The sequence below is a fragment of the Somniosus microcephalus genome, chromosome 5 (assembly GCF_052327205.1).
Source record: "Somniosus microcephalus isolate GS21.2 chromosome 5, FLI_Smic_1.0, whole genome shotgun sequence".
NCBI lineage: Eukaryota > Metazoa > Chordata > Chondrichthyes > Squaliformes > Somniosidae > Somniosus > Somniosus microcephalus.
Window position 1 is genome coordinate 307,838,561 of NC_140991.1, and position 576,716 is coordinate 308,415,276.

The window sequence follows — 576,716 nt, forward strand, 5'->3', positions numbered from 1 at the left end:
TCATACATCCAAAATCCCAACATTTGCATTTTAGCAATGCTGAGCACAAGGTACATTTGTGCATCCCTGGCATGCTGCATTGCTAAGGGCCTTGGGAAATTCAAATTTTAAATGCCCGATTTCCCTAATTGCAAAGCGATCAATTGCATTAGGACAGCTAGCATAAAAGGAAATCAGCCAATTGTTTCCAATTCCGCCTATACGTCCCAGAGGAACTCTGGCCCACTTATACTGAGGCAAAGTGCTGCAGAGAATTCGTCTCCCATTTGTTTTGGTGATGTTGATTGAGAGATAAATATTGGCCAGGACATCAGGGAGAATTCCCCTGCTCTTCCTCAAAATTTGCATCAAAAGACAGTGACATAAGAAAACTACTAGGCACTTGGTCTGAGTATTAAACAAGGCTTTAATCAACTGTTTTTCAACATGGAGATCTAGTTGTGTCCTTCACTAGTTCCTGTTAAAAGAATGTCCTGCACAAGCTGGGCCCATGCCCACGTATTTATACTCTCCCGGGACAGCGCCACCAGCAGGCCACCCAGTATTATTACATAAGTCATTTTCACATGAATGACAAGATTCATGTCAGACGGCACTTCCGACAATGCAGCACTCCCTCAGTACTGCACTGGAGTGTCAGCCTCGATCTTGTGCTCAAGCCTTTGGAGTGGGACTTGAACCCACAACCTTCGGACTCAGAGGCGAGAGAGCTAGCACTGTCTGGGGCGGCCAACTCTGGTTAAATGCGTTCATGAAGGTTTCAGCACGTCACCTCGCGCCTCTAACCGCCCCATTCTCACACTCCCACCATCGATTGCCTAAAATCTCCATCTTTGCAGTTTTTCACCTTCCCCCACCAATTGGAAGGCAAACAGTCTCTTCATTACCTGATTGGATGATTCTTGACTTTTTCAAAACAACTTTTATCAAATCTCCCAATACTTTAATAACTAAACCCATCTGCCCTCTTGCGGGGGGGGAAGATCCCATGGCACTATTTTGAAGAGCAGGGGAGTTATCTCTGGCGTCCTGGCCAATATTGATCCCTCAAACAACATCACTAAAACAGATTATCCGGTCATTATCACATTGCTGTTTGCGGGAGCTTGCTGTGCACAAATTGGCTGCCGTGTTTCCTACATTACAACAGTGACTACACTTCAAAAAGTACTTCATTGGCCGTAAAGCACTTTGGGATGTCCGGTGGTCGTGAAAGGCGCTATAGAAATGCAAGATCTTTCTTTTAGTGTTGAAAGAAAATGGAAAAAAACCACATTTTTTTAATGCCTTTATAATTTTTCTGCTGAGTTGCTTGCACCAGTGTCCTGGAGATTAATCTTTATTTATTGGAGATTTATGGCTAACATCGTTTTGAACATTATAAAGATGTCTGAAACTAATCGTCAATGCTCCTTGTGATGTTGCTAAATGTTGTAGCTTTAATTCCTTTGACAGGAAGTGCTGATAATGATAACTAGATTTAATTGTGAGGTTTCTTTGATGTAATGACAATTTATTGCTGCAATCGTATTTCAACTCTCAGCGTCTCGATTTCAAAATTCTCATCCTGGTTTTCAAATCCCTCCATGTCCTCGCCCCTCCCTATCGCTGTAATCCCCTTCAGCCCCACAAACCCCCCCGAGATATCTGCACTCCTCTAATTCTGGCCTCTTGAGCATCCCTGATTATAATCGCTCAACCATTGATGGCCGTGCCTTCTGTTGCCTGAGCCCCAAGCTCTGGAATTCCCTGCCTAAGCCTCTCCGCCTCACTACCTCTCTTTCCTCCTTTAAGACGCTCCTTAAAACCTACCTCGTTGACCAAGCTTTTGGTCACCTGCCCTAATTTCTCCTAATGTGGCTCGGTGTCAAATTTTATTGTCTTATAATACTCCTGTGCAGCACCTTGGGACGTTGTACTACGTTAAAGGCGCTATATAAATTCAAGTTTTTGTTGTTGTTGTTGATGATTGACTTCAGGCCAGAAATGATGCTGGCAACGCCCAACTTGAATGTGAAACCTTCCCACTGTCTGTGTAGCATTCAGCAAACATTTAAAGACACATGCATTAAAAAAATAATAATCACAAGCGAGACAGAGATTCTAATTGTGTATCCTGCTGTATAGGTAATTACAATGTGTCTGCTGAACACAAAGTTCCTCAGGCACAAGCTCTCTAGATAAGTTAATCTTGGCCTCCAAATTCCATTGGGAGGCTATTGTCTCTTTCTCAGTGGTTGTTTTTGCTCTTCATTATTCCCGTCCTTTATCACTACTGCTCCTGAAGATATCTTTGAAGAACAGAATAAGGACTGTGCTTCTCTAGGCACCTTTGTCGTGCTTTGAAGGTCCTAAGACCAAAGTTAATTAGGTCTGAATAATGACCATCGCTACTGCAGAGAAATGGTTACTGAAAATAGCACACGTACATTTTTTCCACTACACTGGTCTCTCATTGGGCCTAAAAAGGATAGGTCAGATTACTTTCTAAATGGTGAAAAGCTAGAAGCATAACTAAGACCGCCTATTTCCGCCTTCATAACATCGCCCATCTCCGCCCCTGCCTCAGCTCATCCGCTGCTGAAACCCTCATCCATGCCTTTGTTACCTCTAGACTTGACTATTCCAATGCACTCCTGGCTGGCCTCCCACATTCCACCCTGACTGGCCAGACATAAACCCCAGGGGCAGACCAAAACCCTTCTTTCTCCCCCTCCCCCCCTTTTCTACAAACTTCAGAAAATAGACCGTACAGAAGATAGGCTAAGGGGGAAAAATTAGGTATCGCCCCATTTAGGGCGCGATTATCGGCCAGGCGCAAAGTTTAGCGCCTGGCGCTAATTATCACCTCCGACAGCAAACTTGGCTTTTATCACCCCTGGAGGTGATTGGAGCACTAAATCAGGCGCTTCACACCTGTCTTAAGGCGCAAAGGCTGAGGAGTGAGGCGCTACCTCAGAGCACTGGCGAAGCAAAGAAGGGCAAATCAAAATATACCTGCAAAGTGCTGCTCAGTACTCAAAACTCCTTCACACAGCGTTGAATCTCCCCAGAAGTCTCTCTCTCTCTCTCTCTCAGAATGCGTGGTGCAAAAATGTCACCGACAAAAAAAGGCAGGAAGCGGTCGCCTTTAAATAGCGCTCCCCCAGTCCCTTTCTGACAGCATAATGCTCCCCTCAACCTGTCGTTGCTAGCGGCAGGTAGTAAGGCAGGGGGCGCCACTCAATATCCGGTCCGGGGCGCTAACAGGGCATTGCGCACTTGACTGACGTCACAATCTGCTGGCGCAGGAGATCGTGGTGGTAGTGTTTAGTGCCACCACAAAATGTCTAGTTAATTTCACGAGCAGCGAAAACATCGCCGTGCCCAGGCGCTAGTTGCTTTGCACCCCATTAGCGCCCTCTTAAGGCGCTAACAGGAGGCGCAAACAACTGAATTTTTCCCCCTGAGACTCAAATACACTGTGGCTTGGTGTTGTCATGAACCTTCTGGGATGGCCTTGTGGGATGGCCTTTTGGGGCTAAAGTTTCTGCCTGCCCCTTGCACCGCAAAGAAGGGGCTGGTTGGGAGGGGAGTGGTGGGTATGCAGGGATTCCTCGTGTTGGGAGTTCCAGTGCCTGGACCTTCAGAGGGAACTAGTGTATGGTTGGAGAAATACTCCTGGTCATCTAAGGCATAGCTCACGGCCCACTGGCAAATATGGAGGCAACCTCGACCCTCACCGCCACCTCCCCCCCCTCACCCCACCCCCCCCCGCCCAAAATCTTTGGGCACAATTTTAAAGTGTCCTTTTTTGTAAGCACCTACATGTGTCTTCCAGGGGTGGGGGTAAACCCGGAGATCAGCAGTCCTCCACCGGGCTTTCAGGCTTCGGCAACTCAGCAGTGACCGGACCCAATGGATTTGATTCTGGTGTAAGAGCCAGGAATGAATGGCCCCGTGGGATTTTTTGGGCAATTTCTAATCAAAATGAGCTTCTACATCTTATCCATTGCTAAAGCTGCTTCCAACATTATGGTTTTGTCCGTCATGGCAAATATTTCTTCTCCGCCCCATCGGCTCTTAGATCTCTACAAAGCTGAAGGCCAACCAAGAATCCAGGAATGCCGGCATGTCTAGAGAGACTCTTTTAACACCTTTCACACACCTGGACAGGATACTAGAAAACCTTTGTCATCTGATAGGTGTTTGACTTTCATCTCCAAACGCTCTCTCTTTGTCTCACTCTCTCTCTTTCTCTCTCTCTATCTTTTCTCTCTCTATATTCATCACTCTTTTTGGACCAGGAATTCATTTCAGGTGGATATTGGGTGGGCAATGTGATTGCCTGATGTCCTAAATAAAGAAAGACTTGCAATGTGATAATGACCACATAATCTCTTTTAGTGATTTTGATTGAGGGATAAATATTGGCCAGGACACCGGGGATAACTCCCCTACTCTGCTTTGAAATACTGCCATGGGATCTTTTACATCCACCTGAGAGAGCAGACGGGGCCTCGGTTTAACATCTCATCCGAAAGACGGCACCTCCGACAGTGCAGCACTGCCTCGGTACTGCACTAAAATGTCAGCCCAGATTTTTGAGGTCAAGTCTCTGGAGTGGGACTTGGAACCCACAACTGTCTAACTCAGGAGGCGAGAGTGCTACCAACTGAGCCACAGCTGACACCAAATGAGAGACCCAAGCCATTTTGATGGCCAGAACTCACCTGCACGATATCAACAAGCATTGAATCAGCGCTCACAGGCAGCTCGCCGATCGGGTTTGAGGTAAGGAATACTAGGTGGGAGACCCTGCAGCTCCTCCACAGAGCTGACTGGAAGTTTGAACGTAATGGGGGGGCGGGGGGGGGGTGGCAGAGGAGGCAATTGCAGTGTAGGAGAATGTGGATGGGCTGGCAGCGAGTGGGAAGGAGGGAAAGATTTTCCGAGCAGCCTGCAGCGATCTCATGGGTGTGGGTGCTGAATCGTTGAGTATATTCAAAGCCGAGATCGATAGATTTTTGGACTCCGGGAGAATCAAGGGATATGGGGATTGGACGGGAAAGTGGAGTTGAGGTCGAAGGTCAGCCACGATCTTATTGAATGGCGGAGCAGGCCTGAGGGACCATATGGCCTCCTCCTGCTCCTGATTCTTGTGTTCATATGTTTTAAGTGGAGTCACTGTTGTATTGTAGTAAACGCGGCAGCCAATTTGCGCACAGCAAGCTCCCACAAACAGCAATGTGATAAATGACCAGATCATCGGTTTTAGGTGTTGGTTGAGGGTTAAGTATTGGGCAGGACACCGGGGAGAACTCCTTTGCTTTTCTTTGAAATAGTGCCATGGGATCGTTTACCGCCACCTGAGAGGGCAGATTTAGCTTGGTTTAAGGTCTCGACCTTCAATGCCACACAAACAAACAGTAATTTCTAGCCTAAGCTAGATAGCAAGCCATACGGAAACTGTGAAGAGATGGCACCTGGGACTTCTGTGCGAGTTGTCCGCCAGGAGTTCTGCAAAACCCTCAGAGAAAGAGCGTAAACAGCAAAAAACAGCTGTTCGCACCATCTCTCGAGGTTTTGCAGCAACCTCCTGTCACAGTCACAGCGAGCGAGCGGGAGAATCCCGTGGAAATTCTCCACCAAGGCCAGCTGCTAGCATACCTGGGATGGAACAGAATTTTCCCACTACTCTCTAAATTCTCCTTCCCAAACAAATCAACCGTTGCTTCCTCAGATGGAGCGAGATCCTTTAGGGGCCGTCCTTCACCCCCCAAACCTGCTCAGGTCACCACTTTTTAGAAGTTATTAATGCTTGCAGGACTTCAGGATTCGCTCACTTGTTTCCTGCCATGTTCAACATAAATAGCACTCTGTTCAGTTGGATACACAAACCCTTTGACATTTACATTGCACAAGCAGCTGTCTGAGCAGCATTATAAGATCATTGTTAGCCACGCATTCTGAAAGGTTGCTAGCTTCCCACTAAGGGAAACGCATCCTCACAAATCGTGCATTCCACAGTCACTTGTTCCTGCCGGTTTAGAAACATAGAAACATAGAAACATAGAAACATAGAAGATAGGAGCAGGAGTCGGCCATTCGGCCCCTCGAGCCCGCTCCGCCATTCAATGCGATCATGGCTGATCATCCAAACTCAGTACCCTGTCCCTGTCCCATATCCCTTGATCCCTTTAGCCTTAAGAAACATATCTAACTCCTTCTTGAATATATTTAATAAGTTGGCCTCAACTGCCTTCTGTGGTAGAGAATTCCACAGGTTCACCACTCTCTGGGTGAAGAAATTCCTCCTCATCTCAGTCCTAAATGGCTTACCCCTTATCCTTAGACTGTGACCCCTGGTTCTGGACTCCCCTGTCATCGGGAACATCCTTCCTGCATCTAGTCTCTCTAGTCCTGTTAGAATTTTATAAGTTTCAATGAGATCCCCTCTCATTCTTTTAAACTCCAGCAAGTATAAGCCCAATTGACCCAATCTCTCCTCATACGTCATTCCTGCCATCCCAGCTATCAGTCTGGTGAATCTTCGCTGCACTCCCTCCATGGCAAGAACATCATTCCTCAGATAAGGCGACCAAAACTGCACACAATACTCAAGGTGTGGTTTCACCAAGGCCCTGTACAACTGCAGCAAGACATCCTTGTTCCTGTATTCGAATCCTCTCGCTACGAAGGCCAACATACCATTTGCCTTCTTAACCGTCTGCTGCACCTGCATGCTTACCTTCAGCGACTGGTGCACAAGGACACCCAGGTCTCGTTGCACTTTCCCCTTCTCCCAATCTATTGCCATTCAGGTAATAATCTGCCTTCCTGTTTTTGCCACCAAAGTGGATAAACTCGCATTTATCCACATTATACTGCATCTGCCATGCATCTGCCCAATCACCCAACCTGTCCAAATCATACTGGAGTTTCTCGGCATCCTCCTCACAGCACACACGCCCATCCAGCTTTGTGTCATCTGCAAACTTGGTAATTATACTGTAAGACTCGGGGTGAGTGGCTGGGGTTGGGGAAGGAAGGGGAAAGTGTAATCATGTCTTTTTAAGTGTATGCTAATTCGGTTTCCTCAAGTTATTGAAGTCGTTTATTCTTCGACCGACGCTATCATCAGTAGTCGCTGTTCAAACACAAATATTCTTAAACAAAAGAGCAGCAATAGTAGAGAAAAAAGATGCTAGTCATTGTTATCTTAACAGCCTGACCCAGTGATAGTACTCTTGAATCTGACTCACAGGCTCAAACTCTACTCCACAGAACTGAGCACACAATCTAAACTGACATTTCAGTGCCGTACTGAGTGAATGGGAAAGTCTAATCATACACTTTAATTGCATATTAATTCAACTTCACCAAGTTACCGAAATCAGTTATTCCTCTATGGATGATTCACTGACTCTATCATCAGTAGTCACTGATTAAGCAAACATATTGGCACCCAAATTCCTGCAACTGTCCAGCGAATGGCATCCGCCGTTAGTTAGAGTTGCCCATTCACGTTTTGCTTTTTAAAAAATGTTTGCGTGGTAAGTTGTTGAAAGTGCGAGCCGATAATGGCGCAGAGAGGAAAACCGGGCATCTGAGCGAACAGGGAAAGCAACTGCATATCTCCTTAACCAATCAGATTGAAGGATTGTGAAATAAACAGCGTAAGGACTGGGAAGGAAGTGTAAGTTGGAGTGAGTGAATTCAATGTCAAATTAGGTACAGGAAGAGAAATAAAGAGAGGGAAGGAAAGATTTGATTAAGAGAGAGAAAGAAAAAAGAGACAGAAGGGAAAAGTAAAAAACAAATATTTTAAATTTTATTTTAAAAAACTTCCAACAACAAATAAAACGTGAAGGAATGAGATTCCACACTTGTAATAGTTAATTTTCAGTGCCAGACAGGTTTATTGGCTGTAATTAACACTTATCACCTTGTTTAAATGGTATTTAGACTGAAATGGACAAGCCTTAACTGTCTGTGGTGAGTTTGGTTTGTATCTAGCATGCAAATACAACAACTTCACACGTCCAATGCATTTCAATGGTGAGCCAGACAGCAAGATGCCATTTTCGTGAAGCTAATGGCGGAGCATCGCATCTCGGACAGCAACTTTTGCATTTCTGCATTTATCCATGCATCTGCTCCTCGCCTGAGTTTGCTGTAGCATTTGCACGTAAATAACGGCGAGCGCCATTCGCCTCACCATTATTTTGGCAGCAATTATTGGAGGTGCCGTCTTTTGGATGAGATGTTAAAACGAGGCCCCTCCACCTGCTCAGGTGAATGTAAAAGATCCCATAGCATTATTCAAAGATGATCAAGGGGAGGAAATCTCCTGAAACAACATTTATCCCTCAATCAACATCTCCAAAAGCAGACTAACTGGTCATCTATCACATTGTTGTCTGGGAGACATTGCTGAGTGCAAATTGGCTGCTGTGTTTGTCTACAGAACTACAGTGACTGCACTTCAAAAACAATTCAGCACCTGTGAATGTCCTGAAGTCATGAAGGATGATATATAGTAGTCTGATTTTTGATAAGGTGCTGATAATGAAACATCATTAAAAGTGTTTTTTCAGTTTATATTTTCTTATTTGTTGTTAAATTAGCACCCTTATTATTCTGTCTTTACCATTACACTTATAATCCAAATATTTGTATCTTTCTTCAAATTAATTGGAGTGTCAGACAAAACAGCGAGCTTATAATTTGTCACTGTACTCTAGACCACCATAGAAATGGGTTCAAACTACAAATAGACAATTACAGTCTGCTCACTCCAGCTGCCTTTTAAATGAGAGGTTGCAGGATTATTACTTTGTATGAAATTATCATGCAAAACTAATACAAATTTAACCAGCAGATGCTTCAATCGTAGATTTGTAACCCTAATAATCCTACCACCAGGATCAGTATAGAGCATTACTCCTTTAAACGCACATACAATCCAGGTTATTTGTAAACTCACTTGTTAAAATGGAGATAAGTAAAACAATTGGTATTATCGTTAATGATTTTCTGTTCATTTTAATGCTCTTGTCAATTTGACACTTTATGGTATCAGTTGATATTTTTTTATCCTAAGAATTGCTCCGACCAACAGGAGTTCTACCTTATAACAAATGATCCCTAATTGTAACAAATGTCCGTTAAATACTCAGTCGACTGTAATTGTTCACCTACTTTGCAGTCAAATCTTTCATCTCTTTCTATCATAAATGTTTCAAGGTTTTAATAGCACCTAATGGGAACAGACATTTTCATTATTCTCCATCATGTGGAATTTGTGGCTCAGTGATGTGACTCGGCCACATAATTAATCTACTGGAACTAACCGTGACACTGCCTGTCTCCAGAGATACATCAATGGCCACATTTACCCTGACTCTACCACCTTAGCTATCTGTCAGCCACTTTACTTAAACTTGCGCTGTCAGTGGCATCACTTGTGATTGTTACTGTGGAAAGAAGAGGTTGCCCTACCTTTAACTTCCATTTTTCATCTCTCATTTGCTCTCTGTTCTGTTTTCTTGTCCTTTGCTCTACTATCGCCCAACCTTATTCACTCTTTGTTCCTTCTAGGAAGTGGCCCTAGAAATAGTAGATGAATTGCTGGTCATCTTCCAAAATTCTATCGACTCTGGAATAGTTCTCATGGATTGGAGGGTAGCTAATGTAACCCCACTATTCAAAAAAGGTGTGGAGATGCCGGAGTTGGACTGGGGTGGACAAATGTAAGAAGTCACACAACACCAGGTTATAGTCCAACAGTTTTATTTGAAATCACAAGCTTTCGGAGTGCTGCTCCTTCATCAGGTGAAAGCTTGTGATTTCAAATAAAACTGTTGGACTATAACCTGGTGTTGTGTGACTTCTTACATTTGTCCACCCCAGTCCAACTCCGGCATCTCCACACCATGACCACAAGTGGATGTGGTGTATTTGGACTTTCAGAAGGCTTTCGATAAGGTCCCGCATGTAAGTTGCAGGGTTCTCAAAATTCCCACACTCCCCGAAATTATGGATCAAGGGACCCTGTTTTGGACAAGTTATTAAAACCAGGGTACCCAAAATGGCTTCTGTAAACCGTATGACCAAAATTGACAGGATTTTTAAAAGCAAGGCTCTGCAGACAAGCAGGCCCGGAGACAAAATTTAAAATGCAGGAATCTGTGAAACGGACTCTCTGGAGCCAGCCAGACAAAGTAAACACAGAATATGCATTCATTCAACTTGAATCCAATCAAGCTAGAATGGGCCTATAATCGTGGCCATTAGGTTTCTGCATGTTTAATTGATAACAGCTCACAGTAGCCATCAAGTCAGGATGGGGACAATTAAGTCTTATCCATGACAAACAACCAGGACATCGGGGCCATTAGGCCCGGAGACAACCACTCCAAAAGTCATTAAAATAAATGGTTGTAATCATTTAAACAAGCCCGCCAAAAGTTAAACAATGGACTGACCTGATTTGGCGCGCAGGTAAGGAGTTGTAGAAACGGGTATAATTGTAGGCCCATCAGTAGCAATCGCGCTTTTAGCTCTCTTGACTCTGACCTCTCGCCTGTGGCCTTGGCCTGCTGCCGCTCGTACTCGCACCCTGGCCTCGTGGCGGGTTCTCTTCTCGATCCCCGCACCGCTCAACAAAAAAGGACGCCCATTACACCGGGGCCAAATGCGGGAGGAGAACGAGACCCGAGTTCAAAGCCACACAGGACACACAGGCCACAAAGGGGCAGACGAGGCGAGATGAGACGTGACGAAGAAGAAGGTAAACTGATAAAAGCAGAGAAGGGCAGCAAAAGATGCATTGGTAAAAACCAAACGCCTAGTTATAAGCTGACGTTTGGTGAAGAAATTGGCAGCGCATGTATGGACAGTGAGAATAAGTTGGCGTTTTGAACATTGCGAATAAGCTGGCATTAAACGTGGGTGGCAGCGCCCACAATGAATAAACTGGCATTCGAAGCTTGGGTAGTGAAATCATCTAAGCGGTAAAACCGCCAACCGACCCCTGACCGTAACATTACCGCCGACGACCACCCGAGGGAAAAGAAGAAGAAAACCCATCGCGACGAGACGACGACGACAGCTGAGGAAAAAGGAGGGTGCTTCACTTCAACAACTTCAGCGCCGCGCCCTGAGACCATGTGGCGACGGGGTACCCCAAAGGACAGGGAGAAGAGACCTCAAAACTCACAACCATTAAAGCAATAGGTTTTGGATTGGTGAGCATGAATTCCTGGCCCCTCATAGCTTAATCTAGTAAGGTATAGGGGGTGGGATAAGGATAAGGGGATTGTTAATGTAGTTGTTTTCCCTCGATGTGCCGTGTGTTCCCCATTCCCATATAAGTGTAATTGTTTTATGCCTGTATTTTCATACCAGTAATTTTCATAAGATTGTTGTATTCTGCTTTCAATAAAATCTTGGTTTTCTTACACCAAACCACTTGTCTGCTTGATTTTCTGTATCGCCGCCTGTACCTAAGTCTGGTGTCTAGAATCCAGGGGTGTGGGAGTGATTCGAATCGCTCAAAGGGACAGTCAGAGGTAAAACTGACTGGGCACATGCACACGCCATCCCCTACATGCATAAGAGATTGGCGTGCAAATTTAAAGCACGTGGATTGGGGGTAAGGTACTGACTTGGATAGATAACTGGTTGGCAGACAGGAAGCAAAGAGTTGGAATAAACGGGTCTTTTTCCGAGTGGCAGGCAGTGACTAGTGGGGTACCGCAGGGATCGGTGCTAGGACCCCAGCTATTCACTATATATATTAATGATCTAGATGAGGGAACTAGATGTAATATCTCCAAGTTTGCAGATGACACAAAGCTGGGTGGGCATGTGTGCTGTGAGGAGGATGCAGAGAAACTCCAGTATGATTTGGACAGGTTGGGTGATTGGGCAGATGCATGGCAGATGCAGTATAATGTGGATAAATGCAAGGTTATCCACTTCGGTGGCAAAAACAGGAAGACAGATTATTATCTGAACGGCAATAGATTGGGAAAAGGGGAAGTGCAACGCGACCTGGGTGTCCTTGTGCACCAGTCGCTGAAGGTAAGCATGCAGGTGCAGCAGGTGGTTAAGGCGGCAAATGGTATGTTGGCCTTCATAGCGAGAGGATTCAAGTACAGGAGCAAAGCTGTCTTGCTGCAGTTGAACAGGGCTTTGGTGAGACCACACCTTGAGTATTGTGTGCAGTTTTGGTCGCCTTATCTGAGGAAGGATGTTCTTGCCATGGAGCGAGTGCAGCGAAGATTCACCAGACTGATACCTGGGATGGCAGGAATGATGTATGAAGAGAGATTGGGTCAATTAGGCTTCTATTCGCTGGAGTTTAGAAGAATGAGAGGGGATCTCATTGAAACTTATAAAATTCTAACAGGACTAGAGACACTAGATGCAGGAAGGATGTTCCCGATGGCGGGGGAGTCCAGAACCAGGGGTCACAGTCTAAGGATAAGGGGTAAGCCATTTAGGACAGAGATGAGGAGGAATTTCTTCACCCAGAGAGTGGTGAACCTGTGGAATTCTCTACCACTGAAGGCAGTTGATGCCAACTTATTAAATATATTCAAGAAGTAGTTAGATATACTTCTTAAAGCTAAAGGGATCAAGGAATATGGGGAGAAAGCAGGGACAGGGTACTGAATTTGGGTGATCAGCCATGATCTCATTAAATAGCGGAACAGGTTCGAGGGGCCGGATGGCCTACTGCTGCTCCTATCTTCTATGTTTCTATGTTTCTCCCACACTCTCCGATCCCCTTCCCAATCACTATTTCCCATTAACACATACTTAAATAGATCTCTTTTCTGACACACTTAAAGCGATTCGAGGCAGTGGAAGGTATATTTAGTTATACTGAGTAATGTTCCCGCTAATTTTTCTTTTGGCTGTGCGGCCCCTTTAACGGGCTGCACGGCCCCTTCAAATATCTGCACGGGTGAGATTTTTTTTCCATTTAAAAACCACTGAGCGGCCTGTGCGGGACCTCCAGACCATTGCGTGGCCACTTGGCCAAGCAGCTTAACGGGAACATTGATACTATGTCCACTTTCTATTTATTGTGGACAAAATTATGCTCACTGTTTGGCAGCTTGTAACAACAACAACAACTTTTATTTATATAGTGCCTTTAACATAGTAAAACGTCCCAAGGCGCTGCACAGAAGCATTGTAAGACAATAAATTTGATACCAAGCCATGTAAGGAGGTATTAGGGCAGGTCAAAGAGGTAGGTTTTAAGGAGCATTTTAAAGGAGGAGAGAGAGGTAGCGAGGCGCAAAGGTTTAGGCAGGGAATTCTAGAGCTTAGTGCCCAGGCAACAGAAGACACGGCCACCAATTGTTGAGCGATTATAATCAGGGATGCTCAAGAGGGCAGTATTAGAGGAGCGCAGATATCTCAGGGGGTTGTGGGGCTGAAGGAAATTACAGAGATAGGGAGGGGCAAGGCCATGGAGGGATTTGAAAAAAAGGATGAGAATTTTGAAATCGAGGCGCTGCTTAACAGGGAGTCAATGTAGGTCAGCGAGCACAGTGGGTGATGGGTGAACGGGACTTGGTGCGAGTTAGGACACGGGCAGCCGAGTTTTGAATGACCTCAAGTTTACGCAGGGTAGAATGTAGGAGGCCAGCCAGGAGTGCATTGGAATAGTCAAGCCGTGAGGTAACAAAGGCATGGCTGAGGGTTTCAGCAACAGAGGAGCTGAGGCAGGGGTGGAGACGGGCGATGTTATGGAGGTGGAAGTAGGCGCTTTGTTATGCTGTGGATATGTGGTCAGAAGCTCATTTCAGGGTCAAATATGACACCAAGGTTGTGAACAGTGTGGCTCAGCCTCAGACAGATGTTAGGGAGAGGGATGGAGTCAGTGGCTAGGGAATGGAGTTTGTGGCAGGGGCCTAAAGCAATGGCTTCGGTCTTCCCAATATTTAGTTGTAGTGGAGAGTCTACATGGGTATACAGCACACTTGTTTTTCTGAAGATTGAGGTATGAAAGAAAGACTTGCATTAATACAACGCTTCAGGACTTCCCAAAGCGCTTTACAGTCAATGAAGTACTTTTGAAGTGTAGTCACTGTTGTAATGTAGGAATGATGATCAACTATAGTAGGGTGGATTTTCTAATTGATTATGTCCAATTAGCAGGCACAAGCCAATCAGAAAAAAGGGTGGACATCCGTTTACACAGTAATCCCGCTCATTTACCGCCCCATTCGAATTTCTAGTTAGGTTTCGGACTGCCAGAAGAAGCACTCGCCAGTTCGTAGTTAATTATATTAAAATTAGGTTCCAATTATGGGCTTGAAATTGCTGCACTTGCGGGATTGACTGTGCACGGCGTTAATTGAACTTCGTGCTCACCAATAAGATTGCGCTATATTTGCCTTGCAAATTGCTGGAATGTTGACCTGCTCATGGTGTGGCGATGTCAATGACGAATCAGGGACCTCATGAACGTCGTACCCAGTGGCTTAACTCGCAGGCCAAACAGAGAGCGCCACAAAAAGCTAAAAACAGGAAGCCATAACTCAGATTGAGGCGTGGCACTGAGAGGCAAGTGACCTGCAACTTCTGAAAAGACCTTCAATCAATGTTAACAAAAAAATGACCAACATTCGAAACAAATCCCTGGCAAAACACAGAAAAAAGTTTTTGCAAATTCGCTTTTCCACAGAAATATCTCAGAATGAAAAAGAAAAAAAAAACTTTGGAGAGGTTGTTCTGGACTTATGGACATTATGGACATTTTACATGCAGATAGCACCCTCTGGTGGTGGTTATTGTGTTAGCACTGTTTGTATGCAGCAGAGGTCATTTGACCGTTCTACCTTTCTTCCTGTTTGACCCAGGAAGTAGAATTCCAGGAAGAACCTAACTGAGTAATGGAGGGTCTTCCATGAGGGATCCTCAACCCAATGTAATCTGATCTCATATGTTAGGCCAGGCGCAATATCTGTGAGTATCTTTGTTTGTTAGCACAATAGCAACTTTGTCAGTGTAGTATTTTGACAATACTATGTTTATGAGAAGTAATAGTTGATATTTACAGAAGTACAGTCCAAATGTTAGTTAGTTACACAATTAGTCTCTTCTACTGTTGTAAATATGTTTATATCTTATGTAATTTCGAATGTATAGTACTCAGTTTATGTACAAAACATACTTTGTCTTTGTTTACAGTATAAGAACATAAGAACATAAGAAATAGGAGCAGGAGTAGGCCAATCGGCCCCTCAAGCCTGCTCTGCCATTCAATAAGTTCATGGCTGATCTGATCTTAACCGCCAATCTACTATCACAGAATCATCTCCTGAATCTAACAGAATTAGACACACGAAATAGGAGCAGGATCAGGCTACACGGCCCCTGGGCCCGCTCCGCTACCCACAGGGCCATGTCCGATCCAAACCTAGACTCATGTCCAAACTCCTGCCCGCTCCCCGTAACCCTTAATTCCCTTTACTTCTAGGAAACTGTCTATTTCTGTTTTAAATTTATGTAATGATGTAGCTTCTACAGCTTTTTGGGGCAGCATATTCCATGGACCTACCACCCTCTGAGTGAAGTAGTTCCTCCTCATCTCAGTTTTGAAAGAGCAGCCCCTTATTCTAAGACTATGCCCCCTAGTTCTAGTTTCACCCATCATCGGGAACATCCTCTCCGCATCCACCCGATCCAACCCCTTCACAATCTTATATGTTTCAATAAGATCGCCTCTCATTCTTCTGAACTCCAATGAGTAGAGTCCCAATCTACTCAACCTCTCCTCATATGTCCATCCCCTCATCCCCGGGATTAACCGAGTGAACCTTCTTTGTACTGACTCGAGAGCAAGTATGTCCTTTCTTAAGTATGGACACCAAAACTGTACGCAGTATTCCAGGTGCGGTCTCACCAATACCTTGTACAACTGAAGCAATACCTCCCTATTTTTATATTCTGTCCCCCTAGCAATGAAAGCCAACATTCCATTGGCCTTCTTAATCACTTGCTGCACCTGCATACTAACCTTTTGAGTTTCTTGCACCAGGACCCCCAGATCCCTTTGTACTTCAGTACTTTCCAGTTTCTTGCCATTAAGATAATAACTTGCTCTACGATCTTTCCTGCCAAAGTGCATAACCTCACACTTTCCAGTATTGTATTCCATCTGCCAAATCTCTGCCCACTTTCTTAGCCTGTCTATGTCCCCTTGCAGGTTTTTTATGTCCTCCTCACTCACTACTTTCCCTCCCATCTTAGTATCATCTGCAAACTTTGATATGTTACACTCGGTCCCCTCCTCCAAATCGTTAATATAGATTGTAAAGAGTTGGGGACCCAGCACTGACCCCTGCGGAACACCACTAGTTACTGATTGCCAGTCTGAGAATGAACCATTTATCCCAACTCTCTGCCTTCTGTTAGATAGCCAATCCTCTATCCATGCCAGAAATTTGTTCAAGTAAAGCTTCAAACAGCGAAACGGCTTCACGAGGAATTATTTGAATAAGTGTTTAACTTGCTGGATAACTAGATAGGAGCACGTCTAGCGAGGCCAGTACAGAGGTGGACCTGCATGCCCTCTTGGATGAAGCAGAGTGAGCGACTGCTGGGGACTGCGAGGGCAACAGCTCCTCGTAAAATAATTCAGGTGGTGTGGAGGGGGGTGGCAGAAACCCTGAGCTACTTTTTGGTTGATTCTTCCTGATGAGAGTTTCTTTGCTTTAATCTGCGTTTACATTGGTTATGTTTGTTGGCTGTTCGTCTTTGCCCGGTTGCCCTGAATAAAAGTTCCCTTGTTTAAGTCTCAATCTGCTTTATGTTCGCACCCTCGCGGCGAATCATTCCGCAGAGACATTCCGGACTTCCTGATCCACCTCCATTCTGCTGGTGGAACTTGGGAAAGGGGGCGGGGGGGGGCGGAGGGAGGGTGGGGGTGGGTGGAGGGGTGAGGGCTGGGATGGTTATCATCGTCCGCCCACCTGCTGTCTGGCTGCCTTGCCTGCTCTGGCGTCCCATCGTTTGGCAGTGGTTGGGCATCAACCACTGACACAAGGTTGTTGAGGTCAAGATCCTCCCGTTTCTCGGGCATCTCGCCACCCAAGATAAGTGTCAGCCCCTCCCTGCAGGGCAGAATTGTGCAGCACGCAGTAGGCCAGTACAATCTTTGCCACTTTGCTAGCGGAATTCTGTAAACACCCCCTTTACCCCCACCCACCCACAACCTGTCTATGCACCTAGTCCAAGAGGAAGACCAGCCAACCAGTTCACCCTTCTTAGGCAGTCCCTCGGAACCGAGGATGACTTGCTTCCACATTAAAAATGAGTTTGCAGGTGACTGATGAGTCCAATGCGGGACCTACAGCCTCTGTCACAGATGGGGCAGACGGTGATTGAAGGGGCGGGTGGGTGGGGTGCTTGGGTTGACGTGCGCTCCTTGCGCTGCCTGCGCTTGGCTTCCACTGGCTCCCGGCGAAGAGACTCGAGGTGTTCGGCGCCATCCCGGATGCTTCTCCTCCACTTTGAGCAGTCTTTGGCCAGGGATTCCCAGGTGTCAGTGGGGATGTTACACATTTTCAAGGAGGCTTTGAGGGTGTCCTTGAAGCGTTTCCTCTGCCCACCTGGGGCTCTCTTGCCGTGCCGGAGCTCCGAGTAGAGCGCTTGTTTCGGGGGTCTCGTATCGGGCATGCGGACAATGTGACCCATCCATTGGAGCTGATTGAGCATGGTCAAAGCTTCAATGCTGGGGATGTTGGCCTGAGCAAGAACACTGATGTTGGAGCACCTATCCTGCCAATGGATTTGCAGGATCTTGCGGAGGCAGTGTTGGTGGTACCCCTCCAGTGCTTTGAGGTGCCTGCTGTACATGGTCCATGTCTGTACACCAGCTCATGACAACAAGGTCGTATAAATTCTGGAAACATTGTTATCTACAATTATATAGACCTGAATCTATTCAATAGATTGATGAACTAATGCTTTTAACTTATCAGCCATTTAGGAGTCTAATGCTAAAATAATCTCTCCAATTTATATCAATCTCAGACACTGATAACTGAAAATTTGCAATCAGCAAGCAGTTCATGCTGAATTATTGTGATGTAACTGAATTTCCTTTGTAACCTTTGTTATTTACTTTGTCAATTAAGCCTCTCTACTAATTATTAAGATAAAGTAGTGCTAACGATAATTTTAAAGAAAGGAAGAAAGACTTGCATTTCTATAGTGCCTTTCATGACCACTGGATGTTCCAAAGTGCTTTACAGCCAATGAAGTACTTTTTGAAGTGTAGTCACTGTTGTAATGTAGGAAACGCGGCAGCCAATTTGCGCACAGCAAGCTCCCACAAACAGCAATGTAATAATGACTAGATGGTCTGTTTTTAGAGATGTTGATTGAGGGATAAATATTGATCAGGACACCAGGGATAGCTCCCCTGTTCTTCTTCAAAATAGTGCCATGGGATCTTTCACATCCACTTTCACATCCATGGTTTAACGTCGCATCTGAAAGGCAGCACCACCGACAGTGCAACACTCCCTCAGCGCTGCACTGGAGTGTCAGCCTGGATTTTTGAGCTCAAGTCTCTGGAGTGGGACTTGGAACCCACAACTTTCTGACTCAGAGGCAAGTGTGCTACCCACTGAGCCACAGCTGACAAATAACTAAGGCAAATAAACAATTGTTAGTGTATGAATTTGTTGTCTGACATCATTCTTGATAATTGCCAAGAAAGGTTGATGGTGTAAATAACAATATCATCCGAACTGAATGATGAGCCAAAGCTTAGCCATCACTAACTCCAAGGCATAAACTGGGTGGTAAACTCCAGATGGTTCCTTGACAAGGGGTTAAAGCGAAGGCTTAAGGATTCATCTGGTGCCCTGGTTGAATAGTCACGTCAGGGTATCAATCCCAGTGTTCTTACAGGAGTGAGCAATGGCCAAGACAGCGATCAGTGTTGGGCAGGACCAGAGCAAAAAGGATCAGGAAGGTAATAAAGCACAGATTCTTTGTTTAAGGGGAGCTTCGATTTTTAGCGGACTTGGATTTTGCACATAATAGGACACCTTGAACTTTTTACATATGGGGGAGACATGCAATTTTTACATATGGAGGAATCACATCTTTTCTACATGGGGTCTACATGTTTAGGACATGGAGTTTGTATTCTTGTGAATTGGGAGTTTGCACTTTTAAATGCGGGGGCTGGTACATTTTTATATACGAGGGACTTGCATGTTGTGAATTTTACTGCGCTTAGTAATTAAATGACTGTACTCAGGTTATGAAAAAAAAAGGATGCAAACTTTTTGATACCTAACTATCCAAAGATTCATAACCCCTTGAGTGAAGAAATTCCTCCTCATCTCAGTCTTAAATGGCCGACCCCTTATCCTGAGACTATGTACCCTAGTTCTAGACTCTCCAGCCAGGGGAAACAACCTCTCAGCATCTACTCTGTCAATCCCTCTCATAATCTTATTGTTATAAATCTCATCATCATAAAGAAACTACACATGAAATAACACTGGACGGCCAGCTGGTGGCGCCGTCCAAGGAGTATAAATACTCGGGTGTGGGCCCAGCTTGTCCAGGGACATTTTGTAAGACAGGAACTAGTGAAGTACAACTAGACCTCCATGTTCTGAAATAAGTTGATTAAAGCCTGCTTTATACTCAAACCAAGTGTGTAGTGAGTTTTATTACATCACTTATATGTTTCAATGAGATCACCTCTAATTCTTCTGAACTCCAGAGAGTATAGGCCCAATCTACTCAATCTCTCCTAATAGGACAACACTCTCATCCCAGGGGTCAATCTAGTGAACCTTTGTTGCAACGCCTCTAAGGCATGTATGTCCTTCCTCAGATAAGGAAATCAAAACTGATCACAGTACTCCAGGTGCAGTTTCACCAAGGCCCTGTACAATTGTAGCAAGACTTCCTTACTCTTATACTCCAACCCCCTTGCAATAAAGGCCAACCCGCCATTTGCCTTTCTAATTGCTCACTGTACCTGCATGTTAACTTCCTGCCCTGACATTCATCCTGACTTCTACTTCTTCAAAGTACTGCAACAACACTGCTGGAACATCTTTGCTTGCTGCCAAGGATGTCAGCGAGAGCCCGTCCTACAATCATAAGCAGCCAGACCCAGGATAATAGGCCACAGTCATTAAGGACGGTGGGTGTGGGGGTCGGGGTGGGAGTGGGGGTTCGGGGTGGGGCATGGTGGTTGAGGCAGTGGCAGAAGCCCCACCAGAGCCTCCTGGGGCAAGAAAAGGAAAATCCATGTCTCAGAGAGTGAGGGAGATGGAAAGAGAGAAAGTGAGCCAGCCCAGCTGTCAGTAACTGAGGGTTCTAAAACTGTTTTAACATAGAAACATAGAAGATAGGAGCAGGAGTAGGCCATTCGGCCCCTCGAGCCTGCTCCACCATTCAATGCGATCATGGCTGATCATCCAAATTCAGTACCCTGTCCCTGCCTTCTTCCCATATCCCCTGATCCCTTTAGCCTTAAGAAATACATGTAACTCCTTCTTGAATATATTTAATGAATTGGCTTCAACTGCCTTCTGTGGTAGAGAATTGCACAGGTTCACCACTCTCTGGGTGAAGAAATTCCTCCTCATCTCTTTCCTTTTATGACTGGATAATCCATATATTTCTCATTGTTTAATTAACACTGAATAAAAACAGTGCTGATGGTAGGCCATTTCAACCGACTTCCTGGAGTCCAGCTACTTTTTCAAAGCCGCAGACATGCACATAAACAAAACAGTTTCAATGTCGAGATATCTCAGCAATGATTTCCTCTCAAGAACACTAATTAACGCATCAAATTACCACGGAAAACGATTAAATTTTATGTCAGATGGCTAAATGCTGAGTCAAAATACCATGCTTAACATTACAGAAACGTAATAAATTTACAAAATCCAGTTCGGGCAGTACCAAACCTTAATACAAAAGCAAAATACTGCGGATGCTGGAAATCTGAAATAAAAACAGAAAATGCTGGAAACACTCAGCCGGTCAGGCAGCATCTGTGGAGAGAGAAACAGAGTTAACGGTTCAGGTCGATGACCCCTCGTCAGAGTTCTGAAAGGTCATCGACGTTTTTTTTAATTCGTTTTTTTAAATTTAATTTTTGTTATGGGATGTGGGCATCTCTGGCAAGGCCAGCATTTATTGCCCACCCCTAAATGCCCTTGAGAAGGTGGTGATGAGCCGCCTTCTTGAACCGCTGCAGTCCGTGTGGTGAAGGTACTCCCACAGTGCTGTTAGGGAGGGAGTTCCAGGATTTTTACCCAGTGACGATGAAGGATCTGTGATATTCCTCCAAGTCAGGATGGTATGTGATCAGAAGGGGAACTTGGAGGTGGCGGTGTTCCCATGCACCTGCTGCCCTTGTCCTTCTAGGTGGTGGAGGTCACGGGTTTGGAAAGTGCTGCCGAAGACGCCTTGGCTAGTTGTTCTGTTTCTCTCCACAGATGCTGCCTGACCTGCTGCGTATTTCCAGCATTTTCTGTTTTTATTTAATACCAAACCTTAGTTAGTCTTTGACTTCGTTAATAAAGAAAATAAAGGAACGTATAAGAAAGCACCGTGTGAGTCCTGGTGTAACACTAAGATCAAACAGCTTGTGCACAGTCCAGAGATTCTCATAAATCAGCTACTTGTATTATGTGTGTGTTGTTTAACCATGACATTATGTTCTGCTCTATCATTGATCCAAAGCCAATTCAATGCTTAATAGATTATTGTGCGCCCCTATCCATCGATTATTCTGTGTTTTTAAATATGTTACTGTGTTGGAAGAGTGCAAGAGTAAAATAGGGAGAGAGAGAAAATACAAAACAAACTGATAAAGAGCAACGAGGATGAAAGGAGAGTGGATGGTAACGTGACAATTCTGGTCATGGGTATTATGAATTTTGCTCGGCACTTAAACAGGATATTAGAACATTCACACATCACTGGCATCTATGCTGACAGATGGCAACTTTTAAAAATGCACAGTGTGACGTAAGAAAACTACTAGGCACTTGGTCTGAGTATTAAACAAAGCTTTAATCAACTGTTTTACAACATGGAGGTCTAGTTGTGTCCTTCACTAGTTCTTGTTAAGAATGTCCTGTGCAAGCTGGGCCCATGCCCGAGTATTTATACTCTCCCTGGACAGCGCCACCCGCAGGCCGCTCAGTATTATTCCATAAGTCTTTCTTTCATGAATGACTGAATCATGTCACAGTATGAGCCTAACAAACTCCCATCTAGCTGTTTGTATATCTGCGCTCCTCCAATTCTGGCCCTCTTGAGCATCCCCCAATTTTAATCGCTCCATCATGGGCGGCCGTGCCTTCAGCTGCCAAGATCCTAAGCTCTGGAATTCCCTCCCTGAACCTCTCCCCCTCTCCGCCTCTCTCTCCTTCTTTAAGACACTCCTTAAAACCTATCTCTTTGACCAAGCTTTCGGTCACCTGCCCTAATTTCTCCTTATGCAGCTCGGTGTCAGATTTTGTCTGATAACCGCTCCCGTGAAGTGCCTTGGGACGGTTTTACGACGTTAACGGCGTTGACTTAGATATTTGTCTCGGGCGGTGGCGCCAAACGGGCGGTATCGGGTCGGCCGCCCGTTATACGTGGAGCCTGACAGCGCAGTCAACGGGGCTGAATATCAGACGCTGCGTATAACGGGCGGCCGATCCAAAAACCGCCAGTTTTTTGCGCCGCATGCCCGAGACTGAATTTCTAGGCCACTAAATAAATCCAAGTTGTTGTTGTCGCCGACAGCTTCTTTCACTTACATTTACATGAGTTCCAACTATTCCCATTCTCACTCTTCTCTTGCATCCAGCTTCTCCGCTACACTCTCTTTCTACAGGAAGAAAGGAAAATTTGCGCTTTTCCGGAAGCTCCGGCATAGCCAATTCATTTTTGCGGCAAGCGCAGATTCATACACGGATGTCAGTTCGCACAGATTCTCGGCAGGAAGTAATAAGAGTAGACATGCTGCAATTCGAAGTCATAAAGAAAATATATATGTTAAGATAATTTGCTTTGACATATTGTTGACATCACAAGCTGAGGATGAGATGATTTGATTGGCTGAGGTTTTGGCCTCCTCGGGCAGGCTTTCCGTAGAATTTTCAGAAGGGTGGGCATTAGCTGATAAACAGCCGTCTTACAAGCTTGGCTGAATGGCACAGAGCACCGTGAAGGTCCAGAACGAGTTCCTGGATTAATTTATTCCCAGAGGCTGAGACAGATCAGGTTCCAGATGATTAGTTGCCCAGTCATCTTTTCAACGCTTTTGCGATGCTCAACAAAGGCCAAGAAATAGATCATGATCAGGAAAACCTAATAGAAAGTACCCAGAGAACCGAACTCAAATCATTTATACCATCTGCCATAAACCTCGGTCGCATCTCGCACACTTAGGAATTTATTATCTGCTGTTTTTTATTCCTAGCAAAAAAAGCACAACTTTAAGATGGTGGCCGCACTTTTATTCTTACATCTATTTCATTGTCACGTATAAAATGTTATAGCTTGTCTAAATTCAGCTCAAATTTCAGCAGTAGAGGCCCTGAAATTGCACGGTGAGATAGTAACATAGAGAAACCCAACTATTCATCTACAAAGTCCTCTGTCTTCTACTTAAGCAGAGGCATTGGATGTAATTTTGACTTGGTGCGATAGTGTAAATCGGGTGATAGAGAATCAGCATCTCGTTTTTACATCTCTCCTGATTTTTATTTCTACTGATTTCAATCGAACTTCAAAGTGGGGAGAGATTAAATATGGGCTGCTGAGTCGTTGTCACCCGTTTTACACTATCACCCAAATTCAATGTTTACCCCCGTTAACCCAATTATTTTAAACAGCCTCTGTTAAGATAGTGGAGAGAGGAATTTTGGAAAAATACATCTTAAGTGTTCCTGGCTAAAATGACCCTCCCAGCACTAGTGTTCTGGCAGCGTAGGAGTTCAGCCTTTCCCTCTGACAATCCTAGAAGCACAACCTAGTTTCCTGGATTGTGGTTCATCTGGTATGCATGCTGGGCTCCTGCCCACAAGGCAACACCTGCCATTGCCAAGCCATGAAAGCAAAATACTGCGGATGCTGGAAATCTGAAATAAAAACAGAAAATGCTGGAAATACTCAGCAGGTCTCTCACACAGCAGCTGTCGATCATTCTGCCTTCACCATTTACTCCTCATCTAGAGCCATCTTTTGTTTCTCAACTTGTCCCATTACCATCTCCTTTTGCCTCGCACCATCGTCCCTTTTGCCTCTTAGGGCTAGATTTTCGTGGAGCCGTCAGGCAGGGTTTCAGGCATGTGGGGGGGGGGAAATCCCAAATTTGGGGGTCCCAACACCATCCCGCCCAAAACCCCGCCCCACGTAAGTTTCAGGGGCGGCGGGTACCCGCCCCGCACTGGGACCCGCCGAAACCAGGCGGGAAGGGATTAGTGCCAATTAACTGCCTGTTAACAGGTAGTTAACAGGCAGTTTTTAGCCTAATCCCTATTTTGAGGGGTTTCGTGTGGGTTTCCCGATGGCTCCAAACCACGCCAGGTTAGAGCAGGCGGGCCGTCGGGTTGAAGGAGTTGGAGGGGTCGCGATGTTGGTGCTTAGGTGAGTGATGGGTGCATGAGTGTAAAGGTAAGTGTATTTGGTGTGTCTAAAGTGTGTAAAGAACTTTTACTTACCTGTACTTACCTTAACAGCCTTTCTTCTTGTAGCCGTCGGGAGCGCAGCACTCAGCCGGAACTGAAAGCTGAACAGCTGCGATCTGTGAAAAGTGACAGCCTTCAGCTTTGAGTGCCAGTGAGAGTTCTAACTGAGTCTGTGCAGAAGGACTCATGGTAGAACTCAGACTGTCAGTGTTTCACAGCTTCAAACAGCTGTCAAACACTGATATTTCATCTGTCAAGAACTCTTGACAAATTAAATTTCAGTCTGTGACATCACCTGTTGCCGGGTGGCCCTTAATTGGCCTGCTGAGCCCACTGGGCGGGCTCAACAAGGCCAATCAAGGGAAAATCGCACGAATTGGCTGGACGCCGAAGTAGGCGGGTCAAAAACCCGAAAGGGGAAGTCCCGCCTTCTTCCCGACAGGTTTGGGAAAATCTACCCCTTAATCTCTCCTGCCTTCCACCCAATCACAGACCTTCCCTTTTGTTCTTTCCTCCCCTCCCCCCTTTCCCTGCCCATCCACTTGCTTACAAACCTGTTTCATCCCCAACATTTTCCAGTTCTGACGAAGGGCCATCGACCTGAAATGTTAACTCTGTTTCTCTCTCCACAGGTGCTGCCTGACCTGCTGAGTATTTCCAGCATTTTCTGTTTTTAGCCCAGCCATGAAATCCTAGCAGTGTTGCAGTGTGACTACAGCTGCTTGGCCAGAATGGGCAGCCGTGCAGTTCAAGGGGCAGAAACACCCCAAAGATAGCAAGATTGTCAGCCTACTCGGCCTCGGCAGAGACTGAGACCTACACAAGAAGGTAAGTGGGTGCTGGAAGGGAGTCAGAGGAGGCTGTGAAAAGCTGCCTTCCCTCCATTGGGGAGAGCCAATGGAACAAAGACAACAATGCAGCAAATTAGTGGGAGCATTTTTTGGACACTACGAGGGTGAATTTCCAAGGTGGTTCTCCCGCTAGTCCGCTGTAGCTTCATCGGAAGAGCTGAAGAATCACAGAATCACAGAAACCCCACAGTGCAGATAGAGGCCATTTCGGCCCATCGAGCCTGCACCGATACATATCCCACCCGATCCCCGTAACCCCTACACCAACACATATCCCACCCCTATCCCCGTAACCCCAAGTATTTAATCCCCCTAACACTAAGGGTCAATTTTATCATAGCCAATCAACCTAACCCGCACATCTTTGGACTGTGGGAGGAAACCGGAGCACCCGGAGGAAACCCACGCAAACACGGGGAGAATGTGCAAACTCCACACAGACAGTCGCCCGAGGCCGGATTCGAACCCGGGTCCCTGGCGCTGTGAGGCAACAGTGCTAACCACTATGCCACCGTGGAAAAATGGTACAAGTTGTATGACGTAATAAAACTCACTACGCACTTGGTTTGAGTATAAAGCAAGGCTTTAATTAACTTGTTTCAGAACATGGAGGTCTAGTTGTACTTCACTAGTTCCTTGTCTTTACAAAATGTCCCTGGCAAGCTGGGCCCACGCCTGAGTATTTATACTCCTTGGACAGCACCACCAGCTGGCCGTCCAGCGTTATTTCACGAGTAGTTTCTTGATGAATGATGAGATTTATAACACTGTATTACTGCAGTTTTTTCAAAGGTTCTGCAGCTCTTCCTCCAAAGCTATGGTGGACCAGCAGGATAAACTCCATGGAAATGTAACTCTTATTAAGCTGTTATGACCAGGCATTAATATGATTGTTGCTCTACTGTCTGTGAGTTTTTCTGTGATAGTGGAATTAGCTTTGTGTTAGTTCAGCCTACTCCTCCAATTCAAAGTTGTTTAATTTGAATTATGTTGGTACATAGGGGAGAGAGAGGTACCCTAGCCTAGCCACAGTCGAGAGAGAGAGAGAGAGAGAAAGACTAAGGGCTGAAAATTCAGTAGGGTTAGCGCCCATTTTGCGGCGCTAGAGGGCCTAGCGCCGCAATGATAGCCGTTTCTGAAATTCACTTCGGCGCTGCCATCGGCGTTAGCCGGTTGCGCTGCGCCGGCACCGATGACGTCATCGGTGTGCGCAGCGTCCCGGTTGCCGTGGCAACGCGCCCGAACGCCGAAATTCAGTTGCGGCCGCCTCGCCCGTGGCAGCCGCAACTAAGACTCTGGCAACCGAGTCTTACACAAGTTAGCGCCGGCGCATTAAGGTCGCGCGGCGGCCGGCCGCTTTCCCGCCGGCCGCCTGCCCGCACCTCCCTCCCCGGACTCCTCCACCCCCCCCCGCAGAACAGATGCGTCTGGCCTGCAAGCCCGGCACTTGTCCGAGGTGCCGGGCTCATTTTTGAAAAAATCAAACGGCCAGCGATCGGGTGAAGGCAGCGCCTCCTTAACGGGAGGAGGAGGCCTGCACTTCCCCAGCCTGCCCCACCGCATCGGGTGCCGCAGCGCCGGATTAGCGCCGCAATGCGGCACTCAGCGCCCATTGGGAGGCACTCACGCCCGCCAGTAGCGCCGGCAGCCGTCTGGACGCGGCACTACTGAATTTTTGGCGCGCGCAAGGGAATTAGCGCCGGCGCTAAATTTCCGGCACTAAAGCCCTGGCGCGGCGTCAACTCAATTTCTAGGCCTAACAGATCACACCAGCAACAGCAAATTTTCAAGACTGAAGTAATGCCTTGGGATGATTATAGTAGTACCATTATCGAATGTTTAAATTATAACTGATACAATCACAACAACAGGGACACTGCAACTTACGTGAAAGGTTGTTGATGTACGTATGTTGCAGAGAAGTGTAAACTCGTGTGCGTAAGAATCAGCTGAAAGACTGTGCATTGACCAGAGGCTACCACATAAGGCAATGCTAGTTCCATTTTGATAAGGAGAAAAACAGTGTATAAAAAAGAAGCTTTTGTGTTAAGTTATAGAAGAGAGAAAAGTACAAGGATGAGCACATGCCTACGTTCAAATCTGCTGACAATTCTCCGCTTGTAAATTGCGTTATACTCTGAAGAAATTATACTCTGCTTTTAGATTGTTTTTTATATTAAGGTAGAAAAAGAAAGTGATTATAACCATAAGACTGAATTCATTACTATTCAAGTGAACAACGGTAGATTGTTTGAAACAATTCAGGCATTACTTCAATATTTTTTCGAGCACAAAATGCAACCTTTGCAGTTTTATTTAACTTGCTTAGTTCCAATTACTGGATAATTTTGATCTTTTTTTTTTCCGGCCGGCAAAACAGTCACGAACGAACAACGCTAGACTAAATAGAAAGAAAAGAATGAGTTGCCTTTCTACAGCGCCTTTCACGACCACCGGACGTCTCAAAGCACTTTACAGCCAATGAAGTACTTTTTGAAGTGTAGTCTCTGTTGTAATGTGGGAAACGCGGCAGCCAATTTGTGCTCAGCAAGCTCCCACAAACAGCAATGTGATAGTGACCAGATAATTTGTTTTTGTTATGTTGATTGAGGGAGAAATGTTGACCAGGACACCAAGGATAAGTCCCTGCTCTTCTTCGAAATAGTACCATGGGATTTTTTTAGTTCCACCTGAGAGAACAGACAGGGGTCTCGGTTTAACGTCTCATCTGAAAGATGGCGGCCTAGAAATTCACTAGCCTTAGCGCCGCTTTTGAGGCGCAAGAGGAACTAGCGCCAGAGTTATGGCCAGTTTAAAAATTCCCTGGGGCCCTAAATCGGCGTTGCACCGGTAGCGCTGCGCCGGCACCGATGTGCGCAGCGTCCCGGTTGCCGTGGTAACCCGCCCGAACTCCGAAATTGAGTTGCGGCCGCCTCGCCCGTGGCAGCCGCAAGCAACGTTCTGGCAGAGGTGCCTTACTCCAGTTTGCGCCGGCGCATTAAAGGCCCCGCGGCGGCCGGCCACTTTCCCGCCGGCCGCCTGCCCGCAGCTCCCTCCCCGGACTTCTCCCCCCGCCCCCCCGGAACAGATGCAAGCCCGGCACTTGTCCGAGGTGCCGGGCTCATTTTTAAGCTGATTTGCGCGGGCCGCGGCCGGGTGCAGGCAGCTCCTCCTTAACGGGAGGAGGAGGCCTGCACGTCCCCAGCCTGCCGCACCGCATCGGGTGCCGCAGCGCCGGAATTGCGGCGCGAAACGGCAGTTAGCGCCGATGTACCGCCGCAAAGACCCTTCAGTAGCGCCGGCAGCCGTTTGGGCGCGGCGCCACTGAATTTTTGGCGCGCGCAGGGGACTTAGCGCCGGCACTAACTTCCGGCGCTAAAGCCCTGGCTAAGCCAAAACCCAATTTCTAGGCCGGCACCTCTGACAGTGCAGCACTCCCTCAGCACTGCACTGGAATGTCAGCCTAGATTTGTGTGTTCGAGTCCCTGGAGCGGGAATTGAACCCACAACCTTCTGACCCAGAGGCAAATGTGCTGCCCACTGAGCCACAGCTGATACCAACTATATTGTAACTGCTACAACCTGCAACAACAAAGCACTTCTCGTGCAGAAGAATATCTCAAAGTGAGAACTAGAGAAAAATCAGGACAAAAAGGAGTCCGAGGAGAAGATCCAGGACTGTTTTTTTAAATTTATTGATGGGATGTGGGCGTCGCTGGCTAGGCCTGCATTTAGTGCCCATCCCTAATTGCCCTTGAGAAGATGGTGGTGAGCCGCCTTCTTGAACCGCTGCAGTCCATATGGTGTAGGTACACCCACAATGCTGTTAGGAAGGGAGTTCCAGGATTTTGGCCCAGCGACAGTGAAGGAACGGCGATACAGGTCCAAGTCAGGATGATGTGTGGCTTGGAGGGGAACTTGTAGGTGGTGATGTTCCCATGCGTCTGCTACCCTTGTCCTTCTAAGTGGTAGAGGTCGCGGGTTTGGAAGGTGCTGTTGAAGGAGCTTTGGCGAGTTGCTACAGTGCATCTTGTAGCTGGTACACACTGCAGCCACAGTGCGCTGGTGGTGGAGGGAGTGAATGTTGAAGGTGGTGGATGGAGTGCCAATCAAGCGGGCTGCTTTATCCTGAATGGTGTCAAGCTTCTTGAGTGTTGTTGGAGCTGCACTCATCCAGGCAAGTGGAGAGTATTCCATCACACTCCTGACTTGTGCCTTGTAGATGGTGGAAAGGCTTTGGGGAGTCAGGAGGTGAGACACTCGCCGCAGAATTCCCAGCCTCTGGTCTGCTCTTGTAGCCATAGTATTTATATGGCTGGTCCAGTTCAATTTCTGATCAACTAAGCCTTGCCCTTGAAGAAGAGTCTGCTGGCTGCACTTCGACTATCTAGATTCGCCACCGGAGCATCACCGGATAAGTAGCAAGGTAATGACTGAAGTCTGGCAACTGTCGATGCCTGAATTGAAACAGATTCACAGTAAATCTTATCATTACATCTGTCACTATTAAATCAAAAGCAGCCATCAACGTGTTGGCCTTGGGTCCATGTGACAAGGGAATGGTTTTTGGGGCATTGCAATGGCACCATTGTCCCATCTAGATATTGGCATTGCACCAATCCTGCTCCTGCTGTAACAGTCGCGATAGATTTTCCTGTTCACTGATTGCCCACCTTTTATAGCACCCAACCAATTTACACTCGGTTGATTTCAACGTCATGAAAATTGGACAGGTTCCATAATTTGTATCTATAAATTCTCCACTAGAATACTGCCCAGGCTGCGAGGATGAAAAATTATTCACCTATTTATTGACAGAAGATAAATATGCCATGTGCAGCCTTGATGGGTAACATTTAACATTCATATTAATAATACGCAATATTAACTAGTATATACATGTATGTGAAGACTGCATACATTGTCATGGACAATATTTATCCTTCAACTAACATCAATAACACAGATTATCTGGTCTTTATCACTTTGTTGTTTGCGGGAGCTTGCTGTGTGCAAATTGTCTGCTGTGTTTATACATTACAACAGTGACTACACTGCAAAAAGTACTTTATTGGCTGTAAAGTGCTTTGAGGCATCCTGAGGCCAAGAAAGTCACCATACAATTGCAAGTTTGATCTTTCTGTTGAGTTGAAAGTTATCAGATCAGTGGTGGTGACTCCAGCATCAGATGGTACCACACCACGATCAAGGAGTTTCAGTCGCATTTCGAAGCGGAAGGAAGGCAGTAGAGTAACATTGGCCCAGAAATTCGGGTCCCAATGCGTGAGTACGCACGGGGTACTCACCTGCAGGCCCAATGAAAGTGCCGGTTTCGTGCATGCACTGCGCATGCGCGGGAAACCGTCACTTCCGTTCCCCTGAAAGAAGGGGTTCAGAGGTGGAACGCATGCACAGGAGAGGCAGCGCGTGCGCATCGAACTACGTTTTTTTTGCAGGTTTCTCCGGGAGGGTAAGTCTCCAGCAGTTACACTTTTAAAAAGCAGGCGCAAGGCCTGCTTTTAACAAGGTAAGTGGTGAATTAATTAAAATTATAACATTTTTTCCACAGGTTTATTATTTTTAAATACTTTAAAGAAAGGTAAGTTTATTTTTAGCCCCATTAGAAAATGTAATAAATTTTTTCAAAAATTTATATTATTGTTTAAAATAGTTATTTCATCTAATTTATAGTTATTTTAAAAATGTGATGTTTTTTTAAAAATGTATTTGAAGTTTTAATGATGTTTTGGGGCTTATAGTATTTATAGGTTTGACAGCTCTTCCTGTCAAACTTATGAATGAAGCATTCCCTGCTACCATTGGCTCTCCATGGCCCACGTGACCCCAGGGGACGCAGCAAACTAACTGCGCCCATGGGATACGCAAGCGCTGCGCGCCGGCAGCTGGAGGAGGCCCAGGATCGGAATCCCACGCGGGCCCACAGCTCAACGGCCGGCGCACTATATAAGTGCAGGTCGGAGGCTTGCACCCGCGGGAAGCCCCCGACCCGAATTTCTGGGCCATTGTTTTTTCCAGCATGATGGGGCAGAAGCGGTTTGTGCTGGTTTTCTGTAAGTGGCAGCTGTATTTTCTTGGGGGTAAAACACTGTTTCGATTCTCCTTTTGCTCGAGAGTCAAGGGAAGTCTCGAGTTGGGTCTGCGAAGGGAGGGCACTTTGGTTCTTTGTAGTCATCTTGACGAATGCTCTGCAGCCAGGCGTTGCCCGATGCGGGTTTGTGGCAGCTGTTATGAAGCCATCAGAAGGTGTGAGCGAAGCAAGGAGGTTCTGTGGCATAGGATTATGGCCAGCGAATTTGATTCAGGGCCAACTTACTTTGAATGGTAGCTCAGGAGATGCAACTGCTCATTATTTTCTATATTCCAAGGCAGATTGGTTAAATCTGTAGATTACGGTAAATTTACTGTTCTCCCGTCCTACTATTGACTTAATTATTTGCTGCTAATAAATCTGCTTGGTATTTTACAGCCGATGCCTCAGTTTGATAGATTGTTTATTCTACGATCTGCCAAAATCAAACAAGTCACCTGATTGCTTGTGATATATTCAATAACCCGAACAGATATTACGTTAAAGTAGTATAGACCCTTTCAGTATTCAGAGATGGGATTGATGTCTTTCCCTTCCAATGCACCTGGGGAACGCTCAGTTCCCAGGTGTGAAAGAGCAGCAGAAAGGGTGGGGAATTGTGACGACAGGTCTTACATTGCCTGGGGATCCCAGGGCTTTCCGGACGGGGACTTGGAGTCCTGCCACCAGTGGCAGGGGCCAAGCAAAGAGCAAGCTTGCAAACAAGGCATGAGGGGGGTGTAACTGCCCTCCCACCTCATCGTTCTCCCCCAGCGCCTGAAGGCCGCCCATTTTCAGGGTGCCCAGATGGAGTGAGCCTTAGGGCCTGCCCCCCCCAGCCACTGTCCAATCAGAGGATCAGAAAGCGGCAGGGCACAAAGGGCAGAGGGTCAATAAAGTAAGTCCCTTTCTCATTCAGGGCCAGTAGGACAGGGATCAGCACTGGAGGGCTCCAGTCGCCTGTCTACTGTCTACAACAACCAGAAGATCCCCAAAACCAATGGCTATTAATACCGCTGCAAACGTTTCAGCTGCAAAACGGTCACGTCATGTTTTGGGTTCTTTTTTTAACCATTTTCCACAGAAAGGTTTTGGAAAGGAGTTACTATTCGAAAGTAAAGTGTACTCACACATTTTAACCAAAGGTACTTGGACACAAAGTGGTTACAGTGCTAAAGAGCTAGGCTTTGAAAATGTTTCCCCAGAGAACGAAACGAGTAAGTAATTTATATGCCCTTCTTGGTAATTGATAAGCACTTCATGCTCATTGTGGTGGGATGCTTCTGGTTCTAAGTGTTGAGCTGAAATTCTCTGGGATAAGCCCTCCACTCGGGTTGTGAACACGGAGAGAAACACTCTCTGATGGTCAAGGTTTTCAACAGCAAGCTGAGTGTGGAAGCTTTCTCCAGACCCAGAAGTTTAGTGTAATCAGGGATCATTTTGTTTAAGTAAAAGATGTGGGAAAGACTAACATTTTCATTGTTTTGCATTGTTACGTGAAGAACCTAGGAACAGGAGACGGCCATTTAACCCCTCGAGCTGTTCCATCAATCAATTAGGTCATGTTCGATCAGTATCTCACGCCATTTACCCGTTTTGGTTCCATATCCCTTAATACCCTTGCCTAACAAAAATCTATCAATCTCTGTTTGGAAACTTTCAATTGACCCCCAGCTTCAACCGCTTTTTGGGGGGAGAGAGTTCCAGATTCCCAATACCCTTTGTTTGAAGAATTGCTTCCGGACATCACCCCTGAACGGCCTGGCTCTAATTTTAAGGTTTCGCCCCCTTGTTCTGGACACCCCCACCAGAGGAAATAGTTTCTCTCTCTCTACCCTAACAAATCCTTTAATCATCTTAAACACCTCGATTAGATCACCCCTTAATCTTCTAAACTCGAGGGAATACAAGCCTAGTCTGTGCAACTTGCCCTCATAATTTAACTCTTTTAGTCCCGCTATCATTCTGGTGAATCTGTGCTGCCCCCCTCCAAGGCCAATACATCCTTCCTGAGGTGCGGGGCCCAGAACGGAATGTAGTTACTCCAAATGGGGTCTCACCAGAGCTCTGTGCAGCTGTAACATAACTTCCACCCCTTTGTAGTCCAGCCACCTTGAGATAAAGGCTATCATTTCATTCGCCTTTTCAATTATTTTTCGTACCTGTCCGCTAGTTATTAGTAATTTCTGTACAGCGGCCCCATAATCTCTCTGCTCCTCCACAGGTCCTAGCTTCTTGCCATTTAAAAAATACTTAAATCTATTTTTATTAGGTCCAAAGAGGATGACCTCACACTTTCCCACATTGAACTCCATCTGCCACAGTTTTACCCACTCACTCAATTACAAAAAGTTGTACGGATTGATTTAAGAAAGTACGATGATCATCAGTGTTGTCCTGTATGCTCCGGTGCTGTGAAATAAATCAGTCTAACATTCTATATCTGGCCTCGTCTCACCAAGTGCTTCCTCACTCCATCTTCGAAAAGATTAGATGGGAACATGTGCAAAAGACAGAAAAATCCAGTTCAGATCAGAAGAGGATTTTATTGTTGCATCCTTGGTTATCAAAAACCAGGGGGCACAGATTTAAAGTAATTGGTGGAAGGTTTAGAGGCGATTTGAGGTGAAATTTCTTTACCCAGAGAGTTGTGGGGGTCTGGAACTCACTGCCTGAAAGGGTGGTAGAGGCAGAAACCCTAACCACATTTAAAAAGTACTTGGATGTGCACTTGGGATTCTGTAACCTGCAAGGCTACGGACCAAGAGCTGGGAAGTGGGATTAGGCAGGATAGCTCTTTGTTGGCCGGCGTGGACACGACGGGCCGAAATGCCCTCCTTCCGTGCTGTAACTTTCTATGATTCTATGATTCTATATGTATTACTTATTGAGCAGTACGGACACACTCCTAAATGTGCGATATCGCTTACGGAAGCGGCTAGCATTGTTGTACATGAGAGAATATCTGAGGCCAGACCCTAGACTTTTAACAGTTCCCTGTGGTGTGGATGAGCATGGTGACAAATTAAAAACATTACACACGTGTGGTTCATCTGGGAGAAGTTACAATAAAGATGGGGAATGAAGAAACGGAAGCAAGAATCAAGAAGGATATTCTTGATTCAATGGAGAATGATGAGGCAGAACCATTGAATGAAAGCTCAGTGAAAAAGTTGACCCTCATGTTTCAGAAAAATGCCTGTGGGGGAAAAAAAAAACAAGGACGGCATATCAAATTCCCAAAGATCTAGAAAATGTCATGGAGTCTGAGTTGGATTTAAATGATTTACAGGAGATGCACGTGACTGCCATGATGCGGGATCTGTATCACCAGCGACTGAGGTGCGTTAGGCTTTGGCTAGTAACCTGAATTGCAAATATAGGCAGGATCCAGTCAGGTCAGGTGGACCACAGTTACTTTTCTTGATATATATTAATGACTTGGACTTGGGTGTACAGGGCACAACTTCAAAATTTGACAAAAGATGACACAAAAACTTGGAAGAACAGTGAACAGTGAGGAGGATAGTATTAGACTTCAAGAGGGCACAGACAGGCTGGTGGAATGGGCGGACATGTGGCAGATGGAATTTAATGCAGGAAAGTGCGAAGTGATACATTTTGGTAGAAAGAACGAGGAGAGGCAATATAAACTAAAGGGGGTGCATGAACAGCGAGACCTGGGGGTATATGTGTACAAATCATTGAAGGTGGCAGGGCAGGTTGAGAAAGCGGTTAAAAAAGCATACAGGATCCTGGGCTTCATAAATAGAGGTATAGAGTACAAAAGCAAGGAAGTTATGATGAACCTTTATAAAATACTGGTTCGGCCTCAACTGGAGTATTGTGTCCAATTCTGGGCACCGCACTTTAGGAAGGATGTGAAGGCCTTAGAGAGGGTGCAGAAAAGATTTACAAGAATGGTTCCAGGGATGAGGGCCTTCAGTTATTGGATAGACTGGAGAAGCTGGGGTTGTTCTCCTTAGAGCAGAGAAGGTTGAGAGGAGATTTGATAGAGGTGTTCAAAATCATGAGAGGTCTAGACAGAGTAGATAGAAAGGGGCTGTTCCCATTGGCAGAAGGGTCGAGAACCAGAGGACACAGATTTAAGGTGATTGGCAAAAGAACCAAAGGCGAATTGAGGGAAAACTTTTATACGCAGCGAGCGGTTAGGACCTGGAATGCACTGCCTGAAAGGGTGATGGAGGCAGATTCAATTGTGGCTTTCAAAAGGGACTTGGATAAGTACCTGAAGGAAAAAAATTGCAGGGCTACGGGGAAAGGGTGGGGGAGTGGGACTAGCTGAAGTGCTCTTGCAGAGAGCCGGCACAGGCTCGACGGGCCAAATGGCCTCCTTCTGTGCTGTAACCATTCGATGACTCTATTAGCAGGTAAAGGCACATACTAATTAATTGGAGCAAGGGCTTGCTTTAGGGATAAAAACAGAAAATGCTGGAAAGACTCAGCAGGTCAGGCAGCATCTGTGGAGAGAGAAACAGAGTTAACGTTTCAGGTTGATGACCCTTCATCAGAACCTTGCTTTAGGGAGTTTCCTATGACATTGAACTCAAGCAGAATATGCGAGGTAAAGTCCGAAAACATTCTAGAGGTGGTTCCTCTAATATCAGGGTATGACCTACCCTCCTGGCTTCTCATTTTTTTTTATTCATTCACAGGATGTGGATGTCACTGGCAAGGCCAACATTTATTGTCCATCCCGAATTGACCTTGAATACAAGTATGCAGTTAAGAGTCAACCACATTGCTGTGGGTCTGGAATCACATATAGGCCAGACCAGGTAAGGGCAGCAGATTTCCTTCCATTAAAGGACATTAGTGAACTAGATGGGTTTTTATGACAATCTGAAAGTTTCATGCTCACCATTACGGTGCTAGCTTTTTATTCCAGATTTATTTAATTAACTGAATTTAAATTCCCCATCTGCCATGGTGAGATTTGAATTCATGTTTCAACAGATTCATTAGTCTAAGCCTCTGGATTACTAAGCCAGTAACATAACCATTGTGCTACTGTATCCCATATCACAAACTAAAGTAGTTTGTGACTTTCACCTCTGCTGGATTGTGCGCAATATTTCTTTTGCTGTTGTTCTTTGCGGTATTAAAATGGTTTACTTTAACCTCTTGCCGTGACCTTTCGTTTCTGAATATTGTGGATTAGATGTTGAAAAAGCTTCCTCCCAGGTCTCCTTGTTGGCCCTGATACCATCATCAAATATTCAACCTCTTTCCTATATTTCCTATATTTCCTAAGGAGGCTGAAGGGATGTAACCTGTCACCCCTGATCCTCTCTAACTTTTACCGCTGCACAATAGAGAGCATCCTGACGAACTGTATCACAGTATGGTATGGCAGCTGTAGCTACTATGACCGGAAAGCCCTGCAGCGGGTAGTCAAAACTGCCCAACGCATTACCGGCACCCGGCTACCGACCATAGAGCACATATACCAGAAACACTGTTTACGGAGGTCATGGACCATCATCAAAGACCCTACCCACCCCAGCCACAGTCTGTTCGCCCTCCTGCCATCTGGGAGATGCTACAGATGCATTCACACCCGTACGACCAGATTTAGGAACAGCTTCTTTCCCAGGGCTGTCATCCTACTGAACTCCACAAATAAACTCTAAAGCCTGCACATCTGCCAATGCACTTTATTATGGTTATGTTTATGTTAATGTATTACAAGCCAAATGTATGTTGAATGTTTAAATGTCTTAATCTAAGCGTACACTCTCGGGAGCCGCAAGCCTACATTTTGTTGTACTGCACTTGTGCACTAACAATGACAATAAAATTGATTATTATTATTATTATTATTATTATTATTGACTTTGGGGAACTGGTGATACGATGGGTGAGATACATGTTCAATTCCAGCCCAGACTGATGGCATGAATGTTTTTTTTTTCTATTGGAGTCCTAGGTGAACTGAGTGTGGACAAACTCAGGCCAGTTCCAAGTGGGCATGGACCTAATTTGGCAGTAATTTGCAATCTTACTTAGGGAGATTAAGAAGGGTTAGTGTGAGATAAAATGTCCTATTGGTGCAGTAGGGATTGGTGCTGAGGGATATTTTTTGGACAGAGCTCTGGTTATACTTGACCAGGAATGCTGGATGCTGACACACGAGAGCCCTGATTTTAACTGGGAGTGAGAATCGAGCGAGCAGGAGCGCCCTGACCTCAGCTGTGTGATGCCCAGCCATTTTTACCTCCTGGTCTCATCTGCATGCCTCTGGTTGGTTGTCCGCCCGGAGCCGGCGGGAAGCTGCAGCTAAGCTGGTGAGATTGGAATGTCGGGAGGCATTAGGTCGCCAGGCGGGACTGGAGGAACGATGTCTGGACACTTGGGTAAGCTACGGGGAGGGAGGATGAGGAGGGACGGGAGGGAGTTAGGTGGATGGGGGGAGCCCAGGGACAGGGAGACATAAACATTCCTTGTTAGGATCTGGAGGAGCACTTCTGCTCCTCTTGGCCCCACAAGGAAAACTTATCTCTTTGAGCCTCGTTTGCCCCTGACTCCTCTTCCCGCTCGCTTCACCTGGCCAGAAAGCCACTCCTGCTTCTCCTGGCCCCACAAAAATAATTTAACCCTGATGCTTTTAGGGGCCTCGTCTGCTGTCTAGCCAGTAAACGTGGCGGACTGTGCATGCTGCAGTCTCTGGCCTCTCAACATGGCAGTCGGGGCCCTACGTATGTTATGGGTCGATTGGGCTTATATTCGCTAGAGTTTAGAAGAATGAGAGGGGATCTCATTGAAACATAGAATTCTAACAGGACTAGACAGACTACATGCAGGAAGGATGTTCCCGATGGCGGGGGAGTCCAGAACCAGGGGTCACAGTCTAAGGATAAGAGGTAAGCCATTTAGGATTGAGTTGAGGAGGAACTTCTTCACCCAGAGAGTGGTGAACCTGTGGAATTCTCTACCACACAAGGCAGTTGAGGAGAATTCATTAAATATATTCAAGAAGGAGTTAGATATATTTCTTAAGGCTAAAGGGATCAAGGGATATGGGGAGAAAGCAGGGACAGGGTACTGAATTTGGATGATCAGCCATGATCTCATTGAATGGCGGAGCAGGCTCGAGGGGCCGAATGGCCTACTCCTGCTCCTATCTTCTATGTTTCTATAATACGCTACAGAAATGCAGGCTGAGAGGTGACCTGATGGAGTTCTTTAAAATTATGAAGGGGTTCGATAAGGTAGACGCAGAGAGAATATTTCCACTTGTGGAGGGTCCAGAACTATGGGCCATAATTATAAGATAGTCACTAATAAATCCAATAAGGAATTCAGGAGAAAGTTATGAGAATGTGGCACTCGCTACCACAAGGAGCTGTTGAGGTGAATAGCAGAGATGCATTTACGGGGAAGCTGGATAAGTGCATGAGGGAGAAAGGAATCAAAGGTTATGTAGATGGGGTGAGATGAAGTAGGGTGGGAGGAGGCTGGTGTGGAGCATAAACACCGGCATGGACCTGTTGGGCCGAATGGCCTGTTTCTGTGCTGTAAATACTGAAAGGGGCCACTACTTGAAACAGAGGTTGGCTTCAACCGCCCAGCAATAGGCCTCTTTAAAAACAACGGCCAGCAGAGTGTGAGCGTTGTCGGGATGGTAAATCTGCCGTCCCCATTTTGAGGTCGTCAGCAATTCATTAACACTAATTCGGCCAAGTTAAAATCGGCCTCAGTATCTGTGATAGCAGCGGAATTCATTCTCCTTCTTGTCCTTTGTCTCCTTTGTTTCCCACATTACAACAGTGACTCCACTTCAAAAGTGCTTCATTGGCTGTAAAGCGCTTTCAGACGTCTGGTGGTCGCGAAAGGTATAGTGTATGTGCCTTTAAGAGCCCCAGGTGTGCTGTAATGCCGGTAATGGCCACTCGGGCTATATAAGCCTGTATATTGTGTATATCCGTTAGAACCCCCCCCAGACTTTGCTTAGTAAACACCTATGAACCAACTCCTGTCTTCAGTGTCTTTATCAACACACAGACACTACAGTGGCGACGAAATGGAAATGGACTTACCTGCAATTCGGCAGCACCTCAAGGACATCGATTCCTCGGGCGTCCAGGAGACTCAAGAAAGTGAGAGAAGCTGTGGTTTCACCAGCTGGCCAAGCTGGTGGCAGGTACTGCGCTAATCCTTCCTGGGCGTCAGGCTGGGGCTCCAGCGGCTGGCTCTACAGCTGAGACAGGCAGCGAAATCGGAGGCAAGCAATAACGGACTGGGAGGGAGCACTTGGGAGACGGCTGGCGCGGCAAGCAGGTCAGCGTTCAGACCTGCAGAGAAAGTCCGGCAGGAACGAGTCTCCAACTGTAAACAAATAAAATTTAAAAAAATTAAAAAAAACAAAGAACGGAAACCGCGGGTAACAGCGTTGTCATCGGCAGCAGCAGCGGAGAAGCGCGGGAAGCGCCATATCTTTTCTGAAATGCCTAAGTATGGCAATATTGATGCTTTTGATAGTGAAATAGAGGATTGGACCACATACGTGGAAAGAGTAGAGGTATATTGCACTGCAAATGGAATAGAAGATGAAAAAAAAGCTTCAGTACTGCTGAACCTAATGGGCGCAAAGGCATACGGGCTGTTACAAAATTTAATCACTCCAGCCAAACCAAAGGACAAGACTTTTAAAGAAATTGTTGATACCCTGCAGGAGCACTTAAACCCAACACCGCTGCTGATAGCGGAACGATTCAAATTCTTCAAGAGAAATCAACACAAGAATGAAAGTAACGCTGATTACCTAACCGAATTAAGAAAGCTATCAAAGTACTGCCAATTCGGGGCAGGACTAGCAGATTATCTTCGAGACAAATTCGTTTGTGGTCTCTTAAGTGAAGGAACACAAAAAAGGCTGCTTTCTGAAAAAGATTTAACATTGGACAAAGCTTTCAGTATGGCTGTATCATACGAAACAGCAGCAAGAGGAGCTGCAGAGATACAACAAAAGACACAGGACTTCGGCACCCATGAAATGACACAGGGTTTCGAAAGATGTTATCGCTGCGGCAGATCCACCCATAACCAGAAGGACTGCTGGTTTAAGGACAAAGCATGCAGGCAATGCGGAAAGATTGGACACATTGCACGGGTATGCCGATCTGGACAAAATAAATCCACAGACAGAAAAAAAAAAATCAATAAAGGAGAGTACAGGAAGGTACAAATGATGACGGACAGTAGCTTCGAAGACCAGAAGAGCGATAGCGACTCCGAAAACAAGAGACTAAGCTGTCTCAAATTACATAATGTACTTGCCAAAGATGATTACCAAACCACTTGGGTTACCCTCACGATAGCAGGGTCCCCTGTTAAAATGGAGCTAGATACAGGATCAGCTCTAACCGTAATAAATCGACGGGGTTACGAGAGGCTATTTTCGCATATACCTCTAAAAGACACATCCATTTTCTTAAAAACATATACGGGGCAGAAAGTATACCCCAAAGGAAAAATAAGGGTGCCTGTTGTATACAACGGCAAAGAAATACAAAAGTTGTATTTATACATTCTACAAGATGGTGGTCCACCGTTGTTGGGACGTGAATGGATCAGAAAGATGCGTTTAGACTGGCACTCCATTCAGGCACTGACGGTGACCAGTAAGAAACTAAACAATGATGACATCATACCTGAACGATTAAAAGACATCTTGGCCAATGCCAAAGAAGTGTTTCAAGAGAAACTAGGAACCTTGAAAGGCATCACCGCCTCAATAAAAGTGGAAGATGCAGCAATTCCCAAATTTTTTAAGGCAAGACCGGTGCCATACGCAATTCGTCCAGCAGTCGAGGCAGAGCTGGAGAATTTGGAAAAGGCAGGCGTATTATCCAAAATAGATTGGAGCGAGTGGGCAACACCCATTGTTCCAGTCATGAAAAAAGCATTGAATAATGATGAATCTGAAGAACAGAGAAAAATTCGCATCTGTGGAGACTTCAAGGTGACTGTAAACCCAGTTCTTCACACAGTACAGTATCCTCTTCCGAGGATAGAAGATATTTTCGCCTCACTATCCGGAGGGAAACGTTTCACCAAAATTGACTTGGCACAGGCATATCTACAGATGGAGGTTGAGGAGGCCTCTAAAAAGTATCTCACGATAAACACACACAAAGGCCTGTACCAGTACAATCGACTGGTTTTTGGAGTAGCATCAGCTCCAGCTATCTGGCAAAAAGCTATGGAGCAGGTCCTGCAAGGGATTCCGGGGACTCAATGCTACCTAGACGACATCCTTGTAACAGGAGAAAATGACAACGAGCACCTTGCCAATTTGGAGCAGGTGCTCACTAGGCTGAAAGAACGGGGCCTACGAGCAAATCGCCCCAAGTGCGAATTTTTCCAAAATCAGATATCATATTGTGGCCACATAATTAATAAGGAAGGGTTGCATAAGTCACCTGAAAAAATTGAAGCGGTCATAAAAGCCCCAGCACCTGAAAATGTTTCACAATTAAGGTCATTCCTGGGATTAATAAATTACTATCATAAATTTTTACTGAACTTATCAACTCTTCTACACCCTCTTAATGAACTTCTACAAACAGGAGTGATTTGGAAATGGAACGAAGACTGTAAATGTGCCTTCCATAAATGCAAAGACTTAATCACATCCGAAGAAGTTTTGGCTCATTACAACCCATCACTGCCAATCAGACTGGCGTGCGATGCATCCCCTTACGGCATAGGAGCAGTATTATCCCATAAATTCCCTGATGGCTCAAAACGGCCGATAGCTTTTGCATCACGCTCATTAAACTCAGCTGAGCGTAACTATGCCCAAATCGACAGGGAAGCACTCAGCCTGGTATGGGGAGTGAAGAAATTCAACCATTACCTACACGGACAAAAATTTACCTTGCTGACTGACCATCAACCCCTCATCTCCATATTCAACCCTAAAAAGGGTGTTCCCATTATGACAGCGCAAAGGCTACAGAGGTGGTCCCTTTTTCTAGGGGCACACCAATACAACATAGAATACAAAGGATCAAAACAGCATGGGAATGCTGACGGTTTATCGCGCCTACCGTTGCCAACGGTAGAAGAGGCACCTACAGTAGACCCAGTAGAGATGTTCCACTCTACCATAGTGGAATGTCTACCAGTAACAAATTCTGCCATTGAAAGGGAGACGAGAAATGACCCGACTCTCTCACGGGTCTACGATTTAACAGTGAAGGGATGGCCAGCACATGGCGAACCACTGTTGCCAGCATTCTCGCAAAGAAGAGAACAGCTGTCAGTGTGCCGAGGAACCTTGATGTGTGGATCCAGAGTGGTGATTCCACCCAAACTCCAGGATAAAGTGCTAAAGGAGCTTCACGAGGGGCATCTGGGTGGAGTGAAAATGAAAAACCTAGCTAGGGCGTTTGTATGGTGGCCAGGTATCGATGGAGACATCGAAGAAATGACCAAGAGCTGCCTAGGATGCCAGAAGGTCCAAAACGCTCCACCACAAGCCCCTCTACATCCATGGGAGTGGCCCTCATCTCCCTGGCAAAGGGTGCACATCGACTTTGCTGGTCCATTTATGGACTCAATGTTCTTAATCGCGGTTGATGCACACTCCAAGTGGCCGGAGGTAATAAAGATGTCCTCCACCACCACGGAAAAAACCATCACAGTATTAAGGACCATATTTTCCAGGAATGGGCTGCCGGAACAGATATGTTCTGATAATGGACCGCAATTTGTGTCCGAAGAATTCAGAAAGTTCTTAAAAAACAATGGGGTTAAGCACTACACGTCCGCCCCATACCATCCCGCCACCAATGGATTGGCTGAAAGGTTTGTCCAGACCTTCAAGAAGGTCATAAAGGCCATGAGTAATGAAGACATAAAACTTCAGCACAAGGTGGATAACTTCTTATTCGCATACAGGAATGCAACACATATGGTTACCAACCAAACTCCTGCCATGATGTTCTTCAATAGAAACCTAAGATGCCGGCTGGATTTGGTCAAGCCCAACATCAGAAGGGACGTGGAGAACCGGCAGTTTCAAGGCATGAATGAAAGGCCAACTAGAACCTTCCAGATAGGTCAACAAGTTTTGGCCCGGGACTACCGTACCAAGAAATGGCAGCCTGGAACTATCTGCACACGACTAGGACCACTGATGTATACCGTGGACATCGGAGAAAGCATAATAAGGCGCCATGCTGACCAAATCATAAAGTCATCCGAAAAGGGACAACCTACACCACAACTCTATACGTCTAACGATGAAGTAGAGATACCCATATCTACCTCCGATCCGGTGACACTGGAACCCGATGAACCCGACACTGGCATTCAAGCCGAATCAGCCTTGCCAAAAGAACCTACTACACCACCAGAAACTACTACACCCCCAAGGCGTTATCCGGACCGAGTCAGGAAGCCTCCTGAGAGACTGACTTATAATTAATTAACTACAGCAATGTGTATATTATTTTTCTTATAACATGTAATTAATAATTACTTAAAATATGATGTACTGGTTAACTAAAAGGGGAGGAATTGTAGTGTATGTGCCTTTAAGAGCCCCAGGTGTGCTGTAATGCCGGTAATGGCCACTCGGGCTATATAAGCCTGTATATTGTGTATATCCATTAGAACCCCCCCCAGACTTTGCTTAGTAAACACCTATGAACCAACTCCTATCTTCAGTGTCTTTATCAACACACGGACACTACAAAAGGCGCTATAGAAATGCAAGTCTTTCTTTTCTTTCTCAGGAAGGTGCTAGATACTGAACAACATGTCTATGTTTTAAGCCAGTGAATGTGAACCTCAGTTATAAATGCTTTTGAGCAAAGCACAGGCGAGTATGACCCTTCAATACCAGGAGCAACACAGTGAAATGGAAAATGCCAACTGAAAGATCTATCTTTGATTTAACTTTGTGTTTTCGATTTAACATGCCAAGTCTGAAATGTTGCTTTAATATTCCTACTTCACAGGGTGAGGGACTAAAGACACAAATAGCTAAATGAGCATTGATGTTTATCCATGTTCTCAACTGACTACAAATTTTATTATCTACTATACAATAATAAAGAAACCGAACAATCAGTCCATTATTGAATTTCCTGAGTGATGTTTTCTCTCTTTTGGATTCCCCGGCATCTTCCCTTTGACTCCAACCTCCTGAATATTGGATCCCTCAAAATCAATGTTGTTTCCATTACTGTCCCCTGTCCACTGTGTTCAATCTCTCACACTCTCCTGCAAAAGCCAGTGCCATTACTGACCTCTCACCCAAGTTGTTTGTTCCTTACTCTCCACATTGATGTTTTACTTTGTAGTGTATTGTCACAAGCTGATTCGGTGGCTGCCACATATATACTGTGACGCTGGAGGAATTGTTTACCACTTTCACACCTCCCATGTTAGCTGTTAGAGTAGGGTTCGTCGACCTGAATCCACTTTAACAGAAACACATTGGGCCGTATTTTCCGATCGAAGGCTTCCCGCGTGCGGAGGCCTCCGATCTGGAAAAAATCTACGGACTTGCCTGAGGGCTCCCGAGGTGCGTATACTTCCGATCCTGGGCCTCTCCACAGTCGAAATGCGCGGGGCCCACGTATCCCAGAGGCGCAGGCGGTTCGCAAGCCTGGGCCATGGTGAGCCAATAGGAGAAGGGAATCTCCCTTCATACACTTGACAGATAGACCTGTCAAATATATGAATGGAGATCACCCCAAAAACACAGTAAAACATTAAATAAATTTAAGAAAAAAAATCACATTTTTAAAATGAGTTGAAATTACAATAAATTAAATATTTTAAACAAAAATTTAATTTTTTGATAAAAATAATTAAAGTTTTTTACGGGACTAAAAATAAACTTACCTTTTTTAAAGTATCTTTTAAAAGATAAATGAGTGAAAAACATTTTAAAACTTTTTTTCAACTCTTATGCGGGTAAAAGCAGGCCTTACGCAGGCTTTTACCAGGCGTAAGATTTCTAAGAGTTTTCAGCGGGCGGAGGTTCTCCAGAAAGCGGAACTCTCCCCCCACAGAGGCCCTTCTCCAGGGCAGGCGTCCGATCTGTCAGGAGCATTCTTCACAGATCGGAAATACCGGTTTTCAACGCATGCGCTTCGCATACCTGAAACCGGCATTTCCGATGCCTCTACGGGCGTGTACACAGCCCGTACCCACCCGTAGGGATCGGAAAATATGGCCCTATCTCTTTTATTAAACCACTAACACATGGATTAAATAAGAAAGACATTAGACCTGTCCTGGAGTCTTCAAGTGCCCGGTTGGCCAAACGGACGATCATCCGAAGTCCGTTGAATTCTTTAGAGGCCTTCTCTTCTTTAGACCTTTCGTCACATTGCCAATGAAGCTACAGCAGGAAGAAGCTCCGAGGGGTGTCAAGGCCATCTCTTAATGAATGACAGCTGCCTGGTCTGATACAGATGAAGATTCAGCTTCAATGCCAAGACTTTGCTGATTTAGCAGATCTCAGCAAGGATGGCAACCAAGGGTGTTGCAATTAGCTCCGCGTCCCTGGCCTAGCGAACGTTCCCATTGCCGATTGCTATTCAATGACCCCTGCTGAAAAGTACACACTTGTGGGCATTGGATGAAGAGGGTTAGGTTCACTGTGATGTTTTTCGTGATTGAATTGCCATCGGGTCATCCCTTCACCTTACGCTTGTGGAGCGGGTGGCCGCATCGTCCATACCCAGTGCGGATTGGGTTGAGCGTGGACCACTGTCTTCGAGGGAGGTCGGAGCCAGGGACCTCTGCTGTTGGGTCAGTGATGAGGTGTTGGTTCTTTATGTTGCATGTGCCCCACGATTCCCTCCATCTGGGACAGTGGGTCGACACCAGCTGTATGAATATATAAGCTGCTATTTCCCAAAAGTTCGACTGTGGCCATGAGTCCCAGACCATGGAACACATCACATCAACCTGCCCACTGAGGTCTGTTGCGGGAGGGACCTCATTTCTCCACTCGTCATCTCGGGAGGCCATCGAAAGGAGAGCCAAACTAGACGTCCCATCATAAGCTTTCCCCGTCATACGAAACAACAATTCTCAAGGGCAATTAGGGATGTGCAATCAATACTGGCCTTGCCAGCGACACCCACATCCCATGAACGAATATAAAACAAATGGAATTGCCTGCTAAAAGTCAGTGTCTGGGTTGACTAATATGAAGGTTGGGCACTTAAGTGAAGCTGCCGGCACCTGTACAGCTGTGCCCTAGCAGGAAGAAATTACATAGAATGATATCGAATATACAGCACAGAAACAGGACATTCGGCCCAACTAGTCTTTAACCCCTCACCCTGTGAATAAGAAAAAAGGAGGCCATAATGCTAAAACTGCATAATGCTTTGGTCAGGTCACATCTTGATGACTTAATTTGGTTCAAGTCGATAAAGCACAAGGAAAACATCCGAGCTTCAGAAGTGGTAGAAAGGGGCTACAGTGTTAGAGGACAGTGTTAACATGAAAGTTTAGGAAAACTGGGACTCCCGTCTTGAAAGAGGCATATGTGAGAGAATATTATGGAGGTATATAAGATGCATAAGTAGAGTCGAAAAAAATCAATCTATAGTATCTCCAGTTAAAGCATGACTACAGCACAAGGGGGCATAGCTACAAATTGGCAAAAGGCCAGTTTAGGACTGATGTTAGGAAGCACTTCTTTGCAAGAAGGTATATTAATACCTGGGATGGTGTTCTAGTTAGAGTAGTGGAGGCAAAAATCTGGAATCATTCACAAAGTGGCTAGAAGCTTTGATGAGAGGCCATAGATTCTTATGGATGATTGAGCAGCTTGGGCCAAATGGCTTCCCTAAAGCTTGTGTCTTTTAGATGAGACCGAAGCCCCCGTCTGCTCTCTCAGGTGGACGTAAAAGATCCCGTGGCGCTATTTCGAAGAAGTAAAGGGGAGTTGTCCCCAGTGTCCTGGCCAATATTTATCCCTCAATCAACATCACTGAAAACACATCATCTGGCCATTATCACAGTGCTGTTTGTGGGAGCTTGCTGTGCGCAAATTGGCTGCCGCATTTCCTACATTACAACAGTGACTACACTCCAAAAAGTACTTCATTGGCTGTAAAGCGCTTTGGGATGTCCTGAGGTCGTAAAAGGTGCTATATAACTGCAAGTCTTTCTTCTCTTTAAATACTTGGCTGGGCATACAAGCACGGAATTTCCTGCTCGTTGCCATGCAGAATCAGCCCTGCATTGAATCTCAGAAATGGGGGTCAGGCAGCACTGGGTACCCTGGAAGGAGGCTAACATGTCACTAAAGATATCTTTGGGGCAGGTGAGCCTTCTTTTCACTCCACTGTAATAGGAAACTACCTGAAGCATTTGTAAAGAACAGATTTAGGACCTGGCATGAGAAGGGCATCACCACATTAGACCAGCTCTCCCAGGAGAACCAGCTCGCAATCTTTGAACAACTAACTGATCATGGGAGACTTTCCTCTTACTGAGCTTACCGGTATAAAGCACCACACAAAGGAACATCAGGTGTGAAGGATTGCACGGGTGTAACAGCCATCTTTCCATCCATTTAAGTTAATAGTTGGAAAATCGGGAGGATCCTGTTGTCCTCTGCTCAATTTTCCTCTATGTGCTGTGCCCGTGAGATACTTAACACCCAAATGAAAACGCGCTGTGAAGAGTTACTAGGTCTACCATTTTAAGAACCATAGTTTACTCATGCACATACACATCGGTAGATAAGCAGCTAACAGCCCACACATTTTTTGCAGTTGTTATTTTAATTTTAAGCAAACATAGCAGAGGAAAAAAAATGAACAGAATAGCTTTTGATGCTGCAAGTCTTTTCTGTTTATTGGACGGGCAAATGACATCGTTGTCGCCTAATCAAAGGAAAAGCAGTATCAGTTTTCTTCTAGAGTTGAGGCAGCCCATATTAATGTTATTATGCCCCATAACATTTTGCATTAGCCTGGGCTTGTGTGCATTGCAAACTACACTGTCAAATTACCAGCACTTCAGCCTTATTCAGTAGTAATATTTGTCACACTCATTTGCTGTACATGAATAAATATGATGTGTTTCAATGAGTTATTTATTTATATACTCAATTATTTTGAGGAATTGTTCCAAAAAAAATTGAAGTGTAGAAATAAATTCGAGAGCCACTTTACATAAGTACGTCATTCAGTATGTGGTAAATCAGCCCTACAAAACCTCGGGGATATTTTCACAAATATCTCTAGCCTGCTGTCCCCCGGGAGTAATATACGAGACTATTATTCATGGCAAAATGAAGTAAATCCCAGGCATTTCCTCGTAATTTTCTTTGCATATTGTATGTGCGTGACATGGTCCATTTTTATCATATTTAATCCCTTACTAAAGCGATTAACTGAAGCTGTCTGCTCTGTATAACTTAATAGCGCATCACCCAACCCCGCTTGCAAATCCTTCTTGCAAAAATTGCAACGCTCACGATAATCAATCCTGAGCCATTCAAATTTTACAAGTCGCCTCCGATTACAAAACGTATCAGTAAACAATTCTTTGGAAATTTAATTGACTACAGAATCACCTTAATGCAACAAAAAAAACCCAGCCAGGTTATTTTTCACGCTGCTAAATTTCAAGGGACTGCACTTGCAAAATTCTATTAGCTCTGTTCACAGGAGGCTCGTTTTTACCCACCCATATGTGCAACATTGACGTGACTTCGTTTAATCTCAACGGAGGCAGCTGCCCCTGCCTTCAGCACTATTTTACTTTAGTTTTTGAAAGTATGCATTATGAAGCGTTATGTTAACACATTACAGAAGCGAAACCCTCGAGAAACGTGGTGGGAATGGTGAATTCAGTGAGGGAGTCCGACAGGGAATTCAAGGAAAGTCAAACTACATGCGTAACATTATCGTGCATTAATATATTTTAAAGTTTCCATATTATAGCATTATTTGCCTATTCTTCTGTATACACATATTGAACTTTGTAAAAAAGCAAACTATATGTGCTGGTGTCAGCTGTGGCTCCGTGGGTAGCACACTTGCCTCTGAGTCAGGAGGTTGTGGATTCACTTCTGACTCCAGAGACTTGAGCATATAAAGCTAGGCTGACACTCCAGTGTAGTGTTGAGGGAGTGCTGCACTGTCAGAGGTGCTGTGGTTCGGATGAGACGTTAAACCGAGGCCCGTCTGCTCTCTCAGGTGGACGTAAAAGATCCCTTGACACTATTTTGAAGAAGTGCAACTATTGGCCAGTTATTGTCCTGGCCAATAATTATCCCTCAACCAACCTCACTAAAAACAGATTATCTGGTCATTATCACATTGCTGTTTGTGGGAGCTTGCTGTGTGCAAATTGGCTGCTGCGTTTCCCACATTACAACAGTGACTCCACTTCAAAAGTACTTCATTGGCTGTAAAGCGCTTTGAGACGTCCGGTGGTCGTGAATGGCGCTATAGAAATGCAAGTCTTTCTATACCAGATGTTTAACTCTTTTACATTAGAAATGAATGTAAAGAGCTCCCCTGAAGTCTATGTGGGGTTTAATTTCCGTGGAGGTTCTCCCGATTGAGCGCTGTTACTTCAGCAGAGGAGTCACAGAGAGCCCGGAAAAATGGCGTTAACATCAACAGCAATGTGTATTTATATAGCGCCTTTAACGTAGTAAAACGTCCCACGGTGCTTCACAGGCACGTTATCAAACAAAATTTGTCACCGAGCCACATAAGGACATATTAAGACAAATGACCAAAAACTTGGTCAAAGAGGTTTTAAGGAGCGTCTTAAATGAGGAGAGAGAGGTTTAGAGGTGGAGAGGCTTAGGGAGGGAATTCCAGAGCTTAGGGCCTTGGCAGCTGAAGGCACGGCCACCAATGGTGGAGCGATTAAAATCAGGATGTAACAAAGGCCAGAATTGGAGCAGCGCAGAGATTTCGGAGGGTTGTAGGGCTGAAGGAGGTTACGGAGATAGGGAGGGGGCAAGGACGTGGAGGGATTTGAAAACACCGTTGTTCCTGGTTTTCTGTGGCTCTTCTGCCAAATAGAGGAGAACCCGACCAGAAATTCACCCCCAGTTAGCAGCCAAGCCACACAAAACAAGAAGGTCTCAGGTCCAACTCCCAGTTTGTGCTGAGTTCATTGAGCTCAGCCAGGACAGCGAGCAGTAATGGAGCTGGAATTGGCCTCAGCCCCTCCCAGTTATGGAAAGATAAATTCGAGCAGACTTCCTGCTTGTGGTCACTACCCAACAGCGCTTGGAAGTGAGGCTGTGTTTGCATTGGGTGAAGTCAGGATTCTGCTCATCTGTGATGCTCCTATGGTCAAATAGTCTGCCAACACTTGCTGTCAAGGGTTCGACCCGAAACGTCAACTCAAATTTCTCTCCATGGATGTTGCCTGACCTGCTGAGTTTTTCCAGCATTTTCTGTTGTTATTTCGGATTTCCAACATCTGCAGTATTTTGCTATCGTTGTAATGAATGATGGTCACTTGGGTGAGGTAATGGAGGGTAACTTAGGAATTGTAATGTACTCTCGACTCCTCTGGCTTCACTAAACATTGTCCCATCTCCAACCTTTTTTTTATGTCTGAGGTCCTTGAATTTGAAGGTGGCAAGCTCTCCCGCAACAGCCTGTTTGAATCCCTCCAATCAGGATTCCACCCTCCCATAGCGCCAAAATGGCCCTAACCAAAGTTAGGAATGACACCCTCTGTGACTGGCTGTGTCACATTATCTCTCCTCATCCTCCTTGACCTCTCCTCATCCTCCTTGACCTCTCCTCATTCTCCTTGACCTCTCTGCAGCCTTTGTTGCAATCAAACAAGCTATCCTCCTCCAATGCCTCTCCTCTGTTGTACAGCTTGATGGGACTGTCATTGCTTGGATTCACTCTTATCTATCCAATCTTGCAAAGGCTTCTTTTCCCACTCCCACATTGTCACCTTGGGAGTCCCTCAAGGATCTATCCTGAGCCCCGTTCTCTTCCACATCAACATGCTGCTCTTTGGTAACATTATGCATAGACGTGGAGGCAGCTGATCATACCCACTTCCAACTATCCACCATCTCCTTCCAACGCACCACTGTTGCTGTGTTGTCAGACTGCTTATCTAACATCCAGGGTTGGTTGAGCTGCAATTTCGTCCAACTAAATGTTGGGAGGTCCCAAGTCACCGTCTTTAGCCCCTTGGCAAAAACTCTGTACCCTCACCGCTGACTTCATCTCTATTCCTGGCCATCGTCTCAGGCTGAACCACACGGCTTGCACCCTTAGCATCCCATGACGACAAGATGAGTTTCTGACCCTATGTGCTGTCCATCACATCTCCGACTTCCACCTCAGAAACATCTACCTCAGCCCACTTACCAATGAAACCATCAGGCATGCCTTCTCACCCCTCAGACTCGAATATTCCCACACTTTACTCGCCGGCCTCCCATTCTTCAAATCTGTACAGTCCATATCCTATCGCGCACCAAGTATTGCTCACACATTACCACTATCCCCTTTGACCTATGTTGATTCTTGGAACCCACAATGCCTTGAATTTAAAATTCTCATTCTTATATTTCAATCTGTCTGTGGTCTAACCCTCCCTACTTCCATAATCTCCTCCACTGCAGCAACTCTCTCCTCTGACTTGGACATTGCGCATCTCCCCCTCCCTTTGCCCTACCCTTGGTGGTTATGCTTTCAGCTGCCTAGACGCCATGCTCTGAAATTCGCTGCTATACCCCTTCCGCCTCCTTCCCTTCCTTAAAAACCGTCCTTAAAACCCACCTCTTTGACCAATTGTTCGGTCACCCCTCCTAGGGCAAGAACTTTGGGTCCCCATGGGTGAGTACGCGCTGGGTGCTCATGCGTAGGCCCAACGAAAGTGCCGGTTTTGTGCATACACTGCGCATGCGCGGGAAACTGGAACTTCCGTTCCCTTAAAGGAAGGGGTTCACAGGTCGAACGCGTGCACCGGAGAGGCAGCGCGTACGCCTGGAACTTCCAGTTTTTTTGCAGGTTTCTCCGGGAGGGTAAGTCTCCAGCAGCTACGCTTTTAAAAAGCAGTCGCAAGGCCTGCTTTTAACAAGGTAAGTGGTGAATTAAGTAAAATGAAAACATTTTTTCCACAGGTTTATCATTTTTAAATACTTTAAAGAAAGATAAGTTTATTTTTAGCCCAGTTAGAAACTGTAATTAATTTTTTCAAAAATTTAAATTATTGTTTAAAATAGTTATTTTATGTAATTTATAATTATTTTAAAAATGTGATGTTTTTTTTAAAATTTATTTGAAGTTTTAGTTATGGTTTGGGGCTGAATTGTATTCATAGATTTGACAGCTCTTCCTGTCAAATCTATTAATACAGATTCCCTGCTACCATTGGCTCTCCATGGCCCACGTGATCCCAGGGGATGCTTCGAACTAACTGCGCCCCTGGGATACGCAAGCACTGCGCGCCGGCAGCTGGAGCAGGCCCAGGATCGGAATACCATGCGGGCCCTACAGCTCAACGGCCGGCGCACAAGGTAAGTGCAGGTCGGGGGCTTGCACCCGCGGGGGAGCCTCTGACCCGAATTTCTGGGCCATTATCTTTCCTTCTTTGGATCAGCGTCTGTTAGAAACATAGAAACATAGAGAAATAGAAGCAGGAGTCAGCCATTCGGCCCTTCGAGCCTGCTGTGCCATTCAATATGATCATGACTAATCCTCTATCTCAATACCATATTCCCGCTCTCTCCCCATACCCCTTGATGCCTTTTGTGTCTAGAAATCTATCTGTCTCTTTCTTAAATATATTCAATGACTTGGCCTCCACAGCCTTCTGTGGTAGAGAATTCCACAGGTTCACCAACCATGAGTGAAGAAATTTCTCCTCATCTCAGTCCTAAATGTCCTACCCTATATCCTTGTGAAGGAATCAGCCATATAACCTATTCAGAAAAATACACCATTCTATGAAAGAACTCTGGCCTTATTGAAACATGACAAACTAAGTCTGGAAATCTAGAAACCTAACGATGAAAAAGCTGTGATAGCATTCTGGCTATTGAGATAGTTGTTGACACTGAATCAACAACCTTATTGAAACAGAAGGTTAAAGGCTCCTGTCAGTCTGAACCTTTGGGAACAAGACAATAGTTCACCCTGTACAAGGGCACTGCGTAAAGAAGCACAAACATCTGCCTTTGTAAAAATGACATCAAGTAAAACGCATCTGCTGTTACACCATTTTTTATGATAAACTTAGAACACCTAGAGGAGAGACACAATTCTGTAATGCTACCAGCTGAGGTGACTGTAAGAATTGCAGGGGTCAGCAGAAAAATGACTAGGGATAATTAGCTTACATCAGCAGAAAACCTTAAAGGAAATACCACTGGAAAAGGGTATAAATAATGAACTCTCAAATGGGATAGCAGACTTGCTTAAAGGGGCAAAGCAATTCTCGGCTTCAGAGCCAGCTCTGTAAGTCTCCAAATCTTTGTACCTCGGGGATCAAAGTTACTGTATTTGATTTTGGTGGATATCCTGATTAAAACTTTAAGAACTGTAAAACTGTAGTGAAGTTAAGGTTTGAGAGTAGGATCTCTGATAATAGAATTGTAAGCTTTCTTTTTTTGGAACTGTTAATGTTGCGATTGACTCACCAACTGTAAATTATATGTTGGTTCTTTAATAAATCTATATATTTTTAGAATTGTCTCACATAATACTTCTGCATCAAACTCGCGAGCTCAATCTTTGTACACTCTTTGGTGGGGAGTTGCAGAATTCTGGGGGAGTTTTCCGGACCCTCATAATATCTGGAACGTTACAGTCTAGCTAAACTTATTAAAAGTGCTATCTGGAGGACGATAACATTTTCAGGTTGTTCCTTTCCTTTAGGGAGAGATAGTCCGGACCTTTAGACTCAATTAAGCGTCTTTAGGATTCGGCTACCTCAAACTTTAGTTGAAAGTGAATGTCTGAGGAATACGCCTGATCCGGGGCAGCCCTAAAAGGGCTAGGACTAGTAATAATCCCTTCATCCTGAGACAGTGACCCCTTGTTCTAGAACCCCCAGCCAGGGGAAACATCCTCCCTGCATCCAGTCTGTCTAGCCCTGTCAGAATTTTATACGTTTCAATGAGATCCCCTCTCATTCTTCTAAACTCTAGTGAATACTTTTCCTTGCACATCTAACAAAACATTTTGTGGTATTTTTTTCCACATTTAAAGACACCATATAATTGCAAGCTGTATGTTATTAATGCACCAATACGGCTTAATGCTTCAACATTGCCCTCAGCGGGACAAGAATTTTTCTATTGAAAGAAGTGGGCTCCTGATGAAAAATATGAGCTCAGTGAGTTAATCATCTTTTGTTTCTCTGTTGCTTTCTCTCTTCTGAAGAAAACCAAGGTAGCTTGTGCAAATTCAAGAGCCATTTGTCCACCTTATAACAAAGATTAATTTGTACGGTATTTCTCAATAATAGACATGGGAAACCCACCTCGGATCTTATTACCAGCTAGTTTTGAATTATAGAAGGTCATTACTCATCTTCCATCCAAGCAGTTTTATAGCTATGAGTTTCTTAAAGATGGTAATTTAGTCTCAGTGCATTATATGGCCCAACTATTTCAGCTGTGGGGGAAATGAGGAAAGTGGATTCCAATTATTGTTGGCAATGAAAAATGTGGGGACGCATACAATAGACAATGTAAGGAATTGAATGTAAGGGAAGAGACTCGTAAAATCTTCACACCTAAAGGTCATAAGTTATTACTTCTTTGCCTTGATCCTATTTACGTGCTAACCTTCATGTGGGTATTTCTAATTGGAGCATATAAGAAGCTGCATGCTTCAGGAATTCAATCAGTTATGTTCAGAATTGATCAACAGCGTAAGAGTTTGAGCATTAACCCCAAGCTTGATGGACGATTTACCAGGTTGAAGATCCTGAAATTGGGTAATTTTATGTTCACAATATTTACCTGCTTCAATCTATCTGTGTTTCCACATATTGTGTTACAATATTAACAGATATTCTATCCGATAAATAACCATTGTGCGCCATATTTATTATAGTCAGTTTGAAGATAACGTCGTGCTATTTCTCAAGTGCTTTATTCATCTTCAATGAACATAAATGTTAACCGCTTCACTTCGGAAGTTAATTGCACTTGATACATTCCTTACAGAGATTGGGAGAGATATAAACTACCCTATGGGGATGAGTGGAACCACAAGCTTATTCCCTGAGTAAAAAAATGACTGCATTATTCATAGTCATGAGTGAATTATGGGGGCCTTTCCCACAAGTGAAAGAATCAAATTTACTATGAATTTATGAATACTTAAACATTTAAAATCTTAAATATAATAGTGGCTTAATATTTAAATAAATATACGTTTAAATTTCGGATCTGTGGCACATTTACCTCTGATCCATGTGACAGTAATTAACCATTTCAAATTGCTCCGTCATTTAATATAAGAATAGCTTTGTCAATCATCACATTGCCAAGCGTCAGTGTCTTGCCAAGGTGGAACCAAGGTGAGATCAAGGACACGAGAATACAATTAATAGAGATGGTAACTTGTGGAAAACGGAATCTCCTTAGGGTGCAGGAACTTGTGAGAAGTATGGTAAACTAGTCATATAAATTAAAGCAAACTTTTTAAACATTGCCATGATTATTTGCAATTACAAAAGGCAGCAAGCAATACTAAATCACTTGTCAAACCTAGAAGCTGATCCTTGGCATTCAGCTTAATGCAAAATGATTTTGGATATCAATTGATGTTAAAGTGCCAGTTTAATTCTGAATTATATTCCCAATTGGATGCCAGAACACACAAAAGGCACATGGTGTGAGACCCCTTCTCAAAGGTTATCTGACATCAGTGTGGCTTGGCACTCGGTGAATACAACTCAGCCCGGTGTGAAACCAGCTTTGAAACTGTCAGCACACAAACAGGCTATTCGGCCCCACTGGTCCATACTGGTGTTTATGCTCCACACGAGCCTCCTCCCACCCCTCTTCATCTCACCCCATCAGCATATTCCTTTCTCCCTCTCAGGTACTTATCTAGCTCCCCCTTAAATGCATCAAAAGTCTTCACATAGTCCGTTAGATTTCTGGTCATGTTACAAACTTAGCACTGAGTCTTTCAAATCTTATGAGAAAGTACACTAGACTTTTATTGATTCAAGGAAATCTCGCTACAAGGCTTGGATAGAAACAGGAAGTGAGGAGTGCCTCGTATAAAAAGAGCCTCTTTCCTGTGCAGCAATTTATATTGGGTTACTCTTGATGATCTCGGTGCTGTGTTCTTTTCTCTTCCTAAATCCCTCCCAATTGCCCCAACTGTGCTCCGATCTCTTTTACACATGGTTATCCTTCCACACTATTGCCTTTTAACGCTTTTGCCAGCTCAAGAACTCAATAAAAGATTTGTAATGAAACAGGAGGTAAGGAGAGTCCTATGTGAACTTGCCTACCTGAAAAACCAGTAAATGATGACTAACAGCTTCAACAAAACCTGAAATAGGCTCTAAAGTCCTGATGGCTCAGAAACAGCCCTGAACGTAGGCCTCCGACGTGCAGCTTTTCCGAATGAATGACAGGGTATAGGCTTGTTGTAACTTAATCTGCGCATTTGCCCAACAATCATTCCTAACACCGTGTTCTCTCTAAATTCCACTGGCTCTTCTGACCCCAGCATATTGATGAACAAAATTCTCTTTTGTTTGGATCTCTCCATAACCTCACTGACTCCTCCCTTGCTCTTTGGAACCTTCTACACAGTTCCCTCTGCATAGCCACCTCCTTCCCTGCTATCCAAATCTTCCTCTTCGCTCCTCTTCGCTCTTCCCTGCAACCAATAGGGCTCCCCTCCACTTTTCCCATGCTTAGTCCGCAAAGTATCCTTTCCTGCTTATTGTGAAATGCTCAGAGGTGCTTTCATGGCTGTGAGGAGCCTCATAAGTTGATGTACTTTCCCTTATTTCTTGCAGAGAAACTCTGGGCTATTGTGGATATATCTTGATACCATCTGTTGCCAAATATGTTTGCCAAATTATGTGGTTGTCACAGTGGTGCTCACCTTCCCTCCTCAGATCGTGCAGTCTTTTCTCACCCAGTACCCCTACCCCACTTTATGAACATACACTTCCCCCTCTCTCCCCAATGCAATTCATGCTTGCGATCTTCTCTCTGTCACCTCGAGTCAAGATGCTGCTCTTCTCTCCTTCCTCTTAGTCCACTCTGGTACTCTACTCGCCTTTCCCCATCCCATTGGCATTCTTCTCCCATTCTCCCTCAATTCACACTGACACTTTGCTCCCCTCTTCAATTCAATCTGACACCCTTGTACCCCCTCCCCTCAGATCACTTTTCTTTCTTCCTCCACTCCCGTTCATCCTGACACTCTCCTTCCCCCTTTCCTATTCACACTGCCATCCTCCTCCTCCCCGCACCCCCCCACCGTCATCATTGCCTTCCTGGCTCCGACCTGATGCTGCCGAGCCCAGAGATGGGGCTCTTGCTACACGCTGTGTGCGGAGATTCCTGAATTTGCTAAATTATTGCAGGCCTTCCCATATATAGCATGGTAGCCTAGTGGTTGTTACTGGACTAGCAATCCAGAGGTCCGGACTAATGATCCAGGGACCTGAGTTTAAATCCCACCATGGCAGCTGGGGAATTTAAATCCAGTTAAATAAACAATTCTGGAATAAAAAGTTAGTGGTGACCATGAAAGAAAAAGCCATCTGGTTCACTACCTGCTGTTCTCCCGCAGTCTGGCCTATATGAAACTCCAGACCCCAAGCAATGTGGTTGACTCTTAACTGCACTCTGAAATGGCCGAGCAAAGCCACCAAACTGCTGCGACAAAGTCACTGTGGGAGAACCTTCTCCACACGGACTGTAGTGGTTCAAGATGGCGGTTCACCGCCACCTTCTCAAGGAAAATTAGGGATGAGCAATAAATGCTAGTGAACATAAGGAGCAGGAGCAGGCCATTCGGCCTCTCGAGCCGGCTCCGCCATTTAATGAGATCATAGCTGATCCGATTTTCTGCCTCAACTCCACTTTCCTGCCCGCTCCCCATAACACTCGACTCCCCTGTTGCTCAAAAATCTGTCTATCTCTGCCTCGAATATACTCAATGGGCTAGAAATTAGCTATAGCCCTGCCAGCTCGCTTGCGCCCAGAATTTACCGCTGGGCGCGGAGCCACTCGCGCCCATCCGATATTCAGTTTCAGCGCCCCAAGTCGAGGACGGGTGCTGTTCCAGGGTGTGGCCGCCCCCGCTTGGGGCGCTGCAACTGAATATCGGCGCGCTAGTTGCCGCAGCGCCACCCGCAGCGGAGCGGCAGGCTGCGGTACAGCAGGCCTTCCTCCCTCTCAAGGGGGAGGTGCCTGCAACAGCCGGAGCCCTGATCGCGAGTGCCGGCAAAAGAGCCCGGCACAACGGAGAAGTGCCGGGCTCCCGGAAACCAGCTGGCAATGCCGCGGTGGGGGGTGGTGGAGGAGGCCGGGGAAGGAGGTGCGGGCAGGCGGCCGCCGAAAAAGCGGCCGGCCGCACCTCCACCTTAAAGCGCCCCACTAAGGCTGCATTACGGACCTGGTCTCTGAACGTTGTTTGTGGCCGCCACGGAAGAGGCGGCCGCAACTAAATATGGGGGTCGGGCCAGTATCGGGGCGGAACCGGGGCACTGCGCACACCGATGACGTCATCGGTGCCGGCGCAGCGTTACCGGCTACTGCCGCCATTCCCGCTGCGCTGAATATCAGCGCAGCCTCTTCTTTTGGCGCAGAAGCCCTCTTTCGGTGGTACCTGGGCACAAAGCTGGCGGGGCCTTACTGAATTTCTAGGCCAATGTCTCAGCTTCCACAGCTCTCTGGGGTAAAGAATTCCAAAGATTCACGACCCACTTAGAAAAGGAATTCCCCCTCATCTCCGTCTTAAATGGGCGACCCCTTATTCTGAGACTATGCACCCCCCCCCCGCTATAGATTCCCCCACGAAGGGAAACATCCTCTCAGCATCTACCCTGTTCAACCCCCTCAGAATCTTATACGTTTCAATAAGATCACCTCTGATTCTTCTAAACTCCAATGAGTATAGGCTCAACCTTTCCTCATAAGACTACCGTTCCATCGCAGGAATCAACCTAGGAGTCTCACATCCCGTGAATGAAGTAATGGGGAAAAAAAGCAAAGCACCATCCTTCTCAGTTGCAGTATTAAGTTGGAGCTGGGGGCAGTGATAAGGAAGGGAGCAGGAAGTGAGCTGATTTTAATCTGCAAACGTAGGTAAACACTGACACTATATGTTGATTGTCTCTAGTGAAACCCAGTCAGCATGTAAGAGACTCCTCAAAGTCTCCTGAAGAGTTGACTATACAAGCTCTTTATTGCAGTGGAACTTTAATTAACTGCCAATGTAGATTATCCTGAGTCTGTCCCCTTTATCCTGGTGCTTAATGGAAGTTCCACTGTAAGGTTCAGGAGCCTGTATTGGGCCCATTCATTGGATCAATAGCGTAGGAAATTAGAAACAAAAAATAAGAAAGACTTGCATTTTTATAGCACCTTTCATGACCACCGGACATCTCAAAGCACTTTACAGCCAATGAAGTGCTTTTTGAATTGTAGTCACTGTTGTAATGTTGGTTCACTAATGTCCTTTAGGGAAGGAAACCTGCTGTTCTCACCCAGTCTGGCCTATCTGAGACTCCAGACCCCAAGCAATGTGGCTGACCCCTAACTGCCCTCTGAAATGGCCTGTCAAAGCCATTCAGTTCCACCAAACTGCTACGACAAAGTCACTGTGGGAGTACCTTCACCACACGGACTGCAGTGATAATCTGTTTTTAGTGATGTTGATTGAGGGATAAATATTGGCCAGGGACACCGGGGATAACTCCCCTGCTGTTCTTCAAAATAGTGCCATGGGATCTTTTACGTCCACCTGAGAGAGCAGACGGGGCCTCGGTTTGACATCTCATCCGAAAGACGGCAACTACGACAGTGCAGCACTCCCTCAGCACTGCACTGCCGTGTCATCCTGGATTGTGTGCTCAAGTCCCTGGAGTGGGGCTTCGACTGTTAAAGGTCTTCTTTAGATGTTCTCTTTTCATTTTTTTTAAAAGTTCAGCTACAAATGCTTAACAAACATATATGAAATATGTTAAAATTCATACCAATCAACTTGTAAAGCGTAAAATGGTGCTTGTGACATATGCATGCAGAAACATACAATGCAAGTTTATCTTGTTTGGTAACGTGCATTTGGAAAACAAAGTTTACGTTTGATTTACCAACTATGTCCAGCACTATTCCTTTCTTTTTCTTACTTGCTTCCCAGACTCTGATTGTAGATGGTGTCATACAGCTGAACTGAATGAGGTAGCAGGGAGCAATGTAAATGTCAAGGCAACTTGGCAAGCAATCCACCACTCTGGTTCATCATTAAACCTGTTCGTAGCTCAATCTCAGGTTCAGTTTGCAGAACTTAATAATTACAATCGACTGTGGTAGGGTTTCTGCGCTTCACAAAGAATAGGTGAAAAACCACATTCAGGGCAAGTGATGATCTTTTTGCAGAATAAAAATGAAATACTTGCAATTAAAATATTCTTTGAATCCTGTTGCCGGTTCAGATGTTCCTTGTTGAGTTATCATTGGTTTGCAATCTATGCTGGGTGACACTGGGTAATAAAAGGAGAGGCAATGGCATACGTGTGCAAAAGGTGGCACTTCATAGGTGTATTTCTGTCATTGCTCCTACAATGACCTTTTCCATCACCTTTGTGCTACTTTCTGAAAGAAGACTTTAAAAAAACCTTGCATTTATATAACACTTTACAGCCAATGAAGTACTTTTTGAAGTGTCATCACTGGCAAGGCTTGGAAGCTAAGCAGAGCCAGACCTGGTTAGTACCTGGAGGGGTGACCATCAGGGAAGACCAGGTGCAGAAGGTCACGGAAGGAGCCCCGAGGAGGGGGCGGTTGGTGAGAAGGTCACGGAAGGAGCCCCAGGAGGGGCGGCTGGTGAGCAGGCCCGGGCGTTGGGCTGAAGATTGTCGGACAGGAGGAATGGTGGAAATGGAATGGCGGCGCGCACAGACGCAGCGGCTTTGCTTCTCCCAGGACGGTGCTATTTACGTTTAATGTTAATGTTATTTGTACTGGACTCATGGGAGCTTGCAAGATCACATTTCGTTGTTCATGTACTTGTGCATTGTACAATGACAATAAAGTTGAATTATTATTATGTTGTAATGTAGGCAACGTGGCAGCCAAATTGCACACAGCAAGCTCCCACAAACAGCAAATTGGTAATGAGCAGATCAGCTGTTTTTTAGTGATGCTGATTGAGGGATGAATGTTGGCCAGGACACCAAGGATAACTCCCCTGTTTTTCTTCGCAGTAGTGCCTTGGGATTTTTTACATCCACTTGAGGTGACAGACAGAGCCTCAGTTTAACATCTCCGCTGAAAGACGGCACCTCTGACCGTGCAGCACTCCCTCAGCACTGCACTGGAGTGTCAGCCTAGATTTTTGTGTTCAGGTTCTCTGGAGTGGGACTTGAATCCTTCTGACTCAGAGGCAAGGGTGCTACCAAAAATATTTAAATCTATTATTTATTGAGCATTGAAAATATTTACAACATCATGATCATTCCATTGTATCATACAAATCCATTCCGCCGCTCTGCACAGCCATTCCTCCACCACACATTAACATCAAAACCTGAAGTTTAATTTGTGTCCCATAACATATACTAATCTATTGTACTTTAAAAATTGATCAGTAATCATGGCTCCGAATAAGGGAAGTTTGCCTGATAATCCCCCCATCATTTAATCTCCGGCCCTTCCCTCCTCTCATGCTCCTTCCCAACTGTTTGGGCAGCTGCTGCTTTCTCCTGCAGCCTCTGGCTCTTTTTCACCTCCTGTTTGAACCTTCCCTGCAATTTCAGCCTCTTCTTTATATTAGGTTTGGGCCGAGGAGCTGCCCCTTCTCCATCCTTCTGCTCCTCACTAACCCTGTCCCTTTCCACACGATGTCACCCCACCCCCCACTTCCATGAGTCTGTCCCCCTCTGACTCCTCACTCTCGAGCTCTTCTGTAACCTCCTGTCCCTGCTCCCCATCAGATACATAACCTCCCTTAGAGAGTCTTCCTGCTATCGTGGTTTCTCCAACAGTGCCACTCCCTTCAGCCTCATCTCCATCGCTGACCCTTGCTCCCCATTTCTTCTCTCTCTGGGACAATGGCGCATCTTCACCTATCTTGCTCCCTTCTGGCGTCTTTGTCTCCCTGCTCCCGTCCTGCTGCCCCTTTAAGGCTCCTGCCTCTTGCACCCTCTCCTTGTCTTGCCCCCTCCTGCTCCCCGGGATGTCCGACACCCCATCTTTCTTTGGAGTACTTACACTTACCCCACTCCCGCCTCCTCTTCCCATGGACACCAGATTCTTTAGGGAGAACTGAACCGTATTATGGCTCAAATCTACCCTCGACCCGTGCTGCCTGCTGCTGTCTTTGTCCTTTTCCATCGTACTTGGTGTGTTTTCCACCATCTCCATCCTATTCTCTGCTCCACAATTTTCTGCCTCTTCCTGCGCTCTTTTCTCCTTCCATTCACCATCTGTGTCCTCCGCCTGCTCCGCTTCTCAAGCCGCTCCACTCGCATCTCCTGCTCCTTCTCCTTTTCCCATCCCCTCATCACTCAAGGGGCTTCCTTCTGCCTCACACTCACAGTGGGTAGGGGCTTTGTGACACACCCCACAGCTCTTTGCCTTGCAGCTCTGAGTGATGTGTCTAGACTCACTGCAATTATAACACTACAAGTCTGAACAGCTTCTTACAAAATGGTTGTGTCCCAGACGATAGTAACAAACCTTCACCTGATTACCATGCAGTACCCGGAAGTACTGCACTCCTTCCATTGTCTCAAATTTCATGCTGTACGGTAATGACTTCACCCGCTCTGGGAACCGCACTGTCACATAACGGATTCCATCTGCTACCCGTGTTCCTGGACAGTATCTCTTTATTGCCGAGCAAATTTTAATGTCCCACGACTCCAACATTTTTATTAGCACATCGTCCTCAATATAAACTGGCAGTTTTAAGAATAAGACCACCACCTCTTCCGAATATAGCAGAGATACCTCCAAGAACTTATCTCCAAACTTCAAACTCAATAAAAGGCTTTCCACCTCCTCTCGGCTGACTGTCACCTCGAACCCAACATTCGGCTTTGGTCGGCAGGCAAAGCAGCTTCCCTCACCACAGTCCTCATGTACCATCTGGATAATATCCCAAGCTCGTATCTCCTTATCCTCGCACTGAACCACCACCGTGTTTTCTTTTCCAAACCTCCTGGGGTCCCGGCCCATAACTTTTTTTTCTCCCTTCCCCCAACATTTTCTCCCCTGATTATATTCACTCCGGGCCCCTCAGCAACCATCTGGCTGTTGTTTAAGGACCAACAAGGTCCTAAAACCTGAAAAAAAACAACCCACCACCAATTTTTTACAAACTCACTCCAACTCCCTGCAGCAATCAAGCACCCAGCAGCACCTGCTCACTCCTAGCCCCTCCCACCTAGGGAGTGTGACCCACTGAGCCACAGCTGACTTAAGGATGTGCTTGCCTTTTCTGCAAATGTGTGTCTTTAGGTGACACATAACATTAACACTATTGCCAATGTCATCAAGACCAATGTATAAACTGTAACTACCACAAATATTTTACCACAAGAGAAAGAAAGACATTTGACAGCAACAGCAAGTGGCCACTGGACTATTGGAGACAGAAAGTGAGACATTTTAATCATTTAGTCATTTTTCATTGATGGTGATGGAGTGGCGCTCACCTTTCACCTCGCTAACAGTTGCCTGCAGAGTTTTTGCGGGCTTGTCAGCGGAGAATTCCCCTAATCCAGCGTCTTTTTTCAGCGTGGCGCCCTGATCTGTGGCATCTGTGAGCACAGCAAGCAATAGCGAGGCTCTTCAACCAATCAGATTGAAGAATCCTCACTTTGGCACACAGAGTCCAAACCAGGAAGTGTAAAGCGGGGAATATAAATTTAGATGTAAATGATGTAAGAAAGTGAAATAAAGATTGGGAAAGACAGATAGGATCAAGGGAGAGAGATAAATGAGACACAGACAGAAAAAGTAAAAACTTGTTTTTTTTAAAATTTCCAACACTAATTTTCTTCTGAGGTTTTGAGTGGGATTTGAACCCACAATCTTGGTGCTACCAACTGAGCCACAGCTGACTGAGGATATGCTTGACTCTTCTGCAAATGTGTGTGTTTTGTAAAATGAACCTTACAGGACCGGAGTGGTTGTTTGGCAGTAATTATCATTTATCATGCCATTAAAAACTCACTTACTCCTTTTCAGTCGTTTCTACTGGGGAACTAGTGGGCCAGTACAGCAAGTTCACGCCGTTGCAGTTATTTCAATCGGCGAAGACCGCAGCAGCACTCCCTGTGGAGGAGCGGGGTATCTCTGACAGCAACTTCCGCATTTCTGCGTTTAACTGCGCCTGTGTGGACGTCAGAAGTTGCTGTTGGATTTATCCTGTAATAACGGTGAGCGCTGACGGCCTCGCCGTTATATCTCCTGCTCTATTTCCTGGATACAGATCTCAGTAAAATGGTGCACAAAATGGACTTACTTATAGAAAAGTAATTGTGACACTGTGTCATATTTATGAACTTTATTGATGTTTGGGGACAAAAACGGTTCTGGGTCTCGGTCTCCCCTATTGCTTCAGCTGATGAGTCACTGAGCTGTATTTTCCAGGAAGGTCCCATATTTGTTCACCAGTCTGACAGGATCAGATTGCCACCCATTTTACAACCCATCCAGTTTTACTTCCCGTTTGAGTCAATGGTGTGATGTGAAATGTAAGACTAATTGTGGTTTTCCCAAAGGTTTGGTTAAAATTACAACCCCTCCACCTCCCCCCCACCCCCGCCAATCTCAGATGGGACAACTAAAACTGTTTCTCACAGAGGGTTGTGAGTCTTTGGAACTCTCTTCCTCAGAAGGCAGTGGAAGCAGAGTCTTTGAATATTTTTAAGGCAGAGGTAGATAGATTCTTGATAAGCAAAGGGGGTGAAAGGTTATCGGGGGTAGGCGGGAATGTGGAGTAATCGAGTCAGCCATGATCTTATTGAATGGTGGAGCAGGCTCGAGAGGCCGAGTGGCCTACCCTCCTGCTCCTAATTCGTATGTTCATATGTATGTTCATATTGTCAGCGAGCTGTGAGTCACAGGCAGCTCGCCCATCAGTGGGGAGGGTGGGGAGATCTCCGGCAGATGCTCTGTAGAGCCGACCCAAAAAGTTGGGGAAGGAGGCAATCCTTGGGAGAGGGGGATAGGCTGGCAGCTGGTGGAAATATCTTCCTGGGGCCAGGAGGTATATTCGGATTCTGTAGCTGTTTTTCCGGTTTCTTGGTCACCTCATGGACTGCTGTTTAACCTGCTCAATGGCCCAGTACCAATGGGTGGGAGGTGTGTTGTGACACTCCACCTGTTGACACCTGAAAATTGTTTGGTGGTTCAACAAAGGGTGTGGGCTCCTGAGTTTGGTGTGGGCTCCTGAGTTTGGTGTGGGCTCCGGAGTTTGGTGTGGGCTCCGGAGTTTGGTGTGGGCTCCGGAGTTTGGTGTGGGCGAGTTTGGTGTGGGCTCCGGAGTTTGGTGTGGGCTCCTGAGTTTGGTGTGGGCTCCTGAGTTTGGTGTGGGCTCCGGAGTTTGGTGTGGGCTCCGGAGTTTGGTGTGGGCGAGTTTGGTGTGGGCTCCGGAGTTTGGTGTGGGCTCCTGAGTTTCACATTATAAGGAGGTGAGTGCTCTGGCTGCCCATTTCTATGGCAACCAGCTGATCGAGAATGGGAAGATCAGCACTGCATTTTTCAGAATGCTTCCGCCCATTCCCGCCCAGCGGAGGCCTTGCAAATCAGCACCAACATCTTCATGGAACGTAAGTCGGGAGACTAAGAAATTGGCAGGAAAAAAGGAGAAAAATCTAGAGGGGGGGCAAAAAAAACCCAGATGATTTTCAGAATGTTCTTGAAGAAGACCTAAATGTCTTTTCCTCAAACTGAGGGAGATACGATCCATGGCCCCAACATTCCTGTGGATCTGCTGCCCTGCGGAAGGGCAGCAAAAGCCCTGCCCACTCTAGCTGTTGGCAGGAGCCCCCCCACCCAAATTGGTCGGATGGAGTCATTTGCATAGCATAGACTTAGCCCTTTCCCAACCCAGGAATTTTGGGACCCACCTTTAAAATGACGAAAGGTGTTGATGATGTTGATTTAGACCGAACACAGAACTAAAATAAATGAATTACCACGCCTTAATCAAAACTAGGAATCGGAGGGCATCTCAGGGTAACTGTTTTGTCCACCATGTGGGTGGAGATATGGTGGATTGAAATTCGGGCGTGTTCTATAACAGGCGGGCAGTCCGCTTTGCCAGGTACCACCCATGCAGTGTAGACAAAAGCTAGCCGCCCCCAACCCCCTTGTTTCTCCAGAGTAAGTTTATGTGAAATAGACCACCAGGAAGGACGGGCCCCTATCTTTTTTTCCCATTTTTTTCTCTCTCTCTCACATGGCAGCTGTCGATCATTCTGCCATTTACACTTCATCTAGAGTCATCTTTTGTTTCTTAACTTGTCCCCTTACCATCTCGATAGCAAAATACTGCGGATGTTGGAAATCCGAAATAACAACAGAAAACGCTGGAAAAACTCAGCAGGCCAAAACAGCATCCGTGGAGAGAGAAACAGTTAACGTTTCAGGTCGATGGCCCTTCGTCAGAACTGGGGGAAAAAAAGCAGGAAATGGAAAGCAGGTTTAGGGGCTGGAAAAAGGGGAGAGGGGATGAAAGAACAGAAAGGGAAGGTCAGTGATAGGATAGAAAGCAGGAGAGATTAAGAGACATTGAGAGACATTGAGATATTCAAGGCGAGAGGAGGTGGCAATGGGACAGGTTAAGGAACAAAGGATGGCTCTAGATGGGGTGTGAATTGCGCTGGCAGAATGAAGGACAGCTGCCATGTGGGAGGGAAGAAGATAAAATAAATACATAAATAAATAATAAAAAAATCCCCTCCCCCTAAACCTGCTTTCCATTTGCTGCTTTTTCCGGCCCATTACCATCTCCATTTGCCTCGCACCATTATCCCTTTTGTCTCTTAATCTCTCCAGCCTTCCATCCTATCACAGAGCTTCACTTTTGTTCTTTCCTCCCCTCCCCCCCTTTCCCAGCCCCTACACTTGCTTAAAAACCTGTTACATCTCCAACTTTTAACAGTTCTGACGAAGGGTCATCGACCTGAAACATTAACTCTGTTTCTCTTTCCGCAGATGCTGCCCTGGCTTGCTGAGTATTTCCAGCATTTTCTGTTTTTATCACAGGCAAACTACGCGTTGGTTATCTCCTGAACTTACACACGAGATGGTGGTCAATTTGTTTGGCTGCAATCCGTTAAACGAAAAAGTTGCTGACAAATTTGGAGCTGTCTACAAATTCATTACTACAGAAGATAACTTTACTGATTGTCAAGACCAATCCTGCGAGCCTGTGCAGCCATTAACATAAACTGACACTTTCCCAATACATTGTCGGAGACGGAATAGGTCAGAGTTCTCCTGGGAGAAACTGAATAGGTCAACTATTTTTTCGCTTGTTCATGTAGTGTGCATAATTATTAAAGACATGCGGAATATAACTGGCAAAAATATGTTGTAATTTGCCAAAAATGGTGGTGATATATCTATTAAAAGTTATTAAGAGAGAGCACATCACAGATCCAAGCATGATAAAACAATATTCTGCTGCCTGTACTGGTTATGTCTGCTGTGCTAATCTATTAGCCACATGTGCACGTGCATTTCTCTGTCCTTAGCGAATCTTTTATTCAGTTCCTCTCATCGTCATATAGTCCCTTGTATTTGAGCTGCTTTGTGTGCTGCACTGCAGGCGGACAGGCGAAATTAATGTCCTTACATAAGGTTAATAGTGTTCTGCAATAGCATCTAAATACACAAAGGAAATAAACTCCCGGCGCTAAATTCGCTGGAGCTTGCTAGTAATGTATCGCTGAAGCCTGATCCAGCTTGCTAAGCCGCCTTAAGGTCAGTTGCAAGTTGCAGCGGAGGATAAAAAGGATCCAAAAGGAGATCTTTATTTAAGGACTACTCATGCTACTTATAACGCGTGCAGCAAACAGGACCTCATTAAATATTGCTTGCATGTAAATCCCAGCTTACTATCAGAAATTTAATCAAAATTTAGTGTGACTTGAACAAATTGATTATTATATTTTGAGTGTTGGCATTAAATATGCAAGACTGTGTATTTTTATGCGTGGGATGTGGGCTGCAGAAGCAAGGCAGCATTATTTGCATACCCCGCGCTGCTCTAGCAACATTGAGAGTTAATCACGTAGCGTGGGAATGGAGTCACATGTAGTCCTAACTGCGTACGTGTAACAAGGCTCAATCCTCTGAAGGACCTTAATGAACCTTGTTGGGCTTTATGACATTCTGGCCCACTTTGTGGTCATGTTTCCCTAGTACTATCCAACATTGCATCAAATTTATTAAATCTAATTAGATAGGATGCATGACAGCATTATGGACACATAGGGCTGGATTTTCATTGGGTCGTGGAGTCAGGATTGGAGGCGTGTGGGGGTTTAAAATCCCGAAATCGGGGGTCCTGACCCCATCCCGCCCCCAACCCGCCTTCATGCCAGTTTCAAAGGCGGGAAGGGGATGAGTGCCAATTAACTGCCTGTTAACAGGCAGTTTTTAGCCTAATTCCTATTTTCATTGTTGAAATGTGGGATTCCCGACGGCTCTAAACCACGCCAAGTTAGCGAGGTGGGCCGGCGGAATGAAGGGCTTGGAGGGGTCGAGATGTCCGGTGTTCAGGTGAGTGATGGGTGCATGAGTGCAGAGGTAAGTGTGTTTGGTCTGTGTAAAGTGTTTAAAGAAGTTCTACTAACCTTTACTTACTGTAAAGTCTGTGGGTTGTGCAGTTAATTACGACACAGACTTCAGGAGTAACATACAACAGGACTTTACTATTCGAAGGTCAGGGCGAATCTGCCCTATAAATCATGCAACAGCACTTATATACCGGTGTGGTCACCGTCGGTATTACCGTATACAGAAGCCAAACAAGTAGTGCCACACCTAAAATAGTTCTCTTAAAGGTGAACGGTTACATACAATAGTCTCTTAAAGGTAGACGGTTACATACACTACAATCCTCCCTTTTTAGCTTACAACATACGTATTCCCCATTAAACATAACATATATTCAACTTCATGTAAAACAATTTACAGATATAGTCTCTGCGGAAAACAGTTCACAGGTTCAGTCTCTGTGGGAACAGTTCACAGATTCAGTCTCTGGTCTTGACTCGGTCCGAACAACATCTCTGTGGTGTAGCCGGTTCACATTGCTAGAGTGACTCATCCAATAGTCTTTCCCTTGACGTAACAGCTTGAACTTCCGTCCTGCTGAACCAGCAGTGCTGACTTTTACAAACAGCTGGACTGCCTTAGTAATTTTTCCCTACTTTCCCATTAGAAGTGATAATGATTTAGATGGTTATCATCTTCGGCTTCGTCTTTTCCTTTTTTGCTTCTTGGAGACTCTCGGGGCTCCCTTCTCAGCTGCCAGCTGTAGCGCCACCATCTCCCTATGTTCCTTAGACTTTAAGTGCTTCATCCTGATTTCTGCACTTTGGGAGTTTTCATCACAAGCTGGGCAGACCAAGTCCTCGTAATATTCCGTGTCACTCAACAGGTCATGGTAATATTCGGTGTCATCCTGAGCTAGTCTAGCGAGAGGGCCTGCTACTTCTTCCTTACCCAACTGGACGTTAGCCGACTGTTGTTCCCTCCCTAGACATCTTTCCTGAAGAGACTTCTTTATGCGTTCATATTCCTCCCACTCTTCCTGGGTTTCCTGCAAATCCTTCACTAATGACTTCAATACTTCCCCTTCCATCAGAGATTGATTGATCGGGCTATTCAATCCTTCTACAGGAGCATCTGTTTCAACATTCTGTTGTTCCCATTGACATGATTCAGCGTACTTTTGGCATCCCAGTAAAAACCGTGTTGCACCCTCAGCTATATCCGTAACTTTTGAGAGCTCCGAACTCCTTCCCTCTGAAGATTGAAGCTCGTGTTCAGATTGTTCCCATTGCAGAGTCTTGTCCCTCAACATATGAAGGAGTTGGCTGACCGTTAACTCTTCCACGGGAACACTGTGAATCAGAGTCTTCTCCATTTCATCCACCTTTTCCTCCAATGCTTTCACCTTCTTTTCCTCTTGGACTTTGGCTTTCAGCGCTCGGAGAAGTTGTGCCATGATGCTATTTAGCTCTTGTGCCATTATGCTCTCTAGCTCATGTCTTACAGTCTCTGTGTTTCTTACAGTTTCCTTTTCTTCCACTGAAAGGATTCCCAGTTGACTCTGTTCTTCAAGTTGTTGAACCTCGGTCATTGCCGCCTCATATTTGTCTTGGGTTTCCTTCAATAATTTTCTGAGTTCTTGGACATCTTGCCTTTCATGTTCTGCCATGTCTTTCACCTCTAATTTCTCATCTATGGATGGAACTTCTACCGATGAGTCTGTCTTGGCCTTGAGCTCATCAAGAATTTCCTGCAGCCTTTGGACTTTTTGCTCATGTTCAACCTTTAGTTGCTCATATGCTTCTACTGAAACTAGCTTTTCGGAGGTTGCCGAGTTAACCCCCTCCAGAATTGTAGCCTGGGCCTGTTCATACTGTTCTTTCAACTTCTCACACTCTGCTTGTAAGGAGTCGTAGAGAAGAACTGGAATAAAATCCTGGCTTCCTGAAGATTCCTCTTCATTTGCTTCGTTCGCAATTTTCTGTTGGAGTTCAGCCAAGGCTGCTATGCTATCTGCCTCTCGAAGTCTCACTGCCATCAAATCTTCTTTATTCTTGCAGTCTATCTCAGCCATTTTCCCTTTACTTTCATTTAACTGAGTGAGTAGTCCCTTATTCTGGGCTGAGAGATATTGCACCTTCTCCTGTAGACCATTGCACTCCTTCTCTGCTCGACATAGCTGGTTACTGCTGATTTGGTTCTGTGTTTCAAGTTCCAACATCCTTTGCTTAGCTTCTTTCAGTTTTGCCCCTATAAGCTCCTCTTGCAACATGGCCACATTATTCTCATCAGGTAAAGAAGCGTTTCTCTTTTCTATGTCCAAGATTTTTTTCTGCATCTCTTTAAGTGCACATTGCAATTCAGCTTCTCTTAACCTTGCATGCACTAGCTCCGTCTCCAATTGCAGGACAAAATCCTCAGTGTAGCGTGGTTTGCCTTTATGCTTTATCTCTAGATCATGCAAATATTCTAACTCCTGAACATCATAAGGGAGGTGTGATCGGTAATTGGTCACGATGGCTCTATGGTCGCTCTCTGCTTGAGCCAGCAGGTTCTGTTGTCTTTCCAGACTCTCCCATTCGGTGTCATAGAACTTTTTCATTGTTTTCATCTCTTGTACGAGACGGTAACTCAATTGTTCTAATTGTTGTCGTACTTTGAGACAACGTTGAGTTCGAGCCCGGTGTTCCTCCGTAATGCATATGTCTGTAACTTGAACAGACTCAAAATTCTCTGTCTTTATACACGCCATCGTTTCTCCAACCTTAGTCAGTGAGTTCATGTTAACCTTGTTTTTCATACTTGGGCTGGACTTATCGTCTTCCGGCTCAGAGTCTGAGCTGCTTGTCTGCAACGAGTCCTCACTCGTCATTGCATGTAGGTAGTGCCATTCCATGTCTATTTTCTTGATCCACTCCCGTCCTAGAAGTGGTGGTCCTCCCTCAGGTAGTACGTATAAGTTCATTCTTGGGTGTTCTTTACCCCTATCTCTCACCTTGACTCTTATCTTTCCCATGGGGTATACTTTATGCCCCGTGTATGTCTGCAATACGAACTTGGTATCTCTTAAGGGTATATGTGAGAAGTGCCGGTGGTAATCCCTTCGATTTATGACTGATACAGCTGATCCAGTGTCCAACTCCATTTTCACTTGGATTCCAGCTATTTTTAGCATGACCCAGATAGTTTGTAGGTCAGCTTCCTTACTCACATTATGAATTCTCAGACTACCCAGCTCCTGGCCGTTTGGGTCTGAGTCTGAATTCTGTTCGTCTGAACTATTCTCAGCCACCTTGTGTACCTTGTTGTACTTTTCCTGTGATGGCTTCCTTTTGTTGTTGGTCTTCTTCCCTGACCGGCATACCTTAGCGATGTGACCCAGTTTGCCACATTTCCTACATTCCTGGTTCTTAAACCAGCATTGGTTCTGATCGTGTGTTGTCTTCCCACAGCAATAGCATTTTGTTATACTCGAGGTAATTTGGTCCACCCCAAGTGCCGTTGCCTTTAGCTGCATTTCCGCAGTTCCTTTCGCTGCGGCTTCGTGCGATGCTGCTATAAGGACAGCCCTGTCAAGTGTAAGGTCGTTCTCTTCGAGTAATCGCTTTTGCGTCCCGTCCTTGGACAGTCCGCATACGAACTTGTCTCGCAATGCCTCTGTCAGATTCCCTTCAAACTGGCAGTATTTCGCTAGTCTACGCAGTTTGACCAAGTATTCCGCGTTGCTTTCGTCTTTCCGTTGCGTTCTCGCATAGAATTTGAATCGTTCAGCCAACATCAACGGTGTAGGGTTCAAGTGGTCCTTCAGGACAGCCACAATATCATCGAAAGTCTGATCCGCCGGTTTAGCTGGTGCTAGTAGATGCTTCAAGAGCCCGTATGTCTTTGCGCCCATCGAGTTCAGCAAGGTTATAGCTTTGTCATCTTCTTCTATTTTATTGGCCTCACAATAGATCTCAATGCGTTCCACGTACATGGCCCAGTCTTCTACCTCGGAATTAAAATCGTTGATGTTACCACGCTTAGGCATCTTCCTCTCTTTGGGAACAACACAAGTATTTCTTTAAATGATTATTTCTTTTTTTTTTCTCTAAGATGGCGGTTTTCCCGCGAAAATGGCGGTTTCCCGCTCTTATCTTCTCTCCCCGCCCACTTCAATGGCGGTTTCCCGCTTCTGTCTTCTTCCCCACCTAATGGCGGCTTCCCGCGTTTCTTCTCTGGCGGAAGGGGTACACTTTCCCCACGGCGACGGCCGCTGGCTTTCAGGTTCACAGCCTGCGCGTCGGCTTCAAGGCTTTCCCTTTTTTTTTTATTTTATGGCAGGGCGACCGGCTCTGGGTACCCCGTTGACGGCGAACAGGTTCAGCCGCTGGGCTGGCTCTCGCACAGTTCCCCTTGCTCGGCTCTGTCTCTCTCCCGCTCGCTCGGCTCTACCGGCGCTGGGTACACCCCGTTGACGGAGGACAGTTCAGCCGCTGGACTGGCTCTCGCACAGTTCCCCTTGCTCGGCTCTGCCTCTCTCCCGCTCGCTCGGCTCTACCGGCGTTGGTTACACCCCATTGACGGAGGACAGTTCAGCCGCTGGACTGGCTCTCGCGCAGTCTCTCTTGGTCGGCTCTGCCTCTCCCGCTCGCTCGGACCCCAATCGCGCCTCCCAGCCCTCTCGCAGTCCGGTGCTTCTCTCCCCGGCTGCGGCTGAGTTTCTCTCTTCCCGCGCCTATGCTCCCGGTCGCAGCGCTTCGTGGCTTCGGTCACCGCCCGGCTTTTCCCGCCGGTCGCGGTCTCTCACGACGCCGTTGGACCCGACTTTTTGTCCGGCTCCTTTTCCCCCTCGACCGTGGTCGAGTGCCCAGCCCTTATCCTCCGGCTATTCTTTTCACTTTCCCTTACTCACAGTCACCGTGGCAGAAGGGACAGTCAGTGCCTGTTGCTGATGGAAGTTTTTGTCGCTAAAGTCTTCCTCCTTTCTATTGCTGCAGCCTTGAGTTTTCTCCCAGCCGAATGACGAGGGCGGTTGCCTCTTTTCGACGCTCTTTCGTTGCTTTGAAATTATTGTTGCCGCAGGGTACGATCGGACTCGTCGCCACTGTAAAGTCTGTGGGTTGTGCAGTTAATTACGACACAGACTTCAGGAGTAACATACAACAGGACTTTACTATTCGAAGGTCAGGGCAAATCTGCCCTATAAATCATGCCACAGCACTTATATACCGGTGTGGTCACCGTCGGTATTACCGTATACAGAAGCCAAACAAGTAGTGCCACACCTAAAATAGTTCTCTTAAAGGTGAACGGTTACATACAATAGTCTCTTAAAGGTAGACGGTTACATACACTACACTTACCTTTACAGCCTTCCTTCCTTTAGGTCTCGGGAGTCCCTCATCTCACCGGCACAGAAAGCAGAATGGCCGCCAGCTGTCAAAATCTGCAGCATTCAGCTTTCTGTTCCGAGGAGATCTCTAAATCATCCTGAGAGGAAGGAATTAACTTGGAGTACAGATTGTCAGTGTTTGACAGCTTCAAACAGCTGTGAAACACTGATATTTCATCTGTCAGAAGGTCTTGACAGATGAAATGTCAATCTGTGATGTCACCTGTTGCCGGGTGGCCCTTAATTGGCCTGCTGAGCCCGCTGGGTGGGCTCAACAAGGTCAATCAAGTCAAAATCGCGTGGGTTGGCTAGAACTCGATGAGGCGGGACTATAACCCAGACAGTTGTAGTCCCACCTCCTACCCGCCTCCTCAATGAAAATCCAGCCCATAAACTCTAGTCCCATACCAGAGCTACTAGAATACCATATGCTCCTTTATTATGTTAGACTTATGTTACCCTTGTTATTTATATAATTACACAATCCCTTATATTTGCAGTTATTCAGTCCCTACAACTTCAATAATGGGGTTTTACTGATGGGGGGAGTCTAGGGCAAGGGGACATAACCTTACAATCAGAGCCAGGCCAATCAGGAGAGAAGTGAGGAAACATTTCTTCATGCAAAGGGTGGTAGAAGTGTGGAACTCTCTCCCACAAAAAGCAGTAGATGCCAGCTCAATTCATATTTTTAAAACTGAGATCGATAGATTTTTGCTAGGGTAGAAAAGGATATGGAGCCAAGGCAGGTGGATGGAGTTAAGATACACATCAGCCATGATCTTATTGAATGGCAGAACAGGCTTAAGGGGCTGAATGACCTACTCCTGCTCCTATATTCTACCGGGCTCCTGCCATAACTCCACCAGGAGACCAGAGAAACCCACAGGACATCAGCAGGGACCGATTGCGCCGTGTCTCCGGGATTGTATGCTATTGTAGAGAGGTGAAACCTCCTCCACCTGCTCCTTACAAGGCAAATGTCATCAGGGGGCAGGAGCTCCCTCTGCTGGTGTTTCCCTGGCTCTTTCAGGACCTGGCGTAGTACTGGTGGCCCAGAGAGATGAGGCATACTGACCTCCAAATGGGGCAGGCAACGCAAGGGGTGGGACATGGCTGGAGTCTAGAAGGGGTGCAGGAGATGCACCACTTACCCAAATCAAAATAGATGCACACCACCACTACCCCCCCCACCCGATCCCGCAAACTCTGGTGAGGTCAGCGCGGAGGCAGCCGCTGGCCATGTAACTGGCGGGATGGCATCCCGAGGAATTCCAGGCTAACATCTTGAAGTTGCAGCTAAGTGGGTGATTCCTGGTTGCTGCACACCCAGGGGGCAGCCATGCTCGCAGATTGTATGGTCCCAAGAATCGGGGCGACAGTGTTGTGGCTCCATCTGCCTGCCAACTAAGCTCCCCATTTGTAATAAAGGATTGCTAAACCATTAAAAAAAATTATTCATTGGCTGTGGGACTATGAAACATATTCCTGAAAGCCCACATTAAAACTCAACACAAAAATGTCCTGCCTTTGGGGGGGGGAGGTGGGGGCAGAAATCCAGTGCAATGGGAGCAGAGGGGCAGGGGTTTCTGATGGAACTCATTTCTGCCTCTTTCTGTGTCTGAAAAGAACTTCCAATCATGGAGAGGCGTGCGCCCTTGCTGCCTATATCCTCCATTGGGTCGTCACTTTTGGGGCTAAATTTGTTGGGATCCCAGTTCAGCCTGGGGAATCCCGCTAGTTCTGCCTCCTGTGTGGCCAGTGGTGAATTCCTCTGTATGAATCTTGCTGTACAGGTGTGCTCCGCAATGCCAGGTTCAAAGAGCAATCATTTGGATATGGTCAGATCAGCAAGAGATTGCCTTTGGAAGATGATCTGCCACCTTAATGACCAAGGTACTGCTCCTCCAGCACCCCTCCCCAACCCCCCAAAAAGAGAATGGCAAAATATTGCTCCAATATCCCAAATAGATTAACAGAGAGAGGGAAAAAAGAAAGAAAAAGAAAGAAAATAAAATGTTAAATTTTAAAAATCTCTAAGAACAATTCATTACCTGCAGGAATGAGACTCAGCAGTTTCAATTGTTCCCTTTCTGGGCCAGAGAGGTCGAGTGGCATTGCAGGAACATAAACCTCATCATTAAAAGATTACTTACACTGTTGAGCTCCAGCCCTAACATTCTGCAGTGCATTTAATGGGTAATTAAGGCGCAAATGCAACAATTTCTTGAAACTCACGGGGAGGCTGAGGGCGAGATGCCGATTTCGCGAGGCTAAGGTCGGAACGGCGCAAATCGTCCAGCAACTTGCGGCACGTTGCAACTCACGGGGTCTCTCTTCCTCGCCACGATTTACACATTAATAACAGCGTGCGCATTGAACTTGACGTCATTTCGCCAGCAAATTCTGGCCCAATATTATATGCAATAATAGTGATATATAAGTCCAATTCTCTCCATTGAGAAGGTGGGATTGATCTTGTATACGAGAGAAATCAACACCTTTCACTTGCACCTGTAAAACTTGACTTGCTGCTTACAGGTGGGGTGCATTTTGGATTCAACGGGCATCTTCTATATGAACTCAAAATGATTTAGTCCTCCTCTGACTGACCTGCTGTAGTTTCTGCTTTGCACAAGTCAATTTATCACGATTGACAGGAATGGTTTTGTTCCCCGTGTTTCCAACGGAAACCTAAAGCAATTGCCCTTAGAGGTGCAATATTAGTCTCCTTTTGTCGGGCTTTAATAGGTTTAAGCTGAAACTGATGAGAAATGTGCTGGAGCCCTTTTGAATTATTTCCACCAAAAAGCTTTTAGGTGCTGTTGTCAATATTGAAGCAACCTGTTTACAAATGGCTGCGCTCTCAAGTTATTAAACTGACAAGTTCGATTACTGAAAACAAAAACTTGCTTATTTTAGGAATCCAACTTCCCACTAATTTCGGACTTGATCTATTGGGACAAATAGTTTCTGAGCCACATGATTTTACGTGGTGAAACCTATAAAGCACAACAGAGCAATTTTCTAGAAGTTGCACCAAAATGTATTGCACAAAAATGACTTCTAAGAGAACAGAAGGAGATAATCTCGGTGGGTGAAGATTTCCATCATTTGCCATTAATATCAAAATCTTAAACATGAGTACAAAGAGCTTTTTTACAATTTTGTGACAAATGGAAAACAGAGGAAATCTCTTTCATCGAGTGGAAGTCAGGAGGAAGCATACAGGTACTTACTGAACTTGCTCTTGGGGGATGCAAGCTTTAAACAGTCATGTGCGAAACTGAGGAATTGTTCATCAGTGTTTCCATGACAGTGGGGAATTAAGTTACCTAAATAATTGTGTTTTTTGTGCTCATTTATATCCTACACATATAGCCAGCTGTGGTTAGTCAGTAGACTGAACCTTATGCTGAACCTTTATAAAGCGCTGGTTAGGCCACAACTGATGTATTGCGTCCAATACTGGTCACCACACTGTAGCAAGGATGTGAAGGCCCTTGCTAGGGTGCAGAGAAGATTTACCAGAATGGTTCCGGGGATGGGGGATCTTAGTTACAAGGACAGGTTGGAGAAGCTGGATTTGTTTTGATCAGAGCAAAGGAGGTTGAGAGGTGATTTGATAGAGGTGTACAAGGTTATGACGGGTTTGGATAGGCTAGACGGGGAAAGGCTGTTCCCACTAGTTGATGGTACAAGGACTAGGGGACACAGATTTAAGGTTTTGGGCAAGAGATACAGGGGGGATGTGAGGAAAAACTTTTTTACGCAGCGAGTGGTGAGGACCTGGAACTCGCTGCCGACAGAAGTGATGGAAGCGGAGACACTCAATGTTTTCAAGGGGAGACTGGATAGGCACTTCAGGGAAATAAACTTGCAGGGCTACGGGAATAGAGCGGGGGAATGGGACTGACTGGCTTGCTCTAGAGAGCCGGCACGAACTCGATGAGCTGAATGGCCTCCTTCTGTGCTGTTATGACTAAGGGCTACTATTACACTTTCTCTAATTCTTATACCGCCAGGCGTAATCTTTTTTGGTGACAGAGTGGTAATTATTCAGCTCCCGAGCCTTTGCCAATGCCAATCTTGATGGACTTGCGACATACGATACAAGAGCAACTCTCTGACGCACCCACTGATTTGTTTTATTCCCTCCTTCTTTATAAGTTGTACCTGGCCTATGCCTGGTGGCGCACTTGGTGATCATTTGTCTGCCTCCCGTCTTATAAGGAATGATGATGATTGGCCCCCGCTTGGTATGTCAATTAACGGCATGGGCTGAAATCGGGTATTTACTATGGGATAAGAATTCTTCAGATCACAAAGTTAGTGGGTGGAAAATCCCAGTGATGTTTGTTGCGTAGATGTGGCAAACACAAAGTTGTGATAAGATCTCTGTAGGTATTTTTTCCCTAATTAGATGCATTAATTCTGCTCTATATGGCTATGCAGTGCCACACACTGGAAGAATAGTTGCTTTACAGTTTTAATAGTTTGAATTTGATGGTGTTACTATCCCTCCATTTCTTCAAAAGCTGTCTATTCCTTTCTTTTAAAAAAAAAACTATTATCGCTCCAGCAATGTGTGAAAAAGTCTGCTTTTCCAATTAAGAATATTCCGCTGCTCTCTGAACATCAGCGCGTGCTCTTGTCTTTGTTAATTTTCTCACAGCTTAATGGTCAACTGTAGCACTAAAGAAAGGCAATCGCACAGAAAGAAAAATCTAGAAGCATAGCTTGCTTATCAACTGAAATCTCGGGCTGGATTTTCATTGAGGAGTCGGGTAGGAGGCGGGACTACAACTTTTGGGGTTGTAGTCCCGCCTCCATCGAGTTCTAGCCAACCCACGCAAGTTTGACTTGATTGACCTTGTTGAGACCGCCCAGCGGGCTCAGCAGGCCAATTAAGTGCCACCTGGCAACAGGTGACATCATAGATTGGTATTTCATCTGCCAAGACCATTTGACAGATGAAATATCAGCGTTTCACTGCTGTTTGAAGCTATCAAACACTGACAATCTGTACTCCAAGTTAATTCCTTCCTGTCAGGATTATTTAGAGATCTCCCTGGAACAGAAAGCTGAATGCTGGAACTTTTGACAGATCGCGGCCATTCTGCTTTCTGTGCCGGTGAGATGAGGGACTCCCAAGACCGGAGGGAAGGAAGGCTGTAAAGGTATGTAAATGTAAGTAAAACTTCTTTAAACACTTTAAACACACCAAACACACTTACCTCTGCACTCATGCACCCATCACTCACCTGAACACCGGACATCTCGACCCCTCCAAGCCCTTCATCCCGACGACCCACCTCGCTAATCTGGCGTGGTTTGGAGCCGTCAGGAATCCCACATTTCAACAATGAAAATAGGGATTAGGCTAAAAACTGCCTGTTAACTGTAGTGATCAATAACATGTCATTCTGTGGTGGACACTAGGTGGAGCAGTAGAGCTGTATATAGCTGTATGTATAAGACTACACTACCCAGCTATATTTTATATTAAGACTACATTACCCATGAGGCTAGGCTACCCAGAAGGCAGCAGTCAAGATGGAAGCCTCTACAAGATGCTGTACAAGTCCACATGTGCTCAATAAAAGTGTCTAGCAAAAGCTAGCTGTGTTCAGAATAAGAATGTCTAGTTATTAATGAACATAACATGGTACCAGGGTGGTGAAGATCTGCTGAAAATTGTGAAAAGCGACATGGAGAATTGAGGCCACCAGAGCGTTTGAATCTCACAGAAAAAATCGACTACAACTGGCAGAATTTAAACAGCAATTCGAACTCTACATTGCAGCCATCGGATTCGGTACGAAGCCAGACGCAAGGAAGATAGCATTGCTGCTTACGCTTGCAGGCCCACAGGCGATAGAGGTATTTAATACATTTGTATTTAATCCAGTGGAGAACAGAGAAAAATTAGAAGATGTGCTAAAAAAATTTGATGCACATTGCTCTCCCAAAAAGAATGAGACCTATGAAAGATACATCTTCTGTTCTCGGACACAGCAGCAAAATGAGACTTTTGATAGCTTTATAACTGATCTGAAACTGAAAGCACAGACATGTAATTTCTCTGAGCTCAAAGCATCCATGATTCGTGACCAGATTGTGTTTGGTATTCATGATAAAAAAGTCAGAGAACGTCTGTTCAGAGAAACCGAACTAAATTTGAAAAATGCGGTGAAAATATGCCAAGCCAGCGAGCTAGCTCGAAATCACGCGAAGACGTTCAGTGAAATCAATAATGATGCGAATGTAATGAGTGATAATGCTGCTGTCGGTGCTGTGTCCTACAAGGGGAAGAAACGTGGGCAGAACAGAAATGAAAAGCAATCGGAGGATGAAATTTTTAATTGTAAACGCTGTGGTTACAAACACCAGTTAAGACAATGCCCAGCGTTTGGAAAAATGTGCACAAAGTGTAATGGAAAGAATCACTTTGCCAAACAATGCTTTTCAAAAGTAAAAACGACGAAAGGGCAACGAGTGAATGTGATTGAGGACACTGATTTAAGTGAGACATTTTTTGTAGGAATGGTGTCATGTGACGATATCAAAAAAGATACAGAAAATATGCAGCCCTCAGAAATAGACAATGCTGAACATAAAGTTAATGCAGTAAAAGAGGACAAATGGATGATCCCACTGCAGATAAATGGAGCATTAGTTACTGGGGCAAAAGCAAACTTAATCAGTATGAGTGACATTAACAATATGAAAGAAAAGCCCAAAATACAGAAAAAGTCAGTACTACTGAAGGACTATAATGGACAGAAAATAGATAGCTTAGGTGTAAAATAACAACAGAAAATGCTGGAAAAACTCAGCAGGTCAGGCAACATCCGTGGAGAGAAATTTGAGTTGACGTTTCGGGTTGGACCCTTCTTCAAATTTCGGATTTCCAACATCTGCAGTATTTTGCTATCGTACTAGTAGCTTAGGTGTATGCAGACTTAAAGTGACAGTCAAAGACAAAGTGCATCATCTCATGTTTTCTGTTGTGGCTGAAAGGCTTGATTCACTACTGGGTGACAAAGCTTGTGAGGACTTAGAACTGGTCAAAAGAGTTTACCGTATAAACTGTGCCATAAGCAGACCAGATGACTCAGGTGATGAAGCAGAGAGCCCATCAAGGGTGAAAAGGCCAAAGGGTATCCATGTCTTCAAAAAGCCTAGTTTCTCCAAGAAGAAAGAAAAAGACTTTAAGGTCAAAGAGAAGCCAAAGGAAGAAAAGCACAAAGAGGAAAAACACAAGGAGAAAAAGTCCAAAGATATAACCGCAGCAGATGTTGTTAAGCAGTGGAAAGAGAAAAAGAAAAAGAAGAAGCCTGCACCAGAGCAGGAAGCAGTTCCGGTGGATACTCTTTCTTTCCTCAGGCCAATCTTTGGTGTTCCATTAGCTGAGGCTGCTGAGAGGACCATGCTGTATGACGGGATCCAGCTGCCAGCAGTTTTTCGAGAGTGCATTGACTACATTGAGAGTTATGGCATGAAGAGTGAAGGAAACACTGAAACCCTCTCCGAGCAAAGATCGCAAGGAGACCTCGATCTATACAAGAGCACATTGATGACAATGCCGCAACTGCATCTTGTCATTCACCGCCAGAACAATCTCATGAAGACACATCAGACTTACCCGTGTTGAGAAGATCCACACGTGAAGTAAAAGAGCCTGATAGACTTAATCTTTGAGTACAATGTAAGGCTTTGAAAATGTGTTGACTGTTTTGAAAATGTTTATGTGTATAGAGCACTAACAAAAGTGTTACTGATATTATCTTTATTGTTTTCTTGAAAGTTGATTGATATTGATTTTGTTAAACCTCAAAGAAAGGAGGATGTAGTGATCAATAACATGTCATTCTGTGGTGGACACTAGGTGGAACAGTAGAGCTGTATATAGCTGTATGTATAAGATTACACTACCCAGCTATACATTATATTAAGACTACATTACCCATGAGGCTAGGCTACCCAGAAGGCAGCAGTCAAGATGGAAGCCTCTACAAGATGCTGTACAAGTCCACATGTGCTCAATAAAAGTGTCTAGCAAAAGCTAGCTGTGTTCATAATAAGAATGTCCTAGTTATTAATGAACATAACATTAACTACCTGTTAACAGGCAGTTAATTGGCACTAATCCCCTTCCCGCCTCGGGGAGGCGGGTCCCAGTGCGGGTCGTGTACCCACCTCCTTTAAAATTGGCATGGAGGCGGGTTGGGGGCGGGATGGGTTTGTGCCCCCCGATTTTGGGATTTTAACCCCCCACACTGAACCTTATGCTGAACCTTTATAAAGCGCTGGTTAGGCCACAACTGGTGTATTGCGTCCAATACTGGTCACCACACTGTGGCAAGGATGTGAAGGCCCTTGCTAGGGTGCAGAGAAGATTTACCAGAATGGTTCCGGGGATGGGGGATCTTAGTTACAAGGACAGGTTGGAGAAGTTGGATTTGTTTTCATTAGAGCAAAGGAGGTTGAGGGGTGATTTGATAGCGGTGTACAAGATTATGACGGGTTTGGATAGGCTAGACGGGGAAAGGCTGTTCCCACTAGTTGATGGTACAAGGACTAGGGGACACAGATTTAAGGTTTTGGGCAAGAGATACAGGGGGGATGTGAGGAAAAACTTTTTTACGCAGCGAGTGGTGAGTACCTGGAACTCGCTGCCGACGGAAGTGGTGGAAGCAGAGACACTCAATGTTTTCAAGGGGAGACTGGATAGGCACTTCAGGGAAATAAACTTGCAGGGCTACGGGGATAGAGCGGGGGAATGGGACTGACTGGCTTACTCTACAGACAGCCGGCACGGACCCAACTCCACGGCCCAATGAATATCCTGCCCCTCATGTTGAATCACTCAGGGGTGATCTTCTGAGGTTAAGGCATATTTGCAGGTTAGACTAGAGGGACTGTATCTAACCTGTATCACATCTGACCTGAATCTGAGTGGCATTGACAGTGGGAAAATACTAACAAAACAGAGTTATCATTTTTTGCTTTGGTAAATAATAATAAACTAAATAATCATGTAATGCAACTGAGGGACCTAGATAGAGTGGATAGGAAGGATCTATTTCTCTTAGCAGCGAGGGCAATAACCAGGGGGCATAGTTTTAAAGTAATTGGTAGAAGGATTAGAGAGGAGTTGAGGATAATCTTTTTCACCCAGAGGGTGGTGGGGGTCTGGAACTCACTGCCTGAAAGGGTGGTAGAGGCAGAAACCCTCATCACATTTAAAAAGTACTTTGGATATGCACTTGAAGTGCCGTAACCTGCAGGGCTACGGACTTAGAGCCGGAAAGTGGGATTAGGCTGGAGAGCTCTTTGTCGGCCGGCACAGACACGATGGGCTGAATGGCCTCCTTCTGTGCCGTAAATTTCTATATGATTCTCTAATTCTACGATAAAATGTTTCCAGAAATCCCTGTCTTCTGGATCATACATTGAAGATATAAGCCGATTGCAGTTATAAATGCACAATATTTCTCTAATGTCAACAAATAATTGTGATGATGAAAGACATGACATGGCTCTGCCAATGCCTCAGCTGGTGTAAGCTAAGTAGACCTCTAGAACCAGGGGCCACCGCCTCAGGGTAAAGGGTCGGTCATTCAGGACTGAGATGAGAAGAAATTTCTTCACACAGAGGGTGGTGAATCTTTGGAATTCTCTACCCCAGAGGGCTGTGGAGGCTCAGTCATTGGGTATCTTCAAAACAGAAGTCGATAGGTTTCTGACTAGTAAGGGCATCAAAGGATATGACGATCAGGCCGGTGAATGGAGTTGAGGCAGAAGATCAGCCATGATCTCATTGAATGGCGGAGCAGGCTCGAAGGGCCGAATCCTGCTCCTGTTTCCTATGTTCTTATGTTCTTAACACAGGTCTATCCTGAGCTGACTGAGCTCAGCTGAGCGTGGCAGGATGGCTCCTGGTTTAGGGAGGGGGAAGTCAGTCTAAGTCCTCACCTCTGATGCTGGGTAGTGTATGCTTGGGCCTTGGAGCAGAGAGTCTATGATGGTCCAACAGCCTGCTGATACTCGCGGTCAAGGGTCACACAAAGATTGGCCACTAGGGTGAGGTACTAGAGGCCAACTGGAACTATCTCCCAGTAAGGAGCCCATGCCTTCAGGAGAAGTGTGGAGGGCAGGAGAAAATTGGCATGGAAAAAAAAAGTATGAAACAAAAAGAAAAAATGTTATGTATATATAAAGAAAACAACATCATAAAGGTGAAATCAAGAAAAGCCTAAAGACTAAAAGAAATAATTTGCCTTTATACAGTCAGAGCATCATACAGCACCAAAGGAGGCCATTCAGCCCATCGTGCCTGTGCCGGCTCTTTGAAAGAGCTCTCCAATTAGTCCCACTCCCCCGCTCTCTCCCCATAGTCCGGCAATTTTCTCCCCGGCAAGTATTTATCCAATTCCCTTTTGAAAGTTATTATTGTTTCTGCTTCCACCGCCCTTTCAGGCAGCGCATTCTAGATCATAACAACTCGCTGCATAAAAAAATTCTCCTCTTCTCACCTCTAATTCTTTTGCCAATAACCTTAAATCTGTGTTCTCTGGTTACCGACCCTTCTGCCACTGGAAACAGTTTCACCTTATTTATTCAATCAAAATCTTTCATGATTTTGAACACCCCTATTAAATCTTCCCTGAACCACCTCTGCTCTAAAGTTTCAGTCATGGCTCAGTTGGTAGCAAACTCACCTCTGTGTCAGAAGATTGTGGGTTCAAGCTCCATTTATATAGTGCCTTTTACATCTTTAGGACGTCCCAAAGTGCTTACCATCAATCAACGACTTTTGAAGTATAGGCACCGTCCTTTTATAGGTAATTGTATCTTAACAAGGTCCCACAAACATCAAATGAAATAAATTACCAGATATTCTGGTTGTGTGGTGTTGATTGATGGATAACTGTTGGCCAGAGCACTGGGAGAACTCTCTGCTCTTCTTTGAATAGTGCCATAGGATCTATTACATCCACCGAGTATCAGCTTGTAGTGCCAGGTGTGGCTATCTCTGAATCAGAAGGTTGTGGGTTCAAGTCCCACTCCAGAGACTTGAGCTCAAAAATCAAGGCTGACACTCCAGTGCAGTGCTGAGGGAGTGCTGCCCTGTCGGAGGTGCCGTCTTTCGGATGAGACGTTAAAACTTCTCAAGTGGATGTAAAAGATCCCATGACACTATTTTGAAGAAGAGCAGGGGGTTCTCCCCGGTATCCTGGCCAATATTTATCCCTCAATCAACATCACTAAAACAGATTACCTGATCATTTATCTCATCGCTGTTTGTGGGAGCTTGCTGTGCGCAAATTGGCTGCCACGTTTCCTACATTACAACAGTGACTACACTTCTAAAAGTACTTAATTGGCTGTAAAGTGCTTTGGGACGTCCGGTGGTCGTGAAAGGCGCTATATAAATGTAAGTCTTTCATTTCTTTCTTTACCTGAACAGGCAGCTGACACCTCAGTTCAATGTCTCACAGAATCACAGAAACCCCACAGTGCAGATAGAGGCCATTTCGGCCCATCGAGCCTGCACCGACACATATCCCACCCGATCCCCGTAACCCCTACACCAACACATATCCCACCCTATCCCCGTAACCCCACGTATTTAATCCCCTTAACACTAAGGGTCAATTTATCATAGCCAATCAACCTAACCCGCACATCTTTGGACTGTGGGAGGAAACCGGAGCACCCGGAGGAAACCCACGCAAACACGGGGAGAATGTGCAAACTCCACACAGACAGTCACCCGAGGCCAGATTCGAACCCGGGTCCCTGGCGCTGTGAGGCAACAGTGCTAACCACTATGTATTTTTTTGGAAGATAAATTATAAATCAAGTTACTCGATATACTATATGAAGACAAGCATGGAGACTCATGATAAAGAACCACTCAAGCTTATTCATCTCGCTCCATCATTAAGGTCTTATTACAATGCTCAGACTTATAATTTTTCATTTCTTATTTCCCATAAACTGAACCCATTAAACCAATGCTGCAAGTAATGTTCGGGGAAAGGGAGAAAGCTAAGCTGCAAATGAATGTTGTGAAAGTGTTGGAAATGATTCTGCATATATAGACAGAGTGATCAATCACACTGGCATGATGTTTCAATTTGATTGATCCTAATTGGTTGAAAGTGACTAGGTGCAGTAGTATAGTGTTATGTTACTGGACTAGTAATCCAGAGAATGTGAGATGAAATCCTACCATGAAAGTTCGAGATCTGAATTTGAATTCAGTTTGGGAAAACAAACCTGTAAATTAAAAAGCTGGCATCAGTAGGTGTCACTTTAATTCTCCGCTCCACTCCCACTCAGACCTCACCATCCTCGACCTCTTACACTGTTCCAATGAAGCTCAACATAAGCTCGAGGAACAGCACCTCATCTTACAGCCTTCTGGACTTAACATATAGTTCAACAATTTCAGACCATAACCTCTGCCCCTATCCTTTTCCCCCCCCAATTTATTTATTTATTCTCTCTCCCACATGGCAGCTGTCAATCATTCTGCCATTGCCATTTACACTTCATCTAGAGCCATCTTTTGTTTCTTAACCTGTCCCATTACCATCTCCTTTTGTCTTCCACCATCATCCCTTTTGTCTTTTAATCTCTCCTGCCTTCCACCCTATCACAGACCTTCCCTTTTGTTCTTTCCTCCCCGCCCCCCTCTCCCTGCCCCTGCACTTGCTTAAAAACCTGTTCCATCTCCAGCTTTTTCTAGTTCTGACGAAGGGTCATCAACCTGAAACATTGACTCTGTTTCTCTCTCCGCAGACGCTGCCTGACCTGCTGAGTATTTCCAGCATTTTCTGTTTTTATTTCAGTAGATGTGACCTTGAAGCTATGAGATTGCTGTAAAAACTAATCTTCTTCAAGGGAGGAAACCTGACCCTCCTTACAGAATCTGGCCTATATGTGACTCCAGCTCCACACCAATGTAGTTGGCTCTTAACTATCCTCTGAAGTGGTCTAAGGAGCCATTCAGTTATACAAAGCAACTAGGGAAGGGCACTAAATGCCAGCGACACCCAAGTTCTGAACATGAATAAAAAGAGCATTGGAAATACATTCATATTTTTCACAGTTGAGCAACAAAAAATTGTGTTTAATAAAATTGCGTTGCCTTTTAACAAAAATCTGAAATTATAGGGTAAATTTTCATCTTCACTGCATGGGTAGTAATCTGGTGGAACAGATGAATATTGGATAGATGCTATAATGGTCCAGCAATCCATTCCGCTCAATTACTGCCCAAGTGGTGAAGATAGAAACATAGAAGATAGGAGCAGGAGTAGGCCATTCGGCCCCTCGAGCCTGCTCCGCCATTCAATGAGATCATGGCTGATCATCCAAATTCAGTACCCTGTCCCTGCTTTCTCCACATACCCCTTGATCCCTTTAGCCTTAAGAAATATATCCAACTCCTTCTTGAATATATTTAATGAACTGGCCTCTACTGCCTTCTGTGGTAGAGAATGCCACAGGTTCACCACTCTCTCCTCATTTCTGTCCTAAATGGCCTACTCTTTATCCTTAGACTGTGTCCCCTGGTTCTGGACTCCCCGACCATCGGGAACATCCTTCCTGCATCTAGTCTGTCCAGTCCTGTCAGAATGTTATAAGTTTCAATGAGATCACCTCTCATTCTTCTAAACTCCAGCGAGTACAAGCCCAATCGACCCAATCTCTCCTCATATGTCATTCCTGCCATCCCAGGTATCAGCCTGGTGAATCTTCACTGAACTCCTTCCATGGCAAGAACGTCCTTCCTCAGATAAGGCGACCAAAACTGCACACAATACTCAAGATGTGGTCTCACCAAGGCCCTGTATAACTGCAGCAAGACATCCTTGTTCCTGTACTCAAACCCTCTCACTACGAAGGCCAACATACCATTTGCCTTCTTAACCGCCTGCTGCACCTGCATGCTTACCTTCAGCGACTGGTGCACAAGGACGTCCAGGTCTCGTTGCACTTCCCCTTCTCCCAATCTATTGCCATTCAGATAATAATCTGCCTTCCTGTTTTTGCCACCAAAGTGGATAACCTCACATTTATCCACATTATATTGCATTTGTCCAATCACCCAACCTGTCCAAATCATCCTGCAGTTTCTCGGCATCCTCCTCACCGCACACACGCCCACCCAGCTTTGTGTCGTCTGCAAATTTGGAGATATTACATCTAGTTCCCTTGTCTAGATCATTAATATATATTGTGAATAGCTGGGGTCCAATAGCCGATCCCTGCGGTACCCCACTAGTCACTGCCTGCCACTCGGAAAAAGACCCGTTTATTCCAACTCTTTGCTTTCTGTCTGCCAACCAGTTCTCTATCCAAGTCAATACCTTGCCCCCAATCCCATGTGCCTTAACTTTAATAGATATGTAAACAGAAAGTCTGGCTTGACCAACCTCATTGAATTCTTTGAAGTGGTAACAGAGAGACTAGACGAAGGTAATGCAGTAGATGTAATATATCTAAACTTCCAAAGGGCCTTTGGTAAGGCATCACATAATAGACTAATGATTAAGGTCAGAGAATGCGGAGTCAAGGGACAAGTAGCAGAATGACGAGCTGGCTGGCTGCAAGACAGAAAGCAGAGAGTTGGGGTAAAGGGTAGCTATTCAGAGTGGCAGAAGATGGAAAATGGGGTCCCACAAGGATCAGTACTGGGGCCACTGTTGTTCACAATTTATATTAATGATTTCGACTTTGGAATCCAAAACACAATTTTGAAATTTGCGGATGACACCAAATTAGGGGGGGACAGTCAATGTTGAGGAGGACTGCAACAAATTACAAGAAGACATTAATAAACTTGCAGATTGGGCACTTAATTGGCAAATGAAGTTCAACATAGATAAGTGTGAGGTATTACATTTTGGTAAGAAAAATAAGGAAGTCACATGTTACTTGGAAAATAAGAATCTAAATGAGGTAGAGGAGCAAAGGGATCTTGGAGCACAAATACACAACTCACTGAACGGAGCGACCATGTTAATAAGGGCATAAAAAAAGCAAACCAAGCACTAGGGTTTATTCCTAGTGGGGTAGAATTGAAGTACACTTGAAGTACTGTGTAACGTTCTGGTCACTATATTAAAAAGGATATCGAGTCACTGGAGAAGGTACAAAAAAGATTTACAAGGATGATACCAGAATTGAGAGGTTATATCTATCAGGAAAGGATTAACAGGCTGGGTCTCTTTTCTCTTGAAAAGAGAAGGCTGAGGGGTGACCTAATAGAGGTCTTTATAATTCTGAAAGGTTTTGATAGAGTCGACACAGAGAGAGTGTTTCCACTTGTGGCGAAGAGCAAAACTAGAGGCCATCAGTATAAAAGCAAAATACTGCGGATGTTGGAAATCTGAAACAACATCAGAAATGCTGGAAATACTCAACGGGTCAGGCAGCATCTGTGGAGAGAGAATCAGAGTTAACGTTTCAGGTTGAGGACGAAGGCTGGCCAGGAGTGTTTGAAATAGTCAAGCCTAGAGGCAAAAAGGCATGGATGAGGATTTCAGCTAAGGCAGAGGAGGAGTTGGGAGATGTTACGGAGGTGGAAGTGTGTGGTCTTAGTGATGGAGCGGATATGTGGTCAGAAGCTCATCTTGGGGTCAAACATGACACTAAGGTTGTGAACAGGCTGGTTCAGCCTCAGACAGTTGTCATGGAGAGGGATTGAGTTGATGTCTAGGAAACGGAGTTTGTGGTGGGGACCGAAGACAATGGCTTCGGCCTTCCCAATATTTAGTTGGAGGAAATTTCTGCTCGTCCAATACTGGATGTTGGACAAGCTGTCTGACAATTTAGAGAAAGTGGAGGGGTCAAGAGAAGTGGTGGTGAGGTAGAGCTGGGTGTCGGCAGTGTACCTGTGGAACCTGAATTGTTTTCGGATGACGTCGCCGAGGGGCAGCATGTAGATGAGAAATAGGAGGGGGCGAAGGCTAGATCCTTGGCGGACTCCAGAGGTAATGGTGCGGGAGCAGGAATAGAAGCCATTACCGGTGATTCTCTGGCTATGACTGGAGAGATAAGAATGGAACCAGGTGAGTGCAGTCCCACCCAGCTGAACGATGTTGGAGAGGCGTTGGAGGAGGATGGTGTCAAAGGCTACAGACAGGTCGAGAAGGGATGGTTTACCATGGTCACAGTCACATAGGATATAATTTGTGACTTTGATAAGAGCCATTTTCGTACTGTGGTGGGGCAGAAACCTGATTGGAGGGATTCAACCATGGAGTTCTGGGAAAGATGGGCACAGATTTGGGAGGCAACAGCACATTCGAGGACTTTGGAGAGGAAACAAGGACTTTGGAGAGGCAAGGGAGGTTGGAGATGTGGGAGGGGCCAAGGGTTGTTTTTTGGGGGAGAGAGGTGATGACGGCAGATTTGTTGGGGAGGGGGGGAGACAGTATCTCAGGAGGGAGAACTGTTAACAATATCAATTAACATGGGGGCCAGGAAGGGAAGTTTAGCAGTCAGCAGTTTAGTGGGAATAGTGTTGAGGGAGCAGGAGGTGGGTCTCATGGGCAAGATTAGCTTGGAGAGGGCATGAGGGGAGATAGGAGAGAAACTAGAGAAAGATGCAAGTTCAGGGCTAGGGCAGGGGGGCAACCTTAGAGGAGGTTTGGCCAGGTGGACTAGGGGAAGGGAGTGACCCGCCAGAGGCAGCTGAATGGATAGTGTCAACCTTAGTGACAAGGAAGTCCATGAGCTCCTCACACTTGTTGTTGGGAGCTGAGGATTGCAGATGACAGGGGTTTAAGATGACGGTTTACAGTAGAGAAAAGAAACGAGGGGTTATCTGTGCATTCCTGGATGATCCTGGAATAGTGAGCACTTTAGGCACAGGACAGCAGGGCTCGATAATGCTTTCTGTGGTCCAGCCAGATCTGGCGGTGAATGGCTAAACCAGTTGTCCGCCACATCCGTTCAAGTCTATGTCCCTTGGACTTAAGGGAATGGAGATGAGGGCCGTACCAGGGGGAATGACCAGGGTGAGAGAGAGTAATGGTTTTAATAGGGGATTTTGAAAGTGAAGTTGTAAGTGAATTGGGAGAGAGTTTTTTCATGGGGCGGATACAGAAGGAAGTAGGGTCGGGAGGGAGAAGGAGGATATGGGTGGAGAGCGATAAAAGGAAGTGATCAGAGATGGCCTTATCTGTGATTTGACACAATGGGAGTAGCGAGGCCACGTGAGATGGCAAGGTCAAGGGGGTGGCTGTGATTATGGGAGGGGAGTTTATATGGAGGGAGAGATTAAGGGAGGATAGGAGGGCAGTGAACTCCGAGGAGAAAGTGCATAATGAGTTGAGATGGAGGTTGAAATCACCGAGAATGAGAAGTCCCTCAATGCAGAGGCGAAGGGAGGAAAGCAGTGAAGATATCTCGATGAGAAAATTGGCATGGTATTTGGGCGAGCGGTAGAGAACGAGGATTTTAAAAGAGTGGCGAGAGGGGTGGAACAAGGTGAAATGCTCAAAGGAGGAGAAGGCGCTGGAGGAGTAGGGGGACAGACCAAGGTGTAATTTGGTAATAAGAGCCACACTGCCACCACACAGATTGGGCAGGGCAAGTGGTGGAAAGTATAGCCAGGCGGGGAGGCTTCATTTAGGGGGAAGGTGTCATAACCCCTCAACCAGATTTCCGTCAAGGTCATGATGACGGTGCAATCATTCCACGATAAGCTCATGGATGACTCATTCTAACGTCATAACAAAAGATCAAAACAACAAAGAAAACATTATTACTACAGCCTAGTGGTAATTTTGACTTTGGGCGACTGGGTAAAACGCGCGATATCATTGCGACCACCCATTAAACACCGCTCCTGATTTCAGTTCCATGAGGAGAGGTGTTTAATGGGCGGCTGAGCCGATATCATGTGCTTCACACTGTCGCCCAAAGTCAAAATTATCTCCCCTATGTGAACACTCAGACTACTCTACTTGTCAATTAGGGCATTAGAGCAGATTTATCTGCAGTTTAGTTATTTATAAATAGAAATTCATATCAGTCATTCCTTTTGACATTTGCAATAGTTGACAAAGGTAGCGTAATCATGACAATTGCTGAGTTAGTAAGTGGATGGTTACTTACCTAATCTGATTTTCACACTGCCGACCACATTGAACGTGTCAGCCTTGGCTCAGTGGTAGCACTCTCACCCGAGTCAGAATGTTGTGGGAGCGCTGCACTGTCGGAGGTGCTGTCATTCGAATGAGACGTTAAACCGAGGCCCCGTCCACCCTCTCAGCCCCGTCCGCCCTCTCGGGTCCCACGGCACGATATGAAGAAGAGCAGGACAGTTCTCTCCAGTGTCTTGGGCCAATATTTATCCCTCAACCAACATCGCAAAATCAGATTGTTTTCACACTGTCTCATTGCTGCAGGAGATGGTATTGAGGTGAAAAAGAGGCAAAATAACTGAGCAACAACGCACAATATATTTTTTTTTTTAAATCTTCACTGGCAGCAAAATAGTGCACTGGACAACTCATCAAAGGGCTCACTCTTCAGCCCTTTGATAAGCTTCTAACCGACACTATTCTCGATTGCAAGCTTAGTATGTTCTCAGATGCACAGCTTGGCGGAGGAAAGACTGTCAGATCTGATTCCATTCCATAATAACAAATTCCTTGTCAGTTAATCACACAGCAGAATTGGCAGAGGTTGTGGTTGAAGCTGTTATGTTAGCCATCATGCACGTCCAATTGGATGAGTAAGATTGGCAGTCTGAGCCACATTGGGACCTAGCGGAGAGAATGGCAGGGGAGAAATTGTATGCTCATTACTCACCAAGGTATTTCTTAGTTGCAGAGGTGGCTTCCAAAATCAGCAATCGATATTATTATTATTATTATTAATACAAACACCTATGTCCATATCGTTGCTCCTTTTATTGTCATTTAATTCAAGTTAAGAACACCTTTTAGTTGTATAATAAAAACTGACACTCTTACTGGAGAGTATAAACAGCTGCAGTGTTCAAAGTTCTTTCAGGCACTTTAGTGGAGATTACAGAAAAACCTGCAGCTTTTTTTTGTTTCCCTTCATCAGTTACAATTTCATGGCCAATACACATCAAAGAAACTGCTTGAGTCTGCCTCTCTCCAATTTCACAATGTCACAATAATCTTACAAGTCGTATCTTTGTGGTACCTAATGAAACTAGCTCACAGTAAAACAATAGTGGACATAGCAAGTAACAATGGCAGCCATTTAAAAATAAAGGACGACACTCATCTTGTCCTTAAATCGTCCAGACCTCAGATTTACTGCTGCTCGGTAATATTTTGTTGGCTGTTAGCTTTCTCTGGTCCATAGAGGTCTGCCAGTTTTTTAAACCGAGGTCCCCAGGTAGTGAGGTAACCGTACTCCTGATCCGTGTCTGCGGTAACTGATTCCAAGGAGCTGAGCGATTCAGCCGTGGAGCAATTCCCTTCGTAAGCGTACGTCACCAGGGAATCGTAAGGAGGTGCACCGGGGTCTGCATCGTTCTCCTGCAATCTCTGACTGATGAAGTCTTTGATATCAGTGTTGTTTTGTACTGTTATGGTCTGTCGCTGTGGATGGTGGGTCTCCGGCTTCACATCTCTGCGCAGCTGGATATCTTCTATCAAGTCAGGTTTCCGCAGTGTACTAATGTCAAAAGCCTGGGTGTCCTCCTCCCCACCTCCTTCATCATCGTAACTGATTACATTGTCTCTGATATCTTCCTTAGAGGTCATACAGATTTCTTTCTTCCTTTGTCTTCTTAGCGCCACAAACAGCACCACAATAACTGAGAAAATTGGAGCAAGATTAAAAATACATTTCTTCTTAAGAGTAAACAGTGAAAAATATGGCTTTATTGGCAAGAAGTGCCAAATTTTGTAACTATTGCATGCGTTTGTAACCCAGCAATCATTTAACAGAGTAGAATTATATTTTAAATCCACATAAAAAAAATTGAAAGAACAGCAGGTGCAGCAGGCGGTTAAGAAGGCAAATGGTATGTTGGCCTTCGTAGCGAGAGGATTCGAGTACAGGAGCAAGGATGTCTTGCTGCAGTTGTACAGGGCCTTGGTGAGACCACATCTTGAGTATTGTGTGCAGTTTTGGTCACCTTATCTGAGGAAGGATGTTCTTGCCATGGAAGGAGTGCAGCGAAGATTCACCAGACTGATACCTGGGATGGCAGGAATGACGTATGAGGAGAGATTGGGTCGATTGGGCTTGTACTCACTGGAGTTTAGAAGAATGAGAAGGGATCTCATTGAAACTTATAAAATTCTAACAGGACTAGACAGACTAGATGCAGGAAGGATGATCCCGATGGTCGGGGAGTCCAGAACCAGGGGTCACAGTCTAAGGATAAGGGGTAAGCCATTTAGGACAGAGATGAGGAGGAATTTCTTCACCCAGAGAGTGGTGAACCTGTGGAATTCTCTACCACAGAAGGCAGTAGAGGCCAATTCATTAATTATATTCAAGAAGGAGTTGGATATATTTCTTAAAGCTAAAGGGATCAAGGGGTATGGGGAGAAAGCAGGGACCGGGTACTGAATTTGGATGATCAGCCATGATCTCATTGAATGGCGGAGCAGGCTCGAGGGGCCGAATGGCCTACTCCTGCTCCTATCTTCTATGTTTCTAGGGTTATAAGTAAATAGGAATTCACTGGGATTGAACCCCACAGAAAAAAATGATGTTGCTGAACAGGGTCTATTTACCAGAGTATTGGGGCAGATTTTCCTTTGGGCCCCAATAGATCATCTGAGCACAGGGCATAGAGGAAAATCAGGTAGGGAGGATGGCACACCCATCGCAGAGCTCGGACAACCTTTTGTCCTTCATTCAATTGGGCAGAAAATTGATTGGGCTCCGTTCTGGGTGTTCAGTCCTCCCTGACCAATGCTTTACTAGGTGCTGTGCTGAACTAATCCAATGTGCCCAAGTATACTAACAGGAACATCTGCCCCATAAGACTCATCAATTTCAAGAATCTCCACAAAGGAAACTTCTTGTGTCCTTGTCAGGAATTTCAATTCACCGGTAAACGTTGGCAATATGCTCCCGAGGATTTAAGGTGGGTCGCCCTCTGCGGCATCATTCCGTTCTCTTCAGTTTCGCCATGGTTCATCGCCATTTTGAGATGTTTCAATGGTGATGCACCTTGGAACATTTCACTCTAATAAAAGGTGCTTGACCAGTTGTTGTTGTGAGACCCCTAACTGCAGCTTATGTTCTTAATAAAATATTGAGGGTGTATTATTTGGGGCATCTCCCAGTCCACCACTGTAAGTCCATCAGAAACCCCGGGGGTAACTGTGAAATTGAAACTGTGACGAGGAACTGATAGCACCAGACCAGCCCCTTATATATCCCGTCTGATTTTTCTTTAGTTACCCCTGGAGTTTCCACTGAATTTTCGAGCCTGCTCCGCCATTCAATGAGATCATGGCTGATCTTCTGCCTCAACTCCATTCACCGGCCCTATCGCCATATCCCTTGATGCCCTTACTAGTCAGAAATCTATCAACTTCTGTTTTGGAAAAAAAAACAATGACTGAGCCTGCACAGCCCTCTGGGGTAGAGAATTCCAAAGATTCATCACCCTCTGTGTGAAGAAATTTCTTCTCATCTCAGTCCTGAATGGCCTACCCTTTATCCTGAGGCTGTGGCCCCTGGTTCTAGACTCCCCAGCCAAGGGAAACATTCTCCCAGCATCCACCCTATCAAGCCCTGTAATAATTTTGTATGCTTCAATGAGATCCCCTCTCATTCTTCTGAATTGAAGAGAATACAGGCCTAGTTTACTCAATCTCTTCTCATACGACAGTCCCGCCATCCCAGGAATCAATCTTGTGAACTTCGTTGCACTCCCTCTATGGCAAATATATCCTTCCTTAGGTAAGGAGACCAAAATTGTACACAGTACTCCAGGTGTGGTCTCACCAAGGCCCTATATAATTGGAGTGAGACTTCTTTACTCCTGTACTCAAATCCTCTTGTAATGAAGGCCAGCATACCATTTGCCTTCCTAATGGCTTGCTGTACCTGCACATTCACTTTCAGTGATTCATGTATAAGGGCACCCAGGTCCCTTTGAGCATCTGCATTCCCCAATCTTTTAACATTTAGGAAATACTCTGCCTTTCTGTTTTTTCTACTAAAGTGGATAACTTCACATTTATCCACATTATATTCCATCAATAGAAATATTAATGGTTGGTTTCAAAGATGGAATTTTCATTAAAGATCATTGATTGAAGATTGGCACCTTTTAAATGATCAAAAAAACATGTATGACAAATGTTACTGTCGTGTCCTAGTTCCCCTGTATTGGTTAATAGTTTGAATGGCCATTGTTTTCCCCTTTTCCTACGACTACTTATTTCTAAGGAACATCTTCTTTCAGGATGGAAGTTGAAGAAACTAGCTCACAAAATTCTCCATGATGAGCACTCGATTTGTTGCATGATAAGGTACAGAAGACTCGTACAGGAGGGCTAGTTGACATTCCCATTTTCCACCTCAGTTGGCATACATTTGTGAGGCAATCCCACATATGCCAGAGCTTTTATGGTTTGCAACACATCTTGTACTTTAAAGAGTTTATGCAACTCATAAGACATGTTTTGTGACATAAAAAGAATATAATTGTTAATTTTACACCAAATTGCTCACTGAATGAAACCTTTGATTGTTGTACATTCAGTCTGTCGAATCACTTAACAAATGAAAAGTTAGAAATTGGTTACGGCCCATTTTTGTACCCATGCAAGGAGGCTCGAGGTTCATCTGAAATTGGGCCTCGGGCCTCAATTTAATAATTCGGGTGAGCTACTGGTGTCTTCCGCAGCTCTGGAGGAAACTTTCCCATTTCCAGAGGATGACTTTCAGGCCTCTTGCTTCACTGGCAGCAGCCCTTAGGTAAGTCCTGGGAAGGGAAGAGAAGGACAATGGGAGAGAGGGGGCAGAGGGTGGGGGGGCGGGGGAATGGTGATCATGGGCTGGCAGCAGCCCTCCAAAGTGCTGTGGAGCCGGGGCGATCAAACTTGCTTTTTTTTAAAAAAAGTACTTACTTTTTTGTTGGTGGCTGAAGCAGTTGCTGAAGACTCTTGAGCGGAGCAGACTAGCTAATTCAACAGAGGGGGGCTTAAAACAGGCAGTAGGCCTCATATTTACATATGTAAAGGGGCTAACACCTGTTTCAGGCAGTTGCCAGGGGCACCTGAAAAATCGTCCAACCCAATATGGGGTCAGACGTCTTTCAGCTACCCTTGGGGTGCAAGGCATTGCACTCAGAAACGAAGATCAATTTATCCCCCAATATGTCTTTCTGTTTTTCTAGTTTATAACATGGAGTACTGAAAACCTAATACAGTAAACTCTTTCATACGGGCACCTACGGGACCGGATGGTGCCGGTTGATTAAAAGTTACGGATAACAGAGCGGTACACCTACCAAGGTACGAGAGCCCCATTACACAGCCTCAGATCCAGGAGTCCCTGTTACACGGCCACAGGTACTGGAGGCCCGGTTACACGGCCACAGGTACAGGAGCCCCGGTTACACGGCCACAGGTACAGGAGGCCCGGTTACACAGGCACAGGTACTGGAGGCCCGGTTACACGGCCACAGGTACTGGAAACATGGTTACACGGCCACAGGTACAGGAGCCCTGGTTACACGGCCACAGGTACAGGAGTCCCTGTTACACGGCCACAGGTACAGGAGTCCCGGTTACACGGCCACAGATCCAGGAGTCCCTGTTACACGGCCACAGGTACAGGAGCCCCGGTTACACGGCCACAGGTACAGGAGTCCCGGTTACACGGCCACAGGTACAGGAGTCCCGGTTACACGGCCACAGATCCAGGAGTCCCTGTTACACAGCCACAGGTACAGGAGCCCTGGTTACACGGCCACAGGTACAGGAGCCCCGGTTACACGGCCACAGGTACAGGAGCCCCGGTTACACGGCCACAGGTACAGGAGCCCCGGTTACACGGCCACAGGTACAGGAGCCCCGGTTACACGGCCACAGGTACAGGAGCCCCGGTTACACGGCCACAGGTACAGGAGCCCCGGTTACACGGCCACAGGTACAGGAGGCCCGGTTACACGGCCACAGGTACTGGAGGCCCGGTTACACGGCCACGGGTACTGGAAACATGGTTACACGGCCACAGGTACAGGAGCCCTGGTTACACAGCCACAGGTACAGGAGTCCCTGTTACACGGCCACAGGTACAGGAGTCCCGGTTACACGGCCACAGATCCAGGAGTCCCTGTTACACGGCCACAGGTACAGGAGTCCCGGTTACACGGCCACAGATCCAGGAGTCCCTGTTACACGGCCACAGGTACAGGAGCCCCGGTTACACGGCCACAGGTACAGGAGCCCCGGTTACACGGCCACAGGTACAGGAGCCGCGGTTACACGGCCACAGGTACAGGAGCCCCGGTTACACGGCCACAGGTACAGGAGCCCAGGTTACACGGCCACAGGCACAGGAGTCCCGGTTACACGACCACAGGTACAGGAGTCCCGGTTACACGGCCACAGATCCAGGAGTCCCTGTTACATGGCCACAGATCCAGGAGGCCTGGTTACACGGCCACAGATCCAGGAGTCCCGGTTACACGGCCACAGATCCAGGAGTCCCTGTTACACGGCCACAGATCCAGGGGTCCCTGTTACACGGCCACAGGTCGAGGAGTCCCGGTTACACGGTCACAGATCCAGGAGTCCCTGTTACACGGCCACAGGTACAGGAGCCCCGGTTACACGGCCACAGGTACAGGAGCCCCGGTTACACGGCTACAGATCATGGAGCCCCGGTTACACGGCCACAGATCCAGGAGTCCCGGTTACACGGCCACAGATCCAGGAGTCCCTGTTACACGGCCACAGGTACAGGAGCCCTGGTTACACGGCCACAGATCCAGGAGCCCTGGTTACGCGGCCACAGATCCAGGAGCCCTGGTTACATGGCCACAGATCCAGGAGTCCCTGTTACACGGCCACAGGTACAGGGGACCCGGTTACACGGCCACAGATCCAGGAGTCCCTGTTACACGGCCACAGATCCAGGAGCCCTGGTTACGCGGCCACAGATCCAGGAGCCCTGGTTACACGGCCACAGATCCAGGAGTCCCTGTTACACGGCCACAGGTACAGGGGACCCGGTTACACGGCCACAGATCCAGGAGTCCCTGTTACACGGCCACAGATCCAGGAGCCCTGGTTACACGGCCACAGATCCAGGAGCCCTGGTTACGCGGCCACAGATCCAGGAGCCCTGGTTACACGGCCACAGATCCAGGAGTCCCTGTTACACGGCCACAGGTACAGGGGACCCGGTTACACGGCCACAGATCCAGGAGCCCTGGTTACACGGCCACAGATCCAGGAGTCCCTGTTACACGGCCACAGGTACAGGAGCCCCGGTTACACGGCCACAGGTACAGGGGACCCGGTTACACGGCCACAGGTACGGGAGGCCCTGTTACACGGCCACAGGTACAGGGGACCCGGTTACACGGCCACAGATCCAGGAGTCCCTGTTACACGGCCACAGGTACTGGAGGCCCGGTTACACGGCCACAGATCCAGGAGCCCTGGTTACACGGCCACAGATCCAGGAGTCCCTGTTACACGGCCACAGGTACAGGAGCCCCGGTTACACGGCCACAGGTACAGGGGACCCGGTTACACGGCCACAGGTACTGGAGGCCCGGTTACACGGCCACAGATCCAGGAGCCCTGGTTACACGGCCACAGGTACTGGAGGCCCTGTTACACGGCCACAGGTACAGGGGACCCGGTTACACGGCCACAGATCCAGGAGTCCCTGTTACACGGCCACAGATCCAGGAGCCCTGGTTACACGGCCACAGATCCAGGAGCCCTGGTTACGCGGCCACAGATCCAGGAGCCCTGGTTACACGGCCACAGATCCAGGAGTCCCTGTTACACGGCCACAGGTACAGGGGACCCGGTTACACGGCCACAGATCCAGGAGCCCTGGTTACACGGCCACAGATCCAGGAGTCCCTGTTACACGGCCACAGGTACAGGAGCCCCGGTTACACGGCCACAGGTCCAGGAGCCCTGGTTGCACGGCCACAGGTACTGGAGGCCCTGTTACACGGCCACAGGTACAGGGGACCCGGTTACACAACCAGAGGTGCAAGAGCCATGGTTAAATGGCAGAAGGTACAAGAACCCCGGTTACACAGTCACAAATATACAGTAAAACTTACCTTTGGGTTCCTAAACCTACTCCTGAAGGTTGCCGGTTATTAGAGAATTCTGGATAATTAGGTGCCGTTTAAACGGGAATTTACTGTAGCTAGATTTTCCGCCCGTTCGTAAGTCAAATGGCAGCAAATACATGTGTAAACATTAGAGCATGTCTGTCTCATAACTCTCAGAATAGATTAAGGGGAAAAACGATTGTTACATTTTAACTTGGCTTACCTTAAGTCTGAGGTGTCAAATCCAAGCAAAGCTCTTAACCTGTTGTGGCCCTGGTGTGATTAATAAATATGTCTTAACTGTCCTAACTGGAAAAGTTGTTCCCATTCCTCCTTTGGCTTCTGTGACTAAACTGCACACAAAGGATCCTAATGAAGATATAGCAACTAAATCTATGAGGAGATCAACTAACCCTAATGTCCAATCAAATTTTAATTTTAACTCACTGCATCTTATTGGTGATTGAGTGTCCCTTTAACTTTTCTACAAAGGATATTGATAAATTATTGGCCATTCAATATAGTACCATGGTACAGGATTAGACTCACCAAGGAGTATAATGATACAAAGCAGGATTGCTATCAATGCCTCTGTGCTCAAGCCCACGGGCAGAAAGATTGCTTCCACATTGCAGGACAGGATCGTGCCATCCACGTCACACCCACAGACTCGAATAGTCAATGTATTTGTGCTGCTTTGTATAGGGTAACCGCTGTCTGAGATCACAACTGGAAGGAAATAAAGCTCCAGCTGCCTGCGACTGTAACCGTTCCTCTTGGGTAAGATTCCAGCGGTGTTGTCTGCGATACACACACACACCAAAAAAAAAAATCAACGTTAAAAACATGAAACAAATGGAAAAAAAAATCATAAATGGAACTGTTGAGACAAAGCAGCATGGGAAATGGCTTTCTCCTTAGCAACAAGTTTAAAAAAATGTCTGTATTTATTCATTCGCGTGACGTGGGCGTCGCTGGCAAGGCCGACATTTATTGCCCATCCCTAATTGCCCTTGAGAAGGTGGTGCTGAGCTGCCTTCTTGAACCGCTTGAAGTAACTGGAATAGTGCAATGTTGTGCTGGGGCTTTAGGGACATCTCAAGCAGATGTAAGAAAAGCCTATATTGTATGCTTATGGTAATCACTGAGCATTTAGGATTCTGCAATAGGTATTTTTATACTAGCTCAAGATAACTGGTGAACAGTGAAATGAGAAATGGCATGTCGGCACAAATAAGGCATTACATGGTTTCCGAGCCCACTATTGCATGGTCGTCCTCTGCAAGGAATCTCCTTCTATTCTGCATCTCTAAGTGTAAGTTGGTGCTCTAAATGTAATGGTTTCAAGCATTCACTGTAAAGAAGCAGAAGGTTAGCAAGGCACGAATGCAGTTAAATATGACCATTTATTTCTGGTGATTTTAGCAAGACAACCTTATCTAAGTTCTTTTTTGATGCATTAATCTTTTTACGAGCACAAACCCAGCGCCGAGAGAGACAGGGTTTGATTATATTTTAATGAAATGTGTTTTTATTCTATAGAAGTGCGCTGTCACCCACAGCAATTTATGTCCCACAAGCATTATTTTGTTTACTTTTATTGGAAAGTGTCATTCTGCATGGTTCAGCAGATATTAATCATTATATTTAAGTTTGATTTCTAGTTTTTACAGAAAAGCTAGAAAGGAACTAGCAACGTATGACATAAGTACGTCATTTCTTTTCAAGTTTAAAAAAGTGCTTTAATCTTATCTGCGTTGAGTACTTGACTCCGGAGGTACAGGGCAACTTAGTGACTGCAAGAGGTGCAACATTTAAGAAGTAATAATTATTGGTCATAGCTCCGCAGGCACTGTGCGGGTGAAATGTGCCCTTCCTTCATGGCAAGAGAAATCTGCCAGAACAATGGAGGCAGAATAAGATCCTATTTCATTTGTAGCACAATGTATTTACATAACAAATGCAAAAACAGTTATATTCGTAGTAACAACAGAAAATGCTGGAAACACTCAGCAGGTCAGGCAGCATCTGTGGAGAGAGAAACAGATTCAACGTTTCAGGTCTGTGACCCTTCGTCAGAGCTGGAAAAAGTTAGAGATGTGACAGGTTTTAAGCTGGTGCAGGGGCAGGGAAAGGGGGGGAGGGGAGGAAAGAACACAAGGGGCGGTCTGTGATAGGGTGGAATGCAGGAGTGATTAAATGTTGCAAATGGGGATGGCCGAATCATCAACACCTGCCGCCTGAAAAAAGAGGGGCAGAGGTTATAGTCTGAAATTGTTGAACTCGATGTTGAGGCCAGAAGGCTGTAAAGTGCCTAATTGAAAGATGAGGTGCTGTTCCTCAAGCTTACGTTGAGCTTCATTGGAACAGTGTAAGAGGCCGAGGACAGAGTGGGAGTGGAGCGGAGAATTAAAGTGACAAGCGACCGGAAGCTCGGGGTCAACCTTGCAGACTGAACGGAGGTGTTCCGCAAAGCGGTCGCCCAATCTGCGTTTGGTCTCCCCAATGTAGAGGAGACCGCATCGTGAGCAGTGAATACAGTATACTAAGTTGCAAGAAGTACAAGTAAATCGCTGTTTCACCTGGAACGTGTGTTTAGGGCCATGGAGAATGGGATGGGAGGAGGTAAAAGTGCAGGTGTTGCATCTCCTGCGCTTGCACGGGAAGGTGCTGTGGGGAGGGGAGGGGCTGTTGGGGGTGATAGAGGAGTGGACCAGAGTGTTGTGGAGGGAGCAGTCCCTTCGGAATGCTGAAAGGGGAGGGGTAGATGCGTTTGGTGGTGGGATCACGCTGGAGATGGCAGAAATGGCGGAGGATGATCTGTTGAATGTGGAGGCTAGTGGGGTGAAAGGTGAGGACAAGGAGAACCCTATCGTGGTTCTGGGAGGGAGGGGAAGGGGTGAGTGCGGGAAATGGAATGGACACGGTCGATGGCCATGCCAACCACATTAGAGGGGAATCCTCGGTTGAGGAAAAAGGAAGACATATCGGAGGCACTAGTATGAAATGTGGCATCGTCAGAACAGATGCAGTGGAGATGGAGAAACTGGGAGAAAGGAATAGAGTCCTTGCAGGAAGCGGGGTGGGAGGAAGTGTTGTCCAGGTAACTGTGGGAGTCAGTGGGCTTATAGTGAATGTTTGTCGATAACCTATCCCCAGAGATGGAGACAGAGATGTCGAGGAAGGGAAGGGAAGAGTCGGAGATGGACCATGTGAAGGTGAGGGAAGGGTGGAAATTGAAAGCAAAGTGAATGAAATTTTCTAGTTCTGGGCGAGAGCAGGAAACGGCACCAATACAGTCATCAATGTACCGGAAAAAGAGGTAAGGGAGGGGATCTGAGTAGGACTGGAACAAAGAATGTTCCATATATCATAGGAGCACTTTTAATTTGGAGGAAGTGAGTGGAGTCAAAGGAGAAGTTGATCAATGTGAGAACAAGCTCAGCCAGGTGGGGGATGGTGGTGGTGGATGGGGACTGGTTGGGCCTCTGTTCAAGGAAGAAGTGGAGTGCCCTCAGGCCATCCTGGTGGTGGATGGAGGTGTAGAGGGATTGGACTTCCATAGTGAGAAGGAGATGGTTGGGGCCAGGAAACTGGAAACTGTTAAAGTGGCGGAGGACGTCGAAAGAGTCGCAAATGTAGGTGGGAAGAGACTGCACAAGGGGAGAAAAAATAGTCGAGATAGGAAGAAATCCATTCCGTGGGGCAAGAACAGGCTGAAACGATGGGCTAGATTTTCCTGGAGCTGTCAGGTGGGGTTTCAGGCGTGTGGGGGGGAAAATCCCAAAATCAGGGGTCCCGACACCATCCCGCCCAAAACCCCGCCCCACGCAACTTTCAGGGCCGGCGGGTACCCGCCCCACACTGGGACCCGCCAAAACCAGGTGGGAAGGGATTAGCGCCAATTAACTGCCTGTTAACAGATAGTTAACAGACAGTTTTTAGCCTAATCCCTATTTTGAGGGGTGTCGTGTGGGATTCCTGACGGCTCCAAACCACGCCAGGTTAGAGCAGGCGGGCCATCGGGTTGAAGGAGTTGGAGGTGTCGCGATGTCGGTGTTCAGGTGAGTGATGGGTGCATGAGTGCAAAGGTAAGTATGTTTGGTGTGTCTAAAGTGTGTAAAGAACTTTTACTTACCTGTACTTACCTTAACAGCCTTTCTTCATGTAGGCGTCGGGAGTCCATCACTCAGCCGGCACTTAAAGCTGAACGGCTGCGATCTGTGAAAAGTGATAGCCTTCAGCTTTGAGTGCTGCTGAGAGTTCTAACTGATTCTGTGCAGAAGGACTCAGGTTAGAACTCACACTGTCAGTGTTTCACAGCTTCAAACAGCTGTGAAACACTGATCTTTCATCTGTCAAGAACTCTTGACAGATGAAATTGCAGTCTGTGACGTCACCTGTTGTCGGGTGGCCCATAATTGGCCTGCTGAGCCCACTAGGCGAGCTCAACTAGGTCAATCAAGGGAAAATCGCGCGGATTGGCCGGACGTCGATGTAGGCGGGTCAAAAACCCGAAAGTTGAAGTCCCGCCTTCTTCCCGACAGGTTCGGGAAAATCTACCCCAAAGAGTCTAGCAGGGCAGCCCTGTTTGTGGATCTTGGGAAGAAGGTAGAAGCGGGCTGTGCGGGGTTGGGGGAACTATGAGATTGACATATGAGATGGTACATCTGTAACTTTTTCCAGTTCTGACGAAGGGTCACCGATCTGAAACGTTAACCCTGTTTCTCTCTCCACGGATGCTGCCTGACCTGCTGAGTACTTCCTCCGGCATTTTCTGTTGTTATTTCGGATTTCCAGCATCCGCAGTATTTTGCTATTGTGTAGCTATATTCGTAGCTTTGAATATTTTTTCCCTTATAATATTTAACGCTGAATATTTTTCCCATTACATATTCCCTTAATAAATTAATTTCTCTGAAGAGATTCAGCAGCGGAAAGGTCAGGAAAAATACAAGTAATTATTCCACTGTGAATTCCTTTGGAGAGGAAATTGCCTGATTCCCAGTTGTACTGTATAAGACCATATAATATATCACTTTGCACTTATATCTTGTTGCTTTCATTGTCCAATAAAATCTCTTTGAATTCAACTGAACTGTTTATGAAACAGATGACATTTGATAAAAATGTTAATAATCATCACTTGTTACTGCCAATCCATAATAGCCATCCCAGTGCTCTAGGCTGACAGTCATTGGCCCAGTAATTCCCCTCCCAACGCATGAGTACGGACGGGGTACTCACGCGTGTGCCCGGAGGAATTGCCGGTTTTCAGCATGCACAGCGCATGCGGGGAAAACCGGCATTTCCTCTCCTCTGACCCAAGGGGTTAAGAGGCTGAACGCGTGCGCACAGGAGTCTGCGCGTGCGACTTGGATTTCCTTTATTTTTAGAGAGTTGCGCATGTGTAAAGGCCTCCGGTTTTTACGCATTGTAAAACCACACGTAAGTACTTAGTTTTACAGGTAAGTGGTCTATTAATACAATTTATAAAAAAAATTTCCACAGGTTTATTATTTTTAAAGAATTTACAGTAAGGTAAGTTTAGTTTTAGCCCCGATTTTTTATATAATAATTTTTTCCAAATTTTAAAATTATTGTTTAAAATAGTTTTTTTACAGTTATTTATGGTTCATTTAAGTAGTGCAATGTTTTTATTAATTTTCTTTCAAGTTTAAGTAGTGTTTTGGGGCCAGGAATTTTCATGAGTTTGACAGCTCTTACTCTCAAACTCATGAATGAACTTTTGCAACCTCCCATTGGTTGCCCTCTGCTCACGTGATCCCAGCCGGCTCATCGCACTAAGTACGCATCTGGGTCACGTACGCACAGCGCGGCAGGACCTCAAGTGGGCCAGTGAGAGGAAATGCAATGCGGGCCAGGATTAAAATGTCAGCGCGCCGGGTAAGTGCACATCGGGGGCTTGCACGCGCGCCAAGCTCCCGATCCTAATTTCAGGGCCATTATGGGGCAAATTTTACTCATGCTGCTAATTCAATAAGGTAGCTGACATGAATCAGTCATTCGTAAAAGAAAGACTTATGAAATGATACTGAGCGGCCTGTGGGTGGTGCTGTCCAGGGAGAGTATAAATACTCGGGCACTGGTCCAGCTTGCGCAGGGACATTCTTAACAGGAACTAGTGAAGGACACAACTAGACCTCCATGTTGTAAAACAGTTGATTAAAGCTTTGTTTAACGCTTAGACCAAGTGCCTAGTAGTTTTCTTACGCCAGTAGCTGTGAGTAAGAAGAGGGGCAAAGCCAGCAGAAAGTGGTAACAATTTTCCATCGATTATTAACACTTCTTTAAGACCCGGTGGCAGCCTAATAGAGGAGCAACATTTTGCTTTTTAAGGACTAAGACCTTGTTAATAGCCTATCCAGAGAAACTCGTACAGAGCTACCCTGAGGAGAGGGAGTGGTGAAGATGCAAATGATAAGTAAATCCTAAACTCGCATAATTGAACAAGGAATTACATAAGAATATAAGAAATAGGAGCAAGAGTAGGCCATTCGGCCCCTGCGAGCCTGCTCCGCCATTCAATAAGATCTTGGCTGATCTTCTACCTCAACTCCACTTTCCCGCACTATCTCCATATCCCTTGGTTCCCTTAATATCCAAAAATCTATTGATCTCTGTCTTGAATATACTCAACGACTGAGCCTCCACAGCCCTCTGGGGCAGAGAATTCCAAAGATTCACAATCCTTTGAGTGAAGAAATTTCTCCCCTTATTCTGACACTGTGACCCCTAGTTCTAGATTCCCCAGCCAGGGGAAGCATTCTCTCAGCATCTATCCTGTCAAACTCCTTAAGAATTTTATGTTTCAGAGAGATCACCTCTCATTTTTCTAAATTCTAGGGAATATAGGCCTAGTCTACTCAATCTCCCCTCATAGAACAATCCCCCCCATCCCAGGAATTGTTAAGCTAAGATAAAAACTAAGATAACGTTCTCGCAAAAGAAAATTTAAGGAGCTCTATAAAAGCATGCTATTAATGTTAGAAATGCTATTAATCGCACTCCAGGGACTTGAGCACAAAAATCTAGGCTGACACTCCAGTGCAGTACTGAGGGAGTGCTGCACTGTCGGAGGTGCCGTCTTTCAGATGAGATGTTAAACCGAGGCCCCGTCTGCTCTTTCAGGTCGACATAAAAGATCCTATGGCACTATTTTGAAGAAGAGCAGGGGAGTTATCCCTGGTGTCCTGGCCAATATTTATCCCTCAATCTACATCACTAAAAAACAGATTATCTGGTCATTATCCAGCACAGACACGATGGGCCGAATGGCCTCCTTCTGTGCCGTTATGACTCTATGACTTATGACTCTATGGCTGTTTGTGGGAGCTTGCTGTGTGAAAATTGGTTGCCTCATCTCCTACATTACAACAGTGACTACACTTCAAAAAGTACTTCATTGGCTGTAAAGTGCTTTGGGGCATCCAGTGGTCATGAAAGGCGCTATATAAATGCAAGCCTTTCTGCCTTTCTTTAAAATTGTTGGATATACTTCTAAATGATAGCCGTGTCTCAGTGGTACCACTCTCACCTCTGAGTCAGAAGGCCATGAGTTGTAAGGCTCACTCCAGAGAGGGGAAACACATAATCTAGGCTGACATTTCAGGGCAGTACTGAGGGAGTGCAGCACTGCTATATTTAGATGAGGTGTTAAAGCAAGGCCCCACCTACCCTCCTAGGTGGATCAAAAAGATCCCATGCACTATTCCAAAAAGCGGAGGGGAGTTGTCCTGTCCATCATTTATCCTTCAACTAACATGACTAACAGATTTTCGGATGGGACATTGGTCCTCCTCACCGCGCCCATTCTTGGGGGAAATAAAAATCGGGTTGGAGTGACCAATTTCTGGCCATGATCTCTCTGGCCCAATCTGCCCCGGTAGAGCCCCTGCTTCAAACAAGCTTCAGGTGCCTTTGAAGATGCTAATCAGGGCCTTAAAAACTGCTTTAGGACCTCGCTCCCAAATTCGGCATAAACTGGACAATGCATGTGACATGCAACGACCTAACCAGCGACAGGTGGAGGCTGACGGTGAAATGAGCAGTTAGCTTCTGTTTTTATTTCTGTTACTCTGGAGGTGGGAAGAGCAGGAGTGTCTCCACAACAGTACTGTGGGCCACTGCCAGACTAGACTCACACTCACCCCCCGCCCCCCCACCTCCCACCCCTTACCTCTGGTTCACCTCCACCCCACCCTCCCCACCCCTGCAAGAAATACCTGCGGGCCGGCTTGGCCTTGGAGATTCCCGATTTTCCCCGAGGGCCCACCCGGTGAGCTAACTCAGGATGCCCGATTGGCGTCTGCACCTTGTCGTTTTATGCAGACCAGGCTCGAGGCTCAATGCCCAGCAGTTCTCTGCCTGATGTCTTCCGGCGCACATTCCCTTCGAGACGCCCATTTTGTACCAGCCTCTGGTGCCATTCCAATTTCTCGGCCATTAGCTGCTTTCTGTGGGAACTTGCTGTGCGCAGGTTGGCTGCTAGCGTTTTGCCTATTTTACAGCAGTGACTACATTTCCAAGGCACTTTATTGGTTGGTACTGAAGCCCTAAGAGCTCCCGAGGTCATGAAAGGCTCTTTCTCACATTAAATAAAACTGTGCGGCCCTCAGATAAATTAAGGGATTCAAATCGAACTGTTCGAAACTAACAATACACTTGCTAATGTATTTGTATGAAATTTTTCTGTCAGCTAGTTTATGAAGGTAATCACCCTTTTAAAATTACTAATGTTGCACAATACAGCTTCAACTCTCAAGTGTTTCAAACGAATATTAATAATCAGCGATGAAAGGCAGATGATCAATAAATGTTTATCTGAAATCCACTGAATGGAACACAGTAACTGTCTTTTGACATACAGTCTACTCAAGTAATAAGCAATAGAGCAAATGTCTAGCAGAAATAACAACAGAAAATGCTGGAAAAACTCAGCAGGTCAGGCAACATCCGTGGAGAGAAACTTGAGTTGACGTTTCGGGTCGAACCCTTCTTCAAAACTGGAAAGAAAATAAAATAGATCGAAGGCAGGGCTGCGATCGGACAAAAGAAGTAAAAGGAACAAAAGTAGAAGAGACAATAAAAGGTATTTGAAGCTAGACGAGATGGTAATAGGCTGAGATTAGGTGTGAAGTGTACTGGCAGGGCAAGAGATAGCTACCAGGTGTGAGAGAGAAACAAAAGGAAAGGGTGGGGGGGGGGGGGGGGGAAAGGAGTGGAAAAATTACAAGTGAAAATGTAATAGGGGCCGAGGTTATGATCTGAAATTGTTGAACTCAATATTGAGTCAGGAAGGCTGCAAAGTGCCTAATCGGAAGCAGCACTGATTTCATGCACTGTGACGTACGGTCAGTGTCCTTCACCACATGATGGAGAATGACTGCATAATGTAAGGGCTGATTCCACAATCAGGGACTGCCATCCAGGAGCAGTGTTCACAGGGAGATCAGATTGGGGATTTATAGGCTCCTTGTTGGGAACGGATAATCAGGGAATCGTCGCTGTCATTTCAAAAAAGGTGCAAGTGTCCTGTGTCATAAGGTTTGTTACCTCGAGACTTGACTATTCCAATGCTCTCCGGGCCAGTCTTCCATCTTCCACCCTCTAAAATTCTTATCCTTGTTTTCAAATCCCTCCATGGCCTCACCCCTCCCTATCTCTGTAACCTCCTCCAGCCCTACAACCTTGCGAGATCTCTGCATTCCTCCAAATCTGGCCCCTCGATTTTAATCGCTCCACCATTGGTGGCCGTACCTTCAGCTGCCTAGGCCCTAAGCTCTAGAATTCCCTTCCTAAACCTCTCCACCGCTCCTTGAAACCTACCTCTTTAACCAAAGTTTTGGTCATCTATCCTAATATCTCCTTATGTGGATCGGTGTCAAATTTTGTCTGATAACGTTCCGTTAAAGGTGCTATATAATTGCAAGAAGCTGTTACTGTTTTTGGTTGGTTCCCATTAAAGAGAATGGAAGTTTCCCATCACCATCCGAAGAAGGTCCACTGCTAGTAGGTAACTCACTGTTGACACAGAGTCAATGTTCTGTGGGGTTCTTTCATTCTCCTTCCACTCAGGAAGAACAGTCCTGATTTTAACTCCGGGCAGGTGGGTGGGTGATGAGGTGAAACTTAGGTCCGGTTATTTTAACTCATGGGCCTCATTAACTTGCCACCGGTTCACTTCCCGCCCAGTGAAGTGGCAGAAAATCGTGCGGGCCCAGAGGCTGCCCACCGACACAAGGCAGGTAGCAGCATCGGGTTGTGGGGGTGTCTCGTTAGGGGTCCTGGCGGTGTTTCGCGGGGGGTGGTCCCGTGTTCCTGCAGAGCAAGGAGTCCGGGGCAAGGGAGGCCGCAGCTTTCCTTGAGGTGCCCAGAGACTCATTCCTGCTCCTCCTGGCCCCACAAAGGAAAGAAAGACACACTTGCCTTTTTTGCAGCCCGTGCTTCAAATGATCATCTTCTCTCCCAGGTCGGCCTGGAAGGAAAGTCCCATCTGCTTCCCCACTCAGGCCTGAGTTAAAATTGCAGTCATCCTGACGGCGTTATCGGGATCACTGGGGATCATCTCCTCGACCCAATTTTAACGAGCTAGAATCAGTGTTAAAGTGCGTTAATGGCCTCAAGATGAGTTCGGTAGATATACTGTCCCATTATCACTGACGCTCCATTTGCTGTTATTTTTAAAGGGGCCTTCCCATGAGAGGCTGGAGAGCCCACCTGTTTCAGGCGTCAAGCTTCTTTACGATGTAAATCGGGGTCCTATGACTTAGTTAGGATCCCGACTACAATTTTAAGTGACACGCGGGTGGAAAGATGCGTCGCCAACGGTCTGCCCATGTGTCCTGGCGTTGAGCGGCCCAACCCGCGGTCCATAAAGGGACCACTGCTGGCTGGTCCAAAAGAGGTCCCAAAACATTCTTCCAAGTTTTATTTTAGTGCAGCCAAGAGGAGGAGGAACTCCCTGATGTGGCGCCAGCCTAAAGCCGGTGGGGAGGGGGGGGCCGGCTGCAACAGGACGCCCCCATCAGATCATGCGGTTTGCCGCCAGCATAGACACGAATCCTGGCCTTGAAATGGCTTGGGCCTCACTCCACGCAGAGCGGACGGATGGCCAGCGCCCTACCGATCGGCCACCCTAAAGTTAAAATCTACCTCCTTGTTTATCAGATCTAGGTTCCCAACATCGTTAATTGTTTAATAAAGAAAGAGAACACTTGCATTTACATAGCACCATTTCTCGACCTCAGGACGTCCCAAAGCACTTCACAGCCAATGAAGTACTTTTTGAAGTGCAGTCACTGTTGGAATGTAGAGCAACACGGCAGCCAATTTGCGCACAGCAAGCTCCCACAAACAGCAATGAGATAAATGACCAATTAAATGGTTTTATTGATGGTGGTTGAGCGATAAATGTTGGCCAGGACACCTTCCATCCTTTTTTTCAAATAGTGCCACGGGATCTTTTACATCCACCTGAGAGGCCAGACGGGGCCTCAGATTAACGTCTCATCTGAGAGACGGCACCTCCGACAGTGCAGCACTCCCTCAGCACTGCACTGGAGCATCAGCCCAGATTTTTGTGCTCAAGTCTCTGGAGTGGGACTCGAACCCACGACCTTCTGACTCACAGATGAGAGTGCTGCCCATTGATTCATGGCTGACATCTATTAAGCTTATGACAATCACCGCTGTTGATTAGGAGTCAGTGAACAATCAGAACACGTGCATTCTCAAGTCCACTGAATTTCCTGTGATTGACAAGAAAGCATCCCACTGCCTGAGGAGCAGTCCTCTTTAAAATGGAATACCACAATTCTTTTTTGAAACTAGATTTTCTTCTCAGGAAAGCCTTTCACGGAGCCATTACATACAATTTTTATACACATTACAGTCGAGTTACCAAACTTGTCATCAGTTATACAAGTTAAACGGCAACTTAGCTCCTTGAGAAGTGTAAAAGGAGCATTATTACAAGTGCATCATAATTATCTGGCTCTCCGTATTTTCATTGATGGATTTGTGTTCCATGAAATGAGTTGTAGGAAAATTGTGCCACTATAACGTGTGGCCTTTAAAATCTACGGAATACTGAGAGGGATTTTCACTTGGCGCAAAAATTAAGCACTATGACCCTGAAAATAGGGTCGCGATTTTTCCTGCCTGTTCTGCGCTAAAATTCCACCTGACGCCATTTTGGATTGGGCCTTCTTTTAGGCTTCTAGCACACCTGCCTGGATCAGCAGGCACCTATTTAAGCAAGGACATCAGGGTCCAGTGCTTGTTTAAGGACCCAATTGCCATTTTACACCACTCCGGCATTCGGCTCGAAGGGCCGAATGGCCTACTCCTGCTCCTATCTTCTATTTGTCAATTCCACAACAGTTGTTGTTTCGTATGACGGGAAAAGCTTATGATGGGATGTCCAGTTTGGATCTCCATTCGATGGCCTTCCGAGATGCCGAGTGGGGAAACGAGGTGCCTCCCGCAACAGATCTCAGTGGGCAGGTTGATGTGATGTGTTCCATGGTCTGGGACTCATGGCCACAGTCGCACTTCGGGTCGTCCCTCATCTTCCACTTGTGGAGCAGGTGGCCGCACCGTCCGTGCCCTGTGCGGATTGGGTTGAGCGCGGCACACTGTCTCCGAGGGAGGTCGGAGCCAGGGACCTCTGCTGTTGGGTCAGTGATGAGGTGTTGAGTTGGGGAGCTGATGACAACCTACACATAATCTCCCCATGTGCGCTAGTTCACCGAGAACTTGCCAGCTAATGTCATCAAGAAGACGACCGAACGCCCAAATGCGGCCTCCCGGTTTGAAAAGCATGAAAGCATTCTACAACAGTCACAGGCGGGAACAGCCTGGAGGGCATTATTTAAAGGGATCATCATCTATTCTCAGGTGGATCGCTGGTTCATTTATTTCGATTGCTGGTATGCCGCTTTTGCTTTTTTGAGACTTTTGGCTGCAAGAATTGACATCAGCCATTTTAGAAAGTTTCGTGGCTAAGCTTACAGAGGATGTTTCACTGAAGCTTCAGGTAACCTTCTGCGATAAAACTGAATGGCAGAACAGGCCCAAGGGGCAATATGGCCTACTCCTGTTCCTAGATCATGGCTGATCTGTATCTCAACTCCATTTGCCGCCTTGGTTCCACATCCCTTAATACCATTACCCAACAAAAATCTATTAATCTCAGCTATCCAGGAACACTGTGGTCAATCACCATCGATTGTCTTTGCATCAACACTCTCTTCCCAACATCCATCCCAATCCTACCAGTATTCTTAAGACTTCATTCAACCCAATTGCCAGCATGGCTCTTTGTCTGGCGAGCAAATGCTCACCAAACAAACATTAAGGGCTCGATTTTCCAAGCCCCGTGGAGGTGGGTTTGGAGGCGGGAGTGGTGGGAAAATTGCAGAATCGGGGGGCAGGAACCCATCCCGCCCCCAACCCGCCTCCGTGCCAATGTCCCAGGGGGCGGGTATCCGACCTGTGCTGGGAGCCGCCTCCCCGAGGTGGGAAGGGGATTAGTGCCAATTAACTGCCTGTTAACAGGTGGTTAACAGGCAGTTTTTTGCCTAATCCCTATTTTTAGCCCTGAAGTGTGGGCTTCCTGACGGCTCCAAACCACGCCAAGTTAGCGAGGCGGACCGTCGGTCTGAAGGGGTTGGAGGGGTCGAGATGTCCGTTGTGTAGGTGAGTGATGGGTGCATGTGTGCAGAGGTAAGTGTGTGAGGTAAGTCTAAAGTGTTTTAATAAGTTTTACTTACCTTTACTTTCTCCTGCAGGCTTCCTTCCTTCAGGTCTCGGGAGTCCCTCAGTTCACCGGCACAGAAAGCAGAATGGCCGCTGAACTGTCAAAAGCTGCAGCGTTCTGCTTTCTGGTCTGGAGAGATCTCTAACTGAGTCTGAGTAGAAGGACTCAAGTTAGAAGACAGACTGTCAGTGTTTGACAGCTTCACAGAGCTGTCAAACGCTGATTTTCATCTGTCAAAAACTCTTGACAGATGAAATGTCAATCGCTGACATCACCAGTAACCAGGTGTCCCTTAATTGGCCTGCTGAGCCCGCTGCGTGGGCTTAACAAGGTCAATCAAGGGAAAATCGCGTGGGTTGGCCACAAGTCGATGGAGGCGAGACTACAACCCAAAAAGTGGGAGTCCCGCCTCCATCACTTCCCCATTGACAAAATCCAGCCCTAAGAATTCTGTAAAAGTCCATCATTTACAATGAACTATTACATTTCCATTAAGTACTGTTCACCCTGCGGCCACCCCCTAGCGCCTGTCCTCAGTGCCCTTAATGCAAGGTACTGTCCAAGTGGCTGCAGTTTTAGGAGGTAGAACAACAACAACTTGTATTTATATAGTGCCTCTAATGTAGTGAAAGCGCCTTTACAGTCTCAGCTGTGGCTCAGTTGGTAGCGCACTCGCCTCTGGGTCAGAAGGTTGTGAGTTTAAGTCCCACTCCTGGGACTTGAGCACATAAATCTAGGCTGACACTCCAGTGCAGTGCTGAGCGAGTGCTGCACTGTCGGAGGTGCCGTCTTTCAGATGAGATGTTAAATCGGGTCCCCGTCTGCTCTCTCGGGTGGATGTAAAAGATCCCATGGCACTGTTTCGAAGAAGAGCGGGGGAGTTATCCCCCATGTCCTGGGGCCAATATTTATCCCTCAACCAACATAACATAAAACAGATTTATCTGGTCATTATCACATTGCTGTTTGTGGGAACTTGCTGTGTGCAAATTGGCTGCTGCCTTTTCCACATTACAACAGTGACTACACTTCAAATAGTACTTCATTGACTGTAACATGCTTTGAGACATCCGGTGGTCATGAAAGGCGCTGTATAAATGCAAGTCTTTCTTTTTCTTTTTAGTAAAATGTCCCAAGGTGCTTCACAGGTGCATTATAAAACAAAATTTGACACTGTGCCAAATAATGAGATATTAGGGCAGATCTTGGTCATAGAGGTAGTTTTTAAGGCGCGTCTTAAAGGAAGAAAGAGAGGTAGAGAGGTTTAGGGAGGGACTTCCAGAGCTTAGGGCTTTGGCATCTGAAGGCACGGCCGCCAATGGTGGAGCAATAGAAATCAGTGATGCTCAAGAGGCCAGAATTAGAGGAGCACAGATATCTCGGAGGGTTTTAGAGCTGTAGATTACAGAGATAGGGAGGGGCGAGGCCATGGAGGGATTTGAAAACAAGGATGAGAATTTTAAAATCAAGGCTTTGCTTAGCAGGGAGTCAATGTAGATCAGCAGGGGTGATGGGTGAATGGGACTTGGTGCGAGTTAGGACATGGGCAGCAGAGATTTGGATGACCTCAAGTTTACGGAGGGTAGAATGTGGGAGGCCAGCCAGGAGTGCATTGGAATAGTCAAGTCTAGAGGCAACAAAGGCATGGATGAGGGTTTCAGCAGCAGATGAACTGAGGCAGGTCAGAGTCAGGCAATGTTCCGGAGGTGGAAATAGACGGTTATGTGGTCGGAAGCTCATCTTGTTTACGGACTATAACAGAATTCTTACTGTACTGAGCTTCTTGGTGAGCATTTGTTGGCCAGACTTGCTGGTGATTGGGTTGAATGAAGGGCGATGTGTCTCCGACGTGATCACTTGAGATGGCTGTGGCCGGCAACCTTGAGGAGCTGGGGTTTGAGAGGGCCTGGCTGCAAATTGTGGCAGCTTGGCTGCTGATGGGGCACTCTGGTCCAAGCTGGCTTTGCCACACCAGCACTGGCACTTGGACATGGGGAGTAGCAGAGGAACAGGCCTTTTAAAACGTGTGCTGCCTCACACCAGGACTCTATGGCTGTCTGGCTGCCTGTGGTCCACATTGTGTCAAACTTGGCTCAGTGGGCAACACTCTTGCCTCTGAGTCAGAAGGTTGTGGGTTCATAGTCCCACTCCCGAGACTTGAGCACAAAAATCTAGGCTGACACTCCAGTGCAGCGCTGAGGGAGTGCTGCACTGTCAGAGGTGCCGTCTTCCCGATGAGATGCTAAACCGAGGCCCCGTCTGCTCTCTCAGGTGGATCTAAAAGATCCCATGGCTCTATTTCGAAGAGGAGTGGGGGCGTTGTCCCTAGTTTCCTGGCCAATATTTATCCCTCAATCAACATCACTAAAACAGATTATCTGGTCATTATCACATTGCTGTTTGTGGGAGCTTGCTGTGCGCAATCTGGCAGCCGCATTTCCTACATTACAACAGCGACTACACTTCAAAAAAACAAGTACTTCATTGGCTGTAAAGCGCTTTGGGACGTCAGGTGGTCGTGAAAGGCGCTACAGAAATGCAAGTGTTTCTTTCTTTATTGGGGAAAATCTACCCTGTTCTGTCCTTACAAGAGAAAAATAAACCAGTAACGTATTCTCAGCTTTTAAAATGCAACTTTAAAGAATATCTTTTTAGATAATAGACAAACAGGATAACGTATACTACATAACCATGAAAAATGGTCTCCCAAATTGCTTCAAATCCGTGAATACGATGACATGAGTGAAATGAAAATGATGGCAAAACAATATTAGAATCTGAGAAAGTGGAAATTGTTGCATGGATCTGAATCTTCAAAAAAATACAACACGGGCATGAAATTGTCGTGATGCTGATTACTCAAATAAAGGTTGTCACAGTTTTGAAAGCCTGCTTATTTGTGTTGCCTTCACTAGTCAACTACACGACACCCAGAGGCTGCAACAAAGATTGGAAGCATATAAAAAAAAAAATTAGTTTGAAGAGAATTCTGCGAGAAATAGCCTGTCAATTTTTTGAGGAGCGAGAGAGAAACAACAAAAAGCAGTGGCTCTTACTTCCATTGTCATGAATTGTGAAGTTTGGGTTTGCGGCAGCCTCGGCTGACAGCCTGAAGTGAAATTGCGGGGCAGTGGGTGGCAGGTCTTTGTCCTCAGCGCTGATCGTCATAATTATCTGAAAAGATCACAGCGAGGAGAAATGACTATTAACGCATTATGTTAATTCCATAACAACTTTAAAAGAAAACGTCTTTTATCGAGCAACAAACAGATCCTGCACCCTCCTGTTTCCGTGCACACAATAACAGGCGGCCGATTGAACAGTCGCAACACTCCACAGCGGTGTCAGGGCTTTGAAGGTTTCTCTGTCTGAAGACTCGGATCAGAAGGGTTTCGGCACAGAGAAAGCTGAAATAAAGAGCAGCCTAAGGATAACTGTGTATTAAGGCAATAAAATGTAAATGTGTAGGATATTTAGACAAACCAAGAACAGCCTGCTTACAGCACTTTGGCGCATTGCATTTTGTGCAGTTTGAACTCATCTCATCGGAGGGCACTGAATCTGCTTACATGTTGCTGTGTCGCTGACTGACTCCTGATGCACGGGTCTCTCCCCAGTCGGTAACAACCACGAGCTAAACTTGCTGGAATTTCTTTTATTAAGACTGGAGGTGGGGGTGGGGGGGGGACCCTTTTTTATTTCACTTGATTTTTGCAATTGACACCAGTCTTCCTGAGTCCAGTAATTGCTCAGTTCTGGTGGCAACACATTCCTGAGGATATTTTAGCGCACTATTTTCACAGCTAATGTTGTGTTTCTGGCAGAAGGAACCTAGTGCACTCCACTCTCCATCTTGAACAATGGGCTACTCTGTGTGATATGATAGTGCGATAGCAAAATACTGCAGACGCTGGAAATCCAAAATAACAACAGAAAATGATGGAAAAACTCAGCAGGCCAGGCAACATCCATGGAGAGAAAATAGAGTCGACGTTTCGGGTCTAACACTTTTTCAAAACTGGAAAGGAAATTAAATGGATCGAAAGGCAGGGCTGAGAGAGAACAAAAGAAGATATGATAGTGGATGGCCCAAGGGTGATATTATGGCCTGACAGCACTTAACAGGAGACCTTGAAGGAATTGTTTGGAAGCTGTCCTGATTGTCGATTTATATTAGTGCCTGAGGATACCAGGGGTGGGGGGGTGGGGGGTTGCTAACTTCCTTTGGACGCAATCCTGTGATCTTGTACTTAGAGAGAGACAAAGGTTACTTTGTTTTTCTCGTCTTTCTTCCAATACAGGTTAAGCTCATGACTTGAAAAAAAGTTCTTTTTTACAGTTCAAAACTCTTAGACAAGGAGCAGAAGGGCTTCCTCTAACTCACGTGCAAGATTCAGGACCAAGCTGTGAGGAGAATAGAGGGAGGGAGGACTCGGCCTCACGCAGACCTGTCGCTGAGTGCCCTGGAGGGGTAGTCAGTCAGCCTCATGGCAGGTACTCCTCACATAATAAGTTTAGAAGAACGTGAGATGATCTCATTGAAAGGTATAAAATTCTTAGGGGGCTTGACAGGGTAGATTGTTGCCCTTGGCTGGAGAGCCTACAACTAGGGGGCACAGTCTCAGGATATGGGGTCGGCCATTTAGGACTGAGATGAGGAGGAATTTCTTCACTCAGAGGGTTGTGAATCTTTGGAATTCTCTACCCCAGAGGGCTGTGGATGCTGAATCATTGAGTATATTCAAGGCTGAGATTGATAGATTTTTCGACTCTAAGGGAATCAAGGGATATGGGGATCAGGCGGGAAAGTGGAGTTGAGGTCGAAGATCAGCCATAATCTTATTGAATGGCGGAGCAGGCTCGAGAGGCCGTACGGCTGACTCCTGCTCCTATTTCTTAAGTTATGTTCTTACCTATATGATTTTAAAAAAAAGACATCAGAGAATGCTTGACTTCATTTTTCACTCTGTATATAAATACCAGTGTAAATCAAACCGGCAGAAATAAAGATGAGATTAAAAGGCGGAGCAGGCTTGAGGAGCCATATGGCCTACTCCTGCTCCTATTATTTATGTTCTTGTAAGAATCTGGATTAAGCAGTTGGTGATGAGTCAGCTTGTTATGTGGCTTTGGACTTGGATGTTGAGAACACCGAGCTAGCAGGGCACAAGCTGCCCTATTTAGGGATGTCCATAATGCTGAAAGCAGATGCCTGTCATACTGCCCACGAGGAAAGTCTGAGGCTGGGAGAACAGCTTGCTGATGGCAGTACCTGGATGTCCAGGTATGAGAACATCCAGTCATATATTCAGGGCTCAATGCCTACCATGATTGGGTTGCAGGAAGCAAACAACTGCTTCTGAGGCACTGCACCTCCAACTGTTGGAACCACTGCTCAAAGGGATACGTCATGCATCAATATAGTGGTGAAGAGGCTGGCAGCAATGTACCAGTACATCCTACAGTGAGTTGTGCTGTATACCGTGCTGCTCCTGAAGATCTCCCCGGTACCTGCAGTGCAGCTAGCGAGGGCTCGCTATCGCACAACCAACTAGCTCCTATCCTCCTGGCTCCCCATTAACGCAAGTGAAAATAAACATCCGATTCTCCAGGACTGCTGCTAATCTCCCACTGAAGTTACAGCAGAAGATCAGGAAATGCCCACAAAATCTCCAGGCGCATACTTTTAAGTGAGGGACACTGCAACCGAAGCCCTTCTGGTGATGAAGATCTGTCTACTGCAGTTCTTCAGTAATATTCTGAATCTATTAATAAGTTTGATATAGACCTGCATCACAATTTCTCAACCTTTTCACACATGTCCATCATTCAAAATTAATACCTTTTGCAGAGCATCCAACCTTTAAGTTTCAAAGTGGCCAGATAACCTTCACAAGTGAGGATGACACTATCAATCAAGGCATTGAGCTAAGTTCTTGATATTCCTTTCAGTGTGAATGCCTAGTTTTTTTTTCCCAATTATTTTCTCATCCTCATAGTTTTAATCTTCATGAGTCAATCTCCCTCTCCTAAAAACGCCCATTTATTTTTCTATCACTCAGAGGTCTTTTCAAGCCTGAAAGAAAGATGTTTGTAAATGTCAATGCCACTGAAATCGCTGCAGATGAGTTAGTGATTGACCTCTTAAAAGTAGCTATCTTCTGTGATTTGCAGGAGACTTGGAAAATATACATTGAGGAACTAAGGGGGTGAAATTCCTCCTGTCGATAACTTCACCGAAAAAGGGAGCTTGAGCAGAAAGCTGGAACATCCGTATTATCATAGAATCATAGAATAATACAGCACAGAGGGAGGCCATTCGGCCCATCGAGTCTGCGCCAGCTCTTTCGAAGAGCAATTATGCTCATACCAACTTACTTGCTAGAATTACAGGCAGGAGGGGTTTCCCTGTTGACACTGCTCGATGGGGTTTGGATATTCTAGTCAATTCTTTTTTTTCGATGGGGCCCCCCAAACGAGAATGAGACAATGTCATTTGCGAATGACTCAAGTGACTATGAGCCGGGTACATTCAACAGGTCAAATTCCTTCTATTGATCATTTTGCAGGGTTTCTTATCCATATTCAATAGTGCACAGCGCTTGCTCTTTATAGCCAGTTTTATCTGCGGGATGCGATTTAAAGGTGAACTAAAACATTAAGCTCTGCGTGACATCGACAACAAGGACTTCAGGGAAATTGGGGAAGCACTGGCAAGATTAGTTTTTCCTTAGTCACGGTAAAAAATAAATTGGCAGATAAATATTGAAGATTAAAAAAATGAAATGAGCTATATCTATTACACAGCGTTTTGATGTATAGATAATGCATTGGCATCAAAACCGTTGGCAGAGCAACCAATAGCATGGAGTTACCATTTAGACTGTATAATAAAAATTATCATTTGCACGTCTCCCAGACTTTCGGCAGCAACAGGACTTGGTTAAGATAATGACGGCAATTATCCCCGGCCTCAGACACCACAGTCGTCATCCAATCACAGAAGAACCGTGCCTTTGTGTAAGGCCAGAGACAACTCCTTCAAAGACAGATCCTTATCAGCCAGGAGCACCATCTAGTGTCCGGATTTACAATGTGTTTCCAAGTCCTCACTTGTTATATAACAGTGGTTGGCAGTTTCAGGTCTCGTCTTTCAAAACCGGACATATAATTTTGAGGTTTGTTTCTATGTATTTTCCACATCCATGAAAAATTAGACATACTGGTGCACTCTATGCTTGTTGTCACTCGATACTTGGAAACTATTCACTTTTGTCAATACTAGTGAGGTGCATATCACAATATGACATATAATAGTCACGAGTTTGAATCATCACAAAAAAGTTAGTGTGAGGGTCCTTAATGATTGTAGGATCTTAGCTAGACAGAAGTATTAGAGATGGAGTCTAACATGATCAACAAGTGGTGCAAACATGTATCGGAACATAAGTTGGTGTTGTCTAACATTGATATTAATTAATTATATGATGAAATATCAAATTGACCTAAAAGGGATTGCATTGAAGAGTTTTGAAGTGCAATTGCGCTGTGTGATAGTAGCACATGAATGTGATAATAGCCTGAATTTTAATCGGATTTAACAGCAGGGCCTGATTTGCATTGAAAACCTCTGTTTCCCCCCCCCACAACCCGGCAGCCGGTGGCTGCAGGTGGTTCGGCCTGCGGCATTAGGCCACAGAGAGGGGGGAGGGAGGGAGTGCATGGGGCCGGGGGGGGGGTGGTGGCCGGAGTAGCACGGGGAGGGCCAGAGGAGTGGGGGGGGTGGGTGGGGGTGGGACAGGTGAGCATCGGAGGGCTGGAGGAGCGGGTAAACATAGAAACATAAAAGATAGGAGCAGGAGTAGGCCATTCGGCCCCTCGAGCCTGCACTGCCATTCAATGCGATCATGGCTGATCATCCAAATTCAGTACCCTGTCCCTGCCTTCTCCCCATATCCCTTGATCCCTTTAGCCTTAAGAAATATATCTAAATCCTTCTTGAATATATTTAATGAATTGGCCTCAACTGCCTTCTGTGGTAGAGAATTCCACAGGTTCACCACTCTCTGGGTGAAGGAATTCCTCCTCATCTCTGTCCTAAATGGCTTACCCCTTATCTTTAGACTGTGACCTCTGGTTCTGGACTCCCCGAAGGGGAGCGGGGGGGTCGGGGGGCAGGTGAGTTTTGGAGGGCTGGAGGAGTGGGGAGCGGGGGGGGGCAGGTGAGCATTGGAGGGCTGGGAGCAGCACGGGGGCCCAGGAGCAGCAGCACAGGGGGGCCGGGAACAGCGCAGGGGGGGAGGCCTCATGGGGGGGATCGGAGGCCTCGTGGGGGGAGGTCTCCGATCACGGGGCTGGATTAGGTAGGGATGCTGGATCCAGGCGGTAAATTTAAAGGTACTTAACTCCTGGATCCAGCTGTCCTCACCTTCCAATAGTTGGCAGGTTTCACGAGGCCTCTAAAGCCCGACCAGCCAGAGTTAAATTTGAAATGCTGGTTAAATCTGAGGCATGCCAGCTCAATATAATATTTAAATGGGAGGCCCACCTCCTCGGAGCAGGTTGGCTGCCCGCACCCCCCTCCCCCACCACCCCTTGTCCCGCCTCCCTTAAAACCAGAAGTGGGCTGGTTGGAGGCAGGTTCAGGTCGGGATTCAGACTTTTAACACTTTAACTTACCATCCAACCCAAACCCACCCATATTTTTGGGTTAAACCATTGCAATTGTTCAATGAATAAACATTCTAACTAGTCGATGTTATTTGGCAGTACACATGGGCAGTCGGAGGTATGAGGAGGAATTATCTGCGGGGCAGATTTCGGGCAGGTGGGATTTTTGTCCACCCCTCCGTATCTAGTCCTGACCCATACAAAGCCCTGTCCCTACATCAGGGAGCTGCCTACCCCCACCCCCATACAACTGACATTCCCATGCAGTGTGCAGGGAAGGACTGGTTAGTCTCTGTTCATGTTCCTGTTGCTCTTTCTCTCTCTCCTAAGTTTCTGTCTCTCTCTTTCTCATCTTTCCCATGAACTCTTCTTTTTCCTTCTCTTCTTGTCTTATTTTATTTCCTTTTTGGGCGGAGGTACGGCATGTTGTGGTGGGAAAAGGAGCTACCAGCAGCTGCAAGGCTGCATTTGGGAGGGGGCGAGACTGGGAGGAAAATATGACCCTTAATGATGCCCGTCCCTTTTCCTCTGCCAATTGCTCACGCTTCCCCCCCCCCACCATCCACCCCCCACCCCCCCACCGCACTCTGTCACTGCAGAAGGCAGATTTTTACCATATTATACATGGACGCATCCTTAAGCGGTTCTACTTATTAACATCATGGCCAGGAATTTCCTTGGAGCTGCTAGCTGCTCAGCCATTGTCACTTCACTGTAAGTGTGACAAAAATGTTGTTTACGTGTGCAAGCAGGGTTTCCGCCAAACTTCTGGTGAAGTTGAGCTGTGGCTCAGTGGGTAGCACTCTCATCTCTGACGTCAGAAGGTTGTGGGTTCAAACCCTACGCTAGGGACTTGAGCACAACAATCTAGGCTAACACTCCAGTGCAGTGCTGAGGGAATGCTGCACTGTTGGAGGTTCCGTCTTTCGGATGAGATGTTAAATATAGTCCCTGTCTGCTCTCTCTGGTGGATGTAAAAGCTCCCACGGCACTATTTCAATAGAAAAGCAGGGGAGTTATTCCTGGTGTCCTGGCCAACATTTATTCCTCAATCGACATGATTAAAACAGATTATCTGGTCATTATCACATTGCTGTTTGTGGGAGCTTGCTGTGTGAAAATCGGCTGCCGCATTTCCCACATTACAACAGTGACTGCACTTCAAAAAGTACTTCATTGGCGGTAAAGCGCTTTGAGATGTCTGATGGTCGTGAAAGGCGCTATATAAATGCAAATCTTTCTTTCTTACGATGGTTGAGCGACAGAAGCTCCCTGGAAATTCCCGGCCATGTCCCATTTATAATCAGTAATAAAATAACAAAAACAGTGCACGGTCTCTTTTAGCATATTTCTGTTAATACATTTGATACTGTACCTGGCCAGTCTTGGCATTTTCACACATCAGGGTCTCGTAAGGCACTGAGAATTCTGGTGCATATTCATTAACATCTAAAACCTGAATGGTCACGGGGACTTTGCTAACTAGGTCAGGGTTGCCTGGAAAAACAATGAAATATAATTTCATAGAGAGACAGTGGCATCAACAACAATAAATGAATGCACATATATAATGAGAGAGAGAGAAAATCCTGAGATTACCGAACCCACTATGAATTAATCAGTTGCCAGTTAGGATTCAGTAGAGGAATTTCTACCTCCCCGCTTTACTTTATTTCACAATCAGGTATAGCACAAACAATGGAAATAGATAAGGGCCATATTTTCCTGTTCTTGTACTTTAGTGGTTTGGGTGATTTGCCTTTATACACTGTGCCCACGTTATCTAATACACCCAGGTGCAGGGGTGGGAAACTCTCTTTTAACTTAACAAAGTTTTTGAAACAAAAGCCATAAAATTCAAGTAAGCTTCCCACAAAGATTTTTTTTATTCATTCATGGGATGTGGGCATCGCTGGCAAGGCCGGCATTTATTGCCCATCCCTAGTTGCCCTTGAGAAGGTGGTGGTGAGCCGCCTTCTTGAACCGCTGCAGTCCGTGTGGTGAAGGTACTTCCACAGTGCTGTTAGGGAGGGAGTTCCAGGATCGTGACCCAGCGACGCTGAAGAATCGGCGATATACTTCCAGGTCAGGATGGTGTGTGTGACTTGGAGGGGAACTTGGAGTTGGTGGTGTTCCCATGTGCCTGCTGCCCCTGTCCTTCTAGGTGGTAGAGGTCATGGGTTTGGGAGGTGCTACTGAAGAAGCTAGTTCTGAAGAAGGGTCCCAGACCTGAAACGTTAACTCTGTTTCTCTCTCCACGGATGCTGCCTGGCCTGCTGAGTGCTTCCAGCATTTTCTGGGATGAGAGGGTTGCCCTATGAGGAGAGATTCGGTAGAATGGGCCTATACTCTCTGGAGTTTAGAAGAATGAGAGGTGATCTCATTGAAACATATAAATTCTGAGAGGTTGTTTCCCCTGGCTGGAGAGTCTAGAACTAGGGGACATAGGCCTAGAAATTCAGTGTAGCCATGTTTGGGGCGCTACAGCATGGCGTTCGCTAACTTTTGCGCCCGGCGCAACTTAGCGCCACCTTCGCCGATATTCAGTTGCATTGCCCCAAGAGGTTGCTGCTGCGCTAAAGCAGGCGATGCACGACTATCATTAGGCGCTAAGCCGGCGATCCGGGGCGCAAACACCGAAGGCGGGCGCAGCGCAGGTGCGGCGAGTTGCTCATTGAGGGCAGACAGTCAGGCGCTGGTCAGCACTTAAAGGGGGGGGGTGGAATTGCTTGGCTGCCACGCCCTGCACACTGCAGCCCTAAGGCAAGGCCTGAACACTGCTTCTGGAACAGCTCCACGCCCAGGAGAATGGAGAAGGCCAGGGAGAGAGCGCAGCGCTTCGGCGAGGGTGACCTGAGGCTGCTGGTTGGCGCAGTGGACCGCAGGCGCCATATCCTCTTCCCTGAGGGTGGCAGGAGGCCGCTGCCCGCCGAATATCGGAAAGCATGGAGTGATGTGGCAAACAGGGTCACGTCCAACAGCGTGGTTGGCAGGACACCAACCCAGTGCCGGAAAAAATTCAACGACCTCACTCGGGTTGTCAGGGTGAGTACCCTTTCCAGTATCCTCCTCATCCCTGCATGTGCACCTCACTTTATGGCCAAACAGGTCTGAAAGCCCTAATGGCCAGCCCTCATCCAGCAGCTATGGGACTGTCATGAAAAGCACTTGCGCAATCAGGACTTTAGACACTGTCAGGGCTATTCGACCATGGGAGGCAGTGCGGGCAAGATCAGGGCTTGACACTGTCAGGGCTAATCGAACATGGGAGGCAGTGCAGGCAAGATCAGGGCTTGACACTGTCAGGGCTAATCGAACATGGGAGGCAGTGCAGGCAAGATCAGGGCTTGACACTGTCAGGGCTAATCGAACATGGGAGGCAGTGCGGGCAAGATCAGGGCTTGACACTGTACTTAGAGGCGGTCCTTTCTCTTGCAGACCAAGCTAGCGCATAACAGAAGACAGCAGTGACAGACCGGGGGAGGCCGTCCTGACCTGAAACAGCTGAGCGACCTCGAGCAGCGAGTGGAGCGGATCATGGCAGACCGGCTGAGTGGCCCCGTTGCCACTGGAGATGCTGACCCTGTTCTGGGCACCAATGGTAAGGTCATCACCTTTTTGACCTCTCCCTTTCCACTTGCGCCTCACACCAGCATCCTTTGCCACTATCGAACCAATGCAGTGCACAGCAGCACTCATGCCTCCCTCGCTGCCGCCCTGTCCTCACTCTAAAGCAACTCTTTTGCCTCCCTGTTTTCAGATGGTGACTCGCCAGGTGAGGAGGCGGCCCCTCAAGCTGGCACTGTGTCCGAGTCAGACATAGAGGAGGAGGAAGAGGAAGCCAGACCATCAGGGACACCCTCAGCCGAGGCAGCCCATGGCCATGATGGTGACACGTCTTCCCTGGAGGGGAACAGGGGGGAAGGGTCGGAGGATAGTGAAGCTCCGGGGACCAGCAGGCTGCAGCAACGCGGGAGGGGTGGGGAAGCTCGGCGGCCTTCTCCCCGGAGGGCGAGTGCGGCCTCCAGTCCTGCTACGGTGAGCGCAGAGGAGGTGCGGCTCCTAGCGGAAATGGGCACCCAGGCTGAGCGCAGGCACACTGAGCTCATGGCTGCAGTGGCAAGGATGCCTGACTCCATAGAGTCACTGGCAAGGAGTGTGCAGGAATTCAGGGCAGCACAGGCCAGGAGTCTGCAACAATTCAGTGCAGCACAGGCCAGGAGTCTGCAACAATTCAGTGCAGCACAGGCCAGGAGTCTGCAGGACATCACGGCAGCACAGGCTAGGAGTCAGCAGGACTTCGCTGCTTCACAGGCAGCTTCTAGCCAAGTGCTCAGTCATGCCATGCATTCACTGGCTGCTGTCATGCAGACACAGACCAGGGCCACACGGGCACTAACTGCTGCCACACTCGCTGGATCGGCCAGGCATCGCCAGGGCACTCGCGACCCCCTGGTCCAGGCCGACCCCCAAGGGCATCTGCCGTCTCACCATCTGACCCTCAGCAGCCTTCCCCCAGCCTTGCTGCAGCCACTGGGGTCCCATTGAGGAGGAGCTGCAGGGCGGGTAGGGACCAGTCACGGAAGCGAAACGGATCACCCTCGCAGGGGAAAAAGTAGAAGGTGTGGCCAAATGTTTTGTTTTACTTATAAAAGCCGAGACTGGTGTATTTGTATTATTTTTAAAGGCCGAGACTGGTGTATTTGTTTCATATTTAAAGGCCGAGACTGGTATATTTGTTTTACTTGTAAAGGCCGAGACTGGTGTATTTGTGTTTTTGGGGGGGGTTTCTCTCCATTAGTTTGTCATGTGGGAAGGGCACAGAGGTATCATAGTAAAAAAATTTCTTAAATCGCACTGTCCATGCTTTCTTTTGGAAGTCCTGGTTGCCCTGCTCGGCTGAGGGCTTGTGGAGCAGCTACATTCATCTTCTGCCATTGGCACAAGCCATTCCCTGAGAGGGGGCCTAGAACCAACTTGCAATAAGCCGCCGACGGGCGGCCCTTGCACTTTCTGCCTCCCTCCTGTGCTGGTCCTCCTCCTCCTCCTCCTCCTCCTCCTCCTCAGGTGGTCCTCCAATCTCTGGTGGCAGTGGCTGAGTCCTGCGGATAGCCAGGCTGTGCAGCATGCAGTACACAACAACGAAATGAGAGACTCGCTCAGGCGAGTACTGTAGGGCTCCCCCGGAACGATCCAGACAGCGGAACCATTGCTTCAGCACGCCGATTGTTTGCTCAATGATGTTCCTGGTGGCTTGATGGCTGTCATTGTATCGCTCTTCAGCAGGGGTGCTGGGCGCACGGAGCGGGGTCATCAGCCAGGTGCACAAAGGATAGCCTTTGTCCCCGAGAAGCCATCCTCATGGGTGAGGCTGGGCCTCAAACATGTCTGCCACAGAAGTCTGGTGCAGGATGAAGGCATCGTGGCTGCTGCCTGGAAAGCGGGCATTGACAGCTAGGATGAGCTGCCTGTGGTCACACACCAACTGCATGTTGAGCGAATGGTAGCCCTTCCGGTTGCGGTAATCCTCGGCATTCTCTAGAGGTGCCCGCAAAGCCACATGCGTGCAGTCAATGGCGCCCTGCGCCATGGGGAAGACCGCTGATGCTGCAAAGCCCATTGCACGCTGTTGCTGCTTGTCAACGGTCATGGGGAAGGGAATGAACTGACGTCTCCTTCTGAAAAGGGCATTGGTCACCTGGCGGATGCAGCAATGTACCGCAAACTGGGAGATGTTGGAAATGTCCCCAGTAGCGGATTGGAAGGAGCCGGTGGCATAGAAGTTGAGAGCCACCGTCACCTTCACTGCCACCGACAGAGACGTCCTGCTCCTCAGCTGTGGCTGCAGATCTCCGCGAAGCAGGTGGCAGATCTCAGTGACCACCGCCCTTCTGAATCGCAGCCTCCGAACACACTGCTCCTCAGACATGTTCAGATATGAGAACTGCTGGCGGTATACCCTGGGTGGGTAAGGCCTCCTTTGCCGACGCCTGTTGCCCCTTCTCCGTCTGGCCATGACTGGCACTCTCTCACAGCGTCTCTGAGCCCTTTGAATGCAATGGAGAAGCCCAACGTTTCCACCCATTGCAGCCCCCATTATATGTTTCCAATCAATGCTATGACTCTGAAGTTAAAGACAAGTGCAAAGCTGTGGCCTGAAGCCACAAGTACCTGTGCGAGTGTTGAGCCAAACCAGAAAGCTCTCTACCTTTGTCTCTCTCCAAAGATCCGTCTCTCACAAAGAAGGAGTGGTGCAAAATGGCTGCCATTTATGCTGCAGGAGGAGTCCCCTTTAATTAGCGCCCCCCGCGCCCCGCAGCGACTGGGAACCGTTCCCCTCTGCCAGTCGCCAGGGGCGCCAGGCGCACAATAGGCCGGCGCCACTGAATTTCCGGTTTGGGGCGCACAAAGGGCGTTGCACCATGAAATGACGTCAGGATCTGCGCGCGCAGCTGAGCGCGCGCAAAGGTTTTGCGCCGCCGCTAAATCTTAACTGAAGTTTCGCGAGAGGCGCAGATCGCGCGCTGCGCCTGGGCGCTAGCCGCTTAGCACCCCACTTCTCCTCCTCCTAAGGCGCTAGCGGCTGGCGCAAACAACTGAATTTCTAGGCCACAGTCTCGGGATATTGAATGGCGGAGCAGGCTCGAGGGGCTGTATGGCCTACCCCTGCTCCTAATTCTTATGCTCTATGTTCTTACAAATCCTCCTGTGATATGTTCCCTCTTGTTCTTTTGAGCTCGAGAATCTATATTCAATTCCTTGATCCTACATCCCGCTGTTCCTGTATGGAAACCAAGGCTCATCACTCAGTCTTGTACTAGTACACTCTTTTCCAGAATCTTAAAACTTCTTACCTCCCTTAATCTTTTGTTCCTCGTGCAATTTTCAGTTTAGAAAAAAAAAAACAAGCTTCACATCCGCGAATCAATATTTTCTGATTTACCTCGGGCTTTTACTTGTCTGTTTTTCGATTGTGCGATACGGCTCTTCACCTCGGTTTTCAGAATTTGAACAGAAAAAATGCGCCGGCACCACTCAGAGTTTTTTTTGCTGAGGGTGGGGTGGGGGGTGGGGGCGTGGGGCGGGGGGGCGTCGGGCAGGTGCGTCCTGCGCATTTTCACAATGCTAGCCTGTTCACACCTTGCCGCGGTCATTTCCGAAGTTTCTGGCAAGCAGCAATGAAAGTGGTGATTTGCGACTCTCCAACAACCATGCCCATAAAATTGTTGGACTTTTGCCACTGGCGCTGTAGAACGTGTCTCACAATATAAATGGGACAGGTTCCACTGCAGCAACATATTGCAGAAGTGCTCCGACTTGAATCATTCCTTCAATATAAAGGGGTTGTTAAATAAGTTCATGTGCATGAAAGCAGAGGGGATAATCTGTTTTCCACTGATTAATTGAGAACAATGGCAAAGCTTTTATTTTCCCCATCTAGTGACAGCTTTGCGCGATTTTTCCCCCTTGCCAATGCGCAGCAGCACCGCCCTTAAGGAATTTTTTTTTAAAATACGAAGCCTTGTAGAATCTATTACAATACAAAATGAAGCAGGTGCTGAAGTAAGGAATCGCAGATGTGAACGGTTGTGCCCTGTGGATCTGCCTTATTTTTTCAGTGCCTGCTTTTGTCTGTAATGCCACCCTTAGAGAGACTCCCACTGTGAGTAAGCTTTCAAGCTTAACTGGAACAGCTTCACTAAATACAGCAGCGCACAGTACGAGACCATCAGCAGGGAGGGTGGTGGTGGTTGCGGGGGGGGGGGGGGGCACGTCGAAAAAAGCAGAAGGTTACTGAATCACTGAGGTATGTGCTTTCAAGTGACGTGGATTGCGTGGATTTACGGCAAAAATCTAAACTTTACTAGCCCTTTCAAAGGCAGCTATCCTGTAAAGCTGTTTAATTACACCATCCTGACTTGGAAGTATATCGGCTGATCCTTCATCGTCGCTGGGTCAAAATCCTGGAACTCCCTCCCTAACAGCACTGTGGGAGCATCTTCACCGCACGGACTGCAGCGGTTCAAGAAGGCGGCTCACCACCACCTTCTCAAGGGCAATTAGGGATGGACAATAAACGCTGGCCTTGCCAGCGGCGCCTGCACCCCATAAAAAACAAATTAAAAAATAATGAACAATTAAAAGAACCAGAGACCAATGATGGCCATTTTTTCCATCTGAAAGGTTGTAATTGTTCCGATTCATTGGCCGGAAGGGCAAAATGCACTAGTTTAGCCTGTCATCTAAAAGAAGAGTTCACCAAATAAAGTGTGTTTGTAATTTACGACTCTGATAAAGAGGTTGCCTTGCTTGATGTGTGGGCAGGTGAACATTGCGGGGCGGGGAGAAACAAAACACGGAACAATATTCAGGCAGTCAGTATGTGTGGAGCGTCACACCATGAAAGCCACTTCGAAGGCGAGGCAAACAATTTTGTGTTGTTTAAAGCATATCTGTTGACCAATTAAAAGGAACACATGTTACTTGGCTTGTAGTCAGTAGCTCACATTCTTCAATGGAAAAGCTGCACAGCAGGTTGCAACTCTGACTCACACACAATCAGACATGCTGCGAGTGCTGCCAGAGAGGAGCGAGTGCTGCGTCAGTTATCACATCTACCACTAGATGGCGGACTACACAATGGTGTCAGAAAAGTACACTAAACAAAAACAGAACATGCCGCCAACAGTCCGCAAGTCAGGCAGCATCTATGGAGAGCACAGACGTGTGACCCTTTCTGGGTATATGGGACCTTTATTTTAATATCGAAACATTCACCTTCCATCAAAGCAATGCAATCACTGAGTACAATGGGCCTGTACTCTCGGGAGTTTAGAAGAATGATGAGGTGATCTCATTGAAACAGGTAAGATTCTGAGGGGGATTGACAGGGTAGATGCTGAGAGGTTGTTTCCCCCTGGCTGGAGAGTCTAGGACTAGGGGGCACAGTCTCAGGATAAGGGGTCGGCCATTTAAGACTGAGATGAGGAGGAATTTTCTTCACTCAGGGGGTTGTGAATCTTTGGAATTCTCTGCCCCAGAGGGCTGTGAATGCTGAGTCTTTGAGTATATTCAAGGCTGAGATCGATAGATTTTTGGAATCCAGGGGAATCAAGGGATATGGAGATCGGGCGGAGAAAGTGGAGTTGAGGTCAAAGATCAGCCACGATCTTATTGAATGGCGGAGCAGGCTCGAGTGGCACTATGACCTACTCCTGCTCCTAATTCTTATGTTTTTATGTACTAGCCTAGCCTTATATTATCATCATGTAAAGCCCTCTTCCTCTCTGATACTCAACTTGCACCTTAAAGGCTGGGCCACTGCCGCTGATATCAGATGATTACTCACATCAGGTAGGAATCTTCATCGCCATTCGCTCATATCACGCCAATGTAATGCTCAAAAACCACAGGCACTCAAAGACGGTTTGTGTTACAGAGGCACTGTTTCAGTTGGAAAGTGTTGGGCAAACCTCTGTTCTGCATTTGCTCAATGATGCAGTTCGAATCGAAACATAATGGCCCAAAATTTGCTGTAACCAGTCAGCGAATGGGGCCCGCTGTTTTGTTAGACTCGCCCTTTGCCTGTTTACTGTCGATGATATTTTGCCCCTGGAAGTTGCTGTCAGTGGGAGAGGGGAACGGCGCCCTCTACAGGGCATCTGGGACCTGAGTGAACAGGGTGAGCAACTGGGTATCTCCTTAACCAATCACAGTGAAGGAGTGTGAAAGGGAGTGTAAAGTTAGAGTGGGTGAGTTCAATGTAAAATCAGGTACAAAAAGAGAAATAAAGAGAGGGAAAGAAAGATTCAACTAAGCGAAAGAGAATTAAAACCTGAAGAAATGAGACTCCACACTTCTATTAGTTAATCTTCAATGCCAGAGAGGATGACTGGCAGTAATTAACACTTATCAACGTTGTTAGAAGATTGCTCAGACTGATATGGCCAAGACTTAGCTTTCTGTGTTCACTTCTACCGCGCAAATACAGCAACTTCACACATCCAATGCATTTCAATGGCGAGCCAGACAGCGAGATGCCATTTTCGTGAAGCTAACAGCGGAGCTTCGCAACTCGGACAGCAACTTTTGGATTTCTGCATTTATCCGCGCATCTGCCCCTCGCCTGAAGTTGCTGCTGCATTTGCGCATAAATAACGGCGAGTGCCATTCGCCTCGCCATTATTTTGACAGCAAATTATGGGCCAATATAACATCGTAAAAATGTCATTATGTCACTCGTATGGAACACCGCGATCCAAAGGTGACAACTGAGTATGTCAGCCGTTCACATAATGCTTTCACATACAAATGAAACGGTGCAGACTTGGGGCTGAAGTTCCTCAGACCTCCTGCTGCCCTCCCACCGTAACCCTGCCAAGAGTTATGGTTGAAGGGTCAGGAATTAAGCCAAGACTTGGATACACCGATTCTCAGCCTGTGCTGGGAGTGCCCGTGCAGCCTTGATAGGGTGACGCGGAAGGCGGCAAGGAACAGGGGCCAGGACTGCCTGTGTTAGAAGTCCCCGAACCTGGCCACGCAGAGGCTTGATGGGTTCTCAGAGGCCAGTAAGCCGGGAAGGAAGATTAGCACTTGCTTCTTCAATGGCGGATGTGGCGCCCACCTGGGAATCCGGGTCGGAGTCGTGGCACGGACTCTCAAAGATTACAGATTGGTGAATTATTTTACCTTTTAATGTTGAAGGGGTCACTGCGGGCTGAATCTGGTTTTTTTTTGGGGTGGGTAGGGGTAACAATGCTGCAATTTGCAGCGTCCAGGGTTATATTCCCTAGAAGTTATAAGGTTAAGGGGTGATCTGATCGAAGTTTTCAGGATATTAAGGGGAACAGATAGGGTAGATAGAGAGAAACTATTTCCATAGTCTAGCACTAGGGGGCATAGTCTAAAAAGTAGAGCAGACCTTTCAGGAGTGAAATTAGGAAACACTTCTACACACAAAGGGCAGAATTTTGCCGGCGCTCAGGAGACAGGTTTGGAGGCGGGTCCGCTGTCAAAATCGAAATGATTAACAGTGGGTTGTGAACCCGCTGCGAACCCACCTCCATGTAAGTTTCCAGAGTGTTGGGTCTGTGATTTCAGAACAGACCCGACACCAAGCGGTGGGGGAGGCATTTAAGATATTTAACTGCTTGTTAAGTGCTTGTTTGTTTACTACTATTTTGCCAGCCTTTTTCTATTTTAGCACATTTTTAACGGGGTTCACGTCGTTCGGAGATCATGTCAGGTAAGTAGGCCGGGTTCTCTATGTCTCCCCATTGCTGTGAATAGGTGACAGCTGCAAAAGTGGTATGAAAGATTCCATTTCACAGCTGGTCACTTTCCAATGTCAGAAGCTTGAGCCTTCAGGATTTGGAAGACACTTTTGAGCTGTATGCAGTTTGGAAGTGTTTGGAGTAAACTCTGTATCCACTGTCACCTCCTTGGAGCAAGCTCTCTCACCATTGACAGATCGCTTCTGTCATCTCAACTTCAGCCGCCATCTATTCCAGCAACATCGGTGCCCTTGAAAAAATCTCAACTTGGTCCTCTGAATCCCTCCACGATGAGCCCCAAAACCAACATCACCAGGCACACCAACATCACCAACATCCACACCAACCTTCTCCGCAATCACCCGATGTTGCACAGGACACAGGGCATCATCACCCGTGCACACTGCTGCCCGGGAGGCCAGCGATGGCCTCACCATGTCCAGATTTACTTCACTTGACGCTGTACACCCTGGCTGCCACATGATGCACCAGGTTGGCACCACCCCACACCAGCACCATAAAGTATCCCTACAATGTCCAAGCCATTCCTTTAACACTCAGCACCATTGAGGGGGGACGTTATGTCTCACCATTCACTGCAACTCGCTAAGCCACTTCCAAAGGTGCACATAAATCTGTCCAAGAATGCAAAGTGTTCAAAATCAAGATTTCAATGTTTGACAGCACATTACCAGAAACTTCACATGACCATTGGATAAACCACCCACATGCCTACCCTTGTGTGTTGTTAGTTGGTTTGATTGGACTAGGATGAGGGTGAGTGTGAGGGGTGGCTAGTGAGATGGGGAAGTGATAATGTAGAGAGAGAGGGATAGGTGGAGGTGCAAGGTAAGTTGGTGTGAGTAAGGATGTGCAGGATTAGGGTAGGGAAGGCAGAGTGATGGGGATGTGATGAGAGGCACAGCAGGATGAGGTTGAGTGTGGCTTTGCAGTAACGTTTCGTGATCTACTGAGATCATTGAAAGGTTGGCGCCACTGCAGCCTGGTCCTCCTGACGACATCCCTGCTTGTGCCCTCCTGTGCAATGTGCAACCAGGCTGTGTTGATCTCCTGGGGAGGTCTCTTCCGCCCATTGGAAGGGAAGAGAACCTCCCTGCGTGCTGTGACTCCCTCCATAAGTATATAGAGGGAGTCATGGGAGAACCTGGGTGCAGCTGTGCCCCTTTGTGCAGTGCTTGTCAGTGTTTGCAACACCTCAATGCTGTAGAACACTGACAGCACAACTGTCAAAATCAATGTGGACATGGCCCCTTTAAGGAAACCGGAGTCCCGGTTACATGGCATCAGGTGCAGGAGTCCCGGTTACACGGCCACAGGTACAGGAGTCCCGGTTACATGGCATCAGGTGCAGGAGTCCCGGTTACACGGCCACAGGTACAGGAGTCCCGGTTACATGGCATCAGGTGCAGGAGTCCCTCAAATGATGTCATCAGACCCACTTGCTTTTAATTGGCCGGCAAACCCACAGGGCGGGCTTAACAAGCCCAATCAACGGAAAATCCTTTTGACAGAGCGGCTGCAGCCGAGAGTGGGACCGGATCCCGCCAACCAGCTCTCCCACCGCGAACCCACCTCCGCTGGGAAAATCCAGCCCATAGGGTGGTAGAAGTTTGGAACTCACTTCCACAAATGGCAAATGATGCTAAAGCAATTGTGAATTTTAAATCTCAGCGTGATAGATTTTTGTTAACCAAAGGTATTAAGGGATATGGGCCAAAGGCAGGTACATGGAGTTAGGCAGAACAGGCACGAGGGGCTAAATGGTCTATTCCTGTTCCTATGTCCCAGGGGAAGGTGGCCTCTGTCACCCATATTTGACTGGACACTGCAGCAGGGTAAGTGGCAGAGGTCATTAAGGCACAATCCCTGCGTACTTGCCAGGATCACGCCCCCCAGGATTTTCTGGACCATTATATAAGTAACAATAGCCAGCAAGGATAGTGCGGTACACCACAATACAGTAAACTCTCGTTTAAACGGCACCTAATTATCCGGAATTCTCTAATAACCGGCAAAATTCAGGAGTAGGTTCAGGAAGCCAAAGGTAAGTTTTACTGTATATTTGTGGCTGTGGAATCGGGGTTCTCGTACCTTTTGCCATGTAACCATGGCTCCTGCACCTCTGGTTGTGTAGCCGGGACTCCTGTACCTGTGGCCATGTAACAGGGACTCCTGTACCTGTGGCAGTGTAACCGGGACTCCTGTACCTGATGCCATGTAATCGGGACTCCTGTACCTGTGGCTGTGTGACCGGGACTCCTGTACCTGTGTGACCGGGACTCCTGTACCTGTGGCTGTGTGACCGGGACTCCTGCATATGTGGCCGTGTAACCAAGGCTCTTGCACCTGTGGCCGTGTAACAGGGACTTCTGGATCTGTAGCCGTGTAACCGGGGTTCCAGTACAAGAGGCCGTGTAACCGGGGCTCCTGTACCTGTGGCCATGTAACCGGGGCTCCAGCACTTGTGGCCGTGAAACCGGGACTCCTGTAACTGTGGTCGTGTAACCAGGGCTCCAGCACCTGTGGCCGTGTAACCGGGGCTCCTGGATCTGTGGCCGTGTAACCAGGGCTCCAGCACCTGTGGCCGTGTAACCGGGGCTCCTAGATCTGTGGCCGTGTAACCGGGGCTCCAGCACCTGTGGCCGTGTAACCGGGGCTACAGCACCTGTGGCCGTGTAACCGGGGCTCCTGGATCTGTGGCCGTGTAACCGGGGCTCCAGCACCTGTGGCCGTGTAACCGGGGCTACAGCACCTGTGGCCGTGTAACCGGGGCTCCTGGATCTGTGGCCGTGTAACCGGGGCTCCTGGATCTGTGGCCGTGTAACCGGGGCTACAGCACCTGTGGCCGTGTAACCGGGGCTCCTGGATCTGTGGCCGTGTAACCGGAGCTCCTGGATCTGTGGCCATGTAACCGGGGCTCCAGCACCTGTGGCCGTGTAACCGAGGCTCCTGGATCTGTGGCCGTGTAACCGGGGCTCCTGTACTTGTGGCCGTGTAACCGGGGCTCCTGTACCTGTGGCCGTGTAACCGGGGCTCCTGTGGCCGTGTAACCGGGGCTCCTGTGGCCGTGTAACCGGGGCTCCTATACCTGTGGCCGTGTAACAGGGGCTCCTGAGGCCATGTAACCGGGGCTCCTGTATTGTGGCCATGTAACCGGGGCTCCTGTACCTGTGGCCGTGTAACTGGGACTTCAGCACTTGTGGCCGTGTAACCGGGGCTCCAGCACTTGTGGTCGTGTAACCGGGGCTCCTGTACTTGCGGCGTGTAACCGGGGCTCCAGTACCTGTGGCCATGTAACCGGGACTCCAGTACCTGTGGTCATGTAACCGGGGCTCCTGTACTTGTGGCCATGTAACCAGGACTCCTGTATTGTGGCCATGTAACCGGGGCTCCTGTACTTGTGGCCATGTAACCGAGGCTCCAGTACCTGTGGCCATGTAACCGGGGCTCCTGTACTTGTGGCCATGTAACCGGGGCTCCTGTACTTGTGGCTGTGTAACCGGGGCTCCTGTACCTGTGGCCTTGTAACCGGGGCTCCTACACCTGTGGCCGTGTAACCGGGACTCCAGTACCTGTGGCCGTGTAACCGGGACTCCTGTACCTGTGGCCGTGTAACCGGGGCTCCTACACCTGTGGCCGTGTAACCGGGACTCCAGTACCTGTGGCCGTGTAACCGGGACTCCAGTACCTGTGGCCGTGTAACCGGGACTCCAGTACCTGTGGCCGTGTAACCGGGACTCCAGTACCTGTGGCTGTGTAACCGGGACTCCAGTACCTGTGGCCGTGTAACCGGGACTTCAGTACCTGTGGCCGTGTAACCGGGACTCCAGTACCTGTGGCTGTGTAACCGGGACTCCAGTACCTGTGGCCGTGTAACCGGGACTCCTGCACCTGTGGCCGTGTAACCGGGACTCCAGTACCTGTGACCGTGTAACCGGGACTCCAGTACCTGTGGCCATGTAACCGGGACTCCAGTACCTGTGGCCGTGTAACCGGGACGCCAGTACCTGTGGCCATGTAACCGGGACTCCTGTACCTGTGGCCGTGTAACTGGGACTCCTGCACCTGTGGCCATGTAACCGGGACTCCAGTACCTGTGGCTGTGTAACCGGGACTCCAGTACCTGTGGCCGTGTAACCGGGACTCCTGCACCTGTGGCTGTATAACGGGGCTCTCGTACCTTGGTAGGTATACCTCTCCGCTAACCGGAATTTTTAATCAACCGGCACCATCCCGGTCCCGTAGGCGCCATTTAATAAAGAGTTTCCTGTACTACCATTTCAGGGTTCTGCTGCCTTGGAAAGTCAGCCAAGCCATTGGAATTGTGTTCCAAGCTAGTAACTCTTATATTCATTCTCTCTCAATCTCTCGCTCAATCTCTCCCCCAAACACATTATGCTCTTATTTCCCTTATAAATCCTTTTTGGAAGTAGAATCAATTCCATTAATAAACTCCCCCATGATTCATTTGTTATTTTCTTGTATTATTCCGTGGTTATGATTTTTCAGCAGCCTCGCAATCTTCATTTTATGTAATTTCAGCACGACTTTAAATATCATTCATGTTGTTTTACTGAGACCCTATTATCACAAATTACAGATAGCAGACAGGAAATGTAAAGGCTGAATTTATCCTGAGGGTGCATTTGCGCTGCGCTCCACTTATTCTGGCCTCTTGAGCATCCCTGATTATAATCGCTCAACCATTGGTGGCCATGCTTTCAGCTGCCAAGGCCCTAAGCTCTGGAATTCCCTCCCTAAACCTCTCCGCCTCTCTTTCCTCCTTGAAGATGCTCCTTACTTGAAGACGCTCCATAAAACCTATCACTTCGACCAAGCTTTAGGTCACCTGCCCTAATATCTCCTTATGTGGCTCGGGGTCAAGTTTTGTTTGATAGTCGCTCATGTGAAGCGCCTTGGGATGATTTATTACGTTAAAGGTGCTATATAAATACAAGTTGTTGTTGACGTTGTTGTGTCCTTATCTTCTATCACATGGTGCATGCTGATAGAGTCTACTGGCAATTCCAAATCGCTTTGCACTAAAAAATTTAATTATCCGATCAGGTGAAATGGGCAACATAAATAACACAGCAAAGTGGGAATGCAGTTATTTCATTTGTTTTTGAATGATAACAACAATTTAATGAAGAGACTGTGAATGAAGAGGAATAAAATGCATACATTATGCAAAATTCCAAGCTGCTGTCCTCTGGAGTGGACACATTCTGTCCCACGGCTAAGGTAAGTTTTGTTACTGATTTTGAAATGTTGCACCAACTTGAAACAACAGGGGCAGTTTAGGAAAAGAATGGGGGTGGTGTCTTGGGAGTGATCTTCATTGCAAGAGGATTTGAGTACAGGAGCAAGGATGTCTTACTACAGTTGTACAGGGCCTTGGTGAGACCACACCTGGAGTACTGTGTGCAGTTTTGGTCTCCTTACCTAAGAAAGGATATACATTCCATAGAGGGAGTGCAGCGAAGGTTCACCAGACTGATTCCTGGGATGGCAGGACTGTCGTATGAGGAGAGATTGGGTCGACTAGGCCAGTGTTCACTCGAGTTTAGAAGAATGAGAGGGGATCTCATTGAAACATTTAAAATTCTGACAGGGCTAGACAGACTGGATGCAGGGAGGATGTTTACCCTGGCTGGGGGGGGGGGGGTCTAGAATGAGGGGTCACAGTCTCAGGATACGGGGTAGGACTTTTAGGACTGAGAGGAGGAGAAATTTCTTCACTCAGAGGGTGGTGAACCTGTGGAATTCTCTACCACAGAAGGCTGTGGAGGCCAAGTCACTGAATATATTTAAGAAGGAGATAGACAGATTTCTAGACACAAAAGGTATCCAGGGGTATGGGGAGAGAGTGGGAATATGGTATTGAGATAGAGGATCAGCCATGATCATGTTGAATGGCGGAGCCGGCTCGAAGGGCCGAATGGCCTACTCCTGCTCCTATTTTTTCTATGTTTCTATGACAAAGCTGAAGCTGATAGCGTCAGCAACTGCTGCTTGACCTCAGCAACACTGAATGGCGAATCCCCAACATATAATTTCTGCTGATTCCTCGGAGATTCCCATTAGCACACTACTTCTCCGGATGAATTTGGTATTCAGTTCAGCGGCAACAGGAAAGCTCCATCACTCTGAAGGTGTGCGACACCGTTGTCTCCTGAACTCTGTTGGATTATTAGGGAGAAGCAATATGTACTGACTGCCAGTGCAAAGTGCAGCGTTGACCTGTGAATGCATTCAGACTCGGAGATTAATGATTGCAACATATTTACTGCAGGTTTTGTGAGAAATACATTACAGTCCATCACTGGCACATTGTGCCATTAAACAACAGGATCATCTGTTTGCTTTTCAAAGGAAAACATTCAACTACTGGAGACGACCCGAGAATCGCAATTCTTTTATTTTCTTGTAAAGCACATGCACTAGATTTGGCTCAGGCTAACATCCTGAATAAGAGAATTAGGCTCTCTGGATCAGAATGTTTAAACCACTCTTCGAATCAGTGTCACTAAAAGGATGAGAGTATCAAGCAATTGAACCTGTTTCTTAAATAAAAAAGCAGAAAATGCTGAGAATATGTATGCAGCAGCTCTATCACCATCTACAGGAAACTCTTTTTTATCCGACACCGACGGGACCGGCGTGGTGCCGGTTGATCAAAAGGTCCGGATTACAGAGAGGTATACTTACCAAGGTACGAGAGACCCGTACACAGCCACAGGTGCAGGAGTCCCGGTTACACGGCCACAGGTGCAGGAACCCCGGTTACACGGCCACAGGTGCAGGAACCCCGGTTACACGGCCACAGATCCAGGAGTCCCTGTTGCACGGCCACAGGTGCAGGAACCCCGGTTACACGGCCACAGGTGCAGGAACCCCGGTTACACGGCCACAGGTGCAGGAACCCCGGTTACACGGCCACAGGTGCAGGAACCCCGGTTACACGGCCACAGGTGCAGGAACCCCGGTTACACGGCCACAGGTGCAGGAACCCCAGTTACACGGCCACAGATCCAGGAGTCCCTGTTACACGGCCACAGGTGCAGGAGCCCCGGTTACACGGCCACAGATCCAGGAGTCCCTGTTGCACGGCCACAGGTGCAGGAACCCCGGTTACACGGCCACAGATCCAGGAACCCCGGTTACACGGCCACTAATATATAGTAAAACTTACCTGAACCTACTCCTGAATTTTGCCGGTTAAGAGAGATTTCTGTAAAGAAAAAAAACCAAGTCTACCTTTTGGATGTAGGCTAAAAATACCAGGGCAAATGTTCTGAGCAATCTCAGGCACGTCGCTCATGATTTTCTGATATGTGCTGTCACTGGGAGAGATTGCTCACATTTTGGTGCTTAGAAAATTTACCCTATGAACCCCATTTACTAATAGGAACTTAGGAACAGGAGTCGGCCATTTACTCCCTCGAGCCTGTTCCACCATTCAATGAGTTCATGGTTGGTCTGTGACCTAACTTCATACCTGAAATTTGAACACATCTTTTCTTAGATACTAATGGGCCTACTGTACATTTTAAGTATTTTCTGATTTTTTTTATAATTTCAGATTTCTAGCATTTTTCACATCTCTTGAACTTGCTTCTCTCTCTATTTTAAGAAAGTCCAAGTCATTAATACTCAACCAGCTGGTTCTTGGTAAATTGATCTTCATGATACAATTGTTCACAATTTATATTAATGATTCAGACTTTGGAATCAAAAACACAATTTCTAAATTTGCAGATGACACCAAATTGGGGGGGATAGTCAACACTGAGGAGGACTGCAACAAATTACAGGAGGACATTAATAAACTTGCAGAACGGGCATATAATTGGCAAATGAAGTTCCACACAGATAAATGTGAGGTATTACATTTTGGTAGGAAGAATAGGGAGGTCACTTATCACTTGGAGGGTGCGAGTCTGGGTGGGGTAGAGGAACAAAGGGATCTCAGAGTACAAATACACAAATCACTAAAAGTTGCGACACAGGTTAGCAAGGCCATAAGACAAAAGCTAACCAGGCATGAGGGTTTATTTCTAGAGGGATAGAATTGAAAAGTAGTGAAGTTATGCTAAACCTGTATCGAACCTTGGTTAGACCACACTTAGAGTACTGCGTGCAGTTCTGGTTGCCATATTATAAAATGGATATAGAGGCACTAGAGAGGGTGCAGAGAAGATTTACAAGGATGATACCAGAAATGTGAGGGTGTACATATCAGGAAAGGATGAATAGGTTGGGTCGCTTTTCGCTTGAAATAAGAAGGCTGAGGGGTGACCTAATAGAGGTCTTTAAAATTATGAAAAGTTTTGATAGAGTGGATACAGAGAGAATGTTTCCACTTGTGGGGAAGAGCATAACTAGAGGCCATCAATATAAGATAGTCATCAAGAAATCCAATAGGGAATTCAGAAGAAACTTCTTTACCCAGAGAGTGGTGAGAATGTGGAACTCGCTGCCACAGGGAGTGGTTGAAGCAAATAGTATAGATGCATTTAAGGGGAGGATAGATAAGCATATGATGGAGATGGGAATAGAGAGTTATGCTGATCGATTTGGATGAGGAAAGATGGGAGGAGGCTCGAGTGGAGCATAAACGCAGGCATGGACTGGTTGGGCCAAATGGCCTGTTTCTGTGCCGTATATCCTATGTAATCCTATGTACAGGAAACTTTGTGCTATCCGGAGGTGAGCTATCCGGCAATCTGGAGCCACCGGCAAAAATCAGCAGCCATTTTTTATTCTTTTTGTTTGTTTTTTTTTGCTTTGTTTGAACAGTCAAGCTGTGCAAGGTCTGTAGCTATAGCAACAGCTTCAGCTACAGAGCTTTAGGGCCACACCCGAGTGTTTAGAAGCTGTTGCTAAGCAACAGTGTTTGTTGTCAAATACGGAGATAAGAATCTCCGTATCTTTCAACATTAACTCTGGAGAGTAGGCAGTTTTGAGGCAACGGCAGCAGCTCGGTCCCGTAGGTGCCGGATAGCACAAAGTTTCCTGTAATGTAATTAAAATTATAGCTGAAAATAATGTTTAAGAATATAAGAACATAAGAACTAGAAGCAGGAGTAGACCATATGGCCCCTCGAGCCTGCTCTGCCATTCAATAAGATCATGGCTGATCTTCAACCTCAACTCCACTTTCCCTTCCGATCCCCATATCCCTTGATTCCCCTAGAGTCCAAAAATCTATCGATCTCAGCTTTAGTTCCATTCTTATCTATCTAATCATAACCAGAGAATCACCTGCAACGGCTTCTCTTCCTGCTCCCACATCGTTACCTCTGGTGTCCCCCAAGGATCTATCCTTGGCCCCCTCCTATTTCTCATCTATATGTTGGCCCTTGGCGACATCATCCGAAAACACAGAGTCAGTTTCCACATGTACGCTGACATCACCCAGCTCTACCTCATTACCTCTTCTCTCGACCCCTCCATGGTCTCTAAATTGTCAGACTGCTTGTCCGACATACAGTTCTGGATGAGCAAATATTTTCTCCAATTAAATATTGGGAAGACCGAAGCCATTCTTTCGGTCCCAGCCACAAACTCCATTCCCTAGCCACTGACTCCATCCCTCTCCCTAACATCTGTTTGAGGCTGAACCACACTGTTCGCAACCTTGCTGTCATATTTGACCCTGAAATGAGCTTCTGACCACATATCCACAGCATAACAAAGACCGTCTACTTCCACCTCCGTAACATCGCCCGTCTCCGCCCTTGCCTCAGCTCATCCGCTGCTGAAACCCTCCTTCATGCCTTTGTTACCTCTAGACTTGATTATTTCAACGCACTCCTGGCTGGCCTCCCACAATCCACCCTACGTAAACTTGAGGTCATCCAAAACTCAGCTGCCCGTGTCCTCACTCGCACCAAGTCTCGTTCACCCATCACCCCTGTGCTCGCTGACCTACATTGGCTCCCGGTTAAGCAGCGCCTCAATTTCAAAATTCTCATCCTTGTTTTCAAATCCCTCCGTGTCCTCGCCCCTCCCCATCTCTGTAATCTCCTTCAGCCCCACAACCCCCCAAGATATTTGTGCTCCTCTAATTCCGCCCTCTTGAGCAGCCCTGATTATAATCGCTCAACCTTTGGTGGCCGTGCCTCCTGTTGCCTAGGCCCTAAGCTTTGGAATTCCCTGCCTAAACCTCTCCACCTTGCTACCTCTCTTTCCTCCTTTAAGACGCTCCTTAAAATCTACCTCTTTGACCAAGCTTTTGGTCATCCGCCCTAATTTATCCTTATGTGGATCGGTGTCAAATTTTTTGTCTTAAAATACTCCTGTGCAACGCCTTGGGATGTTTTAGTACATTAAAGGCGCTATATAAATACAAGTTGTTGTTCTTGTTGAATATACTTAACGCCTCAGCATCCACAGTCCTTTAGGAGCAGAGAATTCCCTCACCTTCCAAAATGACAGACAAGGGGGCTACTTCACTTCATGAGGATCCAATGCATCAACTCAATCTACTCATCCATACCTGTAACATTCTTCACTAACAAGGTTCATCCTTTTAGAATCACAGAATGGTTACAGCACAGGAGGCCGCCATTCGGACCGTCTACAGCATCATTATTGTAGATCCCCATTTCAGAAATGAGCAGACACTTTAGAATGCATTAAAATAACAACAGAAAACACTGGAAAAACTCAACAGTCCAGGGCAGCATCCGTGGAGAGAGAAACAGAGTTAATGTTTCAGGTCAAAGACCCCCTTCGTCAGAACTGGAAAAAAGCAGGAAATGGAAAGCAGGTTTAGGGGTTGGGAAAAGGGGGAGGGGGTGAAAGAACAAAAGGGAAGGTCAGTGATAGGATAGAAAGCAGGAGAGATTAAGAGACATTAAGAGATATTCAAGGCGAGAGGAGGTGGTAATGAGACAGGTTAAGCATGATCTCTTTGGAAAAGATCCCTAAACGTATAGTTCATCCAACCAACACCCCTGCCCAGAAATTCTAACTCATAACGTCCTGGTTGGGAGTTAAGCATTTAATGGTGTTAGAATATTTTAAGATGATTTGAATGGGCAAGGCATCTTAGCATTCTCTCTTTTAGTATTTTTTAATGTTAGAGCAATAGTGGAGGAAACTGTATTATAAACAGAGCTTGTAGAACAGAGGCAAAGGCCAAAAAGATTATAAGCAGGGTAAACACCTCAAAACGTGGCCTCAGCAAAAAATGCAACTATATTATGTAGGCAGAGCCCAAGAACAACAACTTGTATTTATATAGCACCTTTAACATAGTAAAGCGTCCCAAGGTGCTTCACAAGAGCATTATAAAACAGAATTTGACACCGAGCCATGCAAGAAGAAATTAGCGCAATGACCAAAAGCTTTGGCAAAAAGCTAGGTTTTAAAGAATGTCTTAAAGGAGGAAAGAGTTGTATTATAGTATAAGAATAGAACCTGTCCAACCCCCCCCTCCAAGGGCTGAGTGTTTGAGGGAAATATTAAGGAATCACCAGACACCATGGGTTCAATTTTTAGTGAGCTGTGGAGTTGGGCTTGGAGGCGTGCGGGGGGTTAAAATCCCAAAATCAGCGGTCCCGACCCCTTCCCGCACCCAAACCCGCCTCCATGCCAGTTTCAGAGGGGGTGGCTACCCGCCCCGCACTGGGACCCGCCTACCCGAGGTGGGAAGGGATTAGTACCAATTAACTGCCTGTTAACAGGTAGTTAACAGGCAGTTTTTAGCCTTATCCCTATTTTTGATGTTGAAGTGTGGGATTCCCGACGGCTCCAAACCGCGCCAAGTTAGAGGAGGCGGGCCGTCGGGTTGAAGGACTTGGAGGGGTCGAGATGTCCGGTGTTCAGGTGAGTGATGTGTGCATGAGTGCAAAGGTAATTGTGTTTGGTGTGTCTAAAGGGATTAAATAAGCTTTACATACCTTCTCTTAACTTTTCAGCCTTGCTTCCTTTAGGTCCCGGGAGTCCATCATCTCACCGGCACAGAAAGCAGAATGGCTGCGAACTGTCAAAAGTGGCAGCCTGCAGCTTTCTGTGCAGGAGAGATTTCTAACTGAGTCTGTGTAGAAGGACTCAGGTTAGAAGTAAGACTGTCAGTGTTTGACACAGCTTCAAACAGCTGTGAAACGCTGATATTTCATCTGTCAAAACGTCTTGACAGATGAAATTTCAGTCTGTGATGTCACCTGTTGCCAGGTGGCCCTTAATTGGCCTGCTGAGCCCGCTGGGCGGGCTCAACAAGGTCAATCGAGTTAAAATCGCGTGGATTGGCCGCAGCTCGATGGAGGCGGGACTACAACCCCGAAAGTTGTAGTCCCACCTCCAACCCGACTCCTGTGTTAAATTCCCCCCCACAAATCTTTGAGTAGGCCTGGGACTCTCAGAATCCCTCCTCCCACCTCATCTCCCTGTTAGGGATGTCAATAATGACTTAATGGCCCAGTATGCTTGCTTCTACTTCCCACGTTAACATTCTTTTTGGCCTCTCTCAGAAAGAATCCCAAGTTGGTGTTAAATTATGGCTAATTTAGTCTACTCCACCTCCTCTCCTCCTTTAAGACCCTTCTGAAAAACCCACGTCTTTGACCAAGCTTTTGGTCACTTTTCCCAATATTTCCTTCTTTGGCCTGGGATCCATTTTTTGTTTGGTTTACACTTTTGTCTCGGGACATTTTTTCCATTAAAGGTGCCATATTGATGCACGTTATTGTTGCTGTGATTGTTCTGGTCTGTGTCCAGTAGTAACCGGTTTGACACTGCCTACACTCATTTTATATAAGAGCCTTATAACTATTAGCAAAGGAAATTGTCACGAATCAGACTAGCCAAGATTCAACATTGGGTTGCAAAGGCAATAGAACAGTACTAACCAGTCCCAACAATACAACATCATTAATATATTGATATTGGACCACCAAATTATTTTTCATATCCCTCTTATTCTGCTACATCATCCTCTCCATCTTATTTGACCGCAAATCCTTGTTTTGTGTTTCCAATTATTCTGGCACGTAATCTTCTGATATACCCAGTTGTTCAGTAACACGGTCCATTTAAAAACCCTCTTAATATTCAGCCACATTGTTCAAATTACTGTTAGCCAAGGAACAGCTTTGCGTCTTCATGGATGGCGAAGAAATTATTCATCATTATTTTTTGTCGGCAGAGAGACCAAAGAGAGCTGGAAATGTTAAATTTTTCAAACATAATTCATCTCAATTTTGCCATTTTTTTCCCACTTAGTTGGCATGCATTTAAAGGAAGAAAGTTAAACAGATGTTATTGGCTTTCAAATACATTTTTTTCCATAGGTAATAATGTCAAGATATTAATATAAAAAAAGAAAATGCTTGAAACACTCAGCAGGTCAGGCAGTATCTGTGGAGAGAGAAACAAGAGTTAACGTTTCAGGTCGAGCTGAAACATAGGGCTGGATTTTCATTGAGGAGGCGGGTAGGAGGCGGGACTACAACTTTTGGGGTTGTAGTCCCGCCTCCATCGAGTTCTAGCCAACCCACGTGATTTAAACTTGATTGACCTTGTTGAGCCCGCCCAGCGGGCTCAGCAGGCCAATTAAGGGCCACCCGGCAACAGGTGACATCACAGATTGAAATTTCATCTGTCAAGAGCTTTTGACAGATGAAATATCAGCGTTTCACAGCTGTTTGAAGCTGTCAAACACTGACAATCTGCACTCCAGGTTAATTCCTCCCTCTCAGGATGATTTAGAGATCTCCCCAGAACAGAAAGCAGAGGCTGCAGATTTTGACAGCTGGCAGCCATTCTGCTTTCTGTGCCGGTGAGATGAGGGACTCCCGAGACCTGAAGGAAGGAAGGCTGTAATGGTAAGTAAAGGTTAGTAGAACTTCTTTAAACACTTTACACACACCAAACACACTTACCTCTGCACTCATGCACCCATCACTCACCTGAACACTGGACATCTCGACCCCGCCAAGCCCTTCATCCCGACGGCCCGCCTCACTAACTTGGCGTGGTTTGGAGCCGTCGGGAATCCCACATTTCAACAATGAAAATTTGGATTAGGCTAAAAACTGCCTGTTAACTGGCAGTTAATTGGCACTAATCCCCTTCCCGCCTCGGGGAGGCGGGTCCCAGTGCGGGGCGGGTACCCGCCTCCTTTGAAACTGGCATGGAGGCGGGTTGGGGCGGGATGGGGTCGGGACCCCTGATTTCGGGATTTTAAGCCCCCACACGCCTCCAATCCCGACTCCACGGCCCAATGAAAATGCAGCCCATTAACTCTGTTTCTCTCTCCACAGATGCTGCCTGACATCCGCAGTGTGTGCTTTTGTATTCGATATTAATGTTGACATTTTGTTTTTAAAAAGGAGGGTGAGACTGAGCTGTGTAACATCAGGTGATTTCATTATAAAGTTTGCAATTAGCGTAAATAAGAAATCTCAGATACCAATTTATTTGGTATCATTGCTATCCAAATATTGCTGAAGCAGAATAAACACATCTCAAGAATTTCAGTCCCAAATGGTTCAATAAAACTTGCAGAATTTAAAACAACAGAATATTTTTTCTTATTTTTCCTTTTCCCCCCCCCACAAAAGCCAGGTAGCTTGCCAAGGCTAATTATATTCCATGCATTTGTCAAGCCCTAATCCCCAGATCTCACACACAAGTTGTCAGCTCATTAAATGCAGCCAGAACATGAATATCACAGCTTCATTTCTGTTTCAAGTGCGTGCACAGCCTGCACTTCTCATAGTCTCAGATGGTCTCTTGTGTCTGCTGAAGCCTCACGCCCCCTACCGCGATAAAAGCAGAGAAACACAGGGAATGGCTGGAAGATTCAGCTCTGGTACACACATAAATGCACTTTGGAACTTGAATAGTGTCTGCAGCCATTGATTTTGAACCGGAGAGCGCGCTGAGAGGGCAGAGAATGGGGTGTATGCGGCAAGCTCCACATGACCTCTTTGGTACGAGGCCCAGACTCTTCTAACACCTGGGCCGCATTTTAATATGATTGATGGGCTGCCCCCCTGATCGCCTCGCGAATCGGACAACCTGCCCACATCGCACACGCCAATTTTCAGCTCGAGTGCAGAGGCCTACTTCAAGCAGAGATGCACCTCGGCACAGATGCAGCAACCCTCACAACTTGTAGCTGCATTGTTGAGACTGCCACCTGCAAAAAGTCCAGCTTCAATCTGCCATCCTAACTCTTCGCTCTCTTCTTTTTCTTATAGGTCTTTCCCGGCCACAGCGCAAGAAGACGCCTCGGAGGAGGGCGATCTTCCTGAGGATGCAAAGTCACGCGCTGCATCCCCCCGCACCCCCCACACAGGTGCCAGCTCAGACCGCGCGTGGTACAAATTGAGCTGGAGGAATTTGCATGTGGTGAAACACCCAGCAACAGTGGGCGGCAGCAGGTGCTGGTGGCTTGGACAGCACAGGAGAGACTCCGCCAGAAAGCAAAGGCCCTCTCCCGGCTCTGCTGAGCGACAGGTGAGAAGATTCACCAGGCTGATACCTGGGATGGCAGGAATGACGTATGAAGAGAGATTGGGTCGATTGGGCTTGTACTCACTGGAGTTTAGATGAATGAGAGGGGATCTCATCGAAACTTATAAAATTCTAACAGGACTAGACAGACTAGATGCAGGAAGGACGTTCCCGATAGCGGGGGAGTCCAGAACCAGGGGTCACAGTCTAAGGATAAGGGGTAAGCAATTTAGGACAGAGATGAGGAGGAATTTCTTCACCCAGAGAGTGGTGAACCTGTGGAATTCTCTACCACACAAAGCAGTAGAGGCCAATTCAATAAATATATTCAAGAAGGAGTTCGATATATTTCTTAAGGCTAAAGGGATCAAGGGATATGGAGAGAAGGCAGGAACAGGGTACTGAATATGGATGATCAGCCATGATCTCATTGAATGGCGGAGCAGGCTCGAGGGGCCGAATGGCCTACTCCTGCTCCTATCTTCTATGTTTCTATGACTTCAGGGGCCCCAGCCATGAGAAGAATCCTGCTGGCCTCACTCAAGCAGTTGTACGAGGCATTGGAAGGCCTGCCAAGGAGTTTCAGCGCTCTGGCTGAGATGTGGAAGGAGCCCCGCTACCAGCCTGTGCATTGTCATCTCACATGGCACCGCCACTCGGCAGCCTAACCTGGAGAGTGTGCTCACCTCCAGAGACACTGTAGCCAGGCCCTCGCAGCAGGAGTCCACATTCGCATGCTTGGGCTGGAAGCTCAAATGCAGACTCTGGGCTGCACAATGGAGAGATTGGTAGATCGAATGGATAGGATCTTTGAAGCGGGTTCAACGTCTTCTCAAGTCTGCTCTCCCACAGACCAGTGGAAGCACTGAGGCCCAGCCCCCAGGAGTGGCAGTGGCTCAATGCGTGCTGGCCTCTCTCAGGATGACAGCATGTCTCTATCTTCAAAAACCCCCTCAACCAATACCCGCCATGGTGCCAGCAAGTCAACTGGGCAAGACAGCCAAGCCTGTACAGGCGTGAGCACCCAGAACATAAGAACATAAGAATTAGGAGCAGAAGTAGGCCATTCAAACCCTTCGAGCCTGCTCCACCATTCAATAAGATCACAGTGGATCTTCTACCTCAACTCCACTTTCCTGTCCTATCCACATATCCATTGATTCCCTTAGTATCCAAAAATCTATCGATCTCAATCTTGACTGAGCATCCACAGCTCTCTGGGGTAGTATTCCAAAGATTCACAACCCTTGAGTGAAGAAATTTCTCCTCATCTCAGTCCTAAATGGCCGACCCCTTATCTTAAGACTATGACCCCTAGTTTTAAACTCTCTAACCAGGGAAACAGCCTCTCAGCATCGACCCTGTCGCCCGCCACGAGCGGCTGAGTATCCCACCATGAGGAACTGCAGCCTTGCACCAGCTTTGCTGTGGCCACGAGGGGAGCACCTCATTGGAGAAGTAGAGGTAGTAAATCTTCTTTACAGAAAAGCTTTTTGAGTTACATAGAAACATGGAAGATAGGAGCAGGAGTAGGCCATTCAGCCCCTCGAGCCTGCTCCGCCATTCAATGAGATCATGGCTGATCATCCAAATTCAGTACCCTGTCCCTGCTTTCTCCCCATATCCCTTGATCCCTTTAGCCTTAAGAAATATATCTAACTCCTTCTTGAATATATTTAATGAATTGGCCTCAACTGTCTTCTGTGGTAGAGAATTCCACAGGTTCACCACTCTCTGGGTGAAGAAATTCCTCCTCATCTCAGTCCTAAATGGCTTACCCCTTATCCTTAGACTGTGACCCCTGGTTCTGGACTCCCCCGCCATCGGGAACATCCTTCCTGCATCTAGTCTGTCTACTCCTGTTAGAATTTTATAAGTTTCAATGAGATCCCCTCTCAATCTTCTAAACTCCAGCAAATATTAGCCTAATCAACCCAATCTCTCTTCATACGTCATTCCTGCCATCCCAGGTATCAGTCTGGTGAATCTTCGCTGCACTCCCTCCATGGCAAGAACATCCTTCCTCAGATAAGGCGAACAAAACTGCACACAATACTCAAAGGTGTGGTCTCACCAAGGCCCTGTACAACTGCAGCAAGACATCCTTGCTCCTGTACTCGAATCCTCTCGCTATGAAGGCCAACATACCATTTGCCTTCTTAACCGCCTGCAGCACCTGCATGCTTACCTTCAATGACTGGTGCACATGGACACCCAGGTCTTGTTGCACTTCCCCTTTTCCCAATCTAGTGCCGTTCAGATAATAATCTGCCTTCCTGTTTTTGCCATCAAAGTGGATAACCTTGCATTTATCCACATTGTACTGCATCTGCCATGCATCTGCCCAATCGTCCAACCTGTCCAAATCATAGTGGAGTTTCTCTGCATCCTCCTCACAGCACACACGCCCACCCAGCTTTGTGTCATCTGCAAACTTGGAGATATCACATCTAGTTCCCTCTTCTAGATCATTAATATATATTGTGAATAACTGGGGTCCTAGCACCGATCCCTGCGGTGCCCCGCTAGTCACTGCCTGCCACTCGGAAAAAGACCCGTTTATTCCAACTCTTTGCTTCCTGTTGATCACTTGGGTGAGAAATTAATGGAAAGCAATTAACATGTTCGCCATTACATTCGCACATTTGACACTTTGGTTGACAGTGTGGTTTAACAGCAGCTTCTGAATCATTGATATAAAAGTCAGCCGAATGCTTTAAATGTTCTTTACTGCAGGATGATGAAGGAGATAGTGAAGGATGTAATGAGGGCTGTTAAGCAGAGTTCTCAGGGTAGCAGTAGGAGCAGCTCAGTGGAATCGATGAGCAATTAGCTGCTCCCCCACATCCCTGGCTGTAAGACGCTGATGTGACCCTCCTACGTCTGCTGCTTTCTCTTGTTCCACCTTGGTCCTCCTTGTCCAATGAGGACTGCTGCTGCTCTACCTCCTCCAATTGCAGACTGCTCCGTAATGCGAGGTTATGTAGAATGCAGCACACTGCAGCAATGCTCGATACTCTCTACAGGACATGGGGTGCGATCTTGCCAGCCCTGGCGAGGCAGGTATGGAGGCAGGGCTGCCGGGAAAATGGCAGAATTTGAGGGCGGGTGCCCAACCCGCTCCACAAGACCTCATCAAGCTACAGAGAATGTCAGTGTTTGACAGCTTCACAGAGCTGTTAAACAACATCTGTCAAAAATCTTTGACAGATGAAACGTCATACGCTGCCGTTCTCTGGGCGGGCTTAACAAGGTCAATCAAGGGAAAATAGCGTGGGTTGGCCAGAAGCTGATGGAGGTGGAACTGAAACCCGACAAGTGGGAGTCCCGCCTCCAAAAGCTCCCCATTGGCAAAATCACCCCCCTAGTGTAAGGAGTTTCCCAGACTGGTTGCGACAGCTGAACCGCAGCTTCCGCATCCATGTGGTGTGTTCTATAATGATTCTGGTGGACCCTTGGCTTCGGTTATATCTGTGCTGCTCCGGTGTGGTGGGGTTGCGCGGAGGTTTCCTAAGTCACGTCTGTAGTTGGAATTCTTCACACCCTCAGCAGGCAACCTATCACATTGTTCACAGGGTCGAATATTGCAGGGGGGAGGGGGAGGTGGGGAATGATAGACTGTCCCAGTTTAAAAGCATTGTGGCAGCTCCTTGCACAGACCTGCATGACGAGGCTCTTCTAATCGGCTAATACCTACACATGGGCGAAGTGGCAGTCCTTTCTATTTCTTTATGTTGCTGGCTGGTGTTCGGGTGAACCTCATGCCAACACGAGTGCAGTCAATGACACCCTGCATTCGGTTAATGACCTCTTGCACTCATAAGAACACAACATAAGAACATAAGAAATAAGAGCAGGAGCAGGCCATACGGCCCCTCGAGCCTGCTCCGCCATTCAGTAAGATCATGGCTGATCATCGACCTCAACTCCACCTTCCCGCCCAATCCCCATATCCCTTGATTCCCCACGAGTCCAAAAATCTATCTCAGCCTTGAATATACTCAACGATTCAGTATCCACAGCCCTTTGGGATAGAGAATTCCGAGGATTCACAACCCTCTGAGTGAAGAAATTCCTCCTCAACTCAGCCTTAAATGGCCGACCCCTTATCCTGAGACTGTGCCCCCTAGTTCTAGACTCTCCAGCCAGGGGAAACAACCTCTCAGCATCTACCCTGTCAATCGCTCCTCAGAATCTTTATGGCCCTGAAATTAGGATCGGGAGCTTGCCGTGCGTGCAAGCCCCCGATCTGCACTCACCCTATACGCTGACATCTGAAGCCCGGGCCTGCTTGCATTTCCTGTCACAGGCCCGGTTCAGCTGTCGGCGCGCTGTGCTAACCTGATCCAGCGGCGTAGTTAGTGCGATGTGCCGGCTGGGATCAGGTGAGCACTGTGCAGCCAATCAGGGGAGGGGAAACTCATTCATGAGTTTGACAGTAAGAGCTGTCAAACTCATGAAAACTACGGGGGCCCAAAACACTATTTAAACTTTAAATAAAAATGTAAAAAACATCCCAATCATTAAATTAAGTATAAATAAGTAAAAAAAAATAATTTAAACAATAATTTTTTTTGTGAAAAAAATAAATTTTTAATAAAAAGGGTCTAAAACTAAACTTACCTTATTGTAGATTCTTTAAAATAATAAACCTGTGGAAAAAAAAATTCTAAATTGCACTAAAACACCACTTACCTGTAAAAATAAATACTTAGGTGTGCTTTTTACAAGCGTAAAGACCGGAGACCTTTACACATGCGCAAATCCCCCAAAACAGAGGAAATCCAAGACGCACGCGCTGCCCCCTACAGCGCACGCGCTAGCCTCTTCACCTCTTGGGTTAGAGGAGAGGAAATGCCGGTTTTCAGCGCATGCGCTGTGCATGCTGAAAACCGGCATTTCCTCCGGCCAGACGCGTGAGTACCCCTTCCGTACTCACGCGTTTGGGGAGGAATTACTGCCCCATTATGTTTCAATGAGATCACCTCTCATTCTTCTAAACTCCAGAGAGTATAGGCCCAATCTACTCAATCTCTCCTCATAGGACAACCCTCTCATCTGACTCGGTCAATGTCCCCCTAGCTAGTCAACTGCTGCAAAGCCCCGAGCTGTCTCCTGTTGACTGCTGAGATCAGTGGGGAAGGTGATGCACTGCTCCGCCACAATATAATTCAAACATTTAAAAGATTGTATAGTACGGTTTGTATCACAGTCAGGCCTTTAGGCCATCATTTCATATTGCAATACTGTGGAGATATGATTATATCCAGTGCTGGATAGTCAACAGGTCACTGCTGTGCATATTGCTGGTACAACTTGCATACAGCTTTGAGCCCAAGATCAGCCATGATCTAATTGAATGGCGGGGCAGGCTCGAGGGGCCAAGTGGCCTACTCCTGCTCCTATTTCTTAGGTTCTTATGTTCTTATTCTCACCATTTTGGTAGTTTAAGATCTCCTTCATTTCGTCTTCCTGTTCTATGCAATATTTCCTAGCCTTGATGGTGGATGGATGGGCTTATTATAAAGCCTATGAGCTTTATCTTGTCACGGGACATGTAGGAAAGTGGCACAAAGTGCAGGGACAAGAGTTTTTTTCTGGGATTGCCCATCCTCTTGATTTTCTCTTGCTCCCCATAAGGAAATAACTGGCTCACCAATTAATGGCACTAACTGTGCTTTTCCACGTCGAGACAGGAGAAATCCCTCGATTAGCTATCCTGAGCTGTTCTGACAGAACTGAATCCCCTTGGGCGTGGAAAGTGTGTGTGTGTCACGGGCTAGGAGAGAACATCAACAAGAGGGCAAGAATACATTTTTTAAATGTTGAAACATCCTGAATTTTCAGATGCCTTGCATCTAAGAACATGCATAGGATGTCGCTTCTCTTGGAATTAGCTATGCTTGGGGTAACTGCAAGAGGTGTAGCATCACATTGCAGACTATTTTGCATAAAGGAGATAGATTAACTTCATGTTTCTGTGGCTAAACGACTGCACAAGAGATTTCTATCTCACTGCTCCTAATAGACATGATGCATAATAGTAAATTCTGCTCCACACTGGCAGTAACTGAACAGCTCAGGGACAATAAAGTTTATATGAGCAGATTATCTCTGGTAAAATTATAAACTTTATGATTCCCAGAACATTAACTCTAGCTGATGAGTTGAGAATATTCTATATTGTTATAAGCAACCAAGGGATAAAACAATGTGCTTTAAACTCTCCGGGAATTGATAAACAGTTTGGTTCATCTTCCGCAAGGTACACCTCCTCATATTCAAGGATAAATGTTGCTGGGTCGATATTAAAAAAATAAAACAGCAAACATTTTGTTCACATTTTATAGGCATCATTATGTTAAGTGTCTGAACAAAGGAAGGCTGAGAAAATGTTATGCTATGAGGCTATTATGTTGGAAAAAATACTTTTGCATGTGCTCAACATGGTCCTCTGTTGGCCAAATCCTGAAATCTCCTCTTATTAACAGGCCGATATATAAAAGAAACAGGCTTGTATTTCTATAGCGCCTTTCACGACCTCAAGATGTCCCAAAGCGCGTTACAGCCAATGAAGTACTTTTGAAGTGTGGTCACTGTTGTAATGTGGGAAACGCGGCAGCCAATTTGCGCACAGCAAGCTCCCACAAACAGCAGTGTGATAATGACCAGATAATCTGTTCTAGTGACGTTGATTGTGCGGTAAACTCCCCTGCCCTTCTTCAAAATAGTGCCGAGGGACTTCTTCCATCCACCTGAGGTTTAACGTCTCATCCAAAAGATGGATATTATGGCCTAGAAATTCAGTGGGCTGCGCCACCAGTTTGTGCCCAAAGAGGGCACTCAGTGGCTTTAGCGCCACTGGCCACACCTACCGCGATATTTAGCGAGGCGCTAATGGCGGCGTTAGCCTGTAGCGCTGCGCCGCCACCGATGACGTCATCGGTGTGCGCAGCGCCCCGCTCCCGCCCCGATCACCATATTTGGTCGCGCCCGCCTCTTTAGCGCCGGTCGCAAATAGCAACCGGTTCACAGGGGCCTACCTGTGGCGGTAGTGGCGCTAGTTAAGGTGGAGGTGCGGGCGGCCGCATTTTCGGCAGCCGCATGCCAGCACCTCCGTCCCCGGCCTCCTAAACGCCACCCCCCCCCGCGGCATTGCCGGCTGCTTCCCGAGAGCCCGGCACTTCTCCTTGGTGCCGGGCTCATTTGCCGGCACTCGCGAGCGGGGCTCGCGCTGTTGCAGGCACCTCCCCCTTAACAGTGGGAGGAAGGCCTGCAGTACCGCAGCGTGCCGTGCCGCAGCGTGTGGTGCTGCGGCCCTTAGCGCTCCGATATTCAGGGTGAGCGGCCCAAGCGGGGCGCAGGAAGCCTCGATTAGCGGCCCGCTTCCATTTGGGGCGCAGAAACTGAATATCGGGATGGCGCAAGTGGCTCCGCTCGCAGCGGTAATTCCGGCGCCCAGGCGAGCTTGGCGCCCCAAACGGCGCCCAACTGAATTTTTAGCCCTATATATAATGGCCCGTAATTTGCGGTCAGCACCGAAGCAAAGGCGTTCGCACTGGCCCCAAGGTAAGCCTGGCACAAAGATCTCGCGATCTCTGTGTCGAGCGGTTCGGGTTTTCCGACGCATAATTGAAATCAACGCAAGTTAATAGGGATTCCCAGCGAAGAGCTGCTGTGATGTCAACAAGCTGTCTGAGCAGCCAATCAAAATGTAGAATTCTCACAGACCGAGAAGCAGGAAGTGGGTAAGCTCCTTTGATTCGAACTTTTTAAAAATGTTGTAGAGAGCAAAACAAAGACTGGGGCTCTCACGTGGGGAAAAAAGCAAACCTGAAATAAAGATGAACAAACTTTAAAAAAAAAAAGAATATTTTAAAAGTTTCTTAAACATTTTTATTTTTGTTAAAATGGATAAATTTGACACTCCACAAAATTAAAATTAGTTTTTTGGGGTCATAACCTTTGTGCAGCCAATACGCTGTTAAAACCCCAGTTACACCTAATTCAAAAGGGTGTACCTTCTTGCCCAATCACTTAACCAGTCTATACCTTTGCAGACACTTTGGTCGTGATTTTGCTAACCTCGGCGGGTCCGTGGTGGGCGGCGTCGGTGGTGGGTCCCGACCCCGCTGCTGGCTCCATCCCGCTCTCTGAAATGAATTTCCCTTGATTAGGCTTGTTAAGCCCGCCCAGCGCGTATGCCGGCCAATTAGGGGAAGCGGGACTGGTGACGTCATTTGATGATGCATCATCAGCCGGTTTCCTTACAGGAACCAGGGCCAACTTTATTTTGACTTTTGTGCTGTCAGTGTTCTACGGCATCGAGGTGCTGCAAACACTGACAAGCACTGCACAGAGGTGCACGGCTGCACCCAGGCTCTCCCATGACTCCGTCCATATGGTTATGGAGGGAGTCACAGCACGCAGGGAGGTCCTCTTCCCTTCCCATGGGCGGAAGAGACCTCCCCAGGAGATCAACACAGCCTGGTTGCACATTGCACAGGAGGGCAGAAGCAGCAATGTGGTCAGGAGGACCTGGGTGCAGTGCCTCAAACGTTTCAATGAGCTCAGTAGATCACAAAACGTTACTACAAAGCCTCACTCAACCTCATCTTGCTGTGCCTCTCATCACATCCCCATCACTCTGCCTTCCCTAACCTAGTCCTGCTCATGCTTACTCACACTAATTTACCTTGCACCTCCACCCATCCCTCTCTATCTACATTATCACATCCCCATCTCACTAGCCACCCCTCACACTCATCCTAGTCCAATCATACCAACTAACACACACAAGGGTAGGCACTTGGGTGTTTTAGCTAATGTTTGTGTAAACTTTCTGTTAATGTGTTGTCAAACATTGAAACCTTTATTTCAACACTTTGCGTTCTTGGACAGATTTGTGTGCACCTTTGGAAGTGGCTTAGTGAGTTGCAGTGAATGGTGAGACATAACAGAACCCCCTGCAATAGTCATGAGTGTGAAAGGAATGGCTTGGGCATTGTAGGGCTGCTTTATGGTGTTGGTGTGGGGTGGTGCCAACCTGGCCTATCATGTGGCAACCAGGGTGTACAGCATTAAGTGAAGTAAATCTGGCCATGGTGAGGCCATCACTGGCCTCCCGGGCAGTAATGTGCTCGGGTGCTGATGCCCTGTGTCCTGTGCAGCATCAGTTCATTGTGGAGAAGGTTGGTGTTGTTGCTGGTGCCGGTGTTGGGGCTCATCGTGCTCAGATTCTGAAGACCAAGGTGAGAGAGTATAAAGTACACCCATGCTGATGGAATAGATGGCAGGTGAAGTAGAGATGACAGAAGTGATCTGTTAATGGTGTGATCAACCACCACCTAGACTGAAGGGTGTGTTGATGCGGGGGGTGGAGGACACAAGCACAATCACAAGATTGGTAAATGAAAAACAGCAGTTAGCTGTGTTTTATTTTCAGCAAACGGGGAAAAAGGTTCACGTCTGGCAAAATCCAAAAAACATACGACGTTCAAAAAAGAAAAATGAAGAACAAAACCATCACCCGCCCCAGGTGGTTAGGAAGGCAGTCCTTAAATCAGTTTTCTCCAAAAAACAATAAGACAGGGTTACTTTACCACTGGATCTTTCTCAGCCGGTCCAGGGATCACATCAGGCTCTCAGAACTAAACAATATTCCACCCGGGTTCAACAGCAGACCTCTCTGTGGCAGCTGCAAGCTGGGCCCCAACAGCTGTCTTGGCTTTCTCCTCAGGAACTGGCCCTGTCCTGGCCCTCTCCTCAGGCACTGGGCCTGGCCTGGCCTGGGGATCGGAGTGCTGGCAAAAGAGCCCGGCACTCAACAGAAGTGCCGGGCTCATGTAGCGCAGCTGGCACTCTGCAGGGGTGGGGTGGTTCAGGAGGCCGGGGATGGGAGCGGGGGCAGGAGCTGGCAGGTGGCCAGCAACAAAAATGGCCGCCCACAACTCGCCTTTAAATAGCACCGCCCCAGCCACGGGTAAGCCCCTCTGACCCCGTCAGAGATAGCATCCGGCGGTAAGTTAGGGGGCGCTACCAGAAATTGTGGCTGGGGCGTGAGCGGGGCACTGTGCCACGGAGCGTTAACGGTTACCGCTGCCGCTATCCTCCCGCTGAATTTCACAGGAGGCATTGGCAGTGCTGTGCCCGGGCACTAGTTGCTTTACACCCTGTTAGCGTCCTCTTAGGGCACTAGCAGGAGGTTCAAAGCAACAACATTTTTCCCCCTAGATCTCAAATAGCCTGTACACAAGTTGTTTCCTTGATATATTGTTCTAGAAAACTGTCTTGAATGCATTCCATGAACTCGTCCTCCAAGCTACTTTTGCCAATTTGGTTTGTCCGGTCTATATGAAGATTAAAGTCCCCCAGGAATATTGCATTACCCTTGTTAGATGCTCCTCTAATTTCCTGATTTACTGATTACTGTTAGGGGGCCTATAAACTACTCCCACCAGTATTTTCTGCCCTTTTTTATTGCTTAGATCCACCCAAACTGATTTTACATCCTGATTTTCTAGGCTAAGATCCTTTCTCACTACTGCCTTTATCGCATCCTTTATTATCCCCCCTCCTTTGCCATTTTGCCTATCTTTTCTAAAAGTCACATACCCTGGAATATTTAGTTCCCAATCTTCGTCACCTTGTAACTACCCCTCAGTAATGGCTATTAGATCAAACCCATTTATCTCTATTTGTGCCATTAATTTATCTATCTTGTTCCGGATGTTTTGTGCATTCTGATATAGCGCCTTTAATTTTAACTTGTTAGCATTTTTCTCCTGATGTGGCTTTAGTTTCTAATGCCCTATTACTATTTCTAAACTCTCTGTCCCTTCCTGACACAATCTGCTTGATTTTACTCAAATCTTCCCTTACCTAAACCTGCCCACCCCCTTATTAGTTTAATGCCCCTTCTACCTCCCTCGTTATTTGATTCTCCGAGTTAAGGAACAGAAATGTATCTACACACCCTGTGAGGTTATTTGCTATTACCAAAAGCAAACTTGAGATTGAATTCTCAAACATTAATTCCAAGTAAATTATACACTTGAAATATTAACAACTGCTCTCCTATTACAAAATTGCTCATGCATAGTTCAACAGCACCTGGATTAATGGCACCTATCATTTCTTCCATTGACATTTAGAACACGAAGGGAAAGTTATTTATCAAGAATGGAAGAGACTCATTTTCCTCCACCTCCAGCTAGGCAGAGACAGTGCACCCAAAGTGTGCTCCATCTGCAATGATGCGATCCTTCCTGTATTCCAAGGTTCGGGGCATCACCAAGCCCCAATGTGCAATCAGCACAGGTTCATCTGGAAATCTGGAGCTCTCTCCCCAAAAAAGCTGTTGAGGCTGGGGGGTCAATTGAAAAATTAAAAACTGAGATTGATTGATATTTGTTAGGCAGGGGGTATTAAGTGATATGGAACCCAGACGGGTAGATGGAGTTAAGATATAAATCAGCCGTGCTCTAATTAAATGCCGGAAGAGGCTTGAGGGGCTGAATGGCTGACTCCATTTCCTATAGGCAAAGTAGGAACATTTCTCATGATGCTCCCATCGCTGCTGTCGAAACTGTGGAGTCCCAATGCGACAATGGCCAGCTTGGACTCACTTGGAGAATGATTATAGATAAATGTGAGGGATGGATTCTGAAACCTCATTAGTGCCCATTGTTATAAGCTCAAGTAGCTCACTGGGCGTGTTGGAGAGATAGGGCAGGATTTTCATTGGGCCGTGGAGGCGGGATTGGAGGCGTGTGGGGGGTTAAAATCCCGAAATCGGGGGGCACGAACCCATCCCACCCCAACCCGCCTCCATGCCAGTTTCAAAGGAGGCGGGTACCCGCCCCGCACTGGGACCCGCCTCCCGGAGGCGGGAAGGGGATTAGTGCCAATTAACAGGTAGTTAACAGGCAGTTTTTAGCCTAATCCCTATTTTTAATGCTTTTGACAGATGAAATATCAATCTGTGACATCACCTGTTGCCAGGTGGCCCCTAATTGGCCTGCTGAGCCCAGTGGGTGGACTCAACAAGGTTAATCAAGTCAAAATCGCGTGGGTTGGCTAGAACTCGATGGAGGCGGGACGACAACCCCGAAAGTTGTAGTCCCGCCGCCTAACCGCCTTCTCAGTGAAAATCCAGCCCATAGCCTCTAGCAATGGTAGGCATTGAGTACATAGGAGCAGCTCGGGGGACTATATTTTGGCAGTGGTTCTGGCTGTGATGTAGCCTAAACGAGTGACAGCAGATGTCTCTGACAGGAATGACGCACAGCAAGTACAAAAGGACAGACCCTACAAAAAGCTGACCCCTGGCACTGCTGTCGGTGCATCAGGGTAAGATTAAAACCTTCTGCATCCCACTGAGCTGAGCGACTGACTGTGCAGGCATTCACTCTCAGATAGTGTAGCGCTTAACAGTTGGACACGTCCACAATCAGCATTGAAATATTTCACTACACACAAGAGGCACACAACAAATGGAAGGAGCAAGTGACTCTAAAATCCTAACAAAGTGTTTGCCTACTGTGATGTTCCTTGTGGGTGCCTAAAAAAAATCCCTGTGTTGTAGACAGTCGTGACCTTCACTGTTGCTGTTAATTCACTGGAGATGGTTCACAATCCATACAGGTGACATACCTAAATCACAGCTTCCAGTACCTAGAGTGGTGGCTGTTGTTAATTCTAGGTCTTCTATGCCCTCTGTTCTACCAGGCTGCGCTCTTCTCCAGCTCCATTGGGATATGCCTATGTCAGCATCCCCATGTCAGCTGTGGCTCAGTGGGTAGCACTCTCTAGGTGGGAGGGGCTAGGAGTGAGCAGGTGTTACTGGTTGCCTGATTGCTGCAGGGAGTTGGAGGGAGTTTGTAAAAAGTTGGTGGTGGTTTTTTGGTTTTTCTTTTCAGGTTTTAGGGCCTTTTTGGTCCATAAACAACAGCCAGATTGCTGCTGCTGAGGGGTCCGGAGTGCCGGGTCCCTCAGAGGACAGTGTTCACAAGATGAATTTAATGAGGGGAGAAACTGTGGTTGGAAGGGAAAGAAAAAGGCCCAAAGATTTGGGCCGGGACCCCAGGAGGTTTGGAAAAGAAAACACGGTGGTGGTTCAGTGCGAGGATAAGGAGATACGAGCTTGGGATATTATCCAAGAGGTACATGAGGACTGTGGTGAGGGAAGCTGTTTTGCCTGCCGACCAAAGCCGAATGTTGGGGTCGAGGTGACGGTCAGTGGCCGAGAGGAGGTGGAAAGACTTTTACTCAGTTTGAAAGTTGGCGATAAGTTCTTGGAATATTCGGAAGAGGTGGTGGCCTCATTCTTAAACTTGCCAGTTTATATTGAGGACGATGTGCTAATCAAAAAGTTGGAGTCATGGGACATTAAAATTTGCTCAGCAATAAAGAGGAGGTACTATCCAGGAACACAGGTAGCAGATGGAACCCGTTATGTAAAGGTGTGGTTCCCAGAGGGGGTGAAGTCATTACCGTACAGCATGAAATTCGAGACAATGGAAGGAGTGCAGTACTTCCAAGTACTGCACGATAACCAAGTGAAGGTTTGTTATTATTGTCTTGGACACGACCATCTTGTAAGAAACTGTCCAGACTTGTACTGTTATAGTTGCGGCGAATCTGGACACATCGCTTGGAGCTGCAAGGCGGAGAGCTGTGGGGTGTGTCACAAAGGCCCCACCCACTGTGAGTGTGAGGCAGAAGGAAGCTCTATGAGTGACGAGGAGATGGGAGAAGGAGCAGGAGGTGTGAGTGGAACGGCCAGAGGAGCGGAGCAGTCGGAGGACACAGCTGGTAAATTGAAGGAGAAAAGAGCACAGGAAGAGGCAGAAAATTGCGGAGCAGAGAACAGGATGGAGATGGTGGAAAACACACCAAGTACTGTGGAAAAGAACAAAGACAGCAGCAGGCAGCAAGGGTCGAGTGCAGACTCGAGCCTTAATACAGTTCAGCTCTCCCTGAAGAATCTTGTGTCCGCAGGGGGAGAGGAGGCGGGAGCGGGGTGCGTGGTAAATGTAAGTACTCCAAAGAAAGACGGGGAGTCAGACATCTCGGTGAGCAGGAGGGGGCAAGACAAGGAGAGGGTGCAAGAGGCAGGAGCCTTAAAGGGGCAGCAGGACGGGAGCAGTGAGACAAAGACGCCAGAAGGGAGCAATATAGGTGCGCCATTGTCCCAGAGAGGGAAGGATCAGGGAGCAAGGGTCAAAGGTGGAGAGGAGGTCAAAGGGAGCGGCGCTGTTGGAGAAACCGCGCTAGCAAGAAGACTCTCTATGGGAGATGATGTATCTGACGGGGAACAGGATTATGTATCTGATGGGGAGCAAGCACAGAGGATTACAGAAGAGCTTGAGAGTGAGGAATTAGAGGGGGACAGAGACATGGAAGTGGGGGGTGGAGTGGCATCATGTGGAAAGGAAAAGGTTAGTGAGGGGCAGAAGGAGGGAGAAAGGGCAGCTCCTTGACCCAAACTTAATGCAAGGAAGAGGCTGAAACAGCAGGGAAGTTTCAAACAGGGGGTGAAAAAGAGTCGGAGGCTGCAGGAAAAAGCAACAGCTGGCCGAAAAGTTGGGAAGGAGCATGAGAGGAGGGAAGGGCCAGAGATTAAATGATGGGTAGATTATCAGGCATACTTCCTGTCATAAATCTCATCATCGAGAAACTACCTATGAAATAACACTGGACGGCCAGCTGGTGGCGCCGTCCAAGGAGTATAAATACGCAGGCGTGGGCCCAGCTTGCCAGGCACATTTTGTAGACAAGGAGCTAGTGGATACAACTAGATCTCCATGTTCTGAAATAAGTTGATTAAAGCCTTGCTTTACACTCAAACCAAGCGCGTAGTGAGTTTTATTACGTCACTTCCCTTCTTTGGAGCCATGATTACATTGGTCTTGATTAATGTGAACGGACTGAGGGGTGAGAAGAAATTGCAGCAGTTGTTGCAGGGTTTTAAAGGCACGGACTTGTGTCTGCAAGAAACCTTTTGGGGTGAGGAAATCCTAGAAAGAGTTCAGAAGGAAGAGGTGTTTGCGAGTTGTGCAAACAATAACCGTAGAGGGGTGGCTGTTTTGGTGAGTCCGTCCGTAAAAGAGAACATTGCCTTGGTGGACAAGGACACTGAGGGGAGATTTTTACGGCTAAGGGTAAAAATGGAGGAATTTAATTGCGATCTCTTTAATATCTATGCACCGAACATCCATTGCAAGCGTCGCGAGTTTTTTCGGGGGTTTTTCACTGAAGAGGCAGAGGTGGAAAATCCTTTTGTATAGTGGGTGATTTTAATGTATTTTTATCTCGGATGGACATTTCAGCCCAGATGACCTTTAAGGATGATAACTCCAGAGGGATGATTGTAAAAATGATGGCAAATTTAAATTTGAGAGACTTATGGAGGGACTGGAACCCCATAAAAAGGGAGTTCTCCAGAACAGGTTGGGTGGGTGATGTTTTAAAACAGAGCCAAATAGATTTTGTGTTAATGCGGGAAGGGTTAAGTTCTGAGGTGATGGAGATTTATTATAAAAAAGTATTTTTTAGTGACCACTCGGCTTTGGTTCTTAGAATTAGGAACAGCAGAGTTAAGATCAGTTCAGGGGTGTGGATTTTAAACAATCAATATCTGAAAGAAATTGCTTATAAAGAAGGGATTTTAAATATAATAAAGAATGCTCGGAAGGAACCTTTGTTCTTGAAAGAAAGAAGAGTTTGGTGGGACAATTTCAAATATGAGGTAAAAGATTTTTCGGTACGTTATGGGAAAAAGAGAATGGCAGCTAACCGGCATCGAGAAGAGAATATAAACAAAAGGTTTATGGATATCTGTAAAGCAGTTGACGGAGGGGATAAGGGAGCTGAGACTAAGTTCCAGGTGCTAAAGGAAGAGTGGGAATTATTGCAAGCTGAAAAATGCAAGGGGATCATTCTCCATGCAAAGGCTAGAGATGCATTGGAGGGCGAAAGATGCACTGGATGCACTGCAACAGAGATTATCATTAATTGAAGAGTTGAAGGTTGGGGAGAAGATCATTCATGAAAGTGGGGAGATTTTGGAGGCGGCTAGCAGCTTTTATCAAGATTTATATACAAAAGAAGACATTTCCAATTTGGCGATGGAGAAGGTTACTGCTTTTATTGAAGAGGGTTTAAAGGAGGATGAGAGAGGCATGTGTGACAAAGTAAGGTTAGCGGAAATAAAAGTAGCAATAAGTGGAATGGGGGGGGGGGGGGAAGCCCAGGGTCTGATGGACTAAGTGCAGAATTTTATAAAGAATGTTGCGAGATTTTAAGTCCATTGCTCTTAGAAGTTTTTAAGGAAATTAAAATTGAGGGAATCCTGGCCCCATCTATGAGGAGAGGGATCATAAGCTTAGCTTATATAAAAATAAAGGGGATAGACGGGATCTGAAGAATTGGAGGCCCATCACATTATTAAATGTGGATTATAAGATCTTGGCGAGGGTTATGGCAAATCGTTTGAAGGAGGTGTTACCGGAGATAGTTTGGCCCTCTTAGTCCTATGGAGTCATAGGCCGGGACATCGCAGACTCTGTGGTCTCAATCCGAGATGCGATAGAGCTCATGGAAGAGAGTGGGAGGGAGGCTTATGTATTAAAGATAGATCAAGAGAAAGCCTTTGATAGGGTCTCTCATGAGTTTTTATTGAAGGTTTTGGAAGCGTTTGGTTTCGGGGAAAATGTCATTGAGTGGATAAGGATTTTTTATTCAAACATATTTAGCTGTGTTAAATGTAATGGTTTTTTATCCAAGTGTTTTCCGATACAGAGATCAGTGAGACAGGGTTGTCCCCTGTCCCCATTGTTGTACACATTGATAGCAGAACCATTAGGTTACATGATGCGAAAGAAACAAGTTGTAGTTGGGATTGTGGTCCCCAGTTCTGGGCTGGTGTCGGTGATACACCAATATGCAGATGACACAACCTTAACATTGAGAAATGGGGAGTCAGTGAGGAAAGCTATGGATGTAGTGGAGGAATATTGTAGAGCTTCAGGAGCCAGAGTGAATTATAGTAAGTCCCAATGCCTGGTTGCAGGAAGGGTAGGGGGGAATGGTTGGGGGAATGTCCCTTTAAGTTGGTGGAGGTTTTGGAAGTTCTGGGGGTGCATATGGGGTGCAAGAAAGACAGGGATGAAGTGGATCAATTAAATAGGGAACCAAAGTTTATGAAATTAAAAGATTTTGGGAAGATGGGAAAGAAGGTGGTTGAAAGTGCAAGGAAGAGCGACAGTGGTGTCTGCTCTTCTGCTATCTAAGCTATGGTACTTATTGACGGTGGAGGATATTCCTGAGAGGTCGGAAAAGTCCATCTGAGAGGCTTGTGTGAGGTTTTTATGCGAAGGGAAACCAGCCTTGGTGGCTTACAATACCATCATTGGACGGAGAAATCAGAGAGGACTCAATTTCCAAGATATTGAGTTGAAGAAAAAATCCTTTAGCATCAAATGGGTGAAGAGATTTCTTCAGAACTCAAATACAAGTTTTTGGAAGAGTTGTTTTGAGCATTTTTTAAAACGAAGTGGGATAGGAGGGCAGGGGATATTGTGTATGGAATACGATAATATGTTTTTGAAATCAATTAAACTTCTCCCCAGGTTTTATAAAGGGGTTGTAGAGACTTGGGCCCAATTTTTAAAAAGTGTGCAGTTTATGCCCAGGGGGGCTGAGGAATTTTTAGAACAACCCTTATTTTTGAACAGGTGGGTCAACATCGAAGGAGAGGTTTTATTTAATTAAGCTTTTATAAAATCTGGTATTATATGTGTGAAAGATGTATTATACGAGGTAATTCCAGGTTGGTTGCCGGAAGCGATACATGGTGTGGGAGGAGGATCAGGAGGTAGAGGAAAAAGCAATAGGGATCATGTATGAGAAGATTGTGAGGGCAATGCCACAGGATTGGATGGAAGAAATAAATGCGGAAATCTCCAAAGAAAGTGAAATGCGTCCCGCTTTTCCAAGCTTTCTGCTGGAGAAAGGGGGGAGAGTTGGTCCAATTTGACAACTGTAATACTCGAGATTTCTATGAGGTATTTAGAGAATGGAGATTCAAGACACCTGCTGGTCAGGAGTTTTGGCAGAGTATATACCCACAGCTGGACTTCAACAAGATTTGGAAGGGAGTGTGGGCAAATTTTAAATGCCCGGAGTGGATTGAACTGGATTTCAAATTGGCTCATAACCGGATTTTTACCATGACGGTCTTGTGCAAGATTGGACGAGTGGAGGGGGCAACTTGCCCAGTGTGTGCGACACGGGATGAGAATCTGTCCCATTTACTGGTGTTATGTCCACAGTTAAATGATTTTAAGTACTATGTTCGATAGTTGTGTGAGGTTTTTTTGCTGGGTGGGGACCGAAGAGCAAGAATGGGAATCCCCTCGGACTCAATTTTGAGATGAGGATTACAGGAGAGTCTGCCCGAGTCTAGCGGAGCGGCAATTCATTTAATGTTCAGTTTGGCTAGATTCGTGATTGTGCAAAGAAGGAATGCTCTGTTTTTTAAGGGGAGGAGAATAAATCTAAAAAAATATTTTAAATATAAGCTAAAAGATAATTATAAGGCTCTGTGGATGTTTTATTCAGAAAGGAATTTAAAGATAGTATTTTACAATCAATTTTTAAAGTACAATCGATTAATATATGTTACAGGAGACAAATTAAACTTCAGGTTTTGATGTTAAAATGTGGTGGCGGAATGGCTGTGCAGAGCGGCGGAATTGATTTGTATCATACAATGAAATGATCACGATGTTGTAAATGTTCTTAATGTTCAATAAAGTATATTTTAAAAAAAAGTGGGTAGCACACTCACCTCTGAGTCAGCAGGTTGTGGGTTCAAGTCCCACTCCAGGGACTTGAGCACTGACACTCCCAGTGCAGTGCTGAGGGAATGCTGCACTGTCGGAGGTGCCGTCTTTCAGATGAGATGCTAAACCGAGACCCCGTCTGCCCTCTCAGGTGGACGTAAAAGATCCCATAGCACTATTTTGAAGAAGAGCAGGGGAATTATCCCCAGTGTCCTGGCCAATATTTATCCCTCAACCAACATCACTTAAACAGATTATCTGGTCATTATCACATTGCCGTTTGCTGTGCGCAAATTAGCTACCGCGTTTCCCACATTACAACAGTGACTACACTTCAAAAGTGCTACATTGGCTGTAAAGCGCTTTGAGACGTCCAGTGGTCATGAAAGGCGCTATATAAATGGAAGTCTTTCTTTCTTTATGCTGTGCCTGAGCTCTAAGAGATAAAACGCCTTTGAAACTGTATGATACTTTGATATTTTCCCAACTCACTAAGTAAGATTTGGGCTTAAACATGAACTCACTTTACAATTGCAGTTCAGAAATCTGCCCGAGCCCCTCATTAAGGACCGTTCAAGGAAGTTTAGCAACGTTTGGCTTTTTTTTCTTACTTTTCGTTAATGTTTGTTAATCCATTTTTAAAAATACTAATCCTGCCGATTATGCATGTTCAAGGGTCTCAGAGCAGGGAGTTAAAAGTAGATTGGCTTGGAGCTATTGTGCAATAGAATGTTCTCATTTTTGCGTTATTAGAATTTGCTTGTTTGTTGTTCCACGTGGCTGAATCTGATTAGAAGCCACATCACCACAAATGTCTTCACCCTTATCCAAGAAGAGCACTCTGTTACTACAACAGTGCAATGTTTTTTCCTTTTCTCATATCAGACGTCCTGTGGCCTCTCCCCGATAAGTTGCTACTTTAGTACTAAATTTTATTGTAAGACCAGCCGTGGTTCAGTTGGCAGCGCTCTCGCCACTGAGTCAGCAGGTTGTGGTTTCAATTCCCACTCCAGACACATAAGCACAAAAATCTAGGCTGACACTCCCAGTGCAGTGCTGAGGGTGTTTTGCACTGTCGGAGGTGCCGTCTTTCGGATTAGATGTTAAATTGAGGCCCCGTCTGCTCTTGCAGGTGGATGTAAAAGATCCCGTGACACTACTTCGAAGAAGAGCAGGGGTGATCTCTGGCCAATATTTATCCCTCAATCAACATCACTAAAACAAAATCAGATTATCTGGTCATTATCACATTGCTGTTTGTGGGAGCTTGCTGTGCACAATTTGGCTGCCGTGTTTCCTGCATTACAACAGTGACTACACTTCAAAAAATACTTCATTGGCTGTAAAGTGCTTTGGGATGTCCTGAGGTTGTGAATGACACTATACAAATGCAAGTCTTTCTTTATTTCTATGCTGTGACTGGTGACTTATGATGGTAAAAACCTTGAAGCACTTAGGAGAGATGAGGAGAAATATTTTAATGCAGCCAATGCACTGCCTGAAAGGTTAGTGGAAATAGATTAAACAATAACTTCCAAAATAGAATTGGATAAATACTTGAAGGGGCAAAATTGGCAGGGCTGTGGGGAAAGAGCAGGGGAGTGGGACTAATTAAACAGCTTTTTGAAAGAGCTGGTGTAGGCATAATGGGCCGAATGGCCTCCTTCTGTGCTGCATCATTCTATGATTCTTTGAATCTCACAACCAGACTTTCATTCCTGTCAATCAAAGCTTTATTCAAGGTTGAAGTTCAACGATAAATAAAGCTCTCACCCAATCATTTAAGATATGAATCAGTCCAAGTTATAAAATGAGATTCTACACAAATATCAACAAAGAAAAATGTACATAGGATATACGGCACAAGAACAGGCCATTCGGCCCAACCAGTTCATGCTCCACTTGAGCCTCCTCCCGTCTTTCCTCATCTAACTCTGTCAACATGACCCTCTATTCCCTTCTCCCTCATATGTTTGTCTAGCCTTCCCTTAAATGCATCTATACTATTTGCCTCAACCACTCCCTGTGGTAGCAAGTTCAACATTCTCACCACTCTCCGTGTAAAGAAGTTTCTTCTGAATTCCCTATTGGATTTCTTGGTGACTATCTTATATTGATGGCCTCTAGTTATGCTCTTCTCCACAAGTGGAAACATTCTCTCTCTATCCACTCTATCAAAACCTTTCATAATTTTAAAGACCTCAATTAGGTCATCCCTCAGCCTTCTTTTTCAAGTGAAAAGAGACCCAGCCTGTTCATCCTTTCCTCGCATTTCTGGTATCATCCTTGCAAATCTTCTCTGCACCCTCTCCAGTGCCTCTATATCCTTTTTATAATATGGCAAACAGAATTGTACACAGTACTCCAAGTGTGGTCTAACCAAGGTTCGATACAAGTTTAACATAACTTCACTACTTTTCAATTCTATCTCTCTAGAAATAAACCCGAATGCCTGGTTTGCTTTTTGTATGGCCTTGCTAACCTGTGTCATAACTTTTAGTGATTTGTGTATTTGTACTCCGAGATCCCTTTGCTCCTCTGCCCCACCAAGATTCCCACCCTCCAAGTAATAAGTGGCCTCCCTATTCTTCCTACCAAAATGTAGTATCTCACATTTATCTGTGTTGAATTTCATTTGCCAATTATATGCCCGTTCTGCAAGTTTATTAATGTCCTCCTATAATTTGTTGCAGTCCTCCTCAGTATTGACTATCCCCCGCAATTTGGTGTCATCCGCAAATTTAGAAATTGTGTTTTTGATTTCAAAGTCTAAATCGTTAATATAATGTTGATGCTCTTGTTATTGAATGCTCTATGAGTTTATATCGCTCATAGGAACGGGAAGGCTATGACGGGGAAAGGGCAGGGGTGTGGGATTAGCTGAATTTCTCTTGCAGGGAGCCAGCTCGGCCTTGATGGGCTGAATGGCCTCCTTCCATGCTGTAACCATTCTATGAGCAGGCCATTTAGCCCCTCAAGCCTGTTCCGCCATTCAATGAGACCATGGCTGATCTGCGACTAACTCCATATACCCGCCTTTGGCCCACATCCCTCAATGCCTTTAGTTAACAAAAAAGCTATCAATCTCAGATGTAAAATGAACAATTGACCCAGCATCAATTGTCGCTTGTGGAAGAGAGTTCCAAACTTCTACCACTCTTTGTGTGTAGAAGTGTTTCCTAACTTCACTCCTGACTGCAGAGCTCATGGATTAACAGCAGAGGTCCCAACAGCCTCTGCTTTCCAACACAACCCTATTCTTTTTCCTCTGACTGAACGTCCCTGTGAAAGTCAGATTACAGCAACAAATGCACAAGAGAAAGGGGGAAAAAATTCAGTATCGCCCCGTTTGGGGCGCCATTATCGGCCGTGCGCAAAGTTTAGCGCCTGGCGCTAATTATCGCCTCCAACGGCAAACTTGACTTTTATCGCCCCGGAGGTGATTGGAGCGCTAAATCAGGCGCTTCACACCTGTCTTAAGGCACAAAGGCCGAGGAGCGAGGCGCTACCTCACAGCGCTGGCGAAGCAAGGAGGGGCAAATCAAAATAAACCTGCAAAGTGCTGCTCAGTACCCAAAACTCCTTCACACCGCATTGAATCTCTCCAGAAGTCTCTCTCTCAGAATGTGTGGTGCAAAAATGTCACCGACAAGAAAAGGCAGGAAGCGGTCGCCTTTAAATAGCGCTCCTCCAGTCCCTTTCTGACAGCAAAACGCTCCCCTCAACCTGTCGTTGCTAGCGGCAGGCGGTAAGGCAGGGGGCGCCACTCAATATCCGGTCCGGGGCGCTAACGCGGCATTGCGCACTTGACTGATGTCACGATCTGCCGGCGCAGGAGATCGTGGCGGTAGTGTTTAGCGCCACCGCAAAATGTCTAGTTAATTTTGCGAGCGGCGCAAACATCGCCACACCCGGCCTTTAGTTGCTATGCGCCCCAATTGGCGCCCTCTTAAGGCACTAATGGGAGGTGCAAACAACTGAATTTTTCCCCCAAAATGTTTGGTACTCTGTGAGATTCCAACCAGTAGAAAATGTACCACCCCTGTACACAAAAACAGACCTTGAACGTGCATACACTTGGACAATGAGTTATGTAGAGTTCTAGTGGAAAGATTGATGGCTCCGACACTACCTTCCTGAAAGACCTATGACCAGGGCCTACTAATTCATGATGATTAAATAAGTGAAATTCTGTTTTTCTTAGATAGGATTCCAGAACATTAAAAAAAACATCTATCAGTGGCTCCGACTATGACACCTTTTATAGAGCTTGTGCTCTACCTCACCCTGCTACCTATCTGAAAGAAAAAGAAAGACTGCATTTTTATAGCGCCTTTCACAACCACCAGACGACCCAAAGCACTTTACAACAACAACAAATTATATTTATACAGCGCCTTTAACATAGTAAAACGTCCCAAGGCGCTGCGCAGGAGTATTATGAGACAAAACATTTGACAGCCAATTAAGTACTTTAGAAGTGTAGCCACTCTTGTAATGTAGGAAATGCAACAGCCAATGTGTGCACAGCAAGCTCCCACAAACAGCAATGTGATAATGCCCAGACAATCTGTTTCAGTGATGTTGATTGAGGGATACATATTGCCCAGGACACTGGGGATAAATCCCCTGCTCTTCTTCAAAATAGTGCCATGGGATCTTTTACATCCACCTGAGAAGGCAGACGGGACCTCGGTTTAATATCTCATCCGAAAGACAGCACCTCCGACAGTGCAGCACTCCCTCAGCACTGCACTGGGAGTGTCAGCCTAGCTTGATGTGTTCAAGTCTCTGGAGTGGGACTTGAACCCACAACCTTCTGACTCAGAGATGAGAGTGCTACCAACTTTTTAAATTATATTTTATTTATTGAACATTAAAAACATTTACAACATCGTGATCATTCCATTGTATCACACAAATCCATTCCGCCATATGCACAGCCTTTCCGCCACCACATATTAACATCAAAACCTGAAGTTTAATTTGTCCCCCGTAACATATATTAATCTATTGTTCTTTAAAAATTGATCATAAAATACTATTTTTAATTCCTTTCTGAATATAACATCCACAGAGCCTTATAATGATCTTTTAGCTTATATTTAAAACACTCTTTTAGATTGATTTTCCTCCCCTTAAAAAACAGAGCATTCCTTCTTTGTACAATTACGAATCTAGCCAAACTGAACATTAAATTAATTGCCACTCCGCTAGACTCAGCCAGACTCTTCTGCAATCCTCATCTCAAAAGTGAGTTCCGCAGGATTCCCATTCTCGCTCTTCGGTCCTCACCCAGCAAAAAAACCTCACACAACTGTCAAGCTCAGTAAAAGTCTTTCCACCTCCTCTTGGCCACTGACCATCACCTCGAACCCAACATTCGGCTTTGGTCAGCAGGCAAAGCAGCTTCCCTCGCCGCAGTCCTCATGTACCGCTTGGATAATATCCCAAGCTCGTATCTCCTTATCCTCGCACTGAACCACCACCGTGTTTTCTTTTCCAAACCTCCTGGGGTCCCGGCCCAAATCTCTGGGCCTTTTTTTCTCCCTTCCCCCAACATTTTCTCCTCAGATTAAATTCATCCTGGGGACACTGTCCTCTGAGGGGCCCGGCACTCCAGGCCCGCTGCTGTTTAAGACTAAAAAGGCCTTAAAACCTAAAAAAAACACCTCAGTAACCCACCACCAACTTTTTACAAACTCACTCCAACTCCCTGCAGCAATCAAGCACCCAGCAGCACCTGCTCACTCCTAGCCCCGCCCACCTAGAGAGTGCGACCCACTGAGCCACTGGCCGACACCAATACTACAACTACTAAACCATTAGATTGACAATCTACTAAGTGTGTACTGAGGCTTTTAATCAGGCTGCTTAACCACGAAACTCACTCCTGAAACCTTTCCATAATCCATAAACTAGACCATACTGCCGCCATCCAGTGATAAATAAAAGCAGAAAAAACAATCCTGCCTTGCTGCCATTAATCTCTCTGCAGCTGTGGGACATTGTCTAGACTGTTGAAAATTACTCTTCTGATTTGTACTATCAATGGTGCACCCTTTAGTTAGGCTCCAGTCATTGAAAATTAAGAAGAAAACTATCTAAAGGAAGAAGCTTATTTATTTGGTAGAGGGGAATATTCAACACTAGGGGAATCCAGGGGCATCATGAATATGGAGATCGGGCAGGAAAGTGGCGTCGAGGTTGAAGATCAGCCATGATCTTACTGAATGGCGGAGCAGGCTCGAGGGGCTGTATGGCCTAGTCCTGCTGCTATTTCTTATGTTCTTATGTAAAAGCTCCCCATGGTCATGGGCAATAACTGCAATAACTTATATTAAAAACAAAATCAGGCCCTTTGTTTCCTGGATCAACGAGATGTTATTCTGTCCTCTGTGCCTCAGTCCTTTCCTTCTATGCTCATTCGGCTGCTCCACTTCACTGCGGAAGATGCCATCAACATATTTCATTTATGTGTCTGACTGTAGCTTAAAGACAAATGATTGTGCATTATCAAGGGATATCCAAAAAAAGACAATAAGCATAAAAATAAAATTCATTTTCAACAGAGGAGAATTTTCGTAAAGATGACTTTATTACAAGAGGATTTGAGTATAAGAGTAAAGACATCTTACTGTAATTATATAGGGCCCTGGTGAGACCACACCTGGAGTATTGTGAACAGTTTTTGTCTCCTTACCTAAGGAAGGATATACTTGCCTCGAGGGAGTGCAACAAAGGTTCATCAGACTGATTCCTGGGATGGGGGGATTGTCCTATGAGGAGAGATTGAGTAGACTAGGCCTATATTCTCTAGAGTTTAGAAGAATGAGAGGTGATCTCATTGAAACATACAAAATTCTGACAGGGCTTGACAGGGTAGATGCTGGGAGGCTGTTTTCACCTGGCTGGTGAGTTTAGAGCCAGAGGTTACAGTCTCAGAATAAGGGGTCAGCCATTTAGGACTGAGATGAGGAGAAATTTCTTCACTCAGAGGATGGTGAAACTTTAGAATTCTCTACCCCAGAGGGCTGTGGAGGCTCAGTCATTGAGTATATTCAAGACAGAGATCGATAGACTTTTGAATATTAAGGTCAATCAAGGGATATGGGGATAGTTCAGGAAAGTGGAGGTGAGGTAGAAGATCAGCCATGATCTTATTGAATGGCGGAGCAGGTTCGAAGGGCCAAATGGTCTACTCCTGCTCCTATTTCTAATGTTTCTTATGTTTCTTATGCATTCTGCTCTAAAAAAAAAGCTAGGTGTTAAGTCCGTGAATGATTTAGACACGGACTAGCAGAAGTGAAAACAAACTGATCTTTACTGGTGGAAGTCCATAACGAAACTAAACAACAGAGGCTCTCTAGCGCCTTTTATACAGGGGTGGTCACTGCCGGTACTGCAGTCTGAGACCAGTTATTCTCTTAAAGGTACATACACAACACTAGGCACTTAGAACAACTATAATTATTTGAAACTAATTACTCAGTAAAATGGTGACTGCTTTTGTTTTGAGGATGCTTCTACAAACACAGATCATAAACTACACCACCTCATTGAATCTGCCATTTTGATTGAGGGTGGTTTGGGGTGGGTTCTTGCAAGAAGTCGTTACACTGACCGACTACCCTATTAAGAATTGTCTCCAGATACTCTTTGAATGGATGAGCTGCACAAAACACACCATTAACCGGAGGGAAGAAATGTTGATCGATATGCCATCTGCTCCCATTCCGCAGTCCTTGGTTCTTTGATTGACAGAATACACAGGTAAAATTGTCTGAACTCAGAAAAAACAACTGCAGTGCTTTAGCATCTGCTTCCACAAATGAGAGAGGTGACATTATATAAACCGCAGATATCTAGCAACCACAGAGAGCATGCACAGGGATAGCAAATCCACCAGCAGTAATTGCTGATGGCCCCAGCAGTAAAAATCAGACTCAATTGCAGAAACCAGGCTAAGGTACGGAGGGATCCTTTCAGTGGTTGCGCCGGTCACCCGGGATTGGAAATAGACTGTCTGGCAGAAAGTCTCCAGATAAAAATCATAATATTGGGATGGTACATCTGAGATTGCAATGTTCTGCAGGCTGTCTTAAGTGGGCCTCATTCAGTTGCTCCTAATTACAACCAATAATGGCATGCAGCACACTTGGAACAAAGTGGATGCTAAACCTTCCCTTTGTATGCAATCAGCATTCCGGCAGCTTTATTTTCCTTCAGTGTTTCAATCATATGAGTCAATGCAGTACTTGTGCCAAGAGTTGAGGGCAGTTAATAACTAAGCCTGGTAAACTCACATTCCTAGCATAATGCCTCTGGCTCTACTTATCAGCAACAACTACACAAGGTTCTGCCTATTTAATTAATACTATCTAATGTCCTGTGATGTTGTGCACAGTGAGTCAGAGCTTTTATAAAAACAAGGCTGTTATTCTAAGCAGTATTATCAGGGAGGCTGTTGCCATTTACAGCTCCTCTAGACCCATCTTTTGTTTCTTTATTTGTCCCTTTACCACCCACCTTTGCCTCGATCATCATCCCTTTTGTCATTTAGTCTCTCCTGCCTTCTACCCTATCACAGATATTCCCTTGTGTTTCTCCTCCCCACCAACCTTTCCCTACCCCTGTACTTGCTTAAAAACTGTTACATCTCTAACTTTTTCCAGTTCTGACAAAGGGTCATCGACCTGAAACGTTAACTCTGTTTCTCTCTCCTCGGATGCTGCCTGACCTGCTGAGTACTTCCAGCATTTTCTGTTTTTATTTCAGACTTTCAGCATCTGCGATAATTTGATTCGGTATTATCAGGGACACTGGTTTATCATGCATTGGGGGGTGACACCGGGTTTTAGGAGGATTGGGATGGGATCTCTGAGACCTGCGGAACGGGTTTCTGGGGACAATGGAGCAAGTCTCTGGATCTAGGATCAGCGGGAGAGGGACCTTGTGATCTGAGAGCATACCAAAAGGAGATCCATGGGTCATTGCTTTAAAAGTTCTTCATTGGCTGTAATGCGCTTTGGGATGTTCTGAGATCATGACAGGTGCTATAGAAATGCAAGTCTTTCTTTCATTTTTTCTGGGAAACAATGTCAGGTGCAAAACTTAGCTTTGAAGTAAAAATTTTAATACAGACACAAAGAACGCTAAAGACGGGTTAAACTGGTGTTGCAGCTCAAGACCCCATTTTGGCTACCTCAGAGGCTCTTTAGCGCCTAAATATAATTAACATCACAAAAAAACAGATTATCTGGTCATTATCACATTGCTGTTTGTGGGAGCTTGCTGTGCGCAAATTGGCTGCCGCGTTTCCCACATTACAACAGTGACTCCACTTCAAAAGTACTTGACTGGCTGTAAAATGCTTTGGGACATCCTTTGTGAGTGGTGCTATATAAATGCAACTTCTTTTATTCTCTCCATTTTATCGATACTTCAAAGCTAGGTAGATAGATTTTTGGGCTCTCGGGGAATCGAGGGATATGGGGATCAGGCAGGAAAGCGGAGTTGAGGTCGAAGATCAGCCATGATCTTATTGAATGGCGGAGCAGGCTCAAAAGGTCATCTCCTGCTCCTAATTCTTATGTTCTTATGTAATGTTACTGTGAAATATGTAATTTTTGATTTTTTAAATTTAGTTTCAATCTTATTTCGGAAAAAAAGTTTTGGTCACTGTGGAAAATGGTGAATTTTTTTTCCAAAATCATTTCTACTGATTTGACTGGTTCATTTTTTTTTTAATATAGGTTCTTCGATCTGTTGATTGACATTGGATATTTACATCAGCCATTAGCAGTTTCTCACTAGTTGTTTTCCAGTGGATTTCTTCACTTTAGATTATTTTAAATTCGTCATTCACGGGGTCTGGGCGTCGCTGGCAAGGCCAGCATTTATTGCCCAGCCCTCTTAATAATCCACCTTGCTTCGTTAGATTAAGTTACAGATGTATTCAGGTGAGTTTTCAGATATCATCATTAGAATTCTTAACAAAAGAATTGTTCTTGCAAATCATCTATTCAAAAGCATAGTTTCCTGTTAAGATTTGCCTTCCAGTTGGGAATTTGAATCACCAGTTCAGAGCTGTGCCACAATACTCATAGGTTAACAACTTAACGAATAAAGAAATAAGCCGAAAGACCCAATAAGAAATAGATCACCCAATAATGCATATGTGCCGATGAGAAATTTGGGAGCCACAGCCCACAGAGCAAGCCATAAAGCTTGTCTTAATTCATAAATATTGGGGTGTCCTTCATTATGCAGGAAGTCTAGGCCAGGAGGGCAATAATTTGGCAACTGGGGTCATAATGCCCCAGTTTACACACCAGGGGAGAAAACCAGCCAGGTGAATGCGATCCCCATCATTCCCAGACCTCCGGCTGGATAAGGCAGCTTCCACAGGTGAGACTGCTACCAGATATGCACCAAAGGGTGCACCTTCACAAGTAATTGGCTCAGGGAGGGCAGAACTACACAGTCGTCACAATGGAACATTGGGCCAGAAATTCGGGTCGGAGGCTTCCCGTGGGTGCAAGCCTCCGACCTGCACTTACCTAGTGCGCCGGCCGTTGTGCTGTGGGCCCGCGTGGGATTCCGATCCTGGGCCTCCTCCAACTGCCGGCGCGCAGTGCTTGTGTATCCCAGGGGCGCAGTTAGTTCGATGCGTCCCCTGGGATCACATGGGCCACGGAGAGCCAATCATAGCAGGGAATCTCTATTCATAGATTTGACAGGAAGACCTGTCAAATTTATGAATAGAGATCGGCACCAAAACCTAACTAAAACTTCAAATAATTTTTTTTTAAAACACCACATTTTAAAAATAACTATAAATTACATAAAATAACTATTTTAAACAATAATTTACATTTTTGAAAAAATTACAGTTTTTAACGGGGCTAAAAATAAACTTACCTTTCTTTAAAGTATTTAAAAGTAATAAACCTGTGGAAAAAATGTTTTAATTTTACTTATTTCACCACTTACCTTGTTAAAAGCAGGCCTTGTGACTGCTTTTTAAAAGCGTAGCTCCTGGAGACTTACCCTCCCGAAGAAACCTGTAAAAAAAACGGAAGTTCCAGGCATACGCGCTGCCTCTCCGGTGCACGCGTTCGACCTGTGAACCCTTCCTTCAAGGGAACGGAAGTTCCGGTTTCCCGCGCATGTGCAGTGCATGCACAAAACCGGCACTTTCGTTGGCCCTACGCGTGAGTACCCAGCGCGTACTCACCTGCGGGGACCCGAATTTCTGGAACATAAACAACAACAACTTGCATTTATACAGCGCCTTTCTAGTAAGATGTCCCAAGGCGCTTCACAGGAGCGTTATCAAACAATATTTGGCACCGAGCCACATAAGGAGGTATTCGGAAAGGTGACCAAAAGCTTGGTGAAAGATATAGGTTTTAAGGAGCGTCTTAAAGGAGGAGAAAGAGAGATAGAGAGGTGGAGAGGTTTAGGGAGGGAATTCCAGAGCTTAGGGCCCAGATAGCTGAAGTCACATCTTTATACATTTAAAGGACACGATAGACCATTTTTTTCCCTTAGTTGCTTTTGTCACAGACACTTCCGAGCAGGTACTGAGGCAGCGATGAGCCAGGAATGGGAATTTTTTTGGCATAACTGTAGGAGAAACACAAGCTGTCTTATTGCAGATAATTTATTTTATCCTTCAGCGACTACATAAAAGTACGTACAATGTTTCATGTGGCTGCAAGTTAGGTCTGTATATGTTTCTCACCAACCAGATTGGTGCATGATCTTCTTATACTGCCGCAGTAGATTATTTAAATTAAAATGGGTGGCTGTCATATTTTCAAAAAAATGTTTTCTAATCTTCTCCTGGTGCAGATGGTTAGAGTATTTTTGCCTTCCATAGCCAAAGCTCATGCATTCTTCAATAATACTGAAGTGGAGATCCTTTTGATCGATGAGGTTATGTAATAATCTGACTTACTTTTGCCTGGCTCATATTGTAAAGCCCCTCCCCACTCCCCCGGATGATAAGTGATCAAAGCAGCAAAATCACTGAGGACCTCAAATACTTGGTTTGCGAATGGAATACATTGTATCCTTTGTTTACTCCAATTAAATATTGGGAAGACCGAAGCCATTGTTTTTGGTCCCCGCCACAAACTCTGTTCCCTCGCCACTGACTCCATCCCTCTCCCTAACATCTGTCTGAGGCTGAACCACATTGTTCACAACCTTGGTGAACATACTTGACCCTGAAATGAGCTTCCGACCACATATCCGCAGCATAACAAAGACCGCCTATTTCCACTCCGTAACATCGCCCGTCTCCGCCCTTGCCTCAGCTCATCTGCTGCTGAAACCCTCATCCATGCCTTTGTTACCTCTAGACTTGACTATTCCAATGCACTCCTGGCTGGACTCCCACATTCCACCCTACGTAAACTTGAGGTCATCCAAAACTCAGCTGCCCGTGTCCTAACTCGCACCAAGTCCTGTTCATCCATCACCCGCTGTGCTCGTTGACCTACATTGGCTCCCGGTTAAGCAATGCCTCATTTTCAAAATTCCCATCCTTATTTTCAAATCACTCCATGTCCTCGCCCCTCCCTATCTCTGTAATCTCCTCCAGCCCCACAACCCCCCAAGATATCTGCACTCCTCTAATTCTGCCCTCTTGAGCATCCCTGATTATGATCGCTCAACCATCGGTGGCCGTGCCTCCTGTTGCCTGGGCCCTAAGCTCTGGAATTCCCTGCCTAAACCTCTCCGCCTTGTTACCCCTCTTTCCTCCTTTAAGACGCTCCTTAAAACCTATCTCTTTGACCAAGCTTTTGGTCACTTGTCCCTATTTCTCCTTATGTGGCTCGGTGTCAAATTTTTTGTCTTAAAATACTCCTGTGAAGCGCCTTGGGACATTTTACTACGTTAAAGGCACTTTATAAATATTAGTTGTTGTTGTTGTTTGCTTGTACCTACGTTCAGCTACCCGCTGCAGATTGTGTACTGAGGGCAGGAGTCACATTTTCAGGCTGGAGCCCAAATCTTCCAACATCCACCTTTGCAGTTAATCATCGCATCCAGCTGAGGAAGAGCGAGTCATAAGTTGATTCTGAGTATTGCACATGCAAGATCCTTTGTGCTGGAATGTAGACCTAATGAAGGATGAATGGACGTGTTTGGAGTTAACCTATATTGCTGGATTGACTGTAAGGGACACCCCTGTCTCTGTAATCTCCTCCAGCCCCACAACCCTCCAGGATACTGCTTCAGAGGTGCTTCATGCACCTGTGCTCAAATGAGCTGAACTCATCCCGCAGTGCAAGATAAGTTGATAATAACACTGAAATGTTGCTCCCAGGGCATAACCCATGATGTACTGATTGTGTGCTGAGCTTGGAGGAGAAGGGTGGGATTTTCGGACGCTATTAATATGCGAACGGCTGCAACAACTGTAGCACCAGAGGAAAAGCAGCCTTTTGAGGCCCAGAAAGTGAGCAGAAGTTAGCCTGGGTGGTCCTAGTGCATGGTCAGGGCAATTCAGGAAAAAAAAATACCATTTTTCCTTTAGGTGATCCAATCACATTAAGGGGAGGCGAGGGGGAGCCCTAATTTGAAAAGGTTCTGGTGGCAAAATGAGTCTAGGGCACTGTCGATGCACAGGCTTCCAGCATGTTGGCTGCTGGCTGGCTGCATTGGAGAAGGTTTTTTTTATTCGTTCATGGGATGTGGGCGTCACTGGCAAGGCCAGCATTTATTGCCCATCCCTAATTGCCCTTGAGAAGCGCCTTCTTGAACCGCTGCAGTCCGTGTGGTGCTGTTAGGGAGGGAGTTCCAGGATTTTGGCCCAGCGACGATGAAGGATCGGCAATATATTTCCAAGTCAGGATGATGTGTGACTTGGAGGGGAACTTGGAGGTGGTGGTGCTCCCATGCGCCTGCTGCCCTTGTCCTACTAGGTGGAAGAGGTCGCGGGTTTGGGAGGTGCTGCCGAAGAAGCCTTGGCGAGTTGCTGCAGTGCATCTTGTAGATGGTACACACTGCAGCCACGGTACGCCGGTGGTGGAGGGAGTGAATGTTTAAGGTGGTGGATGGGGTGCCAATCAAGCGGGCTGCTTTGTCCTGGATGGTGTCGAGCTTCTTGAATGTTGTTGGAGCTGCACTCATCCAGGCAAGTGGAGAGTATTCCATCACACTTCTTCTACCTTGTAGATGGTGGAGAGGCTTTGGGCAGTCAGGAGGTGAGAAACTCGCCGCAGAATACCGAGACTCTAACCTGCTCTTATTGCTGCAGTGTTTATATGGCTGGTCCAGTTAAGTTTCTGGTCAATGGTGAGTTAAGCTAGCAATACGTTAGCGATATGTTAAGGCTATCAAGTACTGCACCCAGTAATATGGAAAATCGGCATCTGATATGTTTCAGCACAATGAGTGTACTCCCAGCCTCATTATTTGCAACCATTTTACAAACATCACTAATCATCTTTCTCGAGCGGCTGAACCTCCTTAAAGGCGGCTCTCTTGTTAGAACGAAGAAAACAGTTGCATTTGTCGAACGTTCTTTGCAGACGCAGGATGCCCTAAAACTGCTCACAACAAAATGAGTTACTTTTAGAAGTGTAATTACTGTTGTTATGCAGGCAAATACAACAGCAAATTGCGCGCAGTACTTCTCACAAAAAAAAAACAAATGACAGAAATAGCCAGTCAATCTATCTTGATGGTGTTGGTTAAGGAATATATATTGGACAAGGCCCCAGGAGAGCGCCCTGCTCTTCTTTGAATTTGCTACGGGATCTTTTTACATCCATCTCAACTGGGTCTTGGTTTATCATCCTAAAGATGGAACCTTTGACAATGCAGAACTCCTGCAGTAGTGCACTGAGGTTTCTGGAACCAACTCTACAGGATATCTAGAGGCGATGTCAAACAGAAATTGGAAAGGAAAGGATGTCAGTGGCTCCTGCTCCCTGGACTGGAAGTGGGCAGAGTCGCACATTTATTTGCAAGTGAATCTCAATTAGTACTCTGGAATTGTGTTTGGTTACTCTTGGGGGTGTTATTCAAATAATATATTCAAATAATGCCATGGGATCTCTAATATCAACTTTTGATTTGACACTGACAATGCTGCTTTTATTGTCCATTCCTAACTGCTCTGAGAAGGTGTTGAGGGACTTTCTCCTTGACTCGTGGCAGTGGTGATCCCACAATGGTGTTAGGTCGAGAATGCCAGGGTTTTGATTCAAGGGTCGATGAAAGAATGGCGATTATAGGTCCAATATAGGATGGTGTGTGACTTGGAGGGGAACTCGAAGGGGATAGTTTTCTCACAATTGCTGCTTTTGCCCTTCGCGGTGGTAGAGGTCGAGGAGCTAGGAGATGCTAATGAGGTAAGCTTGACTTACAGAATGGTTTTACAGTGGCGTCGGCAGAAATACAGATTAATGTTAAACACCTGTCACTTTTTAATCAGAGACCTTTAGAAGGATTGGAAAGTCAAGGATTTAATGATATCCTCATTTCATTTTGTCGTATTTTTAAGGGAGCTATGAATGAACTTTCATTTGAATGATAATTCATTGTTGGAAGTTTCTGTTCCTATTATTGCTGCATCAGGCATCCATTGTCCCCTGGCTGTTGGAAATCTTTCGCTTTTCAGGACCCATTGGAAACATAAAAACATTTTCTACCCACTTGTCTTTTCAAATGCATGTCCTCCATTGAGAAGAGTAAGGGTTCATTCCACACCATGATAGGGAAGAGATAGCTAATTGTGATATATAGTATGTTGTGCTGTGCATCAAATTATTACATCAAGTCTACAGTACAGAAACAGGCCATTCGGCCCTTCTGGTCTATGCCGGCATTTAAACTCCACACAAGCCTCCTCCCACCCCTCTTCATCTAGCCCTATCAGCATATCCTTCTATCCCTTTCCCCCTCACGGGCTTATCGAGCTAAGTTATGAAATTAAAAAGTAGAAATATGATAGCATACCATATGTGTCACTGCTCAGAATGATGGAAAATGAACAAATCATTAAAGCAGTAGCTTAAATGTCAAGTAAGGCAATACAGGGCTTAAGGAAACTGTTAATGTGCGGATTATGGACAGAGACACAAAACCAGATGGTCTCTTTATCTGAGAAAGGAAACAGGGAGTAGGAATAAATGGGTCTTTTCGGGGTGGCAGGCGGTGACTAGTGGGGTACCGCAGGGATCAGTGCTTGGGCCCCAGCTATTCACTATATATATCAATGATGATTTGGATGAGGGAACCAAATGTAATATTTCCAAGTTTGCTGATGACATGGAACTAGGTGGGATTGTGAGTTGTGAGGAGGATGCAAAGAGACTTCAAGGTGATTTAGACAAGTTGAGTGAGTGGGCAAAGACATGGCAGATGCAGTATAATGTGGATAAATGTGAAGTTATTCACTTCGGTAGGAAAAACAGAAAGATAGAGTATTATTTAAATGATGATAGATTGGGAAATGCTGATGTACAAAGGGACATGGGTATCCTTGTACACCAGTCACTGAAAGCAAACATGCAGGTACAGCAAGCAGTTAGGAAGGCAAATGATATGTCGCCCTTCATTGCAAGAGGATTTGAGTACAGGAGCAAGGATGTCTTACTACAGTTGTACAGGGCCTTGGTGAGACCACACCTGGAGTACTGTGTGCAGTTTTGGTCTCCTTACCTAAGTAAGGATATACTTGCCATAGAGGGAGTGCAGCGAAGGTTCACCAGACTGATTCCTAGGATGGCAGGACTGTCGTATGAGGAGAGATTGGGTCGACTTTGCCTGTATTCACTAGAGTTTAGAAGAATGAGAGGGGATCTCATTGAAACGTATAAAATTCTGACAGGGCTAGACAGACTGGATGCAGGGAGGGTGTTTCCCCTGGCTGGGGGGTCTAGAATGAGGAGTCACAGTCTCAGGATATGGGGTAGGACATTTAGGACTGAGATGAGGAGAAATTTCTTCACTCACAGGGTGGTGAACCTGTGGAATTCTCGACCGCAGAAGGCTGTGGAGGCCAAGTCACTGAATATATTTAAGAAGGAGACAGATAGATTTCTAGACACAAAAGGCATCAAGGGGTATGGGGAGAGAGCAGGAATATGGTATTGAGATGGAGGATCAGCCATGATCATATTGAATGGCGGAGTAGGCTCGAAGGGCCGAATGGCCGACTCCTGCTCCTATTTTTCTATGTTTCTATACTTGCCTTAGAGGCGGTGCAACAAAGGTTCACTAGATTGATCCCTGGGATGAGAGGGTTGTCCTATGAGAAGAGATTGAGTAGATTGGGCCCAAACTCTCTGGAGTTTAGTAGAGTGAGAGGTGATCACATTGAAATATATAAGATTCTGAGGGGGATTGACAGGGTAGATGCTGAGAGGTTGTTTCCCCTGGCTGGAGAGTCTAGAACTAGGGGGCGTAGCCTCAGGATAAGGGGTCGGCCATTTAAGACTGAGATGAGGAGGAATTTCTTCATTCAGAGGGTTGTGAATCTTTGGAATTCTCTGCCCCAAAGGGCTGTGGATGCTGAGTCGTTGAGTATATTCAAGGTTGAGATCGATAGCTTTTTGGGCTCTAGGGGAATCAAGGGATATGGGGATCGGGCGGGAAAGTGGAGTTGAGGTCAATGATCAGCCAGGGTCTTATTGAATGGCGGAGCAGGCTCGAAAGACGGTATGGCCGACTCCTGCTCCTAATTCTTAAGTTCTTATGTTTTGATGAATATTAGGAGCAGGACCGCAACAGAACCAAAGCAGCATCAATGATTTTCTCATTATGTTCACTGACAGCAATCATGCAATAGTTCCCACTTGGCCTCTTGCCTCCCTCCTGTTCAAAAGATTATTTTCCCATCATTCCTTGACCAAAAGCATTGGCAAATAAGCTGAACTTCGTCTATCTCTTAGGTAAACAAAAGCAGCATGCGCTGACTGACCCCCAGACTTTCCTTCACCTCTCTTGTAGGGAAACTAAGCTAAGGAGTGAAATTTGTCTCCGGCGGCAGGGCAATTTTTGGACGCTAACGAATCGGCAGCCGGTCTTGCACCCACCAATTTACTGTCCTGTTGATTCGAATGGAAAAGATAATCGGGTGTGATGTAAAACAGGCTGTCGATTCGCTATCGCCTGATTTACCCGACAGCTAAAAACCAATTTCACTTCCCTCGCATCTTAGAATTTATTTCATCAAATGGTGCTGGATTGGCCCAGAACATGCAAATTTACTGGCAAATGATCTCCCCTGTGTCCACTTGAACTCTCACCTCACGAGTCAGAGGGTTATGAGTTTGAGCCCACTCCAAGCACTTGTACACATATTCCAAGCAGACACTCTAGTGCAGTCCTGTGGGAGTGCTGTATTGTCGACGGCACCAATATTCAGGTGTAATTTTTAAGTCAAGACTCTGCTTGCACATCCAACTGCTTCAGACGGATGTTAAAAAATCCTGTGGCAATATTCAAAGAAGCTCTCCTGGTGCCAACCGAACACACGAAAATGACTGGCAGGAACAGGCCAGCTGGTCCATCAAGCTTGCCCCGCAATCATGTTGGCCGGAGCAACATGACTAGACACATCCTACCGCACCCCCCCCTCCCCCTGCCACCTCCACCCTAAAGCCCTCTCCACTCCCCGCCCCTCAGCCATGTAATCTCCTGGGAGAGGCAAAAAGCGGCCAATAAGGGAAAAAGCTCTCGAAAATGTATCTTTGAACCTCTCAGGTGATCAAAACCAGTCAAGGAGATCAATTTTACTGTGCAGACATTAACTGTTAATCCACTTATCTGCCATGTGATGCAATCTCTGCCCCAGTCAGCCTGTGGCTCAGTGGGCAGCACTCTCACCTCTGAGTCAGAAGGTTGTGGGTTCAAGTCCCACTCCAGAGACTCGAGCACAAAAATCTAGGCTGCCACTCCCAGTGCAGTGCTGAGGGAGTGCTGCACTGTCGGAGTGTGCCATCTTTCAGATCGGATGAGATGTTAAACCGAGGCCCCATCTGCTCTCTCAGGTGGACGTAAAAGATCCCATGGCACTATTTTGAAGAAGAGCAGCGGAGTTAACAAAAGTACTTCATTGGCTGTAAAGTGTTTTGGGACGTCCGGTGGTCATAAAAGGCACTATAGAAATGCAAGTGTTTCTTTTCAAGGACGGGTCCAGCTCTCTCTTGAAGGCGTACAGAGAGTCAACACCCACCACAGCAGCTGGCAATGCATTCCAGATGCTCACTGCTCTCTGGGAAAACAAGAACCACCTAACCTCCAGTCTATGCGTACTCTTACATAGTTTAAATGCATGTCCTTTGGTCCTGTTTAGCTTTTAATTCCCTGCAACCAACACCGGCAAAAAACTGGTTACAGTATTCGGTGTGCTGTATTTACCTATGTAGCAACAGATATTTTCCTTGAAAAATTAATGCCTACTTTGTGAAGTGGTTTCGGTTGTCCTCAAAAATGCGATAAGGCACCACATGGTCAAGATGGCACCCGAGACGGTCCGGTGCAAGCGCGCTCTCCCTGCTTTGGGCGGCCTGCTCTCACCGCTCGCTCCCACAACCGGAGCGAGGTGTTCGGCGAGTCGGGCGGAGGCAGCACAGCGCGGCAAGCAGCAGCAGCCACGTCGACCCGCTAGGGCACGTCGGCCGGCCGCTCCTCAGCGGGAAGGGATTCCGACTGGGAGGAGGGGAGCCGAGCATGGCGGCCAGAGGCTGGACCGGAAGCGGGAGAAGCAGGCCTGGGCCGTCGGACCGTGGAGCCGGCGACGGTGAGGTGGAGGCCGCGGCGACCGGAGGATGTGTTGGGCGAGTCGGGCGGAGGAGCGCAGCGCATCGGGACGCAGCAGCAGACTCGACGACTCGCAGTCCGACTGGGAAGAGGGGAGCCAGGAATGGTGGCCAGAGGGCGAGTGGGAGAAGCAGGCCACCGCACGTGGAGCCGAGCCGGCAACAGTGAGGACATCGTGCTCCCACTGCCACTGGATGCCAAAGAGTTGACTTTCTGAACACGGCGCTGTAAAAATAGCTGACGTGTCTCGGTGAGCTCCCACAGCTTTATTGTGGGAGTGATTGGGGAGTAAGCATTCCATTGTACTAGTTACATATGGCAAATAAAGAATCTTGAATCTTGAATCTTGACATGCATGAAAATTCTCTTTCTAAATTCCTTGATGAACTGTCGACATGAAAGAATGATTCGAGCAGACTGCCATGAATCGGCCTGTTCTTTTTTGAAAAAACACCCATACTTTTCTCCTTGCTTCCACCTCCACATCCCCCACCTGTGGAATATTTTTAGCAATGACTCAAAATTAGTTGATTAAAAAAATACATATAAATGAAGCAAAATCTACATAAATTATTTTATTGTCCATGGAATGAGCAATTTTATTTAATTTAGCTGACTTATATAATTCTTTTTATTGCCTGGCGCTCTGATTAAATGAGAATGCTATTCGGTTAGCAAAACAAATGCCGTGACTAATGCTTTGAGGATATAATTAATCAAAATTAAGCGACCCAAATGTCTGGCAGAGTCTCGTATTCCAAGATCCTCCTTTAAATATCAAAGCAGTAATATATCAATTCTTAAAACAACCTTCTGCAGATCTATTTACTAATGGAACATGCAGAATCTGTGCAAGACTCAACCTCAAGCTAATTAACCCTACAGATACTATAGAGAACCCGCGCTCACCCAATTTGCAAAAGCACGAGAGAGGTTATGAGCTTCTTGGGGGCGAAACTGGACCCCCTTATTGCGCCTGTTTTTTTAGGCAAAAAAGGGCAAAAAGCACCAGTTCACGGGGCTTGCACCTTGATGTACATCCAACGCCATATGGGATTGAGTGATATTTAGGCATCCTTGACGATCACCTCAAACAGGCTTTATGCCCCTTGCATATGCTAATGAGGGGCCAAGTGCCTCTTTTACGAACCCGCTCTGAAATTCGGCAGCACTGGACGCACCGTGCACCAGGCAAGCTCCACTCAATTTCTCCAGCTCTTCTGCAGCCTGACCAGCAGACCTTAAAGGGGCTACCGGAAGCCGCTAACAAAAGAGTAAGTTTTTGCTTTTTAAACTTACCTCAGTGTGCTGCCAGCCCACATCTCCCGATATAGTATCGGGGCCAACCTAAGCACGAGTGCCAGCGTCGCACTGGAGCCCACTGACAAGACATCTCTAGATGCCTGATTGGCATCCTGCGGCTTGCTGGAATTATGGTGATGAGGCCCAAGGCCAAATGTGGGACGAGTCTCGGGCCTCCACCTTCTGGTGCGCCGAGTGAAAACGCATCACCAACCTCGTGCTCAGCAAAAGGGCCTGAAACAATTTCTCCCCCCTTGTTTCTCCATTGGGGATCTCATGGCTCTTAGAATCGCTTTGCACGTGTCAGCCAGTGGCTCAGTGGGTAGCACTCTCGCCTCTGAGCCAGAAGGTTGTGGGTTCAAGTCCCACTCCAGCGACTCGAACACAAAAATCTAGGCTGACACTCCAATGCAGTACTGAGGGAGTGCTGCACTCTCAGAGGGGTCGTGAGGTGCTGAACCGAAGCCCTGTCTACTCTCTCCATGACACTATTTCAGAGAAGAGCAGGGGAGTTAGTCCTGGGTCAATATTTATCCTGCAATCAACATCACTAAAACAGATTATCTGGTCATTATCACATTGCTGTTTGTGGAAGCTTGCTGTGTGCAAATTGTCTGCCGTGTTTCCTACATTACAGCATTGGCTGTAAAGTGCTTTGAGAATGTCTGGTGGTCGTGAAAGGTGCTATAGAAATGCAAGTCTTTCTTTCTATGAATGCTGTATATTGATATGATGATTAAATGATATATGGGAACCAGAGATATGATATGTACTGTATCATCACATCAGTTTTACCCAACAATAATGTGTCACATAAACATATTTAGATTACTTGGATTTAAAGGAATAAATTGCCTTCCTTCCTCTCGCTTAACTCTCCTTCTCCAGCATGGAGTTTGCAGTTTGCACATTTGGATTCTGCATTCACCTACAAAACCACATTAACTGCACTTCATCAAGCAATTCATAACAGTAAAGTGCATTGGGATGTCCTGTGAGATGTGAAAAGAGACTATAAAAATGTGATTACTTCCTTCTTACTAGATTACTTGCTGAAATGTGCAATAGGTAGTGCTGCCGCTACCTGTCCTTGATTCAAAATCACTCTGTGACTTCACTCTGCCCTGTTAGTGGAATATTCTCCAGTTATGTATCTCAGTCCACATCCTCCGTTTCTCTGACTGTGGATCATTCCCCTGCCCTCTGAAATTCTCCTATAGAAGCACCTCACCTTACTATATCTGTCCCTTCGTTCATAGGCCGCCAAAAAAAATTCTCTCTTCAAATACACGTTCAATATCTGCTGCCTCCCTACCCCTTCTTACTCAGTGTCCACCTCATTCCTTTGTAGACTGTTCTGCAATATTCTCTTATTGGCTATGCTCTTATCTATAACGTCAAGTTGTTGCTGTATGGATATATTAATACATATCTTTATGGGACTCAAGTGCTGGATAAGAGGTGTGATTAAGTTTCTCGCTATTAGTCTCATTTAGAAACAATAGGAGCAGGGGAGTAGGCCATTCGGCCCTTCGAGCCTGCTCCGCCATTCAATATGATCATGGCTGATCCTCTATCTCAATACCATATTCCTGCCCTCTCCCCATAGCCCTTGATGCCTTTTGTGTCCAGAAATCTATCTGTCTCCTTCTTAAATATATTCAGTGACTTAAGACTCCACAGCCTTCTGTGGTAGAGAATTCCACAGGTTCACCACCCTCTGAGTGAAGAAATTTCTCCTCATCTCAGTCCTAAATGTCCTACCCAGTATCCTGAGACTGTGACCCCTCGTTTTAGATCCCCCAGCCAGGGGAAACATCCTCCCTGCATCCAGTCTGTCTAGCCCTGTCAGAATTTTATACATTTCAATGAGATTTAAAATAACTTTACAAAGTAAAAACACTGCACAAATCAAATGAGTTTGTAATTATTAACATTCAGATAAAAGTATCAATGGGCAATTGCTGATACTCTTCTTCCAACTTTTACCCGACTGAATTTTCTCCTTAATCACAAGCCTCAACTGCCGTCAACAGAACTCATAGGGCATCATGTTGAAAGACATACAAATACACTATATTAAATATTTCACTACATCAACTAAAAATTAAAAGCACTTTTAAAATTATGATCTAAACAAGCACTCGATTGCGCTGGTTCAGGGAAGATTTTACATTTGGCGATATGCAAACGAGTTTGAGCGGAAACTTGAGAAATGATTCACTTTCAAAAACTGCCACATTTTTTTAACGCAATTTGCACCCGGATGGCCGATTGCGTCCAGATCGGAAACTCTAGCCCATGTTTAAATATCCAAATTCAACTTAGTGGAGGAAGACATTTTAAGGAATGTTGTTTTATTTATTCTGAGGCTGGATGCTCAATGTACGACGTACACTACTTTCATAGGGCCCTCATTTCCCGTTAAACTGGTTGTCCGTTTGCTCACCCACTTGTGTCTGACTGTATGTAGTACTTACTGATTTTCGTTGCTAGAACAGAGATGTTGTACTGGGAAATTTCCTCTCGGTCCAGAACATCATTGGTAGCAATTGTTCCATCAACCTCATCGATGGTGAATAAACTCTCCTGGTCAGTGCTCTCATCAATTGAGTACCTGTGTTGGCAACAAAATAAGAGTTTTCGCATAAACGTTTTTGCATACGCCATGAGGTTAAACATAGAATCATAGAATCATAAAAATGTATGGCACAGAAAGAGCCCATTCCGCCCATCGTGTCTGTGCCGGCTGAAAAACAGCTCACCAGCCTAATCCCACTTTCCAGCTCTTGGTCCATAGCCCTGTAGGTTACGGCACTTCAAGTGCATATCCGAGCACTTTTTAAATGAGATTAGGGTTTCTGTCTCAGCCACCCTTTCAGGCAGATCCCCATCACCCTCTTGGTGAAAGCATTCTCCTCAACTCCCCGCTAATCCTTCTACCAATTTCTTTAAATCTATCCGCCCCCCCCCGGTTATTGACCTCTCTGCTAAAGGAAATAGGTCCTTCCTATCCACTCTATCTAGGCCCCTCATATTTTTATACACTGCAATCAAGTCTCCCCTCAGCCTCCTCTGTTCCAAAGAAAACAACCCCAGCCTATTCAATCTTTTCTCACAGCTAAAATTTTCCAATCCTGGCAACATCCTCGTAAATCTCCTCTGTACCCTCTCTAGTGCAATCACATCTTTCTTGTAATGTGATGACCAGAACTGCGCGCAGCACTCTAGAGTCACAGAGTCATTGGGGGGAAAATTGGGTGAGTAGCGCCACCTGTTAGCGCCTAAAGAGGCAGTCAGTGGCTGTAGCGCCACTGGCTGCGCCTCCCGCGATATTCAGCAGGGGCGCTAATGGTGGTGTTAGCCTTTTGCGCTGCGCCGCCACCGATGATGTCATCGGTGTGCGCAGCGCCCCATTCGCGCCCCGATCGCGATATTTGGTAGCGAACACCCGCGCCCGGTTCACGGGGCCTTGCTGCGCCGGCAGAGGCGCAAGTTAAGGTGGAGGTGCAGGGCGGCCGCTTTTTCGGCGGCCGCCTGCCAGCACCTCCGTCCCCGGCCTTCTGGTCCCCCCCCCCCCGCGGCATTGCCGGCTGTTTCCCGAGAGCCCGGCACTTCTCCTTGGTGCCGGGCTCTTTTGCCGGCACTCGCGATCGGGGCTCGCGCTGCTGCAGGCCCCTCCCCCTTAACAGTGGGAGGAAGGCCTACAGTACCGTAGCGTGCTGTGCCACAGCGTGTGGCGCTGCGGCACGCAGCGCTGCAAAATTCACTTTCAGCGCCCTAAGAGGGACGCGGAGCGCCTCGAGCCGCGCCCCGTCTCCCTCTAGGGGCACTTCAACTGAATTTGCGGCGATCGCTAATGTGGCGATCGCGGTGCAAATTCCAGCGCCCAGGCGAACTTTGCGCCGCTTGGGCACCTCAGGCCAATTTCTAGGCCATAGAGTCATAGAGTTGTACAGCACAGAAAGAGGCCCTTCGGCCCATCGTGTCCGCGCCAGCCATCAAGTCCTGTCTAATCTAATCCCATTTTCCAGCATTTGGTCCGTAGCCTTGTATGCTATGGCATTTCAAGTGCTCAGCCAAATGCTTCTTGAATGTTGTGAGGGTTCCTGCCTCTACCACCCTTTCAGGCAGTGAGTTCCAGATTCCAACCACCCTCTGGGTGAAAAAGTTTTTCCTCAAATCCCCCCTAAACCTCCTGCCCCTTACCTTGAATCTATGCCCCCTTGTTATTGACCCCTCTACTAAGGTGAAAAGTTCCTTTCTATCCACCCTATCTATGCCCCTCATAATTTTGTATACCTCAATCAGGTCCCCCCTCAGCCTTCTCTGCTCCAAGGAAAACAACCCCAGCCTGTCCAGTCTTTCTTCATAGCTGAAGCGCTCCAGCCTAGGTAACATCCTGGTGAATCTCCTCTGCACCCTCTCCAAAGCAATCACATCCTTCCTATAGTGTGGCGACCAGAACTGCACACAGTACTCCAGCTGTGGCCTTACCAGCATTTTATACAGCTCCATCATAACCTCCCTGCTCTTATATTCTATGCCTCAGCTAATGAAGGCAAGTATCCCATATGCCTTTTTAACCACCTTATCCACCTGTTCTGCTGCCTTCAGGGATCTATGTACATGCACACCAAGGTCCCTCTGATCCTCTGTCTTTCCTAGGGTCTTACCATTCATTGTGTATTCCCTTGCCTTGTTAGTCCGTCCAAAATGCATCACCTCACACTTTTCAGGGTTAAATTCCATTTGCCACTGTTCCGCCCATCTGACCAACCCATCTATATTGTCCTGTAGCCTGAGGCTTCCCGCCTCGCTATTTACCACCCCACCAATTTTCGTGTCATCTGCGAACCTACTGATCATACCTTTTACATTCACATCCAAATCATTAATGTAGACCACAAACAGCAAGGGACCCAGCACCGATCCCTACGGTACCCCACTGGACACAGGCTTCCAGTCACAAAAACAACCTTCCACCATCACCCTCTGCCTTCTGCCACTAAGCCAGTTTTGGATCCAATGTGCCAAGGCACCCTGGATCCCATGGGCTCTTACCTTCCTGACCAGTCTCCTATGCGGGAAAGCCTTACTGAAATCCATGTAAACCACATCCACTGCACTACCCTCATCCACACACCTAGTCACCCCCTCGAAAAATTCAATCAAATTGGTCAGACATGATCTTCCCTTGACAAAGCCATGCTGGCTATCTCTAATTAATCCCTGCCTCTCCAAGTGGAGACCAATTCTGTCCCTCAGAATTTTTTCCAATAATTTCCCTACCACTGATGTTAGGCTCACTGGCCTGTAATTCCCTGGTTTATCCCTACTACCCTTCTTGAATAATGGTACTATGTTAGCTGTTCTCCAGTCCTCTGGCACATCCCCTGTGGCCAGAGAGGTTCTGAAAATTTGTGTCAGAGCCCCTGTAATCTCCTCCTTTGCTTCACATAGTAGCCTGGGATACATCTCGTCTGGGCCTGGGGATTTATCCACTTTTAAGCCTGCTAAAACCGTTAGTACCTCCTCCCTCTCGATGCTAATATGTTCAAGTATATCACAGTCCCCCTGCCCGATTTCTATGTCCACATCGTCCTTCTCCATAGTGAGCACAGATGCAAAAAATTCATTTAAAACCCCACCTACATCCTCTGGCTCTACACACAGTTTGCCACTTTGGTCCCTAATGGGCCCTACTCTTTCCCTAGTTATCCTCTTGCCCTTAATATACTTATAAAACACCTTAGGATTTTCCTTTATTTTGCTTGCCAGTGTTATTTCATGGCCCCTCCTCGCTCTCCTAATTTTTTTAAGTATCCCCTGCACTTTTTGTACTCCTCTAGGGCTTCCTCTGTCTTTAGTCCTTTGTATCTGCCAGAAGCCCCCCTTTTTTTCCTAATCCATTCTCGTATATCCCTTGACATCCGAGGTTCCCTGGGCTTGTTGGTCCCACCCTTGACCTTTACGGGAACATGTTGCCATTGTACTCTCTCAATTTCCTTTCTGAAAGACTCCCATTGCTCCGATGTGGATTTAGCTGATCCCAGTCCACAGCGGCCTAACTCGTGTTTTATACAGTTCAAGCATAACCGCGCTGCTCTTATATTCTATGCCTCTATATAATCTATTATACTATATTAATATAAACTTGTCTCAGGTGGATCCAATGATTTCATTCAAATGAATGGATGGCGGGATATAGTTCAATTTGCTTATGGCTGTGAATGCTCAGTCGTTGAGTATATTCAAGACTAAGATAGAGAGATTGTTGAACTCTGGAGGAATCAAGGGATATGGAGATCGAGCAGGAAAGTGGAGTTGAGGTTGATGGTCAGCCATGATCTTATTGAATGGTGGAGCGGGCTCGAGAGGCTGTATGGCCTCGTCCTGCTCCTAATTCTTAGGTTATGTTCTTATCTGTTTGGTAAAGAAAAAACAAGACATTCACAGAACGCTTGGCTTTATTTTTCATATATAAAATACTAGTGTAAATCAGAAATGAGAAAAAAAACTCATGAGTATCCATCAACCAAATGGTTTCAACCCTTGTCAGAAAATTATCATTGAAAAATTACAGCCTTTAATTTGATGCATTGACAGAAGCAGTAGGAATGGTTGGTGCACTAATTTGACAAATGCAAATATACCATTTACATAAATGGTAACCTAGAAAACTTGTAACAGCTGATTAACAGCTTCAAAAAAACCATGACAGCACAAGAATGGCTCTTATTATAAGCCTATGACAACAAATTAAAAACAACACACTGGTACATGAACACCCGAAGAGGAGGAAATACAAATCTTGAACGGACAAAATTGTTGGTTCATATCTGAAGGGCCTGGGACACGCTTCTCAGGCAATTTGAAATGATTACATAAAAAATGATACATTGTGATTCTTTTTCAGCACTTTCACACCTGACAATTGAGTGAATTTTTAGTCTAAAAAAAAAGGAAAGGTGAGATTCGGACCCCTGCGGATGTTGACACACTAATGGAGGTCCGAGTCCTAATCGCTATAAAGACAGTCGGGGTAATGACATGATCGAGCATTGCCAGAGGAGAGCCAGCGTCTCAGGAAACAGAAGTGGGACCCGCCTAAGGGGAAAGCTAATGGAATACTGGGTTTTATTGCAAGAGGCAGAGAATATAAAGGTGAATCTATATAAAACCTTAGAAAGACAATGGTTGGAGTATTGTGTGCAATTTTGAGTTCTATGTCATAAAAAGAAGGTTGAGGCAACAGAAAGCATACAGCTCAGATTCACTCGGTTGTTGCCTGGTATAGGGAGATGCAAAAATGAACAAAGACTTGAAAAATTGGGAATTTTTTGTTAGAATAGAGGAGATTAAGGAATGGTTAAAGAGACGTGTTTAAAATAATGAATTGATGGACAAGACTAGATAGAAACTGAGCATTTCCAGTGATTAAGGAGTCTGGAATGAGGGAACAGAGATATAAGATTAAGGCCGTGACTTCCCCTACCCTGGCGGGTCCGGCGTGGCTGGGGCCGGTGGTGGGTCCCGACCCCGCTGCTGACTCCAGCCCGCTGTCCAAAGTGATTTTACATTGAGTGGGCTTGTTAAGCCTGCCCAGCGCGTTTGCCGGCCAATTGAAGGAAGCGGGTCTGAGGACATCACTTGATGACGCCTCATCAGCCGGTTTTCTTAAAGGGACCATGTGCAAATTTATTTTGACATTTGTCCTGTCAGTGTTCTACAGCATTGAGGTGCTGCAAACACTGACAAGCACTGCACAAAGGTGCACGGCTGCACCCAGGCTCTCCCAGAGGAACAGCACACAGGGGGGTCCTCTTCCCTTCCCATGGGCAGAAGAGACCGCCCCAGGACACCAACGCAGCCTGGTTGCACATTGCACAGGAGGGCACCAGCAGGGATGTCATCAGGAGGACCAGGCTGCAGTGGCTCAAACCTTTTAATGATCTCAGTAGATCACGAAACGTTACTGCAAAGCCACACTCAACCTCATCCTCCTGTGCCACTCAACACATTCCATCACTCTGCCTTCCCTACCCTACTCCTGCACATCCTTACTCACACCAACATACCTTGCACCTCCACCCCTCCCTCTCTCTCTATCTACATTATTACATCCCCATCTCACTAGCCACCCCTCACACTCACCCTCATCCTAGTCCAAACATACCAACTAATAACACACAAGGGTAGGCGCTTGTGTGTTTTAGCCAAAGTTCAGATGAATTTTCTGTTCATGTGCTGTCAAAGATTGAAATCTTAATTTTCAACACTTTGTGTTCTTGGACAGATTTGTGTGCACCTTTGGAAGTGGCTTAGTGAGTTGCAGTAAATGGTGAAACATAACGGTACCCTCCGCAATGGTGCTGAGTGTGAAAGGAAAGGCTTGGACATTGTAGGGCTGCTTTATGTTGGTGTGGGGTGGTGTCAACCTGGCATATCATGTGGCAGCCAGGGTGTAAAGCATCAAGTGAAGTAAATCTGGCCATGGTGAGGCCATCCCTGGCCTCCCAAACAGCAATGTGCTCGGGTGCTGATGCCCTCTGTCCTGTGCAGCATCAGTTGATTGCGGAGAAGGTTGGTTTTGTTATTGGTGCTGCTGGTGTGCCTGGTGCTGCTGGTGTTGGGGCTGATTGTGGAGGGATTCTGAGGACCAAGGTGAGATAGTTTCAAGGGCACCGATGCTGATATAATAGATGGCAGGTGAATTTGAGATGACAGAAGCGATCTGTCAATGGTGAGAGAGGTTGTTCCAATGAGGTGACACTGGATACAGAGTTTACTCCAAACACTTGCAACCTGCACAATGGTCAATCTGTCTTCCAAATGCAGTAAGCAACAGCTTCTGAGCTTGGAAAGTGAACACCTGTGAGATGGGAGCTTTTATAGTACACTAGCTGGAGTGCCCGGCGGTGCCGAGGGAACTCAAGAACCCTGTGCCATATTTATAAAACTGTTTATGAGACTGTTGGGATTGAAGAACTCTTCCTAAGCACCCAGGAGGTGGTTCTTTAACTTAATTTTTTGTTAATGGAGAACAAATAATTTTCATATATATAAATGAGTTTGTCTGTCTGTCTGTCTGTGTGGGAAGGAGAGAGAGAGAGAGGGAAAGAGAGAGAGGGAAGGAGAGAGAGAGGGGGAAGGAGAGAGAGAGAGGGGGAAGGAGAGAGAGAGAGGGGGTAGGAGAGAGAGGTAAGGAGAGAGAGGGGGAAGGAGAGAGAAAGGGGGAAGGAGAGAGAGAGAGAGAGAGAGGGGGAAGGAAAGAGAGAGGGAAGGAGAGAGAGAGAGAGAGGGAAGGAGAGAGAGAGAGAGGAGAGGGAGAGAGAGGGGGAAGGAGAGAGAGGGGGAAGGAGAGAGAGAGAGAGAGGGGGAAGGAGAGAGAGAGAGGGGGAAGGAGAGAGAGGGAAGGAGAGAGAGAGAGAGGGAAGGAGAGAGAGAGATAGAGGGAAGGAGAGAGAGAGAGGGAAGGAGAGAGAGAGGGAAGGAGAGAGAGAGGGGGAAGGAGAGAGAGAGGGGGAAGGAGAGAGAGGGGGTAGGAGAGAGAGAGGTAAGGAGAGAGAGGGGGAAGGAGAGAGAGAGAAAGGGGGAAGGAGAGAGAGAGAGAGAGAGGGGGAAGGAAAGAGAGAGGGAAGGAGAGAGAGAGAGAGAGGGAAGGAGAGAGAGAGAGAGAAGGAGAGGGAGAGAGAGGGGGAAGGAGAGAGAGGGGGGAAGGAGAGAGAGAGAGAGAGGGGGAAGGAGAGAGAGAGAGGGGGAAGGAGAGAGAGGGAAGGAGAGAGAGAGAGGGAAGGAGAGAGAGAGATAGAGGGAAGGAGAGAGAGAGAGAGGGAAGGAGAGAGAGAGGGAAGGAGAGAGAGAGAGAGGGAAGGAGAGAGAGAGGGAAGGAGAGAGAGAGAGAGAAGGAGAGAGAGACACAGAGAGAGAGGGAAGGAGAGAGAGAGAGAGGGAAGGAGAGAGAGAGAAAGGGAAGGAGAGAGAGAGAGAGAGGGAATGAGAGAGACAGAGAGAGAGAGGGAAGGAGAGAGAGAGAGAGTGAAGGAGAGAGAGAGAGAGAGGGAAGGAGAGAGAGAGGGAAGGAGAGAGAGCGGGAAGGAGAGAGAGAGACAGCGAAGGAGAGAGAGAGAGGGAAGGAGAGAGAGAGAGAGAGATCAGGAGAGAGAGAGAGAGGGAGGAGAGAGAGAGAGAGATAGAGGGGGAAGGAGAGAGAGAGAGAGAGAGAGAGGGAAGGAGAGAGTGAGGGAAGGAGATAGAGAAGAGAGGAAGACACCCCGGGGAAGGGGCTGGACTCAGAGCCCCCTCTCTCTCCCTCCCTGCCCTCTCCCTCTCTCTCCCCTCTCCCCCTCCCTCCCCGCACTCTCTTCCTCCCTCTCTCTCCCTCCCCTCTCCCTCTCCCCCTCTCCTCTCCCTCCCTCTCTCCCTCCCTCCCCCTCTCTCTCTCCCTCCCCCTGTATCTCCCTCCCCCTCTCTCTCTCCCTCCCCGTGTCTCTCCCTCCTTTCCTCTCTCTCCCTCCCTCCCCTCTCCCTCCCTAGCGCCTCAGGCCCGGCCCGACTGACCTCAGCTGAGCTCCCGCTCCGACCCGAGCCCCCGTGCGCAGCCTAGTGCCTCAAGCCCAGCCCAACTCACCTCAGCTGAGCTCCCGCTCCGGCCCGAGCCCCCGTGCATGGCCTAGCGCCTCAGGCCCGGCCCGAGTGAGCCCGGATGAGCTCCCGCTGCGGGCCTCCGACGCCGCTCCGCTGCTGCATTTATTTTGGGATTAGCCTGGAGAGAGAAGGGGGGAAAGAGCACCTCAGGCCCGGCCCGATGGACCCCTGCCGCTCCGGTCTCTGGCTTTTCGCGCTCCCGCACTAACGGCAGTTTGAAGGATTAGGCCCCACCCACACATACCATGAAACGCCCCCCGTGACGCAGCGCACTCCCCCCGTAGGATTGGTCAACCTTCACGTCACTCAACGCTAATGAGCCGTAGGATTGGTCAACCGCTAATGAGCGGATTTTGTCCGTTTTTTGTCCGTTTTTTGTATAGTGACCGAACAATTTTTGTCTGGCCAAAAAGTAAATAAGCCTATGACACTCCCCTAATTCCCCTAATCATAAGCTTTCTTTTGATGTAACATATGTGTAGGTACGCTCTATAACTTTTGAGTTAAGCCCGGGCATACAGACAGACAAACAGACAGACAGACAGACACAATGATCCTTTTATATATATAGATAGATAGATAGATTACTTAAGAGATGATTTCATGATACCACAACTCCCGACCTCCTTACCTGACATGATCCCCGAGCAGCCTGGACCCCGTGGGCGACCTCGTAAAATTTAAAGCTGAGCTCAAAATACTGTTTAATGGGCTCGTAACATGGCCATAATGATCTAAATTGCCTCCCCCGCCACTACATGTCGGGTCTGTTCAGTGTCAACAGACCCGACATTTGGGAAAGGCGCGTGGCAGTGGGTTGACAGTGGGTTCCTGAACCGCTGTCAAAAAATATTTCCCACCCGACCTGTAATGTATGTACCTTTAAGGGGAGAACTACTTTTTACAGCTCCTGTATACAGTAGTACCGGCAGTGACCACACCTGTATATAAACCCTGAGTAGTGGTCTGTACAGTTAGTTCTAGAGTAATCCTCATTCAGTAAACACCTGTTGAATCGTTCCCTGCAGTCTCGTTGTCTAATTATTGAAGGACACAACATCAAGATACACGGATCTAACATTGGTGACGAGCAGGTTCGAACCTACCTGCAACTCTGCATCACCTCCCAGGGATTCGCTCCTGGAGAACAGTGGAAGGAGGTTGAGTCCAGAAGCACGGGCGTCGACCACGGGCAACCGCCCAGTCATCCAGCGGAGATTTGAGCAAGGCAGGGGAGGCTGTTGAGAGCCAGGCTTGGCTTTCCAGTCACGGTGGTCCAGCGAAACGGGCTGGCAACAGGTACTGCGCAGACCCTTCCCGGACAGCGACGGCTAGAGCCGTCCGAGCGGCATAGAAAAAGGCCGAGCAGCGTCAACGGGGGAGAGAGAGAGGGTAGAGCGCAAAGGGCGCAGCCGGTGTTCAGGACCGAGCGGCATCAACGGGGGAGAGAGGCGAGAGAGAGCAGAGCGCAGCCGGTGTTCAAGGGCCGAGCAGCGTCAACGGGGGAGAGAGGCGCGCAGGAAAACGCGCAGAGCACAGCCGGTGTTCAAGGGTCGAGCAGCGTCAATGAGGGACAGAGGCGCGCAGGAAAACGCGAGGCGCTGCCATTGCCACGAGGACCGCAGAGAGCGGCATTGGCAGCAGCGCAGGAGCAGCGCACGAAACCCACAGGGCGTCGCCATTTGCCACGAGGACCGCCGAGAGCGGCGTTGGCAGCAGCGCGGGAGACGCCATTTTAAGCTGCAGCGGGGAAGAAAGGAAAGCGCGGGAGACGCCATTTTAAGCCGCAGCGGGGAAGAAAGGAAAGCGCGGGAGACACCATTTTAAACCAGTCTAACCACACCCAAAAATTCCGAAGAGTGGCAGTATATCACAGCGTTCGACAATGAAGTCGAAGATTGGACGACATATGTCGAACACATAGAAGTATACTGCAAGGCGAATGAAGTGCCAGATGACAAGAAAGCGCTGGTATTGTTGAATTCAATGGGTGCAAAAACATATGGCTAACTACGAAACCTAGTAACCCCAGAGAAGCCAGTAGAAAAGGATTTTGAAAACATAGTGTCAATCCTACAGGACCACTTAAACCCCATACCGCTGCTGATAGCAGAAAGATTTAAGTTTCACAAAAGGAACCAGCATAAAGATGAAAGTAATGCTGAGTATTTAACGGAACTACGCAAGCTATCGAAACACTGCCAGTTTGGAACGGGACTAGCAGATAATTTAAGGGACAAGTTTGTGTGTGGGCTTCAAAGTGAAGGAACCCAGAAACGGCTTCTATCAGAAAAGGATCTTACGCTGGACAAGGCTTTCAGCATTGCAGTATCACACGAAGCAGCAGCACGGGGCACGGCAGAGATACAACGGAGACCGCAAGAATATGGCACAAATGAAATGTCATACGGAACAGTGAAGTGCTATCGCTGCGGCAGAACAACACACGACCATAATGATTGCTGGTTCAAGGACAAAGTGCGCAGACAGTGTGGAAAAGTAGGACACACAGCAAGAGTCTGCAGGTCGGGAAAGAAAACCAGCAGCAAGAAATCTCCACAGGAAAAGTACAAGAAGGTACATAAGGTGACGGAGAGTAGTTCAGACGAACAGAAAAGTGATACAGACTCCGGAAGCAAGGAGCTGGGTTGTCTGAAACTACATAATGTGATCAAAACAGAGGATCACCAAACTATTTGGGTCACGCTCAAGATAGCAGGAGTCCAAGTGAAAATGGAATTGGACACAGGATCAGCCCTAACAGTCATAAACCGAAGGCACTACAAGCGGCTATTCTCACATATACCCTTGAGAGATACAAAGATTGTCTTGAAGATGTACACGGGGCAAAAAGTCTACCCCAAAGGAAAAATAAGGGTGAACGTTATATATAACGGCAAGGAAACACCAAAAATGGACCTATATGTATTGCCAGATGGAGGACCACCACTTCTAGGACGTGAATGGATCCGGAAGATACAGCTAGATTGGCATTCCATACAAGCACTGACTGTAGATGCCAAAAAGGATGACGACGTCACACCTGGACGACTGTCAAAAATGCTAACTGATGCACAAGAAGTGTTCCAGCAGGGACTCGGAACACTAAAAGGCATAACAGCGACGATCAAAATAGAGGAAAATGCAAGCCCAAAGTTTTTTAAGGCCAGACCTTATGGTACCTTATGCGATCCGCCCAGCCGTCGAAGCAGAGCTGGAAGGTTTGGAATGTTCAGGAGTACTGTCCAAAATGGACTGAAGCGAGTGGGCTCCACCCATCATTTCTGTAATGAAGTGGTCGTTCAGTAATACGCCTGGGGAACCAAAGAAGGTTCGCATCTGCAGGGCCTTTAAGGTGACAGTGAACCCAGTCCTTCACACTGTACAATATCCGCTTCCGCGGATTGAAGATATTTTCGCCTCGCTATCTGGAGGGAAACGCTTCACTAAGATTGATCTGGCCCAGGCGTACCTGCAAATGGAGGTAGAAGAAGCCTCTAAACAGTACCTCATGATCAACACTCATAAAGGTCTCTACCAATACAACCGGCTGGTGTTCGGGGTAGCATCAGCTCCGGCTATTTGGCAAAGGGCAATGGCACAAGTCCTGCAAGGGATTCCAGGGACCCAGTGTTATTTGGACGACATCCTGGTCACGGGCGAAAATGACAGTGATCACCTCACCAACCTGGAGCAGGTGCTCACTAGATTGAAGGAATATGGGCTCCGAGCTAATCGCCACAAATGCGAGTTTTTCCAGAAGCAGATCTCGTATTGTGGCCACGTTATTGATAAAGAGGGGTTACATAAGTCCCCTGAAAAGATTGAGGCAGTAGTCAAGGCTCCAGCACCGGAAAATGTGTCACAACTGAGGTCGTTCCTCGGGCTGGTGAACTACTACCATAAGTTCTTGCCGAATTTTACAGTACTACACCCACTGAACACCCTACTGCAAACGGGGGTACCATGGAAGTGGAGTGACGAATGTAAACGAGCTTTCCAGAAGAGCAAAGCATTGATCACATCAAAAGAGTTGTTGGCTCATTTCAACCCAGCACTACCAATTCGGTTGGCGTGTGATGCATCACCCTATGGCATTGGAGCGGTGCTGTCGCACAAATTCCTGGACGGCTCGGAGAGGCCAGTAGCCTTTGCGTCTCAGTCACTAACCTCAGCCGAGCGTAACTACGCCCAGATTGACAGGGAGGCCCTCAGCCTAGTGTGGGGAGTGTAAAAGTTCAATCACTATCTGCACGGGCAGAAGTTCACCTTGCTGACTGACCACCAACCACTTGTCTTCATCTTTAGTCCAAAGAAGGGCGTTCCGGTGATGACTGCGCAACGGCTACAAAGATGGTCCCTTTTTCTAGGGGTGCACCAATATGAAATCGAGTATAAGGGCACGAAACAGCATGGAAACGCTGATGGGCTATCACGCCTGCCACTGCCTACTGTGGAGGAAGCACCAGCAGTGGATCCTGTCAAAATATTTCATTCGACTTTAATTGAATGCTTGCCAGTAACTAACGCTGGTATAGAGAAGGAGACCCGAAATGACCCGACACTGTCTCGGGTATATGACTTGACGGTGAAGGGATGACCAGCACATGGCGACTCACTGTTGCCAGCATTCTCATCCAGAAGAGAACAGCTGTCAGTATGCCAGGGGACCTTGATGTGTGGATCCCGAGTGGTAATTCCACCCAAGTTAATGGCAAAAGTGCTCAATGAGCTTCACGAAGGTCATCTGGGAGGGGTGAAAATGAAAAGCCTTGCTAGGGCTTATGTGTGGTGGTCGGGGATCGATCAGCAAATCGAGGACCTGACAAAGAGCTGCTCAGGATGCCAGAAGGTCCAAAATGCACCACCACATGCCCCTCTACACCCATGGGAGTGGCCCTCATCTCCATGGCAACGGGTGCATATTGATTTTGCTGGTCCATTCATGGACTCAATGTTTTTAATAGCTGTGGATGCGCACTCGAAATGGCCTGAGGTGATCAAAATGTCCTCCACCACCACGGAGAAAACTATTGCAGTCCTACGGACCATTTTTGCCAGGAACGGCTTGCCAGAGCAGATTTGCTCTGATAACGGACCACAGTTTGTGTCCGAAGAGTTTCGAAGATTTATGAAAAGGAATGGGGTAAGGCATTACACATCCGCCCCGTATCATCCAGCCACAAATGGATTGGCTGAGAGGTTCGTACAAACCTTTAAGAAGGCAATAAAGGCTATGTACAATGACAACATTCCGCTGCAGCACAAGGTGGACAATTTCCTGTTCGCCTACCGGAATGCGACACATGCAGTCACCAACCAGGCCCCGGCCATGATGTTCTTTAACCAAAGGTTGAGATCTCGTCTGGATTTGCTCAGACCAAATGTACGAAGAGATATTGAGAGTAAGCAATTCCAGCACATCAATGAGAAACCGACAAGGAGCTTCAATGTAGGGCAACCAGTCTTGGCCCGCGACTACCGAACAGAGAAATGGCAACCAGGAACGATATGCACACGGCAGGGGCCACTAATGTACACAGTGGATGTTGGGGAGAACATTGTGAGACGCCATGCTGACCAGATCCTAGAGTCACAGGAACGAGTCAACCCCACGTCTCAGCCATACGTACCTGGTGAGGAACCCGACGTACAGGTCGCATCTACCTCAGAAACAATAGCATTGGAAGCTGATGAATCAATTGACGACAGGGTGTTAGAATCGCCTCCGCACCAAGAGCGAGACACTTGGAAAAGGCGTTATCCAGAAAGAATCAGGAAGCCTCCCCAAAGACTGAATTTATAAATAGACTATTTTCAGTTAATGTTGCATGTTAAAAGTGTTAATTGTAATTAGTTTGATATTTAATTGTTAAATGAGTGTTATGGTACTGTTAATCTAAAAGGGGAGGAATTGTAATGTATGTACCTTTAAGGGGAGAACTACTTTTTACAGCTCCTGTATACTGTAGTACCGGCAGTGACCACACCTGTATATAAACCCTGAATAGTGATCTGTATAGTTAGTTCTAGAGTAACCCTCATTCAGTAAACACCTGTTGAATCGTTCCCTGCAGTCTTGTTGTCTAATTATTGAAGGACACAACATCAAGATACACGGATCTAACATGACCCGCCACCAAACGCGCCCGCTGTCCCCCCGAAAAATTCCCCCCTAAATGTCAGAGATTTAGGACAGAGAGTAGGAGAATTTTTTTTGTACACAGAGGGTTTTCAGACTGTGGAATGCATTACTGGAAATAGTCATTCAAGCAGAGATCATATGGCATAGTGATTTAAAGAAAGGGGAATGAAGGGATATGGGAATGGAGTGTGCACATGGGATTAGGATACTGCTCAGGAGGAACCAACAGCAACATGGATTGGTTTGGCTGAAGATCTTGTTTCTGTAATTACTCTGTAATTCTATGTAACTCACCCTCTCTCTACAGAGCCAGAGTAGGACAGTTAGGTAGACCGAGAGACTCCAGGGCTAGATACAAATGATTACAGTTTGTGACAGAGGTAGGTGTTCACAAGATTGATCCCTGGGTTGAGAGGGCTGTCCTATCAGGAGAGATTGAGTAGATTGGGCCTATACTCTCTGGAGTTTAGAAGAATGAGAGGTGATCTCATTGAAACATATAAGATTCTGAGGGGGATTGACAGGGTAGATGCTGAGAGGTTGTTTCCCCCTGGCTGGAGAGTCTAGAACTAGGGGCATAGGGCTGGATTTTCATTGGGTCGTGGAGTCGGGATTGGAGGTGTGTGGGGGGTTTAAATCCCGAAATCAGGGGTCCCGACCCCATCCCGCACCCAAACCCGCCTCCATGCCAGTTTCAAAGGGGCGGGTACCCGCCCAAAACTGGGACCCTCTTTCCCGAGGCGGGAATGGATTACTGCCAATTAACTGCCCGTTAACAGGTAGTTAACAAGCAGTTTTTAGCCTAATCCCTATTTTTAAGGTTGAAATGTGGGATTCCCGACGGCTCCAAACCACGCCAAGTTAGAGGAGGCGGGCCGTCGGGTTGAAGGACTTGGAGGGGTCAGTGTTCAGGTGAGTGATGTGTGCATGAATGCTTAGGTAAGTGTGTTTGGTGTGTCTAAAGTGATTAAATAAGTTTTATATACATTTTCTTACCTTTTCAGCCTTCCTTCCTTTAGGTCTCGGGAGTCCCTCATCTCATCTGCACAGAAAGCAGAATGGCTGCGAACTGTCAAAAGTGACAGCCTGCAGCTTTCTGTGCAGGAGAAATTTCTAACTGAGTCTGTGGAAAAGGACTCATGTTAGAAGTAAGACTGTCAGTGTTTGACTGCTTCAAAGAGCTTTCAAACACTGATATTTCATCTGTCAAAACTTCTTGACAGATGAAATTTCAGTCTGTGACGTCACCTGTTGCCGGGTGGCCCGTAATTGGCCTGCTGAGCCCGCTGGGCGGGCTCAACAAGGTCAATCAAGTTAAAATCGCGTGGATTGGCCGCATCTCAATGGAGGCGGGACTACAACCCCGAAAGTTGTAGTCCCGCCTCCAATCCGACTCCTGAATGAAAATCCTGCTCATAGTCTCAGGATAAGGGGTAAGTCATTTCTTCACTCAGAGGATCATAGAGTCATAGGCCTAGAAATTCAGTATAGCCACTTTTGGGGCGGTAAAGTCGGGCGGCCGCTAAAGTTTGCGCCCGGCGCAAAGTCGAGCCCCCTTCGCCGATATTCAGTTGCATCGCCCTAAGAGGTTGCTGCTGCACTAAAACAGGTGATGCACGACTATCATTAGGCGCTAAGCCGGCAGCCCGGGGCGCTAACACCGGAAGTTGGGCGCAGGGCAGGTGCGGCGAGCTGCTGATTGCTGGCAGACACTCTGGCTCCGGTGAGCTCTTAAAGGGGGAGGGTGGATTTGTTTTTTTGAAAGGCCGAGACTAGTGTATTTGTGTGTTTTTGGGGAGGGCTTCTCTCCATCAGTTTGTTATGTGGTACCGGTCTTCTTCTTCTCCTCCTCCTCCTCCTCCTCCTCCTCCTCCCAAAGAAGGAGTGTTGCAAAACGGCTGCCTTTTCTACTGCAGGAGTGCCCTTTAATTTGCGCTCCCCGCGGCCCGCATCGGCTGAGCACCGTTCGACTCAACAGTCGCTAGGGCCGCCAGGCGCACAATGGGGGCGGCGCGAGTGAAGTTCCGGTTCCGGGCGCACAAATGGCATTGCCCGACGAAATGACGTCATGATCTGCGCGCGCAGATGAGCGCGCGCAATGAGTTTGCGCCGGCGCTAAATGTCTACTGAAGTTGGGGCGAGGCGCAGATCGCGCTGCGCCCGGGCGCTAAGCGCCTAGCACTCGAGATCTACTCCTCCTAAGGCGCTAACGGCTGGCGCAGCCAACTGAATTTCTAGGCCATAGAGTCATACTGGCACAGAAGAAGGCCATTCGGCCCATCAAATCCATGCTGGCTCTCTGCAGAGCAATCCAGTCAGTCCCATTCCCCTGCTCTATCCCCATAGCCCTGCAAGTTTAGTTCCCTCAAGTGCCTATCCAGTTTCTCCTTGAAAACAGTGAGTGTCTCCGCTTCCGTCGGCAGCAAGTTCCAGGGTTGTGAATCTGTGGAATTCTCTTGATGCTGAATCGTTGAGTATATTCAAGGCTGAGCTAGATAGGTTTTTGGACTCGAAGAGGAATCAGGGGATATGGGGATCAGGCAGGAAAGTGGAGTTGATGTCGAAGATCATTTATGATCTTACTGAATGGTGGAACAGGCTCGAGGGGCCATATGGACTACTCCTATTTAATGGCCCAGAAATTTGGGTCGGGGACTTCACGCGGGTGCAAGCCCCCGACCTGCACTTACCTTGCGCTCCTGCTGTTGAGCTGTGGGCCCCCGTGGAATTCCAATCCGGGGCCTGTCCCAGCTGCCGGCGTGCAGTGCTTGCGTATCCCAGGTGTGCAGTTTGTTCGATGCGTCCCCTGGGATCATGTGGGCCATGGAGAGCCAATCGGAGCAGGGAATGCTCCATTCATATGTCTGACAGTAAGTGCTGTCAAACTTAGAAATACTACTGGCCCCTTCTTCTTACAAAAATCACTAAATCTTCAAATAATTTTTTTTTTTAATTACATTTTTTAAATAAACTATAAATTACATGAAATAACTATTTTAAACAATAATTTAAATTTTTGACAAAAATAATTTTACTTTCTAACGGGGCTAAAAATAAACTTGCTTTAAAGTATTTAAAAATAATAAACCTGTGAAAAAAATGTTTTAATTTTAATTAATTCACCACTTACCTTGTAAAAAGCGGGCCTTACGCCTGCTTTTTACATAATAGCAAAATACTGCGGATGCTGGAAATCTGAAATAACAACAGAAAATGCTGGAAATACTCAGCAGGCCAGGCAGCATCCGTGGAGAGAGTCCCAGACCTGAAACATTAACCCTGTTTCTCTCTCCACGGATGCTGCCTGGCCTGCTGAGTATTTCCAGCATTTTCTGTTGTTATTCCTGTTTTTTACATGTCTAACTTCTGGAGACTTACCTTCCCGGGAAAACCTGTAAAAAAAACGTAAGTTCGATGTGCACGCGCAGCCTCTCCTGCGCACGCGTTCGAACTCTGAACCCCTTCGTTCAGGGGAACGGAAGTGCCGGTTTCCCGCGCATGCGCAGTGCATGCAGGAAACCGGCACTTCCATTGGGCCTACGGGTGAGTACCCCGTGCGTACTCACCCGTGGAGACCCGAATTTCTGGGCCATTATATTCTATGTTCTTATGTAGGTGGGGCCAGTCAGCTTTAGGACAGCTTGCTTGTAACTGCATTTTGCTTACAATAGGGACAAAGTCCTGTATTTTTATATTGGAACAAATGGTAAGAAATAGATATTTCTCACTGGAAACTTGTATTCTGTTCATGTAAGTCTATGTAAAATACACCAATTTGCTGCTTTATATTTGTGCCTCGTCTCACTGGAATGGTTTTCTGTCCACCTTACATATAGACAGGATAATGCAGTGGCATGTGCGTGACCACACTATCCAATACATGTAACAAGAGGAAAAGACTGAATGGCTTTCCTCATTCAAACTTATCTTGTGATCCTTAGTGGGTTGACAATTTGCCCGCATGATAGAATTCATCCCAACCAGAATGCCACTGAATGACACCCTAATCTTATGCTAAACGTGGCTTTCAGTGGGCTCGTTGAGAGGATTGGAGGAGCACTGCATCGAAGAGGATGATGGCATTCTGTGACAGCTGGGCCCTGTGATATTGGAGAATAAACATACTTAAGTCTTTCAGCATGTCACTGACCCCACATTGCATAACGTTCACAAGTCCGAAGGTTGTGGGTTCAAGTCCCACTCCAGAGACTTGAGCACAAAAATCTAGGCCGACACTCCAGGGCAGTGCTGAGGGAGAGCTGCACTGTCGGAGGTGCCGTTTTTCCGATGAGGCGCTAAACCGAGGTCCCATCTGCTCTCTCAGGTGGACGTAAAAGATCCCACGGTACTATTTCGAAGAAGAGCAGGGGAGTTATCCCCGGTGTCCTGGCCAATAATTATCCCTCAACCAACACCACTAAAACAGATTATCTGCTCGTTATCATACTGCTGTTTGTGGGAGCTTGCTGTGCGCAAATTGGCTGCCGCCTTTCCTACATTACAACAGTGACTACACTTCAAAAAGAAAGTACTTCATTGGCTGTAAAGTGCTTTGGGACATCCGGTGACGCTATATAAATGCTAGTCTTTCTTTTCTTTCGTTCAAGTGTACATATCCTCTGCCTTGCTTTGCTAATTTCTCTGTCCTGCACATCCTGGTATGGTGTTACAGGGCATGAAAGGATAGTTTCTGTGCTCATTCTCTGATCCTTTTTTTATCTGAGTTGTCCCTGTAGAGGATTCCTCCATCAAAAAGATTATGATCCCTTTGTTTGACACTGATCCTGACTTCTGATGATAACGGATTGTCATCATTTATTTAGGCTTTGATTTTGTTTTTGAAATGGAGAACCAACAGAAGTGATGAATTGATATCCAGGTGACAGTATTGGATATGGGCACTTAAGCCCTGCGACTGTCTCAGCTTGCTGAAGTTTAAGGTGTTGGATTGAACATACTTAACCCCAAGACACCAGCAAACATCAGCTTTAAAGAGCCTTGACGACTGGGTGTGCAATACAGAGGGAGCGAAGCTAATTCATACTTTATGGTGATTCCACTATTCTGGAAGGAAGTGGTCAGAATCCTGGAATTAATATTGATTACTCAGACTTATCAACATCCCTCAAATGGATATGACTGTTCCCCAAGGATACTTTAATTGGTAATGAACAGATGGATAATTATGCTGATTTTTTTCCCAGTGAATAGAACAATACTGATGGGCTTCAAACTCCTGTCGCCTTCAGAGCATCCAGCACTGAATTAACTCACTTTTGCATACAGCTCAACCGAAAAGGCTAACACGGAGCAAAAGAGGCTAAAAAGGAAATAATAATTAAAAAGAAAACATATGGAGACTCGGGTGGGCAATAGCAGGAGCAGAAAAATTGATACACGATAAAGGCGCACCAGGGATTTTTTTGCTGGAAAGCAGAACGGATGCTTGCAAGTGCCTCAGAGATTACTGGAGGAAGACATTTTAAAAAGGAGAATCTAGAAAATAGAGTGTGCAGATGGCGGTATGCTATAGGATATTGTCACATCATTTGCACATTACTAAATATTTTCTGATCATGATGGTGTGGCTTCAAGTCCCACTCCAGAGACTTGAGCACATAAACCTAGGCTGACGCTCCAGTGCAGTGCTGAGGGAGTGCTGCACTGTCGGAGGTGCCGTATTTCAGATGAGACATTAAACCGAGGCCCCATCTGCTCTCTCAGGCGGGCATAAAAGATCCCACGGGCACTATTTCGAAGAAGAGCAGGGGAGTTATCCCCGGTGCCCTGGCCAATAGTTAACCCTCAATCAACACCACTAAAACTGATCATTTGGTCATTATCACATTGCTGTCTGTGGGAGCTTGCTGTGAGCAAATTGGCTGCCGCATTTCCTACATTACAACAGTGACCACACTTCAAATAGTACTTCACTGGCTGTAAAGCGCTTTGGGATGTCCTGAGGTTGTGAAATGCACTATATAAATTGCAAGTCTTTCTTTCTTTATTAAAAGAAACCTTAAACCAACTTGAAGTAACAAAATAAAGGTTGGCTTTAATATTTCAAAATTTAAATGAGGAAAACACTATAGATGTCTTAATTTGTAAAGGATTTCAGTGGTAATTCAAAACCTATAATAATTGAATCAAAAAACAAAGCACATTGGCTCTGTGGGACACAAAGAAGCAGTAAATGGCAAAACTGTTGACTGGATTAGCTCTGGTCGACTAAATTCAATGAGTCACTTAATTATTCCATTTGTATGTGTCACCTAACCATTGTCTCTACTGATGTTAGCTAATTCTCATAATCATAATCTGTCAATTTGTCTGAGAATGTGTTCTGCTTCCAGAACAACATAGCATTCGATGTATCAGTGAAGCCACAATCCGAGTGTGTAATTCAACCCCAAGCCAGGTGGCTACTGTATACTTAACTCCTGATGTTACGCTGTGCTGATTATATTCATCAGTTCACAATAATGTGAGATTCAGATCTGGAACCTTGTATTGTTAAATATTAATCACATTCAAAATGGGAATTAGTAAGGAATCCTGCCAATCAAAGCTCCCAAATTTAGTGACATCCAGTAGCCATCAATCGCACCTCCAATTCCAAGAGGGCCCCTCTGTAGGCATGGCTTTTAAGAGGCAATGGGGGCGAAGTTCGGTTACGCCTCGTTTGGGGACGGTAACCGAATTAGCGCCTCACATTTAGCGTCCGGCGCAGAAGTACTGCCCCATCCGCTAAATTGGGCTTACCGCCCCGGCGCGGGATGGGAGCGTTATCTTGGGCCCTCCGTTTCCTCTCAGAGTGGTGCGTGGGGGGCAAAGCGCGGTAGCGCCGGAGCATTACGCGGCCGCTCCGCGTAACGCTGATGCGTTTCAGTGTCCCTCCCCTTCCGTTAAAGGGGAGGGCCGCTGTGCACTCTGCTGGCCGTTTGACGGCCTCCACTAGCCCACCAGGGCAGCATGGTGCCGTGGCCGCAGCCCAGCACCGAGACACGGTTTCCGGATGGTGCGATGGCGGCCATGGACCACGCCAAGCGCCGCCAAGAACAGAAAATGTTGGCACGGGTGCAGCCGGCCCGCACCTTTAACTGGCACCCCGCCAGCGGTGTGCGGCCTGGCTTGCGAACGGCGTGGCTGTCCCTGACATCGCCTGTGGCAGCCTTGCAGAACACAGCCGAATTTCTGCCACGGGGCGCTAAGGGGCCTTGGCGGGGCGCTAATGGGCCGCATCGCTCTGTGATGACATCATCGGCAGCCACGCAGCTACCAGTGGAGGCACGGCGCAATCGACTAGCGTCTCGATAGCGCCCCGCCGACTTTCTCAGCAGGCGCTATTGGCGCCCACGCCCAGGCTATAAGCTCCTTGTGCTCCGTTAGCGCCTCCCGCAGGCGCTATCAGTGGGCGCAAAGAAGGCGGATTTCACCCCCAATGAGAACTAGATTAGGGGAGTAATTTCATGTGTTCACACTGTTGGTGAGGAGGCTTGCCATCAACAGCATGAATCATAAACTCGGATACACACTGCCAATGGATTTCCGAACATTAACATAAATGATCGGAAAATTTTGGGGAGCAGACCCCTGGATTTCTGATTTGTAACAGCAGAAGGCAAGGCAGTGCGGACTTACAAAACTCCTTGTCATTTCAAAATTTCATGATAACACATGAGACTTTTTAAACTATTTTTTCAGGAACAGCTTTTAAACATTCACTCCCTCCACCACCGGTGTACCGTGGCTGCAGTGTGTACCATCTACAAGATGCACTGCAGCAACTTGCCAAGGCTTCTTGACAGCACCTCCCAAACCTGCGACCTCTACCACCTAGAAGGACAAGGGCAGCAAGCGTATGGGAACAACCACCACCTCCAAGTTCCCCAGCAAGTCACACACCATCCTGACTCGGACATATATCACCGTTCCTTCATCGTAACTGGATCAAAATCCTGTATTTCCCTCCCAAACAGCACTGTGGGAGTACCTTCACCACACAGACTGCAGTGGTTGAAGAAAGTGGCTCACCACCACCTTCTCAGAGGACAACTAGGGACAGGCAATAAACGCTTGGCTTGCCAGCGACGCCCATATCCCAAAAATGAATTAAAAAAAATACTTATATTAATTTCATACACAATGATATATGAATACACTGATGTTTTTATAAATAGTTATAGTATCTCAAACAATGTAACACATTCACTATCAGTAGACACTGGGTAAAGCCATATTTGATATCATTCATATTTGATTCGAATGGGCTGAGGTAAGACTTCTGAAAATGCAGGCTGTAAATCATGGCCCGGATTTTGTGTTGAGAATATTTTATTATGGAGTAAATTGGACAACAAATTCCGGAGTCCACACATGCGCAGCTAAATGGGGAAATCCTGAAGTTGTGGTCCGAGTTACCCTGCTCCTCCACAGGCTCTGCTATAACAGTACCTTGCTGATAGGCTCAGCATTGAAATCCATGTAAGAGTGTGAAGTTGCGGTTCTCACTCACTGGTTACCCACTAAACACAGCAGAAAAAGTTATGGCTGTTATATTCAAGTGTAAGCGAATTTTAAACGGCGTGATCAGTCATAATTACTGCTAAACAACCTCTCTACTCCTAAAAAAATAATTTTACAAGTGTGGAGTCTCATTCCTTCAGAATTTAATTAGTGTTGGAGATTTACATTTTTTCAAAACTTTTTCTGTCTCTTTTATCTCTCTCTTACTCCCATCTTTCCTTCCCAATTTTTATTTCACTTTCTGTACATGATTTAAATCTAATTTATAATTCCTGGTTTATAGTTCCTGATTTAGACTTTGCAGCTGTGATTTCCCCTACCCCGGTGAGTCCGGTGCGGGTGATGTTAGTGGGTCCCAACCCCGCTGCTGGCTCCTGCCCGCTCTGTAGAATGATTTGACGTTGATTGGGCTTGTTAAGTCCGTCCAGCACGTTTGCCGGTCAATTGAAGGAAGTGGGTGTGTTGATGTCATTTGACGATGCGTCATCAGCCGGTTTCCTTAAAGGGACCATGCGCAAATTGATTTTGACAGTTGTACTGTCAGTGTTCTACAGCATTGAGGTACTACAAACACTGACAAGCACTGCACAGAGGTGCATGACTGCACCCAGGCTCTCCCACAGCATGCAGGGAGGTTCTCTTCCATTCCAATGTGCAGAAGAGACCTCCCCAGGAGACCAATGCAGGAAAGGAATGGCTTGGGCATTGCAGGGATGCTTTATGGTGTTGGTGTGGGGTGGTGCCAACCTGGTACATCATATGGCAGCGAGGGTATACAACGTCAAGTGAAGTAAATCTGGCCATGGTGAGGCCATCCCTGGACTCCCGAGCTGTAATGTGGTCCGGTCCCGTGCAGCATCAGTTCATTGTGGAGATGGCTGCGGTCAAAATTGTTTTTTCCCACCTGACCCTCCACCAATCGTGCCCGCTGACCCCCTCCCCCCTGTAGGATTCTCAAAATTCCCACATTTCCCAAGCTATTAATAAGGGAACCCCGAAGGAAATGGCTTTTGGGCTTTATGGCAAAACTGCAAGGTTAAAGTGGGACGCAGCAGGCAGCATGTCAAGTTCAAAAGGGCTTAAAACTTGACATGCCTGGGCCTGTGGGAGACAGCTTTGATTTGTTATTTCAAAACCAGACACCTGGAAAAGACAGAACACGCATTCTTCCCTTTTAAAACAAAATCAACTCAGGAAAAGACTTAATCTTGCACAAACCTAAAGCCCATCAAAACTCTGCATAAATAATCGCTTACAGTTCGAACCAGCTACCAAGCCAGGAAGACACCGATTAACCTTATGCATGACAATCACCCAAGACATTAAAGGCCATTTAGCAACGAGACAACCACCCCAAAACCAGTTAAGGTGAATGGCTATAATCACCTTAATGAGCCTGCCAAAATCGGACATAGAACTAACCCTGATTTGGCGCGCAGATAACAAACTCAAAAACAGTATAACTGTAGGCCCACCGGTAACCAAGGAAAGACAACGCCTCAAGGACAAGACGACACCACCCTGGATCTTAGTTCGGAAGCCAACAGGAAGGCTCACAGAACACCATGGCGAGGGGACACGGTGGGGCAGGCTCGACTGAAGACAACAAGGCCGCAACCGCAGCCCGACACGAGGACCGAACACGAGCACCACGGTAACAAAAGGGCCGTGTAAACCATATCTTCAGATCATTACCACTACACAGGTTATGATCTAGGCCACCGCGACTGAGCCGACGCCGAAGACCGCCAACCGAACCCAAACCGCAAAAAAACTCGATGACCAGACCACCACCGGAAGAACAAAACCCGAAGTTTTCCATTCTACAAGCTAAAGTACCCAACAAGGACTTTACTCTCCCTATTTCTAACTATGAAAAGTGGGTACTTACCAGATAAATCCGCAACTGCGCCCATACTGCATCAGCGGACTCCACCCAACTGAAGAACCTTCGCAGATTCTAAGACTAGTACCACGTGGAGACGGCAGGCCCCAAAGGACACAAAGAGCAAACCCCAAAAACGCAACCGGCTTAACTGACAGGATTCGAACTGTCAAGAAACCCCCATTGGTGAGCATGATCCCTGGCCCCTTTTAGCACAATTTAGTTAGATATTGGGGGTGGGACAAGGGTAAGGTGATTATTAATGTGATTTTTCCCTCGTTGTGCCGTGTGTTCCCCATTCCTAATTAAGTGTACTCTTGAATGTCTGTAACTACTCCAGTAATCCAAGTGTAATTCTTCAATGTTATAATTTTATTGTGACTCTAATAAAACACAGTTTTCTTGCACCAAACCAGTTGTCTACTCCAATTTTGTATCACAGCCTGTACCTAAGTCCAGTAATCCAAGTGTAATTCTTCAATGTTATAATTTTATTGTGACTCTAATAAAACACAGTTTTCTTGCACCAAACCAGTTGTCTACTCCAATTTTGTATCACAGCCTGTACCTAAGTCCAGAGTCTAGAACCACAGGGGTGTGGGAGCGATTCGAACCGCTCAAAACAGTCAGAGGCAAAGCTGACTCAACACACCACCCCCTACACGCCCGAAAAATTCCCCACTGCGTGTCTCAGTGAGCTTTTTTTTCTTGCTCACACGCGCCACAGATCCCCTGCAGAGGGCGCTGCTCTGGATCAGACGCACGATGACAACAAGGGCTGGATTTTGTGAATGGAGGCGAGTTGGAGGCAGGACTGCTGCTTGTCGTGTCAATGTCCCGCCTCCATCCTCGCCTGACCACTCAGAGGGATTTTCCCCTGATTGAGCTTGTCAAGCCCCGCCCTGCGGACTCAGCAGGCCAATTAGGGAAGAAGTCACTGACAGACCACGTCAACGTCAGACGTGCTATCTGTCAAGACTTCTTGAAAGAAGAAATGACAGCGTTTCAAACACTGACATTCTCTTTAGTTTGATGAGTCTCTGAGGTGAGGACTCATCAAACATTGCAAATTTGTAAATTTCAGATGTCTGATGGATCGGAGGGTCCATCAGCCATTACCTGAAATTGACAAGCAGGATGTCGGCTCTCCCGATCTTCCACGGCTAAAGGCTATGGAAGGAAAACAAGGTAAGTGAACACTTTTTTAAACTTATCACTCACCTTGCATACTTACTGTTATAAATCTCATCATCGCAAAGAAACTACTCATGAAATAACACTGGACGGCCAGCTGGTGGTGCCGTCCAAGGAGTATAAATACTCGGGTGTGGGCCCAGCTGGCCCAGGGACATTTTGTAAGACAAGGAACTAGTGAAGTACAACGAGACCTCCATGTTCTGAAACAAGTTGATTAAAGCCTTGCTTTATACTCAAACCAAGTGTGTAGTGAGTTTTATTATGTCACTCACCACTCCACACTTGCACCCATCACTCACCTCTACATCTTACTTCCAGGCGCCTCCAACCACCGCAGACCTCCTCCACGTCTCCTCCAACCCGGCGGGGTTCTCCGAGGTCGGGAAGCCTTCACCTGTGAAGGTAAAATGGCACTAATCCCTTTTTTCTGCCTGTTAACTACCTGTTAACAGGCAGTTAAAAGGATTAAATGCCTTTCCTGCCTCCAGGAGACGGGACCCGAAGCTGCACATCTTCCCGCCTCCTGGCAAATGGGCACGGGGGCGGGACGGGGGCGGGTTTGCCATCCGCCCCCAATTTCTCCGAGTTTGCCGGCTGTCTCGCCTCCATGCCCGCCTCCTCGGGGCTTGGAAAATCGAGTCCCAAGTCTCCGCTTAACAGCCCGTGAATGCACTGTGGGCAGCTGTCAGCTTAGTGAACAGAGAGTGCCGTCCCTTCGCCGCTGACCGCAAAATCTGGGCCCATAAGCCTTCAAAGCAGAGACATCATTACTTGAGATCAGAACAAACTATACATGTGATGCAGCAGTCAGTATTCATTTATCTAGCATCTCTGGTTAGCGTGACTGCCGTAGAAGTAACATAAATCTGCTAGACAAGCTCATAATCCACATAACATCAGTTTTTTTTCAGTGTGTAACAGAGTATAGTCATGCTTGTTATTTTATTATGCCATGAACCATATCATATTTATATGGTTTAAAAGTGAAATCTCCTGAATTTGTTTCCAAATTACTTTAGTCTTCAAGGACCCTTTCAGGATGTAACTTCAAAAATTCAGTTTGACTGCTCAGTGTCATTTCTGTATCAACCAGTTAAGATGCCAGTAGCGAGTATAACTGTGGCTGCCCGCTCGCACCGCTTTCAGAAACGCTGGGTAGAATATAAATGGTGCATAAAATTTGTTTTGCCTTTATAGAACTCAAAATCAACAGGGAAGCATCTCACACATTAAACCATGATCAGGGTCCCATTAAAATGCAATACAAACGACGATGAGATCAGTATGATTAGCCTGTCACTATAATCCCAAAATAGACATAATAGATTTAATCAACAACGTTTGAACAGATCGGAATGGGTGGGGGGGGGGGGGGGCGGTGGCGGTGGGGGGGGCAAGGGACTGCTAATAGTGGAATGTATTAGACCAGGGACGAACGGTGGTGCTACGGATGTTTACATAAACCTTCTAAGAGTGTTGTTCCGTTATACTTGGGAATCAGGAAGAATTTATGCAGAAGCTTCCTTTAGAAGATGAAGCTGGTGTGGCAGAATGCATGAGAGAGGAGACTGTACCTGATCTGTTCAAAGAGCAGACTAGATGGCTAGATGATTTTTTCTCTTTGATGATTTTTTATGCTCTTGTCCCAAATTATCCAATTTGATTCATTCGCTCATGGATTACATAAGAACATAAGAATTAAGAGCAGGAGTAGGCCACACGGCCCCTCGAGCCTGCTCCGACATTCAGTAAGATCATGGCTGATCATCGGCCTCAATTCCACTTTCCTGCCCAATCCCCATATCCCTTGATTACCCTAGAGCCTAAAAACCTATCGATCTCAGCCTTGCTCTAAATCCAAATGAGGTTACACTTTGAAATAATGAATGTATATTTTATGGATTTTAATAAATACTGTATACTTTTGTAGAGGCTTATTCTATTTTGAGTCAGGCCTTTTGCTGGCAGTAGATTGCATTTAGTGTTTGTGTAAGAACAGTGACTACACTTCAAAAAGTAATTCATTAGATGTGCAGTGCTTTGGGATGTTCTGAGAATTTGATAAAACAATATATAAATGCCAGTTCTTTACTTCTGGAAGCTGTCATGATGATGAACACTTTCAACCAGTGTGTCAAATATAATTGATAAAAATTGACCGCTAAGGAGTAATATTATGAGTCTATGTTACCAACCAGGTTCCCCACCAGCAGTGAGATTGCATACAAATAGCCACTACTGTTAGGAATTGACAATTGAAACAGGATCACTGCATATTTATCCAGTGATGCTCAACAGCTCAGTATTAATAAATAAAACAGTCAATGCATATCAAACAGGGAATTCAGAAGAAACTTCTTCACCCAGAGAGTGGTGAGAATGTGGAACTCGCTACCACAGGGAGTGGTTGAGGTGAACAGTATAGATGCATTTAAGGGGAGGCTTGATAAACAGATGAGGGAGAAGGGAAGAGAGGGTTATGGTGATAGAGTTAGATGAGGAAAGACGGGAGGAGGCTCGAGTGGAGCATAAACGCCGGCATGGGCTGGTTGGGCCGAATGGCCTGTTTCTGTGCCGTATATCCTATGTAATCCTACGTAATCACAAGAACAGATAGATTTAATCTCAAACTTTCTTTGTGCTGTCAAAGACTTTTTTAAACTAGTTTTCTCCCCTTCCTCCCTTCCCCTGTGAAGGCAGTGACTTGTTGCTGGGGTAAAGTTCCACTGACACTGGGAAATCTTTAGTTAGCCCTCACTCAAATGGCCATTATTTATCTGTGAGCCTTTGCAACAGTGTGCACATCTTATGATTGTTTAAGAAATGTACTTATCCAACCAAATGGCCTGAAATTGTTTGGACCTCTTAAAAATTTCACATGTCAAGGGTAACCCATTGTATAATTTTCCACTGCATATTGAGAAAAGCTGCAGTATTTTGATTATATAGAAAAGAAACAGAACTTGGAGCCCTTATCACTGCTAAAGACTTTCTAAAGTGCTTCACAACTAATGAATTACTTTTCAAGTGCAGTTGTTCTGGACCAATGAACATTTTATGTGTGCAGATAGCACCCTCTGGTGGTGGTTATTGTGTTAACAGTTTGTATGCTGGAAAGGTCATCTGATCTTTCTTCCTGTGTGAGGTCATTTGACCTTCCTACCTTTCTTCCTGTTGACCCCAGGAAGCAGTTTTGCTAGGAAGAACCTGACTTGAGTAATGGAGAATCTGCCATGAGAGGTTCCATTCACAATCCAATGTAATCTGATTTCATATGTTAGGCCAAGCGCAATATCTGTGAGTATCTTTGTTCCTTAGCAAAATAGCAACGTTGTCAGAGTAATATTTTGATAAAAGGTTAATATTTGATAGTTATAGAAGTTAGTCCAAGTGTTAGTTAGTTATACAATTAGTCCATTCTACTGTTGTAAATATGTTATATCTTATGTAATATCGAATGTATAGTACTCAGTTTATGTACAAAACATACTTTGTCTTTGTTTACAGTTTCACAAATTTGTTCAAGTAAAGCTTCAAAACAGCAACCGGCTTCAGAAGAATTATTTTTGAATAAGTGTTTAACTTGCTGGATAACTAGATAGGAGCACGTCTAGCGCGGCCAGTACAGCAGTCACTTTTTGTTATTTAAATAAATATGGCAGCATATTTGTGCACAACAATACCCCAGAAACAGCAAGTGAAATGAGCAACCAGTTCCATTATTATTGGTGGTGTTAGTTGTGGGAGGAATGTTGGCCATGACTCTGGGAGCAATCGCTGCCCTTATTCCAATACCACCTGGGGATCTTCTATATTCATCTAAACCACCAGAACAGGTAAATGGACCTTGGTTTAACATCTTATCTGAAAGGCAGATTTGTCTAAAAGAATCCATGTAATGTTCTATAATATCTGTATTTGATGGGAAACATAATTGTCGTAATATTGCATGTTATGTACAATCCGAGAGCTGTCTACATTTAAATAATGCTCCATTTCACACTTCCATAAACCATTGCACGCGCCACTCTTTGGAGCTGTGGGATATTGGTTTTCCAGGTAATATAGACTGCTGAATCAAACTAAGAACTTAAAGTTGGGCCGATTCAAATGAATTAGTTAATTGTTCACTTTGGACCACTGTCCCCTGTCCCTTCGAAAACAAGTGACAAAGGGAAATAATGTCCATCTGCCCAACTGAGACCAAGTTCACAACCAATCGAAGCATATTTATATTCCTCGACACGATTTCCCTTTGCATGCCTTAAACTGTTTCTAGCTTTTGTTGAAACTGATGGGAATGCACACTATTTTAATAGGAATTCCTCGAACTTTGGGAGTCACTTCAAGTGAAAGTGGACCAAGTTCACTAAGTAACAGTATGCCTGAGAACTTCAACAATAAGACTGTCGAGACCAGTTTGTGACCAAAGTAGCGCAAGCGATGTAGTTTATGACCATGCAATTGATCCTAAAAGCAAATCCAGAGAGTTCTTAAATCTCAGTAAAGCTCTTACTAAGCTGCTTAAGAATCTTGTCAAACACTCACCTGACATATTGGAGCACACTAAACCTTCACAGGGTGGATAATCAGCCCCGAAGCCATCCCACTGTAGTCAATTAATAATTAAGTATTCTGCCACTGCAACCCTAGTATATCATTAATGACTCAACTGGTATTTCAACATGATTCCTAAAGTATTGCGTAGGCAGAGTTATCAATCTGTGCACAGTGGGAACTAGAATCAAGCTTTTCCAAAATGTTCCTACATTACAACAGTGACGACACTTCAAAAGTACTTCATTAGTTGTAAAGTGCTTTGGGACGTGAGGTCATAAATGCAAGTCTTTCTTTCTTTCAAAATTCAATGACATGTTTTTGGCCTACCTGACAGGACTGTTGCTAACATCAGAATCCTGTGCTGTCACTGCGCCTATAATACTGCCCACATTGGTATCTTCATAAATGTCCATTATGTAAAAGGGCCTGCTGAATATGGGAGGTTCATCCACATCGAGAATGGTGATCTTCACAGTAGCTGTGTCTTTGAAAGGACCCACTGATAGGAAGCGATCATCCGGCTGGGGATCTATGGCATCTACTTTGAAGGTGTATGATTTTTTATTTTCATAGTCCAATGGCTTTGGGAAAGAAGACAATGTCAATTAAACCATAGTGGCCAGGTACTAAATATGATATTATAAAAAATTGACTTATAAGGCGATCAATATCGGAAGTAAGATCTTACGAAGATATCACTGAGGTTTGGAGTATCTAAAATCAATCAATAGTCATTTAAAGTTTTCATTTCCAAAATTCTATCAAATGCTGAATAAAAGAAAATATCAGATAAATAAAATGCAGCAAAATACATTGTACTTCAAAGGGATGAGAAATAAATTAACTACATTAAATGGGGCTGAACTGGTAATGGAGAAACCTACAAACAGTGGGAAGTACTGTATTGAAGAAAAAAAATTGGTACAATACAAAACTGGAACATATGCCTAAACAGCAAAAGTTCCACTTGTGCAATTAAACAATCATGGTCAACAAATGAGGTAAGAGACAGCATCAAACTGAGAGAGAAAAAAAGGGGAAAGTGGAAATCCAATGGACTGTGAGAGTTATAAAAAGTAATAAAACAGAAGATGAAAGAAAAACTTGCAAAGGACATTAAAGCCAACAGTAGCAGTTTTTATGAATATATTAATAAAAATATAGAGGTAAAGGGTAATGTAGACTCATTAAGGACAGATGCAGGTGAGACCAGAATGGACTGCTAAATGGGCACTTCCTGTCTGTCTTCACAGTGGAGGAAGAGGACAAAATACCATTGGTACAAGGGAACCTAAAATAAGTCAAGGGGAGGAATGTATTGAATTTAATATAGGCTAAAAAAATGGTAATGGAAAAAATAATGGGACTTAAGATGGGCAAATCTCCAGGATCTGTTGGTTTCCAATCAAGGGTATTAAAAGAGGAAGGTGAGGAAATTGCAGAGGTGTTAGTTATAATTTTCCAATGCTCTCTAGATTTAGGGATTGCACCTTTGGATTGGGAAATTGTGAATGGCACTCCATTATTTAAGAGAGGGAAAAACCAGAACACTGCAGACCTGTCAATCTAACATCAGTTGTGGGGAGGTTAACCTCAGGAACAGAGTGACTAACCCCTTGGACATGTATGAACTGATCAAAGAGAGTCAGTAAGTATTTGTGAAGGGTAGATCATGTCTGATTAATCTAGTTGAACTTTTTGAGGAGGTCACTAACATGGTGGGTAAGGGTGTCGTTATGGATGTTGTCTCACCAATCAGAGTATGTTCCGTTTATCCCTACTTTCTGTCTCCTACCTTGCAGAAGGCATTTGATAAAAAAATTGCACAAGATATTATCAGAAATAAAAACCCACAGAATTAGAGGTAATATTGTGATATGGGTTGGCAATTGGTTGATAGGTAGGAGACAGAAAGTAGGGATAAAGGGAACATACTCTGATTGGTGGGATGTGACATGTGGTGTTCCCCAGGGGTCTGTACAGGGTCAGCTTTTCACCATATAAATCAATGACTTAGATGAAGGTATTGAGATTTGTAGATCCAAGTTTGCAAATGACACTAAGTTAGGAGGCATGGTAAGTTGTGCAGGAAGTTTACAAAGGAAGGTAGACAGATTAATTGCGTGGTCAAAACTGACAGATGGAGTTCAATGTGGGGAAGTGTGAGGTCATCCACTCTGGATCCAAGAAAGACAAAATCGGAATATGTTATTAATGGCGAGAGACTTGGAACTGTGAGGAGCAATAGGGTTCAGGTTCCCATGTACACAAATCATTCATAACTAGTGCACAGCTACAAAAAGTAATCAAAAAGGCTGATGGAACATTTGCCTTGATCTCAAGGGGGTTGGGATACAAATGGGAGGAAGTTATCCTTCAGTTGTACAGAGCCTTGGTCAGATCCTCATCTGGAGTATTGCATTCAATTCTGGCCACTGCGTTTCAGAAAGGATATATTGGCCTTGGAGTGGGTACAGCACAGATTTGCCAGAATGATAATTTAACCTGAAAGTCCTAAATTATTAGGACAGGCTCTATAAACTTGTTTTGTGTTCCCTTGAGTTTAGGCGGTTGAGTGGAGAGCTAATCGAGGTCCTTAAAATGATAAAGGGGTACAATAGGGTAGATGCAGAGAAACAATTTCCTCTGGTGGAGGGGAATCCAGAACAATTGGACACAATTTTACCGTTAGAGCTGGGCCATTCAGGCGTTGAATTGGGAAGCGCTTCCTCACACAAAGGGTGGTGGAAATTCAAACTCGTTCCCCCAAGTGGTTGTGGATGCTGGGGAGTCAATTGAAATCTTCCCAGACTGAGATCGACAGATTTTTGTTCGGCACTGCTAGCAAGGGATATGGAGCAAAGGGGGGTAAAGGTGCAGATTAGCCATGATCTAATAGAATGGCGGAACAGACTCAAGGGCCCGAATGGCCTGCTCCTGTTCCTGCATTCCTACTCCAGGTGAGCTCGACTTTGAGCAGAAATGACTGTATTGAGTTGTTTCTAAAATAAACAATGGTGGGTTGTAGTTTACAATAGAAGAAAACATTGAGGTGCTTGATGTTACACAACCTGTAAGACTGGTGGATAACAGGATTATGTAGGCTAGTGTCATAAACTGGTTTGTGCTCCTCATCGTCATGGCTCATAAATTGTTTATCTTTATAGCACACATTGAGATAACTTATCACACATAAAACTAATGGCCCAGAAATTCGGGTCGGGGGATTCCCGCGGGTGCAAGCCCCCGACCTGCACTTACCTAGCGCGCCGGCCGTTGAGCTGTGGGCCCGCGTGGGGTTCCGATCCTGGGCCTGCTCCAACTGCCGGCGCGCAGTGCTTGCGTATCCCAGGGGCGCAGTTAGTTCGAAGCGTCCCCTGGGATCACGTGAGCCATGGAGAGCCAATGGTAGCAGGGAATGCTTCATTCATAAATTTGACAGGAAGACCTGTCAAAACTATAAATACTATAAGACCCAAAACATCACAAAAACTTCAAATACATTTTTTTTTTAAATCACATTTTTAAAATAACTATAAATTACATAAAATAACTATTTTAAACAATAGTTTAAATTTTTGAAAAAATTAATTACATTTTCTAACAGGGCTAAAAATAAACTTCCCTTTCTTTAAAGTATTTAAAAATAATAAACCTGTGGAAAAAATGTTTTAATTTTAATTAATTCACCACGTGCCTTGTTAAAAGCAGGCCTTGCGCCTGCTTTTTACATGTGTAACTCCTGGAGACTTACCCTCCCGGAGAAACCTGCAAAAAAAACGTAAGTTCCATGCGCACGCGCTGCCTCTCCGGCATACGGGTTCCACCTCTGAACCCCTTACTTTAAGGGAACAGAAGTTCCGGTTTCCCGCGCATGCGCAGAGCATGCACAAAACTGGCACTTCCGTTGGGCCTACAGGTGCATACCCAGTGCGTACTCACCCGTGCAGACCCGAATTTCTGGGCCAATGTTTTTCTGTGTAAAAGCTTTATGAGTTTTATACACAATTGTAAGGGCAGAAGAAGGATTGAGAATTGGTAGAAGTTAAGAGCTTGTCCATATTGTGCTTCATGTCAAGCTTCAGTTAGTTCTGAGCATTTGTAGATGTTAGATTGGGAGGTAAATTCAGATACAGACGAGGAGAGCATCATCCCGAAAGAGGAAAAGACAGCACTGCTAGTCAGAAGGGCAAGCAGAGAGCAGAACAGCAACGTGAAGAGGGGCAGATTTGGGGAAGGGAGGGCAGTGAGGAAAGAAAATAAAAAAAGAGTGATTGTGAGAGAAAGAATAAAGAGAAAATAAAGATGATAGGAAACAGAGGAAGATCACAATCTTGCTTTTAGCAGGCAAGATGTTTTCTGCAGCTTCTGAAAGGAATTGTCAGCACAATGGTACAAACAGGAGTCATTCATTGTGGCACAAACTGCAACTTAGGCAACATGGGTGATACCTACTTACATGACTTTTGTTTTATTTCAATTGAAACACTATAGAATCCTGACCTTTTTCAGATTTATAACTCCTTCTTGTGTGGTCTTATCGGAGGTAATGTCAAACACATTCAGCCCATCTCCAGGAACGATGCTGTATTCTATGTCTGCATTCTTCCCAATATCAGCATCATTGGCCTTTATTCTACCAATTAGTGAAGCGACTGCTGTTGATTCAGGAACCTTCAGATGAAAAATGTCTGAAAGAAGGGTTCAGAGTCGTGTTAAAATAAGGTCAAAATGCATTCATAAGAGATAAGTGTGTTTTCTCCTTGCAAATTCTCAGACACGCATCAGGTAGATAAGGTGGTTAAAAAGGCATACAGGATACTTTCCTTTATTAGTCGAGGCATAGAATATAAGAGCAGGGAGGTTATGCATGAACTGCATAAAACACAAGTTAGGCCACAGCTAGAGCACTGTGTACAGTTCTGGTCACTACATTACAGGAAAGATGTGATTGTACTAGAGAGGGTACAGAGGAGATTTACCAGGATGTTGCCAGGACTGGAGAATTTTAGCTGTGAGGAAAGATTGGATAGGCTGGGGTTGTTTTAGAAACATAGAAACATAGAAGATAGGAGCAGGAGTAGGCCATTCGGCCCCTCGAGCCTGCTCCGCCATTCAATGAGATCATGGCTGATCATCCAAATTCAGTACCCTGTTCCTGCCTTCTCTCCATATCCCTTGATCCCTTTAGCCTTAAGAAATATATCCAACTCCTTCTTGAATATATTTAATGAATTGGCCTCAACTGCCTTCTGTGGTAGAGAATTCCACAGGTTCACCACTCTCTGGGTGAAGAAATTCCTCCTCATCTCTGTCCTAAATGGCTTACCCCTTATCCTTAGACTGTGACCCCTGGTTCTGGATTCCCCGACCATCGGGAACATCCTTCCTGCATCCAGTCTGTCCAGTCCTGTCAGAATTTTATAAGTTTCAATGAGATCCCCTCTCATTCTTCTAAACTCCAGCGAGTATAAGCCCAATCGACCCAATCACTCCTCATACGTCATTCCTGCCATACCAGGTATCAGCCTGGTGAATCTTCGCTGAACTCCCTCCATGGCAAGAACATCCTTCCTCAGATAAGGCGACCAAAACTGCACACAATACTCAAGGTGTGGTCTCACCAAGGCCCTGCACAACTGCAGCAAGACATTCTTGTTCCTGTACTCGAACCCTCTCGCTACGAATGCCAACATACCATTTGCCTTCTTAACCGCCTGCTGCGCCTGCATGCTTACCCTCAGCGACTGGTGCACAAGGACACCCAGGTCTCATTGCACTTCTCCTTCTCCCAATCTATTGCCATTCAGATAATAATCTGCCTTCCTGTTTTTGACACCAAAGTGGATAACCTCGCATTTATCCATGTTATATTGCATCTGCCATGCTTCTGCCCAATCACCCAACCTGTCCAAATCATACTGGAGTTTCTCGGCATCCTCCTCACAGCACACACTATTCTTTGGAATAGAGGAAGAGATTTAATTGAGGTGTGTAAAATAATGAGGGGCCTGGATAGAGTGGATAGGAAGGACCTATTTCCCTGAGCAGAGAGGTCAATAACCAGGGGGCATAGATTTAAAGTAATTGGTAGAAGGATTAGAGGGGAGTTGAGGAGAACTTTTTTCACCCAGAGGGCGGTGGGGGCCTGGAATCCACTGCCTGAAAGGGTGGTAGAGGCAGAAACCCTTATCGCATTTAAAAAGTACTGGGCTATGCACTTGAAGTGCCGTAACCTACAGGACTACGGACCAAGAGCTGGAAAGTGGAATCAGGCTGGAGAGCTCGTCTTTGACCAGCGCAGACACGATGGGCCGAATGGCCTCCTTCTGTGTCGGCAATTTCTATGATTCTATGATTCCAACAACACTGAATAAACTAGATACTAAAATGTAACTAGCTGTTGTATGGGAGGACCAAGCATAAAGTGAGATCCTGCAGAAGCCTCTACCAGTTGAATATTGCAATATGTGTTTTTAATGTTGCTTTGTAATAGTTATGTTTTATTCTTAGAGATAAAATCGAATAAATTTTTTTATCACGTTGTGGATTTTCATGGTTGAAAACCTTACGTCTCATAGAACTGCATCTTTTTTTTCATTCATTTAATGGGATGTAAGCGTAGCTGACAAGGCCAGCATTTATTGCCCATCCCTAGTTGCCCTTGGGAAGGTGGTGGTGAGCCGCCTTCTTGAACCGCTGCAGACCGTGTGGTGAAGGTACTCCCACAGTGCTGTTAGGGAGGGAGTTCCAGGATTTTGACCCAGCGACGATGAAGGATCAGCGATATACTTTCAAGTCAGGATGTGTGATTGGAGGGGAACTTGGAGGTGGCGGTGTTCCCATGCGCCTGCTACCCTTGTCCTTCTAGGTGGAAGAGGTCGCGGGTTTGAGGGGTGCTGCCGAAGAAGCCTTGGCGAGTTGCTGCAGTGCAACTTGTAGATGGTGCACATTGCATCCACGGTGCACCGCGGTGGAGGGAGTGAATGTTTAAGGTGGTGGATGGGGTGCCAATCAAGCGGGCTGTTTGTCCTGAATGGTGTCGAGCTTCTTGAGTGTTGTTGGAGCTGCACTCACCCAGGCAAGTGGAGAGTATTCCATCACACTCTTTACTTGTGCCTTGTAAATGGTGGAAAGGCTTTGGGGAGTCAGGAGATGAGACACTCACCGCAGAATTCCCAGCCTGTGACCTGCTCTTGTTGCCACAGTATTTATGTGGCTGGTCCAGTTAAGTTTCTGGTCAATGGTGACTCCCAAGATGTTGATGGTGGGGGATTCGGCGATGGTAATGCCATTGAATGTCAAGGGGCAGTAGTTAGACTCTCGCTTGGTGGAGATAGTTATTGCCTGGCACTTGTGTGGCGCGAATGTTACCTGCCACTTATCAGCCCAAGCCTGAAAGTTGTCCAGGTCTTGTTGCATGCGGGCATGGACTGCTTCATTATCTGAGGAGTTGTGAATGGTGCTGAACACGGTGCAGTCATCAGCGAACATCCCTATTTCTGACCTTATGTTGGAGGGAAGTTCATTGATGAAGCAGCTGAAAATGGTTGGGCCTAGGACACTGCCCTGAGGAACTCCTGCAGCGATGTCCTGGGGCTGTGATGATTGACCTTCAACCACCACAACCATCTTCCTTTGTGTTAGGTATGACTTCAGCCAGTGGAGAGTTTCCCCCCCGATTCCCATTGACTTCAGTTTTACTGGGGCTCCTCGATACCACACTCGGTCAAATGCTGCCTTGATATCAAGGGCAGTCACTCTCACCTCACCTCTGGAATTCAGCTCCTTTGTCCATGTTTGGACCAAGGCTGTAATGAGATCTGGAGCCGAGTAGTCTTGGCGGATCCCAAACTGGCCATCAGTGAGCAGGTTATTGGTGAGTAAGTGCCGCTTGATAGTACTGTCGATGAAACCTTCCATCACTTTGCTGATGATTGAGAGTCGACTGATGGGGCGGTAATTGGCCAGATTAGATTTGTCCTGCTTTTTGTGGACAGGAAATATCTGGGCAGTTTTCCACATTGTCGGATAGATGTCAGTGTTGTAGCTGTACTGGAACAGCTTGGCTAGAGGCACGGTTAGTTCTGGAGCACAAGTCCTCAGCACGATAGCCAGGATGTTGTTGGGGCCCATAGCCTTTGCTGTATCCAGTGCACTCAGCCGTATCTTGATATCATGTGAAGTGAATCAAATTGGCTGGAGACTGGCTTCTGTGATGGTGGGAACCTCAGGAATAGGCCGATATGGATCATCCACTCAGCACATCTGGCTGAAGATGGTTGCAAACACATCAGCCTTGACTTTTGCACTCACATGCTGGGCTCCGCCATCATTGAGGATGGGGATATTCATGGAGTCTCCTCCTCCCGTTAGTTGTTTAATGGTCCACCAGCATTCACAACTGGATGTGGCAGCACTGCAGAGCTTTGATCTGATCTGTTGATTGTGGGATCGCTTAGCCCTGTCTATAGCATGCTGCTTCTGCTTTTTAGCATGCATGTAGTCCTGTGTTTCAGTTTCCCCAGGTTGGCACCTCATTTTTAGGTACGCCTGGTGCTGCTCCCGGCATGCTCTTCTACACTCCTTATTGAACCAGGGTTGGTCCCCTAGCTTGATGGTAATGGTAGAGTGAGGGATATGCTGGGCCATGAGGCTACAGATTGTGGTGGAATACAATTCTGCTGCTGCTGATGGCCCACAGTGCCTCATGGATGCCCAGTTTTGAGCTGCTAGGTCTGTTCTGAATCTATCCCATTTAGCACGGTGGTAGTGCCACACAACACGATAGAGGGTGTCCTCAGTGGGAAGACAGGATTTCGTCTCCACAATGACTGTGTGGTGGTCACTGTTACCAATACTGTCATGGTCAGATGCATCTGCGACAGGTAGATTGGTGAGGACGAGGTCAAGTAGGTTTTTCCCTCGTGTTGGTTCTCTCACCACCTGTCGCAAGCTCAGACTGGCAGCTCGGTCAGTAGTGGTGCTACCGAGCCACTCTTGGTGATGGACATTGAAATCCCCCACCCAGAGTACATTCTGTGCCCTTGTTACTCTCAGTGCTTCTTCCAAGTGGTGTTCAACATGGAGGAGTACTGATTCATCAGCTGAGGGAGGACAGTAGGTGGTAATCAGCAGGAGGTTTCCTTGCCCATGCTTGACCTGAAGCCATGAGACTTCATGGGGTCCGGAGTCAATGTTGAGGACTCCCAGGGCCACTCCTTTCCGACTGTATACCACTGTGTCGCCACCCCTGGTGGGTCTGTCCTGCCGGTGGGACAGGACATACCCAGGGATGGTGATGGAGGAGTTTGGGACATTGCCTGAATTCTGTGAGTATGACTATGCCAGGCTGTTGCTTGACTAGTCTGTGGGACAGCTCTCCCCAAGTCCCCAGATGTTGGTGAGGAGGACTTTGCAGGGTTGACTGGGTTGGTTGTGCTGTTGCCGTGTCTGTAGCTGGTGCCGAGGTCGATGCCGGGTGGACCGTCCGGATTCATCCTTATTATTGTATTTCGTAGCGGTTTGTTACAACTGAGTGGCTTGCTAGGCAATTTCAGAGGACAGTTAAGAGTCAACCTGTGGGTTGATTGCAATTGATAGCAATTCAATTTATCAGCCTATAAAGAATGTTTCTACGCTGATTTCTTTTTTGTGGATGGGTGACTTCTGTTCTTCATCTTACATTGTGTTCAAAATTGTATTAAAATCACTTGTTTATGTAATTTTAGATGTTTTCTTAGTTTTCATTAGTAAATAGCAGTTTCTTTATTGGGTTTGGCAGTAAATAGATCATTCAGTTCATATGACAGTAAACACTATGTCGTAAATAAATATAAATTGGATTTTGTGGAAAAAAACACTGCATATTCGAGCATGGTCTATGTGTTTGGTTTGCTCATTAAGACAAATAGTGAAGGAGTCATGTGAATTATGAGTTTTACATTAATAAAATTTAATTGCTCTGGGTCTGGAGCCACATATAGGCCAGCAGATTTCCTTCCCTAAAGGACATTAGTGAACCAGATGGATTTTTACGACAATCTGATATTTTCATGGTTACCATTACTGACACTAGAGGGGGTGATTTTGCCAATGGGGGCGGGACTGCTGCTTGTTGGGTTTTAGTCCCACCTCCATCGACTTGTGGCCAACCCACGCTATTTTTCCTTGATTGACCTTGTTAAGCCCCCCTTTCATTCCAGATTTATTTAATTGACTGAATTTAAATTCCCCAGCTGCCATGGTGGGATTTGAACTCACGTCTCTGGATCATTAGTCCAGGCCTCTGGATTACTAGCCCAGTGACATTACCACTGTGCTACCATTCCCATAATCTTCATTTACTGCTATACGGTGCAGGCATTTGACAAGAGGTGCAGGAATTTTTCCAACAATATTTGCATATTCTAAGCTGGCAACTTGGAGTAAAACCATTTATTCCTTGTTATTATTTCATAAATATTAAATGGAGACATATAGCATTACAATCATACCACGACAATAGGACATTTGTTTGCATTGAATGCGATGAACAATTCACATGACATAATGGGTAATATTACTAAGCTGTCAACACAGGTAATAATCCTTATTAATTCTAAAGAACAAATTAATTGAACAACCTTATTCCAAACAAAACTATCCCTATTATTATGGAAACAGAATACATCAAGGAGAAGACTGAGTTTATCATGGCTAAGCTATTAGTTTTCCCTTCATCGTGAAGTAAGCTGTATATGATATTCTTCTACATTGTGCAACGTCTTTACCCTCTCTTGACTAGCTTAGCCCTTCATCCTTCTCACTTATTCTGATAGTTTAAATGTTTTCAGCTTGAATGACCTGGAGTTGCAGTAAAGCTTGCACATCTATTCGATTTGAAAATAACAACTGACATTTCGATAGTGCTCATCGCATCAAGAGCAAAAAAAAATCTCGAGCGCCTAACAGAACAGAACAAAAACCAATGGACGCCAACTTACTAAAACAGGGGTGAGAGCAGTAGTGCGGGAAATAGAACGGACACGGTCAAGGGCCGTGTCAACCCCTGCCCCTCCCTCCCAGAACCATGATAGGGTTCCCCTTGTCCTCACCTTTCACCCCACCAGCCTCCACATTCAACGAATCATCCTCCGCCATTTCCGCCACCTCCAGCATGATCCCACCACCAAACACATCTTCCCCTCACCTCCCCTTTCAGCATTCCGAAGGGACCGCTCCCTCCGCGACACCCTGGTCCACTCCTCAATCACCCCAAACAGCCCTGCTCCTTCACCTGGCACCTTCCCGTGCAAGCGCAGGAGATGCAACACATGCCCTTTTACCTCCTCCCTTCCCACTATCCAGGGCCCCAAACACCCCTTCCAGGTGAAACAGCGATTTACTTGTACTTCTTGCAATTTAATATACTGTATTCGCTGCTCACGATGCGGTCTCCTCTACATTGGGGAGACCAAAAGCAGATTGGGCGACCGCTTTGCGGAACACCTCCGTTCAGTCCATACGGGTGACCCTGAGTTTCCAGTCGCCTGTCACTTTAATTCACCGCTTCACTCCCACTCTGATCTCTCTGTCCTCGGCCTATTGCATTGTTCCAATGAAGCTCAACGTAAGCTCGAGGAACAGCACCTCATCTTTCGATTGGGCACTTTGCAGCCTGCCGGACTCAACATTGAGTTCAACAATTTCAGATAATTATCCCTGCCCCCATTTTTCATGCAGTATGACTTTTGCCATTCCCATTTGCAACATTTTGTTCTCTGGGTGAAGAAATTCCTCCTCATCTCAGTCCTAAATGGCCTACCCCTTATCTTTAAACTGTGACCCCTGGTTCTGGACTCCCTCGCCATCGGGAACATCCTTCCTGCATCTAGTCTGTCTAGTCCTGTTAGAATTTTAATTTTCAATGAGATCCCCTCTCATTCTTCTAAACTCCAGCGAATATAAGCCCAATCGACCCAATCTCTCCTCATACGTCATTCCTGCCATCCCAGGTAACAGTCTGGTGAATATTCGCTGCACTCCCTCCATGGCAAGAGCATTCTTCCTCAGATAAGGCGACCAAAACTGCACACAATACTCAAGGTGTGATCTCACCAAGGCCCAATAAAACTGCAGCAAGACATCCTTGCTCCTGTACTTGAATCCTCTCGCTATGAAGGCCAACATACCATTTGCCTTCTTAACCGCCTGCTGCACCTGCATGCTTACCTTCAGCGACTGGTGCACAAGGACGCCCAGGTCTCGTTGCACTTCCCCTGCTCCCAATCTATTGCCGTTCAGATAATAATCTGCCTTCCTGTTTTTGCCACCAAAGTGGATAACCTCACATTTATCTACATTATACTGCATCTGCCATGCATCTGCCCAATCGCCCAACCTGTTCAAATCATACTGGAGTTTCTCGGCATCCTCCTCACAGCACACACGCCCACCCAGCTTTGTGTCATCTGCAAACTTGGAGATATTACATCTAGTTCCCTTGTCTGGATCATTAATATATATTGTGAATAGCTGGGGTCCTAACACCGATCCCTGCGGTACCCCACTATGATAGGTAAGGCTTCACCGTGTTTCTTTGAATCTGATGGGGGAGAGGTATGTCCTCTCATGGTGAGGATATATATATAGCCTATCATTATCCAATCTCCATAACAGAGTTGAAATTACTGCTCAACATAAAAGAATGGATACTCTGTGAATTCCAATGTTCACATAGTTGAAACAGCTCTGCAACCATTGCTAAGGGGCCTGGCTAAGAGTGACTATCATATTTATGCACACAGCACTGTTAAAAAAATGTAATACACACTGGGAAGATCTGAAACTTGTGCTGTCCAAAATGGAATTCAAACCTAATGTCTAATTTTGTCGTCCACCATAAGCACTGTAAAATGAGATAAACTACTTGGGCGACTTCCAAGATAATATCAATCTTATCTTCAAAATCCTCCAGGGTAGAGGTATTCGGATGCTCTTAAGTTGCAAATCTGATTTTAGGAGAGCAGCTTTCTAGCAGCCTGCTGCTGCTGCTGTTCTTTCTCATGTACAACCTCACCTGACACTATAATCCATCAGACAGTGGACAGACGAAGACCTGGCAAAGCTGGTGGCCAGTCCACAAGGCACCAACAACGTATGTCTTTGCTACAGCGGTCACAAGGGAAATCAACACAAGTGCAGCTGGGAGCACACACATGCCATTCTTGTTATTGCCAAATGCACTATTAGAATGTAAAAGTAACATAAAATTAACTGGTGGGCCTCGCTCCAAACACTACCAATTGGATGAATCATAAACCAAGTCTGACTATTTAGCTACGCGATTTTCAAGAATGTAAATCGGAAGCTGAAACTTGTGTGAGCTGCCGTACAGGAAGAGATGCTAAACTTGTTGTTGCAAACTTGTACCATCAGCTGCGAAACCACCTCTCCACAGTAAAACCCTTGAATATGGCACATTGTCTCATTGAAACATATAAGATTCTGAGGGGGATTGACAGGGTAGATGCTGAGAGGTTGCTGGGCGGGGGGGGGGAAGAATTTTAACTTAAAAAACTGGGTGGGTTAGGAGCTGGGGGTGGGGGAGGTAGTTAAAGTGTTAAAAATCAGAATCCGCCCTGAACCCACCTGTAACCCGCCAACTTACATTTTTTAATGGAGGCGGGACGGGAGGCGGGATGGGGACGGGCAGTCAACCTGCCGCCAGCAGGTGAGACGTCAATTTAAATATTACAATGAGGCTGGAAGCCTCTTCTTTAATCAACATTTTGGGGGTGATTTTGTGACTGGGGGCGCGTTGGAGGCGGGGCTGCTGCTTGGCTGTTCGATGTCCCGCCTCCATCGACTTCAGGCCAACCCACGCAACTTTCCCTTGATTGACTTTGTTAAGCCCGCCCAGCAGGCTTAGCAGGCCAATCAAGGGAAAGCCGGTTGCAGAGCACGTCAACGTATGGCGTTACATCTGTCAAAAAATTTTGACAGATGAATTGTCATTGTTTGACAGCTCTGTGAAGCTTTCAAACAGTGGCATTCTCTGCAGTTTGATGAGCTCTAGCATTCAAGACCGCATCAAACTTCTTTCTTTAGCAGAATTGAGATGTTTGTTGTAGCTGTGAATGCAACGGCCACCTGTCAATCCCAACACGGAGGTCCGAGAGTCAAACCGACTGAAGCCTGCAGGAAGAATCAAAGGTAAGTAAACTTTTAAAAACACTTTGCACTTACCTCAGATACTCACCTCTCCATTCTTGCACCCATCGCTTACCTTCACAGCACACTTTTGCACCCCCCCGACCCCCGCAGACCTAGTACCCGCCTCGCTGAGCTGGCGGGTTTTGGAGCCTTCGGGAAGTCCGCACTTGTGAGAGCAAAAAGGGGATAATCCTATTTTCTGCCTGTTAACTACCTGTTAACAGGCAGTTAATTGGCTTTAATCCCTTCTCACCTCCAAGGATACGGGACCTGGCACAGGTCGGCTACCCGCCTCATGGAAACATGGCACGGAGGCGGGTTGGGGGCGGGTTGGGCACCCACCCACATATTCTGCCATTTTTCCGGTAGTTCCGCCTCCATACCTGCCTCCTCAGGGCTGGCAAAATCACCCCCTTTGTGTTTAACTGTAGCTGGTCGGGTTTTACACGCCTCGTAAAACCCGGCAATTACCGCAAGGCGAGGACTGCTGCATCCAGGAAGTAAGTGCCTTTATAGCACCTCCTGGATCCAGGGTCCCTCCTCTATTGGAGACTCCCACCAGGCCTCCGATCACCACCACCCCCAGGCCTCCGATCCCACCACAAGGCCTACACCCCAGGTCTCCAATCCCTACATGAGGCCTTCCCCCTCCCAGGCCTCCGATCACTCCCCCTCCTCTGGCTCCTGATCTCCTTCGGACCACCCCCCAATCTTCTGCCCGACCGCCCCACCCCCTATCCTCTTCCCAACCACGCCCCCATCTTCTCCTGAACCCTCCCCCCCACCCCATCTTCTGCCCGACCCCTGACCCCTCCCCTGATCCTCTTCCTGGCCCGGCCCGAAACACCAATCCTCTTCCCGGCCCGGCTGGCTCCGGGAGGTAAACAGAGACTTTGCATGCAAATCAGGGCCTGCTGTTAAATTCGGCAGGGCCTGCTGGAAACCCACTCTCCTCGGAGCTCCCCCACCCCCCAACCCGCCTTCCCCATTAAAATCCAGCCCATTGTTTCCCCTTCTTGAAGAGTCTAGAACCAGGGGTCACAGTCTCAGGATAAGGCGTCGGCCATTTAGGACTGAGATGAGGAGCAATTTCTTTACTCAGAGCGTTGTGAATCTTTGGAGTTCTCTACCCCAGAGGGGCATGGATGCTGAGTTTTTGAGTATATTCAAGACTGAGAGCGATAGACTTTTGGACTCTTGGGGAATTAAGGGATATGGGGATCGGGTGGGAAAGTGGAGTTGAGGTCGATGATCAGCCATGATCTTATTGAATGGCGGAGCAGGCTCAAGGGGCTGTCTGGTCTAATCCTGCTCCTAATTCTTATGTTCTTATGATTTGACATTACAGCATGAATCAATGGAACAGCACCAGGTGCAATGTTATCAAACTGCATGATAAATTTCACTTATAGGATGTGATGACATGGACGTACCTCAATACTAACTGCCTGAATAATCTTTATAACCTGTAGATGACAGAAGCTCTTCGGAAAATGAATCATTAGAGGCTTTTACTACTTAACACGCAGGCCTTTCAGACCCACCTGTCAGATACAATCCTCGCACAAACTGAATTAACTGCTGACAACTTTATTTTGAACTTGAAATAAATAACTGAGTCAGCCACAAATTTACAGAGGAGTAAAATTTATTTTAGATGGAATGGTGAATCAGCCAATTAAGGAATGATAAATGTCAAATTTGGGCCTCGCCTGCACATGGTATATGCTTATGTATGGAACACTTGAGAAAAATGTACAGTAGCTTACAATTCCATAGTGCCTTTAACAAAGTCAATTTGCCAAGGCTCTTCACAGAGCAGAAATGGGCCCCAAGCAGTGACAGAAAGAGGTAGCGAGCATGCAGAAAGCATGGCTGAAGATAATAGTGTAACAAGCTGGTCCAGGACCCAGTGGTCAATTAGAGATCTCAAAACAAGAGAGGCTTATTCACTCTTGTTGTGTCTTTACTTGCCGTGATGAACAAGACGTGATTGGTTCTCCCCTTCCTTCTACCTCAACTGAACCATTTCCCGGCCTTTTTTACTTACAGTCTGGTAGTTGTTCCTGATTAAAGGCATTTAAGCTCAACAATTTCTTAAAGCTACACCGCCTTTTATGTAACTTCTTAAAGTTCTATCTCTATCTCGGATACAGAGCTCTCAACATCCTATGGCTTACATATCATCCCTCTGTCACTCCATTATAATAGGTTTGGGGGAGGCTTTTGAAGGTGAGGAGGGATGTAACAAGTTGGGGAAGTTTTCCGTGAGAGTTCAAGAAAATAGCGGTCTGACCTCTGATTTTTTTTTTTAATTATTGGTTCATGAGATGTGGGCGTCGCTGGCAAGGCCAGCATTTATTGCCCATCCCTAATTGCCCTTGAGAAGGTGGTGGTGAGCTGCCTTCTTGAACCACTGCAGTTCGTGTGGTGAAGGTACTCCCACAGTGCTGTTAGGGAGGGAGTTCCAGGATTTTGACCTAGTGACGATGAAGGAACTGCAATGTACTTCCAAGTCAGGATGGTGTGTGTGACTTGGAGGGGAACTTGGAGGTGGTGGTGTTCCCATGCGCCTGCTGCCCTTGTCCTTCTAGGTGGAAGAGGTTGCGGGTTTGGGAGGTGCTGTTGAAGAAGCCTTGGCGAGTGGCTGCAGTGCATCTTGTAGATGGTACACACTGCAGCCACGGTACGCTGGAGTGATTCAATGTTTAAGGGGGTGGATGGGTTGCCAATCAAGCGTGGTGCTTTGTCCTGGATGGTATTGAGCTTCTTGAATGCTGTTGGAGCTGTCACGAAGGTGACACAAAGAGAGGGTGGGATGGAAAGGAGGCCAGAATGGGAAGACCAGGGAGAACCAGCCCGATAAAAACAATCACGCCATCATAAAAAATACAGCAATATCTGTCGTGTATTGATTGCGAGTTTGACACCAGTCAATACGGTAATGTAATGTGCATTGCATTATGGGAATTACCCGGGAAAACGGCAGTCAGCCATTTTACACAATAAAGAGAACATCGCAGTGATAAGCCTGTCTGCCTGATTCTATGCTTTAATGCGTTCATATAACATTGGCGTCAAGGATAACGAACGGAATCATTTTAGATAGGTAGTTGCCTAAGTTTTAGTTAGCTAGGATGGAGAAGACCAGCATTCAAAATTTTGCATGCTTTGCCGAGCCAGCCACATTGGGTCCAAGATGGACGAGGCGGTTGACGTCTTTTGAGCTTTATGCCAACGGCAAAGGATTCATTATCGATGATACCTCTATAGCCGCCACAAAGCAGAGGAGAAGAGCTCTACTTCTACACCTAGCAGGACCAGATGTCCAGGATATCTTTTCGACTCTACCGGCCACAGGAGGGCCAGCAGACTACACGGCGGCGGCTAGTGCTTTCAATCACTACTTCGTGCCCCAGGTCAACGCAGCATTTGCTAGACAGACTTTTCATAAGTTGTCCCAGAAGACAGGTGAGACTGTGCAACAATTTGCTACTCGCTTGCGGCAGGCTGCTAAAGACTGTGCTTTTGCGGGGGTGCGAATAATCAAATAAGAGACGCTATCCTGAGTAGGTGCACGTCAGCCTATGTGCGGAGGAAATTGCTAGAGGAAGGGCAAGGTCTAACGCTCGCCCGCACGATACAATTGGCCTCACAATGTGAAAACGTCAAGGAGCAGATGTTAGCCATGTCATGTACAGAGAAGGCGGAGACAGATACTGTTCATCGTGTTACACAGAAAAGAGGGTATTATGCAAAACGTTCGACAGAGAAACCAAAGGGAAATGGCGATAGGAACAAAAGGAAATGTTACAGATGTGGACACACAGACCACATGGGCAGAGATCTGAAATGCCCAGCACGTGGACAAACATGTCATAAGTGCAAGGGAAAGGATCATTTCTCCAAAGTATGCCGCACAAAGGGTACAAAGAAACACAGTGTGAACAATGTAGAGGAACAAAATGACTTTGCATTTGCTGTTACTGGAAATAACGTGACAGAGAGATTAACCTTTTGTGTGGGGGGAGTAAACCTGAGAATGTTAATTGATTCGGGTGCAACTAATAATGTAATAGATGAGAATACATGGGAAGGATTAAAGTCAGAACACATTAAGTGTCAGTCACATGTCCCTAAGACAGAGAGAAAGTTATTCTCTTATGCTTCTAGCCGACCACTGTAAGATAAAGGTGTATTCACATGTGGGATTACAATAGGTAAGAGAACTGAGCAGGTGGCGTTCATTGTGGTTAAAGGCCATGGAGAGCCATTGCTAGGAAGGGAGACAGCCATGAAACTGGGAGTTTTAAAAATAGGCGCAGATGTCTCAGCTGTGGTAGGTGTAAGACAGCTACTAGAACAGCGGTATCCAAAGGTGTTCCAGGGAGTAGGAAGGCTGAACACAAAACAGATCAGTTTGTATATCGACCCACAAGTGAAGCCTGTGGCCCAGCCACTCAGGCGTATACCATTCAACTTAAGGGGGGCAGTAGAGGCCAAAATAAAACAATTGAGTGACATGGACATTATCGAACCTGTAACTGGTCCTACCCCATGGGTAAATCCTGCGGTTATTGTACCAAAAGCGGATAAGGATGTAAGGTTATGCCTAGACATGAGACGAGCAAACCAGGCAATAGTGAGGGAACGATGTCCAATCCCCACCGTTGATGAGGTACTCCAAGTTATGAACGGTTCGACGGTGTTTAGTAAGCTGGACCTGAAATGGGGTTATCACCAGCTAGAACTGACCCCTGAGTCACGAGAAATCACAACGTTTACAGTACATAACGGAATATACAGGTACAAGAGGCTAATATTCGGTGTATCTTCAGCTAGTGAGCAATATCAGCACGAGATAGCTAATGCCTTAGCTGGAATAGAGGGTGTTGAAAACATCTCAGACGACATTATCGTGCATGCACACGACCAGGAAACACACGACAGATGCCTGCACACTGTCATGACCAGACTATTGGAAAGTGGACTGACATTAAACTCAGAGAAGTGCCAATTCAACATGGACCGATTGATTTTCATGGGAATCCTGTTGTCTGAAAAGGGCATCGGACCAACAGCAGAGAGAGTGCGAGCGGTGGCAGAAGCTCAGGAACCAGAGAATGCTACAGAGATGAGGAGTTTCTTGGGACTCGCTGGGTACAGTAGCAGATTCATCCCACAGTTTGCAACGCTATCAGAGCCACTGCGACGCCTGACGAGAAAAGACACACCATTTAAATTTGGATCACAACAGAGACAGTCATTCAGTGCACTCAAGGAAGAGTTGGCCAGAGCCGGCACTTTAGCATATTTTGATAAGGACGCACCAACCAAGGTGATAGCAGATGCCAGTCCTGTAGGTTTAGGCGCAGTACTAGTTCAGAACCAACAGGGACAAGAGGTGCCAATATACTATGTAAGTTGTAGTTTAACAGACTGTGAGAGGAAATACTCTCAAACAGAGAGAGAGGCCTTAGCTCTTGTATGGGCTTGTGAGAGGCTGCATCCATATGTGTATGGCCGAAAATTTAACTTGGTAACTGACCATAAGCCATTACAAGTGATAAACGGCCCACACTCTAAACCCTGTGCCCGTATAGAGAGATGGGTGCTTAGATTACAGCCGTACGATTTTAAAGTGATACACATTCCAGGCAAGCAAAACATTGCAGACCCACTGTCAAGATTGCTGGGGGAGACAGCAAAACAGGAGAGACATTCTCATGGCTCAGATGAATATGTGAGATTCGTAACTGTGAGTGTGACACCAAAAGCACTCACGACTAGAGAGGTGGAGGAAGCCTCTGCTACCAACCCAGAGCTGATTGAGGTACGGAAGGCAATCACAAACGGACATTTTGAGAACTGTAAAGCTTATGCAGCAATTGCAAATGAGCTGTGCGTAGTGGGGTACCTAGTTCTTAGGGGAACACGCATCGTGCTACCCACAGTGTTACGCGCATGAGCCCTGGTGTTAGCACATGAAGGACACTTGGGAATATTTGGAACAAATCAACATCTCAGAACCAAGGTTTGGTGGCCTGGCATGGACAAGGCAGTTGAAAAACACGGTAAAGCATGCCACGGCTGTCAGATAGTAGCCAGACCCGGCCCACCTGAACTGTTGAGACCAACACCATCACCAGAGGGCCCCTGGCAGGATGTAGCTATAGACTTACTGGGACCCTTGCCATCCAACCACGCCATTCTTGTGGTAGTTGATTATTATAGTCGCTACTATGAATACGACATCATGACCTCCACAACAACAGAGAAGGTTATTGATAGTTTAGAGTCAATCTTCAGCCGTCATGGTTTGCCAATCACCTGCAAATCTGATAATGGTCCCCAATTCAGATCTGAATTATTCAAAGAATACTGTGAAAACAACGGGATCAAACACCTGAAAACGACAGCAAAATGGGCTCAGGCTAACAGAGAAGTCGAGCGCCAGAATGCATCGCTGATGAAGAGAATCAGAATTGCTCAGTCAGAAGGACTAGATTGGAAACGTGAACTTAGAAAATATGTGACTGTGTACAGGAGCATTGACCATGCCACGACAGGAAAGAGCCCGGCAGAGCTGCTCTTTAAACGGAAAATGAGAGGAAAGCTGCCAGACATCACAGAGTCGCGCACAGACATGGAAGTACGTGACCGGGATGTAGAACAAAAAGGCAAGTCCAAACTGTACACAGATGAACAGCGGAGAACACAATACTCAGAGGTGGAAGTTGGCGACATGGTGCTGGTACGGCAGGACAAAGTGGACAAGTTCACCACTCTTTTAATGCCACACCCCACAAAGTTTTGAGTAAAACAGGGAGTCAAGTAGTAGTAGAATCTCCAGATGGAGCACGCTACTCGAGAAACACTACTTTCATGAAGAAATACAGAACCAATGGACCAAAGGAGACACTCCATGAGCAGGGGGAAACACAAGGGACTGAGGACAGTATAGTAGACCCTGACACACATACCACTGTGACACAGGCAATACCCACTGACACCAACAAGTCAGACAGCCAGACCTCAAAGGGTTAAAAGAAAACCTCAAAGACTGTCTGATTATGTCACAACTGTGCGAGAACTGCATGGGTGATGTTAAATGTTTAAACCTGGAAATTATTTAGTTGTGTGGTAAGACACAAGTTTGTAAAAAGTTTATAAACCAATTAAGTTATGCAGTGTTATTGTATGCAACTGTTTGTAAACTGCAAGTTTGTTTCCAAGGGAAAGGGGGATAGCGTGTATTGATTGCGAGTTTGACACCAGTCAATACGGTAATGTAATGTGCATTGCATTATGGGAATTACCCGGGAAAACGGCAGTCAGCCATTTTACACAATAAAGAGAACATCGCAGTGATAAGCTTGTCTGCCTGATTCTATGCTTTAATGCATTCATACAACAATATCTAAAGAGGGTCTGCCTCCTGTAGTGTATGTACCCGTCTACCTTTAAGGGAACTATTGAATGCAACCGTTCACCTTTCAGAGAACTACTTTAGGTGTGGCACTATTTGTTTGGCTTCTGTATACTGTAATACCGATAGTGACCACACCAGTATATAAGTGTTGTGGCAGGATTGCTGGGGCAGATTCGCCCTGACCTCTGAATAGTAAAGACCTGTTTGTTTGTTACTCCTGAAGTCTGTGTCGTTATTAACTGTACAACCCACAGACTTTACAGTGGCGACGAGTCCGATTGTACCCTGCGGCAAGACTACCAAAGCAAGAAGAGCGTAGAAGAGAGGCAACCGCCCTCGTCGTTCTGCTGGAAGAAAACACGAGGCTGCAGCAGGAGAAAGGTGGAAGACTTTAGCAACAAAAGCTTCCGTCTGCAACAGGCACTGACTACCCTTCTACCACGGTACAGAGTGAGCCGATCAGCAGGGAACAAGGCGGCCGAAGAGACTGTGAGTAGGGGAAGGTGTAGAAGTATCCGGAGGATAAGGGCAGAGCACTCGACCTCGGTCGAGGGGGAGCTGAGCCGGTCAGAAGTCGGGTCCAACGGCGTCGGGTGACAGCCGGACCGCGATCGGCGGGAAAGATCCGGGCGGCGATGAAGCCGCGGAGCGCTGAAACCGAGCGTGTGGGAGAGGCAGAGCCGAGCAAAGGAGGCTGCGCGAGAGCCAGCCCAGCGGCTGAACTGTTCTCCACCAACGGGGTACCCAGAGCCGGTAGAACCGAACGTGCGGGGGAGAGAGCGACAGAGCCGGGTACGGAGAGAGAGACTGCGCGAGAGCCAGTCCAGCGGCTGAACTGTCCTCCGTTAACGGGGTGTACCCAGCGCCGGTAGAGCCGTGCGGGCGGGAGGAAAAGACAGAGCCGAGTAAGGGGAGCTGTGCGAGAGCCAGCCCAGCGGCTGAACCTGTCCGCTGTGGGGAAAACGTACCCCTTCCACCAGGAAGAAACGCGGAAAGCCGCCATTAGGCGGAGAAGACGACAGAGGCGGGAAACCGCCATTGAAGTGGGCGGGGAGAGAAAGGAAGAGCGGGAAACCGCCATTTTTGTGGGAAAAACCGCCATCTTAACTGCCATTGAAGTGGGCAGAGAGAGAGAGAGAGAGAGAGTTGGAAAACTGTACCTTTTTGCTATGTAAGCTTTGGCAATATGGTTCTCTGTAAACTTTCATGCCAATAAAGCATTTGAACTGAACTGAACTTGAACTGAACTGAGAAGGGAAGAGCGGGAAACTGCCATTTTCGCGGGAAAACCGCCATTTTAGAAATAAACAGATAATAAATAATACTTAAAGAAATACTGTGCTGCTCCAAGGAAAGGAAGATGCCTAAGCGAGGGAATATTAACGATTTTAATTCTGAGATAGAAGACTGGGCCACGTACGTGGAACGCATAGAGATCTATTGTGAAGCCAACAAAATAGAGGAAGATGACAAGGCGATAACATTGTTAAACTCGATGGGCGCAAAGACATACGGGCTCTTGAAGGATTTACTAGCACCAGCTAAACCGGCGGATCAGTCTTTCGAAGAGATTGTGGCTGTTCTGAAGGACCACTTGAACCCCACACCGTTGATGTTGGCTGAACGATTCAAATTCTATGCAAGAACGCAACGGAAAGACGAAAGCAACGCAGAATACTTGGTCGAACTGCGTAGGCTAGCGAAATACTGCCAGTTCGGAGGGAATCTGACAGAGGCACTGCGAGACAAGTTCGTAGGCGGATTGTCCAAGGAAGGGACGCAAAAGCGCCTACTTGAAGAGAACGACCTCACACTGGACAGGGCTGTCCTTATAGCCGCATCACACGAAGCCGCAGCGAAAGGAACGGCGGAAATGCAACTAAAGGCGGCGGCACTCGGGGTGGACCAAATTACCTCGAGTACAACAAAATGCTATCGTTGTGGGAAGACAACACACGACCAGAATCAATGCTGGTTTAAGAACCAAGAATGTAGGAAATGTGGCAAACTGGGTCACATCGCTAAGGTATGCCGGTCAGGGAAGAAGACCAACAACCAAAGGAAGCCATCACAAGAAAAGTACAACAAGGTATACAAGGGGGCTGAGAAGAGTTCAGACGAACAGAATCCAGACTCAGATCCAAACGGCCAGGAGCTGGGTAGTCTGAGTATCCACCATGTGAGTAAGGAAGCTGACCTACAAACTATCTGGGTCATGCTAAAAATAGCTGGAGTCCAAGTGAAAATGGAGTTGGACACTGGATCAGCTGTATCAGTCATAAATCGAAGGGATTACCACCGGCTATTCCCACACATACCCTTAAGAGATACCAAGTTCGTATTGCAGACATACACGGGGCATAAAGTATACCCCATGGGAAAAATAAGAGTCAAGGTGAGAGATAGGGGTAAAGTACACCCAAGAATGAACTTGTACGTACTACCTGAGGGAGGACCACCACTTCTAGGACGGGAGTGGATCAAGAAAATAGACATGGAATGGCACTACCTACAAGCAATGACGAGTGAGGACTCGGTGCAGACAAGCAGCTCAGACTCTGAGCCGGAAGACGATAAGTCCAGCCCACGTATGAAAAACAAGGTTAACATGAACTCACTGACTAAGGTTGGAAAAACGATGGCGTGCATAAAGACAGAGAATTCTGAGTCTGTTCAAGTTACAGACATATGCATTACGGAGGAACACCGGGCTCGAACTCAACGTTATTTCAAAGTACGACAACAATTAGAACAATTAAGTTACCGTCTCGTACAAGAGATGAAAACAATGAAAAAGTTCTATGACACCGAATGGGAGAGTCTGGAAAGACAACAGAACCTGCTGGCTCAAGCAGAGAGCGACCATAGAGCCATCGTGACCAATTACCGATCACATCTCCCTTATGATGTTCAGGAGTTAGAATATTTGCATGATCTAGAGATACAGCATAAAGGCAAACCACGCTACACTGAGGATTTTGTTCTGCAATTGGAGACGAAGCTAGTGCAGGCAAGGTTAAGAGAAGCTGAATCGCAGTGTGCACTTAAAGAGATGCAGAAAAAAATCTTGGACATGGAAAAGAGAAACGCTTCTTTACCTGATGTGAATAATGTGGCCATGTTGCAAGAGGAGCTTATAGGGGCGAAACTGAAAGAAGCTAAGCAAAGGATGTTGGAACTTGAAACACAGAACCAAATCAGCAGTAACCAGCTATGTCGAGCAGAGAAGGAGTGCTATGGTCTACATGAGAAGGTGCAATATCTCTCAGCCCAGAATAAGGGTCTACTCACTCAGTTAAATGAAAGGAAACGGAAAATGGCTGAGATAGACTGCAAGAATAAAGAAGATTTGATGGCAGTGAGACTTCAAGAGGCAGATAGCATAGCAGCCTTGGCTGAACTCCAACAGGAAATTGCGAAAGAAGCAAATGAAGAGGAATCTTCAGGAAGCCAGGATTTTATTCCAGTTCTTCTCTACGACTCCTTACAAGCAGAGTGTGAGAAGTTGAAAGAACAGTATGAACAGGCCCAGGCTACAATTCTGGAGGGGATTAACTCGGCAACCTCCGAAAAGCTAGTTTCAGTAGAAGCATATGAACAACTAAAGGTTGAACATGAGCAAGAAGTCCAAAGGCTGCAGGAAATTCTTGATGAGCTCAAGGCCAAGACAGACTCATCGGTAGAAGTTCCATCCATAGATGAGAATTTAGAGGTGAAAGACATGGCAGAACATGAAAGACAAGATGTCCAAGAACTCATAAAAATATTGAAGGAAACCCAAGTCAAATATGAGGCGGCAATGACCGAGGTTCAACGACTTGAAGAACAAATTCAACTGGGAATCCTTTCAGTGGAAGGAAAGGAAACTGTAAGAAACACAGAGACTGTAAGAATGGGCCCTGAACATGAGCTAGGGAGCATCAAGGCGCAACTTCTTCGAGCGCTTGAAACCAAAGTACAAGAGGAAAGGAAGGTGAAAGCATTGGAGGGAAAGGTGGATGAAATGGAGAAGACTCTGATCCACAGAGTCCCCATGGAAGAGTTAACGGTCAGCCAACTCCTTCACATGCTGAGAGACAAGACTCCACAATGGGAACACGAGCTTCAATCTTCAAAGGGAAGGAATTCGGAGCTCCCAAAAGTTACAGAAATAACTGAGGTGGCAACACAGATTTTGTATTACAGTTTAGTCTATGAAGAGTTCGCTGAATCACGTCAATGTGAACAGAAGAATGTTGAAACAGCTGCTTCAGTAGAAGGATTAAATAGCCAGATAACGCAATCCCCGATGGAAGGGAAGGTATTGAACTCACCAATGAGGTCAGTAGTGAAGGAATGGCAGACAACCCAGGAAGAGCGGGATGAAATTGAATGCATGAAGAAGTCTTTTCAAGAAAGATGTCTAGGGAAGGAACCACAGTCAGCTAACGTCCAGATGGGTAAGGAGGAAGTAGAAGGCCCTCTCGCTGGCCTAACTCAGGACGAACCTGAGTATTACCATGACCTGTTGAGTGACACTGAATATTACGAGGATCTGGTCTGCTCAGTTTGTGATGAAAACTCCCAAAGTGCTGAAATCCGGATGAAGCACTTAAGGTCTAAGGAACATAGAGAGTTGGTGGCGCTACAGCTGGCAGCCGAGAAAGGAGCTCCGAGAGTTTCAAAAAGGCAGAAAAGAAAAAGAAGAAGCAGAAGATAATAACCGTCTAAAATATTATCACTTCTACCATCTCAGGCGGGACACTACGAAAGGAGCTAAATTAGTTGAAAAACCGGAAATTATCAAGACAGCCAGTTGGTTGTAAAAGTCCGCACTGCTGGTTCAACAGGACGAAAGTTCAAGCTGTTACGTCAAGAAAAAGGCTATGGAGGAGTCACGCTAGCCATGTGAACCGGCTACACCAAAGAGATGCTGTTCGGAACGAGTCAAGATCAGAGACTGAATCTATGAACTGTTCCCACCGAGATTATATCTGTAAATTGTTTTATATGAAGTTGAAGATATGTATGTTTAACAGGGACTCTGTAAGTAATAAGCTAAAAAGGGAGGATTGTAGTGTATGTACCCGTCTACCTTTAAGGGAACTATTGAATGTAACCGTTCACCTTTAAGAGAACTACTTTAGGTGTGGCACTATTTGTTTGGCTTCTGTATACTGTAATACCGATAGTGACCACACCAGTATATAAGTGTTGTGGCAGGATTGCTGGGGCAGATTCGCCCTGACCTCTGAATAGTAAAGACCTGTTTGTTTGTTACTCCTGAAGTCTGTGTCGTTATTAACTGTACAACCCACAGACTTTACACCTCCAGCTATTGGTGGGTAAATGGGGGAGAAAAGAGGCTTGTGAGAAATAAAAAAATAAGATCAAGATGAAAACTCCACCAATGGAGTACGGTTAAGGGAACTTAACCAACATCCATAAAAGTTTAAATGAAACAATGAACATTGGCAGATTGTAAAATGTTGACAGAAACATTTTGAGTCGTGGGTATTATATTAATAGATGTTCACAGTCATCAATTAGATTCTAGGGGGCTATTTTTTGCATGAGCAGTAAGTTTACTACTTCAGTAGAACCAATCAGTAAATAACTGCCAGCCAAGTGCCAATTCTTGCAGTGCACCCAGAGGGTTTAATGTTCCTGTGAACATGCTATGTAAATCAGAGATGAGTCAGCGACAGTCACCACCTGCTTCCAATTTAAATCAGAAGCGATGTTAAGATTAACTCTAAGCAGCACTTAATAGCATCACTACCACTTACGGATCACTTTTTTTTAAATGGCAAGATTAGGTGGGGGTGGGAGCGGAAGTGAACGGTAAATGGCTGGAGTTTCATCCTTGGTAGGGTAAGCCGGGGCCCAATCATCTACACTCTGAGACATTAGGCTCGCTTTTCCAAGTCCTCACATGTGGTGCTGTGCAGTAAAGTTGTGCAGCAGGATGTTGAGGATAGCAGCTTTTCAATTTGTTGCCGTTAAAAACATTAAAATGGAGAGATTAACACCCCATTTCTAAAAATGGAGAATTTGTGCGAATCCATATCGAGAATTCCATTGCAAAAAGTCAGCCAGCACATCTTGCATGTTTTTTTTGGTCCATTAATAGACCATAGAACCATAGAGGTTTACAGTGCAGAAGGGGGCCACTTAGCCCATTGAATCTGTACCAGCTCTTTGCTGGAGCAATGTAAAACCAATCCCACGACCCTGCTTTCTTCCTGTTGCCTGTTTCCCTTCCATTCCCAATATTTATTCGCTTTTCCCTTTAACAAGTGGAATGATCACTGACTCAACTATTCTCTGTGGCAAACCATTTTGTGCTTTAACAACTTTAAAAGAAATTTCTCCTGATCTATCTCCTCACTCTTTTAGTCATAATTCTAAGGCCCCTCATGACTGACTCACCAACTAGAGGAAATCATCTTTCCTTATTCACTCCAACATCATTTTAAAAACCTCCATTAGACAACCTTCTGTGTCCCAGGGGAAATAATGCCAGTATCTCGGAGTTCTCCTCATAACTATAATTTCTCATGCCCGGTATCATCCTTGGAATTAAAGTCTGTACTTTGTTGCTAGCTGAACAGTTCATTTATCTGTGGTTGCAAGACTGAACACCAAACCAATAATGTTATATTCCAGCAGTATGGTTAATGCTTGAAACTGGGAGCTGCACACTCCAGGTTTAATTTGCGATATGGTACAGTAGTCTTGTTAAATCCTGTAAAATTTTATAGAGTGTCACCAAAAGCATTTGAGATAGGAAAGTTCATAATCATGAACCAACTTTTTTACAGGATAAATCATTAGAGGGAAGAAAAAGGAATTCATTTCCCCTTGCTTTCTTTTAAATACAGGTAAATTGAACAATAAAACTTTCAGGGGCTAAGCTTAAAATGTCAGTCCTTTCATCACAATGCACCTAATCCTATTTGACTTCAAGATGCGGGGAAATGGGGTCAAGCTCAGTTACAGTTGAAAAATGGACATTAAAACCTTTGCGTGGTAGCATCCTTGTTTTCCCAGAAGGTCAGATCAGAAAATGCTCTCTGTGTGTTTGTTATACATGTTTCTCTGAGGACATTTCTAATTACATAGGGTTACAAAACAGAGATCAATAGATTTTTGAATATTAAGGAAATCAAGGGATGTGGGGATAGTTCAGGAAAGTGGAGATGAGGTCGTAGGTCAGCCATGATCTTATTGAATGACGGAGCAGGCTCGAGGGGCCAAATGGCCGACTCCTGCTCCTATTACTTATGTTTGTATGTTCTTGTGTTATGTTCTTATGTACATCGGATATATGGCACAGAAAGAGGCCATTCGGCCCAACCAGTCCACGCCGGCGTTTATGCTCCACTCGAGCCTCCTCCCGTCTTTCCTCATCTAACTCCATCAGCATCACCCTCTATTCCCTTCTCCCTCATATGTTTGTCTAGCCTCCCCTTAAATGCATCGATACTATTCGCTTCAACCACTTCCTGTGGTAGCAAGTTCCACATTCTCACCACTCTGTGGGTAAAGAAGTTTCTTCTGAATTCCCTATTGGATTTCTTGGTGACTATCTTATATTGATGGCCTCTAGTTAAGGTCCTCCCCACAAGTGGAAACACTCTCTCTGTATCCACTCTATCAAAACCTTTCATAATTTTAAAGACCTCTATTAGGTCACCCCTCAGCCAATGTGCCCAACATGCTAACGATATAAACATTAAAATACCGAGTACAAGGTCAAGTCAAATAAATAACAACAGACTGACTGTAATTAGAAATGCATAACTAGCCAGATTAGAACTGACGGAGTTCTCAATTTGAATTCAAAAGACTCTAAAAATGTGGGTTACGCAAAGTTATATTTCAAACCTTAACTTATGCTGCTTGAATGCCAGGGTGACACTGGCCTTGTGGAATCAACTGTACCGGCCTTTACAAAGCTCAGAGCACCAGTGCATGCACGCCTCATATATGCCTCTCTAGAAAAAGACTGAGGGGTGACCTGATAGAGGTCTTTAAGAGTATGAAAAAGTTTGATAGGGTAGACGTAGAGAAGATGTTTCCACTTGTGGGGCAAGACCAGAACTAAGGGCCACAAATATAAGGTAGTCACTAATAAATCCACTAGGGAGTTCAGGAGGAACTTCTTTACCCAGAGAGTGGTGAGAACGTGCAAATTGCTACAACGTGGAGAGGCCGAGATGAATAGCATAGGTGTAGTCAAGAGGAAGCTGGAAAAGCACAAGAGGGAGAAAGGAATAACAACAACAACTTGTATTTATATAGCGCCTTTAACATAGTAAAACATCCCAAGGCGCTGCACAGGAGTATTTTAATACAAAACATTTGACGTGACAAAATATGTTGATGGGGTGAGATGAAGAGGGGTGGGAGGAGGCTCGTGTGGAGCATAAACACCGGCATGGTCCTGTTGGGTCAAATGTCCTGTTTCTATGCTGTAAATACTTTGTAATACTTGTATATATGGAAGAATGAGGTATTTTCTTGTTCATTCCTTCTTTATGGTCCGTCCTCTCTCTGCTACCCATTACTGGGTTTCTTTCCTCCTGTATTGTTTCTTTTCTCATGTTGCCTTTTCGCCCTTGTTTCAGCTTCAGATCTAGACGTCTCTGCAGCACTATCCTCCCTGTAATGCTTGCTAGAACACCACTCAGCAACCAATCATAAAGACCTCAGAACTGAAAGCACGTTGGGGTAGATTTTCCTGTTCCTGCACCTGGGCGTGTTGGATGCAGCGCATAGAGGAAAATCAGACAGGAAGGAGCACACATCATAAAGGAGCCCGCCTTGTACAGAAGATAGAGCAGGCATCCTTATGGGTGTGTACACTTCCCTGCTCGATCTTTCCCGACAGCTTCACCCAAGCGAGCCAATGCGCCCAAGCATAGGAGCAGGAAAATCCACCGCATTCTTTTACTCTACAGCCACATTAATACTGTCATAAATCGCAACTTCTACAAGAAGTAACTCAGGAAGTACTACTGGACAGCCAGCTGAGTGCGCCGTCCGAGGAGTATAAATACTCGGGCGTGGGCCCAACTTGGCCAGAGACAATCTGGAAACAGGGAGTTAGTGACTACTAACTAGACCTCCATGCTTTGTTACAAGTCAATTAAAGCCTTGCTTTGTGTACAACCAAGTGCGTAGTGAGTATTTATTACGTCAAATACCACATGCTGATGTCAATCAAACAAACAACCTCCAGGTCAGAGGGAACTTCCTGTACTCCACTACCGATGCAAAGTTATTTGCCTCCTTAAAAATAAATGGTTACGCAAGAATATTTAATCAACAGTAAACTAGAAATCTCAGCAGTCCAACAACTCCAGTATGAACAAAGCCACTGATCTCTACCACTCCTTGCTGTTAGGGTACAGGAAACTTTCGATTTACCAGCACCTAAATAACCGGAAATCTCGGTTAACCGGCAAAATTCAGGAGTAGGTTCAGGTAAGTTTTATTACTTGCCTTCCTCGATCTGTTGCTGTGCAAGGGTGTGGCTGCAGCTGTTGCTAAGCTACAGAGACGCTTGGAACTTGTGGCCATTGTTCTGAACCTGTTGCTAAGCAACAGGGTTTGTTGCTTTATACGGAGCTCTCAGCTCCGTATCTTTTACTATAGCTTTCGGTTATCCGGGATTTTGGATGAACCGGCACCACGTCGGTCCCGTCGGTGCCGGATAAAAAAAAGTTTCCTGTAGTAAGTTTGATCTTTGCATCATTGATGGGAGTCTTGTTCATCTGGGCTTCCTGCTGCTGCGCTAGTTTTAGTTCCACCACATTGCTTTGCTGATCGCTGCCCATGGTTGTTCCTTCAGCTGTGCTCTGTCACGGCTGTGGATCAGACCGTGGCCTGCCTTCGTATCCCCACGTCTGCTTTTGAATTTGTCACTGGGTTCTCAGGTCTCTCCAATAATGATCATCGTGCTTCCCACAAATGTCTTTCCACTTCTGCTCTTACGCTAATGGGTCTGCTTCGACAGTAACGGTACCAGAGAACTCGATAAACCTACAAAGGAGAAGCTGTCAGAATGCAGCCAAAAAGGAGAAGGGAAAGGAATAGCAACAGCAAAAATGGATGCCAGATCCGAAGGCGTAACATCCAAAGATGGAAAGACCTTTAGTAGGACCAGGAGACACCTATGGAAAACGGAGAGACTGAGAACTTAGTTATGAATTCCGAAATACAAGTGGAGCTACACAGGCAGTCAAGGAATCACAACTACAACAGAGGAACATAGGTTAACATAAATTCCATTGCCAAGAATCAGAAAAGCAGTATGGACACCTTGGTGAGCTGGAGACATAACTGAATTCACATTAATGGGAAATATCTTGACATTTCTTGAAATGGCAGTCTATCATCTGATATAATCTCATTTGGAATGTTATGTTATGCACAATAAACTTCCACCTGAGCTATGACTTCTCTTCCCTTTTCATCAATCAGCCTGTCAATTTCAAGAAATCAAGCTAATAGTAAGAACCTATGGGCTGGATTTTCTCAGGCCAGAGGAGGCGGGCATGGAGGTGGGACTGCCGGTAAAGTAGCAGAAAGTGCCAGGAGGCAGGAAGATGTGCTGCTTCGGGTCCTGACTCCTGGAGGTGGGAAAGGGATTAAATCCTTTTAACTGCCTGTTAACAGGTAGTTAACAGGCAGAAAAAAGGGTAAGTGCCATTTTACCTCCTCAGGTGAAGGCTTCCCGATCTTGGAGAACCCCGCCGGGTTGGAGGGGATGTGAAGAAGGTCTGAAGCGGTCGGCGGCACCTGAAAGTAAGATGTATAGGTGAGTGATGGGTGCAAGTGTGGAGTGGTAAGTATGGAAGGTGAGTGTTAAGTGTTAAAAAATGTTCACTTACCTTGTTTTCTGCCTACAGCCTTCATCCACCCTGGATCGGGAGACCCAACATCTTCCTTGTCGATTTCACAGACTGGCTGTTGGATCCTCCGAACCAACTGCCATCTGAAATCTACAAAGTAGAAAGGTTTGATGAGTCCTGAACACAAGGGCTTATCAAACTACAGAGAATGTCAGTGTTTGACAGCTTCACAGAGCTGTCAAATGCTGACATTTCTTCTTTCAAGCAGTTTTGACAGATAGCACGTCAGACGTTGATATGCTCTGTCAGTGACTTCCCCCCTAATTGGCCTGCTGAGCCCGCAGGGCGGGCTTAACAAGGTCAATCAGGGGAAGATGATGGAGGCGGGACATAGACCAGACAAGCAGCAGTCCCGCCTCCAACTTGTCTCCATTGAGAAAATCCAGCCCTTTGAGTCAGTTTCTTCCATCCACTTCAGAATTTTTTAAAATTCGTTCATGGGATGTGGGCGTCGCTGCCAAGGCCAGCATTTATTGCCCATCCCTATTTGCCCTTGAGAAGGTGGTGGTGAGCCACCTTCTAAAACCGTGCCATCCGTGAGGTGAAGGTACTCCCACAGTGCTGTTAGGGAGGGAGTTCCAGGATTTTGACCCAGCCACGATGAAGGATCGGCGATATATTTCCAAGTCAGGATGGTGTGTGACTTGGAGAGGAACTTGCAGGTGGTGGTGTTCCCATGCACCTGCTGCCCTTGTCCTTCTAGGTGGTAAGAGATTGCAGGTTTGGGAGGTGCTGCCGAAGAAGCCTTGGCAAGTTGCTGCAGTGCATCTTGTAGATGGTACACACTGCAGCCATGATAAGCCGGTGGTGGAGGGAGTGAATGTTTAAGGTGGTGGATGGGGTGCCAATTAATGGGCTGTGTTGTCCTGGATGGTGTCGAGCTTCTTGAGTGTTGTTGGAGCTGCACTCATCTAGGCAAGTGGAGAGTATTCCATCACACTCCTGACTTGTGCCTTGTAGATGGCAGAAAGGCTTTGGGAGTCAGGAGGTGAGACACTCGCTGCAGAATACCCAGCCTCTGACCTGCTCTTATAGGCACAGTATTTATGTGGCTGGTCCAGTTAAGTTTCTGGCCAATGATAACCCCCAGAATGTTGATGGTGGGGGATTCGGCGGTGGTAATGCCATTGAATGTCAAGCGTCAGTAGTTAGACTCTCGCTTGTTGGAGATAGTCATTGCCTGGCACTTGTGTGTCGCGAATGTTACCTGCCACTTATCAGCCCAAGCCTGAATGCTGTTCAGATCTTGCTGCATGCGGGCATGGACAGCTTCATTATCTGAGGAGTTGTGAATGGAACTGAACACTGTGCAATCATCAGCGAACATCTCCACTTCTGACTGAACATACATTATTTGCTACCAAGGCCTTTCTGATATTTGAAGGGCTAATAATCGGTTCCTTTTGCTATTTAGCTTGTAACTGATTATATATCTCACCGAGGTATGTATTTCTCTAAGTAATTGTTCATCAGAGGCCAGTAAATCAATTCTCTAGTTCGCCGAGGACAATATTTGCTCCCAGTGAACTTTTGGTGAAATCTACACTTCAATTCTTCTCTCATAACTACTTGGTCTGCCTTGAATATAAATCCTTTTTCTACGCTCAGTTCCTCACTAATGTTAAAATATGCAGCAATCTGAGATGGTACTTTGCTTGTGTCAGGACTTCATTTGCTTAGTGTCGGTCTCAACAGCTTCAGATCATTGACCACTTCAGTACATCGAGTTATATCAAGTCTACAGCACAGAAACAGGCCATTCAGCCCAACGCTGGTGTTTATGCCCCTCACGAGCCTCCTCCCACCCCTCTTCATCTAACCCTATCAACATAGCCTTCAATGCTTTCTTCCTCATTGCTTATCGAGCTTCCCCTTAAATGCATCTATGATATTTGCCTCAACCACTCCTAATGGCAGCGAGTTCCACATTCTCACTACTCTCTGAGTAAAGACGTTGCCGCTGATTTCTCTATTAGATTTATTAGTTATTATCTTATATTTGTGGCTCCTAGTTTTTGAATCCCCTATAAGCGGAATCTTCTTCTCTATGTCTACTATATCAAACCTCATCATCATTTTAAAGACCTCCATCAGGTCACCGCTCAGCCTTCTCTTTTCTAGAGAAAAGAGCCCCAGCCCGTTCAGTCTTTCCTGTTCTGGTATCATTCTAGTAAATATTGTTTGCACCTTCCCCAATGCCTCTATATCCTTTTTATAATATGGAGGCCAGAACTGTGCACAGTACTCCAAGTGTGGTTTAACCAACGATCTATACAAATTTAACATGAGTTCCTTGCTTTTCAATTCTATCCCTCTAGAAATAAACGCCAGTGCTAGGTTTGCTTTTATTAATGGCCTTATTAACCTATATAGCTACTTTTGGTGATTCATTAGCTTCCTGAATATAGGTCTGTCCATCTTTCAGGTTAAGAATTGCATCTATTGACATCTTTTATTTTTAATATCTTATTCTGTTTCTTAGCTTGCATCCCTTGATGTGACTTCCTCATTGCCAACCTTTCTGGCCAAGTCAGCCTCTGTTGCAGGCAGCATCACAGTTCTATTTTGAAGACATGGTTTCAATCTCTGGAGAAGTTTTGGGCACACCAATTCAACTTTTATTCAAGGTGGTTTCAACTGGCTTGTCATCACTTTTCATCATAACTTTCTTCCCAAAGGCATACCGTTCCAATTTCTCAAAAACCAAAGACGCAAACTCTTTCTAAATGTGGGCAGAATTGGTCTCCCCTTCGGGTGTAACCCACAGACTGGCCTTCATGCACGAAACATACAATGTGAATTTTCTCAGAGGTTCTCTTGATTGGCTGTCGTAACTTTGATTGAAGATTGGCAGAAACTCCATTGACGCAATTTATTCAGGGTTTCCACAGTTCTTCCATCGAAGTTATGGCAGCCAATCAGGAGAACCCACCCCCCCCCCCCCCCAGCTGAGGAAATTCCCGACGATACTCTCAATCCTCTTTCAGATATGTCACGCTGTACAACTAGATCAATATTGCTATTAAAGCATTTTAGTACTGGTGCTTGGGAAATATCTTCTCCACCTCATGCAGTCACTTCTCATTGTGACAGTTCCATGTAAAGCCACGTTCTTTCTTCAATAAATCACTTTACCTTTGACAACTTTGGAACAAACGGATGCAAATAATTAGTCATTCCAAATACTCTCCGGATGCCTTGTCACTCAAGTAGGCATTAAGCCCTGCTTCAACTTTAGCAGGATCTGGTTTAGTTCATCTTCTGAGAGTCAATGACCTATATATTTCACTGCTTGTTGCTTGCATCTCATTTTATCTTACTCAGTTTGAAATCATCATGTTGGCATCACTTCATCAGGGCTTCTAGTTTACATTCCTGATCCTGTTCCTCTGCACTATAGACTAACAAGTCGTCTGCCAGAACAGCGACCCGCTCCAAGTTTTTAAGTGCCTCGTGGGGCCTTCTCTGAAATTTCTCAGGAACTGGAAATACTCCACACAGTGTGCACAACCATCTGCATTTTCCAAATGGTATTGAAAAGGATGTCAGCAGGCTTGATTCTTCATTGAACACAAGATGCCAAAAATCCACTGTTTACATTTACGATGAACTGTTTTTGAGCGTGCTAGTTCAGGCAGAACGCCATATATCGTGTGACACGGATATGAAAAAAAGTAAGCATTTTTTGTCGAGGCCTAGATTAGAGGGATTCCTTTATTTCAGCCACAATATATGAAGTGTCAAAGACCGCCTGCATTCTGCATTATGTCCCCAATTCAACTCAATACAATATTGTAAGGACTGCAAGTCAGTTTGGTTTTTGAGCAGGTTTCGTGAGTAAGGAGCCAAGTTATACAGGCAACTATGCGATTTGTTCAGTTCTGCAGCTGACTGGCAGCTCCTTTTGAATTTAGTCAATGCTTAGCCAAATCCGCAAACCCCAGGTAACTGTCTTGTAGATGCTTAATTATCTGCAAGGTTAGTCAGTTGGCAAGAGTACAAGATGAAAAGAATAACTTTCTATACAAAAGTAAGTTCTAAAATGTATTGGATGTGAATTTCCGCAGGGGGTTCTCCCAATCGTTTGCTGTAGCTTCAGCAGAAGAGCCACGGAAATTCTGGAGAAACACCATTTACGCCATTTCTCCTGGGTTTTCTGCTGAAGATACAGTGGACGAGCGGGAGAAGTCACGTGGAAATCTACCCTCATAGTTTATTATAGAAATTACAAATTACGTATTACTTTCCTTGTTTCAAGGAGTTAGTATTGTGTAACGTCTACTGTTAATACATGTAGACTCCGAATTTCTAAGCGGCAAGTTGTGCTGCATTTGCTCCAATGTGAGATGTGTTGCACCATATTTGTGGGGATATGAGGTGTTTGTGCCGCATCTGCGCTGATGCGAGTTGAGTTGCGCCACATTTGCACCAATGCAATGTGAGTTGCACCTGTCAATGATCTTCAGATCCAGCTGCATCAGAGTTTCAAGGGTCATCTCATTTGCATGCCCATTGGAAGTCATTGGCATGTACAATGGAGGCAACCTGCTGCGATGCTTTGGAATGAGAGTGTTGACTTGCAGGATCCTTGTTATACTGTCTTGCACAGTCTGTAGATTCAGGGACTGGAAGCCCATCCTCTTGAGAAAGTTAAGGCGGGGCTGTCTGTAGGATGGGTGCTATCAATGCACCCTAAAAACTGGGAAAACCAGCAACCCTGTAAAACTGGATGGCCCTATCGCGTTCCAGCCCTGACATGATCTCAAACTTGTTTGGATTCTCCAGCTCTACGGTAAAGCACGTCGGCCACCTAACGAACGGCTGCCCACAATGCAGCCAAAATGATGTTGGACTATTTGCACTGTTTCACAAAAGATCCCGTGGCACTATTTCGAAGAAGAGCAGAGGAGTTATCCCCAGTGTCCTGGCCAATATATATCCCTCAATCAACATCACTAAATAAAACAGATTATCTGATCACTATCACATTGCTGTTTGTGGGAGCTTGCTGTGCGCAAATTGGCTGCCGCGTTTCCTACATTACAACAGTGACTCCACTTCAAAAAGTGCTTCATTGGCTGTAAAGCGCTTTTGGGATGTCCGGTGGTCGTGAAAGGCACGACATAAATGTAAGTAAGAACATAAGAGTATAAGAAAGAGGAGCAGGAGTCGGCCATTCGGCCCCTCGAGCCTGCTCCGCCATTCAATGAGATCCTGGCTGATCTTCTGCCTCAACTCCATTCACCGGCCCTATCGCCATATCCCTTGATGCCCTTACTAGTCTGAAATCTATCGACTTCTGTTTTGAATATACCCAATGACTGAGCCTCCACAGCCCTCTGGGGTAGAGAATTCCAAAGATTCACCACCCTCTGTGTGAAGACATTTCTTCTCATCTCAGTCCTGAATGGCCTACCCTTTATCCTGAGGCTGTGGCCCCTGGTTCTAGACTCCCCAGCCAAGGGAAACATTCTCCCAGCATCCACCCTATCAAGCACTGTAATAATTTTGTATGCTTCAATGAGATCCCCTCTCATTCTTCTGAATTAAAGAGAACACAGGCCTAGTTTACTCAATCTCTTCTCATACGACAGTCCCACCATCCCAGGATTCAATCTCGTGAACCTTCGTTGCACTCCCTCTATGGCATTATATCCTTCCTTAGGTGAGGAGACCAAAATTGTACACAGTACTCCAGGTGTGGTCTCACCAAGGCCCTATATAATTGGAGTAAGACTTCTTTACTCCTGTACTCAAACCTTCTTGTAATGAAGGCCAGCATACCATTTGCCTTCCTAATGGCTTGCTGCACCTGCACATTCACTTTCAGTGACTCAAGTACAAGGACACCCAGGTCCCTTTGAGCATCTGCATTCCCCAATCTTTCACCATTTAGGAAATACTCTGCCTTTCTGTTTTTTCTACCAAAGTGGATAACTTCACATTTATCCACATTATATTCCATCTGCCATGTTTTTGCCCACTCACTGAGCCTGTCGAGGTCCCTTTGAAGCCTCTTCACATCCTCTTCACAACTGACACTGCCACCTAGCTTTATATCATCAGCAAATTTGTAAATGTTACATTTAGTCCCCTCATCCAAATCATTGATATAGATTGTGAATAGCTGGGGCCCAAGCACCGATCCTTGTGGTACCCCACTAGTCACAGCCTGCCATCCTGAAAAAGACCCATTTATCCCTACTCTTTGTTTTCTGTCTGTTAACCAATTCTCAATCCATGCTAGTATATTACCCCCAATTCCATGTGCCCTAATTTTGTTCACCAACCTCTTGTGTGGGACCTTATCGAAGGCCTTCTGAAAATCCAAATACACCACATCTACCGGTTCCCCTTTGTCTACTCCACTAGTTACATCCTCAAAGAACTCCAATAGGTTTGTTAAACAGGATTTCTGTTTCATAAATCCATGTTGACTCTGCCCAATCTTACTATTAGTTTCCAAGTGCCCAGTTATTGCATCCTTTATAATAGAATTTATTTTATTTGGTCAGTAAATTTGTTTGGTGTTCAAGCCTAAAATGCAGTCTGGTATTGCAACATTTTGCCACTTCTCAGAACACGTGGGAATTCCATGGAGGCACACAGGAGATCCACTAGCCTAAAGTTTGTTATCCTGGCACCATATCAAGGCCACAGGGAGCTAATACCCAGCTATGAGAGTGATCTAAAAAATAGAAACTGAAATATTTAAGCTAAGAAGGACAGAAAAGACCTAACATCAAAATAGTGGGTAATGATTATGCATGAAGGCTTTGTTAAGTGACTTTGGATTCATAGGTGCACTCAGCCATTTATTTTCATTATCATTACTGAAGAAACTCAGTCAGTTGAGACATTTGCATAAGAATTTTCAGATCAAGAAGCTTGTTAACGTTCTTTGTGACAACTTATATATTGGCTAGAGGTGGTTTTCAGATTGGCAATGGTGTAGTTGGGACTTTGGGATCAACTTAACGCATGCAGAATTCCTTCTAGCGTCCCTTCTCCTCTGAAGACATTCTGGTAATTTGCCATTACAGCTTGTTGTGGGAGCTTTGAAGAAGCATCTACCTTCGTACCGTTCTCGTAATTTTCCATCGCAGTTAGCGTATGCTGAATGACTGCAGTACCTAGAACAGGTCCATATCCATTTGACACCCATTGAAATTAAGTGATGTCAGGGATTTTAAACATTGAGTTTTCCCCGAAGAACTTTATTTCTGCTTTGTTGAAGAGGAGCAGGGACGCTCTCTGCCACTTGGATCATCTTACAGCCTGTAATATTCATATATTCATTCTCAGATAAAACATTGACTATAGCAGCGCATTCTGGCTGAAATTTGATATGCTTGTTGTTTATGAACACACAAGCATATCATTTGCTGGCACGTTGGTCTCCCACAGATCCGGGGGGGGAAAATTCAGTATCGCCCCGTTTGGGGCGCGATTATCGGCCGTGCGCAAAGTTTAGCGCCTGGCGCTAATTATTGCCTCCGACGGCAAACTTGGCTTTTATCACCCCTGGAGGTGATTGGAGCGCTACATCAGGCGCTACACACCTCTCTTAAGGCGCAAAGGCCGAGGAGCGAGGCGCTACCTCAGAGTGCTGGCGAAGCAAGGAAGGGCAAATAAAAATGAACCTGCAAAGTGCTGCTCAGTACCCAAAACTCCTTCACACAGCGTTGAATCTCTCCAGAAGTCTCTCTCTCTCTCTCTCAGAATGCATGGTGCAAAAATGTCACCAACAAAAAAAGGCAGGAAGCAGTCGCCTTTAAATAGCGCTCCCCTAGTCCCTTTCTGACTGCAAAACGCTTCCCTCAACCTGTCGTTGCTAGCGGCAGGCGGTAAGGCAGGGGGCGCCACACAATATCTGGTCCGGGGCACTACCGGGGCGTTGCGCACTTCACTGACGTCACGATTTGCCGGCGCAGGAGATTGTGGCGGTAGTGTTTAGCGCCGCAAAATGTCTAGTTAATTTCACGAGCGGCGCAAACATCGCCGCGCCCGGGGGTTAGTTGCTTTGCGCCCCATTAGCTCCCTCTTAAGGTGCTAACGGGAGGCACAAACAACTGAATTTTTCCCCCCAGGGACTTTAAGTGAGAGAACATAGGGGGAAAAACAGGGCGATACTGAATTCTTCCCCCATAATGTCCGCTTGAGTCACCAGTAGCTTCATCTATAGTATGTAACTTTGTTGTGATTTTTGGACTTTGGCCATTTGGCTCTCTACATACTGATCCCAAGCAGGACAGATTTCTTTCTTTCTGACATGATGCTTTCCACAATGCTTACAGTCTATTTCAGGATCCTTCAACCTCCTGGACTTCTTACTTAGTGTCACTGGAGTCAAAAGTCTGTGCCCATTTCAGTACATCCCATCCTTTGGTGAGAGAACAAGACAATTAACATCAAGCAGGGGGAGGTGCAGACAGGGAAGTGGGTGCAAGATCCCCAAGTCAGGAATTCCTTCACCTTGGCACTCAAATGGGATCTGGTGTTGTGCTGGCAGGGTTATGCCTGTTAAGACCACGCCTAACTCATTGACGTCTGGAAAAAGTGTAGCCCACCTTGGAGTCTAAGCCAGGATCAAGACTGGACCCTAAAGACCAGGAGAGACTTAATTTTCTTTGAACAATACATGTGGGCCACCTTACAGAGAAAGCCTTTGGCAGGGGGGCACCTCTTTCCTTTTCTGGGGGGAGGAACTTGGCAACCCACTGCCCAGGCTGAAACTCTTCACCATGTATTGACCTCTTTGGTGGTCACCCACAGATGTGCTCCCAACACAGCCAGTGCCCGCTCCTCAAGGCCCCTCGCCCTGACCACACAATTTTTGGAGGAGTCAGCAGACAGGCCAGGGCAGATATATCCTGTGCCTTTGATGGATTTTAAAAGCTGTTTCTTTTTTTCAATCCTCCTGGCAAAAATACTGCAGCCCTGATGCCCCACGCTGTTTCAGATGATTCTGGCCCCTAAAATTGGGTCCCTTTTTTTCCCCCTGTACAGCAAATTGGGGCAAAAGCCATTTCAACCTGTTTTCTTGTACTAAAATTGACGCACCTGAATTCTTAATCATGTTTTGGACCTTCTCACAAACCCCCCCGCCAAATTCCCACAGCGCTAATTTAAATGGAGGTCAGCAGCACGCGTGCCCCAGCTATTGGAAGCTATGCTTGCAATGCGTTCAGAGTAACTCAGAATGAGAAACGTGGATACCTCTGTTGCCAAGACCAGCTGAGACTGCTGAAAGCGAGGAATGTCTGAGCATGAAGACTCTTCAAAATCCATGGATCGGAATTTCCTGAAAACTAGTGCTGAAACTAAGTGCGGCATAATTCAGGAATTCTGCATGCTTTAAGTTGATCCCAAAGTCCCAACTGCACCATTGAAACTACCTCTTGCCAAGAAATAGGTTGTCACAAAGATCGTTAACAAGATTCTTGATCTGAAAATTGGCAAAAGATTGTGGAAATTTATGCCGAAGTTATGTTCCTCTATTTTAAAGCCAAACCCAGATTTTCTCAATCTGCGAAACCTTCACCAAAACCCTTTGACGCTCATTAACATCCTGCCCCACCCCAATGCAAAAGTACAACGCATGCAAATTTCCTGAATTTATCCCAATTCTGAACAGGCTGCAAGTTTACACCTAAATTTTTAGGTGCAATAGGACCCAAAGTGATCTTTCTGGTGATCCGGCCCCACATTTCAGGAAAGATATCAAGGCCTTGGAAAGGGTAGGGAGGAGGTTCACCAGGATGTTACCGGGGATGAGGGGCTTGAGTTAGGAGGAGAGGTTAGAAAAGTTAAGACTGTTCTCCTTGGAACAGAGAGAAGGTGAAGAGGTTTTCAAGATGATGAGGTTTTGATAGAGAAAAAAACTATTCCTATCTGGCGAGTGATCAATAACCAAAGACCATAGATTTAAAATCATTATCAAAAGACCTAGATAGGAGATAAGGAGAAATGCTTTCACCCATAGAGTTGTCAGGATCTGGAACGCTCTACCTGAGAGGGTGGTGGAAGCTGATTCCATAAATAATTTTAAAAGGGAGTTGGGCAGGTATTTGAGGAGGAGGAACTTACAGGGTTATGAACAAAATGCAGGAGTGTGGAATGAAGCACAACTGCTCTTTCAGAGAGCCAGTGCAGGAAAAATGGGCCAAATGGCCTCCTTCTGTGCTGTAAGTTTCTATGATTCTATATGGCGATTTCTTTAAGTGATTTAACCAACGTCATGGAACCAACCAGGGAACAGGCTATTTTAGATCTTGTATTGTGTAATGAAACAGGGTTAATTAGCAATCTCACAGTAAAGGATCCTCTGGGGCAGAGTGATCATAATATGATAGAATTTCATATTAAGTTTGAAAGTGACTTGCCAAAGTTCGAAACTAGAGTCTTAAAACTAAATAAAGCCAATTACATAGGTATGAGGGGCGAGTTGGCTAAGGTAGATTGGAAAAATAGATTAAAAGGTATGGCGGTAGATAAGCAGTGGCTACTATTAAAATAAATAGTTCATAATTCTCAACACAAATACTTTCCATTGAGAAACAAAAACTCCACGGGAAAAGTGATCCATCCGTGGCTAACTAAAGAAGTTAAGGATAGCATTAGATTGAAAGAAGAAGCTTATAATGTTGCAAAGAATAGTAGTAACCCTGAGGATTGGGAGAGTTTCAGAAACCAGCAAAGGATGACCAAAAAATTGATTAAAAGGGAAAAAAATAGAATGAGAGAAAACTAGCAAGAAATGTAAAAACAGATTGTAAGAGCTTCTACAAGTATGTAAAAAAAGAAGAGAATAGCAAAAGTAAACGTCGGTCCCTTAGAGGCTGAGACAGGAGAAATTGCTATGGGGAATAAGGAAATGGCGGAAATGTTAAACAAATATTTTGTATCTGTCTTCACTATTGAAGACACAAAAAGCATAACAAAAATGGTGGGGAACCAAGGGTCTAATGAGGGTGAGGTGAGGAATACGCCTGATCCGGGGTAGCCCGAAAAGGGCTAGGACTAGTAATTACCCCTTCAGAGGAACTTAACATAAGTAATATAAGTAGAGAAAAAGTACTAGATAACTTAATGGGAATAAAAGCCGACAAATCCCCTGGACCTGACGCTTTACATCCTCGGGTTCTTAAATAGGTGGCTGCAGAGATAGTGGATGCTTCGGTTTTGATCTTCCAAAATTCCCTAGATTCTAGAATGGTCCCAGCAGATTGGAAGGTAGCAAATGTAACACCGCTATTCAAGAAAATAGAGGGAGATAGTAAACAGTGAATTACAGGCCAGTTATCCTGACTTCAGTCGTTGGGAAAATGCTGGAATCCATTGTTAAGGAAGTGGTATCAGGGCACTTAGAAAATCACTTAGGCAGAGTCAACTTGGTCTTATGAAAGGGAAATCGTGTTTGACAAATTTATTAGAGTTTTTGAGCATTTCACTAGCAGTGTAGATAAAGGGGAACCAGTAGATGTAATATATTTGGATTTCCAAAAGGCATTCAATAAGGTACCACACAGTTAACAGGCAGATAAGAGGATTATCTGCATTTCACCCATACAAGATAAGGGCTCATGGGGTTGGGGGTAATATAATAGCATGGATAGAGGATTGGTTAATGAACATAAAACAGAGAGTAGGGATAAACGGGTCTTCTTCAGGTTGCCAGGCTGTAACTAGTGGGGTGCCGCAAGGATCAGTGCTGGAGCCTCAGCTATTTATAATCTATATTAATGACCTAGATGAAGGGATCAAGTGTAATGTATCCAAGTTTGCTGATGATACAAGCTAGATGGAACAGTAAGCTGTGGGGAGAACACCATGGGTGCGATCTTACCAGCCCTGGAGAGGCGGGTATGGAGGCGGGACTGCTGGGAAAATGGCAGAATTTGGGGACGGGTGCCCAACCCGCCCCCAACCCACCTCCGTGCCATCTTGCCAGGAGGCGGGTAGCCGACCCGCGCCGGGTCCCGTCTCCTTGGAGGCAGGAAGGGGATTACAGCCACTTAACTGCCTGTTAACAAGTAGTTAACAGGCAGATAAGAGGATTATCCCCATTTTGCCTACACAAGTGCGGGCTTCCCGAAGGCTGCGAACCACGCCAGGGTCACCGAGGCGAGCAGTGGGTCTGCGGGGGTCGGAGGGGTGCAAAAGTGCGCTGTGAAGGTAAGTGATGGGTGCAAGTGTGGAGATGTGAGTATGTGAGGTAAGTGGAAAGTGTTAGAAAAAGTTTACTTACCATTGTTTCTTCCTGCAGGCTTCAAGAGTTGGGGATGCGGAGAGTCTCGCACCTCTGCGGCAGAGATGACAGATGGCCGCTGCATTCTCCAATGCAACAACCATCTAATTTCTGCTAAAGAAAGAGGTTTGATGTGTCTTGAATTCAAGAACTCATCAAACTACAGAGAATGTCAGTGTTTGACAGCTTCACAGAGCTGTCAAACGATGACAAGTCATCTGTCAAAAATTTTTGACAGATGAAACGTCATACGCTGACGTTCTCTGTACCGGCTTTCCCTTAATTGGCCTGCTAAGCCTGCTGGGCGGGCTTAACAAGGTCAATCAAGGGAAAATAGCGTGGGTTGGCCAGAAGTCGATGGAGGCGGGACTAAAACCCGACAAGTGGGAGTCCCGCCTCCAAAAGCTTCTCATTGGCAAAATCCAGCTCAAAGAGTCTGCAAAGGGATATAGATAGACTGAGTGAGTGGGCAGTAAGGTGGCAGATGGAGTATAATGTAGGGAAATGTGAGGTTATTCACTTGGGTAGGAAGAATAGAAAAACAGAATATTTTTTAAATGTGCAAGAAACACAGAAAGCTAGCATGCAGGTACAGCAAGCAATTAGGAAGACAAATGGCATGTTGGCCTTTATTGCAAGAGGGTTGAAGTATAAGAGTAAGGAAGTCTTGCTACAATTGTACAGGGCCTTGGTGCGACCACACCTGGAGTACTGTGCACAGTTTTGGTCTCCTTATCTAAGGAAGAATATACTTGCCTTGGAGGCGGTGCAGTGAAGGTTCACTAGATTGATTCCTGGGATGAGAGGGTTGTCCTATGAGGAGAGATTGTGTAGATTGGGCCGATACTCTCTGGAGTTTAGAAGAATGAGAGGTGATCTCATTGAAACATATAAGATTCTGAGGAGGGTTGACAGGGTGGATGCTGAGAGGTTGTTTCCCCTGGCTGGAGAGTCTAGAACTAGGGGGCATCGTCTCAGGATAAGGGGTTGACCATTTAAGACCGAGATGAGGAGGAATTTCTTCACTCAGAGGGTTGTGAATCTTTGGAATTCTCTAACCCAGAGGGCTGTGGATGCTGAGTCGTTGAGTATATTCAAAACTGAGATTGATAGATTTTTGGACTCTAGGGGAATCAAGGGATATGGGGATCGGGCGGAAAAGTGGAGTTGAGGTCAAAGATCAGCCATGATCTTATTGAATGGTGGAGCAGGCTCGAGGGGCCATCTGACGACTCCTGCTCCTATTTCTTATGTTCTTAAGGGAAGCATCAAAATCATCGATGCCTTTTCCTCACTGCAGACTTCAATGCCATGTGTGGCAACTTCATTCCCTTTCCCTCACAGCAGAAGTGGCTCAGGACAAATTGGCACCTCCTTATGGGAGGCATACACTGCTACCCTTGATGTCCTGGAGGGCAAGCTTGAGCGAGCACTGTTTTCCTGCTTTCAGATGCTTGGGGCCGAGTTACAAGGCGCCCTCTCGCAGGGCCTTCATGATCTTGTGGGATCCATTAGATCAGTGCCTGGCTGGTCAGTGGTCAACGGACCCCGGCCGCAACACCAGCAGGAGATCCTGACATGAGGCTGTTCGCTTTGAGGGTAATGGACATGCCGGCCTTTCCATCAAGTCCCATAAGTTGCACATAGGAGGCAGGGTAAAGATTCCTAGAGAGCTGCAAACACAGCTGCAGCCCACAACAACAATAACTTCTAAGGATAAGGGGTAAGCCATTTAGGACAGAGATGAGGAGGAATTTCTTCACCCAGAGAGTGGTGAACCTGTGGAATTCTCTGCCACAGAAGGCAGTGGAGGCCAATTCATTAAATATATTCAAGAGTTAGATATATTTCTTAAGACTAAAGGGATCAAGGGATATGGGGAGAAGGCAGGGACAGGGTACTGAATTTGGATGATCAGCTGTGATTGCATTGAATGGCGGAGCAGGCTCGAGGGGCCGAATGGCCTACTCCTGCTCCTATCTTCTATGTTTCTATGTTTCTATGTAACTTGCATTTATATAGTGCCTTGAATGTAGTAAAAAGTAAAATGTCCCAAGGCGCTTCACAGGAGCGTTATCAAACAAAAGTTGACACCGAACCACATAAGGAGAAATTAGGACAGGTGATCAAAAGCTTGGTCAAAGAGGTAGGTTTTAAGGAGCATCTTAAAAGGAGAGAGAGGTCGAGAGGCGGAGAGGTTTGGGGAGGGAATTCCAGAGCTTAGGGCCTAGGCAGCTGAATGCACGGCCACCAATGGTGGAGCGATTATAATCAGGGCGGACAACACACGCTCTTTTGCTATTCAGCTTCACATGTTGACGTCAAACACCTCCTAGGTCAGTAGAAATTTCACGCACTACACCACTGATGCAAATGATAATTACTATCAACACACTATCTCCCTACAGCTTCTTTCCTTCCTTATAGGGCTGATTCTGTAACCTGGCACTCGCAGGAGAGAGGGGTGTTGTGAGCACATCTCGGGAAATCCTGGGCACACTGCCATGATTCTCCGTCCATTAAAGTTAATGGTTAAAAAATAACAGGCTGTGTGCCTGTGATTTCCTGAGATGTGCTTCCTAAAAGCACCAGGCCCTGCTGGTAATGGGCCAAAAATTCGGGTCGGGGGCTTCCCGCGGGTGCAAGCCCCCGATCTGCACTCACCCTGCGCGCTGACATCTGAAGCCCGGGCCTGCTTGCATTTCCTGTCACAGGCCCGGTTCAGATGTCAGCGTGCAGTGCTTACCTGATCCAGCGGCGTAGTTAGTGCGATGTGCCGGCTGGGATCAGGTGAGCACTGTACAACCAATCAGGGGAGGGGAAGGTTCATTCATGAGTTTGAGAGTAAGAACTGTCAAACTCATGAAAACTATGGGGGCCCAAAACACTATTTAAACTTTAAATAAAAATTTAAAAAGCATCCCAATCATTAAATTAAGTATAAATAAGTTTAAAAAATAATTTAAACAATAATTTTTTTTTGTTGAAAAAAATAATTTTTTAATAAAAAGGGTCTAAAACTAAACTTACCTTATTGTAGATTCTTTAAAATAATAAACCTGTGTGAAAAAAAATTCTAAATTACACTAAAACACCACTTACCTGTAAAAATAAATACTTAGGTGTGCTTTTTACAAGCGTAAAGACCGGAGACCTTTACACATGCGCAAATCCCCCAAAACAGAGGAAATCCAAGACGCACGCGCTGCCCCCTACAGCGCACGCGCTAGCCTCTTCACCTCTTGGGTTAGAGGAGAGGAAATGCCGGTTTTCAGCGCATGCGCTGTGCATGCTGAAAACCGGCATTTCCTCCGGCCAGACGCGTGAGTACCCCTTCCGTACTCACGCGTTTGGGGAGGAATTTCTGCCCCAAAATCTTATATACATTCATTCATCTCCATCCACCGCTATGTGCAAACTCTTAGTTTCTTACTTTTGTTTTTCATTAACTTTGATCTTTTGGGCAGTTCACATTCTGCATTATTTTTATTTCCTCTCTCTCTCTCTCACACACATCCTTGCCTACGCTTGATACTTTACTTTCAGTGTTGCTTCCCTCACTTTCAGAAAAAAAGACTTGCATTTCTACAGCGCCTTTCATGACTTCAGGACATCCCAAAATGCTTTACAGCCAATTAAATCCTTTTTGGAGTGTAGTCACTGTTGTACTGCAGGAAACGCGGCAGCCAATTTACGCACAGCAAGCTCCCACAAACAGCAATGTGATAACGACCAGATAATCTGTTTTTAGTGATGTTGATTGAGGGATAGCTATTGCCCAGGATGCCGGGGAGAACTCCCCCTGCTCTTCTTCGAAATAGTGCTGAAATAGGATCTTTAACATCCACCTGAGAGAGCAGACGGGGCCTCGGTTTAACGTCTCACCCGAAAGACGCTTAGTCACTTTTATTTATTTTCATTGGTCTTCTTTGACAACAACAACTTTATTTATACAGCGCCTTTAATGTAGTAAACCGTCCCAAGGCGCTTCACAGGAGCGATTATCAAACAAAATTTGACACCGAGCCACGTAAGGCGATTTTAGGTCAAATGATCAAAAGCTTCGTCAAAGAGGTAGGTTTTAAGGAGCCTCTTAAAGGAAGAAAGAGAGGTGGAGCGGCGGCGAGGCTTAGGCAGGGAATTCCAGAGCTTAGGGCCTTGGCAGCTGAAGGCGCGGCCGCCAATGGTGGAGCGATTAAAATCGTGGCCCCAGGAATCTTTGTTCTTTCCCACTTATGGCCAAAGCAAAGCTTTTACCCCTTACTCCTTAGTGCCACCTCTTCTATCTTTTCCCTTCACAAATCTCCTGCTTCCCTTACCTAACATTACAGTCACTCTCAACATACTCTTCCCTAACTTGCTATTATTGATCCACCTTGCTGCCACAATGCAGCTGCTGAAATTGATCCCTGATTATACCTAGTGCTCAGGTCCAACAGACATAAGAGCTCCTCACCTCTTACACTCCGGCAAGTATAAGTGCCTGTTTTTAGCATATTGGCTATAACCAAATGTTGGCCCAGAAATTCGGGTCTCCAAGGGTGAGTACGCACGGGGTACTCACCCGTAAGCCCAATGGAAGTGCCGGTTTCCTGCATGCACTGCGCATGCGCGGGAAACCGGCATTTCCGTTCCCCTGAATGAAGGGGTTCAGAGTTCGAACGCGTGCGCAAGAGAGGCAGCGCGTGCGCATCGAACTTAGGTTTTTTTTGCAGGTTTTCCCAGGAGGGTTGTCTGCAGAATTTACACATATCAAAAGCAGGCATAAGGCCTGCTTTTTACAAGGTAAGTGGTGAATTAATTAAAATTAAAACATTTTTTCCCACAGGTTTATTATTTTTAAATACTTTAAAGCAAGGTAAGTTTATTTTTAGCCCCATTAGAAAATAAAATTATTTTTTTCAAAAATTTAAATTATTGTTTAAAATAGTTATTTCATATAATTTATAGTTTATTTAAAAAATGTGATGTTTTTTAAAATGTATTTGACGATTTAGTGATGTTTTGGGGCCCGTAGTATTTATACGTTTTGACAGATCAAACTTATGAATGGAGCATTCCCTGCTCCGATTGGCTCCCCATGGCCCATGTGATCCCAGGGGACGCATCGAACTAACTGCGCCCCTGGGATACGCAAGCACTGCGCGCCGGCAGCTGGAGCTAGCCCAGGATCGGAATTCCACGGGGGCCCACAGCTCAACGGCCGGCGCGCAAGGTAAGTGCAGGTCAGGGGCTTACACCCGCGGGAAGCCCCCGACCCGAATTTCTGGGCCGTTATAGTCTCTGATGAAAGGTCATCAACCTGAAACGTTAACTCTGTTTTGCTCTTCACAGATGCTGCCTGACCTGCTGAGTATCTCCAGCATTTTCTATTTTTAGTTCAGATTTCCAGCATCTGCAGTATTTTCTTTTTGTATTAGTTTATATTCTCTCTTGCACGCTGGACTTTTTGTGGATAATTGACTTAAATAATAAAAAAACAACAGCTATGAGCCTCCTCAATAGCTCACTGGGCAAAAGCAATTTCGATATGCTGGGACTAAGGTTCTAAACCATATAGATCAGAAGGCCCCAGGTTCAATTCCCAGCCTGTAGTGAGTTAGCTGTGCTCAACTGTGATAGCAATGGAGGTGCTTCATTTCGGAACAATGCTTCCAGGTTGGAAAGGGGAGGAAATCAGCCAAGTTTCCCACTCCTGAGGGCTATAAGTGACTCCAACCAAAGAGTGTGTGCATGGATGTCGAGTGAGGTTTGTGATACCATTCCTGTCAAACAGCCTGCTGAAACGCACTGTGTAGCCTCACACGTGAAAAACCTTTCACATGCGTGAGCTACTGAAGGACTTGTGGAAGGAGGACAACAGTTGCCAGAGTGCTGTGTGTATTCCCTCCAACAGCGAAATGGTGTTGAGATAGTTTGCAACAGCCAATTTAAGCAAAGTATCAACACCCTGACTTTGGAAACCTGTCAGTGAGTAGCAAATTTCCTCTTTATCTTCTCACAAGATCTGGTGACAGGCGGGACAGCATTCATTCTTTCTGCAGTAGGAACTCCAAAACTCATCCCTATCTTGCTGTAGCCATTTCTAGCCCTATCAGTATCAGGACAGAGAGAGAGTGAGGTAGGGTCAGAGAGGGAGAGAGAGGCAGATACAAAGAGAGAGACAGAGGGAGGCAGGGACTGAGAGAGAGAGAGCGTGCCAGATACAGAGAGAGAGAGAGAGAGAGAGGCAGGGACAGAGAGACAGAGAGTGAGAGAGAGAGATGGGGAAACAAAGAAACACACAGATATAAATAGAAAAAGGGAGAAATAAAATAAAATAATCGAACAAGATAAAATGGCTTCTGTCAAAGCTCCTTTTTTTGACTGGTCCATGGAGGTTGTGTATGAGTAACTTGGGGAGACTGGGGTTGATGTTGGCTTTTGGGCGACTGACCGGTTGCTCGCACTCGAAGCCAAGAGGCCCTGGTCTCACTGACATCGGGACAGCGAGCTGTGGCATGCCAAACGGGCATCCCAATGCAGTTTACACAATTGAGGCCAACCAATCTGTCCGCGGGCAAGGCAAGTTCGGGGCAGGGGGAGTGGTGGGAGAGGAGCAATCATGGAATGGGTAGGAGGGTGTCCCAGGGCGGCGATGGCCCAGATTATTTTTGGAGGTTCCAGAGGAGCATTACTGCACAATTGCTGGGCCTCCTCAGCTCCATGGCCTAAGGAACTGACTGGAGCCTGGATGGCGACCAGCTCCAACCCTTAAATAGCAATCAGGGTCCCGTTGACGTCATAAGATCCCGATTTGAATAATAAAACGGGTGTACCACCTGAAACATGGATGCGCAGAGGCAGGCCCCTTTCAAAATGGAGCCAACTGCATCTTCAGTGTTAACTGGGTGAGAAGGGCCAATGGAGTTCATTGCGGAGAAGCGTGAAGTGATGCACTTAGAGAAGAATAATGTGGAAAGAAAGTATATTCTAAATGGCACTGACATGAATCAGTCATTCATGAAAGAAAGACTTATGAAATAATACTGAGCGGCCTGCGGGTGGCGCTGTCCAGGGAGAGTATAAATACTCAGGCACAGGCCCAGCTTGCGCAGGACATTCTTAACAGGAACCAGTGAAGAACACAACTAGACCTCCATATTGTAAAACAGTTGATTAAAGCTTTGTTTAACGCTTAGACCAAGTGCCTAGTAGTTTTCTTACGTCAGGCACAATTCTGAAAAGTGTAGATGAGCAGAGTGAGCTTGGTGTCCATGTACACAAATCCTTAAAGGTGGCAGGGCAAGTAGATAAGATGGTTAAAAAAGCATATGGGTGGCTTGGGTTTATAAATAGAGGTATGGAATATAAAAGCAAAGAGATCATGTGAGTTTTATAAATCACTGGTTAGGCCTCAGCTGGAGTGTTGTGGACCATTCCAGGCACCACACTTCAGGAAAGATGGAAAGGCCTTAGAAAGGGTGCCGAGGAGGTTCGCCAGGATATTACCAAGGATGAGGGCTTCAATTATGAAAAGAGGTTGGAAAAGTTCAGACTGTTCTCCTTGGAACAGAGAAGGTTAAGAGGTTTGGATGGAGTAGAGAGAGAATAACTATTCCCTCTGGCGAGTGGGTCAATAACCAGAGGTCACAGGTTCAAAATCATTGGCAAAAGATCTAGCGGGGAGATGAGGAGTCTTTTTTTCCCACTCAGAGCGTTGTCAGGATCTGGAACACTGGACCGGAAAAGGTGGTGGAAGCTGATTCCATCAATGATTTTAAAAAGGGGTTCGGACGGGTACTGGAGGATGAGGAGCGCTCAGGGTTACGGACAAAAAAACAGGGGTGTGGGACTAAACACGACGGCTCTTTCAAAGAGCCAGCACAGGCACGGCGGGCCGAATGGCCTCCTTCTGTGCGGGAAGTTTTGAGGCTGTTACTGCTCCCATTAACTCCAGACAAATCAGGTGAAAATCGATCTCACTGTCCTTGCTCTGTGGAGAATTATTTGACCTCAGACTGTCCTTAGCTTTGAATCTCTTCATAACAACACCGTGGTCATGTCTGCTAGAGTGCAAGAAACTGATCATGCTGTCAACACTTACGCACTTAGGTCAAACTGTATTTTGCACCAAACAAACTTCTAATAAGAAAAAAAACAATGATGTTACAATATTGGGTGTTCAAAACTCATGGGGGGTTTTGAATAATAAAGCAATATTAATTTAAATTTCAAATTCGAACCTTTTGCTCATTAATTGCAGTAATCTCATCATATGCCGATTATCATTTTCTGTCACATCAAGTTATTGATACAGGACTTGAACTGCCACATAATAAATAACATATGTATCAGAAGGGATCCTAGTTATAAATTTCTGCACTAATTTAAAGCTGCATGCACGACCGTAACATTTTAGCTACAGATACAAATCAGCTCATTTTCAGAAGAATAATGGCTGAAAATACTGATTCTGTTGATTAGAAGGGTTCCTATCATCTGAGTCCACACATTTTATGCCTACCTGTCAGCAAGAACTGTTATCCCAATGCCCAGGAGCAGGCAGCATGGAATTTACATCGTAACCTCACTATAAAAAGCCTGATAACCTGAAAATGATCAAGGTAGATTTAATTTCTGGTGCGCGCTGTCACTTTGTACCAACGCAGCAATCTGCGAGGCCATTATTATTTTGCAGTAAGTAAATCATGCAGCACATTTGAGTCTCTTCCCTTTGACTGATGGGGTGGATTATGCTCTGAGTTGTGGGCAGATCTGAGACAAAAGTACCCATGTGTACAGCATGAGAGGTTACTGCTAACATCACTTGCAAGATTTAGTGGTAGAGCACTTGAGGTGACCCTTGCCTACTGACTCAGCCCTATCGCGCTGCATCAGAGGGGACATAGAATTGCAGCTAAAGCATTAAGCGCCACATTAAAATAGCAGACCAAGAACAGTGGTATCCCATACTCTTTTGAAAAACGGGGAAGGTAGCATGGTGGTTATGTTATTGGGCTAATAATCTGGACAAGCACATGAGTTTAAATCCCACCACAGCAGCTGGGGAATTGAAATTCAGTTCATTAAATAAATCTGAAATTAAACAAAGCTAGTAATAGTGACTGTGAAAACTATTAGATTGTTGTAAAACCTCAACTGATTCGCTAATGTCCTTTAGGGAACAAAATCTGCCATCCTTACCCAGTCTGGCCTATATGTGACTCCAAACCTGCAACAATATGGTTGGCTCTGAAATGGCCTCGCAAGCCACGATGACAAAGTCACTGTGGAGAGTACCTTCACCACACAGACTGTAGTGGTTCAAGGAGGCAGCTCACCACCACCTTCTCAAGAGCAATTAGGGCAATAAATGCAGGCCTTGCCAGCGACGCCCACATCCTGCGAATGAATTTTTTAAAAAGCATTATTTTTTGGTCCGTTAATTGAAGAGAGATGGGGTGCGGACAAGGGAATGGGTTCTAAAGCATTCTATGATACCTGAGCTATTCCTCTTCGCTGCCTCAGAGGGCTCAATTTTCATTGGGCCGTGGAGTCGGGTTTGGGGGCGTGCGGGGGGGTTAAATTCCTGAAATCGGGGGTCCCGAACCCATCCCGCCCCCAACCTGCCTCCATGCCAACTTCAAAGGAGGTGGGTACCCGCCCCGCACTGGGACCCGCCTACCCGAGGCAGGAAGGGATTAGTGATACTTAACTGCCTGTTAACAGGTAGTTAACAGGCAGTTTTTAGCCTAATCCCTATTTTTAAGCTTGAACTGTGGGATTCCCGACGGCTCCAAACCACACCAAGTTGGAGGAGTTGGGCCGTCGGGTTGAAGGGCTTGGAAGGGTCGAGATGTCGGTGTTCAGGTGAGTGATGTGTACATGAGTGCAATAGTAAGTGTGTTTGGTGTGTCTAAAGTGATTAAATAAGTTTTACATACATTTTCTTACCTTTTCAGCCTTCCTTTCTTTAGGTTTGGGGAGTCCCTCATCTCAGCCTGCAGCTTTCTGTGTAGGAGAGATTTCTAACTGAGTCTGTGGAGAAGGACTCATGTTAGATGTAAGACTGTCAGTGTTTGACAGCTTCAAACAGCTGTGAAACACTGATATTTCATCTGTCAAAACCTCTTGAAAGATGAAATTTCAGTCTGTGACGTCACCTGTTGCCGGGTGGCCCTTAATTGGCCTGCTGAGCCCGCTGGGCGGGCTCAACAAGGTCAATCAAGTTAAAATTGTGTGGATTGGCCGCATCTCGATGGAGGCGGGACTACAACCCCGAAAGTTGTAGTCCCGCCTCCAACCCAACTTTTGAATGAAAATCCAGCCCAGAATGTTTCCAGCATCACCAATTATTAAAAGGATACACAAGGCTTATCAGTCAGAAAGCCTGGGTAGTCTATACTCTAAAATACCAAGCAAAATTGAGGCGATACTTTGGAAACCATAATTGTACCCAAAGATTAGAAGGTGGCAAATGTAATATCTCAATAAAGGAGAAAAGGGATAATTCAGGTAACTATAAACTAGTTATCCACATCTCAGTAGGAAAATAGCTAGAGATTATAATAAAGGATAATGTTAATGAACATTGAGAAAGGTGTGGGTTAATCAAGATCAGTCAACGTGCATTTGTAAAGGGCTGGTTATGTTTAACACTAATTAAATTCTTCAGTGAAATGACTAAACTTTAGAGACTCTGGAGTAGGATTTCCGTGGAGTTTTCCCGATCTCTCATCATAACTTTGGCGGCAAACTGAAGAAGCAGCTTGATTGGCCGCTTATGGAGTTTTTCCCCGGGTTTCCGCCAAAGTTACGGTAGAAGATCAGGAGAAGCCTCGTGAAATTTCAGGTGTATGACAATGCAGTGAAGGCTGAAGTCATTGTCTTCAGCTGCCGCCAACTAACTTTGCTTCCTTGCCATCAACTCCATTCCCTTACCCAACCATTCCTTCAGGCTGAACCAGACCATCCACAATTTTGCTGCCTTTACTGGTTCTCGAGCTTTAGCCCCATATCTTGTCCTTCACCATGATGTGATCAATTGCCTAAAGATTCCATACATGCTCCCACATTGGGTTGCTTTTCATTACAATTTTGCCTGGCACTTCTTTACCCTCCTTCCCCCTTTAGCCTCAATAAAGGTTGCTAATAATTTGATATCCTTTTCTAAGGCTTTGAACATCTTTACCCTCCTATGCAGCCACTTACCATTAAGCGGCTGCATCCCCTCAAATTTCACCTAAAGTACAATGTTCTAGCTCCCTCTCCACATTAAGCTAGTTCCCTCACAGGGATGATGCAGCACAGGGAGCTATGACTAAGTACGCAAATGAGCCATGCCCAAAGAAATGTAAAGACTAAGCTCGCTGCACTTTGGCTAGATTTACACCAGCACCTGCCCATTTTCAACTAGAGTTCGCCATGACCAGAAAATCTAGCCATCTGAAGTGAATTCTAATACCCGAAGTCCAAAGTTACCTCGGCACTTATCTCTACAAGTCAGACTCCTACTTAAAGTGTTCAAAATCTGTCTTCTCAACTAACTATTACAGGTTAAGAGCATGAGATGGAGAAAATATAGGAGATGTACAGGTTTACATAGGATTACATAGGATGTACAGCACCGAAACAGGCCATTCGGCCCAACCAGGCCATGCCGGCGTTTATGCTCCACTCGAGCCTCCTCCCGTCTTTCCGCATCTAACTCTATAAGCGTAACCCTCTATTCCCTTCTCCCTCATACAAAACACAAGAGCAGTAATCATACAGTCATATGAGAGACAACTTTACAATAGAACTCAGATGAGTGAGCAAGCTGACTCTCCCTAATGGGCTGAACAAAAATCCCGGGGAGCAAGACATCAAATCCATATAATCCGCGCAATGTTTATATGATCCATCAGACCGCCACCCTGGTGCCCCAGATCATAAAGACATGATGGGGGTGGATTAAATCAGCTGTTTGACACAAGACCCTAAATCTTGCAACTAGGGGAAACAGCAAGATCAAATGGTCCAAAAGGAACCAGTTAACAAATCAATGTGATCAATCATTTAAACTGAGAATTAATTAAAATGTAAATGTTCAGTTTAGCATTGATAGTAGCTAAAAGTTTTAAAATATCAAATTGAGTCAAATGCATCAGTTCCTGTACAAATCTGTCATTCTGTTCCAGAAAGCACCTATTATTGAAGTTTCTTTCTGTGACCCATTACACATAGTTAATGAGAGAACTGTGATTTCTTTTAAAGAAAACTGTTGACTGGTATTGCCTTCTGGTCTGCAAAGGGACAGAAATATCGGCCTGTATTTTCCGATGCCTACGGGTGGGTACGCGCTGTGTACACACCCGTAGGGACATCGGAAATGCCGGTTTCAGGCGCGCGAAGCATGCGCTGAAAACCGGCATTTCCGATCTGTCAAGAATGCTCTTGACAGATCGGGCGCCTGCCCTGGAGAAGGGCCTCTGCGGGGGGAGAGTTCCGCTTTCTGGAGATCCTCCGCCTGCTGAAAACCCTTAGAAATCTTACGCCTAGTAAAAGCCTGAGTAAGGCCTGCTTTTACCAGCATCAGAGTTGAAAAAAGTAAAAAAAAATAAAAAAAATTCACTCATTTATAACTTAAAAATACTTTTAAGAAAGGTAAGTTTATTTTTAGCCCCGTAAAAAACTTTAATTACTTTTTTCAAAAAATTAAATTTTTGTTTAAAATATTTAATTTAATGTAATTTTAACTCATTTTAAAAACGTGATTAAAAAAATATATTTAATGTTTCAGTGTATTTTTGGGGTGACCTCCATTCATATATTTGACAGGTCTACCTGTCAAAAATATGAAGGGAGATTCCCTTCTTCTATTGGCTGGCCTGGCCCACGTGATCCCAGGGACGCTTGCAAACCGCCTGCGCCTCTGGGATACCTGGGCCTCTGTGCATTTCGACTGTGGAGAGGCCCAGGAGAGGAAGTGTCCGGACCTCGGGATCACCTCAGGTAAGAGCGTAGATTTTTTTCCGATAGGAGGCCTCCGCACGCAGGAAGCCTCGTATCGAAAATTACGGGCCAGTAGCTAAAGAAAGTTAATGCTACACAGCTGGAGATTCATAGAAGACCATTCCTCTGAATCGGACTCCATGACAATCAAACTACGTATGAAGAGATGGGTTGCCACGAATTAACCAACATGGCATATGAAGGATTGAAACAAGAGCCAGCCTCACCACCTTCATTTGACATTCAGTGGCATTTCCGTCACTGAGTCCCCCACCTTCAACATCCTGGGGTGGTCACCATTGACGGGAAACTCAACTGGACCAGCTATATAAATGCCATGGGCACTGAAGCAGGTGAGACGTTGCTATACCATTTAAGTTTAAACAGCGGCGAGTGCCATTAATCAGCGTTAATTTGACAGCAAAGTTGGGCCCGATAATTTCTTTGCATGGTCACTGGTCAGAGGGAAGTGCTTCCTCTCCTTCTGTTGCAGCTAGTCATCCATCTGAACTTGCTCCCTGAAGTGAAATATATTTGTGCTGAGGATAAGATAATTTAACCTTATGTTATTCTAACTTGGTGAGTGTTAGGACCCTGGGAAATCGTTATTGCATTTTTCCTTTTATAATTCCCTTGTAAAACCCAAGGCTTTTTAAAAATATTGTGCTGTGCACCAGTGGCTAAATGTAATTACATTCCAGTCCAATCATGGGAAAATAAATCAGTGATCCAGTCGTCAGATGGATGAAAGCTATTGCATTAACTGAAGCTTCCGTGTGATGTCCCTTCCTGTTAGATGAAAAAAAATATTTTCTTTGCAACTATTTACTAATCTGCAGTATTTAAGTATGAGGAATCAATTTTTTTAAATATTAATGAGAATATTCTATTGCGTAATCTCTCAGATTCGTTTAATTGTAGTGGAAGACTTATTGAAATGTGACCTTCTTCTCGTTATTACTTTTGTATTCGCTACAGTTTGGTAGATTAAAAAAAATTCATACAGCACAGTTAACTCTGGCTGCACAATTATCACATTTATTGCTGGGCTCACTGGGAGTAAATTCACTTCCACATACCATCTTTCCCCACAGCAGAAGATCTTTTTATCCCCAATTTTCCTTTCTTTTATCTCTGTCCTCTACTTAAGGCACTCGCTCATATGTGGTTCCTCAGATTTTGGCCACCCTCTAATACCTTGTCCGAGTGGCCATTCCCCTCATGTGTGAGGCTAGATGTTGATTATGAGTGGGTCATTGGACCTTAGGGCTTCGTTATCAAACTTGTTCCTACCCTTGTTTGGCGACATGTATTTTGGGCAGGGCCCACTGGCTGGTGAAGCCGTCATCTTTGGCTCCTCACCACAATCTCTGCACCTTTGCCAGAGGCTCCATCCCACTCACCACTCACTCCCGCAAGCTGAACCAGAATGTTTACAACTCCAACGCCCTACTTTACCCCGAGCGAAGCTTTCGACCCCACATCCTCTCCGTCACGAATTCACCTCACCTTCCACTGAAACCTTCATCCATGCCTTTGTTTCCTCCAGGTTCAACTATTCCAATAATCTCTTGACCGGTCTCCCATCATCCACCCTCCAGAAACTGCAGCTCATCCAAAATTCAGCTGCCCCGTACCCTATCCCGCACCAAGGCATGCACCAGTATCAGCCATGGCTCAGTTGGTAGCACACCTTGACTCTGAATCAGAAGGTTATGGGTTCAAGTCCCAACTCCAGAGACTTAAACACAAGAATTTAGGCTTAAGCTCCCAGTGCAGTGCTGAGGGAGTGCTACACTCTCAGAGGTGCCATCTTATTGGATGAGACGTTAAACCGAGGCCCTCTCAGGTGGACGTAAAAGATCCTATGGCACTACTTTGAAGAAGAGCAAGGGAATTATCCCTGGTGTCCTGGGCTAATAATTATCCTTCAATCAACATCACTAAAAACAGATTATCCGGTCATTATCACATTGCTGTTTGTGGGAGCTTGCTGTGCGTAATTTGGCTGCTGCATTTCCTACATTACAACAGTGACTACACTTCAAAAAGTACTTCATTGGCTGCAAAGTGCTTTGAGAAGTCCGGTTTCTTTCTTTCTTTACTCATCACGCATATCCTCGCTGACCGACACTGGCTCCTGACCTCCCAACACATCAAATTTAAAATGATCAGTCTATTGTTTAAACCTCTCCAGGTTTATCATTTCCTCTCTTCTCACATGCTCCATACGCTGAAATTCTCTTCCTAAATCCACTCCACTTCTTCACCTCCCTCTCCTCTTTAGCTGAGCATTGGTCACTCCCCTCCTGATCCCTCCTTCTCTGGTTTGATGTCTATTTTTTCTTTACGCTTCTGCGAAGCACCTTGGGACGTCTTTCCATGTTAAAGACACTATATGAATGCAACTTGTTGATCGGGAACAAGTACCTTGATTGATGTTTTTCCCTCCACCGACTGTCGTGCCTTCACTGCTTTCCCCGATGCGCTCAGTTAACTAGGCACAGATAAAGGGCCACTCTTGGAATCTTCTTGATCTATAAAGATCAGTAAAACACCATAAACTACAAGTACTAACTAAGCCATAGGGGAGCAATGGTAAAAGCCAGCATGTAAATTTTCCATCAGTTGGAGACCCAAAGGCTCCTTGGATGATAATTCTGTCTGCATTATTTATTCTAATCATTTACTTTCATTCTTTAAAAGGTTTTTTTTTTAATAATACCTGACCTGCACTCCCAACTGAAAAGAGTCTAGACTTTGATAATGGCACCAGTCACACAGATTACAAAGGTTTATTTCTGTCAAACATTACCTAGGGCAGCACTGTTCCAAAAGTCAAAAAGGGACAAATTGAGTGGTGGGCGATCAGAATCTGATCCGACATTTGACAACAAGGTTGCCTCCATCTCCTTTACCTTACTGCCAGCTTCCTATCAATAATGCACAGACAAAATCTAAACTCCAGGGGGGAAAAATTCAGTTGTTTGCGCCTCCCATTAGCGCCTTAAGAGGGCGCCAATTGGGGCGCAAAGCAACTAGCGCCCGGGCGCGGTGATGTTTGCGCCGCTCGCGAAATTAACTAGACATTTTGCGGTGGTGCTAAACACTACCGCCACGATCTCCTGTGCCGGCAGATCGTGACGTCAGTCGAGTGCGCAACGCCCCGTTAGCGCCCCGGACCGGATACTGAGTGGCGCCCCCTGCCTTACCGCCTGCCGCTAGCAACGACAGGTTGAGGGGAGCGTTTTGCTGTCGGAAAGGGACTGGGGGAGCGCTATTTAAAGGCGACCGCTTCCTGCCTTTTATTGTCGGTGACATTTTTGCACCATGAATTCTGAGAGAGAGAGAGAGAGAGAGAGAGACTTCTGGAGAGATTCAACGCTGTGTGAAGGAGTTTTGAGTACGGAGCAGCACTTTGCAGCTTTATTTTGATTTGCCCTTCCTTGCTTCACCAGCGCACTGAGGTAGCGCCTCGCTCCTCGGCCTTTGCGCCTTACGACAGGTGCGAAGCGCCTGATTTAGCACTCCAAACACCTCCAGGGGCGATAAAAGCCAAGTTTGCCGTCGGAGGCGATAATTAGCCCCAGGCGCTAAACTTTGCGCACGGCAGATAATGGCGCCCCAAACGGGGCGATACTGAATTTTCCCCCCCCGGGCCTATAAAATGGTTAGCCCCCAAAAATGGATGCGGGGATCGCGATGCGCGATTGACCCGTGCCCACTGAGTGGAATGCAGACAGCATGCCAACTTCGTGCTGCCTGTTAATTATGAGGAATTCTGCGAGCAGCCAACACTTCCCGCGCTGTTCATTGGATGCACACATCAGCAGGGGGCCAAATACCGTTAGTAACTTGCACTTCTTAAAGCTAGCCGGCACCCCTTAAAAGAGAGGTGGATTGCGGCTGCAGCAGGTGTTGGGGGTGGTTCTGCAACTGAATCTGACCTGGGAAAGGGAGATCAATGGCTGATCGTGGTGGAGAGCGGGCCCCCCAGGTTTTCAAATGCTGCACTGGAGGTCTTGGTGGAAGAGATGGAAAGGAAGAGAGATGTTCTGTGTCTCCAGGGGGGCAGGAGGCCGTCCAGACACATGATGAGTAGGTAGTGGGAACATATAGCGGCAGAGGTTAATACCACGAGTGCAGTCCCAAGGACCTGGATGCAGTGCAGGAAGACCATTAATAATCTCACATGAATGGTCAAGGTCAGTGAATGCATCTTCAAATGCCATATCCTACCAACTGCACCCCTAGCCTCAGTCACTGCTCAATTCAGCAAAGTGATGGAAGGTGTCATCGACAGTGCTATCAAATGGCACTTACTTACTAAAAACCTGCTCACTGATGCCCAGTTTGGGTTCCGCCAAGACCACTCGGCTCCTGAACTCATTACAGCCTTGGCCCAAACATTGACAAAGGAGCTGAATTCCAGAGGTTAGGTGACAGTGACTGCCCTTGACATCACGGCAGCATTTCACCGAGTGTGGCATCAAGGATCCCTAGTAAAACTGAAGTCAATGGGAATCAGGGGGAAAATGCTCCGCTGGCTGGAGTCATACCTAGCACAAAGGAAGATGGTTGTGTTGTTTGGAGGTCAATCATCAAAGGCCCAGGACATCGCTGCAGGAGTTCCTCAGGGCAGTGTCCTAGGCCCAACCGTCTTCAGCTGCTTCATCAATGACCTTCCTTCCAACATAAGGTCAGAAATGGGGATGTTCGCTGATGACTGCACAGTGTTCAGCGCCATTCACAACTCCTCAGATAATGAAGCAGTCCATGCCCGCATGCAACAAGACCTGGATGACGTTCAGGCTTGGGCTGATAAGTGGCAGGTAATATTCATGCCACAGAAGTGCCAGGCAATGACTATCTCCAACAAGCAAGAGTTTAACCACCTCTCCTTGACATTTAACGGCATTACCATCGCCAAATCCCCCACCATCAACATCCTGGGGGTCACCATTGACCAGAAACTTAACTGGACCAGCCACATAAATACTATGGCAACAAGAGCAGGTCAGAGGCTAGGTATTCCGCGATGAATGTCTCACCTCCTGACTCCCCAAAGCCTTTCCACCATCTACAAGGCACAAGTAAGGAGTGTGATGGAATACTCTCCACTTGCCTGGATGAGCGCAGCTCCAACAACAGTCAGGAAGCTCGACACCATCCAGGACAAAGCAGCCTGCTTGATTAGCACCCCATCCACCACCTTAGACATTCACTCCCTTGACCATCGGCGTACCGTGGCTGCAGTGTGTACCATCTACAAGATGCACTGCAGCAACTCGCCAAGGCTTCTTCGGCAGCACCTCCCAAACTCGCAACCTCTTCCACCTAGAAGGACAAGGGCAGCAGACGCACGGGAACACCACCACCTCCAAGTTCCCCTCCAAGTCACACACCATCCTGACTTAGAATTATATCGCCGATCCTTTATCGTCGCTGGGTCAAAACCCTGGAACACACTACCTGATGTGCCTTCAATAACCACAAAACTAGAAGTTATAGGCCTAGAAATTGGGTTTTGGCGCAGCAACGGCTTTAGCGCCGGAAGTTAGTGCCGGAGCTAAGTCGCGCTGGTCGGGCCAAAAATTCACTACTTCTGCGCCCAAACGGCTGCCGGCGCTGCTGAAAGCTGTTAGCGCCTGAAAACTGGCGCTATGCGCTGAATTTTGGCGCTATTCCGGCGCTGCGGCGCCCGCTGCGGTGCGGCAGGTTCGGGAAGTGCAGGCCTCCTCCTTCCCTTAAGGAGGACCTGCCTGCACCCGGCCGCGGCCCGCGATAATCTTATTAAAAATGAGCCCGGCACCTCGGACAAGTGCCGGGCTTGCTTCTGTTCCGGGGGGGGGTGGGGGGGGGGGGGGAAAGTCCGGGGAGGGAGCTGTGGCCAGGCGGGCGGCGGGAAAGCGGCCGGCCGCCGCGGGGCCTTTAATGCGCCGGCGCAAACTTGTGCAAGGCACCTCTGCCAGAACGTTGCTTGCGGCTGCCACGGGCGAGGCGGCCGCAAGTCAATTTCCCAGTTCGGGCGGGTTACCATGGCAACCGGGACGCTGCGCACACCGATGACATCATCGGTGCCGGCGCAGCGCTACCGGTCTACCGCGGCGGAAGGGCCCCAGGCAATTTAGGCGCCGGCGCCAATTGCAGCGCTAGGCCCTCTAGCGCCGCAAAATCGGCGCTAAGGGCACTGAATTTCTAGGCCATAGACTTTAACAAGTTGGCTTTTAATCACTAAGATCAGTGCTAACATCTCAACACACCGACTGGCTCACAGGAATGAGTCATACAGATCCTGGGATCTTTAAGTAAGAGAAGTCAGGGGCGGAGCCAAGAACCAAGACCTGGAACCTTCCAGGTTAGTCAGGAAAGAGGAAGTGAAACTATACACCGTGTGGGGGAGGGTAATATACATGAGTGCAAAACGAATACAGGCAAGACAAACACATTTCATTACATTCACCCCTTCTTTAGATTTAGTCCATCGGGGTGATGTTTCTTAAAAGTTGGTATAAGTGAGTCTGTCAGGAGGTTTTGCGGTTCTCAGTGATCGGCGCAAAGCCGGTTGGGGTGCCTCTAGGGGAGTGGATTCTGGTTCCTCCGCTGTCCGGGCCTCCGCAGTGTCTTCCAGGTTATCTGCAGTGTCCTCCAGGCTAAAGTTGGGTATTGATACCTCTGGGCGTCTTGTCTCTTTTTGGTGTAGGTCTTCCTCGGGTAGTCTCTCATCGTTCTCTCCGCTCCCCGAGGGAGCGAGGTCTTTTATGGAAACAGTGTCCTCTCGCCCGTCAGAGTATTTGATATAGGCGTACTGAGGGTTTGCATGGAGGAGCTGTACCTTTTCCACAAGGGGGTCCGTTTTATTGCCTCTCACGTGCTTCCGCAATAGTACTGTCCCCGGAGACGTCAGCCACGCGGGTAGAGATATGCCCGAGGTGGATTTCCAGGGGAAAACGAACATCTTTTCGTGAGGGGTAGCGTTAGTGGCTGTACATAACAGAGACCTTATGGAGTGGAGCACGTCTGGGAGGACTTCCTGCCAGCGGGAGGTCGGAAGGCCTTTTGACTTTAAGGCTAACGTGACAGCCTTCCAAACAGTAGCATTCTCCCTTTCCACTTGCCCATTACCCCGGGGGTTGTAGCTAGTGGTTCTGCTAGTGGCTATCCCCTTTGAGAGCAAGAACTGGCGCAGTTCGTCACTCATAAATGACGTCCCCCTATCGCTGTGTATGTAGTTCGACATGCCAAACATGCAGAATAGATTACAGAGACATTTGATGACCGTGGCACTGGTCATGTCTGGGCAGGGAATGGCGAAGGGAAAGCGGGAATATTCATCGATGATATTGAGGAAGTATACGTTACGGTCGGCAGAGGGAAGGGGTCCCTTGAAGTCCAGACTTAGGCGTTCGAATGGCCGTGTGGCTTTGATAAGGTGTGCACGGTCAGGCCTGTAGAAACGAGCACAGATGCGGCAGGCTCTGGTCATTGCCCTGACCTCCTCGATGGAGTGGGGCAGATTGCGGGACTTTATAAAATGGTATAGTCGGGTGACCCCTGGGTGACAGAGGTCGTTGTGGAGACCCTGTAATTTGTCCGTATGAATGCTGGCACACATTCCCAGCGATAGGGCGTCTGGGGGTTCATTAAGGGCTCCCGGCCTGTACATAATATCATAGTCGAACGTGGATAGTTCGATCCTCCACCTGAGTATTTTGTCATTCTTGATTTTCCCCCTTTGTTTGTTATTAAACATGAAAGCCACCGACCGCTAGTCGGTGAGCAGGGTGAAACGTTTGCCGGCTAGGTAGTGTCTCCAGTGCCGCACTGCCTCCACTATAGCCTGTGCCTCCTTCTCGACAGAAGAGTGCCTGATTTCAGGTCCCTGAAGGGTTCGGGAGAAGAAGGCCACAGGTCTCCCAGCCTGATTGAGGGTCGCAGCTAAGGCAAAGTCTGACGCATCGCTTTCGACTTGAAAGGGAATGCTTTCGTCCACTGCACACAGTGCAGCCCTTTCAATGTCCTGTTTGATACTGGTGAAAGCCTCCCGAGCTTCAGCTGATAGTGGGAAGGACGTCGATTTAATGAGGGGTCGGGCCTTATCAGAGTAATTGGGCACCCATTGGGCATAATACGAAAAAAATCCCAGGCACCTTTTTAAAGCTTCGGGATTGTGTGGCAGGGGCAGTTCCTTTAGGGGGCGTAATCGGTCAGGGTCCGGTCCAATTACCCCATCTTCCACCACACAGCCGAGGATACAGAGACGGGTTGTATTGAAGACACATTTGTCTTCGTTGTAGGTTAGATTCAGCTTTAGGGCAGTTTTTAAAAATCTCGCAAGATTTAGATCGTGGTCTTGCTGGTTGTGCCCGCAGATAGTGACATTGTCCAGATAGGGGTAGGTAGCTTGTAGTTTATTCTCGTCAACCATGCGGTCCATCTCACGTTGGAAGACCGAGACCCCATTTGTTACCCCGAAGGGCACTCTGAGAAAATGGTAGAGGCGTCCGTTCACCTCAAAGGCGGTGTATGGGCGGTCCTCCATTCTAATGGGGAGCTGGTGATACGCGGATTTGAGGTCGATAGTCGAGAAGACTCGGTATTGCGCAATCTGGTTGACCATTTCTGATATGCGGGGTAAAGGGTAGGCGTCCAGCTGGGTATAAATATTAACAGTCTGGCTGTAGTCAATTACCATCCGTTTCTTTTCGCTATTTTTAACTATGACTACTTGGGCATGCCACGGACTGGTACTGCATTCAATAATGCATTCCCGCAGGAGTCTGTCCACTTCCGCCTTGATAAAGTGTCTGTCTTCCAGACTGTACCGTCTACTTTTGGTCGCTATGGGCCTACAGTTCGGAGCGAGATTAGCGAATAAAGAGGGCGGGCTGACTTTTAAGGTTGATAGGCCACAGACTGAGTGGCGGCTGGGACCCGCCATATGCTAGCATGACACTTTCGTGGTGGCACTGGAAGTCCAGGCCCAAGATTACATTAACACAGAGTTCTGGCATCACGAGGAGTTTAAAATCCTTGTAGTCCGTGCCTTTTACAGTCAGTGTTACCACACAGTAGCCCAAAATGTCCAAAGTGTGGGGCTTAGCAGCCATAGCAATTCTGCTCTGTGTAGGGGTTACCGTTAATGAGTGCCGCTGTACCAGGCTAGAGTAGATAAAACTCTCGGTACTCCCACAGTCAATTAAACATTTCGTTAAATTCCCGTTTACCTGTATGTCCATCATAGATTTTGTCAACGGGTGTGGCCTGGATTGATCCACCGTGATCGAAGCCACTGTTGGGCCCTGGGCGGCCGTTGAGTCGGGAAAAGATGGCGGATCCCAAGATGGCGGCCCGCACGGCACGCGCGAGGCGGTGACGGAGTTGGAAATCGGGTTCCCCCTGCAGACGTTGTTAAAATGCCCCTTTTTCTTACATTTGAAGCATGTAGCGTCCTTCGCTGGGCATCGTTGTCTGGGGTGCTTGGCCTGGCCGCAGAAGTAGCATTTCGGGCCTCGAGACATTGCCGCTGTAGCAGGACTCCTGGGTGAACTTCTGTGTGGGGACTCCGGCGGTGTAGAGCTGGTCTGAGACCTGGATGGGGAAGATGGCTGATTCCAAGATGGCGGCCTGCTCGGCGCACATGAGGCGGTGAGGGCCGCATGGCCGGAAGAATAAGAGTCAGAGTTTTTCTGGGCCAAGTCCAGCGATCGCGCAGTGGCCACTGCCTTTTTTAAGTCCAGGACCTCCTTCTCCAGCAGTCTCTGTTGGATATAATTTGATTTGAGGCCCGTGATGAAGGAATCGCGGACCAATTCGTCAGAGTACACGTTGGCCGTCACGGCCTTGCAGTTACAGTCCCGGACCAAGTCCTTTAGGCCCTGTAAGAAATCGTCCATTGATTCCTCAGGTCGCTGCCTGCGTGTAGCCAGCAGATGTCTGGCGTACACTTCGTTTACTAGCCTCTGGTATTGGGCCTTCAGGATAGTGATGGCCTCCGTGTAAGAGAAGTCAGGGGCGGAGCCAAGAGCCAAGACCTGGAACCTTCCAGGTTAGTCAGGAAAGAGGAAGTGAAAGTTTACACCGTGTGGGGGAGGGTAATATACATGAGTGCAAAACGAATACAGGCAAGATAAACAGATTTCATTACACCACCTAACAGCACTGTGGGAGTACCTTCACCACACGGACTGCAGTGTTCAAGAAGGCGGCTCACCACCACCTTCTCAAGGGCAAATTGGGATGTGCAATAAATGCTGGCCTTGCCAGCGACACCCACGTCCCATAAGCGAATAAAAAAAAAACTATGACTCACCTACCAACAATCTCTAACAATCAGGACTTATATCACACATTCATATGCCTCACCTCATCCTCACACACTTAGCACTGTTGCAAGCCTCAAACCTACATCTCACAGCTTGAACACACTGGCAGCTATTCAAACATGACAGCCAAACAGATTTCACAACACTCACTGACACTCTACGCTCTCTCTTGCAGGAGAAGGTGGTGCACAACTGGAGGCAGCAGGAACTAAACTGGGTGGGGGGAGGGGGGGTGGTTGCGAGAAGCACGCCTGCATGTTCTAACCCTGATGGAAGAGATGGGGCTGGCCATTATGAGAAGGGCCATTGCTGAGGCCATGGCCATCGGCGGGGCTGAAGCCATTGAAGATGATGATATCCTCATAACTAATCCTCCTTCTCTCATCCCACTTCTCCCTCATCCCACAATCTCTTCTGACTTATAAGCTGCAGATGGTTTAAGCACACACTTCTTACTTTCTCCTCTCCCCTCACCACAACCCAACCCTTGTCCCTATTTCCTTTCAGATACCCAAGAACTGCAACCTGCCCAGACAGTGGAGAAAGTGCAAGAAGACAATCAAGATGAAGACACGTTGTCACTCGAGTTCACACTCGCAGTCACCAGCTCAGGTACCGATACTGCGTGTAATTTAGAGGATAGAACAGAGCCAGGATCTGCACGTGGTGAGACACTGGTTACAAGTGCACTGCAGCCAGGGCAGGGGGAAAGGATAGCGCAGGTGCCAGCTCCCCGGGGAGGGCGAGGTCGCACACGAGTACTGCTGCAGAGGGCTCAGATGAGGACTCCAATGGGCCAGGCTACTGAAAAAGGCTGAGGAGTGTATACGCCCAATGCTTGGTGCACTGGAAAGCCTGCCAGAAAGCGTGCGTTCAATGTCGAGGAGCATGGAGGAGTCCTGCACCAAGCTGGCACAGGGTTTGTGCAGTGCTTGGAACCCGTCCTTTCCAACATGGAATGGGTGGCCACCTCCATTAATGCACCCATGGAGCCAACCGTGATGCAGAACCTGATGGTCGATGTCTCAGCTTCCATTGCAGCACAAACGTCTCAACGTCTGAGTGCTGCAGTAGAGGCCCAGACTGCTGTCATGCAATCACAGCTTGCTGCCATGGAAGGTCAGACTGCTGCCATCACGGCTCCGGATCCCAATGTGCAAAGTGGCTTCCAGGGCATCACAGCACTCCAGCAATCTGTTCTCTAACTGATCTGCTCGCTAAAAACTCCCTGCAGATATGGCCTCCAGCTGAGAGCACTTCTTTCCCCTCCTCCTCCTCCCTCTTCCGGCAGCTTGCCCTGCTCTGCGTGGCCTCTGCTCATTCACCCAGTCATGCTCAATGCCAAGAAGAAGCCCTACGAGGCCGCCCATGTCTGGGACAAACTGGTTTGTGCACAAGCCTTTAAGTCACCAGAAAAAGTACTTCAGCACCAGCCTGACCACTCCCTGTAGATTATTGAAACTTTTAACAAGTATGGAAAAGCACCCACAACACGAAGAATTGCAGCAACAGCCATAAGAAATAATCTAGTAACTGACCTGTAATAGTTGATGATCCCATCCCTTTAAATAGCTCTGGGGTCCTTCATGCCTTTGAACGTGTGTTCAGCTGTGGGAGGTTAAGACAGGGCGCAGGCTGGCGCATGGAGCTCCAAAATGTTGCACGCTGATTAGCATCATGCTCTGTCTGTTCTGCATACTTCCGGTGGACATTAGGTGTGCGCACGCTAACCCCTTTACCAATATGGCGTCCGGAACACATCACGTCAGAAGTGCGCGCGTGCACCACGGATGTCATTTTGGAACCGTCAGGGGCGTCGTAGCGCCCAAGGATCGGGCGCTACCAAACCCAATTTCACCCCCGAGCAGTCTTGGGCTATAATGTACAGCACTGAAAGGTGCAGTATGATGTGCCACTGCAGATAAGCTGCAAGACCATCACCTGCCCCCCAAAAAGTATTCATTTAACAGGTATCAGGCGCTCAAAAGTATTCCGGTAATAGGAGTGAACGCTGCAAGAAGTGCGGCTTAAAATGGTTGAGGATTTCTGATATCCGATAAAGTTAAATGGAAAGCTTTTTAGTCATGTTCATATACATGCATTATGCTAGTGTCTGTGTCCTCAATTTTGCCTCTCTGAACACTAAGCATCATCCCATGACAATTGCATTTTAAAAATGTACAAACCACAGCCCAAAACATTGCCAAGATTTTCAGAGTAGGAGGATCCAGGAAAGGCTAACAACACCTCCTCAACAGAAATACTGGTTTAACTAAAATCAACTCAAGTGGTGTTAATTTTACCTCGGACAACGAGCCCCAACTAATGAGCCTCTGTAAACGAAATGAAAAGATGATGGCACTAAAAAATGTATTTGACAACAAGCCTCATAGATAAACAAACTCTTCACACTTGATCCCAAAATTTGTACCGATTTGGAAAGGCTTCCCTTGTCACTGGTTTAACTTTTATGTTTGACTATTTCTTTCTATGTTCTATGTCACAAAAGCGTACATCACATGTCAAACATTTTGTGAAGTGATGGAAGGAAGGAAAAGCAGAGCTTACTTTTGGCAAACCTTGGCGGATTGTCATTGACGTCAGTCAGCGAGATATTAACGGTTGTCGTCCCTGCTAAGCCTCCCATTTGTCCACCCATGTCTTTGGCCTGAATGATAACTCGGTATTCATCTTTAACTTCTCTGTCCATGTTTGATAACGCTGTTCTGATGACACCTAAACATGAAATACAGAGAGGAAACAAAAAGTGTTTATCATCATCACGAAGGAATTCCTCTTTCATGACAAATGATGCAATCAATACACACACAGGATGGCCTCTTAGACTTGCCTTTCAGTGCAAAATACCACCTTACACTGCACTATGGATATTCAATTCCAAACTATTCAGATAGTCGGGTTAGTGATGGTAAATCGATGGCAGGGGAATACACAATCAGTCTTCAATGGAGGTTGTGATTTCAGTGCTAAACTTGGAACGTTGGCCTTGCTGACATCGAAAACAACAACAGCATGTAGTTATATAGCGTCCTTAATGTCTCAAGGTGCTTCACAGGAGCGATTATCAAACAAAATTTGACACCGAGCCACATAAGGAGATATTCGGACGGGTGACCAAAAGCTGTGTCAAAGAGGTAGGTTTTAAGGAGCGTCTTAAAGGAGGAAAGAGAGGAGAGAGAGTTGGAGAGGTTTAGGGAGGGAATTCCAGAGCTTAGGGCCCAGGCATCTGAAGGCACGGCCACTAATGGTGGAGCGATTAAAATTGGAGATGCACAAGAGGGCAGAATTGGAGGAGCGCAGATATTTCGGAGGGTTCCAGGGCTGGAGGCGGTTACAGAGATAGTGAGGGGGCGAGGCCATGGAGGGATTTGAAAGCAAGGATGAGAATTTAAAAATAATATGTATAATGTGAAATGAATCTACACACTAGATTAGCTAGACTACTCATATTTTACTCAAGTCTTTCCATCCACTGCCTATTTTTCACTTAACAACTTACTTTTGCTAAAAGACAAAGGGGGCAAAATTCGGTTACGCCCCGTTTGGCGGCGGTAACCGAATTATTGCCGGAGATTTAGCACCCAGCGTGGAAGTACCACCTCAGCCACTAAATTCGACTTACCATCCTGGCAAGGACGTGGCGCGCTATCTCGGGCGTTCCACTTCCTGTCAGGGAGGTGTTGGGGACACAAATGTGGTAGCGCCAGGGGGCTACGTGGCTGCTCCGCGTAGCGCTGACGTGTTTCACCACCCCTCACCTTCCGTTAAAGGGGAGGGAACGCTGCGAGCTTGGCAGGGCCTCCGGTGACCCACACTAGCCCACCAGGGCGGGGTGGTGCTGTGGCTGCAGCCCAGCACCGAGACGCAGTGCCGGGCTGCGCGATGGCGGCCATGGACCACCAAGTGCCGCCATGGAGGGCTAATCTGGAGGACGGCCAAAAAGATTACAATGGCGGCGCGGGTCCCAGCCACACCTCCCTTTAATTACCACCCCGCGAGCGGAAGCCGGCCTGGCTCGCGTCCCGCTTTGCGGGGTGCAACCGAATTTATGCCGCGGGGCGGTAAGGCTTCCCGGCGGCGCGCTAAGTGGTCGTGGCGCACGGCGATGACATCATGGCTGGCAGTGCAGCAGCCCGGGGCATTACCGGCGGGGGTGCGGTGCTATCGGCTTGCGTCTCAGCAGTGCCCCGCTGAATTTCTCGGCCCCTTCCCCCCCCCGGGCGATAAGACCTTTGCGCCCCATTATCGCCCACCAGAGGCGCTAACGGCAGGCGCAAAGGAGCCAAATTTCGCGGCCAAATGGTTTAGCATAGGCTGAGCAGTACCTTATGATGACACACATCAATGGTCATTCACCCTAATCACTCAATTTACTTCGACAGAGATGTTTACTAACATCAGAATCAAACCTACGAGGAGAAGTTGATCAGGCTCGATGCCCAATACACTATCAGATGCTTCAACAGAATTACACAAAGTAGGGTTGTATTCCCTGGAATTTAGATGGTTAAAGGGTGATTTGATTGAAGTTTTCAGGATATTAAGGGGAACAGATAGGGTAGATAGAGAGAAACTATTTCCGCTGGTTGGGGATTCTAGGACTAGGGGGCACAGTCTAAAAATTAGAGCCAGACCTTTCAGGAGTGAAATTAGGAAACACTTCTACACACAAAGGGTGGTAGAAGTTTGGAATTCTCTTTCGCAAACGGCAATTGATGCTGGGTCAACGGTTAATTTTAAATCTGGGATTGATAGACTTTTGTTAACCAAAGGTATTAAGAGATATGGGGCAAAGGTGGGTATATGGAGTTAGGTCACAGATGAATGGCGGAACAGGTTCGAGGGGCTAAATGGCCTCCTCCTGTTCCTATGTTCCTATGTTCCTATGTCATTCTCAGCCTAAACTGAAAACAGCTCAAATGCACCTGCTAAATAGAGGATATGTCCTGGTCAGTAGGGAAATGGAATAAATATCAACCCCTGTGAGCTGGGATCTCACGCATAATATATGTAGTTGCAGGCTTACTAATTTCCCATTCTCTCTGTGAAGTACCACAAGCATAACTCTGCAAAGATGTTGTATCAATAAGTCACAACCTTAGTTTTAATTTCTAGCTCAATGACTCATTGACGGGGTAATTATTGCAAATACATAGTTATTTATTTAACATCACCAACAGGAAAAGGGTAGTCATTGCTGCGTTCCTTGGTTTAGCATGTTTTCAGGCTTTTCCACCTTGCTGAATGGGGAACTGAAGTGACCAATTGCAATCTAGATCTTGGTGCAGGAAGCGATGGAGGGGAGGAGCTACGATGTGAAAAATATTTCTGTGACTAAGTTGGGTTAATAATTCAGAAAAGATACAGCTTTAAGTAAATACCCAGCAATGCCCGAAGGAATAATATTTTAATATTAATCCCAAAGTTAGAATTCTGTTTGTAATGCAATTTTAATGCTCGTTTCAAACCGTTTGGGGTTTTTTATTGTATTTTTATCTTTAGTTCCAGTGAGAGCTATTATGAGGGCGGGGTGAGCCTTTAATACTTTCCATTAAATCGTGTGTACTGCCTCTTCTGCACTCTCTTACCTCCAGAGCTAATATAACACTCGGATTGAGAATTAGATGTTCTTTAACTCTGTGTGTGCGTGTGCGTGTGCGTAATGTCTGTGCATGTGTGTGAGTGCGTGTGAGAGTGAGTGAGTGAGTGTAAGTGTGTGCGTGTGTGAGTGAGTGAGTGAGAGTAAGTGTGTGCGTGTGAGTGAGTGAGTGTGAGAGTGAGAGTGTGAGTGTGTGCGTGAGTGTGAGTGTGTGCATGAGTGTGTGCATGAGTGAGTGTGAGTGTGTGCATGAGTGTGTGTGTGTGTGTGAGTGAGTGAGAGTGTGAGTGTGTGCATGAGTGTGAGTGTGTGTGTGAGTGAGTGAGAGTGTGAGTGTGTGTGAGTGTGTGAGTGAGTGAAAGTGTGTGTGAGTGAGTGAGAGTGTGAGTGTGAGTGAGTGAGAGTGAGTGTGAGTGTGTGCGTGTGAGTGTGTGCGTGAGTGTGAGTGTGTGCGTGAGTGTGTGCGTGTGAGTGTGTGCGTGTGAGTGTGTGCGTGTGAGTGTGTGCATGAGTGAGTGTGAGTGCGTGAATGAGTGTAAGTGTGTATGTGAGTGAGTGAGAGTGTGAGTGTGTGCGTGTGAGTGTGTGCGTGAGTGTGAGTGTGTGCGTGAGTGTGTGCGTGTGAGTGTGTGCGTGTGAGTGTGTGCGTGAGTGTGTGCATGAGTGAGTGTGAGTGCGTGAATGAGTGTAAGTGTGTATGTGAGTGAGTGAGAGTGTGAGTGTGTGCGTGTGAGTGTGTGAGTGTGTGAGTGAGTGTGAGCGTGTGCATGTGAGTGCGTGTGTGAGTGAGTGAATGCGTTGAGTGTGTGCGTGTGAGTGTGTACGTGTGAGTGTGTACGTGTGAGTGAGTGAGTGAGTGTGTGCGAGCGAGTGAGTGAGTGAGTGAGTGAGGTTGTCATCATATTCAATGAGCTGCTAAGATACAGGCCTGACAAGTGCTACCAGGATGAAAGCAACACCACGATCTTCACGTTTTGTTTGTGTAAGGTTTTCTCTGGTAGCAGTGTGGTACAACATTGTAGTTTCCCGTGCTTGCTGTTTCTACCAAAGATGGTAAAAGTGGTCTTGAAGAGCAGAAGTAGCGATCAGACAAAATCTTCCTGCTATATTTGTGAAGTCCCTTGCACATGGAAACCAGAGCAAATCTACCCCATTATGCTTTTGAAGATGTTTAGGGAATAAAGGGGTAGAGCTTGGTAAGCGTTGTGCCCATTGTTTGGCGTAAAATGGACACAATCTGCACCTGCTTTTGACCCATGCTAAATTTGCCGGGCCTATTTTTCAGGCATCCCCAGAGATCACCTAAAACAGGCTTTAGGCCCCTAACATATGTAAATGACGAGCCTAACACCTGTTTTAGATCCTCTTGCCGAAATTGGTTGGCGATAAGCGAAGCAGGAACCAAATCAGCTCTGCTTGAGGTTCATCAGCGGCTTCCAACGAAAGGTACGTTTATTCTTTAAAAAAATAACTCAGAAATCATTTCTGTGGAGACATTAGGAGCAGAAGTGGTCTTCCAACTCCAGAACACCCATGATCACCCCGACGCCCGTACCCCCCGTTGACACTCTTCCCATCCTGGAATTGCCTTCAAGCTGCTGCGGGTAAGGTAAACGGCCTGGCATTCATTCGTTCACTTGCCTGGATGAGTGCAGCTCCAACAACGCTCAAGAAGCTTGACACCATCCAGGACAAAGCAGCCCGTTTGTTTGGCACCCCATCCACCACCTTAACATTCACTCCCTCCACCACCGGCGTACCGTGGCTGCAGTGTGTACCATCTACAAGATGCACTGCAGCAACTCACCAAGGCTTCTTCGGCAGCACCTCCCAAACCCGCGACCTCCACCACCTAGAAGGAAAAGGGCAGCAGGCGCATGGGAACACCACCACCTCCAAATTGCCCTACAAGTCACACACCATCCTGACTTGGAAATATATTGGCCGTTCCTTCATAGTCGCTGGGTCAAAATCCTGCATCTCCCTCCTTAACAGTACTGTGGGAGCACCTTCACCACACGGACTGCAGCGGCTCAAGAAGGCGGTTCACCACCACCTTCTCAAGGGCAATTAGGGATGGGCAATAAATGCTGGCCTTGCCAGCGACGCCCACATCCCGTGAATGAACAATAAGAAAAAAATTACAAAGGGATGAGCTCACTGCGGAAGCTCGACAGGCACCGGAAGTTCGCGCTAATAATGATAATGGGAACCAATTTTGGGCCAGCTTTGGGCCTCCTGCTTGGGGTGTGTGCTGTTGGTGCGCTGTTGATTATGGACCTGAAAACGAGCCTTGAATAATTCCTACCCCAGTGAGTCATGGAGTTCGGAATTTTAAACAACTCAGTGGTGAATATGTTAAATTGGCACTGAGGGACTAATAAAGAATTAATTGGAGTCCCTTCTGTCATCTCCACAGAACTAAGGAAAGTATTTCCATGAGTTATTGTTCACACTGTGGCAGAATTTAAAAAGAAAGACTTGCATTTATATAGTGCCTTTCACTCCCTCAGGACAGGCCAAAGTGCTTTACAGCCAATGAATTACTTTTTGAGGTGTGCCCACTGTTGTAATGTAGGAAACGCGGCAGCCAAATTGCGCACAGCAAGCTCCCACAAACAGCAATATGATAATGACCAGATAATCTGTTTTTATTAACGGTGTTGATTGAGGGATAAATATTGGCCCCAGGACAACTCCCCTGCACTTCTTCGAAATAGTGGACATGAGATCATTTACATCCAACTGAGCGAGCAGATAGGGCCACGCTTTAACATTTCATCTGAATGACGGCACCATCCGACAGTGCAGCACTCCCTCAGTACTGCGCTGGGGTGTCAGCCTGGATTTGTTGTGCTCAAGTCTCTGGCGTGGGGACTTGAACCCACAACCTTCTGACTCAGAGGCAAGGGTGCTACCTGCTGAGCCAGGCCTGACGCTGCAAGACCCTACCATGCAGCTTAGTTAAATCGCCCTGCTCATTTGTTCATTTTTATGAAATTAAAAATTTATTTCGAAAAGATATTCACATTACTATTGAGGAAGAAGTGTTCAAATAATTTCCTAAAACAATGTGCATTAATTAGTAACAGCTTTACCTCAACATCACGCTAATTACTGATGGGCCTCCAACCAAATGGTCTGCTTATATTGACAATATATATCGCAGGAAGCACATTTGTTTTACTGTCCAGTGCACGGCAACTATTATTAATGAAGCTTAGAATGTGGTTAGAGATTTGCTTCGACAATCAAGGATCCCATGGGTCACCATTGAGGACCACTGTTTATGTAGAATAACACCTGCAGATTGCCAAGCTTCCCCTTTGGAAGAAACAAAACATTTGACCAGGCCAATATTCAAAGCGCGTCAAAAATCTAGACAACATTGGCCATGTAGTTAATTGATAAAACATGCAACTACTAAGCTGATGTTTTTGAATGGAATGCAGTGAAGGGGTGGGATGCTCCAAATATGCTGTACTCTGAGTTCTTCCTCCTTCTTGTACCCCATTGTGTTGAAATCAAGGCATAAAAACTGGTCAACGCTGCACCCAATTCTAGGAAGTGAAACGGGCACAATGCTGACCAATTCAGGAGTAGGACGGTCTGTGCCCAATCTGTGCGTGTGTTGGGCCCAATACTAGATTCATTGCACCTGTTTTATTTTTAGACGATCCGGGAGGCCACCTAAAGCAGGCGTGCGGCCCCTTGCCTATGTTAATTAGGGGCCTAATGCCTCCAGAAGGGCTCCTGTGCCAAATTGGACAGCTCGGATTGGAACAGGCGTCGGGTCTGCTATGCTGACTTTTGCCAGGTGTCGACTTTTCATGTGACGATCGACCCCCCACCACCCCCCACCACCACCGACACCAAGTGCAAGTCCGACAGAATCTAACCTGTGACCTCAGGGCTTGATAGGGTGGATGCTGGGAAAATGTTTCCCTTGGCTGGGGAGTCAAGAACCAGGGGCCACAGCCTCAGAATAAAGGATAGGCCATTCAGGACTGAGATGAGAAGAAATTTCTTCACACAGAGGGTGGTGAATCTTTGGAATTCTCTACCCCAGAGGGCTGTGGAGGCTCAGTCATTGGGTATATTCAAAACAGAAGTCGTTAGATTTCTGACTAGTAAGGGCATCAAGGGATATGGTGACAGGGCCGGTGAATGGAGTTCAGAAATCACAGAAATCACAGAAACCCCACAGTGCAGATAGAGGCCATTTCGGCCCATCAAGCCTGCACCGACACATATCCCACCCAATCCCCGTAACCCCTATACCAACACATAGCCCACCCTATCCCCGTAACCCCACGTATTTAATCCCCCTAACACTAAGGGTCAATTTATCACAGCCAATCAACCTAACCCGCAGATCTTTGGACTGTGGGAGGAAACCGGAGCACCCGGAGGAAACCCACGCAAACACGGGGAGAACGTGCAAACTCCACACAGACAGTCACCCGAGGCCGGATTCGAACCCGGGTCCCTGGCGCTGTGAGGCAACAGTGCTAACCACTATGCCACCGTGCTGAGGCAGAAGATCAGCCATGATCTCATTGAATGGCGGAGCAGGCTCGAAGGGCCGAATGGCCGACTCCTGCTCCTATTTCTAATGTTCTTATGTTCTTAGAAGAAAAGCAAGGTGATCTGAAAGACAGCAGTTTCAAAGTGTTGAGAACACAATAACAGCCAAGAGATTGCCTCAGGCTTGTCTGTCAGCTGTGTTCGTTACACTCCTACACAAAGCTAGAGCTGAAAGAAACCGAAGAATAAGCTACCAGCATCAATGGGTTTAAAATCTCAACATATGTGTCACATTGTGTACTCACTCGATATATATACGTATTTTTCAATTCTTATGGATGACTTTGTTGTCAGGACATTGCTCTCACTGATCAAGCATTCACAAAGAAACCGAACTGGGTCTGACGAAAAGGTCCATCGACCTGAAACATTAACTCTCTTTCTCTTTCTACGGATGCTGCCTGACCTGCTGAGTGTTTCCAGCATTTTCTGATGTTATTTCAGATTTCCAACATCTGCAGTATTTTGCTATTGTTTTTCCCAAAATGATACCCAGACTCCAAGGGTTAAATTACGAGGAGAGATTGCACAAACTAGGGTTGTATTCCCTGGAATGTAGAAGTTTAAGGGGTGATTTGATCAAAGTTTTCAAGATATTAAGGAAAACTGATAGGGTAGTTAGAGAGAAACTATTTCTGCTGGTTGGGGATTCTAGGACTAGGGAACATAGTCTAAAAATTAGAGCCAGACCTTGCAGGACTGAAATTCGGAAAAACTTCTACACACAAAGGGTAGAAGTTTGGAACTCTCTTCCGCAAACAGCAATTGATGCTGGGTCAATTGTTAATTTTCAATCTGAGATTGAAAGATTTTTGTCAACCAAAGGTAATAAGTGATATGGGGCAAAGGCAGGTAAATGGAGTTAGGTCACAGATCAGCCATGATCTCACTGAATGGCGGAACAGGCTCGAGGGGCTGGATGGCCTCCTCCTGTTCCTATGTTCCTAACACCAAAAATTTTCTGTCTCAGTTTCTTGAACACTTTCAATAAAACAGTAACGAGAATTAAACTGGAATTTGTTTGGTCAATTTTCTGCGTTTCCCCGCCCCCCCCCCCCACCATTTTAGATCATAAGAATTAGGAGCAGGTGTCGGCCATTCGGCCCCTCGAGCCTGCTCCGCCATTCAATGAGATCATGGCTGATCTTCGACCTCAACTCCACTTTCCCGCCCGATCCCCATATCCCTTGATTCCCCTAGAGTCTAAAAATCTATCTCAGCCTTGAATATGCTCAACGACTGAGCATCCACAGCCCTTCAAGTAGAGAATTCCAAAGACTCACAACCCTCTGAGTGAAAAAATCCCTCATCTCAGTCTTAAATGGCCGACCCCTTATCCTGAGACTATGGGGGGAAAATTCGCTTGGTTTGTGCCTCCTGTTAGCGCCTTACGAGGGCGCTAATGGGATGCAAAGCAACTAGCGCCCGGGCGCGGCGATGTTTGCGCCACTCACGAAATTAACTAGACATTTTGCAGTGGCGCTAAACACTACCGCCATGATCTCCTGCGCCGGCAGATCGTGACATCAGTCGAGTGCGCAATGCCCCGGTAGCGCCCCTGACCGGATACTGAGTGGCGCCCCCTGCCTCACCGCCTGCCGCTAGCAACGACAGGTTGAGGGGAGCGTTTTGCAGTCAGGAAGGGACTGTGGGAGCGCTATTTAAAGGTGACCGCTTCCTGCCTTTTTTTGTCGGCGAAATATTTCCACCACGCATTCTGAGAGAGAGAGAGAGAGACTTCTGGAGAGATTCAAAGCTGTGTTGAGGAGTTTTGGGTACTGAGCAGCACTTTGCAGGTTCTTCCTTTTTTGATCTTCCTTGCATCGATTTAGAAGAGACTGTGGGGGCTACACTCTGAGCTCTTTCCCTGGGCCTGTCCATTGTTTTTTCCAGCAGATTTGATGTACAGGTCTCTCCAGGCCGAGATTCAAGGCTGCAATGAGCAGGGTGTGGATGGAGAGCAAGATCGACCCTCCCCTTTAAGAACTGGCCGGCGCCAGTGTGTCTGTGTTCCATTGCTGACTGACATCACATGAGCTTCGCCAGCGCTCTGAGGTAGCGCCTCGCTCCTCGGCCTTTGCGATCTTAAGACAGGTGTGTAGCGCCTGATTTAGCGCTCCAATCACCTCCGGGGCGATAAAAGCCAAGTTTGCAGTCGGAGGCGATAATTAGCGCCAGGCGCTAATCTTTGCGCCCGGCCGATAATTGCGCCCCAAACGGGGCGATACTGAATTTCTCCCCCTATGTCCCTAGTTCTAGACTCTCCAGCCAGGGGAAACAACCTCTTATCAATCCCCTTCAGAATCTTGTATGTTTCAATGGGATCACCTCTCATTCTGATAAACTCCAGAGAGTATCGGCCCAATCTACACAATCTCTCCTCATAGGACAACCCTCTCTTCCCAGGGATCAATCTTGTGAACCTTCATTGCACCGCCTCTAAGGCAAGTATATCCTTTCTCAGATAAGGAGACCAAAACTGTGCACAGTGCTCCAGGAGTGGTCTCACCAAAGCCCTGTACAACTGTGCTCTTGAACTCCGACCCCTTTGCAATAAAGGACAATATGGCATTTGGCTTCCCATTTGCTTGCTGTACCTGCATGCTAACTCTCTGCGTTTCCTGTATGAGGACACCTAAACCACTCGTTTAGGTGCCAACTTGCTTGGGTAAGGTTCCAAGGGTGCTGGGCCCAGTATTGATGTGTGGGCCTTGAGAGGCTACCCATCAACAACGATCAGCAGCCTTTGGCCAATTTTCTCCTGTCTAGGGAGTAGTTAGAAATCAGTTGTAGTATCCCTATTACTGCCTAACTAGGCACAGATCAAGGATTGAACCTAGGTTCTTCCCGTTACAGAATGGCTCACTGGATAATCTCACTGAGCCATACGGGGAGCTCTTGTCCCCCTTTTACCCTCTCTCTTTTCCTGTCTCTTTTACTCTCATCCTGATTTTTTTGAATTTGTGGCTGGTGGGGAGTCTTGCCCACCAGAAGAGCACACCAGAATATCACGCCCAGTACTCCCAAAGTGCTGATATGTGTCCATGGGGAGGACAGGTGGTTAAAATGGCAGTCAGGCACTACCCACTGTGTTCCCAATGCTTTCACTGCCATTTTAACTGCGCTGTTTCAGGTTGCAGGGAAGGTGGCCAGCGCAGCATTTGAGCAATACCAGTAAAACAGCCACATTTTCATAAATTAACACACTCGCTCTTTAAATAGATTAGTCAGAAAATTGCCTTGTAAAGTAAGAAGAAAGAAACAGCTTGCAGTAACATAACGTCTCTCACGACCACAGGTTGCCCCAAAGCACCTTAAACCAATGAAGTACTTTTGAAGTGCAGTCACTATTTTAATGTAGGAAACGCGGCAACCAATCTGCGCACAGCAAGCTCCCACAAATAGTAATGAGATAATGACCAGGTAATCTGTTTTTAATGATGTTGATTGAGGGATAACTATTGGCCGGGACGCCGTGGAGAACTCCCCTGCTCTTTTTCGAAATTGTGCCTTGGAATCTTTTACGTCTGTGTGAGAGGGCGGATGGGGCCTCGGTTTAATGTCTCATCTGAAAGACGGCACCTCCGACAGTGCAGCACTCCCTCAGTACAGCGCTGGAGCATCAGCCTGGATTTTGTGCTCAAGTCTCTGGAGTGGGGACTTGAACCCACGACCTTCTGACTCAGAGGCCAGGGCCACGGTTGTGAAAAACTGCAAGTTGTTGCTTGAATATAAAAATTAAATTCTTTCTTTCAGATAGAACTAATTACCTGTTTTGGGGTCCACCGAAAAGTATGGCTGTCCCTGCAGGATACTGTACACCACCCTGGCACTGTTTCCATATGTAGGGTCATCGGCATCTGTAGCTGTTATCTGAAGCACAAATGAGCCTAAACAAAGGAATAGAATATTCCAACAGATTAAGTCCTTATGTTCTCCCAACATATTTGCACGGTTCGGAGGAATACAAGAACAATCCCGCCACCACTTGTAAACAGAATAATTCTAAAATCTAGACGTCCTGAAATAGAAGAGGTTTCACACCATACCCCAATTAAAGTTTTCTTTTCTTTATCATGTTGTATTATGAAAAATGTGGCAAGGAGGTGGCCCTTAACAGCAAAACACTGGGAACCCCTACAGAGACAGGCGAGTACTAATCTCAAGCTCTGAAGACTATCAACCTGACCTGCCTTCCTTGAAGGACTGTTTCATGAGTTGGTTGCACAGCAAGACAGATGCAAGAGCACAGAAACAGACAGCTCTTTCAAGGGAGGGAAAAGACGATCAGAAGATGTCATTCCCAGCAGAAGCTTACGCCCCGTTAGGCATGAATAGATCAGTATTGACAGCTTCTACAGAGAACACCACCGACCCACACTGTTTCCCCTTTAAGCTGGAGGAGAACGCATGGTGTTACTTGTGGTGAGGAGCAGCAATAGGGTCCCTAAAGGCAAACCTAGATTTAGACAACAGCCTGGAAATGACTGTGAATTGCTACTACTGAACGAACACCCGACTCACTTGTATCAAATTCCACTCTCTATTAGGAACATAGGAACAGGAGGAGGCCCTTCAGCCCCTCGAGCCTGTTCTGCCATTCAATGGGATCACGGCTGATCTGTATCCTAACTCCATCCACCTGCCTTGGCTCCATATCCTCTTATACACTTGGCTAGCAATAATCTATTGATCTCAGATTTCAAATTATTAATTGAGCTGGCATCTACTGCTTTATGTGGGCGAGAGTTCCACACTTCTACCACCCTTTGTGTGAAGAAGTGTTTCCTAACTTCTCTCCTGAATGGCCTGGTGATCTCATTGAAACATACAAAGTTCTTACAGGGCTCGACAGGGTAGGTGCAGGGAGGATGTTTCCCCGGGCTGGGGAGTCTAGAACCAGGGGTCACAGTCTCAGAATAAGGGGTCGGCCATTTAGGACTGAGATGAGGAGGAATTTCTTCACTCAGAAGGAGGTGAATCTTCGGAATTCTTTACCCCAGAGGGCTGTGGAGGCTCAGTCATTGAGTATATTCAAGACAGAGATCGATAGATTTTGGGATATTAAGGGAATCAAGGGATATGGGGATAGTGCAGGAAAGTGGAGATGAGGTAGAAGATCAGCCACGATCTTATTGAATGGCGGAGCAGGCTCAAGGGGCTGAATGGTCTACTCCTGCTCCTACATCTTATGTTCTTATGTTCTTATGATTTTAAGGGTATGTCCTCTTGTCCTAGACTCCCCCACCGGGGAAGAAGTTTCTCTTTATCGACCCTATCAATTCCTTTCAAAATCCTAAAAACCTCCATCAAATCACCCCTTAACCTTCTTTATTCCAAGGAATCCAAGCCTAGTTTAAGTAATCTCTCCTCATAATCTAACCTTTAGATCCCTGGTAACATAATGGTGAATCTATGCTGCAAGGCCGATATATCCTTTCTAAGTTGCAGTGCCCAGAATGGAACACAGTAACTCCAGATGTGGTCCAACCAGGGCTTTGTATAGCTATAATATTATTTAATGAAAGTATTAACCCTCTGTTGAAGTAGCAGTGAGTGGGTAAGGCTTATATTTGATACAGTGGAAAATAACCACAAATAGATACAAATGCATGGATACGAATACTGATCACTGAGCTACAGTGGGATATAATCATAAACAGGTTTACACTGGGCACTCAGGCACATGCCAGCCCAACACATAGCTGCACTTCATGATCTAGTTGCTTGTTTAATATGGGAAAAGTTATTTTTTCCAAGTCATTTCAATTCATAAAAATAGATTGTGCTGTATTGTGACAAATGAGCAATGCTATAATGCCCAAGATTCACATTTACAGAAATGAAGGCCTAGGTGGTAAAGAGCATAAGAACATAAGAATTAGGAGCAGGAGTCGGCCATACGGCCCCTCGAGCCTGCTCCGCCATTCAATAAGATCATGGCTGATCTTCGACCTCAACTCCACTTTCCCGCCCGATCTCTATATCCCTCGATTCCCCGAGAGTCCAGAAATCTATTGATCTCAGCCTTGAATATACTCAACGACTCAGCATCTACAGCCCTCTGGGGTAGAGAATTCCAGAGACTCACAACCCTCTGAGTGAAGAAATTCCTCCTCATCTCAGTCTTAAATGGCCGACTCCTTATCCTGAGACTATGCCCTCTAGTTCTAGAATCTCCAGCCAGTGGGGAAACAGCCTCTCAGCATCTAAGCAAGGGCAAAAAGAACCAATTTCAGGGTGCAACATCTTATATCCAACCTGTGCCAATTACGAGCACCACCATATTGGTAAAGACGGCTTTGTAGGCACTCTGGGCAGCTGCCTTATACATGCAAATGCAGGGCCTCATGCCTTTTTGAGAGTCCCTTGCCAAAATTGTCTGTTGATTAGTGGCTGGTGCTGAGTATGGATGAGTCAAGGATGACATCTTGCACCCTGCAATAACATTTCTCTTTCCTACTCACTTCAGGTAGCTCACTCCTCATCATTCTAAAGCCTGCCCCATTCCAATCTGGCACCCTTGCTTTTATACTTAACATTTTCCCTTTCTAGCTGGACGTTATCCCTCATCGTAATGTGTTCACATAATCCTGAGCTGCCCACCCACATTTAACTCACCTACCTGATCTAGTTCATTACTCATGGCTAGCTGTTTGTTTCATTAACATAGATACAACATAAGAGAACAGAAAAACATCCCATCCAGATAATTGCCTGGTGTGATTTATTAACAGTAACAGTGCTTTCTCTAAAATAAAGTTGCTGGCCCAACATTTGCGATTGGAGGCTTTCCGTGGGTGGATGCCTCCGACCTGTAAAATATCTACGCATTTACCTGGTGGCCCAGGAAATACTGAGGCTTGCGTCCTGGGACTCTCCGGGTCTGCGCGAGCAGAGGCCCTTGTATCCCAGGGGCGCATGCGGTTGGCAAGCGCCCCTGGGATCACGTGGGCCGGTCCAACCAATAAAAGAAGGGAATCCCCCTTCATACTTATGGGAGCTCCGTACATACAAAAATACACAAACACATGAAATACATTTTTTTTTAATTACGTATTTAAAATTAATTAAAATGCCATTTAATTAAATATTTTAAACAAAAATGTTATGGGGGAAAAATTGGGTATTGCCCATTTTGGGGCGTTAACATTTGCGCCCGGCGCTAATTATCCCCTTTATAGACCGGTTAGCCTAACATCTGTGGTAGGTAAAATTTTGGAGTCCATTATTAAGGAGACAGTAACAGGACATTTGGATAATCATAATTTAATCAGACAAAGTCAGCATGGTTTTATGAAGGGGAAGTCATGTTTGACAAATTTGCTGGAGTTCTTTGAGGAAGTAACATATAGGGTGGATAAAGGGGAACCAGTGGACGTAGTGTATTTAGACTTCCAAAAGGCATTTGACAAGGTACCACACAAAAGATTATTGCTTAAGGTAAAAAATCACGGGATTGGGGGTAATATTCTGGCATGGATAGAGGATTGGCTATCTAACAGAAGGCAGAGAGTTGGGATAAATGGTTCATTCTCAGACTGGCAATCAGTAACTAGTGGTGTTCCGCAGGGGTCAGTGCTGGGTCCCCAACTCTTTACAATCTATATTAACGATTTGGAGGAGGGGACCGAGTGTAACATATCAAAGTTTGCAGATGATACTAAGATGGGAGGGAAAGTAGTGAGTGAGGAGGACATAAAAAACCTGCAAGGGGACATAGACAGGCTAAGTAAGTGGGCAGAGATTTGGCAGATGGAATACAATACTGGAAAGTGTGAGGTTATGCACTTTGGCAGGAAAAATCGTAGAGCAAGTTATTATCTTAATGGCAAGAAACTGGAAAGTACTGAAGTACAAAGGGATCTGGGGGTCCTGGTGCACGAAACTCAAAAGGTTAGTATGCAGGTGCAGCAAGTGATTAAGAAGGCCAATGGAATGTTGGCTTTCATTGCTAGGGGGATAGAATATAAAAATAGGGAGGTATTGCTTCAGTTGTACAAGGCATTGGTGAGACCGCACCTGGAATACTGCGTACAGTTTTGGTGTCCATACTTAAGAAAGGACATACTTGCTCTCGAGTCAGTACAAAGAAGGTTCACTCGGTTAATCCCGGGGATGAGGGGATGGATATATGAGGAGAGGTTGAGTAGATTGGGACTCTACTCATTGGAGTTCAGAAGAATGAGAGGCGATCTTATTGAAACATATAAGATTGTGAAGGGGTTGGATCGGGTGGATGCGGGGAGGATGTTCCCGATGATGGGTGAAACTAGAACTAGGGGGCATAGTCTTAGAATAAGGGGCTGCTCTTTCAAAACTGAGATGAGGAGGAACTACTTCACTCAGAGGGTGGTAGGTCCATGGAATATGCTGCCCCAAAAAGCTGTAGAAGCTACATTACATCAATTTAAAACAGAAATAGACAGTTTCCTAGAAGTAAAGGGAATTAAGGGTTACGGGGAGCGGGCAGGAATTTGGACATGAGTCTAGGTTCGGATCGGTCATGGCCCTGTGGGTAGCGGAGCGGGCCCAGGGGCCGTGTAGCCTGATCCTGCTCCTATTTCGTGTGTCTAATTCTGTTAGATTCAGGAGATGGTTCTGTGATAGTGGATTGGCAGTTAGGATCAGATCAGCCATGATCTTATTGAATGGCGGAGCAGGCTCGAGGGGCCGATTGGCCTACTCCTGCTCCTATTTCTTATGTTCTTATGTTCTTATGTTCTTGACTGCAAAATTTGCCTCCTTCACCCCTGGAGGTGATTTGAGCGCCTAAATCAGGCGCTACACACCTCTCTTAAGGTGCTAACGTCAGGGAGCGAGGCACTACCTCAGAACGCTACCGAAGCTCAGGCGATGTACGTTACCATGGAAGCCAGACAGACTGGCGCCGTCCAGTTCTTAAAGGGGAGGGGCCATCTTGCTGGCCAGCCACTCCCTGCTCATTGCAGCCTTGAATCTCGGCCTGGAGAGACCTCGAAAGCAATTGTGTTGGAAGCACTAATGGATAGGCCCAGGGAAAGAGCTCGGCGCTTAGGAACCTCAAAAGTGATGCTGAGGCCAAAACTCCTTAGGACAGCGTTAAATCTCTCTAGACGTCTCTCTCCCTGCGTGTACCAAAAATTTTGCCGATAAAAGGCAGCACCCGCCTTTAAATAGCGCTCCCCCAGCCCCTTCCAGACTTGAAAACGTTCCCCCCTACCTGTCTTTCCTAGTGGCAGGCACTAAGGCAGGGGGCGCGACTCAATATCCGCTCGACTGACGTCCCAATCTGCGGGCACAGGAGATCGTGGCGGTCGTGTTTAGCGCCGCCGCAAAACGTCTGGTCAATTTCGCGAGCGGCACTAAAATCGCCGCGCTTGGGCGCTAAGTTCCTAGCGCCCTGTTAGCGCCCCCCAGAGATGCTAACGGGAGACACTAACCAATCAAATTTTTCCCCCCATATGTTTTAACGGGGCTAAAATAAACTTACCTTTTTGGACAGGGTTTTTAATGTATAAATGAGTGATAACATTTTATTTTTCTATTTTTTTAAACTCTTATGCTGGTAAAAGCCTGTCTTATGCTTTTACCAGGTGTAAGAATTTCACGGGCATTCAGCGGGCGGAAGGTGGACAAATAGCGCAACTCTCCGCCCGCGGAGGCCCATCTCCTGGGGATGCAGAGGTTCTGTCAAGAGGCTTCTTGACAGATCGCAAGTTCCGGGTTTTAGCGCATGCGCTTCGCGCGCCTAAACCCGGAACTTGCACGGCCCCCATGGGCGCGTGCGCACCTCGTACGCACCCGTAGGGGTCGCAAAATACGGCCCGTTATTTAACTCAAAAGCAATTACAGAGGGAGCATTCCTGGTATGCGGCCTTAATAACGTAGAATTATCACAAAGAATTTACAGCACAGAAACAGGCCATTCGGCCCAACTGGTCAATGCCGGTGTTTGTGCTCCACATGAGCCTCCTCCCACCCTACTTCAGCTAACCCTATCAGCATATCCTTCTGTTCCTTGCTCCCTCATAACAAGTTCTACATTCTAACCACTCACTGTGTAAAGAGGCTTCTCCTGAATTCCTTATTGGATTCATTAGTGACTCTCTTATATTTGTGATGATCCCTAGTTTTGGATTCCCCGACAAGTGCAAACATCTTCTCTGCGTCTACCTTATCAACCCCTCCAGAATTTTATAAGACATCCAATTGGTCACCACTCAGCCTTCTCTTTTTGAGAGAAAAGAACCCCAGCCTGTTCAATCGTTCCTAATAATTATAACCTCTCAGTTTTGGAATCATCATTGTGAATCTTTATTACACCTTCTCCAGTGCCTCTATATCTACGGAGACCAGAATTGCGCACAGTACTCCAAGTGTGGTCTAACCGAGGTTCTATATCAATTTTAGGGTTATTCCACGCTTGATTTCCAGTTTTATTAATGCTGCAGTATGGGGTTCCAGCTAGGTAGGTATTAGCTTTAACACTGCCCAGTTGGAATTGTGATTCTTCAGTCCAGGAGAACACAGCTCTTTACCCAATATTTCAAACGCGAATATTTTAATTGTAGTAGCACTCCACGCAATGCTAAACCCACTTGATGTGCGACTGCCTGCTCCAGGGAACCTTCACAACATTTCCCCTCAGGGGTCAGGTTGGGACTGGGCTCAGGATATACTGTAACTTCAGCTTCAGCGCACTGCGATGCCAAAGTTCTAATATAAATGGGCCTGAAATCGCCCAATCAAGGATGAACCGGAAGTGCTCCATATTGTTTGTGTACCTGACTTGACTCCCAATTTTAATTAAAAATAGAAAGACTTGCATTTATATAGCGCCTTTCATGACCACCGGATGTCCCAAAGTGCTTTACAGCCAATGAAATACTTTATGAAGTGCGATCGCTGTTGCAATGTAGGAAACGCGGCAGCCAATTTGCGCACAGCAAGCTCCCACAAACTGCAATGTGATAATGACCAGATACTCTCTTTATTAGTGAACTTGATTGAGGGATAAATATTGGCCCCAGGACAGCGAGGATAACTTCCCCTGCTCCTTTTCAAAATAGTGCCATGTGATTTTTTACGTCCATCTGAGAGAGCAGACGGGGCCTCGGTTTAACATCTCACATGAAAGACGGCACCTCCGACAGTGCAGCGCTCCCTCAGTACTGCACTGGGAGTGACAGCCTAGATTTTTGTGCTCAAGTCTCTGGAGTGGGACTTGAACCTCACAGCCTTTCTGACTCGGAGGCGAGGGTGCTACCCACTGAGCCACTGGCTGACAAGAAAAATGGAAAGCAGCAATTAAATCTGGATTGGGCGTAACTGAAAAAAAAATGGTTATAAATAAGCACAAACAAAAATACAGACTGGTAACCCATATGATATAGATGACATTCAACTCTATTAATTCAACCTATTGGCACGTGTGGAATGTTACTCAAGTGTTAGAACAGTCATGGGCCAGAACTTCGGGTCCCCACGGGTGAGTACGCATGGGGTACTCACGCGTAGGCCCAACGAAAGTGCCAGTTTCGTGCATGCATTGCGCATGCGCGGGAAACCGGAACTTCCGTTACCTTAAAGGAAGGGTTTAACAGGTCGAAAGCGTGCGCCGGAGAGGCAGCGCGTATGCCTGGAACTTCCGTTTCTTTTGCAGCTTACTCCGGGAGGGTAAGTCTCCAGGAGCTATGCTTTTAAAAAGCAGTCACAAGGCCTGCTTTTAACAAGGTAAGTGGTGAATTAAGTAAAATTAAAACATTTTTTCCACAGGTTTATTATTTTTAAATACTTTAAAGAAAGGTAAGTTTATTTTAGCCCCGTTAGAAACTGTAATTAACTTTTTCAAAAATTTAAATTATTGTTTAAAATAGTTATTTTATGTAATTTATAGTTATTTTAAAAATGTGATTTTTTTTATTTATTTGAAGTTTTAGTGATGTTTTGGGGCTGAATTGTATTCATAGATTTGACAGGCCTGCCTGTCAAATCTATGAATACAGATTCCCTGCTACCATTGGCTCTCCATGGCCCACGTGATCCCAGGGGACGCTTCGAACTAACTGCGCCCCTGGGATACGCAAGCACTGCGCGCCGGCAGTTGGAGCAGGCCCAGGATCGGAATCCCACGCGGGCCCACAACTCAACGGCCGGCGCGCTAGGTAAGTGCAGGTCGGGGGCTTGCACCCGCGGGAAGCCTCCGACCCGAATTTCTGGGCCCATGATGTACTACCGCTTATATAAGATGTAGTTCTAAACTACTAATATCTATAATTTAAATGGAAGGATTATTGGCTCAAGATAAATGAGAATAAAATTGTGATAATGAGGCATGGGTGATGGGAATGACGAATGTGAGTAGTGCTTGAAGATCGCTCATCCATTAGCGCAGAATCATACCTTCACAGATCTCCAAAGCATAATTGCAGAAGATTAATTAATTGACAGGAAAATTAATATGCAAATTTGCTAAAAGTGGGAAAGAGATTCAACTGAATGAAGGAAGGCACTGGGAGTCAAGGAGGACTTTCATCGGGGTAAATATGAAATTCTGTGGTGCAGTTATAGACTACTAACACTTTAGTAAGCACCTGAAACGTGGATGGCAAAAAATGACAGAGGAACAATGATAGTTAGAGGCGGGTTGCAGATCCAAAGAAACAGACATAAGGACATAAGAATTCGGAGCAGGAGTCGGCCACACGGCCCCTCGAGCCTGCTCCGCCATTCAATAAGGTCATGGCTGATCTTCGACCTCAACTCCACTTTCTCGCCCGATCTCCATATCCCTTGATTCCCCTAGAGACCAAAAATCTATCGATCTCAGCCTTGAATATACTCAAAGACTCAGCATGCACAGCCCTCTGGGGCAGACGATGTGGGCGGTTTACTTTTCTGGTGGGCACTGTCTGGGCGGCAGGTGTTGCGATTATGCTGGCCGCTGCATGCCCTCGGCCAAAGGCCGGGGCCATTTTCATGGCTGCGTGTCATCGGGTGAACTGTGAGCACAATGCTGGCTGGCAGCTCGCCAATTGGGGGAGGGGATGGGAGGCGAGAGGGGGCGGGAAAATCCGGCAACTCCTTCGTGCAGCCGAGTCGAGGGTTTTTGGAGTAAGTGATGGCAGGAAGCGATCATGGAGGAGGCATGGAGGGCAGGAAGAATTGTGCTGGGCGAAGGCAAACATTTATGAATGTTCCTCTTTGCTCTACAAAAATCAGTGTCACAGGCGTTTTGCTGCTTTTACTGAGCAGCTGCAATGGCCCCTTCAAGGACCGCTGGCTAGCGGTACCTAAAAATTGCATCTGTGTCCTACCGATGGCATAGGACTTTGATTAACATATTACAAGCTGGTTCCTGCCTAATACAAGTGGTGTTCTGGCCACCCATTTCCACGATGGTTGGTTCGGGTGTGGGAGCAGGGCACTGAGTTCAGTGCTGCAATTTTCGGAGCGCAAATACCCCTTGACGTAAGAAAACTACTAGGCACTTGGTCTGAATATTAAACAAGGCTTTAATCAACTGTTTTTCAACATGGAGATCTAGTTGTGACCTTCACTAGTTCCTGTTAAAGAATGTCCTGAGCAAGCTGGGCCCATGCCCGAGTATTTATGCTCTCCCTGGACAGCGCCACCAGCAGGCCACCCAGTATTACGTCATAAGTCATTTCCACATGAATGGCAAGATTCATGTCACCCCTTCCTGCCCAGCAGAGAGCATGAAAATTGGCCCCTTTATCAATACAAATTGGAATCGCTAAATCGCAGTTGAAGAATTGTATGAATGGTAACGATGATGATGATAACGATAGCGGAGAAAGTGAGATAGCTGAAACATACTAACAGCATCGTAAATTATTGGAGTGGGGCCATGAACATGGAACCAATTCGCGGCTCGGTGGGCAGCACCCTTGTCTCTGAGTCAGAAGGTTGTGGGTTCATAGTCCCACGCCAGAGACTTGAGCACAAAAATCTAGGCTGACACTCCAGTGCAGTGCTGAGGGAGTTGCTGCACTGTCAGAGGTGCCGTCTTTCGGATGAGACGTTAAACCGAGGCCCCGTCTGCCCCCTCAGGTGGACGTAAAAAATCCCACGGCACTATTTTGAAGAAGAGCAGGGGAGTTATCCCCGGTGTCCTGGGGCCAATATTTATTCCTCAATCAACATCACTAAAACAGAATGGCCCGGATATTCGGGTCGGGGGCTTCCTGCGGGTGCAAGCCCCCGACCTGCACTTAACTTGCGCGCCGGCCGTTGTGCTGTGGGCCCCCGTGGAATTCCGATCCGGGGCCTCCTCCAACTGCTGGTGCGCAGTGCTTGCGTATCCCGGGGCGCAGTTAGTTTGATGTGTCCCCTGGGATCACGTGGGCCATGGGGAGCCAATCGGAGCAGGGAATGCTTCATTCATAAGTTTGACATGAAGGACTGTCAAACTTATAAATACTATAAGCCCCAAAACATCACTAAATCTTCAAATAATTTTTTTTTTTAAATCACATTTTTAAAATAAACTATAAATTAAATGAAATAACTATTTTAAACAATAATTTAAATTTTTGAAAAAAATAATTTTATTTTCTAATGGGGCTAAAAATAAACTTACCTTTCTTTATATATTTAAAAATAATAAACCTGTGGAAAATTTTTTTTAATTTTAATTAATTCACCACTTATCTTGTAAAAAGCAGGCCTTGCGACTGCTTTTTAAATGTCTATCTTCTGGCGACTTACCCTCCCGGGAAAACCTGCAAAAAAAAACGTAAGTTCGATGCGCACGCGCTGCCTCTCCTGCGCACACATTCGAACTCTTAACCCTTTCTTTCAGGGGAACGCAAGTGCCGCTTTCCCGCGCATGCGCAGTGCATGCAGGAAACCGGCACTTCCATTGGGCTTGCGGGTGAGTACCCGGTGCGTACTCACCCCGTGGAGACCCGAAGTTCTGGGCCAATATTATCTGGTCATTATCACATTGCTGTGTGTGGGAGCTTGCTGTGCGCAAATTGGCTGCTGCATTTCCTACATTACAACAGCGACTACACTTCAAAAAGTACTTCATTGGCTGTAAAGTGCTTTGGGACATCCTGAGGTCATGAAGGGTGCTATAGAAATGCAAGTCTTTCTTTTTCTTTATAGAAGAGATAGCAGGGAAAGTGATCAACTTCAGTTTGGGTGAGAAACTGGAAGAGCAGTTTTCTATAGAAATGGAAACCGGGCGAGCGATTCGCAACGTCATGTTACCACCCATTGGTTAGAAAGTGAAAATCCTCTCCAGCTTAACTGGGTGGCATATGTTAGTGCAGAGAGGCTTTTTAAAAAAAAAAAATTATTCATTGATGGGATGTGGGCGTCGCTGGCTGGTTAGGCCTGCATTTAGTGCCCATCCCTAATTGCCCTTGAGAAGATGGTGGTGAGCCGCCTTCTTGAACCGCTGCAGTCCATATGGTGTAGGTACACCCACAATGCTGTTAGGAAGGGAGTTCCAGGATTTTGGCCCAGCGACAGTGAAGGAACGGCGATACAGGTCCAAGTCAGGATGGGGTGTGGCTTGGAGGGGAACTTGTAGGTGGTGATGTTCGCATGCGTCTGCTGCCCTTGTCCTTCTAAGTGGTAGAGGTCGCGGGTTTGGAAGGTGCTGTTGAAGGAGCTTTGGCGAGTTGCTGCAGTGCATCTTGTAGATGGTACACACTGCAGCCACAGTGTGCCGGTGGTGGAGGGAGTGAATGTTGAAGGTGGTGGATGGAGTGCCAATCAAGCAGGCTGCTTTATCCTGAATGGTGTCGAGCTTCTTGAGTGTTGTTGGAGCTGCACTCATCCAGGCAAGTGGAGAGTATTCCATCACACTCCTGACTTGTGCCTTGTAGATGGTGGAAAGGCTTTGGGGAGTCAGGAGGTGAGACACTCGCCACAGAATTCCCAGCCTCTGGCCTGCTCTTGTAGCCACAGTATTTATATGACTGGTCCAGTTCAGTTTCTGATCAATGGTAACCCCCAGGATGTTGATAGTGGGGGATTCAGCGATGGTAATGCCATTGAATGTCAAGGGGAGATGGTTAGAGTCTCACTTGTTGGAGATGGTCATTGCCGGGCACTTGTGTGGTGCGAATGTTACTTGCCACTTGTCAGCCCAAGTCTGAATGTTGTCCAGGTCTTGCTGCATATGGACACGGACTGCGTCAGTATCTGACGAGTCTCGAATAGTGCTGAACAGTGTGCAATCATCAGCGAACATCCCCACTTCTGACCTTATGATGGAGGGAAGGTCATTGATGAAACAGCTGAAGATGGTTGGGCCTAGGACACTGCCCTGAGGAACTCCTGCAGTGATGTCATGTGATTGAGATGAATGACCTCCAACAACCACAGCCAACTTCCTTTATGCTAGGTATGATTCCAACCAATGGAGAGTTTTCCCCTTGGTTCCCATTGACTTCAGTTTTGCTAGGGCTCCTTGATGCCACACTCGATCAAATGCTGCCTTGATGTCAAGGGCAGTCACTCTCACCTCACCTCTTGAGTTCAGCTCTTTTGTCCATGTTTGGACCAAGGCTGTAATGAGGTCAGGAGCTGAGTGGCCCTGGCAGAACCAAAACTGGATGTCAGTTAGCAGGTTCACAGAATCACAGAATCACAGAAACCCCACAGTGCAGATAGAGGCCATTTCGGCCCATCGAGCCTGCACCGACACATATCCCACCCGATCCCTGTAACCCCACGTATTTAATCCCCCTAACACTAAGGGTTAATTTATCATAGCCAATCAACCTAACCCGCACATCTTTGGACTGTGGGAGGAAACCGGAGCACCCGGAGGAAACCCACGCAAACATGGGGAGAATGTGCAAACTCCACACAGTCACCTGAGGCCGGATTCGAATCTGGGTCCCTGGCGCTGTGAGGCAACAGTGCTAACCACTATGCCACCGTGTTGTCGGCTGTAGCACCCAATATTAGCTTGTCTTTTCTCTTCACAGTTGCTGACTGACTTGCTATCTATTCCGAACATTTCCTGTCCTTCTTCTTTCTGATTTACAGGCCTAGAAATCCGATAAGGCCTGAAAACGGGCGGTGTCACTACGGAGCGAGGTTTGCTGGCCTCCTTAAAAACATTGCAGGCAGCTTGATAGCACTGTCGACGACACCTTCCATCACTTTGCTGATGATTGAGAGTAGACTGATGGGACGGTAATTGGCCGGGTCGGATTTGTCCTGCTTTTTGTAGACAGGACATACTTGGGCAATTTTCCACATTGCCGGGTAGATGCCAGTGTTGTAGCTGTACTGGAACAGCTTGGCTAGGGGCGCAACTAGTTCTGGAACACAAGTCTTCACTACTATTGCCGGAATGTTGTCAGGGCCCATAGCCTTTGCAGTATCCAGTGTCTTCAGCTGGACTGAATAAAACTATGGGGCAACATATGTAAAAGTGGTGTTTGACTGTCAATGACTTAGAGTGGTTCCTCTTTCTGCCTGACCGAATTTGCAATAAAAATAATACCAGATGGAACATATGTATCGGATTGTAGCAATATTTTTCAACACATTACCCTCGACAACCTATTTCACCAGGTATTATTTCTGCTAGGAAACCCATGTTTAATGAAGCCAAGAGACGATCTAAACAGTAGGCTAAATACCAATTATATAAAGCTGTATACCTTTATGGCAATAACATAAACATTCCAATGTTTATGATATTAATAGCCAACTGTTTCAAACAGCATTGGGTTTTGTCAAGAGAAACCACTCCTGAACTGCAGTGATTATTTAACTATTCAATGTTTCTTGAATATTCACCACCTCACAACTTTTTCAAAATGATGAGAATGGTCTAATTGGAAAAAGCAACCAAATAGTGGATCATCAGTTTTTTATTCATGACTATATTTTCACTCGAATTTGGAATTCTAAGGGGCAAAAATTCAGCACCTTATCGCCTCCAGTTAGCGGCAGCAGATGGCGCTGATGCAGTAGCGCCGGGACGAGGCGAATCCAGCACCGCACGGCAAATCCGGCCCCCTCCCCCCGTTGCGCCACCGGTACGAGGTACCGCTGGGGACTTCAATGCCAGGCAGATCATGACACCAGTGAGCCTGCAACGAGCACTGGCCGCCCGATCTGGAAAATTCATTGTCGCCACTTACCTTAGCTCCTCCACCAGACAGTGACAGGGAGAGCTGGCGTGCAGCTCCAGGAAGCCGGCACCAGCGATGTTATTTAAAGACATCAGCATTAATCGCTTGCACCTCTGAGGGCACATTAGTTGTTTCTTGTCATTTTCAGCCACTGAACAGTTTCTATGAGTAATTTTAAGCTTCTTTTGTATCAGCAGCCTTCTGGCAACTACAAAGTAGCTAATTTTATTGTTCAAAGATTCAAACTGCTACACTTGGCAACATTAATGGGGGTTGTACTGGCGCCACCTCACCCTCCAGGATCTACGGCGGAGGGAGCGCAGGCAGCCAGAAATACAGGAACATGTGCACAGAGGGATGAGGAGGGACATCAGGGCTCTCACCGGGAGGCCTTACCCTTCGAGGGTATTCCAGCAGCACTTCTCCTACCTTCAATTAAGCGAGGAGCAGTGTATTAGAAGGCTCCGCATCACGAAGGTGGCGGTCACAGAACCCTGCCACCACCTCCAAACAGACCTTGAGCCTCACGCCAAGATGACTTAAATCCCAGGGGCTAAAAATTGAGTAGCGCCCCATTTGAGGTGCTAACTTCGCCGGGGCGCTACTTTTAGCACCCAGATTAATTAGCGCCCCCGCGCCGGAACTTCAGTGGTTGCACCCCAATAGGGAAGCGGGGTGCTACTGGAAGCGCCCCGCATCCCTCTTGGGGCGCTGCGCGTCAATATCGCGGCGTTACGTGCCGCGGTATTGCAGGCCTTCCTCACCTTCTTAAAGGGGAGGGGCCTTGTGCAGAGCGACCCGGAGCCCAGCAGGGCCCCCGGGGATCGGGGTGCCGTCAAAAGAGCCCAGCACTCAAGAGAAGTGCCGTGCTCTTGGAGCGCAGTCGACACTCCACGGGGAGGACCGTTCTGGAGGCCGGGGACAGGCGCGCTGGCAGGCGGCCAGCAACAAAAATGGCCGGCCCACACCTCGCCTTTAAATTGTGCCTCCCCAGGCCGCAGGTAGGCCCCCCTGACCCCGTCGGACATAGCGTCTGGCGGTAAGTCAGGGGGTGCTCCTGAAGATCGGGGCACGAGCGGGGCATTGCGCATAGCGATAACATCATCGCCAGCGGTGCAGTGCAGCGAGGCGCTACTGGCTGAATTTCGCGGGAGGCGTGGGCAGCGCTGTGTCCGGATGCTAGTTGCTTTGCGCCCCATTAGCACCCTCTTAGGGTGCTAACGGGAGGTACAAAGCAACCCAATTTTTTCCACCCAGATCCCTTTTGCTCACCACATCCCCATCATACCGTCCCTGTGCCACGCAACATCGCAGCGTCCTCCTGGGTGCAAAGGTGAAATGGGAGAGACCACAAAATATTGCAAACTCCATGAATAAATTTATGTATAAACATATCAAACATATCACATTCATTCTAATAACTAATGACCCTTGTGCCTGCCATATTTGAATAGCTGTCATGGTGTGCAAAGCGTGAGCTGTGGGTGTGAGTGTTGGTAGGTCGATGGGACAAACATAAATTAATATTAAATGTAAGTGAATGTTCAAATCATTTTAAAAATGTTATTTTAACATTTATTTTAACCCTTACGCTGGTAAAAGAAGGCCCTACGCCTGCTTTTACCGGGTGTAAGGGTTTGGTAGGTATTCGCTGGGCAGTACAGTAGTTGGCAAATAGCCCCACCCTGCACCAGCGAAACTGAATTTACAGTGGATGGGTACGTTCTGTCAAGGAGAAACTTGACAGGTCGCAAGTTCTGAGTTTTCGCGCACGCACATCGCACGCAGAAACCCAGAACTTGTGGGGCACTTACGTAAAATCCGGGCCAGTGAAGGGAGTAGATTGTGTTCCAGCTGACAGTTTCTTTCAATTAAATAGGTTAGGGAGGATCAGGGGCCACAAACTGAAGTTGTATGAGGCCAGATCTAGGTTAGATGTCAGGAGGTGGTTCTTTTCCCAGAGAACAGTGGGCCTCTGGAACAGGCTGCCGTCTAGTGAGGTGAACGCTGACTCACTGAATCCCTTCAAGCAAGAGTTGTACTTGTTTCTGGCTGGGTTGGAGATTGCCTCTTACAGAAGGTAAGTACCGCAGGCAATTCATAGCCAGTGCGATCTCCTGGACTAGTTTCGATCGCCTCGATGGGTCAGAGAGGAATTTCCCAGATTTTTATCCCCAAATTGTCCTGGGTTTTTTATCTGGCTTTTCCCCTCTCCCAGAAGATCACACGGTTTCGGGTGGGGTGAAGATTATATATTGTGATACACGAAGTATCGCCATTGAGTGGGACAGGCTGGGTGGACCAGAGGGTCTTTACCTGTCCGTCATTGTTCGTAGATTCATAAATACATTTATAAGTAGATATGAAACAAACAAATATTTTCATCATCCAATTTTTTTCTGACTGAATTCGTACTGGTACATAAATTTTTGTCAAATGACATTTGCACATCCTGACCTATTCTATGTAACAGAACTTTGTTCTTATACAGAATGTTGTAATACTGTTAGTGAATGGTCTACTTTACCTTAAGGAGTAATCTTTTAAAATCTGTTGTGTGATTATTAACTATTCATTGCTTAAATGACTAATTGTAATTTGCTTTAGTCGCAATAATCTTTTATCCTGGTGAGTGCTCAGCAACATGCAGGTTGCGTTCTGAGCAGTTACGCCAATGTTCTCCAAAAATGACCCACCGGCCCATGTAGGATCAGTGGGAGGGCACCTGATTTGCATGGGGCTGGCTAGCTAGCTGCAACACTGCGGACACATTTTGAGTGCTCACCTGCCCCACACTGCCATAGACACCAACGTCTGTCTTCTATCCTGGGAGGTGGAGGCGCCTGGGCCCAAGCCCCCACGACAACAAGAAACAGGAGGCCAGCATGAAAACTTTCCATTCCGCCTTCGGATGTCTATTGCTCTGGCCTGGACCCATTAACGCCCCCCCCCCCCCCCCCCCCACCAGCCCCACTCCCCCTCCAGTGGAGCCCACATGCATCCTCCTGAAGGCCAGAACGTCTCACCTGACTGAGTGTACTGGCCTCCAGACATACGCCAGGCCTCATATAAACCAGAGGTGTGGGATCTCCAGGCGTAGGGAGTCCCAGCCTCAGACCACTCCCTCTTCCGCGTCACTGGTCATGTAATGGGTAGACCGGGGCTCTATCCCTTACAGGTCCTGCGGTGAATCCCATCAAGAGTGCGATGGATTGACTGAGTTAATTCAGCCCTTATAAATTTTTGCATTAAAACGTCATTGACCTGCATAAATTATCTAAAGCAATCAATGTCAGGAGATCAGGGTAAAAGAATAAAAGAATAAAAGAAGGACACCCTCAAAGCCTCCTTGAAAAAGTGTAACATCCCCACCGACACCTGGGAATCCCTGGCTCAAGACCGACAAAGTGGAGGAGAAGCATCCGGGAAGGCGCCGAGCACCTCGAGTCTCTTCGCCGGGAGCAGGCAGAAGCCAAGCGCAGGCAGCGCAAGGAGCGCACGTCAACCCAAGCACCCCATCCACCCGCCCCTTCAACCACCATCTGCCCCACCTGTGACAGAGACTGTAGGTCCCGCATTGGACTCATCAGTCACCTGAGAACTAATTTTTAATGTGGAAGCAAGTCATCCTTCATTCAGAGGGACTGCCTAAGAAGAGAAGAACAGAATGTTATACTCTGAGCTACACTCTCGCGCGGGTTTGTTATTTGCGTTGAATGTGATCGACAGATAGATTTTTGGACTCTAGGGGAATCAAGGGATATGGCGATCAGGCGGGAAAGTGGAGTTGAGGCTGAAGATCAGCCATGATCTTATTGAATGGCGGAGCAGGCTCGATGAGCCATACGGCCGACTCCTACTCCTAATTCTTATGTTCTAATGGAAGCTGAGGACTGCTGGCATTTTAAATAAAGAATGTTTTCACTTTTCAGATCCAGGTGAGCTTTGGCATGAATTAAATCCAAAGAGAATCTGCCTCCAGTCCAACAATGTGCTCCAAATTTAACACCAGGGTAGCTTCTCCTGCTGTGTGATATTTACTGTGTAACTGAAAGGCACATTCTGTTCTGCGACATGCCAATTTACAGCCGTAATATTTTTTAGACGGTGAATTTACAACTGCTAGGATTGGATTCAGACAGCCCAAAGCTAATCTTGCCGAGGGCAGTTAGAGCAGGCAGAAAAAGATGAGCCTTTCATCAATCCCGAATAAATTTGAACCCGGCTTCAGAGATCAAAGGACGTTGTCAACCTACTGTACCACTCAATCATTCTGCAAGCATAATTTATAATGGTGTCTCTCAATTGCTCAGCAATCCAATCACTCACTATTGCTTTACTTCATTAAATATTAAAGATGCTCTTATCGGATGGCAGTCACAATGCTCGCAAAACATCTGGATGCCTGTTGCTCAAATCGAGGTAGCAGCAGTTGGTTTTCTTGGGACACCTCCGGCTGTCGAAATTGGTAGACAATTGTCCGTAAGCAATAAAACAGAAGCGATGATTGAAAAAAAAATGTGCAATCTGTTCCGCTTCCTCTCTTGACAAGAACAGCCAGCTCCGACAAATTGTTTCAGCTTTAACCTCAATGAAGGAAAAAAAAAATTGGCTAAAATAATTGAGGGTGAAATTGGACTTTGCCAATAACGCACAATGCGCTCACAGCGAATTGGCAGCTTGTTCTACACGCCGCCCGATTGTAGTCAATGGGGGACAAAAAAAGTAGCATAGTGTATAATGGGTTAACTATTCAGTATGAGGGGTTTCGCGTTGCTGGCAAAGACCAACTACACCCCCATTGTATTTTCACCAACTACAGGAAACTCTTTTTTATCCGGCACCGACGGGACCGGCGTGGTGCCGGTTTATCAAAAAGTCCGGATTACAGAGAGGTATAGTAAAAGGTACGAGAGCCCCGTACACGGCCACAGATCCAGGCGTCCCTGTTGCATAGCAACAAGTGCAGGAACCCCATTACACGGTCACAGATCCAGGAACAGCCACTAATATGAAATAAAACTTACCTGAACCTACTCCTGAATTTTGCAGGTTAACAGAGATTTCCGGTTATTTAGGTGCCGGTAAATCGAGAGTTTCCTGTAAATTACATTTTCCGCCCAGACTAAAATTAAAATTCAAGAATAAAAATATGAGATTAAATTACAATTAAGGAGTAGTTTTAGGAATCCCCATCTGGCTTATGGCTTTGCCAATGGAATGGGCAATCAGACAGGTGGATAACAGGCAGGGGGGCTTCTTGAGTTTTATCCTCGCTACATGCACACTACCCAAGCTAACTATTCACTGAAAGGAACGCGGGAAGCATCATAAGAAACCAGCCATCTATTTTATGTGCCTGCCTTCTGTTTGTTGGAAGTGTTTTATTTGCTGTTTTCTGCCTTGTACTTTTTCTTCCTTGGTATGAGAGGGTGGAAGGGTCTGCTTAACATAGAAACATAGAAGATAGGAGCAGGAGTAGGCCATTCGGCCCCTCAGCCTGCTGCGCCATTTAATGCAATCATGGCTGATCATCCAAAATGACGTTTCTGCGACTGAACACATCCTCACTAGGACAGTCAGTCAGGGTAGACTTCTTGGGATATACTAGTCCTGGTCATTTTTACCCCTTCCTGGGCTTTGAAGCCCATGGCCAGAGAAGTAGCTTAAGCAGAAACAACAGTGAGGAATCGGATTGCATCGTCCTCTTTCTGGGAGTCAAGTACTGTCGCTAGATCATGCACATTAGGCTTTTTGTACTTTTTAGCTTCCCTCATGGACGATTGGAGGCAATTTAACATGGAGAAGGGTAAAAAAACATGAGTAAGTTGAGACAATATCTAAATCTGGTGCACATAACCACATTCCATTCTACTCACCAGCAGGCGACATTTCCGGGACACTAGCCACATAAGGTCCATCCAGAAACTTTGGCTCATTGTCGTTAATATCCTGAACCTTAATGATAAACTCCGATTCAGGCTCCACGGGTCTTCTGGTTTCTGTATCGACAGCCTGTGCACGCAGGACATAGTAAGACTTTTCTTCGCGATCCAGGCTCTTGATGGCATGAATGTCCCCCGTTATCTCATCGATGGTGAAAATCGAGCCAGCTCCTTGGCCTAAGAGAGTATACGTTACAGAACCATCACCGTTGTCCAGGTCAGAGTGTAGCTAGGCCAACACATAGAAATCAAAGATTATCGAGAGGGAACTGGTAAAATCAAACGTAGACCCTGTTTGATAAGTGCACCTTCCTGAAAAAACATGCAGTTTAACCATTTAGACATTCTTGAATTGATACATAAGATAGATTCCATTGCCCATTGACTATAGAAACATAGAAAAATAGGAGCAGGAGTCGGCCATTTGGCCCTTCGAGTCTGCTCCGCCATTCAATATGATCATGGCTGATCCTCTATCTCAATACCATATTCCTGCTCTCTCCCCATACCCCTTGATGCCTTTTGCGTCTAGAAGTCTATCTATCTCCTTCTTAAATATATTCAGTGACTTGGCCTCCACAGCTTTCTGTGATAGAGAATTCCACAGGTTCACCACCCTCTGAGTGAAGAAATTTCTCCTCATCACAGTTCTAAATGTCCTACCCCATATCCTGAGACTGTGACCCCTTGTTCTAGACACCCCAGCCAGGGGAAACATCCACCCTGCATCCAGTCTGTCTAGCCCTGTCAGAATTTTATATGAGATCCCCTCTCATTCTTCTAAACTCTAGTGAATACAGGCCTAGTCAACCCAATCTCTCCTCATACGACAGTCCTGCCATTCCAGGAATCAGTCTGGTGAACCTTCGCTGCACTCCCTCTATGGCAAGTATATCCTTTCTTAGGTAAGGAGGCCAAAATTTCACACAGTACTCCAGGTGTGGTCTCACCAAGGCCCTGTATAACTGTAGACTATGAATGTGTGGTGATCTGGCAAGCATCTTCCCCTTGCTTAAATAAAAACAGAAAGTGCTAGAAACACTCAGCAGGTCAGGCAGCATCTGTGGAGAGAGAAACAAAAGTTAACGTTTCAGAACCGATGAGAGGTCATCAACCTGAAACATTAACTTTACTTCCCTCTCCACAGATGCTGCCTGACCTGCTGAGTGCTTCCAGCATTTTCTGTTTTAATTTCGGATTTCCAGCATCTGCAGTATTTCGCTTTTGTATTAATCTTCTCTTCGCTTGTTCTATTTGAAATAAAGAAGTTCTAAGGAGAATTTCCATGATTACTGTGTTCTAAAACAAGCACCACAAACTGCAATAACAATTTTAAAATATAATTAGCTCAACTATTAATGAAAAAGGTGATTCATAATATTGGCCCAGAAATTGGTGTCGGGGGCTTCCCGCAGGTGCAAGCCCCCGACCTACACTTACCTAGCGCGCCGACAGTTGAAGCCTGGGCCTGCGTGCATTTCCTCTCTGTGGCCCGGTTCAGCTCCCGGCGCGCTGTGCTTGCGTGATCCAGCGGCGTAGTTAGTTCGATGAGCCGGCTGGGATCACGTGAGCACTGGGCAACCAATCGGAGGTTGCAAAAGTTCATTCATGAGTTTGATCGCAAGAACTGCCAAACTCATGAAAACTCCGGGCGCCCAAAACAGTACTTAAACTTCAAATAAAAGTTTTTTAAAATCCCACTAATTAAATGAACTAATAATAACAACTGTAAAAAACTAAAATAACAACAGAAAATGCTGGAAAAACTCAGCAAGTCAGGCAACATCCGTGGAGAGAAATTTGAGTTGACGTTTCGGGTTTGACCCTTGCTTAAATAAGGGTCAAACCCGAAACGTCAACTCAAATTTCTCTCCACGGATGTTGCCTGACTTGCTGAGTTTTTCCAGCATTTTCTGTTGTTATTTCGGATTTCCAACATCTGCAGTATTTTGCTATCGTACTGTAAAAAACTAATTGTGGTAAACTACTGTATTGTATATTGCCACCTCTGGGTGGCGCTGTGTATGGAGGCATGCCTCAGCTGACTCCACCCACCACTGTGTGGGTTTCGTTCAGACTTGTTCAGTCACTCACGAAGAAGCATGGTCTCTTCTTAGCTAATAAAAGCCTTATTCATCTCTTCTTTCGACTCGTCATCTCTTCTTCGACTCATCACCTTTTATGAAGTAATTGATAAGCGTATCAATTTTATTAGCTAAAAGTTAAATGGCGACACCTGAGGAGCAACAACAGCAACGGATACAGCAGACATTGCTGAGAGCCCTCAGACCACCACGCCTGGACCTCGACCCTCAAGAGGTGGGTGCATCAGCCAAGTTTGAACACTGGCTGAGCTGCTTTGAATCCTTCCTCGCAATCTCACAGGTTACAGAGGAGGATCACAAACTGAAAATTTTGACCGCCCAGGTGAGCCATCAAGTATATATGCTAATCCGGGACTCTAATACGTACGTGGCGGCCCTCGAGCTACTAAAAGGGCAATATACGCGCCCAGTGAACACAATTTACGCCCGACACCTCTTGGGATCCCGCAGGCAGCAACCGGGAGAATCGGTAGGGGCATTTGCACGGGCGCTACTGGCACTCTGCAGAGACTGCGATTGTAAAGCGGTAACGGCTGTGGAGCACGCGCAGGGACTCGCCTGTGATGCCTTCGTCAGGGGCCTCCAGTCAGACCACACCCGGCAGAGACTGCTAGAAAGCAAGGAACCCGACCTGAAGACGGCCATTGCCCTTGCGCTCTCGTTAGAGGAGGCCCACCGAAACCTCGAGGCATACCCCCGTAACGGCGCCGAGACATGGCAATCGAAACCGTGGGACACGGGACCGCCGCCCCCGGCACCAACCGCTGCAGCGACCCAACCGAGACAGCAGCCTCCGGTAAGAACTGCTTCGATGCCCAGTAACCAGGCCCAAAAATGCTATTTCTGTGGCCAGTTAAAACATCCCAGAGCGCACTGCCCAGCTAAGACAGCTACCTGCTCGGGCTGCGGGAAGAAAGGCCATTACGCTAACGCCTGCAAGGGGAAGCCAGCCAGCAGCGCAGCGTGCGGGCCGTGGGAGCAGCCATCTTATCCGCCATTTTGTGTACCCCCGGCCGCATGGCATCCGCCGCCATCGTATCCAACGCACTCAACCGCCATTTCGTCACCGGAACCGACCACCGTCTCGGCGGATGACTATAGTGACTCACTAAGCCACATACTGGCCTCCGTGACGCTGGATCAAGCCCTCCCTCACCATCTATCCAGCTCCATGATGGATATCGCGGTAAACGGCCGCGCCACCAGTTGCCTGATCGACAGCGGGAGCACAGAGAGTTTCGTCCACCCCGACACGGTACGTAGCCACTCCCTCACGATTCTGCCAACGCACCATCGCATTTCTATGGCGTCCAAGTCCCAGTCAATGGACATCAGCGGCTACTGTGTGGTGACCCTGTCAGTAGGGGGCACTGAATATAAAAAATTTAAACTGCTAGTCCTGCCCCGTCTTTGCGCTGCCGTCCTGCTAGGGTTGGATTTTCAGTGCCACCTTAAGAGTGTCACACTAGCATACGGTGGACCCCTCCCCCCACTCACAGTCTGCAACCAACAACTTTTAAATCGCCTGCTGCAAACCACCTGCAGCCTTTCCACATTAAATGTCCCCCCCCCTCCCCTGTTCGCTAACCTCACCCGCGACTGTAAACCCATCGCTACCAAAAGCAGGCGGTACAGTGCCGGGGACAGAGCTTTTATCAGCTCTGAGGTGGAGCGGCTATTGAAGGAGGGCATTATCGAAGGTAGCACTAGCCCCTGGCGAGCCCAGGTTGTAGTCGTTAAAACCACTGCAAAACGCCGCATGGTAATCGACTACAGCCAAACCATAAACCGGTACACCCAGCTGGACGCGTACCCCCTCCCTCGCATATCTGATATGGTCAATCAGATTGCGCAATACAAAGTATTCTCCACCATCGACCTTAAGTCAGCGTACCACCAGCTGCCCATCCGCCATGAGGACCGCCAGTATACTGCCTTCAAGGCAAACGGCCGCCTCTACCACTTCCTTAGGGTCCCCTTCGGCGTCACCAACGGGGTTTCGGTCTTCCAAAGGGAGATGGACCGAATGGTTGACCAGAACGCGCTGCGGGCAACCTTCCCCTATTTGGATAACGTCACCATCTGCGGCCACGACCAGCAGGACCACGACGTTAATCTAGCAAATTTCCTCCGTACGGCCCAACGGCTGAACCTAACGTACAATAAGGAAAAATGTATGTTTCACACCAAGCGCCTGGCCATCCTCGGCTGCGTGGTGGAGAACGGAGTCATCGGGCCCGACCCCGACAGAATGCGCCCCCTAATGGAGCTACCCCTTCCCCACTGCCAAAAAGCACTGAAGAGATGCCTGGGGTTTTTCTCCTACTACGCCCAGTGGGTGCCCCTCTATGCAGACGAAGCCAGGCCCCTCATCAAAGCCACCTCCTTCCCCCTGACACCAGAGGCGTGTGCAGCCTTCACTCTTATCAAGAACGATATCGCGAAGGCCGCAATGCACGCGGTGGATGAGTCCATCCCCTTCCAAGTGGAGAGCGATGCCTCCGACTTCGCCCTAGCCGCGACCCTTAACCAGGCGGGCAGACCCGTGGCCTTTTTCTCAAGGACCCTCCAGGGCCCCGAGACGAGACACTCCTCCGTCGAAAAGGAGGCCCAGGCTATTGTAGAAGCGGTGCGTCACTGGAGGCATTACCTGGCCGGGAAACGATTTACGGTGCTCACTGACCAGCGTTCAGTAGCTTTTATGTTTAATAATAAGCAGAGGGGTAAAATCAAGAACGACAAGATCTTGAGGTGGAGAATCGAACTCTCCACCTACAATTATGATATCTTGTATCGGCCAGGGAAACTCAATGAGCCCCCAGATGCCCTATCACGTGGTACATGCGCCAACGCGCAGAGTGATAGGCTGCAGTCCCTCCACAATGACCTCTGCCACCCGGGGGTCACCAGGTTTTTCCATTTTATCAAATCCCGTAACCTGCCCTACTCCATCGAGGAGGTCAGGACCATGACCAAGAGCTGCCAAATCTGCGCCGAGTGCAAACCGCACTTCTATAGGCCGGACAGAGCAAGCCTGATCAAGGCCACCCGCCCCTTCGAACGCCTGAGCGTCGATTTTAAAGGGCCCCTCCCCTCCGCTGACCGCAATGTGTACTTCCTCAACATAGTTGATGAGTACTCCCGTTTCCCCTTTGCCATCCCTTGCCCAGACATGACCAGTACCACGGTCATCAAGTGTCTGAATGACATCTTCGCTCTGTTCGGGTTCCCCAGCTATATACATAGCGACAGGGGCTCATCGTTCATGAGCGACGAACTTCGGCAGTACCTGCTAACAAGAGGTATCGCCACGAGCAGGACCACCAGTTACAACCCCCGGGGGAACGGCCAGGTGGAAAGGGAGAACGCGACGGTTTGGAAGGCAGTCCTCTTAGCACTAAAATCTAAGGGCCTTCCGACCTCCCGCTGGCAGGAGGTCCTCCCTGCAGCGCTCCACTCCATTCGGTCACTGCTTTGTACTGCCACTAATGCGACCCCTCATGAGAAAATGTTCGTTTTCCCCCGGAAGTCTACATCGGGAACCTCGCTACCGGCATGGTTGACTTCTCCTGGGCCCGTCCTACTGCGGAGGCACGTGAGGACGCATAAAACGGACCCCCTGGTCGAGCGGGTGCACCTCCTACACGCCAACCCCCAGTATGCCTGGGTGACATACCCAGACGGGCGGGAGGACACGGTCTCCATACGAGATCTCGCACCCTCGGGTACCCCTGAATTACCACCGTTATCCCCCTTACCACCGTTATCCCCCTTACCACTGTTATCCCCCACCACCCCTCCCAACCCAACCCCTGCAGACGGCATGCCAAAGCCCCAGGAATCTTCGCCAACCACCCAGACACCAGACCCGACGTCGGATGCTGCAACACCACCGCCGCCACCACGACGATCAGGACGTCAGACAAGGCCTCCTGATAGACTTAACTTGTAGTACCCTTCACCCCGCCGGACTTCACATTAAACAAGGGGTGAATGTGGTAAACCACTGTATTGTATATTGCCACCTCTGGGTGGCGCTGTGTATGGAGGCATGCCTCAGCTGACTCCACCCACCACTGTGTGGGTTTCGTTCAGACTTGTTCAGTCACTCACGAAGAAGCATGGTCTCTTCTTAGCTAATAAAAGCCTTATTCATCTCTTCTTTCGACTCGTCATCTCTTCTTCGACTCATCACCTTTTATGAAGTAATTGATAAGCGTATCACTAATTTAAACAATTACTCAAATTTTTGAAAAAAATAATTTTTTTAAAAATCGGGTCTAAAAATACACTTACCTTACTGTAAAGTCTTAAAAAATAATAAACCTGTGGAAAAAAAATTCTAACTTTAATTAATAGACCACTTACCTTTTAAAACTAAGTCCTTACGTCTGCTTTTTTCACGCGTAAAAACCGGAGGCCTTCACGCACGGGCAAAGCTTAAAAAAAGGAATTTCAGCGCACACGCGCAGACTCCTGCGCGCACACGTTCGACCTCTGAACCCCTTGGTTCAGAGGAAAGGAAATGCCGGTTTCCCGCGCATGCGCTGTGCATGCTGAAAACCGGCACTTCCATCGGGCCCACGCGTGAGTACCCCGTCCGTACTCACACGTTGGGACCCGAATTACTGGGCCATTAAGATTTCATTGTGAGGTGAACTGGCCCATTTTCAAGTCTTGGTATTGTGCTGGAGCAATACATTAGCGAGAAACTTCCTCTGACAGGCCGCCACACAATCTCCTGCATTTAGAAAACAATTGTTTGTTGCAGGAGTGTGGGTGTCATACTGTAGCTGTAGTACCAATCAAAGTCAGAGTTAGCCACAGTCTTTGGTCAATCCAAGAAGCAGAAATTTGATTGAATTAAAAACAGAAAACTCAACCGGTCAGGCAGCATCTGCCATCCGTCTGTTGCTGATGATTCTGCCATTCCCATTTGCACAAGTGTCAGCCGTGGCTTATGAGGGTAGCACTCTCGCCTGAGTCAGAAGGTTGTGGGTTCAGAGTCCCACTCCAGGGACTTGAGCACAAAAAGCTAGGCTGACACTCCAGTGCAGTGCAGTGCAGTGAGGGAGTGCTGCATTGTCGGAGGTGCCATCTTTCGGATGAGATGGTAAACCAGATGTCTGTTCTCTCAGGTGGACGTAAAAGGTCCCACGGCACTATTTCGAAGAAGAGCAGGGGCATTATGTTCCTGATGGCGGGGGAGTCTAGAACCAGGGGTCACAGTCTAAGGATAAGGGGTAAGCCATTTAGGACTGAGACGAGGAGGAATTTCTTCACCCAGAGAGTGGTGAACCTGTGGAATTCTCTGCCACACAAGGCAGTTGAGGCCAATTCATTAAATATATTCAAGAAGGAGTTAGATATATTTCTTGAGGCAAAGGGGATCAAGGGATATGGGGAGAAAGCAGGGACCGGGTACTGAGTTTGGATGATCAGCCATGATCTCATTAAATGGGCTCGAGGGGCCGAATGGCCTATTCCTGCTCCTATCTTCTGTATTTGTATATTATCCCCGGTGTCCTGGCCAATGTTTATCCCTCAATCAGCATCATTAAAACAGATTATCTGGTCATTATCACATTGCTGTTTGTGGGAGCTTGCTGTGCGCAAATTGGCTGCTGCGTTTCCCACATTACAACAGTGACTGCACTCCAAAAAAGTACTTCATTGGCTGTAAAGCGCTTTGAGACGTCCGGTGGTCATGAAAGGTGCTATATAAAGTCTTTCTTTCTCTTCTAGACCCATCTTTTGTTTCTTTACTTGTCTTGTTACCATCTCCTTTTGCCTTGCACCATCATCTCTTCCTGCCTGCCACCCTATCCCAGACCTTCCCTTTTGTTCTTTCCACCCTTCCCCACTTTCCCTGCCTCTGCCCTTGCTTAAAACCTGTTACATCTCTAACCTTTGCCAGTTCTGACGAAAGGTCATCGACCTGAAGCGTTAACTCTGTTTCTCTCTCCGCAGATGCTGCCTGACCTGCTGAGTCTTTCCAGCATTTTATGTTTTTATTTCAAATTTCCAGCAACAGCAGTATTTTGCTTTTGAATTGATTGAATTATAGGACCAGCAAACAGAAAATCCAGTTCGAAAGCCATGAGTTGACTGGGAGGTGAGATTTACGTGTGAAACAGTTTTTTTGGTTGCTTACAATATTCTATTAACAGGTTAACTACATTGTTTGAACAACATGGTGTATAAAGTTATGAGGGGCCTAGACATGGTTGTTTGCCTCAGACACGCGTTACACACCTCTCCTGATCTTTGTTTCCATTAAAGGCAATAGAGACTGTTGCCATTGGCGGAAGGGTCGAGAACCAAAGGACACAGATTTACGGTGATTGGCAAATGAACCAAAGGCGACATGAGGAAAAACTTTTTTACGCAGCGAGTGGTTAGGATCTGGAATGCACTGCCTGAGAGGGTGGTGGAGGCAGACTCAATTGTGGCTTTCAAAAGGAAAATAATTTTCAGGGCTACGGGGAAAGGGCGGGAGAGTGGGACTAGCTGAAGTGATCTTGCAGAGAGCCGGCATGGGCTCGACAGGCCGAATGGCCTCCTTCTGTACAGTAACCATTCTATAATTCTATGATTCTAAACAAACAATTCTTAATTTTTCTCCTCTCTTTTGCTGTTGCAACTCTTATTTTATACTCCAAGACATTATGAGTGTTGTTAGCCAGCTGCTCCTGGACTTTGATGGTCCCACCATACCTTGAGCATTGCGGAATAGCAAGTATAGTATTGCTCCTTCCATTGTACCCTTGCATGAGGAACTGAGTCACATAACAGTCCATAATCAGAAATAATAATTGACTTTTCTTGTTCCCTAATTTAATCTTCCGAATCAATCCCTGGCAAAAGAATAGCTCCCAGCACAATTGCATTACCTTCTTAACACTTTTCCCTGATTTGAGCATAACATGTCCCATTGATGTCTTCTGCCCAGCTTATCAACTTCCGACAGACATTATCAGGACTCCCAGTCACGCCTCCGAAAAAGGCTATCTATCGATCTAATAACATTATCCTCCATGGCTACCACTTTCTTTTTCTTATCAATACTAACTTCCACCTCCCCACCCACCGCCCCCCCCCGCATCCCAAGTAACCACTTGCTCTGAGGTGCCATGATATCGGTGGTGATTTCTCTCCCCCTGTGCTGCCTTCCTTGTCTTTGGACCCCCAAGAGTTTCCGGCACTGCCTGAATCTGAGTCCTCCATCCATCCCATGTCACTCATTTCTCTTTCTCCATCCTATTATTATTGTCTTTATTTATGGGTTGGCTACCTCTCCAATGTGCACTGCAAAATCTTCCCTCTCCCATATAGTACAGAATATCTCCAACTGTTTTGCAATCTCAGTGACTTTGAGCTCACGCATGTTTAACTGGAGACCTTGACCTGGACATTGATCTTGGAGGGAGCGCAGCGTAGATTTACTGGAATGATATCTGGACACCAGAAACCAGTATTGAGTGGAACCTGTGTGATGTGGACATTTCTGGAAACCATCATAGGAATTGCGAGCAGAGATTACATAAACTAGGTCTGACGAAAGGTCTTCGTCCTGAAACATTGACTCTGTTTCTCTCTCTGTAGTGTATGTGCTTTAAGTCAGAACTACTTTTTACAGCTCCTGTATACTGTAGTACCGGCAGTGACCACACCGGTCTATAAGCTGTGCGCATGCCTCTGTACCCCAGTCTAGAGATTACCCTCCTCCAGTAAAGACCTGTTATTTGTTTATGTACAGCATCCGTGTAATTATTCATCCACTGAACCATGGATCTAACACTCTCCACGGATGCTGCCTGGCCTGCTGAGTTTTTCCAGCATTTTCTGTTGTTATTTTACATAAACTAGGGTTGTATTTCCTGGAATTCAGAAGATTAAACGGTGATTTGATCGAAGCTTTCAAGATATTAAGGGGAACAGTTAGGGTAGATAGAGGGAAACTATTTCCGCTGGTTGGGGAGTCTAGGACTAGGGGGCATAGCCTAAAAATTAGAGCCAGACCTTTCAGGAGTGAAGTTAGAAAACACTCTACACACAAAGGGTGGTAGAAGTTTGGAACTCACTTCCGCAAACAGCAATTGATGCTGGGTCAATTATTCATTTAAAATCTGAGATTGATAGATTTTTTGTTAACCGAGGTTATTAAGGATATGGGGCAAAGGTGGGTATATGGAGTTAGGTCACAGATCAGCCATGATCTCATGGAACAAGCTCGAGAGGCTAAGTGGCCTCTTCCTGTTCCTACGTTCCAATGATGGTTTCCAGGAATGTCCACATCATACAATACTGGTCAATGCTGGTTTCTGGTGTCCAGCCTTACTAAATGGACTCGGCAACTACAGAAAATAACACATAGCTTGAGTGGTGTGCTTCAATCCTGGCCCTAATCTCTCTGTTCACTCTGTAGCTTTTTCATTCTGTTGGCTTCTTGCAGTTCAGAAATCTTCTTCTTTGTACATTTTTTTTTTACATAAACCCACTTGAGCAACATTCCTTCTGCTACCAACTTTTCACAAACAGCAACTAATCCAGAACTAAGTTCCCCACGCTTACTTTGGTACAAAGTCCGGCACAACCCCAGACGTTCGCTTGTGTGCGACGAGCTATCTAAATGTAAATTCTTTCTGCAGTGCTGGACTATCAGCGGTGTTTGCTGTAGACTTTCATCTGCTGTGAATTGGATCAAATCTGCCCAAACTATTCTCATTTAGGCACCCTACAGCCATCAGACGGAAAGAAGGATTTCATGACACCAACTTGTAGAGATATAAGCATAGGTCCCAAGGGTGAAAACACAGTGTTCTAACCTAGTGCCACATTCTACCTGTGCTGATAAATGGATATAGGTTTCTGTTTAAGCAAGAACATATTGTCCTCAAATTGTCTGTCAACTTGCAGCAGAAACACTTCATTGCGAAGGTCAAAAGCTGGGTTCTGACTACTTTAAATCAAGCCTTGGAACTCCATGACTTACATACATCACAACACAAAACTATGCGGCTAAATAATAACGGAGTGCTGCATGTTCAGTCTATTTGGTAAACAAAATGCGTCCTTACTTATTATTAATGAGACCTGTTAGAAGAAACAGTAAAAGATATTAATTCTGGGATTTTAATAACATTAATCAGATTGTGTCCTTGTCAGCTGCAGCAAACAACAGCAACATATATTCTAAAATGAAAGGTTGGCACAAATAAGTTAATAAAGCAGTCCTGTATGTCCTGCAGAGAGCTCCAAGTCTCACATTACAAGTCTTCGAACATAAGAACATAAGAATTAAGAGCAGGAGTGGGCCATGCGGCCCCTCGAGCCTGCTCCGCCATTCAATAAGATCATGGCTGATCATCGATCTCAACTCCACTTTCCCGCCCGATCTCCATATCCCTCGATTCCCCTAGAGCCCAAAGATCTATCTATCTCAGCCTTGAATATACTCAAAGACTCAACATTCACAGCCCGCTGGGGCAGAGAATTCCAAAGATTCACCACCCTCTGAGTGAAGAAATTCCTCCTCATCTCAGTCTTAAATGGCCGACCCCTTATCCTGAGACACTGCCCCCTAATTCTAGGCTCTCCAGCCAGGGGAAACAACCTCTCAGCATCTATTACAATAGCAAAATACTGCAGATGCTGGAAATCTGAAATAACAACAGAAAATGCTGGAAATACTCAGCAGGCCAGGCAGCATCCGTGGAGAGAGAAAAACAGAGTTAACGTTTCAGGTCTGGGACCCTTCATCAGAACACATTCAGGTCCCAGACCTGAAACGTTAACTCTGTTTCTCTCTCCATGGATGCTGCCTGGCCTGCTGAGTATTTCCAGCATTTTCTGTTGTTCTCTCAGCATCTACCCTGTCAATCCCCCTCAGAATCCTGTAAGTTTCAATCAGATCCCCTCTCATTCTTCTAAACTCCACAGAGTATCGGTCCAATCTACACAATCTCTCATCATAGGACAGCCCTCTCATCCCAGGAATCAATCGAGTGAACCTTCGTTGCACCGCCTCCAAGGCAAGTACATTACGCCAGAGTACATTATAAATAGAATTCAAAATCTGGCATCAAATCTTCACCACGGCTGTTACTGGGTTTCTCGTGTCGTCTAGACTGTGAAAAGGGCAAAAATGGCCCCCAAATTTCCTGAATCACACCTACACAGAAATTACTCCCAAATTTCCGCCGGTTTCTGCGCCGATCTTGCCGACGGGAACTTAGGCGGAAATTTCCTGCGGAGCTCGTTTGCCTTCGGCGAAGCCTAAAGGCAGGTGTAAAACGAGTGCAAAGGGGTAATGGTGTTTGGGCTGCTGTCTTCGGCCCTGGTGTCTCACCCGCACAGCCTCTCGCTTCTGCTGCTCCTCTTCCTCTTCAAGTATTCTGTAGAACAGGGGTGTGCCCATTGGGAAGGAATTCCAGCTGCTTAGTCCTGCTGAATGTGTGCGATGTAAGGGGTGGGTGGTCAGAGAAATTCTGTTGCACTGCGACTCACGGCACTTTGGTTGAGTATAGTGCAGGTCGCAGCAAGAAATTATTTCAAAAATTCATGAAGAAAGCCTTAGAGGGAGGTGCAGCAAAGGTTCACTAGACTGATTTCTGGGACGGGGGGATTGTCCTACGAGGAGAGATTGAGTAGACGAGGCCTGTATTCCCTGGAGTTTAGAAGAATGAGAGGTGATCACATTGAAACGTATACAATTCTTAAAGGGCTTGACAGGGTAGATGCAGGGAGGATGTTTCCCCTGGCTGGAGAGTCTAGAACTAGGGGTCACAGTCTCAGGATAAGAGGTCGGCCATTTAGGACTGAGATGAGGAGAAATTTCTTCACTCAGACGGTGGTGAATCTTTGGAATTCTCTACCCCAGAGGGCTGTGGAGGCTCAGTCGCTGAGTATATTCAAGACAGAGAGCGATGGATTTTTGGATATTAAGGGAATCAAGGGATATGGGGATAGGGCAGGAAAGTGGAGTTGAGGTAGAAGATCAGCCTTGATCTCATTGAATGGCGGAGCAGGCTCAAAGGAGCGAATGGCAGACTCCTCCTCCTATTTCTTATATTCTTACACTGCTATCAGGTGACTTTGGTCTCTGCTACGCGTAACTTTTTGGTTGTAAATCTACACCAGCGCATCACCCAGGAAACTCACGTAAGCAGGTCTTGTGCGCTGCGGGGGTGGGGGGGGGTGGGGGGGGACGGGTAGGGCGGTGAAGCTATGTAAATGAGTGGCAGAGGGTCTTCGACGGTTGTATCTTGGAAGCGACACAAACGTTTGAGGAAATTTGCACGTAGCGATTGTTGTGTTTTGAGTTTTGCTTCAATGAAGTTTGTCCCAGTTCCCGGGTGTTACCTGAAGTGGGTGCTGGGGGGCTCGGTTTTACTTTGTCTTTCACTTTCAGTTTCGGGTTCTGCCATGCAGACAATGTGCTGTAATGTCCACCCACTTACTCAGTAAATAGTAAAAGGTTCATTCCGTCTCCTCTATTCATTACTGTTCGGTCAAGATGTAATAGCGATCTCTCAGCGCACGCCCAGCGTCAATCAGTTACCAGCAGATTTCCTCGGGAAGAAAACAGTGCAATTCCACTCTTAAGCTGTAGTTACGCCAACATTTTCCAGGAAAATTTGGGCTGTAATGCGCTTTAACACTGAAACAATTAACTAAGTTGCTCATTCGGAGCATAGGTAGATATGTATTATTATTCTCATTGTGTTTTTAAAACATCTTTGATTTTTTCTTTGACTTATAAAGTATTTACAGCACAGAAACAGGCCATTCGGCCCAACAGGTCCGCGCCGGTGTTTATGCTCCACACGAGCCTCCTCCCACCCCTCTTCATCTCACCCTATCAACATATCCTTCTATTCCTTTCTCCCTCATGTGCTTATCTCGCTTCCCCTTGAACCACCCATCTATACTATTCACCTCAACCACTCCCTGTGGTAGTGAGTTCCACATTCTCACCACTCTCTGGGTAAAGAGGTTTCTCCTGAAGTCCCTATTGGATTTATTAGTGACAATTTATGGCCCCTCGTTCTTGTCTCGCTCCCAAGTGGAAACATCTTCTCTGCGTCTATCCTATCAAACCCTTTCCTGATCTTAAGGATATCTATCAGGCCACACCTCGGTCTTCTCTTTTCTGGAGAAGACAGTCCCAGCCTGCTCAATCTTTCCTGATAGGTATAACCTCTCAGTTCTGGTATCATTCTAGTCAATCTTTGTCAAACCTTCTCCAGTGCCTCTATATCCTTTTTATAATATGGAGACCAGATCTGTTCAAAGTACTCTAAGTGTGGTCTAACTAAGATTCTATACAAGTTTAACATAACTTCCCTGTTTTTCAATTCTAACCCTCTAGAAATGAATCCCAGTGCTTGGTTTGCTTTTTTATATGACCTTACTAACCTGCGTCACGATTTTTAGTGATTTGTGTATCTGTACCCCAGATCCCTCTGCTCCTCTCCCCCATTTAGAAACTTATTTTCCAAGGAGCATGTGGCCTCTTTATTCTTCCTACCAAAATGTACCACCTCACACTTTCCTCTACTGAATTTATGGAATCTTCCTGCAGTATATCCCACATCCGGGAAAAATAATCCTCCGGCTTGAGATTTGAGGCCAATGATCTGCGAAGGCTGTTCGATTGACCGCGGCCAGGAGATGTATGACAAATCCAAGTGGCTCGCCCTTTCACTCGCCTCCTCCCCTCCCTGAGGGAAGTGCCTTTGAATACTGTGTCAGTGTCAGCTGTGGCTCAGTGGGCGGCACCCTCGCCTCTGAGTCAGCAGGTTGTGGGTTCAAGTCCCACTCCAGGGACTTGCGCACATAAAGCTAGGCTGACACTCCCAGTGCAGTACTGAGGGAGTGCTGCACTGTCAGAGGTGCCGTCTTGCGTCTGAGACGTTAAACCGAGGCCCCGTCTGCTCTCTCAGGTGGACGTAAAAGATCCCATGGCCACTATTTTCGAAGAAGAGCAGGGGGAGTTATCCCTGGTGTCCTGGGCCAATATTTATCCCTCAACCAACATAACAAAAATACAGCAAGTCAGACAGCGTCTGTAGAGAGAGAAACAGAGTCAGAGTCAATGTTTCAAGCCGATGATCCTTCTTCAGAACTGGAAAAAGTTGGAGATGGAATAGATTTTTAAGCAAGTGCAGGGGCCGGGAAAGGCGGGAGGGGAGGAAAGAACAAAAGGGAAGGTCTGTGATAGGATGGAAGGCAGGAGAGATTAAGAGACAAAAAGGATGATGGTGCAAGGCAAAAGGAGACAATGGGACAAGTTAAGAAACAAAAGATGACTCTAGATGAAGCATAAATGGCAATGGCAGAATGATCGACAGCTGCCATGTGAGAGGGGAAAAAAAAGGATAGGGGCCGAGGTTATGGTCTGAAATTGTTGAACTCGATGTTGAGTCCAGAAGGCTGTAAAGTGCCTAATCGAAAGAGGAGGTGCTGTTCCTCGAGCTTACGAGCTTATTTATTTCAGATTTCCAGCATCTGCAATATTTTACTTTTGTATAACAAAAAGCAGATTATCTGGTCGTTGTCACGTTGCTGTTTGCGGGAGCTTGCTGAGCGCAAATTGGCTGCCGCGTTTCCCACATTACAACAACGACTGTACTTCAGAAAAAAAAGTACTTCTTTGGCTGCAAAGCACTTTGGGGCGTCCGGTGGTCGTGAAAGGCGCGATATACAAATGCGAGTCGTTCTTTTTTTCTTTCATTCCTGAATGAAAACGTACATCACACACATAGTAGAGCCAGGCTGTACCACTCAGCCCTGGATTGAGTGCGCAACTCTTACCGTGACTTGATTCGTAACACAGATATTAAGGAAAGCATCTTTCATTACAATCAGAAGGGAATTCTCATTTTTTTATTTGTTGAATTCTCATTTATTTTCTGGGGAGGGTGGGGGGTGGTGGGGAAGCTATTAATACCATCTGCTTTTCTGATTAGTGTGATAAGATTATGACCAAGGATTCTTTCCTTCAATTATGGTTCAGTTATACATAATTAATTGCAATCTTATACCGGCAGAATGCAATATGAATTCTAATACCAATGTTCTATAAGGCAACAATAAAAAGGTACTGGGGAGACATTAACTTTCTAGAGATGCATTCAGTTGCTGATGTACCATTTGATATTGGCACGGCATTTGATAAATTTTGCTCTTATCTTTAATGTGCCGTTAATGCTTTGCCAGAATATAGGACTCATGATATATATCCTCCACATGCGTCATAGGCTTTGAATTATTGAGCAAGACTTTGGGGTGAGGGCTGACACTGGTTGCTGGGGTGATTGCTTTTGAATAGGTGCGCATTATTATGCTGCTAAAACTGCAGTCTCTAAAATTGATTGCATATTTACAGGGTTGTTCTACCAGAAGGCAGATGTAAAATCTAAGAAATCTGAAAATTTACAATATGAACAAAACGCCGCTGTTTAATGTTTCAGCGCTGCTTTAAGTTTGTAGAGTTATGGGCGGCGCATTACTTAACAAATACTGGTAAGAGAAAGTCAAATTGCAATGCTAAAACCTTGATTTGCAGTCACAGTAAGGATTATCTCAAATTACTGGTGCTCCTATTTTCGGCTGGTCTGTAACTTTAGAGCAGCCGGCCAGCAGAGGGCGCCAGCCAGCCAGCACCCGGGGGCGATGAGGCCGCTGCTATTTTAAGGCCTGCAGCAGTCCGTCTCAAGCAGCCAGCAGCAGCTGCAGAAAGGTCCTGGGAGCAGAGGGGGAACACACGGGTCTTGTAGGGGGGCTGGCGGGGGGATGGGAGCCCAGGCTGGCAACAGCCCCCCCTCAACCCGCCCCGCAGTATTATCGTGAGGCTCGGATGTACGCTCCTAGAATCATAGGATGGTTACAGCACAGAAGGAGGCCATTCGGCCCGCCGAGCCCATGCCGGCTCTCTGCAAGAGCACTTCAGCTAGTCCCACTCCCCCTCCGCCTCCGCCCGCCCTTTCTCCTCTGGCTCCACAAAAATAATTTAAAACTTACCATTCCAGGGACTGCTTGGCTCTGCCGCCAGTGAAATGGGTCGGAGAGTGCACGGTGCATGTTCCGACCAGTTCTATCCTAAAATGTCAGTTTGGGTTCCGTGTACCTGCCCTAGGACCCTGATTTGCACGTTAAAAGGAGCCTACTGCCCGAAAGAGGTGCATGCTTCAGCCTCTGTGCAATTGTCAGTGGGCCGATTGTCAGGGTTAACGGGACAACAACAATAACTTGCATTTATTTAGCGCTTTTAACATAGTAAAACGTCCCAAGGCGTTTCACAAGAGCGCAATCAGACTAAACTTGAAACCGAGCCACGTAAGGAGATATTAGGACAGGTGACTAAAAGCTTGGTCAAAGCGGTAGGTTTTAAACAGCGTCTTGAATTGGAGGAGCGCAGATATCTCAGGGGGGTTGTGGGGCTGGAGGAGGTTACAGAGATAGGGAGGGGGCGAGGGCCATGGAGGGATTTGAAAACGAGGATGAGAATTTTATAATTGAGGCGTTGGCGCTCCGGGGGCCAATGTAGGCCAGCGAGCACAGGGAGTGACGGGTGAACGGCACTTGGTGCGAGTTAGGACACGGGCAGCCGAGTTTTGGATGATCTCCAGCCTACAGAAGGATGGTAAGTCTACCGGCCCCATGACGAGGCTATTTCTGCCCTGTTAATGCTAAATTTGGAAGGTTAAAACCAATCCCTTTCTCTCTTGTCTGCATCTAACAGTTTGCGCAGGGTGAGTCAGAGAGTGTCCTTTGTTCATCCTCTGAGATGTAGTCTCCCATTCAGCGGCCGGGTTTAGTCAGCTAACTAAGCCAGACCTGAATCAAATAACAGGTTGTATGAATCTCAAACCCACAACAATACTGATCACAAACTAAACACTTCATTGCTTGAACCCTTGGTATCGCTGGGTATGTCAGTAAATTTGCAGTAACCATCCTTGTCCATTTTTCCAACTGAGGGCTGTCATAAATCTTTGTCATCACCAATGTTCTACAGGGGGCCATTTCCTCTAGTTGTCACGTGTAGCAAAGTGCGGGTAGATTTCCTTTGGTTCCCATTCGGACAAAATCAGAAACGGGTTCATTTTGAATAATATTTCTAATCTCACTCGAAGCACGTACCAGAGAAAGCCATCCTACATTTAACAATGACACCACATAGAGTTACTAGGGCCAATTAACCCACCAATTCTTTCTTCTTTTTGATAGCTGATGGTTGCAACAAAAAGGTTCTGGAGCATATTTACCAAGATTTCCCATTTCTGATCTATTAGAGGCAGAGACAGCCTCGAATAAGAAACGTAGGGCTAGAAATTCATCTCCTTTGCACCTGCCGCTAGCGCCTCCGGGGGCGCTAACGGGGCGCAAATGACTTATCGTCTGGCGGTGGTGGGTGAAAAAATCCCCTCCTGAGAAATTCAGCGGGGCATTGCTGAGGCGCTACCCGATAGCGGCGTGCCCCCACTGGTAGCACCCCAGGCTGCCGCGCCTCCAGCGATGATGTCATCACCGTGCGCCGCAACCCCTTAGCGCCCCGCCGCAGCCCCTTACCATCCCGGCTGCGCCCTGCGAGGCAACCGTGGGCGATGTCAGAACCAGCCTCGCGGGCCGCGAACCGGGCCAAACTCCGCTCGTGGGGCGGTATTTCAATGGGTGGTGTGGCCGCGACCCGCGGCCTGGAGGTCGGCTCTCCGCAGTGGGCCGTAGCGAGGTCCTGGCCGTCATCGCGCAGCGCGGCACCGCATCTCAGTGCCGGGCTGCGACCGCAGCACCACGCCTAGTGTGGGCCATCAGAGGCCCTACAGAGCGCGCAATGGCCCTCCGCTTTAACTGAAGGGGAAGGGTGTTGAAACGCGGAGCCTCCGCAGAGCACTGCCGATCGCGCCCCAACATCGCCTCGGTTACCACCCCACCAGGAAGTGGAGCGCCACTTCCTGTGCAGGACAGTAAGCTGAATTTAGCTGCTGGGGTGGTACTCCCGCGCCGGGCGCTAAATGTCCGGCCTTAACTCAGTTACCGCCCCAAACGAGCCTGCTCTGCCATTCAATTAGATCATGGCTGATCTACCTTGTCTCCACCTTCCTGCACTATCTCCATATCCCTTGGTTCCCTTAGTATCCAAAAATCTATCGGTCTCTGTCTTGAATATACTCAACGACTGAGCCTCCACAGCCCTCTGGGGTAGAGAATTCCAAAAAGATTTACAAACCTTTGAGTGAAGAAATTTCTCCTCATCTCAGTCCTAAATGCAATAAAACAAGACATGCGCATCCTGCTTTGAGTTGCACTGTTATTGCTGCTCCCTGCGTTATTCTCCGGAACCGGAAGATTGCCACCAAAGTGCACAAGGTTCACGCAGTGCGGGGCAATTTTAACTTTCAGTAAGAGTGTAAAATGGGCGATATTGTACTGGCCGCCCATTCTACGCCCTGCCCGATTTTTCCTTTCATTGAAATGGGTGTATGATGGGCGGCTGGTCAATATCGCCCCTGTTACACTATCGCCTCGAGCTAAAATTACCCCCAGTGAATATCGAAGTATTTTTTTCATTGCTAATGAGAGGGGAGAATAAAACAATCTTGGCAAGAAAGCACGTTTAATGCTGGCATTAAACAGCTTCCAGTCATCACAGCAGAAAGAGCGTTCAGGGTTGTCTGTAATGCTGCTGGCAAGTTGTATGATTAAGAAAACTTAGGAGGGTAATGTCTTTGAATTTTTGCTCCTGGAACTCAGTTGCACCTGCTAAGAATTCAGGCATGGATATCAGCCAGGACTGCAGGATTCCTGTGCCTAAATTCATGTTACGTGCTCCTGACATGCTGGGAGTGTGATTTCATAAGATTGAACCTACATTTTGCCAAGGTCAGAATATAGAATCAAAAAGCATTGACATGTATTTTCCACTAGCGTTATCGGTATTGGGGCTGTAAAAATAAATCTACAAGCTATGAAAAATGTAACAATGATTCCCAACACTGATCAATGAAAGCCAAAGCCTTGGATTGAAAACATGGGAGGCTCGCGTGTGAATGCTGACATGTTTGTGTCAGCCTCCTTCCCTCACTCGCTTACTGGAAGTGTTAACCCACTCGCAAAGCAAAGGAAGGAAAAGGTTTGTCATTAACAAGACCGCCACAGGACCTTCCGATCTTCAACAGAAGATGGCTTCCTCCATCACTTGACCTGGTGCCATCTTGCGCTGCTGGTTCCCAGGATCGGGCGTACCTTCGCTTGGGTGGTAACCCAGCCCGGTTTCCATTTCCATGCAAACTGAGTTGTGAAGTATAAAAGCAGCCCCCGAGGAGTGCTGTTTCGTGGTCAATTCTCTTTACCCTTCACCATGTCATTACTCGAGGCTTTCATTCATTTAGAAACTCTTCAAAAGATGGATTAAACGTAGTGGGGATAATTTTCCCGAGTATGTGCTGATTGACATGAATCAGTCATTCATGAAAGAAAGACTTATGAAATAATACTGAGCGGCCTACAGGTGGAGCTGTCCAGGGAGAGTATAAATACTCGGGCACGGGCCCAGCTTGCGCAGGACATTCTTAACAGGAACTAGTGAAGGACACAACTAGACCTCCATGTTGTAAAACAGTTGATTAAAGCTTTAACGCTTAGACCAAGTGCCTAGTAGTTTTCTTACGTCACTGATGATGGGCGAGATTTCTCTGCTGGCAATACATACTCAAAAAATGGCCTCCAGCTTGTATACGTATGTGGAAGCAATGTTGATGAGGGCTAAGCAATCATGTTCCTTTCTCGGTAATAGCTAGCCTCCATGAACAAAAGGTGAGCATGCTCTATTACGCCTTAATATAACCTCCATCGCATGCTGCCAAAAAGTGAGCACAGCCTTGCCTCCAAAAATTAAACGTGGGCCTATGCGAAATACCTTACTCTCTACCATCTGTTACATCCCTGCCTGGAAATCTGAAACTAAAACAGGAAACATAGACATAGAACATAGAAGATAGGAGCAGGAGGAGGCCATTCTGCCCCTCAAGCCTGCTCCGCCATTCAATGCGATCATGGCTGATCATCCAAATTCAGTACCCGGTCCCTGCTTTCTCCCCATACCCCTTGATCCCTTTAGCCTTAAGAAATATATCCAACTCCTTCTTGAATATATTTAATGACTGGCCTCCACCGCCTTCTGTGGTAGAGAGTGCCACAGGTTCACCACTCTCTGGGTGAAGAAATTCCTCCTCATTTCTGTCCTAAATGGCTTACCCCTTATCTTTAGACTGTGTCCCCTGGTTCTGGACTCCCCAACCATCGGGAACATCCTTCCTGCATCTAGTCTGTCCAGTCCTGTCTGAATTTTATAAGCTTCAATGAGGTCACCTCTAATTCTTCTAAACTCCAGCGAGTACAAGTCCAATCGACCCAATCTCTCCTCATACGTCATTCCTGCCATCCCAGGTATCAGCCTGGTGAATCTTCGCTGAACTCCTTCCATAGCAAGAACATCCTTCCTCAGATAAGGCGACCAAAACTGCACACAATACTCAAGATGTGGTCACAGCAAGGCCCTGTACAACTGCAGCAAGATATCTTTGTTCCTGTACTCAAACCCTCTCGCTATGAAGGCCAACATACCATTTGCCTTCTTAACCGCCTGCTGCGCCTGCATGCTTACCTTCAGCGACTGGTGCACAAGAACACCCAGGTCTCGTTGCACTTCCCCTTCTCCCAATCTATTGCCATTTAGATAATAATCTGCCTTCCTGTTTTTTGCCACCAAAGTGGATAACCTCACATTTATCCACGTTATATTGCATCTGCCATGTTTCTGCCCAATCACCCAACATGTCCAAATCATCCTGGAGTTTCTTGACATCCTCCTCACAGCACACACGCCCACCCAGCTTTGTGTCGTCTGCAAACTTGGAGATATTACATCTAGTTCCCTTGTCCAGATCATTTATATATATTGTGAATAGCTGGCGTCCAAGGACCGATCCCTGCGGTACCCCACTAGTCACTGCCTGCCATTCGAAAAAAGCCGTTTATTCCAACTCTTTGCTTTCTGTCTGCCAACCAATTCTCGATCCAAGTCAATACCTTGCCCCCAATCCCATGTGCCTTAACTTTACACGCTAATATCTTATGCGGGACCTTATCGAAGGCCTTCTGAAAGTCCAGATACACCACATCCACTGGTTCTCCCTTATCTATTTTACCAGTTACATCCTCAAAAAATTCCAGTAGATTAGTCAAGCACAATTTACCTTTTGTGAATCCATGTTGACTTTGTCCGATCCTGTCACTGTTTTCCAAGTGCTCTGCTATTACATCTTTTATAATGGACTCTAGCATGTTCCCCACTACCAATTTCTCTCTACCACCTTTTTGGAATAGTGGGGTAACATTAGCTACCCTCCAATCCATGGGTACTATTCCAGATTCCATCGAATGTTGGAAGATGATCAGCAATGCATCTACTATTTCTAGGGCCACTTCCTTAAGTACCCTATGATGTACATTATCAGGCCCTGGGGACTTATCGGCCTTCAGTCCCATCAATTTCCCTAACACCATTTCCCTACAAATACTGATTTCTTTCAGTTCCACCCTTTCATCAGACCCTATGTTCCCCGGCATCTCTGGGAGGTTATTTGTGTCCTCCTTTGTGAAGACAGAACCAAAATATGTATTTAGTTGGTCTGCCATTTCTTTGTTCCCCATTATAAATTCCCCTGATTCTGACTGTGAGGGACCTACGCTTGACTTCACCAATCTTTTTCTCTTCACATATCTATAAAAGCTTTTACAGTCAGTTTTTATGTTCCTTGCAAGCTTACTCTCATATTCTATTTTCCCCTTCTTAATTAATCCCTTTGTCCTCCTTTGTTGAATCCTAAACTGCTCCCAATCCTCAGGATTATTGCTTTTTCTGGCCAATTTATACGTCCTCTCCTTGGATCTAATGCTATCCCTAATTTCCCTTGTTAGCCACGGTTGAGTCACCTTTTTTGTTTTATTTTTATGCCAAACTGGGATGAACAACTTCTGTAGTTCATCCATGCGGTCTTTGAATGTTTGTCATTGCCTATCCACCGTCAACCCTTTGAGTGACATTCCCCAATCAATCCTACCCAACTCGTGCCTCAGACCATCGTAGTTTCCTTTATTTAAATTTACGACCCTAGTCTCTGAGTCAACTACTTCATTCTCCATCTTAATGAAGAATTCGATCATATTATGATCGCTCTGACCCAAGGGGCCTCATACAACAAGATTGCTAATTAATCCTTTCTCGTTACATAATACCCAGTCTAAGATGGCCTGATCTCTGGTTGGTTCCTTGACATATTGGTCCAGGAAACCATCCCGTAAACACTCCAGGAATTCCTCCTCCACAGTATTGTTACTAATTTGGTTAGCCCAATCTATATGTAGATTAAAGTCACCCATGATGTCTCTGTGCGCTTTTTGCATGCTTCTTTAGTTTCCCTTTTAATGCCATCCCCAACCTCCGCCTTACTGTTTGGAGGTCTATATACCACTCCCACTAACGTTTTCTGCCCCTTGGTATTTCTCAATTCTACCCATACAGATTCCACATCATCAGAGCTAATATCCTTCCTTACAATTGTGTTAATCCCTTCTTTAACCAGTAATGCTTCCTCACCTCCCTTTCCTTTTTGCCTATCTTTCCTGAATATCAAATACCCCTGGATGTTGAGTTTCCAGCCTTGGCCATCCTTGAGCCACGTTTCCGTAATCCCAACCAAATCATATTTGTTTACCTCTATTTGCGCAGCCAATTCATCCACCTTATTATGAATCCTCCTCGCATTAAGACACAAAGCCTTCAGGCTTGTTTTTTTAATGCTCTTAGACCTATTAGAATTATTATTTACTGTGGCCATGCTTGATTTAAACCGTTGATTTCTCTGACTGCCACTTTTGTTTTTCTCCTTCCTATCTTTTGCTTTTATCCTTGTTTCCCTTTCCTCTGTCTCCCTGCTCAGGTTCCCAACCCCCTGCCATTTTATGCCCAAGTCCAGCAGTTCAGTCCTGTGTCTCACCAGGCAGCAGGAAGATAGCTCAATATGGTGGCTAGGACCATTCACCTGTTGACATGAAGTTAAACTGCCTTTTTCTTTCAGATACCGACTGACCCACTCTGCACAAGCAGCATGTTCTGCCTCTTATGCCATTGCACCAGTCCAACGCGAAGGATAAGTTAAGAGAAATCAGCTGGCTGTCTCGTTGTAATAACTAGCAGGACATCCTTCGGCCCACAACTGTATGTGACAGCACGGTGGAATTTGCAAATTTCTGCTTCAGGGTCAGAGTATGGTTCTGATTCAGAATAAATGTCTGCTTCAATGTCAAGCTTCTTATTTTTGTGCGGTCGACTAAACGGCAGAAATGAAAGGGGGAAAAAAAATGAAAACAAAAGGCGGCGTTTAAAATCTACATTCTCAAGTTTGCCACTAATGCTAATGTATTCTGACACTTGCTGACTAGCGAAACGCACAGTGAAGGCAGGGTTCAAACAGTCAAATAACTGTGGATAAAATATTGAAGTAATGGAGGGATAAGAAATATTAAAATATTAAATGCAATTTAATGTCTAAATAAAATGAGTGTTAAGTATTTCTGAAAATTATTTTTTCAAGTAATATTGATCATAAGTATTATTTAATTCAATTAGCAGGTTTCACATTTTATGTGCAATAACTAATAATAAAAGATCTAAATTAAAATTTGTATTTAGCAAATATGAGAAATAAAATCTGCTGCATAGTGTAATATTTTATCAAATATAACTAATAGTAGGAACTTAAAGATATTTGCCAAATAAGTATTGTTATATCCTCAAATAAGGCAAAAACACGTGAGTTTAACAGCAGTAAAACATTTTACCTTTCCCACGTACTGAGGTTCTGACCCCATATATTCTTCCAGTACAAAGAACTGGTTCCAGATCCAGCCACGTCTGACACGTTGGAGCATAGGAGCTCCATCTCCTGACAGCTCAATTATGTTGTCACTGCCCGTGCGCCCGGAACTCCTTGGCGACAATGATTCCAGAGGTGTTAAAAGACTCTCATCAAGCAGGATCCAAAGAAACAGCGACAAACAATTCACAGTCAGCATTTGTGTCTGGCAGAGTAGAGCTCAGCATATACAAAAAAAAAACAACCGCCGTCTAGAAGGATGCTTCTGGATGCATGTAGACAACCCGATCTCTCCAAGTCTGTTGCCTTCACACCTCAGGCGCAAGTGATCTTCTGTGTTGTGTAAGTGTGCTGACGTGAGGTGCCATCCAATACATTAAACTCCACTTCTGCTCCTGGTAACAAGAATTTACACAGTTACATATTGACACAGGATACGTTTTTAAACTAAATGATACACACGTGGATTTATAGCTCGCAGATATTTTGAGATCACGAATTTAAAAAAATAGAACAACTACCACTGCAGAGGGGGCTGGGTGATAGAATACACAATTCAGAAGCATTTGTTTCTACCTCTTCTGGAGATGCAGTCTAGAAAGACACAGATAATTAGTCTGCCTGTTAGTCTGCCTCTCTGTTCTGTCAGTTTCAATATAGCTCACACTGGTCGAGCCTACAGTACAATACAGCTCTAGATTGGACATCTAATTCAGCAGTCTTGCTAGGGTTGAATGCCTCTAGATCAGATTGATCAGTTTGGTCAGGCTGTCAATATTAAAGGTAGTCAGCGCTGCAGTTGGGCCGTACTCCATCTGGGTTGCAGGTGAATATTACATCACGGCAGCGGACTGGTCTAGAGTACTATTCAAATTTTACAACAAAACCCTTTCTCTTATCAGTATGTTTCATTAACCGTGATCTAAAGCATTGTGAGAGCCAATAAATCACTCTCTTTAGTCATTTATTTTCAGTTTAGGACATAGTGAAACAGAAAACCAAACTTTATTAGGCTTTATTTCATAAGAACATAAGAAATAGAAACAGAAAATGCTGGCAGGGCTGGAAATACTCAGCAGGTCAGGCAGCATCTGTGGAGAGAGAAGCGGACCATCGACCTGAAACATTAACTCTGTTTCTCTCTCCACAGATGTTGCCTGAACTGCTGAGAATTTCCAGCATTGTCAGTTTATATTTCAGATTTCCAACATCTGCAGTATTTTGCTTTTGTATAAAGAACATAAGAAATAGAAGGAGTAGGTCATACGGCCCCTCGAGCCTGCTCCGCCGTTCAATAAGATCGTGGCTGATCTTCGACCTCAGCTTCACTTTCCCGCCCGATCCCCATATCCCTCGACTCCTTGACACCGAGGATATAAAAAATGCAGGGTCACCTTAACGCATTGATACACTGTGCCCAAAGACTTGGCAACTGGCTTACAAAAGAAACAGTTTGCTCAAGTGGGTAAGAGTCGATTCGGGGAGTGAAATAGCTCCTAGCCGAAATTTGCTTTTATCTTATTCCAGTGGAGCAGCCTGTTCAGCTACTATTGCATTGTGCGTTCTTCAGCTTTATGAGCACAAAAAGCATTGAGGGAGTAGAACCGGAAGACAATGTAAAAGCTACTTTTGTATCCTAAACCATTGATAATTACTGTGACTATTTGGGGGTAGATTTTGCGATGGGTTTTACCTGGTCACCAGATGACCATGGGTAAAGTAGGTGTAACCGGTTGGAGAAATTGGTTGGAAATCTGTTTTCTACCTATTTTTACATGCTTCAGTGAGTAGCACTCTCGTCTCTGGGTCAGAAGGTTGTGGGTTCAAGTCCCACTCCAGAGACTTGAGCACAAAAATCTAGGCTGACACTCCAGCGCAGTGCTGAGGGAGTGCTGCACTGTCAGAGGTGCCGTCTTTCGGGTGAGACATTAAACCGAGACCCCCGTCTGCTCTCTGAGGTGGAAGTAAAGGATCCCATGGCCACTATTTCGAAGAAGAGCAGGGGAGTTATCCCCGGTGTCCTGGGGCCAATATTTATCCCTCAACCAACTTAACATCTGGTCATTATCACATTGCTGTTTGTGGGAGCTTGCTGTGTGCAAATTGGCTGCTGCGTTTCCTACATTACAACAGTGATTACACCTCAAAAGTACTTCATTGGCTGTAAAACGCTTTGGGACGTCCTGAGGCCGTGAAAGGCGCTATAGAAATGCGAGTCTTTCTTTACTTTCTTTTTTTTAGTGTCCCACTCAGGTTTTCAGTCAGGTTTTGTACTGGCGCCAGAAATGGTCACCAAGTTACATTGGAATGCACAAGGCTAAAAAAGACCACTGCAGTCTATGGGGTGGGGCCTACTGTTGAGGAAATATCACAGCCCACAATACCTCTCATTCCCCCCCTATCAATTTTTAGGTCAGGTACTTAGGGGGAGAAATTGGGTGGAGCCGCAAACGGGGCGCCAAGCTCGCCTGAGCGCCGGATTTTGCGCTGTGATCGGAGCAGTAGCGATCGCCGGAAATTCAGCTTGAACGCCCCAAGAGGGACACGGGGCGAGGTTCGAGGCGCTCCGCGTCCCTCTTAGGGCGCTGAAACTGAATATCGCTGCGGCACGGCGCGCTGCGGTACTGCAGGCCTTCCTCCCATTCTTAAGGGGGAGGGGCCTGCACCAGCGCGATCAGAGATCGCGAGTGCCGGCAAAAGAGCCTGGCACCAAGGAGAAGTGCTGGGCTCTCACAAAACAGCCGGCAATGCCACGGGGGGTGATCAGGAGGCCAGGGACGGAGGTGCTAGCAGGCGGCCGCCGAAAAAAACGGCCGCCCCACACTTCCACCTTAATTTGCGCCACTGCCGCCACAGGTAGGCCCCGTGAACTGGGCGCGAGTAGCGAACGGCGCTACAGAGGCGGTCGCTGCCAAATATCGTGATCGGGGCGGTAGCGTGGCGCTGCGCACACCGATGACATCATCGGTGGCGGCGCAGCGCAACAGGCTAACGCTGCCATTAGCGCCCCAACTAAATATCACGGGAGGCGCGGCCAGTGGCGCTAAAGCCACTGAGTGCCCTCTTTAGGCGCTAACTGGTGGCGCAGCCCACCGAATTTCTAGGCCTTAATCAGCTAACTCTTGAGTTTTCTGATGCACTTAGCTCCCATTGCCTCCGTTGACACTCCATTCCTCCCTCATCTAAGTTTGAAGCTATTGTCCTGTTATTATAGAATCTGTAGAAAAACGTCAGCTATATTGACATCTATCTTGCCTTTACGCTTTAGGAAAATAGCCTCAGTGACGTTATTCAGATGTTCGCAAAATTCCTCGACGGTTACACCGTTCTTGTGCCTAGTGTTCCACCCACCCATATATGACGGTGTCCAGTGCTGGTTATGGAAGTGCACTTAAAAAGCCCAATAGAAAGATTTGCAGCAGCATTTTGAGTCTATTTCAAAAACTTTCTGTCTTGGATTTTTTTGCCATTTCTTTCCTGCATCCATTTAGTTGGTAGGGTTGTGCCAAATGTTCTGGCACTGATATTTTTCTGCTGTGTCCACGGCATTGGGATGATACGTTTCCCAATGAGAATCCCTCTATCCTTACGTTATAAAGAGGACGAGTAATGGAGGGATGGCATGAAGGTCAGAGTGCACCAGGAACTGACTGCGTCCACCTGTCATTAATGGCCCAGAAATTCGGGTCGGAGGCTTCCCGCGGATGCACACCTCCGACCTGCACTTAACTAGCGCGCCGGCCGTTGTGCTGTGGGCCCGCGTGGTATTCCGTTCCTGGGCCTGCTCCAACTGCCGGCGCGCAGTGCTTGCGTATCCCAGGGGCGCAGTTAGTTTGATGCGTCCCCTGGGATCACGTGGGCCATGGAGAGCCAATGGTAGCAGGGAAATGCCCATTCATAAAATTAACAGGAAGAGCTGTCAAACCTATAAATACTATAAGCCCCAAAACATCACTAAAACTTCAAATAAATTTTAAAAAAACATCACATTTTTAAAATAACTATAAATGACATGAAATAACTATTTTAAACAATAATTTAAATTTTTGAAAAAATTAATTACATTTTCTAACGGGGCTAAAAATAAACTTACCTTTCTTTAAAGTATTTAAAAATAATAAACCTGTGGAAAAAATGTTTTAATTTTAATTAATTCACTACTTACCTTGTTAAAAGCAGGTCTTGCACCTACTTTTTACATGTGTAACTCCTGGAGACATACCCTCCTGGAGAAACCTGGAAAAAAAACGGAAGTTCCATGCGAACGCGCTGCCTCTCCGGCGTACGCATTCGACCTCCTAAACCCTTCCTTTAAGGGAACGGAAGTTCCGGTTTCCCGCGCATGTGTAGTGCATGCATGAAACCGGCACTTCCGTTGGGCCTACGGGTGAGTACGCTGTGCGTACTCACCTGTGGAGACCCGAATTTCTGGGACTAATATTAATGTTTCACCCATAATTGTCAGCTGTGGCTCAGTGGTAGAACCCTCGCCTCTGAGGCAGAAGGTTAGTGTGAGTCAAAATCCCACTCCAGAGAATTGAGTACAAAAATCCAGGCTAAAACTCCAGCGCTGCACTGTTGGAGGTGCCGTCTTTCAGATGAGACGTTAAACCAAGGCACCATCTGCTCTCTCAGGTGGACGTAAAAGATCCCATGGCACTATCTTGAAGAAAAGCAGGGGCGTTATCCCCGGTGTTGTAGCCAATAGTTAGCCCTCAATTAACATCTAAGATTATCACATTGCTGTTTGTGGGAGCTTGCTGTGCGCAAATTGGCTGCCGCGTTTCCTACACTACAACAGTGACTACACTTCAAAAAAGTACTTCATTGGCTGTAAAGCGCTTCGGGATGTCCGATCGTCATGAAAGGCGCTATAAAAATGCAAGTCTTTCATTTCTTCTTTCTTTAATTACTGGCAAAGGCACACCTACCTGACCATGACCATGCACAACTGGGCTACACAGGCTGCAGATCAGCAGACAGCCAGGTGTAGAGGTGTGCTATCTAAGGCAGGACACCTGCAGCTGTCATTGCACCGTATGGGTGGCACGACCATTGGCTAGAATTACCTGCTGTGCCCTCAAGTCCTCGTTTTCCCATCTCCTTTTAAGCAAGTTGTAATGCTGCCCCAAGAGGAGCGAGTGGAAAGTAGGACCTGCCTCCTCGCTGCCAATTCACGCTGCACAATCTCCGCTTTGCCACCCTTCAAATATTGCCAGCCGGAGCAATCGTTTGCTCCACTTATATGTAGCCAGTCAGCTTTAAGTCACCACATCACTTTATATTTACCCATCACCAGCCCCCCTCCTCCACCCCCGCCATTAGCAGCTTACATACAATTTCCTGCCCCACTCTGGCATGGTTCCCAACCCCAGCCTCAGCTTGGGCCAGGAGCTCGCTACCTACACTATATAAGTAGACCTGACTCAACACACTAACGGTCGGGTGGTTGTTAGTAAAGCACTGTCTGACTAACACTCGATTGGAAGTCCAATTGGAAAATCTACGCCAATATTTGTACCTCTTCTACTTAATCTCACTTGATAAAAATCTATTGGAAACCAATCTTATATATATATAATATATATAGATAGATAGTTCTCTTGCTCTATTATAGAAACAATTAAGACAACTCTCAAACGGTGGAGTAGTTTTCTGACAATGCTCTGGGGGCAGACAACTTCACCTACCATCCATAAAAACAAATCAGAAAATCATGAGTGTTTTCAGAAATGTGCCGTCAGCGGGCAAGGTTAGGATGCGTATTCACAAAGTTACTCTTTTCAGTTCCTCCTACCATTGTCAAGCCCTTGCCATGTTATATGATGATATATTGCAGAAACTAATAAACATCAGTTCAGAAGACATGGTTTGATTTTGGTCAAACCGTTGCAAGCCACTTACAGAGATTAAGTTAGCCTGACAAAAGGAGCAGGCAGCATCCAACAACAACAACAACACGTAAGGAGGTAGTAGGGTAGATGATCAAAAGCTTGGCCAAAGAGGTAGGTTTTAAGGAATGTCTTAAAAGAGGAAAGAGAGGTAGAGAGGCAGAGAGATTTAGGGAGGAAATTCCAGAGCATAGGGCCCAGGTAGGTAAAGGCACGGCCACTAATGGTGGAGCGATTAAAATCAGGGATGCTCAAGAGACCAGAATTAGAGAAGCGCACATATCTTGGGGAGTTGTGGGGCTGGAGGAGATTACAGAGATAGGGAGGGGCGAGGCCATGGATGGATTTGAAAGCAAGGATAATAATTTTAAAATCGAGGTGCTGCTTAACTGGGAGCCAATGTAGGTCAGCGAGCACAGGGCTGATGGGTGAACGGGACTTGGTGCGAATTAGGACACGGACAGCAGAGTTTTGGATGACCTCAAGTTTATGGAGGTCATCCACTCTCACTTGGCTTTGCAACATAACTACCTTCCTTATAAAAGTAGAGACTCATGTAATTCTAAATATATGCATAATCAATAAGAATTGGATAGCGGGTTCACAGGTAGCTAGAATGTGTGGACCACGGTGATAGTACCATGTGATACAATACACATATACAGAAATGGACATGCACGCAAGTAATCACACACATAAATAGACACTCAGATACAATAGACATACACAATCATTCTGAAAATGAAAAATATTTGAATCTCAGATTCTAAGCCCTTACCTTTGCACCACAAGCACTGCTTTTACATCCAGAGATCAGCTTGTTCTACGTATCACTGATAAGCAAGCATCACCTGACAAGCCCCAACCATGGCAATCATTCCACTGACAGAAGCTTCTCTCCTCCGATGGGCATGTGCATATCATCAGTTCTAATCACATTGCATGTAACTCCTGACTGAAGGAGGAGCGCGATAACAAACTGGTGAAGAGTAACAGATGAGTTATTATCTGTCACTTGTCTCTAAATATGACTAACGGATAATGGAATTAACTCATCTGAGTGGAAATTTCCCAGATGAGTCAAAAGCTCCAATTCATTAACCAATTCCTCCGAGAACAAAACTGCCTTGGCATGTCATGCTGAGACGACGGAAGCTGACACAATCGGATATTTAATTCACCGAGGAGAATAGAGACACTTTGCGTTAATCTTTATACCAGACCACAGGCTAGAAGTCATTAACCCAGTCCAGACAGTGTTTTACAACATTTACATAAAGAATGCACATCATACTGGTTCAGTGACCTTGAGCACAGCTGTTCAGCCGCCAGACCCAGATCTAGACTGTGTCAAAATGATTTCTTGTCCCGTTTTACTAACGCAACAACCCAGTTTATCACTGGACATTTCAGGCTATATATTTAGCAGTCAGGCCTATTTGATTCCAGTTGTCCAGTCATTACAAGAATCTTGTGTACTTACGATCAACATTAAAAACAGCAAAATACTTGCTCCAATACACTGAAGCTCGTTGAAGATCATCTCCAATAGTACTATATTTGACTGGAGATGGCTTTATTAGATGCTGTCATATATGCATGTAACCCTGACATTTGAAAAGAAAGACAAGCTTGTAAGGGGTTTTAGATCGCAGAGGTTTCTCTCTCTAGAGGCCTCTCTCTCTTGCACAGTAAAACCGTGAGTGGTTCAACCCACTCGCCCCTTAGATTCTGTACTCTGGACTTTGGGGCAGGAACTACAATGTAGAGAAAACTCTTGTAGACCAAGTTTGATGAAACAAAATGGAATTTTATTGCATAATGTAAAACAAATCAAATGCAAGCAAATAAGAGGGTGCATGGGAGGGATAAACACAAACAAATCATAACGACACAATACTAACTAAGGCAAATACAGGCATAGTGTACTCTATAAAGATCATCATGAAATAGGGAAACACACGGAACATCGAGGGACAACTCATGTTAATTATACCCTTAAATGTCCACCCCCTTTAACCTAACTAGATCCGATTATGAAGGGCCAGAAACATGCTCACCAATCCAGTTGGAAAAGTATAGAGTTTGAAGTCTTGTGTTTTGGTCCTTTCAGGCGTCCTGACTCCACGTGGTTCGTGGAGCCCCAGCGAGCTGCGCCACACCTCTCTCGAGGTGGGGGTCGGGGACGGCTGGACACCGGCTGGCCTGGATGTCGGCGGGGTCGGGGATCGTCTGCTCGACCCCGGTCAGAGGAGCCTCGGGCTGGCCCTCATTTTCCTGCAGCTTTCTTCTGTAGGTTTTATTTGTCTCTTCGATAGGGCTACGGCCCTTTTCGTCTCGTCAACGGCTCGGGGTTGGCCGATGATCTCCCGATGTTTTACCCCGGGGCGGGACGCCGGCTCGAACCGTCTTCTTCTCCGAACTCCAGCTGCTATCGAAGGTAATGGCTATTACCGAAGATCCCACGAAGATGATGAAGAAAGGAACCTCTCTCTTCCCAATATCTAAGATGAAGCCTCTTCTTTTTGCTACCCCCGGTGTCTCCCAATTATACTTCTCAGCAGAAGCCCTTATCTCGCACCAAATCAGGTTAGTCTTTTGTTTTAATTTTGGCGGGCTGGTTGCACAACGGGGTAGTTATTATATTTTAAACTGTTCTTGGATGGCCAGTAACGGGCCATCTCTGGTCTGGAATAACCTTCATTGTTTTTAATGTCTTCTTGATGTCTTTAACGGGTCCTTGATGCGTTCTTTATGAATATGGAACTGTTCCCCTTTGTCTGGGTAAACATTTAGATGGCCTTTATCTACAGGCCGATCTGACTGGATCTGCATCCAATCTTTATGTATATGTGGGTGTCTGGTTTCGTTCTCTCAGAAACGGCTTCCAGAACTTACTGTGGGCTGAATCCACAAAGCTGTCTGAGGACTGCAGGGAATATTTTAAAATGTCCCAATAAGTTGGTCACGGGGTCTGGCGGCCATTTTGAAGGCCCCTTTTTCCTAGGCTTCTTTTAAAATAGTCTTTAAAATCATGGCCTCTTCTGCCATTCGACCCATTATAATATAAAGTTCAATTTTGCGAATCCTACAAGCTTATGTGGTAACAGTGCCCATCTCCGACCCTGCCTCAGCTCACCTGCTGCTGAAACCCTCATCCATGCCTTTGTTAACTCTAGACTTGACTATTCCAAATTCCGTTCACCTATCACCCCTGTGCCCACTGACCTACACTGGCTCTCGGTCCGGCTACGCCTCAATTTTAAAGTTCTCATCGTTGTTTTCAAAACCCTCCATGGCCTCGCCCCTCCCTATCTCTGAAACCTCCATCAGCCCTAAAACTCTCCGAGATCTCTGCACTCCTCCAATAGCGGCCTCTTGCACATCCACGATTTTACTTGCTCCACCATTGGCTGCCGTGCCTTCAGCTGCCTAAGCCCTAAGCTCTGGAATTCCCTCCCATAACCTCTCCGCCTCTCTACCTCTCTCTCCTCCTGTAAGACGCTCCTTAAAACCTGCCTCTTTGACCAAGCTTTTGGTCACCTGACCTAATATCTCCTTATGTGGCTCGGTGTCAAATTTTGTTTGCTAACCACTCCTCCGAACCGCCTTGACACAATTTACTATATTAAATGCACTATATAATTACAAGTTGTTGATACTGTAGGTATCCACCACAATTAAGAGCGGATTACATCAATTTCTGTCTGGATAATATTATTGCTGGTTTTCCTTCTTCCAACTCTTTTCAGGGTGTAGGTGATTGGAGCTAAGCAGATATAACTTTTGTCTCCAAAGATAAATGAATAATAAATTATTCAGTCACATTAGAAGCAGTCAGATTAGTGGGTGTTCCCAAAGCCTTTCCTCTTAGCTGTGGTTCAGTTGGTAGCACTCTCACTTCGAAGACCTTGGAGGTTGTGGGTTCAAGTCCCACTCCAGAAACTTGAGCACAAAAACCTAAGCTGACACTCCAGTAGCACTACTGAGGGAGTGCAGCACTGTTGGAGGTGCTGTCTTTCGGATGAGATGTTAAACCGAGGCCCCGTCTGCTCTCTCAGGTGGATATAAAAGATCCCATGGCACTATTTCGAAGAAGAACAGGGGAGTTCTCCCCGGTGTCCTGGGCCAATATTTATCCCTCAATCAACATCACTAAAAAAATAATTATCTGGTCATTATCACATTGCTGTTTGTGGGAGCTTGCTGTGTGCAAATTGGCTGCCACATTTCTCACATTACAACAGTGACTACACTTTAAAAAGTACTTCATTGGCTGCAAAGGGCTTTGGGACGTGTGCTGGTCATGAAAGGTGCTGGAGAAATGCAAGTCTTTCCTTTTGCTGACTGGAGCTAGAGATTCCTTGATGTCTGGATGTTAGATATATATGCAACAATTATTTGCACAGTCACAATGCTCCTGTCACCAGGGGCGGGATCTTGCCAGCCCTGGGGAGGCGGGTTTGGAGGCTGGGAAAAATGGCACAATCTGAGGGCGGGTACCCATTCCGCCCCCAACCCGGCTCCGTGCCATCTTCCCAGGAGGCGGGTACCCGACCTATGCCGGGTCCCGTCCCCTGGAGGCAGGAAGGGAATTACAGCCACTTAGTTAACCAGGTAGTTAACGGGCAGGTAAGAGGTTTATCCCCATTTTTCCAGCAGAGGTGCAGGCTTCCCGATGTCGGGAAACCCCGCCAGGATCACCAAGGTGAGCAGTGGATCTGTGGGGGTCGGAGTGTGAAGGAATAAGCCATGAGGTGCGAGTTGGGTAGGATAGATTGGGGAATGACACTCAAAGGGTTGACGGTGGATGGGCAATGGCAAACATTCAAAGATCGCATGGATGAACTACAGAACTTGTTCATCCCAATTTGGCATAAAAATAAAACAAAAAAGGTGACTCAACCGTGGCTAACAAGGGAAATTAGGGATAGCATAAGATCCAAGGAGAGGACATATAAAGCTTTTATAGATATGTGAAGAGAAAAAGATTGGTGAAGTCAAGCGTAGGTCCCTTGCAGTCAGAATCAGGGGAATTTATCATGGGGAACAAAGAAATGGCAGACCAATTAAATACATACTTTGGTTCTGTCTTCACAAAGGAGGACAGAAAAAACATCCCAAAGATGTCGGGGAACATAGGGTCTGAAAGGGGTTAAAATTATTAAGGGTAAATCATTGTGTTTAAATCATTGTGTTCAGAAGAGATTAGGGGTTAATCTTAAAACCTGTGTGTTAGCTTTACAGAAACAGTAGCTTGCCACTATGGCAGTTTGTTGCAATAGCATAAAAGGGAAGTAGTGAGTTGCATTTCGAACTGTTATTTTATAATTAACTTAGATGCCTGAGTTGTATCCAATCACTGGCTAGTACCTCAGTAGGTCAAGCGTCAGTAACGGCAAAAACCAGACAGTAATGTCCAGGTGACGAGCTTCAGTTGGGAGAAAGCGGAACCAAGAGAATGGGTCCGTTAACAAAGTGCTAGTTATAGATAAGTTGTTATGAAGAGACTGTGATTGGAGGACAATTAGTTGCTAAGGCTTCAGGATTGGCTTAAGGCGTAAATGATGTAATAACTGCGAACTGCTGTACTTTTCCGGCTTTTGAACTGTATAAAAGTAGCTGTCTACCATTGTATCATTGAGAAGGGTATCACAAGATCGCGGGGTCTTTGATCTTCTCCCGGAACATTCTGATAATAAACTGTGTGCTGCTATTTTACGACAGACTTGTGTGAATCTATTTTCACTCCAACAGGTCTAATGACGGAGGAACTGATAGAAATCAGTATTTGTAGGGAAATGGTGTCAGGGAAATTGATGTGATTGAGGGCCGATAAATCCCCAGGGCCTGATAATCGACATCCTAGGGTACTTAAGGAAGTGGCCCTCGAAATAATAGATGCATTGCTGGTCATCTTCCAAAATTCGATACTCTGGAACAGTACCCATGGATTGGCGGGTAGCTAATATTACCCCACTGTTCAAAAAGGGTGGTAGAGAGAAAACGAGGAATTACAGACCGGTAAGCCTGACATCAGTAGTGGGGAAAATGCTAGAGTCCATTATAAAAGATGTAATAGCAGAGCACTTGGAAAAAAGTGACCGGATCGGACAAAGTCAACATGGATTTACAAAGGTAAATCGTGCTTGACTAATCTACTGGAATTTTTTGAGGATGTAACTGGTAAAATAGATAAGGGAGAACCAGTGGATGTGGTGTATTTGGACTTTCAAAAGGCTTTCGATAAGGTCCCGCATAAGAGATTAGCGTGTAAAATTAAGGCACATGGGATTGGTGGAAAGGTATTAACTTGGATAGAGAACTGGTTGGCAGACAGAAAGCAAAGAGTTGGAATAAACGGCTCTTTTTCCAAGTGGCAGGCAGTGACTAGTGGGGTACCGCAGGGATCGGTCCTTGGACCCCAGCTATTCACAATATATATTAATGATCTGGACGAGGGAACTAGATGTAATATCTCCAAGTTTGCAGATGACACAAAGCTGGGTGGGCGTGTGTGCTGTGAGGAGGATGCCGAGAAACTCCAGGATGATTTGGACAGGTTGGCTGATTGGGCAGAAGCATGGCAGATGCAATCTAACGTGGATAAATGCGAGGTTATCCACTTTGGTGTCAAAAACAGGAAGGCAGATTATTATCTGAATGGCAATAGATTGGGAGAAGGGGAAGTGCAACGAGACCTGGGTGTCCTTGTGCACCAGTCGCTGAAAGTAAGCATGCAGGTACAGCAGGTGGTTAAGAAGGCAAATGGTATGTTGGCCTTCGTAGCGAGAGGGTTTGAGTACAGGAACAAGGATGTCTTCCTGCATTTGTGCAGGGCCTTGGTGAGACCACACCTTGAGTATTGTGTGCAGTTTTGGTCACCTTATCTGAGGAAGGATGTTCTTGCCATGGAAGGAGTGCAGCGAAGATTCACCAGGCTGATACCTGGGATGGCAGGAATGACGTATGAGGAGAGATTGAGTCGATTGGGCTTGTACTCGCTGGAGTTTAGAAGAATGAGAGGGGATCTCATCGAAACTTATAAAGTTCTAACAGGACTAGACAGACTAGATGCTGGAAGGATGTTCCCGATGGTCGGGGGAGTCCAGAACCAGGGGTCACAGTCTAAGGATAAGGGGTAAGCCATTTAGGACAGAGATGAGGAGGAATTTCTTCACCCAGAGAGTGGTGAACCTGTGGAATTCTCTACCACAGAAGGCAGTGGAGGCCAATTCATTAAATATATTCAAGAAGGAGTTGGATATATTTCTTAAGGCTAAAGGGATCAAGGGATATGGGGAGAAGGCAGGAACAGGGTATTGAATTTGGATGATCAGCCATGATCGCATTGAATGGCGGAGCAGGCTCGAGGGGCCGAATGGCCTACTCCTGCTCCTATCTTCTATGTTTCTATGTAAAACCTATTCAGAAAAATACACCATTCTATGAAAGTATTCTGGGCTTATTAAAACATGACAAACTGGGTTTGGAAATCTTAAAAACTAACAATGGAGAAGCTTTATTGTTAACCGCATGCTGGCTCTGGGGATAGGATGGTTGTTGATACTGAGTCAATGGCCTTGTTGAAACAACAGGTTGAAGACTCCCGACGGTCTGAATATTTGGAAAGAAGACAATGGTGCATCCTGGTTAAGGTGTTCTAAGTTACACTTCGTAAACAAACACATAAAATTAAGAAACATATGCCTTCGTGGGAATGGCATCAAGTGGGGGAGGCACCTGCCATCACACCATTTTTGTGTTGAACTTGGAACACCTACGGAGGGGAGACATAATTCTGCGTTACAACCAGCTGAGGTGATTAAGAATTGCATAGATCGCTCTGGTTGAGGTGTTTCAATTTACACTTCGTAAAAAGACACAAACAGAAGCCCTTGGTAAAAATGACATCAAATACATGCACCTGCTGTTACACCATTTTTTATGGTGGGCTTGGGACACCAGGGGTAGAGACATAATTCTGCATTGCTACCAGCTGAGGTGACTGTAAGAATAGCAGGGTTCAGCAGAAAAATGTTTAGAGATAATTAGCTTACATCAGCAGAAAACGTCAAAGGAAACACCACTGAAAAAGGATATAAATATTGAACTTTCAAATGGGATGATAGATTCGCTGTAAAGGGGCTAGGACTAGTATTTATCCCTTCAGGAGGGGTCCAAAATGCGCTGTGGAGGTAAGTGATGGGTGCAAGTGTGGAGAGGTAAGTACAGTAATCCCTCCCCAACCGCGGGGGATACGTCCCTGAAAACCCCCGTGGTTGGTAAAACCGCGGTTGGCAAATATAAGACCTTATGGGAAAAATGAGGTTGGGGGAACGCGGCCGCATTTACACTCGTCAGAGCCTAACCGATGCTGTACTTTCACCACGGGCAAGTCTATTAACGACATCTAATTTCCTATCTAAGGTTAGTACATTCCTTGCCCTTTTCACTATTGATTCACCTTTACCACTGAGATTATGCTTAGGGGCCATGATTAAGGGCTAAACAAAACAATACTGTAATTAAAGGCAAAATGGGTATCAACGAGACGACGTTCACACACACACAGTATATCCACGAGTGGAGCGAGACTATGCATGGTAGTAAATATGCTCAAAAGAGCGGCGTGTTTGGAAGTGCGACCCGTGAAACTTGAAAATTGAAAACCGCGTATACGCAAAATTTGTCGCAGAGAGGAAACCGTGTATACTTGAAATCCGCGTATGGCAAAACTGCGGTTGGGGCGGGATTCCTGTATGAGAGGTGAGTGGAAAGTGATAGAAAATGTTTACTTACCTTTGTTTCTTCCTGCAGGCTTCAACAGTTGGGGATGCGGAGACTCTCGCATCTCATCGGCAAAAGATGACAGATGGCTGCTGCATTCTCTGAAGCAACAACTATCTAATTTCTGCTCACAAAAGAGGTTTGGTGAGTCTTGAATACAAGAACTCATCAAACAACAGAGAATGTCAGTGTTTGACAGCTTCACAGAGCTGGCAAATGATGACAATTCATCTGGCCAAAATATTTGACAGATGAAACGTCATATGCTGACGTTCTCTGTAACCGGCTTTCCCTTAATTGGCCTGCTAAGCCCGCTGGGTGGGCTTAACAAGGTCAATCAAGGGAAAATAGCATGGGTTGGCCACAAGTCGATGGAGGTGGGACTAAAACCCGACAAGTGGGAGTCCCGCCTCCAATGTGCCCCCATTGGCAAAATCACCTCCCTCATGTTTGGCTCACAATGAAAGAGAAAGGAGTTGGAATGATCAACATTCCCAACTAATGAGGGGGATTGACTGAGAATGGAAGAGAAGCTGGATTCCAGAGATTGCCTTTGTGCTGGAATCAAAATTGGCCTTGGCTTTGCCAGCTTCAGTTTTCCTTAGTCCTTCACCTCAATGCGCCAATAAGTAGGCAATGCTTCGGGTTTAGACGTCATTTCGTCGTGCAACGCCGTTTGTGCGCCCCAAACCGGAACTTCAGTGGCGCCCGCCCAATGTGGGCGTGGCGCTGTTAAGAACTGTGAAGTGGAATGCAGCAGAGGCCCTGCGGGCCTCGGGGAGCGCTAATTAAAGGGCACTTAGACTGAACTATAAAGGGCAGCCATTTTGCTGCAATGACTTTAGTGCAACGGATTTCTGGACAGAGACCAAGGAAGAGACCTTACTGATTTGGGCCAACATAGGAGGTATTTTTGGCTTCTGGCCAGAGCTTGGAAATTTGACTCATTGTGATTTCACTGTTTGCAAGTATATTATGGGGGCTGCATGGGGTTCCAACCCTCAGTTCCAGCATTATGTGCAAAGGGCTCGCAGACGCTCTGTGAGAGGGGCAGCCATGCCTAGACGCAGAGGGGCCATCAGGCGTCGGCAACGTAGGCCTTACCCACTCAGGGAATACCGACAGCAGGTGTCCTATCTCACCATGACTGCCGCGCAGTGTGTTAAGAGGCTGCACTTCAGAAGGGAGGTGGTTGCAGAGATCTGCCAGCTGCTTCACAGAGATCTGCGTCCACAGCTGATGTGCAGGACGTCTCTGTCGGTGGAAGTGAAGGTCACGGTGGCTCTGAACTTTTATGCAAGCGGCTCCTTCCAAGCAGCTGCTGGGGACATAGCTAACATCTCCCAGTTCGCCGTGCATCGCTGCATCCGGCAGGTCACCGATGCCCTTTTCACAAGGAGACACCAATTCATCTCCTTCCCCATGACCCTAGAGAGGCAGGAGCAGCGTGCAGTCGGATTTGCGAGGATCGCCGACTTCCCCATGGTGCAGGGCGCCATTGACTGCACGCATGTGGCTTTGCGGGCACCTATCGACAATGCCGAGGATTACCGCAACCGGAAGGGCTACCATTCCCTCAATGTACAGCTGGTGTGTGACCACAGGCAGCGCATCCTAGCTGTCAATGCCCGCTTTCCAGGCAGCAGCCACGATGCATTTATCCTGCGCCAGACTACTGTGGCTGACATGTTCCAGGCACAGCCTCCCCCAAGAGGATGGCTTATCGGGGACAAAGGCTATCCTTTGTGTACATGGCTCATGACCCCGCTCCGCGCGCCCAGGACCCCTGCTGAGGAGGCATACAACGAAAGCCATCAAGCCACAAGGAACATGATAGAGCAAACGATTGGCGTCCTCAAGCAACGGTTCCGCTGCCTGGATCGCTCCGGCGGATCTCTGCAGTATTCGCCGGATAGAGTCTCCCAGTTCGTCGTCGTTTGCTGCATGCTGCACAACCTGGCTATCCGCAGGACTCAGGCAATGCCACCTCATGTTGGACCACCACCTCAGGAAGACGAGCAGGAGGACCATGAGGAGGAGGAGGAGGAGGAGTACCAGCCCAGGAGGGAGCCACAAGGTCCAAGGGCCGTCCATCGGCGGCTTATTGAACGACACTTCTAGGCCCCCTGTCAGGGAATGGCTTGTGGCAATGAAGGCACATGAATGCAGCCGCTCCGCAAGCCCTCAGCCGGTTAACGCAACAACCACTTGAAACATCACACATGGACAAGCTGAATAAAGAAAAAGCTTTATTGAACAAACTCAGGGCCCTTCCCACATGAAACCCAAAAACACACAACACCCCCAAAAAAGTCAAAAACATATCTCACTCCCACAACCTGGGGAGGAATAACAAAACTTGTCCATCCAAATGGCCTTCATCCTCAGCCTTACCAAAAGAACCCCCCCCCATAGACAGCACAAGCACCCCCATATAAAAAAACATTTGCCTTCATCCTCGGCCTTACCAAAAGAACCCCCCCCCCATAGACAGCACAACCACCCCCATATAAAAAAACATTTGCCAACACACTCTACTTTGTGTGCCGACAGGGCGAGTCCTTGTCCAGCCTTTTCCGGCCCCTGGACGACCTGCTGCTCCGCCTCAACCTGGGCCCTGTGGGTGTTGCAAGGCTGGGGGAAGGCTCCTGAGGGGCACATTGCGTGACGGCAGATGCCCTTGGGGGTCGGCCTAGACGAGCTCTGGCCCTCGAGGGGCCGGCTGCTGACTGCTGCAGCTGTGGCTGGGCAGCATCAGTCTCTCCAGCAGCTCGTCGCAGCTTTGCTGGGGGAGTGGCAGTGGCGGCTGCAGCAATGGGGGCAAGCTGGCTGATGGCAGGCGCTCGCTGGTCGCCAGAGACACTGGCACTCGGCCGGGCTGGCACTGCAGCAAGCGCAGCAATCTGGTGAAGGCCAGACCGCTGTGCTGCAGCAGCGCGGCGGGTGCCCTGGCGATGCATGCGTGACACAGCGAGTGTGGCAGCAGTGAGTGCCCGTACTGCCCTGGTCTGTGCCCGCATCAGACCAGCCAGTGACTGCACGGCACCACTGATCAACTGTCCACTCGCTGCCTGTGCTGCCCTGAAGTCGTCCCGACTCGCGTCCTGTGCTGCCCTGAAGTCGTCCCGACTCGCGTCCTGTGCTGCCCTGAATTCGGCCCGGCTCGCGTCCTGTGATGCCCCGAATTCGGCCCGACTCGCGTCCTGTGATGCCCCGAAATGTGCCCGACTCGCGTCCTGTGATGCCCCGAATTGTCCGAGACCCCTGGCCTGTGCTGCCGCGAGTTGTTCGAAACCCCTGGACTGTGAGGCCCCAAAATCGGACACACTATGAGCCAGGGACTCAATGGCCTCAGGCAACCGTGCCACAACCCCCATGAACTCGGTGTGCCGACGATCCGAGTCCGCGGACATTTGATCAAGGAGGCGCACCTCCTGGGCGAGGACCGTCTCCGGACTGGAGGCCGGACTCTCCCTCTGGGGAGAAGGCCGCCGAGCTGGCCGACCCTTCCCGCGTGGCTGCACGCCACTGGGCCCAGCAACTACACTCCCCTGCAACACTTCCCCCCTCTGGGGAGAAGGCCGCCGAGCTGCCCGACCCTTCCCGCGTGGCTGGACACCACTGGGCACAGGAGCTACACTCCCCTGCAACACTTCCCCCCTCTGGGGAGAAGGCAGCCGAGCTGGCCGACCCTTCCCGCTTGGCTGGACGCCACTGGGCACAGGAGCTACACTCCCCTGCAACACTTCCCCCTGGCTCTCCTCCAGGGAACACGTGTCCCCTCCATTGCCATCCCCTGGCGCGGATGAGGGTTCCCCCGATGTGCCGCCTTCCTCTTGCTCCTCCTCGTCCTCCTCTTCCGAGGGACTGACACTCGCAGCTTCAGGGACCTCCTCCTCACCAGCTGAAAGCAGGAAGGCACAAGAGTAGCTTTAGAGTGAGGACAGGGCGTCAGCGAGGGAGGCATGAGTGGTGGCATTCTGCGCATTGGTCGGACAGTGGCAAAGGATGTAGATCTGGAGCGCAAGGGGAACGAGAGAGGTCCAAACGGTCATGTCCTTACCATTGGGGCCCAGCACAGGGTCGGCATCTCCAATTGCAACGGGGCCAATCACCCGGGCACCCATGACTCGACCCACGCACTCCTCCAGATCACTGAGCTGCTGGAACTGGGCACGGCCTCCCCCGGTGACAGTCCGGCTCTTCAGATTCTGGGCCAGCTTGGCCTGGAAGAGAAAGGACGGCCTCTAAGTACTGTGTGGTGCCCTGTTGTTGTGTGCATTGCCTCCCATGGTCGAATAGCTTGGCCAGTGTGGTGCCCTGTTGTTGTGTGCACTGCCTCCCATGGTCGAATAGCTTGGCCAGTGTGGTGCCCTGTTGCTGTATGCACTGCCTCCCATGGTCGAATAGCTTGGCCAGTGTGTCAAGTGCAGAAAGTGCAATTGATGTTCATGCCAGTGCCATAGCTGCTGGATGAGGACTGGCCATTAGGGCTTTGAGGTCCCTTTGCCCATAATGTGAGGTGCACATGCAAGGATGAGGAGGACACTGGAAAGGGTACTCACCCTGACAATCCGAGTGAGGTCATTAAACATTTTCCGGCATTGGACACCAGTCCTGGGGACATCGCTGTTGGCTGTGACCCTCTGGGCGATTTCCCTCCAGGCTCTCCTGTACACCCTCTTGGGAGGCTTCTTGCCACTGTCCGGGAACAAGATATGGCTTCTCTTCTCCAAGGCCCTAACCAGCACCTTTAAATCATGGGCAGAGAAGCGCTGCACTCGCTCACGGGCCCTCTGCATCCTTCCTGGCGCTATTTCTCTCCAGCAGCAGTGTTTAGGCCTAGCTGGAGGGCTGCAGTATCCAGGGCGTGGCAGCAGACCAAGTCGACCCTTCCCCCTTTAAGAGCTGGCCGGCGCCAGGGTGTCTGCTGTCAATCAAAACATGACCGCACATGCGCTGCGCCCGGCCTCGGCGGTATCAGTCTGCACCGCCGGCTTAGCGCCTAAAGATAGCCGTGCAACGCCAGTTTTAGCGCTCGAGCGAACTCCTTGGCCAAAGCTACTGAATATCGGCGAAGTGGCCTCTACTTTCCGGCGGGCGCAAACTTTAGCGGCCGCCCGACTTTACCGCCCCAAAAGTGGCTATACTGAATTTCTAGGCCCAAATCTCCTCGAAAGCATGAATTCAGATAGATAAGAACATAGGAACAGGAGTAGGCTACTCAGCCCCTCGAGCCTGTTCCGCCATGCAATTCCTACATTACAACAGTGACTAGACTTCAAAAAGTACTTCATTGGCTGTAAAGCGCTTTGGGACGATCGGTGGTCGTGAAAGGTGCTATATAAAGGCAAGTCTTTCTCCTTTCTTTCAATTAGATCATAGCTGATCAGTACGCCTATATTTACCCACCTTTGCCCCATATTCCTTAGCTAGCAAAGCCTATCAATCACAGTCTGGAAAATTTCAGTTGACCCCCCCCCCCACTACCCTCCCCCCAGCATCGACAGCCTTTTAGGGGAGAGGGCTCCAGACTTCCACTCCCCTTTGTGTGTAAAGGTGAAAGAAAAATCAGGCAGGGAGTATAAAAGGTGTCCCTTCCAAAGTTGAATATCACCCTGAGAATATTTCCACTGGAGCATGGAAGACTGAGGTGACTTATTTAAGGATTATGAAGTGTTTTGATATGGTGTATAGGGACAGACTATTTCCCCTTGTAGGGACGTCAGTGACAGGATTTAGAATTTAAAATTATCACTAAGAAAATGAGAGATGATTTGTTTACAAAGAGACTTGATGGAGCATGGAATGCATTGCCACAGGGAATAGTTGAGACAGAGGCCTGTCTATCTGTTAAGCGAAAGGTAGATAAATATTTGAAGCAGATAAAGATATATTATTGGAAGAAAGCAGATTAATGTTCATTTGCTCTAGCAAAGAACCGGCACAGACCTGAAGGGCCGAAAGGCCTCCTACCATGCTGAATGACTGGCCATGTGTCCCTTTTCTCTCTTACTTCTCAGCTGGGGGAAACCTGTTCAGTGATTCATCTTTTAGGCCTATCTTTTTTTAAAATTTGTTCATGGGATGTGGGCGTCGCTGGCAAGGCCAGCATTTATTGCCCATCCCTAGTTGCCCTTGAGAAGGTGGTGGTGAGCCGCCTTCTTGAACCGTTGCAGTCCGTGTGGTGAAGGTGCTCCCACAGCGCTGTTAGGGAGGAAGTTCCAGGATTCTGACCCAGCAACGATGAAGGAACGGTCGATGTACTTTCAAGTCAGGTTGGCGTGAGACTTGGAGGGGAACTTGGAGGTGGTGATGTTCCCATGCGCCTGCTGCCCTGTTCCTTCTAAGTGGTAGAGGTCGCGGGTTTGGGAGGTGCTGCCGAAGAAGCCTTGTCCTCCTATCTTGTGGCGTAGATTTAAAAACAAAACATCTCCTGCCATTCATAAGATAAATTGGAGAAATCTTGGCTGGATGGGCCTGGGATGAAATAATTGACCCTCACTGTCTCAGCTTGAAGCAAGCTAGTGATCTGTGAAATTTCACAAACTGTCTTGTCTGGCTTGAATGCACAACCTCAATGCCTGCAGTTTTGTTTTGTTGAAACCTGTGTCAATTCATTTGGTTTTAAAATGCAACACACATCCCCAAATGCTTTCTACAAAAAAAAAATTCTGAAACTTAACAGTCAGACCATTATGATCTGTCCAGAACTACCAGTTCTATTTATTTACCAAAAAAAAGGGCTGAACTTTTCTCTGGGGGATGTTTGCTGCCAGAGAAGAGGTCAACGTGGGACTTCTGTATGATAGCAAAATACTGCGGATGCTGGAAATCCAAAATAACAACAGGAGATGCTGGAAAAACTCAGCAGGCCAGACAACATCCGTGGAGAGAAAATAGAGTCAACGTTTCGAGTCAAACTTGACAAAGAGTTTGACCCGAAACGTTGATTCTATTTTCTCTCCACGGATGTTGCCTGGCCTGCTGAGTTTTTCCAGCATTTTCTGTTGTTATATGGGACTTCTGTACGTCATCCCAACCCAGGGAAAGCACACAGAGAGCAAATACATCTTTTTTTCTCAACTATCGCTAGTGGAAGCCGATTTGCTTGCCTAAAGTTAAAATAAACAAGAAAGTTTTCTCTTTTGACTCAGGCTATATGGATGGCCAAGTGCTTCATGCATTCCTATGACATTCCCCTGTCCTCTATTTCAGCCAAGGAATTTACCCACTTACTTAAAGCAACAAACAGCAATTTCTAGGTGTTAGCTACTTAGATCAATAGCACTGTATTCATCCAACAGAAATTGTACAGAAGAGTAAATGGAATAGGCATTTTTACTAAGGTGGCTATCATATTTAATTGAGGAAATTTAATATTCAATCTTTCCCACTGCTGACAAAGCCACAAATGTGCAGGTCTCATTTGAATATTTCCACTGCAATATAAACAAAGGTGAGTGTTAAAATTCTCATTGCTTTTTTTCAGTTAGTGCTTTATAAAACTAAGCCATGATAATCTTATTCCCAAGTTATGGTGCTTATTTGATATCGGTGTAGCTTAATCTTTTCCAACACACTAATCCCAAATGGATATCCAGTTTTTCTGACGATAGGGCATCAACCTGAAATGTTAACTCTGTTTCTCTCTCCACAGATGCTGTCTGACCTGCTGAGTGTTCCCAGCATTTTCTGTATTTTGTCTTCCCTTTCTCTCTTTATTAATTTGCTGCTGCAGCCTTGCTGGGGAGTGTTTTTTTTAAATTAATTCACAGGATGTGGGCGTCGCTGGCAAAGCCAGCATTTATTGCCCATCAGAAGGGGATGGTGAGCTGCCTTCTTGACAACTGAGGTATTTCAGAGTCAACACATTGCTGTGGGTTTGGAGTCACATATAGGCCAGACCAGGTAAGAGATGGCAAATTTCCTTCCCTAAACGACATTAGTGAAACCAGATGGGGTTTTAAGACAACCATAATCACCTTTGCCAATACTAGCTTTTAATTCCAGATTTATTTAATTAACTGAATTTAAATTCCACAGCTGCTGTGGTGAGATTTGAACTCAATGGGCTGCATTTTCATTCAGGAGTCGGGTGGGAGGCAGGACTACAACTTTCGGGGTTGTAGTCCCGCCTCCATCGAGATGTGGCCAATCCACGCGGTTTTCCCTTGATTGACCTTGTTGAGCCCGCCCAGCGGGCTCAGGCGGCCAATTAAGGGCCACCCGGCAACAGGTGACGGCACAGACTGAAATTTCATCTGTTAAGAGGTTTTGACAGATGAAATATCAGCGTTTCACAGCTGCTTGAAGCTGTCAAACACTGACAGACTTACTTCTAACCTGAGACCTTCTCCACAGACTCAGTTAGAAATCTCTCCTGCACAGAAAGCTGAAGGCTGTCACTTTTGACAGTTCGCAGCCATTTTGCTTTCTGTGCCGGTGAGATGAGGGACTCCCGAGACCTAAAGAAAGGAAGGCTGAAAAGGTAAGAAAAGGTAATTTAAACTTCTTTAAACACTTTAGATACACCAAACACACTTACCTTTGCACTCATGCACACATCACTCACCTGAACACTGACATCTCGACCCCTCCAAGTCCTTCAACCCAACGGCCCGCCTCGAGAGCTTGGCGTGGTTTGGAGCCGTCGGGAATCCCACACTTCAGCAATAAAAATAGGGATTAGGCTAAAAACTGCCTGTTAACGACCTGTTAACAGGCAGTTAATTGGCACTAATCCCTTCCCGCCTCGGGGAGGCGGGTCCCAGTGCGGGGCGGGTACCCGCCTCCTTTGAAACTGGCATGCAGGTAGGTTGGGTGCGGGATGGGGTCGGGATCCCTGATTTCGGGATTTTAACCCCCCACACGCCTCCAATCCCGACTCCACAGCCAAAGAAAATCCTGCCCATTATCTCTGGATTATTAGCCCAGTAACATAACCGCTATGCCACCATCCCCTTGCCCAGTGGGCACCTTCCAGTACTTTAATCAGTCACCACCCTTCATCTGTGAGCCATGGCAGTGTAGGGGTAAAATTAGTCTTTGACGGTAGCGCAAAACGGGAGATAGTAATTGGCGCCCGTTTACAACCTACCTGATTTTCGAAAAGGAACGAGATGCCGTTTCGCTAACACCTATTTTGCACTATCCACTTGTCAACTTAGCCAACATTAGGGGACATTTAGCAGATGTTGATGAAGAAAGAAAGACTTGCATTTATATAGTGCTTTTCATGACCACCAGACGTCCCAAAGCGCTTTACAGCCAATGAAGTATCTTTGAAGTGGAGTCACTGTTGCAATGTAGGAAATGCGGCAGCCAATTTGTGCACAGCAAGCTCCAAGCAATGTGATAATGACCAGATAATCTGCTTTAGTGATGTTGATTGAGGGATAAATATTGGTCAGGATACCGAGGCTAACGCCCCTGCTCCTGTTCAAAGTAGTGCCACAGGATCTTTATTGTTCACCTGAGAGAGCAGAGGGATCCTCGGTTTAACGTCTCATCTGAAAGACAGCACCTCCTACAGTGCAGCACCCCCTCAGCACTGCACTGGAGTGTCAGCCTAGATTTGTGTGTGCTAATCTCTGGGGTGGGACTTGAACCCACAATCTTCTGGCTCAGAGGCTGGCACAGTGAATAGCAAACAGAAGCATGACTTACTCCTCCCTGGCCCCAGCCTTGCCAGTACAAACTGTAGCCTCCCTAACACGAGCTCGGCTGAGCTCAGCTAACCTAGCTCAGGCAGAGATCAAGGCTGATACCTGGGATGGCAGGAATGACGTATGAGGAGAGATTGGGTCGATTGGGCTTGTACTCGCTGGAGTTTAGAAGAATGAGAGGGGATCTCATCGAAACTTATACAATTCTGACAGGACTGGACAGACTAGATGCAGGAAGGATGTTCCTGATGATTGAGGAGTCCAGAACCAGGTGTCACAGTCTAAGGATAAGGGGTAAGCCATTTAGGACAGAAATGAGGAGGAATTTCTTCACCCAGGGAGTGGTGAACCTGTGGAATTCTCTACCACAGAAGGCAGTAGAGGCCAATTCATTAAATATATTCAAGAAGGAGTTGGGATATATTTCTTAAGGCTAAAGGGATCAAGGGATATGGGGAGAAGGCAGGGACCGGGTACTAAATTTGGATGATCAGCCATGATCTCATTGAATGGCGGAGCAGGCTCAAGGGGCCGAATGGCCTACTCCTGCTCCTATCTTCTATGTTTCTATGTTTCTCCTGATCTGTGTGGCTCAGCTGTTCAATGGGATCAAATCTCTGGGCCATCGAGTTATCCGGTAAAGTGCAGTTCCTCAAAGATTGGCAACCTGGGATAGGTAATGAGACGGGCAGAGATAGTCTGACATCGCCAGCAAGGAGCCCCACAACTTTCAGAAGGTTTTTTTGTAATAATTTCAATTCATGTGGGAAATTTAAACATACGGAAACCTATTTTTGTCTTTCCTGTGGGAATCACCGGCGTTAAAAAAACCTCTGCAAATCATACAATTTGTAAGGGAATTGCGAGTGATGGAAATGTACTCGATCGGAAGGGTCATGGAAGGAGCTATAGAAATGCAAATCTTTCTTCCTTTTTTCTATTGTCTTTCCAAATTCTAGAGCAATGTGAGCATGTAGTACAACCTATTCTCAGAACAACTGTGGTCTGGAACAGGAGCCTGTTTACATCTTATTTAATCATTGCAGACACTGTTTTTAATATATATTGTAATGCTAGCGCTGTGCAAGGGTCTTCAGAGGAAGAACCAGGCCAATAGTGTAGGCTCATAAATCGGAAATGATGTCGTTGCAGAAATGCCAGCTTAAATCTGCATTAAATGGAGCCTCAGTACTGTCAGCAGTTCACTCTGCTGGCCTGTACACATCTGCGGTTGCTCACACTGAGCTTTCTACAGGATGCGGGAATTTAATTACAGTACATGCATGAAAACAAGAGTAAAACACAATCATACACAGGGGGGGTCTACAAACCTCCACGGGCTTTCGGATCCAATGCCACCATAGGCTGGGTGGGAGTGTGGCAGAAGAACACTGCCCATCTCAAACAAGGTCAGCCAGGTCCGAGGGAGCACGGTCAGTGACAGGGAGCTCCCAGGCTGGGAGTTTCCTCGGCTTCTGCCTTGGGAATCTGCCGCCCGGCATGGTATGCCAAGTGAGAAGAGGCATAACGCAGGCCAACCAGCAGAACTGATACCCACCCTGGCGATCAAGCCCTGGAAATTGGCCTGGATCCAGAAGATGTTGCCACAATACTTTTTTTCTCACGGGGGTATGGTGGGGTGGGGGAGGTGGTGGGGGTGCATTGCGCCAAGATTTGTACTCTTCTGTGATGCTAGCACTGGCACGCCCTCAGAGCAGCTTTGCATTGACGCTGTTTGCAGCCCCTCTGCAAAGTCGGGGGTGGCGGGGCTCCAGACATGGTCCTAGCAGGGCACGGGCGCCTGCTAAGGTGAGGAAACCTCCCCCTATGAACCTGCATACTCTGGCAGCGTGGAAGAGAAGGTTCCCAGCAGGCAGAGTAGAGGCTTGTGGATATTCAGGGCTTGGAAGCCCCATTTAATCAGTCAAGTGACAAATAATTACAATGAGTCAGAAGGGAACATCCAATGAAATGTAGATTTTCTGACTTCCGTGAAGCTTTAATCATTCTAAAATTCTTTTCCTATGAAATGGACTTCGTCCTTAACTCACAGAGTAGTAAAATAGACATAAAAGTGTGAATTATACAGCAGAATTTACATGTATATGCTATAAAATGAGAACAAAGTGAATCAATGAGTGAGCAGATTACTTGGACTTAACAATGAATGTTAATGGCATTAATCTAAACCACTGCACAGGTAACCAGATGAAAGCCAACAATGGTAAAAAAAAAAAAATTTTGAAGCAGCTGTACCAGAAAGGACCTCTTTCCCCACAGTCATACGTGTTCAGGATAATCTGCAAGGGTAGCAGAGGTAGAAATCAGGGGGCGCCGAGTCTCCAGTCGTTTACGCCAGTAATATCGGTGCGCACTATACGGGCAGGATCGGCCGAACCAGCGCAAAAGATCATGGGAATTTTAAACGCAAGTGAGTTACGCCCAAAACCGCTTATGTTCGTGTTTTCTGCGATCTTTCTCACTAGTTCAAGAGTCAAATCGCCCGGATCAGGCCCCACCCACAGAACCTCCTGGTGGAAATTGCGAGATTCCGCCCATTGCGCTGGTTCAGGAAGGCTCTTCAAATTGCGCTCATTTTCTTAGGCGCTAGTCGGCATGTTTTTAAGAGTTTTTTTTTATATCAGAAAATACTTAATTTACTAAGAAACTGACTGGTGTACACCAATTCAAGTACGAAATGGTTCAGTATAGTTTTTCAAAGTAATTTTCAGTGATTTTAAATTGGGTTACTCACAGGTGGAGGACTGGACACTTATTAAAAATGCTTATTTTTGCTGATAAGCCCATTTTCAGCTGTACTGATAAAACTGCACCAGGCTACCACTCTAGCCTAGAACTAGGGGGCATAGTCTCAGGATAAGGGGTCGGTCATTTAGGACTGAGATGAGGAGGAATTTCTTCACTCAGAGGGTTGTGAATCTTTGGAATTCTCTGCCCCAGAGGGCTGTGGATGCTGAATCCTTGTGTATATTCAAGGCCGAGATAGATTTTTGGACTCTAGGGAAATCAAGGGATATGGGGATCGGGCGGGAAAGTGGAGTTGAGGTCGAAGGTCAGCCATGATCTTATTGAATGGTGGAGCAGGCTCGGGGGGCCGTGTGGCCGACTCCTGCTCCTAATTCTTATGCTTGTATGTTCTTAAATACATCAGGGAATACGTTTTAATGGAAAGAAGAAAAAAGAAGCAGTTATGTTCTATTACGCTGCCCAATTGCACTGGTTCATGGAAGATGCTACAATTGTGATGATGCAGTTTTAGCAGAAGCTTGAACCTAACCAATTTCAAGCGCATTTTGAGCGCAATTGTGCCCAAGGCAGAATTTTCTCCCCCAGGGGCTTTTTTTGGTGTATCTGAATCTACCTTTTTCATAAAATTTACAGCACAGAAACAGGCCAGTCAGCCCAACTGGTCTATGCCGGCGTTTATGCTCCACACAAGCCTCCTTCCACTCTACTTCATCTAACCCTATCAGCATATCCTTCGACTTCTTTCTCCTTCATGTAGACATCTAGCTTCCTCTTAAATTCATCTATGCTATTCGTCTCAACTACTCAAGGGGGTAGCAAGTTCCACATTTTAACCACTCTCTGGGTAAAGAAGTTTCTCAAATTCCTTATTGGATTTATTGGTGACTAACTTATACTTATGACCCCAAGTTTTGGACTTCCCAACTCTACCATTTTGTTCTTAATGAATATTGCCTACTGTGCTGTACTCTGTGTGTGAAGGGATTTGTAGGAGGGATTTTGGTGACCCTACCTTTGCAAGGTTCCTCCTCCTTTGGACTATGTGTGCCTCACAGGAATCCCTCACTATTTCCCTTAATTAGAGGAGAGTCACTGTTCCTATCCAGGCTTTCCCTCCCAACTGATTCTATGGCCTGGAATTTGCAGTCAGCGGCGAAGCAAAGGTGTTCACCACTGGCCCTGAAGAAAGCTGCCCACAAAGATCTCGCGTTCTCTGTGGTGAGAAGTTTGGCTTTTTCGACGTGCAATTGAGACCAGTGTAGTGTAGTGGGAATTCCATAGCGCGAGCTGCTGTGACATAAACAAGCTGTCTAAGCAGCCAATCACAATGCCCAACCTATATTAATGACTTGGATGAAGGGACCGAGTGTACTGTTGCCAAATTTGCAGAAGGTACAAAGATAGGTGGGAAAGCAAGTTGTGAGGAGGACACATCGGGCTGGATTTTACCTTTTGATGCAGCGTGGCGGCAGGACAGATGCCTTCCGGGTTCTGATCCCGCCCCCAATGATGTCCAATGCACAGATGCTATTTTGCCTCAATTGGCCTTGTTAAGCCCGCCCTGCAGGCTTGCCAGCCAATTAAGAGAAAGCAGGTGTCAGATGACGTCAGTTGATGACGCGTCATCTGCCGGTTTTCTTAAATGGGCCACACACAATTTTTTTGACAGGTGATTTTTCAGTGTTTGACAGCATTGGGGTGCTGCAAACACTGTACAAAGGTGAGCCCTTGCACCCAGACTCTCCAGTGACTCATTCTTTAGGCTAAAACAGATGGCAGCTGCAGGTGAGCTAAAGAAGTGCTCTGTCACTGGTGAGAGAGGTTCTCCCAATGAGGTGGAACTACACAAACACTCCAAAACTTGTTACCTACAGAAGAGTCTAAATACTTTAAAAATGATTCTCTCAACATTTTCTTACCTCTGAAACTCACCAGTGCACCATTGGATCCTTCACACCACTTCTGCAGCTGTCATCAATGAAGAAATTTTCAGTAGACCCACAGCACACCATACTTACCCTGGCGTGGTGTCCGGACATCGGGAAGCCCACAGTAGACCTGTCAAAATTGGAAAAAGCCTCTTAACTGCCTGGTAACAACCTGTTAACAAGCAGTTAAGTGCCTATAATCTTCTTCCCGCCGCTAGGTGTCGGGTCCATGCGCAAATCGGGGACCCGATACCCAGGAAGATTGTTTGGAGGCGGCTTGACAGCGGATTTGGGACCCGCTGTCAATCTTTGTAATTTTGCCACCGGTCCTGCCTCCAAACCCACCCCCTGAGCGCTGGCAAAATTCCCCCCAAGAGTCTGCAAGGGGATATAGATAGGTTCAGTGAGTGGGCAAAAATTTGGCAGATGGAGTATCATGTGGAAAAACGTGAAGTTATCCACTTTGGTAAGAAGAATAGAAAAGCAAAATATGATTTAAATAGAGAGAGATTACAGGATGCTGCGGTACAGACAGATCTGGGTGTCCTCGTACATGAAACAAAAAGTTAGCATGCAGGTACAGCAAGTAATTAGGAAGGCTAATGGAATGTTGGCCTTTATTTCAAGGGGTATTGAGTATAAAAGTAGGGAAGTCTTGCTACAACTGTACAGGGCATTGGTGAGACCACACCTGGAGCACTGCGTACAGTTTTGGTCTCCTTATTTAAGGAGGGATATACTTGCATTGGAGGCAGTTCAGACAGGGTTCACTAGGTTGATTCCTGGGATGAAGGGGTTGTCTTATGAGAAAAGATCGAGCAGGTTGGGCCTATACTCATTGGAGTTTAGAAGAATGAAAGGTGATCTTATTGAAACATAAAGGGAGCAAAATTGGGTTGCGCCCCCTTTGGGGCACTAAGTTCGTCGGGGCGCTACTTTTAGCACCCTGAAAAAATGAGCACTTCCATGCCCAAAATTCACTGAAAACGCCCTGCCTCCCACTTGGGGCGCTGTGAGTGAATATCATGATGCTACGTGCCGCGGTACTGCAGGCCATCCTCCCCTTATTAAAGGGGCGGGGCCTTGCTCAGCACGATGCGGGGCCTAGCTGGGCCACCAGGGATCGGAGTGCAGACAAAAGAGCCCGACACTCAAGGCTCGAGGAGTGTCGGGCTCACAGCGGCTTCACAGTAGGCCGGGAACAGCAACGGGGGCAGGTGCTGGCAGGAGGACAGCAACAAAAATGGACGACCGGCACGTACCCTTTAATTTGCGCCAACCCGGCCGCACGAACGCCCCCCTGACCCTGTCAGACATAGCGTCCAGCGGTAAGTAGAGTATGAGAGTAAGCTTGCAGGGAACATAAAAACTGACTGTAAAAGCTTTTACAGATATGTGAAGAGAAAAAGATTGGTGAAGTCAAGCGTAGGTCCCTTGCAGTCAGAATCAGGGGAATTTATAATGGGGAACAAAGAAATGGCAGACCAATTAAATACATACTTTGGTTCTGTCTTCACAAAGGAGGACACAAATAACCTCCCAGAGATGTCGGGGAACATAGGGTCTAATGAAAGGGAGGAACTGATAGAAATCAGTATTTGTAGGGAAATGGTGTTAGAGAAATTGACGGGATTGAAGGCCGATAAATCCCCAGGGCCTGATAATCTACATCCTACGGTGCTTAAGGAAGTGGCCCGAGAAATAGTAGATGCATTACTGGTCATCTTCCAAAATTCGATAGACTCTGGAACAGTACCCATGGATTGGCGGGTAGCTAATGTTACCCCATGTTCAAAAAAGGTGGTAGAGAGAAAACAGGGAATTACATCCTGACATCGGTAGTGAGGAAAATGCTAGAGTCCATTATAAAAGATGTAATAGCAGAGCACTTGGAAAACAGTGACCGGATCGGACAAAGTCAACATGGATTTACAAAAGGTAAACCGTGCTTGACTAATCGACAGGAATTTTTTGAAGATGTAACTGGTAAAATAGATAAGGGAGAACCAATGGATGTGGTGTATTTGGACTTTCAAAAGGCTTTCGATAAGCTCCCGCGTAAGAGATTAGCATGTAAAGTTAAGGCACATGGGATTGGGGGCAAGGTATTGACTTGGATAGAGAACTGGTTGGCAGACAAAAAGCAAAGAGTTGGAATAAACGGCTCTTTTTCCGAGTGGCAGGCAGTGACTAGTGGGGTACCGCAGGGATCGGTCCTTGGACCCCAGCTATTCACAATATATATTAATGATCTGGACGAGGGAACTAGATGTAATATCTCCAAGTTTGCAGACGACACAAAGCTGGGTGTGCATGTCTGCTGTGAGGAGGATGTTGAGAAACTCAAGTATGATCTGGACAGGTTGGGTGATTGGGCAGAAGCATGGCAGATGCAGTATAATCTGGATAAATGCGAGGTTATCCACTTTGGTGTCAAAAACAAGAAGGCAGATTATTATATGAATGGCAATAGATTGGGAGAAGGGGAAGTGAAATGAGACCTGGGCGTCCTTGTGCACCAGTCGCTGAAGGTAAGCATGCAGGTGCAGCAGGCGGTTAAGAAGGCAAATGGTATGTTGGCCTTCATAGCGAGAGGGTTTGAGTACAGAAACAAGGATGTCTTGCTGCAGTTGTACAGGGCCTTGGTGAGACCACATCTTGAGTGTTGTGTGCAGTTTTAGTCCCCTTATCCGAGGAAGGATGTCCTTGCCATGGAAGGAGTGCAGCGAAGATTCACCAGGCTGATACCTGGGATGGCAGGAATGACATATGAGGAGAGATTGGTTCGATTGGGCTTGTACTCGCTGGAGTTTAGAAGAATGAGAGGGGATCTCATTGAAACTTATAAAATTCTAACAGGACTAGACAGACTAGATGCAGGAAGGATGTTCCCGATGGTCGGGGAGTCCAGAACCAGGGGTCACAGACTAAGGATAAGGGGTAAGCCATTGAGGACAGAGATGAGGAGGAATTTCTTCACCCAGAGAGTGGTGAACTTGTGGAATTCTCTACCACAGAAGGCAGTAGAGGCCAATTCATTAAATATATTCAAGAAGGAGTTGGATATATTTCTTAAGGCTAAAGGGATCAAGGGATATGGGGAGAAAGCAATGACAGGGTACTGAGTTTGGATGATCAGCCATGATCTCATTGAATGGCGGAGCAGGCTCGAGGGGCCGAATGGCCTACTCCTGCTCCTATCTTCTATGTTTCTATGTAAGTCAGGGGGCGCTACCAAAGATCGCAGCTGGGGCACGAGCAGGGCGGTGCGCATGGCAATGATGTCATCGCCAGAGGCACAGCGTTCCGGGGCGCTTACTGTTATCACCGCCACTAACCTCCCGCTGAATTTCACGGGAGGCATTAGCGGCGCCGTGCCCAGGCGCTAGTTGCTTTGCTCCCCGTTAGCGCCCTGTTAGACCACTAACAGGAGGTGCAAATCAACTGAATTTTTCCCCCAAAAGATTCTGAGTGTGCTTGGTACGGTAGATGCCGAGAGGATGTTTCCCCTCGTGGGGGAATCTAGAACTAGGGGGCATAGTTTCAGGATAAGGGGTCGCCCATTTAAGACGGAGAGGAGGAATCATTTCTTCTCTCAGAGTGTCGTGAATCTTTGGAATTCTCTACCCCAGAGAGTTGTGGAGGTTGGGTCATTGAATATATTCAAGGCTGAGATTGACAGATATTTGAACTACAGGGGAGTCAAGAGTTATGAGGAACAGGCAGAAAAGTGGAGTTGAGGTCAAGATCAGATCAACCATGATCTTATTGAATGGTGGAGCAGGCTCGAGGGGCCGAATGGCCTAATCCTGCACGTAATTCTTTTGTTCTTAAGGAATTGTCACAGACAGGGAATCAGGAAGTGTGGAAGTTCCTTTTATGCTGACGTTTTAAAAATGCTATAGAGAGCAAAACAAAGATTGGGGCTCTCACATGGGGAAAAGGTAAACCTGAAATAAATACGAACAAATATTTTTTTTAAATTTAGGCCTAGAAATCGGAGAACGCTGGGAACTTGCCGGCAACAGCGCCGGCCAAAGCTAACGGCCGCCTGCCGAGATAGCGCAGGCAGCACCGGTATTTTGGTGCTGCCTGCTAATTAACATCAGCGTGGCGTTGATTTTAATGGTGTAATGCATTCTTTCCAGCGCGAAGCTCGGCGAGAGGCCGAAGGCTGCGTCGGCCTCCCGCTTGCGGTGAAGAGGAACGAGGAAGAAAGGAGCGAGCCTGTAGGCCACGTACGGAGCAGTAGCCGTACTTGTTACAACAATATCACCTGCCACCCGACGTTTGTTGATTTTTTCACAGTTCATGAAGTGAATGAATCCGCCTTCTCCGTAACACTAATCTTTCCCCAATGGTTACACTTGAAAGTGTTCAATGTGCAGTAATCCTGCCAGCTTTAAGTGGGTTTTGCATACTCGACACAAAATAATTATTTGATAAATAATTAGTTATGGAATTTGGAATAGATTAATTATAATTCCTTTCAATCTTAAGTAGTTGAGTCCAGGTTTGCGAGGGGGTGAAATTCTGCTCACGCTATCATCATAAAGATAAAAGAGATCTTATCAGAGATGATCTCCAAACATTGCAATGGAGTTCTAGGCACTCTGATGCTCTTTAGGAATTTGTTTTTTTTAATTTCATAGAGTCATAGAGTTATACAGCACAGAAAGAGGCCCTTCGGCCCATCGTGTCCACACCCGCCATCAAGCCCTATCTATTCTAATCCCATTTTCCAGCACTTGGTCCGTAGCCTTGTATGCTATGGCGTTTCAAGTGCTCATCTAAATGCTTCTTGAATGTTGTGAGGGTTCCTGCCTCTACCACCCTTTCAGGCAGTGAGTTCCAGATTCCAACCACCCTCTGGGTGAAAAAGTTTTTCCTTAAATCCCCTCTAAACCCCCTGCCCCTTACCTTGAAACTATGCCCCCTGGTTATTGACCCCTCTACTAAGGGGAAAAGTTCCTTTCTATCTACCCTAGCTATGCCCCTCATAATTTTGTACACCTCAATCAGGTCCCCCCTCAGCCTTCTCTGCTCTAAGGAAAACAACCCCAGCCTGTCCAGTCTCTCCTCATAACTGAAGCACTCCAGCCCAGGCAACATCCTGGTGAATCTCCTCTGCACCCTCTCCAATGCAATCACATCCTTCCTATAGTGTGGCGACCAGAACTGCACACAGTATTCCAGCTGTGGCCTAACTAGCGTTTTGTACAGCTCCATCATAACCTCCCTGCTCTTATATTCTATGCCTTGGCTAATGAAGGCAAGCATCCCATATCCTTTTTTAACCACCTTATCTACCTGTCCTGCTGCCTTCAGGGATTTATGTACATGCACACCAAGGTCCCTCTGATCCTTAGTCCTTCCTAGCGTCCTACCATTCATTGTGTATGACCTTGCCTTGTTAGTCCTCCCAAAATGCATCACCTCACACTTTTCAGGGTTAAATTCTATTTGCCACTGTTCTGCCCATCTAACCAACCCATCTATATCATCCTGTAGCCTGAGGCTTCCCTCCTCACTATTTACCACTCCACCAATTTTCGTGTCATCTGCGAACTTACTGATCATACCTCCTACATTCATATCTAAATCATTAATGTACACTACAAACAGCAAGGGACCCAGCACCAATCCCTGTGGTACACCACTGGACACAGCCTTCCAGTCACAAAAACAACCTTTGACCATCACCCTCTGCCTCCTGCCACTAAGCCAATTTTGGATCCAATGTGCCAAATTGCCCTGGATCCCATGGGCTCTAACTTTCTTGAACAGTCTCCCAAGCGAGACTTTGTCAAAAGCCTTACTGAAGTCCAGGTAGACTACATCAACTGCACTACCCTCATCCACACACCTAGTTACCCCCTCGAAAAATTCAATCAAATTGGTTAGTCATGATCTCCCCCTGACAAAGCCATGCTGACTATCCTTGATTAATCCTTGCCTCTCCAAATGGAGACCAATTCTGTCCCTCAGAATTTTTTCCAATAATTTCCCTACCACTGATGTTAGGCTCACTGGCCTGTAATTCCCTGGTTTATCCCTACTACCCTTCTTGAATAATGGTACTACATTAGCTGTCCTCCAGTCCTCTGGCACCTACCCTGTGGCCAGAGAGGTTCTGAAAATTTGTGTCAGAGCCCCTGCAATCTGCTCCCTTGCCTCAAACAGCAGCCTGGGATACATCTCGTCTGGGCCTGGGGATTTATCCACTTTTAAGCCCGCTAAAACCGCTAGTACCTTCTCCCTCTCAATACTAATTTGTTCAAGTATAACACAATCCCCCTGCCTGATTTCTATGCCTACATTGTCCTTCTCCATAGTGAACACAGATGCAAATAATTCATTTAAAACCACACCTACATCTTCCGGCTCTACACACAGATTGCCACTTTGGTGCCTAATGGGCCCTACTCTTTCCCTGGTTATCCTCTTGCCCTTAATATACTTATAAAACACCTTAGGATTTTCCTTTATTTTGCCTGCCAGTGTTTTTTCATGCCCCCTCTTCGCTCTCCTAATTTCTTTTTTAAGTACCCCCCTGCACTTTCTATACTCCTCCAGGGCTTCCACTGTTTTTAGTCCTTTGTATCTGCCAAAAGCCTCCCTTTCTGTCCTAATCCAATCTTCTATATCCCTTGACATCCAGGGTTCCCTGGGCTTGTTGATCCCACCTTTGACCTTTACAGGAACATCTTGGTGTTGTACTCTCTCTATTTCCTTTCTGAAAGACTCCCACTGCTCTGATGTGGATTTTCCTACAAGTAGCTGATCCGAGTCCACTTTGGCCAGATCCTGCCTTATCATATTAAAATCGGCCTTCCCACTATGTAGAACCTTTATTTCCGGTCCATCTTTGTCCTTTTCCATGACTACCTTAAATCTCACCGAATTATGGTCACTGTCACCACAATGCTCTCCGATTGACACTTCTACCACTTGCCCGGGTACATTCCCCAGAATTAGGTCCAGTACCGGCACCTCTCTTGTAGGACTTTCTACATAACAATAGAAAATGCTGGAAAAACTCAGCAGGTCAGGCAACATCCGTGGAGAGAAATTTGAGTCGACGTTTCGGGTCGAACCCTTCTTCAAAACTAGAAAGAAAAGAAAATAGATCGAAGGCAGGGCTGTGATCGGACAAAAGAAGTAAAAGACACAAAAGTAGTAAAAAAGAGACAATAAAAGGTATTCGAAGCTAGACGAGATGGTAATAGGCTGAGATTAGGTGTGAAGTGTACTGGCAGGGCAAGAGATAGCTGCCAGGCGTGAGAGAGAAACAAAAGGAAAGGGGGGGGGGGGCGGAAAGCAGTGGAAAAATTACAAGTGAAAATGTAATAGGGGCCGAGGTTATGATCTGAAATTGTTGAACTCAATATTGAGTCCGGAAGGCTGCAAAGTGCCTAATCGGAAGATGAGGTGCTGTTCCTCGAGTTTACGTTGCGCTTCCGTGGGACAATACAAGAAGCCAAGGACGGTGAGGTCCGAGTGGGAATGGTGCGGTGAATTAAAATGACAGGCGACCGGAAGCTCGGGGTCACCCTTACGGACTGAATGGAGGTGTTCTGCAAAGCGGTCAGCCAATCTGCGTTTGGTCTCCCCAATGTAGAGGAGACCGCATCGTGAGCAGCGAATACAGTATACTAGATTGCGAGAAGTACAAGTAAATCGCTGTTTCACCTGGAAGGGGTGTTTGGGGCCCTGGACAGTGGGAAGGGGGGAGGTATAGGGGCAGGTGTTACATCTCCTCCGCTTGCACGGGAAGGTGCCAGGTGAAGGGGAAGGGCTGTTTGGGGTGATAGAGGAGTGGGCTAGGGTGTCACGGAGGGAGCGGCCCCTACGGAATGCTGAAAGGGGAGGGGAGGGGAAAGATACGTTTGGTGGTGGGATCACTTTGGAGGTAGCGGAAATGCCGGAGGATGATCCGCTGAATGTGGAGGCTGGTGGGGTGAAAGGTGAGGACAAGGGGAACCCTATCGTGGTTCCGGGAGGGAGGGGCAGGGGTGAGGGCAGAAGTGCTAGAACTGACACGGTCGAGGGCAGTGTCAACCACGGTAGAGGGGAATCCTCGGTTGCGGAAAAAGGAAGACATGTCTGAAGCACTGGTGTGGAAGGTGGCATTGTCGGAGCAGATACGGCGGAGACGGAGAAACTGGGAGAATGGCTCAAAAAGCTCTCCTGGATGCACTTCAAGAATTCCGCACCCTCTAAGCCTTTCACACTCTGACTATTCCAGTTAATATTGGGGAAGTTGAAATCCCCTACTATTATTACCCTATTATTTCTACACTTCTTTGAGATTTGCCTACATATCTGTTCCTCTATCTCCCCCTGACTGTTTGGGGGCCTATAGTACACTCCCAGCAAAGTGCTTGCCCCCTTTTTGTTTTTAGGTTCTACCCATATGGCCTCATTAGAGGAACCTGCTAAGATATCATCCCTCTTTACAGCAGAAATTGACTCCTTGATTAATATTGCGACACCCCCTCCTCCTTTACACCCCCCTCTGTCTCGCCTGAAGATTCTATACCCTGGAATATTGAGCTGCCAGTCCTGCCCCTCCCTCAACCATGTCTCTGTGACAGCAACAATATCATACTCCCACATGTTCATCAACACCTTCAATTCATCGGCCTTACTCGCAAGACTCCTTGCATTAAAATAAATGCCATCCAGCCTTGCCATACTCCCTTGTGCCGTTACATATTTGCTCTGCCTTCCAGACTGACTTGTTTTTTCCTCTATATTTGGCTGTGCATCACCCCCTACTATAGCTCCACTCCGTATCCCATCCCCCTGCCAAGTTAGTTTAAACCCCCCCCCTCCAACAGTACTAGCAATTTGTTGGGAATGCTCTGAGGAATTTGCAGTTTTCTGCAGGTGTTCAATTCTGAACTAAAAGCTTGTTCCACAAGGTTTCACCCATTGATTGACTGTCCCACAAACACTGTAGGATTCCCGGAAAGCCGCCTGAACATGCAACCTCACTGATGGGCAAAAAGTGAAAGAACCTTGGCAAAGGAGGAGTTTTGAAGTTCTGGCGTCCATCGGAGGTGTTTTCCACTTGTCAGCCTCCATCCTCGTCTACAATCTGCCAAGTCCTGCCAGACTCCTCGCGGCCGTTAATGCTGCTGAATCGCGGCTGCACGCACGGGTGTGCTTTAGAGAGGGCGGCAAATAGAAGCGGCATCACCCAAAATGGATGAGCGGGCGTCAACTCGGCGTTTCACAATTGACGTCATGCTCCGATTAACTACAACACTTTGGCGAGCGCAGGCAATGGCAGCGCTACTGACCTCCCAAAAATGGCGGCCGCCGCTGGACCTGTCGGCAGCGGGCGAAACTGCTGCCATTTTTACCCCAAATTGGGCAGTAACGGTCGGCGCTAAACACCCGAAATTTTAGCCCATGATTTTTCTTTTACGTTTGTTAAAAACTGTAATTTTTGTAAAAATTGAACAATTTGACACCCTACCAAATTAAAATTAATTTTTCAGGGCCATAACATTTGCTTAGCAGTCAATACTCTCTTAAAACACTAGTTACACCTAAGCCAACAAGGTCTAACTTTTAATGGGGTATTTAATAGCGATATTACTGTGGAAAAGCGGAAGTTTTTGTCAGTTTCACTGATTTCGCTGATTACACTGATTGCCAGCTATGGGGGGCTGGGGGGGGTGGTGGTGGAGGGATGGAAGGGACCACAACGCAGCCAGTGTCGGAGCAGTGAATAGATTGGGCAATAGATTGGGAGAAGGGGAAGTGCAACGAGACCTGGGTGTCCTTGTGCACCAGTCGCTGAAGGTAAGCACGCAGATGCAGCAGGCGGTTAAGAAGGCAAATGGTATGTTGGCCTTCGTAGCGAGAGGATTCAAGTACAGGAGCAAGGATGTCTTGCTGCAGTTGTACAGGGCCTTGGCGAGACCACACCTTGAGTGTAATGTGCAGTTTTGGTCGCCTTATCTGAGGAAGGATGTTCTTGCCATGGAGGGAGTGCAGCGAAGATTCACCAGACTGATACCTGGGATGGCAGGAATGACGTATGAGGAGAGATTGGGTCGATTGGGCTTATATTCGCTGGAGTTTAGAAGAATGAGAGGGGGTCTCATTGAAACTTATAAAATTCTAACAGGACTAGACAGACTAGATGCAGGATGTTCCCGATGGTCAGGGAGTCCAGAACCAGGGGTCACAGTCTAAGGATAAGGGGTAAGCCATTTAGGACTGAGATGAGGAGGAATTTCTTCACCCAGAGAGTGGTGAACCTGTGGAATTCTCTACCACAGAAGGCAGTAGAGGCCAATTCATTAAATATATTCAAGAAGGAGTTAGATATATTTCTTAAGGCTAAAGGGATCAAGGGATATGGGGAGAAGGCAGGGACAGGGTACTGAATTTGGATGATCAGCCATGATCTCATTAAATGGCGGAGCAGGCTCGAGGGGCCGAATGGCCTACTCCTGCTCCTATCTTCTATGTTTCTATAAATGACTGACCGCAACTTCAGGATTTCCTCGTTCGGAGGTGCATGCGCTACATCCTGAAGTTACGGTCAGTTTCAGAAGGGATAATGACGGTGAGCGCTGTTAGTTCGCCATCATTACCAACTGCAAATTCCAGGGTATTAAGTTCACAATGGACAGGTGAAAGCAGGAGAGGTTTTTACCCAGATTGCAAGACTTTCCAAAGTCCAAGACATCCTACTTGTAGCCCTGCATGCTGCTGCCCTCAACAGTGGATCTTTCATGTTTATTCTAAACCACAGTGCAGCTAGGGAGTGACAATCTATACAGAATTATTGATACTGTTTCTCTCTCCCACATGGCAGCTGTCTCTCACTCTGCCAGCGCATTTCACACTTCATCTAGAGCCATCTTTTGACTCTTCACCTGTCCTATTACCATCTCGTCTTGTCTTGAATATCTCTTAATGTCTCTTCACCTCCCAGATATTCCCCTTTGTTCTTTCATCCCCTCCTCCATTTCCCAACTCCCAAACTGGCCTTTTAATCTGTTTAATTTCCTGCTTTTTTTCTCAGTTCTTAAGAAGGGTTTTGACCTGAAACATTAACTCTGTTTCTCTCTCCACGGATGTTGCCTGGCCTGCTGAGTTTTTCCAGCGTTTTCTGTTGTTATTTCGGATTTCCAGCATACGCAGTATTTTGCCATCTTATTGATACTGTCTGCTTTCCTGGCAGCAGTCATGATTCCATTGTTTTATGACAAGCCATTTTTTCACCCATTGTTGGATCTTGGAGGGAAAAAAAATCAGGGTTGAAAACTAAGACTAACCTGTCTTATGATCCCATGTACATCTGGCGAGCACAGGTATAAGGAGGAACATGCATCAACAAGAGTCAACATTTAACCTACTTTAGGGATTCAAATGCCTTGACAAGTCTGGGGGCTTCCTAACCCGTAGACCAGGCAAAGTGATTTGCATCATTGAGGTTTGCTGCATGCTACTCAAATTCACTACGCAATGTAGAATCAACATGGAGCTAGGCGGCAGTGTCAGTTGTGAAGAGGATGTGAAGAGGCTTCAAGGGGATCTCGACAGGCTCAGTGAGAGGGCGAGAACATGGCAGATGGAATATAATGTGGATAAATGTGAAGTTATCCACTTTTTTAGAAAAAACAGAAAGGCAGAGTATTTCCTAAATGGTGAAAGATTGGGGAATGCAGATGCTCAAAGGAACCTGGGAGTCCTTGTACTTAAGTCACAAAGTGAATGTACAGGTGCAGGAAGCCATTAGGAAGGCAAATGGTATGCTGGCCTTCATTACAAGAGGATTTGAGTACAGGAGTAAAGAAGTCTTACTCCAATTATATAGGGCCTTGGTGAGACCACACCTGGAGTACTGTGTACAATTTTGGTCTCCTTACCTAAGGAAGGATATACTTGCCATAGAGGGAGTGCAACGAAGGTTCAGGAGATTGAACCCTGGGGTGGCGGGACTGTCATATGAGAAGAGATTGAGTAAACTAGACCTGTATTCTCTTGAATTCAAGATTCAAGATTCAAGATCATTTTATTGCCATATGTAACTAGTACAATGGAATGCTTACTCCCCACTCACTCCCACAATACAAGCATATAAATATAAAAGCAAAAAGTAAAAACAAGTATAAATAAAAACAATAAGCAAATAAGCAGAAAGTATAGCAATAACAGTCCAAGTTGCAGGATATGATGAATGAGAGGGGATCTCATTGAAGCATACAAAATTATTACAGGGCTTGATAGGGTGGATGCTGGGAGAATGTTTCCCCTGGCTGGGGAGTCTAGAACCAGGGGGCCACAGCCTCAGGATAAAGGGTAGGCCATTCAGGACTGAGATGAGGAGAAATTTCTTCACACAGAGGGTGGTGAATCGTTGGAATTCTCTACCCCAGAGGGCTGTGGAGGCTCAGTCATTGGGTATATTCAAAACAGAAGTCGATAGATTTCTGACTAGTAAGGGCATCAAGGGATATGGCGATAGGGCCGGTGAATGGAGTTGAGGCAGAAGATCAGCCATGATCTCATTGAATGGCGGAGCAGGCTCGAAGGGCCGAATGGCCGACTCCTGCTCCTATGTCTTATGTTTTTACCAGAAGGAGATCCCTCAGTGTTCTGATGGTGAAGTCACTTGAGGTTGAGGATGCAATGGGTGATTCATTTGCAACCACCAGAGCGACTCATGAGGATCGGATTCAGAAGTACTTCACATAATTATACCATAGCACCCGTGCATGAACTGTCCTCCCTACATCCTCACCTACAGATCTGACAACTACAGCCCATCTGCCGATCATAGCATTGCTCTCATCTGATGTTCTAATATGCAGCAACTTGCCAGGGCTTCTTCGACAGCACTTCCCAAACTCGCGACCTCTGCCACTTAGAAGGAAAAAAGCAGCAGGTGCAAGGGAAGACCACACCATGCACGTTTCCCACCAAGTCACACACCACCCTGACTCGGACATATATCACCATTCCTTCATCGTAGCTGGGTCTAAATCCTGGAACTCCCTACCTAAAAGCACTGAGGGACCTTAACCACATAGAAACATAAAAAAATAGGAGCAGTAGGCCATTCGGCCCTTCGAGCCTGCTCCGCCATTCAATATGATCATGGCTGATCCTCTATCTCAATACCATATTCCCGCTCTCTCCCCATCCCCCTTGCTGCCTTTTGTGTCCGCAGTGGTTCAAGAAGGCGTCTCACCACCACCTTCTCAATGGCAATTAGCGATGGGCAATAACTACTGGTTTTGCCAGCGATGCCCACATCACAAGAACAAATTTTTTTTAAAATAAGAAAATAAAAAAGCACTCTCAGGGCACAGTACAAATGTAATGCCACCAAAATGTATTTCCCCACATGTGATCGGTCTGTCTTGATACTGTTTGTAATTATTACTCTGTGCCAGACTACATTGCACTATTACGATAGCAAAATACTGCAGATGCTGGAAATCCGAAATAACAACAGAAAACGCTGGAAAAACTCAGCAGGCCAGGGCAGCATCTGTGGAGAGAGAATAGAGTTAACGTTTCAGGTCGATGACCTTTCGTCAGAACTGGAAAAAAGCACACTGCTTTTTTCCAGTTCTGACGAAAGGTCATCGACCTGAAACGTTAACTCTATTCTCTCTCCACAGATGCTGCCCTGACCTGCTGAGTTTTTCCAGCATTTCCTCTTGTTATTTTACATTGCACTATTGTCTAATTCAGTGCTTCTGCTACCTGCTCCAATGATAGTATCAGCATGGGAGATGGATGACTGGCCGTGTTCCCATAAAATTCCTCTTATGATTGGTGATCGCCCTCAATTTCTGTCTGGAGGCCGCACTATTTCAGAGGCTGGGGGACTAGCCTGGGCCCAGCGTACTTGCTGTCACATGTGCAGTCACTGAAGAGGGTGGCAGAAGGGTGCAGATGTTTTTGCATTCCGGATGCAGCAACATTATTCCTGTCCATTCCACACCTGCCCCCTGCCCAGGGGCCGTGTAGCCTGATCCTGCTCCTATTTCGTGTGTCAAATTCTGTTAGATTCAGGAGATGGTTCTGTGATAGTGGATTGGCGGTTAGGAGCAGATCAGCCATGATCTTATTGAATGGCGGAGCAGGCTCGAGGGGCTGATTGGCCTACTCCTGCTCCTATTTCTTATGTTCTTATGTTCTTATGCTGTGAGGCACTGTCTCAATCCGTGCAGAAATCTGCAGCTGTTATCCATGAGTGCGTGCTAATTTAGATCAATTTGCAGAGAAGCGGATGAAGTATGCATGTATGCCCGTGTGCTTTACAGAGCTGGTTTCATGACCTGGTGCTCCCGGCAGGAAGCACCAATCGGAGAGAGCAGACCCTGGCAAATAGTGAGTGTGCAGCACGTTATTTTCTGTCCAGTAAAATTAAAAATTCGACAAGAAGTGGACAGAAAATCACAGGCTATGTGCCCGTGATTTTCTAAGATGCACTCCCTAGCGGCGCTGCTCTCCTACTGAGAGTGCTTGATTGTGGAATCATCCCTCACAGGCAATACATGGTACAGTATATGTGAAAAATTAATGTGTCTGTATGCTGGAAGTGACACTCTAGCATTGTCATGTATTGATGCTGTAGTGTGCATTAATGTGTATCTATGCATTACTTAGCACTGCTTTCTAGCTCTGACACAGCTAGAATTGTTCTGTGTCTGCACCACAAGCTTGGATTATACTTATCTGTGGCATCACTCGCATTGAGCGTATCTGCATTCTAGCTCGGGTTTCTGCTGCTCAGTGCTGTCAACAGATGAAAAGCAAAGCCTTCCATTCTCCCCCACAATCAACCACATGAGGGAAAGTTATTGATTTACAATGAATTCCATCACGAATAAAGCAGTGCAGTGAATGGCTGCGGAAGTACATACAAGTCAAGTCTTTTTTTTTTCACCAAGTGTTTTTCCTTAACACAGGTTCCTTGACAGAAAACAGCTACATATGGATTTTATTTCAGGAGCGCGGGCGAGTTCTTAATACTGCATCACTGATTGTTAAAAACAGACTCGAATGAAACTGCTGCCCCTCCATAGCAAACGCTTTTTATTTCCTGCTGCCAGTTTTGGTACTCAGGCACATATCTTAGACTGAGTGCCGAGAGACCCAAGTGGCACTGATCGCTTGACGTCCATTCAAGTGCATATAAAGCAGCAAATGCAAAGCGACACCAAAGTTGCATTCTCAACACCGCCCGCCCATAGCCATTTTGGAGGACACCCAGCATAAGTCTGCTAGCAGTCCACCAGAGCAGCCATAAACTCAGCTGGGACCCACCTGCGAGAGGTCCTTCACTTTCTATTAAGGCTAAAGGGATCAAGGGGTATGGGGAGAAGGCAGGGACAGGGTACTAAGTTTAGGTGATCAGCCATGATCTCATTGAATGGCGGAGCAGGCTCGAGGGGCCGAATGGCCTACTCCTGCTCCTATCTTCTATGTTTCTATGTTTCTATGCAACGATGTCCCTGTCTGGCCTTGTGGCCCAGGAGCCCGTGTCTGCCCTTCAAAGGCTATCAATGTCACAGAAGGTGGGGTCAGGGACAGGAACTCTCAATTATGGACTTCCTGGGCCCTCAATTGGGAACTGATGTACAATCAGCACAGGTGCAACTGGTCTTATCAGTCATGCCTGGACAAATGGGACAGAAGTGAGGTACATCCAAGCCATGGTTAGAACCTGAATCACTGGAGATGACGGGTCCAGTTGTTTTCTTTTTTGGTGGTTTGAAGTGGTTACCATCGGCATTTCCAAGGACTTTGACGGGGGTGCCCCACAGATGCTCCCTCACACCACCAAATGCCCAATTCTCCAAGTTCCGTTCTCTGACCCACAGTCGGATCAGCGGGACTGGTCGCACCCCAGCACTCAGGCTGGGAAGTGGCTCCCCGTGTGTTTTCGGGATCGCGATCCGCAGCCGCCGGATCAGCCGCCATAAGGATGCTGACGACACGCAGCTTTACCTCTGTGCCGCCCTCTGCGGCTCAGTGACCATCACTGCTCTGTCACATTTCCTGTTCAGTATGAGGGGAGCTTTTCCTAGGTCTGTGCCCAAGTACACTGAATTTCCAGGGCTGAGGGAATACCGGAAAATTGGCTTCGTTGGAATGCATGCCTGTGAAGGGTCACGCCCAATTTTCTTGCCATTTAAATGATTGGAAGGAAAATTGAGCACGATGTTTTACAGGTGTCTCCCTGAAGCACCCGACTTTGCAATATCTGCTGAGCTCAGGAAAACCAGTGTGCCTGGGTGTAGACCCAGGAAAATATCTTCTATTGTGTGAAGGACGAGTCAGAACTTCCTCCATCTAAACATTGTGAAGACCAAAGCCACCATATCTGGCTTCTTTCAGAAACTACGTAGTCCCTGGCCCGGATTCTATCCTTATAGAAACATAGAAGATAGGAGCAGGAGTAGGCCATTCGGCCCCTCGAGCCTGCTCCGCCATTCACTGAGATCATGGCTGGTCATCCAAACTCAGTACCCTGTCCCTGCCTTCTCCTCATATCCCTTGATCCCTTTAGCCTTAAGAAATATATCTAACTCCTTCTTGAATATATTTAATGAATTGGCCTCAACTGCCTTCTGTGGCAGAGAATTCCACAGGTTCACCACTCTCTGGGTGAAGAAATTCCTCCTCATCTCTGTCCTAAATGGCTTACCCCTTATCCTTAGACTGTGACCCCTGGTTCTGGACTCCCCCGCCATCAGGAACATCCTTCCTGCGTCTAGTCTGTCTAGTCCTGTTAGAATTTTATAAGTTTCAATGAGATCCCCTCTCATTCTTCTAAACTCCAGCGAGTACAAGCCCAATCGACCCAATCTCTCCTCATACGTCATTCCTGCCATCCCAGGTATCAGCCTGGTGAATCTTCGCTGCACTCCCTCCATGGCAAGAACATCCTTCCTCAGATAAGGTGACCAAAACTGCACACAATACTCAAGGTGTGGTCTCACCAAGGCTTAACACCATAGTGTGCAACCTCAGTGTCCTGTTCAGCCATGAGCTAAGCTTCAAACTTCACATTTAGTGTATCAGCAAAATTGCCCGAGTCCACCTCCTCAGTGTTACCACTTCTGTTCCCAACTCGTCCCTACTGCTGCTGAAACCTTCATCCATTCCTTCATTACCTGCAGGCTCGTTTCCTCCAATGTCCTCCTCACTGACCTAACAAGTCTCGCAAACTCCAACCCTTACTTCCTAGTCCTGCTCCATTATCACCCCCCCTGGTCTCGCCGACCTAGTTGCCAGTGCATTGACTTCAAAATCCTTCTCCTCCCTTGCAATTCCCTTTACAAAACCTTAAGCCCCCTAGCTTGTTCTCCATTCTCCCTGGCCCTAAGAACTTCACCCCTACCTCTCCAAAAAGTTTCTTGACACACGGAAATCAAATTGTTCTGTCAAAATCATCAATCGCCTACTCCATTAAAATCATGTTTTATGTAATACTTTCCATTACCCACCCATTGTGAGTGTGAATGCGGTGCTGGGATGTACAAATGTTTAGCCTGTGGCTTTTTGATAATGCTCCACACACTGCTCAATAAACTGTACCAGGAAATGTAACACTTTACTTAATAAAGATATTCATACACAATATTTCAATTAAACCTCAAAGCTTCACAATGGGCTCCTGCCTAAGGGCGGATGATAGATGCAACACAGTACAGTCGACCAAGTGGGCACTTGGAAGAAATGTGCAGTATTTTGTCTCAGCTTTGAAACGCCCAAACTTTCCTCACGATCTAAGCCGAATGATGTATGAGTGAAAAGCCCTTAGAATTAATAATACTGCATCATTAGATCATCAAAAAAAGCAGACACGTTCCACCCCTCCCAGTGCTGTTTCACAAAGAATTAGGCATCAATTACTTTCCATTAATGAGAATGTAGGTGTTCTAGATTTGATAAAGCATCTGATGATTCTAAAATAGCAAAAATCAGATAAAGATCCACCACTAGGCTGACAGAAAGCAGATGTAGATTCACCACTAGACATGTTCTCAGCAAAATGCTCTTCTCGATCAACCCATCTTCTGCCACTGCCTCAAGCTAAAGTCCCACAGGGCTTCCTCTGTCCCTCCCTCGGTATCCTCTACTGCATCCACTGTGCTACTGATCACTGGTTCAACCACAGCAGCAGGTCCATCTCAGTATCCTGTCTCCCATTGAACATTCCAACCAATCATTCCCAAAATGTTAATTTCTCCAACCTCATCAATCTTTCCCAATGGCTCGCTTCCTGACCACCTCCTCACAACGCCCCCCACCCCCCGCCTCAAGGTGTATTTCATCCACTGGACTGCTAGTATAACCCTCCAGCAATTTTCTCCCTCGTCAACAAGGTCCTCCCCAGTCATGATCTTATCTTAGACAAGTTTATTGACTTTGTGAACTTGAGAAACCTGAACAACTGTTTTCCCTTTATTGGAACTGCTCTACCATGCTATATCTTCCAGCACATCAGTAGGTCTCATCTCAGCCTCTCCCCTTACACCTTTGGTACCATTTCCTCCTCTGAGCACCTCGTGTTCTTACATCTCTCCCACCTCATCTTTAAGTCCTCCCAAACTCCACGGTGATTTGTTCTCCAGATTTCCTCCCTTTTCCCTTTCTTTAGCCTAAGCACTGAACAACTCCTCCTCCTCAGTAATTTCCACCCTCGTCTAATTTCCCCTTTCCACCTTTCTTGTGACTTCTCTGCACTCCTTTGCTTTACTCAACCTCATCCTATGGTCACCCCCTCAACCCTGCCATCATGTGATGATTTGCCACCTGCAAGGCTTTCATAGAAACATAGAAGATAGGAGCAGGAGTAGGCCATTCGGCCCCTCGAGCCTGCTCCGCCATTTAATGAGATCATGGCTGATCATCCAAATTCAGTACCCTGTCCCTGCTTTCTCCCCATATCCCTTGATCCCTTTAGCCTTAAGAAATATATCCAACTCCTTCTTGAATATATTTAATGAATTGGCCTCTACTGCCTTCTGTGGTAGAGAATTCCACAGGTTCACCACTCGCTGGGTGAAGAAATTCCTCCTCATTTCTGTCCTAAATGGCTTACCCCTTATCCTTAGACTGTGACCTCTGGTTCTGGACTCCCCAACCATCGGGAACATCCTTCCTGCATCTAGTCTGTCCAGTCCTGTCAGAATTTTATAAGTTTCAATGAAAAGATTACTGACAAGATTGTTTTATTTTGACTGCCTTACCATCCACATCTCCCTGGCTGCCACCTCCAACCCCTCACTGTCCATTCTTGACTTGACTTGACACAGCCTTGAGCACAAAAATCTAGGCTGACACTCCCAGTGCAGTGCTGAGGGAGTGCTGCACTGTCGGAGGTGCCATCTTTTGAATGAGACGTTAAACCAAGGACCCATCTGCTCTCTCAGGTGGACGTAAAAGATTCCATGGCAGTATTTCAAAGAAGAGCAGGGGAATTATCCTGGCCAATATTTATCCCTCAATCAACATCACTAAAACAGATTATCTAGTTATTTTCACATTGCTGTTTGTGGGAGCTTGCTGTGCGCAAATTGGCTGCTGTGTTTCCTACATGCCTCCAACTCCAACTCTCAATTTCTCTGGCTCCCCAGCATCCATAACATTGCTGCTGCTATTGAATTGTTCTAAAGCTCCTTGATTCTACCTTTGTCCCCATTAATTCACTCATGGTCTCCCACTTCTCTTATTCCACTTGGTTCAGTTCCTACTTTCACACTCTCAATTCTGTGCGTTGCCGATTCAAAATGCACTTGGCCATGCAGCTCAGGCTAGACAATCTCAAGTAATGTCTCTTTCTCCATGGCTAAACCCTTCCTACTACTTTAGGATCATCCTGGGTGGTAGGAACAATGCCCAGCTCCATTCAGTCAAGGGTTGTTGGTTGGCTTCAGTGTGCTAGCAGAAATTTTGCGTGTTGCGGAGATGAACACGGGTAATCGGGGAGAACTGTCACAGGGGCAAAGGTGACAGGAGCCACCAGGCAGGAATGGCAATTTTTAAAAACTGTGGCTTCCCCAATGTGGGAACGAGGGGGCAAATGACCCGAGTACCTCAAATGTTCTTTCTGGGCAGTCTGTGGGATCAGCACAGCATGTGTTGTAAATTGTGCAAACAGGCTTAAAAGCAAGGATATCTTCACAGAAAAGTAAAATAGTAGAATGTGTAAGAGTCATTCAGCCATATCTGTAATGGTCTGGAATATGTCAGCTTGGTCACTTGTGTTATGGGGAATGGGAAGAGTTTATGATGGCAATTAGGTCACTTGTGTTTATGGCAATGCATGTTTGTTTAGTTCATGTTGCTATTCTGTTACCATTTGTATGTATCTTTGGTGTACGCTGATTTCCTGGTCGTATGCATGGAATGTAGTAATCAAAGGTGAAATTTGGTTCAGCAACTCATACTGGAATCATAAGAACATAAGGGGGAAAAATTCAGTATCGCCCCGTTTGGGGCGCCATTATCGGCCTTGCGCAAAGTTTAGCGCCTGGCGCTAATTATCGCTTCTGACAGCAAACTTGTCTTTTATCACCCTTGGAGGTGATTGGAGCGCTAAATCAGGCACGTCACACCTGTCTTAAGGCGCAAAGGCCGAGGAGCGAGGCGCTACCTCAGAGCGCTGGTGAAGCAAGGAAGGGCAAATCAAAATAAACCTGCAAAGTGCTGCTCAATACTCAAAACTCCTTCACACAGCGTTGAATCTCTCCAGAAGTCTCTCTCTCTCTCTCAGTGCGTGGTGCAAAAATGTCACCGACAAAAAAAGGCAGGAAGCGGTCGCCTTTAAATAGCGCCCCTCCAGTCCCTTTCTGACAGCATAACGCTCCCCTCAAACTGTCGTTGCTAGCGGCAGGCGGTAAGGCAGGGGGCGCCACTCAATATCCGGTCCAGGGCGCTAATGGGGCATTGCGCACTCGACTGACATCAGAATCTGCCGGCGCAGGAGATCGTGGCGGTAGTGTTTCGTGCCACCGCAAAATGTCTAGATAATTTCGCGAGCGGCGCAAACATCGCCGCACCCGGGCGCTAGTTGCTTTGCGCCCCATTAGCGCCCTCTTAAGGCGCAAATGGGAGGTGCAAACAACTGAATTTTTCCCCCTAAGAACATAAGAAATAAGAGGAGTCGGCCATTTGGGCCCTCGAGCCTGCTCCGCCATTTAATGAGATCATGGCTGATCTGATCTTAGGCTCAGCTCCATTTCCCTGCCCGCTGCTCATACCCATCACTCCTTTATTGTTCAAAATCTGTCAATCTCCACCTTAAATATGTTCAATGACCCAGCTTCCACAGCTCTCTGGGGCAGAGAATTCCACAGATTTACAACCCTCTGAGAGAAGAAATTCCTCCTCATCTGAGTTTTAAATGGTGACACTTTATTCTGAAACTATGCCCCCTAGTTCTAGATTTCCCCATGAGGGGAAACATCTTCTCTGCATCTACCTTGTCGAGCCCCCTCGGTATCTTATATGTTTCAATAAGATCACCTCTCATTCTTCTAAACTCCAATGAGTATAGTCCCAACCTGCTCAACCTTTCTTCATAAGTCAACCCCTTCATCTCAGGAATCAACCTAGTGAACCTTCCCTGAACTGCTTCCAATGCAAGTATATCCCTCCTTAAATAAGGAGACCAAAACTGTACGCGGTACTCCAGGTGTGGTCTCACCAATACCCTGTACAGTTGTAGCAGGACTTCCCTGCTTTTATACTCCAACCCCCTTTGCAATAAAGGCCAACATTCCATTTGCCTTCCTAATTACTTGCTGTACCTTCATGCTAACATTTTGTGTTTCATGCACAAGGACCCCCAGATTCCTCTGCACTGCAGCATTTTGTAATCTCTCTCCATTTAAATAATAATTTGCTTTTTTATTTTTCTTACCAAAGTAGATAACCTCACACTTTCCCACATTATACTCCCTCTGCCAAATGTTTGCCCACTCACTTAGTCTGACTATATCCCTTGTGCCCTCTTTACAATTTGCTTTCCCACCTATCTTTGTATCATCAGCAAATTTGGCTACATTACACTCAGTCCCTTCATCCAAGTCATTCATATAGATTGTAAGTAGTTGAGGCCCTGGCACTGATTCCTGTGGCACCCCACTAGTTACCATTTGCCAACCGGAAAATGACCCATTTATCCCGGCTCTCTGCTTCCTGTTAGTTAGCCAATCCTCTATCCATGCGAATATATTACCCCCTACCCTATGGGCTCTTATCTTGTGCAGTAACCTTTTATGTGGCACCTTATCAAATGCCTTCTGGAAATCCAAATACACTACATCTACTGGTTCCCCTTTATCCACCCTGGATATCCATTGTGGATAGTGTGATGTCTCACAGAGCCTATACTGGTTGTGGATGGTATGAGGTTTCAATAAAGACTGATCCTGCATTGCTGCAACTGACTGTGTGTGTAATCTGGCATTTAAAGTAATGAGACAAAAAAAACAAGACAGCAGTCCAACACCCTTCAGTGCCACTTCCAAAAGGGCGTAGTACAGCTGGAGTGTTGCTCAGGTGCTACAGTCACATTATGCGGAGGTTCATTAATTTACATTCTTTATATGGCTTAATAAGCTTTGCACACAGTTTGTGTGCAGGCTTTTCCAATAACACCGGGAGGTGAATTTCATCCCATGCCCACCAGTAGATTATTGGTCACTGGATATATTATATATATGTGTGTATCACTAGACTCCTTGAAAATAGAATTACATTAACCAGTAAACCATTGGAGATTAGAAGTACATTCACCACTAGACTGTCAGGAATCAAGTACAAGCTTACTGCAATAATGCCACGGAATCTCAGTAGATCCTATTCTCCATAGGGGCAGATTTCCAGGTGTCATCTATTAGGGCTTTTAACAGAAGAACAGGTTGTGCAAGCTGCCGAATTTACAAACATGTAAGAATGCAGCAGTTTTGCTTCGACACCACTGTGACCACTGCCTCCCCCCCCCGCCCCACCCAATGCTTTCAGCAACCTAAGCCGTCTACTCTGGAGCTCAGCTGCAATATTCATAGCTTTAGCATCTTACTAAGTAGCACGTCAACCTCTTGGACCCTGTAGCAAATATGCCATCTGCTAATCTAAGTGTTCTGATTAGAAATTTGAGCCCAGGCATGGGTACAGCCTTAAGGTCAGGTAATTGAATTAATAATGTTGTCACAACGAAAGTGGCAAGCTGACCAATTGCAGATGAAAGGGCACTTGGACATTAGAGCACAGAGCAAAAGGAGGCTGGGAGGATCGCACTCCCAGAACAGAACCTATTCAATTCCCTATTTAAATGGAGCAATGGAAAATCGGGTGGCCTCTGTTACGTGATACTGACAGATGGATTTTCTTCCGTATACTCCACCCAGGAAATGATTAATGCACAAGCACAAAAGAGGAAACTCTGCCTCAAATATATATATATTTATCCTTCAATTGGTACACATAAATATGTATAATACTATTGTGGGTACAAAGTTGGCACAATAATCAGTGGGGGCAATTTTGTACTTTTTCGGAAGTGGCGGAACAGATTACCCACCTCTTATACAATTCGTTGGTTTGAACTGGATGAAGATGTTTCCAGTTGCGGTTGATGGGGTTAGATGGAGTAGGGTGGGAGGAGGCTCAAGAGGAGCAGAAACACCGGCGTGGACCTGTTGGGCCGAAGGGCCTTCTTTCTGTGCTGTAAATATTATGTAAGATCAGACGAGTTCTATAAAGGGTGGGCGGTGCACTCTAAATGAATGAACAAACTATAGCAGACTGGAGTATTAAGCTTCTATCCTTGATACAAGAGAGTCCACTATTCGAAATAGGCGGCAACCAGATTCCTCACCACCCACCTCCCTCCTCCAGTGTCAATGCTTCCTCATCATGCACTGGAGCAGTAGTATTTTGGCATCCATTATGAATGGATGGGAGCACTCCTCGTTAATATTGATGTGAAGATCCCCACTGGAGTGATATTGTGTGCCACAGGATAGAACACCACAAGTAATCAAGTCGCCAATTGCTGCTCCAGGAAACTGAATATTCGCTTTATGACAGAGCACATTGCCTTGTGCGCCTGGATGTATCTACATTTTGTTGATCTCGAAGATTATGCAATGAATTAAGAGCCACATTTTTACACTTCAACAAGAAGCCTTGTACTTAGTCAACACATATAAAGGCCACAATCAAAAATGACTCACTGAGGATGAAGGAGGAACAGCACCTCATCTTTCGATTAGGTACTTTACAGCCGTCCGGACTCAACATAGAGTTCAACAATTTCAGATCATAACCTCGGCCCCTATTTTTACTGCTGTATGATTTTGCCATTCCCATTTGCAACATTTTATCTTTCCTGCCTCTTACATAAGCACAGTGACGTAATAAAACTCACTACACATGTTATTTCATGAGTCTTTCTTCATGGATCATAAGATTCATAACACACAGTATGTTCTTTCAATTCCTTCCTCCCCTCCTAATCCCCCCACCCCCTGTCTCTGCACCTGCTCAATATCTGTTACATCTCCAGTTTTTTCCAGTCCTGATGAAGGGTCCCAGACCTGAAACGTTAACTCTGTTTCTCTCTCCACGGATGCTGCCTGGCCTGCTGAGTATTTCCAGCATTTTCTGTTGTTATTACACGTTCATCATGCCTAGGTGTTGTGTACTCACATGCAAGGTAATTAATTGTGCTCTGCAGGCAGTAGCACAATGTTTGGTAGTTGACGTATGGCATCAGTTAGTGACCATAACTCCACATGAGTTTAGTCAATCATACCCAGGTGATGCGCTATCAACAACACCAAAGACTACGAGATGGACTTATATGAAGTAGGCTTTTATTGACTAAGAACTGGAGCATGCCTCTGCTAGTGAATCCATCCTAAGAGCTCCCGGGGGAAGGGTGGTGAGTCACCTTTATACCCGGGCTTAGGGGTGGAGCCAGGGGTGGAGACATGCCCGGACTTGTACAGAGTTAACAGTGGTTTACCACACAGACATGTACAGGGTTAACAGTGGTTTACCACACCAGGTCCTTGCGATAACCAGCACTGTTGTAGTTCTTTCTTCAACTGGAGATCTACATGGGTGTGAAAGTGAGCCTGTACCGCTTCTGGAACAGTACAGCGGGCACATCGTAAATATGGGTGGGTGTAGTTCTTTTGCTGAGGACCAAGAAATTGCCCCCTCCATGTGATTGGCACGCTCCATTGATAAAATAAATGCCAGGGCTTCAATGACCTTCACAAACAGAGCAGTTCTAGTCAGAAAGGACATCTTCAAGGCATTTACTACTATTTGGCACACTTCAGTAATTAACCTCCCTGGAGAGCCATAACTTCCCGAGCAACTTCACCTCAGTTGGTACAAGGCATGACATTGTCTCGCTGTAGACAGTGTCTCTCAGATATATGTTCCTATATGGGTAAAATTAAAGGGTAATTCAATTATTAGACTGTCACCATAAACCAATAACAGTTTACTGAAATAATATGGGGCCAAAATTCCAGAGCAAGCTCTGGCACACTCCCACCAAAAAAAGGTTGAGGAATGGCCTGACATTCTCTGGTACTTCCCGCTGGGCCTTGTATAAGGCAGCATCCCTGTACATCCCAAACAATGTCACCTGTGTCGGGGTGGGAGTGGGGGTGGGGGGCAGGGAGTACCTGGGGGAGAATGGGGTCAGCGGTGGAGGTTCCTGAATAGCCAACCATCCAAGACCGATGGATTTTCAGTCTCTTTTCCTTTAACTTGACAAAGAGGAAAATTTACCCTGTGATTGTTTTGTCGTCCTGTTGTATGACTTATTTTGCCCTGTTCCTCAGTGTTAAGGATGATTGAAGTTATAGAGATTTCTTGTCGTTGTGTTTGGTGATGTACTTGGCCCAACAGCAACAATTCTGAGCATGACCAATGGTAATCAGCTGTGGATGTCACTTAATCAGATCTCCACCGCAGCTTACTTCCACCATTATAACTTCATCTGCTTCAGCCCATCTGCTGCTGAAACCCTCATCCATGCCTTTGCCACCTCCAAACTCGACTATTCCAACGCTCTTCTGATCGGCTTCCCTTCCTGCGCCCTCTATGAACTTCAACTCATCCAAAACTCTGCTGCCAGTCTCCTATCCCGCGCCGAGCCCCGTTCACCCTTCACCCCAGTGCTCGCTGACCAACGTTGGCTCCCTGTCCCACAACACCTCAGATTTAAAATTCTCATCTCGTGTTTAAATCCCTTCATGGGATCCCTCTGTGACCTCCTCCAGCTCTACAAGCCTCCGAGAACTCTGCATTCCTCCGATGCTAGCCACTTGTATATCCGCCACTCCCTTTCGCCCCACCATTGGCAGCCTTCTAAGCTTTATGGAATTACCTCCCTAAACCTCTCCACCTCTCCACTTCCCTCTGCTCCTTTAAGTCCTCTTAAAATCCACCTCTTTGACCAAGCTTTCAGTTACCCCATCTAAAATCTCCTCTTTTGGCTCGGTATTGATAATTTGTCTGATCACACTCCTGTGAAGTGCCTTGGCACCTCAGTGCTATTTAAATGCAGGCTAGTGTAGTTGTTGAAACTGCAAAATCACTGGGGCTAATTTGCATCTCTGGGCATCGCAGCAGGCACCCGACAGATACAGCACACCCATGGAGAGGCAGCTGCATATATGTTTCCACCATGAGCCGTTTTCATAGCCTGGGAATCACCTGGCACAGCCTCTCATATCCTCTCCCCCCCCAAATCCCCCTCCCTCAACCCGCCGCCCCCCCCCCACACCCCCCCCCGCACCGCCACCCCCCTCCCGCTAGGTCTTGTGCCTTCAGGACAGGCACAGATATGAGTCAAGAAGACCGGCAGCAGTACGTTAGGCTTCTGCAATCGTGTCCTTCCCCCTGCTGATGGAGACGGGATTGCAAACATGCTGCGGGAGGGTTTTTTAAAAAGATCAACGACTGATGTGCCTTTGCCCTGCCCCGGGACCACTAATTCCCTTCAGTCAGTGCAGGTCCAGGAGCAGGCCATTGCACCAGGTTTCGCGAGGCAGTCCTGTGCTGGGTTGCCCAGTAAGCATTGCCAGAAGAAATTGAGACAGGAGGCTGGGAACACCCCCCTTCCACCTCAATACAATAACCACGCTAGGCCTGCGCCTACCACAGGCATAGCCCCAGTTGCATTCTATGTGGAAACCCCAGTACACAGTAGGGACAGCAACCTGACATAACAGATCGCTACCCCTTAATCCTTTGTCCTTGTACCTGGGGAACACCGATTCCCCAAGCACAAAGGAGAGGGAAGTCTACCTTGCTAAACTTAAATCCAAGCCATTTGCCAATTAATAGCCTCGAGTGCTGTGTTCCCAAAAGCATTGCAAATCCTGGCTGACATTCCAAATGTATATCAGAAATCAGGAACCTCCGTCCACACTGGTTGACTGTTTTGTGGCACGTTATGCTCCTGTTTGTGTGTGTCATTGTACCCTTGGCAAAAATCACACGCACCTACTCACTCATCTATACATTCTGTCTGTTGGCTCATAACAATGCAGGTCCCCTGGGTTGGGTGAACGCTGCAACTCTAGACTGCCAGAATTCAACTAACATGAGCACCACCAACCCGCTCCCGAGGTTTTGGTCTCTGTACCTAAGGAAGGATATACTTGTCTTAGAGTGGGTGCAACGAAGGTTCACTGGATTGATTCCTGGGATGAGAGGGTTGTCCTATGAGGAGAGATTGAGTAGAATGGGCCTATACCCTCTGGAGTTTAGAAGAATGAGAGGTGATCTCATTGAAGCGTCTAACATTCTGAGGGGGATTGACAGGGTAGATGCTGAGAGGCTGGAGAGTCTAGAACTAGGGGGCATAGTCTCAGGATAAGGAGTCGGCCATTTAGGACTGAGATGAAGATAAATTTCTTGACTCAGAGGGCTGTGAATCTTTGGCATTCTCTACCCTAGAGGGCTGTGGATGCTCAGTCGATGAGTATATTCAAGGCTGAGATTGATAGATTTTTGGACTCTAAGGAAATCGGGCAGGAAAGTGGAGTTGAGGTCGAAGATCAGCCACGATCTTACTGAATGGCGGAGGAGGCTCGAGGGGCCGTATGGCCGACTCCGGCTCCTGTTTCTTATGTTCTTATGTCATGTAGGTCTATTCAGCTGCTTTTCAGAGTAAAACGTAGACAAATTTATCTCCAGTGCAATGCCTTCAGGCACAACCATTAGTCACTGCCATTCTCAGGACCGTGGAGACGACAACACAGATGACAATATTGTCCCTCTGTGGATGGTGTCACCATTAGAGTGGAATAAAAACTGTAGTGCCATGCATAGAAAGAAGGATGTAGTGATCCTTTGTGCTTTGTGTAGATATTTTGCTTTTAAAAGGGGCAGGTATATCTAAACATGAAGTTAAGCTTCCTTGGATTGACACTGTCTGAACTGTCAGAGTTTCTGGGAAATTAAGTTTGTTATCATCTGGCTATGATGGCAGCTCTCCAAATGGTGAGGATGCAAAGCCACCTTTCTATGGGTGGTACTCTCTGACACTTAGACCTAGAAATCCGATAAAGCCCGTAAACGGGCGGTGCCACCAGGGGGCGAGGTTTGCTCGCTCCCGTGAAAAGATCGCAAGCTGCGCCGGTGCTGCCTGCTGATTATCACTAGTGTGGCGTTCAGCCCAGTGCTGAACGCGCTGAATGCCCATTAAGGACCCTGAGGTAGGTCGAGGCTCGGGGCCAGGATCGAAGGGGGGGAAGGTCGGGACTCGTTACAGGATCGGCGGGGAGGTCGGGTCAGAATCGGGCGGGGAGTTCGGGGCTCGGGGCCAGCATCGGGGTGGGGAATGGCGGGGGGGGGCGGGGGGGGGGGGAGACCTGGAGGTCGGGGCTAGGATCAAGGGGGAGATCGGAGAGGGCCTGGAGGTCGCAGTCGAGAGTGAGGTCGGAGATGAAATGGTAAGTACTTACCTTTTTTTCCATTCGGCTCTGTTTAGCGTTGCTTTTCCCAGGAGTAAACGTCACTGGAGGTGGCTGCCTCAGGCACAAGCCAAGTTTGCAAGCGGGAGCAGAAGCAGGCGTTCGGCCACTTATTTGAATATGGTAATGGGCTAATGCCTACTTCAGACAAAGCTAAACAACGCCTCTTTTTTTTTTGCCCTCACCAATATGGCATCCGGCGCGGCTTGCGCAGGAAGTGGGCGGAATCAAGGCGGACGCCATTTTTTCCACCAAACTAGCCTTAACAGCCGGCGCTAAGGTGCCGAATTTCTGGTCCTTACACAATAAATACAGTGCAATATGGAGCAGTAAGCTAACCAGCCATCAATTCAATCCGAGGATTCTGATAACACAGTAAAATCACAAGAATGAAGATTGAATGGTTTCTAAACATCAGAAGATCTAATATTGAGTTAGAGAATTTATCTCACTGCTAGCTGTTCATTATTCTAAAAGTACGCCAAACTATTTCTTCCCTTTATTATCCTGCAGCGAGCATATTGAGCACAGTTCTGAGATGGGGAAAGTGTAACACAGATGAAAGGGTAATAAAGCTGACTGTGATATTCAACCTGAAAGTAAACAGCAACATGTGGTGCTTACTATACTACAAGCTGATGTCAACCAGTGGGCTACCAGTTAAACAAGTGCATCCTTCAGCAGAAACGACAGCAGTAATATTTAGCAGTGTTTTTGTGTGGTTGATAATAAACTTAGGGGGAAAAATTGGGTGTCAACCCTTTCGGGGCGCTAACATCACCATGGTGCTAATTTTAGTGCCCGAAAAAGTTAGCGCCCCTCCGTCGGAAATTCATTAGTAGCGTCCCAAGCAGGAGGTGGGGCCGCAACTGGAAGCTCTCTACCTCCTTCTTGGGGGGCTACAACTGAAGATCATGGCGCTAAGTGCAACAGCGCCGCGGTACTGCAGGCCACCCTCCCTGGATTAAAAGGGGAGGGGCCTAGCGCTGCGCACACCGGGGCCCTGCTGGACCACCGGGGAGCGGCATACCGTGGAAAGAGGAGCACCGGGCTGAGTGATCGCGGCCGGCAGCCCGAGGTAAAAAGGGGAAGGGGGCAGGTGGTGGCAGTCAGCCCCAAAAAAATGGCCGCCCGACAGCTGCCCCTTTAAGTAGCGCTGCCGCCGCTGCAAAACTGCCCCCCTGACCCCTGTGGGACATATCGTCCGGCGATAGGTCAGGGGCGCAAGGGAAGTTTGCGGCCGGGGCACAAGCGGGGCGCTGCGCATGACGATGATGTCTGTGCCGTGAATTTTTGTGATTCTACCACCTTTGCGTAAATACTAACATGCCACGAGGAAACCCATGTCGTGAGATGGTTCTTACAAGTGCTCAAGAGGAAGAGCTGAAATCTCATTAAAAACAGCTTTCCAGCTTCCAAATCCCCTCCCTAAAGCCAGGCACTTAGGACAAGACTTAAAAGTTGACACATAACACCCATTGATAAGCAATACTCTACATTTCAAAGTGTATCCTGCCCTGCGGCCCAGCGTATATTGATAATCTACTCCAATGTATCTATTTTAAGATCCGCTATATATATGGCCTATTGGAAAAAAATGGCCAAACAAATATTAACAAAATAATTAAAAGCCCTCTGAATTTTAAAAAATTTGGAACAAAAGGACATTTGGTCTATCAAGCCAAGCCTTCTCTTTCGACAAGCAATGTAAAACTTACTATACCATAGTCTCTCTCCCTCACTTATTCATCGGAGAGAAAACTCTGCATAATTTATCCCTAATCAGGTGAAATCCCAGAATATTTATTGTTTCTCCAATCTCTGCTTAGCTGGTTATTTTTGACAGATGACAGTCCCATTATCCCTGCTGTATAGAAACCATTGTGTTCTGTGAGTATTTGATTATCTTCTTTTATATGTGCAACAGCCTTCAAACCCATTCTTAACCATATACTTTTACAGCTTAAATTCTTTTTTCGAAGAATACTGCTTTTAGTTGGAATCTATTTCATGTATACACAACTCTATGAAAAAAGAACCTTCTGATTTGTAGGCTTGTTTGAAACCTGTTCATTTTGAACTTATGTCCTTTAGCTCTATCTATCTATATATATAAATCGGTACTTCTGTCATTCTGTCTTTCTATCTGTCTATCTGTCTGTCTGTCTATCTGTCTGTCATCGCGTGTGCGTTGCGGGTATGCACTCGAAAGTTACAGGGCGTACCTATGCGCGCGTTACCTCCAAAGAAAGCTTACGCTTCCGAGACGGTTTTAAGCGTATTTACGTTTCGGCCGGGCTAAAATTGCGCCCGCGGTATCCCAAAAACCTTCAACATTCCGCTCATTAGCATCTCATTATCCGCTCATTAGCGACAGAGTGACCTCGAGCTCGACCAATCGTACGCCGGGTTGCTGGCGTGTGCCGCCGGGCCAATCGGTGCGCGTGTGGCCGGGCTTTATCGTTCTGAACCGAGGTGAGTCGCCGCCATCTTGATTCCAAACTTTTCCTTTCTTTTTCCCGCTTTCTGCGTCTTAAAAAAAAACGTTGCTTTTAAAACACATATTGTTTTTTAAAAAAATGATTTAGAAAGTAATTAACTTATCTAATCTCATTAATTTTCCTACCTTTCCCCGTTTTTCCAGGTAGGCCTAGAAGCCTCGGCGTCTCCTCCGCACCCACGCCCGAGCTAGGCACCTCCCGGCCCCACTCGAAGGCTGGAGGGCCGAGCCTCAGCCCAGCGCCGCTAGGGTGCGCGCGCAGCAGGAGCTGAGACGTCTCTCTCTGCCGGGGCTTGCTGAGCGTCCCGCATTACCCTGGCAACGGGCGCAATCGGCGGTCTTCACCTCGGGGGGAGGGGGGGGTGGCCGCGACCCTCAGGGGGGGGGGGCCGCGACCCTCGGGGGGGGGGGCCGCGCGCGCAGCAGGAGCAGCTGAGACGTGGCGTCTCTCTCTCTGGCTTGGTCAGCGTCACGGTTGCCCTGGCAACCGGGCCCGCCGGCCGAGAGAGACGCCGCGTCTCAGCTCCTGCTGCGCGCGCAATCAGCGGTCTTCACCTCCGGGGGGGGGGGGGGGCGCGACCCTCGGGGGCCGCGACCCTCGGGGGGGGGCGCCCGCCGCCCTCCCTCCCCTCCGCCCTCCATCCCCCCCTCCCGTCCCCCACCCTCCCTCCCCCCCCGCCCTCCCTTCCCCTCCCTCCCCCCCGCCCTCCCTTCCCCTTCCCCCCCTCCCTCCCTTCCCCTCCCTCCCCCCCGCCCTCCCTTCCCCTTCCCCCCCTCCCTCCCTTCCCCTCCCCTGCCCTCCCTTCCCCCCCTCCCTCCCTTCCTTCCCCCCTCCCCTTCCCCGCCCTCCCCCCCTTCCTTCCCCTCCCCCTCCCCTCCCTCCCCCCTCCCCTCCCTCTCTTCCCCCCACCCCTCCCCTCCCTCTCTTCCCCCCAGTCGCTCTCTCTCTTCCCCCCAGTCGCCCTCTCTCTTCCCCCCAGTCGCTCTCTCTCTTCCCCCCAGTCGCTCTCTCTCTCTCTTCCAACAACAACATGCCCTCGAAAAAGCCTCGGCACCGCCGGGCACTTCAGTTAGTACTAACATAAACAGGAGAGTTATCCCCAGTGTCCCAGCCAATATTTATCCCTCAACCAAAATAACAAAGACAGATTATCTGGTCATTATCACATTGCTGTTTGTGGGAGCTTGCTGTGCGCAAATTGGCTGCCGTGTTTCCTACATTACAACAGTGACTCCACTTCAAAAGTACTTCATTGGCTGTAAAGCGCTTGAGACCACCAGTGGTCGTGAAAGACGCTATATAAATGCATGTCTTTCTTTTTCATAAGAATCGGGAGCAGGAGTCGGCCATACAGCCCCTCGAGCCTGCTCCGCCATTCAATAAGGTCACGCCTGATCTTCGACCCCAACTCCACATTCCCGCCCGATCCCCATATCCCTTGATTCCCCTGGAGTCCAAAGATCTATCTATCTCAGTTAGCCCTTAGGTTACCTCCCACAAAATAATATCCCCTCCATTTAGTCAAAAATGAGATAACTTAATGAGTACTTCTTGTTTGTGCTTCGTTGACTGTAAGGCACTTTGGGACGTCCTGAGGTTGTGAAAGGCGCTATAGAAATGCTAGTCTTTCTTTTCCTTCTTTCGTCGTTCACAATATTTTAAGAAATATAAAAAGTTGCAATTGTTTGCACCAGCGACATAACTATGTTGAACTGTGATATTCACTCTACACATTGGCTGTGAAAATCAGTTCTGAGCAAATCAGGGACCAAGTACGAGCGAGCTTCAGAACACAGCGTGAGGCGATGCGGATATAGAAAAACAAAACAAGATTTCCTTTCCAAGCAAAATAAGTAAGAAAGAAATGTAAACCTGGAGGTAAAGAAGATACTACAAGGACAAATCAGTTAAAATAATGAATATATTTGCAGGGCTATGGAGGAAGAGCGGGGGAGTGGGACTAGTTATATCGGTCTTACAAAGAGCTGGCATGGACACGATGGGCCGAATGGCCTCCTTCTGTGCTTTTATGATTCTATGATTTTCAGAAAAGAATAAAAGAGATGGGGAAGGTAAAGAGAAATAAGAGGTAGGCCAGTAATTTTGTACGGAGTAATTTTTAATAGTACTATATTCAAATATATTAATAATAAAGCTACTCTTGACATCTGAGCAGCAATCTTAACGAATTATTTGTTAATTTGTCAGGGTTATAAGGGTAGATTTTTCCCCCTAGTGGTGTTTGAGCCGCCAGCTTGCGGAAGCCTACCCCTCCACACTCTCCCTCCCTCTCCCCTCTCACCTCTCCCCTCTCCCCTCCCTCTCCCCTCTCCCTCCCCTCCCCACCCCTCTCCCCTCCCCTGCCCCTCTCCCCTCCCCACCCCTCTCCCCTCCCCACCCCTCTCCCCTCCCTTGCCCCTCTCACCCCTCTCCTCTCCCCTCCCCCTCTCCTCTCACCTCCCTTGCCCCTCTCCCCTCCCCTCTCCTCTCGCCTCCCCCCTCACCTCCCTTGCCACTCTCCCCCCCTCTCCCCTCTCCTTCCCCCCTCTCCTGCCCCTCTCCCCACTCCCTCTCCCTCCCCCCTGCACCTCTCCCCTACCCCGTGCACTTCGCCCCCTCCTCCTCCCACCCCGTACTCTGCATATTAATAGGACCTACCACCTGACTTAGGCGCTGCTCAGCCTGCCCAGCATTAGGCCTTGTGGAAGATAAAGACTCTCACACTGTGATGGGAACCCAAAACTGCACACAATATTCCAAATATCATAGAATCATAGAATGGCTACAGCACAGAAGGAGACCATTCGGCCTGTCGAGCCCATGCCAGCTCTCTGCAAGAGCACCTCAAATAGTCCCACTCCCCCTGCCCTTTCCCCGTAGCCCTGCAATATTTTTTTCCTTCAGGTACTCATCCAACTCCCTTTTGAAAGTCACGATTGAGTCTGCCTCCACCACCCTCTCAGGCAGTGCATTCTAGATCCTAACCACTTTCTGCGTAAAAAAAGTTTTTCCTCAGGTCCCCTTTGGTTCTTCTGCCAATCACCTTAAATCTGTGTCCTCTGGTTCGCGACCCTTCCGCCAATAGGAACAAAAAGAATCTTTCCAAAAATCTGTAGGAAGTTAGAATGCCTTGCTTTGATTTACAATCAAATGCCCTTGAGAGCCATCCTAGTATGTGATTAGTCTTGTTCGTAACAGATGGAAACTTGCCGTGATTGATCAACAATCACACTTAATATCTTTCATTTTACACCTTTGCTAATGGAAATCTCTCATCATGTACACAAATGTCATGTTTTCTGTTCTAATATACATTATAGTACATTACCGACATTAAAATCCATCTGCTATTCCTGAGCCGACAGAGTTAATCGGTTCAGATCCCTTTAACTGCTACCATGCTATCAACCTCCCTTATACTCATCAGCTGGTCCCACAACTTTGTGCTATCAGTGAATTTTACATTTAAAAAAAGAAAGAAATACTTTTGTTTATTCTTCTTAGGCAGTCCCTTGGAACCGAGGATAACTTGCTTCCACAGTAAAAATGAGTTCTCAGGTGACTGATGAGTCCAATGCGGGACCTACAGTCTCTGTCACAGGTGGGGCAGACGGTGGTTGAAAGGGCGGGTGGGTGGGGCGCTAGGGTTGACGTGCGCTCCTTCCGCTGTTTGCACTTGGCTTCCGCTTACTCCCGGCGAAGAGACTTGAGGTGTTTGGCGCCTTCCCGGATGCTTCTCCTCCATTTTGTGCGGTCTTGGGTCAGGGATTCCCAGGTGTCAGTGGGGATGTTGCACTTTTTCAAGGAGGCTTTGAGGGTGTCCTTGAAGCGTTTTCTCTGCCCACCTGGGGCTGCCTTGCCGTGTCGGCGCTCCGAGTAGAGCGCTTGTTTTGGGAGTCTCGTATCGGGCACGCGGACGATGTGACCCGTCCATCGGAGCTGATCGAGCGTGGTCAAAGCTTCGATGCTGGGGATGTTGGCCTGAGCGAGAACACTGACGTTGGTGCACCTATCCTGCCAATGGATTTGCAGGATCTTGTGGAGGCAGCGTTGGTGGTACCTCTCCAGTGCTTTGAGGTGCCTGCTGTACATAGTCCATGACTTGCATTTATTTAGTGCCTTTCATGACCACCCAACGTCTCAAAGTGCTTTACAGCCAATGAAGTGTTTTTTGGAGTATAGTCACTGTTGTAATGTAGGAAACGTGGCAGCCAATTTGTACACAGCAAGCTCCCACAAGCAGCAATGTGATAATGACCAGATAATCTGTTTAGTGATGTTGATTGAGGGATAAATATTGGCCAGGACACCCATGCTCTTCTTCGAAATAGCGCCACGGGATCATTTACGTCCACCTGAGAGGGCAGACGGGACCTCGGTTTAACGTCTCCTCCGAAAGACGGCAGAAAAAAGTACTTGTCTCGAAATCATTCCCAAATAAGGCGAACAGCAATGCTCCTAGACAGATCCCTGTAGGGTTCAGTTCACAGCCAACCCTAGCCTGCAGAATTTCCATTGATCATTATCTTCTGGGTCTTAAAACCAATTTTCAATTCAGCGGGTAAATCTGCCATTATTTCCACCAGCCTCAACCCTCCTTAGAAGCCTTATTTGAGGAACTTTATCAAATGCTTTTTTGAAAATTCAATATATATCACTGGCTAGCCCTCAATCCACGAATTTAGTTACCTATTGAAAAACGTCCAGTTGTTTACTGAGGCATTATCTTGCTAATCACAGAATCACAGAAACCCCACAGTGCAGATAGAGGCCATTTCGGCCCATCGAGCCTGCACCGACACATATCCCACCCGATCCCCGTAACCCCTACACCAACACATATCCCACCCTATCCCCACAACCCCACGTATTTAATCCCCCTAACACTTAAGGGTCAATTTATCATAGCCAATCATCCTAACCCGCACATCTTTGGACTGTGGGAGGAAACCGGAGCACCCGGAGGAAACCCACACAAACACGGGGAGAATGTGCAAACTCCACACAGACAGTCACCCGAGGCCGGATTCGAACCCGGTGCTGTGAGGCAACAGTGCTAACCACTATGCCACCGTGTTGTCGGCTGTAGCACCCAATATTAGCTTGTCTTTTCTCTTCACAGTTGCTGACTGACTTGCTATGTATTCCGAACATTTCCTGTCCTCCTTCTTTCTGATTTACAGGCCTAGAAATCCGATAAGACCCGAAAACGGGCGGTGTCACTACGGAGCGAGGTTTGCTGGCCTCCTTAAAAAGATTGCAGGCAGCGCTGTTATTTTGGTGCTGCCTGCTGATTTGAATGATTGGAGCGCTCAGCCTAGTGAGGAACGCGCTGCCTCAGGCTGCGCTCTCAGCAGGAGGCCCAATGTAACATGGCCATAGCGTCCCAGGATCGAAGCTGCCTTTTCTTAAAGCATGGCTGTCATTTTAGAAAGCAGTCTCGAGCCCTTAAAGGGGAACTCCCTTCTAAAAAAAATGATTTAAAAATAAGCAGTCTCTTGCCCTTAGAGCTCAACTGCCTTCTGAACAAAACCCAATAAAAATCATTCCAAACTAGGCATTCTTCAGCTCTTAAAGCTGAACTGCCTTCTGCAAGGAAAAAAATGGTAAAAGTGCTTCAGCACTAACACAAATAGCTTAACAGACCAGGGAAGGGGCATCCAGGGTCTCACACGCAGCACTCCAGCTTTGTGCAGGGGGTCAACAATGGAAGAGAAGTCCTCCAACCAGAGAGGCCAGGAGGCCCTTCAGAAAGAAGGATGTGGAACCAGATCGCTGAGGCCATCACTGCCAGCAGTGTCACCTCCAGGACCTGGCTCCAGTGCCCAAAGAAGTTTCATGACCTCAAACGAGTGGTCATGGTCAGTGAATGCATCTTCAAAAGCCCTCTCCTACCAACTGCATGACTAGCCTCACACACTGCTCAATTCATGATACCCCCCACCAATCACTCAGTTACCAACAATCTCCATCAAACACAGAATCACAGAATCACAGAAACCCCACAGTGCAGATAGAGGCCATTTCGGCCCATCGAGCCTGCACCGACACATATCCCACCCGATCCCCGTAACCCCTGAACCAACACATATCCCACCCTATCCCCGTAACCCCATGTATTTAATCCCCCTAACACTAAGGGTCAATTTATCATAGCCAATCAACCTAACCTGCACATCTTTGGACTGTGGGAGGAAACCGGAGCACCCGGAGGAAACCCACGCAAACACGGGGAGAATGTGCAAACTCCAAACACGAGGCACATCTCACATTCCTAGCTTCACCTCACCCCCTTGGAGGAGACGGTGCTGGCCATTATTGGCACGGGCATGGCTGCGCCCTTGGCCAGCGGTGGGACAGAAAGAATACAAGATGCCGGTATCCTCATACGTTATCCTTCTTCTCACATTCCACTTCCCCCCTCATCCCACAATCTCTTCTGATTTACAAGCTGCACATGGTGTAAGCATGCACATCTTGCTTTTCTACCCTCCCCTCACCACAACCCTACCCTTGTGCCTTCCTCATTCACACACCCAAGAAATCCAGCCTGCCCAGCCATTGGTTAATCAAGAAGAGGGAGAGGGGAGTGAAGAAGAAGAAGAAACACCATCACTCGATTTCACACTCCCAGGCACCAGCTCCTCGAGGGCATCCTGCAAGGCCATTTGCAGTGTCTCCCACTGAAAGTCAGCAGCCTTCCACCAGCCATGCTGCAGCCACTGGGGTAGCGCTGCGTGACATCAGTAGGATAGGCAAAGGCACACACAAGACAGACAGACAGTCACTAAGGGAATGCACAAGGGTGATTAGTTGATTTGTTGATGTAATATTGGATTCATATATGGATAAAGTTGCTTTTGAAAGCTTGCTTTGTGGTGGCTTTTATTTCAGCATTGTGGCCAAGAGGATGCTGTGATGGTCAGTAACAGAGGGGAGGTAAGGTGTGGGACAATTTTTGAAAGGGGAATTGGGGTTGTAGTCACTGGTACCGCAGGCAAATGATTCAATCCCGGATATCCTGACCAGAAAAGGGTGTCTGGTAAGCCTCCTTCCGTCCACTTCCTCCTCTTTTGCTTCTTCCTCTTCCCTCTGCAAGCAGCTTGTCCCCTTTGCTGCCTCTGCTTCATCTCCATAGGTCCCCCCAGGACTGTGAACATGTGGTCTTCTCAGAGGCCAAGTACTGCAGATGCTGGAAATCTTAATTAGATGCAGAAAGTGCTGGAAATACTCAGCAGGTCAGGCAGCATCTCACCCTGAAACGTTAACTCTGTTTCTCTCTCCACAGATGCTTCCTGACATGCTGAGTATTTTCTGTCTTCTCAGAGGCCTTCCTTTATCATCCGAGGCCTTGCAAGCATCCAGCAGCACTCCCTGCACTCCCTGCACACTTTAACAACTTTTTAAATGTATTGCCCCAATGAAATATAAAAAAAGTCAAAAAGCTGAGAAATGAAACTTACCCTGAAAGATGTGTGTGGCCCTTTGAGAAGCACTAACAGCATCTCTGCAGTACAGCTACACGCACATTCTCCCGTGCATGGTTTGAAGAAGGCGTTAAGGCGTGCGTCCAAAATCGTGGTCGTGAGTCAAAGCAGGCATTGCACGATGATTGACGTCATGATCTGCACATTTAAATTTGAGAGGCCAGCGCTGGCAACGGCAGCGCTATAGTCTTCACCAAAATGGCGGCCGCCGTGTCCCTCGCCGGAAGTGGGCGGAAGCGAGGCGGCTGCCATTTTTTGCAGAAATACGGCGCTAATGGTCGGCGGTAAGGTGGGGAATTTCTAGGCCCCAGAATTCAGTTTCTTGGTTTCTTTTAGTTTGCTTCTGTACTCTTTAGCTGGGCATTGATTGTACCTGTATAATCCTCTCAAATGTTTTCCTCTACAGACAGTCGGCTGACTGGTCGATCATTTTGCATATTGATGGCTCATTGAGTACTGGGTTTAAGGTGGCTGTTCTATAGATTATATTCATCCTTATCAGCTTACATGAAGCAATCAGGGCTGGCAAAATTACAGATGGGTCTGTTTTGATTTTTTGATTTTTCAGTGTCAGTGGATTAGTGTCCTGTGAGAACACTACCCAGAAAAGAAGTTCAAGATTTGGATTATGATTTCTTGGGTGGTTTTTTTTTGTGGCTTTTATTGTTTTGTTAAGAAATGGGAGTTGCAGGATTGTAAAGGTGAGAATGGCAGCAAAACACACAACGTTTTGTCTCTTTATGTCCAAGGGCTTTGTTTAAAAATAAATTTAAAAATAAAGAGAAGCCTTCATAGGGGGGAAAACAACATCCATTTCTGATAAGTTGGAAGCTTTGATTGGAGAGAGTATATCTGACAATACAAGATAAAACTTTCGCTGTTGGGCTAGATAGGGAACAGTGATTCGTACTGCAAAGGGAGGGAATTTAATGATAAATCACTTACAATGCTTCCTTTGTCATAATGCAGTATTTGGCTGTCTCCCAAACATTGTTAGAGTGAGAGTTTACTGTATTATAAATAATAAAAGGTACTTGGGAGAGAGAGAGTCAAAGGAGCTGCCCTGTCAAGATTAGCAACAGAATATCTATAATTCATCTGTTAACGTTGTCTTTTCAATGTTTTAGAATGCAACCTCACCTTATGAAGGAAGATCACAAGTAGCGACTTATTCCCAAACCAGTGCCATCCTCTCGGACGTAAGCCAGCTGTATTGCCTCCCCTCACAGCGTTATCCCATTCGCCTGGCACCAGCCCGTAAGTGGGACAGAGCCATGAGGTGCACTGGCACATCTGTCACTGCACCTGGGTGACCAGATAGGCTGGTGGCAGCAGTTCATTCCAAGGGCGTGTATATCTTGCAATAAATGGGGGGGGGTTTGTAGGCGGCGAGACCACTAAATGGAAGGCCCGCAGGTAAGGATCGATTTCTGGGATTTTAGCAAAAAGGGCCGTTTGATCTGTAATTATGCTGGTTTACTGGTTAACGCTTTGCAAGCCGCATTCGACAACCAAAATAATATAAGAACACGTTTTCTATGCTTCATTTTTTTTTAAATTACAGAGCGGTTTATTTCACGATTATTCCCCCAGGCTCACTGGAATTGTTTCCATTTCTACTTTAATATACATCAATAGAAAACACAGGAAATCATCGGAGTTAGGTGAAAGAAACAACATATGGTTGGTTTGGAAGGCTGGAACAGACCTGATCGAGATTACTAAATGCTGTAACTCACTCTCACAGTGTTCAGGAGACTTTATAAACTTTCTACAGATCATCTGCACCCCCTCAGCTGAATAACAGCCTTGCAACTCCCTCCCATCTTGTTCCCGATTTCCTCTGGCTGTTTTCTCAGGAGATGTACGCAAGCTCATCGCACCGAAAGTGAATCAAAAAATAATACATCACCGTGAAATAAAATGCCCGGGCGGTCACACGTCTGACCCGAGACAGGTTGGACAGACTACCAAAGCAAAGATCAGCGAGGCAGTGAGTGCCACCTGGTCGTTTTGCTGTTGTTGTTGAAAGAAAAGAGCTCAAAGTTTTTCCAAGAGTTTTTTTGATTTCCAAAGCGTCGCGTTAAAAAAAAGGCACGCAGATGAGCAAGTTGGGAAACCATCCATATCAACCCCGATGTTCTGCTCACACCAGTTCACAGAGACTTCCACCAGTAACGCCACGCAGAACCTTTACAGATTAGGAATAAGCATACTGATTGCATTATCCGGATGGTGACACAGAGGGCCTTGTAAGCAGATATTTCTTGGACAGTTTTCTGAAGTGCTCACCCTGATTCACAGAGCTATGCAGTCAGAGACTGTTCCGAGAGCACTCCCGAAACCAGCAACTGCACACAGAAGGACAAATTGTCTGGTTGGTCAACAGAAGAACTAATGCTAAGTCTTCAGAACGTCAAATAATACCCTCCTTGCTAAAGCGGTAAATGATTACCTCCTGTATGCTATGGCGTATCTGATTAACAAGGACAAAACAGCGGGGAGCCACTGCACTGCAAAAATGCAAAAAATAACAGGGTGAAATACAACAGAGCACAATGTCAACTCAGGCTTTTATGTCTAACAGTAGTTGTACACCGAACCTCTGAAATGCAGGCATCCAGATGAGAGGCACTTACCTTAATTGAAACTCGATGTTGATGGAGCTGCACGCTCGAATACAATCAGTCGAATCCCTCAATATCAGGTCTGGTCTTCATAGAAACTTCACTGTGTTTAAAGTAGAAAAAAACAGAAGCAAATCCCTTGGAGATCTCAGGGCAGATTGCATGCACCATGTTTCATTCCGATGTTTGCATGTACATTTAGCACTCAGAAACCCATGACTGTTCTGACGCGCTCCTGCCTGTTCCCCTGAGCTGTGGGATGCTCATTGACCTGATTAATAATTTTTTTTTTTTTTAAACCCGTCCCTCGTGCAGGGAGCTTTTTCGGTCATTGTGGATATTTACGTGGAAAAGGCTGGGTCATTTGGGAATCCTGTCTGTTCCAGGCTGATGGCTTTGCAAATGTCGCAGGGGGGGGGGGGCTGGTGGTGGATGTGTGCAGAGAAGATGTTTAGTTAAAGTGAGCGCTGATCAGAGAGGATTTGCCTTAATACACTGCACGCTGCTGATACACTGTGATACAACCAGGAAGATTGTGGAGCCACTGGCTGTGATTATTGCTGTGTGCGGGTAATAACCTGCGTCCCCTTGGTTCATGAGATACACAGAAGAATGTATGGATTAATAAAGCCTTCAGCTGAGACTTATTGCACGCAGTTGCCGGTCTTAAACATTTATTGGAAACCGGTAGAACAGTAAGAACAAAAGAGAATAAAAAAATTCTCCTGCCTTGCAGCCGTCACAGTAACTCAAATGAAAAATATAGAAGTACATATACTTACAGACTGGAAAGGCAATTTCACTGACCATTGAGGTAATGCTACGCACACAGTTAGTTGACCAATGAAGATATTTAAAAGATAAGTCAAGCTCAATGTATTCAGCAACATACGCTGCTAGCACTGCGACTGCCATCTAACAGTTTACCAGCAATTCCGTATTTTTTTGCTATAACACATTCTGGACATACATTTTTTCCAGAAATCAATTTAGATAAGGCGCTGGAATGACATCACTGGCAACTTTCATGCCCTCCTGGTGAACATCACACTTCACCGCCATCAGCTGCCGGTTTATCAAAGACCGCAGCAGCTCAATCTAGACCAAACATACACTTTCGCTTATGTCAATCCTCTTTTTTTTTATCAGCGGTAGTTCAATTGAAGAGAAAGTTACTTGCAGTGAAGCAACTGACAACAGGAGACTTGTCCACAGCTCGCTGCCAGAGTAAAACATTCTGTAGATTATCGGTATTATTTATTGGCTGGCAGGGAGTGTTTTAAGACTCTAATCTCGGTTTTGCGCGATGGGTTTAAACTCCTTGCGTTCAGCCTATGAGCTAGGCTGTTATCGGAGCCCCCCTCGATTAGATTACGGACTTGCAATTACTCCCTGATGTCTAGAACCGAACTATGATGAATCATAAAATCTTACAGCACCGAAGGAGGCCATTCGGCCCATCGTGCCTCTTTGAAAGAGCCCTCCATGAAGTCATATACTTTGGGAATGTTTATATTTCCACCGCTCTGATTTATTACAGAGAGTGCTTTTTACATTTATATATATTTTTTATTTGCTCATGGGATGTGGGCGAGGCCAGCATTTATTGCCCATCCCTATTTGCCCTTGAGAAGGTGGTGATGAGCTGCCTTCAGAGAATCGTAGACTCAGAAATTTACAGCACAGAAGGAGGCCATTCAGCCCATCTTATCCTTGCCGGCCAATAAAGAGCTCTCCAGCCTAATCCCACTTTCCAGCTCTTGGTCCGTAGCCCTGTAGGTTTCGGCACTTCAAGTGCATATCCAAGTACTTTTTAAATGCGATGAGGGTTTCTGCCTCTCCCACCCTTTCAGGCAGTGAGTTCCAGACCCCCACCACCCTCTGGGTGAAAAAAATTATCCTCAACTCCTCTCTAATCCTTCTACCAATTACTTTAAATCCATGCCCCCTGGTTAATGACCTGCTAATGGAAATAGGTCCTTCCTATCCACTCTATCCAGGCCCCTCATAATTTTATACACCTCAATTAGGTCTCCCCTCAGCCTCCTCTGTTCCAAAGAAAACAACCCCAGCCTCTCCAATCTTTCCCCATAGCTAAAATTCCCCAGCCCAGGCAACATCCTCGTCAATCTTCTTGAACCACTGCAGTCCGTGTGGTGAAGGTACTTATGCTGTTTATATATTTTTTAATTAAATGTCATATTTAAAAATAGATGAAAAATAAATAGCAAGTGCACAGTAAGACAAAGCAGGGCAGCAGATTATGATGTTGCAATGAAGATTAACTGATGACGGTCTCTATGATATCATTCTTGTATTTCCACGAGGGGACACTGCATTTAAAATGAACTGTTGATAATATTAACGCACGAGAGATTAACATGTTCAAATGGCGTTCCTTTGTCCACTAGTTTAACACAGGCATTAACCTGTTTATTTTAAATGAGTTAATGCCGCCACTGAAATAGCAGACAGAGGAATGTCACATGAAGACATTAAATGTTCAACTGCTCATATCACCAACAGTACTTTCCAGCAAAATGATTTCAATGAAAATATTTATAGATAGGATTCAGGTACATACCTGGTTATTTTCCTTGACACAATTTTAAAGGCAAACAATTCATGTAAAAAGAATTCTGTTTTTTTCCCCACATTCCTAACCACAGATTTAACTTAATCAACAGGATGGAAAACTGCAACATTTATTTTTGTTAGGATTACAGAAATACATAGAAGTTGCAACATGGAACCAGGCCATTCGGTCCAACCAGTCCATCACCATTTTCTGTCCATGCACGCAATTAGTTCTAATCACATTTATCTGCCCTGTTCCCATATCCCTTCAACACTATTTCATTCATCCGCCTGTCCAATCTCATCTTGAATGTTGACATATTTTCCGCTTCAACCGGTAATCCTGGATTATGTTATTTTCACATGGCCAAGAAGCGTAATCCTTGTTGTTTTTATTGCATTATTAGAACTTACACTGATTTAACAGCTTTACATAAGAACATAAGAATTAGGAGCAGGAGTCGGCCATACGGTCCCTCGAGCCTGCTCCGCCATTCAATAAAATCATGGTTTATCTTTGACCTCAACTCCAACTTCCCGCCTGAACTCCATATCCCTTGATTACCCTACAGTCCAAAATCTATCGATCTCAGCCTTGAATATACTCAACGACTCAGCATCCACAGCCCTCTGGGGCAGAGAATTCCAAAGATTCACGACCCTCTGAGTGAAGAAATTCCTCCTCATCTCAGCGTTAAATGGCCGACCCCTTATCCTGAGACTACGCCCTCTAGTTCTAGACTCTCCAGTCAGGGGAAACAACCTCTCAGCATCTCCCCTGTCAATCCCCCCTCAGAATCTTACATGTTTCAATGTTTTAACACAACAAAATGTCCTGAGGTGTTTCAAAAAAGGTTGGATCGGACACTGGGCCCCGATTTTAATACGCGGATGGGAAACGTAGCGTGCGATCCCAGAAAGGGATGGTGAACCCGTGGAGTCCTGGGACGTGGAGGCTCTGCCAATATTAACAGCCAGGCCGCATTTGAATCAATGTTCCCACAGTCCCGCCCGAATCCAGTCTGATCCACTACCTGGCCGAGGGTGGGGGGGGGTTGGTGGTGGGAGAGCGCGAGCACGGCAGTAGGAGACCACAGCCGGGGACCTGTCGGTAATGTCCGCGGCCATCAGTTGGAGGCAGGGGGCTCTTAAAGTGATTAGGGTGGGGCGGGGGGGGTCTTTCTGTCCATGATGGGAGAGGGGCAGCCCAGGGCAAGGGAGACCCAAGGCTCCTCCTGGCCTCAAGGGAAAACTGCAATTAAGTGTTTCAATCTTAGCTGCTGGGCTTCTTCTGGTCCACGGCCGACCTCCCAGTAGGTCTGACCTGACAGGTAAGCCATCACTGCTCCCCTCCCCATGCCCCTGTTCAAACCTCTGACTAATACCGCATTCGCTACCGATGACTTATCTGCGCAAAAAGGTCAGTGTAAGACGGTACACGGCGTGAAGGCAGCAGGATCTGAGGGGGTAAATGACAGGCCTCATGTTTATCTGCTCCCCCCCCACCCACTTACCACCAGGGAGGGAGGGAGGGTAGTTAAAAATCGGGGCCAGTGGGTCAGAAAAGGGAAAAAGGTGAGCGAGGTGACTGAAAGTCAGACTCAAAGCGGTAGGCTTTGGTGGGACATGGTGGGGGGCTATAGGAAGGGAGTTCCAGATTGCAGGGTCATGATGGTGGAGTGGAGGATGAGGATATTGAAATCAATTGCATGGACTGGGGAGCCAATGGAGATCAGAGAGGCCTGAGGTGAGAGGCGAGTTTGTATGAGTTAGGATGTGGGCGATGAAGTTGAAATTAGTGCAGGGTGCTTAGGGCATAGCTCAGGTGCTTAATGAGAAATGTTGGGACAGTTTCCTCGGAGCCCACTCGCTCAGCTGCCGTAGCCTCACTTGAAGTGCAACTCTGAGGAAATCCTTTATCTCAAAATTTATCCGCCATCAATTTATTTCTGAGTTCTTGCATTTGCATCTGTGTGGTTTTTATTGAAGTCAAAATCATGTGAATTGAAAACTTTCATATGCTCACTCCAAATACTGTGACATGAGAGATTCTATTGGCATAACTGTTAACACAATACCGGGGAAATCCAGTGAAGCATGCTAAACAACTGACGCTGACAGTGACAAATCTAATGCTATATTTATTGATTGCAAGCAAAGCCAAACCAACACTGTGCTCTGTCAATTTATTGTTACGATATTAGAGCCCCGGTCTCAGGATTTTAAATCAATTCTGGCACTGTGGTATATCAAGGCTCATTGGGATGCTTACTTCATCACTTGAAACTAGCACTGATAATGACATACAAGCTGTGGGTAACAGATGTACTTGACAATGTCAGTATTTTAATTTTTTTTAAGTGCTTACCTCTATATATTTGGATGCTAAGCATCCATTTCTGACCAAAATAATTTATTTTATATAAAAGACCCGTACAAATCTGTTCCATAAGTAAAATAGTAGAACAACTCACTTGAGTGGAGCAGAATACAGGAACACATTCCAACTTGTGATGCTGGGAAACATGCAACCCACTGAGCCGGTTAGGTTTTCCTGACACACTCTGTGGACCATTCTCCTGTCTCCCTCCAATCCCTGGTGGTTATTCTATATGTCTACATTACTAATAGCGCAGCTGTGCGTCTCAATGTGGCTGTCAATGTGTCCAAATATTTGCTTGAAAGCTATCCTCTGTAGGAACAATGGGATAATGGGAAGATCTTGCTCCTTATTGTAGCATTTCCATCTCTTCAGTTACCGCGAGAGACTGATAATGCCAGCCCACTGATCTTCCCTCAAAATAGTGACAGCTGCTGTCTGTCTCTCAACCATTGACATGGGGGCCTTTATTAGCAGAATGGTCCAATCAGTCTTGAACAGTATTTTGAGCATCAACTTGAGAATCAAAACTCACTCTCTGCACAATGAAATCATTAAAATGGTATTTTAACACGTGGAGCAATTAGTGCCCTCTTTACAGTCGGTTATTTCCCACTGATTTTTGATTTACTGTTTGATTACACAGTACTTAAGTTCAGAAGCATTATTGGAACTTTAGAAAGTAAAGGTTCCAGTTGTCGTCATTCCTTCCCTGAAGATCCTGGTCCAAGAAAATATATTGTTCTATTGCCATGAACAGTTCTATAGGCACCGACAGTTCTATAGGCACCGACAGGCCTACAGGCATGAACAGGTCTATAGGGACCAACAGTTGTACAGGCACCGACAATTCTATAGGCACCGACAATTCTTCAGGCACCAACAGGTCTATAGGGACTGGCAGTTCTATAGGCGCCGACGGATCTAGAGGCACCAACAGGTCTATAGACACTGACAGTTCTTTAGGCACCAGCATATCTATAGGCACCGACAGTTCTATAGCCACATACAGTTCTATAGACACCAACAGTTCTATAGGCAACGGCACATCTATAGGCACTGACTGTTCTATAGGCACCAACAGTTCTATATGCACCGGCAGTTCTATAGGCACGGACAGTTCTATGGGCACCAACCGTTCTATAGGCACTGACCGATCTACAGGCAGCAACCGTTCTATAGGCACCGGCAGTTATATAGGCACCAACAGTTCTATAGGCACTGACAGTTATATATGCACCATCACATCTATAGGCACCAACAGTTCCATAAGCACCAACAGTTCTATAGGCACAGAGTTCTATAGGCAACAACTGTTCTAAAGGCACTGACACATCTATAGGCACCGACAGTTTTATAGGCACCAACAGCTCAATAGAAACCAACAGTTTTTAGACACCAGTACGTCTATAGACACTAGCAGTTCTATAGGCACCAAGAGCTCAATAGGCACCAACAGGTCTCTAAGCACTGATAGTTCTATAGGCACCGGCACATCTACAGGCACCTACAGTTCTATAGACACCAACAGTTCTATTGGCACCAACAGCTCAATAGTCACCAACAGTTATATAGGCACCGATAGTTCTATAGGCAAGGGCCACATCTATAGGCACTGACCGTTCTATAGGCACCAACTGTTAGAAAAGGCACAAACAGTTCTATAGACACCAACAGTTCTACAGGCTCTGACAGTTCTGTAGGCACAGACACATCTATAGGCACCAAGAGTTCTATAGGCACCAACAGCTCTATAGATGTCAACAGTTCTATATGCAGCAACAGTTCTATAGGCACAAACAGTTCTATAGGCATTGACACATCTATAGGCACCAATAGTTCTATAGGCACCAGCAGCTCAATAGAAACCAACAGTTCTTTAGACACCGGCAGTTCTATAGGCACCAACAGTTCTATAGGCACCGACAGCTCTATAGGCACCAACAGTTCTATAGGCACCAATATCTCAATAGGCACCGAACGTTCTATAGGCACCGGCAGTTCTATAGATACCGGCTCATCTACAGGCACATACCGTTCTATAGGCACCAACAGCTCACTAGTCACCAACAGTTCTTCTGGCACCGATAGTTCTATAGGCACCTGCACATCTATAGCCACTGACAGTTCTATAGGCACCAACTGTTCAAAAGGCACAAACAGTTCAAAAGGCAGCAACAGTTCTATAGACACCAACAGTTCTACAGGCTCTGACACATCTACAGGCACCAACAGTTCCATAGACACCAGCAGTTCTATAGACAGCAACAGTTCTATAGGCACCAACTGTTCTATAGGAACCAACAGTTCAATAGGCACCGACAGTTCTATAGGCACGGACAGTTCTATAGCCACCGGCACTTCTATAGGAACATATATTTCTATAGGCACCAACACATCTATAGGCACTGACTGTTATATAGGCACCAACACATTCATAGGCACCAACAGTTCTATAGGCACCAACATTTCTATGTGCACCAACAGTTCAATAGGCACGGACTGTTCTATAGGCACCGGCAGTTCTATAGAAACCGTCATTTCTATAGACACCAATGCATCTATAGGCACCGACAGTTATATAGGCACCAACACATCTATAGGCACCAACAGTTGTATAGCACCAGCAGTCCTATAGTCTTGACAGTTCTTTAGGGAGGGACAGTTCAATAGCCACCGGCAGTTCTATAGGACAGATATATAGGCACTAACACATCCATAGGCACCAACAGTTGTATAGGCACAACAGTTGAATAGGCACTGACACATCTTTAGGTACCCACAGTTCTATAGGCACCAACAGTTATATAGACACCAACAGCTCTTTAGACACCAACAGTTCTTTAGGCACTGGCAGTTCTATAGGCACCAACAATTCTATATGTACCATCAATTCTATAGGTACCAAGAGTTCTATGGGCACCAACAGTTCTATAGGCACTGACAGGTATATAGGCACCAACGCATCTTAAGGCACTGAGAGTTCTATAGGCACCATCAGTTCTATAGGCACCAACAGTTCTATAGCCATGACAGTTCTATAGGCACGGACACTTCGGAAGACTCTGGCAGTTCTATAGGCACCAACAGCTCTATAGGCATGACATTTCTATAGGCACATACAGATCTATAGGCAACGACAGCTCTGTAAGCACTGAAAGGTCTATAGGCACCAACAGTTCCATAGCCACTGACAGTACTATAGCCACCGACAGTTCTATATGCACAAAAAGTTCAACAGAAAATGACAGTTCTATAGACACTGACAGTTCTATAGGCACTTACAGTTCTCTAGACACCAACAGTTCTATAGGCACCAACAGTTCAATAGGTACCAACAGTTCTATAGGCAACAACAGTTCTATAGGCACCAACAGTTCAATAGGCACCAACAGTTCTATAGACAATAACAATTCTAATGGCACTGGCATATCTACAGGCACCAACAGTTCTATAGGCATTGTAGTTCTATAGGCACGGACAGTTCTATAGGCACCAGCACATCTACAGGCACCTACAGTTCTATAGACACCAACAGTTATATGGGCACCAATAGTTCTATAGGCAAGGGCCACATCTATAGGCACTGACAGTTCTATAGGCACCAATTGTTAAAAAAGGCACAAACAGTTCTATAGACACCAACAGTTCTACAGGCTCTGACAGTTCTGTAGGCACAGACACATCTATAGGCACCAAGAGTTCTATAGGCACCAACAGCTCTATAGATGTCAACAGTTCTATATGCAGCAACAGTTCTATAGGCACAAACAGTTCTATAGGCATTGACACATATATAGGCACCAACAGTTCTATAGGCACCAACAGCTCAATAGAAACCAACAGTTCTATAGGCACCAACCGTTCTATAGGCACCGGCAGTTCTATAGATACCGGCTCATCTACAGGCACATACCATTCTATAGGCACCAACAGCTCACCAGTCACCAACAGTTCTTTTGGCACCGATAGTTCTATAGGCACCTGCACATCTATAGCCACTGACAGTTCTATAGGCACCAACTGTTCAAAAGGCACAAACAGTTCAAAAGGCAGCAACAGTTCTATAGACACCAACAGTTCTACAGGCTCTGACACATCTATAGGCACCAACAGTTCCATAGACACCAGCAGTTCTATAGACAGCAACAGTTCTATAGGCACCAACTGTTCTATAGGAACCAACAGTTCAATAGGCACCGACAGTTCTATAGGCATGGCAGTTCTATAGGCACAGACCGTTCTATAGCCACCGGCAGTTCTATAGGAACATATATTTCTATAGGCACCAACACATCTATAGGCACTGACTGTTATATAGGCACCAACACATCTATAGGCACCAACAGTTCTATAGGAACAAACATTTCTATATGCACCAACAGTTCAATAGGCACGGACTGTTCTATAGGCACGGGCAGTTCTATAGAAACCGACATTTCTATAGACACCAACGCATCTATAGGCACCGGCAGTTATATAGGCACCAACACATCTATAGGCACCAACAGTTGTATAGCACCAGCAGTCCTATAGGCTTGACAGTTCTATAGGGAGGGACAGTTCAATAGCCACCGGCAGTTTTTTGGACAGATATATAGGCACTAACACATCCATAGGCACCAACAGTTGTATAGGCACAACAGTTGAATAGGCACCGACACATCTTTAAGTACCCACAGTTCTATAGGCACCAACAGTTATATAGACACCAACAGCTCTTTAGACACCAACAGTTCTTTAGGCACTGGCAGTTCTATAGGCACCAACAATTCTATATGTACCAACAATTCTATAGGTACCAAGAGTTCTATGGGCACCAACAGCTCATAGGCACTGACAGGTATATAGGCACCAACGCATCTTAAGGCACTGAGGCCTAGATTTTCAGTATAGACAGTTTTGGGGCGCTAACCTTAGCGCCCGCCCGCAGTTAGCGCCCGCCCCAAAGTAGCGCCCCGTTGCCGGAAATTCAGTGGCTTCGCCCTAAGAGGTTGGTGGAGCGCTAAAAGAGGCGTTCCACTACTATCTTTAGGCGCTAAGCCGGCGGTGCAGAGCGCAGCGCACGGCAGACACTCTGGTGCCAGTGAGCTCTTAAAGGGGAAGGGTGCATGTGTTTTTTTCAAAGGCAGAGTCTGGGGGGGAAAGGTCAAGAGAGAGAGAGAGGGAGGAGGAGGAGGAGGAGGAGGAGGTGGAGGTGGCCGGAAACATAAATACACCGTTCACAACAACACACTGGAGCCTTCCACACAACACATGCAGAGTGCCTGTTGTAGTGCAGGAGGAGCGCCCTTTAATTTGCGCTCCCCAGGGTGTGTTGCGTTCCATTTTACGAACGCTCTGGACGCCAGCCGCACAATGGGGCGGTCCGACTGAAGTTTGGATTCGGGGCGGCCAAAGGGCGTTGCACGAGGATGTGACGTCATTTTCTGCGCACGCATCCGGGCGGCCGCTAAACTTTGCGCCGGCGCTAACGGCCAACTTAATTTGGGGCGGAGCGCAAACTGCGCTGCGCCCGGGCGCTACACGCATAGCGCCCGAAAATCACTTCTCTTAAGGCGCTAATTGCTGGCGCAAGCAACTGAAAATCTAGCCCTGAGAGTTCTATAGGCACGGACAGTTCGGAAGGCTCTGGCAGTTCTATAGGCACCAACAGTTCTATAGGCACATACAGTTCTATAGCCACCGACAGTTCTATAGGCACAAAAAGTTCAACAGAAAATGACAGTTCTATAGAAACTGACAGTTCTATAGGCACTGACAGTTCTCTAGACACCAACAGTTCTATAGGCACCAACAGTACAATAGGTACCAACAGTTCTATAGGCAACAACTGTTCTATAGGCACCAACCATTCAATAGGCACCAACATTTCTATAGGCACTGACCATTCTACAGGTACTGGCAGTTCTATAGGCACCAACATTTCTATAGGCACCGACCATTCTATAGGCACTGACAGTTCTATAGGCACCAACATTTCTGTAGGCACTGACCATTCTACAGACACTGGCCGTTCTGTAGGCACCGACAGCTCTATATGGACAAACAGTTCTATTTATGACATCTGATCTATAGGCACTCTCTCTTCTATCTCTGTAATCATCACAGTTCTTGTGCAATTATAGAAAGTGGGCTAATCAACCATGGGGCAATAAAGCTATTGTAGCTGACTCTAATCTTATCTTCACTTGCCTTTTCCTGGTGCACACTTTCCATCTGAAGTCACTGAATAGTGAATAGGGACAGGAATGCTGACTGTTGTTTTTTTCCCTCCTCACCAGCTTGGGATAGTTTGGGAAGGGAGGGGGCATTAAACCCAATTGTAACTAACTTGTTACAGACCAGAGATTAAACAAGTAGCTTTCCTCATCTCTGTAAGTCAGCTCCGCACTGTACTGTGCCTTCGGGCACTGAGCCATTGAAGCATATGATTGCTCCTGCACATTGAAACTGAATTCACTTTGAATAGCTGCACGGTGGCATAGTGGTTAGCACTGTTGCCTCACAGCGCCAGGGACCCGGGTTCGAATCCGGCCTCAGGCGACTGTCTGTGTGGAGTTTGCACATTCTCCCCGTGTTTGCGTGGGTTTTCTCCGGGTGCTCCGGTTTCCTCCCACAGTCCAAAGATGTGCAGGTTAGGTTGATTGGCTATGATAAATTGACCCTTAGTGTTAGGGGGATTAAATACGTGGGGTTACGGGGATAGGGTGGGATATGTGTTGGTGTAGGGGTTACGGGGATCGGGTGGGATATGTGTCGGTGCAGGCTCGATGGGCCGAAATGGCCTCTATCTGCACTGTGGGGTTTCTGTGATTCTGTGTGATTCTGTGATTCCTAGATCAGGAAACAAATAATTAGCTGGGAGTGCAGTAAGATAAACCAACCTAATGAAAGTAATTGACAGCTCTTTCAACTCATGGCCATCTTTTTTTTTGACATCCGTGGGTTGTTTATTCTTGACTAAGCCTCACTCCCTATTTTAATCGTACAATAATGGACTAAGCCTGATCCCTAACAGGTAGTCATCATTAAGTTAATCATTGATTCTTTCCACAGGGACATGGCTAAAGTGGCAAGGGTGGATGTAGAGGGCCAAAGACAAGGCAGCTTTAAGAACGATTGCTTCTTATCCTTTAAGATTATTATAGGAAAGCAAATAGCAAAATTCCATCAAATTTCACCTCACATTTAAGGGAAGCTGTTGTCAAGGGAACAATGGCAAGTGATTTGCCAGGAGCCCTGTTTGCTGATCTTAAGATAGAGTGTGGGACATTTTATCATCAGCTGCAATTACTGGGAGCAATGGATTTCTGGTGAAACTAGAGCTGAGCCGATTGGTTTGGAGGACCAAAGTCTGCGTCCTTTAATTTGACAGCAATGGGGCACAAAGAATAATAACGGCAGCACTCGGCCAACTGCTTAACGTCACTGAGCTTGATCTGCAACCTAGAAACTAACAGACAGATGTGTCAAGTGTCCACGTAGCATTCCTCTGTCCACTGGTTATTTTATAAAGGAAAGTACCTCTGGTGAAATAGCAGCCAGAGGAATGCCAGACAAACACCTTAAGCATTTGTCGGCTAATGGCCCAGAAATTCGGGTCGGGGGCTTCCCGCGGCTGCAAGCCCCCGACCTGCACTTAACTTGCACTCCGGCCGTTGAGCTGTGGGCCCCCGTGGAATTGCGATCCTGGGCCTCCTCCAACTGCCGGCAGTTTAAAAGGTACGAGAGCTCCGTACACAGCAACAAATCCAGGCTTCCCTGTTGCTTAGCAACATGTGCAGGAACTCTGGCCACAGACCAAGCGTCCCTGTTGCTTAGCAACAAGTGCACAAACCCGAGTTACACAGCCACAGATCCAGGAACTGCCACTAATATGAAGTAAAACTTACCTGAACCTACTCCTGAATTTTGCCGGTTAACAGAGATTTCCGGGTTTTTTTAGGTACCGGTTAACAGAGAGTTTCCTGTAGTACTGATCCATTTGCGGTATTAGTGGCTGCTCTCTGCGCAGTCTTTCCAGCAGGGCAGGGTAGGGTGGACGCAGCAGCGGGCAGCGTACTCCCATCCGCCCCGAACAATACCAACCCATGACTAGAGGCTTCTCAGCCCGTTTACCTGTGCCCATTAAGTTATGATGCTTGGAAGAGACCGTGCATGAAAATGGGGGTGGAGAAGGTGTAAGGGACCTATCTGCTGGACACCGGAGCTTCAAGCACCATTGTTTATGCGGATAACCCGACCACATCACCTCTAGCGAGCGGGGTCCCACATAACTTAATAGGGTTCACCGGGAACGAACAGGCTGGGACTTTCTCCATCCCGCTAGCCATCGATCTGGGTACACTCCATACGGAGTGGAAATGTGTCCTGATGCGGTGGGAGCGGGAGGGAATAGACATTTTGGGGGCAGACTTCATACTGGCCCACAAGATATTAGTGGATTTCCAGAATCACTGTTTTTGGGGGGCAGTATGCACGGGAAAGGAGGAGGTGGTAGTTATACCAGGGAAGCAAGGCAAGGGAACCGTGTGCACGATGAAGCCCAAGGGTAGTGAACTTTTGGTCACTTCTACCCCAGCGGAGTACATAGCGGATGAGCGAGCCAACCTCACGGCATTTGCTACACACAAGCACGACTGTGGGAGGGTAATAGGGGTGGAGGTCAGAGTAGAAGGGGACCCCATGGCCCGACCACAGAAACAGTACAACTTCCCCAGAGAGGCAGAGGTGGATTTAGAGATGGCATTGGGATCACTGGTTGAGCAGGATGTGTTGAGACCCATAGCGACACATGTGAACTCTCCGATTTGGCCGGTTAGGAAACTGGACAATCCATGGAGAGCCACTGTGGACTATCGGGTTCTTAACAAGAACATCCCAGCCTGTGCCCCCACCGTCGCAGCCATAGCTGACCTGATCGGGAGTATCCCAGCATCCACAAAAACATTCACGGTGCTGGACATTTCGAACGGATTCTGGTCTATCCCTCTCAAAAGGGAGGACCAGTATAAGTTTGCATTCACTTTTGAGGGTCAGCAGTACACATGGACCTGCCTTCCCCAAGGGTTCACAACAGTCCTTCTATTTTCCACCAATTTATGGCCAAATGTTTAAAAGGGTTCAGCAGACCACAGTAGCTTGTGCAGTACGTGGACAACCTGCTTTTGTTCTCCAACGAGGGGGAGGAGCATGGCCCCCTGCTGGCTGAGCTGCTAAGTCTGTTAAAGGAATTTGGATTCAAAGTTTTTCCCAAGAAAGCACAGATCGGCCAGCAGGAAGTAAAATTCCTCGGGCTGACCGTACGTGCTGGGGAGAGGGCCATCGATGAGGTGAGGAGGAAAGCGGTACAGGAGCTACCTGCCCCAACCATGGTAACGGGGGTAAGATCCTTCCTGGGACTCACAGGGTACTGCAGGGATTTAATGGAGGACTATTCCGCTACGGCAGCTCCTCTATTCCAGCTCCTCCGCAAGGGAGTGAGCTGGGAGTGGGATGAGGACTGCATGGCAGCTTTTAGTCATCTGAAGGGAGCTCTGCAGACCGCACCGGCTTTAGGAGCGATTGATGGGGAAAAGGAGTTCTTTTTGGAGGTAGCTGCCACAGGGGACAGTTTGAGCGCAGTGCTGCTCCAGGAGCGGCATGGCGAGCTGAGGCCTGTGGTATACTCATCAAGAATCCTCACAGATGTAGAGAGGGGGTACTCCAATTATGAGAGGCACATGCTTGCCACACATTGGGCCATGAGGAGATCACAAATCTTCATGGGGGCGTCCCCAATAACTCGCTTAACCCATCATATGCCCACTCAGATGCTTCTGGATGGGAGGATAAAGGACGGCATGGTGAGCAGTGCACGCATTGCTCGCTGGACTTTATTGCTCTCTCAGATGAATTTGAGTGTGAAAGGCCTCTGTGAGCCCAAGCTCGCCGCAAATTTGATCTACCCAGGGGTGGCCCACAAATGTTCTGTTGAAGCGGTATGGGACGTAGACATAGGGTTTCTGGCTGGGATCCATCCCACGGGCCGCGAGATCTATGTAGACGAGTCCAGTACAGTGGTGGCCGGGGAGCGACTCACTGGACGAGGGAAGTAGCTCAGCCTCGCTGGAGTTTAGAAGAATGAGAGGGGATCTCATTGAAACTTATAAAATTCTGACAGGACTGGACAGACTACATGCAGGAAGGACGTTCCCGATGGTCGGGGAGTCCAGAACCAGGGGTCACAGTCTAAGGATAAGGGGTAAGCCATTTAGGACAGAAATGAGGAGGAATTTCTTCACCCAGAGAGTGGTGAACCTGTGGAATTCTCTACCACAGAAGGCAGTAGAGGCCAATTCATTAAATATATTCAAGAAGGAGTTGGATATATTTCTTAAGGCTAAAGGGATCAAGGGATATGGGGAGAAGGCAGGGACAGGGTACTGAATTTGGATGATCAGCCATGATCGCATTGAATGGCGGAGCAGGCTCGAGGGGCCAAATGGCCTACTCCTGCTCCTATCTTCTATGTTTCTATGTAAAAGAGACCCTGACCCCAGCAGGGGAAGACAATCGAACAACAGTTTAAAACAACTCAGAGAGATTTCCAAAACCACTTCACACACTTAGCCTGATTTCAAAGCAATCCCGAAACTAGTTAAAAGTCAATTAAAAATAGATGGGACCAAGTCGAAACTAGATAAGAATTTAAAAACTATTAAAGTTAACGAGCCCACCAAAATTAACAATGAGTCAGAGAAGATTTGGCGGGGCAGATAAGCAAGGCCTCAAAACAGTATAATTGAGGCCTGCTTTTACACAGAAACAGGCAGAGAATTGAAACAGCAGTCAGTGAATTGGAGTCAGCAGTAGAGTTCGGACAGACACAGAAAAAGGCACAGCTCATTCGAAAGACATCAGCCTCGGGACAACAGAAGGAGAACGGAAGGAATCGCGGCAACCAAGGGCCCCAAGAAACAAACAACCAACGATATTACCAACAACCGGGTAATACTGGGCCACCGCGACCAACAAGAAACCAATTCGGAAGAAACCGAAGATCTGCAAGTTTTTCCCACTCTACAAACTATTCCTGCGTTTGGTGAGCATTATCCCTGGTCCTCTGGAATCCAACCTAGTTAGTGTAGTGGGATTGGGAGGGGTGAGGTATTTTGTCTATTGTCATTCTCCCTCGTATATTCCGAAGTGTTCCCCCTTTTAGAGTGATAAGATTATTGTGTTGTGTATATTTTCTTGTCTCAAATAAAAATCAAATTTCTTGTATCAAATTCCGTTGTTTGCTGCAATTTCATCACAACCCCCAAATAAGTCCAGGTCTAGAACCAAGGGAGTGGGAGCGATTCGAACCGCTCAGGAGTCAGAGGCAAAGCTGACCACACACACCAGCCCTTACAGTGGGTAGTTCCGCAGCAGCATCAGAGGGAATTCCTTCAGTTGGCCCACGAGGGTCCAGCAGCGGGGCACCCCGCGCCTGAGACCACCTGGCAACGGGTGGAACAGGCAGGGTGGTGGCCGCAACTGAGGGAGGACGTCCACGACTTCTGCACGGATTGCTTGGTGTGTGCTGCAAACAACCCTGACCCCCAGAAAAGGAAGGTATCCATGGGACACACTAGGAGAGTGGCGGGACCATGGCAGTCCATACAGGTCGGTTATATCAGACCGCTGCCCACCGCACAGGGGGGTTACAAGTACTGCCTGGTCCTGGTAGATGTGTTCTCTAAATGGGTAGAAGCCTTCCCATGCCGGACAGCCACAGCTTTGGGGACTGCAAGGATTCTAGTGAGAGAAGTGTTCTCTAGGTGGGGGCTACCACAGTATGTGGAGTCCGATCAGGGGAGTCCGATCAGGGGCAGTCATGCAGGCGACTCTGAAGATGCTAGGTGTAGAGGGTAAATGGCACGTCGCACACAACCTGCAGTCATCAGGGATTGTGGAGCGAATGAATAGGACCATCAAGGAAAGGTTATGGAAGGAGACGGGAGACTCACCTAGAAAATGGGCGGAGGTCTTGCCGTTAGTTCTGATGGGGGTCCGAGCCAGCCCGTCTAGAAGCACAGGGTATTCCCCGCATGAGCTCATGACTGGCAGGGTCATGAGAACGCCCAGCCATGTACTGGCCCCTGTTCTCATGGAAGGTCAGTTGAGAGAGGTGAACCGGGATTGTTAAGAGTTTGCTTGAGCATCTCAGACAGATCCATTGGCAGGCTGCCAGTAACATGGGGAAGCAACATCGTAGAAATCATTTATTGCTTGAGCCTTAGAGGCACCACGAGTGGAAGGTCGGAGATCAAGTAATGGTTAGAAACTTCGCCAGGGTAGGGACTTTTGGACCGCTATACATGGGACCGTACAGTATCGTGGATAGGGCAAGTCCAATGGTATATGCGGTCAAAATGCCCCGACGCACTAAGTAGTTCCATATCAATCAGTGGAAGCTTTTTAACCCTGGGAAAAAAGCTGATAAGAGGAGGAAACAGCAGGGAGTGGTCAGCTGCACTACAGGTGTGGGTCTCCAGCCCATAGTCTGGGACTGTGAGGAGCCCACAGAGGGATCACTCGTTCCGCCTGTGGGAGCAGGAGTGAGAGGGAGTGCCAGGATCCCACGGCCGAGGGTGCCATGGATGCCTCCTTACACACCGGTGAACGAAGGAAGCCAGAGTCGTAAGAGGCCCAGGGTCGAGGAGACCTAGTGTGGCCACCCGGAGACGGGTGGCGCTGTACATAACTTCTTTCTCTCCTGTCTGTTGCCTTAGCTTGTCAGTATAGTTTGGATTTTAATCATGTGTAGCTGCGTCTGGAAAGGTGAGGCATCACCCAAGGACAACGTTCATTCTGTGTGTTTTCAGGGAATGCCTAAGCCAGCACGAGTCACAGGGGCGACAACGAGGAATCGGTTGTCTTCGGTTGCACCGGCGGAGACGGACTGACCGTGACCACTGGAGGTGGCTCGAAGGATGGGGTGAGTGTCTATCTCCATGAGGGAAGATGGCCTGGATGGCTGGGGTCGAATTCCACCCGGTATTCCAGCCATGACGAGTTCACCTATGGTGAAGCGTCCATCCCATGCCCGAGGATAGGGGTTACCACCTCCCGGTTTAGGGTAACAGAGGGTAAACGGGTGTGCCTTAGCTGTAGGGGACATATTCCACTGGGAAGGTGGTGGTGGCTCAGGAAACTGAGCACGGATACAGGGGACCAGACAGCTGACTGGGAAAGACTAAGTAATGACACCTACCGGACGATCACGGGTTCTCAAGGAGGAGTGAATGTGTGTTGGGATAAGTGGTGGGAATCTGAGGAAGGGATTTATGTGTGTATGTGGGGGCCGGAAAAGATCTGCCCAGTGGGTGTGTCGTTCGCGTTTAGCAGGCGATGACAGGACGCTGGGGGTGGGATCAGTAGGGATCGGAGTGTGGACTCCTGCTGATCCCAAGACCCCCAAACACCATCAACGCCACAGAGCTCATCTCACACACCAGGAAGCCCCCGCCCAGAGCCCCAACGGTACAGACAACTGTAGATGGGTGTCCCACCACCACCAGGGGTCCAGGGAATGGGTTGGTGTTAATCCCTACCGACAAAGTGTTGTTTCAGAACGTGCACTACGCCGTGGCATCCGTGATCCTGAACCTTACTGAAGTCCATCTGCTTGTCTGGTGTCCAAGGAAGATGGAGAAGCTTTATGAAGCTCTGTTAAAAGTGATGTTTCAGGAATTTTATGAACTGGACTATGAAAATGTAGAGAAAGAACAGCTTTATAATCTGAATGTTGGGGATAGTGTGGGGTCCGGGAAGCAGAGAAGAGGGACCTGGAACGATGTAGCCATAGCATTCCGTACAGGAACGGGTATTGTTAATAGTATGGATGATTCACAACTCCAGATGCAGATCACTGGGTTAAAGAACCAACTGCGTAAGATTCTAGGGCAAGAGAATACAGTGGTGGGTTCAGAGCTTCATGAGGACCAGGCAATGACCGTTCATTTAAAGGAGGTCATTGAGGTGCTGGAGCGGCAGGCTAAAACTGTCAATGATTTGATACGGGAGGACAGGAACGCCTCGGAGCAGGCTGCACGGAATAAAGTGTGTGTGTTGTATAGAGCATGGTTGCTGGGCGAGGGCCACAGTAACCTGGAGGACCTGAGGCAAGGTCGCGTCCCTTCATGGATAAGCAACAAACATCTCGCCGCGCTGCACCCGTATAACAATTCGTTGAGCCCGTGCCAGCTTTGTTTAGCATCTGAAGCCTACCCTGTCCCTGTAGATTGTGGGCGGTCCAACCATACTATGTGGAGCATTTCGGGTACCCGATTCCTTTTCTGCCGGAACACCTCACTGAGTTAATAAAGACCATTGAGCTCTCCCAGAAACATTTTTACACTTTAGAGCAAAAGACTAGAAGTGGGGGAGGAGATCAAGGGGATTGTCTCACCACCATGGTGGGACATCGGTCTGAGTATAGAGATTCCTCCCTGGATTCGCATCTGTTCCCATGCATTAGTTATCATACAATTGTTGCTTGAAAGCTGCTAGTTTTACACCCGCTGCAGGCGACGGAGACAGATGCTCCGAGCGCGGTGGCAAGGTGTGTTAGATCGATCCGGAAAGGTGTAATTCGATTTGTGTTGATTATGGTTTCTCCCTGCAAGACTTGTAATGTACCAAAGTTCTGTAAGCAAGTATTGTATTCTGGTTATAGTTTTACACTCTGTATTGCGCAATGTGCGCTGTTGCATTTTTGTAATGTGTTACCACCTGTCAATGCTGTACTGTGTAATGTGCGCGGTGACTTTTTTGGTAACGTCCTGTCGATCTTATTAATGTTCTGTATTTTGACTTGAAGTTTGTCGATGGGAATTGGAACCCAGCCATTTGAATGTGTTAAGAAGCCATTTCGCTGATGTTTTGACTCGGTAGAAGGGAACTATGTCATGCAGTAACGGGTACAGTTCTGGGGTTTTAAAATGTTAAATCAGGGAAACAGCTTCACTTGTGGGAGACTTTGGCCTTTGCTCTCTCGTTGAGTGATGCTTTGTGGAAAGAAAAGCATCAAACAGGGGACTGAAGAGATCGCAAAGTCTCTGAAGAATGGACTCAGTCTTTATGGTATTTTTCTGAGGGTATTTTTCCTGTTATGGGATTGCCCTGTGCAGATATGTGAACGGCTGGTTTTGTTAAAACTCCAGAAAATGCATAGCAGTTGGCTGTGACAAAAGGACTGTCCATCATCCAGTATGTATGGGTTCACCCGACAGTCCTGGAAAAAGGAAGGGGGCCATTGAACTTGATTAGAAAAACCACTCTAATATGCAAAGCACTTCTCACCTCCATCTCAGAAGAGAAGCAGAACAATGAACCCACTGGCTGCAGCCAGCCAAAAGGGAGCCAGTTTTTCCCAACACAAAGACCAAAGATATGTCCCAGACTTAGGGCCATTAACCCAATATGCATGGGTCCGAGGATGTCTCATCACAGATTAAGCACCGGAGTGCTCAGAAGCAAATGGATTTTAAAGATTGGCGGGAAAAGATAGGGACTACTATAAAGATAAGTTATTTTCCACCACTCTCTCTCTCTCTCTCTCGCTCCCTGCTCCTACAAGATCGAACTCACAAGAAGTACCAGAGAAGCCGACGAGCAGAGCGATCGAAACCGACCGCGTGTGGAGGTAAGCGCAGTCTCTCAGAAGTGATGTTTTTGGACTATTCCGAGGGTGGGAGCTTCGTTTGGTTCAGCCAGGCGAAGGGGTTTATGCGACTGGCTAATTCGTTGGTAGGGGTGGAGTTAGAGTCCACCATAGGAACAAGGGAATTACTGCTTGTTATAGTCCCCAGTTGTGTTCTGTATGTATGTTGTTTGTAACCTGGATTTTATTCTCCACAGAGACAGTGATTTCGTTTAGTAGTGCATGTTTTAGCCAGTGTATGTTAGACCAAATAAATATAAGTTTGATTTTTCACCGAAGCATTCCTGTCCGTGACTTATTCCATTTACACTCTGAATAATAATTCCCAGGTATAGAACCTTCGTAAGGTGGAGGCGATTCGAACCGTCCGTCTAGCAATTGGGCTAGGATTGAAAACCGCTTACAGCTGTCACCTATTCACAACAATGGGGAGACATAGAGAGCCCGACCTACTTACCTGACGTGGTCTCCGAATGACGTGAACCCCATTAAAAAAGTGGGAAAATAGAAAAAGGCTGGCAAAATAGTAGTTACCAAGCGTTTAACAAGCATTTAACTATTGTAAATGCTTCCCCCGCCACTTGGCGTAGGGTCTGTTCTGAAATCACAGACCCGACACTTTGGAAACTTACATAGAGGTGGGTTAGGAGCGGGCTCCCAACCCGCTGTCAATCATTTTGAGTTTGACAACGGACCCGCCTCCAAACCCGCACTGTGAACTGGCAAAATCATGGCCTTTATCTCTAGTGTGGAGCATGGTGAAGAGTCAGCATCATTTTGACATGCAAACTACAGATCAAAAAAGCAAGTGCCTTACTAACGAAAACTCCCTAGAGCAGCGAGAAGGCATAAAGGTCTACTGATTTTCTTTTCTTATGTTTTTCACTTTGCGTTCCTAATCTATTCAATTTCTGAACTTTGTCTGTTTCCCTGTATATCTGAACCAGTCATTGTTCTGGTAGCCAGTGTCCGGTGTAGCTCAGTGGGTAGCACCCTCATCTCTGAGTTAGTAATGGTTGAGGGTTCAAGTCACTCTCCATGAGACTTCAACACAAAAATCGAGCCTGGCACTCCTAGTGCGGTACTGAGGGAAAGCTGCACTGTCAGAGGTGTCATCTTTCAGATGAGATGTTAAACCGAGGCCCAGTCTGCTCTCTCAGGTGGACGTAAAAGATCCCATGACACTATTTCGAAGAAGAGCAGTGGAGTTATCTTTGGTGTCCTGGCCAATATTTATCCCTCAATCAACATAACAAGAAAAAAAGATTATCTGGTTATGATCACATTGCTGTTTGTGGGAGTTTGCTGTGTGCAGATTGGCTGCCGGGTTTCCTACATTACAACAGGGGGTAGAAGTTATGCTGCAGCTAAACAAAACCCTGGTTAGACCACACCTGGAGCACTGTGAGCAGTTCTGGACAGCACACCTTAGGAAGGATATATTGGCCTACATAGAAACATAGAAGATAGGAGCAGGAGTAGGCCATTCGGCCCCTCGAGCCCACCCCGCCACCCAACGAGACCATGGCCGATCATCCAAACTCAGTACCCTGTCCCTGCCTTCTCCCCATATCCCTTGATCCCTTTAGCCTTAAGAAATATATCTAACTCCTTCTTGAATATATCCATGCTGCTATTGCCCCTTTTATCCCATGAGCTTCATAGAATCATAGAACAGAATCATAGAATGGGGTGTAAGTTGTGAGGAGAATGCAAGGAGGCTTCAAGGGGATATAGACAGGCTAAGTGAGTGGGCAAGAACATGGCAAATGGAATATAATGTGGAGAAATGTGAAGTTAGCCACTTTGGTAGGAAAAATAGAAAAGCAGAGTATTTTTTAAATAGAGAGAGATTGGGAAATGTTGGTGTTCAGAGGGACCTGGGTGGCCTTGTACACGAATCACAAAGTTAACATGCAGGTACAGTAAGCAATTAGGAAAGCAAATGGCATGTTGGCCTTTATTACAAGAGGATTTGAGTATAAGAGTAAATTCATCTTACTGCAATTATATAGGCCCCTGGTGAGACCACACCTGGAGTACTGTGTACAGTTTTAGTCTCCTTACCTAAGGAAGGATACACTTGCCATAGAGGGAGTGCAACAAAGGTTCACCAGACTGGTTCCTGGGATGGGGGGGGGTTGTCCTATGTGGAGAGATTTAGTAGACTAGGCCTATATTCTCTAGAGTTTAGAAGAATGAGAGATGAACTCATTGAATCATACAAAATTCTTACAGGGCTTGATAGGGTCGATGCAGGGAGGATGTTTCCCCCTGGCTGGGGAGTCTAGAACCAGGGGTCACAGTCTCAGAATAAGGGGTCGGACATTTAGGACTGAGACGAGGAGAAATCTCTTCACTCAGAGGGTGGTGAATCTTTGGAATTCTCTACCCCAGAGGGCTGTGGCGGCTCAGTCGTTGAGTATATTCAAGACAGAGATCGATAGATTTTTGAATATTAAGGGAATCAAGGAATATGGGGATAGTGCAGGAAAGTGGAGATGAGGTAGAAGATCAGCCATGATCTCACCGATTGGCGGGGCAGGCTCGAGGGGCCGAACGGGAGGGAGGCCTTGGAGGGAGTGCAGCGTAGGTTTACCAGAATGATACCTGGATTCCAAGAGTTAAGTTACGAGGAGAGATTACACAAATTGGGGTTGTATTCCCTAGAATTTAGAAGTTTAAGGGTGATCTGAACAAAGTTTTCAAGATATTACGGGGACATTTTTTTGCTAGTTGGGGATTCTAGGACTAGGGGGCATTGCCTAAACATTAGAGCTAAACATTTCAGCAGTGAATATAGGAAGCACTTCTACACACAAAAAGTTCGGAACTCTCTTCCGCAAATGGCAATTGATGCTAGATCAATTGTTAAATTTAAATCTGAGATTGATAGATTTTTGTTAACTAAAGGTATTAAGGGATATGGGGCAAAGCCAGGTATATGGAGTTAGGTCGTAGATCAGCCATGATCTCACTGAATGGCGGAACAGGCTCGAGGGGTTGAATGGCCTCCTCCTGTTCCTATCTCCCTATGTTCCTCTGACTACACTTCAAAAAACGTACCTCACTGGATCTAAAGCACTTTGGGATGTCCGGTGGTCGTGAAAGGCGCTATAAAAAACCAAGTCTTTCTTTCCTCCTTTCCAGTACTGCTTCCTGTGCGAACCTCTCATCTCATGGTTAGAATTTTCTTGTTAACTGCAGAATTAGACTGCCTTACATTTCTCAGAGTCTGAACCTGAAATCAATTGCCTTAAATCGTGTTGACATGGCTCTACTAATGCATCTAGCTGACCTTTGAGATGCAAACCCAGCACTTGGAAAATGCTCAAAAGGTCGATGGACATTTGGAAGAGAGGGTTACCATTTCAGTTGTCACTCAAGGTCAGGCGCTCAGTCCAACACCCCCAGCATCGAAGCTTTGACCACGTTCAATCAGCTTCGATGGACGGGTCACATCGTCCGCATGCCCGATACGAGACTCCTAAAACAAACGCTCTACTCGGAGCTCCGGCACGGCAAGAGAGCCCCAGGTGGGCAGAGGAAATGCTTCAAGGACACCCTCAAAGCCTCCTTGAAAAAGTGCAACATCCCCACCGACACCTGGGAATCCCTGGCCCAAGACCGCTCAAAGTGGAGGAGAAGCATCCGGGAAGGCGCCGAACACCTCGAGTCTCTTCGCCGGGAGCAAGCGGAAGCCAAGAGCAAGGAGCGCACGTCAACCCAAGCACCCCACCCACCCGCCCCCTTCAACCACCGTCTGCCCCACCTCTGACAGAGACTGTAGGTCCCGCATTGGACTCATCAGTCACCTGAGAACTCATGTTTAGTGTGGAAGCAAGTCATCCTCGGTCCCGAGGGACTGCCTAAGAAAAAGAAGAAGACTCAAGGTCAGTTCATTCCAATCTTGTGCCACTCCACATCTTAAACTGGTTTAGTGCTGGTTGAAAAAGCTATAAATTAGACTCAACAACCTCCATTTTCTCTGTGTTGCACATGTACTCTATCTTCAGGATATACAGCAGTAAGTGATTTCATTTTAGCTGCTCTTTAGTTATACCTGAGAGAGCGAAATATTCAAGAGAGACATAAATATGGTGCTTCTAGTTTTCATATCAGAATGTTCAGTAAGCAAAGCATCTCATAAACAATAGATAAACAAATCGACTGTGTTTTATTGCATTAGTAAATGTTTGTTTTTCTAGGGGTTTTTTTCCCCCACAAATACTAATAGTCTATGGTCTGTTATTCTCCTGGTAGCAGATGACATTTTTGTGAACAGAGATATGTTGGATCCATTACAAGGTAGGTTAAGCTTGACTGACGTCTACTTCCAAGCCACACTGTCAAAGGCTCTTACACGGAATAGCCTGCAATTCATTCCGAGTGTCCTCGTGGCAAATTATGAGCAATAATATCAGCAGAACTAAGACTCAATTACAAGAGTGTTCTGTGTCGTGTTGTGTTGTCTTGACAATAGGCACTGATGTAAGATTTACAATCAACTGTGTACATTATTGACTTACTTTATTGTCGACAGCTGTAGATTTTATGCCACAATCAACTCTTTGATTGACGCTACCACCGTTAAAAGTAATGCCGATAGATATCATTAAAATGGTCCAATTATCTTTGGTGATATTGTAGCTGTGAAATTATGTGTGCACGTGCTTCATAAAAGGATATAATCGTGTTCCATTCGAAGGAGCCTGTGAGTCAATGAGCAAACATACATTATATTGATTTTTATGGTCCATTGACAGAAAGCCAACTTTATACATCTGAAAGTGCCTCCTATATCAGAATACATTTTCCCCGTTAGTTGCGGATTATTACTCTGCTCCAACGCACTGGTGAGGTTCGGTTCAAAAATGTTTTTCCAGTGTCTAAGTGTGTCCTGCTGTAGTACCAGGTGTTGCATTAGATACATCCATTTGACAGCAGAACAAATATCGGCTCGCAGATGGAGTACAAACCCATGGACTGAGAATAATGGAACACATTTGGTAACGAGCACTTCAGTTATAAAGCAGCCAAACCAGACCGAGGATACTGTTTCATTTCCCTCCCTCTTGGCTGATGTCATCTGCAAACTAATGCTTAAGTGTTTGGTTGAACCTTTTAACCATTTAATCTGTTTCAGCTTGCTACACATTAGTTTGCGTCTCCTCAACGTCCAAAAGACTCGTAGCTCTTTGATAAGATTAGAAGTGGAGTGCTTAATGGGATCTACCATGTGATGAAATATTGCTTTCCTGAAACACTAGTTTTACTGATGAATTGAAGAGGTGTTGAATGCAGATTTTGTTTAATTTTAATGTGTATATGCAACTGTGCCCTCTGGAAATCTCAGAGAATTTGATGAAATTGGCTCTCGTTTTCTGAAAAGGTCAGTTAACAACTCATGGTTTGTTGTACTGAGGTGTGTAGTTCCTTCGGCAACCCTTAAACAAATGTTGTCAATGTTCCCCTTAATTTTTATTGGGGGGGGTGCGCGGCCCATTCAAAATACCGTGTTTTTTCCCATGTGGGTAGCGCACTCGCCTCTGAGGCGGAAGGTCGTGGGTTCAAGTCCCGCTCCAGAGACTTGAGCACAAAAATCTGGGCTGACACTCCCAGTGCAGTGCTGAGGGAGTGCTGCACTGTCGGAGGTACCGTCTTTCGGTTGAGATGTTAAACCGAGGCCCTGTCTGCCCTCTCAGCTGGAAGTAAAAGATCCCAAGGCACTATTTCAAAGAAGAGCAGGGGTGTCCTGGTGTCCTGGCCAATATTATTAACCCTGAATCATCATAACAAAAAACAGATTATCTGGTTATTATCACATTGCTGTTTGTGGGAGCTTGCTGTGTGCAAATTGGCTGCCGTGTTTCCTACATTACAACAGTGACTACACTTCAAAAAGTACTTCATTGGCTGTGAAGTGCTTTGGGACATCCGGTGGTCGTGAAAGGCGCTATATAAATGCAAGTCTTTCTTTCTATTTAGAAGCCAGTGAGCCGTTTCCACGGGAACTGCAGCGTGTTGCACCCAAATTAAATTAAAGGGAACATTGAAAGTCATACTAAAAAATCACGCAACATTTAGGAATTTCATGTCCAGGTCAACTAAAGATATTTTTTGTTTTAATTTCAGCAATTCTTGGTTTCAAAACAAAAAATGACTGGGGTGATTGGATGTCTCCACAACACTACCAGAATCACCATTTTTCAATCAAGATTATGATTTATAAAGTTGCTGGGAAAAAATGATTCTGGTGTTTGAAAATGTAATGATTGGGCACTGATCCTGTGAGTTTAAAGTGACCTCAATATGGTCACACATTGGCTTTTTAAAGACCATTTCTAGCGTGCAGGTGTGGCAACGGGTTTCTGCTTCTGTATAAACTCTAATATAATTTTGGTGTGAAGTCACCTTGATTGAACTGAGGGAAGTGTGAGATTATCTCGAGGAGACAGGCTCGCACTGCCTTGGCTTCAAACTAGCTGCAATACAATAGCAACCAAAGCAGAGCAAAGGTTTAAAAGTCCCCAAGGTGATCAAGGAACTTTTGAAACTTTATTTTCATGCTAACAGTCAGCCTACAGAATAGTTGGTTCTTAGTTGGCAAGAAAGTTTAACCAACATTTGGCTGCCAAAAGTAGCAAATTTGTAAATACAGAAATTCGATAAGGCTCGAAAGCGGGTGCGGGCACCTTAATGTGAGGTATGCCCGCTCCCATTCAGAAAGCGCAGGCAGCACGTCAGTTTGGTGTTAATTACCATGATAGGAGCACACAGCCTGGCGATGAACACGCTGCTGACAGGCTGTGTGCTTAGCAGGGAGCAGAAGTTTGCGTCTCTGGAGCAAGGTTTGCTTTACTTAAAGTTAGCTTTACTTAAAGCCAGCCTGCTCCTTTTCAAGGCAGTCTCCAGTTCTTAAAGCTGAACTGTCTTCTGCTCATTAAAAAAAAAAAAAAAATCCTTCAGCACCAGGCAGTCTGCAGCTCTGAAAGCTGAACTGCCTCCTGCATATAAAACATGCAAAATTGTGCTTCAGCACTAACACAAATGGCTCAACAGGCCAGAGACCGGACACCCAGGGTATCTCACGCAGCACTCCAGCTTTGTGCAGTGGGTCAAAAGTAGAAGGTCGGTCCTTCACCCACAGGGGCTAGGAGTCCATCCAGGGGAATGTGGAACCAGATCGCCAAGGCGATCACTGCCAGCAGTGTCACCCCCAAGACATAAGAACATAAGAAATAGGAGCAGGAGTCGGCCATTTGGCCCTTCGAGCCTGCTCCGCCATTCAATAAGATCATGGCTGATCTTCTACCTCATCTCCACTTTCCTGCCCGATCCCCATATTCTCAATTCCCTTAATATTCAAAAATCTATCGATCTCTGTTTTGAATATACCCAATGACTGAGCCTCCACAACCCTCTGGGGTAGAGAATTCCAAAGATTCACCACCCTCTGAGTGAAGAAATTTCTCCTCATCTCAGTCCTAAATGGCCAACCCCTTATTCTGAGACTGTGACCCCTGGTTGTAGACTCCCCAGCCAGGGGAGACATCCTCCCTGCATCTACCCTGTCAAGCCCTGTAAGAATTTTGCATCTTTCAATGAGATTGACATGAATCAGTCATTCCTGAAAGAAAGACTTATGAAATAATACCGAGCAGCCTACGGGTGGCGCTGTCCAGGGAGAGTATAAATACTCGGGCACGGGCCCAGCTTGCGCAGGACATTCTTAACAGGAACTAGTGAAGGACAAAACTAGACCTCCATGTTGTAAAACAGTTGATTAAAGCTTTGTTTAACGCTTAGACCAAGTGCCTAGTAATTTTCTTACATCAGAGATCACCTCTCATTCTTCTAAACTCTCGAGAATATAGGCCTAATATAAAAGCAAAATACTGCGGATGCTGAAAATCTGAAATAAAAACAGAAAATACTGGAAATACTCAGCAGGTCAGGCAGCATCTGTAGAGAGAGAAGCAGAGTTTACGTTTCAGGTCGATGACCCTTCGTCAGAACTGGAAAAAGTTGGAGATGTAAAAGGTTTTTAAGCAATTGTAGGGGCTGGGAAAGGGGGATGGGGAGGAAAGAACAAAAGGGACGGTCTGTGATAGGATGGAAGGCAGGAGAGATTAAAAGATAAAAGAGATGATGGTGCAAGGCAAAAAGAGATGGTAATGGGACAATTAAGAAACAAATGATGACTCTAGATGAAGTGTAAATGGCAATGGCGGAATCAACAGATGCCCATGTGAGAGAGAGAGAAAAAAAACGGGCCGAGGTTATGGTCTGAAATTGTTGAACTCGATGTTGAGTCCAGAAGGCTGTAAAGTACCTAATCAAAAGATGAGGTGCTGTTCCTCGAGCTTATGTTGAGCTTAGGACGCCGAGGACAGAGAGGTCAGAGTGGGAGTGGAGCGGAGAATTAAAGTGACAGGCGACCGGAAGCTCGGGGTCACCCTTACGGACTGAACGGAGGTGTTCCGCAAAGCGGTCACCCAATCTGTGTTTGGTCTCCCCAATGTAGAGGAGACCGCATCATGAGCAGTGAATACAGTATACTAGATTGCAAGAAGTACAGGTAAATCACTGTTTCGCCTAAGAGGAGTGTTTGGGGCCCTGGATAGTGGAAAGGGAGGAGGTAAAAGGGCAGGCGTTGCATCTCCTGTGCTTGCACGGGAAGGTGCTGTGGGAAGGGGAAGGGCTGCTGCGGGTGATAGTGGAGTGGACCAGGGTGTCGCGGAGGGAGTGGTCCCTTCGGAATGCTGAAAGGGGAGGTGAGGGAAGATGTGTTTTCTGGTGGGATCATTTTGTGGGGGGATTGATAGATTTTTATTAGTCAAGGGTATTAAGCAATGTTCCCTGTAAATATCTTTTGGGGTGCGTGGCCCCTTTAACAGGCTGCACGGCCCATTCAAATCTTCGTGCATGCGCGGTTTTTCCATTGGAAAGCTGGAAAGCGGCCTGCGCGGGACCGCCAGACCGTTGCGCAACCGCGCAGCTTAAAGAGAACATTGGCATTAAGGGATACGGAACCAAGGAGGGTAGATGGAGCTAGGATACAGATCAGCCATGATCGAATTGAATGACGGAACAAGCTGGCGGGGCTGAATGGTCTACTCCTGTTCCTATGTTCCTGGATGTAGAGATCTCAGTTTTCCCTCACTGAGAACCAATAGTATAAATTAGATCTGCCAAGTCTATATGGTTGACATCAATCTCTGAATTCATTCCTATTTAATATGGATTTCAAGTTAAATATTCTAAGACTAGATGCTTTTAAAATAAAATTCTGTTCATCAATTCCACAATCCCAGTCATTTACTGATCAATTATCAATTTTAGTATCAAATCGAATTTTTCTTATCATCTGTTATGTCTAGTGGTAGAAAGACGATCTTATTTTCAAAATTGCAGGCAACTGTGAAAAGATGTTAAGATCGATTGTATTTGCCATAAACCCTGCTTATAATTCAGTCAGCATATAAAGAATAACACTGATAAATTTTGAGTTCATGAAATGAAAGAAACCTACTCTTGCAATCCCTATATAAGTGATGTTTCTGGTCACATGCAGCAAGCTTTCAAAAAAGAAATGTAGAACGACACAAATAATATAATCCTGAATCAACTAATATGCACATTTATTGTAAATGTCCAGTTAGTATTCCAACAAATCAACTTATTAGAAGTGGTCAATACAGTCGTGACGTAAGAAAACTACTAGGCCCATGGTCTGAGTAGTAAACAAAGCTTTAATCAACTGTTTTTCAACATGGAGATCTAGTTGTGTCCTTCACTAGTTCCTGTTAAAGAATGTCCTGAGCAAGCTGGGCCCAAGCCCGAGTATTTATACTCTCCCTGGACAGCGCCACCAGCAGGCTGCCCAGTATCATTTCATAAGTCATTTCCACATGAATGACAAGATTCATGTCAATTATCAAATTTAAAATGAACTGAATTACAGTTATAAAACTACATTGGCCCATAATTTGCTCTCAAAATAATGGTGAGACTAATGGAGCGAATCGTTATTTATGCGCAAATGCCACCGCAACTTCAGGCAAGGAGCAGATGCACGATTAAACGCAAGAACCCAAAGGTTACAGTCCGAGATGCGCCTGTCCATCGTTATCTTCGCGAAAACGGCATCTCGCTGTCTGGCTCATTTGAATGGCGTGAAGTTACTGTATTTGCACAGTAGATACGAACTAAACTCGCCACAGAAAATTAAGTCTTGTCCATTTCTGAGTACCATTTTAACAATGTGGTAAGTGTTAATTACTACCAGTCAACCTCTATGGCACTGAAAAGTAACTATTGCAAGTGTGGAGTCTCATCCCTTCAGATTTTAGTTCTTGTTGGAGATTTAAAAATTGTAAAACTGTAAATTTAAATTTTATTTTTATACTTCTGTGTTTCTTTATTCTCTCTCTCTTAATCCAATCTTTCTTTCCCACTCTTTATTTCTCTTTCTGTACCTTATCTGACATTGAATTCACGCACTCTAACTTACACTTCCTTCTCAGTCCTCGCGCTGTTAATTTCTCAATCCTTAAACCTGATTGGTTAAGGGGATACCGAGTTGCTTGCCCTGTTCACTCAGGTCCCAGATGCCCGGTTTCCTCGCTGTGCCGTTATCAGCTTGCACTTTCAGCAACAAATCTAAACGTGCAGAAGTCTAACTAATGGCAGACTCTGTTAGATGCCTTGCTACAGCAAATGATGGCCCAATATAACTTTTGTTTTATTAATTCATGAGATGTGGGCGTCACTGGCAAAGCCAGCATTTACTGCCCATGAGAAGGTGGTGGTGAGCCATGTGGCGAAGGTGCTCCCACAGGAGGAAGTTCCAGGATTTTGACCCAGCAGTGATGAAGTAATGGTGATATATTTCCAAGTCAGGACGGTGCATGACTTGGAGGTGATGGTGCTCCCATGCACCTGCTGCCCTTGTCCTTCTAGGTGGTAGAGGTTGTAGGTTTGGGAGGTGCTGTCAAAGAAGCCTTGGCACATTTCAGAGTGCTGTTAAGTGTCAACCACATTGCTGTGGGTTTGGAATTACATATAGGCCAGATTGGGTGAGAATGCCAGATTTCCTTCCCTGAAGGACATTAGTGAACCAGATGGATTTTTCTTGGTAATTTCACAGTCACCCCTGCCGATACTAGCTTTTTATTCTAGATTTATTTAATTAACTGAGTTTAAAATTCCCCAGCTGCTGTGGTGGGATTTGAACTCACAGTCTACCAAATCATTAGTCTAGGCCTCTGGATTACCAGTCCAGTAACAGAACCACTTGGCTACTGTGCCCCTACACTGCTCTCCTGTTAATACTATCTCATCCAGTGCAGCACATGGATACGATGCTGAATATGTCTCCTGATAAAAATTCTTTGGGGAATTTTAATTGATCCATTGATGTATTTGACTAAAGTAAAATTAAGTGTAGGCATTAAAATCATTGGTTTGCTGTTTTGTACGAGATCAATATTCGTTACCTTTTACCCTGAACGCATGCTATAGAGGCTGTACTCGGGATTCCCATGACTTATAACAGTAATTACAAAGCCTGCATAAGTAATTGAATTTTCTGAAGTATAGCGCACAGAGACAAAGCCCAAGTCAGATCCCGAGAGAACTCTTTACTGGAGAAATGCATCACTTGATTAAAAAAAGAAACTATAAGGTTGAGTACCGGAATGTTAACGCACTCAAAAACTTGACCTGAAGAAAAAAGTCGCTCAGCAAACATGCAGATAACAATGCTTTACATTCATTCCTTGGCATTTGAATATGCGACTGATCTGCAGGATCCCACCATGGTTAATGAGGTGGCTCTTAGGAATGGATGGGGTAGAGGTTTGGAGCGATCTGTACCACGCTACAGCAGCAGCCACCGTAAGGTTTAATTAACATCTGAGTTCCCTGTCACCGAGTTGGTGAACAAAGAGATGAGGAGCTCATGAAGAGATAAGCTGTTTAACGCAGTAATTATTACATCTCACGGCAGTCATTTCTCATTTCATTAAGATCACAGTAGTCTGCAGCATTAGAGAGGGCTACAGAACTAGAGTGAAACGATTGCACGGTAAAAGAGAATTCCGAATAGGTAATGGTGAATGTTTTCATGTGTGCATCAGATGGCTGCAGCCATGATTACTTTGGAGAGAATGAAAGGGCACCAAGAAAGTACTCCCCGAAACAAAGATCAATCAGGTTTTATCATTATGACATTTGATTCAGCTTATTTTCAAATGCCAGACTCACAGAAACATATAACTGATTGTTAGCCCAAATAACACGCAATAGGCCTTACCTTGACGATCTGACCTTTTTCCGTCACTGATTTTATTTCACATTGCTGAACTCAACAACAGGAGCAGATTCGGCTGGGCAATGCAATCCTTCAAGTAAAGAAAGCAAAAAGCTGCCAATCGGCAACGAAAATAGAAAATGCGGGAAACACACAGCAGGTCTGCCATCATCTGTGGAGCGAGCCAGTAAGTCAACACTCGACAGGACAGGAAATTGGGAGGAACTAGTCAGTAGTCAGTGTTTGGCCTTTTTGTGTTTGTTTTTATCCGGTGGACCCACTGTCAGTTGACAACATTTTCCTTTTCCATATCAGACCTCATCTGCAACAACGTTCCCTGTCATTTTTTTTTCGGTGCCGCATGGCCCCTTTAAGGGTCTGCGCGAGCCATTCAAAATACCGCGTGATGTAATAAAACTCACTACGCACTTGGTTTGAGCATAAAGCAAGGCTTTAATCAACTTGTTTCAAAACATGGAGGTCTAGTTGTACTTCACTAGTTCCTGTCTTACAAAATGTTCCTGGCAAGCTGGGGCCCACGCCCGAGTATTTATACTCCTTGGACGGCGCCACCAGCTGGCCGTCCAGCGTTATTTCATAAGTAGTTTCTTGATGATGAGATTTATAACACCGTGCATGCGTGGGTCTTTGCATTGCAAGGCCGTCAAGCCGGATGCGCGGGATCGCTGGAGAGCCGGGCAGCTTAAAGGGAGCAGTGATCTGCAGGCTTTCTGTTTTAACAATTTATTTCATTTTCCGGCCTTTTTCATTTGGCGTGCCTTTCATTATCTTAACTACTCACACAAATGCCTTTTGTTTCCTTTGCGTCCTGGGGCCAATATTTATCCTTCAATCAACATCACTAAAAACAGATTATCTGGTCATTATCACTTTGCTGTTTGTGGGAGCTTGCTGCGTGCAGATTGGATGCCACGTTTCCTACATTACAACAGTGACCACACTTCAAAAAGTACTTCATTGGCTGTAAAGCGCTTTGGGACATGAGGTGGTTGTGAAAGACGCTGGAGAAATACAAGACTTTCTTTTCTTTAATTCTTTCCATTGCCCGAGTGAGATCTAATCATCATTTCACCCATATTTCGGTTTGTTTGATCCCTCCCACGACTATTCTTTTTTTATCTAATTCTATTAAATTGCCCGTACAACTTGCCTGCGATCCCGGATACCAGATAAAATTGGTTCGGCCCCAACAGGCGAGCTGATTGATGCCTGCAGCTTGCCTGATTTATGCTGATGAGGCTCCAGGGCAATCCTCTGGTCTCTGCGTTCTGGCACATTGTCGCTGCAAATGTAGGTCACTGATTTTCTATCCATCGGTATCTGGAATAAGGGGCAATGTTCTCGGTTTACAACCAGGACATGTCTATCAACCTCTGCTGTGTTTATGCAACCCACATTCACTCTGTTGTCTGCTCTTCCAGACCTGAGCTCATTACTTCAATCTTGCCTTTTAAAAAAATCTTTAGGGCCATTAATTCCTGTCTACTCCTCTTCCCAGCACTCAGCTGTGCCAGGTTTCATTTCTCCCCTCTGGGGTATTTTGCCACCACCCCCTCCCCCCTCTAATCCCGACCCCAACCCATCATTGGTCCCTCTGTTTCCTTAATCTCCAGCCCCCACTTACAACTGAACTTTCAAACACCCAACAGATTAGTCTGTGGCCTTTTATTCGCCACAGTGGGCGCGATCTTGCCAGCCCTGGGGAGGTGGGTATGGAGGCGGGACTTCCCAACTCACCCCCAGCCCCCCTATATGCCATCTTGCAAGGAGGCATGTGAAGGAATAAGCCATATACCTATTCAGAAATACTCCATTCTATGAAAGATTTCTGGCTTTATTAAAACATGACAAACTGGGTTTGGAAATCCAAAAACCTAACAATGGAGAAGCTGTATTGTTAATAGCATTCAGGCTATTGAGATGGGATGGTTGTTGACACTGAATCAATAACCTTATTGAAACAGAAGGTTAAAGGTTCCCGACGGTCTGAATCTTTGGGGGCAGACAATGGTACATCCTGGTTAAGGTGTTCTAAAGTACACTTCATAAACAGGCACATAAAAGAAGCAGAAACATATGCCTTCGTAAAAATGACATCATGTAAAAGAAACACATGCCGTCACACCGTTTTTGTGTTAAGCTTAAGAAACCTACGCAGGAGACATAATTCTGTGTTACAACCAGCTGTGGTGGCTAAGAATTGCATAGATCACCCTGGTTAAGGTGTTCTAATTCACACTTTGTAAAGAGACACAAACAGAAGGCCTTGGTAGAAATGACATCAAATAGATGCACCTGCTGTTACACTGTGTTTTATGGTGGACTTGGGACACCTGGGGTAGAGACATCATTTTGCATTACTACCAGCTGAGGTGATTGTAAGAATAGCAGGGGTCAGCAGAAAAATGACTAGAGATAATTAGCTTACATCAGCAGAAAACTTCAAAGGAAATACCACTGAAAAAGGATATAAATATTGAACTTTCAAATGGGATGATAGATTTGCTGTAAAGGGGCAAAGTGATTCTCAGGCTTCAGAGGCGGCTCTGTAAGTCTACAACTCTTTGTATCTCGGGGATCAACGGTAAGGTATTTGGATTTTGGTGGATATCCTGGAATAAGACTAAGAACTGTAAAACTATAGCGAAGTTAAGATCTGATAATAAGAATTGTAAGGTTACTCTTTTTGGAACTGTTAATGTTGCGATTGAATCACCAACTGTAAAATACATGTTGGTTCTTTAATAAATCTATATATTTTTAGAATTGTCTCACATAGTACTTCTGTATCAAACTCGCGAACTCAATCTCTGTATGCTCTTTGGTGAGGAGTTGCAGAATTCTGGGGAGTTTTCCAGACCCTCATAATATCCGGAAGATTACAGTCTAGCTAAACTTATTGAAAGTGCTATCTGGAGGATGGTAACATCTTCAGGTTGTTCCTTTCCTTTAGGGACCTTTAGACCCAATTAAGCATCTTGACAAAGGGTTTCACCCGAAATGTTGACTCTATTTTCTCTCCACGGATGTTGCCTGGCCTGCTGAGTTTTTCCAGCATTTTCTGTTGTTATTCAAGCGTCTTTAGGATTCGGCTACCTCAAACTTTAGTTGAAAGTGAACATCTGAGGAATACGCCTGATCTGCGGTAGCCCTAAAAGTGCTAGGACAAGTAAATATCCCTTCAGGTGGGTAGCCATCTACGCCAGGTCCCGTCTCCTTGGAGGCGGGAAGGAATTACAGCCACTTAAGTGCCTGCTAACATGGCTTATCACCATTTTGCCCTCACAAGTGCGGGCTTCCCAAAGGCTCCGAATCCCGCCTGGGACACCGAGGCGAATAGTGGGTCTGCGGGGGTTGGGGGTGGGGTGCAAAAGTCTGCTGTGAAGGTAAGTGATGGGTGCAAGAGTGTAGAGGTGAGTATCTGAGGTAAGTGGCAAGTGCTAGAAAAAGAGTACTTACCTTTGTTTCTTCCTGCAGGCTTCAGTCGGTGGGTAGGCGAAGAGTCTCGCACCTCCGCGGTAGAGATGACAGATGGCCATTGCATTCTCCAATGTAACAACCATCTAATTTCTGCAAAAGAAAGAGGTTTGATGGGGTCTTAAATTCAAGACCTCATCAAACTACAGAGAATGTCAGTGTTTGACAGCTTCACAGAGCTGTCAAACGATGACAATTCATCTGTCAACAATTTTTGACAGATGAAGTGTCATACGCTGATGTTCCCTGCAGCCGGCTTTCCCTTAATTGGCCTGCTAAGCCCGCTGGGCAGGCTTAACAAGGTCAATCAGGGGAAAATAGCGTGGGTTGGCCAGCAGTTGATGGAGGCGGGACTGAAACCCGACAAGTCGGAGTCCCGCCTCCAAAAGCTCCTCATTGGCAAAATCACCCCCAGTAATTCTGCAGCTATCGATTTTCCCAATCACTCCCTCCACCTTAACCTTTGACACCCTTGTCGTCAGCAAAACCTTTATTCTCTCCCATTGTGGCCTTTCTCCCAGGTTGGCCCCCAACTTCGCTCCCTCCGGTCAAGGGTGCACACTTAAGTATATCTGGAACACAACTGGCATTGACCGCCAGATCTTTACACCACACCCGCCCCCCTAAATTACCGGGTAGATGGAACCTTTGTTTAACATCTCACCCGAAAGAGGGCACCTCCAGCAATGCAGCACTTTCTCAGTACTGCACTGGATTGTCAGCCTAGATTGCGCACTCAAGTCTTACAGTGGGGCTTAAACTCAAGCGGTTAATAGTGTCTGCGATAGGGTAGATTGGACATGAACGGCCTTTGCTTATTAAATGCTTACTTTATGTCTTTATACATTTGATTGACAGTACACATTGGTAAAAAGGGTCACAGTCCCCGTTAATTATCTTTCTGTTAAACCAACGCTACTATTCTATATTACTGAGAATATTTTCAAATTTATAGTTTAAGTGATGTTTGAAAAGACTGACTGCTATAATTCCCCTGTCTCTCTGTGTGTCTGCAATTGAGAATGATAAGCTGTAATACCTCACCACAATGGATGAAATTCAGGGGATAGATAGATGGATATAAATCAATCTTATTTGAAAGTCATAGCATTCAGACTTATTTCACATGAATCAAAATAAAATATTCACCCTTTATGTAATTCAGCAATAGAGATATCCTACCTATAGGTGTCTGATCGCAAACAAAAAGAGATTTCGCAACATCGTCAGATTGCTATCCTGTAGTCGAACCTTTTCTAGCAAAGTGCTTGTTATTATGTGAGCACAGCCTTTGTATCGACAGCGGGCAGGCGTGCAAGTATGACCCCGGTACAAGAAATGGTGTTATTTTTGTGTCTCTTGTTTTGAAATGCTATACCCTCAGGACTTCTAATGTAACAGACGGCTTGCTGCTGAGAAGCTCTTTGGAGTTTCAAAAATCATTCATATTGTAAATATTGCAGGAGGGAAAGAAAAAATAACTGATTTCATACAAATTGCCACCAAACCCTTGAGGAGATGCATAGTGTTAGGCTTCTCTCGCCCTTTACGCCAATGTTGCCCAATTCACTGATTCAACAGACAGTCAAAATGAAAGGCACTGATGGAGTGCTACTCACTGCTGGATGCTCATTCATTCTATTCCATTCTTTAGACTTCTGCCAAACAGCTGGAAAGAGTTCTGTCATTTGTGTTCTGTAAATGGCTTCCCAGAGGTGCGTCTACGGGTTTTTATTAATTAACTGCACTCTCTGGTAATCCAGTAACGACAGCGCTCTTTCAATAAGCCTATTTACAGCTGTGCCGTGTTCATCGGGCCTACCGTGGAAAAGCAAGTGCTAACAAGCTCACTCTCAGAGAACTGCTTCTCCGATTCAAAAGCAAAAACACCGCGGATGCTGGAGATCTGAAAACAAAAACAGAAAATGCTGGAAATACTCAGCGGGTCAGGCAGCATCCGTGGAGAGAGAAACGGAGTTAATGTTTCAGGTCGATGACCTTTCGTCAGAACTGGAAAAAGTAAGAGATGTAGCAGGTTTTAAGCTTCTCTGATTATTTGGCTTCACATAAGCTAGTGTGACAATAAGTCACCTTTATATTTTGGACTTAATTTTCTGGAACTCACTGCCTGAAAAGGGTGATAGAGGCAGAAACTCTCATCACATTTAAAAAGTACTTGGATGCGCACTTGAGGTGCCGAAACCTACAGGGCTACGGACCAAGAGCTGGAAAGTGGGATTAGGCTGGAGAGCTCTTTTTTTTGATCGGCACAAATACAATGGGCCGAATGGCCTCCTTCTGTGCTGTGTCTACACGAGATACTGTTTGATCCTCCACCCTTTCTAGTTTAATCCAGATGAGCTTTGACTTATTTTTAACTTGAACTTTAGTTAGCCTCTTGTCCACAGCACAATGCTTGACAAAGCTGCCCTCTCACAATAAAGTCTGTTGGATAAATCGAGTTAATGGGATATTCACTGAACTTAATGGTTAATTGAGGACAGCATTTACACCACTAGCAAGCACTTCTGGAGTGTGGATCTTGTGCCTTAGGGCACTGGGTGACAATTACCTAAAAGACAAATGGTTAAAGCTTACAGCCTGGAATTGTCCCAAGTTTTTAATCTATTTTAAATGGCAGCTACTCTATTGAGGAGCTGAATTGTCTGTAACATTTTTTGTTTCAATCCGGTGCAGTCTTGTTATTCACGGAATCACAACTTCTTGAATGCACAGGCTTTGCTTAGCGTGTTGCTAACACTTTGTCAGACTAATATTTTATGGTAGAAAGCATTGTTGGTGATAACAGTGGATGCACTTGTTAATAGATAACAGTGGCAGAGAGAGAAGCATCATTTGATTGTATCACGTATTTGCTAACATAATTTTTTCATTCATAAACATGATTTTATGTGTAAGCATAAGATGAATGATATTCAATTTTGCCAATGATGTCTATGATACCTAATTACGGTACTTACCAAACCGTGAAGAAGAATGCAAGCGATTAACTCAACCCTGACAGACTTCAACTGAACTCCACCACTGACAACAACTTTCCTTTATATGATTGTAATCAGGTTCTTAACTAGATCCCCCTCACCTCTTTTCTGCTTTTAGATCTTTCCTGTCTGGCTTAGCATGTGACACAAGTGGTATACCCAAAGCTACTAACCTTGTGCCAACCGTGGCTCAGCCTCTGAGTCAGAAGGTTGTCGGTTCAAGTCCAACTCCAAAGACTTGAGCACAAAAATCTTGGCTGACACTCCAGTGCAATACTGAGGGAGCGCTGCAGTGTCAGAGGTTAAACCGAGACGTTAAACCGAGGCCCCGTCTGCTCTCTCAGGTGGACATAAAAGATCCCAAGGCACTATTTTGAAGAAGAGCAGGAGAGTTCTCCCCGGTGTCCTGGACAATATTTATCCCTCAACCAACATCACTAAAAAACAGATTATTTGGTCATTATCACATTGCTGTTTGTGGGAGATTGTTATGTGCAAATTGGCTGCTGCATTTCCTACATTACAACAGCGACTACACTCCAATAAGTACTTCATTGGCTGTAAAGCACTTTGGACGTCCAGTGGTCATGAAAGGCGCTATATAAATGGCAAGTCTTTTTTCTTTCTTTGAACTCTTGCCTTTTAGTTTATTTCTAACTATTCATACTCCATATCAGTTGCCACATAGCCTACGACCACTGGCTCCAGACTCAATCCTCCCAAAAGGCTGGCTTCATGCTTCTGGAATCCTTCCTCCATGCACGAGTAGGCATCATACCACTCTAGGTTCCAACCCGGGTCCATTGAAACACTTGCCTACACCTTTACTATTGTGCCTCGGCGTGCATCACTCTCCTCCTGTGTTCATTCTCCACCAGGTAATACTCTGTTCCACAAGGCCATGATCTACATAATGGGAAATTTTACAAAGACCCACAGTGGTGTCAGGGCCTCACATACAGCCAGCACATGTGAGAAAATCATGGAGACACTGCTCACCACTTTGCGTCTTTTGAAGTCAATAGACGGAATGTGGCAGCGGGCAGTATGACTACGATTTTTTGATATGCACTGGCGATAGAGTCATAGAATGATGCAGAACAGAAGGAGGCCATTTTGCCCAATTGGGCCTGTGCCAGCTCTTTGACAGAGCAATCCAATTAGTTGCACTCCCCTGCTCTGTCCCTGGCTATGTGTGAAGCTATTCCATTCACGGAGCATTGGCGAGGGGGCAAGGGAGCTCTCTCAAAACCTACACTAAAACCTCTTGCCCGTTGTTTTCGGCCCCCGCCACAAACTTTGTACAAGATCACTGGTGTAGTGTATGTGCTTTAAGTCAGAACTACTTTTTACAGCTCCTGTATACTGTAGTACCGGCAGTAACCACACCAGTATATAAGCTGTGCGCATGCCTCTGTACCCCAGTCTAGAGATGACCCTCCACCAGTAAAGACCTGTTGTTTGTTTATGTACAGCATCCGTGTAATTATTTATTCACTGAATCACGGATCTAACAGTGGCGATGAGTGTTGATGCGAATCTACCAGCAACATAAAAAAAAAGAAAAAATAGTCGAGTCCAGGAACACGGGCGTCGATCGCGAGCAACCGCCCAGCAGTCAGGCAGAGATCCAACTTCGCTGGGGAGGCTGTGGAGAGCCGGGCTTGGTTCCCCAGCCACAACGAGCAGTAACAGACCGACGACAGGTCCAGAGCAGACCCTTCCCGAGCAGCGGCGGCTGGAGCCGACCGACGGCAGAGAGAGAGAGCCGGGCAGCATCGACGGGGTAAGAAAGAGGGTGAAGAGAGCAGGGCGCAGCCGGGGGTTGATCACCGAGCGGCGTCGAGAAAAAAAAAATACTGCAAACCGGAGAGAGAGAGGGTAAGAAACAGTCGGGTTATAGACTGAGCGGTGTTGACAAATATTAAGAGAAAAACGTGCAGAGCACAGCCAGGGATCACGGGCTGATCAGGGTCCATGGGGCAATGCAAGGGGAGACGCCATTGAGCCGTGGAGAAGCAGGGAGAGCACGGGAGGCGCCATTGAGCCGCGGAGAAGAAGGAAGAGCGTGGGAGACACCATTTTGCGAAGCCGCAGCGGAAAAGACGGGCGAGCGCGGGAAGGAAGGAAAGCGCGGGAGACGCCATTTTGTGCCAGCGGAGAAGAAGGGGAAGCGCGGGAGGCGCCATTGGTGATAGTTAACGCACAACCAAGGATGCCGAAGAGTGGCAGTATCTCTACGTTCGACAATGAAGTCAAAGATTGGGCGACATATGTGGAACGTATTGAGGTGTACTGCAGGGCGAATGAAGTGCCAGATGCTAATAAAGCACTGGTTCTGTTAAATTCCATGGGTGCAAAAACTTATGGGTTACTGCGAAATCTAATAACCCCAGAGAAGCCGGTAAACAAGGATTTTGGAAGCATAGTAGAAATCCTACAGAACCACTTAAGCCCCACACCGCTGCTGATAGCAGAACGATTTAAGTTCCATAAAAGGAACCAACACAAAGACGAAAGCAATGCTGAGTACCTAACGGAACTGCGCAAGCTATCGAAATACTGCCAGTTTGGAGCGGGACTAGCAGACACGTTAAGGGGCAAGTTTGTGTGTGGGCTACAAAGTGAAGGAACCCAGAAACGGCTTCTATCAGAAAAGGACCTTACGCTGGACAAAGCTTTCAATATGGCAGTATCACATGAAGCAGCCGCAAGGGGTGCTGCAGAGATACAACAGAGACCGCAAGAATACGGCACCAACGAAATGACCTATGGAACAGGGAAGTGCTATCGCTGCGGCAGAACAACACATGACCAGAAAGATTGTTGGTTCAAGGACCAAGTGTGCAGACAGTATGGGAAAGCAGGACACATAGCAAGAGTCTGCAGGCCTGGGAAGAAAACCAACAGTAAGAAATCTCCACAGGAGAAGTACAAAAAGGTACGCCAGGTGATGGACAGTGGTTCAGACGAACAGAAAAGTGACACAGACTCCGGAAGCAAGGAGCTGGGTTGTCTGAAACTACATAATGTAACCGAAATAGAGGATCACCAGACTACCTGGGTTACACTCAAGATAGACGGAGTCCAAGTGGAAATGGAATTGGACACAGGGTCAGCTCTAACAGTCATAAACCAAAGGGACTACAAGCGGCTATTTTCACACATACCCTTGAAAGCTACAGAGATTGTCTTGAAGACGTATACGGGGCAAAAAGTCTACCCCAAAGGAAAAATAAGGGTGAAAGTGACATATAAAGGTCAGGAAATACCTAAAATGGATACATATGTATTGCCAAATGGAGGACCACCACTGCTAGGATGTGAGTGGATCTGGAAGATACATTTAGATTGGCATTCCATACAGGCACTGAAGGTGGAGGCCAAAAAGGATGATGACATCACACCTGGACGACTGTCAAAAATGCTAACTGATGCAAAAGAAGTGTTCCAGGAGGGACCAGGAACACTAAAAGGAATAACAGCAACAATTAAAATAGGGGATAATGCAAGCCCAAAGTTTCTGAAGGCCAGATCAGTGACTTATGCGATCAGACCAGCAGCTGAAGCAGAGCTGGAAGGGTTGGAACGTTCAGGAGTACTGTTCAAAGTGGACTGGAGCAAGTGGGCTACACCCATCATCCCTGTAATGAAGAGATCATTGAGTAATACGCCTGGGGAACCAAAGAAGGTCCGCATCTGTGGGGATTTTAAGGTGACAGTGAACCCAGTCCTTCACACGGTGCAATATCCGCTTCCACGAATTGAGGATATTTTCGCCTCGCTATCTGGTGGTAAACGCTTCACCAAAATTCATCTAGCCCAGGCGTACTTGCAAATGGAGGTAGAAGAAGCTTCGAAACATTACCTTACGATCAACATCCATAAAGGCCTCTATCAATGCAACCGGCTGGTGTTTGGAGTAGCCTCGGCTCCGGCTATCTGGCAAAGGGCGATGGATCAGGTCCTGCAAGGGATTCCAGGGACCCAGTGTTATTTGGACGACATCTTGGTCACGGGCAAAAATGACGGTGATCACCTCGCTAACTTGGAGAAGGTGCTCGCCAGATTAAAGGAATATGGGCTACGAGCTAATCGCCACAAGTGCGAGTTTTTCCAGAAACAGATCTCGTATTGCGGCCACGTCATCGATGAAGAGGGGTTACATAAGTCCCCTGACAAGATTGACGCGTAGTCAAGGCTCCAGCACCGGAAAATGTGTCACAACTGAGGTCGTTCCTCGGGCTGGTAAACTATTACCACAAGTTCTTACCAAATTTGTCTACGGTATTACACCCGCTGAACACCCTACTGCAAACAGGGGTACCATGGAAGTGGGATGACGAACGTAGACGAGCTTTCCAGAAGTGTAAAGAATTGATCACATCAAAAGAGGTGTTGGCCCATTTCAACCCAGCACTACCAATTCATTTGGCATGTGATGCATCACCCTACGGCATTGGAGCGGTGCTGTCGCACAATTTCCCAGACGGGTTGGAGAGGCCAGTGGCCTTTGCGTCTCGGTCACTAACCTCAGCCGAGCGCAACTACGCCCAGATTGACGCCTACGCAACTATGCCTAGACTCCCCAGCCTAGTATGGGGAGTAAAAAAATTCAACCATTATCTGCATGGGCAGAAGTTCACCTTGCTGACTGACCACCAACCACTTGTCTCCATCTTTAATCCTAAGAAGGGCGTGCCAGTAATGACTGCACAGCGGTTACAAAGATGGTCCCTGTTTCTAGGGGTGAATCAATATGAAATAGAATATAAAGGCACGAAACAGCATGGGAACGCTGATGGGCTATCGCGCCTGCCACTGCCTACGGTGGAGGAAGCACCAGCAGTGGACCCTATCGAGATATTTTATTCGTCGATAATTGAACGATTGCCAGTAACAAACGCGGATATAGAGAAGGAGACCCGCAATGATCCGACGCTGTCACGGGTATAGGAATTGACGGTGAGGGGATGGCCAACACATGGCGACTCACTGTTGTCAGCATTCTCATCCAGAAGAGAACAGCTGTCAGTATGCCAGGGGACAGTGATGTGTGGATCCAGAGTGGTGATTCCACCCAAGTTAAGGGAGAGAGTGCTAAAGGAGCTACATGAAGGTCATCTGGGGGGAATGAAAATGAAAAGCCTTGCTAGGGCTTATGTGTGGTGGCCGGGAATCGATCAACAAATCGAAGACCTAACTAAGAGCTGCTTAGGATGCCAGAAGGTCCAAAATGCACCACCACATGCCCCTCTACACCCATGGGAGTGGCCCTCCTCTCCATGGCAACGGGTGCACATTGATTTCGCTGGTCCATTCATGGACTCAATGTTCTTAATAGCAGTGGATGCTCATTCAAAGTGGCCTGAGGTGATAAAGATGTCTTCAACCACTACAGAGAAAACGATTGCAGTCCTATGGACCATATTTGCCAGAAACAGTTTGTCAGAGCAGACCTGCTCTGATAATGGACCACAGTTTGTGTCCGACGAGTTCCAAAAATTCTTGAAAAGGAATGGGGTAAGGCATTACACATCCGCCCCGTATCATCCAGCCACCAATGGATTGGCTGAGAGGTTCGTACAAACCTTTAAGAAGGCGATAAAGGCCATGTGCGACGAGGAAATTCCACTACAGCATAAGATGGACAATTTCTTATTAGCCTACCGAAACGCGACACATGCAGTTACCAACCAGACCCCGGCCATGATGTTCTTTAACCGAAGGTTGAGATCTCGCCTGGACTTGCTCAGACCAAATGTGCGAAGAAATGTTGAGGACAAACAATTCCAGCACATCAACGAGAAGCCGACAAGGAGTTTCAATATAGGGCAACCAGTCTTGGCCCGTGACTATCGAACAGAGAAGTGGCAACCCGGAACGATATGTACAAGGCAGGGGCCATTAATGTACACAGTGGATGTCGGGGAGAACATTGTGAGACGCCACGTCGATCAGATCTTAGTGTCACAGGAAGACGTCAACCCCATGTCTCGAGTACCTGGGGATGAACCCGACATACCGGTAGCATCTACTTCAGACCCAGTACTAGTGGAACCCGATCAACTACCCGATGAAAAGGGGTCAGAATCGCCTCTGCACCAAGAACAAGAACCTCCGGAAAGGCGCTATCCCGAAAGGGTCAGGAAGCCGCCCCAAAGACTGAATCTATAAATGGACTTTTGTTATTAAATGTACATGTAAAAATGTAATTGTTATTTGAATATTAAGGGGGTATTATTAATCTAAAAAGGGAGGAATTGTAGTGTATGTGCTTTAAGTCAGAACTACTTTTTACAGCTCCTGTATACTGTAGTACCGGCAGTAACCACACCGGTATATAAGCTGTGCGCATGCCTCTGTACCCCAGTCTAGAGATGACCCTCCTCCAGTAAAGACCTGTTGTTTGTTTATGTACAGCATCCGTGTAATTATTTATCCACTGAACCACGGATCTAACAACTGGGACCATCTGAATTTATCCATCGGGATAGATCCTAATTGACCCCCCTCCCTTGTGGCACCCAATTGTTTCCTGAATGATTCCAAGGATTTTTGCCTCCATTAGTGAATCAGGAAGTTTATTTCACATGTTGATCAATTTTTTGTGCAAGGAAGAATTTCCTGACATCATGTCCCGGAATTTGCGGTGGGTAATAATAGCGAGTGAAAAGCGTTCTCTGTTATTACCCCTTTGAAACTGACCGCAACTTCAGGATGGAGCGCGTGCGCATCCTAACGGGGAAATCCTGAAGTTACGATCAGTCATTCACTGCTCCGACACTGGCTGCGCTGTGGTCCCCTCCCCCCACAGCCGGCAATTGGTGTAATCCGGGAAAGCAGTGAAACTGACGTAAACCTTGGCTCTCCTGCGGTAATACCGCTGTTAAATTCCCCATTAAAAGTTAGACCCTTTTGGATTAGGTGCAACTGGGGTTTTATCAGTGTATTGACTGCTAAACACAGGTTCTGGCCCCGAAAAACTCATTTTAATTTTGTGGAGGGTCAAATTTATCCATATTAAGAAAATTAAAAAATAATGTTCATTTTTCAGGTCTGCCTTTTCTTCTTTTTTATTCATTTATGGGGTCTGGCCGTTGCTGCCCATCCCTGGTTGCCCTTGAGAAGGTGGTGGTGAGCCACTTTCTTGAACCGCTGCAGTCCATGTGGTGAAGGTGCTCCCACAGTGCTGTTAGGGAGGGAGTTCCAGGATTTTGACCCAGCGACGATATACTTCTAAGTCAGGATGGTGTGTGACTTGGAGTGGAATGTGGAGATGGTGGTGTTCCCATGTGCCTGCTGCCCTTGTCCTTCTAGGTGGTAGAGGTCGTGGGTTTGGGAGGTGCTGCCGAAGAAGCCTAGGCGAGTTGCTGCAGTGCATCTTGTAGATGGTCCACACTGCAGCCACGGTACGCTGGTGGTGGAGGGAGTGAATGTTTAAGGTGGTGGATGGGGTGCCGATCAAGCGGGCTGCTTTGTCCTGGATGGTGTCGAGCTTCTTGACTGTTGTTGGAGCTGCACTCATCCAGGCAAGTGGAGAGTATTCCATCACACCCCTAACTTGTGCCTTGTAGATGGTGGAAAGGCTTTGGGGAGTCAGGAGGTGAGACACTCACCGCAGAATACCTAGCCTCTGACCTGCTCTTTTTGCCATAGTATTTATGTGGCTGGTCCAGTTAAGTTTCTGGTTAATGGTGACCACCCAGGCTGTTGATAGTGAGGGATTCGGCGATGGTAATGCCATTGAATGTCATGGGGAGGTGGTTAGACTCTCGCTTGTTGGAGATAGTCATTGCCTGGCACTTCTGTGGCGTGAATGTTACCTGCCACTTATCAGCCCGAGCCTGAACGTCGTCCAGGTCTTGTTGCATGTGAGCATGGACTGCTTCATTATCTGTGGAGTTATGAATGGTGCTGAACACTGCAGTCATCAGCGAACATCCCCATTTCTGACTTTATTCTGGAGGGAAGGTCATTGATGAAGTAGCTGAAGATGGTTGGGCCTAGGACACTGCCCTGAGGAACTCCTGCAGTGATGTTTGACCTTCAACCACCACAACCATCTTCCTTTGTGCTAGGTATGACTCCAGCCAGTGGAGCGTTTTCCCCCCGATTCCCATTGACTTCAGTTTTACTAGGGCTCCTTGATGCCACACTCAGTCAAATGCTGCCTTGATGTCAAGGGCAGTAACTCTCACCTCACCTCTGGAATTCAGCTCCTTTGCCCATGTTTGGACCAAGGCTGTAATGATGTTGGGAGCCGAGTGGGCCTGGCGGAACCTAAACTGGCCATCAGTGAGCAGGTTATTGGTGAGTAAGTGCCGCTTGATAGCACTGTCGATGACACCTTCCATCACTTTGCTGATGATTGAGAGTGGACTGATGGGGCGGAAGTTGGCCGGGTTGGATTTGTCCTACTTTTTGTGGACAGGACATACCTGGGCAGTTTTCCACATAGTTGGATAGATGCCAGTGTTGTAGCTGTGAACTCATTTTAATGTGGAAGCAATTCATCCTCGGTTCTGAGGGACTGCCTAAGAAGAAGCTGTACTGGAACAGCTTGGCTAGAGGCGTGGCTCGTTCTGGAGTGCAAGTCTTCAGCACGATAGCCGGGATGTTGTCGGGGCCCATAGCCTTTGCTGTATCCAGTGCGTTCAGCCATTTCTTGATATCACGTGGAGTGAATCGAATTGGCTGAAGACTGGCTTCTGTGATGGTGGGGACCTCAGGAGTAGGCCGATATGGATCATCCACTCAACACTTCTGGCTGAAGTTGGTTGCAAACGCTTCAGCCTTGTCTTTTGCATTCACACGTGCTGGGCTCCATCATCAGTGAGGATGGGGCTATTATTGGAGCCTCCTCCTCCCGTTAGTTGTTTAATGCTCCACCACCATTCACGACTGAATGTGGCATGACTGCAGAGCTTCGATCTGATTCGTTGATCGTGGGATCGCTTCGCCCTGTCTATAGCATGCTGCTTCTGCTTTTTAGCATGCATGTAGTCCTGTGTTGCAGCTTCCCCAGGTTGGCACCTCATTTTTACTTACACCTGGTGCTGCTCCTGGCATGCTCTTCTACATTCCTTATTGAACCAGGGTTGGTCCCCTGGCTTGATGATAATGGTATAGTGAGGGATATGCCGGGCCATGAGGTTGCAGATTGTGGTGGACTACAATTCTGCTGCTGCTGACGGCCCACAGCGCCTCATGGATGCCCAGTTTTGAGCTGCTAGATCTGTTCAGAATCTATCCCATTTAGCACGGTGGTAGTGCCACACAACACGATGGAGGGTGTTCTCAGTGTGAAGATGGGACTTCGTCTCCACAATGGCTGTGCGGTGGTCACTGCTGCCAATGACAGATGCATCTGCGACAGGTAGATTGGTGAGAATGAGGTCAAGTAGATTTTTCCCTCGTGTTGGTTCATTCACCACCTGTCGCAGGCCCAGACTGGCAGTTATGTCCTTCAAGACTCGGCCAGCTCTTGGTGATGGACAGTGAAGTCCCCCACCCAGAGTACATTCTGTGCCCTTGCTACTCTCAGTGCTTCTTCCAAGTGGTGTTTGTAAAGTCTGTAGGTTGTGCAGTAAATAACTTCAGAGACTTTAGAAGTACAAACAAAACAGGTCTTTACTATTCAGTGGTCTGGGCGATTTCTGATCTAGTTAACGTATCACAACCCTTATATACTGGTGTGGTCACTATCGGTATTACAGTATACATGAGCCAATAAATAGTGCCACCCTAAAGTAGTGCTCTTAAAGGCGAACGGTCACATTCTATAGTTCCCTTAAAGGTAAACGGTTACATACACAACACTCCTCCCTTCCTAGCTTATTACTTACAGAATCCCGTTAAACATACAATCTTCAATTTTATATAAACAGTTTGCAGATATACTCTCGATGGAGTCAACGTCATATAACAATTTACAGATATACTCTCGATGGAGTCAACGTCATATAACTTCATGTTTAACATAACATAATAACATATATAACTTCATGTCAAAACAGATCACAGATTCAGTCTCTGTGGAAAACAGTTCATAGATTCAGTCTCTGTGGTGTAGTCGGTTCACATTGCTGGAGTGACTCATTCAATAGTCCTTCCATGGGTTTAACAGTTTGAACTTCCGAACTGAATTGGCTCCGTTCGGAGGGACCACGTGTGTGATCTGGTAGAGGTAATAATGGTTCAGATGGGTCATCTTCTGTTTCGACTTTTCCTTTTCTGCTTCTTGGAGACTCTCTGGGCTCCACTGCCAGCTGCATGCGCAGTTCCTCCTTCTCTTCCTCCTTTTTCCGTAGTAGAGCCACCTTCTCCCGATGTTCCGTAGACTTTCGGTGCTCCTCCATGATTTCTGTATGGTGGGAGTCGAAGTTACAAGTTGGGCAGGACAGGACATAGTAATATTCGGAGTCGTCCTGAGCTAGGCCAGCGAGAGGGTCTTCTATGTCCTCCCTACCCAGCTGGACGTCAGCCAGCTTTTGTTCCAAATCCAGACATCTTTCCTGAAGAGACTTCTTCACGTGTTCCGCTTCCTCTAACTTTTTCTGGGCTTTCAGCAAGTTGTTTACTAATGACCTCATTTGTGATTTTAATACTTCAACTTCCTTTGGAGATTGATTGATCGGACTATTCAATCCCTCTACCGGAGCAGTTGTTTCAGCGTTCTGTTGTTCAACCTTGACATGAGTCAGCGTACTTTTGGTATCTAAGGGTTGCTCTGCTGCCATCTTCTCAGTCTGTGTTGCAACCTCGGCTATTTCAATAACTTTTGAGAGCTCCAAACCCTTCTCCTCTGACGATTTAAGCTCATGTTCATGGCCCATTCTTACGGTCTCTGTGTTTCTTACAGTTCCCTTTTCTTCCACTGAAAAGATTTCCAGTTGCATCTGTTCTTCAAGTCGTTGGACCTCGGCCATTGCCGCTTCATATTTATTTTGTGTTTCCTTTAATAATTTAACGAGTTCTTGGACATCCTGAATTCCCTGTTCTGGTATGTCTTCCACCACTAATTTTTTTCCTATGGATTGAATCCCTAACGATGAGTCAGCCTTGGCCTGAAGCTCATCAAACATTTCCTGCAGACTTTGTAATTCTTGCTTATGGTCAACCTTTAGTCGTTCATGTTCAACCTTTAGTTGCTCATATGCTTTCACTAACACGAGCTTTTCGGAAGTTGCCAAGTTAACCCCTTCCAGGATTGTAGTCCGAGCCTGTTCATACTGTTCTTTCAACTCGTTACACTCTGCTTGCAACAAGTCGTAGAGGTGAACTGGAATACCATCCTGACTTCCTGAAGATTCCTCTTCCTTTGGATCGTTCTGTGTATATTCTAGTTCCTGAACAGCCTCAGGGAGATGTGATTGGTACTTGGCCACGATGGCTCTATGGTCGCTCTCTGCTTGAGCGAGCTGTCTCTGTTGTCTTTCCAGGGACTCCCATTCGGTGTCCCAGAACTTTTTCACCTTTTCCATCTCTTGTAGGAGACGGGCACTCAACTGTTCTAATTGTCGTTGTACTTTGACATAACGTTGAGTTCTAGCCCGGTGTTCCTCCGTAATGCATATGTCTGTAGCTTGAACAGACTCAGAATTCTCTGTCTTTATGCACGCCATCGATTTCCCAACCTTAGTCCGTGAGTTCATGTTAATCTTGTTTTTCATACATAAGCTGGACTTATCGTCTTCCGGCTCGGAGTCTGAGCTGCTTGTCTGCACTGAGTCCTCACTTGTCATTGCTTGTCGGTAGTGCCATTCCATGTCTATTTTCTTGATCCACTCCCGTCCCAGAAGTGGTGGTCCTCCCTCAGGTAGTACGTACAGATACATTCGTGGGTGTTCTTTACCCCTATCTCTCACCTTGACTCGTATTTTTCCCAGGGGGTATACATGATGCCCCGTGTATGTCTGTAATACGAATTTGGTATTTCTTAAGGGTATGTGAGAGAATAGCCGGTGATAGTCCTTTTGGTTGATGACGGATACAGCTGATCCCGTGTCCAGCTCCATTCGTACTTGGACTCCCGCTATTTTTAGTGTGACCCAGATCAACTGTAGATCAGTTACTTTACCCACATGGTGGATTCTCAGACTATCCAGCTCCTGGCTGTTTGGGTCTGAGTCTGAATTTTGTTCATCTGAACTCTTTTCAGCCACCTGATGCACCTTGTTGTACTTTCCTTGTGGTGGTGGCTTCCTTTGCTTGTTGGTCTTCTTTCCGGACCTGCATACCTTCGCGATGTGACCCAGTTTGCCACATTTCCTGCACTCTTGGTTCTTAAACCAGCACTGATTCTGGTCGTGCGTTGTCTTTCCACAACGGTAGCATTTGGGAGTGCTTGCTGTAATTTGGTCCATCCCGAGTGCCGCCGCCTTTAGCTGCATTTCCGCCGTCCCTTTCGCTGCGGCTTCGTGCGATGAAGCTATGAGGACAGCCCTGTCCAGTGTGAGGTCGTTTTCTTCCAGAAGTCGCTTCTGCGTTCCTTCTTTGGCCAAGCCGCATACGAACTTGTCCCGCAGCGCCTCTGTCAAATTCCCTCCAAACTGGCAGTATTTCGCTAGCTTACGCAGTTCGACTAAGTATTCCGCATTGCTTTCATCTTGCCTCTGGGTTCTGGCGTAAAATTTAAATCGTTCAGCCAGCATCAACGGTGTGGGGTTCAAGTGATCCTTCAACACTGTTACGATCTCTTCGAAGGTCTGGTCCACTGGTTTAACTGGTGCTATTAGATGTTTCAAAAGCCCGTATGTTTTTGCTCCCATCGAATTTAACAAAGTTATTGCCTTGTTGTCATCCTCAATTTCGTTGGCTATGCAATATATTTCTATGCGTTCCACATACGTGGCCCAGTCTTCTATTTCTGCATTAAAGTCATTAATATTTCCTCACTTAGGCATCTTCTTCTCTTTTTGAGAACAGTACAAGTATTACTTTACTTATTATTAATTTTCTTCTCTCTTCTTGAGAACACACCAGCCTTTCTGAAAAATCTTATTACTTTTCTGAAATTCTTAATAATTTCCAAGATGGCGGTTTCCCGCTTCTTCCTTCTTCTTCAGCGGTTTTCCCCGAAAAATGGCGGCTTTCCCGCGCTTCTCGCTCTCCCCGCCCACTTCAATGGCGGTTTTCCCGCACTTGGCGGTCTTCACCCGGTCCCCCGACGCCGTCTGTCAGCCCGAGTGCGGCCCTTATCTATAATGCGATCGCTGGATCGCGAAGCGGCTGCCGGCCCTTATCTGTAGATCCGATCGCTCTCGCGGCTCTCGGCCCTTATCTGGAGATGCGATCGCTGGCTTGCAACGCCTCCCGCTCGGCTCTGGCTCCCCCGCTCGCGCGGCTCTCGGCTCTGACACTCCCGCGCCTACTCGCAGGCTCAGCGCTTCGTGGCAGCGGTTGCTGCACGGCTTCTCACATTGCCCGCGGTCCGGCTGTCACCCGACGCCGTTGGACCCGAATGCTTTGCCCTTCTCCTCCAAATACTTCTACCCCGTTTTTTTTAAATTTATTTGTTTTAACTACTCACAGTCTCTTCGGCCGCCTTGTTTTAGGCTGATTGGCTCGCTCAAGATGTGGTAGCAGGGTAATCTGTGCCTGTTGCTGCCGCAGCTTTGCTGTTAATCTTCCAGCTTCCAGTAAGTACTATACTTTTAGTAGACGGAGCCTCGTGTTTTCTTTTTGAAGCTCTCTGCTACTGGTTAGTCTTGCCGCAGGGTACGATCGGACTCATCGCCACTGTAAAGTCTGTAGGTTGTGCAGTAAATAACTTCAGAGACTTTAGAAGTACAAACAAAACAGGTCTTTACTGTTCAGTGGTCTGGGCGATTTCTGATCTAGTTAACGTATCACAACCCTTATATACTGGTGTGGTCACTATCGGTATTACAGTATACATGAGCCAATAAATAGTGCCACCCTAAAGTAGTGCTCTTAAAGGCGAACGGTCACATTCTATAGTTCCCTTAAAGGTAAACGGTTACATACACAACAGTGTTCAACATGGAGGAGTACTGATTCATCAGCTGAGGGAGGGCAGTAGGTGGTTTCCTTACCCATGCTTGACCTGAATCCATGAGACTTCATGGGGTCCCGAGTCAATGTTGAGGACTCCCAGGGCCACTCCTTCCCCACTGTGCCACCACCCCTGGTGGGTCTGTCCTGCCGGTGGGACAGGACATACCCAGGGGTGGTGATGGAGAAATCTGGGACATTGGCTGAAAGGTATGATTCTGTGAGTATGACTATGTCAGGCTGTTGCTTGACTAGTCTGTGGGACAGCTCTCCCAATTTTGGCACAAATCCCCAGATGTTGGTGAGGAGGACTTTGCATGGTTGACTGGGCTGGGTGTGCCGTTGCCGTGTCCGTAGATGTTGCCGATTGGTCTGTCTGGTTTCATGCTTATTATTTTGTTTCATAGCAGTTAGTTACAACTGAGTGACTTGCTAGGCCATTTAAGAGGGCAGTTAAAAGTCAACCACATTGCTGTGGGTCTGACCGGGTAAGGACAGCAGATTTCCTTCCCTAAAGGACAGTAGTGAATCAGATGGGTGTTTACGACAATCCGATAGTTTCATGGTTACCATTACTGATAGTAGCTTTTTTTTAAATTCCAGATTTATTTAATTAACTGAATTTAAATTCCCCAGCTGCCATGGTGGGATTTGAATTTATGTCTCTGTATCATTAGTCCAGGCCTCTGGATTACTAGCCCAGTAACAGTACCATTACACTACCACTCCCCACGTGCGAGCCCCAATCTTTGTTCTGCTCTCTGCAACGTTTTTAAAAAGTTAGAATCAAAGGAGCTTACCCACTTCCTCATTCGCTGTCTGTGAGAATTCTGCCTTTTGATTGGCTGCTTAACAGCTTGTTGATGTCGCAGCAGCTCGCGTTAGGGATTCCCCATTAACTTGCGTTGATTTCAATTACATGTCGGAAAAGCCGAACATCTTGCCACAGAGATCAGGAGGTCTTTGTGCGGAGCTTACTTTGGGGTCAGCGCCGAAGTCCTTTGATTCGCCGCTGAACGCAAATTATGGGCCATTACCTTTTACTAGTTTGAACCTGTATCCCTGCAGTCTATTTTAAGGTAATGTTCCAGGTTCACTTTCTCTATACCGTTAACAATCTTCAATAGCCTTGAATTTCCGAACGGAGGCTTCCTGCGGGCGGATGCCTCCGATCGGAAAAAAATCTACGAACTTACCTGCTGGTTCTGTAGATCCCGAGGCTTGCGATCCTGGGCCTCTCCTCTTCGAAATGCATAGAGGCCCAGGTATCCCAGGGCACAAGCGGTTTGCAAGCGCCCCTGGGATCACGTGGGCCAGGCGAACCAATGAAAGAAGGGAATCCCCCTTCATACTTTTAACAGCTCCATATGGACAGAACTGCCAAAAGTATGAATGGGGATCACATTTAAAAACACACTAAAACATTAAATATATATTTTTTAAACATTACATAATTAAAATTAATTAAAATGTCATTTAATTATGAAATTACCAGGCGTAAAAATTTGACAGTCATTCAGCGGGCGGAACTTGTGCAAAAAGCGCGACTCTCCCCCCGCAGAGGCACTTTTCATGGGTAGGCGGATGATCTGTCAAGAGAATTCCTGGCAGATCACATGTGCCGGGTTTCAGCGCATGCGCTTCGCGTGCCTGGAACCGACGCTTGCGCGGCCCCTACAGATGCGTACGCACCCGCGGTGGTCGGGAAATCTGGCCCTATATCTTCATAAGATTACCTCTCCGACAAGTCCTGTTCTTCTGACTCTGGCCCCTGCCCCATTCCCTGACTCCATCACCCTTCGCCCCACCATTGGCAGCTGTACCACCTACTGCCTGGACCTCGCACTCTGGATTTCCCTTCCTACACACCTTTGCATTTTCATTTCCCGTTCTTCCTTTAAGGCCCTCCTTAAAACTCACCTCTTTGTCCAACCCTTTGGTCACGCTTCCTAGTATCTCCTTCTGTGGCTCAGCTCACAGTTTTCCCCTTACATCTCTGTGAAGTGCCTTGAGCAATTTTCTACATAAAAAGCGCTCTATAAATACAAGTTCTTGATATTCTTGTTGTTTTGTCTTTCTGTCTTTCGGATGAGACGTTAAACTGCTCTCCGAGGTGGGCTTCAAAAATCCCAAGGCACTATTTCGAAGAAGAGCAGCGTAGTTCTTCATGGTGTCCTGGCCAATATTTATCCTTCAATCAACATCACTAAATCAGATTATCTGGTCATTGTCTCTTTGTGGGAGCTTGCTGTACACACTTGCCATGTTTCCTATATTACGCCAGTGACTACACGTCAAAAGCACTTCATTCGCTGTAAAGCGCTTTGGGACGTCCTGATGTCATGAAAGGTTCTGTATAAAAGCTAGTCTTTTTTTCTTTCTTTCCTTCAGAAACAGCCTAAGACAGTAATCCTCAGCCGAGAAAGAGAAAGAAATAGCAACCGCATTAATATCGCATTTAATCACATCCTCAGGACATTCCAAATCACTTCACAACCATTGTATTACAGTTGAACTGTAGTCACTGTTATTATTTAGGCAAATGAGGCAGACAATTTGTGCACAGCAAGGTCCCACATACAGCAAACCAACATTCCACACTGGGAGAAGGAATTGGCTAGCTTCAGTTGCTATGGGCTCTTACCTGACTGGCTGCCCTCGAGTAAATCTTCTGGGCTCCCTTGCCTCTTATCATTATCTCCCGGGCCTTCCCTTCTCACCTTTCTGTTCAAGGAAACCCGTGTAGTGGAACATCTGACCTCGCTTTTTTTGCCAATTTTCTTCCCCTTTTCTGATGAGACATTAAACCGAGGCCCCGTCTGCACTCTCAGGCAGACGTAAAAGATCTCACGGCACTATTTCGAAGAAGAGCAGGGGGAGTTCTGCCCCTGTGTCCCGGCCAATATTTATCCCTCCACCAACGTCACTAAAAAGGGTTATCTGGTCAATGGCCCAGAACTTGGTGTCGGGGGCTTGCCGCGCGTGCAAGCCCCCGATGTGCGCTCACCCTGCGCGCCGACATCTGAAATCTGGCCCGCAGTGGATTTCCTGTCAGTGGCCAGGTTCCGATGTCGGCGCGCTGTGCTAACCTGACCCAGCGGCGTAGTTAGTGCGATGTGCCGGCTGGGATCAGGCGAGCACTGTTCAGCCAATCAGGGGAGGGGAAACTTCATTCATAAGTTTGAGAGTAAGAACTGCCAAACTCATGAGAAGTACTGCACCCCAAAACACTATTTAAACTTTAAATAACATTTTAAAAAAACATCCCAATCGTTAAATTAAGTATAAATAAGTTAAAAAAAATAATTTAAGCAAAATAAATTTTTAATAAAAAGGGTCTAAAACTAAACGTACCTTATTGTAGATTCTTTAAAATAATAAACCTGTGGAAAAAAAAATTCTAAATTGCACTAAAACACCACTTACCTGTAAAAATAAATACTTACGTGTGCTTTTTACAAGCGTAAAGACCGGAGGCCTTTACACATGCGCAAATCCCCCAAAACAGAGGAAATCCAAGACGCACGCGCTGCCCCCTACAGCGCACGCGCTAGCTTCTTCACCTCTTGGGTTAGAGGAGAGGAAATGCCGGTTTTCAGCACATGCGCTGTGCATGCTGAAAACCGGCATTTCCTCCGGCCAGACGCGTGAGTACCCCTTCCGTACTCACGCGTTTGGGGAGGAATTACTGCCCCATTGTCTTTTTGTGGGAGCTTGCTGTGTGCACTTGCCGTGTTTCCCACATTACAACAGTGACTACACTTCAAAAGTACTTCATTGGCTGTGAAGCGCTTTGGGAATGCCCTGAGGTTGTGAAAGGCGCTGTGGAAATGCAAGTCTATCTTTGATGGAGGACGTCTCAGCTAAGCTCAACCCTGACCCCACCCAGCAACCACACGTTGTACTACCATTAGCATGGTGTGGAGATGCCGGTGTTGGACTGGGGTGGACAAATGTAAGAAGTCAAACAACACCAGGTTATAGTCCAACAGTTTTATTTGAAATCACAAGCTTTCGGAGCGCTGCTCCTTCATCAGGTGAAGTGGAGAGATGCCTATAGACACAAATTATATAGTCAGAGAATAGTGCCAGATGACTACAGGCAGTTAGAAAGATTACCTGTAATCACCTGGCATTATTCTCTGACTATATAATCTGTGTCTATATGCATCTCTCCACTTCACCTGACGAAGGAGCAGCGCTCCGAAAGCTTGTGATTTCAAATAAAACTGTTGGACTATAACCTGGTGTTGTGTGACTTCTTACATTTTACCATTAGCATGTCATGGATTTTTCCCTCCCTAGCTCAGGGATATTTAGGCCAATTACAATCCCCATTGCTATCTTAGCTGAGATCAGGTAACTCGACAGTGGCCAGAGATTAAACCTGAGGAGTAAATTTCTGACTCAGCAGGCATCCTTGCTCGCCGGACACATATTGGAATTTTGAGCACCTCCAAATTTCCGTTATGCATCTCCGTCAAAACTGCCCACCAGCAGTGTGAAGTCAGACAAATCTGGAGTCTTTATGGTCTCCACTCAACAACTAGATAAGTTTTTATTCCCCTTCCCCCTTTATGTCTTCTTCTCACCACCCCTTGGCTAGAAGGATAGGATTGGCGTTTGTATGTAATCAGTGCAAGGGAGATCTGAATTAATGCGATGTCAAATTTCAACTCTACATTTGGTCGTTCTGTATTCTTTGTATTTCGCCATACTTCTCAAGTGGTACAAAACATGTGAAGCATCCAATTGCCCAGAGGCAATTTCACTTTGTCTCCTGCTGTACATTGCCACTGAATGCTGGCTTTTAATATTTATCTTCAGCAACAACTTGCATTACTATAGTGCCTTTAATAGAGCAAAATATCTTAAGCTGTTTCACAAAGGGAGGGGGAAAGGGATGGGAATATTGACACCAAGCCGGAATTATGAGGAGAAGTAGAGGAGGTGACTGGAGGCGAGGTCAAAGAGCCAGGTTTTGTGGAGGGTTTTGAAGATGGAAGTTGCTGTGGGGAGGTTTAGCAAAATAATTCCTGAGGGTGGGGACGTGAGGGCTAAAGGCACCACCATTATGATAGAACAGAGGGAGGGGAAGACCACAGTTAAGAGTGGAGGATGTGTGCTCAGAATTAGGGATGGAGGAAGTTGTACAGGTGGAGGATGGGGATGAGGCCACGTAGGGATTTGTAAATGGGGACAAAGAGTTTGGAATCAATGGATAGAACTTTCAACTTTGGCAGAGATGTACAATTGGCTGTATCGGATTGTTCTGCATCTTGATATTGAATGGAATTACCATTGCCGAATCCCCCACCATCAACATCCTGGGGGTTGTCATTGACCAGAAACTCAACTGGATCAGTTACATATATATTGTAGAGCAGGTCAGAGGCTGGGTATTCTGCGGTGAGTGTCTCACCTCCTGACTCCCCAAAGCCTTTCCACCACCTAAAAGGCACAAGTAAGGAGTGTGATGGAATACTCTCCACTTGCCTGGATGAGTGCAGCTGCAACAACACTCAAGAAGCTCAACACCATCCAGGATAAAGCAGTCTGCTTGATCAGCACCCCATCCACCATCTTAAACATTCACTCCCTCCACCACTGGCGCACCGTGGCTGCAGTGTGTACCATCTACAAGATGCACTGCAGCATCTCACCAAGGCTTCTTTGGCAGCACCTCCCAAACCCGCGACCTCCACCACCTGGAAGAACAAGGGCAGCAGGCGCATGGGAACACCACCACCTCCAAGTCCCCCTCCAAGTCACGCACCATCCCGACTTGGAAATATATCAGCCATTCCTTCATCGTCGTTGGGTCAGAATCCTGGAACTCCCTCCCTAACCGCACTGTGGGAGCACCTTCACCACACGGACTGCAGTGGTTCAAGAAGAACGTTCAAGGCAACTAGGGATGGGAAATATATGCTGGCCTTGCTAGCGACGCCCATATTCCGAGAAAAAAAAGCAAATATTAAATGTTGCTAAACTTTATAAAAAGCTGCTCAGGCAACAAAAATGTCTGGCAAATCCCTTGCACAATAAATATGGAGGCAGGAAACAAGTGATGGAGCAACACAGCACTTTGGCTGTAAAGTGCTTTTGGGACAATCTGAGGTTGTCAAAGTGCTTTATCAATGCAAGTTCTTTCTTTGATATTTCATAAAAACAAAGAATCCTGATCAACCAAGTGAAACAGGAAAGCCTGCAGAAAGGTTCAGAATTACTCCCAAAATCTTCCTATGGATCTCTTTAAAACCATTTTTTAAACAGTACACTTTAGGAGTCCTAGACACCCACTTTATTTGGACAAAACAGATGAGTAAGCGCAAGATGTTTGAACATGTAAATTATGTAATTGGGGCTTAAAATCACAGCAAACTCTTCTTCTTCTTCTTAGACAGTCCCTCGGAACCGAGGATGACTTGCTTCCACATTAAAAATGAGTTTGCAGGTGACTGATGAGTCCAATGCGGTGGGGCACACGGTGGTTGAAGGGGCGGGTGGGTGTGGGGTGCTTGGGTTGACGTGCGCTCCTTGCGCTGCTTGCGCTTGGCTTCCGCTTGCTCCCGGCGAAGAGACTCGAGGTGTTCGGCACCTTCCCGGATGCTTCTCCTCCAATTTGTGTGGTGTTGGGCCAGGGATTCCCAGGTGTCGGTGGGGATGTTGCACTTTTTCACTTCTTCAAGGACACCCTCAAAGCCTCCTTGAAAAAGTAAAGCAAATTAGTGGGTGCTTCTGATGCCAGAACAAAACCTGACCCAAAAAATTGGACAACCTGCTAAATGGGCCATCTGACATAATGGCCCGGATTTTCTGTGGCCTATGACCGTGTACGTGTACGGTGCAGCTGTAAGTGCCAGGTTTACACATGGGCTGTGCATGCGCAGAAACCCAGAACATGTGATCTGTCAAGAATCTTCTTGACAGATGCTCCACATCCCCAGGAAATGGGCATTTGCCGGCAGAGAGTTGGGCTTGCCCAGTGAATGCCCATGAAACTCTTAGGCCTGCTAAAAGCAGGCGTAAGGCCTTCTTTTAGATTGGGTCGATTGGGCTTATATTCGTTGGAGTTTAGAAGAATGAGAGGGGATCTCATTGAAACTTATAAAATTCTAACAGGACTAGAAAGACTAGATGCAGGAAGGATGTTCCCGATGGTCGGGGAGTCCAGAACCAGGGGTCACAGTCTAAGGATAAGGGGTAAGCCATTTAGGACAGAGATGAGGAGGAATTTCTTCACCCAGAGAGTGGTGAACCTGTGAAATTCTCTACCACAGAGGGCGGTGGAGGCCAGTTCATTAAATATATTCAAGAAGGAGTTGGATATATTTCTTAAGGCTAAAAGGATCAAGGGATATGGGGAGAAGGCAGGGACAGGGTACTGAATTTGGATGATCAGCCATGATCTCATTGAATGGCGGAGCAGGCTCGAAGGGCCGAATGGCCTACTCCTGCTCCTATCTTCTATGTTTCTATGTTTAAGAAGAAGAAGAAGAAGACTTGCATTTATATAGCACCTTTCATGACCACCGGGCTTCCCAAAGCACTTTACAGCCAATGAAGTACTTTTTTGGAGTGTAGTCACTGTTGTAATATTTAATATTTATTTTTACCAGTGTAAGGGAGAAAATAAGTATTAAAATAAATTAAAAAAAATAATTTTAGCATTCAAAAACCTGTAAAATAAGTTTGTTATTATTTCGGCCCCTTAAAAAATGTTTGTTTATTTTTTAAAAGATTAAATTTTTGTTTTACATTTTTAATTAAATTGTATTTTAATTAATTTTAAACAGATAATATTTTTTTAATTTCAGTGTTGTGTTCATGTGTTTTCTGAATGATTCCTATTCATGTTTATGGGGATTCCGTACGTAAATAGAATCCCCGTAAGCATAATAGGAATCCCCTTTCTGATTTGAATCCCCTTTCTGATTGGTTGGGCCGGCCCACATCCTCCCAGGGGCGCTTGTGAACTGCCTGCGCCCCTGGGATACGTGGGCCACTACCCAGGCCCACGCGTAGAGGCCCAGGAGCGCAAGTCTCCATGGATACAGGACCATCAGGAAAGTGTGTCGTTTTATTCCACCCGCGGGAAACCTCCGACCACAAAATCAGGCCCATTGGCCTCAATTTTAACTCCAAGTGGATTCCCCGCTCAGCCCTGAGCTAAATTTACAGTTGGGTCCCAATGATGTCATCGGACCACAACGTGCCTATGTAAAGAAGGACCCTGTTGTCTCCGGGAGTCTGTCCTTGCTGCCTGGCTCAGGAGAGCAGGCTAAAATTGCAGATGTTGCGATCGTGGCAGCTTTCAGACAGGTAAAACCCAGGGGAGATTTTAACTGCCCACTTGCCAGGTTTCTGCTGAGCGAGTAGGTTTAAAATCGCTTCCAATGCATCTCTGCCCATTTTAATTATCAGTTACGCCTCCTTTATGTCCATTAACCTAGCATAACTGAACAAAAATCGTCCTTTAGTAAGTGCTACGTCTTATTTCTATCTTGACTAAGCAGGGGGGAAACATTGTAATAATGAAGAAGAAAAGTCTCAGCTTCCTTGAGCAATCTACATAAGTGAATTATATTAGCTTAGGTGCATTGTGTCACAATATTATATGTGTTAGGCATGTTTCTGAACGTAAAACTGGTGCACCCACTCAGTGCATCTAGCTCTACTTAATACATTTGAAAGTTAATCGGTTCTTTTATTCAAATAATAAAGCATTGTCTTCGTTAATTACTTATTTTTGTTTCATTTCCCCTTTTGCAGTGACTCTTCATTAAACCTTTCATCTCTAGTCAGGAGATCATGTTGCTTGGAGCTTCACTTCACAAGTACTTTATCTATAAAGTTAACGGTGCTTGTGCTAAGCAAGGTAGACAGAGCTGGTAATTTCCCAAACTGAGTACAGTTCTGGTCGCCATATTATAAAAAGGATATAGAGGCACTGGAGAGGGTGCAAAGAAGATTTACAAGGATGATACCAGAACTGCGATATTATACCTATCAGGAAAGGATGAACAGGCTGGGTCTCTTTTCTCTTGAGAAGAGAAGGAAGGCTGAGGGGTGACCTAATAAAGGTCTTTAAAGTTATGTAATTTTTTGACAGATTAGACACAGAGAGAGTGTTTCCACTTGTGTGGAAGAGCAAAATTAGAGGCCATCAATATAAGATAGTCACCAAGAAATCCAAAAGGGAATTCAGAAGAAACTACTTTACCCAGAGAGTGGTGAGAATGTGGAACTCGCTACCACAGGGAGTGGTTGAGGCGAATCGTATAGATGCATTTAAGGGGAGGCTAGATAAGCATATGAGGGAGAAAGGAATAGAGGGTTATACTGATAGCGTTAGATGAGAAAGGATGGTAGGAGGCTCGAGTGGAGCATAAATGCTGGCATGGACTGGTTGGACCGAATGGTCTGTTTCTGTGCTGTGTATTCTATGTAATTCTATGAAATGCTACTGATTTACTTAAGAATGGATCAACGTTTGCAGTGACAGCTGTGGCTCAGTGGATAGCACACTTGCCTTTGAATCTGAATGGTTCAAGTCCCACGCCAGAGCCTTCAGCACAAAAATCTAGGCTGACGCTCCAGTGCAGTACTGAGGGAGTGCTGCACTGTCGGAGGATCCATCTTTTGGACGAGACATTAAAGCGAGGCCCCGTCTGCTCCCTCAGGTGGACGTAAAAAATCCCATGGCTCTATTTTGAAGAAGAGCAGCGGAATTCTCCCCGGTATCTTGGGGCCAATATTTTTCCCTCAATCAACATCATTAAAAAAAAAACTGATTATCTGGACATCATCGCATTACTGTTTGTGGGAGCTTGCTGTGCACAAAATGGCTGCCGCGTATCCCACGTTACAACAGTGACTACACTTCAAAAAGTAATTCATTGGCAGTAAAGCGCTTTGGGACGTCCGGTGGTCGTGAAAGGCGCTATAGAAATGCAAGTCTTTCTGTTTTATCAAAGTAATATTCACTTGGCAGCTTAGCGGTCAAGTGCAGTGTGCTGTAGTACTGAGCGATCCAGATGAGAAAGCTTGGTCTTTGGTCCGTGCTGAGGTAGCGTAGCTGGGCAGAGCTACAGTGGCGGACAAAGCAGTCACTTAGCAAGGACTCAAAGTCAAAGATGCCAAAGTGTAAAATTTCAAGCACAATTATTTGATGAGATGAACGGGTAATTTTTTCTAAATGATTGTTTAAATGTGCGCTGTGTTAATTAACTAATATTAGGAATAATTAGATGGTGCTACATGCAAATGCTCGGTTCACAGCTCACTGGTCTCGAGAGCAAAGCCCAGCTGTGTATACTTTTACTTTCCATACAACAGTGCATCATATGTTGCTAACAATATAATAACCAATCAGTTGAGGAAATTATTATTTTAATTTATGCTAATTTACATAAGTAAATGAAGCTTAACTGGTTTAATTTATAATACCAAAGTTTCTCATGTTCCAGTTGGTTATGGGTTTCTTAAGAGCTATTGTGGAAATAGTTGTTAATGGCAACAGTACTGTACACTCCACTGCCAGTTGAGTTTCCATTATATTGCCAGTCTATGATGGTAAATCTCTCACCACAGCAAGCCTTATTAAAACCTATTAAATATCACATTCACACAGAGCACTGAAGAACCTCACTTACATTCGAGACATGAATTCATGCTGATTTCCTGAGCCTACCCAGCCCAATCTTACTCACACCCGCGGGCAGGATTCTATTTTTGCAATTGGCATCCACACGGACCCCAGTCCTGAAGCGCAGTTTGTGTTGGCACAGCCCTAAAAGCATCTGTCTGAGCTCATGGCATGTAACAGTCTTTGGTGCAGTAGCTAGTGATCGAATTGTGGTGATTATTCTTTATGTTTAGTAAGAAGTATTGTGATTGTTTGTTTGTTTCCTGCCTTGGGATATATGTTGTAATCTCATTGATAGTTGATGTCATGTGATTTGTGGTGGCCATCTTAAATTCAGTTCTTTCCAGCCTTTAGTTGGGACTGGGTGTTGAAGATGTGCTACAGGATTTTTAAGTTAATAAAGCCTAGATTAGAAAGGCAAATCTATTCTTTATTTCAATTTATTAACTTTATGTCAGAATGGAGCGATATCTTCAACCAGAACGATTCAATGCTGACCCTAATTCTGCAGGAGTGGATGATAAATGGAAACACTGGTATTGTACATTTAAAAACTTTTTGGGCGTGTTGGATCAAGAGTCTCTAAATAAGCTGAATATGCTGATCAACTACATTGCTCCGGATGTGTATAAGTATATTTTGGACTGTAAAACTTATGAAGTGGCTATTTCTACATTGGAAAAGATTTTTGTTAAACCAAAGAATGAGGTATTTGCACGTCACCTTCTATCTGCCCGTAGGCAGCAGGTGGGAGAATCTTTGGATACTTATTTACAAGCACTTCGGTGCCTTAGTGTTAACTGTAATTATAAGGCCGTGACGGCTGAAGAATATAAAGAATAATCACCACACGAATAAAACCATCTTGAACGACAGTGGGTTGGTGCATCCTGGGATATTTGACCACGTTGCTCTCACCCATGTTGAGCAAGAGCCATTCTTGGTAAATTCCACAGCAACCTCGTCTTCAAGCTATCCTGTGGAAACTTAATGCGAGACTGAAAAGCAAAGGATCAGAGGATGTGACGTGTTGAAGAAAATTAGTGTAGCAAAGGTGTGAAGTGCTGAACCAGCAGGATAGACTAATAAGTAAAAATGTGTTGAACCGAGGAACAGACTCAAAGGACGCTAAGAGCAGAAACAAATGATTGAGATCATCAGACCCCCCGAAGCAACATTGACTGAGGCTGTGCCAGCAATGACAAGAGCATAAACGCCGGCATGGACTGGTTGGGCTGAATGGCCTGTTTCTGTGCCGTATATCCTATGTAATTCTATGTAATTTATATTCAGAATTACAATTCCCTTCTGGCTTCATTCGCTGTACTGCCATTGCCGCTCCTCTGCATTTGTTGTGAGGAACTGACGCACAAATATAACAGCAGGTGTTCAGTCACCCCTCACATTCTATATACAGTAATTAATTTTAAAGAAACAATACTTCATTTGGTTTTGGTGTAAGCTTCTGAAAGAAATCAATTATGGAGGACCTCCAAGGGCGCTTTCTGTGTATAACTGGGCGAAGGTTTATGCAATCTTTGTTTGCATCTTTGGTGGTGAATCTTTGGAATTCTCTACCCCAGAGGGATGTGGGGGCTCAGTCATTGAGTATATTCAAGACAGAGGTCAATAGATTTTGGGATATTAAGAGAATCAAGGGATAGGGGGATCGGGCAGGAAAGTGGAGTTGAAGTAAAAAATCAGCCATGATCTTATTGAATGGCGGAGCAGGCTCGAGGGGCCAAATGGCCGACTCCTGCTCCGATTTCTCATGTTCTAATATATAACGATAGTGATGTTTATGACACCATCATTTCTGAAGATTTGCCTGTTGCCGCTCATCATGTTGGTGACATATGGACATCTTCTGGAGATTAAACACTGTGCTGCTGAGACTGCGCTCTGGATGTGGAGGGGGGAGGCAGAGATGAGGTACAGGGTGTCCCGGAGAATACTACCAAGCCCGTCCACCTCAGCTCTGCTGGTAAACCAGGCAGGACTAGAGCCAGAAACTCCAGGCCAAAATGCACCATGCTTTACCCAGGAGTTCACGTGCCATCATTTAAAGGAAGAAAATCAAAGTCTTCTGTTCATGATTGGCAGTTGTGAACTTTTGAAAGCCTTTCCCATGCAGCCTTGCCTTTAGACACACATCCACGCGCATCTCTCTCTCTCTCTCTCCCATCTTATTTTGGCAGCAGCAGTTGGATATTTAAATCGTCAAATGGAGGCATCAGCTCTGGCAACTGCTGAACTAACAGCTATTCTGCTAATTGTAAGCTCATCCAATGCAATATTCAATCCTTCGTGTTTGCAGTGGGGACATGTTAACGGCACCTGTGAATATTCTACATTCATGAAAAAAACAACTGTGCTAATATACTGAGGTGCCTTGGAGTTAAATTATGCACATTTTTACAGCCCTAAATGTGCCAGCACTAATCTGCCGTCATGTGGAAATTCAGGGTAATTTTGACATTGTTATCACCATGTCTTGCTATTTTAATGCTTTTTTTTTGTTTAAAAATTCAATTGAATGTGTACGTAGGGTCTGTAAAATTTCAAGAGCTCTGTTTGACTTCTGTACTTGAACAATCGTGTGTGAAACACATAAAAAGACTTGCATTTATATAGCACCTTTCACCACCTCAGGGTGTCGCAAAGCACTTTACAGCCAACAAAGTACTTTTTGAAGTGTAGTCACTGTTGTAATGTAGGAAACGCGGCCGCCAATGTGCACACAGCAAGCTCCTGCAATAGCAATGTGATAAAGACCAGATCATCTGTTTTAGTGATGTTGATTGAGGGATAAATATTGGCCAGGACACTGGGGAGAGCTCCCCTGCTCTTCTTTGAAATAGTGCCTGTGGGATCTTTTACGTCCACCTGAGAGAACAGACGGGGCCTCGGTTTAATGTCTCATCTGAAAGATGGCACCTCCGACAGTGCAGCACTCCCTCAGCACTGCACCGGGAGTGTCAGCCTAGATTTTGTGTTCACGTCTAAGTCTCTGGAGTGGGACTATGAACCCACAAACTTCTGACTCAGTGGCGAGAGTGCCACCCACTGAGCCATGGTTGACACCTTAATAAACAAACCTTAGCTTCTATGAATCTTTCACAAGTATGCTTTTACAATTTATTAAATTCATAATAAAAATTCTAAACACAGATTAAAGAACATCTTTGCAAACCTTCTAATGCTTTTTACCGGGACTGAGACTCTATTACAGCCAGCCATTTTTGCCTCGCTTCACAGTTTTAGAATCAGGTATCTTTTCCTTATTCCTGACTCTTGAACCTTCTTGTCAGTGGTTCCTCGCTGGGCATGGCCTGACCTGACCTGTACCGCAGTGCGCTTAGCTGTTCCTTTCTTGTTCTCAGCGAGTTGTGATTCTCCCAGGGGGAACTTCCGCCAAACCTCAGCTCAGCCCCTCTCATCGGGAATTCTTGATCGGCAGAATGAAGTACTCTTGCTGATATCGCTGTCAGCAAGAGCGTAAGGAACCTAGCACAGCCATCGCTGCTTACTTTAATCGGCACTGTTACACTGACGCTGGGCAGCCCTCAAGTGAAACCTCTCGAGCTCCGAGCACTGCTCTCGCCGTTCGACATTTACCACAGTGCTGCTGATTTTCGTTGGGCTGTCGAAGGAAAAAGTCACACATTTTTCTGGAGCTCTGACAGCAGCTCTTAAATAAGCGAAATCAGGAGCAGTTGGGTCTCAGAAGTTAACAGAGGGGCAGGTTGGCCTCCTTTATATTATCGTCTAATGTTGAATGCCTGTTACTGAAAAGCACTGGTTAATGACTCTCAACTAAAGTGGTCAGATTACATAGAATAGAACCACATAGACTATTACAGCACAGAAACAGGCCATTCGGCCCAATAGGTTCATGCCAGTGTTTATCCTCCACACGAGCCTCCTCCCACGTTATTTCATCTCACCCCACCAACATAATCCTTCTTATAGTAATCTGGGATGTAATGCTTACATTATCCACCAGATGGAGACAAATATTAAGCGATCATATTTACCATTATTAAGGTAATGTCCTGGCACACCACTTATTAAGGTAGTGGCATTGCATTCTGGGTATGACTCAGAGGTTGATCCTCCATCTTGCTTTGTCGCACAGTACGAAATAGAGTGTGTTTGCTGCAGCTGTAAGAGCTTGTTCTCTGCTAAATCGGTTAATTAAAAAGTTGGGTTTTTGTTCCTGAAGTCTGGCTTATCTCAGTTTCTGACCTTACCACTCGGATATCACACTCCTACTGACGAAGGGTCATCGACCTGAAACGTTAACTCTGTTTCTCTCGCCCCAGATGCTGCCTGACCTGCTGAGTATTTCCAGCATTTCCTGTTTTTTATTTCGGATTTCCAGCATCCGCCGTATTTTGCTTTTCTAATCCTTCTGTTCCTTTCTTCCTCTTGCATTTATCTAGCTTCCCCTTAAATGCATCTGTGCTGTGCGCCTCGACCACTCCATGGAGCAGCAGATTCTTGTATTATTTTCCGAGTTAGTATTTCATTTTACAGGAAACTCTCTTTTTATCAGCACCTAAATAACCGGAAATCTCTCTTAACCGGCAAAATTCAGGAGTAGGTTCAGGTAAGTTTTACTTCATATTAGTGGCCGTGTAACCAGGGTTCCTGGATCTGTGGCCGTGTAACCGGGGTTCCTGCACCTTTTGCCATGCAACAGGGATGCCTGGATCTGTGGCCGTGTAACCAGGGTTCCTGCACCTGTTGCCATGCAACAGGGACGCCTGGATCTGTGGCCGTGTAACCGGGGTTCCTGCACCTGTTGCCATGCAACAGGGATGCCTGGATCTGTGGCCGTGTAACCGGGGTTCCTGCACCTTTTGCCATGCAACAGGGATGCCTGGATCTGTGGCCGTGTAACCGGGGTTCCTGCACCTGTTGCCATGCAACAGGGATGCCTGGATCTGTGGCCGTGTAACCGGGGTTCCTGCACCTTTTGCCATGCAACAGGGATGCCTGGATCTGTGGCCGTGTAACCGGGGTTCCTGCACCTGTTGCCATGCAACAGGGATGCCTGGATCTGTGGCCGTGTAACCGGGGTTCCTGCACCTTTTGCCATGCAACAGGGATGCCTGGATCTGTGGCCGTGTAACCGGGGTTCCTGCACCTGTTGCCATGCAACAGGGGCGCCTGGATCTGTGGCCGTGTACGGGGCTCTTGTACCTTAGTAAGTATACCTCTCTGTAATCCGGACTTTTTGATCAACCGGCACCACGCCGGTCCCGTCGGTGCCGGATAAAAAAAAGAGTTTCCTGTACAATGTTTCACAGAATTTCATAATTTTACAGCAAAAAATGTAAATACTTAATTTAAATTCTCCTTTTTTTAAGGTTGTTATTGTGCACCTGCTCCCATATTTGGCCATGAAAAGGCGAGACAATAACAGATTTGCTTCAGCTGGTATTGGAGCTGAAGTTGCCAATGTCACCAATAGAGACATTGGTTTGGTTGTGCATGTGCAGTGCCCACTGCTGCATTCAGCTTGTCCAGGGAACCACACCTGGATTCATTTACAGCAGCCTCAAGGAATTGCGCCACATCGAGTTACGTTGAGTCCACAGCACAGAAACAGGCCATTCGGCCCAACTGGTCCGTGCCGGTGTTTATGCTCCGCACGAGCCTTCCTCCCACCCCTATTTATCTCAGCCCATCAACGTGCCCTGCTATTCCTTGCTCCCTCATGTGCTTATCCACCTTCCCCTTAAATGCATCGATGCTACCTGCCTCGCCTAAATGGGGTCAGGGTGTTGAGCTTGTTCGGACATTGAAGCTTGAAGAATGAAACGAGAGGACACTGGTAAACCAGACGCTGTGGTGAGCGCTACGTTTGGGCCTGGTGACAATGCTGGGTTATGAGTAAAGCTTAAGCTAAGTCAGGAGCTCCATCAATTCATTGTTTTTATCCCTGTAGTACTTGGGATATAAATATAAGATTGCATAGGATATACGGCACAGAAACAGGCCATTCGGCCCAACCAGTCCATGTTCCACTCTTATGCTCCACTCGAGTCTCCAACCAGTCCTTCCTCATCTAACTATCAGCGTAACCCTCTATTCCCTTCCCCCTCATATACAGGTACTTATCTAGCCTCCCTTTAAGTGCATCTATACTATTCGCTTCAACCACTCCCTGTGGTAGCGAGTTCCACATTCTCACCACTCTCTGGGTAAAGTAGTTTCTTCTGAACACCCTATTGGATTTCTTAGTGACTATCTTATATTGATGGCCTCTAGTTTTGCTCTTCCCCACAAGTGGAAACATAGGGCGAGATTTTGTCATTGGGGGCGGGCTGGGGGCGTGTCAGGTGGTTGGCGTATCAGGGCACTTGATTTCCCGCGTGTGGGAACCCCTGGCCCAATGAGTCTATTGATACTGAAACTCGCCTCCGTTGACATAATCTGCAGCTGGATTTAAGGCCTGCAAGCAGCCTTGGTTCTTCTGCAGCTGTACAACTTTATCAATATACTTCAGAGGGATTCCTACTGCTACTATGTCCAGCACCAGACCAAAGTGTGCACCCAGATTTAATGAGGCCTCCCTCCAAGCTCTGGTGGAGGGAGCAAGAGCAAATAAGGAAGTGCTCTTTCCTTCCTCAGGGAGGGAAAAGCCTCCATAACAGACCAAAGCTGTGTGGCTGCAAGTGGCACAGGAGGTTGTAGGTATTCGGGCTCACCGATGTAGGTATTGGACGAATGCCTACTTAATAATCGAGTTCGACTCCAGGAGCCCAATCAAAAAGGTTTTTAATGCAGGAACAGAGGAATTCTAACAGGTTGCAGAGCTAGGTACATGAGAGCTATAAAATAGGTCTTCACCAGACGGAGACGCCATGAGGACTGAGTAGGCAGTCCCGTGGATTGCGTGATGATATCATCGCGTTCTTCCCGCGCTTGGGTAGTCACGTGACTTATGCGATGACGTCATTGCGTTTGCCCACGCTTGGGATGGTCACGTGATGTGCGACGTGACGTCATTGCGTTAACCCGCGTCATCGCGTTCGCCCGCGCTCCCGAAGGAGGAAAGCCCCGCACCGGCTACATCGTTACGTTAAAGGGAATTATGTACGGTAAGTAAGGGACACTCGGTGGTACCGCTACATGCGCCCCCCAAGAATTCACTTTAACGGACGTCAAATGGTGAAGTGGTCTGACGAGCCTGTCCGAACGACTCCTGTAGTCTCGAGACGGAGACGGCTGGGTGGCTGGCAGTCTGGCGGGCGGTCGTACTTGGGTTCGCGTAATGGCGATGGGTGGCTTGTTGTCTCGGCGGTCATGCTGTCTCGACTTGGCGGACGAGGTCCAAATATGTGTTGGTCGTGAGCGGATCCTTGCGTGCGTCGTGGCGGATAAAACGTATCCAGCCTTGCGAAGGACCGTGGCGTCATGGCGAAAAAAACGTATTCAGCCATGCGATGGACCGTGGAAGCGTGTGACCTCTGTAGCCCATGGTTCGAAGCGGGCGCCGGGGCGAAACAGCTGGCCGCGTCTTAGTGACTGGCAGGTTGGGCAGACGCGGACCATGGCTCTGTCATTGTTGGGAAAAGGTCCCCAGTCTGATGAAATCTGCAGGAATGCTGAACGGGTGATCCAGGAGGAAAAAAACGTGGGTCTGGGCAGGTTGGTGAACTCGCCGACAGGTGCGCAAACTCTCCGGCAGTCGGGAACGCACGGAACGGTGCGTGCCGTCGTGCTACTACGGTAACACAGAAGAGAGTGAACCGTTGCTGCGTTGATCAGTGATCGGTGATGAGAGCAATTTTCGCGTGGCCGATCGTGGCTGCGGGATGCCCATTGGACCCGTCCTCGATAGTCGCAGCGTCAGTAGATGTTTGCGTTTGTTGAGGGGAAAAACTGCCGGGAGGGCGGCAACGCTTCTAGGTGTTGTTGATTGCGGTAGGGGGAAAAACTGCCGGGAGGGCGGCAATGCTTTGCCGTCGCGCCGAAAAGCGTGGTAGGAAAGACGGACCAGCAGGCTGACGGGCTGGTGCGGCGTCGGCGGGGGATGGGTCCTCGTGGTTTGCGAGGGGCGAGTCCTCGTGGGTTGCGAGGGGTGAGTCCTCATGGGTTGTGAGGGGTGAGTCCTCGTTGGTTGCGAGGGGCGAGTCCTCGTGGGTTGCGAGGGGTGAGTCCTCATGGGTTGCGAGGGGTGAGTCCTCATGGGTTGCGAGGGGTGAGTCCTCGTGGGTTGCGAGGGGTGAGTCCTCGTGGGTTGCGAGGGGTGAGTCCTCGTGGGTTGCGAGGGGTGAGTCCTCATGGGTTGCGAGGGGTGAGTCCTCATGGGTTGCGAGGGGCGAGTCCTCATGGGTTGCGAGGGGTGGTTTGCGAGGACTGAGTTCTTATGGCCTCTCCGCCGGGGCGCGTTCCGATCCTGTGAGCCCGTAAACGTGCTGTACCTGCACTGTGAGGGTGTTATACTTGCTGTTCTGCCGTGGGGTTATTGAAGAGGCTGATGCTTGGAAAGTCAGTAGAGCTGTCGAAAATGGAGACCGTATCCAGATACGTGGTCTGCGCCGTATCGATGTTGCACAAGGCGAACGGGGCTTCTACCAGGATAAAGCACGAGGGCGGTTGTTGCTCCCGGTGTTGCGGTAGCTGAGCGAAACGGCTGTAGCTTCCAGGCATGCTTCTTTCGTGAAAAACGTTCACGAAAAATCGGGGTCTGGCTGCGCTGCTTTCGTGGAAAATGTTCACGAAAAACGGGGTCACCAATGTAAGTATTGATGAGCTCCCGCCCTCACGTCGTTGATCACCAATTGTAGGTATTCGGGTTCATCGATGTAGGTATTGGACGAATGCCTACTTAATAATCGAGTTCGACTCCAGGAGAACAATCAAAAAGGTTTTTAATGCGGGAACAGAGGAATTCTAACAGGTTGCAGAGCTAGGTACAGGAGAGCCATAAAATAGGTCTTCACCAGACGGAGACGCCACGAGGACCAAGTAGGCAGTCCCGTGAATTGCGTGATGACGTCATCGCGTTCTTCCCGCACTTGGGTAGCCATGTGACTTACGCGATTATGTCATCGCGTTTGCCCGCGCTTGGGACGGTCACGTGATGTGCGACGTGACGTCATCGCGTTCGCCCGTGCTCCCGAAGGAGGAAAGCCCCACACCGGCTACATCGTTACGTTAAAGGGAATTATGTACGGTAAGTAAGGGACACTCGGTGGTACCGCTACAAGGTGAATGCGATATCAATGTGCAGCAGAACCTGGCTGCAGTGCAGAAAGAGGTTTCATGACCTTCTCCGCACAGGAAAAGTGAGTATTCCATCCCCATGACCCTCAATCTGATCCCCATCGCCTCTCATCACGTGCACTCTGCTTTGTCAACCTGCTCCTCCACATCCCACTTCACCCTTACATCCCTGCACCCTTACCTGTTCCCTCTCTCTGTATGTTCACATTCACTTAACTATTCGACTATGCAACCCTCACACTCCCTATCACTGGGATGCTATGACAACAACTTACAACACACAGGGAGGGCCCTTGGCCTTGGTACCTCACTCCATCTTTGTGTCCTTCTAAGCATCTATGCTATGGATTCTCTACACTCACTCCTTCATTCTCACTCAAACTCCACTTTTGTCCCTCATTGCAGGAAAAGAGAGCCCACAATAAGAGGGAGAGGGCAAGGACAGGAGGAGGGCCACCCTCAATAGCCCAGCTCACCACTGCGGAGGAGGCGGCCCTGGAGATCGTGGGAGTAGAGAAGGATGCACTAGTGGGGGACGGACAGACAGGCACATCACAGCAAGCTGGTGACAGAATAGTTTTGCATCTCTCTCATTCACATTGCATGAGTGATTGATGTTGATTATGATGCTTCAATGTGCATGTAACGTTTATCTCACATGTCTAACTGTTTCCTTTACTCCTCCACAGGACCATCGAAAGCCCCCGTCCCCACTGTCCAGGAGGAACAGCCTGAGCCAGAAGACTCCTCAGAGGAAGCTGCAACCTCTGAGGACACAGCGTCAGCAGAATTAAGGGCACCCAGCACCAGCGCAGACACTCACACCTCAGTGGGACCTTCGCGAGATACAGTTGTGTTGTCACCTGGTGTATCACAGCTCACAAGTGAGCAGCAGCAGATGGTGGAGACAGGGACAGCAGTGGAGAGTCCTCATCAAAGGGCGCAGGACTCTGCCAGCTTGGTTCAGCTGCATGTCGACCCTGTGTCTCCGGGTCCCTCCAGAAGGAGAGCAGTGCTGGAACTCCAGGAACAGGTGCAGGAGTCTCTGGCCAGTTTTGTCTCCAGGGTCACTGTGAGTGTGGAGCGAATAGAGGAGTCCATTGTTAACGTGACCAGAGCCTTTGTGGAGGCATTGGTGCATGAACGCATCACCACGAAAAGGATGGCAACATCCGTGGAAAGGATGGCTACCGTAGAGGAGAGGATGGCTACGGTAGAGGAGAGGATGGCTACGGCCATGTCGCCAGGGTCTTAAAAACATGGTCATTGTTCAGAATAGACTGACATCTCTTGAGGAGCGATGGTCAGCTATTGAGCAGAGAAACCAGACCTTCATGGAAGTCCTCTGGAGTAGGACTTCCAGTGCAGAAATGGGTCCTCATGGCCCCCCTGAAGCGCAGCAAGGTGCTGTCAAGCCACTTGCTAGCTCTGAAGTGGGGCTGACCCATGAGAGGGATGTTGGTGGCAGAGAACAAGGAAGTGGGGGCTCCTCTCCAAGTGCTCACATGACCATGTCACTGCAGAGCCCTCGGTCAGAGCCCCACCAGAGTCCTCACCGAACTGAGATGGGCATCTCAGCCCCTGCATATCCGCAGGAGCAGCAGACTGTTACCAAGCCCTCACAGGCTCACAACCCCAGAGGACGCCCGCCAAAGGTGTCAAAGCAGGACCAGCAAGAAAGTGAGCAAGGGGCCTCCACATCTGCTAAAGCCACAGGGGAAGCACCACGTAGGAGCACACGTAAGAGGAAGATAATGCACAAGTAGTCACAAGGATAGTCTCTTGGGTGTTCTGTTGTGTTTAATTTTGAAAAACCATCCGTGAATTATGATGATAAAAAAATTTGATGGCAAACTGTTCAAGTTGTGGCCTGTGTTATTTTGCAAACGGAACTTCCACATTAAGGGCTTAGGGCGACTTGCAATTGTCAGTATGGTGGTCAGAATGATAGGAATTTGTAGGTTCTTGTCCATTATCGATGCTCTAGATGAGGAGATGAGGAGGAATTTCTTCACCCAGAGAGTGGTGAACCTGTGGAATTCTCTACCACAGAAGGCAGTAGAGGCCAATTCATTAAATATATATAGATTATTTCTTAAAGCTAAAGGGATCAAGGGATATGGGGAGAAAGCAGGGACAGGGTACTGAATTTGGGTGATCAGCCATGATTGCATTGAATGGCAGAGCAGGCTCGAGGGGCCGAATGGCCTACTCCTGCTCCTATCTTCTATGTATCTATGTTTCTCTAGTAAGAAGGTGCGAGGCAAAAGTGTTTGATTGGGCAGGTTAAGCAAATCTGGCCAAGATAAGTGTGTCCCTTGCATCTCGGGCAGCAACGTGCTCGCGTGCTGCTGGCGCTGGTTGATGCTCCTCCGCAAACTACTTGTTGTCGCTCTCCTCCTCCTCCTCCTCATCTGAGTAGGCTATGCGATCAGCCACTTGTACCTCAGCCAGCTGCAAGCCACAATGCTGTGCCATGTTGTGAAGTGCACAGCAGACCACAACGATCCTGGAGACCCTGGCTGCTGAGTACTGCAGGGCTCCACTTGACCTATCAAGGCATCTGAATCACATCTTCAGCAAGCCGATGGTTTGCTTGATTATGGATCTGGTGGAAATGTGGCTGGCGTTGTAGCGCTCCTCAGCTTCATTGGATGGGCTCTCCAACGGTGTCATCAGCCACGTCTTCAGGGGATAGCCCTTGTCTCCAAGTAGCCATCCGAAAAGTTGGTCTGGCCGACTGAAAAGCAGAGGCAGACTAGACTGGCACAGGATGAAGGAGTCATGGCAACTGCCAGGGTACTTGGCGCAAACATGCAAAATTTCCTTCTTGTGATCACACACCAGCTGCACGTTGAGGGAGTGGAAGCCATTGCAGTTGACAAAAATACCTGAATTGTGATGGGGTGCCTTAAAGGCCACATGTGTGCAGTCAACGATGTCCTGCACCCTTGGAAAACCTGCCAGATTCGCAAACCCAACTGCACGCGCGGTTAAACTTGCTTGATCCTTGGAGAAGTTGATGTAACTGTGAGCGATGGCAAAGAGGGCATCGGTAACCTGCATGATGCAAGTGTGTGTGGCCGTCTGGGAGACGCTGCTGATGTCTGCTGTTGATCCCTGGAATGAGCCTGAAGCAAAAAAGTTGAGTACAGTGGTGACTTTGACAGCCACTGGTAAGGGGTGTCCACCTGCACCTCTGGGCTCCAGCCCTTGCTGCAGCATTGCGCAGATGTCACCCACTACCTCTCGCAAAAGTCTGAGTCTCCTTTGGCACTGCTGCTCAGTCATGTTGAGGTAGCTGATCCTCTGTCTGTAGACCCTGATTTGAGGGTATCTCCTGTGGCGACGTGCCTCCATGCGTTGGCGCCTTCTGGCCTGTGCAGCTTCAGGTGGGTGAACAGCAGCTTGGTGCTCCTGTTTATGCTCCTGCTGTTGGTGCTGCTTTTGTTCAGGGTTCTGCTGCTGCCCCGGCTGGTCTTCGTCCGAATCTGATGTCCAGGAGGAAAGAAAATAAATGGTTCCCATTCTTCTGGTATATACCTCAGTTGAGGAAGCGCTCAGTCAAGGTGGGGAGAGGGGTTTCCCAGGAGGTCACACTGGAGATGGCTCTCAGGCTCCAAACATCCACAACAATGAGTAGGCCTGTAAAAGTTCCCCCAGACCTCAGACAACAAAGTTCTGCCACCTGCAAATGATGATTGCTGAAAACTCCTTTTTAATGGTGGCGCTGCAGCTGTTAGTAAGTAATCCACTTGTGAGGCCGCCAGGATTAACTGGCGTGAACCAGAGGAGACGTGCAGCAGGGGGGAAATATGTTAAATTCAGAAAGGCCTCTCAAAATGGGATTATAGAGGCACTTAACTGGTTGTTAAGGGCCTTAAGGGCCTATCCCGCCTCTTGGAGGTGGGATGGAAATGGGGTCTGAAACCCTGATTGTGGGAAAATTGCTCGGAGGTGGGATGGAGGCGGGATCAGTTTCGCACGCCATTTTTTGCGATTTTAACAACTTATATGCCTCCAAACCCGCCTCCTCGGGCCTGGCAAAATCCAGCCCATTCTCTCTGTATCCACTCTATCAAAACCTTTCATAATTTTAAAGACCGCTATTAGGTCACCCCTCAGCCTTCTCTTTTCAAGAGAAAAGTGACCCAGCCTGTTCATCCTTTCCTGATAGGTATAACCTCGCAGTTCTGGTAACATCCTTGTCAATCTTTGTTGCACCCTCTCCAGTGCCTCTCTATCCTTTGCATAATATGGCGACCACAATGGTACACAGTGCAGTCGTGAGTGGAAAGGTTTATGTATCAAAGCATGATTATGGAGGGGAAAACTTGCCAAATACACACTACCAGTGGTGAGCCCTGCCCACCAGGAGCACACATTGGAAATCCAGGCATGGCAACGTATGCTTTTTCCAAATGTTTAAAATAATGGGCAGAAAATGGTCTGCGGCGCACTCTCAAATATATGATCAGCGGTCCAATGGGCAAGGCTCCCTCCCAGCAGCGCTAAGTCAGGAAATGACCTCTTGTATGTCAAGTAACAACAGGATTTATGACACATATACAACTTATAACTACAGCGGATGGCACAGATGTACTGTAACTGTTACCTGAGATCGTTGGAAAAGGTGCGCATAGTTCAGCCACAAGCTCAGTTGACTGCACCCTTGCCTCTGAGTCAGAAGGTTATGGGTTCAAGTCCCATTTCAGGGGCTTGCAAAACAAAAATCTAGCCTGAGGGAGTGCTGCATTGCCAGAGGTGCAGTCTTTTGGGTGAGATGTTAAACCGAGGCTCTGTCTGCTCGCTCAGGTGCACGGGCTCGATGGGCCAAAATGGCCTCCTTCTATGCTGTAACCATTCTCTGATTCTGTGACAAGATTCCATGGCACTATTTCGCAGAAGAGCAGGGGAGTTATCTCCGGGGTCTTGGACAATTTTTATCCCTCAATCAACTTCACTGAAACAGGTTATCTGGTCATTATCATATTGCTGTTTGTGGGAGCTTGCTGTGCACAAATTGGCTGCCGCGTTTCCTACATTAGACCAGTGACTACACTTCAAAAGTACTTTGTTGGCTGTAAGGTGCTTTGGGATGTCCTGAGGTTGTGAAAGGCGCTATAGAAATGCAAGTGTTTCATTTCTTTCTCTTAGTATTTTGCTGTTGGCTGTGGTAATAAAAGCTTCCTGGGATGTTAAGTGTCATAGACAATCTGGATTTTTAACTCCTATTGGGAGTCGTGCGAACGGGATGTCAAGACGATGGAAACAGTCTGGCCCTCCGCAGCATGAGGGCAGGGAGATTTTAACTCCCGGGCCTCTTCTCCCTGGCCCATGTCAGTCTCCCACCCAATCCCGGCGGGATGCGCCAACTAGGTGGCGGGCGGGAATGGGAATTCAGCCGGCAGGATCTCACCGTTGAGATCCCAATGGTCCCTGGAAATTGGGTAAATGGTTACGGGGAGAGGGGGTTGGAAGTCCGCCGGGTATCGCGTTTGGGTTCGGTGTAGAGAAGCTCGGAGGAGGGGGAGGCCCAAGAGTTACTTGTGGGGGTCTAGGAGACCACTTGCCCATGGGAAAGCAGCTCTTCTTCAAAATAGTGCCATGGGATCTTGTCACAGAATCAGAGAATGGTCACAGCACAGAAGGAGGCCATTTTGGCCCATCGAGCCCGTGCAACTGAGCAGCCAGGTTTAAAATCAGCCTTTAATCTTTCAGAGAGTGGTTAGAAATGTAATTGAGCTTACATAAGGTAAAGGAGATTGACGTAAGAAAACTACTAGGCACTTGGTCTAAGCGTTAAACAAAGCTTTAATCAGCTGTTTTACAACATGGAGGTCTAGTTGTGTCCTTCACTAGTTCCTATTAAGAATGTCCTGCACAAGCTGGGCCCGTGCCCGAGTATTTATACTCTCCCTGGACAGCGCCACCCGCAGGCCGCTTAGTATTATTTCATAAGTCTTTCTTTCATGAATGACTGATTCATGACAGAGATAATATATGTCCTGAGGAAAAGGCTTTCTCAACGGCCTATTCGCATTTTGGGCTAATTTGATTGCAAGCCATTTTGTTTGTCCATTGGTGTCGTGTTCTATTTAACCTAATACTATTAGCTCAGACAATTTGGGAAAGGCAATATCGATCCCCAAGCATATTAAATCAACAAAGATTATACAAATCCTCTGCGGTCATGCTTAAGCAAATAGCAATCCCCTTAACTGTGATTTGACTAATATTCCATCTGCCTATTATCGATCTGCCAAACATTGCTGTATATTTCTTTAAAAGCTAGTAGAAGGTCTAGAGAATCCTATTTGCTGCATCGATCTGATTGTCAATCTTGTAACTTTAACATGAGTGGCATTGTTCCCTTCTGCATGATAACTATTAATAATATAGAGATGCATTGGTGAGAATAGTGATTATTTTCTGATATGTGCCAGAGAACCTGCCATACCCGAACATTAATTGTTTTCCAACAAACCCACAATTGTGTGATATAAACATGTATCTTTAAAGGGAACCACAGACTACAAGCAAAACTAAACTAACCAGAGACAAAAAGAGAAGGAAAATATTTCTTTGCCCCCTCAAATTTACTCCTCAAACATAAAAACTGACTGTAAAAACTTTTATAGATATGTGAAGAGAAAAAGATTGGTGAAGTCAAGCGTAGGTCCCTTGCAGTCAGAATCAGGGGAATTTATAATGGGGAACAAAGAAATGGCCGACCAATTAAATACATACGTTGGTTCTGTCTTCACAAAGGAGGACAGAAATAACCTCCCAAAGATGTCGGGGAACATAGGGTCGAATGAAAGGGAGGAACTGATAGAAATCAGTATTTGTAGGGAAATGGTGTTAGGGAAATTGATGGGATTGAAGGCTGATAAATCCCCAGGGCCTGATAATCTACATCCTAGGATACTTAAGGAAGTGGCCCTAGAAATAGTAGATGCATTGCTGGTCATCTTCCAAAATTCGATAGACTCTGGAACAGTACCCATGGATTGGCGGGTAGCTAATATTACCCCACTATTTAAAAAGGGTGGTAGAGGGAAAACGGAGAATTATAGATCGGTAAGCCTGACATCGGTAGTGGGGAAAATGCTAGAGTCCATTATAAAGGATGTAATAGCAGAGCACTTGGAAAAAAGTGACCGGATCAGACAAAGTCAACATGGATTTACAAAAGGTAAATCGTGCTTGACTAATCTACTGGAATTTTTTGAGGATGTAACTGGTAAAATAGATAAGGGAGAACCAGTGGATGTGGTGTATTTGGACTTTCAAAAGGCTTTTGATAAGGTCCCCCATAAGAGATTAGCGTGTAAAATTAAGGCACATGGGATAGGGGGCAAGGTATTGACTTGGATAGAGAACTGGTTGGCAGACAGAAAGCAAAGAGTTGGAATAAACGGGTCTTTTTCCGAGTGGCAGGCAGTGACTAGTGGGGTATCGCAGGGATCGGTCCTTGGAACCCAGCTATTCACAATATATATTAATGATCTAGATGAGGGAACTAGATGTAATATCTCCAAGTTTGCAGATGACACAAAGCTGGGTGGGCGTGTGTGTTGTGAGGAGGATGCCGAGAAACTCCAGTATGATTTGGACAGGTTGGGTGATTGGGCAGAAGCATGGCAGATGCAATATAACGTGGATAAATGCGAGGTTATCCACTTTGGTGTCAAAAACAGAAGGCAGATTATTATCTGAATGGCAATAGATTGGGAGAAGGGGAGGTGCAACGAGACCTGGGCGTCCTTGTGCACCAGTCGCTGAAAGTAAGCATGCAGGTGCAGCAGGTGGTTAAGAAGGCAAATGGTATGTAGCGAGAGAGTTTGAGTACAGGAACAAGGATGACTTGCTGCAGTTGTACAGGGCCTTGGTGAGACCACATCTTGAGTATTGTGTGCAGTTTTAGTCCCCTTATCTGAGGAAGGATGTTCTTGCCATGGAAGGAGTTCAGCGAAGATTCACCAGACTGATACCTGGGATGGCAGGAATGACATATGAGGAGAGATTGGTTCGATTGGGTTTGTACTCGCTGGAGTTTAGAAGAATGAGAGGGGATCTCATTGAAACTTATAAAATTCTAACAGGACTAGACAGACTAGATGCAAGAAGGATGTTCCCGATGGTCGGGAAGTCCAGAACCAGGGGTCACAGTCTAAGGATAAGTGATAAGCCATTTAGGACAGAGATGAGGAGGAATTTCTTCACCCAAAGAGTGGTGAACTTGTGGAATTCTCTACCACAGAAGGCAGTAGAGGCCAATTCATTAAATATATTCAAGAAGGAGTTGGATATATTTCTTAAGGCTAAAGGGATCAAGGGATATGGGGAGAAGGCAGGGACAGGGTACTGAATTTGGATGATCAGCCGTGATCGCATTGAATAGCGGAGCAGGCTTGAGGGGCCGAATGGCCTACTCCTGCTCCTATCTTCTATGTTTCTATGTAAGTCAGGGGGCGCTACCGAAGATTGCGGCTGGGGCACGAGCAGGGCCTTAAGGCTAAAGGGATCATGGGATATGGAGAGAAGGCAGGAACAGGGTACTGAATTTGGATGATCAGCCATGATCTCATTGAATGGGATGAATAGCCTACTCCTGCTCCTATCTTCTATGTTTCTATGTTTCCCCTCCTCCTGCTCTGAAAATGTTGACTCATTCTGGGGTATATTTCCATGGCGATTGCCCATCCAATGCCATGCCCAAAGTGATTATTCTTCATAGGGTAAGTTCTTCATGCACAGCAGACATCTCAATGCACTGGAGAAGTACCACCAACGCTGCCTCTGCAAGATGCTGCAAATCCATTGACAGGATATATGCACCAACGTCAGCATTCTCACTCAGACCAACATCCCCAGCATTGAAGCTTTAACCACGCTCGATCAGCTCCGATGGATGAGTCACAACGTCCGCATGCCCGATACAAGACTCCCAAAACAAGCGCTCTACTCGGAGTTCCGGCACGGCAAGAGAGCCCCAGGTGGGCAGAGGAAACGCTTCAAGGGCACCCTCAAAGCCTCCTTGAAAAAGTGCAACATCCCCACCGACATCTGGGAACCCCTGGCCCAAGACCGCACAAATTGGAGGAGAAGCATCCGGGAAGGTGCCGAACACCTCGAGTCTCTTCGCCGGGAGCAAGCGGAAGCCAAGCACAAGCAGCACAAGGAGCTCACGTCAACCCAAGCACCCCACCCACCCGCCCCTTCAACCACCGTCTGCCCCACCTGTGACAGAGACAGTAGGTCCTGCATTGGACTCATCAGTCACCTGAGAACTCATTTTTAATGTGGAAGCAAGTCATCCTTCATTCAGAGGGACTGCCTAAGAAGAGAAGTTCTTAAATGCCATGCTCCGATTGTGGGGCCACTCAAAATGAGTGTGAATCAGAGTTGAGACTCCTCAATGGGCCGAATGGCCTCCTTCTGTGCTGTACTGTTCGATAATTCAGTTTTCTGACCTGCACTCCTTTCTTACACAGCTCTCCACTGGGATTGTAGGATCAGTGAACTTATACTCATGTGCCAACCCACATTGTGAGTATCACCAGGCTTATATTGCTTGGGAAACCACAGGTGAGCTCACGATTATCCTAACCTGGCATCTATATGTCAGCTGTGGCTCAGTTGTTAGCTCTCTCACCTTAGAACCAACCAGTTTTGAGTTCATAATCCCACTCCAGAAAGTAAGCAAAAGATCTTGGCTGACACTCCAGTGCAGTATTGAAGGAGTGCTGCACTATCTGGGGTGCCGTCTTTTGGATGAGGCTTTAAACTGAGGCGCCATCTCCCCTCTGAGGTGGATGTAAAAGAACTCATGGCACTATTTCGAAGACGAACAGGGGAGTTCTCCCCGGTGTCCTGGACAATATTTATCCCTCAACCAACATCACTAATTAATGCAAAAAATGCTGGAAACTCTCAGCAGGCCAGGCAGCATCCGTGGAGAGAGAAACAGAGTTAATGTTTCAGGTCGGTGACCCTTCGTCATTCACTTTGCTTCCAATTTCCACCCTTCCCTTACCTTCACATGGTCCATCTCTGAATCTTCTCTTCCCATTCCTTGACTTCTCTGTCTCCATTTCTGGCGATAGGCTATCGACAAACATCCACTACAAGCCCGCTGACTCCCACAGCTACCCGGACTACACTTCCTCCCACCTCGCTTCCTGTAAGGACTCTATTCCATTCTCCCAGTTTCTCCATCTCCGCCCCATCTGTTCTGATGAAGACACCTTCCATACCAGTGCTTCCGATATGTCTTCCTATTTCCTCAATTGAGGATTCCCCTCTACCGAGCATGTCCGTTCCATTTCCCGCACTTCTGCTCTCACCCCTTCTCCCTCCCAGAACCACAACAGGGTTCCCCTTGTCATCACCTTTCACCCCACCAGCCTCCACATTCAACGGATCATCCTCCGCCATTTCCGCCACTTCCAATGTGATACCACCACCAAACGCATCTTCCCCTCCTCTCCCCTTTCAGCATTCTGAAGGGATCGCTCCCTCCGCAACACCCCGGTCCACTCCTCAATCACCCCCAACAGCCCCTCCCCTCCCCATGGCACCTTCCCGTGCAAGCACAGGAGATGCAACATCTGCCCTCTTACCTTCTCCCTTCCCACTGTCCAGGGCCCCAAACACCCCTTCCAGGTGAAACAGCGATTTACTTGTACTTCTTGCAATTTAGTATACTGTATTCGCTGCTCACGATGTGGTCTCCTCTACATTGGGGAGACCAAACGCAGATTGGGTGACTGTTTTGCAGAACACCTCCGTTCAGTCCGTAAGGGTGACCCTGAGCTTCCGGTCGCTTGTCACTTTAATTCTCCACTCCACTCCCACACCGACCTCTCTGTCCTTGGCCTCTTACACTGTTCCAATGAAGCTCAACGTAACCTCGAGGAACAACACCTCGGGCTAGATTTTCAGTATAGGCAGTTTTGGGGCCCGCCCGAAGTTAGCGCCCGCCCCAAAGTAGCGCCCCGTTGCCGGAAATTCAGTGGCTTCGCCCTAAGAGGTTGGTGGAGCGCTAAAAGAGGCGTTCCACTACTATCTTTAGGCGCTAAGCCGGCGGTCCAGAGGGATAGCGCCCAGGCGGGGCGCAGCGCGGGTGCGGTCATTTTTGGACTGACAGCAGACCCCGTGGCGCCGACCAGCTCTTAAAGGGGGAAGGGACGAATTGGTATGCTGCCACGCCCTGCACACTGCAGCCTTGCAAAGAGGCCTCAACACTGCTGCTCAGCCCCAGGGAGTCATGGCAACGCCAGAGAAGGCCCGTCAGCGTGCCCTGCGCTTCTCAGAGGGTGATCTGGACATAATGGTCACAGCTCTGGAGGTGAGGCGCAAGATCTTGTTCCCAGAGAGTGGGAGGAATCCAACCCACCACGACTACACCAAAGCCTGGAAGCAGATCGCCCAGAGGGTGACGTTCACCGGCGATGCCCCCAGGACCCACAAACAATGTCGTAAAAAATACAACGACCTGACCAGGATTGTCAGGGTGAGTACCCTTTCCAGTCTCCTCCTCATTCTTGCATGTACACCTGACATGATGGGCAAAGGGAGCTGAAAGTCCTATTGGCCAGCCCTCAGCCAGCAGCATTGGGACAGTCATGAGCATCAATTGGCCATTCGGCACTCTACACTCTGGCCAAGCTATTCCACCATGGGAAGCTGTGCACACTATATCAGGGCTTCACTCTGTCCAAGCTATTCCACCATGCGAGGCAGTGCACACTACATCAGGGCTACACTGCGCACTTACAGCCCGTCCTTTCTCTTGCAGGCTAAAGTAGCCTTTAATCGCCAGGCCCGTGCCAGGGGTGGCCGCGCCAAGCTGCAGAAGCTCACTCGGCTGGAGGAGCGCATGTGTGTGCTCATGGGAGCCCGTGTGCTCGTCCCCACAGCGTGCGGAGTAGCCGACCCTCCACTGCCCGGCAATGGTAAGGACCTCGCCTTTTGGCCCTCTCGCGTCGCACTGGCCCATCCGAGCTACCTCCTTTGCCACTGTCCCACCAATGCGCTGAATGCCACCAGTCCTAACTCCCTCGCTGACGCCGTCTCCTCACTCTGAAGCTACTCTTGTGCATTCCTGCTTTCAGCTGGTGACGACCAGGACCCTGAAGCTGCCAGTGACAGCACCTCCGAGCAGGAGGAGGAGGAGGAGCAAGCCGGACCATCGGGGGAACAGTCACGCCCCGCAGGAGAGGAGGAAATGCTTGACACCTCCTCACTGGACGAGTGCCTGGAGGAACTGTCGCAGGGCAATGCAGCTTCTGGGACCAGTGGCGTCCAGCCACCCAGGAGCCGTGCGCGTGGCCCACGGCCTTCCCCCCAAAGGGGGCAAGGATCAGAGGGGAGTGCTGCTGATCGGCACACTCGCCGCCACCAACGTGGCAAGGGTCCCCTAGTTCAGCCCCCTCCTCCCCAGCGGGAGAGTCGCGACTCCAGTCCGGACACCTTCACCTCGGAGGAGGTGCGGAAGCTGGATAAGATGGCCGAGGATTCGGACCGGCGCCACACGGAGCTCATGAGCGTGGTGGGGCGCATGCCTGAGGCCATCGAGTCGCTGGCGACCAGTGTGCGCGAGTTCGGGGCAGCAACTGCCGCGAGTGGCGGCATGCTGACTGATGCCGTCAAGACCCTGGCGGATGTGATGCGGGCGCACACCAGGACAACAGGGGCACTCACTGCTGCCACACGCGCTGTCTCAGGCAGGCATCGCCAGGGCAGCCGCCGCGCTGGACCATCCCAGCAAGCCGCCCCTCGGCTGATTGTTGCGGATCCTGCAGTGCGGGCCCGGCCGAGTGCCACCGTGCCACAGCACCAGCCAGCGCATCCCAGACGCCAGCTGGCCCACATTGCGCCATCCGTCGCCGCCATTCCCCCACTGGGGCGTCAAGGGCAAGCGGCTGCAGCTGATGGTGGCCAGGCTCAGGTGCGCCACTCAGCAGACGGCCCCTCGAGGCCCAAACGCCGTGTAGGCCGCCCCCCAGCGGCATCTGGCGGAAGGGCATCTGAGCCTCAGGCGCCTTCCCCCAGCCTCGCAGCAGCCACTGGGCAGAGCTTGCGAAGGAGCAGCAGGCCGGGCAGGGGAGGCAAAAGGCTGGGCAAGGTCTCGCCCTCGCGGGCCACTCAGTAGAGGGTGTGGCCAGCTTTCCTTTTATATGGCGGTGGCCATCTTTATTTTGCCCATGGTTGTGTTGTTGGAGGGCTTATTTTTTGCGTTAGGCCGACATTGAGGCCCGGTTTGAAGAAATGTGGAGTGACTCCTCCCCAGTTTGTGGGAGTGAGTCGTTTGTTGGGCTTTTTGTGGGGCCCGTTTATTGTTTTTGGGGGTTCATGTGGGAAGGGCTTTTCATTTTTGTGCAATAAATAATTATCTTTATTCATGCATTCTCCATGGTTGTTCTTCTTAGTGTTTGTTGGCTTCACCGGCTGAGGGCTTGCGGAGCGGCTGCATTCATCTTCCGTCATGGCCCCTGGCCATTCCCTGACAGGGGGCTTAGAAGTACCGTGTAATAAGGTGGCGTCGTGCGGCCCTTGGCCCTGGTCGCTCCCTCCTGGGAACGTACTCCTGCTCCTCCTCCTCCTCCTCCTCATGCTCCTCCTGCTCCTCCTCCTGAGGTGCTGGTCCAACGTCAGGTGGCAGTGCCTGAGTCCTGCGGATAGCCAGGTTGTGTAGCATGCAGCAAACCACCACAAATTGGGAGACCCGGTCCGGCGAATACTGGAGAGCTCCTCCGGAGCGATCAAGGCAGCAGAACCGCTGCTTGAGGACCCCAATAGTTTGCTCGATGATGTTGCGGGTGGTTTGATGGCTCTCGTTGTAGGCCTCTTCAGCAGCGGTCCTGGGCGCGCGGAGCGGGGTCATGAGCCAGGTGCACAAAGGATAGCCTTTGTCCCCGAGTAGCCATCCTCTTGGGGGAGGCTGTGCCTGGAACATGTCATGCACAGTACTCTGCCGCAGGATAAAGGCATCGTGGCTGCTGCCTGGGAAGCTGGCATTGACTGCCATGATGCGCTGCTTGTTGTCACACACCAGCTGCACATTCAGAGAATGGTAGCCCTTCCTGTTGCGATACTGCTCGCCATGCTCCAGAGGGGCCCGCAAAGCCACATGCGTACAGTCAATGGCGCCCTGCACCAAGGGGAATTCCCCGAGTCTGGAAAATCCCAATGCGCGCTGATGCTGGCTCTCCAGGGCCATGGGGAAGGAGATGAATTGGCTTCTCCTTCTGAACAGTGCTTCGGTCACCTGGCGGATGCAGCGATGCGCGCCGTACTGGGAGATGTTTGCTATGTCCCCAGCAGCGTATTGGAAGGAGCCGGTGGCATAGAAGTTCAATGCCACCGTCACCTTCACTTCCACCGACAGAGACGTCCTGCACCTGAGCTTTGGCCGCAGATCTCGGCGAAGCAGGTGGCAGATCTCTGCAATCACCTCCTTTCGGAATCGGAGCCTTTTAACACATCGCGCGGCACTCATGTTTAGGTAGGAGTGCTGCTGGCGGTATAGCCTGGCTGGGTAAGGCCTACGTGGCCGACGCCTGTAGCCCCCTCTGCCTCTAGCCAGGGCTGCTCTCTCACAATGCGTCTGCGAGCCCTACGGACATGGAGCTGCAGCTCCGCGTTGGCACCCCATGCAACCCCCATCAAATCCTGGCAAACACTCAAATTTCCAAAAGGCCACTTGCAGCGCTCTGGCCTGAGTCCAAAAATACCTGGCTCTTGCTGCTTGAAACCAGTTAGCTATCCTCCTTGTTGTGTCTCCAGAAATGCGTTGCACAAGAGTGTTTTCTGAAAAAAGGCTGGCCTTTATACTGGAGAGCACGTCCCCTTTAATTTGCGCCCCCCGGGGCCCACGCTGGTTGTGTTGCGTTCCTTTTTCCAAACGCTCCGGCCGCCAGCCGCACAATGGGGCGGTCCGACTGAAGTTTGGAATCGGGGCGGCCAAAGGGCGTTGCACGAGGATGTGACGTCATTTTCTGCGCGCGCATCCGGGCGGGCGCTAAACTTTGCGCCGGTGCTAACGGGCAACTTAATTTGGGGCGGGGCGCAAACTGCGCTGCGCACAGGCGTTACACGCATAGCGCCCGAAAATCACTTCTCTTAAGGCGCTAACTGCTGGCGCTAGCAACTGAAAATCTAGCCCCTCATCTTTCGATTAGGCACTTTACGGCCTTCTGGGCTCAACATTGAGTTCAACAATTTCAGACTATAACCCCTCCATTTTTTCAGGCAGCAGTTGTTGATGATTCTGCCATCCCCATTTGCGACATTTAATCTCTCCTGCCTTCAATCCTAGCACAGATTGTCCCTTTAGTTCCTTCCTCCACTCCCCCACCCGCCGCCCTTTCTCTGTCTCGGCACCTGCTTAAAACCTGTTACATCCCTGACTTTTTCCAGTTCTGACGAAGGGTCACAGATCTGAAACGTTAACTCTGTTTCTCTCTCCACGGATGCTGCCTGGCCTGCTGAGTGTTTGCAGCATTTTCTGTTGTTATTTCAGATTTCCAGCGTCCGCAGTATTTTGCTATTGTAGCACTAATGAATGGATTGTCTGGTCATTATCTCATTGCTGTTTGTGGGAGCTTGCTGTGCCCAAATTTGCTGCCACGTTTCCTACATTACAACAGTGACTACCCTTCAAAAGTACCTCATTGATTGTGAAGTGCTTTGGGATGTCCTGAGGTTGTGAAAGGCGCTATATAAATGCAAGTCTTTCCTTTTCACACATGAGCAGGAGTCAGTGGATAATGATTTCAAGCAGCAATGACTGCTGATCAGATCCTCCCTAACACAGGATGCTTTGATTTACTGGCAGTGCAGCAGCTGAGATCTGCTAACTCTACAAAGGCAGGGATCAAACCTGAAACCTTTGGCTCAGTATGGCTCCGTCATGCACGAGCAGAAAGGCTCTTTGGAGGTAAAACAAATCTAAGATAGAATCCCGTTTCATATTTACAAAATGTCCTAAGAAAAAGGAGTTACTGCTAAAATTATTTCCATATTTTAATAGGCCTGAGAATAACTAGATGCTCCCCAAGGGATACCACTGGCAAAAGCTAATACAAGACAGAATAAGGCTGATCCTTAATTATTAGGAGTACCAGTAATAACCTTGATTTATCTGTGACAATAAATTACTGCCTTGCTCTGATTAAACACCTTAGCCTGCAGTCTTGTCATTTAATGAATGTGGGGACCTTTTATTGACAGACTAAAGTTATCTGTTAAACATATGTACAATATTCAAAGAAAAAGGAGATGTAGTCACAAAGGACGCTGTGTGTGGCACTAACCCAAGGCTCATTTGTTCAAAGTGAGGGGGGGCGGGAGACAGGGAGGCGGAAAAGGAGGGGAGGGGGGAGTTGCACGGGGAAGGGTTAGGGAGAAGTAAACGGGGTGAAGGAGGGAAGAAGATGAGAGGAAGAGGAGCAGGACAGGGGCTGGAGGACAGGGGGACAATGGTGGATGGAGAAGTTTGGGAAGCAATGGGTCCGGGCCGAGCTTCCTCTCAATGAGAGGGGAGAGTTGCACTCGGCCTGTGCTCCATTCTATCCTTCTGCCTCTGTGTGGAATGGGGGCAAGTGGTTTCCTACTCGTGGAGGCAGGAATGTTTCTTTAGCTCATTCTGACGGGTGGTGTTGAGTTGCTTCTGGTTGAGGAGCTTGGATGATTGTTTCTCAGTGTATGTGGAGAGGGGAAATTAACATCTCACTGAGTGGGGCCTGTGTCACTGGCCATGTGGGTAGATTTGTTTTGGGGTGGGGGGGCGGTTAGGACATTGGCCCAGATATTCCGATCGCAGGCCTCCCGCAGTTCCGCCGCTGGGCCTCTCCAAACTGCCGGTGCGCAGGGCTCACGTATCCCAGAGGCGCAGGTAGTTTGCAGCGTCCCTGGGATCATGTGGGCCAATGGGAGCCAATCACAGAAGGGAATCTCCCTTCATAAACTTGACAGGAACACCTGTCAATTATATGAATGGAGATCACCCCCAAAACATAGTAAAACTTTAAATACATTTTTTTTTTAAATCACATTTTTAAAATGACTTGAAATTACAATAAATTAACTATTTTAAACAAAAATTAAAATTTTTGAAAAAAATATTTAATGTTTTTTACGGGGCTAAAAATAAAGTTACCTTTTTTATGCTAAATCAGTGAAAATATTTTAATTTTTTTTTTTTACTTTTTTCAACTCTTATTCTGGTAAAAGCAGACCTTACAGCTGCTTTTACCAGGTGTAAGAATTGTAAGGGTTTTCTGCGGGCGGAGGGTCTCCAAAAAGCGGAAATCTCCGCCCGTAGAGGCCCTTCTCCCGGGCAGCTGGAGGATCTGTCAAGAGCTTTCTTCACAGATCGGAAATGCCGGTTTCCAGCGCATGCGCTTCGCGCGCCTGAAACCAGCATTTCCAATGTCCCTACCGGTCAGTACACAGCTCGTACCCACCCGTAGGGATCCGAATATCCAGCCCATTGTTTCTACTCGGTGCAGGGGGGCTGGGGGTCGATGTCTGCTCATTATGTGAGGTGCATGTAAAGAAAGAAATTGTCACATTTATATAGCACCTTTCACGGTCTCAGGATTTCCCCAAGTGCTTAACTGTCAATGAAGCATCAGCCAACCATCTACTTTCTCAGGATTACTTCAGGATATGACGGAGGGTGCAATACCCGTGATTATCCAGGGGAAGTGGTAATTGACTTTAGCTGCTCTCTTGAAGCCAAGCTGAAGGGACAGTTCGCAGTGAGCCAAGCTCTTAAAGCGTCCACTGTCTTGATTTCTTTTGTTGCTTCAAGGTCCTTCCAAGCTGCCATGAAGAATTTACCAGGCATAAGCTGTTTCTCATTACAGTGATCGCAGAGGCTGTTCTAAAACACACAACCCAACATGTTCACTTTGGATCGAATCGCTACAGAAAGGCTTTTTTGATTGTGCTATTTTCCCGAGGGTGCAGAGTATCATTGATTGCACATGTGCTCCTTTGGGCTCTTTCAGGTCAAGCTCTGCTCTACAGAAATAGAAAAGAATATGATTGAGTTAACATGCAGATAGTGTGCGATGTCAACCTGATCACCATTATCTACATTAATGCCAGGCAGCTTGGAAACTGCAATGATCCTTACATATCTATGTCCAACATACAAGGGCCTAGAAATTCAGTTGGGCGCACCAGCCGTTAGCGCCTTAGGAGGAGTAGATCTCGAGCGCTAGGCGCTTAGCGCCCGGGCGCAGCGCGATCTGCGCCTCGCCCCCAACTTCAGTACACATTTAGCGCCGGCGCAAAGTCTTAGCGCGCGCCCTGCTGCGCGCGCAGATCATGACGTCATTTCGTCGTGCAACGCCCTTAGTGCGCCCCGAACCGGAACTTCACTCACGCCGGCCCATTGTGCGCTGGGCGGCCCTAACGACTGTGAAGTGGAACGGTACACAGCCGATGCGGGCCGCGGGGAGCGCAAATTAAAGGGCCCTCCTGTACTAGAAATGGTACGGCTGGCTGGGGAGGAGGAGGAGGAGGAGGAGGAGGATACTACGACTACTACGACTACTACTGGTGTGCCGGGAACACATAACAAACTGATGGAGAGAAACCCTCCCCAAAACCACAAATACACCAGTGTCGGCCTTTCAAAAAAACAAATCCACCCTCCCCCTTTAAGAGCTCACCGGAGCCAGAGTGTCTGCCGTCAATCAGCAGCTCGCCGCACCTGCCCTGCGCCCAACTTCCAGTTTAGCGCCCCGGCCCGCCGGCTTAGCGCCTAAAGAGAGGCGTGCAGCGCCAGTTTTAGCGCTCGAGCAAACTCTTAGGGCGAAGCTAATGGGCCAGAAATTCCAGGCCAGAAGCGTGAGTACGGTTGGGTTACTCACGCATCTGGCCGTTGGAAATGCCGGCGTTCAGCAGGAACAGCGCATGCGGGGAACGCCGGCATTTCCAGACCCGAGGTCTATTCACAGTGCGTGCGACTGCACAGGCAGCGCTTGCGCAGTGAACTTTGTAGATTTCACTGATGGATTCAGTGAGGGTAAGTCCCTAGAACTTACACGTGAAAAAAGCAAGTGTAAAGTTGTTCATTGGCTGGGGAAGGAGATATATTTTATGGAGGAGCTTATGAAATGCAATATTTAGGTTTGGGAAAGGGAGGGAAGTTATTTTAAGAAATTTTAAGTAAGTTTTAAACTGTAATTCTTTTTTTTTTAAACGGGTTTTCAGAACGGTAGGTAGAAGGAGCAATTGTGGCTGTGTGAATGGAATGTGAGAATGAGTTATGTATGTATGTCCACACATATTCCTTTACGTATATGTATGTATGTTTTATATTCCTTTACTAATGTGTATGAATGTATGTTTTTAATTATGATTTTCCAATAAGTTACTTTCTCTGAAAGTCATAATTAAATAATACATTCATACACATAAGTAAAGGAATATATACATAACACGCAAAGGAATATATACAGACATACATACTTTCAGAAGCTCCACGATAATAAATATCTTCCTCCGCAGCCTCTGGAGCAACTGTACCCGTGCTTTTTTCATGTGTAACTTGTAATGACTTGACCTCACTGAAAGCATTAATGAAAGCGGCGAATTATACTGCGCACGCGCTGCCTGTGCAGTCGCACGCGTTCTGCCTCTGAACCCCCTCGTTCAGAGGACAGGAAATGCCGGTTTTCCCCACATGCACTGTGCATGCTGAAAACCGGCATTTCATCCAGCCAGATGCGTAAGTACCCCGACCGTACTCGCGCATTTGGAAGGGAATTACTGGGCCAACATTTTACATGTCAATAAAATAAAAAATTTAACAATTGCACGACTTGCCCCCTCGCATCTGCGACTGAGGGTCCAAGGAGGTGCATTGCGCAAGAGGTCATCATCGGACGTATCCTCACACTGTTCCCTTTGGGGAACTGTATGAAGTGGTGGAAGGATTTATGGCCGTGATTAACGCTCATTCCGTGACCGTAACCATCTTTGAACCAGCCATTAGGGTGGTTAGTCCTATGGCGGGAGGGTTTTACGGGCTCCCACAACCCATCTGAGGGGGGGGGGCCACCAACACCCACGGACGCAAGTATCCCGCTGGATGTCCACCCAGAATTTAAAGTTGGAACACCGACTCCACTTGCCGGGACTGTCTGGAGTGGGGTTCAAAACCCTACTCCTTCTGGCCCAGCGGCGGGGATGCTTACTGCTATGCAAAAGGCCCACTCCGCACAAAAGGTGACACCCATACGTTTCCTGCGCCTTTTCCCTCCCCGTGACTGGAGCCCTATGCTGCCATTTCACGTTGCTAATCGGATTGGGCCTTTGTCATAACGGTAGGATCCCCGCCGCTGGGCCAGATCAGGGCAGGGTTTCGAACCCCGCTCCAGACAGTCCCGGCAAGTGGAGTCGGAGCTCCGGCTCTAAATTCTGGGTTGACATCCAGTGGGATATTTGCGTCCGTGGGTGTGGGTGGCCCCCCCTCCTTGTATAGCTTGTGGGAGCCCGTAAAACCCTCCCGCCATAGGACTAACCGCCCTAATGCCTGGTTCAAAGATGGATACAGTCACGGAATGAGCGTTAATCATGGCCATAAATCCTTCCACCACTTCATACAGTTCCCCAAAGGGAACAGTGTGAAGACACGTATGACGACGACATTGCTAAATAAATAAATGGAATTAAAAAAATTCTTTTAGGGCTTTTAAAAGTCTTTAAATTGCTTTAATTCTGTTTAAAACTACTTCAGATTACTCAAAATAATGTAAACATTTAAAAAAGTTTATGAAAGTTACCAAAATCTTCAAAAAACTTCCAAAAACCTATTTAAACTGCTGCTTTGCATGTAAAAATGGTTAGCAGCTTGACAGAAACATTGGGGGCGTGTCCAGTGAAACTGAGACCTCAAGGGGCGTGTCTCACTTGCACTGCACGCTCCTGACTTCGCGCTGGCTGCACTCCTGGGCGGCGTGACGTCATACGCTGCCCGGGATTCTTCTTCTGGAAACACCAATTCCAGGCGTCCCTGGAGCTGATCGGCAGTAGCGCGGGGTAAGTGTAAATACGGGGCTTGCACGCGCTGCAAGCCCCGTTCTGGAATTTCTGGGCCAAGGAATATCGGAGAAGTGGCCTCGATTTTGCGCCGGGCGCAAACTTTAGCGGCCGCCCGACTTTACCGCCCCAAAAGTGGCTACAATGAATTTCTAGGCCAAGGTCTCCAAAGCTGAATGGGTGACTGCTGAGGGATTTTGGTTATCTTTTTCAACTTTGGCTGCAAACATCATTCATCCTAACAATCGGCATGCCCACGTCAAACCCAATGCAAAGTTTTAAAGTTCTTGAAGCGTTTGTTCTGTGGCCAGGCACATTACAATCTCTCCCAGAAAAGCACTGCGAAATAACTGTGGTGTGCTGTATTTTCCATAATATAATCGAGAGAGGGATCAGCATGCAGGTCATGGAGAAGCTGCGAACTCCAAGGATGAGCAGGTCACTGGGTGAGCAAAAGAAAGAAAGATTGCATTTCTATAGCGCCTTTCACAACCACCGGACATCCCGAAGCACATTACACCCCATTAAGTACTTTTTGAAGCGCAGTCACTGTTGTAATGTGGGAAACGCGGCAGCCAATTTTCGCACAGCAAGATCTCACAAACAGCAATGACCAGATAAACTGTTTTTTGGTGATATTGATTGATGGATAAATATTGTCCAGGACACCGGGGAGATCTCCTTTGCTCTTCTTTGAAATAGTGCCATGGGATCTTTTACGTCCACCTGAGAGAGCAGACGGGGCCTCAGTTTAACATCTCACCTGAACGACAGTGGGCGGGAACGCAATCTCTGTGGAGAATTTAGAAATCCAGTCACTAAGCCAGGTAGATCTGCTCCACTCCAGGCCACTGTTGATGATTAAGCAGTCAGTCTAACTCACTGAAGGGGGCTAAGATTCTTCTCTCACTGCTCCACTGTGGGAGTACCTTCACCACACTTGGACTTCAGCGGTCCAAGACCGTGGCTCACCACCACATTCTCAAGGGTAATTAGGGATGGGCAATAAATGCTGGCAGCGGTGCCACATCCCATTAATAAAAATAACACTTGGTGGGAGGATGGGGGTGGTGGGGGAATGAGATGAGGGTCTCTTGGAAATTTGCTCAGCCAATCTGTGCCTCAGCTTACAGGACTTAATCAAATTGGATGCGTCGCTATGGAGACAGAGAGCACTCAATGTATCAGGATAACAAAGCTTCTGGAGGTGTGGATTTCTCAGTCGTTTGGTTTGTTGAGCCATATGATGCATTTCTGCTTGCATCAAAATATCAAGAAGAAATCTCATTGTTGAGGAATTAAACGTCTTTCCACTTCTTACGCCCAATCCATCAAGCACTCTGAGGACAAGTATGTGGTAAACTACTTTTATCGTTCACTATCGTTACACTATGGTTATCACTGTTTATATCGTTACACTATGGTTATCACTGTTTACACTGTTGTATCACTACACAAGGTCACCTCTTGTCACGCTGTTATACCTGGGCTGACCACAGCTGACTCCGCCCATGGCTCCGCCTGCTTGCCCAGGTATAAGGTGGTCGACTGGCTGGTATTCCTCCTTGTTGGATCCGATCACCCACGAGGGTGGGCTCTGTTATTTAGCCAATAAAAACCTATAGTTACTAACTTAACTCGTCGCTTTTCATGAACTGAATTGATAGGTATATCAATTTTATTGGCTAAATTTTGAAATGTCTACAACGGAGCAGCCAAACGACCAGTCAGACGTACAGCCTCAGCCAAACGGCCATCTACAACAGCCCCAGCAGCCGGCCTGGCTACGAGCCCTCCGGCCGCCATACCTGGATCTAAACCCACAGGCTGCGAATTCAGCCCTCGACTTCGAACACTGGCTGAGCTGCTTCGAAGCCTACCTGGGAGAATCCGGCGTGCCTCCGGCATCCAAACTAAGAGTTCTGACCGCTCAGGTGAGCCCTAAAGTATTTGCACTCATCTGGGACATTGCCACATACGAGGACGCCCTCAACCTGCTAAAAGAACAGTATCGGAGCCCTGTAAACTCAATGTACGCCAGGCATCTCCTAAGATCCCGCTCGCAACAGCCAGGAGAGTCGGTTGATGATTTCTTACGGGCGCTGCAAATACTCGGCAGGGACTGTGACTTTAAAGCCGTAACAGCTGCAGAACATACAGACGGAAACATCCGAGATGCCTTCGTGAAAGGCCTTCGGTCAGACTACTCACGGCAAAGACTGCTGGAATCAAAGGACCTCGACCTGAAAACAGCTGCTATCCTCGCTCGCTCCTTGGAAGTGGCCCATCGGGACCTCGAGGCGTACTCCAGGTACTGTGCTGCGCGACCCTGGGACTCGGGCCCGACCCCGGCCGCAATACCCCTCGCACCGCCGCCTCTGGGACCTACCACAGCGTCGGTGTCCCGGAACCGATCGGGACCGCCACCCCCGGTACCGGCTGTGACATCGGAGCCCCGCGATCGGGCCGCCGGCTGCTTCTTCTGTGGCCAGGTGAAACACCCGAGGGCGCGCTGCCCTGCAAGAAACGCGACCTGCTCCGACGGCCACAAGAAAGGCCACTTCGCGAAGGCCTGCAGGGGGAAAGCCACAGACGCCAGCAGTGCCTCATGCGAGTTGTGGGGGCAGCCATCTTTCATCAAGGCCACAGATGCCAGTATCCCCTCGTGTGAGTCGTGGGGGCGGCCATCTTTGATCAAGGCCACCGATGCCGGCAGTGCCTCATGTGAGTTGTGGGGGCGGCCATCTTCTCCGCCATTTTATTCAACGTCGTGGGCGCTGCCATTTTGTTCACCACACTCGACCGCCACCTTGTCTGCAGACCTGACCACCGCCTCACCCGCAGACTACAGCAGCTCGCTCAGCCATACACTAGCCTCCGGCACACTTGACCAAGCTCGCCCGCATCACCTGTCCAAGTCCATGATGGACATCAAAGTAAACGGCCACGCCACGACCTGCCTGTTCGACAGCGGAAGCACGGAGAGTTTCATCCATCCAGACACGGTGAGCCACTACTCCCTCACTGTCCGGCCAACGCGCAACCGGATCTCGATGGCATCGAGGTCCCATTCTACAGACATCAGCGGCTACTGTGTTGTGACCCTGTCGGTTAGGGGCACGGAGTATAAAAATTTTAAACTTCTCGTCCTGCCCCAGCTCTGCGCTGCCGTCCTACTAGGGCTGGATTTCCAATCCCACCTTCAAAGTGTCACTTTGGCATACGGTGGACCCCTCCCCCCACTCACAGTCTACAACCAGCAGCTTTTAAACCGCCCACCACGTACCACCTGCGGCCTATCCACCCTCAAGGTCCCGCCCCCCTCCCTGTTCGCTAACCTCACCCGCGACTGTAAACCCGTCGCTACCAAGAGCAGGCGGTACAGCGCCGGGGACAGAGCTTTTATTAGCTCCGAGGTGCAGCGACTCCTGAAGGAGGGCATCATCGAGAGAAGCAACAGCCCCTGGCGTGCCCAGGTCGTAGTCGTTAAGACCGGCGATAAACACTGCCTGGTCATCGACTACAGCCAAACCATAAACCGGTACACCCAGCTGGACACATACCCCCTTCCCCGCATATCTGATATGGTCAATCAGATTGCACAGTACCGGGTATTCTCTACCATCGACCTTAAGTCGGCCTACCACCAACTCCCTATCTGCCCTGAGGACCGCCAATATACCGCCTTCGAGGCGAATGGCCGCCTCTACCACTTCCTTAGGGTTCCCTTCGGCGTCACCAACGGGGTTTCGGTCTTCCAAAGGGAGATGGACCGGATGGTTGACCAGAACGGGCTGCATGCCACGTTCCCTTATCTAGGTAACGTCACCATCTGCGGCCGCGACCGGCAGGACCATGATGTTAATCTGGATAGATTCCTCCGTACGGCCCAACGGCTGAACCTCACCTACAATAAGGAGAAATGTGTGTTTAACACCTCGCGCCTTGCCATCCTCGGCTGCGTAGTAGAGAATGGAGTCATCGGCCCCGACCCCGAAAGAATGCGCCCCCTCATGGAGCTTCCCCTCCCCCACTGTCCAAAGGCACTGAAGAGAACCCTGGGGCTCTTCGCCTACTATGCCCAATGGGTGCCCAATTATGCGGACAAAGCCAGACCCCTCATGAAGTCCACCTCCTTCCCCCTGACGGCAGAAGCATGTGCAGCCTTCTCCCTCATAAAGGGAGACATTGCTAAGGCCACAATGCACGCGGTGGATGAGTCTATCCCTTTCCAAGTGGAGAGCGATGCATCCGACTTCGCCCTAGCTGCAACCCTTAACCAGGCGGGGAGACCTGTGGCCTTCTTCTCAAGGACCCTCCAGGGCCCTGAGATCCGACACTCTTCGGTCGAGAAGGAGGCCCAGGCGATCGTGGAGGCAGTACAACGCTGGAGGCATTACCTGGCAGGCAAACGATTTACCCTCCTCACCGACCAGCGCTCGGTCGCTTTTATGTTTAATAACAAGCTGAGGGGCAAAATCAAGAACGACAAGATCTTGAGGTGGAGAATCGAGCTCTCCACCTACGATTATGATATCTTGTACCGGCTTGGTAAACTGAACGAACCCCCAGATGCTCTATCACGAAGTACATGCGCCAACGCGCAAATTGATAGACTGCAGACCCTCCACAACGACCTCTGCCACCCCGGGGTCACCAGACTTTACCACTTCATTAAGGCCCGCAACCTGCCCTACTCCATCGAGGAGGTCAGGACCATGACCAGGAACTGCCAAACCTGTGCCGAATGCAAACCGCATTTCTTTAGGCCGGACAGAGCAAGCCTGATCAAGGCCACCCGCCCCTTCGAGCGCTTGAGCATCGATTTTAAGGGGCCCCTCCCCTCCTCTGACCGTAATGTGTACTTCCTCAACATTATTGATGAGTACTCTCGTTTCCCCTTTGCCTTCCCCTGCCCAGACATGACCAGTACCACGGTCATCAAGTGCCTGAATGACCTCTTCGCCTTGTTCGGGTTCCCGAACTATATACATAGCGACCGGGGCTCATCCTTCATGAGCAAGGAACTTCGCCAGTTCCTACTAGCGAGAGGTATTGCTGCAAGCAGGACCACCAGCTACAACCCCCGAGGGAACGGCCAGGTGGAAAGAGAGAACGCGACTGTCTGGAAGGCCGTTCTCTTAGCCTTAAAGTCTAAGGGCCTCCCAACCTATCGCTGGCAGGAAGTCCTCCCGGCAGCACTGCATTCCATCCGGTCACTGCTTTGCACTGCCATTAACGCCACCCCCCATGAACGAATGTTTGTTTTCCCCAGGAAGTCGACTACGGGAACCTCGCTACCAACATGGCTGACTTCCCCGGGGCCAGTCTTGCTGCGAAAGCACATGAGGGCCCATAAAATGGACCCCCTGGTCGAGAGGGTGGACCTCCTGCACGCCAACCCCCAGTACGCCTATGTGGCATACCCAGACGGGCGGGAGGACACAGTCTCCTTACGAGACCTCGCACCCTCGGGCACCCCGGAACCCCACGAGCCTTCGCCGACCACGCAGACACCAGCATTAACATCGGATACTGCACCACCGCCGCCGCTGCTGCGCCGATCAGAAAGGCTTACGAGGCCTCCGGACAGACTGACATACCCGAACTGGTAGTACACTTCACCCCGCCGGACTCAAATTTAAACAAAGGGGTGAATGTGGTAAACCACTTTTATCGTTCACTATCGTTACACTATGGTTATCACTGTTTATATCGTTACACTATGGTTATCACTGTTTACACTGTTGTATCACTACACAAGGTCACCTCTTGCCACGCTGTTATACCTGGGCTGACCACAGCTGACTCCGCCCATGGCTCCGCCTGCTTGCCCAGGTATAAAGTGGTCGACTGGCTGGTATTCCTCCTTGTTGGATCCGATCACCCACGAGGGTGGGCTCTGTTATTTAGCCAATAAAAACCTATAGTTACTAACTTAACTCGTCGCTTTTCATGAACTGAATTGATAGGTATATCAAAGTACAATATGTTAAGCTGCAAGCAGAGCTCCCTCTCCTCTCTGCCAATGATGTGGGTTGTGTCCAAAATCAGAACAGCACCTCCTACTGCAATGGTATGAATTTGTGCACCAGCCATCATTGTGGCCTTTCTCAATCTGTCAATTTGGAGTCAAACACAGCCAAAGGTATGGAGTACTTAGGTATGCACACAATCCTATTAGGAACTATGCTCAAACTGCTGAAACCCCAATAAAATATTATTACCCTTAAAGAAACGAATCATTTTGAACACAAGAACATAAGAAGTAGGAGCAGGAGTCGGCCATTTGGCCCCTCGAGCCTGCTCCGCCATTCAATAAGATCATGGCTGATCTGATCTTGGCCTCAGCTCCACTTCCCTGCCCACTCCCCATACCCTTCACTCCCTTATTGTTCAAAAATCTCTCTATCTCCACCTTAAATATATTCAATGACCCAGCCTCCACAGCTCTCTGGGGCAGAGAATTCCACAGATTCATGACCCTCAGAGAGAAGAAATTCTTCCTCATCTCCGTTCTAAATGGGCGACCCCTTATTCTGAAACTATGACCGCTAGTTCTAGATTTCCCCACGAGAGGAAACATCCACTCTGCATCTGCCCTGTCAAGCCCCCTCAGTATCTTATATGTTTCAATAAGATCCCCTCTCAGTCTTCTAAACTCCAATGAGTATAGGTCCAACCTGCTCAACTTTTCTTCATAAGAAAACCCCTTCCTCTCAGGGATCAACCTCGTGAACCTTCTCTGAACTGCTTCCAATGCAAGTATATCCTTCCTTAAATAAGGAGACCAAAACTGTATGCAGTACTCCTGGTGTGGTCTCACCAATACCCTGTACAGTTGTAGTAAGACTTCCCTACTTTTATACTCCATTCCCCTTGCAATAAAGGCCAACATTCCATTTGCCTTCCTAATTACTTGCTGTACACTCACTCTGCACAAGTGTGTACCAGTGGGAATGTAAATCAGCTGATTCCTGTACAGCATGTAAACAATTTTCCGACATGTTCCCTTGGCAAACAGGGTCTCCGTGCAGGTAGTGTGAACCCAGAAAATAAACGGGAAATCAAGAGGAGTAATCTTTTGAATTTCTGCTGCCAATGGAGAGCTTGGTCAAAAAATTAGGTTTCAAGGATCGCCTTAAAGGAGGAAAGAGAGGTAGAGAGGCGGAGAGGTTTAGGCAGGGAATTCCAGACCTTAGGGCCTAGGCAGCTGAAGGCACGGCCGCCAATGCTGGAGTGATTAAAATCGGGATCATAGAATCATAGAATGGTTACAGCACAGAAAGTGGCCATTCGTCCAGTCGAACCCCTGCCGGTTCTCTGCAAGAGCACTTCAGCTAGGCCCACTCCCCCGCCCTTGCCCCGTAGCCCTGCAAATGTTTTTCCTTGAGGTACTCAACAAATTCCCTTTTGAAAGCCGCAATTGAGTCTGCCTCCGCCACCCTTTCAGGCAGTGCATTCCAGATCCTAACCATAGAAACATAGAAACATAGAAGATAGGAGCAGGAGTAGGCCATTCGGCCCCTCGAGCCTGCTCCGCCATTCAATGAGATCATGGCTGATCATCCAAACTCAGTACCCTGTTCCTGCCTTCTCTCCATATCCCTTGATCCCTTTAGCCTTAAGAAATATATCCAACTCCTTCTTGAATATACTTAATGAATTGGCCTCTACTGCCTTCTGTGGTAGAGAATTCCACAGGTTCACCACTCTCTGGGTGAAGAAATTCCTCCTCATCTCTGTCCTAAATGGCCTACCCCTATCCTTAGACTGTGACCCCTGGTTCTGGACTCCCCGACCATCGGGAACATTCTTCCTGCATCTAGTCTGTCTAGCTCGCTGCGTAAAAAAGTTTTTCCTCATGTCGCCCTTGGTTCATCTGCCAATCATCTTAAATCTGTGTCCTCTGGTTCCCGACCCCTCTGCCAATGGGAACAGTTTCTCTCTATCTACTCTGTCTAGACCCCTCAAGATTTTGGACACCTCTGATTCTGATGCTCAAGAGGCCAGAATTGGAGGAGCGCAGAGTTCTCGGAGGGTTGTAGACCAGGAGGAGGTTGCAGAGATAGGGAGAGGCATGGCCATGGAGGGATTTGAAAACAAGGATAAGAATTTTAAAATCGAGGTGTTGCCAGACCAGGAGCCAATGTAGATCAGCGAGCACAGGGTGATAGGTGAACGGGACTTGGTGCGAGTTAGGATACGGGCAGGGGGTGACGGGTGAACGGGACTCGGTGCGAGTTAGGATACGGGCAGGGGGTGACGGGTGAACGGGACTCGGTGCGAGTTAGGATACGGGCAGGGGGTGACGGGTGAACGGGACTCGGTGCGAGTTAGGATACGGGCAGGGGGTGACGGGTGAACGGGACTTGGTGCGAGTTTGGATACGGGCAGGGGGTGACGGGTGAACGGGACATGGTGCGAGTTAGGATACGGGCAGGGGGTGACGGGTGAATGGGACTTGGTGCGAGTTAGGATACGGGCAGGGGGTGACGGGTGAACGGGACTTGGTGCGAGTTAGGATACGGGCAGGGGGTGATGGGTGAACTGGACTTGGTGCGAGTTAGGATACGGGCAGGGGGTGATGGGTGAACTGGACTTGGTGCGAGTTAGGATACGGGCAGGGGGTGACGGGTGAACGGGACTTGGTGCGAGTTAGGATACGGGCAGGGGGTGACGGGTGAACGGGACTTGGTGCGAGTTAGGATACGGGCAGGGGGTGACGGGTGAACGGGACTTGGTGCGAGTTAGGATACGGGCAGGGGGTGACGGTTGAACGGGACTTGGTGCGAGTTAGGATACGGGCAGGGGGTGACGGTTGAACGGGACTTGGTGCGAGTTAGGATACGGGCAGGGGGTGACGGGTGAACGGGACTTGGTGCGAGTTAGGATACGGGCAGGGGGTGACGGGTGAATGGGACTTGGTGCGAGTTAGGATACGGGCAGGGGGTGATGGGTGAACGGGACTTGGTGCGAGTTAGAATACGGGCAGGGGGTGATGGGTGAACTGGACTTGGTGCGAGTTAGGATACGGGCAGGGGGTGACGGGTGAACGGGACTTGGTGCGAGTTAGGATACGGGCAGGGGGTGACGGGTGAACAGGACTTGGTGCGAGTCAGGATACGGGCAGGGGGTGACGGGTGAACGGGACTTGGTGCGAGTTAGGATACGGGCAGCAGAGTTTTGGATGAGCTCAAGTTTATGAAGGGTGAAATGTGGGAGGCCGGCCAGGAGTGCGTTGGAATAGTCGAGTTTAGAGGTAACAAAGGCATGAATGAGGGTTTCAGCTGCAGATTCGATATCGTCCGTTTTACACCATCGCCTATATTTGACAGTAGCCCCATGCTGTGCACAATTTTCCAATTATTATTGCAAAGGGTCAGAAAATCATGGGCAGTGGCTTGCCCGAATTTCCGATATGTGTCTGCTGCAGACGGAGCTCCTGGCTGACATCATGGAAAATTACCAAAAGGCACCTCCTCGGTTTTAATGTAGTCAGCATATTTTGGACATAACTAAAGTAAATCGAACTAACAGGAGAATTCATAAAGTTTTTCTACAGCAAACTGAAAAGAGCATCAAAAAACTTTATAACATAATACCAAAATACTTCCACAATACTTCAAGGGATGTTCTCCACTTGCTGTGACCCAGGTCCTCTTGAATGTGCATTCACAGGCAGTGAAGCTTTAAAGTACATTTCTCCAAGTTCTTTTGTGCCCGTCAAAATAAATCAATAGTGATAGTCTCCAAAACATATGAATAAAGCTGAAAAAATAGAAGCGCGCATTATGCAAGCGAGCTGTTGACCCAATCACTCACTTCAACGGTTATTCCGTTGTGTAGGGGATGTCGGCTGCTGTGGAAGACGCAGAACAATAAAATCTTTCATCAGAGAAGACAGCAACTGTAAGGTGCGCCCACCATCCTGCAACCTCTGCTGTTATGTAAGTGTGGCGGTATCGCTTTAGTGATGAATAAAGCGCTCGATGCCAAATTGTAAAGCTCTGTGCATTATTGTCGTTTAAAGAAAATGTCTATTTCTCACCCCGATTTGTAAGACTCAATGCTTTACCCATTTCTCAATGACTGGGAGTACAGCGGGTTCAAACCAGCACTTTACCAATCTGAGGAGTTTTCTGGGACTGGTTACAGAACTGAGTCTAAAATAAGCCTTCACGAGAAATATACGCCATTTTCTGTCAAAAGAAAATATAACATTTTGGTCAGTGTAACAGGGTCGTAACATATTGGGTCAAATTTGACTGATTAGCACTCCATGCACATTACTTCGCTGGGTTGGCGGGCAACTTGGGCAATTGGGCATCGAGGTCAAATGCTAAATGTGCGGCTGACACGATTTTCTGGGTCATTAATTCAATGCCCAGGGGGCCGCAAATCTGGCTTGCTGATCTCCATGTCCTTGTTTCCAAATCTTTCCATGCGCTCGCTCCTCCCTATCTCTGTAATCTCCTCCAGCCCCACAACCTTCCACGATATCTGTGCCCCTTTAATTCTGGCCTCTTGAGCATCCCTGATTTGAATCGCTCCACCATTGGCGGCCGTGCCTTCAGCTGCCTAGGCCCTAAGCTCTGGAATTCCCTCCCTAAACATGTCTGCCTCTCTTCTCTTTCCTCCTATAAGGCGCTCCTTAAAACCTACCTCTCTGACCAAGCTTGAGATCATCTGCCCTAATATCTCCTTATGTGGCTCAGTGTCAAATTTTATTTTATGACGCTCTATGAAGTGCCTTGGGACTTTTTACTACATTAAAGGCGCTATATAAATACAAGTTGTTGTTGTCCGATTGTACAAACTTCCCTTCTATTGAGCGAGACTCTGCTTGGAGCACCAACTGGTGCACTTTACTCCATCATGTTTCTGAATAATAGGGCATGCGTTCATGCCCCATGCTTTCGCATAGGGTGAGTTCCTGATCTCAGCTTTTACAAAGAATTACAGAAACAAGGACATTCGGCCCAACCAGCCCATGCCTGCATTTATTCTCCACTCCACTCGAGCCGTGCGGTGCAGGTGGAGGAAGAAGGTTGTCGGATGTCTTCTTATTGAGTGAAAGGTCATTCTAATAGGGTGTTCTAACGTATGTATGAAACTATGAGGTACAGAAGAGCATTGGTACGATCCAAGGGGGGGGTTACTTGTACATGAAATAATACATGGTGCTAAGATACTTCAGAAAGCATTAAGATTTGAAATAAATTAGTTCGCAAACCATTTTGCTTCTCTTTCAAGACATCAGAAATGAAATCCTGGCAGCCATAAAGTGGGGATGGAGAGTTGAAATGCTGTTCACTCAACGATGCACATGGAACATAGTTGAGTAAATCCTTTCGTCTAAAATTGTGGACATTGCGGTTGTGATGAAATATGTCATTCATCAGACTCTGTAGTTAACTGTATATATTGTATTGCCTGCTCCGGTGTTTGTACCTTGTATTGTGTATAGGGCATCGCCCCCTTTGTGTGTCGGCTCCGCCCATACCTGGCCCTACTTAAGACAAGTCCAGGCTTGTCCTGCAGTAGAACAGCAGCACGCCAGGTGAAGCTAGGTGCAGCCACCGGCATCTTTTCTTTGCTAATAAAAGCCTTGTTTTATTCTGCTAACTTCGAGTCTTGAAGTTATTGAGGCACGTCAGCGGTCATGATCATTTTTTGTCCAGTGCATGTGCGCCAATTGTTTTGTGCAATTGTGGAGAGCCAGAATGGGAAATAGCTTAGGTTTGCGTTCTTTCACCGTACCATCCATTTCTGCAGCCATTCATTTTTTCCGGGTGGTACTGACATCAGGTTCAAGAAACACCCGCTCGTTCCCACCCACAGTTACCCTGATCTGGGGAGGTGCCAAATCAGGCAGAGATACCTTGACTTTGCCCCCAGGAACCGTGTGTAAAGAGGCAGCACTTCCCCAAGGGAAATGTTCAGTAGTTATGTGAGATATTTCCGAGGGAACTCCAGCCTTTCTCCAGAACTCAGACTGCTCCATCTAATGTTACCACAGTCCTGGATTTCTATGCAGCTGGGGCCATTTCAGACAGACAAAGGGAATATCAGTAACATCTCACAATCTGCTGTTTATTTTTGCATCAAGGAGCTGACTATGGTGATATTTTCAAAAGCTAACTCCTTCCTCACCTTCCCCATGGATGTTACCTCCCAGCATTAAAGAACTGTAGGATGCTATCCAGTATATCATTCCTCCAGAGTGTAAGGGTACATTGATAGCAACGCTGCTATATATGCACCATTTGTAGGGGTCCATTTCCTACATGAATTGCAAGGGGTTCCTTTAAACACCCAGTTAGTCTACAATCACAGTCACACACATCAATGCCTGGAACCCACACAGCTGCCTTAGACACAGGAGTATATGTGGATGCATCCCTGGCAACCAAGGGTAACCTCTTTGTCCGCATCTCCTATGCCTAGTTGCTTTTCCAGGAGTCACGCACAAGAGCATTAAAATGGGGTGCATGCTTCAATGAGAGTTATTATAGAACATATCACAGACGTTAAAAAAATCAAGCTTCAGGCACCTGAACAGATCGGGAGCACCGGCACAAGTCTCCCGAATAGTTCTGCCATTTCATGCCCTTTCATAACTTCTCCATTGGATCATGGCATCCCGCTTCAGCTGTTAGATGACTCTCCTCTTGTAATGGAGCTAGGATAAGAAGAAGATGACCACTGGAAGACTCCCAATAGTGACAAAGATAACCTCTTTCTTGCAGCAAAACAGATCAGGAGTGACCTTAAATGATGGTAGTGGGACAAGTTAAGAAACTCTGGAGTCATCTTTTGTTTCTTAACTTGTCCCATTACCATCTCCTTTTGCCTCGCACCATCATCCCTTTTGTCTTTTAATCTCGCCCGCCTTCTATCCTATCACAGACCTTCCCTTTTGTTCTTTCCTCCCCTCCCCCCTCTCCCTGCCCCTACACTGGCTTAAAAACCTGTCACATCTCCAACTTTTTCCAGTTCTGACGAAGGGTCATCGACCTGAAACATTAACTTTGTTGCTCTCTCTACAAATCCTGCCTGACCTGCTGAGTATTTCCAGCATTTTCTGTTTTTATTTCAGATTTCCAGCATCCGCAGTATTTTGCTTTTGTATCAGGAGTGACCTTATTAGAAGCACTTTCTCACAAACAACATCTGTCACTCCCTGAAGCATAGCATCACCATTATCCCACTGTCCGTCCATCTGAAACACCAGAAGCCACCGCTTATACTCATAGTAGCCAAGAAACATTTATATTGTACAGTCACATGCAGTAGCAACATCTGCCAAGAGCTGTAACATGTGTGTGGGAAAAGCAACATGCTTTATCATATCCACTTCAAACATTATATACCATCATCCAATTGCACCATGTTGCTTCCCCTCGGTGTCTCTATGTAGTCTTCTAGACGCCATATCTTGGTACTACTTCTAGGTACTCCTGAAGGGATAATTACTAGTCCTAGCCCCTTTAAGGCTACCCCGGATCAGGCATATTCCTCAGATGTTCACTTTCAACTAAAGTTAGAGGTAGCCGAATCCTAAAGACCCTTAATTGGGTCTAAAGGTCTGGACTGTCTCTTCCTAAAGGAAAGGAACAACCTGAAAATGTTACCATCCTCCAGATAGCACTTTCAATAAGTTTAGCTAGATTGTAACATTTTGGATGTTATGAGGGTCCGGAAAACTCCCCCAGAATTCTGCAACTCCTCACCAAAGAGTGTACAGAAATTGAGTTCACGAGTTTTTGATACACAAGTCTTATGTGAGACAATTCTAAAAATATATAGATTTATTAAAGAACCGACATGTAACTTACAGTTGGTGAGTCAATCACAACATTAACAGTTCCAAAAAGAGAAAGCTTACAATCTTATTATCAGAGAACCTTACTTTCAAATCTTAACTTCACTACAGTTTTACAGATCAAAATCAAATACCTTTGATCCCCGAGGTACAAAGAATTGGAGACTTACAGAGCCGCCTCTGAAGCTGAGAATCGCTTTGCCCCTTTATAGCGAGTCTACTATCCCATTTGAGAGTTCAATATTTATACCCTTTTCCAGTGGTATTTCCTTTAAGGTTTTCTGCTGGTGCAAGCTAATTATCTCTAGTCATTTTTCTGCTGACCCCTGCAATTCTTACAGTAACCTCAGCTGGTGGCATTACAGAATTATGTCCCCTCTCTCGGTGTTCTAAGTTTACCATAAAAAACGGTGTGACGGCAGGTGTTTTACATGATGTCATTTTTACGAAGGCAGATGTTTCTTACTTTTATGTGCTTCTTTACAAAGTGTAAATTAGAACACCTTATCCGGGGTGAACCATTAACCTTCTGTTTCAATAAGGTTATTGATTCAGTGTCAACAACTATCTTATCTCAATGGCCAAAATGTTTTCAGATCTTTTTCATAGTTAGTTTTCTAGATTTCCAAACCTAGTTTGTCATGTTTTATTAAGGCCAGAATTCTTTCAAAAGATAGTGGCCTAGAAATTCACTGGCCTTAGCACCGCTTTTGAGGCACTAGAGGGCCTAGCGCCGAAGTTATGGCCAGTTGAGAAATTGACAGGGGCCCTAAATCGGCGTTAGGCCGGTAGCGCTGCGCCGGCACCGATGACGTCATCGGTGTGCGCAGCGTCCCGGTTGCCATGGTAACCCGCCCGAACTCGGAAATTGAGTTGCGGCCGCCTCGCCCTTGGCAGCCGCAAGCAACGTTCTGGCAGAGGTGCCTTACAGAACTTTGCGCCGGCGCATTAAAGGCCCCGCGGCGGCCGGCCGCTTTTCCGCCGGCCGCCTGGCCGCAGCTCCCTCCCCGGACTTCCCCCCACCCCCCCCCCCCGGAACAGAAGCAAGCCCGGCACTTGTCCGAGGTGCCGGGCTCATTTTTACAAAGATTATCGCGAGCCGCGGCCGGGTGCAGGCAGCTCCTCCTTAACGGAAGAAGGAGGCCTGCACTTCCCGAGCCTGCCGCACCGCAGCGGGCGCCGCAGCGCCGGAATAGCGCCGCAATGCGGCGCGTGGCGCCAGTTTTGAGGCGCTGAGACCCCTCAGTAGCGCCGGCAGCCATTTGGGCGCGGCGCTACTGAATTTTTGGCGCGCAGGGGGACTTAGCGCCGGCACTAACTTCCGGCGCTAAATCCCTTGCTGCGCCAAAACCGAATTTCTAGGCCAGTGTATTTTTCTGAATAGGTTATATGGCTTATTCCTTCACACTCCCTGAGTGCTTGGAGTTAGCAAGGTAGTTTTTTTGTATTTATTTATTCATTCACAGGATATGAGTGTGACTGACAAGGCCAGTATTTATTGCCCATCCCTAATTGCCCTTGAAAAGGTGGTGGTGAACCGCCTTCTTTAACCGCTGCAGTCCATGTGGTGAAGGTGCTCCCACAGTGCTGTTAGGAAGGGAGATCCAGGATTTTGACCCAGCGACGATGAAGGAACGGCAATATATTTCCAACTCAGGATGGTGTGTGACTTGGAGGGGAACTTGGAGGTGGTGGTGTTCCCACATGCCTGCTGCCCTTGTCCTTCTGGGTGGTAGAGGTCACAGGTTTGGGAGGTGTTGCCAAAGAAGCCTTGGCGAGTTGTTGCAGATGGCTAAACTACATCTAAATGAACCTTTTGGGGGAAATTAGCAGCCTGTCTGCATTAGGTTGAGAAGGACCAGCTTGATCTCTCATCTTGTGAGATCATTCAAATTCTTCCAACATTGCATAGCGATCCAGCCGTTAGTGGAGGAGGCACTTATAGCCAAAGCCCCTACATTCCACAGAGCTGTCACTGTTGCTTAGAATGACCTTCTTCTAGTAGACCCAAACAGGCTTTGTCTCTTTCTGCTATATTCCTGAAGCAGTACCTCTAGTTCCCGGCCCCCAAAGTCACCTCCCTGATTCAGCCCTTGCTTTCATACCTGGTTTTTAACCTTCCTTTAGCTGCCTCTCCCACCGCAGGAATTCTTGTGCAACATCACAAGATTTTCTGGTCCCCTGGTGCAGAACATCAATCAGCGGCATGACACCAGCGAGAACTCATCCTTGCGTATTCAAATTAAATGTCCCCGCAAAGTAGGCCGAGGTCAGTGGTCAAAAGTACCCACCGGCCAGCTCAACAAGAATTCGGAAAATCTAGGCCGTCTTTCACCTAATTGTAGCAGGAAGAAAATGAGTTTGCTACATGTTATGAATGTGCCTGTCTTCAATTGCGTGCAATTTTTTTTTTCTGTCTCCTCCAAAACTTACCTTTCATTACGGGCAAATGGCTTTCAAATCGGTGCACGGCTAATTGATCGTTGAGTAGATTTTTCTTTGGCTTCTGAACTTTGATTAAAATGATACTGATTTGAATCTTATTAAAATGTGGCAACAGGTACAATGATTAGTGCACCCAGGTGATTATACTAAAGGTGCCGGACGGAAGCAGTAGTAAACTATTTCCACTGCTAGGTAAGTCGATAACTAGCAGACATCAATTTAAGAATGAAAAGAGTGGTTAGGAGAATTATTCTTTAATGCTGAGGGTTGTTGGGAAAATAAATGTTCTACCAGAAATAGTGGTGAAAGCAGAATTTATATTCCTACATTACAACAGTGACTGCTATTCATAAAATGCCCATTGGCTGTAAAATGCTTAAGGACGGCCTGAGGTCGTGAAAGGTACCCTATAAATGTAAGTCTTTCTTTCTTTCCTACTTTCTTTCTTTCCCTCTTTCTTTCTTTCTTTCCTTCTTTCTTTCCTTCTTTCTTTCTTTCCTTCTTTCTTTCCTTCTTTCTCTCCTTTCTTTCCCTCTTTCCTTCTTTCCTTCATTCCTTCTTTCTTTCTTTCTTTCCTTCTTTAATTCCTTCTTTCTTTCTATTGGCTTTTAAAAGTAAAGTGGACATATATTGAACAAGAAAGATTTAAAAGGGCATGCGGGGAAGGGGCAGGGGAAAGGGACTAATTGGAAAGCACCTTCTGTGCTGTAAACCGCTATGGTTCTATGATTTTGGATGGGGTAATTTTCTGACTTTGCCCTTCCCTTGAGGAGTGTCATCCACTGGGAGCGCAAATCGAAAAACCTGGGCACGCACTATGCACAATTTGTTTAACCAGTAACTTAAATAGTTGGAAAATTATGCACAGTTCATGCGTGGATTTGCAAAATGAGCTTCTGGTGCACGAGGAGCCCCACTGGCATTCAGCCCTGATGGGTTTTCAAGAAGGCAGTCAGTGAAATTCTGAAAAGGGGTGAGAAACAGCTTGCAATGACCTAATTGGGGCATTTGACCTGCTGTTACTTAATTAGTTTCTATTAAAATTAATCCATGAACAAAAATACAGTTAAAAATGTTTTAATGTTGCATTCAAGTGTTGCAAATAAACACCCTTGCTGCATAATTTTTCTTAATGCGCATTGGCAGCCATGGCTCAGTTGGCAGCACACTTTGCCTATAAGTTAGACAAAGGTTGTGGGTTCAAGTCCCATTCCAGAGACTTGAGCATAAAAATCCTAGGTTGCCACTCCAGTGCAGTACCGAGGGAGCGCTGCACTGTCGAAGAGCATCGCCTTTCGGGTGAGATGTTGAACCAAAGCTCCTTCTGCTCTCTCAGCTGGCCATAAAAGATCTTCCGGCACTATTTTGAAGAGAAGCGGGGTTATCCCCAGTGTCCTGGCCAATATCTATCCCTCAATCAACATCACTAAAACAGATTATCCAGTCATTATCACATTGCTGTTTGTGGGAGCTTGCTGTGCGCACATTGACTGCTGTGTTTCCTACATTACAACAGTGACTACACTTCAAAAGTACTTCAATGGCTGTAAAGCGCTTTGGGTCATGTAAGGCGCTATATAAATGCCTGTCTTTTATATAATGCCCATGCAATACGCACACATGTCTTGTGATATTTACAAGTTATTCAATTGCTTCTCTCATGGAAAGGGAAATCATATGCTGAAGCATCTTGTGAAGTAGTCTCTATTTCTTAATACAAAAAGAAAATACTGCAGATGCTGGAAATCTGAAATAAAAACAGAAAATGCTGGAGACACTCAGCAGGTCAGGCAGCATCTGCGAAGAGAGAAACAAGAATTAACGTTTCAGGTCGATGACCTTTCATCAGAACTGGAAAAATGCAGGAAATGGAACACATTTTTAAGCAAGTGAAGAAGTGGGAAAGGGGGGTGGGGGGGAGGTGATGAGATAACCAAAGGGAAGGTCTGTGATAGGATGGAAGGTGGGAGAGATTAAGAGACATTAAGATATATTTCCCCTTTCCCAGCCGCTTCACTTGCTTAAAAATGTGTTCCATTTCCTGCATTTTTCCAGTTCTGATGAAAGGTCATCGACCTGAAACGTTAACTCTTGTTTCTCTCTTCACAGATGCTGCCCGACCTGCTGAGTTTCTCCAGCATTTTCTGTTTTTATCTCTATTTCTTGATGCCTGGGGTCCCAGATTCCTAGAATTCTGAAATGCATTAACCGCGACTGTATTCCCTGCTTCGAAGAATATGGTTACTCAGAAGAACATTATACATCTGAATCAATTGATGGTGACTTTAGTAACCTTTCACAGCTAATAATCCTATTCTTCTGTAATGGTTTTTGAGTGCTGAGACACGCATTTTGAGATGACATTAAGTAGTTCAGAAGCACAATGTTCATCAATCTTTGTCATACAAGAAAATGGTCTACTCTGCAATTGCATCTCAAGTGTTAAGAAACAATCTAATCACATTATAATGAGTGGAAAAGCAAGATAATACTTGGTACAGCAATTCACTGCAATAATCTCCCATCATGGCTGTGAGTAGCCGCACAAGAATGTTGCAGCTTTTCTCTAAAGTATTGTTTGGGCTTGATCTGAAGAAATTGTTTGGAATCGCACAAGAGCATGCACTGGTTCTGGGAAGTTACTCTCAGTCCAACTTAGGGTCCAAAAGCACAGCAGCAAAGGAGAAAAAGCATACAATATTAATTGCTCTTCAGCCTGAGGTGATTAATTTGATTCAAAGATAAATACAATCCACGACCGTCACACAGCCGCTGCTGCAAACACAATAAATAGCCTCGCTGCAGTTACATCTTCCTGTTTATTTCCTCTGTTTTAATTTGTCACTTTCCAGAAGTAGCGTTTCTAGAAGACTTTTATATCCATTAGCAAGCAAAGTCACTCCAATATTAATGCAAGATATCTATTACTATGTTTTCCGCTAATTTTCTCCCTTCCGTTTTTGATTCTTACAGTTCTGCAGCTGCTTAAAATCCTCCAAAACCTCACCCTTTCTCACCGGTGAACCCAGACCATAAATGTCAAGAGGTTATTTCTCTGGGAATCAGAGGTGATCTGATTGAAACGTATAAAATTCTTAGAGGGCTTGACAGGGTGGAGGCTTTTCCCCCTGGCTGGAGTGTGTAGAACTAGGGGGTCACAGTCTCAGGATAAAGGTCGACCTTTTAAGACTGAGATGAGGACGAATTTCTTCACTCGGAGTTGGTGAATCTTTACCCCAGAGGGCTGTGGATGCTCAGTCGTTGAGTATATTCAAGGCTGAGATCAATAGATTTTTGGACTCTAGGGGAATCAAGGGATATGGGGATCGGGCGGGAAAGTGGAGTTGAGGTCGAAGATCAGCCATGATTTTATTGCATGGCGGAGCAGGCTCGAGGGGCCGAATGGCCGAATCCTGCTCCTAATTCTTACCTTCTTCTGATGCTTCACAGTCAAACATAATCCTGCCTTCACCTCCCAGCCACTACCCCTGGAAGGTGTGAAGCTTGTTTGGGTGGTGCAGCCCCTTCTGCATTGTGGCCATTCTTGTAAGCAAGCAACAATGGTTCTCCAAAATGTTCCCTGATGTAAGAAAACTACTAGGCACTTGGTCTAAGCGTTAAACAAAGCTTTAATCAACTGTTTTACAACATGGAGGTCTAGTTTTGTCCTTCACTAGTTCCTGTTAAGAATGTCCTGTGCAAGCTGGGCCCGTGCCCGAGTATTTACACTCTCCCTGGACAGCACCACCCGCAGGCCGCTCAGTTGATTCATGTCATTCCCTTTAGTGTAAGTTAAGCCACTACTATAGGTGCACAGTGAAGGCCACTTATTTATAATGACAAGCACTTTTCGGTTAGGATCACTAAATGGTGATCAAGAGTGAGAGACTTGGCTGAATGTTTCTGTTCCTAACTCAAGGGTGCTGAGGATAATTGTAGTGTCCCTACCACTTTCCTGCTAGTGATTGTTTAACTCAGCATAGACCAGGGATCAAACTTGGGACCTCCTCTGCTTGCATGGCTCAGTTTCACACTGTGCAGTGTCAACTGAACCATCAGCAAAGCTTGTAAGGAAATGTTAACTCGGCATTTCATTAATAAAAGGTAGAACAACACACAAAGGCTTCCTGTAGAATATTTCCTTAATGCACTTTTTACTTCTCCGATTTTCTTCTTGATACATTTAGTTGCTGGCCTAGAGAATCTCATCTTCTACACGCAAAGATACAAAGGAGTTAGACACAAATGATCATCCCCTGCTATGCGACAGAATTATCCCTGCATGATAACTTATCTTCTTTTGATAGTTTCTCAATTAATAAGGCTTCTTTCTACCCTTAGCCATAAATATATGAACATTGGCTGATCTTTTAGACAGGCAACTTTTATCTGTAATATAAGAACATAAGAATTAGGAGCAGGAGTCGGCCATACGGTCCCTCGAGCCTGCTCCGCCATTCAATAAGATCATGGCTGATCTTCCACCGCAACTCCACTTTCCCGTCCGATCCCCATATCCCTTGATTCCCCGAGAGTCCAACGATCTACCTATCTCAGCCTTGAATATACACAATGATTCAGCATCCACAGCCCTTTGGGGTAGAGAATTACAAAGATTCACAACCTTCTGACTGAAGAAATATCACTGCATAATACATTGGCCAACTAAAGATTGCAATATATTTGGCATGAGGGTGTAATATCAGCCCAGAAATTCGGGTCGGAGGCTTCCCGCGGGTGCAAGCCCCCGACCTGCACTTAACTAGCGCGCCGGCCGTTGAGCTGTGGGCCCACGTGGGATTCCGATCCTGGGCCTGCTCCAACTGCCGGCGCGCAGTGCTTGCGTATCCCAGGGGCGCAGTTAGTTCGAAGCGTCCCCTGGGATCACGTGGGCCATGGAGAGCCAATGGTAGCAGGGAATCTGTATTCATAGATTTGACAGGAAGACCTGTCAAATCTATGAATACAATTCAGCCCCAAAACATCACTAAAACTTCAAATAATTTTTTTTTAATCACATTTTTAAAATAACTATAAATTACATAAAATAACTATTTTAAACAATAATTAAAATTTTTGAAAAAATTAATTAATGTTTCTAACGGGGCTAAAAATAAACGTACCTTTCTTTAAAGTATTTAAAATTAATAAACCTGTGGAAAAAATGTTTTAATTTTACTTAATTCACCACTTACCTTGTTAAAAGCAGGCCTTGCGACTGCTTTTTATAAGTGTAGCTGCTGAAGACTTACCCTCCCAGAGAAACCTGCAAAAAAACCAGAAGTTCCAGGCGTACGCGCTGCCTCTCCGGTGCACGCGTTTGACCTGTGAACCTCTTCCTTTAAGGGAACGGAAGTTCCGGTTTCCTGCGCATGCGCAGTATATGCACAAAACCAGCACTTTCGTTGGGCCTGTGGGTGAGTACCCAGCGCGTACTCACCCGTGGAGACCCGAAGTTCTGGCCCATAATATTATAATATTAATAAAGCAGTTAAAGAATGTACTTATCAACCTTATGGTTGTTAAAAATCTATGGGATTTCATACTCATGTTAATTTTTTCACTAGAATTAGCAAACAACGGAAAATATAGTTTTGTGTTGTTCATTTTGCAATCCGACGTTCCCAGTGGGGAGCAGTATTCGCAGGGAATACATCTTGGAAATGTGTACCCGCAATTTTCTACGATGCCTTTCCCTGCAAGTGTGTTCCTGGTTACGAGTGCGAGATTGCAAATTGACCCTTATGCTCAAGGACAGCATCCAATTTTATGAGGTTCATATACTGGGAAAGAAACACCTTGGCTCAATTAGCCTTATTATCCAAAATATGGGCTGATATTTATGTGCAAAATCTAGCTAATTTTCCCTGATATTTTTCTCTGCGCGTCACATTTGATGAATTTGTAAATTAGTTTGCACAGCTATTTGTTGATTCATTGCAACTAAATCACAGAGGGAAATATCAAGGTAGCTGTTACTGACTGGACAGTTGGGTCCTTTCAAGGTTCGGCATATTGCAATGCCTTATATCCCAGCTGTGGCTTTGCACCACTGAGTCAGAAGGCTGTGGGTTCATAGACCCACTCCAGAGACTTGAGCACAAAAATCTAGGCTGACACTCCAGTGCAGTACTGAGGGAGTGCTGCACTGTTTTCGGTGCAGTCTTTCTGATGAGACATTAAACCGAGGCCCCGTCTGCTCTCTCAGGTGGACATAAAAGATCCCGCGGCACTATTTTGAAGAAAAGCAGGGGAGTTATCACCGGTGTCCTGGCCAATATTTATCCCTCAATCAACATCACTAAAACACATTGGCCGTGAAATTGGAGCATTGACGGCCGACCATTAAGGCCGGTTTGGAAGAAAAAATGGCAGCCATCTCGCTTCCCGCGCGTCCCACGGTGGCCGCCATTTTGGGCAGGTCAGCACCGTGCCATTGCCTGCGCTCGCTACAGATATTTAAATGAGGTAGATCGTGACGTCAATGAGTGTGCAACGCTGATTTGATGCACGATCTGCCATTTTGGACGTCGCCACTCCATTTAACGCCCTCTCCTAATCATGACCAGCTGACTATGCGTTTAGCAGCAGAAAGGACCCCCCCACCAGCGCTCTTTAAAGGGATCAGCAACAACTTGCAGCAGCAGCTGTGTACCACCTTTGCCTGCAAGAGAAAAGGAAGTGTGTCAGTGAGTGTGGTGCAATGTGTTTGGGTCATGTTCCTGCCATGGTTGAATAGCTGGCAGTGTGTGCAAGGTATGAGACGTGGGTGTTAATTTTGCAGCAGTGGTAAGTGTGTGAGGGTAAAGTGAAGCTATGATTGTGAGGTATGAGTGGTGATTGCTGGAGATTGTTGGTAGGTGTTTGATGGGGGTGTGGAACATTGAGCAGTGTGTGAGACTTGTGGTCCAGATAGAGGTATATGGCATTTGATGATGCATTGACTCACCTTGACCACTCGTGTGAGGGCATTAAACTTTTTGCAGCACTGGATCCAGGTCCTGGGGACAACCCTCATCGCAATAACGATGTGAGCGATCTCCTCCCAAAGCCTTCTGGTGTTCTGTCTTGAGGGCCTCTTGCCGCTCTGTGGGTAGAGAACCTGACGGCATCTTGGTACCCCCAGGAACAAGACTTCTAGTGCCGCATCCAAAAATCTTGCCCTTTCCCTTGGCTATTGGACCATGGCTCTGCCACAATGACAATGAGGTGTTTCTACAACAAAGCACCTCCTCTTTAAGTAGTGGAGAGAACCTAGGCCAAACTTAATGGGCCAGTAGACTGCACCCGATATTGCCGCCGCCCCCTCCCCCCACCCCCATTGAGCGCTAAGCCAATCAGCGGCATGTTTAGCGCTTAGACCAGCGCTGCAATCATGTTAATGAGCAGGCAGCGTGAATTTTGTGTGCTGCCTGCACCACTTTGAATGGGCATGGGCGCATAGTGCTGCGCGATGCCCGCGCCCATTTTCAGGCCTCTTCCAATTTCTATGCCATTATCTGATCATTATTGTTGTTTGTGGGCGCTTGATGTGCGCAAATTGGCTGTCGCATTTCCTACATTATAACAATGACTATATTGGCTGTAAACCGCTTTGGGACATCCTGAGGTCATGAAAGGCAAGTCTTTCTCTCTTTCTCTCTTTGTTTCTTTCTCTCTATCTTTCTTTATCTCTCTTTCTTTCTCTCATTCTTTCTCTCTCCCTTTCTTTCTCTCTCTCTTTCTCTCTTTCCCTCTTTCACTCTTTCTTTCTTTCTCTCTTTCTTTCTTTCTTTCTTCCTTTCTTCCTTTCCCAAAATATTTAACCTTCAACTTCATCACAGTGGAGTCCAAAGCAGTGCAATGATAGCTCACACTGTTTTCTGAAATGGCGGTTAGGTTAAATCTATGATTCTGACACCAGGGACTAGGCTCGCCACTTTGAAACACTGTGACCATCCACGCTCATATTAAACCATTGCCCCCGGCAAAATCCTGATGTGCATCTGACCTTTAACTGGCTGCAAAAATAGCTCTCCATATTATACTTGCTCGCAGCATATTAAAAAAATCAACCAATAACTAGACAGGCTGATTGGCACCTCTTAAGCACCTTGGAAGGTCTACATCATTGATATAAAAGTGATGGTGTCCAATAACATAGTTGTGCAGGGCAAAGGATCTGCAGTGCTTAGGAAACGAGGGAGCAGAATACCAAGATGCACTGACCGCATTATTTCAGAATCATTGGGGGTAATTTTAACTCCCAAAAACGGGTGGGTTGGGGTCAGGTATGAAATAAAAATGTAGTAAATCTCAAACCCGAACCCATCCTGCCTTGAACACGCCCACTTCCGATTTTAATGGAGGCGGGACAGGGGGCGGGTGGCCAACCCTCTCCAAGGAGGCGGGTCGCTATTTAAATATTTTAATGAGGCTGCGTGCTTCAGATCTTTTTTCCCTATTCCAGCTTTAGCGCTGGCCGGCCAGGTATTCTGGGCCTCGGGAAACCTGGAAGCTAAAGGAAGACGAGGACTGCTACATGGAAGAGTTCAGTGCTTTCCCAGCACTGCTTGTGGGCCAGGAGGAGCAGGAGTGCTTCCCCCCCTCCCCGCAGGCACCCCCCCAAGCTAACCTGTTAATATCCCCAACGATCGGACCCCACCCTGGCGATCCGATGCTCTCCATGGCCCGTGATCTTCTCCCCTGATCTCTCCGGCCTCACGCGATCTTCTCCCCTCCTTCCCTCGATTTCTCCGGCACCCCATCAGTGTCACTTCCCCCTTCCCCCTGACATGAATCTTGTCATTCATGTGAAAATGACTTATGTAATAATACTGGGCGGCCTGCTGGTGGCGCTGTCCAGGGAGAGTATAAATACTCGGGAATGGGCCCAGCTTGCTCAGGACATTCTTTAACAGGAACTAGTGAAGGACACAACTAGATCTCCATGTTGGAAAACAGTTGATTAAAGCTTTGTTTAATACTCAGACCAAGGGCCTAGTAGTTTTCTTACGTCACCCCCTTCCCCACATCTCTCCCTCCCTCCTCCATGCTCCCAGCTGCGGCCTGGTAACAAAGGCCTATCTGCCTGACAACCAGTCAGTCTCTCAATCTGGCTGGCAGTGACAGGGAAACAGAAACAAAAAAATCTTAATCAGGTCCTTCCATCAAATCCGTCCTTCTAGGATCCCCGACCGCAAAATTGCCCCCCACTCCCTCCGCGCCACCCTGTTAATACTGGGGCCATTGTTACAGTTCTGTATAGGCAGCAAGTTATTTTCAATTCATCAGGTTATATGGCCATCATGTACCATTGATACCATGCTCAAGAGGATGTCATTCATATCATGAATACAAAAGCTTTCAAGCAGGAAACAAAGTAAGGATATTCAGCGATCTGGAGAAACGGCACCGAATTGAGATTGAAAAGATGAAGTGCTGTCCTGGCAAATAATACAGCCAGGTGCCTAACGGCCTAGCCTGTTCCTATGTAAAAGAGGATGAGTAGAGAGGAGGTCTGAGGGGGAAAAAAGTGGTGATATCCAGAAAGCCACCGCGGTAAGTGAAGAGAAAGGCACGCGGAACCCTGCATTATACGATATAATGGAGAGATCGCTTCCTTGGTCAGCCAGCACAATTAGAAGGGTAGGCTTCGGCAAAAAAACAACAAGAGATGGGTTTTTAAATTGTGAACGAAATAGTCATTCCTAAGGGACAGTAGAAATTGGTGTCGGTCCGTTTTCAGGGCCAAAACAGGCGACGCACTGTGAGAGAGCGGCAGAAGCCCGCTGGGCCGGCCATGTTCCCTTTAAGCTGGGCGGTTGCGCGGCAGCACAGCGGTCTGTAAGTCCCCCGCAGCCAGGGAGCTGCCTAGCCTGGGGTAAGACCTGGGGCGAGGGACGATGAACCAGTGGGGATTAATCAGGATCGGCAGCCACCCTTAGGGGCATTGTGGAGCTGGGAGGAGCAATCCTGCTATGAAGAATGTCTATATATACAAAATAATAATTAACAAACATTTTTCTTTTATTATAGTAATATAAATGCATGATTTTAATATGCATGATCAATTGATTTGCATATGTCTACTACACATATTTTGAATTGATGTTTATTTATGTATAATAAATTATTGTGGATACATAAAACTTAATATTGTGCGTGTAAGTTAAAACATTACACATTAAATTTGACGTGTGCGTCTGCGTTCCATTCAAAATTCCAAAGTAAAGATTTCTTATGGAAAGTCCAATATTAAAATGCTGTAGGTAAGTACATTTGTTCTCCCCACATAAACACTCACACAATTAAACATGGGAACACCACCACCTCCAAGTTCCCCTCCAAGCCACACACCATCCTGACTTGGAAATATATCGCCGCTCCTTCATCGTCGCTGGGTCAGAATCCTGGAACTCCCTCCCTAACAGCACTGTGGGAGTACCTTCACCACACGGACTGCAGCGGTTCAAGAAGGTGGCTCGACACCACCTTCTCCAGGGCAAGTAGGGATGGGCAATAAATGCTGGCCTTGCCAGCGACGCCCACATCCCGTGAACAGATCTCTCCATGTGGTAATGGGAGCAGCTTTTTACTGTCCTTGTGTTCAGTTTGTAAGTTATTGTAATGGATGCTATCAAATATAACACTAATTTGCACCTATATTTCCTTGCCAAATATCTCTGCGTTGCCAAAAGGTTTTTGCTTGTACCTGCTTAATTATATTCAGAGCCTTGCGTTCAACTTGAATAAAGCTAGAATCTTTCCATAACGTGCCACCATTTATCATTTTGATTTCCTGCCAGACTTTGAGTTCTGAAATGAACAGCAAAAAGAATGTAGCTGACGTAACCATTTGAAATACATTATGAAACAAAGTCCTGCTCCGAATCACTTGCCAGTCTATTCCTCAGTAGTATCTGCGTTTATCTGTAGCTGTTCGAGATCAGCTAAGGTAAAATATAGATAGCTTTTTCTTTCAAATTTACCTCAGAAGAATCATGTCCTACCTAATGTTTGATACTTCTTTACAAGAAGATAAGTTGGGCCGGTAATTCCGGTCCCAACGCGTGAGTACGGACGGGGTACTCACGCGTGGGCCCGTTGGAAGTGCCGGATTTCAGCATGCACAGCGCATGCGCGGGAAACCGGCATTTCCTCTCCATCGAACCAAGGGGTTAAGAGGTCCAACGCGTGCGCGCAGGACTCTGCGCGCACGCTTTGAACTTTCTTCTTTTTGACAGGTTTGCGCGTGTGCAAGGGCCTGAACTTTTTAGAAATGAAAAAAGGAGGCGTAAGGAGTGGATTCTTGAAGGTAAGTGGTCTATTATTTAAAATTATTAAATTTTTTCCACAGATTCATTGTTTATAAGGACTTTACAGTAAGGTAAGTTTATTTTTAGACCCGATTTCGTAAAAAATTATTTTTTTCAAAAATTTTATTAATTGTTTTAAATAGTTTTTAAAAGTTATTTATAGTTTATTTAATTATTGGGATGTTTTTTAAAATTTTAATTAAAGTTAAACTAGTCTTTTGGGCGCCCGTACTTTTCATGAGTTTGACAGTTCTTACTATCAAACTCATGAATGAGATTCCCCTCCCCTGATTGGCTGCACAGTGCTCACCTGATCCCAGCCGGCACATCGCACTAACTACGCCGCTGGATCAGGTAAGCACAGCGCGCCGACATCTGAACCGGGCCTGTGACAGGAAATGCAAGCAGGTCCGGGCTTCAGATGTCGGCGCGCCGGGTGAGTGCACATCAGGGGCTTGCACGCGCGGCAAGCACCCGATCCTAATTTCTGGCCCATTTAACTTTCTCTTACTCTCACTGGTTATAAAAATTATTTCCTTAGACTTTCTTGTTGCCTGTAACTTTTCATGCACAGGGGGAGTGGGACTAACAAACAGCAAGTCCTGGCATGCTCTGCAAATGTCTGGTTTTGCTATTAATCATAGCAAATAAATTGGACTTTGGAGCACAGAGGCACACTGGGTGCCGTAGCCTAGAGTTCCTCCAGCTGACACAGTGATACAGAAAATGCTATATTGTACATGCAATTCAATTGTCTTTTTTTATAAAGGAAAATTGGCTTACTGGCCACAATGATGAGCAGGGGTTCTGCTAGGTGCACGGTGACATGGTGCAGATTTCATCCTGAATCTCTAAGTGCCCTCGCTACAGCGTCTGCTCACGGAGCATCTGAACACACAGCTGCTCCAGATGTATCGGGTGTCAGAAAGCTCTCAGAGCTTCAGGTTTTTTTTTTTGGGGGGGGGTGGTCGGGGGAAGCACTGAAGAGCCTGACGGAGTCTGTAGCCAGAAAGGTAGTTACTGACGCAGGCCTGGACCACTGTCTGTGTCCTCATCCTCTGGTTTGGAGGGCAATGAGTATGCACAGGATGCCACCAGCACTATTCCTGCTGCCGAGAATCCCATGCAGCCACAGAGCTCTGAGTGAGTGGCTAGGTGGAGTTGTGCCTGATGCAAAGGAAGATGGCTGTGATTGTCAGAGACATAAGAACATAAGAACATAAGAAATAGGAGCAGGAGTAGGCCAATCGGCCCCTCGAGCCTGCTCCGCCATTCAATAAGATCATGGCTGATCTGATCCTAACCGCCAATCCACTATCACAGAACCATCTCCTGAATCTAACAGAATTAGACACACGAAATAGGAGCAGGATCAGGCTACACGGCCCCTGGGCCCGCTCCGCTACCCACAGGGCCATGATCGATCCGAACCTAGACTCATGTCCAAATTCCTGCCCGCTCCCCGTAACCCTTAATTCCCTTTACTTCTAGGAAACTGTCTATTTCTGTTTTCAATTTATGTAATGATGTAGCTTCTACAGCTTTTTGGGGCAGCATATTCCATGGACCTACCACCCTCTGAGTGAAGTACTTCCTCCTCATCTCAGTTTTGAAAGAGCAGCCCCTTATTCTAAGACTATGCCCCCTAGTTCTAGTTTCACCCATCATCGGGAACATCTTCCCCGCATCCACCCGATCCAACCCCTTCACAATCTTATATGTTTCAATAAGATCGCCTCTCATTGTTCTGAACTCCAATGAGTAGAGTCCCAATCTACTCAACCTCTCCTCATATGTCCATCCCCTCATCCCCAGGATTAACCATCGAAAACAGCCCCAGAACATCGCTAATTGAGTAGATTGGGCCTAAACTCGCGCGAGTTTAGAAGAATGCAAGGTGATATCATTGAAACATACAAGATTCTGAAGGGGATTGATAGGGTAGATGCTGAAAGGTTGTTTCCCCTGGCTGGAGAGTCTAGAACTAGGAGGCATAGTCTCAGGATAAGGGGTCGGCCATTTAAGACTGAGATGAGGAGGAATTTCTTCACTCAGAGGGTTGTGAATCTTTAGAATTCTCTAACCCAGAGGGCTGTGGATGCTGAATCGTTGAGTATATTCAAGGCTGATAGATAGGTTTTTGGACTCTAGGGGGATCAAGTGATATGGGGATCGGGCAGGAAAGTGGAGTTGAGGTTGATGATCAGCCATGATCTTATTGAATGGCGGAGCAGGCTCGAGGGGCCGAATGGCCAACTCTTGCTCCTAATTCTTGTGTTCTAATATTCCTCAGAGAAGCTCAACCATCTTCAGCTGCTTCATCAATGACCTTTCATCCATCAGTAGGTTGGGATAAAAGGCTGTTTACTAATGATTCGACAGGGTTCAGCTCCATGTACAACACCTCAGACAATGGAACAGGCTTGGGCTGATAAGTGGCAGTTAACATGGATTCCATCACAAGTACCAGACAATGAGTGTCTAGAGCAAGGGAAAGCCCAGCCATCTGCCCATGACCTTTACCACCATCACAGAATCCCCCACCATCAGCATCTTGAGAGTCACCACTGACCAGAAGTTGAACAGGACCAGCTATATCAAGACCGTGGCCACAAGTGCAGAGCAGAGGTTGGGTACCCTGCAATGAATGGCTCGCCTACTGACCCAGAAAAGCCTCTCCATCATCAACAAGACTCGAGTCAGGTAGTGTGATGGACTACTTCCCACTCGCTTGGGTGGGTGCAGCTGCAACAACACTCATGCAGCTCAACACCATCCAGGACAGAGCAGTTCGCTTGATCGGTGCCACCACCACTAGACTCAATAATCACCCCCTCCATCTCCGGCACACTCTGGCTTCAGTATAAACTATCTACTGGATACAATGCAGAACCTCAACAAGTTTATTCTGACAGCACCTCCCTCCCCTCCCTCCCTGAAAACAAATTATTTTAAAACAACAATAATCTTGGCTCTGTTGACAGCACCCTCGCCTCTGAGCCAGAAGGTTGGGGGTTCAAGCCCCACTCCAGAGACTTGAGCACAAAAATCTAGGCTGACACTCCAGTGGAGTGCTGCACTGTCGGAGGTGCCGTATTTCGGATGTAGACGTTAAACCGAGGCCCCGTCTGCTCTCTCAGGTGGATGTAAAAGTTCCCATGGATTCACTTTGAAGAAGAGCAGCGGGAGTTCTCCCAGGTGTCCTGGGCCAATATTTATCCCTCAATCAACATCACTAAAAAAAAAGATGATCTGGTCATTATCACATTGCGGTTTGTGGGATCTTGCTGTGCGATAAATGGCTGCTGCATGTCCTACATTACCACAGTGACTGCGCTTCAAAAAGTATTTCATTGGCTGCAAAGCGCTTTGGGACGCCCTGTGGTTTTGAAAGGCGCTATAGAAATGCAACCTTTCTTTCTTTTGCTCACCCAGTGACTTGCTCATCCTTGGAGTTCGCAGCTTCTCCATGACCTGCATGCTGATCCCTCTCTCGGTTATATTATGGAAAATACAGCACACCATCGTTATTTCGCACTGCTTTTCTGGGAGAGATTGTAATGTGTCCGGCCAGAGAATAAACGCTTCAAGACATTGCATTGGGTTTGACGTGGGCATGCTGATTGTTAGGATGAATGATGTAAGCAGCCAAAGTTGAAAAAGATAACCAAAATCCCTCAGTATCCATCCATTCAGCTTTGGAGACCTTGAATGTTGGACATAGATACGTAAGGGTCATAGCAGCTTCCAAGATGCCTGGCATTAATGTAGACAATGATGATCAGGTTGACATCGCACACTATCTGCATGTTAACTCAATCATATTCTTTTCTATTTCTGTAGGGCAGAACTTGACCCGAAAGAGCCCAAAGGAGCTTATTTTTTAAAATATACATTCATGGGATGTGGGCGTCGCTGGCAAGGCCAGCATTTATTGCCCATCCCTAGTTGCCCTTGAGTAGGTCGTGGTGAGTCGCCTTCTTGAATCATTGCAGTCCGTGTGGAATCAATGATAGTCTGCACCCTTGGGAAAATAGCACAATCAAAAAAGCCTTTCTGTAGCGACTCATTCCAAAGTGAACATGTTGGGTTGTGTGTTTTGGAACAGCCTCTGTGATCACTGTAATGAGAAACAGCTTATGCCTGGTAAATTCTTCATGGCAGCTTGGAAGGACCTTGAAGCAACAAAAGAAATCAAGACAGTGGACGCTTTTAAGAGCTTGGCTCACTGCGAACTGTCCCCTCAGCTTGGCTCCAAGAGAGCAGCTAAAGTCAATGACCACTTCCCCTGGATAATCACGGGTATTGCACCCTCCGTCATATCCTGAAGTAGTCCTGAGAAAGTAGATGGCTGTCTGATGCTTACGGCTGTTGGGTTTCAATGCAGTCTGCAGTCCCTTTCAGTCTTCTTCGTTCTGCACCTATGCACTAAGTGATGTAAGAAAACTACTAGGCACTTGGTCTAAGCGTTAAACAAAGCTTTAATCAACTGTTTTACAGCATGGAGGTCTAGTTGTGTCCTTCACTAGTTGCTGTTAAGAATGTCCTGAGCAAGCTGGGCCCGTGCCCGAGTATTTATGCCCTCCCTGGACAGCGCCACCCGTAGGTCGCTCATTATTATTTCAAAAGTCTTTCTTTCATGAATAACTGATTCATGTCACTAAGTACAAAGAAACACTGGCAAAGCTGCTCATCCCGTAAAATATGCCGAGCATTTTAGCAGTAACAAGTGAAGGCCAGTGCTGATGGAAGGGATTGCTCACCAGGTGTCAGCTGTGGCTCAGTTGGTAGCAACCTTGCTTCTGAGTCAGAAGGCTGTGGGTTCATAATCCCACTCCAGAGACTTGATAACAACAAATCTAAGCTGACACTGCAGTGCAGAACTGAGGGAGTGCTGCACTGTTGGAGGTACTCTCGTTTGGACGAGATGTTAAACCGAGGCTCTGTTTGCTCTCTCAGGTGGGCATAAAAGATCCTATGGCACTTTTTCAATCGAAGAGCAGAAGAGATCTCCCTGGTGTTCTTGCCTAATATTTATCCCTCAAACAACATCACTAAAAGACTATCTGGCCATTATCACATTGCTGTTTGTGGGAGCTTGCTGTGTGCAAATTGGCTGCCACATTTCCTACATTACAACAGAGACTACACTTCAAAAGTACTTCATTGGCTGCAAAGCACTTTGGGATGTCCTGAGGTTGTAAAAAGCGCTCTATAAATGCAAGTCTTTCTTTTTCTTTAATATGTCTTAATTGGCCCTAACATCCTACCTCCAAGCTTATCTGAGCTCGTGTCCAATATTCAGCAGTGTTTTCGAGGAGTCAAATTGGAGGAAAAATGAGCGCATTAATGATATTCTGCTCTAGGGTGCTAATTACGTGTTTCCATTATGAGAGGTTATAATATATGCTAGTTAAGTATGCCAGTGCCATACAAGAGGCTGAGCATTAGCAGATTGGAGTAGGAATCGGTTGGGTTGTTGCGCTCTGATTTTGTTTACCTTTGGTTATTGCTATTAAAATGTAAAAGGGTAAAAATTCGGTTGTTTATCGCCTCCCGTTACCGCCTCCGGGGGGCTTGCGAAATTGACCAGTCATTTTGCGGCAGCGCTAAACACTACTGCCACGATCTCCTGCACCCGCAGATCGTGACGTCAGTCAAGCGTGCAACGCTCCGGTAGCGCCCCGGACCAGATATTGAGTTGCGCCCCCTGCCTTGGCGCCTGCCACTAGGAACGACAGGTAGAGGGGAACGTTCTCAAGTCGGGCAGGGGCTGGGGGCCCACATTTACTTTCACTAATCTCTTCCTATTTACATACCTATAGAAACATTTACAATCTGTTTTATGTCTCTTGCTAATTTACTCTCATTCATTTTTCTCTTTCCTTATCAATTTCTTGGTCCTCCTTTGCTGAATTCTAAAATCCTCCCAATCCTCAAGCTTACTACACTTTTTGGCAACATTATCAACCTCTTCCTTTGAGTTAATATATCTTTAACTTCTCTTGTTAGCCACGGTTGGACCACTTTTCCTGTGGGGTTTTTGTGCCTTAAAGGAATGTATATTTGTTGTAAATTATGTATTATCTCTTTAAATGCTAGCCATTGCTTGTTTACCGTCATTACTTTTAATGTAGTTTCCCAATCTACCTTAGCCAACTCGGCCCTCATACCTACATAGTTTAGATTGAAGATCCTAGTTTTGGATTTAACTAAATCACTTTCAATCTCAATATAAATTCTATCATATTATGGTCACTCTTCCCTAAAGGCCCCTTTACTACAAGGTTATTAATTAACCCTTTCTCATTGCATAATACTCGATCTAAAATAGCCTGTTCCCTAGTTGGTTCCTCAACATACTGATCTAAAAAACTATCTTGTATACATTCCATGAATTCGTCCTCCACACTATTACTGCAAATTTGATTTGCCCAGTCTATATGTAGATTAAAGTCCCCCATGATTATTGTATTACCCTTGTTACATGCGCCTCTAATTTCCTGATTTATACTCTTCCCTACATTACAGCTATTGTTTGGGGGCCTATAAACAACTCCCAGCAATGTTTTCTGCCCCTTGCTGTTTCTTAGCTCCACCCAAACTGATCCTGCTTCTTGATTTTCGGAGCTAAGATCCTTTCTCTCTACTGTCTTTATCCCATCCTTTATTATCAGAGTTACCCCTCCTCCTTTTCCATTTTGCCTATCTCTTCTAAAAGTTAAGTACCCTGGAATATTTATTTCCCAATCTTAGTCACATTGCAACCATGGCTGCGATTTCGCCGGCGCTCAGAGGGCGGGCTTGGAGGCGGGTTGGGTGTAAAAACCCAAATGATCGGCGGCGGGTTGCTAACCCACTGCCAACCTGCCTCCACGCAGCTTTGCAAAGTGTCGGGTCTGCGAGTCCCGACCAGACTCGACACCAAACGACGGGAGAGGCACTTAAGGCAGTTAACAAATTAACTGCCTGGATAGTCTCTTTTTAATGGGCTCTTCCCATTTAAAGAAATTTTCAGTGCGTTGCCCGTTGTGTGACAAACACGCCAGCTGATTGTGTCGGGTTCAGCAACTCGCTGAATTGTTGACAACTGCTCCTGCAGCATAAAAGCGGACATGTAACATGGCTGACTTTCAGATGCCAGAACTTTGTGTTTTGAGGTTTTGGAACACATTTTGCAGGTCTATTGTGGATGTTTAAGTTGAGATCCATATGAACTGTGACCTCCTTGGAATACCCTCTTTCCACATTGACTGAGCACTTATAACATTTCTTCCTCAAATAAGATATATATCAGTGGGATGGGAACCATTTATACCCTCTCATCCTGGTCCTCAGAATCGGAGGAAGAGCAGCCGTGGCAGCAGCAGAACTGGCCACAACAGCAGCAGCAACAGCAGGACCGCCAAGCTTCTCCTCAGCCACCTGATGCTGCACAGGGCAGAGGGTGTCAGCGCAGGGCTGCACCGTGCTGCAGGAGATACTCCCAACACAGGGTTTACAGGCTGAGGATGAGCTTCCTCAACATGACTGAGCAGCAGTGCCAAAGGAGGCTGAGACTTTCGCGAGAGGTAGTCGCTGACATATGAACAATGCTACACCAACACCTGAAGCCCAGAGGAGTGGGTGGGCACCCCTTACCAATGGCTGTAAAAGTCACCACCGCACTCAACTTATTTGCTTCAGGGTCCTTCCAGGGATCATCAGCAGACATCAGCAGCATCTCCCAGTCAGCCGCACAAACTTGCATCATGCAGGTTACCGAGGGTCTCTTTGCAAAGGCATACAATTACATCCACTTGTCCATGGATGAAGCAAGTGTAACTGCACGTGCGGTTGGCTTTGTAAATATGGCAAGCTTCCCAAGGGTGCAGGGCGTCGTAGACTGCACACATGGGTCCATTAGGGCACCCCGTCACAACCCAGCTGTATTTGTCAACCGCAAGGGTTTCGATCCCTTAACGTCCAACTGGTGTGTAACCACAGGGAGAACATTATGCATGTTTGCGCCAAGTTCCCTGGCAGTTGCCATGACTCTTTCATCCTGCAGCAGTTTACTGTGCCTCAGCTCTTCAAATCGCCAACCCAACTTTCCAGATGGCTACTTGGAGACAAGGGCTAACCCCTTAAAAAGTGGCTCATGACACCGATGAGGAGGCCATCAAACAAAGCTGAGGAGAGGTACAATGTGAGCCACATTTCCACCATAAGCATCATAGGTCAAACCATCAGCTTGCTCAAAATGCAGTTCAGATGCCTCGACAGATCTGGTGGACCTCCACAGTACGCACCAGCCAGGGTCTCCAGAGTCATCGTGTGTAAGAGTCATGAAAGTTTAAGAAAATGTAAAGAAGAAAGAAAATACTTTAAAATATTGGTTAAATATTATGGTGCAGTATGTATGTACATTTGTTTATTATTGATGCATATTCTAGTATAATATAGTTAATTTACCTGACTGACTTATTGTATTGAGAAACCCCCTCTTTTCTTGTTCCAATAGTATAGTCTGAAAGACCCCCTTTATTCTTGCTACAATGGTACAGTCCTTAAGCTTGTCACATGATATATCCAGCCATTTTTACAGTTCAAGCTCCATGAGGCTGGAAAAGGTAGAAGCTTTGAGGGCTGTGGTGCAATACAGTTTTTGACCGTGTGCGTGTTTAACGTGTTTTACTTTGAAATCCTGTTTAAAATGTACTGCAGTAATCAGTTAAAAGACAAAGTTACGTTTTGGAACGTTTTATTTCGACACGCGTCTACTCGTTGCTAAAAGCCTCAAAGCTCAGTGGCTGCATATTGGAAACTAAGGAGCGCCACTACATCGTGGTCTGCTGTGCCCTGCACAACATTGCACAGCAGTGTGGCTTAGCGTTGCCTGAGGAACAAGCAGCTCAGTGCACAGCCTCCTTGGAAGCGGAGGAGGAGGAGAAGACGGCAGACAAGTAATGCCTTGTGGGGGCGGCTGTGCCAATTCCACCAGCACGTGAGCACATTGCCGGCCTTCGGGCAAGGGATGCACTCATCCATGCCAGGTTCGGGTAATTTTATGCATCAACCACATATGGCTGGCACATGGAAATGAATATCTGGCCAACAATCTTAATGCACCATACAGCATCTGTACAATCAACTGGTTTTCTATCACTCTTAACACCACCATTACAGATGAAAGGTGCCCTGACCCCTCACTGTGCAAGTTCCATTTCTGAGCACTCATAGGCCAACTCTTTGAATCTTTGCCATCGCTTTACTTTGATACATTTATAATGACGATGTCAAACATTTGCATCAGATGAAAACACCCAAGTCACTACCCTTGTGACTATTTGTGTGTTTACTTTCTCTTACGCGTGCTTTTACATGGTGCTTTCCTCGTGGCTTCAGCAGATGTTGAGGCACATTGCTCAATTTGATGCTGCGCCTCCTTTGACGCCTTTGGCGGGCATCCTCTGGGTTTGGGAGACTGGGAGGGCTCGGCAAGAGTCTGCTCCTCCTGCGGCTGTGCAGGGGCTGAGATTGGGTGAGAAATCTGGGGCTTTAACCGAGGGCTCCGCTGTGGCATGGGAGTGAGAGCGCTTGCAGAGGAGCCCACACTTCCTTGTTGTCGACCACCAACATCCCTCTCATGGGTCACCTGAACTTCACTGCTAGCAAGTGGCTGGAGAGCACCTTGCTGCACATCAGTGGGGCCATGAGGACCCGTCTCTGTACTGACGGTCCTCATAATGGGGACATCCATGTACCTCTGGTTCCTCTCCTCAATAGATGCCCATCTATCCTCCATATCAGACCATCTATTTAGAAGAGTCACCATGCTCATTTGAGTCTGGTGATTTATGCCCTCCATGGAGGTTGCCATCCTTTCCATGGCGGCACCTACATTCGCCATTGAGTGCACCACGGCATTGCTCATGTTTGCGATAGACTCCTCCATTCCCTGCACACTCACAGTTACCGTGGATACAAACCCTGTCAGAGACTCCTGCACTTGTTCCTGGAGTTCCAGCACCGGTCTCTTTCTGGATGGCCCCGGAGGCACAGTATCTACATAGAGTCATGGTCATATCATCATGCAGCACAGCAGAGTGAGGAGCGTCCTGCGACCTCCGACGAGGACTCTCCAGTGCTGTCCCTGTCTCCACCATCTGCTGATGCTCACTTGTGAGCTGTGATACACCAGGTGACAATGCCACTCTATGTCGAGAAGGACCCACCAAGGTGTATGTTTCTGTGCTGGAGCTGGGTGTGCTGATTTCTGGTGACGCTGCTCCCTCAGAGGCTCCAGGTTCCCCTGAGGAGTCGTCCGACTCTTCCTCCTGGACAGTGGGAAGGGGGCTCTCAATGATCCTGTGAGGGAGTAAAGGCATGAGTTAGACATGTGATATTTAGGTAGCAGACACATCCTATTGTGCAGGTAATCAGAAGTCAATCTGTATGAACATCAGATGCCATATCAGTTACTCATGAAATCTAAATGAGAGAGTTGCAAATCTATTCTGTCACCAGCTTGCTCTAGTGCGCCCTGTAGTGTCCGTGTATCAATAACACACGGACTGCAGGAGAACAATAATAACAGGTATTTACTGAACAGAGTGTATGCTGAAACTGAAAGTACAGAAGCCTGCTATGGCTTTATATACAGGTGTGGTCACTGCCGGTACTACAGTATAAAATCAGTTCTCTCTTAAAGGTACATACACAACAATTCCTCCCCTTTTAGATAAACAGTACATAACATTCATTTAACAATTAAATAATAACTAATTACAATTACAATTTTCTCTGTACTATATACATCAACTGAAATAATCATTTATAAGTTCAGTCTTTGAGGAGGCTTCCTGATCCTGACTGGATAGCGCCTTTCTCGAGTATCCTGTTCTTGCGGCGGAGTCGATTCTGGCTCATTGTCATTGGTTGGTTCGTCAGCTTCCAATACCACTGATTCTGAGGTAGACGCAATCTGTACTTCGTGTTCATTTCCAGGTGCACATGCTCGTGGTATAGGTTTGGCTTGTTCCTGTGACTCTAGAATCTGGTCAGCATGGTGTCTCACGATGCTCTCTCCAACATCCACTGTGTACATTAGTGGTCCCTGCTGTGTGCATATCGTTCCTGGCTGCCATTTTTCTGTTCAGTAGTCGCGGGCCAAGACTGGTTGCCCTATCTTGAAGTTCCTGGTTGGCTTCTCATTGATGTGCTGGACTTGCTTATCCTCAACCTCTCGTCTTATGTTTGGTTTGAGCAAATCTAGGCAACATCTTAGCCTTCGGTTGAAGAACATTATGGCTGGAGCTTGGTTGGTGACTGCATGTGTCGCATTCCGGTAAGCAAACAAGAAATTATCCACCTTGTGTTGTAGTGGTATGTCGTCGTTATACATCGCCTTTATTGCTTTTTTAAAGGTCTGAACAAACCTCTCAGCCAATCCATTTGTGGCTGGATGATATGGGGCAGATGTGTAATGTTTTACCCCATTATTCCTCAGAAACCTCCGGAAATCCTCGGACACAAACTGTGGTCCATTGTCGGAGCAAATCTGTTCTGGCAAGCCATTTCTGGTGAAGATGGTCCGTAGGACTGCAATAGTTTTCTCCGTGGTGGTGGAGGACATTTTGATGACATCTAGCCATTTCGAATGGGCATCCACAGCGATTAAAATCATTGAGTCCATAAATGGACCAGCAAAATCAATGTGTACCCGTTGCCATGGAGATGAGGGCCACTCCCATGGGTGTAGCGGGGCCTGTGTTGGAGCGTTTTGGACCTTCTGGCATCCTGTGCATCTCTTGGTCATATCCTCGATTTCTTTATCGATTCCCGGCCACCACACAAACGCCCTGGCTAGGCTCTTCATTTTTACCCCTCCCAGATGACCCTCATGAAGCTCATTGAGCACTCTATCTCTCAACTTGGGTGGAATTATCACTTGGGATCCACACATCAAGGTCCCCCGGCACACTGACAGCTGTTCTCTCCTTGGCGAGAATGCTGGCAACAGTGAGTCGCCATGTGCTGGCCATCCCTTCACCGTCAAATCATAGACCCAAGAGAGTGTCGGGTCATTTCGGGTTTCCTTCTCTATACTTGAGTTTGTAACAGGTAGACATTCGACTATGGTCGAATGGAATATCTCAACAGGGTCCACTGCAGGTGCTTCCTCCACCGTAGGCAACGGTAGGCGCGACAGCCCATCAGCGTTTCCATGCTGTTTCGTACCCTTGTACTCTATGTCGTATTGATGTGCCCCTAGAAAAAGTGACCATCTTTGCAGCCGTTGCGCCGTCATCACCGGAATGCCCTTCTTTGGGTTAAAAATGGAGACCAGAGGCTGATGATCAGTCAGTAGGGTGAATTTCTGCCCATGCAGATAGTGATTGAACTTCTTCACCCCCCACACCAGGCTGAGGGCCTCCCTGTCAATCTGGGCGTAGTTACGCTCGGCTGAGGTTAACGAGCGCGACGCAAAGGCTATTGGCCTCTCTGAACCATCAAGGAATTTGTGTGACAGCACCGCTCCAATGCCGTAGGGAGACGCATCACATGCCAACCGAATCGGTAGTGTTGGATTGTAGTGGGCCAATACTTCTTTTGAAGTGATTAGGCATTTACATTTCTGAAAGGCACGCTTACACTCATCACTCCATTTCCATGTTACTCCAGCTTGCAGCAGGGCGTTCAGTGGGTGCAGAATTGTAGATAAATTCAGCAAGAACTTATGGTAGCAGTTCACCAACCCGAGGAACGACCTCAGTTGCGACACATTTTCCGGTGCTGGAGCCTTGACTACTGCTTCAATCTTGTCTGGGGACTTATGCAACCCCTCCTCATCAATCATGTGGCCACAATACGAGATTTATCTCCTGAAAAACTCGCATTTGGGGCGGTTGGCTCGTAGCCCATATTCTTGTAATCTAGTGAGCTCCTGCTCCAGGTTGGCAAGGTGTTCACTGTCATTTTCGCCCGTAACCAGGATGTCGTCCAAATAACACTGGGTCCCCGGGATCCCTTGCAGGACTTGTTCCATCGCCCTCTGCCAAATAGCCGGGGCTGATGCTACCCCGAATACCAGTCGGTTGTACTGGTAAAGACCTTTGTGAGTGTTTATCGTGAGGTATTTCCTAGATGCTTCTTCCACCTCCATTTGTAGATACGCTTGGGCCAGATCAATCTTCATAAAGCGTTTCCCTCCAGATAGTGAGGCAAAAATATCTTCTATCCGTGGAAGTGGATATTGTACTGTGTGCAGGACTGGGTTCACAGTCACCTTGAAGTCCCCACAGATGCGAACCTTCTTCGGCTCCCCAGGCGTGCTGCTCAATGATTTCTTCATTACAGGAACGATGGGTGTGGCCCACTCGCTCCAGTCCACCTTGGACAGCACACCCGAATGCTCCAGACTCTCCAGCTCTGCTTCAACGGCTGGGCGGATCGCGTACGGTACCGGTCTGGCCTTAAAAAATTTTGGGTTTGCGTTATCTTCGATTTTTATCATTGCTGTTACTCCTTTTAGAGTCCCAAGTCCTTGTTGGAACACCTCTTTCAAGTCAGTTAGAATTTTTGACAGTCGTCCAGGTGTGACGTCGTCATCCTTTTTGTCAGCCACAGTTAGCGCCTGAATGGAATGCCAATCCAATTGTATTTTTCGGATCCATTCGCGTCCCAATAATGGTGGTCCTCCATCTTGTAGTATATATAGATACAGTTTCTGTGTTTCCTTGCTGTTGTATTTAACTGGAACCCTTATTTTTCCTCTGGGGTAGACTTTTTGCCCCGTGTATGTCTTCAATACAATGGACGTGTCCTTCAAGGGTATGTGTGAGAATAGCCGCTCATAGTCTCGTCGATTCATGACAGTTAGGGCTGATCCTGTGTTCAATTCCATGTTTACTTGGGACACTGCTTTCATGAGGGTGACCCAAATGGTTCGGTGATCCTCCTTTGCGATCACGTTGTGTAACTTTAGACAACTTAGTCTCCTGCTCCCGGAGTCATTATCACTCTCCTGATCTTCCGAACTACCGTCTGTCGTTTTTTTTACTTTCTTGTACTTTTCCTTAGTAATTCTTTTAGTGTTGATTTTCTTTCCCGAGCTTCAGACTCTTGCTATATGTCCCACTTTCCCACATTGCCTGCATACTTTGTCCTTAAACCAGCAGTCCTTCTGATCATGGGTTGTTCTGCCGCAGCGATAGCACTTTTCTGCTCCATATGCCATTTCGTTAACGCTATATTCTTGTGGTTTCTGTTGTATTTCCGCAGCTCCCCGTGCTGCTGCTTCGTAGGATACTGCCACGCTGAAAGCCTGTTCTAGCGTCAGGTCCTTTTCTGAAAGTAGTCTTTTCTGGGTTCCTTCACTCTGGAGCCCGCAGACAAATTTATCCCTTAAGGTATCTGCCAGTCCTGCTCCGAACTGGCAGTGCTTCGATAACTTGCGTAGTTCCGTAAGATAGTCAGCATTGCTCTCATCTTTGTGCTGGTTTCTTTTATGGAACTTGAATCTTTCTGCTATCAGCAGCAGTGTAGGGTTTAGGTGTTCCTGTAAGATATTAACAATCTCTTCAAAACTTTTCTCCATTGATTTAGCTGAGGTAATTAAATTCCGCAATAGGCCGTACGTTCTCGCGCCCATCAAATTTAATAATACCGACGCCTTCTTTCCATCGGCCACCTCATTTGCCTTGCAGTACACTTGAATTCTTTCCACATACGTGGTCCAGTCTTCTATTTTGTTGTCAAAAGCAGTGATACTGCCACTCTTCGGCATCTTGGGTGGTTTAAAATGGCGCCTCCCGCACTTTTCCTTCTTCCCCAATGGAATAAAATGGCACCTCCCGCACTTTTCCTTCTTCCCCTTGCTGCCAACGCTGCTCCTAGCGTTCTACAGGGTAATGGCAGCGCCCCGTGGCTTCGGCGCGTCTCTCTTTTCCTTCCCCTCGTTTTATTTTCTCTACGCTGCCCGGTTCTTGAGCACTGACCGCGCCCTGTGCGCTCCATCCTCTCTCTCTCTCTTTTCCTCCCGACGACGCTGCACGGCCCCTTTGCAGAGCCGCTCGATCGAGCTCGAGCCCGCCGCAGTCCGGAAGGGTCAGCGCACTACCTGCTACCAGCACGATTTGCTGGAACACCTTGACTGGGGAGCCAAGCCTAGCTCTCCACAGCCTCCCCTGCGATTCTCCGAACTCTGATGGATCACTGGGTGGTTGCCCGCGGTCGACGCCCGTTGCTATGACTTCGACCTCCAAGAAGCTTCTTTTCAGGGAAAGATCCCCGTGAGGTGATGCAGTACTGCAGGTGAGTTCGAACCTGCTCGTCGCCAGTGTAGTGTCTGCGTATCAATAACACACGGACTGCAGGAGAACAATAATAACAGGTATTTACTGAACAGAGGGTATGCTGAAACTGAAAGTACAGAAGCCTGCTATGGCTTTATATACAGGTGTGGTACTGCCGGTACTACAGTATAAAATCAGTTCTCTCTTAAAGGTACATACACTACACGCCCGACTCTCCGTCCCCCACTTCCAGCTTCTTTGCACCCCCGACAATGTCGAGAGCAGCCTCTCAGCATCTGTTAAAGTCGCCAGAGATGGTGGGCCTCCTCCTATCCTAGCTCTCTCCCTCTTATTGTGGGCTCTCTTTTCCTGCAATGAGGGACATGAGTGGAGTTTCAGCGAGATTGATGGAGTGAGTGTAAAGATTCTGTAACATAGAAGCTTAGAGGGAGACAAAGATGGAGTGAGGTGCCAAAACCAAGGTGCCTCCCTGTGCATTGTTAGTTGTTGTCATTGCATAAGAGTGAGAGCGAGTGTGAGGGGTGCATAGTAGGATGGTGAAGTGATTCTGTACATAGAGAGAGGGATGGTTAAGGGTACAAGGGAAGTAAGGGTAAGTTGGGATGTGGAGGAGTAGGTTGACAATGCAGAGTGCTGGTGATGAGAAGAGATGGGAAGCAGATTGAAGGTAAGTGTGATGTTATACTCACTTTTGCTGAGCATAGCAGATCATTGAACCTTTTTCGGCACTGAACACAGATGCGTGAGCACAAGGACCTAGTGCTTACCTCCTCAGCAATTTGCAGCCAGGCTGCCTTTGTCTGCTGAGGGGGCTTCCTCCGGCCATTGGGAGGGAACAAAAACCTCACTCCGCCCTCTTACTCCCTCCACAAGAGCATGGAGGGAGTCATCATCAAATCGAGAAGCAGCCTTCGATCCTGTGGCAGTCATTCTCAGGGGACCCGTTTTCAGGAGCAGCATAAACCAAATGAAAAGCCAAGGCTACATGGGCCACTTAAAAGCTCCTGAATGGAAGACATCAGCAGAGGCGAGCAGCAGACCCGAACCCACTGATCGGGCCGGGTAGCTCGCACAGCGGGCTTAATAAGCCCAGTTAAATTAAAATCGTGAGACCACACCTGGAATACTGCATACAGTTTTGGTGTCCATACTTAAGAAAGGACATACTTGCTCTCGAGTCAGTACAAAGAAGGTTCACTCGGTTAATCCCGGGGATGAGGGGATGGACATATGAGGAGAGGTTGAGTAGATTGGGACTCTACTCATTGGAGTTCAGAACAATGAGAGGCGATCTTATTGAAACATATAAGATTGTGAAGGGGTTGGATCGGGTGGATGCGGGGAAGATGTTCCCGATGATGGGTGAAACTAGAACTAGGGGGCATAGTCTTAGAATAAGGGGCTGCTCTTTCAAAACTGAGATGAGGAGGAACTACTTCACTCAGAGGGTGGTAGGTCCATGGAATATGCTGCCCCAAAAAGCTGTAGAAGCTACATCATTACATAAATTTAAAACAGAAATAGACAGTTTCCTAGAAGTAAAGGGAATTAAGGGTTACGGGGAGCGGGCAGGAATTTGGACATGAGTCTAGGTTCGGATCGGTCATGGCTCTGTGGGTAGCGGAGCGGGCCCAGGGGCCGTGTAGCCTGATCCTGCTCCTATTTCGTGTGTCTAATTCTGTTAGATTCAGGAGATGGTTCTGTGATAGTGGATTGGTGGTTAGGATCAGATCAGCCATGATCTTATTGAATGGCGGAGCAGGCTCGAGGGGCCGATTAGCCTACTCCTGCTCCTATTTCTTATGTTCTTATGTTCTTATTTCAGAGTGGCTGAAGCCGGCAGTGGGACCAGAAGCCGCCGATCACTCAACCCGACTCCAACCCGCCTCCGCTGGGAAAATCACGGCCCATGTCTCCGTAATGGCTATTAGATCAAACCTATTCATTTCTATCTGCGCTATTAATTCATCTATTTTGTTGCGAATGCTTCGCGCATTCAGATATAGTGCCCTTAGCTTTGACTTTTTTCTATTTTTCCCTGATGTCACCTTAGTCACTGATGCCTTATTACCTTTGTTACTCTCTCTGTCCCTTCCTGACCCACTCTGCTAATTTTTGCCCAAGTCTCTACTCTGCTCTAGAGCCTTGACATTTCTCTTGCTGCTTTTAAATTTACTCTTTCCTGAATCATCCCACCCCTCCCTTCATTAGTTTAATTCCCTCTCTACTGCCCTAGTTAGCCGATTCGCCAGGACACTGGTCCCAGCCCGGTTTAATTGGAGCCCTTCCTAATGGAACAGCTCCCTCTTTCCCCAGTACTGGTGCCAGTGCCCCATGAACTGAAACCCTTTCCTCCCACGCCACTCTTTGAGCCACGCATTTAACCTTCTAATCTGCTTATTCCTATTGGCGCGTGGCTCAGGTAACAATCCAGAGATTATTACCTTTGAGGTTCTGCTTTTTAATTTGGATCCAAGCTCCTGAAACTCCCTCAGCAGAACCTCATTCCTAGTTTTACCTATGCCGTTGGTTCCTATGTGGAGCACGACAACTGGATCCTCTTCCTCCCACTCCAAGTTCTTCTCCAACCTCGACGAGAGATCCTTGACCCTGGCAGGCAACACAACCGTCGTAACTCCCGGTCACGGCAGCAGAGAAAGGCACGATATAAATGCAACACTTTCTTTCTTCCTTTTAACCAGAGATAAGTTTAACAGTACCTTAAGCTCTCTAATATCACGCTATGACATAATGGACATAATTTTCACCTTCACTGCTGGAAATTCATTGTTCGCAAGTCTCTGGAGTGGGACTTGAACCCACGAGAGTGCCACCCACTGAGCCACAGCTGAGACGTCTACTTAGGGCACACTGTAATCCAGACAATAGTGCAGGAAAGAGCTTCCGCTTTGGGCGCTATCAGCGATCCGGGCGCAAATTGCGCTCAAAACTGGACTCATTTTGAGAAGTGTTTCCTTTTCTCAAGTCTCTGCTAAAACTCATTTGCATATCACCGAAAGTCGAATCGGCCATGAACCACCAGCGCAATCGGGCAGCGTGTTAGAACGGGTACTTGTAAAAAAAAAAATTTGCATTAAAAAATATTCTCTGCTGTATTTAAGATTGACAACCTGGTGCAGTTTGATCAATGCGGTGGAAAATGGGTTCATCACCAGAAAATAAGCATTTTAAATCACGGTGTCAATCCACCGTCTGTGAGTAATCAGATTTTAAATTACTGGCAATGACTTTAAAAAAACTATACTGAACCCATTTTCTAGTTATATTAGGGGTACAGTAGTCAGTTTCTTGGTAAATTACAAAATAATATTCAAAAGCTTTTAAAACGCAGCTATTAGTGTCCGTGTGCCTAAAAGAAAGCTTAATTTTTACAGCCTGCTCGAAGGCCCGCAAACAGGCGCAATTAGCAGAAACTCGCTGATGCGCTATCAATTACTCAAAAGACTGAGGTTAAGCGAGTAACTAACAGGCTTTTATTAACAAGAGAATGAAGGTGTGCCTCGAGTGGTCGACCAGTCCAGAATACAGAGGGACTGTGGAGCAGTCACCTTTATACCTGGACTCGTGGGAAGAGTCAGCCGAGGCATGTACAGACATGTACACAGTGGAATACAAACACACACACAGGCAGGTATAACAGTGGTTTACCACATTCACCCCTTGTTTAAAAATGAGTCCGGCGGGGTGAAGTGTATTCAAAGTTTGTGTATTGGAGTCTCTCCGGAGGTCTTCTCTGCCGCTGTGATCGACGTGGTGACGGCAGGGGTAGTGAAGCTTCCGGCGTCGAGTCCCGCGTAGGCTGGGGCACTGGTGTGTAGTCTTCGTGGGTGTCGAGCGGGTCGCGGGGCCCAGGCGTGCCATCTGCTGGGGTTGGATATTGGATCGTGGGGGGGGTGGTAGTGGGTAGTGGGTTACTGGGGCCCCCGAGGGTGCGAGGTCTCGTATGGAGACTGTGTCCTCCCGCCCGTCCGGGTACGCAATGTAAGCATACTGGGGGTTGGCATGGAGGAGGTCGACCCTCTCGACCAGGGGGTCCATTTTATGGGTCCTCACGTGTCTTCTCAGTAGGACCGGCCCTGGGAACGTCAGCCATGGTGGTAGCGATGTCCCCGATGTGGACTTCCTTGGGAAGACAAACATTTTCTCATGAGGGGTGGCGTTAGTGGCAGTGCAGAGTAGTGACCAAATAGAGTGGAGCGCATCGGGGAGCACATCCTGCCAGCGGGAGGTCGGAAGGCCCCTAGACTTTAAGGCTAGCAGGGCGGCCTTCCAAACTGTCGCATTCTCTCTTTCCACCTGTCCGTTCCCCCGGGGGTTGTAACTGGTGGTCCTGCTTGTGGCAATACCCCTAGCGAGCAGGTACTGATGGAGTTCGTCGCTCATAAACGATGAGCCCCGGTCGCTATGGATATAGCTGGGGTAACCGAACAGGGTGAAGAGGTCGTTCAGACATTTAATGACCGTGGCACTGGTCATGTCCTGGCAGGGGATGGCAAACGGGAAACGGGAGTACTCATCAATAATGTTGAGGAAGTACACATTGCGGTCGGAGAAGGGGAGAGGCCCTTTAAAATCAACGCTCAGGCGCTCGAAGGGGCGAGTGGCTTTTATCAGGTGAGCCCTGTCTGGTCTATAAAAGTGCGGTTTGCACTCAGCGCAGACTTGGCAGTTCCTGATCATGGTCCTGACCTCCTCAATGGAGTAAGGCAGGTTGCGGGCCATGATGAAGTGGAAGAACCTGGTGACCCCCGGGTGGCAGAGGTCATTGTGGAGGGCCTGCAGTCTATCGATCTGCGCGCTGGCGCAGGTGCCACGCGATAGAGCATTCGGGGGTTCATTGAGCTTCCCAGGCCGGTACAAGATCTCATAGTTGTAGGTGGAAAGTTCGATTCTCCACCTCAAGACCTTGTCGTTTTTGATTTTGCCCCTTTGCTTGTTGTTAAACATAAAAGCAACTGAACGCTGGTCAGTGAGCAGGGTAAATCGTTTTCCGGCCAGGTAGTGCCTCCAATGACGCACAGCCTCCACAATAGCCTGGGCCTCCTTCTCAACAGCGGAGTGTCTGGTCTCCGGGCCTTGGAGGGTTCGTGAAAAGAAGGCCACGGGTCTCCCCGCCTGATTAAGGGTAGCGGCCAGGGCAAAGTCGGACGCGTCGCTTTCCACCTGGAAGGGGATGGATTTGTCCACTGCGTGCATGGTGGCTTTGGCAATGTCTTCCTTGATACGGTGGAAGGCTAAGCGGGCCTCTGCCGTCAAGGGAAAAGAGGTGGACTTGATCAGCGGATGGGCCTTGTCCGCAAAGTAGGGGACCCACTGGGCATAATAGGAGAAAAACCCTAGGCACCTCTTCAGGGCCTTGAGGCAGTGGGGCAGTGGGAGTTCCATAAGGGGACGCATCCGGTCGGGGTCGGGACCGATGACTCCGTGTTCCACAACACAGCCAAGGATGGCGAGGCGGGTTGTGCGGAATATGCACTTCTCCTTGTTATACGTCAGGTTCAGGAGTTGGGCGGTGCAGAGGAATTTTTCGAGGTTTGCGTCATGGTCCTGCAAGTCATGGCCGCAGATGGTCACATTGTCCAGATATGGGAACGTGGCCTGCAACGCATTTTGATCGACCATCCGGTCCATCTCCCTTTGGAAGACGGAGACCCCGTTGGTGACGCCAAAGGGAACCCTAAGGAAGTGGTAGAGGCGGCCGTTTGCCTCAAAGGCAGTATACTGGCGGTCCTCAGGGCGGATAGGGAGCTGGTGGTACGCTGATTTCAGGTCAATGGTCGAGAAGACGCGGTACTGTGCGATCTGGTTGACCATATCAGCTATGCGGGGGAGTGGGTAAGCGTCCAGCAGGGTGTAGCAATTTATTGTCTGGCTGTAGTCGATGACCAGGCGCTGCTTCTCGCCGGTCTTAACGACCACAACCTGGGCTCGCCAGGGGCTGGTGCTGCCCTCAATAATCCCCTCCTTCAGGAGCCGCTCCACTTCGGTTTTAATGAAAACCCTGTCCCCGGCACTGTATCGCCTGCTCTTTGTGGCGATGGGTTTACAGTCGGGGGTGAGGTTAGCAAACAGTGGGGGGGGGGGGTGACTCTGAGTGTGGAGAGGTTGCACCTGGTGCACGGCGGGCAATTTGGAAGCTGCTGGCTGCGGACTGTGAGTGGGGGGAGGGGTCCACCGTATGCCATCGTAACACTTTTAAGGTGGCACTGAAAATCTAACCCCAGTAGAACGGCAGCGCAGAGGTGGGGCAGGACCAGAAGTTTAAAATTATCGTACACAGTCCCGTCTACTAAGAGTGTCACCACGCAGTAGCCGCTAATGTCCGCCGACTGGGACTCGGAGGCCATAGAAATCCGCTGGTGCGCAGGCAGGACTGGGAGAGAGCAACACCGCACCGTGTCGGGGTGGATGAAGCTCTCCGTGCTCCCAGAGTCAAAAAGGCAGGTTGTTTCGTGACCATTTACCTTTATGTCCATTGTGGACCGGGCCAGTTGGTGCGGTCTCACTTGGTCCAGCGTAACGGAGGCCAGCATAGGGGTCGGTGTGTCGCTGCGGGTATCAGATGAGGCGGTGTTGGGGGCCTGCTGCGTCCCGGCTGGCGTCCAAGATGGCGGCGTCCATGATCCCCATGTGGCTGGAGGCATCCAAAATGGCTGCTGTTCCGGTGGTTCGCACATGGCTGGGGAGGCCCAAGATGGCGGCCCGCACGGCCCACACGCGGCGCTGCTGGGGTTCGGGGTGGCTTTGGCCCTGCAGATGCTGGCGTAGTGTCCCTTCTTCCCGCAGCCCGAGCAGATCGCATTTTTCGCCGGGCAGCGCGCTCTGGGGTGTTTGGCCTGGCCACAGAAGTAGCATTTCTGGCCTTGGGACACTGCTGCAGTAGTTGGGCCGTTGCTGGGATGTGGCTGGGGTGGCACGGCGCTATGAGACAGTCCTACCGTGCCCCAGGCTGTCGTTCCCCGCGGCGTCCACGGTGCAGAGGAGTAGGTATCCATGCCCCGGGTAGGCTGCGTCCAATGATAGTGCGAGTTCAGAGGCCTTGTTGAGGTCGAGGTCACTCTGCTCCAACAGTCGCTGTCGGGTGTAATTGGACCTGTGGCCCGCCACAAAAGCGTCCCGGATAAGTTCCTCTGTGTACACGGCGGCCTTTACATCCTTACAACCACAGGCTTGGCCAAGCACAGACAGTGCCTGAAGGTATTCCTCGGTCGATTCCCCAGGTTGTTGTTTACGAGTCCCCAGGAGGTGCCTGGCGTACACCTCGTTCACTGGGCGCGTGTACTGGTCCTTGAGGAGCTTGAGAGCAGCCGTGTACGAGGTCGCGTCCTGGATGACCGAGTACGCTCGGTGGTTCACTTTGGAGGTCAGGACATCCAGTTTGTCCTCATCCGATTTGACCGTTGCAGCGGAGGTGATCAGGAATCTTTCAAAGCACTTAAGCCAGTGAGCAAACTTGGTGGATGCGTCCGCCTCCCGATGGTCTAAGTCCAGGCATGCTGGTGTGAGGATCTTCTCCATTACAAAAAAACTTGTTAATAAAATTGATGCGCTATCAATTACTCAAAAGACTGAGGTTAAGCGAGTAACTAACAGGCTTTTATTAACAAGAGAATGAAGGTGTGCCTCGAGTGGTCGACCAGTCCAGAATACAGAGGGACTGTGGAGCAGTCACCTTTATACCTGGACTCGTGGGAGGAGTCAGCCGAGGCATGTACAGACATGTACACAGTGGAATACAAACACACACACAGGCAGGTATAACAGTGCAGCGTGTTAGAACGGGAACTTGTAAAAAAAAAAATTTGCATTAAAAAATATTCTCTGCTGTATTTAAGATTGAGAACCTGGTGCAGTTTGATTAATACGGCTGAAAATGGGTTCATCACCAGAAAATAAGCATTTTAAATCACGGTGTCAATCCACCGTCTGTGAGTAATCCGATTTTAAATTACTGGCAATGACTTTAAAAAAACTATACCGAACCCATTTTCTAGTTATATTGGGGGTACAGTAGTCAGTTTCTTGGTAAATTACAAAATAATATTCAAAAGCTTTTAAAACGCGGCTATTAGTGTCCGTGTGCCTAAAAGAAAGCTTAATTTTTAAAAGCCTGCTCGAAGGCCCGCAAACAGGCGCAATTAGCAGAAACTCGCCATGGCGATTCATTCGATCTGGGGGGCGGGGGTCGTGGCCAGTTTAGTGGGCGGAGCCAGTTTCCAGCGCAATGTTTTTAAAGCTAGCGCAAAAGATCGCGGAGACTCCATTTGCACTGAGCGTAATCTGTGCTGAAGATTCCTCGATCTTTTGCGGGGGTTTGGCTGATTTCGGGCGAATTGCACTGAAATAAAAGCACAACTGAGCTGAAACCCCAGGCCTGAACGTTATTATCTCGAGCCATTGACTTAGTACCGTGCCGCTGTGGCACCATATATCCCTCTTTGAACTTACTGATCTTTACTCAAGGTTTTACAGGTGCTTTTTTTCTATGATATGTGGTTTATGTCACCTCATATCTTGTCCTTGTACTGAGGAACTGATAATGCCCCACTGGCTGACCTTTGTTTCACTAAGAAGGGAAAAGAAGCTGTTAATTAAATTATTTATTATGTAAATTATTCACCAGATGCGAGAGAGTCTGTCACCGCACCTAAAAGCGTAAAAACATCAAATAGAGATTTCTTATCAAGTTACATTCTATGATACGCATAGGGCTGCCATCTGCTGCGTTTCTAGCCAGACAGTCTGGTTTTTGAACAGACTAGATTTTTTTTTCCATCTAAACTGGCTGCTAAATGTCCACGTTTTTGTGGATTTTTGTCCATTTTCGTCCATTTTTTCGGTGAATTGTTTTGCAGGTTTATCGTAAAAAAAAACCCGAAACAGACTGATTTTAACTCTTCCCAGCACCTCACGTAAGAACATGAGAAATAGGAACCGGAGTAGGTCATTCGGCCCCTCGAGCCTGCTCCACCGTTCAATAGGATCACAGCTGATCTTCAACCTCAACTCCACTTTCCCGCCCAATATCCATATCCATTGATTCCCCTAGAATCCCCCAAAAAATCTGACCATCCCTCTATCCCTGCTGCGGATAAAGAAAAAGACTTGCATTTATATAGCAACTTTCATGACCACCGGACGTCCCAAAGCACTTTACAGCCATTTAATTACTTTTTGAAGTGAAGTCACTGTTGTAATGTAGGAAACGTAGCAGCCAATTTGCGCACAGCAAGCTTCCACAAACCACACCGTGATAATGACCAGATAATCTGTTTTCCGTGATGTTGATTGAGGGATAAATATTGGCCTTGGACACCAGAGGTAACTCCCCTGCTCTTAATACATAAGAACATAAGAACATAAGAAATAGGAGCAGGAGTAGGCCATACGGCCCCTCGGGCCTGCTCCGCCATTCAATAGGATCATGGCTGATCCGAATCTAGACTCATGTCCACTTCCCTGCCCTCTCCCCGTAACCCCTAATTCCCTTATCTGCTAGGAAACTGTCTATCTCCATTTTAAATTTATTTAATGTTGCAGCTTCCACAGCTCTCTGAGGTAGCAAATTCCATAGATTTACTACCCTCTGAGTGAAGAAGTTTCTCCTCATCTCAGTTTTGAAAGGGCAGCCCCTTATTCTTAGATTATGCCCCCTGGTTCTAGTCTCACCCATCAGTGGAAACATCCTCCCCGCATCCACCCGATCAAGCCCCCTCACAATCTTATATGTTTCGATAAGATCGCCTCTCATTCTTCTGAACTCCAATGAGTAGAGTCCCAACCTACTCAACCTTTCCTCATACGTCAACCCCCTCATCTCCGGAATCAACCGAGTGAACCTTCTCTGAACCGCCTCGAGAGCAAGTATATCTTTTCTTAAATATGGAAACCAAAACTGCGCGCAGTATTCCAGGTGTGGCCTCACCAATACCCTATATAACTGCAGCAAGACTTCCCTGTTTTTATACTCCATCCCCCTTGCAATAAAAGCCAAGATTCCATTGGCCTTCCTGATCACCTGCTGCACCTGCATACTAACTTTTTGTGTTTCATGCACCAGGACCCCCAGATCCCATTGTATTGTAGCACTTTGCAGTTTCTCTCCATTTAGATAATAACTTGCTCTTTGATTTTTTCTGCCAAAGTGCATAACCTCACACATTCCAACATTATATTGCATCTGCCAAATCTCTGCCCACTCACTTAGCCTGTCTATGTCCTTTTGCAGGTTTTTTATGTCCTCCTCACTCACTGCTTTCCCTCCCATCTTTGTATCGTCGGCAAACTTGGATATGTTGCACTCGGTCCCTTCCTCCAAATCGTTAATATAGATTGTAAAGAGTTGGGGTCCCAGCACTGACCCCTGCGGAACACCACTAGTTACTGATTGCCAGCCCGGGAATGAACCATTTATCCCAACTCTTTGTTTTCTGTTAGATTCTTTGAAATAGTGCCGTGGGATCATTTACATCCATCTGAGAGGGCAGACGTGGCCTCGGTTTTACGGCACCTCCAACAGTGCAGCACTCACTCAGTACTGCACTGGAGTGTCAGCGTAGACTTTTGAGCTGAAGTCTGTGGAGTGGGACAATGAAAACTCCATCTTCTGACCTCAGAGGCAAGGGTACTACCGACTGAGCCACTGGCTGACACAAGCAGCTGGAATAATTTAGCCTTCACGTCTACGTTTGGAAATAAGCAGCTGTGTGTTCCACAGGGTTTCTCCAGACCTCGCACCATGACTCCAACAGAAAAATCAGTGGACACCCTGGAAAATGGTGCACGTGGCTGTTTACGCCGTTTCTGCAGGCTTTGGCCCCACGTCTTCTGCCGAAGTTACATCAGGAGATCAGGGGGAACCCGTGTGGAAATTCTACCCCAAGATATTTACTACTAAACTGACTATAATACCAGCAAGTAATTAGGAAGGCAAATGAAATGTTGGCCTTTATTGCAAAGGGAATGGAGTATAAAAGTAGGGAAGTCCTGTTACAACTGCGTCAGTGAGACCACACCTGGAGTACTGTGTACAGTCTTGGTCTCCTTAATTAAGGAAGGATATACTTGCATTGGAGGCAGGTCAGAGAAGGTTCACGAGGTTGATTCCGGAGATGAAGGGGTTGTTTTATGAAATAAGGTTGAGCAGGTTGGGCCTATACTCATTGGAGGGCCGTGAATCTTTGGAGTTCTCTTCCCCAGAGAGCTGTGGAGGCTGGGTCCCTGAATATATTTAAGGTGGAGATGGACAGATTTTTGAAAGGTAAGGGAGTCGAGGGTTATGGGGAGCGGGAAGGGAAGTGAAGTTGAGGCCAGGATCAGATCAGCCACGATCTTATTGAATGGCGGAGCAGGCTCGAGGGGCCGAATGACCGACTCCTGCTCCTACGTCTTATGTTCTTATGTTCTTATAGCTACCTCAAGAATTGTCAATCCAAGAAACTGTTAAAATGGCAGCACCTTTTAAAAATACAGAGTCCAGTAGTTTAATTGAAAACCTTGATAATGAAATGGTGTGCAGAGTTACTTCAGGTTTCTCTCGATGGTAGTAGGATAATTTCTTAAAATATTATAGAAGTCACCAAAGCCGCGTTATGTGGTATACATTAAACAGTTCTTTCAAGGTAGAAGATCAAAAGAATTTTTCATCAAAGCTTTTCAGAAAATACAGTTTCAGCCTTGATGTAAGTTGCTTCATACTGGGAAGATGGACAAGCAACTTAGAGGTCTCGCAAGTTAAACAAATATTAGCAACCCTTGGTCTTAAATGTAAATGCTGCTAATTAATACAAATTTGGACCTAATCCAGAAATGAGAGCTCTGAAAGATCTGTGAATGATCATGCTGAGAATTAAAATACCTGTTATTGTGCTGCATGCATTCAAACAAAATCTAACTTTTCCCTCCTGAAGGTACGAACTAAAGTTGGGATTCTGTTTCTCCCAGTGCTGGCAGTCACTTGGTGCATTGGATAATTGAGGGTTCTCCTCGTGTAAGCCTGGAGATACTGAGTGCCAGCAGTTTATTTCACTAGGGAGTTTATCATAACTGAGGTTATGCTGTCTCTGCCTGACATTCACACCTCAGGCACTACCCAGTGTTGGTCAATGGAAAACGATCAGGATAGGAGAAGCTGGCTGATCGTTGCCCTCCTTGATCTGTGGGCACTATAGTGCCCCTACCATTACCAGACTGAAGCCTACTAACTCAACACCATCATTCTTCACTATATAAACAGAAAAGGCTGGAAAGACTCAGCAGGTCAAGCAGCATTTGTGGATAGAGAAACAGAGTTAACGTTTCAGGTCGGTGAACTTTTGTCAGAACTGGTTAATCTTAGAAATGTAACAGGTTTTAAGCAAGTGCAGGGGCAGGGAGAGCGGCGGGGGGGCGGTGGAGGGGAGGAAAGAACAAAAGGGAAGGCCTGCAAAAGGCAGGCGTGATCAAATGAACAGCAGACTCAGTACCAGCACCTGCTGTCTGAAAAAAATGATTATGATCTGAAATTGTTGAACTCGATGTTGAGTCCGGCAGGCTGTAAAGTGCCTAATCGAAAGATGAGGTGCTGTTCCTCGAGCTTACGTTGAGCTTCATTGGAACAGTGTAATAGGCCGAGGACAGAGAGGTCAGAGCGGGAGTGGAGTGGAGAATTAAAATGGCATGCCATCGGAAGCTCAGGGTCATTTTATTGGAAATATTTTGGATTTCCAGCATCTAGAGGGAGAAAAATTCAGTATCGCCCCGTTTGGGGCGCGATTATCGGCCGTGCGCAAAGTTTAGCGCCTGGCGCTAATTATCGCCTCCAACTGCAAACTTGCTTCTATCGCCCATGCAGGTGATTGGAGGGCTAAATCAGGCGCTTCCCATCTGTCTTAAGGCGCAAAGGCCGAGGAGCGAGGCACTACCTCAGAGCGCGGGCGCAGCACAGGTGATGTCAGTTAGCGATGGAACACAGACACACTGGCAACGGCCTGTTCTTAAAGGGGAGGCTCGATCTTGCTCTCCATCCACACCCTGCTCATTGCAGCCTTGAATCTCGGCCTGGAGAGACCTGTACATCAAATCTGCTGGAAAGAACAATGGAGAGGCCCAGGGAAAGAGCTCAGAGTGCAGCCCCCATAGTCTCTTCTAAATCGATACAAGGAAGGGCAAATCAAAATGAACTTGCAAAGTGCTGCTCAGTACCCAAAACTCCTTCACACAGTGTTCAATCTCTCCAGAAGTCTGTCTCTCTCTCTCAGAATGCGTGGTGCAAAAATGTCACCAACAAAAAACGGCAGGAAGTGGTCGTCTTTAAATAGCGCTCCCCCAGTCCCTTCCTGACTGCAAAATGCTCCCCTCAACCTGTTGTTGCTAGCTGCAGGCGGTAAGGCAGGGGGCACCACTCAATATCCGGTCCAGGGCGCTAACGGGGCGTTGCGCACTCGACTGACGTCACGATCTGCCGGCGCAGGAGATCGTGGCGGTAGTGTTTAGTGCCACCGCAAAATGTCTAGTTAATTTCGTGAGCGGTGCAAACATTGCCGCGCCCGGGCGCTAGTTGCTTTGCGCCCCATTAGCGCCCTCTTAAGGTGCTAACGGAGGCGCAAACCAACCGAATTTTTCCCCCAGAGTATTTTACCTTAAATCGTAGAAGTTGTTGGTTCAAGGAACACACAGGCTCATCAAACCATCGATGTTGCCCTTTCTCAAGCCTTCCCTGAAGATTCTACTGTTCAGCTAATGTTAATATGCCTTAAAATTTAACAGGAGTAACTTTCACGCTGCCTTAAATAAACTCTACTTAATTGGGAATGACACACAATAAAAATAACCCACACTGCAGATGCTGAAGATGAAGCAGATGTTGCTTCTGGCTCTTTATTTGATCGGAGAATCACTAACATGTGATTTGCGCGACCAATTGCAGACCCGCTATGCAATGCCCAACACTGACCAGCACCCTGCTGCAAGGTAATGTCGCTGAACTTTTGCTGACCTTTTACATGCGCTGAATTCAAAGAAAAAGAAAAGTCCACTCGATTCAGAAATAAACTTATGTGCACAAGAGATGATTTTGAACTCCGTTTCGAATTTGAAAAGCCTCACTTAGTTTTTAGAGAATCGTTGACTGATTTAATCTAGCATCAAATTCATCACACGGACTGAAGTTCTATGCTTTCCAATACGAATGGGAAAACACTCCTCAATTTAAAACTGAAAGGACCAACTCGGATAAGATATCACTTTAAGTCATTTAGTGTCAGCCATGGCTCAGTGGGTGGCATTCTTGCCTCTGAGTCAGAGGTTTGGGGGTTCGCAGGCCCAATCCAAGCACTTGAGCACAAAATTCTCAGCTGACACTCTAGTGCAGTGCTGAGGGAGTGCTGCACTGTCGGAGGTGCCGTCTTTCAGATGAGACGTTAAACCGAGGCCCCGTCTGCTCTCTCAGTTGGACGTAAAAGATCCCGTAGCACTATTTCAAAGAAGAGCAGGGGAGTTATCCCCGGTGTCCTGGTCGCAATATTTATCCCTCAATCAACATCACTAGAAAACAGATTGGTCCGTATTTTCCGATCGCAGGCCTCCCGCGGGCGGAGGCCTGCGATCTGGAAAAATCTGCGCCCTTACCTGAGGGCTCCTGGGGCGCGCACAATTCCGTTCTTGGGCCTCACGGAACTCCAAGTGCGCAGGGCCCACGTATCCCAGGAACGCAGGTAGTTCGCAGCGTCCCTGGGATCATGTGGGCCATGGGGAGCCAATCACAGAAGGGAATTTCCCTTCATACATTTGACAGGAAGACCTGTCAAACATATGAATGGAGATCAATGAAAAAACATAGTAAAACTTTAAATACATTTTTTTTTAAATCACATTTTTAAAATGACTTGAAATTGTAATAAATTAAGTATTTTAAACAAAAAATTTATTTTTTGAAAAAAATAATTAAAGTTTTTAATGGGCTAAAAATAAACTTACTATTTTTTAAAGTATTTTTAAATGATAAATCAGTGAAAAAAAATGTATCTTTTACTTTTTTTCAACTCTTATCCTGGTAAAAGCAGGCCTTACGCAGGCTTTTCCCAGGTGTAAGAATTGTAAGTGTTTTCTGCGGGCGGAGGGTCTCCAAAAAGCGGAACTACCCGCCCGCAGAGGCCCTTCTCCAGGGCAGGCGGAGGATCTGTCAAGACCATTCTTCACAGATCGGAAATGCCGGTTTCCAGCGCATGTGCTGTCCTTGCCTGAAACCGGCATTTCCGATGTCCCTACGGGTGGGTACACAGCCCGTACCCACCCGTAGGGATCGGAATATCAGGCCCATTATCTGTTGATTATCTCATTGCTGTTTGTGGGAGCTTGCTGTGCGCAACTTGGTTGCCGCGTTTCCTACATTACAACAGTGACTACACTTTCAAAAGCACTTCATTGGCTGTTAAGCATTTTGGGACATCCGGTGGTCATGGAAGATGCTATAGAAATACAAGACTTACCTTCTTTCACTTAATTCTATGTTGGTCAGGGATACTAATAAGATGCAAGTAGAATATCCGAACAAAAATAAAAGTATTCTGAAAGTGGAAGCGTTGAAATAATTTTGTAGCACACATTACGCTAGTGGCATACAATGGGGTCATTTTACAAGTTTGTTCTGCTGACAGGGAGTGCCACCAAACAGCAGCACAAATCGGAAATCTGGGCACGTAAAATGAACCCTAATGTGCAATCAGCAACGTAGTTACATCGTCGAACATCTTGTCTAGCACAGACATTTGTTACCTCCTTCGAAATAAAGAAAAATTAAGATAGCATTAAAAAATGTATAAAGCGCACATTTCCGATGCCCGTTGCACGCAGACATGCTGAGAGATCAGTGCAGTGCGGTACGGTTGCGAGCTGCCTTCTTGAACCGCTGCAGTCCATGTGGTGAAGGTACTCCCACAATGCTGCTAGGGAGGGAGTTCCAGGATTTTGACCCAGCAACGATGAAGGAACGGCCAATAAATTTCCAAGCCAGGGTGATGTGTGACTTGGAGGGGAACTTGGAGGTGGTGGCGTTCCCATGCACCTGCTGCCCTTGCCCTTCTAGGTGGTAGAGGTCACGGGTTTAGGAGGTGCTGCTGAAGAAGCCTTGGTGAGGTACTGCAGTGCATCTTGTAGATGGTACACACTGCAGCCACGGTGCGTCGGTGGTGGAGGGAGTGAATGTTTAAGGTGGTGGATGGGGTGCCAATCTCTTGCAGGCTTCTTCTGCCAAGTATCCATCTACCTCAAAGCCTGTCCAATCATGTATTCTTGACCAATTGCTTTCCTTAGTGAGACACAGAAGCCATATTTTTGAAATTTGAACAAAGGAAGAAAGAAAATGTCATTTACAGGTAATATTGTTAGGGAGCTTGAATCGAGACAGACTTAGAATACAGGGGTAGTACAAAATGTGCACTCTTGCTGAAGGCATTTGTTCCTCCTGACAAAACAAATTGGAGAGCTAAAATGCTTTGTGGAAGAACATGAAGGGATTACGTTTGGTAAAATTAGTCTCAATCACACAGTAATTGTTGTGCCTTTCTAAAATTGCGGTCAAACACAAATTTGCAACCAGAAAGTGTTCTCACACTCAGGGTATTTTTATGAGACTGCATAGTTAATGGTTGAGACAACCTTCCAGAAGCAAGAACTTTTAAAATGATGCCCATTAAGCCATAATTTTACTGAAGTAATGGGGCCAGTTCTCTTGGCAGCTTCCTGCCCAGATAGAAACATAGAAAAATAGGAGCAGGAGTCGGCCATTTGGCCCTTCGAGCCTGCTCCGCCATTCAATATGATCGTGGCTGATTCTCTGGGCTGGATTTTCATTGAGGAGGCGGGTAGGAGGCAGGACTACAACTTTCGGGGTTGTAGTCCCGCCTCCATCCGAGTTCTAGCCAATCCACGCAATTTTGACTTGATTGAACTTGTTGAGCCCACCCAGCTAGTTGGTTATATTATAATTGTGTTTCCTGTTTCATTTGATGTTACTTTTACAAAGGCACATGGTTTGTTAATATTCTGTGTTCCTGTTCGAAGTGTTCATTTTTAACACTTTACTTGGGTCATTCCATTGTGTTTCTCCCAAACTCCAGACCTTCTGGAAGCGCCAAACTGCTATTTCAATAGGGCCATTGTTTTAGTATTTCTAACCAATTCCCATTTCAAAAGCTTGTGGTGTTTACAACTTTTGTGTTATCAAACCATCCCATCTCAGAAGCCTATTTGCACAGCTTGTGTCACCGAGGCTTTAGATTTTTAAACCCAGTATATCACGTATTAATAAAATCAGAATTCTGTTCATATGATGGTGTATTTTTCTGAAATATGGCTTATTCCTTCACACTATGCCTTTAAAGCAGCTGCACAAAAGTTGGAAACGGGAACATAGGAGACAGAAAACACGTCCAGCCCTTCGTAATGCCCTCTGAGAACTGATTTGGTTGGGATCTTGACCTTTTCAGTTCCCTTTTGTTTCATTTGGTTCACTGCATACAGAGCCACTGCACTTTAATTGCGACTTTTATTTATTTTGCCAGCTGCCAATCAAGGAAGTTGCAATGCGACAACCTCCGCCCGTAGCAAACGGGCACGAGAGCCTCGCTTTAATATTGAAATAAGGCTCCTCCGCCCATTTCCGTTCCCGCTCATGAACTTGGTGAAAGCTAGGCAGGATCTCCATTGCTGCAAAGCTCCGTAATACTTCTTCAGGCTCTGCAGCGGCCGAACCAGCGGTCCTTAAAAACGGCTGCTGTAGGTCGCGGACGAAGACTGCTGGAAAGTTTTTTTTTTAAACATGACCCAAATGTGGAGCCAGCAGGAGCATTAATGGTATGGTTACTGCCGGCCTGTGCTTTCGCCCCTCCCGCACCCTCCCCGCCTCTCCCACCCACCCGAGCCTACCAGTGCA

General features: G+C 46.8%; 1 protein-coding gene across 1 annotated transcript; it reads right to left on the minus strand.

The window, feature by feature from the left end:
• Positions 1 to 93,902: 93,902 nt before the first annotated feature.
• Positions 93,903 to 421,839, minus strand: LOC147117871 (cadherin-12-like). Its single transcript, XM_085989253.1, has 12 exons — positions 421,479 to 421,839; positions 350,756 to 351,185; positions 325,674 to 325,968; positions 305,452 to 305,571; positions 294,043 to 294,210; positions 227,899 to 228,086; positions 223,723 to 223,976; positions 192,913 to 193,049; positions 125,102 to 125,223; positions 118,113 to 118,230; positions 101,823 to 102,074; positions 93,903 to 94,805 (listed from the first exon to the last, which is right to left on the minus strand). Exons 2-12 carry the CDS (start codon positions 350,987 to 350,989, stop codon positions 94,297 to 94,299), a joined length of 2,397 nt encoding a protein of 798 aa, XP_085845379.1. The 5' UTR covers positions 350,990 to 351,185; positions 421,479 to 421,839; the 3' UTR covers positions 93,903 to 94,296.
• Positions 421,840 to 576,716: the final 154,877 nt, after the last annotated feature.

Bases quoted from the DNA above. Each gene is read 5' to 3' on its own strand.
- LOC147117871 (XM_085989253.1), bottom strand. From the start codon at position 350,989: ATGCTGACTGTGAATTGTTTGTCGCTGTTTCTTTGGATCCTGCTTGAT. The intron at 305,572-325,673 runs GTGAGTAGAATG...TCCTTTGTTTAG, and splicing joins CCCGGAAATGTCGCCTGCTG to GCTCATTTGTGCTTCAGATA. The intron at 193,050-223,722 runs GTAGGCCAAAAA...TTGCCAACACAG, and splicing joins GTTAGCAACAGTCCTGTCAG to GTACTCAATTGATGAGAGCA.